The following is a 576,716-nucleotide window of genomic DNA, read 5'->3' as shown; positions in this document are numbered from 1 at the left end:
TGATTAAGGTTGTCTGGCCGATCTAGAAGATCTTGGTAGACTGGCACTTCTGGCGGATCCTGGCAGACTGGCACTTCTGGTGGATCCTGGCAGACTGGTGACGCTGGGCTGACTGGCGGCGCTGGGCAGACTGGGAGCACTGGTGGCGCTGAACAGACAGGAGACTCCGGCAGCGCAGGAGAGGAGAAAGGCTCTGGCTGAGCTGAACAGGCGGGAGACTCCGATAGCGCAGGGGAAGAGAACAGCTCTGGTTGCGCTAAACAAGCGGGAGACTCCGGCAGTGCAGGAGGGGAGAAAAGCACTGGCTGCGCTGAACAGGCGAGGCGCACTGGAGGCCTGGTGCGTGGTGCTGGAACTGGTGGTACTGGCGCGAGGACACGCACAGGAAGCCTGGTGCGGGGAGCTGCTACCGGAGGACTGGTGTGTAGAGGTGGCTCTGGATAGACCGGACCGTGCAGGCGCACTGGAGCTCTTGAGCACCGAGCCTGCCCAAGCTTACCTGGCTCGATGCCCACTCTAGCCCGGCCAATAGGAAGGGCTGGTATGAGTCGCAGCTGGCTCTGCACCAGTGCGCTCCATAGCATAACACGGTGCCTGCCCGGTCTCTCTAGCCCAACGGTGAGCACAGGGAGTATGCGCAGGTTTCCTACCTGGCATAACTATTCTCCCTTCTAGCTCCCCCCCAATAATTTTTTGGGCTGTTTTTCCGGTTTCCAACCGCGTCGCCGTGCTGCCTCCTCATACATACGCCTCTCCGCTTTAGCTGCCTCTATTTCCTCCTTGGGACCGCGATATTCTCCCGTGTCCAAATCTCCAAATGATGCATTCTCTCCCATTGCAACTGCTCTTCACGATTAACAGGGAGAGTAGGCTCAGGTCTGTTTCCTGACTCAGCCACTCTCTCTCTGCGCTTTCCCCTGTTACCTTCAGTTTTCGCTCTGTATAGCAATGCTTTCCTTCTCGATTCCATACGTGTATAACCCTCTTCGCATTGCTGTAGGGAATCCCAGGCAGGCTCTTGCACTCGCTCTGGGTCGGCTGCCCACCTGTCGATTTCTTCCCACGTCGTATAATCCCTGCTTCTGCCGTCCATATCGTCCTCCTTTAGCTCCTGCCAGTTCACACGCTGCTCGGTCTGTGAATCGTGGTGGGTGATTCTGTATTGATCTTCGTCTGCTGTTAGAAGAGAGGCAGACCGAAATGCAGCGTGTAGGTTACTCATGACCTTTAATAAAGATAAAGCGGTACATGAAATAATTGAAAATACAAAACAACAAACGAGTGAAACTAATACAGCCTATCTGGTGACTAACACAAAGACAGGTACAATCACCCACGAAATACAACGCGCACTCAGGTTGCCTAAATACGGTTCCCAATCCGAGACAACGAGAATCAGCTGACTCCAATTAGGAATCGCCTCAGGCAGCCAAGCCTAACTAGACACACCCCTACTAATACACACTCCTAAATTAATACAATCCCTAATACGAAATACAACATATAAACCGGGACAATAATTGGGCTGTCACACCCTGGCCTACCCAAACATATAACAAAAACACAAGATACAATGACCAAGGCGTGACAGCCCCATTCAAGAAATTTGGAACCACGAACAGATATAGCCCTTGGTTCTCTCCAGACCTGACTGTTCTTAACCAACACAAAAACATCCTATGGCGTTCTGCATTAGCATCGAACAGCCCCCGTGTTATGCAACTTTTCAAGGAAAAGAAACCAATATACACAGGCAGTTAGAAAAGCCAAGGCTAGCTTTTTCAAGCAGAAATTTGCTTCCTGCAACACAAACTCAAAAAAGTTCCGGGACACTGTAAAGTCGATGGAGAATAAAAACACCTCCTCCCAGCTGCCCACTGCACTGAGGGTAGGAGACTCTGGCACCACCAGTAAATCCAATATAATTAAACGTTTCAATAACCATTTTTCTATGGCTGGCCATGCTTTCCACCTGGCTACCCCTACCCTGGTCAACTGCACTGTACTCCCCACAGCAACTCGCCCAAGCCTTCCCCATTTCTCCTTCTCCCAAATCCAGTCAGCTGATGTTCTGAAAGAGATGCAAAATCTGGACCCCTACAAATCATTCGGGCTAGACAATCTGGACCCTTTCTTTCTAAAAATTATCTGCCGAAGTTGTTGCAACCCCTATTACTAGCCTGTTCAACCTCTCTTTCGTGTCGTCTGAGATTCCCAAAGATTGGAAAGCAGCTGCGGTCATCCCCCTCTTCAAAGGGGGGGACACTCGAGACCCAAACTGCTACAGACCTATATCTATCCTACCCTGCCTTTCTAAGGTCTTTCGAAAGCCAAGTCAACAAACAGATTACCGACCATTTCGATTCCCACTGCACCTTCTCTGCTATGCAATCTGGTTTCAGAGCTGGTCACCTCACCTGGGTTCACCTCAGCCACGCTCAAGGACCTAAATGATATCATAACCGACATCGATAAGAAACAATACTGTGCAGCCGTATTCATTGACCTGGCCAAGGCTTTCGACTCTGTCAAACACCACATCCTCATCGGCAGACTCGATAGCCTTGGTTTCTCAAATGATTTCCTCGCCTGGTTCACCAACTACTTCTCTGATAGAGTTCAGTGTGTCAAATCAGAGGGCCTGTTGTCCGGGCCTCTGGCAGTCTCTATGGGGATGCCACAGGGATAAATTCTTGGGCCGGCTCTCTTCTCTGTATATATCAATGATGTCGCTCTTGCTGCGGGTCACCATAGCACCCACCTGTAGCATGCGCTCCAGCAGGTGTATATCTCTGGTCACCCCCAAAACAAATTCTTCCTTTGGCCGCCTCTCCTTCCAATTCTCTACTGCCAATGACTGGAACGAACTACAAAAATCTCTGAAACTGGAAACACTTTTCTCCCTCACTAGCTTTAAGTACAAGCTGTCAGAGCAGCTCACAGATTACTGCACCTGTACATAGCCCATCAATAATTTAGCCCAAACAACGACCTCTTCCCCTACTGTATTTATTTATTTTTGCTTTTCCCTCCCTTACCTCGCGTCATTTGCTCACATCATAGTCTTATTTTTCTACTGTATTATTGACTGTATGTTTGTTTTACTCCATGTGTAACTCTGTGTTGTTGTATGTGTCAAACTGCTTTGTTTTATCTTGGCCAGGTCGCATTTGTAAATGACAACTTGCCTACCTGGTTAAATAAAGGTGAAATAAAATAAATAACAATTACAGGGCTTATACCATGTGACAGGTCAAGACAAGTTTTGTCAGCTGTTGTGACATATCATGACATGGTTATAACCGTGTCATAACATATTATGACGATGGGTGTCAAGTAAAGTGTTACCCAAAAGGCTTAAGAAAATCTTTAGATCTGATTGGAGATCTGATAATGCTATTGTTCTCATAAAGGTCAAAAAGGTAATGGCACAGGATTGTAATGGTTTGCTTAATGCAGAACACATCAAACAATGTTTGTAGACAACCATTCATACTACTCACCTGTGACATAGTAACCAGCAGTACTAACCATTAGCAAATAATCGTGAATTCTATACTCTCATACTCTAGAATGACACTCTCTCAACACGGATTAGCCTGTATGTCCCAGTCCCACACTGAGTCTGCCCTGACAGTCACTAAAATGTTGCCTTTGACACTGTACTCTTCATAAAACATGCATAGGCTTCTTGGGCAATTAAAAAAGGTGATTGTAATGCAAATCACTGTGCAGTACATGCGCTTTCAATTAAATCATGACAGCAAATAGACTTCTCAATCCTTGAAGGTCAGGACTCAGGATGGGGCTCTTAGCAGGACAGCAGGGGACTGCAAATGTAGCGCTGCTGGTTAAATCTCTGACTCTTTTTCTCTGACCTGCATTACGCCTGTATGAGCTCATTTATGTTTTATTAAGATATAGGATTCTTAAAGCACTTGTATATTATTGAACACCCATATGGGAATGATTTTTTAAAAAGTGATTAAAAAACCCTGTGTAGCCTACTGTACCACATACTATACAGCTGACAACATGATGTCTTCTCACACAACCATGTCAAACACCAAAGTTCTTTCAATCCCTGTACCACTAACACAAGCAGGAGGCAGACAGTCAGTGTATACGGTTCTTTCGTGTCTTTATTTTATTAGTATTAAAATGGGTTTACAGGATAAAAACAACACAGAACAAAACATAAGGAAAGGCCCGGGCCCACTCACACATGCTTAGAGTCCATAGTTGTTTGGAATGGAGTGCTCTTCGCTTCGGCGTTGGTATCATGGGGTTCCGATGCGGTAATCGCGGCCTCTGCAGACTCGTCGTAGAAGGACACATCTGGAGAGGGTGGAGAAAGCTTTATCAGTAACATCATCATACTGGAAGTCATTGGTACGCACTTAAATGTTGTTTGGCTCTTCATCCAGAGCAGGGTCATTCTGTTCAGATCGTCCCGAGCAGTGTCACACTCATCCGGTCCCTTCTCCCCAGACGCGGCGGCGGTAGTGGTGGTGGTGGTGGTGTGGCTGTCGCAGCCTGTGACAGCTGTCCTCTTCTATTGCTGGCTTGAAGCTCTCCTGAACATGTGCACGGGCAGATCGTAACCCCAATACTCTCAGGTGTGGGGGGCGTGGCTCAGGCCCCAAATTAACACTCATTCCGACAACGTGAGACAACCACTCAAAAGGGATTAACCATTTCAATGGAAAGGAAGTCATTCAAATAAGTAAATATGTAATCCAAAACTGTACACGTGAGGAATAAATAAATATTAAAGCACTGAAGTCAATAAAAAATAATAATAAAGGACACGAGGGAAAAGGATTAAATAGAACCATAGGCACCCGTGACACATGTACTGATTGTACAAAACATTAGGAACAGCTTCCTAATATTGAGTTACAATGCCTTTTGCCTCGATTCGTTGGGGCATGAACTCTACAAGGTAACAAAAATGTTTTACAGGGATGCTGACCTATGTTGACTCCAATGCTTCCCAAAGTTTTGTCAAGTTGGCCGGATTTCCTTTGGGTGGTGGACCTTTCTTGATACACACGGGAAACGGTTGAGCGTGAAAAACCCAGCAGTGTTGCAGTTCTTGACACGGTCAAACCGGTGTGCTGGGTATCTAGTACCTTTCTCTCTCTGGTAGTCCATTGATTTTGACTATGATAACTTGTGCATGTCACTTCGGTTTATTGTGAGTTCTTGAGTGGCTCAGGAGTCCTAGTTTTGAAGCGCAGACTCTGAGGCATGAGGGACAGACATGCTTCCGCTGGGGTTGTGGATCCGGTTATGCGGGAATGACACTTTGTTATGGCTGCAGTTCGAGGATTGTTTCTATCCTGCTCAAACTTGTCTATTGCTGTGAGGGTTTTGGGGTGCCAGGTTGATTGGGTAGAGGTGATGTCAGTGAGTTGGCTGGGTCTGGATAATACAGAACTTGAGGTCGTTTAAGGTTGTATTTGAAGCACTTTTTAGGTCGGTCTTCCAGTGCCCCTGCTGCAGCCTCACCAAAGAAGATCCTTCTTGGGAGATGGTTGTTGGGCATCCTGATGGTGTGGCTGGTTCATTGGAGCCGTGCCTTAATGATCTTAGCCTCAATGCTGGTGCTGTTAGCTTTCTGTACTTTCTCCATGTTGGATACCTTGTCTTGCCACTGGATACCCATAATACACTACATTGCCTAAAGTATTTGTACACCTGCTCATCAAACATCTCATTCCAAATTCATGGGCATTAATATGGAGTTGGTTTCCCATTTGCTGTTGTAACAGCTTCCACTCTTCTGGGAAGGCTTTCCACTAGAACATTGCTAAGGGGACTTGCTTCCATTTTGCCGCAAGTGCATTTGTGAGGTCTGGCACTGATGTTGGGCGATTAGACCTGTCGTGCAATCAGCATTCCAATTCATCCCAAAGGTGTTCGATGGGGTTGAGGTCAGGGCTCTGTTCAGGCCAGTTAAGTTTTTCCACACCGATCTCGACAAACCATTTCTGTATGGACCTCACTTTGTGCAAGGGGGCATTGTCATGCTGAAACAGAAAAAGGCCTTCCCCAAACTTTTGCCACAAAGTTGGAAGCACAGAATCGTCTAGAATGTCATTGTATGCTGTAGCATTAAGATTTCCCAGGTTCGTACGTCGAACTGCTAGATGGTGAAGCGTGATTCGTCACTCCAGAGAACGCCTTTACACTGCTCCAGAGTCCAATGGTGCCAAGCTTTACACCACTACAGCCAATGCTTGGCATTCCACATTGTGTTCTTAGGCTTGTGTGTGGCTGCTCGTGAAGCTGCTCGTGAAGCTTCATGAAGCACCCGAAGAAGAGTTCTTGTTCTGACGTTGCTTCCAGAGGCAGTTTGGAACTCGGTAGTGAGTGTTACAACCCGAGGACAGACGATTCTTATACACTATGCACTTCAGCATTCAGCAGTCTGTGAGCTTGTATGGCCTATCCCTTCGCCGTTGTTGTTCCTAGACGTGTCCACTTCACAATAAGAGCAATGACAGTTGACTGGGGCAGCTCTAGCAGGGCAGATATTTGACAAACGGACTTATTGGAAAGGTGGCATCCTATGACAGTGCCACGTTGAAAGTCACTGAGCTCTTCGGTATGGGCCATTCTACTGCGATTGTTTGTCTATGGAGATTCCATGGCTGTGTGCTAGATTTTATACACCTGTCAGCAATGGGTGTGGCTGAAATAGCTGAATCCACTAATATGAAGGGATGTCCACATACTTTTGTTTAGTGTAGATCTCAGCCATTGTCTATGGAATGTCTCCAGCCAATTGATGTGGCATCTGTACAAGATCCAAGTTTCCAATCCATACAACAGAGTTGTGATGACTACTGCATTTTAGATTTTCATCTTTGATGAAAGAGTGATGGTATGCTGATTTAGTATCCTGTTTCTCGGCCTTCCCAATGACTGGCTTGCTTTCTGGATTCTGCTAGTTATTATTTGGTTAAGTGAGCCATCCTTGGAGATGGTGCTCCCCAGATATGTGAAGTGGTTGACATTCTGAAGCTCAGATCCACTTAAGTGGATGCTGGGGATCACTGGGCTGGACAGGGGTGAAGGCTGAAACTCTGCGAGTAGGGCACAGCAAAGAGGACAAGATGTTCTCGTGTTTTGTGTTTTGGTCTTTGCCCTGAGCCTGCGCAGGTTGTAGATTGAACCATCATCCCTGTGTCTGATGGAGATGCCTTTGTTAAGGTCCTTAGCCAAGTTTTTTCAGGTAGACAAATTTGTGGAGGATCTTCCATAACCCATCCCTGTTCACCGTGTTAAAAGCTTTGGTGAGATCTAAGAACATGCAGTAGAGGTCCATGTTTTGCTCAATACATTTTCCTTGTATTTGTCTAATGGTAAATATCATGTCCGTTGTACTGTGACCAGGCCTGAATCCACATTGCGCTCCTGGAAGGTTCTCTTCTGACATGGAGGTTAGCCAATTAAGGATGACTCAGACAAGGATCTTGGCAACTATGGAGAGAAGTGCAATCCCTCTATAGTTGCCACAGTCTTCTTTGCTGCCTTTGTTTTTATACAGGGCAACAATGGTAGTGTCGTGTCTTTACTATCATTAACTGAAGACTTTTAGTGTTTTATCAAAGATTCTCTGTAATTAGCATTTCGTGATTAACTAATCAGGCAAATGTAATTCACTAGGAAGTCGGGGCACCAAGAAAAATATTCCGATTACAAAGTTATAATTTTCCTAATATATCTTTAATTATATAATTATATAATATAATTATTTATTTATTTTACCTCACGTAAATCTCATTCCAAACGTTGTAAATTGTTGGTTATCTGCACGAACCCTGTCTTCACTATGAGTCATCCATACAGCAATTGTCTTAAATCATTTATTCATTGACTAACTAAACAATCACAGAAGTGCACACACAAACAAACAAAGTAAATACGGTTACAATAAATTATAGAGGAATGTGCCCTAGTGGGCTAAACCGGCATGGCGGCTTGTTAGACAAAAGGGGAGTGGGGGTCAGCTGAGAAGTCAATACAGAGTTGATAATTATAACAATTGAAATGTTAATCGTTTGCACATCAACACTCACTCATTCGGGAACATTTGCAATCAATATATATATTTACACTCATTGTGTCTTCTTGATCGCTGTTGAAAAGTTTGTTTCTTTTGTAGAATTGTCTGTTTCTCTCTCTGTCGTTGTGAGAATGGATGGTTCAGAGTGACATTCATTCATGTCGTTATGGATAGATGTTTCGCCATTTGTCGGTCTTCACATTCAATGATACCGAATTCCTAGCTGTTATAAGTACACTTATACATAACATTGTATCCTTATTAACATTAAAGAAAATAAAAAAATACAAAATAAAGAAATATAGATCAACTTACAACAAAGAATAACTTTATTAACATTGTTTTTAGTCTGTAACAGAAAAGACTTAAAGTGCATCAATTTGCCTGAAATTCCAATAAAAAATAAATAAATCCTTATTTAAACTGTAAACATTTTTTGACCATTTGATTCTGAAAAATAAAATGTAATTTAATCAATGAATAATAATACATTCAAATTGATCAGCAACATTAACTCAGGATATGAAACACTTTGACCTATAAAACAAAAATGAATAAAACAATTTGTTCTGATTTTTAAAAATCAAAATGAGGAAATCAGGATTAATGGCTGCAATGAGCACGTTTTTCAGAGGAAAGATTTTTGAAGCGGGGTTTGAAGCATGACACCGCAACTCTCAGCTCATGCTCAATGTTTAGCTGGAACCTGTACTTGGTCTTCAGTGCAGCAACAGCAGAGAAGCCAGTCTCACAAAGATAAGATGTTGCAAAAGGAAGAAGAATGCCCATGGCCCTCTGCCCTAAGAGTGGATACTGGACAATTGTTGGCAATATTCGGCACGTTTTCGCTGAAAAAACACAAGCGGCTTATCAGCTTGATTGGGGTGTAATGTCTTTAACTTCTTGCGTCGAGCCATCCGGGATCGTGACTACAGCCTCAAGCTATTACCATAACGCAACGTTAACTATTCATGAAAATCGCAAATGAAATGAAATCAATATGCTAGCTCTCAAGCTTAGCCTTTTGCTAACAACACTGTCATCTCAGATTTTCAAAATATGCTTCTCAACCATAGCAAAACAAGCATTTGTGTAACAGTATTGATAGCTAGCGTAGCATTTAGCGTTAGCATTCAGCAAGCAACATTTTCACAAAAAACAGAAAAGCATTCACATAAAATAATTTACCTTTGAAGAACTTCGGATGTTTTCAATGAGGAGACTCTCGGTTAGATAGCAAATGTTCAGTTTTTCCTGAAAGATAATTTGTTTAGGACAAATCGCTCCATTTTCTGCGTCACGTTTAGCTATGAAAAAAACCTGTATCCAGGATTGTGTAAATCTATCCGCAAGCTCATTAGCATAATGCAATGTTAACTATTCATGAAAATCGCAAATGAAATGAAATAAATCTATTTGCTCTCAAGCTTAGCCTTTTGTTAACAACACTGTCATTTCAGATTTTCTAAATATGCTTCTTAACCATAGCAAAACAAGCATTTGTGTAACAGTATTGATAGCCTAGCATAGGATTATGCCTGGCATTCAGCATGCAACATTTTCACAAAAACCAGAAAAGCATTCAAATAAAATCATTTACCTTTGAAGAACTTCAGATGTTTTCAATGAGGAGACTCTCAGTTAGATAGCAAATGTTCAGTTTTTACAAAAAGATTATTTGTGTTGACAAATCTCTCCATTTTCTTCATCACGTTTGGGTAAGAAAAAAAACGAAAATTAAGTCATTAAAATGCAAATTTATTTCCAAATTAACTCCATAATATCGACAGAAACATGGCAAACGATGTTTAGAATCAATCCTCAAGGTGTTTTTCACATATCTATCGATGATAAATCCTTCGTGGCAGTTGCCTTTCTCTTCTGAAGAAATGGAACGCGCATGGACCTAGAGATTACGCAATAATTTAGACACAGGACACCGGGCGGACACCTGGTAAATGTGGTCTCTTATGGTCAATCTTCCAATGATATACCTACAAATACTTCACAATGCTGCAGACACCTCGCAGAAATGACAGAAAGGGCAGGCTCATTGCTGGCGCATTCACAGCCATATAAGGAGACATTGGAACACAGCGCCTTCAGAATCTGGGGCATTTCCTGTATGAAACTTCATCTTGGTTTCGCCTGTAGCATTAGTTCTGGGGCACTCACAGATAATATCTTTGCAGTTTTGGAAACGTCAGAGTTTTTTCTTTCCAAAGATGTCAATTACATGCATAGTCGAGCATCTTTTCATGACAAAATATCTTGTTTAAAACGGGAAAGTTTTTTATCCAAAAATTTAAAAAGCGCCCTTTAGACATAGTTTCAGACTTTTATTCTGAAAAATGAGAGAGAAAGATCACATCTCGTCATTGGATGGCTGGGTGCCAGCATAGTTTTGCATGCTTGAGTAGCTTGGAGCAGACATTTTCTCTTTCACTCCTATTGAAAAAGCTACGGTCCGGTTGAAATTGTATCGATTATATATTGTAAAATCAACCTGAGGATTGATTATAAAAACATTTGACATGTTTCTACGAACATTACTGATACTATTTGGAATTTTCGTCTGCCAAGTCGTGACCGCTCGAGCATGTGGATTTCTGAACATAACGTGTCAACCAAATGGAGTTTTTGGATTTAAAAAGAAACTTTATGGAACAAAAGGAACATTTATTGTGTAACTGGGAGTCTCGTGAGTGCAAACTTCCAAAGATCATCAAAGGTAAGCAATTCATTTTATTGCTTTTCTGACTTTCGTGACCAATCTACTTTGCTGCTAGCTGTTTGTAATGTTTTGTCTACAGAGAGAGATGTCCTAACATAAACGCTTGGATAGCTTTCGCCGAAAAGCTTTTTTGAAATCTGATTAACAACAAGCTAAGCTGTGTTTTGCTATATTGCACTTGTGATTTCATGAAAATTAAATATTTTTAGTCATATTTGGTGCTCTGCAATTCAGCGGATGTTGACTAAAATGATCCCGCTAATGGGATGGGTGCGCCAAGAAGTTAACCACGTGGGATGGTTCAAAGATTCAGCAATCTGGTCTCAAACCTTGTCCCTCTCATTATCGAGGTAAGGTAAGCTGGTCTGCAACCTTTGTCCTCTCGTAATGGAGAGAAACATGGTCTGTTGAGAAATTCTCAAGGTGGGGTTTTATTCAGAATTGCAGAAAAGGGCATGTCCCAGGATGCCCGACCCTAACTGGGCTCATGGGCGGTCCTCTGATTTAGTTAAACTCAAAAGGGAATTGGAGTTTCCTTCATTAAAAAGTCCAAAATCACATTACACAATTTTACAAACAGTATCATCCTCACTCATTCATCTTATACAACAATTAGATGTAAACCTCATATCTGAGGCTATTATATAAACAGCGTTATGGTAATGTGGCCGCACCGTCTCCCATGAGCCCCACAAAATTGCACCAAATGGACTAGTTCGTAGCTGGATTCTTCACCGATCTTTTATACATTCTCCGGAACATAAATGTTGGTCGGACCTCAATTTCTGTAAGGTGGAAGAAATTCCTTTGTTCTCTATGAAAATTCACTCGGTCTCTATACTGTGGCCATGAGGAGATCATCTCCTGCAGAAATATACAACCTCTCTGACCACAGCAGCCTAGGTGTAGGAGACAGAGAGAGGGGGATGGTACTCGCTGTACCCAAAGAGGGCATTCATGACAGTTGCATTCTTGTAGTCCTGGGGCATTTCCTCGATTTCCCAGATGCTGGTAAATGTCATGGAGTACTTTTGCCGGTATTGAGCCAGCAGTCTTATAGAGTTCGGCCAGGATACCGTCTTTACTTGGTGCATTCCCCAAGATCATCATGCTGATAGCTTTTTCAGTTTTCTCGAATGTAGGTGGATTGTCCAGGTGATGTTGGATGGCCTTTTGGGGCATCAGGTTTATGTCTTAGGGGTTGACAGTAGATGGTCTGTTTAGGATATTGCTGAAGTGTTCCACCCACCTCTCTGCAATACGTATTTTGTCTCTGAGGATGGTTTTGCCATCTGCTGATCTCAGATATGATGTGCAAGACTTCACCGGTCCGTAGATTGTTTTGAGCTATTCAAAGAACTGTTTGGTGCAGTGTGTGTCTGCATACATTTATGTGCATCCTGCTAGTCCCTCCCAACGTTAATCTTGCACCTACTACCATACATCAAAGGCACTTAAATATTTGATCTTGCCCATTCATCCTCTGAATGGCACACATACTGTCACGGCTCTCGTCGGAATGAGGATCGGACCAAAGCGCAGCGTGGTAAGTGTTCATGATATTTTATTTCTCAAAAAACGCTCGAACAAATGAACAAAGTGAAAAACCGAAACAGTTCTGTCAGGTGCAGACACTAAACAGAACCTAACTACCCACAAATCACAGCTGGGGAAAAGGATGCCCAAGTATGATTCCCAATCAGAGACAATGATAGACAGCTGCCTCTGATTGGGAGCCACACTCGGCCAAAAACAAAGAAATAGAAAACAAAAAATAAAGAACCTAGAATGTCCAACCTAGTCATTCCATGTCTCAATTGTCTCAAGGCTTAAAAATCCTCCTTTATCCTCTCTTCCCCTTCATCTACAGTGATTGAAGTGGATTTAATACTTGACATCAATAAGGAATCATAGCTTTCACCTGGATTAACCTGGTCAGTCTATGTCATGGAAAGAGCAGGTGTTCTTAATGTTTTGTACAATAAGTGTATATTATCCAGCTGATATTATCACTTTGATGCTGGATGTGATAATAAGTTGTATGTGTGAGCAGAAACTTTGGGGCAAAATTCAGTCAACCTGCCAAAACTACATAAACACAGATTGAATTGAGCCTTTCATAAAGCCTATTTATTGGCAAACTCTTCCATCCAGCCTCCTTGCCTCCCAACCTGCTTGAATGTCCTTTCCTCAAATACCAGCAAACAATCTATCTCGGAAAACTCTGGCAGAGGGAAAACCAACAACACACAGTCAATTGAATCAGTGGCAGCTTGAGGTGTGCGGTGTGTATCCCCTGAACAGATGGATGGTCTGATTAAGAAGGTTGATGCTGAGAGAGAGGCAGTATCTGTGGGAATCCCATCTTTAGCAGCACCTGAGATGGGAGACATGCGGTCCGTCTCTTCCAACATTTGCAATTAGCATAATAGAGGTGTACTTTCACTAAGAAAGTAGCTACAACTGCATTGGGTATGAATTATGCCAGGAGTTGATATCTGATTCTGCACTATAATTGAAACTTTGATCATCGACTCCCTTATTTTTACTTGGGTTTGTGATGCTTTGCTTGATTTCCTACAATCACCTCACAGTTTGCGCCTATACCTGGATAGTTACATTGTAATTACCGTAGTAACAACATTGTATTAACATGTTATTTACTCTGTATTTACATGGTATAGAATTGATCCCTTTAGAAAGTGTTAAGATCTTTCTGAACATTTTACAAAGATTTCATACAGCAGTCCCTGCAGACTACGTTGCTTGTCACTCAAACACAGACAAAAACAACAATGGAATTTCTCACTTTGTAGGATGGTTTTGAAGTCTTGCTTTTCATGAGTTGGGCTTGAAAAATCCACTTGTGATGCAGAAACCTGTTTATAGCCTGCAGCATCTCCAGCTGGGATGGGTGTCAAGAAGGATGCATGTTACTATCTCCCATTAATACTAATCATCCGTTTGGTGGTAGTAAGCTCCAGAAAACCCCAGTACCAGCTACTGTAAGGTAACAAGGGAAAATATTCTGAATATAGTCGGCCATACAGGCTTCTTCCATTCTTCTTCCATAATTATTTTTTTCCCCCTTTTTTGGGGGGGGGGGGTTGGGATTATTGGATGATGGTTGTTTTCTTACCCTCTGCCCCTCTTAGCTGGAGGGCCCTGTTTGTTCTTATCTGTTGCCGGGTGGGCAGGCTGGATGCGTTTCCGATGTGTTAACTGGGTTCCCCAAAAGGGTAAATCAATACAAGGCATTCTTGTCCTTCTTAACGTCTCTGGATCAATATGACTGTTTGTTTCAGCCCTTCAACAGATACATATGGCTCAGGGCTCTGAGGTAGTTTACAATGGGATTCATATGCATGTGATTAGCTCATTGCAAGTCAGTTGCACTTGATATTAAGATAGAAATAGTGTCAGTACCATTTCAAGGTAAAAGCAACATTATTAACCAGTAATGTAGGGCACTTGCCCAGGGACCCTGACCTCCAAGGGGCCCCCATTGATTTTGTTTGTCAATTTTACTTGTGACAAAATTTATAGAATTGCAGGAAATTAGGTTTAAATCTCCCATAAGAGTCTAAGCCCTGTCTAAGCTATGGGGGGTTGGGGGGGGGGCTACTAAGCTACTGTATATGGAGTTGTTTTAAGAATGTCATACCAAGGATCATTTTGCTTTTTGCTTTAGAATTTTAAGACCCCTTGAAGTATACAAATATATATATGTAACAGTATAACTTTAGACCGTCCCCTCGCCCATACCCGGGCGCGAGCCAGGCACCCTCTGCACACATCAACAACAGTCACCCACGAAGCATCGTTACCCATCGTCCACAAAAGCCACAGCCCTTGCAGAGCAAGGGGAACCACTACTTCAAGGTCTCAGAGCAAGTGACGTCACCGATTGAAACGCTATTTAGCGTGCACCACCACTAACTAGCTAGCCATTTCACATGAGTTGCATATACAGTACAGTGCAAAATTTTAGACAGGTATGAGAAGATGCTGTAAAGTAAGAATGTTTTAAAAAATAGACATGTTAATAGTATATGGTTAACAAATTTCAAAGAAAGTGAACAGATGAAAATCTACATCAAATCAATATTTGGTGTGACCACCTCCTTCAAAACAGCATCAATTCTTCTAGCTACACTTGCACATAGTTTTTGAAGGAACTCGGCAGGTAGGTTGGCCCAAACATCTTGGAGAACTAACCACAGTTCTTCTGTGGATTTAGGCAGCCTCAGGTGCTTCTCTCTCTTCATGTAATTCCAGACAGACTCAATGATGTTGAGATCAGGGGGACATACCAACCTTAGCAGGACTCCTTGTTCTTCTTAAGCTGAAGATAGTTCTTAATAACGTTTGCTGTGTGTTTGGGGTCATTGTCATGCTGCAGAATACATTTGGGGCCAATCAGATGCCTCCCTGGTGGTATTGTATCATGAATAAGAATCTGCCTGTACTTCTCAGCATTGAGGAGAGCATTAATTCTGACCAAATCCCCAACTCCATTTACAGAAATGCAGCCCCAAACTTGCAAGGAACCTCCACCATGCTTCACACCTCCACCATGCTTTCATCTGCTGCGGTAAGTCCCCTTGGCCGACCACTGCTTCTACGGTCCTCAACGTTGCCCGTTTCTTTGTGCTTCTTCAAAAGAGCTTGGACAGCACATCTGGAAACCCCGGTCTGCCTTGAAATGTCTGTCTGGGAGAGACCTTGCTGATGCAGTATAACTACCTTGTGTCTTGTTGCTGTGATTAGTCTTGCCATGGTGTATGACTTTTGACAGTAAACTTTCTTCAACAACCTCACCTTGTTAACTGAGTTTGGCTGTTCCTGCCCAGTTTTATTCCTCCTACACAGCAGTTTCTGTTTCACTTAATGATTGTGTTTCAACCTACATATTGAATTGATGATTATTCGCACCTGTTTGGTATAATTGTTTAATCAAACACCTGACTATATGCCTACAAACTCCCTGACTTTGTGTAACTGTACCTTGAAGAATTGATGCTGTTTTGAAGGCAAAGGGTGGTCACACCAAATATGGATTTGATTTTTTCTCTATTCACTCACTTTGCGTTTAGTTAATTGATAAATATAATCTATTAACATGTCTATTTTTGAAAGCATTCTTACTACTTTACAGCATTTTTTCACACCTTCCTAAACCTCTTGCACAGTGCTGTATAAAAAAATGATTTGCAGATTTTTTTTTGGGGGCTATCAGCCCATGCAAACGCATTGAATTACAGATTCAATCAAAAGGAAGTTTGTTCTGAACTGTCTGTCCTATATCTGATAGATATAAGAAAGATCAGGAAACATTCATTGTTTGACTTGTACTGTATTTAACCCCTAATTTATGGTACTAAACAGTCTCCATATATACTGTACTTCCATAAATCTTTTCAACTGGTACCGGGGGACCTTCAGACTAGAGTTGTGAGGCGTGTGGGGAAAACAACCAACATGTACATGTTCATGAGAGTCTCACCTTTCCATAGAGTGGTCATAGTCTCAATAATACGTGCTTCTACACCTGCATTGCTTGCTGTTTGGGGTTTTAGGCTGGTTTTCTGTACAGCACTTTGAGATATCAGCTGATGTACGAAGGGCTATATAAATACATTTGATTTGAATTGATTTGAATACTTTGTAGGCCAAACCGTTCGGACGCTACAGATGATTTTGTGAGAAGACCAATTTTCAGGATGTCTCATGGTCTGACAAAATGTGTAGAACTGCAAGAAATTTGCTTTAAAGCTGCATATTTAGTCACACCTGCCAAGAGGGGGCCATATAAATGGGGGGGGGGGCTGAAATTCTAGAAACAGCCCTGAATAGTATTTACACATGGAGTACCAGCACCAGGTGGCTTTGAAAGAATCCTTATCTGGTGTATGTATAGGAAATGTGTTTTACGCAACAGACTTCAACAGAATAAGAATAGTTTTCTATGAAAGTATTATGTACTTGCCAATTTGTTGAAAAATGCTGTAAAATGTAAATCTCTCTTCACAGTCATTCAAAGTCTTAGGAATCAGTTCACTCATCTCTGATCCTGTATAGCCCAGCTCCAATAGACAGAGACATTTTCTAAAATGTAGAAATCCACAGGTGTTACTTCCATTACAGACCTGAAGGACACCAAGCGGCGCAGTTGGAGACTTTGGACACTTCCCCAAAAAGAGCCAAAGGAAAAAAAAAGATGAATTAGCATTGAATTCTTGAACTGCTTAGAAAGTGCTAAGGGAGAAAGCTTTGAGCAAATAATTGGATTTTAGTTTGGACAATATGAAATGTATCATGTGTTCCCTGAGCCACACTGGAGGTATCAGCTACAGCAAGACTGCTAAGCCACTGCAGGGATTTCTATTTCACATGCTGGCATAAAAGGCATGAAGGAAACTCTGCTGTAAGCTTCCAACAACCTGAGAGGAATAGTCTCGATATTTTCATGCGTAAACATGGGAAAGAAAATACTCAAGTTAGTACTTTTTGATGAAGGCCTACCATAAATATTTAATGTGAGAGTTTATGGTATTCATAAACATTGATGTAAAAGTAAATACGTCTCTATTAACGGTGTCCATTTGGGAAATTATATTTTTTATTTTGTGGTATAATCAGGGGACTTTTAAATATGGTACATTAGTCTTTGAATAATGAATGTATCCTAATAATCCCAAGAGCTCATAATATCTTGAAATAGAGTAATTTAAAGATGGGGTTGTGTGTGATTGACGGCTGTTTATAACATATGATGTAGTGGCAGGTAGAACCTGACCCAGCAGGAGTGACTTTTGACCATAGATTTAAACTGTGATTAAGGTTCAATTTCAATAGAATGTTTTGTGTACATTCAAGTACGATGTAACACAAAACATGTATTAGGCCAAAAATGTGTACGATTTTAACGATCTCTTACACACATGAACATTTTAATTAGACCACATTTTGTAAGATATTGAAGATCTCTTGCACATAGGAAAGTCATTATATCCACTGATGCTGCAGACATCGGTTTTATAGAAATTACATTGGTGATGGAAATAGTCTCATAATCACAACAACAAAAAACATCAGTCTCTCGGTCCCAGATTTGATGCACCTGTACTGAGATCGTCTTCTAGATGACAGCAGGGTGAAGAGGCCGTGGACCGTGTGGTTGATCTTTTTGGCCTACCTGTGAAATCGGGTGTTGTAGGTGTCCTGGAGGGCAGGTAGTGTGCCCCCGGTGATGTGCTGGGCAGACCGCACCAAACCTCTTGAGAGCCCTGCGGTTGCGAGAGATGCAGTTGTCATACTAGGCGGTGATACAGTCCAACAGAATGCTTTCAATTGTGCATCTGTAAGTTTGTGAGGGCCTTAGGGGCCAAGCTAAATTTCTTCAGGCTCCTGGTGTTGAGGAGGCGCTGTTGCACCTTCTTCACCGGACTATCTGTGATGTGTACTCCTAGGAAACTTTTCACCTTCTCCACTGCGGTCCCGTCGATGTGGATAGGGGCGTTCTCCCTCTGCTGTCTCCTAAAGTCCACGATCAGCTCCTTCATTTTGTTGACGTTGAGGGATAGGTTACTTTCTTGGCACCACTCCGCCAGGGCCCTCACCTCCTCCCTGTAGGCTGTCTTGTCATTGTTGGAAATCAGGCCTACTACTGTTGTGTTGTCTGCAAACTTGATGATAGATTTGGAGGCGTGCTTGGCCACACAGTCATGGGTGAACAGGGAGTACAGGAGGGGGCGAGGACTCAGCCTTGTGGGGCCCCTGTGTTGAGAATCAGCATAGTGGAGGTGTTGTTTTCTATCTTCACTACCTGGGGGCGGCCCGTCAGGAAGTCAAGGACCCAGTTGCACAGGGCGGGGGTTCAGACCCAGAGCCCAGAGACAAATGGTTTTCCTTGTCCCATCACACTCTAGCAACTCCTGACACGGTCGTCATGTGTACAGTGTTTCCTCTGACACATTGGTGCGGCTGGCTTGCGGGTTAAGCAAGCATTGTGTCAAGAAGCAGTGTGAATTGGCAGGTTGTGTTTCGGAGGACGCACGGCTCTCGACCTTCAACTCTCCCGAGTCCGTATTGGAGTTGCAGCAATGGGACAAGACTGTAACTACCAATTGGATATCATAAAATTGGGGAGAAAAAGGTGTATTATTTTTTTTACAAATGTAAAATAAGATTAACAAAAATATTTACAAAATAAAACACTCCAGCCAACATGCTCTGAGGAAGCGGATATGGATGCAGTCTGGGCCGGCAGCCTTGTGAGGGTTAACACGCCTAAATGTCTTACTCATGTCAGCCACAGGGAACGAGAACCCACAGTCCTTGGGAGAAGGGGCTGGTTTTCCCTTTGAAATCTGTGATTGTCTGTAGATCCTGCCAGATAAGTCTTGTGACTGAGCCGTTGAATTGCAACTCCACTTTGTCTCTGTACTGACGTTTTACCTGTTTGATTGCCTTACGGAGGGAATAACTACACTGTTTGTATTCAACCATATTTCCAGTCACCTTGATGTGGTTCAATTCTGTGGATCACACTTTCAGTTTTGCACGAATGCTGCCATCTATCCATGGTTTTTGGTTTGGGTAGGTTTTAATTGTCACAGTGGGAATAACATCCCCTATACACTTCCTTATGAACTCAGTCACAGTGTACGTATTTGTCAATGTTATTCTCAGAGGCAACCCTTAACATATCCCAGTCTGCATGATCAAAACAATCTTGAAGCATGGATACCGATTGGTCAGACCAGCGTTGAACAGAATTTAGCATGGGTACTTCCTGTTTGAGTTTCTGCCTATAGGAAGGGAGGAGCAAGATGGAGTCGTGTTCTGATTTTCCGAAGGGAGGACGGGGAGGGCCATGTAGCCATCCCGAAAGGGGAAGAAACAATTGTTGAGAGTTTTGATGTGCGAGTACTACAGGCAATGTGTTGATAGTACTTTGGTAGCGTTTTCCTCAAATATGATTTATTAAAATTCCCAGCTACAATAAAAGCAGCCTCATATGTGGTTTCCAGATTGCACAAAGTCCAGTGCAAGTCCTTTCACATTGCAGCCAGTTAAGCTAATAGGAATCCAGTCCCGCCAGTGATCAATTGATAATCCTCCTTGGCGCCCTGTTAACCAGCAAGTGAATGCACCACTTATCCCAGAAGAAGTGGGGGAAGTTAGCACAATGAAGGGAAGTCTATCTACTAGTATGATAGCAGTTACCATAGACTTCCAGTCATTGTGCTAATGCTAGTTAGCAATTCCACTAACGTTAGTAATTATATTCCTTCAAACTGCACGCAGAGACATACAAATGGTATCTACGAGTTCATGTAACTCTAGGGAAGTAGATAAATGGCTTATCTGCCAAAATCCTAAGTATCCCTTTTGTATCCCAGTTGTACACAGGGCTGGTGTCTCTGGACTTGTAGCTGTAACCAGGAACTATGAATATAATAAAATATATTATTACATCCGATTTTTTAAATCACTAAGGATCACACACACACACACACACACACACACACACACACACACACACACACACACACACACACACACACACACACACACACACACACACACACACACACACACACACACACACACACACACACACACACACACACACACACACACACACACACACACACACACAAAAACATAATTATATCAACTGATACTGCAGACATCAGTTTTCTAGAATTAAACATTTCTAATCCTAGATATCAGTAGTGGGCACTATTATTGACAATTCAATATGATAACGATATGAGCAAGGCATGCAGTTTTCTAGAATTAAGGATTACATTTTTCACCCTAGTTATTAGTGGATATCGATATGAGCAAGGCATATTGTGTTATCAGTTTATCATTGCTTTTAACCTCATAAATGTAATGGCAAAACATATATTTCCTCCTAAGTAGACATAGCCAAAAGTAACTGCTATTCGTGTGTTATTACATGATTCTGACATGGAAAAACGTGGTATATTTGGAAAGAAGAGCTCTGGGAGATTATGAGGAAATGATCAGAAGATAGAAGTTACATAGTTAAGAATACACAAGATCAACTTGAGCTGGAAACACATCAGAGGGCTTCCACAAAATATGAACAATATCAGAAAAAAAATGGGATTGATTGACCTAACAACTAGAAATGGGCAGATGTTTTAGTAAGTGGTGTCAGGTGTGGTCACGGGACATTTCCAAGTGTCCCTAAACCTCTCCAAAGTGACATATGTCTGTAAATTAGACAATTACAGTGCTATTACATATTTTGAATCCTTAAATGCAATTTGTTCAGTATAAAAATGAAATTTCCACCATATCAACCTCACTCAAACATTGTGGTGATGTTATGCGGTATCCAGGGTACATTCAAGTGTCCTTTCAACCTCTCCAAAGTATCTGAATGTGGTAATTGCACTATTTTTGCACACTGGATGTGCCTAAAAGTTATTGTTCACCATAAAAACGAAATCTCCACAAAACCAACCTCTCTCAAACATTGTAGTGGTGTCAGGGGACATACAGAGGATATGGATGCCTACACTGTGTAAGCAGGCAACATCATATTTTTGATTCGAAAGATATAGTCACTCAGTAGACATTCGATGTTGCCATTAAGTCATACATCATCAGATACATTGGCATAGGCTAGATTTGTTCCTACCAACCTAAGGGTTAATTTGATACCCCCCCCCCACACACATGTAGCTCTAGCTCAAACACAGACTTAATCGAAGTTTACCTTGTGACATGTTTGCTGTTTGGTGAAAACTTTATGTAAAATAAACATTTAGAGTCTCGGGGCTGGTGATCAATAATGGTAGGCCACAGGCAGACAACTAAGATATTCGCATCATCTGTGGAGTACCAGCTTTCAGTGTGTATCAACGTATTCCATGTTTATTTCGTTGATGCTTAACAACACTAACCGCAATGACCTCTTGAAATGAGGTCATTGGCTAGGCCTACACTTATAAATTAATATGCCCATATATGTGTCACGCCTTGGTCATTGTATCTTGTGTTTTTGTTATATGTTTGGGTAGGCCAGGGTGTGACATGGGTTTATATGTCGTATTTCGTATTAGGGTTTGTATTAATTGGGAGTGTGTATTATTAGGGGTGTGTCTAGTTAGGCTTGGCTGCCTGAGGCGATTCCTAATTGGAGTCAGCTGATTCTAGTTGTCTCGGATTGGGAACCGTATTTAGGTAGCCTGAGTGCGCGTTGTATTTCGTGGGTGATTGTACCTGTCTTTGTGTTAGTCACCAGATAGGCTGTATTAGTTTCATTCGTTTGTTGTTTTGTATTCTCAGTTATTTCATGTACCGTATTAGCTTCATTAAAAGTCATGAGTAACCTACACGCTGCATTTCGGTCTGACTTTCTACAAACAACAGACGAAGATCATTACAGAATCACCCACCACGATTCACAGACCGAGCAGCGTGTGAACTGGCAGGATCTGAAGGAGGACGATATGGATTATACTACGTGGGAAGAAATCGACAGGTGGGCAGCCGACCCAGTGCGAGTGCAGGAGCCCGCCTGGGATTCCCTACAGCAATGCGAGGAGGGCTATACACAGGAGGGCTATACACGGATGGAATCGAAAAGGAGAGCACTGCTATACAGAGCGAAAACCGTAGGTAACGGGAAAGCGCAGAGAGAGAGTGGCAGAGTCAGGAGTCAGACCTGAGCCTACTCTCCCTGTTAATTGTGAGGAGCAGCAATATGAGGACTTCTGGTCTTGGGAGATGATATTAGACGGAAAAGGACCCTGGGCGCAGCCGGGAGAATATCGCCGTCCCAAGGAGGAAATAGAAGTGACTAAAGCGGAGAGGCGTGAGTATGAGGAGGCAGCACTGCGACGCAGTTGGAAACCGGAAAGTCACCCCCAAAAAAATATTGGGGGGGAGCTAGAAGGGAGAATAGTTATGCCAGGTAGGAAACCTGCGCATACTCCCTGTGCTCACCGTTGGGCTAGAGAGACCGGGCAGGCACCGTGTTATGCTATGGAGCGCACTGGTGCAGAGCCAGCTGCGACTCATACCAGCCCTTCCTATTGGCCGGGCTAGAGTGGGCATCGAGCCAGGTAAGCTTGGGCAGGCTCGGTGCTCAAGAGCTCCAGTGCGCCTGCACGGTCCGGTCTATCCAGAGCCACCTCTACACACCAGTCCTCCGGTAGCAGCTCCCCGCACCAGGCTTCCTGTGCGTGTCCTCGCGCCAGTACCACCAGTTCCAGCACCACGCACCAGGCCTCCAGTGCGCCTCGCCTGTTCAGCGCAGCCAGTGCTTTTCTCCCCTCCTGCGCTGCCGGAGTCTCCCGCTTGTTTAGCGCAACCAGAGCTGTTCTCTTCTCCTGCGCTATCGGAGTCTCCCGCCTGTTTAGCGCAGCCAGAGCCTTTCTCCTCTCCTCTACTGCCGGAGTCTCCTGTCTGCCCAGCGCCGCCAGTGCTCTCAGTCGGCCCAGCGCGTCCAGTGCACCTCACCTGTTCAGCGCAGCCAGAGCTTTTCTCCTCTCCTGCACTGTTGGAGTCTCCCGCCTGTTCAGCTCAGCCAGAGCCTTTCTCCTCTCCTGCGCTGCCGGAGTCTCCTGTCTGTTCAGCGCCACCAGTGCTCCCTGTCTGCCCAGCGCCGCCAGTCGGCCCAGCGTCACCAGTCTGCCAGGATCCGCCAGAAGTGCCAGTCTGCCAAGATCTTCTAGATCGGCCAGACAACCTTAATCATCCAGGTCCACCAGCCAGCCAGGATTTACCGGAGCCTACTACCTGCCTGAGCTTCCTCTCAGTACTGAGCTTCCTCTCAGTACCGGGCTCCCTTTCAGTACCGGGCTCCCTTTCAGTACCGAGCTTCCTCTCAGTACCGAGCTTCCTCTCAGTACCGAGCTTCCTCTCAGTACCGAGCTTCCTCTCAGCACCGAGCTTCCTCTCAGTACCGAGCTTCCCCTCAGTACCGAGCTTCCCCTCAGTACAGGGCTTCCCCTCAGTACCGGGCTTCCCCTCAGTACCGGGCTTCCCCTCAGTACCGGGCTTCCCCTCAGTACCGGGCTGCTTCGGTCCCGGGCTGCCCATCTGTCCCGGGCTGCCCCGCTGTCCCGAGTTGCCCCTCTGTCCCGAGTTGCCCCTCTGTCCCGAGTTACCCCTCTGTCCCGAGTTACCCCTCTGTCCCGGGCTGCCCCGCTGTCCCGAGCTGCCCCTCTGTCCCGAGTTGCCCCTCTGTCCCGAGTTGCCCCTCTGTCCCGAGCTGCCCCTCTGTCCCGAGCTGCCCGTCTGTCCCGAGCTGCCCCTCTGTCCCGAGCTGCCCCTCGGTCCCGAGCTGCCCCTCAGTTATGTGGGGATCAGGGTGAGGACTATTGGGCCATGGTCGGCGGAGAAGGTGGATTATCCTAGGACGCGTAGGGGAGGAACTAGGACATTTATGGAGTGGGGTCCACGTCCCGAGCCAGAACCGCCACCATGGACAGACGCCCACCCGGACCCTCCCTATGCTCTTGAGGTGCGTCCCGGAGTCCGCACCTTAGGGGGGGGGTTCTGTCACGCCTTGGTCATTGTATCTTGTGTTTTTGTTATATGTTTGGGTAGGCCAGGGTGTGACATGGGTTTATATGTCGTATTTCGTATTAGGGTTTGTATTAATTGGGAGTGTGTATTATTAGGGGTGTGTCTAGTTAGGCTTGGCTGCCTGAGGCGATTCCTAATTGGAGTCAGCTGATTCTAGTTGTCTCGGATTGGGAACCGTATTTAGGTAGCCTGAGTGCGCGTTGTATTACGTGGGTGATTGTACCTGTCTTTGTGTTAGTCACCAGATAGGCTGTATTAGTTTCATTCGTTTGTTGTTTTGTATTCTCAGTTATTTCATGTACCGTATTAGCTTCATTAAAAGTCATGAGTAACCTACACGCTGCATTTCGGTCTGACTTTCTACAAACAACAGACGAAGATCATTACAATATGGTAGTACTTCTTGTTAATCCAACCGCTTTGTCAGATTTCAAAAACGCTTTACGCCGATTATCTGAGGACAGCGGCCCGCATACACCAGCATTAAAAATATTTCCAAACCAGCAGAGGCGTCACAGAAATCTGGAATAACGATAAAATAAATCACTTACCTTTGAAGATCTTCCTCTGTTTGCAATCCCAAGGGTCCCAGCTACACAACAACTGGTCGTTTTGTTCAATAAAGTCCTTCTTTATATTCCACTCGTTCAACATGCAGACAAAGCAATCCCAAACGTTACCGGTAGACTTCGTCTAAACAAGTCAAACAACGTTTCTAATCAATTGAACGGGTTATGGTAGTAGGTGCCAGGTGCACCGGTTTGTGTCAAGAACTACAACTCTTCTGGGTATTTCACGCTCAACAGATTCCCATGTATATCAAGAATGGTCCAAAGGACATCCAATCAACTTCACACAACTGTGGGAAGCATTGGAGTTAACATGGGCCTTCCCCGTGGAACGCTTCTCGACACCTTGTAGAGTCCATGCCCAGATTAATTGAGTCTGTTTTGAGGGCAAAGGGGGGTGCAACTCAATATTAGGAAGGTGTTGGTATACTCAGTGTATATTACATGAGTGTTCCTGGGGGCACACATCTCTCTCGCAGACCTTCTCAAATGGTCTCAACTTGGAAATAATATTTGTTTCATATTCATATTATTCACAACCAGGCTACAGCTACAAATCCTTTGACACCACCACCATATACAAACAGTCTAGACTCTAGAGAGGTGGCATTTTGTTTAAAGGTTACAGCGAATCATCAATGTTTATGCAGATTAATCCTTGCAAAGTCATCTGTGTGTGATCTACTGTATCCCATGAGTGAAAAGACCATTCAAAAAACTATGCCACCTCCCCTATACCAATTCCTCTGCAATTTTCCCCCACCTCTTTTGGGATAAGTGGTCCAGTCATTTGCTGGTGAACAGAGAGACATGTGATTTTGATTGTCTTGAACTTCAGACATTTTCCATCAGCAATGTCATTTCTAGAAAACTGATGTCTGCAGCATCAGTGAATATAGTTAGGTTCATATGCAAGAGATATTCAATGACATTAGAAAATTTGGTCTAACTAAAATGTGTATAAGAGATCTTATATAATCATACTGTCACGCCCTGACCTTAGAGAGCCGTTTTATTTCTCTATTTGGTTAGGTCAGGGTGTGATTAGGGTGGGCATTCTATGTTTCCTATTTCTTTGTTTATGGCCGAGTGTGGTTCCCAATCAGAGGCAGCTGTCTATCATTGTCTCTGATTGGGAATCATACTTAGCTAGCCTTTTTCCCACATGTGTTTTGTGGGTAGTAATTTTCTGTTTTGTCTCTGTTACTTGACAGAACTGTTCGCTTTTGTTTTGTTACCTTGTTCGAGTGTTTTTTTGATAATAAAAAAAAATCATGAACACTTTTCAAGCTGCGCTTTGGTCCACTCCTTCCGAGGACAGGCCTTACACATACACATTTTTGGCCTAATAACAATTGAAATGTTACATTGTACTTGAAAGTACACACACTGCTCTATAGAAATCGACCCCTAATCACAGAGTTTAATCTGTGGTCATAAATCACACCTCCTTGGTTAGGTTCTACTTGACCAGTGACGATTTTAGCATGTAAATCTTGGTGGGGCAATCTCCCCAAAAATGTTTTAGATGCATGTCAGCAAAGCCACTACACAATACATTCATTGCGCTATAATGGTGACAAACAGTGCCCACAAACTGTTAGGGCCTACATAAAGCTGTCCCAACAGCAGAGTCCCAACACCTTACTACTGCTACACCTGGCTATCAGCAGAGCCTTGTCTGGCAGCGAAACAGTTAATTCACCTCATCTACTTCCTTTAAAAAAAACTGTTGAATAAAGGTTAAATAAAAAATGCAGCAGCATATAAGACATTTTTGGACTCACTTTGTTGTGCTGTGCTCACTTGAACAGGAAGGTAACGCGGCGGTACTTCGTGGGCAAATTATGTCATCAAACGTTGTCTTCATAGTCTGGCATTTTCTGGATTTATGGTGCTTTCAAGAAAACTGGGAACTCTGAATAAAACAAGATCAAATCATGATGTCAGTGATCTTCAGGTTGGAGCTCTAGAAAGAGGGCAGAGTTCCTGAGTTGGATGACTGTCCAAAATAAAATGCAAAACGCCCAATTCTTTATTTATTTTGCTAAACAGGTGGGGCTCAAAACAGATGGGGTCGCCACTGTACCTGACATGACATCATATGTTATAAACAGCCATCAATCCCAGACAACCCCCACAAATCTAATTTCTCCTAACATATAGTCTAGTTAAAATAACTAAAGCCCACAACCACAGGAGCACACACCCCAACCTAAATACCATCCCCCCAAATCATTCCCCCACAAACCCACAAGGTTTGTTTACACCCAAGGGTAAAACCATGTGTGGAAAGCATGTGGTAAACCCCCCCTCATTAGCATTAACACATTTTGACAGATTGGATCTTATACTAGCTACTTGTGTCTGTTTCCTTACTGCCATCAGTGCCATTTGAGTGAAATGCCAATCTGACAGTCCGGTATAGCAGCAGTCAGAGTTTTGATAAGAGGGACACTGATGTGATGAGATGGACACTGCTGTCCTAAATGAGTCACCTGGGGCCTTTTTCCTCTCAGCAGGAGGGTGGTTGACGTGTCATTACAGTTACACTCATCCAGAATACTGGCGGTGGGTCAACCTCTGTTTTATGTGGTTCCCTCTCGTTAACCATCAAATCAGTCCCACTTGCCATTGTTATACTGACAGTAATGTGCCTACTATTTTAAAGCCTGTCAAGCCAAACTGTCTGTATAAGGGCACAAGGCGACACCCAAATGCAGACACAGGAGGCAGATGGTAGAGCTCCGATATTTATTATTACAAAGGGAGTAGGCAAAGGCAGGTCGGGGACAGGTGAGAGTTCATAAACCAGGTCAGAGTCCAAACAATAGGCAGTCTCAAGGTCAGGCCAAGCAGGGGTCAGAAACCATATCCAAGTCCAAAACAGTACAAGGAGATAGACAGTCTGGTAGTCATAACAGGCAGGCGGGTTTGGAGTCAGGACAGGCACGGGTTGAAACCAGGAGGACTAGAAACAAACAGAGACCGGGAAAAATAGGAGCAATGAAAACCGCTGGTTGACTTGGCAAACAAGACAAATTGGCACAGAGAGACAGGAAGCCCATGGATATATACACCGGGGATAATAAGCAACACCTGGAGGGGGTGAAGACAATCACAAGGACAGGTGAACCAGATCACGGTGTGACACTTTGAAGTCTGGAACCATCAATTAGCTGTCATTACTGGCAGTAAAAAGATGAGAGGCAAGACAACGGTAATCAAAAATCTAAGGTACCATTGTTTGTATGAAAGTTTTTGCCAAAGTGCCATGAAATAATAAACAAAAAAAAGAAAATGCACTCAGTGAAGCAACCTGGAAAAGCCACGGAAGGGTTATGGAATGTCCCCGAAGACCAACAGGGTTCCTGTGACTATAATGACACGAGTGCGGGCAGAGAATAGAGAGATAACTGCTGCATATTTCATTGTAAAACAAAAACAAACATCTCTCATAAGAAGATGGAGCTAGGGGTATGATCTCTCTGCAACGTCCTATTATTTTCTAATGGGCTGCGTATGAAAACACTCGAATCACAATTTCAAAAGCAAACATAAACAAATCGGGGCTATGTGTACTTAGAGTTTGTCGGTTTGTCAAGCGGATTAGCAATCGGAATAGTTCTTGTCTCTGTGTTATTCATGAAATCCATCAATGATGTAGATGTGCAGAGTGTGACTTAAGTAACTCATAGATAGAACGAAGGGATACAGGGTGACAGATAGTGGTGTAGTGGACAGTATACGCTGGTATACGCTGGTATACCCAAACATTTTTCAGTAAGCATTGCATATACTCACTTATTAAGGTCTTCTGGTAGATGGAAAAGCTTTTTCAAATTAATGTGAACTAGCAAAAAAAAAGTGGCCTTTGGCCTACCTGGCAGAATGATATCATGATTATTTGAATCATTGTGGTGGCAATTTGTTTTGCAAACTCCATCTCATGTGCTACAGAAACACCACTAATAAAACAACAGTGCTAGGTGCCTGTGCACTTGAATGAAAGGGTGAAAACACAAATAAAAGTACATTTATTCGATTTTGCCCAAACCTCAAAAGTAGTCTCCTGACATGGTTTAAGAATTGTTAGGGATTTAGGACAAACAATTTTGTTGTTTTCATATTAAGAAAACTGCATTTAAGAGAAAAAAAAAACAGAGAATAAAATGAAAAATCTCATCTGTCTCTGTTGAGAGCCTCATTTAGCTATTTCAATAGTATGCCTACTATTAGCCTACTTGCTCAGTACAGTTTAAGTGCCATGAAATAATAAACATATATATAAATAATATATACAAATATACAAATATATATCTGATAGAAGAAAATGCACTCATCGAAGCAACCTAGAAAAGCTACGGAAGGGTTATGGAATGTCCCCTAAGAACAACAGAGTTCCTCCTACTATTAGCCTACTTGCTAAGTACAGCTTGGGTTGACCTGACTGTGAAAGACCAATATGGGATTTATCATTTTAGGTCATTCAGAGTATATGCCAGATATGTCTCTCGTAGAATTCTTCACACAGGGCACTTTTCCTTTGCTGGGCGGACCGTTTGGCACATTATGGGCAAATTAGAGTCTACCCACTTCTCCAGGCACCACTACACCACTGGTGACAGACAGAACCAGGGCCATGCCAGACATGCCAGCATTTCTGATCTCATGTGGGGCCTTTGATAATTAATCTGGACAGTGAGAAGCTGGGTGGCATCGGGTCTGACATGTTCTACCCTCCTACTGCACAGTGCCCTTGAGGTGGCTATTTGCATAATCATCATTGTCATGGCTCATAAGCTGGAAGTGCAGTGTCACTGTTGTGTTTGACAGATAATGTGATGGAACTGTGTGGCCGTGGGTCATGTAACTGCCTGGTCATATTGTTTATATGAGACAGCTAAATCAAAACATGTGTCAGTGATGGTTGAATGTCACAAGACGTGGTCATTTTCTTAACTGTCAGTTACCTAAAAATGTCTCTAAGACATGATAAGGGTGGCTATAAGTTGAGGATACAAAGTGAGTACTGGATAGATGTGGGATAATTGAATGATATTTTATGTCTCCTTGATTGTAAATTACAATATAATGTTTAATTAAAACTGAAGAACAACACGTCACTCTCCACAGGCATTTATATTGCCCCCTGGTGGTGACTTTACTGCCAGGCACTTCCGAAAAAGATCAATCCAAATTGATTCGGCTATGGTTTTCAGAACAGTGGGAGCGTGCCTTGTGCCTATGTCAGTTGTCTCACACACACACACACACACACACACACACACACACACACACACACACACACACACACACACACACACACACACACACACACACACACACACACACACACACACACACACACACACACACACACACACACACACACACACACACACACACACACACACACATACTTGTCCTAGATAGGGTGCTTTCGTGATCAGTGCTTGACATCTGCAAATTAAATTACAGTCATGTGCACACGGCTAGCAACAGCAGGCCGGCCTGCCTGCGGCCATAGCTCTGTCCTTGATGAGGGGGCTGAAGGTCAGTTAATGAGTGTTATTTGAAACTGCCCTTTCATATTGATCCACTGAAGCTGATAGGACAGTAATTAACTTTTTGTAAAATGTAAAGGCTAAAATAAATGTGTTGCACTGCAGCACATGTGATCTAACACCTAGCTACAGTAGATTTGAATTTACTGCAGTAACCTGGATGAAAAGAGAAACCATGCAGATATCACATTTAAATGTACACTTTTATTCAATGTTATTTTCCATTTCAAAGTTTCGAAGCTTTGCAATATGCTGAATTAGGGTGGAAAATATATAATTTTGGCGAACTACCAAAACTCATCAACTGTATCGTGCCTATGTTATCATGTTAGTAGGCATGGTGAGAGATTTGATTCCATTTCTAGGTAGAATATGTATTTGAATATATGGTTTACTTTGCAATCACATCTGTACTTATACAATAAATGTTCAGACTATTTCCTGCACCACTTGTCAAGCGTCTTCAAAGAGAGCTTGAGCTCTTGACTGACACTATTAATGTTATTTTAGTTAGCTAGAGTGATCTTGAAAAGCTGTGATAAGCATCCCCAGCATCTCCACTCTCCTGTATCATGTACAATTTGTGTCTCCCCTTAGTGCTTGAGCCATTAGGATAATGGTCACATCTGGTATATGGTAGATCGAGTCAAATCCGCCCCAGAGAAATCCAACACTGTGCCCTCGATGCCACTCCTCATCCCATGGATTTTAAAAGGACCCCATCAATCATGCGCTTCGGGCTGCCCGTCTCTTTGACAGACAGAGATAGGGAAGCATTGACACCTTGTGGCCAGGCAGAGGGCTGGGAATTGAGTAATGACACCATAGATTTAAAGGGCGGACAGGCAGAAAGTTAGTCATTAGCAGAGGGCATGTCTTGGGGGTCCTTTCCTGGAGGCGAGTAGTATGTTATAATGGGGATGGGGATCTCTCAGCTCTTTAGTCCAGAGAGGTGCCCTTTGAAGCAGAGATGCCTTACTGACAGCCAGGCTACTATATAATTAATGCTTAGCAAAGGACAGTGACTGAACAGAAAAACAACATTGACACATTCCTTCAGGATACGCTAAATTCAAAGAAGATTGTTCCGTCGTTTAAGCCTGTTTTGCTTGTGAACGTAAAATGACTAATTTCACTGAAATATGAAAACGGTTAATATGCAGCTACCTCTGCTTGTTTCCCATTATAAGTAACCTCTAATCAATGTCCTTCATAGTTGGCTGTCTAAATCCATTCTGTTTAGTTTCTGTTTAATAAACCAGCCCTGCGACATGCCCTGTCTGGAACTGCGTTGAGTTCCAGCGTTAGCCTTCGTCGCTACCATGGTATCCAAAGCTGAAGGTGGGAGTAATGGAGAGGACAGTGTTTCTCTATCACAGGTGAAGGATATTCTTAAACAAACAGAAAGGGTTCTACAAGCAGTTGTTACAAGAACAGGAAAATAGGTTCAAGAGCTTTGTTCAAATATTGATGGACTCAACTGACAAAAGAATGGATGATCTGACCAAAGAGGTCCAGGACCTTAAGAACAGTTTGCAGTTCTCCCAGGGAGAGGTGAATGTCCTGAAAGAGATTTGCAGCAAGATGACACATTGTAAGTCCTCTCGAGATGACTGTCTGTGAATTATTATTAACAATGACTGAGAAAACAGACTATCTCGAGGGACAATGCAGGAGGAATAACATCCTTGAGTCCTCACATGGGAACTGGTCCAAGTCTGAGGAGAAAGTAAGACAAATGATCACTGAAAAGCTGCAGATGGATCATACAAAGATCAGGTCTGGAAAACATGTAACAAGCCCAGGTGACAGGCCCAGGCCGATAGTGGTCAATCAAGTTCCTGAGGTTTAAGGGCAATATAGCTGTTCTGGAGAGAGCCAAGATCTTGAGAGGTACCAACATCAATAGTGTTGGATCTGTGATATCCAATTTTATTGATCATACAGTATCTTCACTAATTATTTTGCTCCAAACCATTACCAGTTTCCATTGTCTGTAGAGACCATTCCATTGTCTGTAGAGACCATCCCATTGTCTGTAGAGACCATCCCATTGTCTGTAGAGACCATTCCATTGTCTGTAGAGACCATTCCATTGTCTGTAGAGATCATTCCATTGTCTGTAGAGACCATTCCATTGTCTGTAGAGACCATCCCATTGTCTGTAGAGACCATTCCATTGTCTGTAGGGACCATTCCATTGTCTGTAGAGACCATTCCATTGTCTGTAGAGACCATTCCATTGTCTGTAGAGACCATTCCATTGTCTGTAGAGACCATCCCATTGTCTGTAGAGACCATTCCATTGTCTGTAGGGACCATTCCATTGTCTGTAGAGACCATTCCATTGTCTGTAGAGACCATTCCATTGTCTGTAGAGACTATTCCATTGTCTGTAGAGATCATCCCATTGTCTGTAGAGACCATTCCATTGTCTGTAGAGACTATTCCATTGTCTGTAGAGACCATCCCATTGTCTGTAGAGACCATCCCATTGTCTGTAGAGACTATTCCATTGTCTGTAGAGACCATCCCATTGTCTGTAGAGACCATCCCATTGTCTGTAGAGACCATTCCATTGTCTGTAGAGACCATTCCATTGTCTGTAGAGACTATCCCATTGTCTGTAGAGACTATTCCATTGTCTGTAGATACCATCCCATTGTCTGTAGAGACCATCCCATTGTCTGTAGAGACCATCCCATTGTCTGTAGAGACTATTCCATTGTCTGTAGATACCATCCCATTGTCTGTAGAGACTATTCCATTGTCTGTAGAGACCATACCATTGTCTGTAGAGACTATTCCATTGTCTGTAGAGACCATCCCATTGTCTGTAGAGACTATTCCATTGTCTGTAGAGACCATACCATTGTCTGTAGAGACTATTCCATTGTCTGTAGAGACCATTCCATTGTCTGTAGAGAACATTCCATTGTCTGTAGAGACCATCCCATTGTCTGTAGAGACCATTCCATTGTCTGTAGGGACCATTCCATTGTCTGTAGAGACCATTCCATTGTCTGTAGAGACCATCCCATTGTCTGTAGAGACTATCCCATTGTCTGTAGAGACTATTCCATTGTCTGTAGAGATCATCCCATTGTCTGTAGAGACCATTCCATTGTCTGTAGAGACTATTCCATTGTCTGTAGAGACCATCCCATTGTCTGTAGAGACCATCCCATTGTCTGTAGAGACTATCCCATTGTCTGTAGAGACTATTCCATTGTCTGTAGAGACCATCCCATTGTCTGTAGAGACCATTCCATTGTCTGTAGAGACCATTCCATTGTCTGTAGAGACCATTCCATTGTCTGTAGAGACTATCCCATTGTCTGTAGAGACTATTCCATTGTCTGTAGAGACCATCCCATTGTCTGTAGAGACCATCCCATTGTCTGTAGAGACCATCCCATTGTCTGTAGAGACTATTCCATTGTCTGTAGAGACCATCCCATTGTCTGTAGAGACTATTCCATTGTCTGTAGAGACCATACCATTGTCTGTAGAGACTATTCCATTGTCTGTAGAGACCATCCCATTGTCTGTAGAGACCATTCCATTGTGGCAATGACAAGGAAAGCCAAAGTGCCAAAGGTTTGTCCTTAAGTAATTTATAAGAAATCATACAAATGTTTTCTCAGGACTCTTTTGTTGAAGATGTAAAACATTTATATGTGCATGATGTGTGTGAGGAAGTGAATCCAGATGCAGCACTGGAGGTATGTATTACATTATTCATGCCAATTGTTGATAAGCATTCACAAGTTAAGAAGCTTGTTAGAGCTCCCTGGATTGATGATGAATTGAACTGATTTGTGACATTCTATACATTTTGACATTTTGTGAATAAACTTAACAAAAATAATAAGAAATTATATTACCAAATAAAAATAAATGTACATAACTCACTATGAAAAACGTATTTGGAGTACCTTAAAAATATAATGTGCAGAAAACCCAATTATTCTCCATCGTTCATTGAAGTTGATGTGTAATTTATAACAAAACCTTTCGATATTGCTAAATCATTTCAATTACTATTTCACTAGTAAAGTGGAAAACCTCCAAAGTGAAATGACAATATTGAACAGTGAACCATCAAACTTTTGTATAAAATATCTAATAATGAAGGAGAAGGGTTGCTGTTTTGAAATGTCAAGTTAGTGTGGGAGAGGTGGAAAAACGATTGATAACCATCAATAATGATAAGCCACCAGGTATAGACAATCTTGGGAAACTATTGAATGGTACCAGACTGTATTGCCACTCCTATTTGTTATATACACTGCTCAAAAAAATAAAGGGAACACTAAAATAACATATCCTAGATCTGAATGAATGAAATATTCTTATTAAATACTTTTTTCTTTACATAGTTGAATGTGCTGATAACAAAATCACACAAAAATTATCAATGGAAATCAAATGTATCAACCCGTGGAGGTCTGATTTGGAGTCACACGCAAAATTAAAGTGGAAAACCACACTACAGGCTGATCAAACTTTGAAGTCAAAATGAGGCTCAGTAGTGTGTGTGGCCTCCATGTGCCTGGATGACCTCCCTACAACGCCTGGGCATGCTCCTGATGAGGTGGCGGATGGTCTCCTGAGGGATCTCCTCCCAGACCTGAACTAAAGCATCCGCCAACTCCTGGACAGTCTGTGGTGCAACGTGGCGTTGGTGGATGGGACGAGACATGATGTCCCAGATGTGCTCAATTGGATTCAGGTCTGGGGAACGGGCGGGCCAGTCCATAGCATCAATGCCTTCCTCAGCCACATGAGGTCTAGCATTGTCTTGCATTAGGAGGAACCCAGGGCCAACTGCACCAGCATATGGTTTCACAAGGGGTCTGGGGATCTCATCTCGGTACCTAATGGCAGTCAGGCTACCTCTGGCGAGCACATGGAGGGCTGTATGGCCCCCCAAAGAAATGCCACCCCACAGCATGACTGACCCACCTCCAAACCGGTCATGCTGGAGGATGTTGCAGGCAGCAGAACGTTCTCCACGGCATCTCCAGACTGTCACGTCTGTCACATGTGCTCAGTGTGAACCTGCTTTCATCTGTGAAGAGCACAGGGCGTCAGTGGCAAATTTTCCAATCTTGGTGTTCTCTGGCAAATGCCAAACGTCCTGCACGGTGTTGGACTGTAAGCACAACCCCCACCTGTGGACGTCGGGCCCTCATACCACCCTCATGAAGTCTGTTTCTGACCGTTTGAGCAGACACATGCACATTTGTGGCCTGCTGGATGTCATTTTGCAGGGCTCTGGCAGTGCTCTTCCTACTCCTCCTTGGAGGAAAAACCTTTTTGCCACAGCTCGCATTGATGTGCCATCCTGGATGAGCTGCACTACCTGAGCCACTTGTGTGGGTTGTAGACTCCGTCTCATGCTACCACTAGAGTGAAAGCACCGCCAGCATTCAAAAGTGACCAAAACATCAGCCAGGAAGCATAAGAACTGAGAAGTGGTCTGTGGTCCCCACCTGCAGAACCACTCCTTTATTGGGGGTGTCTTGCTCATTGCCTCGAATTTCCAACTGTTGTCTATTCCATTTGCACAACAGCATGTGAAATTGATTGCCAATCAGTGTTGCTTCCTAAGTGGACAGTTTGATTTCACAGAAGTGTGATTGACTTGGAGTTACATTGTGTTGTTTAAGTGTTCCCTTTATTTTTTGGAGCAGTGTATTTAATCAAAGCCAAAACATGTGTGTGTCCATAGGCGTGGTAGGAAGCTGAAGTCATTCCACTGTCTAGAAATAGTAAAGCACCCTTTGCTGGCTCTAACAGCCGCCCAATCAGTTTACTGCCTGTTCTAAGTAAACTTGATGGAGAGGATTGTGTTTGACCAGATACAATGTTATTTTGTCAGAGAACAAGTTCACTACTGACTTTCAGCATGCGTATAGAGAAGGCCACTCAACTTGTACAACACTGACTCAGATGATTGATGGTTTGTTAAAATAAATGGATAATAAGATGACAGTTGGATCTGTGTTGCTATCTTTCAGTTCAACCTTTGAATTTATTGATGATAGATTGTTATTAAAAAAACATACTTGCTATGGCTTTCCATTACCTGCCATGACATGGTTGGAGCGTTATTTATCTAATAAAAGCCAGAGAGTATTCTTCTAACATCAGAAACTGTTGAAGTCAGAAGTTTACATTCACTTAGGTTGGAGTCATTAAAACTCATTTTTCAACCACTCCACAAAATTCTTGTTAACAAACTATAGTTTTGGCAAGTCAGTTTGGACACCTACTTTGTGCATGACGCAAGTCATTTTTCCAACAATATTTTACAGATTTTTTACAGATTACAATTTTTTAAACATTTTTTTTACAGATTATTTCACTTATAATTCACTGTATCACAATTACAGTGGGTCAGAAGTTTACATACAGTAAGTCGACTGTGCCTTTAAACAGCTTGCAAAATCCAGAAAATTCTGACTTGGCTTTAGAAGCTTCTGATAGGCTAATTGACATAATTTGAGTCAATTGGAGGTGTACCTATGGATGTATTTCAAGGCCTACCTTCAAACTCAGTGCCTCTTTGCTTGACATCATGAGAAAAGTAAAATAACTCTGCCAAGAACTCAGAAAGAAAATTGTAGACCCCACAAGTCTGGTTCATCCTTGGGACCAATTTCCAAATGCCTGAAGGTACCACATTCATCTGTACAAACAATAGTATGCAAGTATAAACACCATGGGACCATGCAGCCGCCATACCGCTCAGGAAGGAGATGTGTTCTGTCTCCTAGAGATGAAAAGTGCAAATCAATCTCAGAACAACAGCAAAGGACCTTGTGAAGATGCTGAAGGAAACAGGTACAAAAGTATTTATATCCACAGTAAAACGAGTCCTATATCGACATAACCTGAAAGGCCGCTCAGCAAGGACGAAGCCACTGCTCCAAAACCGCCATAAAAAAGCCAGACTACGGATTGCAACTGCACCTGGGGACAAAGATTGTACTTTTTTAAGAAATATCCTCTGGTCTGATGAAACAAAAATAGAACTGTTTGGCCATAATGACCATCTTTATGTTTGGAGGGGAAGAGGTGAGGCTTGCAAGCCGAAGAACACCGTCCCAACCGTGAAGCCCGGGGGTGGCAGCATCATGTTGTGGGGGTGCTTTGCTGCAGGAGGGACAGGTGCCCTTCACAAAATAGATGGCATCATGAGGCTGGAAATTATGTGGATATATTGAAGCAACATCTCAAGACATAAGTCAGGAAGTAATATCTTGGTCGCAAATGGGTCAATGGACAATGACCCCAAGCATACTTCCAAAGTTGTGGCAAAATGGCTTAAGGACAACAAAGTCAAGGTATTGGAGTGGCCATCACAAAGCCCTGACCTCAATCCCATAGAAAATATGTGGGCAGAACTGAAAAAGCGTGTGCGAGCAAGGAGGCCTACAAACCTAATTCAGTTATACTTTTCTGTCAGGAGGAATGGGCCAAAATTCACCGAATTTATTGTTGGGAGCTCGTGGAAGGCTACCCGAAATGTTTGACCCAAGTTAAACAATTCAAAGGCAATGCTAATTGAGGGTAAGTGTAAACTTCTGACCCACTGGGAATGTGATGAAAGAAATAAAAGCTGAAATTGTCACGCCCTGACCATAGAGAGCCCTTAGTTCGGGGTGTGACTAGGGGGTGTTCTAGCTCAATATTTCTATGTTGGTGTTTGGTATGGTTCCCAATTAGAGGCAGCTGGTAATCGTTGCCTCTAATTGGGGATATTGTTTTGTGTTTGTGCATGTGCACCACTACTTTCACGTTTCATTATTGATTTATTGTTTTTGTTTAAAGTTTCACCGTAATAAAGATGCAGAACTCTACACATGCAGAACTCTCTCTACTATTATTCTGACATTTCACCTTCTTAAAATAAAGTGTTGATCCTAACTGACCTAAGAAGGGGATTTTTTTACTAGGATTAAATGTCAGGAGTTGTGAAAAACTGAGTTTAAATATATTTGGTTTACGTAAACTTCCTGACTTCAACTGTATGTACACTGCGGAGTCCCTTAAATGGCAGTTGCCCTTGGCCACTTCTCTACGCTAGCTAGAATGACTATGTATGCGGAAGATTCCACACTCTACATGTCAGCACCTGAAGCCAGTGAGCTCACTGAAATTCTAAATAAGGAGTTACAGTCAGAATCAGAATGAGTGATTAATAATAAACTGGTCTTAAATACATCTAAAACTAAAAGCATTGTCTTTGGTTCAAAACATTCTCTAAGACCTAAACCTCAACTGGAGTTATACATAAAGAGTGTGCTCATCAGTGGTGTAAAATACTTAAGTAAAAATACTTTGAAGAACTACTTAAATTCTGAAATTATTTATACTTGTACTCTTGATACTTAAGTACACTTTAGCAATTCCCTTTACTTTTGAATCTTACGTATATTGAAATCCAAATACTTTTAGACTTTTACTCAAGCAGTATTTTACTGGGTGACTTTCACTTTTACTTGAGTCATTTTCTATTAAGGTATCTTTACTTTTACTCAAGTATGACAATTGAGTACTTTTTCCACTACTGGTGATCATTGAGGAAGTTGAGGAAGCTAAACTCCTAGGTATTACACTGGATGGTCAATTATCATGCTTAAGTCATATTGACAAAGTTTTTGTGAAGATTGGGAGGGGTATGTCTGTTATAAAAATATATTCTGTGGTTTTGACACATCTACTGTACTAGTTGTTCAGGCTCTGTACTTGTCCCTGTACTTGTCCCATCTTAATTACTGTCCGGTAATATGGTCAAATGCAACAAAGAAGGACCTAGCAAAGTTGCAGCTGGCTCAAAACAGAGCAACACGCCTTGCCCTTAACTGCACATACAGAACTAACATCAACAACACACAGTCTTTCTGAGTTGAGGATTGACAAGATATTAATTGCTTCTCTTCTATTTTTTATGATAAATATTACTGTAACAAAAATTCCAGATTGTCTGCATAATCAAATAACATTAAGCTCAGACACTCATACAACACAAGACATGCCACCAGGGGTCTCTTCACAGTTCCCAACTCAAATAAATTCACAGCAAAACACAGAGCCATTTATACAGAGCCATGATTGCATGGAACTCCCAATTACTTAAGCAAACAGCAAAACTATCTTTAAAAACGGATTAAGCAACAACTCATGGAACGGCAGGGACTGTGAGAAGACACAAAGACACATTATTTTTCTTGTTTTTGTATTGTTTGTATATCGTTGCATTTAACATTTGTGTGACTGTCCTTGTTTATCCAGTGTGTCAGCATTTTGTGTTTAGTGTTTTTTGGTGGACCCCAGGAAGAGAAGCTGCTGCTTCTGCAAAAGCTAATAGAGATCCAAATGTAAAAAATGAAGAGATCACTTGATCCAAGTTAACCTGAAACTGTACAAGTGAAGGATTGTCAGAGATTTTCAATCTCTAGTACTCCTGGTTAGCAAAAAAAACTAATAGAAAATGAATTACTCTGATATTGCCTTCCTAAACAATCATTGGTGGAGGGGCTTTTGGGTCTGTTGAGAGGCTATGGATTTATCAGATGACTGCAACGAAAGAGTTACAGTCTCACTGAGCAACAAACATCACTACTTTATCAAACAGATTGCAGGGAAAAGTCAGCAAAGCTCAGAAGGAGTGGTACAGACATATGGGGAGAACTCAATTAAGCTTTCCAACATGATCTCCCCATGCTTTAATAACCCCATGCAGAGTAGGTACACTGTGGCTGACTGGCTGTGTCCCAAATGGCACCCTATTCCCTATATAGTGCACTACTTTTGACCCAAGCCTTATAGGTCAAAAGTAATGCATTACTTAGATAATAGAGTGCCATTTGGGACAAAGCCCCCCGCCACGTCCCGCCAGAGCTGGTACAAATGTTAATAGGAAGAAGTTATGCTGTTTTCATGACCCGTGGTTAAGGACATCACTGAGGGAGAATGTCTGACATTGACCTTGGTTAACAACATAAGAATGGCACTATATTTCCTATTTAGTGCACTCCTTTTGACCAGGACCCTGGTCAAAGTAGTGCACTAAAGAATATGGTACCATTTGGGACACAACCATCGAGCTATTCATGAACACCATATATCCTCCTGCTCGTTCATCACCCTGATTTTGCAGTACATCACTCTATAAAAATGTGAAATCGAACAATGTTGTAATGTGAAAAGGAGGCCAAAGCTAAAAAGCTCTTGCGGTATTTAGCATGTCCCATCAGATAAGGCCTCAATCTGCTAAGCACACCAGCACTGAGCAGCGGAGGGCAATTGAGCCTGCATGTCTCTGTTTTTTTCAATCAAATCCAATTACTTGTTTGGCTCGGAGAGCGGCAGAGAGCGGGAGGAGGGCAGGGATGCATAAACAAGGCCACCTCCAGCTGACTACGGTACCCAGCAGTTTGTGGCTGACTGGGCCATATCTCAAATGGAACCCTATTTCCCTTATAGTGCACTACTTTTAACCTGGGCCTATAAGGGCTCTGGTCAAAAGTAATGCACTGTATAAATAATAGGGTACCATTTGGGATGTACCCTGGCTGCAGCTCCAGGCTCTGTCAGATGTGCATCAGGGCTCCAACTCATCTGGTTCACACTGTTCTGCCAAAGCCACTGGAAATTACAAACAACCACAAGCCATGGAGACCTGAGACAAACACATATGGCCAAACATCAAACCCACATGGATTCTTGTTTACTCCCCTTCCAGTTTTGGAGGAAAGTGCCATCAAAGTCCTCTTGATGTCAATATGAAAAAAGTATCACACTGTGTTCTGAAACTAACAAAAAAAATGCTGATCAAATTATGCTAGAAAATATCAGGGATATTACTCTAAGAAGTGTTATTATCACTTAAAAATGCATCATAAACTCAAAAAGATCTCTTCCCCTGTCACACCTGTGCATTGAGTGCCAACAATTCTAGCACAGAAAGACCAATAATATGCAGCACATTTCTGCTGCAGTAATTCCTACTGTCAATGTGTCACAGATATGGTATAAACTATGTTAGAACACCCCAGTGGCGTAAACCCGGGAGAGTTTATGAAGCACATATTTCTCTATGGGCCATGGTCAAAAGTAATGCACTAAATAGTGAATGGGGTGCCATTTGGGACGCACGACTCACTGACGCTGTCATGGGACAGAAAGAGGGAGAACAGCTCAGGGGAACAATGCTCCATAGGGAAGTAGTGTACTGAATGTCTGTGGAGAAGTTGGAAACACTTGCCTTGAGTCCTAGTTCTTTGTCTCAGCAACAATTACAATTTTGATCCAAATGACCTCCACCCAATAATTGGTATGGAAGTCAGAGATCCCTGAGCTGTTCTCTCATTTGAGTGTCAGTGAGTGTCTCCCTGCATCTGAGATATAAGAGAAGGGAAGAGGAGACTACTAGGAGAGGAGAGGAGACTACAAGGAGAGGAGAGGAGAGGAGAGGAGAGGAGAGGAGAGGAGAGGAGAGGAGAGGAGAGGAGAGAGGAGAGGAAATAGCTTCAAGTATTTAACTTCAAGCTGCTCTCAAATTTCACAGCCATATCGTACGAGTGATTTATTTCATTTTCTTCCTCTACTATTCCATGATGCACTACCATGATTATTCCATGATGCACTACCATGATTATTCCATGATGCACTACCATGATTATTCCATGATGCACTACCATGATTATTCCATGATGCACTACCATGATTATTCCATGATGTGCATGTGGTGTGTTGTGAAATACATTGAGCTCCAAAAGTACTGGGACAGTGGCACATCTTTCGTTATTTTGGCTATGTACTCCAGCACTTTATACTTGAAATGATACAATGACTAGGTTGACGTGCAGAATATCAGCTATAATTTGAGGGTATTTTCATCCGTTTAGAAATTACAGCACTGTTTGTCCATAGTCCCCTCATTTTGGGGGACCAAAATTATTGGGACAAATTCCCTTATATGTGTATTAAAGTAGTCAAAAGTTTAGCATTTGGTCCCATATTCCTAGCACACAATGATTATATCACGCTGGAGAAGTGTGCTCTTCACAGATTAATTGCGGTTTCAATTGCACTGGGCAGATGGCAGACAGCAGACAGCGTAGAGTGTATGGTATCTTGCGGGTGAGCGGTTTGCTGATGTCAACATTATGAACAGAGTGCCCCATGTGACAGTGGGGTTATGGTATGGGCAGGCATAAATTATGGACAATGAACACAGTTGCATTTTATCAATGGCAATTTGAATGCACAGAGATACCGTGACGCGACCCTGAGGCCCATTGCTGTTCCATTCATCCACCGTCCTCACCTCATGTTTCAGCATGATAATCCACGTCCCCATGTCGCAAGGATATGTACACCATTCCTGTAAACTGAAAATGCCCCAGTTCTTCCATGGCCTACATACTCACCAAACATGTCACCCATTGAGCATGTGTGGGATGCTCTGGATCGACATGTACGACAGTGTATTCCAGTTCCCGCCAATGTCCAGCAACATTGCACAGCCATTGAAGAGGAGTGGGTGAACATTCCACATGCCACAATCAACAGCCTGATCAACTCTATGTGGAGGAGATGTGTCGCGTTGCATGAGGCAAATGGTGGTCACACCAGATACTGACTGGTTTTCTGATCCACACCCCTACTTTTTTTTAAAGGTATCTGTGACCAACAGATACATATGTGTATTCCTAGTCATATAAAATCCATAGATTCGGGCCTAATTTATTCATTTCAATTGACTGATTTCCTAATATGAATTGTAAATCAGTAAAATCTTTGGAATTGTTGCATGTTGCGTTTATATTTTTGGTCAGTGTACTACTACAGTGAGCTCCAAGAGTACTGGGACAGTGACACATGATGAAATTATACAATGACTATGAAGTTAAAGTGCATTTTGTCAGCTTTAATCTGAGGATATTTTCTTCCATATACGGTGCATTCTTGTGAAACTGAAAGCACCAGAACCACTGCTTTTAATCAGGGCGAGGTGACCGGAAACATGACCGAATACAAACAGTGTAACTATTCCCTCAGCAAGGCAATCAAACAAGCTAAGCGTCAGTATAGAGACAAAGTAGAATCTCAATTCAACGGCTCAGACACAAGAGGTATGTGGCAGGGTCTACAGTCAATCACGGATTACAAAAAGAAAACCAGCCCCGTCACGGACCAGGATGTCTTGCTCCCAGGCAGACTAAATAACTTTTTTGCCCGCTTTGAGGACAACACAGTGCCACTGACACGGCCCGCAACTAAAACATGCGGACTCTCCTTCACTGCAGCCGACGTGAAGAAAACATTTAAACGTGTCAACCCTCGCAAGGCTGCAGGCCCAGACGGCATCCTCAGCCGCGCCCTCAGAGCATGCGCAGACCAGCTGGCTGGTGTGTTTACGGACATATTCAATCAATCCCTATCCCAGTCTGTTGTTCCCACATGCTTCAAGAGGGCCACCATTGTTCCTGTTCCCAAGAAAGCTAAGGTAACTGAGCTACGACTACCGCCCCGTAGCACTCACTTCCGCCATCATGAAGTGCTTTGAGAGACTAGTCAAGGACCATATCACCTCCACCCTACCTGACACCCTAGACCCACTCCAATTTGCTTACCGCCCAAATAGGTCCACAGACGATGCAATCTCAACCACACTGCACACTGCCCTAACCCATCTGGAAAAGAGGAATACCTATGTGAGAATGCTTTTCATCGACTACAGCTCGGCATTTAACACCATAGTGCCCTCCAAGCTCGTCATCAAGCTCGAGACCCTGGGTCTCGACCCCGCCCTATGCAACTGGGTACTGGACTTCCTGACGGGCCGCCCCCAGGTGGTGAGGGTAGGCAACAACATCTCCACACCGCTGATCCTCAACACTGGGGCCCCACAAGGGTGCGTTCTGAGCCCTCTCCTGTACTCCCTGTTCACCCACGACTGCGTGGCCACGCACGCCTCCAACTCAATCATCAAGATTGCGGACGACACAACAGTGGTATTCTTGATTACCAACAACAACGAGACGGCCTACAGGGAGGAGGTGAGGGCCCTCGAAGTGTGGTGTCAGGAAAATAACCTCACACTCAACGTCAACAAAACTAAGGAGATGATTGTGGACTTCAGGAAACAGCAGAGGGAACACCCCCCTATCCACATCGATGGAACAGTAGTGGAGAGGGTAGTACGTTTTAAGTTCCTCGGCTTACACATCACAGACAAACTGAATTGGTTCACCCACACAGACAGCATTGTGAAGAAGGCGCAGCAGCGCCTCTTCAACCTCAGGAGGCTGAAGAAATTCGGCTTGTCACCAAAAGCACTCACAAACTTCTACAGATGCACAATCGAGAGCATCCTGGCGGGCGGTATCACCGCCTGGTACGGCAACTGCTCCGCCCACAACCGTAAGGCTCTCCAGAGGGTAGTGAGGTCTGCACAACGCATCACCGGGGCAAACTACCTGCCCTCCAGGACACCTACACCACCCGATGTCACAGGAAGGCCATAAAGATCATCAAGGACAACAACCACCCGAGCCACTGCCTGTTCACCCCGCTATCATCCAGAAGGCGAGGTCAGTACAGGTGCATCAAAGCTGGGACCGAGAGACTGAGAAACAGCTTCTATCTCAAGGCCATTCGACTGTTAAACAAACACCACTAACATTGAGTGGCTGCTGCCAACACACTGACTCAACTCCAGCCACTTTAATAATGGGAATTGATGGGAAATGATGTAAAATATATCACTAGCCACTTTAAACAATGCTACCTAATATAATGTTTACATACCCTACATTATTCATCTCATATGTATATGTATATACTGTACTCTATCATCTACTGCATACATGTATCACTAGCCACTTTAACTATGCCACTTTGTTTACATACTCATCTCATATGTATATACTGCACTCAATACCATCTACTGTATCTTGCCCATGCCGCTCTGTACCATCACATTCATATATCTTTATGTACATATTCTTTCTCCCCTTACACTTGTGTCTATAAGGTAGTAGTTTTGGAATTGTTAGCTAGATTAGTTGTTGGTTATTACTGCATTGTCGGAACTAGAAGCACAAGCATTTCGCTACACTCACATTAACATCTGCTAACCATGTGTATGTGACAAATAAAATTTGATTTGATTTGAACCGTTTAGAAATTGCAGCACTTTTGTATGTAGTTCCCCCATTTTAGGGGACCAAACAATGGGACGATTGTACTTATATGTGTATAACAGTAGTCAAAGGTTTAGTATAAATGACCAACAGAAATTTGCTTATCATGATAATACATTATTTGTTTAATAAATTTACTTCACCAACAAGATTATTGAGGGCATATTCAATACCCAATAGAAGCTTATGTCTTTATGCAATGAAATTACAGCCAACATTTTAAACAACAATAATCCTGACCTCAAAACTAACCTTAACTTACACAAAATTCTAGGGGTAGAAGAAAAGTATGTCCTTCCTTGACACACTCTTCAAATCCAGCTGTTTTGATTTGAGTGGCTTGCAGTAACAAAGGGAGCAAAGTTACTAATGGGCAGGTATTTTGTCAAGGCAATTTTGAGGAGACTGCTGGAGACAGGGTTGGTGGTAATTTTGCATCCACGAGCAGAATACAAAGGCTGTTCAGAAAGGACAATGGCTGCCTCCCGAGTGGCGCAGTGGTCTAAGGCACTGCATCAAAGTGCTGTGGCGTCACTACAGTGTGGGGTTCGATCCAGGCTGTCCCATAGGGCTGCGCACAATTGGCCCAGCATCACCCGGGATAGGGGAGGGTTTGGCCGGGGAGGGGGCTGTACTTGGCTCATCGCGCTCTAGTGACTCCTTGTGGCGGGCAGGGCACCTGCAGACTAACTACGGTCATCAGTTGAACAATGTTTCCTCCGATATGATGGTGCAGCTGGCTTCCGGGTTAAGCGAGCGGGTGTTAAGAAGCACGGTTTGCCGGGTCATGTTTCGGAGGACGCATGACTCAACCTTCGCTTCACCCGTTGTGGAGTTTCAGTGATGAGACAACATTGTAAACACGAAATTGGGGAGAAAAAGGGGGTACAAATTTGACACTAAAATAAAAAATAAAAAAAGTACAGACAATGACAGCTCTCTGCTGTTCTGTTCATTGTGAATTCTGAAGTCAATGGGTGACAATACAAGCTCAGGAAAATTGCAGTAAACACATCTACTTCACAGAAGTGGAAAATAGATAGTGAGATTCGGGTGGAAATGACAGAGTATGGTAGCAGAACAGAAATCTCCACGTCAGAATCAAAGGTGTCAAATAGAACCTGTCTGTTTACAAGTCAAATGACAGACTTCTAGACTACTTACCCTACTGCTTAAACACTTTTGTAAATGTCAGTAGTGTGTGTGTGTGTGTGGGGGGGGGAGTATCATTTTACGATAACCTTTGATCTTATTGAATATTGTTTTCACTGACAAAGAGTAAATGAATAACCTTCCTCCTTCAGAAGTCATATTTACTGTCTTATGAAATAGATTAATAAATAGCACAACACTTAAATTCATCCATTTAGAAAACATTCAACTTTTGAGGGTACTAAGTGTAAAAAGCTTCTCACATCAATGCATAAAAACAGAACTAATGGTATCTTAGGCTTCAATCACACTAATAAGCTATTGTTGAGGAAGCCGGTCATTTACTCAGTGTTGAAGTACCAATCTATATCAGTCATTAAAGTGTTGAAGTCTAGATTTCTTTCCAGAGAGCAGTTATCTTTTAATCGGCATCTTAAATGCCTGGATCCGTTATCTGATAGAGATGCCACCTCAGTGGATGTGCTGTGCAGATCACGGTAAACAATTAAACACAAACTCCAATGCCCAGGCTCCACCAACTTTAGAATACACTGTTTGTATGGGAGAGCGCGAGACAGACCGAGATAAAGAGAGACAGAGTGAAGTACCTCCTGATGTGATTGACAGTTGGGTCCTATTTTCTCTCCCTCAGCTGGACTATAATGATGCTCTCAGGCTGACTACGAGTGGGACACTGCAAGCTAACCCACAGAGAGGAGCTGCTACATGAAGGGCTTCTGAGTAGCGTCCTCAGGCACAGGATCCACTCCAAAGGGTAGCAGTAAGAGAAGAGGATGTCGGTTACCATGGTACTGCATGGGGGAGAAAATTAATCTAGAGGTGGTGTGCTGGAGTAAAACAGAAAATTCTCACCAGCTTCTAACTTCTGACAATTGCTGACATGTATACCAGCAAAAGAAAGAAGCTGTTAATTCAGTTTATTTATTTCAGTTACAAGTCATGGGAATTGAGGGGTACAATTAAACACGTACAAATTACAATAATTTTGTAATAGTCAAAGTAAGCCGAAACTGAAAAAGGAGAGGATTTTCTGAATATATTTCAGATACCATTATGTATAATTATAGAAAATAATACTTAGGAACTCAAGGGGTAACAAGGAAAACCGTCCTATAAATAATTAATGACAAATTGACTGTTCAAGGAGGCAGTCCTGTACAAACTGGGAAGATACAGTATCAAAGTAATCAAAATCACAGATCACTTCGAAGTCAGAACCTTTCTATAATTTGGCATTACACTACTCAATTTCAGTGTTGCGTTGCTCGTTTTTAAAACCAAATAATAACTCAATGCAAAGACAAAATTCTCTGCAAATAATTTATTAATATATACAAATAACATCTCTTGGCCATTTATCAGATAATAGGTAAGTACTGTAAATCTTGGCTGTCTAGCAAATGCAATTGATTTCATGTGTTGATGTGTACTAGTTGCAACATGCATCATGACTTAAATCAAAATGAAAGTATTTGAGACAGGATTTGTATTATCGAATAGATGTTTAGTTTAATGTGACATAAGAGAAATATACTGTAGCATGAGTGAAATGTCTCAGTCACTGATTCTTCTGTTGAGTTTTCAAACATTGTCAACACCTAACATTCTTAATGCAAAGCCACACCATTGAAAACTTCATTGCAGAACGAAAACAAGTCCAGTTTAAAGGTGTTGCCATTCCTTGAATCATCAAACACATAGGCCAAACATCGGGGTAAAACAAAGACTATTGAAGATGACACAATGGGCTCAAAAAGCATTCATACAAATGAGTCATTTTGCATTTTATTTTTATTTTGACTTGTGCTTTGGCCTTTAAAATGTAGCTTCTTGCTGGATGTACCTCTATTGAAATACATTTGTACAACTTCTTATTAAAAATAACACATTTCAATTCAACCTCAAATCATGTTAAAATGTTCAATAACTATTCAAAAAGAGGATTTCAAAAGATTCATCTTCCACTTCTGTGCAGAAAGGCCCTCAATGTCACTGAATTATATACATCCACTATACTAGTGTACGATCCGCTCAAAGTCTATTCCAAAGTATTCTTGCTCATTAAAATCAAAGGACTTCGGTTTAGTTCATTTTTCCAACCCGGTCAGTTCCTCAGATCCTGAATGACGAAATTTCCATTCAACCAAGCCACTATGCTCCAATCCCCAGACTGAGACTGGCCATGAAATGGAGCAGTAGTTTCCAGAGGCTTTGATAAGAAGATCTGATGGACCTTCAAACAAGTTCAAGTACCTATGATGAGAGAAAAATACATGTGAGCAGGAAGGAAACACCATGGCTGCATTTACACAGGAATCCCAATTCTGATATTTTTTTTCTCTAATTGATCTTATGACCAATCAGATCAGCTCTGAAAAAGAACTGATTGGTCAAAAGACCAATTAGTGGTAAGAAAATATCGGAATTGGGCAGCATTTGTAGTCTAAATTTTATCCATGCTGAAAACCCTACATAGACCCCAATTGACATAGCCTGGAAAAAGATGGTCATTGTGAGTTCCCAACAAGAGAAAGACTGTAAATGCTAAGTACATAAGTAGACAAATACAATAAAAAGCAAACCTTAATGGTTCCTTGACTGTTTGCAGCAATCAACACATTGGAGTCCTATAAGAGAGGTCAGAAAAACACAAACCATGAAAGTGTTAAATTAGTACCTGTGGTTGATTGACACCAACATTATTCTATTTCCCTAATTATGCTTTTACTAAATAACAATGTGGCCACAAAGAGTGTATATAAATGTATCTATAATATTCAAACAATGTCATCAGGTTATCAACTTCATATGGTGCAAAACCGGTAGAAAACTGAGCTATGCTGCTAAAGGAAATTCAGTGAAAAGAGAAAGGAACAATGTTGATACCTCGCTCTACAACCAAGGGGCATGAATTGAGGAGCAAACTGAACAGGAGAGGAAATTCAGTAACTCTTGGAAAATATGCAGTGGCCTTAATAAAAAAATATTACTTATTGTTGAAACCGATGCATTTTGGCCCATAGACTTCATCGGGGGGGTCATTTAAGCAGTGACAAGGGGGGTAATTTAAGTAGTGTCACACCATGGTTTGTGACTGTGTTGCCAGGTAGTTCAACCCTGTGTTCTTGTATTTACCAACCATGGAAATTGTAGGTGGTTTGATGTGTTTGAGATAGTGACCATTATCTTAGACCAAACTGTTTGTGTAATGAGCCATTCTTGTGGCAGTTACTTGTCCTTGTGTGAGAGAGTAATAACATGCTCCACTGGACAGTGGTGTCAGTCTGCCTAGAGGAATATGCTAGCTTCTTATACTCCCTATACTGGGAGCATCATTAAGGTCACAAGACAGGCATTTGTTTTCAGTAAATATTTTGTTTGCAGCCGATTCAAAAGGCTTAACCGTAAAGCAGACATATACACTGGATATCAGACATACAAATCTCCACTGGTCTGACAAACACACTCTTACCCCGTCAGGCATAGCTCTCCAGCATACAGCGCTGACAAACTCATTGGTGTCATCTTCCTTCTTGTCTTTATCCAGCACACTCTTCACAGTGTCAAACTTAAATGTCAGCAGTGTCTTGGACAGGCCTTTGTAGTATAGATACAGAGAGTTGTTCTCACTTCCTGCAGAGAAATTAATCACATTTTTGTCAGTGATTGAACTCCAAAATCTGGCATTTCATCAGTTATTTTAGTACTCATCCAATAAAAGTACACTACATTTAAAAGCACCCAAAAGGAATTGTTAAACAACTGCATAATTGGTCATTTAGTCTCCAAACAGCATGAATTATTCAGCCACATATGAATGTCAATCTGATTGTGTCAATCTGAGTAAAAGCACTTTCAAATGTGTGGCACTGGACTTTTCCAGCACCACACAGCATGCAGCTGTCAACATGGTCCGGTCCCACTTACCACACGCAACATAGTCTCCATTGGAGGCAAGGCCAACAAAGTTCTTCTCATTGATGTGGCCCTTGAATGAGCGCAAGCAGTGGGGCTTGTTTACATTCCACAGTTTCAGCTGGCTATCTGTAGAGCTGTGTGGTATAGAAGAGGAAATATGTCAGCAGAACATGCACTTCAGCCACAGATATGTTTTTCTTGCATCGGCTGCATATCAACGCACTGCATCCTCTGATGTCGTCCTTCCACATCTGCAGTGAAAGGTGAGAGCATGTATGTTAGACCATGAGACATCCCTAAATTCGTTTTTCTTGCAGATTTGTCTGTAGCGCCCGAACGGCTTGGCCAACAAACTATGGAAAGAAGATGAGCCTCTCACAAACACTATGGTGTTCTATATTTTGCTCTACAACCCCCCAAACAAATGTTATGTGATTACCATGAAAGGAACCTGTAACAGTTTTAAAAAATGAATGGAAGTGTGAAGGTAGTTGTGCCTACATAAAAAAAATGTGTTAAAACTGTTTCTTTAATTTTTTTTGTAAACTTCTAAAAACAGCACCAGTCAAAGGTCTGGACACCTACTCATTCAAGGATTTTTATTTATTTTGCCATTTTCTACATTGTAGAATAATAGTGAAGACATCAAAACAGTGAAAAAAAAACACACGGAATCATGTAGTAAGCAAAAAAAAAAGTGTTAAACAAATCAAAATAATAGTCCCACTAAGCGGATGGCATTGATGCAGAATGCTGTGGTATCCATGCTGGTTAAGTGTGCCTTGAATTCTAAATAAATCACAGACAGTGTCACCAGCAAAGCACCCCCACACCGCCTCCTCCATGCTTCACGGTGGAAAGCACACATGTGCGGAGAGATCATCCGTTCACCTACTCTGAGTCTTGAAGACACGGCGGTTGGAACCAAAAATCTCAAATGTGTGTTTTAGCAGTGCTTTTTTTGCAGCAATTCAACCACGAAAGCCTGATTCCCAGAGTCTCCTCTGAACAGTTGATGTTAAGATGTGTCTGTTACTTGAACACTGAAGCATTTATTTGGGTTGCAATTTCTGAGGCTGGTAACAAACAAATTTTCTGCAGCAGAGGTAACTCTAGATCTTCCTTTCCTGTGGCGGTTCTAATGAGAGCGCTTGATGGTTTTTGTGACGGCACTTGAAGAAACTTTCAAAGTTCTTGACATTTTCCAGGCTGACTGACCTACATGTCTTAAAGTAATGGACCGTCATTTCTATTTTCTTATTTCAGCTGTTCTTGCCATAACATAGACCTTTTTTTATTAACCAAATAAGGCTATCTTCTGTGTTCCACCCCTACCATGTCACAACATAACTGATTGGCCACTAGCGGAAAGAAATTCCACAAATTAACAAGGCACACCTGTTACTTGAAATGCATTCCAGGTGAGTACTTCATGAAGCTGGTTGAGAGAACGCCAAGAGTGTGCAAAGCTGTCATCAAGGCAAAGGGTGGCTACTTTGAAGAATCTAAAATATTTGTTTAACACTTTTTGGGTTACTACATGATTCCATTTTATTTCGTAGTTTTGATGTCTTTAGTATTATTATACAATGTAGAAAATAGTGAAAAGAACAACCCTGTAACGAATAGGTGTGTCTAAACTTTTGACTGGTACTATATCTATCTATCTATACACTGCTCAAAAAAAAATAAAGGGAATTCTAAAATACCACATCCTAGATCTGAATGAATGAAATATTCTTATTAAATACTTTTTCTTTACATAGTTGAATGTGCTGACAACAAAATCACAAAAATGATCAATGGAAATCAAATGTATCAACCCATGGAGGTCTGGATTTGGAGTCACACTCAAAATTAAAGTGGAGAACCACACAAACTTTGATGTAATGTCTTTAAACAAGTCAAAATGAGGCTCAGTAGTGTGTGGCCTCCACGTGCCTGTATGACCGCTCTACAACACCTGGGCATGCTCCTGATGTGGCGGCGGATCTCCTCCCAGACATGGACTAAAGCACCCGCCAACTCCTGGACAGTCTGTGGTGCAACATGGCGTTGGTGGATGGAGCGAGACATGATGTCCCAGATGTGCTCAATTGGATTCAGGTCTGGGGAACGGGCGGGCCAGTCCATAGCATCAATGCACTCCTCTTGCAGGAACTGCTGACACACTCCAGCCCCATGAGGTCTAGCATTGTCTTGCATTAGGAGGAACCATGGGCCAACCGCACCAGCATATGATCTCACAAGGGGTCTGAGGATCTCATCTCGGTACCTAATGGCAGTCAGGCTACCTCTGGCGAGCACATGGAGGGCTGTGCGGCCCCCCAAATGAAATGCCACCCCACACCATGACTGACCCACCGCCAATCCGGTCATGCTGGAGGATGTTGCAGGCAGCAGAACGTTCTCCACGGCGTCTCCAGACTGTCACGTCTGACACGTGCTCAGTGTGAACCTGCTTTCATCTGTGAAGAGCACAGGGCGCCAGTGGTGAATTTGCCAATCGTTGTGTTCTCTGGCAAATGCCAAACGTCCTGCATGGTGTTGGACTGTAAGCACAACCCCCACCTGTGGACGTCGGGCCCTCATACCACCCTCATGGAGTCTGTTTCTGACCGTTTGAGCAGACACATGCACATTTGTGGCCTGCTGGAGGTCATTTTGCAGGGCTCTGGCAGTGCTCCTCCTGCTCCTCCTTGCACAAAGGCGGCGGTAGCGGTCCTGCTGCTGGGTTGTTGCCCTCCTACGGCCTCCTCCACGTCTCCTGATGTACTGGCCTGTCTCCTAGTCGCGCATCCATGCTCTGGACACTACGCTGACAGACACAGCAAGTCTTCTTGCCACAGCTCGCATTGATGTGCCATCCTGGATGAGCTGCACTACCTGAGCCACTTGTGTGATTTGTAGACTCAGTCTCATGCTACCACTACAGAGAAAGCACAGCCAGCTTTCAAAAGTGACCAAAACATCAGCCAGGAAGCATAGGAACCGAGAAGTGGTCTGTGGTCACCACCTGCAGAACCACTCCTTTATTGGAGGTGTCTTGCTAATTGCCTATAATTTCCACCTGTTGTATATTCCATTTGCACAACAGCATGTGAAATGTATTGTCAATCAGTGTTGCTTCCTAAGTGGACAGTTGGATTTCACAGAAGTGTGATTGACTTGGAGTTACATTGTATTGTTTAAGTGTTTGAGCAGTGTACATACATACCACACATGTAGGACACACTATTCAAATCCTTGTTTCTCATGATTTATTTTTTTGTCCTTTTTGCCATTCATGAATGTGTTATTCAATGTGTTTCTATGGTCCATAGTATGACCATCTTTAAACAATTCCATATGCCACCCATACATTTAGGCTCTAAAGAATTAAGATCATTGACCTAAAAGGCAAATGCTGTATTAATTTGGAGAACATTTAACATACAGTCATTCAAAATGTCAAACCGTGATAACCCAAACTTAATTTGATTGAGGTGACTTACGCAGATACAATTTCCTCTCCGTTGACAAACTTAGCGTAGGACACAGCTTTCCTGTGGCCTTTGAACACCATGATAGGCTGTTTAGTGTTGCGGAGGTCGTAGTAGTGGACACAGTGGTCTGGGAGAAAACGCAGAAAAGGACACAGTTGTAATTTGGGGGAGGGGTTTGGAAGAAGTAGCAGCGCATTCAGGTCATTCTCATGAAACCATTAAAATACCATGGCAGTAATGATTTTTAAATGTAAAACATGTAATTTGGTAATATAACAAAATATCATAAGATAGTGTTCTCTACCTTGCACAAAGTGTGATTTCAATATAGTAATTTTTTTATTTTTATATTTTATTGCATTTTCTGCTAAAATTCTCATTACTGCAACCGTCCAGCCGTCTGAATGCATGTTATGTTGTCATTTAAAACAGAGTAAAATGAAACTATTCTGAAAAATATAAATGGATGTTCTAGACGTTTTCAAATGACAGAAAATATGAACTGAATATTCATGTATAATAATAAATGGAAAAAATTGTGGAAAAATGAAGTGTCTATGACTGATGTTCTCATCCTTCACAACATTTTGAAGGACTGTTTACACAGATAATTTTAAATAGTGTGATTTTGAATGAAGCAAAACATTTGCCAGTACCTTCAAGATGGCTACCAGGTAAGCAGATCTCTTTACATTTCTCCAGTTAAAAGTTTAAAAAGATCCTCGTCAGACTGCATACACAACATAATTATCATTACAGATAACGGTAGGTTTCCACGTTTAGAAAAAAGTTATTTAACATTTTCTATGAAAATATACTTCATTAATGTCCAATTATGTACATTGAGTAAACGTTTGCTTAGTCATCATGTCTTTTCTATTGTTAGCAAAACATGCTAAGTTCTCATCCTCCGCAACATTCTCACTTACCGATGCAATTTAAGGCCAGTTCCGGTAGAGAGAAATTCTGTTTCGGTAATGAGCATTTAATCATAGACTATATTTTTAAAATATATATAAATAACTATTAATTTAAATATTATTTACTAATGGTTGATATTTTGCTTTATGTCCTGTTTAATTGCACACAGTCAAGCAAGGGACAAAAAGAAAGCTTTAGCAAAATCCAGAGAAAACGTTTACACCAACCCAGAACTGCTGGAAGAGTACCAAAGGAAGGAGAGAGAGAGGTTAGGAGCCTATTACCTCATACAGTGTCTATGGGAAGTCACACATCCACCACACACACACAGTAAGCCATTTAGTTTGTACTATAGGATGTCCATACACAGTCTGCTATTCAGTCCCTACTATAGGATGTGTACAAACAGACAAACCGTCTGTAAGCATTCATTCCTTACTGTAGGATGCACACACACACAGTCTGTAAGCCATTCAGTCTCTACTATAGGATGACGTGTCCATAACAGTAAGATTTTCTCATGTTTGAGAAATGCTCATTTCATGCTACCTTTCCAGTTCCAGATATCAAAAACGAAATCAAAATAGTAAAATCAAGAAAACTCTAGATCTGACAAAGAAGCAACATGAAAAGAAGAAAACAGAAAACCATAGCAGGAAAACTCAAAAAGGTATTACAGAAGAAAGAAACAGCTAAAAGCTGTATTGGACATGACATCATCAAGCCAGGAAGATGATACACTTCAACATGTCCAAGAAGCAAATTAAGTTATTCAAAATCTTCAAGAAGACACAGCCTCCCCAAGAGAACAGCCATTTTCACCTCAACTCATAAAGGAAGAGAGACATCTCTACAGACACCAGGACCAATGAAGACATCTACCCCAAAGGAATCACCCAAAAAGAGGAACAGAAGAAAGAAAACACTATCAAAATTGAGGTCAAAGCTGCGTTACACAGAAAAGAAGCTGCTGGTCAACCTAAAGAAAAGACTGAAAAGACTTGAGATGATGGCCAAGAGGAAGCAGGTAATTGTCATCATGGAAGGCAGAGAGGTTCAGAAGAAAACTACTAAGAGAGGTCAGAGAACATCACTCAATAACAGCCAGAGAAGACTAATGCGCAAACTTGTTAGCCACTTCCTTCATTAAGATCTCCACTATAATAATTGGGAAATCCTGAAAAATTAGAAAAAAGGGCCAGATAGTGTCCGTTAAGGCTCTCTTACGGAATATCTTCATAGAAGATTTGTCTGTTAAGGCACATCCTTTCCAAGCCTTAATTATTTAAACGCAAGTCATTTTAGATTGGCCAGCAAAGAGTCACAGACAGAGAAACATGTGCTTGCAAAACAGATTAAAACTTTGGCTTGAAGATAAAGACACTGCATCAGTTTGGGGTCACAGAAACATCCAAGAGACACTTTACAGGCCAGTGTGTGTAGTGATGATGACATAGTATTCTAATGTTTATGCATGTATTGTTTTTGTGTGTTCTCTGATTTTAGACTATAGTGGCTTGCGAAAGTATTCACCACCGTGGCATTTTTCCTATTTTGATGCCTTACAACCTGGAATTATAATATATTTTTGGGGAGTTTGTATAATTTGATTAACACAACATGCCTACCACTTTGAAGATGCAAAATATTTTTTATTGTTTAAAACAAGAAATAAGACAAAAAAACAGAACTTGAGAGTGCATAACTATTCACAACCCCCCAAAGTCAATACTTTGTAGAGTCACCTTATGCAGCATTTACAGCTGCAAGTCTCTTGGGGTATGTCTGGATTTTTGCGCATTCTTCAAGGCAAAACTGTTCCAGCTCCTTCAAGTTGGATGGGTTCCGATGGTGTACAGCAATCTTTAAATTATACCAGATTCTCAATTGGATTGAGGTCAGGGCTTGGACGAAATCATTCCAGGACATTTCAACGTCTTCCCTTAATCCACTCGTGTGTTGCTTTAGCAGTATGCTTAGGGTCATTGTCCTGCTGGAAGGTGAACCTCCGACCCAGTCTCAAATCTCTTGAAGACTGAAACAGGTTTCCTCAAGGTCAAATGTTTCAGGTAGGCCTCACCCCGACCTGGGCGCGAACCAGGGACGCTCTGCACACGTCAACAGTCACCCTCGAAGCATCGTTACCCATCGCTCCACAAAAGCTGGGGCCCTTGCAGAGCCAGGGGAACCACTACTTCAAGGTCTCAGAGCAAGTGACGTCACTTATTGAAACGCCACTAGCGCGCACCACCACTAACTAGCTAGCCATTTCACATCGGCTACACATGCACAAAGTAGATGTCCTAACAGACTTGCCAAAACTATAGTTTGTTAACAAGAAATGTGTGGAGTGGTTGAAAAACAAGTTAATGACTCCAACATAAGTATATGTAAACTTCCGACTTCAACTGTATACTAAGATCATTTGACAGATCAAGTGACATATAAAGTCCACCTGTGTGGAATCTAACTAATTATTAGACTTCTGAAATTGGTTGCACCAGATCTTATTTAGGGGCTTCATTAGCAAAGAGGGTAAATGCGTGTGCATGCAGCACTTTTCAGTTTAAAATATTTTGAAACAAATAATTTATTTCATTTCACTTCACCAATTTGGACTATTTTGTCAATGCCCATTACATGAAATCCAAATAAATATCAATTAAAATGACAGGTTGTAAAATGCACCAAAATAGGAAAAATACCAAGGGGGTGAATACTTTTGCAAGGCACTGTATTGTTTGTTCTGTACTTTTGAAGCACTGCAAAATGAAATTGATTGAACTTGAATCCATGATTGTACCAATATTATCTCATTTATGTTCTACATCAAATTGTATGTTTTTAACCATACCGCAGTCTTAGTATACTTATCATTACCGAAATCCTCAACCTAATTTTCAAAACATATGTATCATTACGGCAACAGGTGTTCATTTAATGTTAATGTTGCTTTTAAATGCATGTGCAGAATATCTACGTTATGCCCTTTCAGGCTTGCCACATTTCGAAAATGTCAGTCAAAATCAAATAAAAATGTTAATTTAAAAATATATATTATTTCAGAGAGTTTCAAGTAACTTTGCATGACTGTTAGTAATCCATTTTTCTTTTAAATGTGAAAATGTATTAGCTTTCCTAATGGTCTGGATGTTCAGACCATTGCCTTAATGAGATTTTTAAGGACTTGTTTTGGAAAATATGTTCAAACGATATTAAATTGTCAGTAAATGTTTATAAATGAATGCTCAAACACTTCAGACCTTGTTATTAATGCATAAAAATGACATTTGTTGATGCAAGTATTTAAAGATTTCGTGTTTGAAATCAAAGAAGCCAAAATTGTGAGAATCACCCACCCATTCGGAGAAGTATTCAGACCCCTTGACTTTCACATTTTGCTAAGTTACAACTGTATTTATTTTCCTCATGAATCTACACACAATACCCGATAATGACAAAGTAAAAAATAAGGTTTTAGTAATGTTCAAAAATGTGTGTGTGTGTGTGTGTGTGTGTGTGTGTGTGTGTGTGTGTGTATATATATAAAACTGAAATATCACATTGACATAAGTTCAGACCCTTTACTCAGTATTTCGTAGAAGCACCTTTCAATGCTGTAATCGCTGCCAGTCTTCTTGGGTATGTAGCTATAAGCTTGGCACACCTGTATTTGGAGAGTTTCTCCCATTCTTCTCTGCAGAGCCTCTCAAGCTCTGTCAGATTGGGTGGGGAGCATTGCTGCACAGCTATTTTCAGGTCTCTCCAGAGATGTTGGAACGGGTTCAAGTCCGGTCTCTGGCTGGGCCACTCAAGGACATTCAGAGGCTTGTCTCGAAGCCACTCCTGCGTTGTCTAGGCTGTGTGCTTTGGGTCATTGTCTTGTTGGAAGGTGAACCTTCACCCCAGTCTGAGGTCCTGAGCACTCCGGAGCAGGTTTTCTTCAAAGATCGCTCTGTACTTGCTCCGTTAATTTTTTCCTTCTTCCGGACTAGTCTCCCAGTTCCTGCCGCTGAAAAACATTCAAAACAGCATTATGCTGCCACCACCACGATTCACTGTAGGGATGGTGCCAGGTTTCCTCCAGACGTAACACTTAATCTTGTTTTTTTTCAGACCGGAGAATCTTGTTTCTCATGTTTTGAAAGTCCATTAGGTGCCTTGTGGCAATCTCCAAGCGGGCTGTCATGTGCCTTTTACTGAGGAGTGGGCTCCGTCTGGCCAGTCTATCATAAAGGCCTGATTGGTGGAGTGCTGCAGAGATGGTTGTCCTTCTGGCAGGTTCTCCCATCTCCACAGAGGAAAGGGGGATACCTAGTCAGTTGTCCAACTGAATGCATTAAACTGAAATGTGTCTTTCACATTTAACCCAACCCCTCTGAATCAGAGAGGTGCCATAATCGACACCCACGTCTTCGGCAGCCGGGAACAGTGGGTTAACTGCCTTGCTCAGGGGCAGAACAGCTCGGGGAGTCGATCCAGCAACCTTTCAGTTACTGGCCCAACACTTACCACTGGAGCTCTGTCAGATTGACCATCGTGTTCTTGGTCACCTCCCTGACCAAGGCCCTTTTCCCCGCCATTTGCTCAGTTTGGCCGGGTGGTCTGATTGAGGAAGTCCAAAAGTTCTTCCATTTAGGGCCTCTCGAGTGACGCAGCGGTCTAAGGCACTTGATTGATCCCGGGCTGTGTCTCAGCCGGAAGAGACTGGGAGACCCATAAGGCAGCGCACAATTGGCCAAGCATCAACCGGGTTTGAGGAGGATTTGCATGCACACCGACTTCGGTCACCAGTTGGTTGGTGTTTCCTCTGACGCGGCTTGCTTCCGGGTTAAGCAAGCAGTGTGTCAATAAGCCGTGCGGCTTGAATGGGTCGTGTTTCGGAGGACACACGGCTGTCAACCTTTGCCTCTCCTGAGTAACTACCAATTGGATCACGAAATTGGGGAGAAAAAGGGGTAAAAATAAAATTAAATACAAATTCTTCCATTTAAGAATGATGGAGGCCATTGTGTTCTTGGGGACCTTCAATGCTGCAGAAATGTTTTGGAACCCTTCCCCAGATCTGTACCTCGAAACAAACCCGCCTTGGAGTTCTACAGACAATTCCTTCGACCTCACGGCTTGGTTTTTGCTCTGACATGCACTGTCAACTGTGGGACCTTATATAAACAGGTGTGCCTCTTTCCAAATCATGTCCAATCAATTTAATTTATCACAGGTGGACTCCAGTCAAGTTGTATAATCAATGGAAACAGGATGAGCTGAGCTCAATTTCTATTCTCATAGCAAAGGTTCGGAATACTTATGTAAATAAGGTATCAGTTTAAAAAAAAACTAAATGTAGAAACATTTCTAAAAAGCTGTTATCGCTTTGTCATTCTGGGGTATTGTGTGTAGATTGATGAGGATTTATTTGATTTAATCAATTTCAAATCAAATTTTATTTGTCACATACACATGGTTAGCAGATGTTAATGCGAGTGTAGCGAAATGCTTGTGCTTCTAGTTCCGACAATGCAGTAATAACCAACAAGTAATCTAGCTAACAATTCCAAAACTACTACCTTATAGAGACAAGTGTAAGGGGATAAAGAATATGTACATAAAGATATATGAATGAGTGATGGTACAGAGCGGCATAGGCAAGATACAGTAGATGGTATTGAGTGCAGTATATACATATTAGATGAGTATGTAAACAAAGTGGCATAGTTAAAGTGGCTAGTGATACATGTATGCAGTAGATGATAGAGTACAGTATATACATATACATATGAGATGAATAATGTAGGGTATGTAAACATTATATTAGGTAGCATTGTTTAAAGTGGCTAGTGATATATTTTACATCAATTCCCATCAATTTCCATTATTAAAGTGGCTGGAGTTGAGTCAGTATGTTGGCAGCAGCCATTCAATGTTAGTGGTGGCTGTTTAACAGTCTGATGGCCTTGAGATAGAAGCTGTTTTTCAGTCTCTCAGTCCCAGCTGTGATGCACCTGTACTGACCTCGCCTTCTGGATGATAGCGAGGTGAACAGGCAGTGGCTCGGGTGGTTGTTGTCCTTGATGATCTTTATGGCCTTCCTGTGAGATCGGGTGGTATAGGTGTCTTGGAGGGCAGGTAGTTTGCCCCCGGTGATGCGTTGTGCAGACCTCACTACCCTCTGGAGAGCCTTACGGTTGTGGGCGGAGCAGTTGCCGTACCAGGCGGTGATACAGCCCGACAGGATGCTCTTGATTGTGCATCTGTAGAAGTTTGTGAGTGCTTTTGGTGACAAGCCGAATTTCTTCAGCCACCTGAGGTTGAAGAGGCGCTGCTGCGCCTTCTTCACGATGCTGTCTGTGTGGGTGGACCAATTCAGTTTGTCTGTGATGTGTACGCCGAGGAACTTAAAACGTACTACCCTCTCCACTACTGTTCCATCGATGTGGATAGGGGGGTGTTCCCTCTGCTGTTTCCTGAAGTCCACAATCATCTCCTTAGTTTTGTTGACGTTGAGTGTGAGGTTATTTTCCTGACACCACACTCCGAGGGCCCTCACCTCCTCCCTGTAGGCAGTCTCATAATTGTTGGTAATCAAGCCTACCACTGTTGTGTCATCCGCAAACTTGATGATTGAGTTGGAGGCGTGCGTGGCCACGCAGTCGTGGGTGAACAGGGAGTACAGGAGAGGGCTCAGAACGCACCCTTGTGGGGCCCCAGTGTTGAGGATCAGCGGGGTGGAGATGTTGTTGCCTACCCTCACCACCTGGGGACAGCCAGTCAGGAAGTCCAGTACCCAGTTGCACAGGGCGGGGTCGAGACCCAGGGTCTCGAGCTTGATGACGAGCTTGGAGGGCACTATGGTGTTAAATGCCGAGCTGTAGACGATGAACAGCATTCTCACATAGGTATTCCTCTTGTCCAGATGGGTTAGGGCAGTGTGCAGTGTGGTTGAGATTGCATCGTCTGTGGACCTATTTGGGCGGTAAGCAAATTGGAGTGGGTCTAGGGTGTCAGGTAGGGTGGAGGTGATATGGTCATTGACTAGTCTCTCAAAGCACTTCATGATGACGGAAGTGAGTGCTACGGGCGGTAGTCGTAGCTCAGTTAGCTCAGTTACCTTAGCTTTCTTGGGAACAGGAACAATAGTGGCCCTCTTGAAGCATGTGGGAACAATAGACTGGGATAGGGATTGATTGAATATGTCCGTAAACACACCAGCCAGCTGGTCTGCGCATGCTGTGAGGGTGCGGCTGGGGATGCCGTCTGGGCCTGCAGCCTTGCGAGGGTTGACACGTTTAAATGTTTTCCTCACGTCGGCTGCAGTGAAGGAGAGTCCGCATGTTTTAGTTGCGGGCCGTGTCAGTAGCACTGTATTGTCCTCAAAGCGGGCAAAAAAGTTATTTAGTCTGCCTGGGAGCAAGACATCCTGGTCCGTGACGGGGCTGGTTTTATTTTTGTAATCCGTGATTGACTGTAGACCCTGCCACATACCTCTTGTGTCTGAGCTGTTGAATTGAGATTTTACTTTGTCTCTATACTGACACTTAGCTTGTTTGATTGCCTTGCGGAGGGAATAGTTGCACTGTTTGTATTCCGTCATGTTTCCAGTCACCTTGCCCTGATTAAAAGCAGTGGTTTGCACTTTCAGTTTCACGCGAATGCTGCCATCAATCCACGGTTTCTGGTTTGGGAATGTTTTAATCGTTGCTATGGGAACGACATCTTCAACGCACGTTCTAATGAACTCGCTCACGGAATCAGCGTATTCGTCAATGTTGTTGTCTGACGCAATACGGAACATATCCCAGTCCACTTGATGGAAGCAGTCTTTGAGTGTGGAATCAGATTGGTCGGACCAGCGTTGAACAGACCTCAGTGCGAGAGCGTCTTGTTTTAGTTTCTGTCTGTAGGCAGGGATCAACAAAATGGAGTCGTGGTCAGCTTTTCCGAAAGGAGAGCGGGGCATGGCCTTATACGCGTAGCGTAAGTTGGAATAGCAATGATCCAAGGTTTTTCCAGCCCTGGTTGCACAATCGATATGCTGATAAAATTTAGGGTGTCTTGTTTTCAGATTAGCCTTGTTAAAATCCCCAGCTACAATGAATGCAGCCTCCGGATATATGGATTCCAGTTCGCAAAGAGTCAAATAAAGTTTGTTCAGAGCCATCGATGTGTCTGCTTGGGGGGAATATATACGGCTGTGATTATAATCGAAGAGAATTCCCTTGGTAGATAATGCTGTCGACATTTGATTGTGAGGAATTCTAAATCAGGTGAACAGAAGGACTTGAGTTCCTGTATATTGTTGTGTCAACACAACGTCACGGTAACCATGAAGCATACGCCCCCGCCCCTCTTCTTACCAGAAAGATGTTTGTTTCTGTCGGCGCGATGCGTGGAGAAAAGAGCTGGCTGCACCGACTCCGATAGAGTCTCTCCAGTGAGCCATGTTTCCGTGAAGCAAAGAACATTACAGTCTCTGATGTCCCTCTGGAATGCTACCCTTGCTCGGATTTCATCAACATTGTTGTCAAGACACTGGACATTGGCGAGGAGAATGCTAGGGAGTGGTGCACGATGTGCCCGTCTCCGGAGTCTGACCAGAAGACCGCTTCTTTTTCCTTCTTTTTTGGGGTCGCCGGCTGGGATCCATTCCGTTGTCCTGGGTGAAAGGCAGAACACAGGATTCGCTTCGCGAAAGTCATATTCTTGGTTGTACTGATGGTGAGTAAAGCTGCTCTTATGTTCAGTAGTTCTTCTCGACTGTATGTAATGAAACCTAAGATGACCTGGGGTACCAATGTAAGAAATGACACGTAAAAAAAACAAGAAACTGCATAGTTTCCTAGGAACGCGAAGCGAGGCAGCCATCTCTGTCGGCGCCGGAAGTACGGTGCCGACAGTATATATAGCATAAGGCTATAACAAAATGTGGAAATAGTCAAGGGGTCTGAATAATTTCCAAATGCATTGTAGAGTCGCAGATGAACCTACCTGCACAACCAAAAGCAAGATGATACCGCGACGTTGGACTGAACTTTACACAGCACACATTTGCTTTGGCCTCGATGCTGGCGACTGAATTGTCAAGGTTGGTAGACCATAACTTCACTGAAAGATAAACAAAAACCAGATGAATCCTAGATCATTAACAAAACACCAAAGATGTTGAAACTAGCACTATGTTCACTTTAAATCCAACAGGCATCTTGTTTATTAGGACACAGGGAGAAGAGCAAACAAACAATTGCGTTGTTTCAACATTACCTTTGGCATCATCAGAACCAGAGGCTAGAAGCTTGGGATCCATGAGGTTGAAATCGACACTCCAACACCTTTTCTCATGCTCCTGAAGGAACATCACAGGTGTGAAACAAACATAACTGACTTCTATAACAGAAGAGATTTCAAACCTACAGAGCATTCAACCCCCTCAAAATCTCTAGCCCAAGAGAACATTGTATATTTTAGCAATGGTTTACTTTCAAGACAGAGTGCATGAAATATGTATTTAATACAATACATCTGCAAAGTGGACATTTCCATTTAGTAATGGATATAATGTAGTGTCTAAAGAACCAAACAAAAGGTAAAAGCTTCAGGGTATAGTAGGGGGCATTAGCAGCAACAATATCCACAGCTGTGGTCTGTTCAATTGTATTGGAGCAGTGGTATGTGGGGAACCTCGGGAAATGAGTGCGGCAGGGGAACCATTTATAAACCATGCATACGTACAAAATATACACCAAAATGTGTGCAAGTTTTTCCACAATAGTTGATATTTATAAAAACTTGACGGGAGAATGTCCTTTCCTCCACGCAAAAATTAGACCATGCGTACGCACATCTTCTCGTGGTTCAAGTATTGTATTGCAAGCAGGCAATTAGGGCTAAGTATTTTGTGCAAATGAGGAATATGACACCCTTATTCATGGGCTCCTGAGTGGCGTAGCGGTCTAAGGCACTGCATTTCAGATCAAGCGGCGTCACTACAGTCCCTGGATCGAATCCAGGCTGTATCACATCCGGGCCGTGATTGGGAGTCCCATAGGACGTGGCGCACAAATGGCCTAGCGTCGACCAGGTTTGGCTATCATTGTAAATAAGAAATGTGTTCTCAACCGACTTGCCTAGTTAAATATAAAAAAAAGTTTCAATTAAATAAAAATCATAAAAACAAAATACGATGCAGCCATTTGCCGTTAGTGAAGACCGAAAACTGTGTGTGTGTTATTTCTGGAATTAAAAATAATTACATAGGAATCATACTGAACAAAAATATAAAAACACAACAATTTCAAAGATTTGACTGAGTTACAGTTCATATAAGGAAATCAGTCAATTTAAATAAATGAATTAGGCCCTAATCTACAGATTTCACATGACTGGGCAAAGGCTCAGCCATGTGTGGGCCTGGGAGGGCATAGGCCCACCCACTGGGAAGCCAGACCGAGCCAATCGGAACAAGTTTTTCCCCACAAAGGGATCTATTACATACAGAAATATGCTTCAGCACCCCCTCAGACAATCCCAAAGCTCAAGAAGCTGGATGTGGAGTTCCTGGGCTGGCGTGGTTACACGTGGTCTGCAGTTTTGAGGCCGGTTGGATGTACTGCCAAATTCTCTAAAACTATGTTGGTAAATTAACATTCAATTCTCTGGCAACAGCTCTGGTGGACATTCCTGCAGGTATTGTGTGACAACTACAACCACTGAGCTTGTCTGATGCTTTAAGCACACAAATGACTCAAGAGCCCGATGGTAACGGTGTTTTTAAAAAATGACAGTGAGTGCCAGCGAAAAGGCACTACAGCAAGTGTTATTGTGCAGTCTGTGCTGAAACTGCAACAATTTCAGACATTTAGTTGAATTGTTTCTGACTAAAAAGTTCAGTTATCGAAATACCTTATTTGTTTAGGATTTCCCCCCCCTATTCTCCGAAATTGATGAGGAAGACATGCAAAAGAAACTCGAAACTGGCAAATGTTTACTGGTTGCTCAGCAGGACATTCTGAAAGACATTTTACTTAGTTGTGGAAACTACTGGAGATCAAGAAACTAGTAGGGTATTGGAGGAGCAAGCATTGCGTGAGTATTGTGTGTGCCAAACAGTTGCGGTTATATAATATCACTTTTTCGGACTATTTGGAACAGTGTAAACTAAGTTAGGCTGTAATAAAACCTTTATTACAGCACACTAAAAACTGTTGCATGCATTCGTGAATTGAGGTGTATTTATTGTTTAAGCTAATTTTGCTTGATTGCATAAAATATTGATTGATAGATACAGTAGCCTATATAAGTATTGTAATATAGGCCTAAGTAAGTTACGGTATTAAGACTAAACAGGATGCGCTCTGAGGCCTACAGCTTGATGGTTATACTTTATAAAACCTAATGATAACACTAATTATTATAATGATCATAATAACAAGATGAGATCAAGGAAAGGAGGGTATAGGAATGAGGGCTGCGTGTATATTATGTGTGACAAACAGGTGCTGTTAAGACTACAATATCATTTTTCTGCCTGTTTGGAACAGTGTAAACAACACTAAACTTAAGTAATACCAGTCTGTCCTAACTGAAAATTAATTGGAATGCCTTTCTCACAGCATAGCAAATATTTAAAAAACAGCTGAATCTGTGAAATTGCTTTCTCCAACATTTTGTCATTGCTTGAGGCTTGGTGTGCACAGAACCAGTAGGCTATTAAAAGACTCAAACAGGCAACAGAAGCAAGATCGTCTAACGCTGTTTTAGAGAATTTGGCAGTATGTCCAACCGGCCTCACAACCCAGACCACGTGTAACCATGCCAGCTCAGGACCTCCACATCCAGCTTCTTCACCAGCGGGATTGTCTGAGTCCAGCCACCTGAACAGCTGATGAAACCTAGGAGTGACAACCCTTCAAAGCCACACCCGTTGCCGACAGGTGTATAAAATCGAGCACACAGCCATGCAATCTCCATAGACGAACATTGGCAGTAGAATGGCCTTCCTGGAGGGCTCAGTGACTTTCAATGTGGTACTTTCATAGGATGCCAAAATGTAAAATTTCTGCCCTGCAAGAGCTGCCCCGGTCAACTGTAAGTGCTGTTATTGTGAAGTGGAAACATCTAGGAGCAACAACAGCGAAGTGGTAGGACACACAAGCTCACACAACCAAACTGCCTCTGGAAGCAACATCAGCAATGTTAGTCGGGAGCTTCATGAAATGGGTTTCCATGGCCGCCCAGCCACGCACCGGCCTAAGATCACCATGCCCAATGCCAAGCATCAGCTGGAGTGGTGTAAAGCTCGCCACCATTGGACTCTGGAGCAGTGGAAACGTGTTCTCTGGAGTGATGAATCACACTCACTATCTGGCATTCCGATAGATAAATCTGGGTTTGGCGGATGCCAGGAGAACGCTACCTGCCCGAATGCTTAGTGCCAGCTGTAAAGTCTTGGTGGAGGAAGAACAATGGTCTGGGGCTGTTTTTCATGGTTTGGGCAAGGCCCCTTAGTTCCAGTGAAGGGAAAACTTAACGCTACAGCATACAATGACATTCTAGACGATCCTGTGCTTCCAACTTTTGTGGCAACAGGTTCGGGAAGACCCTTTCAGCATGACATTGCATTACATTGCCCTCGTGCACAAAGCAAGGTCCATAGAGAAATGGTTTGTTGAGATCGGTGTGGAAGAAACTAGCCTGCACAGAGCCCTGACCTCAAACACATCGAACTCCTTTGGGGTGAATTGGAAAACCGACTGCGAGCCAGGCCTAATTGCCCAAATTTAGTGCCCGACCACACTAATGCTCATGGCTGAATGTAAGCAAGTCCCTGCAGCAATGTTCCACATACTAGCAGAAAGCCTTTCCAGAAGAGGCTGTCATAGCAGTAAAGGGGGGACCCACTGCATATTAATGCAGGTGATATTGGAATGAGATGTTCGACAACATTGTTGAATTCAAATGTTCTGCTGACAGGTCCACAACAACTTGCCATCATTGTCTCTTTCAGAAAAGGACAATCCTTTGCCAGATACAGCATAAATTACAGCAAAAAAATATAACATTCTGCCAACGCAGGAAATAGACCGGTAGTTTATTTAAAATGCTTGACAGTAAGGGGAGGCTACAGTGTGGCTGTCTGATAGAAACACAATAATCTAATGAACAACAATTATCCTTTGAATAGAAGTGTGGGCTGAAGAATACTTTAAACATTTTCCAATATACAGTCAATCTTGCAAGATTTGGGGACAGGCACTTGCTGTAGGCAGCATGCAAGTTTAGTTTGAAAAAGTCACTGCGAAATATCAAAACATTCTGCCCACAGCTCTACAGAAATGTGGTTATAAAGGAGGCACCTGGTGCATACCTGATAGACCTTTGACCTTTGGCCAGTGAAACCATCCCACAGGATGACTGTTCCCTCGTAGTCGCTGCTAGCTAACAGATTCTTGTGGTAGCTGCTCCAGCTGATACAGCTGAAACACAAAATGCATGGGGATGTAAGAGCCGAGAACTGTTCTTCCATGTTTCTAGGAGGATTAATTACTACGCTAGATATAGAAAACATATACGGAAATCTATGCCAGCTTTTAAAAAAAAAACAAATTGTTAAAAGCGTATAGTTTCTATTATAATACATAGTTGGTAATTCTCAACGTTAAAACAGGGTTAAAGGGCACCTGATTTTGGAGTTGCATGTCATTTCATTGACAGGGTAATGAATGTCCACAGCATCCTGGATCACAGTTCCATATTCAAACACCTTGATTTTCTTGGTGACGCCGGCGATGGCAAAGTAATCGCCGTCACGGTCAAATTCAATACTGCAGAGAGAGAGCGCAAAACATCAAGCTCAATAGCCAATAAGAGATCACATCAAACGAGCAACACAATGGTAAATGTAGGTGCAATGAAGCAATATTTAATGATTTGTAAAGCATGGTAGCCTATTCCCTATATAGTTCAGTGCACTACTTTTGACCTGCACTATATAGGGAATGGGGCTCCTACTGGAAAAAACATCATGTCTCCCATTAGATTGCAATTTTTCCATAGAGATAGAGGCAGCACTCCAGTGCTCTGCTACACTCCAGTGGCAAATCGAAGATGTATTGTGATACAAGAGCACCCTCCGCAGGTCAAAGTACATACTAACCATTAGGATGGAGCTAAATCTAACGAGTAGAATCAGAAAGCTGGTGGACTCAATGGGCCCGTTTCTCTGACCTTAATTAAACCTAGACCTGGATGAAAAAGCTCAATGGAGAATCTAACCTGCTGCTACTCTGTTATTATCTATGCATAGTCATTTTAATAACTTTACCTACATGTACATATTACCTCTTGGTTATGGCTTGTAAGTAAGCATTTCACTAAGGTCTACCTGTTGAATTCAGCGCATGTGACAAATAACATTTGATTTATTCCAGGACTAGGCTTAGTCAAGGTCTGGGAAACCGGCCCTATGACAGTAACTAATAAGCTAAGCCATTAAAAGGTGTTGTGTTTGACAGTTGACATTACCTAGAGACAATACTGGAGCCGTTGTAGAGATCACTAGCATAAGACAGGGTCGCTAACGGCCGCACAGAGTTGAAGCGTGTGAACTTTGAGAGACACTCCATGAAATCATCCAGTTGATTTACGTTCCTGGTGTCATCTAAAACAAGACAAACGAATACTGAATCCAGAACACTTAGAAAATTAATAATGTTTTAGTTGTTTATTATGGTATTTGTCCTCATGTCTTGGCAGGAACCTCAAGACTAAAATATGTTCTGCAAGATAATGTAGTTTAGTCAACTAAAAGTTGTTGTGGCTTGTTGTGGTCATTTGTGGGAGATGCTGTCAAACTTCTTTTGGAATACAAGGACATGACTTCACCCACATGTGGACCTCATTCCAGAAAAGGCCTTAAGTAGCGCTGTATAATCCAAATTCTACTGAAAACTAAAGGTTACCTGTTATCCGGGTCATCCGGTCAGAGAAGTAGCATTGCTCCAGATCTTCAAAGTGTGCTGTGAGCCTCTTTCTCCGAGAAGCCAGAGTGCTGTTGTACCATGTTTGTCTCTTCCCCTGACGGTGAAATAGAAGACTTAAAATGACAAACATGAGATACTAAACACATACATTTGCAGATCGTGAACCTGAAACACCAAAATCAATGGTTCTTTATGGCTGCGTTCCAATTTACCACCCTTCTCCCAGTGTAAACTTGCACACTTTGACGCATGGATTTAACAATGGTGAAAACTCACCCCAGCCAATGCTTACACCAATCCTATGCATTTAAATCCATGATGGCTAGAAGGGTGGAGAATTGGGATGCAGCTTATGCCTCTAAGAAAATTACAGTGGGTCAGACTTACCTGTGAAGTTCCACCAAAACCTGGAGGTTGACTCACATACTCTGTAGAATCTATAAGACTACTGCAAAGACAAGACTTAGTTACCGTAAGATATATACAGTACCAGTCAAAACTTGGCACACCTACTCATTCCAGGGTTTTTCTTTATTTTGACTATTTTCTACATTGTAGAATAATAGTGAAGACATCAAAACTCTAAAATAACACATATGGAATCATGTGGTAACCAAAAAAAAAAATGTATTTTATATTTTTTGATTTCACGAGGTAGGCCAGTTGAGATCAAGTTCTCATTTACAACTGCGACCCGGCCAAGTTAAAGCAAAGCGACAAACAACACGGAGTTACACATGGAATAAACAATATACAGTGTGTGCAAATGGCGTGAGGAGGTAAGGCAATAAATAGGCCAGAGTAGCGAAGTAATTACAATTTAGTAAATCAACACTGGAGTGATAGATGTGCAGATGATGATGATGATGATGTGCAAGTAGAAATACTGGTGTGCAAAAGATCAAAAAGTAAATAAAAACAATATGGGAATGAGGTCGGTAGATTGGATGGGCTATTTACAGATGGGCTGTATACAGCTGCAGCGATCGGTTAGCTGATGTTTAAAGTTAGTACGGGAGATAGAAGTCTCCAACTTAAGCTATTTTTGCAATTCGTTCCAGTCATTGGCAGCAGTCATTGGAAGGAAAGGCAGCCAAAGGACGTGTTGGCATTGTGGATGACCAGTGAGATATACCTGCTGGAGCGCGTGCTATGGGTGGGTGTTATCGTGACCAGTGAGCTGAGATATATATTTTTTTACCTTTATTTTACTAGGTAAGTCAGTTAAGAACAAATTCTTATTTTCAATGACAGCCTAGGAACAGTGGGTTAACTGCCTGTTCAGGGGCACAAAGACAGATTTTGTACCTTGTTAGCTCGAGAGTTTGAACTTCCGGTAGCAACCTTCCGGTTACTAGTCCAACGCTCTAACCACTAGGCTACCCTGCCACCCCGACTGGCAGAGCTTTACCTAGCAAAGACTAACAGATATCCTGGAGCCAGTGGGTCTGGCGATGAAAGCATACAGGTCTCAGTGGTGGGTGGTATATGGGGCTCAGTGGTGGATGGCACAGTGATAGATTGCAACCAGTTTCCTGAGTAGAGTGTTGGAGGCTATTTTGTAACTGACATCGCCGAAGTCAAGGATCGGAGGATTGTCAGTTTTACAATGGTATGTTTGGCGGCGTGAGTGAAGGATGCTTTGTTGCAAAATAGGAAGACGATTCTAGATTTAATTTTGGATTGGAGATGTTTAATGTGAGTCTGGAAGGAGAGTTTACAGTCTAGCCAGACACCTAGGTATTTGTAGTTGTCCACATAATCTAAGTCAGAACCATCCAGAGTAGTGATGCTACTCGGGATGGGAAGGTGTGGGCAGCGATCGGTTGAAAAGCATGAATTTAGTTTTACTAGCGTTTAAGAGCAGTTGGAGGCCACAGAAAGAGTGTTGTATGGCATTGATGCTCGTTTGGAGGTTTGTTAACGGTGTCCAAAAAAAGGCCATAAGTATACAGAACGGTGTCGTCTGCATAGAGGTGGATCAGGAAATCACCCGCAGCAAGAGCGACATCGTTGATATATACAGAGAAAAAAAGATTCGGCCCGAGAATTGAACCCCTGTGGTACCCCCATAGACTGCCAGAGGTCCGGAAAACAGACCCTACGATTTGATACGCTGAACTCTAGCTGAGAAGTAGTTGGTGATCCAGGCGAGGCAGTGTTTCCTAGCCTCAGTGCAGTGGGCAGCTGGAAGGAGTTGCTCTTATTCTCCATGGACTTTACAGTGTACCAAAACTTTTTGGAGTTAGAGCTAAAGGATGCAAATTTCTGTTTGAAAAAGCTAGCCTTTGCTTCCCGACTGAGTGTATTGGTTCCTGACTTCCCTTAAAAGTTGCATATCGCGGGGACTATTCGATGCCAATGCAGTCTGCCACAGGATGTTTTTGTGCTGGTCGAGGGCAGTCAGGTCTGGAGTGAACCAAGGGCTATATTCGTTCTTAGTTCTACATTTTTTGAAAGGGGCATGCATATTTAAGATGGTGTGGAAAATACTTTTAAAGAACGACCAAGCAACCTCTACCGACGGATTTAGGGTTGTACCTGGTGAGTTCCTTGATAATGTGTGTGAGATTGAGGGCATCTAGCTTAAATTGTAGGACGGTCGGAGTGTTAAGCATATCCCAGTTTAGGTCACCTAACAGAACGAACTCTGAAGATAGATGGGGGAGCAATCAATTCACATATTGTGTACCGGGCAGAGCTGTGAGCTGAGGGGGGGGGGGGGGGGTGTCTATAACAGGTGGCAACCGTGAGAGACTTATTTCTGGAGGGATTCATTTTTAAAATTAGAAGCTCAAACTGTTTGGGCATAGACCTGGAAAGTATGACAGAACTTTGCTGGCTCACTCTGCAGTAGATTGCAACTCCTCTCCCTTTGGCAGTTCTATCTTGACGGAGAATGTTGTAGTTGGGGATGGAAATATCAGAATTGTTGGTGGCCTTCCTAAGCCAGAATTCAGACACGGCAAGGACATCAGAGTTGGCGGAGTGTGCTAAAGCAGAGAGTAAAACAAACTTAGGGAGGAGGCTTCTGATGTTAACATGCCGGGAGGTGGGCCTGGCACAAAGCTAGCTTCGGGGCTGGGCCGCTCAGTGGCAGCTAGCTGGCTCTGATGATCAGGGGTAATGGTCCAGGGCTTACGGCAGGAAGCGGAGACAGTGGAGAAAACAGTCCGATACTGGTAAGTATTATCCAGGCGAAAAGCGACTGGTGTCTGTGCAAAAGGTAAAGGCCGCTAGCAGTGGCAAACATCTTGAGATTCCTTAGAGTAGCCACCCTTTGCTTTGAAGACAGCTTTGCACACTCTTGGCATTATCTCAACCAGCATCATGTGGTAGTCACCTGGAATTAACCGGTATGGATAGACCCCCTCACCTTGTTAAAAATTAATTTGTGGAATTTCTTTCCTTGTTAATGCATTTGAGCCAATCAGTGGTGACAAAGTAGGGGTGGTATACAGAAGAAAGCTCTATTTGGTAAAAGACCAAGTCCATATTATGGTAAAAACAGCTCAAATCAGCAAAGAGAAATGACAATCCATTATTACTTTAAGACATAAGGTCAGTCCATCTGAACTTTGGAAGTTTCTTCAAGTGCAGTCGCAAATTGCAGTTGATAGTTAAGTTCCTTGGTGTTCACATCACCAACAAACTATCACGGTCCAAACATACCAAGACAGTTATGAAGAGCGTACAACAAAACATTTTCCCCCTCAGGCAACTGAAAAGATTTGGCATGGGTCCCCAGATCCTCTAAAGTTTCTACAGCTGCACCATCGAGAGCATTCTGACCGGTTGCATTACGGCGTGCGAATAGCCCAGTACATCACTGGGGCCAAGCTTCCTGCCATCCAGGACCTTGATAATAGGCGGAGTCAGAGGAAAGCCCATAAAGTTGTCAGAAACTCCAGTCACTCAAGTTGTAGACTGTTTTCTCTGCTACAGCACGGCAAGCGGTACCGGAGCGCCAACTCTATGACCAAAAAAGGCCCCTCAATTTTTTAACCCCACACCATAAGACTGCTGAACAATTAATAAAATTGCCACCTGACAATTTACATTGATCCCCCCCCCTCCCTTTTGTACACTGCTGCTACTCGCTGTTTATCATCTATGCATAGTCGCTTCACCTCCATGTACAAATTATCTCAACTAACCTGTACCTTCGCACACTGATTAAGTACCTGTGTCCCCTGTATATTGATTTATTGTTATTCTCATTGTGTTAGTTATATTATTACTTTTATTTTAGACTACCTGGTAAATATTTTTATAACTCTTCTTGAACTGCACTGTAGGTTAAGGGCTTGTAAGTAAGCATTTCATGGTAAAGTCTACACGTTGTAGTATTCAGCGCATATGACAGTTATTAGATTTTTTATTTGAATGACCATCAAGCTCTATGATGAAACTGGCTCTCATGAAAGAAAGACCCACAGTTACCTCTGCTGCAGAGGATAAGTCCATTAGAGTTACCAGCCTCAGAAATTGCAGCCCAAATAAATGCTTCAGAGTTCAAGTAACCGACATCTAAACATCAACTGTTCAGAGGTGACTGCATGAATAAGGCCATCATGGTCAGATTGCTGCAAAGAAAACACTACTAAGAGGAGCTTGGGCCAAGAAACACGAGCAGAGCTTGGGCCAAGAAACACGAGCAGAGCTTGGGCCAAGAAACACGAGCAGAGCTTGGGCCAAGAAACACGAGCAGAGCTTGGGCCAAGAAACACGAGCAGAGCTTGGGCCAAGAAACACGAGCAGAGCTTGGGCCAAGAAACACGAGCAGAGCTTGGGCCAAGAAACACGAGCAGAGCTTGGGCCAAGAAACACGAGCAGAGCTTGGGCCAAGAAACACGAGCAGAGCTTGGGCCAAGAAACACGAGCAGAGCTTGGGCCAAGAAACACGAGCAGAGCTTGGGCCAAGAAACACGAGCAGAGCTTGGGCCAAGAAACACGAGCAGAGCTTGGGCCAAGAAACACGAGCAGAGCTTGGGCCAAGAAACACGAGCAGAGCTTGGGCCAAGAAACACGAGCAGAGCTTGGGCCAAGAAACACGAGCAGAGCTTGGGCCAAGAAACACGAGCAGAGCTTGGGCCAAGAACACGAGCAGAGCTTGGGCCAAGAAACACGAGCAGAGCTTGGGCCAAGAAACACGAGCAGAGCTTGGGCCAAGAAACACGAGCAGAGCTTGGGCCAAGAAACACGAGCAGAGCTTGGGCCAAGAAACACGAGCAGAGCTTGGGCCAAGAAACACGAGCAATGCTTGGGCCAAGAAACACGAGCAATGCTTGGGCCAAGAAACACGAGCAATGCTTGGGCCAAGAAACACGAGCAATGCTTGGGCCAAGAAACACGAGCAATGCTTGGGCCAAGAAACACGAGCAATGCTTGGGCCAAGAAACACGAGCAATGCTTGGGCCAAGAAACACGAGCAATGCTTGGGCCAAGAAACACGAGCAATGCTTGGGCCAAGAAACACGAGCAATGCTTGGGCCAAGAAACACGAGCAATGCTTGGGCCAAGAAACACGAGCAATGCTTGGGCCAAGAAACACGAGCAATGCTTGGGCCAAGAAACACGAGCAATGCTTGGGCCAAGAAACACGAGCAATGCTTGGGCCAAGAAACACGAGCAATGCTTGGGCCAAGAAACACGAGCAATGCTTGGGCCAAGAAACACGAGCAATGCTTGGGCCAAGAAACACGAGCAATGCTTGGGCCAAGAAACACGAGCAATGCTTGGGCCAAGAAACACGAGCAATGCTTGGGCCAAGAAACACGAGCAATGCTTGGGCCAAGAAACACGAGCAATGCTTGGGCCAAGAAACACGAGCAATGCTTGGGCCAAGAAACACGAGCAATGCTTGGGCCAAGAAACACGAGCAATGCTTGGGCCAAGAAAAAGCAATGCTTGGGCCAAGAAACACGAGCAATGCTTGGGCCAAGAAACACGAGCAATGCTTGGGCCAAGAAACACGAGCAATGCTTGGGCCAAGAAACACGAGCAATGCTTGGGCCAAGAAACACGAGCAATGCTTGGGCCAAGACACACGAGCAATGCTTGGGCCAAGACACACGAGCAATGCTTGGGCCAAGAAACACGAGCAATGCTTGGGCCAAGAAACACGAGCAATGCTTGGGCCAAGAAACACGAGCAATGCTTGGGCCAAGAACCACGAGCAATGCTTGGGCCAAGAACCACGAGCAATGCTTGGGCCAAGAACCACGAGCAATGCTTGGGCCAAGAACCACGAGCAATGCTTGGGCCAAGAACCACGAGCAATGCTTGGGCCAAGAACCACGAGCAATGCTTGGGCCAAGAAACACGAGTGCTGCATCAGATGATCTGGCCTCCACAATCACCTGGCCTCCACAATCACCCGACCTCAACCAATTGAGATGGTTTTGGATGAGTTGGATCATAGAGTGAAGGAACAAGCCAAGTGCTCAGCATATGTGGGAACTCCTTCAAGACTGTTGGAAAAGCATTCCAGGTGAAGCTGGTTGAGAGAATGCCAAGAGTGTGCAAAGCTGTCATCAAGTCAAAGGGTGGCAACTTTGAAGAATTTAAAATCCAAAATACATTTTGATTGAACACTTTTTGGGTTACTATATGATTCTATATGTGTAATTTCATAGTTGATGTCATCACCATTTTTCTACAATGTAGAAAAATGTAAAAATAAAGGAAAACCTTTGAATGAGTAGGTGTCCATACTTTTGACCCGTACTATGATATACAGTTGAAGTCGGAAGTTTACATAAACTAGTTTTAATGACTGAAACCTAAGTGTTTCAACCACTCCACAAATTTCTTGTTAATTACCATAATTTCCGGACAATAAGTCGTTACTTTATTCCCACGCTTTGAACCTCGCGGCTTATACAATGACGCGGCTAATTTGTGGATTTTTCCCACTTTCACAAGATTCATGCCACCAAAAAACTGAGCACCGTCACATAATGTGACGTAAATCGAGCGTGCTCAAACTTCCCATCATTCTGATTACGGTAGTCATTTTGTCAGGAGGCTTGGATGACAAGTGGGGAGAAATCCTTCACTAAAACAGGCCGCATGTGAAGAGCAACTTATGGTTAAGTCTGCCAGTGGATCCTGACAGCATGGAGCATTGTCAAAAAAATCCACTATCATCAACGGGTTTCGAAAGGCTGGACTGCTGCGTGTTGAAGAGGGCAGCATGAGCTCAGCGGGGTATTTGCCTCCGGATGAAAGTGACGAGAGTGACAATGAAAACGATCCAACATCGGATGAAGCAATTCTGAGGCTATTCAACTCAGACACCGAAGGAGATGACTTCAGTGGTTTCATTGCACAGGAGGAGGAAGATAATGACAAATTACTTTCTTGGTAGGCTACTGTTTACTGCTATTTTTTTATTTTTGTTACAAGCTGTGTTTCGTTAAAGCCGATTTATTTTTGTTACAAGCCGTGTTTCGTTTAACAGCCTATTAATTTTTGTAACAAGTCGTGTTTCGTTTAAAGGCTGTGTAAAGTTCATTTGTTTCAATGTACCGGTAGGCACCTGCGGCTTATAGACATGCATTTTGTACATAATTAAGCTGCACATCTTTTTTTTTTTTTATTCAGTGGGTACGGCTTTTATTCAGGTGTGCTTAATAGTCCAGAAATTACGGTAACTATAGTTTTGGCAAGTCGGTTAGGACATCTACTTTGTGCATGATACAAGTCACTTTTCCAAAAATTGTTCACAGACATTCACTAAATCACAATTCCAGTGGGTCAGAAGTTTACATACACTAAGTTGACTGTGCCTTTAAACAGCTTGGAAAATTCCATTAAATGATGTCATGGCTTAAGAAGCTTCTGATAGACTAATTGACATCATTCGAGTCAATTGGTGGTTTACCTGTGGATGTATTTCAAGGCCTACCTTCAAAAACACGTCCACAAGTCTGGTTCATCCTTCGGAACAATTCTCAAATGCCTGAAGGTACCATGTCCATCTGTACAAACAATAGTATGCAAGTATAAACACCATGGGACCACGCAGCCTTCATACCGCTCAGGAAGGAGACACATTCTGTCTCCTAGAGATGAACGTACTTTGGTGCCAAAAGTGCAAATCAATGCCAGAACAGCAGCAAAGGACCTTGTGAAGATGCTGGAGGAAACAGGTACAAAATAATCTATATCCAGAGTAAAATGAGTCCTATATCGACATAAGCTGAAAGGCCACTCAGCAAGCAAGAAGCCACTGCTCCAAAACCACCATAAAAAAGCCAGACTACGGATTGCAACTGCACATGGGGACAAAGATTGTACTTTTTGGAGAAATGTCCTCTCTTCTGATGAAACAAAAATATTACTGTTTGGCCATAATGACCATCATTATGTTTGGAGGAAAAAGGGGGAGGCTTGCAAGCCAAAGAAAACCACCCCAACCGTGAAGCACGGGGGTGACAGCATCATGTTGTGGGGGTGCTTTGCTGCAGGAGGGACTGGTGCACTTCACAAAATAGATGGCATCACGAAGGAGGAAAATTATGTGGATATATTGAAGCAACATCTCAAGACATCAGTCAGGATGTTAAAGCTTGGTCACAAATGGGTCTTCCAAATGGACAATGACCCCAAGCATACTTCCAAAATTGTGGCAAAATGGCTTAAGGACAACAAAGTCAAGGTATTAGAGTGGCCATCACAAAGCTCTGACCTCAATCCTATAGAAAATTTGTGGGCAGAACTGAAAAAGCATGTGCGAGTAAGGAGGCCTACAAACCTGACTCAGTTATACCAGCTCTGTCAGGAGGAATGAGCCAAAATTCACCCAACTTATTGTGGAAAGCTTGTGGAAGGCTACCCAAAATCTTTGACCCAAGTTAAACAATTTAAAGGCAATGCTACCAAATACTAATTGAGTGTATGTAAACTTCTGACCCACTGGGAATGTGATAAAACAAAGAGATAAAACAAAAACAAAGTAGAAATAACTTATATTCTCTACTACTACTCTGACATTTCACTTTCTTAAAATAAAGTGGTGATCCTAACTGAATTTTTACTAGGATTAAATGTCAGCAATTGTGAAAAACTGAGTTTAAATGTATTTGGCTAAGGTGTATGTAAACTTCAACTGTGTCGGTCTCCTGTCAAACATGAACTCTTTCACAACTTTTAAAGGATATTCATAGAAAGATGGATATATTCTGAGTCAGATATTTACTTTGTTCCCTTTACAAGACTAATTGAAGTACATGACATTTTGTTTTACCTGGGTGCAGGTGAGGGAGCCTCAAAATTAGGTACAGTGCTGTCCAAGTTACGATCCATGTCACTCACTGGCGAGTACAGTCCACTCATTTCCTAGAAAATGTACAATCTTTTTCGATTTAAACTCCAACCGACAGGCTTAACCTGCATAACTGTACATGAAAACCAAAAAACCAGTGGAGGACTACATTTGTCAAATTCTGAGATGGTTTCTGAGACGCTTTTTACTCCAGAATTTGCCTTAATCTGTGTCTAGGAAACTAGACCTCTGAATTCTAATCCATTTCAGGAGTACAGAAATGTTAAGATAGCCATCTATGTACATTATTTTACCTCAACACGTTTGATATCCTCCTCCAAAAAGTTTAGCTCCTTCTGCAACTGTTCCAGTTGCTGATTGATGAAACACAATAACAAATGGTTATTTCCTCACAGATTAATACTGTACTTAAATATGGAAATATATTTAGATGCAATCCTAAACAGAGATGGGGTACACCTCTCTTTTATTTCTTCTTGCTTCTTTGAGGAATTCCATTAAGATCTGACGTTGAGCAGCTTGTGATTCCTATGGGAATAAACAGAGAGCTAATGGTCGATCGATCAAGGTATGACTATAAAGCCCTTTTCTTTTAAATGATCTATGTGATATTGCTACATAGCCTATACAGATAGACCATTACATTCTGAATTTTTATGAAACAGTTTGACCATTTTTACGAATGCCTCCCATAAAGACGCCTACACACAAATGAAAAGGAGCAGGCTACAATGATCAACCATCAGGTAGGCTATTGTTTTATATGAATGGAGTTGTAGACATTGGTTGAGTAGCGCAGCATAATAGTCTCAATTAGCCTTGCTTCTTTACAACAATTTGATGCAGTCAAGATAGATTCCCTATCAAACCATCTTATAGTACCTATGGTAGCAACATGTTTGTCTAACAAGCGTGAGTTGGTTTGGTTGTTATCTCTCTCTCCCTCCGTGATACACACAGACTGTCACACACACCGGCCCCTGCTCCTCTCTCACCGGCAGCGGCTCTCATGTGGCAAGAGCAGGTCTCCATGGAAGTTTTTTTTAAACAGTTCCCCTTAATTAACACACATGTATTTCAACTATCCAGATATCTGAAAAATTATCATAAAATTATTTGATAACTGATATTTTAAATGACCATCCCTACTTAATATGATTAATTTTATGTTAAGAATAAACAAAAGTGTATATTTGACTGGCAGAAAAAAAACGGCATAGGGATTGACAAGGGGTTGTTAAGGTTAATGTGGTATAGCTTCAGTGAGGTTAAGGTAAGGGTAAAGCATACAAGTTCACATTCGGTTAGGGTAAAGCCGCCCGACGCCATTCATTTTATGCTGGTTAAATATGCACTGCCTAAACAAAATATACATACCGCTTCCAGCTGTTTCTTTTTCTGTACAAGGAGTCCCAGCATCAAGTTGACATTAGCAAGATCTAGGTTATCTTGGTCTGTGCCCAGGACATCTTGGAACACTTGCCATCTTGACCCATTCTAAAAACATGAGAAATACACAATGAAATATGTACATACTTTTGGTAAATTAAGTTAACTGTTGGGTTCCTTTACTATTACCTTAAAGAGCGGTTTCCTGGACACAGACTACGCCTAGTCCTGGACTTCACGCCTTGATTTTTTAAAACTGTATAATAGAAAAGGCTACTGCAGAAAACAGCTGATTCGCTAATTTCCAAAGGCCTACCTATGATTGGGCAGGAGGAATGTAGTAAGGAATAGAAATGCATACTGATCTGCATTTTCAATGAGGCAGTAAGGGGAAAACACACTAGACTAGTGTTTCCCAAACTCGGTCCTCATGACCCCAAGGGATGTACGTTTTGGTTTTTGGACCTAACACTACAGTTTATTCAAATGATCAAAGCTTGATGATTAGTTGATTATTTGAATCAGCTGGATTTGCTTGGGCAAAAAACTCAAATGTGAATCCCTTGGGGTCCAGAGGACAGAGTTTGGGAAGCCTACTCTTCAAACCACTTTATACTCTCCCTCCCTCACACACACACACTTTTTCTCACTCACACATACACCCCCCTCCCAAAGGTTAGGCACCAAACAGAATTTAAGGAACACCAGAAAAACAGATTTGGTTATTCAGCTTTGAGTAGGCATATGCATCCTACCTTTGAAGCATCTCTTTGAGTAGGTTATCTATCCCTTTTCCATTTTTCCTGTGCCATCCAAATTTGTGCATAGCCAAGGTTGTACGCTAGCTAGCCAGCCAGCAAGGTAACATGACTAAACAAGGTAGTTTGTAATTAAACCAAAAACTGTCCCGCAAGTAGTTTAAAACAGCCCGCGACATGATTTATAAAATTATATTTAAAAATGTGCCTCAATTCGAGGTAGAAAGGAGATGGTAGCTCCGGTAATATGGTTCGGGCTAGAAACTCTGTTTTCAGTGATATAAAGACGTAAGTATTACTGCCACTGTGCTCAGAGATCTCTATATAACGACAAGCTTAGGTCCAAAATAAGTCCATAGAAACATACAGGGCTTATTTTTGACAGATTTTGGCATGTGAAACCTCTCGCTTTGCCTCTTCCTTTCTGCTGCAATGTTTTTCCCCAGCAAAGCTTAGTCAGACTGGCCTGCAGGTTCTTACAGGTAAATGTGTGCTGCCCCAAAAATTAAACAAATGTAACAGAAACCCCATCGGTGTCTGTACACCTCAGCTCACCATCACAGGTATATAACATTTTAAAAACGGATGTAGATGCGCAGAAAGAACAGACGGTGAGAAGCAGCTGAGTAGACTAATGGCTGGTTAGGGGATGCAGCTGGCTGCTCACAGCTGTCACACGTGATATTGGATGAAGCACTCATTCTGATATGACATATCTGACAGCACACTGAACTCTGATATCCTATTTGTAGGACACGTAGGGATGCATTCTGTGCTCACACATTCATTTCGATATGCGCACTTTTTGTCAGACACCCCTCCAAATGTTGTTTTACAGATCTACATGATTCACCTGGATGACCTATTTTGAGATCAAAATGGCAAATATATCTGAAAAGAGAAGAGTTTGAAAAAGCTTTTTAGTCCCTGAGATGCAAAGGAGATTCTCCATTGAGCTTGATTTTTAGTCCAAGACTAGGCTTAATCTGTGTCTGGAAAACCAGACCACAATTTTGTTGTCTGCATTATGTTCTCATGTTGTAATATTTGACCAAGGTCTGGCTTCCATTGCAAGTGTGTGTGTGTGTGTGTGACCTGATTTGCCGAAGCACTTACCGGATGGTCCATCTTCAGGCGTTTTTCATCTGATCTCTGTTTTTGTTTGAGAATAAGTTCATTCACTGTATCAAATCAAAACATGAGTTAGTATTACTATTGAGGAGTGATGTATTAGAAAGTAACAATTTTTTTTTACCAGAGCCCATACAAAAGCACTGCACTAAATAGGGAATAGGTTGCCATTTGGGACAAAACCTGTGACAAGGCTGTAGAGAAGCTACAGTTGAAGTCAGAAGTTTCCATAAACATTAGCCAAATACATTTAAACTCAGTTTCACAATTCCTGACATTTAATCCTAGTAAAAAGTCCCTGTCTTAGGTAAATTAGGATCACCACTTTATTTAATAAGGTGAAATGTCAGAATAATAGTAGAGAGACATTTATTTCAGCTATTATTTCTTTCATCACAATCCCAGTGGGTCAGAAGTTTACATACACTCAATTCTTATTTGGTAGAATTGCCTTTAAATAGTTTAACTTGGGTCAAACATTTCAGGTAGCCTTCCACAAGCTTCCCACAATACGTTGGGTGAATTTTGGCCCAGTCCTCATGACAGAGCTGGTGTAACTGAGTCAGGTTTGTAGGCCTCCTTGCTCGCACACGCCTTTTCAGTTCTGCCCACACATTTTCTACGGGATTGAGATCAGGGCTTTGTGATGGCCACTCCAATACCTTGACTTTGTTGTCCTTAAGCCATTTTGCTACAACTTTGGAAGTATGCTTGGGGTCATTGTCCATTTGGAAGACCCATTTGCGACCAAGCTTTAACTTCTTGACTGATGTCTTGAGATGTTGCTTCAATATATCCACATAATTTTCCTCCTTTATGATGCCATCTATTTTGTGATGGGCACCAGTCCCTCCTGCAGCAAAGCACCCCGACAACATGATGCTGCCACCCCCGGACTTCACGGTTGGGACGGTGTTCTTCGGCTTGCAAGCCTCACCTTTTCCCCTCCAAACATAAAGATGGTCATTATGGCCAAACAGTAATATTTTTGTTTCATCAGACCAGAGGACATTTCACCGAAAAGTACGATCTTTGTCTCCATGTGCAGTTGCAATCCGTAGTCTGGCCTTTTATGGCGGTTTTGGAGCAGTGGCTTCTTCCTTGCTAAGCGGCATTTCAGGTTATGTCGATATAGGACTTGTTTTACTGTGGATATCGGTACTTTAGTACCGGTTTCCTCCAGCATCTTCACAAGTTCCTTTGCTGTTGTTCTGGGATTGATTTGCACTTTTGGCACCAAACATTCATCTCTAGGAGACAGAACGTGTCTCCTTCCTGAGTGGTATGAGGGCTGCGTGGTCCCATGGTGTTTATACTTGCATACTATTGTTTGTACAGATGAACGTGGTGCCTTCAGGCATTTGGAAATTGCTCCCAAGGATGAACCAGACTTGTGAAGGTCTACAATTTATTTTCCGAGGTCTTGGTTGATTTCTTTTGATTTTCCCATGATGTCAAGCAAAGAGGCACAGAGTTTGAAGGTAGGCCTTGAAATACATCCACAGGTACACCTCCAATTGACTCAAATGATGTCAATTAGTCTATCAGAAGCTTCTAAAGCCATGACATAATTTTCTGGAATTTTCCAAGCTGTTAAAAGGCACAGTCAACAGTGTATGTAAACTTCTGACCCACTGGAATTATGATACAGTGAATTATAAGTGAAATAATCTGTAAACAATTGTTGGAAAAAAAACTTGTGTCATGCACAAAGTAGATGTCCTAACCGACTTGCCAAAACTATAGTTTGTTAACAAGAAATTTGTGGAGTGGTTGAAAAACGAATTAATGACTCCAACCTAAGTGTATGTAAACTTCCGACTTCAACTGTAGCTACACCACAGATAAGTAATGCACCCATATACCTATCTAAGAAATTGTTTAAGAGACAAACCTACCAAGAAAATTTGGATAGAGCTGATCCACATTGTCAATGATGTAGTTACATTTTGGGCACCTATTGCTGTCCTCCAAACTCTGGCGAATGCACTTGTAGCTGAACCCAGAAATAGAATGGGGTATGTTAGTTCAAGAAAACCAGCATAGGAAAAAATGATTGGTGGGCGATACAAAAGGAATTAGCGGTAGCTAATATGGAACGGTGCTATAGGAATTAGATGGAAGTAACGTTACTATAGCATAGCCAATGCAATCATGTTAGCTTACCAGAAACTGTGTCCACATTTTGTCATATGTGCCTCCTCAATCATTTCAAAACAGATTGGGCTGAAAGGGAAATGTAATTTAATTTTGTTACCTTTACTTTGACAGTGTTCAGATATGGAAACATCAGTGAGTCTGGTTAAATGACAACGTTATGTAACTCTGGCTAACCAACTGCCAAATGGACATTGTAAACAAGAATGAACTCCAAAGTTGAACTATCTAGCAATACCTACATATGTAACTAACAACACCTAGTCACCAAGCTAGTTGCGGCAGTTAGCTAAAAGTTAGCCAAGTAGTTAGCAAGCTAAGGTAGCATTTTGCAGGAAAACTCACCACACAAAATCGTTGCTTTTATCTTCGTAGGAATTCAAGAGACCATTGTAGAGAGGTGCTTGGTGGAGAGGACGTTTTCTGCTGGTGCCAGAGGAGGATGAACTGGATCTGCTTAGTGGGGCTAAGCTTCTTGGAGACTGTACAGCCACTCCAGGTACAAGCAACCCCTCGCCAGCTGTTGCCAGAGTCCGCGAGGGCACAACATTTGGAGAATTGTTCACATTCGCAATATCGTTACCGCCTAACGTTACGCTGGTAGCACCGTTAGCATTGGTAGTGCCACCGGTACTGCTGCTACTTCCAGGCCCAGGACCCGCTCCACCGCTAGTTTGCGGTTGACGGTTGCTTGACATAATTCAAGCCCGATGCTCAACTCTTCCAAGGCCAAAGCTTGTTGTAGTTCACCGCATCCGTGCTGAGCTATTGGCTAGCTAATGTTAGCTTACCAGCTAATGGCAATGCGCTAGCTAAGATAAAACAACAATGTACGAACACATAAAAGCTTGCTTTAAGCTAGATTGCTTCTTTAGGTGAAATTGTAGGCTTTTGTCAACAGGTCGATCATAACAACGTTGCAAGAATAATAAAATATTCAACGCAAAGTCTGTCTACGTTTTGGGAATTAGATAGAAACCAATCTCTCGAATCTATCTTCGCTTACCCAAACGAAATGACTCCCCCCTACTGCACCGGAGTCGTAACTAAACCCTATGCCTGCACTGAATGAACGCACCCACACCAATACAATTGTAGATGCAACAAAACGTTGAAAATAATTTATATCAGGTTTGGTTGTGTTTTGCAGAGTTGTTTGACTTCTGAATGTTTTATATACAGTACCAGTCAACAGTTTGGACACATCTACTAATTCGAGGGTTTTTCTTAATTTAGTCTATTTTCTACAATGTAGAATAATAGTGAAGACATCAAAACTATGAAATAACACCAACAAATTGTTGAACAAATCAAAATATATTTTTGATTTTAGATTCTTCAAAGTAGCCATCCTTTGCCTTGATGAAAGCTTTGCGCACTCTTGGCATTCTCTCAACCAGCTTCATTAGGTAGTCAACTGGAATTAATTTCAATTAACAGGTATGCCTTGTTAAAAGTTAATTTGTGGAATTACTTTCCTTCTTAATGCATTTGAGCCAATCAATTGTGTTGTGACAAGGTAGGGGTGGTATACAGAATATAGCCCTATTTGGTAAAAGATCAAGTCTACATTATGGCAAGAACAGCTCAAATCAACAAAGAGAAGTCCATCATCATTACTTTAAGACATGAAGGTCAATTAATCCGGAACATTTCAAGAACGTTAAACGTTTCTTCTAGTGCAGTCGCAAAGACCATCAAGAGCTATGATCAAACTGGTTCTCATGAGTACCGCCACAGGAACGGAAGATTGAGAGTTACCGCTGCTGCAAAGGATACATTCATTAGAGTTAACTGCACCTCAGATTGCAGCCCAAATAAATGCTTCACAGAGTTCAAGAAACAGACACATCTCAACATCAACTGTTCAGAGGAGACTGAGTGAATCAGGCCACTACTCAAGGACACCGGTAATTAGAAGAGACTTGCTTGGGCCAAGAAATAGGATCAATGGTCTTAGTCCAAATTTGAGATTTTTGGTTCCAACCGCCATGTCTTTGTGAGACACAGAGTCGATGAAAGGATGATCTCAGCATCTGTGGTTCCCACCGTGAAGCATGGAGGAGGAGGTGTGATGGTGCTTTGCTGGTGACAATGTCAGTGATTTATTTAGAATTCAAGGCACACTTAACCAGCATGGCTACCACAGCATTCTGCAGCAATACACCATCCCATCTGGTTTGTGCTTAGTGGGACTATCATTTGTTATTTCAACAGGACGATGACTCAACACACCTCCAGGCAGTGTAAGGGCTATTTGAACAAGAAGTAGAGTGATGGAGTGCTGTATCAGATGACCTGGCCTCCACAATCAACCGACATCAACCAAATTGAGATTGTTTTGGATGAGTTGGACCGCAGAGTGAAGGAAAAGCAGCCAACAAGTGCTCAGCATGTGTGGGAACTCCTTCAAGACTGTTGGAAAAGCATTCCAGGTGAAGCTGGTTGAGAGAATTCCAAGAGTGTGCAAAGCTGTCATCAAGGCAAAGGGTGTCGACTTTAGAGAATCTAAAATCTATTTTGATGTGTTTATCACTACATGATTCTATGTGTGTTATTTCATAGTTTTGATGTCTTCACCATTATTCTACAATGTAGAAAATAGTAAAACTAGAAAAAAAAACTCAAACTTTTGACTGGTACTGTATGTATATAATAACATTTCTCCCAAAATTCAGGCTATAAAAATATGCAAAGGATAGATTTTGACAGATATGTTTTTTTTGTATGAAAGTAACCTGGGCAAGTTGTGGTGTTGGTAATGTTGACCATACCGGCCTCATGAAGTTCTGACAGCACACAGCAGAGGGCATGATCACCTCTGCCACACTCCTCACCAAGGCTCATTCAAGTGGCAAGTAAACCAGGCTGTCTAGTCAAGCTTTACAAAATGTATTTATGTATTCATACATTTTCTTACACATAAATATACATTGGATTACCTGTTTTTTTTTCTCCCATATCTACCCTACCTCAGTCAAATTGGAATATTAGGTGTGCATGTAGGTCTGCACAGCATTCACAGCAAATCATGTCCCCAATGTTTTCACTTGTGGAACAGATTTATGAATCTTCTGTCCTTCTTTCTTCCATAATTCACATGTGAAACACAACTGAGACAGTACAACTCTCTTTTAGTAGACCATTTTCAATTACAACATACAGACAGAAAAGATTCACTACTCACACAACAAAAAGTAGCCTATACCTGCTATACATTTCTTTCCCTATACTGTTGATTTGAATATTTTTTTTTGTTATTTGTTTTACGGTGTTATACAGTTTGCGAAACAACATTACAATTTGACTAAGTAAATGACCTATTAAGTTACATTAGCCTTCAAGCAATTGTGGGCCCCCTCTTACATTTTCTACCAAGTGTGTTTTCCCCCCTCCCTCTCTCCATTTGTCCGGCACATCAGGTTTTCCCCATTCTGTTTCTGGTCACTCAGATTGTGGTATAGGGGTTGGGGTTGGGCAGGCTCAAATGAAGGATAATCTCCTAGAGGTCCTTTGCAGTGGGGGGTGAGGCCCGGGAGCAGCCATTCACTTTTTTTTCGACAGTTGCAGCAGGATCTCAAAGCACTTCGATAAAAAAGCAGAATGTTTTGCAGGCAGATCCTCAGGCTGGTTGCGGAATTCTTGCCTCCCACTGTTAGGAACCTTTTTACCCATTAAGGGGCCCCTGCACAAAATGCCAGTTGCTTTAAGCTGGGCTGTTTGCAAATTGAGCCTGACAAATAATGGGGGTGAGAAAATGGGTGCGTTTGGACATATATAACATCTGCAATTCTACATTTGATCAAAAAAACGGTATGATGTCTAGTAAGTTAGTAACATGAGTGATACCATCCAAATTATATTACCGTGAGCTCTGTGAGACAGGAACACCTGTACAGTAATAATAGAAAAATATAATTGAATAATGAAAATGCTAAATAGTATTTTACCAATAGTCTTTGTTGCATTTTGTCACCCTAGTGTTTAGCTCACTGTAACAACGTGAGCTGGTTCAAGTCTAAAGACGCACCCTCACGTGATATTGGTGTTAGAGGTGGGGTAGATAATTGTGATCAGGCCACGATTAGAAGAGGCATGGCGAGATGGTTCAGGGACTTCCTATAGCAGTCCTGTGGTGTCATTCCTTTAGATTGGTAGTAAAGTGGACGAGAAGAAGAGCACCCATAAATTCAGCAACGATCAGTGAACAAAAATGAAGGAAACAAGGCAATGTACATTTGGGACAGATTTAATGAGATTTACCTGTCTGTTTTTGTAGTTGAACATCCTATCATATTCTAATAATATTTTTTGTCCAAAGGCAAAGTCATCAGCACAGTTTACTTTAGAGAGGCTCCCACATAGATGATGCATATGTTTTTAAAGTTATAGCCCATCTTAAAGTTTTACTGTGGTGAGAAGATAATTTAGTTTAAATTATGGATATGTTGTTCATCATGCAAGCTATAACGAAATGCAATAGGTAATTGCAATTAGAGTTCATTTGACAAGTTAATATTATTTTTTATTTTATGTCTTAATGCTGTTAAAAGCTCAGGTTACTGATGTAGCAAGAGGTTTTCAAGCATCCCCAAGATGAAATGCTATACTGGTTATCTCCAGGGTATGGTCAAGTGGATTGAAAAAGAATAAGAAACAATGGGCAATTTTCAATTAATTAATTCAATTTCAATTCAGAAACTGAACTGAATTGACCACAACACTGATGAGTTCAGTTAGCAGGTTCGTCAAATGATAAAGCACTAGTGATACCAAGCATGAGCACCCTAGTTTTTTTACCATACCAATTTTACCCATACATAACAATTTAGGCTACGGAGGAACCTGCACATATGGCATGCTCGTTTTTATTCCAATTAATTAAATAAATAGGTTTATCATTTTTCACGTGTCAAACAGATGTGTGTGAGAGAGTGGTGTTCGTATGGTGTGAGGCTCAGCCAGAATCACTGTTCAATGGTTGTGGTGGGGCACTAGACTGACTATTCATAAAAGTGCCTGAAAAATACAGTTAAGGAGTATGGACAGTGCACACAACTCGACGTCGATGGTGAAGAGTGACTGTCTTGGATAGAGAGGTTTCCTTTCTTTACTAATGTGTGTAGTAGGGGCAGGGTTAGTGATGTCAGTCTGAGAGTAATAGATAAAACGTTTCAGCGCGTTGGTTTGATCTTCTGAATAGGCTATGGAGGAGAGCGAGACTGGCGGTTCATCAGCGCAGAAAATATATCCACAATTTCAAATGGGTATACAAGAGGACTTTACGCGCGCTTGAAGGTGATTTAATGAACAATTTTTTATTTGGAGTCTCTCTCAACAGGACCAGCAGAGTATTTCGTTTGATTCCCATTGATTTGCTCTTGCTTCTTGTCTCATACCTTGCTGTTACTTGTTTTAACCAAATGCAGGGAAAGGAAATAGCAAATAAATAACCATAGACAATAGTTGATGGTTAGGTTACTTATATTTCTGTCATTGTGTAGCCTATGACTGCATTTAAGGTTTATCTTTCAATAAAGCATATCTTTACTTTATGTGACTTCATAGTATAGTCCTTGAATGAGAAATATTGGCTTAAAAACTAAAAACCTCAGCCAGCTTGTTCATTGTTTTGGTCACCCCTGCATCCTTCTCACAGGGTGAATTTTAAGTTAACAACAACGGGCACTATCGAAAATAGCGCACAAGGAGGAGATTGGTGGCAAGACCTGAAGGAAAGACATGAACTAACCTTTATTTTGCGCGGAATGGATGAAAACACTGAAATCATCACGTGAATGATCCTATATTTAAAATAATAAAAAGAGAAATCCAACCAGGGACAATAGTCTTCCAACTGAATTCTATGGACAAGCAGATCGACTGAAAGTAACCATATTGCACAATTTCATTCCAAATTCCAAATTTATGCTGCAAAATACAGTAGCCTGATGACAATACTTTCATCCTATTCAAACAGGCGGTATTGTGGTAGGTTGCTCTGACCGTCACTTTCCCTAAAAAAGTGGCCAGTTCACAGTGCAGCAGGTTTTAAAAGGCGAGTTGATGTGATGCGTCCAGTGGAGGCTAGATGAGAGGCAAATTGTAGTTTTGTTTAGACCTGTGAAATAGCCAGAAGCTTTTACCAACTAAATATACATTGAACCTCCATATGCAACAGCCTGAAGATTTTGCACTCAGTCAATGAAACATACTGCTACAGTTCTCTATTTGAGTGCACTGACAGGCTTCTATTTAGCTACTTTTTGAAGTCTGGAAGGAAAACTGCCATCTTGATGAAAGTATGCATGACACACCTGCCTTGTAAACACATGTGAATTAAATTGATGAATGCATAACTGGCATTGACTGCATTGCACTAAATAGACCAGTCCAAACAAAAATAGGCAATTGCTTTTGCAAAAAAATAGGATACCTGTTAAAAAAAAGGAATCCTTGGATTTATTATAATACTATTAGTTGAGAAATACACAGTTACCCACTTATCACTAGTTTATGTAATGGGGAATAGGGGGTTTAATCACATCTGATCGTGCTGCTGCATTCAACTTTATATCGAAGAAGGCAGGGTTCCAGAACTGAAAACATTCCAAAACAACAATTCCAAATCTAAACTCCAAAATGTTTCTTGTTAGACTACTGGCTGTTGTCCTCATAATGATCAACACATGGCTGCTAAACTCTGCTCAATCAGATCATATCCGAAGATACAAACGTGCAATGGCTCAGAGAGCTGACAGTGAACTGGCTCACTTAGCAAGTGAACAGTGCAGGTCCACCAGACAACTGAGACAAGCAGCATACTCAGCATCAGTTCCACATCTCCCTCCAGTGGCTCACCCAAGGAGATACACCACAAGGCAAAGTGGTCTCTATCATATAACTCATCTTGAGGAGTCCTCCTGTTCAGGTGGGTGCAATTCTGATGCTAATTCTAAACCGGGACTGGATAGTGCCTCTCATTGGGGCAAAGGTGAGAAGAAGGTTGGTCGGGGAAACTCAGAGGCAGTGATACCCAAAGACAAGGAGGAGAGACATGTTAAGATTCTAGGGATGGTCAGTTCTCCTCACCCCAACTTCAACAGAAAGCCTCCCAGTCAGGCTGATGTGACAGCGGACTCAAGTAGTGACAATGACAAACCAGACGTTTATGGTGGGCGCTCTGAGGGCCCACACAAGCAGCTGCTGCTCAAGAAGCAGCACATAGTTCTGACTGGAAGGGTCCGCCGTACCCTTACAGTCTCAGATGGTGAAGACAGTTGGGCAGCTTTCCCTGAGAGCGTAGTAAAGTCCCGCGGGATATTCTCTACATTTCGGCAGCACAGTGACTATTCTGCTGAGATTGAGGACTACCCTGTGGAGCAGGAGGGACCACCTAGCCGTGCCAGCATGTTGTGGGGTGCCCAGATTCCGGACGTCCCCCCTAAGTGGATGTCTGCTTTGTACTTTAGTGGACAGAAGGAACAACTGAGGGTCAATCCAGCAGCTGGCATTGAGATTCCTCGGGCTAAGTTCAGTGTTGAACTGTGGGTCAACCCAGAGGGTGGGCAGACTAACCCAGCCATCATAACAGGTGAGTGAAATTCCAAAACCTCTCTCTCCCTATCATTGTTTAAGTGTTAAAAGTGTTAAAAATATCAAATTCAGTATATAGACCACAAATGGCATGGTTGGGAAAATGAGAGAAATGGGGAAATCAGCCATTATGAGATGCAAATGGTTATGGGGGGGAATGTTACAGACACAAATGGCCACCACCTGCAAGCTTGTTGTTTTGACCTCAATTCTTGAGAGGTTTAAAGCTCTCAATGCTCTTGGCTACCGAGCAAATAGATTCATAGCCACGTGATGATAACTTCAATGAATAAATGTAAAGTTGTCCCAATCATTTGATCTATATAAAAACTAAATTCCTAGGTATTTTTGACAAGGATTGAAGTTTTGTCATTTCCTCTGCTGACTGTAGGTGGGATAAATCAAAGATGTTTAGTCTTGTTCACGAAAAGTGACAAACTTCAAATAGTAGGAGTAAACTGAAGTGCAAGGTTATGTGGTGGTGTATAGTACTTGAGTAAAAATGATTTAAAGTACTACTTAAGTAGTTTTTTTGTGTATATATAATTAACATTTATATTTTTGACAACTCTAACTTTTCCTCCACTACATTCTCAAGCAAATAATATACCTTTTACTCCATACTTTTCCCCTGACACCCAAAAGTACTCATTACATTTCCAATTCATTCACTTATCAAGAGAACATCCCTGATCATCCCTACTGCCTCTGATCAGGTTGTCTCACTTAATACAAATGCTTAGTTTGTAAATCGTGTCTGAGTGCTGGAGTGTGCCCCTAGCTAGTGGTAAATTAAAACAACAAGAAAATTGTGCCATTTGGTTTGCTTAATAAAAGGAATTTGACATCATTCATACTTTTACTTTTGATACTTAAGTATATTTAAAACCAAATACTTTTATACTTTTACTCAAGCAGTATTTTACTGAGTGACATTTACTTGATTCATTTTCTATTAAGGTATTTTTACTTTTACTTTTACTTTTACTCAAATCACATTTTATTAGTCACATGCGCCGAATACAACAGTTTCAACAAAAGATGGATAAGAATAATAGACAAAAGGAACAGGTAATTAAAGAGCAGAAGTAAAATAACAATAGTGAAACTATATACAGTGGGGTACCAATGCAGAGTCAATGTGCGGGGGCCCAGGTTAGTTGAGGTAGTATGACAACAGAGAGTAGCAGTGGTGTAAAGAGTGGGGGGGCACTGCAAATAGTCTGGGTAGCCATTTGACTAGATGTTCAGGAGTCTTGGCTTGGGGGTAGAAGCTGTTTAGAAGCCTCTTGGAGACTTGGCGCTCCGGTACCGTTTGCCATGCGGTAGCAGAGAGAACAGTCTATGACTAGGGTGGCTGGAGTCTCTGACAATTTTTAGGGCTTTCCTCTGACACCGCCTGGTATAGAGGTCCTGGATGGCAGGAACCTTGGCCCCATGTACTGGTGATGTACTGGGCCGTACACACTACCCTCTGTATAGCCTTGCAGTCGGAGGCCGAACAGTTGCCATACCAGGCTGTGATGCAAACAGTCAGGATGCTCTCGATGGTGTAGCTGTAGAACCTTTTGAGGACCTGAGGACCCATGCCAAATCCTTTTAGTCTCCTGAAGGGGAATAGGTTTTGTCGTTGTCACGTTCTGACCTTAGTTCCTTTATTACGTCTTTGTGTTAATTTGGTCAGGGCGTGAGTTGGGGTGGGTAGTCTATGTTCTTTTTTCTATGTGGTTATATTTATATGTGTTTGGCCTGTTATGGTTCTCAATCAGAGGCAGGTGTCGTTCGTTGTCTCTGATTGAGAATCATACTTAGGTAGCCTGTTTTCCCCATTTTGGTTGTGGGTGTTTGCTTTCTGTTTTTGTCGGCACCAGACAGAACTGTTTCGGTTGTTCTCTGTGTTTTGTTAATCAGTGTTCAGTTCCATTAGTAAAAGTATGAACACGTACCACGCTGCGCCTTGGTCCTCACCTTCTTCCACCTACGACAGCCGTTACAGTCGTGCCCTCTTCAAGACTGTCTTGGTGTGCCTGGACCATATTAGTTTGTTGGTGATGTGGACACCAGGAAACTTGAAGCTCTCAAACTGCTACATTACAGTTGTTACCTACCCTTACCACCTGGGGGCTGCCCGTCAGGAAATCCAGGATCCAGTTGCAGAGGGAGGTGTTTAGTCCCAGGGTCCTTAGCTTATTGATGAGCTTTGAGGGCACTATGGTGTTGAACGCTAAGCTGTAGTCAATTAATAGCATTCTCACATAGGTGTTGCTTTTGTCCAGGTGGGAAAGGGCAGTGTGGAGTGCAATAGAGATTGCATCATCTGTGGATCAGTTGGGGAGGTATGCAAATTGGAGTGGGTCTTGGGTTTCTGGGATGATGGTGTTGATGTGAGCCATGACCAGCCTTTAAAAGCACTTCATGGCTACAGACGTGAGTGCTACGGGTCGGCAGTCATTTAGGCAGGTTACCTTAGTGTTTTTGGGCACATGGACTATGGTGGTCTGCTTAAAACATGTTGGTATTACAGACTCGGACAGGGAGAGGTTGACAATGTCAGTAAAGACACTTGCCAGTTGGTCAATGCATGCTCGCAGTACACGCCCTGGTAATCCATCTGGCCCTGCGGCCTTGTGAATGTTGACCTGTTTGAAGGTCTTACTACGGAGAGCGTTATCACACAGTCTTCTGGAACAGCTGGTGCTCTCATGCATGATTCAGTGTTATTTCCCTCGAAGCGAGCATAGAATAAGTTTAGCTCGTCTGGTCGACTCTTGTCACTGGGCAGGTCTCGGCTGTGCTTCCCTTTGTAGTCTGTAATCGTTTGCAAGCCCTGCCACATCTGACAAGCGTCAGAGCCGGTGTAGTACGATTCTTATTCCTGTAATGATGCTTTGCCTATTTTATGGTTTGTCTGAGGGCATAGCGGGATTTCTTATAAGCTCCCGCTCCTTGAAAGCGACAGCTCTAGCCTTTAGCTCAGTGCGGATGTTGCCTGTAATCCATGGCTTCTGGTTGGGGTATGTACTGTACGGTCACTGTGGGGATGACGTCATCGATGCACTTATTGATGAAGCCAATAACTGATGTGGTGTACTCCTCAATGCCATCGGAGGAATCCCAGAACATATTCCAGTCTGTGCTAGCAAAACAGTCCTGTTGCTTAGCATCTGCTTCCTCTGACCACTTTGTTATTGATCTAGTCACTGGTGCTTCCTGCTTTAATTTTTTTTGTAAGCAGGAATCAGGAGGATAGAATTATGGTCAGATTTGCCAAATGGAGGGCAAGGGAGGGCTTTGTATGTGTCTCTGTGTGTGGAGTATAGGTGGTCCAGAGTTCTTTTTCCTCTGGATGCACATTCAGCCAGCCTGCTGATAGAAATTTGTTAAAATGGATTTAAGTTTCCCTGCATTAAAGTCCCCTGCTACTAGGAGCGCCGCCTCTGGGTGAGCGTTTTCTTGTTTGCTTATAGCAGAATACAGCTCATGCAATGCTGTCTTAGTGCCAGCCTCTGACTGTGGTGGTATGTAAACAGCTACAAAGAATACAGATGAAAACTCTCTCGGTAGGTAGTGTTGTCTACAGCTTATCATAAGATACTCTACCTCAGGTGAGAAATAGCTCGAGACTTCCTTAGATATCGTGCACCAACTGTTGTTTACAAAAATACACAGACCGCCACCCCTTGTCTTACCAGACGCCACTGTTCTCAAGTATGACAATTGGGTACTTTTCCCACCACTGTATAGATCAAATTGTTATTGATAGTGTAGCCCTAGTCTCCTCGTATCCTGCAGGCAATATACTGACTCTAGTCTATTGCTGCATTCATAACCAAGTGGGAAGGTGGTAATTACCAGTTGTGAAGTCATAAATACCATTTGGATGCATTCATGTGCTAATGGTCCACAAGCTGTGTCAACCTTAAACTAAAAGTACAGCTATCATGCTTGTAAACCAATTATATTGTTCAAAAGCCATATTAATAGATTGCTTTTTATAAATTATGTTTTTTTGATTACACTTAACAGCTGAAAATGCATTTGGGAGAAGTCGGAGCACAGGTTTTCCCAGGGTTTCCACTTTGAAATTACGAGTTGGAGGGGCATTCAAGTGGATTTTTCCCAGTCATATGTGGTTAATACCACCGTCCCACTTGGTTATGAATGCAGCATAACAACAGGATAAGGCTAAGGTTTGAAAGAAATATGATATAGGCAATATGAATTCATTAGTTCACTGTAAACGAATATAAAAAATCAATAAAGAAATCACAATTCTATTTTGATTGAAATAACAGAAGTTTGATGTCAGAAATGGGATGCCATTTATTGAATGATGTAGAAAATAGCCAGGAGCCATGATTGAACCAGGACCTTACACATGTAAAACTAACATGCCGGTGAAGGGGGTTAGGCAACCACAAAGTCCACAAGAGGTACAATGCCTATAGGTTTTCATCCTTTTCTTTTATTAAGGACTGTAGGAAGCAGGTGGTTAGATTCTCTGACCAATGACATCAATTGCTCAATTAAGGCTAATTTCCAATTGAGCCAGCAGCATATGAGGCGTTTGCCGTGAATGCGATCTCTGCGAATGCGGGAACATTGCCTTTAAAAGTTGCATAGCCGACAAAGCCGATCGGATTGAATCCCGGCCTAAGAATCATAAAGAATAGAACAGCCCTTACCAACCCATCTATGCCATTACAATTCTGAAAATATCCACACTTAGCCACAACAGGTGTGAATATAGTTGTGTTTAGTCGGGCTGGAGATAGCTAAGTACTGTGGCTACTCATCTTTTCAGAAGAGCTCATGCTTCCACCTCCTTTCTGTTGTCCCTCTTTTCATTTTTCTTTTGTATTTGTTTTCCTCTTCACATGTCACTTATATTAATCATGGTCTACTGTTACTGTTTTCTTCCGTCGAAAGAGAGTCGGACCAAAATGCAGCGTGGTTATTACGATACATCTTTAATAAACGAAAAAACACGAACAATACAAAAACAACAAACGGAACGTGAAAACCTAATACAGCCTATCTGGTGACAACTAACACAGAGACAGGAACAATCACCCACAAAATACTCAAAGAATATGGCTGCCTAAATATGGTTCCCAATCAGAGACAACGATAATCACCTGACTCTGATTGAGAACCGCCTCAGGCAGCCATAGACTATGCTAGACACCCCACAAAACACCAAGACAAAAACGCACCACAAAAACCCATGTCACACCCTGGCCTGACCAAATAAATGAAGACAAACATACTATACTTCGACCAGGGCGTGACAGAACCTCCCCCTAAGGTGCGGACTCCCGGACGCACATCAAAACAATAGGGAGGGTCCGGGTGGGTGTCTGTCCATGGTGGCGGCTCCGGCTCGGGACGAGGACCCCACTCCATTAATGTCTTAGTTCCTCCCCCTCGTGTCCTAGGATAGTCCACCCTCGCCGCCGACCATGGCCTAGTAGTCCTCACCCAGAACCCCACTGGACTGAGGGGCAGCTCGGGACTGAGGGTCAGCTCGGGACTGAGGCAGCTCGGGACTGAGGGGAAGCTCGGCACTGAGGGGTAGCTCGGCACTGTAGCTCGGCACTGAGGGGAAGCTCGGCACTGAGGGGAAGCTCAGCACTGAGGGGAAGCTCAGCACTGAGAGTAAGCTCAGCACTGAGAGTAAGCTCAGGCAGGTATTTGGATCCGGCAAATCCTGGCTGGCTGGCGGATCTGGAAGACTCTGGTTGACTGGCAGATCTGGAAGAGTCTGGTTGACTGGCAGATCTGGATGAGTCTGGCTGACTGGCAGATCTGGATGAGTCTGGCTGACTGGCAGATCTGGAAGAGTCTGGCTGACTGGCAGATCTGGAAGAGTCTGGCTGACTGGCAGATCTGGAAGAGTCTGGCTGACTGGCAGATCTGGAAGAGTCTGGCTGACTGGCAGATCTAGCTGCTCTTGCTGCTCCATGCAGACTGGCACCACTTGCTGCTCCATGCAGACTGGCAGCTCTGGCTGCTCCATGCAGACTGGCAGCTCCATGCAGACTGGCAGCTCTGGCTGCTCTATGCAGACTGGCAGCTCTATGCAGACTGGCAGCTCTGGCTGCTCCATGCAAACTGGTAGCTCTGGCTGCTCCATGCAGACTGACAGCTCTGGTTGCTCCATGCAGACTGACAGCTCAGGCTGCTCCATGCAGACTGACAGCCCAGGCTGCTCCATGCAGGCTGGCAGCTCTGGCTGCGCTGAACAGGCGGGAGACTCCGGCAGTGCTGGAGAGGAGGAAGGCTCTGATAGCGCTAGACAGGCGAGGCGCACTGAAGGCCTGGTGCGTGGTGCTGGCACTGGTGGTACTGGACCGAGGACACGCACAGGAAGCCTGGTGCGGGGAGCTGCCACTGGAGGACTGGTGTGTGGAGGTGGCACTGGATAGACCGGACCGTGCAGGCGCACTGGAACTCTTGAGCACCGAGCCTGCCCAACCTTACCTGGCTCGATGCCCACTCTAGCCCGGCCAATACGAAGAGCTGGTATGTAACGCACCGGGCTATGCACCCGCACTGGAGACACCGTGCGCTCCATATCATAACACGGTGCCTGCCCGGTCTCTTTAGTCCCCCGGTAAGCACAGGAAGTTTGCGCAGGTCTCCTACCTGGCGTAGCCATACTCCCTGTGAGCCTCCCCCCAATACATTTTTGGGGCTGACTCTCAGGCTTCCATCCGCGTCGCCGTGCTGCCTCTTCATACCAGCGCCTCTCCGCTTTTTACCGTCTCCAGTTCTTCTTTGGGGCGGCGATATTCTCCAGGCTGTGCCCAGGGTCCTTTTCCGTCCAATATCTCCTCCCACGTCCAGAAGTCCTGTGATCGCTGCTCCTCACGATAAACAGGGGGAGTTGGCTCAGGTCTGAACCCTGACTCTGCCACACTCTCCCTGAGCCCCCCCCCCCCAAGAAAGTTTTGGGGCTGACTCTCGGTCTTCCGTCCGCACCGCCATGCTTGCTTCACCAACTCCATTCTCCGATAACCTGCTTCGCACTGCTCCAGCGAATCCCAGGCGGGCTCCGGCACTCTCTCTGGGTTGACCGCCCACCTGTCTATTTCCTCCCAAGTCGTATACTCCAAACTTCGTAGCTCCTGCTGCCGCTGCCTGTCACCACGCCACTTGGTCCTGGTGTGGTGGCTGATTCTGTTACGGTTTTCTTCCGTCGAAAGAGAGTCGGACCAAAATGCAGTGTGGTTATTACGATACATCTTTAATAAACAAAAAAACACGAACAATACAAAAACAACAAACGGAACGTGAAAACCTAATACAGCCTATCTGGTGACAACTAACACAGAGACAGGAACAATCACCCACGAAATACTCAAAGAATATGGCTGCCTAAATATGGCTCCCAATCAGAGACAACGATAATCACCTGACTCTGATTGAGAACCGCCTCAGGCAGCCATAGACGATGCTAGACACCCCACAAAACCCCAAGACAAAAACGCACCACAAAAACCCATGTCACACCCTGGTCTGACCAAATAAATGAAGACAAACATACTATACGTGACATCTACAAGACATCTACAAGCTTTAAGCTTTGGCCTAAATCTTTAGTGAACCCTATTTGACAATTAGTGTATCCCGCATTTATATAATCACATTTGTTTTTCTATTACAATTTCTATAAAAATGTATCATATTTACCAGATAAGCACGACAGACTAGTTTTATTCTGTACTATTATAAATCTGTCCCTCTATTGTTGCCAGATTATAGTATCAAGACTTTTACTTGGCAGAGATGCTGTGTTCTAACCACTACTTTGAGTGAATTAAATTTTAACCATGAAATTGGCCCATCCTCCTAAGGGATATTTTGTTACAATTACCTAGATTTGTTTTCAATGTCCAAAAACATTTCTGAGTTTTTGTGTGTACATGTGTATGGAATGAGGGTGAAGGGGTTCCCTGACCTTTAGCTGTCCCAGCATAGAACATCTGGAAGCCAGATGTGATTTTCTCTTTCTGAGAAACAGCTGGGAATCAGTGCCTTCGTTTAGGGAAATACCTTCAACCCCACAACTCTCTGTGTAGTCTGGCTTTAATTACATTGAAAGATGATGCTCAATGTTTGTCTTTTTGCAAAATAATATTTGTATTCCTTTTGTGCAGGGGTTTTTGACAACTGCTCCCACTCCTTAAGTGAGAAAGGATGGTCCGTAGGTATTCGCACAGTAAAGCCCGGTGGAAGAAAAGATGCCAGATTCTTTTTTACACTCCGTACAGACCGAGCTCCCAAAGCTACGACTATCTATGGGCATCAGCGCTACCACCCTAACTCCTGGACTCACCTAATGGCCAGCTACAATGGCCACAGGATGACGCTCTACATAGATGGTGCCAAGGTTGGGGAGAGCAGTTTGCAGTCTGGTAACCTCTACAGCCCGTTCATGGAGACCTGTCGAACACTTCTTCTAGGTGGGGACCAGTCAGACCTTGGGCACAACTTCCGAGGGCACATCGGAGGCATTGTGTTATGGGTGCTCCCCCGCACTCACGAGGACCTCCTTAAAGGGCCTTCTCGGATTGATAAGAGGGAACCAAACCTCGCTCTCTGGGCAGACTTCTCCGAGATAGAGCAACAGTGGAGTCCTCATAAGGAGGGCTACCACCCATCCATAGTCATCATCCCTATCCCTGAGCAGGAGCATGTGTCCCCCTTTCTGCCCCCTCCCTGTGGATTAACAACCTGTGACAACACAGACATCATCCTAGGCTACAATAACCACTGGCAGCTGCGTACAGAGAAAAGGATCCGCTACCGCATTGTCAACATCTGTAACGATGACGGAAGTCGTCCCACTGTCTCTCAGGCCCAGATCCAGATGCAGCACCAGGCACTTGTCGAAGCCTTCCAGTCCTACAACATCAGCTTGGAGCTGAGCACGCATACTGTCCAGAACACATCTGTACGCCAGCGCTTCATCCTCAGCAACTGCCGGATCAGTAAGATTGGTAACAGACACTGTGATGCGGAGTGTGACCACCCACTGACGGGCCACGATGGTGGGGACTGTCTGCGTCTGGGGCCCTGCTACAACTGGAAGAGGAGGGACGGGGTCTGCAACACAGAGTGCAACAGCATCCACTTCGACTACGATGATGGAGACTGTTGTGATCCTGAGGTCACGGATGTCCTGAAGACATGCTTCGATCCAGAGTCCCCAGATAGGTGAGACATTTTCTTTTCAATTCGTTTTTGTCAGGGATCCTTAATCCTGCTCCAAGAGAGCCACAGCAGTACTGCAGGTGTTTGTACCAACAGAAACACAGATTCCTCTAATCAAGGTGTTGAAGATCAGTTGAATGGTTGAAAATGTATATACAGTTGCTGCTTTGGGAAATTGTCCCAATTGTCTGAATGTATGAATTAGTCACAAACAATACCTTTATGCATATTGTGGTTTGGGTTTATATTGGTGTTCTTTACTAGTTCTGACAAATAAAAAAGTGCTGGGTCTGTCATCCTTAGCCTCCCTTAGCTACTGCAACCAGAAAAGTGGTGCTGCCTGCCCCTGGATTTATTGGACTTTGTGGATGTTGTGAGTTTAATGATAATGACAGTAATGATATTGAGGCTCTACGTAGGCTTTGGGAGCTTAACGCCTAATTAGGCGTTAAGCTTGATTTACTAAAGAGGCCTTAAGTGTCTGTCTTTGGGGTACATTGTTTTGTTAGGGTATGTGTATTAGACAACATGTGAAGCACACACATTGATACTCTGGAAGAGTTTCTGAAAGCATGTGAAACTGTGAATTGAGAGAGAAGCCAAAGTATACACTTTTTAATGCTAAACAACGAAACCAGAAGTCTCTTCCGCTGTGCTCTATTCTTTTTGACAGACAGGCTTATCTGGGTTTCAAACAAAATGCATGATGTCTTGCCATAATGTCGTTCTTCGTTAGTTGTGCACAGCATGTAGGTAGAAATTCTTAACCTGCGATTGTTGTCTGATACAAATCAATCGACCATCTAATATACAGTACACTGTGCATGTTTGAGTTTACGATGCATTTGCATAGGATTATAGACTGCTTAAAATGTGTTACAATTTCTTGAATAATACAATTTCCCGTAGATTATATAGTCTATCGTCATGTTTTTTTGTAATATAAACTTAGAAGTTATTTTCAGGATCAAAATGTACTGGTGATACGTTCCCAAAGTTTTAGCTGGTGATTATGGTCATGTAAATGCTATTGATAAGATAATTAAACATTTTAATTTGAAGCAATATTGCAATGAGTTTGGGGCACCTGTCCAACAGAACCAGTGACTTTCTCTTCACAAGTCGGCATACTGTATTAGTAGTTTCCTTATTGGTAGTGTGTCTTTTAGGTAGGGAGTGTTCAGACAGAGTTCCTAAACTCTTCATAATGAATTCCCTCCGATTGGGCACTAACAATAGATTTGGAGTACAATCAGTCAATGTGTTGTTTTGCACAGAGAGGGAGGGCTGGTATTTGTACTTCACAGAGCAACAACATCAGCTAAAAAGCCAGGCCCGAGACGGATATAAAAGTAAGTGTCAGGAAGGCATGAGCGTAGAACTGACTTCTGATTTATAGTTTGCAATGATGTAATCTCTCTCAGTTACTTGCCAAAGTTTTTCCTACCTCTGACCATTCACTTAAACTGTATGAATTGCGAATCCACCATAGATGCAAATAAGACACGGCTTTCTGGAATATCTGCAGTGTAGCCTAGGTCTTTAAAAGGTCCTGACCTGAGCTGGTTGGAAGAGTGCAATCCCTGGACTGCAATCCAGAGTTTTAGGAGAATTAGTGCAGGGATGACATTTTGATGGCATTTGTAGAGAGTACAATTTTATGTTTGGGTCTGGGATTTTGGTATTTTTCTGTCTGAGTTATTGTCCAGGTATCTGCAGCTGGGCAATAGAACTCAATCCCTAGCCAATTGCTGTCACTACACAAATTTGTTGTTCAAGCAGACAGAGAGACAGCCATGAGAGATGGCCAGGTACATGAAGATTTTGGCCACACATGACAGAGAAAGGAAAAATGAGGAGGACATTTTAGCCATTAATGCTAGGATATTCCCCTGCCACTGAGGGGATCCAGAACTGGTGGTTTGAATCCGTTTGCAAGGCAAACTAGGTGGTTCTCAAAAATCCCTTTTTCTCCAACAATAAAAGGACATTTGGAAAAAGTTACATGGCCTTTGAGTACAGTTCTATCGTCCCAGTTCAGATTTTAAACATAATTCTATAAAATTTGTGCAGAAAATATTTTTTTAGAAAGTAGGCCTACTGTATTACGTAATGTAATAACCCCTTTCCATTTTTTGAAGGGCCAGTGTTGCAAGAAGTTTGGCTATGAATATTAAAGTTCTCAACTGACTGAATTGTGCCCATAGCTATATTGAATGGATTCTACCAACCAAAATATTGCTTCATAATGTAGAATTCAAAATGAACAACCAATACTTTATTATTAAAAACAATCAATCCATTGTTTATATTTAATATTTTATATGTATTATGAAACTCATTTGACCTAATGCTGAATTGGAGCACTCAAGCAGATTGACACAGTGTTTGCTTGTTTAATGAAAACTGGATGTAAGGCAAACTACACTTGGTCAGTTCTTGGGTGGAACACATCCAAGAAACAGTAGGTGGTTCAACTAATGGGCTAGACCCTTTGGCAGGTTTCAAAAGAGTATTAACACTCATACCTTTTCAAACGAATGGGCCAGTGATAGGTGGAAAGGCTTTCCAGCTATAAAAGCAAAAGAGAAAAATGACATGTGACATAATCTAGAGTTTAAAAAAAGTTAACTTCACACATCAAAGCAGTTCTATGGCAATTTATCACAGTTGGGAGTGGGGGGAAGTGGAAGGTAGTGGTTTCATGTAGCTACCCGAACCAATTCAAACAATGTTGTTTTGGAAGTAGTAGAATTAGATGTAGAAGGAGAGAAGTGGAAATGAACTCCCAGAGGAGCTACTTTCTCATCAGGAGCTCCTCTGACTAGACTACATGACTTGAATGTTACCAAACAAATGATTGTACTGTCTACTTTCTCCGTTGAGTACCACAGCATACTGTAGGACTTTTTCATTACGATGTCATGGGATCCGATCTACTGTCATGTCCATAACTATTGGCACCCTTGATAAAGATGAGCAAAAAAACACGATAAAATAAATACAAATACTGAGCTATTTTGTATTCTCAAAGACATTTAATATATTTAGTTAAAAAATGTATCAAACAAATCTAAATAACATTGGCAGCCCTATACTTCAGCACACTCCACATGCGAGGATAACGACACTGAGTCTTTTTCTAAAAACAATTAGGATATTTGAGAACACATTGGGAGGGATCTTAGACTATTCCTTCATGCAGAATCTTTCCAAATCCTTGATATCCTTTCTCTGCGGTTAAGGACTGCCAAGTTTCAGCCTCCTGTCAGAGACAACCAGGTTTTTGGCTAAAATGTCCTGTTATTTTCCTGGTCAAGTTCATGATTCCGTTGACTTTAACAAGGGCCATAGGACCAGGCCATAGGATCTTTGATAATAAGGGACTATTTTGCTTCCAGTGGTCTTGGGGCCCTTGTTAAGGTCAACGGCATCATAAACATTTTAGCCAAAAACCGTGTTGCTTCTGCCAGGAGGCTGAAACTTGGCCGCAAATGGGTCTTTCAGCAATAAGATAACCTGAAGAACATCAAAATCTACAATGAAATTGTTAATTGGCCACAAAATCATCATTTTGCAATGTCTATCTCAGTCTCCAGACTTGAACCACATTGAAAACCTGGGGTTAATATGGGTGCCAATAATCTTTACCCGTATCTTTTTAGATTTTTAAAAATTACTTGTTGAACAAAATATCTTTCTCTGAACAATTGTGTTAGTATAACATAATAATTTCCCCCCAAATGTAGCATATTATATAGCTTAATATTTGTTTTATTTATTTCATACAGTATTTTTTGCTAACCTTTATCATTGATGCCAATAATTATGGACTTGACTGTGTGTGTGTATCTGGGAGTTCATTGATTCTACACCTGTGTTGTCTGATATTTTCACAGGGTATTTGAAACTGTATACCGTTGCTATTTACTATAGGATTGTGTGAACAAACTGTCCAATTGCCCTAGACTAAAAGCAGGGAATGCAAGATTTTTTTATACTAATGACATATACTTCTTCTCTTTTCTGCAGAGCCTATATGAGTGTGAAGGAACTGAAAGAGTTGTTACACCTGAGCAGCACAGACACCCTAAATGTTTTCTTTGCCAACAACTCAGCCCGTGAAGAGTTAGCAGGGGCTGCAACCTGGCCATGGGCAAAGGAGGCCCTCAACCATCAGGGTAAGCTACTGCTACACCCCTTCCTTCTGTCTTCACCTGAATCAAACACAAAAGACATTGAGCTATAAAATGATATGCATGCTATAACATGCCAAACGTGATTACATTGACTTCTATTAGGTTAGAAAGTACACACAAAAGTTACACAAAGTAAAATGCAGAAGAAGAGAAGGTAGGTATTGTCTTCAGATTCTCTCTCTCCCCCTCTCCCTCACTCTCTCCATCCTTCACTCTCCCCATCACTCTCCTCATCTCTTGCCCTCCACTCTTTGATCTCAGTATTAGCTGTAACAAGATGAATTAGCCTTAATCCTGGGTAGAAAACACTTGCAGCGTGCATAGATTTCCGGGCAGATTGCCTCCAAATCATTAGGACTTTCCACTGTAAAGACAACCCCAACAAAAACCAAACAAAAACAAGAAAAGCCATGGTAATGCCCTGTTGCCATTCATCTCTTTCAGCCCATTTGACTGTTTTCCTTGTTACTGTTTTCAATCGCTCGTTAAAGCTAAGAGTTTTCTCTTCACATCTAGTTATTTAATAAATCCCAACTTTACCTGAAGTGGAAAAGTATTTCTCTAATTGGTTTGGACTGGTATTATTTTGTCTGTGTATTGCAAATGGAATTGTTCTACCCCAATAAGAAACACTGCTTTACAGTCAAGTTGCTTCTTGTAAATTATCCTTAAATATCTCATATCCTCTTCTGTGTATTCTCTTCCATCTACTGAAGAGCTGTAAATCACTCAGTAAGAGTACTTGGCCGGGGAGTGAAACCCCTTTAAAGTATTATTCTCCGTTCAATCAGGTTTGTTGTTTTGCTCCCTCTGGGTTGCGTCTTACCTCCTGGCACATTCATTATGGGCCCTGGGCATGGCGTTCGGTGCATTCCAGCACAGATGTCCTTTTCTTCTTCCTCAAGGTTGAACTGCATCAACAAGCCAGTCAGTGTTTTGGGCTGGGCTTTCTCTGATACAGTATGTCCCTTATGGACCACCGTCTTGCAGGTTTCCATCCCCTCTTTGAACCCCACAGCTCCCTGAAGTGAGGATATTTCACTCAAAGCCACATCTTTCAATATGATGACAGTAAGGGGTTGAATGATACAGGGAAAGATGCAGTGGTGCCATGACTGTAAGAGAGAAGAGAAACTTTATAGTGTCAATTGTGTAGTTACTTTTCCCAGTCTTATTTTGTAATTAACGGTTAAGCTTGTATATCAGACCTGATGATTTATGTCTGAGAACAAACCATGAGAACAGGCCTTACAGTCAGGAAGTCTAGGTCTGACAAGCAGGTCCTCTCCCAATTTACTCCCAATTGCACCAGAATATATATTCTCCACCGACCAAATTGAATGTTGAAGCAGAGCCCTGCATACATCTGTCATTGTTTACAGGCTAAATGTGCTATTAAAGTGAAGTTGTCTCAACGGGCCCAGCAGAGGTCCTCACAAATTGAATAGTGCTTCTAATTAGAAAACAAATAGCATTTTTATTATATTCCAGTTCTTAAAGTTTATAACGGGCAATAACCTCTGCCTCCATACTCCATAAATTACATGATAAGAAATTGAGCAAATTATTTCCAGGTTGGCACTATACTTGTTTCTTACATGATGAGTTTAAAACTGCTGAAGGTTTGCCTCGTCTTTAAGTGGTTATAAATGGCACATCGTTTAGGGTTTTTATGACATTAGTTGGTTCTAAATCCAAATGTTAACATGCTAGTACTCAGAGGGCTTGTCAGACAAAATGTGTTTGACTGTTTGTCTGAGATGGCAAGCTTGACTAATTAGTCAATAAACACACCAAAAAAACATTGAAAGAAGTTGACATAGAGATTGTGTCTGATTCATCTTTGCCCCCCAAAAAACATGTCCCACTGTGATCATGGAGTAGATCTGGGATGGAAGTTATTTACAGGCTCTAGGAGTATTTGAGAAGCAACAATGGCAGACTATATCAGCAATCTCACCACCTGTTGAGTTCTGTTCGATAACTATATCATCCTATCCACAGGTGGAATGGTGATGAATCCATCCTACTTTGGCACCATCGGACACAATAACACAATGATCCATGAGATGGGCCATATTTTTGGACTGTACCATGTCTTCAAGGGGGTCAGTGAGCGGGAGTCCTGTGATGACCCCTGTCAGGAGACCACTCCCTCCATGGAGACAGGAGACCTATGTGCAGACACGGCCCCTACACCCAAGTCTAAGGCCTGCCACGACCCTGGTCATGTCAATGACACCTGTGGGATAACGCTCTACCAGGACACACCGTACAACAACTACATGAGTTACACAGGTAGGTCCACTGTAACCTCTCTGCAATGCAGTCAGCATCAGCTAGGCTGTGTCCCAAATGGCACTCTTATTCCCTTCATAGAACACTACTTCTGACTAGATCACTATGGGCCCTGGTCAAAAGTAGTGAACTGTATAGGGAATAGGGTGCCATTTGGGGCACATAACTAAAATTAGGCAGTAGTGCCATACTCCTACTGCAAGACCACAAATGTCTACAGCAGGGGTAGGCAACTAGCCACAGGATTATTTTTTGGGGGGAATAATTTGAATAATTTGTACACTGCAAGTTGACCACAGCTAAACCCAAAACATTTATTTAAAAATAACAATAATTTCATACCTTGATTACTTTGAGAGACTATCACATGTCTATTTTTTTATTTGTGGAAATACTTGGGAACAGATTTCCTAACAAACACATTTCTTGCTGAATTCCTGGTGATTTTACAGTATATAAAAAAAAAACTTAAATCCCCCCTGGTCTACTGTGTATGTGATCTTAAATCCAAGTGCATTTCGTTTGGACTATGGATTGCATAGTATGCCCAATTCATCCACATCAAATGAGTGATAAAAATTAACTTGCTTCTTAAAGGAAAAATCCACCCAAAACAAATTCCTTTAATTTATAGTGTTAAATAATACTAATATGTGAGAACAATATTTAATTTGGAAATCTGTTGCAGCTCAAATCTACAAAATCCACAATGCAATAGTCTCTCTATGGGCTGGCTGGCTAGCTACAGTAGCAAACGTAGCTACACACAATAATACCAAAGAAAATACCAGCATGTAAAGTAGCTACTTAGCTGTAAACCGCCTAAACATACTGCACTTTCAATTTAGTCTACAATCTCACTAAAATCTCAAAATTAACCTGCAGATCGATGTGGTTCACAGAGTGGAGTCTGACGTTCACAACGGCAGATATACTTTTGAGGAGATGGGAAATGTCAACGGGCCGTGCGGTGCATTCTGGGTGATTCTGGGACAAGGAGCGCTCTCCTTCAAGGAGTGAATGGGAGTCTATTGGGTGCTAGCTCAAAAACCCAAAATTAGCATGAATTTCCTCAACAAGAAATACAAAATTACAAATATTTAACTTGCTGTCTGTAATATCGTATAGCTTTGGAATCATGACATTATGTACTTTCGAGGAAATTATTAAAGCATGTTTCTCGACATATACACTGACTTTGAGAATGGATTACAAATTTCTCTAGGTAGGAATATTGCAAAAATATGATCAATGACTCATTCGAGAGAAGACATGCTCCCAAGTTATGATATCGGCATCTATCATACATCTAAAACGTCTATCATACATGTCAGATTTCAATACCGAACATCACTCAGAGATGCACAAAAACAATATTACATTCAAAACAGGTGAACCTTTCTTTTAAAGCGTCCGCATACTTCCCAGCCAAAACAGTTCGGAAGAGTTCATGCATGTAGTATTATGACAACATTTTGTAAAGTTTTGGTTTGTTTTGGACTTCAGTGAGGGGTTTTTCGGCTGTTCGGGCACAGCCTTTTTCTGGAGGCAAGCCGAAGTTCGGAGCTGAAGTCTTCGCCCCTTCGTCATTGATTGGTCAACAGTAGGGATCCTTCAATAAAGTCTTTGTTGTCATTCAAAGAGAGACCACTCGTTTTCCTGCAATTTTTTACATTGCGACATACTGCACCAAACATCTTAGTTAGATGTAAAATTGCGCGACTAAGATCTCCTCGGCAGAAACGTCAAAATGAATGACAGATTTCTTGGCTAGGGTGTCTCAAAATAGACCAGTGGCAATTTTAGCATGTTAATCTTGGTGACAAAAAAAGAAAAGAGGGATGCATGCCAGCAAATCCACTATACACCAGAACAATAAACTATACATTAATTGCAATATAACGGTGACAAACGGTACCCACAAACTGTTAGGGCCTACATTAAGTTGTCTCAACAGCAGTCACAACATCTTACCACTGCTACACCTGGCTATCAGTGAAGCCTTGTCTGGCAGCGAAACAGTTAATTCAGCCTCATTTACTGCCTTTAAAAAACACAGCTGGTATTGCTGACTTGCTTAAACAAATGTGGTTTCTAATGACAATTGATATGTACAAACTATAGCATAAGGGGACAACAAGCGGATAAGAGGCAATCCGTAATTTCGATTAAGACATTAATGAGTGAGCTCGGAGGGACGTAGTCAATATAACTATTTGTTTAACACTTTTGAAATGTACAGCGACAGAATTCAGAAAATTCAGAAAATGGGCCGTTCTTACAGTGTTCTCCCTGTACACCAAGTCAGAACCGTAAGATAAATAAAGGGGGCGTATAAGCAGACAATGAAAGCTCTTACAATATTCAATGATGACATTTCTCTAAAACAGGTTATACTGTAGGCTACATGTGCACCACCAAGTCAGAACAGTAGGTAAAATTAAGAGGGGTAAATAGACCAAATTATTGGGTGAGCCATATGGGCTACTAACATCTTACTACACAACATACACTTAGTATTACTTTCTTAGCTACAGTATACATATCTCCCTGGCATATTACATAATTTATGCAGCAGCATACAATACATTTTTGGACTCACCTTGTTGTGCTGTGCTCACTTGAACAGGAAGGTGGCGCGTCTGTCCTTCGTGGGCAAATTTTGTCATCAAAGTCTGGCATTCTCTGGATTTTTTTGATGTCTACCCTTAGACTTGGCTGTGATGTATTGTCCCCATGAGTGATAGAACACTGAGCCAATCACGGTGCAAAATAAGCACTGAGCTAGGCTTAATGAAAGCACTGCGCTAGGCTTAAACACCTGCATTTTAGAGCTGCCTTACTCAAGAAAACAATGAAATATATATGTTTTACATTGTTTGCAAACTGATATGCCATACTGACTCAACTCCAGCCACTTTAATAATGGAAATGGATGGGAATTGATGTAAAAATGTATCACTAGCCACTTTAAACAATGCCACTTAAAATGATGTTTACATACCCTACATTACTCATCTCATATGTGTATGTATATACTGTACTCTATATCATCTACTGCATATTGCCATCTTTATGTAATACATGTATCACTAGCCACTTTAAACTATGCTACTTAATGTTTATATAACCTACATTACTCATCTCATATGTACATACTGTACTCTATACCATCTACTGCATCTTGCCTATGACATTCTGTACCATCACTCATTCATATATCTTTATGTACATATTCTTTATCCCTTTACACTTGTGTGTATAAGGTAGTAGTTGTGGAATTGTTAGGTTAGATTACTCGTTTGTTATTACTGCATTGTCGGAACTAGAAGCACAAGCATTTCGCTACACTCGCATTAACATCTGCTAACCACGTGTATGTGACAAATAACATTTGATTTGATTTTGATTTGATATGTGACATGTATTAATGCCAAAATAACATTCAAAACAGGCAAGCCCAAAAAAGGGCAAAAAATGTGGGGCTCTACCCCACCTGCCCTGAATGATAGGTTGCCACTGAAATGGACAAACAGTACGATTGCTGCTTTTTTATCAGAGAAGGTCTTTTAAGGGAGTACGTAAGCACAAGGATTCTGACACCGTTTGATGATTTCCGCTGGGAACATTAACTCTACTTTCACTTATTTTCCTCAGACGATAACTGCACCAACCATTTCACACCAAATCAAGTGGCTCGGATGCATTGTTATATGGATCTAGTCTATGAGAACTGGCTGAACAACAGAAGGCCCTCCCCCATCCCTCTCAAGCCCATGGTGATTCGACAGAGCTCAGACTCGGTCTCCATTCATTGGCTGCCACCTGTAAGGGGGCCACTTCATCAAAGGTAGAATAAATGTGTAGCTAAAGTTTTTCCTCATATCAGCAGTAATGAGATAAATGTATCCCAAATGACACCCTATTCCCTATATAGTGCACTACTTTTGACCATGGGCCCATAGAGAGCCCGTACTGCACTATAAAGGGAATATGGTGCCATTTGGGATACAGACACAGATATTCATGAATGATAATGACATTTTCAAAGATTTTCTGATACTTACATCTGAGCACCTCTCTTAACAGTTCCCCTACAGTGGATAGTGTAAACTGCAGGGACTGTGAGGCAGATGGTGTGTTCCATCAATATGCCTATGAGGCCACCTCGTCCCGGGTCTGTGACTCCTCCGGATACTGGACACCTGAAGAGGCTATTGGTCAGTATTTCTCTTTTGCCACACACTGTGTGGCTTAGTTAGTACAGCATGCCAGTTGCAACGTCAAGGTTGTGGGTTCAATTCCCACTGGGACGACCCATACTAAAATGAATGCATGCACAACTGTAAATAGGTTTGGATAAAAGTGTCGGCTAAGTGGCATATATTATTTATATTATGACAATTCCATTAGCCACAAGTAGCCAGTCTAGTCTAGGATAGTAGTCTCAAGGCCGAGTTACATTGCACACTCAGTGACATGTCTCTGACACTGCAAAAACATAATAAAGTGAGCACATACTCCTCATCTGATAAATCATTTATTTTAATCTCATTGATTTTAGTGTGTTATTATGTCCATTCTGAACATACACAAAACATTCAGTTACTTACAGTTTAAGTTCTACCTTTCTGCAAGGAGGATCCCTTATTCTCCCGTGGGTAAGGTGCGTGCAGGGATAAAGACTGTATGGAAGAAAAATATGAAAATCATAAAATAATAGTTGCCAGGCAAAAGATCTTCTCTTGTTTTGGCCATAAGAAAAACAGGGTGCTTGGCAATGTCAATTTTTGGTAATGTTGGGTGCCATCCTACATTGAACGGTCATAAAAACTGTGTATCCTGTAGTGCTTTGAATCTTTATGCTTCATGTAACAGATGTTCCTTATTATTCCAATCAAGATTCTTTGAGTGTGGAGAAGCCCAGTCTTTTGACATGACGTGTATAAAACATTTTAGAAATTCTACCCAAATATGTGGAAATCCTCAGATGGAATTTTTGCTTTGAAAAAAAAAGAGGAGGTGGTGATTATTCTCCATGCTGTACTTTAATGACGATAAAGACAATTACAGCATTGTCCAGGAAAGGAGAGTGGAATCCACAGTTCTGGGGAGATACACAGTCTGTTGGCCTTTGTTGTGTAATTTATGTGGGGAAGAGAGTCATCCTACCTGCTTGTCCATGTGTAAGCCAGGTCTTCACTCGTGGGTCTTGAGAACTTAATTTAGAACAGGAAATTAAGAGTTTTACAGATTTAAAAATAAAGGAGGCTTTTGTATATTTCAAATGGGTTCAGGGACCAATCACAATGGGAATACAAAACAAAACATTATGTGATTGGTAAATGAGTTGCAAAGAAGAAAATAAATTCAACTCATTGACAAATCAAATCAAATTATGTTTTGTTTTGTATTCCCATGTGATTGGTCCCTGAACCCATTGGAGGCCATTTTGAAAATAATAATTTCTCAGTCTGTAAAACTGTTTATGAAACACGTTGATTTTATGTTTAACAATAAAGAAGCACTTTTATCAATTTCAACATTCCTCTAAGAGTTGCTGAATTTTCTATTCTATAAATTTTCCCCTAAATGATACATATGATGTGGCTGTGTGTCCTCCCCTTAAAGGGGAAAACTGCAGTTGCTACATCGATTTTTGGACATAGACAAATGTATTACATTTACCCATTGATTATTGAAGAATATAACTTATAAATGCATCATGAGCTTAGTTCAACTGTTGTACCCCATCAGAACCCAAAATATAATACTCCGTTGTTTGTAAACAACGTAAATGTAAACAAACACTTTATAACCTCAAAACATGGTTAAAACAATCATTTTGACAACATGAATGGTCAGTCCTTGCATCCATAGCTCTGACTCTGAATTTGAGAGTGGTTACATTTCTCAAGGCTCATACCTCATAACTGCTGATTCTAGGTTTAACAGGAAAATAAGTTAAGGTTGATTAGGGCGGGATTAAATGCAATCACGTTATAGCACAGCACTATACAGCTGACAATTTTTTTTGCAGTTTTTTTAAAGGCATTTTCGAATATGTTTGCAGGGATTGTATTCATGATAAACGCTGCACATGTTGGTTCAAGCGTAACTTGCCATTAAAATAGTGCACTTTGCTTCAACGCACCTTGCATTAGATCGCAGCCTATATGAAAACAAGTCAAAAAGTTCCACCCCAGTACCATTGTTACCCTTTTACAAATGAATTCAACTGTTAGGCCTCTAAATTGTTAGGCCTCAAAATTGATTTAGTTTAGTTCATTGACTGAATGAATCAAAAATGCATACAACATAGTGTATACCTCGTTCTTTTCACGGAAACAGATCCTCCTTTTGATGTGTTCCTCCACTGAAACCCAAGCATGCATTTCCAAACCTGGGGAGTCTATTTCATCTTGAGAAAGGGAAAAGTAGTGGCATTGTTAAGTTGCTGAAAGCAGGAAGGATGATACACTAAGATCTTGAAGCACTAGCCTTTCCTGTGGGAGCCGTTTGCCACATCTGATACAGCGATTAATCTGGGCCTGTGTTGAGGCCTTTCTCTGTTTATCTGACCAATTTAGTTTTATGGTTTGACTTGGCGTGCTGATGTTTACCCTGAAAAAATCCACACATGTGAAGGAGCCACATTGGGTGCAAATAGCAGAAGCCGTGGAAGCTGTGGATGTTCAGGCATTGGCTGGCTGGGGCTACCGCTGCAGGCTCTGTCCCTCTCACCATCCAACAGTTTAGTTCAGGGCTCTGCTGAGACATACTACCTGCTACTTTTCCGATTTGTACCACAGAGGAAATGAACATGCTTTATACATTGTTACGGCATGGATTTCTTTCCTGTGCGAAATTGCACCTGGGTATGTTGTGCACTAGAGGGTGGCTTGGGGAAGACCAGTCCAGTCCACAGCCAGGTTGTGTGATTTTCCCAAGCTCTCTCCCATCACTGGTACTCTCCAGTAGCCCTATTCTTTAATAATAGTACAGTAATGGTTTTTCAGTGATTCGAAATAATAAAACAAACTGAGAGATAGTACACTACTTAAAGTGTCAATCAGCAGTAGAAACAATTAAGTGTACTACCTATTTCGGTAAAAAGCTGAGGGATGGGGTTGGAAAAACTGTAACTACTCTCAAATGCTTAGAGATGTGGATGCAAGGACCGATCATCCATGACATCAGCATTATAGTTTGAACCATGTTTTGTTAGGATGTATAGTATTTTTTCCCCCATTTATTTTGTTTATAAACATTGGAGTAAAAAAAGCTTCTATTTTGGGTTCTGATGGAGTACGACAGTTGAACTATGCTCATGAGGCATTTATAAGTTATATTCTTCAAACATCAATGGGTACATATGTTTGATTTATATGTCCAAAAATGGATGTAGCAACTGCTGATGTCCCATTTAAAGACAAAGAATAATGTAACGTTCCTACCTTTTAAACCAATTGGACATGTACGTTGTATGTCATCAGTTAACGGTAACAGTCCAGTGTTTACAGATTTCTATAAAATATGGCCTATAATTAATTACAATATGAGTGAAATAGTTTTCCTTCCAAACAATGGTAATTAAGTATGTTAAAAAGCAGCTTTTCTGTGTTGGAATAGTATCTGCATACCCCAACAACAGAATGGTGTGGGCATATACCGGTCATTAAAAATATTAATGCGAGTAGACCGCTGATTGGCCAGTTGGATGACTTCATCCTCTATGATGAAATAGCAAGCATTTTTGAAACGGTCCGTTTGAGAGAAGTTTGGGGTGGGTTTTTTAAAATGTTTTTTTCTCCAATTTATGCTTTGGCCACAAATATGAGTATCGAACTAGTCAAAAACATTATCCCGGGTATGAGTTAACAGAATATGAACTTTTAAAAGTGAGATTTTCACTGGACAGTTGTTTTTTGTTCTTAAATGACTTGCCTAGTTAAGGTTAGGTAACATGCTAGCTAAGTAACTTATGAGTTAGGGTTAGCTAGCATTCTAGCTAATTTGATAAAAAGTAGTAAGTTATTACAAAGTTGCTAATTAGAAGTCCATGACGTGATCCGAACATACAGCATTTGGGTTGCTAGATGGTCGTGTTATACACCCAGCTGCCAACCTCCCTCCTATCGTTTCTGTCTTCAATCTTTGATTGAAATGCATTGTATACAAAGTTGTGTACTGCGTTTTCATGTGCCTCTCACAAATTTCCAAGAAGCAATTTGTGTCTATTTCACAATAATCTGTAATACTGGGTTGATCTGCTAGATCAGTTGTAACTGTGCCCTTATTTTAGTTGCATCCCAAAAGGCACCATATTCCATAGATGGCCCTGGTCAAAAGTAGTGTGCCATTGGGGATGCATCTAGGGGTCTATATATATATATATATATATATTGTAAAACAAGATGTGTGTGTGTGTGTTTACAGGCCCTCCAGATGTATACCAGCCATGTGAGCCCAGCCTACAGGCCTGGAGTCCAGAGCTCAGCCTGTATGATGCCAATGTGACGTCTCCCTGCCCTGAAACCGAGGGCTGCGTCCTGATGCTGCGCTTCCTCCACCCTGTGGTCCCTGACAGCCTCACTGTGTGGGTCACATACGTCTCAGCCGGTGGGTCCCGGGTTCATTCTAGTGGTGTCCAACAGCATATATATATATATATATATATATATATATATATATATATATATATATATATATATATATATATACAGCTCAAAAAAATAAAGGGAACACTAAAATAGCACATCCTAGATCTGAAGGAATTAAATATTCTTATTAAATACTTTTTTCTTTACATAGTTAAATGTGCTGACATCAAAATCACACAAAAATGATCAATGGAAATCAAATTTATCAACCCATGGAGGTCTGGATTTGGAGTCACACTCAAAATTAAAGTGGAAAACCACACTACGGGCTGATCCAACTTTGATGTAATGTCCTTAAAACAAGTCAAAATGAGGCTCAGTAGTGTGTGTGGCCTCCACGTGCCTGTATGACCTCCCTACAACGCCTGGGCATGCTCCTGATGGGGTGGCGGATTGGCTCCTGAGGGATCTCCTCCCAGACCTGGACTAAAGCATCCGCCAACTCCTGGACAGTCTGTGGTGCAACGTGGCATTGGTGGATGGAGCGAGACATGATGTCCCAGATGTGCTCAATTGGATTCAGGTCTGGGGAACGGGCGGGCCAGTCCATAGTATTAATGCCTTCCTCTTGCAGGAACTGGTGACACACTCCAGCCACATGAGGTCTAGCATTGTCTTGCATTAGGAGGAACCCAGGGCCAACCGCACCAGCATATGGTCTCACAAGGGGTCTGAGGATCTCATCTCGGTACCTAATAGCAGTTAGGCTACCTCTGGCGAGCACATGGAGGGCTGTACGGCCCCACAAAGAAATGCCACCCCACACCATGACTGACCCTCCACCAAACCGGTCATGCTGGAGGATGTTGCAGGCAGCAGAACGTTCTCAACGGCGTCTCCAGACTCTGTCACATCTGTCACATGTGCTCAGTGTGAACCTGCTTTCATCTGTGAAGAGCACAGGGTGCCAGTGGCGAATTTGCCAATCTTGGTGTTCTCTGGCAAATGCCAAACGTCCTGCACGGTGTTGGGCTGTAAGCACAACCCCCACCTGTGGACGTTGGGCCCTCATACCACCCTCATGGAGTCTGTTTCTGACCATTTGAGCAGACACATGCACATTTGTGGCCTGCTGGAGGTCATTTTGCAGGGCTCTGGCAGTGCTTCTCCTGTTCCTCCTTGCACAAAGGTGGAGGTAGCGGTCCTGCTGCTGGTTTGTTGCCCTCCTACGGCCTCCTCCAGGTCTCCTGATATGTCTCCTGGTAGCGCCTCCATTCTCTGTACACTACGCTGACAGACACAGCAAGTCTTCTTGCCACAGCTCACATTGATGTGCCATCCTGGATGAGCTGCACTACCTTAGCCACTTGTGTGGGTTGTAGACTCCGTCTCATGCTACCACTAGAGTGAAAGCACCACCAGCATTCAAAAATGACCAAAACATCAGCCAGGAAGCATAGGAACTGAGAAGTGGTCTGTGGTCACCACCTGCACCACCTGCAGAACCACTCCTTGCTAATTGCCTATAATTTCCACCTGTTGTCTATTCCATTTGCACAACAGCATGTGAAATTTATTGTCAATCAGTGTTGCTTCCTAAGTGGACAGTTTGATTTCACAGACGTGTGATTGACTTGGAGTTGTGTTGTTTAAGTGTTCCCTTTATTTTTTTGAGCAGTGTATATAAAAAAAGGAAAAAAGTATTTGATCCCCTGTTGATTTTGTATGTTTGCCCACTGACAAAGAAATGATCCGTCTATAATTTTAATGGTAGTTGTATTTGAACAGTGAGAGACAGAATAACAACAACAAAAAATCCAGAAAAATGCATGTAAAAAATGTTATAATTTATTTGCATTTTTGACATGCATTTTCTTGATTTTTTTATTGTTATTCTGTCACTATATATATATATATATATATATATATCAACATTTTGAACAAACCTACACACCTACTTTTTATTTATTTGTACTATTTTCTACATTGTAGAATAACAGTGAAGACAACAGACCTATGAAATAACACATGGAATAATGTAGTAACCCAAAAATAGTTTTGGTTCAAATCAAACAAATTTTAGATTGTTGAAAGTTGCCACCCTTTGCCTTGATGACAGCTTTGCACACTCTTGGCATTCTCTCAACCAGCTTCATGAGGAATGTTTTCCAACAGCCTTGAAGGAGTTCCCACATATGCTGAGCACTTGTTGGCTGCTTTTCCTTCACTCTGCAGTTCAACTCATCCCAAACCATCTCAATTCAGTTGATGTTGGGTAATTGTGGAGGCCAGGTCATCTGATGCAACACCATCACTCTCTTTCAAATAGCCCTTTGTTTTGGGTCATTGTCCTGTTGAAAAACAAATAATAGTCCCACTAAGTGGATGGCATTTTGCTGCAGAATGCTGTGGTAGCCATGCTGGTTAAGTGTGACTTGAATTCTAAATAAATCACTGACAATCTCACCAGCAAAGTACTCCCATACCATCACACCTCCTCCATGCTTCACGGTGGGAACCACACATGTGGAGTTCATCCGTTCACCTACTCTGCATCTCACAAAGACATGGCGGTTGGAACCAAAAATCTCAAATTTGGACTCATCAGACCAAAGGACAGATTTCCACCAGTCTAATGTCCATTGCTCGTGTTTCTTGGCCCAAGCAAGTCTCGTCTTATTATTGGTGTCCTTTAGTAGTGCTTTTTTGCAGCAATTCAACCATGAAGGCCTGATTCATGCAGTCTCCTCTGAACAGTTGAGATGTGTCTGTAACTTGAACTCTGTGAAGCATTTATTTGGGCTGCAATCTGATGTGCAGTTAACTCTAATGAACTTATCCTCTGCAGCAGAGGTAATTCTGGGTCTTCCTTTCCTGTGGCGGTCCTCATGGGAGTCAGTTTAATCATAGTGCTTGATTGTTTTTGCAACTGTACTTGAAACTTTCAAAGTTCTTGAAATTCATGTCTTAAAATAATGATGGACTGTCATTTCTCTTGCTTATTTGACCTGCTCTTGCCATAAAATGGACATGATCTTTTACCGAATAGGGCTATCTTCTGTATACCACCCCTACCTTGTCACAACACAACTGATTGGCTCAAAATGCATTTAGAAGGAAAGCTCTGGAGCAGGTTTTTATCAAGGATCTTTTGTACTTTGCTCCGTTCATCTTTCCCTAAATCCAGACTAGTCTCCCAATCCCTGCTGCTGAAAATCATCCTCACAGCATGATCCTGCCACCATCATGCTTCACCGTAGGGATGTTGCCAGGTTTCCTCCTGACGTGATGCTTGGCATTCAGGCCAAAGAGTTCAATCTTGGTTTCATCAGACCAGAGAATCTTGTTTATCATGGTCTGAGAATCCTTCAGGTACCTTTTGGTAAACCTTTTGGCAAAATGTGCCTTTTCCTGAGGAGTGGCTTCCGTTTGACCACTCTAACATAAAGGCCTTATTGGTGGCGTGCTGCAGAGATGGAAGGTTAACCCATCTCCACAGAGGAACTCTGTAGCTTTGTCAGAACGACCATCGTGTTCGTGGTCACCACCCTGACGAAAGCCCTTCTCCCCCGATTGCTCAGTTTGGCCGGACGGCCAGCTCTAGGAAGAATCTTGGTGGTTCCAAACTTCTTCCATTTAAGAATGATGGAGGCAAGTGTTCTTGGGGATATTCAATGCTGCAGACATTTTTTTGGTACCCTTCCCCAGAGCTGTTCCTCGACACGATCCTGTCTCGGAGCTCGATGGCCAATTTCTTCAACCTCATGGCTTGGATTTTGCTCTGATGTGCACGGTCAACCTTTTTATATAGACAGATATGTGCCTTTCCAAATCATGTCCAATCAATTGAATTTACCACAGGTGGACTCCAATCAAGTTGTAGAAACATCTCAAGGATGATCAATGGAAACAGGATGCACCTGAGCTCAATTTCTTGTCTCATAGCAATGTGTCTGAATACTTATGTAAATAAGGTATTTCTGTTTTTGTTTCTTTTTACCTGTTTTCGCTTTTTCATTATGGGCTATTGTGTGTAGACTTTTCTTTAGAATAAGGCTGTCACGTAACCAAATGTGGAAAAAGTCTTAAATATATATATATTTTTTCCCCAAACCCTACCACCCCTCCCCTAATTGGAGTAAACTAATGGAATACAATAGTTAGGCTTCCACTTCCAGCTGATACATACTACATACATTTCACGGACAGTATATTTTACATGAGTTATTTTTTATTTGTTTTTAGTCCCAGCCTTCAGCTAACCTCAACCCCTCCCATCTATCTCTGAACACCATCCCATTTTGATTCCTAGTTGCCATATATTTTTCCATTGTGCTGTGATGTTTCACAAAAGTTCTGAACCATTCTATTCTCAGTTTCTACAGATTGTAAATGGAAGATAAACACATTCGCTAATAGTATTATTATACTATTGATCGTTTGATTATAGCTTATCGAATCACCCAGCAGTCCTATTTGCAGAGTTAGCTCCAAGTAAATGTTGCATTTTTTCAGCCATTCCTGAACCTGGGACAAAAACAAGCTACATACACCTCCTTTCAAAAGTTTAGGTCACTTAGAAATGTCCTTGTTTTTGAAAGAAAAGCACGTTTTTTTGTCCATTAAAATAACGTCGAATTGATCAGAAATACAGTGTAGACATTGTTAATGTTGTAAATTACTATTGTAGCTGGAAACGGCAGATTTTTTTATGGAATATCTACATAGGCGTACAGAGGCCCATTATCAGCAACCATAACCCCTGTGTTCCAATGGCACGTTGTGTTAGCTGATCCAAGTTTATCATTAGAACTATCATTAGAACTATTTTACAATTATGTTACCACAGCTGAAAACTATTGTCCTGATTAAAGAAGCAATAAAACTAGCCTTCTTTAGACTAGTTGTAATCAGCGTTTGAGGGTTTGATTACAGGCTCAAAATGGACAGAATCTAAGAACCTTCTGAAAGTCTTCAGTCTATTCTTGTTCTGAGAAATTAAAGCTATTCCATGTGAGAAATTGTGGACTACTCCCTTCACAGAACAGCGCAAACTGGCTCTAACCAGAATAGAAAGAGGAGTGGGAGGCCCCTATGCACAACTGAGCAAGAGGACAAGTACATTAGAGTGTCAGACCCCTCACAAGTCCTCAACTGGTAGCTTCATTAAATTGTACCCGCAAAACACCAGTCTCAATGTCAACAGTGAAGAGGCGACTCCATGATGCTGGCCTTCTAGGCAGCAAATAATAATTTGTTAATAACTGTCTCGCCTAGTTAAATAAATGTTACACACACACACCACACTGACCAAAAAGTTATTTTGTTGGCATTTACGTATGTCCCCATTACCAGTAAAACATAATCAAAACCTATTTATTTCACTTACTTGCTTTGCTGTTTTGTTGTTCAATTCTTCAGTCGTTTCATTCTCAACCTGGATTTCTATTGAACGCCGTTTGGGTCTTTGCATGTCAAAACAGATAACACTATTTGGTTAGCCTTCAAAATAAAAGTATGTAATTGACAGTGATGCGAATTAAAACAAATAGTAGAATTATGTCATAATTTAATAGATCATGCTAAACAAGGTTGGAATGTTGACATATAAAATCAACAAAAGACAATAATTTGTTAATTTGACAAAAATCTGTTGAAATTTCACTGTATGTATTAAACTTAAGAATTGTATTGGGGGCGTTCTTACTTCTCTGAACAGCCTTACCCATGGATTCTGGATCAATGACATGGGTTATCAGTCTACTCAGTGACACCCAGAGAACATTAGTGTTGTAGCTCTTATTGCGGGACTGTGAAACAACTGTGAATAAAGCCACATCTATTGTCAACCTACTCTGTGTATTGAACACTATTCCAGAGGAAAAACAATACTGCGTGGATGTTTTGGAGTATGATAACTCTGAGGAGGATGTTGGGAAAAAATATATAGGGCATTTGTGTTGTGTTAACTCTTCACAGTTGTGTACTGTGGGTGTCATCCTTATTGTGGCTAGCTTCACAAAACCCGATCCGGTCAAGCCTCACTAGCCAGATGAAACAAGCTGGCTGCTTATAATGTTAGCTTTGGGCAACAGGGTTAAGTAGCTGGCTAGCTATTTATTTTCACGAAATGAAGTTCAATTTCAATAGGCGAACAACAAGTGGCAACCTAGCTAATACTTACAAGGATTCCTAAATCATTGATAAGAATAATGAAAATGACTGCCGTTTTTATTGGTCATTGTTTTCAGGCTGGTTGTATTGGTGTTAGCTAGGTACCAAGCTAAAGCTAGCTAGCTAGCTACCCCAGAAGTTGCGGTCGAACAAATAATGCTTTATTACCAATGCGGTATTGTAAATACAACCTTCGTGTCCGGTGTTTGCTTGTTTGCAGACTTTTTTGTACAGCTTTGACAGTGCTACTTATAGTAGTGGTGGCACTTGGCTTTCATGTGCACATTCAGAAAACACAGCATTCTATAATAGAACTGTGTTATTTGTTGTGTCAAATTTAAAAGCTTATCTAACCCGTCAAGTAGTGTTTTTGTCAAATAGTGTTATTTGACATGTATCTTCTTTGACACGCAAAAACCCAAATGGCATTCCATAGTATGTAGTGAAGCTAATAGCAGTGACGCTATTACTGTGTAACTCCGGTAGGGCAACATCTGAAAAATAGCGCACTTGGTAGTGTGCTCGACCAGTTGCGAAAGCCAACATCACCCACTACAGAGAACGGTTGATTGTCAAGGGCAATGAATTCCATTATCTTGGCGTTAATGGATTTCACCTTTGAGTTGTCTCGCTGAAATGTTCCTACTCTTTCAAATAACTGCTCAACTTGTTGATTGATCGATCCACACAGCAGACATTGTGGACTAGGTTAGAAATGCTGTGTTGCACATGTAGCACAAATTTCACGCCATGTACCTACATTATATAGGTATGCACGTCAGCTTTGACATCGTCTTTGCACATCGGCATTAAACTAGACATTGGGCCGATACCGATGTTGGCATTTTTAGCAAATATTGTCAGATTCCGATATGTTCACCGATATATCGTGCATTCCTATTTTTTTTAATGAATTAATATATTTGCGTTTAACCATAATATTTATTCTAATATTCCTTCTGTATTTTCTGGTGGATTAAACTGAAATTGCAACAAGCTTTTCTATTGCTTGTTTTAAAAATAGCGATATTTTGGAGATGTTTTCATTTTCAAATAACCGAAAGTGGGAGGTTGTAATCTGAATGAAGGGAAAAAGGCCATTCTTGAACATGGCGTGACAACAGTGTACATTTAGCAATTATTGAAACTCTCCACAATACAAGCCACACATTGTGTCTACCTGAATCAGAATTCTTTGGCTGTTCATCTTAGCAGGTAATGTCAAGTCACACCAAGTATGTTTTTTTCTAGGTGTTTATGAATAAATAAAGGGATAAGCATATGTATTTTTCTCTGGAACTGCTTGATTATACAGGTGATGATTGTCCACCATGTTGTCTCTACAGATAACCAGGCAATCGCCAACATCGAGCTAATAACAGACACAGACGAGTCTCTTGACATGGGTCCACAGCACGTCTTCTGTGATGTGCCCCTCACTCTACGTCTGCACACTGGAAAAAAGGTGGCAGCTGTCAAACTGAGCACCTTTGATGAGAAGATGGAGATTGATGCTATCCTGTTCACATCTGGCCCCCACAATCCTCTCTGCTCCAGTTGCCAGCCTCTGATGTACCGAGTTGTCAGGCAACCAGCGTTTTCAGGCGATCTGGTCCAGCAAACTCTGCTTACATTTACAGACAGGTAAGATTGACACAAGTAAGATTGACACTGACAAATACTTTGACCTTAGTCTGGAAAGTTCTCCTGTGCCGACACAGATGTATTGTTTACACTCTGGAATTCTGCAAATACTATGCCCTTAGTCCAGAAAATTCTCCTGTGCGGAGATTTATTGTTTGGAGGTCATGTACCACTGCTCCAAGAACTGGGCCCAAAAATACAAAGAAATAAAAAATCACGATCATAATGTATGTCAGTTACAAAGATCAAACAATGCAATCTTCTATAGCTACAGAAGCTGAGATATTCATAATTCTAGTGTTTTGGTTTGGTATTGTTTTCGCAACACAAAAATCAAATGCATTCAATCTGCTTCTTAGCCCTAGCTACTGATACAAATCAACATCAAGGGCCTTATAAAAAAAAAAGTTTACAGTGGATTCCTGCGTACGTCAAATCATTTTTATTCCACACTGTGAGAAAAGGTGTTAAGTTGATTATCTGAATCAACTTAACAACTTAAGTGTTCTTTGTTTTTTATTCTGTTCTATCTTACTTTTATTCACAACAGTCTGCTTGGATTCTATATTAGCATCATACACTATTTTTTATGAATTATTTTGTAATTTTTCACAAACACTTTCTGGGATGTTTCTTTTCAAGCACTTAGTTGCGGGAGTAGGTGGATATGCTGAAGAGGTCACGTTGAAGAATACGTTTGGTCTCTAAAAGTTCCACAAGCAGCTGTAAGTGCAAAAAGATGTAAAAACCAAGGGGAATTAAGTTATGTGGAGGGAAGAGAGGCAGTCTCTGGAATATAAACCAAATGTGACCAGCAGAAACAGTAAACACCAGTGGCTGTTTGGACCTGTTCCTCAGCTATTTCCTCTCGCTGAAGGCTCTTCACTGTATGCTCATCATGGTTAGTATATGATAAGTGAGAGGCCTGTCATTTGGAAGAGGGGGTGAAGAGAGAGAAGTGGAGTGTATTGCAGGAGAGAAAATAAAGGAAGGCTAAGCATTGTGACTGACTGAGTCTACACTGCCACCAAGAGGTATATCTGGCAAAGCAAGATTGTTTTGCACTTGATATCCTAATCCTTAAAAATAGACTCACATTTTTGGTCCATTAGTAGTGAAAAAAAATCACTTTTGGGGCATGTGTGAAATAGGAGTAGATGTTGTTAATCCATGGTCAAGGATGTATTATTTCCCCCTGACCCTCATCTTTTGGTTTCTACTATTGCGTACATTAATAACTGATTGTATCATTCCAGTGTCCATTAAGGCACAAAACTACACAGAGTCTAAGTCCTGACAAAAAAACACTCCTGTAAAATGTCCTCCGGTGGAATGCTAGAGAGAGGGGGCTGTTAGAGCTGATCCATAATTAATAAGGGTAATTTGTAGCGGGAGGAAATCCGACACGGCTGAGAGAGTAGATAATGTGCATTTTTGTAGGTATTCTTTACAGCTGGCCGGAGACAATGGTAATCAAGCAGTGCATGCCGGGAAATCAAGGGTAGGCTCTTTTTATAGTTTGGTGCTGACCAAAACAGCTCAATTGCCCTGGGACAGGAGGTATGATATCACCGTGCCCACTGTACATCCAGTTTAGGTTTAAGGTCACTGCTTCCTACAGCAAGGTTAGACGATTAGGTGACTAGACACAAATACACAAGACAAGAAACAGTGTTGGGGAAGCTACTCTGAAAATAAAGTTTACCAAGCTAGCAACTATTTCAGACTGGAAGAAGTTAAGCTAAACAAATATGTATTTATTTACATAATTAAAGTTACTTTTCACTTTGTGAAAAATTATCATATTTAAATCTGAAATGTCATAGACTACAAATTGCAAGAACAGATCACTTTACCCCAGTGTTACAGGTTAGGGTGCCTTCAGAAAATATTCACACATTTCCACATTTTGTTGTGGTACAGAATGAATTACATATGGATTAAATTGAGATTTTGTGTCACTGGCCTACACACCATACCCCATAATGTCAAAGTGGAATTATGCTGATTTTATTTTTTATAAATTAATATAAAATGAAAGGCTGAAATGTCTTTGTTTTGGCAAGCCTAAATACGTTCAGGATTAATCTATTGCTTAACAAGTCACATAATTTGCATGGACTCACTCTGTGTGCAAGAATAGTGTTTAACACGATTTTTTAAATGACTACCTCATCTCAGTACCCCACACATACCATTTTTTTGTAAGGTCCCTCAGTTGAGCAGTGAATTTCAAACACAGAATCAACCACAAAGACCAGGGAAGTTTTCTAATGCCTCACAAAGAAGATCACTTATTGGTAGATGGGTAAAAAAAAGAAGTGTTCATTGAATATCCCTTTAAGCATGTTAAAGTTATTAATTACACTTTGGATGGTGTATCAATACATCCAGTTGCTACAAACTCCTTACTAACTCAGTGGCTAGAGAGGAACAAAACCGCTCCGGGATTTCAACATGAGGCCAATGGTGACTTTAAAACAGTTACAGAGTTGAATGGCTGTGATAGGAGAAAACTGAGGATGGATCAACAACATTGTAGTTACTCTACAATACTAACCTAAATGACAGTGAAAAGAAGGAAGCCTGTACAGAATAAAATATATTCCAAAACATGCATCCTGTTTGGCACTAAAGTAATACAACTTTTGTCCTTAATACAAAGTCTTATGTTTGGGGCAAATCCAACACAACACATCACTGAGTACCACTCTTCATATGTTCAAGCATGGTGGTGACTGCATCATGTCATGGGCATGCTTGTCATTGGCAAGGACTAGGGAGTTTTTTAGGATAAAAATAAACAGAATAGAGCTAAACGCAGGAAAAATCCTAGAGGAAAACCTGGTTGAGTCTGCTTTCCAACAGACTCTGGGAGACAAATGCACCATTCAGCAGGAAAATAACCTAAAACACAAGGCCAAATATATAATGGAGTTACTTACCAAGACGACATTGAATGTTCCTGAGCTGCCTAGTTATGTTTTGACTTAAATTGTCTTGAAAATCTATGGCAAGACTTGAAATGGTGTCTAGCAATGATCAACAACCAACTTGATAGAGCTTGAAGAATTAAAGTAATAATAATATACACATATTGTACAATCAAGGTGTGCAAAGCTCCTAAAGGTGATTCTAACATGTCCTGACTCAGGTGTGTAAATAATTATGTACATGAGATATTTAAGTATTTCATATTCAATAAATGTGCACTGTTTGTCATTATGTGGTATTGATTGTAGATGGCTGTGATTGTTATTATTTTTTATCCATTTTGAATTCCGTCTGGAACTCATATTTTCGTATTTTCTTCTGTTGAAGCCATTCTGTTGCTGATTTGCTTCTGTGTTTTGGGTTGTTGTTCTTCAATTGGCAGACAGATAGCCTTACATTCTCCTGCAAAATGTTTTGCTAAACATGGGAATTCATTTTTCCGTTGATGAGAGCAAGCTGTCCAGGCCCTGAGGCAGCAAAGCAGCCCCAAACCATGATGCTCCCTCCACCATATTTTACAGTTGGGATGAGGTTTTGATGATGGTGTGCTGTGCCTTTTTTTCTCCACACATAGTTAAACTTAACTTTAGTTTAATTTGTCCACAGAATATTTTGCCAGTAGTGCTATGGAACATCCAGGTGTTCTTTTGCGAACTTCAGACTTGCAGAATTTCTTTTTTTTGGACAGCAGTGGCTTCTTCCGTGGTGTCCTCCCATGAACACCATTCTTGTTTAGTGTTTTACTTATCGTAGACTCGTCAACAGAGATGTTAGCATGTTCCAGAGATTTATGTAAGTCTTAATCTGACACTAAGATTCTTCTTAACCTCATTGAGCATTCTGCGCTGTGCTCTTGCAGTGATCTTTGCAGGACGGCCACTCCTAGGGAGAGTAGCAACAGTGCTGAACTCTCTCCATTTATAGATAATTTGTCTAACCATGGACTGATGAACATCAAGGCTTTTAGAGATACTTTTGTAACCCTTTCCAGCTTTATGTAAGTCAACAATTCTTAATCTTAGTTATTCTGAGATCTCTTTTGTTCGAGGCATGGTTCACATACAGTGAATTGGAATTGTGTGAATAGCAAACTCAAATTTTGTGAGTATATTGCAGGGCAGCTCTAACCAACATCTCCAATCTCGTCTCATTGATTGGACTCCAGGTTAGCTGAGTCCTGACTCCAATTAGCTTTTGGAGAAGTCATTAGACTAGGGGTTCACATATATTTTCCAACCTACACTGTGAATATTTAAATTATGTATTCAATATAGACAAGAAAAATACAATAATTTCTGTGTTATTAGTTTAAGCACACTGTGTTTGTCTATTGTTGTGACCAATTTATGTAGAAATACAGGTAATTCCAAAGGGTTCACATACTTTTTCTTTCAATTGTATGTTCCAAGCGCAATGCACAACAACAGAGTATCACAACCGTAATGATCATTCATTCACAATTATACAGTTTTGTCCAATACAGTAATACAAATATAATTATAAACTGTGTACCCAATAAAAAAATGTGAGTGCAGTAAATTACCTCAGTTCAGTTCCTACCACGATGCACCAGTCAAATGTCCCTCTATAGAGATGAGGTAACGATAGTGATTGTAGAAGCTGTAGATGATGACCCTCTGTAGGTGGTGAAGTAGTTTCAAGTTTCATTAGTCGTATGGGATACGCATGCAAAACATCGTCCAACAAAATACAAAATTAAATAGTAAAAAAAAAGAAGACGAACAAGCAGTAAATGGCAGTAGTATAGATTAAACATTGGGGCATAGTTATAATACAAAAAGGTACAATTTATAGTACAATATTTACATGTGTATTGGGGAAGGAGGGGATGCTTGTGTGGAGAATCAGAGCAGGTGGTCAGTCCAGTTCAAGTGTTCAGTAGTCTGATGGCGTGTAGACAAAAACAGTTTCTGAGCCTGTTGGTATCAGACCTCATGCTCCAGTACCGTCTGCCCGACATTAAGGGAGAGAACAGCTTGTGGCTGGGGTGTGTCGGGACCATGATGATGCTGCGTACATTCCTCAGGCACCATTTCGAGTAGATGTCCTGGATGGTTGGGAACATGGTCCCAGTGATGTACTGGGCCATCTTCATCACCCGCTGGAGGGCCTTGTGGTCATGGACGGAGATATTCCCATACCAGGCTAAGATGAAACCAGTCAGGACACTCTCGGTAGTGCAGTGGTAGTATTTGGAGAGGATTCGGGGCAGCATGCCAAATTTCTTCAGCCGCCTTAGGAAGTGGAGATGATGTTGCGTTTTCTTGACAAGAGTGGTGGTGGTTTTGGTCCATGACAAATCCTTGGTGATGTGGATGCTGGGGAACTTCCTGAAGTCAGCTATCAACTCCTTTGTTTTTCTGACTTTGAGGGAGAGGTTGTTTTCATGACACCCCAATTCCAATTCACTTACCTCCTCCCTATAGCCTGACTCGTCTTTGTTGGTTATCAGGCCTACAACCATGGTGTCCTCAGCAAACTTGAAAATGGAGTTGGTGTTGTGCAAAGCCACGCAGTTGTGGGTGAACAGGGAGTACGATAGAGTACAGAGGACACACCCCTGGGGGGGCCCCGTGTTAAAACCTCTTTGGGCTAGGGGGCAGTATTTTTCCGTCTGGATGAAAAGCGGGCCCAAACTAAACTGCCTGTTACTCAAGCCCAGATGCTAGGATATGCATATAATGGTAGATTTGGATAGAAAACACTCTAAAGATTCTAAAACTATTAGAAACTAAAATTATGTCTGTGAGTATAACAGAACTTATATGGCAGGCAAAAACCAGAAGACAAACCACCCAGAAATTATTTTTTTCAGCCCATTACTGTTTCCAATGTCTGTCATGTTTAATATGAAGGGATAACCTCACCGATTGCAGTTCCTAGGGCTTCCACTAGATGTCAACAGTCTTTAGAAAGAGTTTCAGGCTTGTTTTTTGAAAAATGAGCTAGAATTTGTAGTGGCTCCCAATTTGGCTGTAGTGTTTTCATGTGTGTTCTTTGTTGTTTATCTCCGGTAAAGATACTAACGATTCTCCGTCTTAAATGTTATCATTTATTTACATATTAGGGTACCTGAGGTTTGATTATAAACGTTGTTAGACTTTTGGAGAAGTTTAGTGGTAACGTTTGGGATTCATTTGTATGCATTTTGAAGGAGGGAAACCGGTGGATTATTGAATGAAGCGCGCCAGCTAAACTGAGTTTTTGGGGATATAATGAAGGACTTTATCGAACAAAAGGACCATTTGTGATGTAGCTGGGACCTTTTGGACTGCCAACAGAAGAAGATCTTCAAAGGTAAGACATTTATTTTATCGGTATTTCTGACTTTCGTGGCGCACCTGCCTGGTTGAAAAATGTTTTTAATGCTTTTGTGTGCGGGGCACTGTCCTCAGATAATCACATGGTGTGCTTTCGCCGTAAAGCCTTTTTTAGAAATCTGACACAGCAGCTGGATTAACAAGAAGTTAAGCTTTTTTCTGGTGTATTTTCATGAATGTCAAATATGACTATTTCTGTCATTTAAATTTCACACTATGGAATTTCACCGGATGTTGTCGAGGTGGGTCGTTGTCGAGCAGAAATGTCTGCGCCAGAAAGGTTTTAAGAGTCCGTGTGGAGGAGGTGTTGTTGACAATCCTCACAGCCTGTGTTCTGCCCATCAGGAAGTCCAGGATCCAGTTGCAGGCGGTGGTGTCCAGACCCAGGGCTTTGAGCTTGGTGTTGAGGTTGGAGGGAGCAATAGTGTTGAACCGTAGTCAATGGACAGCATTCCCACATAGGTCCAGATGTATTGCAGCCGTGTGAATAGCGATGAAAATGGAAGCTTCCGTGGATCTGTGGGCCATGACCAGCCACTCAAAGCACTTCATGATGACCGGGGTGAGCGCGACGGGGTGATAGTCATTTAGCCATGACACCTTGTTTTTCATGGCCACTGGGACGATGGTGGTATCTTTCAAGCAAGTGGGGACGACCTGAAAATGTCCAAGAAGGCGCTCACCAGCTGGTCATCACACACTGTGAGGTCGCAGGGATGCCATATGGGCCAGCGGCTTTGTGTGTATTCACTCATTTTCACCCGTTTTCCTCATGTTAGCCTCGGAGAGTGAAAACACCTGGTCGTCCAGAACAGTGAGAGTCTATCTGGATGGCTTGGTATTGTCTGCCTCGAAGCGAGCATAGAATGTGTTACGCTCATCTGGGAGGCTTCGGTGGGCACCGCACAGCTGGATTTTCCTTTTTTAGTCTGTGATAGTCTGTAGTCCTTGCCACATGCGACGCAAGTCTGAGTTGTCAAACATCAATTCAAGTTTAAGTCTGTATTGTCTTATTGCGTCCCTAATGGATTTGCGGAGCTCGTACAAGCTTGCATTGTACACATCGTGCGCCACTGAGTCATCGGGGTACGTTCTGCTGACATTGAATGCTGCAGTATGGGCTCTCAGTATTGTTCATCCAGGGTTTTTGGTTGGGGTATGTCTGGATTGTTATTGTGGGTGCAACCTCATCAACAAATTTCCTAATGAAGCCTGTGACTGACGATGTACATTCTTGAATGTTGATGGATGAGTCCTGAGTGGATGAATCTTTGGACATAACAGTATTTTCAAAACAATCCAGCAGCATTGAGTCTGCCTCCTCTGTCCAGCGCCACACTATTCTCTTTGTTGTTGGCTCCCTCTTGAGTTGCTGCTTGTAAGTGGGGAGTAGGAACAGAGAAAATATATTGGTCGAAGTGGGGGCGGGGAAGTCTTTGTACTCATCTTCGATGTTTGTGTATACGTGGTTAAGCACGGCGGATCTTCTTGTGGGGAAGGATACACTGCTGGTGATATTTTGGGAAAATATGTTTGGCTTGGTTAAAGTAACCCTCGACAATAAAGAATTCCTCTGGGTGAGAGGATTATTGCTGGCTAATGATATTTTACAGTTCATTGAGTGCTACATTGATGTTTGCTTGTGGTGGTATGTACACAGTAGAGGTCAACCGATTCATCGGAATGGCCGATTAATTAGGGCCAATTTCAAGTTTTCATAACAATCGGTAATCAGCATTTTTCGGCACCAATCATGGCCGATTACATTGCACTCCACGAGGAGACTGCGTGGCAGGCTAACTACCTGTTATGCGAGTGCAGCAAGGAGCCAAGGTAAGGTGCTAGCTAGCATTAAACGTATCTTATAAAAAACAATCAATCTTAACATAATCACTAGTTAACTACACATGGTTGATGATATTACTAGTTTATCTAGCTTGTCCTGCGTTGCATATAATCGATGCGGTGCCTGTTAATTTATCATTGAATCACAGCCTACGTCGCCAAACGGGTGATTTAGCAAGCGCATTCGTGAAAAAAGCACTGTCGTTGCAACAATGTGTACCTAACCATAAACATCAATGCCTTTCTTAAAATCAATACATAAGTATATATTTTTAAACCTGCATATTTAATTAATATTGCCTGCTAACATGAATTTCTTTTAACTAGGGAAATTGTGTCACTTCTCTTGCGTTCTATGCAACAGAGTCAGGGTACATGCAGCAGTTTGGGCTGCCTGACCCGTTGCGAACTGGGAAGACTATTTCTTCCTAACAAAGACAGCCAACTTCGCCAAAAGGGGGATGATTTAACAAAAGCGCATTTGCGAAAAAAGCATAATCATTGCACGAATGTACCTAACCATAAACATCAATGCCTTTCTTAAAATCAATACACAGAAGTATATATTTTTAAACCTGCATATTTAGTTAAAAGAAATTCATGTTAGCAGGCAATATTAAACTAGGGAAATTATGTCACTTCTCCTGCGTTCATTGCAAGCAGAGTCAGGGTATATGCAACAGTTGGGCCATCTGGCTCGTTGCGAACTAATTTGCCAGAATTTTACGTAATTATGACATAACATTGAAGGTTGTGCAATGTAACAGGAATATTTAGACTTAGGGATGCCACCCGTTAGATAAAATATGGAATGGTTCCGTATTTCACTGAAAGAAAAAACGTTTATTTTCTAAATTATAGTTTCCGGATTTGACCATATTAATGACCTAAGGCTCGTATTTCTGTGTGTTATAATGTTATAATTAAGTCTATGATTTGATATTTGATAGAGCAGTCTGACTGAGCAGTGGTAGGCAGCAGCAGGCTCGTAAGCATTCATTCAAACAGCACTTTTGTGTGTTTGCCAGCAGCTGTTTATGACTTCAAGCCTATCAACTCCCGAGATTAAGCTGGTGTAACCGATGTGAAATGGCTAGTTAGCGGGATGCACGCTAATAGCATTTCAAATGTCACTCGTTCTGAGACTTGGAGTGGTTGTTCCCCTTGCTCTACAAGGGCAGCGGCTTTTGTGGAGCGATGGGTAACGATGCTTCGAGGGTGGCTGCTGTCGATCTGTTCCTGGTTCGAGCCCAGGTAGGGGCGAGGAACGGAAGCTATACTGTTACACTGGCAATACTAAAGTGCCTGTAAGAACATCCAATAGTCAAAGGTACATGAAATACAAATGGTATAGAGAGAAATAGTCCTATAAATACTATAATAACCTCAACCTAAAACGTCTTACCTCAGAATATTGAAGACATGTTAAAAGAAACCACCAGCTTTCATATGTTCTCATGTTCTGAGCAAGGAACTTAAACGTTAGCTTTTTTACATGGCACATATTGCACTTTTACTTTCTTCTCCAACACGTTTTTTTGCAATATTTACACAAAATTGAACATGTTTCATTATTTATTTGAGGCTAAATTGATTTGATTGATGTATTATATTAAGTTAAAATAAAAGTGTTCATTCAGTATTGTTGTAATTGTCATTATTACAAATAAGGGGATTTTAATGATCTCACGCCCATTGTAAATTATAGGGCAACATCCCAAATCCATTCTGTTCTCTAATGTGAGAGTCTGGAATGTCTGTGTGCCTTAGGAAGAGTTTACAGCTGAAAAAACTACAGAACATCAAATGAATGGACTTTGGGACAATATATTTCATCAGCCAAAGTGGTGGTAACAATGATGGATATAATATGAAAATTAAAGTATTTTTTATGATATTATTAAAAGTTCAATTAGGATGTTGTCACGAAAACATTGTATCTTGAAGAGTTTTCATAAGAGTTTTCATAATGTTCAGTTGAAGTCGGAAGTTTACATACACCTTAGCCAAATACATTTAAACTCAGTTTTTCACAGTTTTTCCCAAAGAGACAGGAGACTTCCTGAGCGATTGGAGTATGATGAAATTGGGAAACCCCTGACAGTCATGTGACCCTGTCTCTTTGGGATCTTCTGACTTCAATTTTGGGATCTTCTGACTTCAGCTGAGAGTCAGGGTCACATGACTGTCATTCCACATTCTATATCTTCAGCTTCCATCTGTACTTCAGACTCACCATCATTAGCATGGTTATCTCCTGTACTGATGGGCTCATTCATAGGCGGTCCTCAGCAATTCCATCTTGCTGACTAGGATGGGTGATCCAACAGCTGAGGAACACGGCCTGGGACATTCAAATATTCAGCAGCCGATGTGCATAGGACCCTTCTTGAATAGTATTGCACTGCTTGGGCTCTGTCTTCAAGCCTTTCATTATATTTTCTTACCATAGTGTCAGGGCGCTGAGGTACTTGTCTCTTCTCGACTCTTCTGTTATTTTTCCTCACTATGGTTTCATACAAGGGGCCTCTTCTAATTAATTCTGTGTCAGGTCCTGTGTAGATGATTTCTTCATAATCACTGGTACCAAAGGACTCCTCATCATCATCAGATCTGGACATGACTCCTCTTGTGTACCTGCCAGTTCTCTCTGGATCTCAACTTTTTCTTCACAGGTAAGCCTCTTTCAGGTTTGGCCATCTCTACTACTGATAAGAATTCACTGGGGAGGAGGAGGTCTCTGTGTAGAGTGCGCAAGGGCCCTTGGCCTTACTTCTATGTGATGACATAAACCGGTCCATCAGCAATCCTCTTCACTACCATACAATTGGTACAATCCCATCTATCTGCAATCTTGTGTTTTCCTCTGATGTTAAAGTTCCACAGCAATACTCGATGACTGGGGAGAAGTTCTGCTGCTCTGACCTTAGCATTGAACCTTTACTTGTTCTTTTCTCCCATCTTCTGAGCACTCTACTGCTAATGCATAGCTCACTCTCAGTCGCTGGCGGAGGTTCTTGCCATACTCAGAGTGGGTTCTGGCACCATCTCCATGGGGCTGAAGTCCAAGGACAAGATTGATTGGAAGGGTTGGCTGCCTGCCGAACATCAACTCGTAAGGTGAGTAGCCGGTAGTGTCTTTTCTCATAAAATTGTATGGGTGGACAAGCGGCTTCACAAAGTCTATCCAATGGTACTTGCCTTTATCTTCCAAAGTTCCAAGCGTAGTCAGCAGAGTCCTATTGAACCTTTCGACAGGGTTCCCACAAGGATTTTAAGGGGGGTTCTCATCGTCTCTGCTCCAATCAGTGAACACAATTCTTTGATCGGTTCCTTGATCGCTATGTAGGCAGCTAGGAAAACCATAACGGACTATGATGTTCTCCCAGCAAGAACAGCAACTGAAAACTTTGTAAAGTGGTCTGTGATTACTAAGACATTTATTGTGTCTCTGTTGTCTGGTTCAATAAAAAGGTAATCCATACAGACTAACTCGAGGGGATAGTTTGTCAGAATGTTCATCATGGCAGCTCTCTCAGGATTAGCTTTTCTTCTAAAGCATCTTTCACATGTGACACTTCTCATTGACCACTTGGGCCATTCTCGGCCAATAGAACCTGCCACGTACAAAGTTAAGAGCACGATCAAACCCAAGACGGCCTACCTCATTGTGAACTCCCTTTATAGCTCTGGCTCTGTACTTCTGAGGTAAGATAACTAATATTTCACATTTATCCTATCCAGACACCTTCTGAATAGCATTCCATCTTTGAGCTCTAGCCTATTCCACTCTCTAAGAAACAACTTGACTTCTGGTGACTCTAAGGTTGTTTGCTTGAAGGTGGGCTTTGTGTTCCCTTCAATGAAGTGAATGATTTGTTGGATGGATGGATCCTCTCTTTGGGATTTGTACCAGTCATCCGCGGAAGCGTGTCTCGTCCAAGACAGGCATAAGAGGCCGGGATAGCAGTGACATCCAGCTCTAAGGACTCAGCCAGAGCGGTGGGGTTCTTGAAAACATCCAGTTTCCTTCAGAGTGTCTTTGATACAATAATGTGAATGTATCCTCTGAAATCATCCTGTGTTCTTCATTCAGTACACTGTGTGAGTTTTTTTAATCCTTTCTTTTTCTTCTAGGAAAGTGTCATCTTCCTGGGAGGGGTCTTGCAGTCACCTAGACAGACCGCCTGTGTCCTGATTTGTGTTTCCAACCCTGTACTTTATGGTCGAACCTATATGTTGACAGAGCTGTTAGCTAGTAATGCCCTGCTGCAACAGGTTTTTGCTGTGGTCAACACATAAGTAAGGGGATTATTTTCAGTTAGAACTGTGAACTCGATACCCTAAAGGTAATAATGAAATGTCTTGCATATAGCCTACTTTAATACTAAGTTCTCAAGCTTTGAGTTGGGTAGTTTTGTTCACTTTTAGATAGCCCTCTACTGGTGTAGGTTACATGTCGGAGTTTTCCTTACTGTTCTTGATATAAAGCAGCACCAAGTCATTCACAACTAGCATCTGTATGGAAGACATAAGGGATGCTAGGATTGGCAAAGGCCAGGATTTGGGCCAACTTGTTTATGAGGGCTCTGAAGGTGGTTTCACACTCCACTGTCCATTCATTTCCAAAGGGCTGGCTGGGGTTTACATGTCTGGACTGTGGGTTTCTTGTAGCTCTTTTCTCTCCACGTAGGTGCAACATACCCAGTAATGAGACAGTTCAACGGCTTGGCTATCTTCGATTAACCCTCAACGAAGCATCTATAATATCCAGCGATGCCTAAGAAACCCCTCAGTTCTTTTCTGTTAGAGGGACGGGGCCAATCCTTTAAAGCTGAGATTTTTTCTGGACCAGTGTGGACTCCTTCAGCATTCAGAGGACTGGAAGAAATCACATTTGTCAGGGAATAGCTTCAAGCCATAGTCCTTGAGCTGGTTCAATACCTTCATCAGTCTGCTCTTGTGCTCCTCCAATGTCTGAGAAGAATATTCGATCATCCAAGAACACAAGTACTTAGTTCAGCTGTAGATTTCAACACACTTCTCCATCAAACGTTGGAGTGTACCAAGTGCATCTGTGACACTCTGTGGCACACTATTGGACTCCCAAGTGCCCAGCAGGCATGTACATGAAAGCTGTCTTGTGCTTATACTCTTCAGCAACTTTTACTTCATAATAGCCTGACTTTGAGGTCCATGGCAGAGAACTATTTTTCACCATTAAGGGCGGAGAAGGTGTCTTCAAGTTGGGGAGGGCGTAAACTCCTTGACAGTGTGCAAGTAAATAATCCCATAATCCACACAATCTGATTTTGCGATTCTTCTTTTTCACTATCACTATTGGAGAAGCAAATGGACTCTCTGATTCTCTAATGATCCTCGCATCTAACAGTTCTCTCAATTGCTGTTTCACCGCTGCTCTGTCACAGGGATGGATGGGCCTGGGTCTCTCTTTGAATGTGTTCTAATCCTGGATTTTATATGATGTTGGACTGCAGAAGTACGTCCATGGGCAGATCAACTGTGAATACCTCTGGTATGTTATTCAATTTGTCTGCAATGCGCTTCTTCCACTCTTCTGGGACAGGGGAATCTTCAAGATCAAATGACAGCCTTTCACTTGGTGGCTTTATGTTCAAAGATCAATGCACAACAACAGAGTTTTATTTTTATTTCACCTTTATTTGACCAGGTACAAGTTCTCATTTACAATTGTGACCTGGCCAAGATAAAGCAAAGCAGTGTGACAAAAACAACAACAGAGTTACACATAAACAAACGTACAGTCAATAACACAATATAAAAAATATATGTACAGGCATTAAATAGACCATAGAGGCGAAATAATTACAATTTAGCATTAACACCGGAGTGACAGATGTGCAGATGATGATGTGCAAGTAGAGCTACTGGGGTGCAAATGAGCAAGATAAATATCAATATGGGGATGAGGTAGTTGGGTATGCTATTTACAGATTGGCTGTGTACAGGTTCAGTGATCTGTAAGCTGCTCTGACAGCTGATGCTTAAAGTTAGAGAGGGAGTTATAAGTCTCAAACTTCAGTGATTTTTGCAATTTGTTCCAGTCATTGGCAGCAGAGAACTGGAAGGAAAGGCGGCCAAAGGAGGTGTTGGCTTTGGGGATGACCAGTCAAATATACCTGCTGGAGCGTGTGCTACGGGTAGGTGTTGCTATGGTGACCAGTGAGCTGAGACAAGGCGGAGCTTTAACTAGCAAATACTTATAGATGGCCTGGAGCCAATGGGTTTGGCGATGAATATGTAGCGAGGGCCAGCCAATGAGAGCATACAGGTCGCACGGTGGGTAGTATATGGGGCTTTGGTGACAAAACGGATGGCAGTGTGATAGACTTGCTGAGTAGAGTTGGAGGCTATTTTGTATTTTGCTTATGATATTGTTTAGGACCTTGAGCGTGGCTGAGGTGCACCCATGACCAGCTCGGAAACCAGATTGTACAGTGGAGAAGGTACGGTGGGATTCGAAATGGTTGGTGATCTGTTTGTTAACTTGGCTTTCGAAGATATTAGAAAGGCAGGGCAGCATGGATATAGGTCTGTAACAGTTTGCGTCTAGAGTGTCGACCCCGTTGAAGAGGGGGGATGACCGTGGCAGCTTTCCAATCTTGGGAATCTCATACGAAAGAGAGGTTGAACAGGCTAGTAATAGGGGTTGCAACATTTTTTTGGTGGATAATTTTAGAAAGAGAGGGTCCAGATTGTCTGTCCCAGCTGATTTGTAGGGATCCAGATTTTGCAGCTCTTTCAGAACATAAGCTGTCTGGATTTGGGTGAAGGAGAAGTGGGGGGGGGGGGGGGGGAGTGGCTTGGGCAAGTTGCAGCAGGGGGTGCAGATCTGTTGGCCCGGGGTAGGGGTAGCCAGGTGGAAAGCATGGCCAGCCGTAGAAAAATGTATATTGAAATGATCGATTATCATATATTTATTGGTGGTGACGGTGTTTCCTAGCCTCAGTGCAGTGGGCAGCTGGGATGAGGTGCTCTTATTCTCCATGGACTTTACAGTGTCCCAAAACGTTTTGGAATTAGTGCTACAGGATGCAAATTTCTGTTTGAAAAAGTTAGCCTTAGCTTTCCTAACTGACTGTGTATATTGGTTCCTGACTTCCCTGAAAAGTTGCATATTGCGGGGGCTATTCGATGCTAATGCAGAACGCTACAGGATGTTTTTGTGCTGGTCAAGTGCAGTCAAGTCTGGGGTGAACCAAGAGCTATATCTGTTCATAGTTCTACATTTTTTGAATGGGGCCTGCTGTCACGTTCTGACCTTAGTTCCTTTGTTTTGTCTTTGTTTTAGTATGGTCAGGGCGTGAGTTGGGTTGGGCAGTCCTATGTTCTTTTTTTCTATAATTTGGGATTTCTGTGTTTGGCCTGGTATGGTTCTCAATCAGACGCAGCTGTCAATCGTTGTCCCTGATTGAGAACCATACTTAGTTAGCCTGGTTTCACCTTTCAGAACTGTTTCATTTCGTTTCTCCTTTGTTATTTTGTTTAGTGTTCTCGGTTGAATAAATATATGATGAACACTTACCACGCTGCGCATTGGTCCGATCTCTCCTACTCCTCCTCAGAGGAGGAAGAAGAGCGTTACAGAATCACCCACCAAAAAAGGACCAAGCAGCGTGGTCACCAGGAGCAGGATGGAATGGACTCATGGACATGGGAGGACATTCTGGACGGGAAGGGTTCCTACACATGGGAGGAGATCCTGGCTGGAAGGGATCGCCTTCCATGGTAGCAGGTGGAGACAGCCAGGAGAGCGGAGGCAGCAGGTAAAGGGAGCCAGCGCTTTGAGGGAACATGGCTGGCAAGGAAGCCCGAGAGGCAGCCCCAAAAATGTATTGGGGGGTCACACGGGGAGTATGGCTAAGTCATGTAGGAGACCTGAGCCAACTCCCCGTGCTTACCGTGGAGAGAGGTGGACTGGACAGGCACCGTGTTATGCCATGAGGCGCACGGTGTCCCCAGTGCGTAGGCATAGCCCAGTGCGTTACATCGCAGTGCCTCGTATCGGCCAGGCTAGAGTGGGCATCGAGCCAGGTGCCATGAAGCCGGCTCAACGCATCTGGTCTCCAGTGCGTCTCCTTGGGCAGGGGTACATGGCACCAGCCCTACGCACGGTGTCCCCGGTTCGCCAGCACAGCCCAGTGCGGTCTGTTCCACCTCGCCGCACTGGCCTGGCGATGGGGAGTATCCAGCCAGGTAGGGTTGTGCAGGCTCGGCGCTCAAGACCTCCAGTGCGCCTCCACGGTCCGGTCTATCCGGTGCCTCCTCCACGCACCAGCCCTCCGGTGGCAGCCCCCCGCACCAGGCTGTGTCTCCGTCTCCTCCCTACAGGTGCTCCTGCCTGTCCAGCTCTGCCAGAGTCGCCCGCCTGTCCAGAGCTGCCAGAGTCGCCCGCCTGTCCAGAGCTGCCAGAGTCGCCCGCCTGTCCAGAGCTGCCAGAGTCGCCCGCCTGTCCAGAGCTGCCAGAGTCGCCCGCCTGTCCAGAGCTGCCAGAGTCGCCCGCCTGTCCAGAGCTGCCAGAGTCGCCCGCCTGTCCAGAGCTGCCAGAGTCGCCCGCCTGTCCAGAGCTGCCAGAGTCGCCCGCCTGTCCAGAGCTGCCAGAGTCGCCCGCCTGTCCAGAGCTGCCAGAGTCGCCCGCCTGTCCAGAGCTGCCAGAGTCGCCCGTCTGTCCTGAGCTGCCAGAGTCTCCCGTCTGTCCTAAGCTGCCAGAGTCGCCCGTCTGTCCTGAGCTGCCAGAGTCTCCCGCCTGTCCGGTGCCTCCGGAATCTCCCGTCCATTCGGGACCCGTGGCAAGGGTCCCCAGTCCGAGGTCGGCGGCGAGGGTCGCCGCTCTATGGTGGAGTGGGGTCCACACCCCGCGCCAGAGCCGCCACCGCGGACAGACACCCACCCGGACCCTCCCATATAGGTTCAGGTTTTGTGGCCAGAGTCCGCACCTTTGGCGTGGGGTACTGTCACGTTCTGACCTTAGTTCCTTTGTTTTGTCTTTGTTTTAGTATGGTCAAGGCGTGAGTTGGGGTGGGCAGTCTATTTGCTTTTTTCTATAATTTGGGATTTCTGTGTTTGGCCTGGTATGGTTCTCAATCAGAGGCAGCTGTCAATCGTTATCCCTGATTGAGAACCATACTTAGGTAGCCTGGTTTCACCTTTGAGGTGTGGGTGATTATTTTCTGTTATGTGTATGTCACCTTTCAGAACTGTTTCATTTCATTTCTCCTTTGTTATTTTGTTTAGTGTTGTCGGTTGAATAAATAGATGATGAACACTTACCACGCTGCTCATTGGTCCGATCTCTCCTACTCCTCCTCAGAGGAGAAAGACGAGTGTTACACCTTCTTATTTAAGATGGTGAGGAAAGCACTTTTAAAGAGCAACCAGGCATCCTCTACTGATGGGATGAGGTCAATATCCTTCGCTGTGAGATTGAGGGCATCTATCTTAGATTGTAGGACGGCCGGGGTGTTAAGCATATCCCAGTTTAGGTCACCTAACAGTACGAACTCTGAAGATAAATAAGGGGCAATCAATCCACATATGGTGTCCAGAGCACAGCTCGGGGCTGAGGGGGGTCTATAACAAGCGACAACAGTGAGAGACTTGTTTCTGGAAAGGTGGATTTTTAGAAGTAAAAGCTTGAATTGTTTGAGCACAGACCTGGATAGTATGACAGAATGCTGCAGGCTATCTCTGCGGTAGATTGCACCTCGGACACCTTTGGTAGTTCTATCTTGTCGGAAAATATAGTTGGGGATGGAAATTTCAGGATTTGAAAAGCCAGGATTCAGCCAGGATTCAGACATGGCTAGGACATCCGGGTTGGCAGAGTGTGCTAATGCAGTGAATAAAACAAACTTATTGATGAGGCTTCTAATGTTAACATGCATGAAACCAAGGCTTTTACGGTTACAGAAGTCAACAAATGAGAGCACCTGGGGAATGGGAGTGGTGCTGAGGGTTGCAAGGCCTGGGTTAACCTCTACATCATGAGGAACAGAGGAGGAGTAGGATAAGGGTATGGCTAAAGGCTATAAGAACTGGTCGTCTAGTGTGTTCGGAACAGAAAGTAAAAGGAGCAGATTTCTGGGCGTGGAAGAATAGATTCAAGGCATAATGTACAGACAAGGGTATGGTAGGATGTGAGTACAGTGGAGGTAAACCTAGGCATTGAGTGATGATGAGAGAGGTTTTGACTCTTGAGGCACCAGTAAAGCCAGGTGAGGTCACCGCTTGTGTGGGGGTTGGAACAAAAGGGCTATCTAAGGCATATTGGGCAGGGCTGGGGGCTCGACAGTGAAATAAGACAATCACTAACCAAACAATAGCAATAGACAAGGCATATTGACAATAGGGAGAGGCATGTGTAGCCGAGTGATCATAGGGTCCAATGAGTAGCAATAGATGAGTCAGGGAGCCGATTCAGTAGTCGCTACTACGCTAGGCGAGCTGGAGACACGGCGATTCAGACAGCTAGCTGGCCGGGGCTAGCAGATGGGCTTCCGGCGACGTTGCAATGGAAGAGCCTGTTGAAACCACCTCGGACGATTACGTCGTCAGACCAGTCGTGATGGATCGGCGGGGCTCCGTGTCTGCAGTAAAGGGTCCAGGCCAATTGGCAAAAGAGGTATTGTAGCCCAAGAATTAGCTGGTGGGAGATGGGCCTAGCTTGAGGCTAGCTCAAGGCTAACTGGTGCTTGCTTCGGGACAAGGATGTTAGCCAGGAGTAGCCGCTCGGATTGCAGCTAGCTCACTGCGATGATCCGGTATAAAGGTTCAGAGCTTGCGGTAGGAATCCGGAGATGTGGTATTGTAACTGCCATTCATTCACAACAATACAGTTTTGTCCAAAACAGTAAAATAAATTATAATCAACTGTGTACCAAATAAAAATAAAATGTGAGCGCACTCACTTATTATCATTGTCTCTCTTTAGAGTTGAGGCAACGATTATGATTGTAGAATCTGTAGATGATGACCCTCTGTAAATGACAAAGTAGCTTGTAGAAGATGGCAGGTGGCGTTGGTGCTGTCAAGTCAAACGGGTGGTACGAAACCCAGTCTGCACAGAACATACAGAATAATCAATTATTCAGTCTCTTACTTTTATCAACAACAAAGTTTCAGTAACTGTTCTGTAATAATAACTATTTTTAAATGTAGAGGTCTTAAAAGGATTTACAGATCATGTTGCAAAAACCCACGTTCTTCTCCACTGCGGCAAGGCAACTACACTCGGGTGCCATTACTGTTCAATCATTCTCATACAAAGAAGTGCACATGTAGCGATAGCAAACGCACATTGCAAAACGTTCTAAAATCTAAATGACCATCACTCTCAAAAGCATAATCAATCAATAAAATTGATTTATAAAGCCCTTTTTTTACATCAGCCGATGTCACAAAGTGCTATACAGAAACAAAGTCAAAAAACCCAAACAGCAAGCAATGCAGATGTAGAAGCACGCATACATGCTTATGTCAATATTCGGACTGATTTTAGATTGTAAACATCATGTGCACTTTAGTTATTCGTCAAGACAGGCATAGAATTCAGCTAGCATAAAGCTATATCACCAGGATTCTCTTTTCATTAACATCAAAGGAAAAAACATCCAAATTCCCCTCTGGTTCAGCAAACTCTGATTATCTAAGCACTAAATATTCAGTATACTCAACAACTTTTCTTTCCAGTAAGTTCTCTAAGTTATCAAATTCAATATTTCTAGGTTTCTTTCTGTTTCACAGTTCGTGGGCGCTCTTGCCAAAAGGCAACAGGGAAAAGAGAAAGAAAAAAAAGACATTCAGACTGTAGGGGTCACCAACAAACTCCCAACCCATAGAATTAGTGTAAAGAAGTTAGGAACTGTCTTGTTTTGTGAAAACGTTAGGAAATGTCTAAAATAGCATGGGATACACTTACTTCACCCATATTATATTTTATTTTGCTGCAAAAAAGTAGTGTGTAGTTCCAGTAGTTAGCTACACCGCTACAAGGCAAAAAAAGTAATGAGCTACGGAAAACAAATTTAGTTCAATTACTAGTTGTATATTATAATATATAATAATAATATATGCCATTTAGCAGACGCTTTTATCCAAAGCGACTTACAGTCATGTGTGCATACATTCTACGTATGGGTGGTCCCGGGGATTGAACCCACTACCCTGGCGTTACAAGCGCCATGCTCTACCAACTGAGCTACAGAAGGACCACATGTATAGTTCACTACTCCCCAACACTGACAATAACAATATGTTTCTTATTGTGTATTGTGTATGTGCACTGTGCAGTGTCCATCTAACCTTGTTGTTCAACATGGTTGTTGTTAGATAGTACTCTTTAGTTTTTGGTAATTTTGTATGTCTCTATGCAACAATTCAACCTGGAAATAACCCAAAATGTCAATTATATCTGTATTAGTAAAGGAATACGTTTCCATGAGACAAGCATGTCATTTGAACAATGTTTACACTTGAATATTGAATGTTTTGATGTGTTCCTACAGCGACATTGTAAAGGACAAGGAATACCAGTACAGAGTTCAGGTGGAAGCAGACGGTCTCCTCAGTGAGCTCTCCCCACCTCTCCTCTACACCCATGGAGCTGCCTACTGCGGAGATGGACTACTCCAGGGGTCAGTCAGTTTACACAGTATTCACATCACAGATATGTCAGCTTTTCTCTCATCCAATGTAGACAACACCAACAGTAGAATGACAATGTACCTAATGTATTCAATTCATACTATTAATTGATACATGGTAAACAAGTCAACCACTTTGTACAGACAGTTTCAAATACACAGGACATGATGTAATATAAAATCCCGTAGAAGATCATGAGCACTAACCTCAAACTTGAGACAGGGATAGGGATAGACAGGTTAATTACATTTGCAAGTGTGCATGTCAAGTGGTACCTTAATTGGGGAGGATGGGCTCATTGTAATTGCTGGAACGGAATCAATGGAATGGTATCAAACACAGGTTTCCATTAGTTTGATACCTTTGCATTCACTTCATCCCAGCCATTATTATGAGCCATCCTCCTCTCACCAGCCTCTTGTGATACTCACATAGGTCATACCTGTACATATTGGTCTCATACATATTGGTCTCTCTAGGTGGAGAATTTAGTGAAATCAAAGGATGTTTGTGTGTTGTAATGAAAGTGTATGGCCTATAGAGACAACTGATCCTTGCTGTCTCTCTCTCTGTAGGAGAGAAGACTGTGATGATGGCAATCTGTTGGATGGTGATGGCTGCTCTAAGAAGTGCCACATGGAGTCAGGCTTCAATTGCAATGGTGAGTGAAGAACAGACAAGACTGCTCTCCTAATCCTTGTCTCAGTCTACAATCTGTGGACTGACCACAACAGAAGCCCAACTAGACCAAAACGGTAATTGCAAGCAGAAGTTTAAATTCAAATTCAGTCAAAATGCCTTTATAAAGTTGAACACTAGTGTAAATCAAGACAGGTCACAACTTAACACTTAAGTAAAGAGCCAAATCTCATCACACACATTAGCTCCATGCACTGATTTCATATCACAAAACTAATTTGTAGTCAGTCTGTGCTTAACCATCCCAATTTACCCAAACTACATATTATGCATATAATAATCGAATATAATTCGAAATGAATCCATATGAACTCAAGGACTCAAACAACAGAGATGTGAATTATGAAGTGTATTTTTATTTCCCGAGGTAAGTTTACTACTGAGGCTAGCTTGTTTTGATTTCCACAACACAACAACACTGTCAAGCTGACACACTGCCTTTTCTCTGGTTTTCATTCAGAGACTTGGCAAGGTTAAAGTAGACATTGCACACACAGTAACAACAGCTAATGTCAACCTCACATTTGTGGTGTTCTTGTGTCGCCTATAAATGCATCTACCATGCTGGGGAATGCTTTTGTCCTCTTCCTTTATGATCATGCTCTTAGTTAAAGCAATGTGTTTTCTTATTATAAAATGTGACATTTGGCTCACAATACAGATCATAAGGAAGTAGGCCTAATGGTTACTGAGTAACTCAAATATGTTCACATGTTCTATTCTCACATACTGTATATGTGTATGTCCCAAATAGCACCTTATTCCGTTACAGTGCACTACTTTTTACTAGAGTCTCATGAGTAATTACTTTATTAATCTCATTTTGGGAAATTGTTTTATAACCTCAAGCATCATCAATGATTTACAAGGACAAGACAAGAATGAATGACATACACATAACATGCATATTAAGTAGTTAAGTAAGTAGTACATTATAAAGGGAATAGGGTGGCATTTGGCACAGGATTTTGTGAATCTATTACTCAGCTAGGACGTCAACAGATCCTCAACTTGGTCAAGATTGAAAAAAGAAAGCAGCTCCATGAAGGTTCAGAGATGCCGTGACTGGGAGTGTTACATTTTCTTCGGGAACAAACACGACCAGAAGGAAAAAAAAACTTTGGCAAAAACAGATTGGAAATTGCAACACTTATAAAACAGAATAATTTCACCATTCAAGATAGCGTCTCACTCTCACTCAGTCATACACAAATTTGCTTCCATGTTTGGGTATTCTGATGCTTGACAACTCTTACAACACCAGAATGGATCATTAAGTCAATGTATCTGTAGCATGAACATCAACTCGTATTTTCCTGAGAGTGATATTGCTGTGACAAACAACGGAAGTAAAAACACATACTGTATATTATGGTCAGCGCACAATTGGCCAAACAACCTGCTATAATGTGGTTTGATTTCATATTGTCTAGACTTTACTTTTGAGACATAGTTCCTTGGATTAATTATGCCAATTCAATACCTTGTCAGTGACTGAACTCTCTCTTACCCATGCAGCTGTCTGTAACTAACAGACAGGGCCAAGTCCAGCCTCTGATGTTATGCACATCAAGCCCACTCATTATGAATATTTTGTGTATTACATGATGTTTTGCTTTTTTATTCTCTCTGTTTGAACCTTTGTCAGACATCTTTGTTTATTAAAGCACAGATTTCCAGTTAGGTAATGTTTTCTTACGACACCATCTACTTATTGTTATAAAATGCAATCCCCCCACCAGATTGGATTAGTTCCAAATGGCACCCTATTCCTTATATAGTGCGCTACTTTGGACTTGAGCCCTATGGCCCCTTGTCAAAAGTAGTGCCATGTAAATGTGTCGTTTGGGACACAACCTTGTTCACCACATACCTTTCCCTCCATTGGTTCCCCTAGATGAACCCAGCCTGTGCTACGTGTTTGAGGGTGATGGTGTGTGTGAGGTGTTTGAGAGGGGTTCCAGCATACAGGACTGTGGTTACTTCACACCTCATGGGTACAGTGACCAGTGGGCTTCAACCGCAGCGGCTTCCTATCAGGATCAAAGCAGCTGCCCTGCCCTGGGAGCCACCGGAGAACCCTCACTTAGCAAGGTAGCAGTGCTTTACCTCTGCCCTGTCCTTCACCTCCTGGATACTATTGTTATTTTTCTGTAAATGTGACTATATTGAGTATTGTTATGGAGGTTTTAAATAATTACTGCATGATTCCCCTTTTATTAAAGCTATGCAAGCCCCAGTACCTGGAGATGAATGAGAAGCCGTCACTTGACATATGGTTTCCATGCACGGCCCAGTCATACACTCAGACCCACTATGGCGAGGAAGACACAGTATGGCTAAAGGTACTCCAGTCCACTAGTTCTCCACAGAGGATGCATGTGGCACCCTATTCCCTTTCCAGTGCACTACTTTTGACCATAGCCCAGACACTATTTGACCCTCTCCAAGGCAATATTCCAACAGTCCTTTGTTATGTTCCAGGACACATCCTTGTACTTTCTCCCAATTTGTCATGCCATGTTTGTCACAGTTTCTGTTGTTTCTGTTGTCATATTTTCCCGGTATCATTACCATGCAATCTAATTACCATTGAAGTGGGGAACATTCAGGAACTGATTATTATTAAGTTGAACTCAGTGGGTTGTTGTCATAAAACCTCTAATTGTTGTCCCAGGTGGGATTTGCGCAACCTGGAGTCGCCACATCTGTCATCATCTATCTGGCCTCAGACGGAGCCTGGCCTGGAGAGCAGTGCAGGAAATCAGTCTTCATCCAACTGTGTGATACTGGTGGCAGAAACCACTCCTTGGGTATGAACTTGAACTACCGACCCTGTTCGTCTTGACAGACAAAAGAGCTGACTGACTGTTTGAATAAACATTTTTCAAGCCAAGATGTCTTCACACATATGTAGCGATAGGGTTATGACTAGGGACAAGTTATGATGGCTGGTTATAATGATGGCCATGTGATATTTAAAGTGTAGTGAGTTCATGTCTTATTCCTTATTCATGTCTTATTCCTGTCTGGGGCTCCATCTCTCTTCGCAATTCCTCGCCTCCTTCTCAACTGTAGTTGAGGATAAGGTCCCTCCCCTTGGACTTTCTTGTTCAATATATTTTGAGAAGATGGAGGAATTGAGGAAAGATTCTTTGAAAAAGGGCCTGTGTCTGTCCTTAGGTTCCTTTGAGCTGTCGTGCCAGCAGAATCCCTTGGTGGTGAACGTGACACACAACCTGAGTCAACCCTTCTTCCTGACTACCGCTGTCATCCTCAACTTCTCCTCGCCCTTCGTTGCCGTGACGGGAGTCGCTCTGCGCACATCATGTCACTTCAGCGCCTTTGCCCTCACTAGGTGCGCTGAGGGTGGGGTCTCCGAGGACTTCTACATGCACACACATGTGCACATATGTACATGTACAGACACACAACCAGTCATACAGGCATACACACAGACATACACAACAAGTAACATAGCCGTGCACACACACACACACACACACACACACACACACACACACACACACACACACACACACACACACACACACACACACACACACACACACACACACACACACACACACACACACACACACACACACACACACACACACACACACACACACACACACACACACACACACAAAGAGTGTGATATGTGTTACCATATCTGTTGAAGATTGAAATAATCAACCAAATTCTAAGAACATTGCTAAACTCATACCCTTCTCTCTGTGTTTCTCCTCTCCCTCCGTGTGTGTGTGTGATAATGGTGGCCTAGCTGTTCACGACGGCCCTGCCAGACAGACACATGCAGTCCTCCTCAGCTGGAGCATGCCTCTGTCACCTGCAGCACCGGGACAGAGAGCACTGAGTCCTCTCACTGCACTGTCCACTGTCATCAAGGTTTTACCTTCACTGTGCTCAGTGGCAAGGGCCATCCACCCTTTCAGGTAAGGACAACACTAGGATTAGACTAGGGTTTTACCCCATTAGGTAAACACAACACAACACAACTCTAGGATTAGACTAGGGTCTTACCCCATCAAGTAAGCACAACACTAGGATTAGACTAGGGTTTTACACCATCAGGTAAGCACAACACTAAGAGAAGACTAGTGTTTTACACCATCAGGTAAGCACAACACCAGGATTAGACTAGGGTCTTACCCCATCAGGTAAGCACAACACTACGTTGACAACCCTAGAAGCTCTCTCTATTTAAGCAATTCAGAGCATTATAGAAATCATATATAAAGTATACACTGCTCAAAAAATAAAGGGAACACTTAAACAACACAATGTAACTCCAAGTCAATCACACTTCTGTGAAATCAAACTGTCCACTTAGGAAGCAACACTGATTTACAATACATTTCACATGCTGTTGTGCAAATGGAAGACAGGTGGAAATTATAGGCAATTAGCAATACACCCCCAATAAAGGAGTGGTTCTGCAGGTGGGGACCACAGACATCCCAGTTCCTATGCTTCCTGTCTGATGTTTTGGTCACTTTTGAATGCTGGCAGTGCTTTCACTCTAGTGGTAGCATGAGACAGAGTCTACAACCCACACAAGTGGCTCAGGTAGTGCAGCTCATTCAGGATGGCACATCAATGCAAGCTGTGGAAAGAAGGTTTGCTGTGTCTGTCAGCGTAGTGTCCAGAGCATGGATGCACTACCAGGAGACAGGCCAGTACATCAGGAGACGTGGAGGAGGCTGTAGGAGGGCAACAACCCAGCAGCACGACCGCTACCTCCGCCTTTGTGCAAGGAGGAGCACTGCCAGAGCCCTGCAAAATTACCTCCAGCAGGCCACAAATGTGCATGTCTCAAACGGTCAGAAACTCCATGAGGTTGGTATGAGGGCCCGACGTCCACAGGTGGGGGTTGTGCTTACAGCCCAACACCGTGCAGGACGTTTGGCATTTGCCAGAGAACACCAAGATTGGCAAATTCGCCACTGGCGCCTTGTGCTCTTCACAGATGAAAGCAGGTTCACACTGAGCACATGTGACAGATGTGACAGAGTCTGGAGACGCCGTGGAGAATGTTCTGCTGCCTGCAACATCCTCCAGCATGACCGGTTTGGCGGTGGGTCAGTCATGGTGTGGGGTGGCATTTCTTTGGGGGGCCGCACAGCCCTCCATGTGCTCAACAGAGGTAGCCTGACTGCCATTAGGTACCGAGATGAGATCCTTAGACCCCTTGTGAGACCATATGCTGGTGCGGTTGGCCCTGGGTTCCTCCTAATGCAAGACAATGCTCGACCTCATGTGGCTGGAGTGTGTCAGAAGTTCCTGCCCATTCCCCAGATCTGAATCCAATTGAGCACATCTGGGACATCATGTCTCGCTCCATCCACCAACGCCACGTTGCACCACAGACTGTCCAGGAGGTAGTCCAGGTCTGGGAGGAGATCCGCCACCTCATCGGGAGCATGCCCAGCCATTGTAGGGAGGTCATATAGGCACGTGGAGGCCACACACACTACTGAGCATCATTTTGACTCGTTTTAAGGACATTACATCACAGTTGGATCAGCCTGTAGTGTTGTTTTCCACTTTAATTTTGAGTGTGACTTCAAATCCAGACATCCGTGGGTTGATACATTTGATTTCCATTGATAATTTTTGTGTAATTTTGTTGTCAGCACATTCAACGAAGTAAAGAAAAAAGTATTTAATAAGAATATTTCATTCATTCAGATCTAGGATGTGTTATTTTAGTGTTCCCTTTATTTTTTGGAGCAGTGTATATTATATGCCCCCTCCACTCCATCCCCCTACACATCAACATTGAATTTCTGAGCATTGTGAAAGTAACATGAAATAGTACAAGCAGTAGTAGATATTTATATTACTGTAGTAGTATGCCTTAGCACATCAGGACTGTAATGTTTATTTATTCATCTCCAATTGAAAGCGAGAAACGGAGCTTCAGTGTGTACATGGAGCATGGGACCGTGTTGTGAGCTGTCAGCCAATCGACTGTGGCCCCCCTGACCAGTCTCACGTCTACTTTGCCGCCTTCAGCTGCCCCTGGGGCACAACATTTGGCAAGCAGTGCTCTTTCACCTGCAACCCCCCCGCCATACTCCAGGGTATGTATGATTAACAGTATGATTAACAGTACAGTTGTAATTATACAAATTCACATACAGTGTGTTGTATTCATAATAGTTTATAGGTTTACATGATTATAGGTCCATTTATCATTTTAATGAAGTGGGAATGTGATATTCATTCAGTCATTTACACAAAATGATTGGCCCAATCTAAAATTTTCTCAGAGTGGAAAATAAATTAGCTTCACCATGAGGCTGTTATTGCTGTTTTCTAGTTCACCTGAGGAGTCTCAGTCTATTACCTCATGTTGGTTGGGTGCACAGAGGGGCTTGGAGTCTAGCCTGGCGTGGCATCATGGCGTTGGAGTGCGTCTGTGTTGCTCTGCTTTAACCTATTAGCGGTTGTTGTAAGGCGAGGCTGCTCTGCCGGCCCTGGGAATGAGACTGAACTGAACAGCTTGGCAGTTGATCTTGGTCGATTTCCAGTGCACAGATGCCTTTAGGCTCTGTGTAAATAGGAAAGTAGCAGGTGACAGGTGAAGAGAGGAAATAAGGCAAACAAGAGAGGGCTTCTAACTCTGGAGTTGCCAGCAGGGCCAAGTGGGGCTCACGCTGGTAAGAACATGCTGGCTTCGAGCCCGCCTGCCATTTCATTTACTGTACCTCAGGGCCCCTGGCTTCTATCTTCTACTACAGGGTTTTACCCCTGGCTTCTATCTTCTATCACAGGGTTTTACCCCTGGCTTCTATCTTCTACTACAGGGTTTTACCCCTGGCTTCTATCTTCTACTACAGGGTTTTACCCCTGGTTTCTATCTTCTACTACAGGGTTTTACCCCTGGCTTCTATCTTCTATCACAGGGTTTTACCCCTGGCTTCTATCTTCTACTACAGGGTTTTACCCCTGGCTTCTATCTTCTACTACAGGGTTTTACCCCTGGCTTCTATCTTCTACTACAGGGTTTTACCCCTGGCTTCTATCTTCTACTACAGGGTTTTACCCCTGGCTTCTATCTTCTACTACAGGGTTTTACCCCTGGCTTCTATCTTCTACTACAGGGTTTTACCCCTGGCTTCTATCTTCTACTACAGGGTTTTACCCCTGGCTTCTATCTTCTACTACAGGGTTTTACTCTGAAATCACTCACTCACATGATCGCTACCCAAAGTTATTATTGACAACATAACGTTTTCTCTTCTGAAAGGAAATGGGGTAAATAGATAGATGGGTCGTTCCACGAAATGAGTGCCTTTGAGTAGAGATTGTGCACAAATATATTAAAGCCTGTTATATTAATTAAATGAAGTGCCCTTTAATATAAACCACATGGACAAGTCAATACATCTGTGCAGTCTCTGTGACTTCTAGGAAGATTTTAACCCACTTAACCCACAAAGTCATTTCCAAAGATTATTATTTATTTAATGTTATTAGTGATTCATTTTAAAGTAAAAAAAAACAACCTCTCCCTCGTTTTAATGTCAACCCTGTTACTTGTGCTGAACTCTCATTTTAAGACGGTGAAACTTTTCCTGTTAAACTCTGAGACCCTCTGGTGGCATTTTCTAAGCGACACTTAACCCTTGTGTTGTCTTAAAGGTCAAAGATGACCCGCCACAATGCTTAACAGCAGAGAAAACCCACTAAATTATTTTTTCAACTTTAAATTGTATTACTTTTTCTAGTGATCCCAATATTAGAAAAAGTGAAACATCGCATTTGTTCATATTTCCATCAAAGCTGTACACCACCAGGGTACAAAGATTGTCTGAGGGTCATTTTTGACCCAGCAGTTATAAAATAATTTACACACTACAAAAACAACAATGACAGATTGAGATTATGTGTGCTACTGATTGAACTCAGCCAGCAACTTTTGAAGAGGAAGATCACCATGGTTGGCACCTGCACTCCTCGCAACAAGGGGAAGAGAGGCCTTCTCATCAAAGTTTGCCTTCACCCCCTACCACCACTGTAGTTTCTTACCTCCCAAAGAGGATCAAGAATGATGTCCTCCTGAGCACACTGCACAAAACGGCTGAGATCAGTGTTCGTCAGGACAGGAAGCCAGCCATCATCCTGGACTACAACCACAACAAAGGAGGTGTGGACAACCTGGACAAGATGATTGGAATTTACAGCTGCAGGAGGATGACTGCCCACTGGCCACTGGTCATCTTCCATTACATCATTGATGTGTCCTCATGCAATGCCTTCGTGATATAGAACAAGATCAACCCTACCTGGATGCCTTATAAGTGGAACAAGAGGAGGGTGTTTCTGAAGCAGCTAGGAAAGGCACTTGTAACCCCCCACATTCAAAGAATGAATCTTGTCCTGATCCACCTGAGGCTTCAGCTGGGGCAGGCAAGAGGAGGAGATGTCAATTCTGCCCCTCAAAGAACAACTGTAAAACAAATACTATGTGCTGCACGTGAGAAATACATCTGCAAAGTCCATGCACACACACTTGTATTCTGTCCTACATGTGCTAATTAGAGTTCATTGATTTATGTTCTTCACATTTTTGTTTTGTATCTATATTATTTTATTCTTATTTATTATTGTTGTTTATTCAACTTGTGGGTGAGGGCAATGGTTCTAAAAATGGGAGAAGACTAGTATTTTGTAGTTGAATTCCTCATTGTAGAGTATATAGGAACATATCACTATGTTGCCAAAAAAGTTCAAGACTGTTATTGTTCCCTTCAATAAAACGTATTCAAAACTACTTTCTGCACATTTCTGCTACTTTCTTAGGCTATACAAGTACTATTTCCTGATAAAACCATTTTTGTTTACGCCTATGTGTACCTTTAGCAATAATAATAAACCTCTACGTTAGTAAAGAAAACAATTATGGTGTGACAGGTGTGTTGTAATAAAAACGAGTGGTATCCACTGATTAAACGCAGAGAGAAAACCCAGATATTCACAAAGTTTGTGATGAATGACAGGTTGTTACTTCATGCAAAATATGTTTGGGGTTTAAAATTCAATTAAGCTGCTTTATTTTAGGGGTTTAGCGAAGGTGTTTTTTTTTTACCCTTAGGACAAGGGGAGTATACAGAATGAGACTACGCAAGGGAGAAATTGAAAACTACCTTCATTAGATACATTTTGATTTCAAAACTATAAGTCCTACAAACACGTGCATAGTACTATTAGAAAGGTAAGAACCATGGAATTATGATACAGTTGTACAGCAACAACGTGACTATTACAGAGCCAGAGCAACAGCAGGGGAAACATTTTCAAAAAAAGATTGATTCTAAAATGAAAAAAAAAACATATCTTGGGGGGGGAGTTGCTTCACAAACTGTCTCCATGTTAGGGAATAGCTGGGTTTGAAATTCGGTTTGAAACAAAGTATGTCACCAATTACCATTCTAAAAGTATTTTATCAATTTTTTTACAATGTATTTTTTTCTTCATATCTTTTTCCTAATGGTGGCCCTCTAAACATGCACAAATTCCCATAGGAACACAGCCATTTTAAAAGTGCAGCAGTATCACTGTATCACAATTCCTGTGGGTCAGAGGTTTACATACACTAAGTTGATTTTGCCTTTAAACAGCTTGGAAAATTCCAGAAAATTATGTCATGGCTTTTGAAGCTTCTGATAGCCTAATTTAAATCATTTGAGTCATTTGGAGGTGTACCTGTGGATGTATTTCAAGGCCTACCTTCAAACTCAGTGCCTCTTTGCTTGATATTATGGGAAAATGAAAAGAAATCAGCCAAGACCTCAGAACATTTTTCTGTAGACCTCCACAAGTCTGGTTCATTCTTGGGAGCAATTTCCAAACAACTGAAGGCACCACGTTCATCTGTACAAACAATAGTACGCAAGTATAAACACCATGGGACTATGCAGCCATCATACCGCTCAGGAAGGAAACGTGTTCCGTCTCCTAGAGATGAACGTACTTTGGTGCGAGAAGTGCAAATCAATTCAAGAACAACAGCAAAGGACCTTGTGATGAGGAAACCGGTACAAAGTATCTATATCCACAGTAAAACAAGTCCTATATCGACATAACCTGAAAGGCCGCTCTGCAAGGAAGAGGCCACTGCTCCAAAACTGCCATAAAAAAAGCCAGACTACAGTTTGCAACTGCACATGGGGACAAAGATCATACTTTTTGGAGAAATGTCCTCTGGTCTGATGAAACAAAAATAGAACTGTTTGGCCATAATGACCATCGTTATGTTTTGAGGAAAAAGAGAGAGTGTTACGATCGTCGTATTGAGGAGACCAAAGCGCAGCGTGTAGTCAATACATCTTTTTAATAAAAGATGAAAACAAACACGAAGTACACCAAAAAAATATCAAAACGAACATGACCGCTATAAATACTGAGTGCAAACATGCAACATCACATAGACAGTAACCCACGAAATACCCAAAGAAGATCGCTGCCTAAATATGGTTCCCAATCAGAGACAACGATAAACAGCTGCCTCAAATTGAGAACCAATCTAGGCAACCATAGACATACATAAACACCTAGATGGTAAACAACCCCATAAACCTACAAAAAACCCTAGACCGTATAAAAACACCTACATCACCCTCGTCACACCCTGACCTAACCAAAATATATAAAGAAAACAAAGAATACTCCGTTCAGGGCATGACAGTGATGCTTGCAAGCCGAAGAACAGTGGCAGCATCATGTTGTGGGGGTGCTTTGCTGCAGGAGGGACTGGTGCACTTCACAAAATAGATGGCGTCATGAGGTTGGAAAATTATGTGGATATATTGAAGCAACATCTCAAGACATCAGTCAGGATGTTAAAGCTTGGTCGCAAATGGGTCTTCCAAATGGACAATGACCCCAACCATACTTCCAAAGTTGTGGAAAAATGGCTTAAGGACAACAAAGTCATGGTATTGGAGTGGCCATCACAAAGCCTTGACCTCAATCTCATTTTGTGGGCAGAACTGAAAAAGTGTGGGCGAGCAAGGAGGCCTACAAACCTGACTCAGTTACACCAGCTCTGTCAGGAGGAATGGGCCACAATTCTCCCAACTTATTGTGGGAAGCTTGTGGAAGGCTACCCAAAACTTTTGACCCAAGTTAAACAATTTAAAGGAAATGCCACCAAATACTAATTGAGTGTATGCAAACTTCTGACCCACTGGGAATGTGATGAAAAAAGCTGAAATAAATCATTCTCTCTATTATTTTTCTGACATTTCACATTCTTAAAATTAAGTGGTGATCCTAACTGACCTATGACAGGGAATTTTTACTAGGATTAAATGTCTGGAATTGTGAAAAACTGAGTTCAAACATATTTGGCTAAGGTGTATGTAATCTTCTGACTTCAACTGTACACTACATATGAAGTCGTAAACTTTTTATTGACGTAATCAGATCTCAAGTCCGATTCCCAGTTCATCCACTGTAAGATCACATGACGGGACTTGGCCACTTGAAACAAGATGCATCTGGTTTGATCTGGTTTGGGTAGTACCATCACGAGGCGATACATTAATTAATAGACCGATAAAAAAGATAGTTCCAAACCTTTCTGCATTAACAGCTAAGTTTTCCCCTCCCCACTCAGACCACACCCACACAATCCTTGCTTGAGAAATTGTTCTTTACCAAGAGCCTATCAGCATTGGACCTTTAACAATTTAAACGTGCAATAAATTGCCCTTCCCTGTTGCACACCAACAAGCCTCCATTTCCCTAGCTGACGAAACTCCACTCCATGTTGAAAGAAGTTTCTGATGAACTCCAGAGACCAGCCTTTGTGGAGTTCAGCTCGGACTACATTCGCCCAAGGTCAATACTTCAAAAATGTTTCATTATGAAACACTAACCTTGTACCTATGTTTGTCCTCTGTAGTTGCTTACCTTTGTTTGCTGAAATTCATACTTTTTCAAACGTTAATCAAATACAGTTGTTAATCAAATACAACCACCCAGATAGTCAACCCTTTGACTTTATTTGGCACATAATAGCCACTTACTATAGTACACTTTTTTAAAACTTAACTTCTATAGGTTGGAGAATGTGTTTTAAATTAAGTTGAACATGTGCTCTTTACGACAGAATTTAAAACATTTGGTGAAATGTTTTTTTCGCCAAGTTACACTACCCAAATGCACCTAATTGGTGGAACGACCCAGATGGCAACTCCCAACAGATGTTAACCGCAACCTATCTTGTTATTGACAGCAGTTTGTTAGGCTGTTTTAAGTTGGCTTCATATACTACTGCTGGATCACTGGCTGTGGTCAGTCAATGAGCTCTTCTGAATTGTTTGATAGGTTACCGATATTGACCCAACATGCATGTTGATCCCAGTTCCTATGTACCCATTGCCATGCATTACTCAATACTCAGCGATTCCTCCTTATACAGCTGTATTGGATTTTTTAAAAAAAATGATTGCAACACTAGAGCAAAGCTTAAAGACCTCATAAAACACTTTAAACCGTGTAAAATATTCATTACATTTTATAGACCAATAAAATGAACACAACCTTTAGAGTATTGATTACATATACATACCAACATAACCTTGTGTGGGGCATTAGATAATTTAGCTCTTGGCACCGGCAGGTATGGACACATACAATACAATTGATCATAATAAATCACTAACAGTTCACAGACTTATCTTATGTCTTAGCATTCAAATGAATGGATTGATTCCAGATGTCAGATTCATTAAGAGTGTTAATAACTAACTTAATAACAAACTACTGATCATTTGGATTACATTTCTGTGTGAGGTTTGAATAGATTTTGTGCCTTTTATTTGTTTTGCAGGAGACAGTGATAGGTTGGTGTGTTTAGATGATGGTCTATGGTCCTTCCCTGAAGCCTACTGTAAGATAGAGTGCCCAGAGCCTCCAACAGTACCCAACGCCAAGCTCCTAGGGCCCCAGTGCGAAGGTACAGGGCATGATGTGGGTACCGTATGCCGTTACAAATGTAACCCAGGTTGCTATGTTACTGGCAGCCTAAAAACAAAGTCCAGAAAGTGAGTAATGTGTTATGTATCACTTTGTTTTGCTCTGCTCCATAAACGTGTTATAGAACAGTGTTTGAAGCTGCTATTTTATGTAACAGGAAACAATGAATGCATCACATATTTCTCCCACGGATCCTGAGTTTAAATAGCACAATTCGTACATTTAAATGTACCTTTAGATCCATAAACCCTGTGTATGGTTTTAAAGTATAGTGACATACATCTCCAGTAAGATCCATACCAATGTTTACTTTTCTCATTATTGTTTTCCAGTTTTATTCATTGGGTAACTTAGCCTGATTATCAATGTGATTCACGTGTTTCTAATGAGTTGGTTACTCATTAGTAAGCCGATGTTGCGGGTTTCTTTCCTCTCTTTGTTGGAGTCAGCATTATCCCTTACTATTGGGCATATCGGCCCGTCAACGACATTGTTCTTGAATCTATCTAAACTTTCTAAGACTGCGCATGTTGTACTGGACCAACTGCAGGTACAAACGGATATCAGAACAGGGCATTTGCACCTTTTTTATTTTGTTCATTTTTATTTCACCTTTATTTAACATCTGGACATCTTTATGAGATTCTCAACTCACTTTTAAGATATGGGAATGTCTTAAGGACTTCGAATGAGTTACAATATGTGAAGAACCAAAAGCACTATTCAATCGGTTTAAATTATCTTGTTTATTATGAACTTTGACATGTTTTAAATGTATTTACTCAAATACATTGTTAACAACACAAGTTTATTGAAAATGGTAACCGGTACAATAACTTGTTATTACTGAGGCTTGTGAATACTGTATCCCTCTCTTTTTCACTCCTGGTTTTAGTCCATGTACTTACTTATTCCCTCAGGTTTAGCCAGAGATTACATAAAACGTGTAGGTGTTTGTTAGTGCGTCACCGTATGTCAGTACTGTGTATGTGAAGGCCGATGGCGTAGGCCGGTAATTCCTACTGACAGTGTGTGTGTGCTTGTGTGTGTGTTTGTGCGTCCCCAGAAGGTTTCTGAAAGTGGAGTGTGTAGAGGGGGGCCAGTGGGAGGAGGGGGGCTGTGAACCCATTCCCTGTCCATCTCTACCTGCTGTCTATGAGGGCATGTTCACCTGCACCAACGGCAGGCACTACAACAGCCTCTGTACCCTCCAGTGTCCTCATGCCTCGGAAAACGTAATGCTTTAGCTCTCTTTATACAAAACAAAAGATGCAAAAGAGATCCACTGTCTGAGCTGTCATTCCATTCCATTAATAAAGTGCCATATCTTATTCATTCTGTTTTTATCTCTCCTGACAGCACACAATTCGCTGCACTAAAGATGGAGAGTGGACAGAGAAGTTCACAATGTGTACAAGGTTGAATGAAGCCTGCCCACCTCCACCTGATGTCAATCGGATTCAGTATGCCTGTGACGAGGGCTTCAGTGTTGGTAAGTCTCCTTCTCAACTCCTCCAGCTCGAGGAAACTCCGTATTACACTTACTTTAGCATAGTAATGTACTGAAATGGACTGTAGTAATCAACACTATTATCATCAGTATTATTTCAAAGAAATTATGCACTGCATCGTTCTGATAATTACATATATTTATTGATTCTACACAGAATGCATTTTAGTTGGTATTTATAATATAATAATATATGCCATTTAGCAGACGCTTTTAACCAAAGCGACTTACTGTCATGTGTGCATACATTCTACGTATGGGTGGTCCCGGGGATCGAACCCACTACCCTGGCGTTACAAGCGCCATGCTCTACCAACTGAGCTACAGAAGTTTCTACAGTGTAAAGTCAGATAATTTGAAACATCTCATGATTATGTAATACTGTACCGTGGTAATATATACACAGTACCAGTCAAACATTCTTTATCTGTACTATTTTCTACATTGTAGAATAATAGTGAATACATCAAAACTATGAAACAACAGATATGGAATCATGTAACAAACAAAAAAGTGTTAAACAAATAAAAATAGATTTTAGATTCTACAAAGTAGTCACCCTTTCTTTGCCTTGATGACCGCTTTGCACACTCTTGGCATTCTCTCAAACAGCTTCATGAGATAGTCACCGGGAATGCTTTTCCAACAGCCTTGAAGGAGTTCCCACATATGCTGAGCACTTGTTGGATGTTATTACTTCACTACACGTTCCAAATCATCCCAAATCTCAATTGGGCTGAGGTCAGGTGATTGTAGAGGCCAGGTTATCTAATGCAGCACTCCATCACTCTCCTTCTTGGTCAAATAGCTCTTATACAGCCTGGAGGTGTGTTTTGGGTCGTTATCCTGTTGAAAAAGTAATGATAGTCCCACTAAGCGCAAACAAGATGGGATGGCGTATAGCCATGCTGTTAGCCATGCTGGTTAAGTGTGCCTTGAATTCTAAATAAACCACAGGCAGTGTCACCAGCAAAGCACCCCCACACCATCACACCTCCTCCTCCATGCATTACGGTGGGAACAACACATTCGGAGATCATCCGTTCACCTACTCTGTGTCTCACAATGACACAGTGGTTGGAACCAAAAACCTCAAATTTGGACTCATCAGACCAAAGGACAGATTTCCACCGTCTAATGTCCATTGCTCGTGTTTCTTGGCCCTAGCAAATATTCTCTTCTTATTGGTGTCCTTTAGTAGTGGTTTCTTTGTAGCAATTCGACAAATGAAGGCCTGATTCATGCAGTCTCCTTTGAACAGTTGATGTTGAGATGTGTCTGTTACTTGAACTCTGTGAATAATTTATTTGGGCTACAATCTGAGGTGCAGTTAACTCTAATGAACTTATCCTCTGATGGACTGCTGCTGTTTCTCTTTGCTTGTTTGAACTTATTTTGGCATAATATGGACATGGTCTATCGTCTGTATACTAACCCTACATTGTCACAACACAACTGATTGGCTCAAACGCATTAAATCCACAAATGAACTTTTAACAAGGCACATCTGTTAATTGAAATGCATGCCCGGTGACTACCTCATGAAGCTTGTTGAGAGAATGCTAAGAGTGTGCAAAGCGGTCATCAAGGCAAAGAAAGGGTGGCTACTTTGAAGAATCTAAAATCTCTTTTTTATTTGTTTCACACTTTTTTGTTATTTCATAGTTTTGATTTATTTACTATTATTCTACAATGTATAAAATAGTAAAAATATAGAAAAACCCTTGAATGAGTAGGTGTGTCCAAACTTTTGACTGGTACTGTATATATACAGAATATATATATATAAATGTGTATATTTATATAAATGTGTATATTTATTGCCCATATATTGTGGCGTGTTGTGTATCCCAGAAGGCATGCATACACATGGCAAACTAAAACAGAGCCATAGCAGGTAGCAGGTGGTAAATGACTTTGCTAGATGAGCTGCCAAGCTGTTGAATCACAGATGACTCGTCTTAACTATGGCTTCTTTTTTTTTTGCACGTGAATAAATTCAACCGATGCAAATTGGAGTGAAAGGAAAGCTTACTTTGTATCACTGCAGGTGCAGTTTGCTACCCAACATGCAGTGCGGCCTTGCATGACCCAGTGGTTCTAGCCAATAGCACCACAGCAGACAGCGTCAAGCACTGGATGCTGCCAGGCAGGGTTCAGGTAAGGTGTTTGACTGACGTAGACATTGCTGCTTTGTTATTTGCACCATTTGATGTTGTATTGGCTAATATTCACCTTGTATAACCTTAGAGCTTCACACACAGCTCTGTGGCTTGCTCAAATGATTCATTTGGATGAATAATGGACTAAAACAAACAGTTGTCAGTCCTTCAAGTTGAGCTTTTCCTGCAAATGAATCACCGGCCTACGCTTAGCAGCTTATTTTACTGAATGTATTTATATTGTTTGATATAAACAACCAGGTCTTCCTGCATCTTTTCTGCTCAGTTAGGAGGACACTCTTAGCCTCACTGTGAATTCTGTTAAGATCAAATGTTTATTGTAATTTCTGCCAGTTTGACATGCAGATGGCAAATAATGAGTTATAAAGATTCGGATGGACAAAAAAACGTTGTGACATCAGAGTTTATACTATTAGAAATAGGCGCCTTTCAAGAATTTACGCAACACGCAATCATCACAGCAAAATGTCTAGGAATTTCACTATTGTGTCAGAGTGAAATGGACTGTTGTTTTCTTAAGAAGGGCAACTTGCCCAATATTATCTTGAAGGATCGCTTTGACATGAAGGCTAACGTAAATAGCCCTATCATTTGACACTATTGGGTGGTCATTCACTGAGCCAGCAGACGTAACTGCCTGAAGGCCAAATAGTTTGGCACTGATTTTGATGACTTGAGTTGTATTACTGGCAGGTCATCGTGATCCAATGCATTAGGTTCGATTGAGTCTAGATGGGAATCATGTCTGTATCCCTTTACAAGACAACTTTTGGGACATAAAGTGGTATCCTGTTACTCCTACAGTCTTTTTCAGTCAAACAATACGATTAGTATGCTGTCGTTAAGGTAGAAAGTCAATGCCGCACACCATTATGAGGAGAACTCAAGATGACAGGACCATTTTGGCTGGATCATTTCATAACACAAAATATGGGCTTGTTGACTAAATGTGTTTGGTTTGATGGGAGCATTAGAGTAAAGCTAGAGATGTACGTGCATTTAGATATCTTTATCAAGTGTAGTCATTGAACAAAAATAAAGTCCAGACAAACTGTCTCCTGTAAGCCTAGTATAACCAAAATAGGTTTGGATCTATAGATATTGCTGTAGATACTGATAACTAATTACAATGTCTCAATCAATGTTACATTACAGGACATTGTTTGCACAGGAATGACGAGGTGGCATCCTGACCCCAAACTCATCCACTGTATCCAGTCATGTGAGGTGAGTGTTCTATACTGCATAGTGCCTGCCACACAGGGTTCATTTACTATTTCAAATCTTTTAAAACAACTTTGTGTTTGCTCTAGCCTGCCTGGAGTGCCAGATGAGTGAGGTTTGCGGTTTTATTGTATTGGTCCATTATGCCAGAAAAGCACATATCAATTATTTGAAAGAATTTTCAATAGTATTTTAATCCAGGTCTGGTGCCTACATTATTATACAGTACCAACATGATTAAAGATGAGACGTAAGATCTTTTGCAAATCTAGGCTGCTCTGTTCTATCCAGACAGTCGGTTTTATCTCTCTATTGTGTTAGTCTTCAAAATGAAGACCTGTGCAGTACATGCTTTGAAAAATGCTTTTCTAACCTGATCATATCTATCCCTTTCTTTAAAGTAGCTTAAGCTTGATCTCAGAGAAGATTCTTTGGACAGAATTGTTTTTGGCTCCTACGTGTATGCAGTTGAAAGGGATTTAATTTGACTGTGAATAGTAAATAAAACCATGGTAAGACCATTTATATTAAGTCATACACAACAGAGAATATCAAACCAAGACCCAAATTCAATCGATTGCAGATAAAGCAAACCACACTGTGTGTTCACTGAGAAGGTTTTTGCTGTATTTTTAAGGGCAGTTGTGATTTCACATCAAAATCCATTGTCAGCGAGAGGAGTAGCTTGCGGGTTGTGTCAGTTTTAACACAATTAACTAATCTGATTTATATTTACATTTTGGTCATTTTGCGGACACTTATTGAGAGTGGATTACAGTCAGTGCAATCAACTAAGGTAGGTAAAGACAAGCGCATATCACAGTCATTGTTGGTAAAACCTCCTTAAAGCAGCTAAGTACAAAAGTGTGAGTTCTGGAAGAACCCACAGTGCAGTTCTTTCATCTACAGTGGATTGAAATGGGGCCCAAATGTGCTCAACTATGGCAAGGTTCACTGCAAACTATAAGCCTCTTTCTCTACCTTGTTCAGGCTTTATTTGTTGAAATATTTATCACTGGCAATGATATGCTACAAACCATAATTTCTGAGACTGACAGTTCCATTTTTCTTTCATCGTTTCCTTTGATTTAGTCTATTTTTGGGGATCAAAAGGCAGGCTTTGTATTTTGATATATTTCCCCATTCATTTATTAGCTGTTATATATTACTCTATTATTACCCAGAACCTTTTTATTCAGAATTCAACTGACTTTAGTGTAACCTGGAACTATCTATGGAACACAAACTGTTGATGTCTCATGGTATTAAAATATTCCATCTACCTGCCAGCACATTTTTCCCCTCCACCTTCCCGTGCATGTTGCTAAGCAAAACAGTTGCTTATAACCAGATACTCCATGACAACATTGTAAATTATACCAGTCCACATGTGTTACAAATGCTCCCCACCAGATCTCATCCAGATGCTCCTTTACAAAATAGGATGATGATAAGTGTAGAGGTCAGCTGAGGCATTATCATAATTGGCTTTACCATAAGCCTGCTTCATTACCTAGGCCAACATTTTCCTCTTTAAAACCCAGTTAACAAAATGCATCAATCTGAACAGCAAAAAAAATATATTGGAATAATACTCAAATTGTTTTCATCAAGAATCTCTCTGTACTTTGCTCCGTTCATCTTTCCCTCGATCCTGAATAGTCTTCCAGTCCCTGCCACTTAAAAAAATCACCACAGTATGATGCTGCCACCACCATGCTTCACTGTAAGGATGGTGCCAGGTTACCTCCAGAACTGATGCTTGGCATTCAGGCCAAAGAGTTCAATCTTATTTCTCATAGTCTGAGAGTCCGTTAGGTGCCTTTAGCCAAACTCCAAGCGGGCTGTCATGTGCCTTTTACTGAGGAGTGGCTTCTGTCTGGCCGCAATACCATAAGTGTCTTATTGGTGGAGTGCTGCAGAAATGGTTGTCCTTCTGGAAGGTTCTCCCATGTCCACAGAGGAACTCTGGAGCTCTGTCAGAGTGACCGTCGGGTTCTCGGTCACCTCCCTGACCAAGGCCCTTTTCCCCCGATTGATCAGTTTGACCAGGCGGCCAGCTCTAGGAAGAATCTTGGTGGTTCCAAGCTTCTTCCATTTAAGAATGATGGAGGCCTCTATGTTCTTGGGGAATTCCTATCGCAGAGCTCTACAGACAATTAATTTGACCTCACGGCTTGGTTTTTGCTCTGACATGCATTTTCAACTGTGGGACCTTATATAGACAGGTGTGTGCTTTTCAAAATTATATCCAATCAATTTAATGTACCACAAGCGGACTCCAATCAAGTTGTAGAAACATCTCAAGGATGATCAATGGAAACAGGATGCACCTGAGATCCATTTCGAGTCTCATAGGAAAGGGTCTGAATATTTTATTTTGCAATGTAACGGCGTTCGTCTGGTGAAGGAGAGTCGGACCAAAATGCAGCGTGGTGGTTACTCATGTTCTTTAATGACGAATAGCGAATACATGAAATAACTATACAAATACAAAACAACAAACGGAACGTGAAAACATAATACAGCCTGTCTGGTGAACAACTACACAGAGACAGGAACAATCACCCACAAAATACACAGTGAAACCCCGGCTAACTAAATATGGTTCCCAATCAGAGACAACGAGAATCACCTGACTCTGATTGAGAACCGCCTCAGGCAGCCAAACCTATGCTACACCCCTACTCAGCCGCAATCCCAATCCCTACAAAACCCCAATACGAAACACAACAAAATAAACCCATGTCACACCCTGGCCTGAACAAATAATTAAAGAAAACACAAAATACTAAGACCAAGGCGTGACATGCAAACATTTCTAAAAACCTGTTTTTGCTTTGTCATTATAGGGTATTGTATATCAAATGATGAGGATATACAATACTTTCTTTTAAAGTCTGTAATGCAGTGCTTCTCAACTATTTTCTGTTACGCCCCCCTAGGAAGAAGTAAACATTTTGCTCCCCCCAACTCTCCGCCGTGACTGTAAATAGTATAATTTGTCTATAAAATTGTTATAAGTACACCTATGCATAACATTGTATCCTTATTGACATGACAAAAAGAAGGAAAAAAAGAAAGAAATATAGATCAACCTACAACAAAGAATAACTTTATGAACATTGTTTTTTAGTCTGTAACAGAAAAGACTTCATGTGCATCAATTTGCCTGAAATTTAAAAAATAAATACATCATTATTTAAACTGTAAATATTTTTGGACCATTTGATACTGAAAAATAAAATAAAATATAATCAAGAAATAATAATACATTCAAATTGATCAGCAACATTAACTCAGGAGCACAATATATGAAACACTTTGACCTATAAAACAAAAATGAATAAAACAATTTGTGCTGATTTTTTAAAATCAAAATGAGGAAATCAGGATTAATGGCTGCAATGAGCATGTTTTGCAAAGCACAGCTTTTCAAAGCGGGGTTTGAAGCATGACACTGCAACTCTCAGCTCCTGCTCAATGTTTCGCTGGGACCTGTACTTGGTCTTCAGTGCAGCAACAGCAGAGAAGCCAGTCTCACAAAGATAAGATGTTGCAAAATGAAGAAGAATGCCCATGGCCCTCTGCCCTAAGAGTGGATACTGCCTCTCTACACTCAGAATTCACTCAGTGTCTGTGCAGAGCTGAAACCAGTTGGAGCTGGTGCACCCAGTCATATTGGGAACTGTTTTCAGGCAAGTGCTTTTTAAAGAATCCCATCAGTGATGAAATATGATCCTGAATCACTGAGGTGGCATCATAGTCAGTAGTGTCAACAAATTCATGCAGGATCTCGAATGAATCAGTATTTCCTTCATCAAGTCGCCTGTGTCATGTTTTGTCATTAATTATCATGTCTTGTCCCTGTGCTTCCCCTTCTATTCGTTTCCCTCTGCTGGTCTTATTAGGTTCTTTCCCTCTTTCTATCCCTCTCTCTCCCCCTCCCTCTCTCACTCTCTCGCTCTCTCTTCTCTCTATCGTTCCGTTCCTGCTCCCAGCTGTTCCTATTCCCCTAATCAATCATTTAGTCTTCCCACACCTGTTCCCGATCCTTTTCCCTGATTAGAGTCCCTATTTCTCTCCTTGTTTTCCGTACCTGCCCCGTCGGATCCTTGTCTATATTCACCGTGCTGTGTCTATGTTTTGCCCTGTCGTGTCGTGTTTCCCTCAGATGCTGCGTGGTGAGCAGGTGTCTGAGTCTGCTAGGTTCAAGTGCCTTCCCGAGGCAACCTGCAGTTCTTGATCAAGTCTCCAGTCTGTTCTCGTCTTTACGAGTAGTATTATGCCTTTTGTTTTGTTAAGTATCTTACTGGATTAAAAACTCTGTTTTCGCCAAGTCGCTTTTGGGTCCTCATTCACCTGCATAACAGAAGGATCCGACCAAGGAATGGACCCAGCGACTACAGAGGCTCGTAACACTGCCGTCAAGATCCAAGGAGCCATGCTCGGCAGACACGAGCAGGAATTGTCTGCTGCTCGCCATGCCGTGGAGAACCTGGCCGCTCAGGTTTCCGACCTCTCTGGACAGTTCCAGAGTCTTCGTCTCGTGCCACCTGTTACTTCCTGGCCTGCCGAGCCTCCGGAACCTAGGGTTAATAACCCACCTTGCTACTCCGGGCAGCCCACGGAGTGCCGCTCCTTTCTCACCCAGTGTGATATTGTGTTCTCTCTCCAACCCAACACATACTCTAGCGAGAGAGCTCGGGTTGCTTACGTCATTTCACTCCTTACTGGCCGGGCCCGAGAGTGGGGCACAGCTATCTGGGAGGCAAGGGCTGATTGTTCTAACAATTACCAGAACTTTAAAGAGGAGATGATTCGGGTTTTTGACCGTTCAGTTTTTGGTGGGGAGGCTTCTAGGGCCCTGGCTTCCCTATGCCAAGGTGATCGATCCATAACGGATTACTCTATAGAGTTTCGTACTCTTGCTGCCTCTAGTGACTGGAACGAGCCGGCGCTGCTCGCTCGTTTTCTGGAGGGACTCCACACAGTGGTCAAGGATGAGATTCTCTCTCGGGAGGTTCCTTCCAGTGTGGACTCTTTGATTGCTCTCGCCATCCGCATAGAACGACGGGTAGATCTTCGTCACCAAGCTCGTGGAAGAGAGCTCGCGTCAACGGTGTTTCCCTGCTCCGCATCGCAACCATCTCCCTCCTCTGGCTCAGAGACTGAGCCCATGCAGCTGGGAGGTATTCGCATCTCGACCAAGGAGAGGGAACGGAGGATCACCAACCGCCTGTGCCTCTATTGCGGATTTGATGGACATTTTGTCAATTCATGTCCAGTAAGAGGCCAGAGCTCATCAGTAAGCGGAGGGCTACTGGTGAGCGCTACTACTCAGGTCTCTTCATCTAGATCCTGTACTACTATGTCGGTCCATCTACGCTGGACCGGTTCGGGTGCTACATGCAGTGCCTTGATTGACTCTGGGGCTGAGGGTTGTTTCATGGACGAAGCATGGGTTCGGAAACATAACATTCCTTTCAGACAGTTAGACAAGCCTACGCCCATGTTTGCTTTAGATGGTAGTCATCTTCCCAGTATCAGATTTGAGACACTACCTTTAACTCTCACAGTATCTGGTAACCACAGTGAGACTATTTCTTTTTTGATTTTTCGTTCACCTTTTACACCTGTTGTTTTGGGTCATCCCTGGCTAGTATGTCATAATCCTTCTATTAATTGGTCTTGTAATTCTATCCTATCCTGGAACGTATCTTGTCATGTGAAGTGTTTAATGTCTGCCATCCCTCCCATTTCTTCTGTCCCCACTTCTCAGGAGGAACCTGGCGATTTGACAGGAGTGCCGGAGGAATATCATGATCTGCGCACGGTCTTCAGTCGGTCCCGAGCCAACTCCCTTCCTCCTCACCGGTCGTATGATTGTAGTATTGATCTTCTTCCGGGGACCACTCCTCCTCGGGGTAGACTATACTCTCTGTCGGCTCCCGAACGTAAGGCTCTCGAGGATTATTTATCTGTGTCTCTTGACGCCGGTACCATAGTGCCTTCTTCCTCTCCGGCCGGGGCGGGGTTCTTTTTTGTTAAGAAGAAGGACGGTACTCTGCGCCCCTGCGTGGATTATCGAGGGCTGAATGACATAACGGTTAAGAATCGTTATCCGCTTCCCCTTATGTCATCAGCCTTCGAGATTCTGCAGGGAGTTAGGTGCTTTACTAAGTTGGACCTTCGTAACGCTTACCATCTCGTGCGCATCAGAGAGGGGGACGAGTGGAAAACGGCGTTTAACACTCCGTTAGGGCATTTTGAGTACCGGGTTCTGCCGTTTGGTCTCGCCAATGCGCCAGCTGTTTTTCAGGCATTAGTTAATGATGTTCTGAGAGACATGCTGAACATCTTTGTTTTTGTCTATCTTGACGATATCCTGATTTTTTCACCGTCACTCGAGATTCATGTTCAGCACGTTCGACGTGTTCTACAGCGCCTTTTAGAGAATTGTCTCTACGTAAAGGCTGAGAAGTGCTCTTTTCATGTCTCCTCCGTTACTTTTCTCGGTTCCGTTATTTCCGCTGAAGGCATTCAGATGGATTCCGCTAAGGTCCAAGCTGTCAGTGATTGGCCCGTTCCAAGGTCACGTGTCGAGTTGCAGCGCTTTTTAGGTTTCGCTAATTTCTATCGGCGTTTCATTCGTAATTTCGGTCAAGTTGCTGCCCCTCTCACAGCTCTTACTTCTGTCAAGACGTGTTTTAAGTGGTCCGGTTCCGCCCAGGGAGCTTTTGATCTTCTAAAAGAACGTTTTACGTCCGCTCCTATCCTCGTTACTCCTGACGTCACTAGACAATTCATTGTCGAGGTTGACGCTTCAGAGGTAGGCGTGGGAGCCATTCTTTCCCAGCGCTTCCAGTCTGACGATAAGGTTCATCCTTGCGCTTATTTTTCTCATCGCCTGTCGCCATCTGAGCGCAACTATGATGTGGGTAACCGTGAACTGCTTGCCATCCGCTTAGCCCTAGGCGAATGGCGACAGTGGTTGGAGGGGGCGACCGTTCCTTTTGTCGTTTGGACAGACCATAAGAACCTTGAGTACATCCGTTCTGCCAAACGACTTAATGCCCGTCAAGCTCGTTGGGCGTTGTTTTTGCTCGTTTCGAGTTTGTGATTTCTTACCGTCCGGGTAGCAAAAACACCAAGCCTGATGCCTTATCCCGTCTGTTTAGTTCTTCTGTGGCTTCTACTGATCCCGAGGGATTCTTCCTTATGGGCGTGTTGTCGGGTTAACAGTCTGGGGAATTGAAAGACAGGTTAAGCAAGCACTCACGCACACTGCGTCGCCGCGCGCTTGTCCTAGTAACCTCCTTTTCGTTCCTGTTTCCACTCGTCTGGCTGTTCTTCAGTGGGCTCACTCTGCCAAGTTAGCTGGTCATCCCGGTGTTCGAGGCACTCTTGCGTCTATTCGCCAGCGCTTTTGGTGGCCGACTCAGGAGCGTGACACGCGCCGTTTCGTGGCTGCTTGTTCGGACTGCGCGCAGACTAAGTCGGGTAACTCTCCTCCTGCCGGTCGTCTCAGACCGCTCCCCATTCCTTCTCGACCATGGTCTCACATCGCCCTAGACTTCATTACCGGTCTGCCTTTGTCTGCGGGGAAGACTGTGATTCTTACGGTTGTCGATAGGTTCTCTAAGGCGGCACATTTCATTCCCTCGCTAAACTTCCTTCCGCTAAGGAGACGGCACAAATCATCATCGAGAATGTGTTCAGAATTCATGGCCTCCCGTTAGACGCCGTTTCAGACAGAGGTCCGCAATTCACGTCACAGTTTTGGAGGGAGTTCTGTCGTTTGATTGGTGCGTCCGTCAGTCTCTCTTCCGGGTTTCATCCCCAGTCTAACGGTCAAGCAGAGAGGGCCAATCAGACGATTGGTCGCATACTACGCAGCCTTTCTTTCAGAAACCCTGCGTCTTGGGCAGAACAGCTCCCCTGGGCAGAATACGCTCACAACTCGCTTCCTTCGTCTGCTACCGGGTTATCTCCGTTTCAGAGTAGTCTGGGTTACCAGCCTCCTCTGTTCTCATCCCAGCTTGCCGAGTCCAGCGTTCCCTCCGCTCAAGCGTTTGTCCAACGTTGTGAGCGCACCTGGAGGAGGGTGAGGTCTGCACTTTGCCGTTACAGGGCACAGACTGTGAGAGCCGCCAATAAACGCAGGATTAAGAGTCCAAGGTATTGTTGCGGCCAGAGAGTGTGGCTTTCCACTCGCAACCTTCCTCTTACGACAGCTTCTCGTAAGTTGACTCCGCGGTTCATTGGTCCGTTCCGTGTCTCCCAGGTCGTCAATCCCTGTCGCTGTGCGACTGCTTCTTCCGCGACATCTTCGTCGCGTCCATCCTGTCTTCCATGTCTCCTGTGTCAAGCCCTTTCTTCGCACCCCCGTTCGTCTTCCCTCCCCCTCCCGTCCTTGTCGAGAGCGCACCTATTTACAAGGTACGTAAGATCATGGACATGCGTTCTCGGGGACGGGGTCACCAATACTTAGTGGATTGGGAGGGTTACGGTCCTGAGGAGAGGAGTTGGGTTCCGTCTCGGGACGTGCTGGACCGTTCGCTTATTGATGATTTCCTCCGTTGCCGCCAGGGTTCCTCCTCGAGTGCGCCAGGAGGCGCTCGGTGAGTGGGGGGTACTGTCATGTTTTGTCATTAATTATCATGTCTTGTCCCTGTGCTTCCCCTTCTATTCGTTTCCCTCTGCTGGTCTTATTAGGTTCTTTCCCTCTTTCTATCCCTCTCTCTCCCCCTCCCTCTCTCACTCTCTCGCTCTCTCTTCTCTCTATCGTTCCGTTCCTGCTCCCAGCTGTTCCTATTCCCCTAATCAATCATTTAGTCTTCCCACACCTATTCCCGATCCTTTTCCCTGATTAGAGTCCCTATTTCTCTCCTTGTTTTCCGTACCTGCCCCGTCGGATCCTTGTCTATATTCACCGTGCTGTGTCTATGTTTTGCCCTGTCGTGTCGTGTTTCCCTCAGATGCTGCGTGGTGAGCAGGTGTCTGAGTCTGCTAGGTTCAAGTGCCTTCCCGAGGCAACCTGCAGTTCTTGATCAAGTCTCCAGTCTGTTCTCGTCTTTACGAGTAGTATTATGCCTTTTGTTTTGTTAAGTATCTTACTGGATTAAAAACTCTGTTTTCGCCAAGTCGCTTTTGGGTCCTCATTCACCTGCATAACAGCCTGCCCCACATTGCGAGCTTTTGAGTGAAAGAGCTGATCTTGTCTGTGACCTGAGGGAGGTGTTTATCTTTCCCTTTAAACTGTAGTTCATTTAGTTCATTTAGCTTTCCAAATATGTCACTCAGGTAGGCCAGTTTTTCCAGGAAGTTCTCATCACAAAAAAATTCTGCGAGGTCATACTTATGCTCCTGCTCCGAAAACATTCTTATCTGCTCTCTGAGCTCAACAACTCGGGACAAGACTTTTCCTCGTGACGGCCACCTTGCTTCACTGTGAAACAGCACAGCTTGATGTTCAGCTCCCATCTCCTCACAGATAGCAGAGAAGACTCTTGTTTTTAGTGGTCTGGTCTTTATAAAATTGACTACACCTACAATGTCAGTCATAACCTCACTTAATTCAGAGGAACGGTGCCTTTATGCCAGTGCTTCTCCGTGTATAACACAGTGTGTCCACTCAGCATTAGGTGAGGCCTTCTTGATGAGTCCCGAAGTCCTTCTCTCATCCCTGCCATGGTCTGTGCACCATCACTGCAAACACCAATGCAGTTCTCCCACTTTAGCCCATTCTCAGTCAGGAAGCAGTCCAGCATTTTGAATAGCTCTTCAGCTGTGGCTCTGTCTCTGACATATTTACAAAAAAGTTGATCCTCACACATGGAGTTTGTCATGTCAAAACGTACATAAGCGAAACAAACAGTCTTTGTTGCTGTCAGTTGCTTCATCGAACTGTAAGGCAAAACGTTGGTCTTTGCATTTATCTACCAGCTGTTCTTTAAGATCGTTAGCAATGTCATTTATACGTCTGGCGACAGTGTCATTGGACAGAGGGATGGTTTTTATTTTTGCAGCACTTGCGTCATCCAGCATGACAGAGACCATGTCTAATGCTGCAGGCAGTATCAGCTCCTCTGCTATGGAGTGTTTTGTTTTGCACTGAGCAATTTGGTTCGCCACCTTATATGATGCTAACAGTGCTCACTGGTTTACTGAAGTAGCATTCACAAAGCGGGATGATTGTTGGGAATATTCGACACGTTTTCACTTAAAAAACTCAAGTGGCTTATCAGCTTGATTGGGGTGTAATTGTCTTTAAGTGACGCCTTAATTTATTTGGCTTCATGCTGTCCACTGCCAACATTTTTAGACACAGTAAACATACCGGTCTTTCCTCGTCCCCCACCGTAGTCACAGTGAAGCCAAGCGCTACATATGCTTCGTCATATGCCCTCGTCTTAGCTTTCGGGAGACTTACGTTTGTCTCATTATCTCCGTGTCTCTCCGCCTTTCTTTTCATCCCTGTTTAAATATTCTTCCATGGTGTCTCTTAAGGGTTTGTTATCTGCACTTCATATCTCTTGCTCTGTGCTGTGTGCTCTTGTTCGGTGCAACAAAAAAAAACTACTCCCTGTGGGAAAAAAAAGCATGTTTCCAGGGGTCAATCGTGCCCCCCCGGCGGCAACCCCCCGAGCCCCCCCATGGGGGCGCGCCCCACTATTTGAGAAGGACTGCTGTAATGTAACAAAATGTGTAAAAAGTCTGGGGGTCTGAATACTTTCCAAATGCACTGTATTTATTCTAGATTTGTATTAGTATCAAAATATTGTCCTTTTAATAGTCTACTCTAGAGGTTGTTACTGTAACTTAATGTTTCACTTTTGCCAGACCCACATTCGAGGATTTGTTTTGAACCGCTAAACATGACCTTTAATTTCAGAATGAACTTAGACTAGAACATAATTAGTGAGCGAGCTCTGAGGAACTCTGGGGAGTCCCAATCAGGAAGAGGTTATGTGGAGCCTCCAAAACATTAACAGTTGTTGCTATGGAGTTTACCTTGTTTATTGTATCTTTCACTTAGCATTAAACTTGGCCAGTCGGCATGCTCTTCGAGCGTAACTCCTTCCTTCACTCTAAAAGGATTTTTAGGTTTAATATATAACCATGTTTGGCTCTTAAATTTGAAAGATAGATGTTTTTGGTGGCATGAAGAGATACTGTTTGTGGGGAATCCCCAACCTTGGTGTCGGTAATGATGAACTTAGGCAACATTTATTCTGATATTGTCAAACTTACTGAGTCATTCTGGATATATTTGCGTTGTGATAATTTATGTTTCTTGAGAAATATAGTACCCGTCAATAGACACATCTACTCATTCCAGGGTTTTTCTTTATTACAAAAATGTTCTACATTGTAGAATAATAGTGAAGACATCAAAAATATGAAATAACACATATGGATTCATGTAGTAACCAAAAAAGTGTTTAACAAATTCTTCAAAGTAGCCACCCTTTGCCATGATGACATCTTTGCACACTCATGGCATTCTCTCAACCAGATTCATGAGGTAGTCACCTGGAATGCATTTCAATTAACAGGTGTGCCTTGTTTATTTGTGGAATGTATTTCCTTCTTACTGCATTTGAGCTAATCAGTTGTGTTGTGACAAGGTAGGGGTGGTCGATTCCATATTATGGCAATGCGGAACATTTCAAGAACTTTGAAAGTTTCTTTAAGTGCTGTCGCAAAAACCATCAAGCGCTATGATGAAACATTGTTCTCCTGAGGACAGCCACAGGAAAGGAAGACCCACTTTTACCTCGGCTGCAGAGGATAAGTTCATTAGAGTTAACTGCACCTCAGATTGTAGCTCAAATCAATTCTTCACAGTATTCAAGTAACAGACACATCTCAACATCAACTGTTCATAGGAAACTGCGTGAATCAGGCCTTTCATGGTTGAATTGCTGCAAAGAAACCACTACTAAAGGGCACCAGTAAGAAGAAGACACTTGCTTGTGCCAAGAAACACAAACAATGGACATTAGACTGGTGGAAATCTGTCCTTTGTTGTGATGAGTCCAAATGTGAGATTTTTGGTTCCGACCGCCGTGTCTTTGTGAGACACAGAGTAGGTGAACGGATGAACTCCACATGTGTTGTTCCCACCATGAAGCATGGAGTAGGAGGTGTGGGGTTGCTTTGCTGGTGCCACTGTTTGTGATTTAATTAGAATTCAAGGCACACTTAACCTGCATGGCTACTACAGCATTCTGCAGCAATACGCCATCCCATCTAGTTTGCACTTTAGTGGGACTATCATTTGTTTTTCAACAGGACGATGACCCAACACACCTCCTGGCTGTGTAAGGGCTATAGGACTAAGAAGGAGTGATGGAGTGCTGCATCAGATGACCTGGTCTCTGCATTCACCTGACCTCAACCCAATTGAGATGGTTTGGGATGAGTTGGACCGCAGAGTGAAGGAAAAGCAGCCAACAAATGCTCAGGATATGTGGGAACTCCTTCAAGACTTTTGGAAAAGCATTCCTCATGAAGTTGATTGAGAGAATGCCAAGAGTGTGCAAAGCTGTAATCAAGGCAAAGGGTGGCTACTTTGAATAATCTAAAATATATTTTGATTTGTTTAACACTTTTTTTGTCACTACATGATTCCATGTGTTATTTCATAGTTTTGATTTCTTCACTATTATTCTACCATGTAGAAAATAGTAAAAATAAATTAAAACCCTTGAATGAGTGTGTCCAAACTTTTGACTGGTACTGTATGTTTGTGTGAATATCATTAACAAAAGGGTTTGTTTATAGTAAATTCTGGATTCTTTAAATAACCACTTGGATGACACAAGTAGAATTACTCAATAAAATCGAAACTAAGAGCCCTCCTTTGGACAGAAGCCAGGAAAATGAGTAAATAGCCAGGTTGTCTATCTGACAGTGGATATCTTTATTCGATTCTGTAACTCAAACAGCTCACCAGGCTATCAAATGGATGAGTTGTGACCCTCAGATAGCACACTGTGTGGCGTATAGTTTACAGCGTACTAAAACAATGGATTTTTAAAAAGAGAAAACACAAGGTTCTGAGGAAAAGTCGGCCGTTCTTCCAAAGTCTGCATGTGGAGACATGGTACCATAAACACCTTCAAACTTGGTACATTACACTGACACTGTAATCCAGCAGACCCTAGAGTTCCAAGTATGTTTTAAGAGGGGGTACTGTTAAATTTACTGACAGTTTACACAGGGCCCTGTGCCTTGTTATGAAGTGGGGAGCAATCCCTCTGCCTTGTTTCCCAGAGTCCTGGAGCAGTCCGTGGAAGTTCAATCCATCAGTGTGTTCTACGACCCCTTTATCACCTTTTACATTCCATTAATGGCAGCTTTATCAAATGAAAAACACAATGACTCACAAGTGGAAAAGTTATGCCTCTCACTCACATTATTATTGAGAACATTTGGGTGAGAAGAATCGTGGGTGAAATTGTTGATAAAAATTGGCATTTGGACGAGTAAAATCTGTTAAAAATATTTTGGCAGGGGATATTTACAAGCATGCATGTCTGCTTTGAAAATATATTTTTTTTGTGGAAAGCATGGGTGTTCATACTGTTGATGTTACAGTATATTTTATTGTCTTGCTTTACACCAAAGGAGGTCAAGTAATGATTTTAGATAATTTTAGGCCAAGGTCTCTTATGATTTAAATAGTCTAACTTTTGATTGTACTTATTTAACCAATGTAAGGGTCATGTTAAAGATACATTACAAATAGCCCAATAGCAAGCCAAAACATATAGTATTTTCTCATGTTTAGCAGTTGTGCTACATTATGTAACTTGCACTGCATGACCAAATGTATGTGGACACCGGCTCGTCGAACATCTCATTACAAAATCATGGGCATTAATATTGAGTTGGACCCCCTTTGCTGCTACAACAGCATCCACTGTTCTGGGAAAGCTTTCCACTGGATGTTGGAGCATTGCTGCTGGAACTTGCTTCCATTCAGCCACAAGAGCATTAGTGAGGTCGGGCACTGATATTGGGCGATCAGGACTGGCTCCCAGTTGGCATTCCAATTCATCCTAAAGGTGTTTGATGGTTAAGGCCAGGGCTTTGTGCGGGCCAGTCAAGTTCTTCCACACTGATCTCGACAAACCATTTCTGTATAAACCTTGCTTTGTGCATGGGGTCATTGTCATGCTGAAACATGAAAGGGCCTTGTATGTATGCTGTCATGTTAAGATTTCCTTCACTGGAACTAAGGCCTGAACTAATAGCCTGAACAATGAGAAATGGCCCCAGACCTGTATCTCTTCTCCACCAATCCTTACAGTTGGCACTATGCATTAGGGCAGGTAGTGTTCTCCTGGTATCCGCCAAACCCAGATTTGTCCGTTGGACTGCCAGATAGTGAATCTCCCGACTAACAGTTATTGTGCTGACGTTGCTTTCAGAGGCAATTTGGAACTCGGTAGTGAGTGTTGCTACCAAGAACAGACGATTTTTACGCGCTTCAGCACTTGGCGGTCCCATTCTGTGAGCTTGTGTGGACTACCACTTTGCGACTGAGCCGTTGTTTCTCCTAGATGTATCCACTTTACAATAAGAGAACTTACAGTCTACTGAGGGCGGCTCTAGCAGGGCAGAAATGTGACTAACTGTATTACGTTTCAGGGAAGACCCAGATGCAGACAATGTCGAAGTATCAAAAGTTTATTACTAGAACAGGGGGCAGGCAAAACGACAGGTCAAGGGCAGGCAGAGGTCAGTATTCCAGATCAGAGTCCAAAAGGTACAAAACGGCAGGCAGTCTTGGGGTCAGGGCAGGTAGAAAGGTCAAAATCGGGAAAACTAGAAATCAGGAACTAGAAACAGAGAGGAGCAAGGGGAAAACGCTGGTAGGCTTGACGAACAAAACGAACTGGCAACAGACAAACAGAGAACACAGGTATAAATACACTGGGGATATTGGGGAAGATGGGCGAAACCTGGAGGGGGGTGGAGACAAGCAAAAAGACAGGTGAAACAGATCAAGGTATGACAAACTGACTTGTTGGAAAGGTGGCATTGTCACACCCTGACCATAGTTTGCTTTGTATGTTTCTATGTTTTGTTTGGTCAAGGTGTGATCTGAGTGGGCATTCTATCTTGTGTGTCTAGTTTGTCTGTTTCTGTGTTTGGCCTGATATGGTTCTCAATCAGAGGCAGGTGTTAGTCATTGTCTCTGATTGGGAACCATATTTAGGTAGCCTGTTTGGTGTTGGGTTTTGTGGGTGATTGTTCCTGTCTCTGTGTTTGTTTGCACCAGATAGGCTGGTTAGGTTTTTTCACGTTTATTGTTTTTGTATACTGTTCGTGTTTTTCATCTTTATTAAAGATGTATACAAATAACCATGCTGCATTTTGGTCCGATCCCTGCTACACCTCCTCTTCAGAGGAAGAGGAGAAAGAAAACCGTTACAGGCATCTTATGATGGTGCCACGTTGAAAGACACTGAGCTCTTCAGTAAGGCCATGCTACTGCCAATGTTTGTCTATGGAGATTGCATGGCTGTGTGCTAGATTTTATACACCTGTCAGCAATGGGTAGAATAATAGTGAAGACATAAAAACTCTGAAATAACACATGGAATCATGTAGTATCCAAAAAAGTGTTAAACAAATACATTTTATATTTGAGTTTCTTCAAAGTAGCCACCCTTTGCCTTGATGACAGCTTAGCACACTCTTGGCATTCTCCCAACCAGCTTTATGAGGTAGTCACCTGGAATGCATTTCAAATAACAGGTGTGCCTTGTTAAACGTTTGAGCCAAACAGTTGTGTTGTGACGAGGTAGGGGTGGTATACAGAAGATAGCCCTATTATGGCAACAGCAGCTCAAATAAGTAAAGAGAAATGACAGTCCATCATTACTTTAAGACATGAAGGTCAGTCAATCCGGAAAATGTCAAGAACTTTGAAAGTTTCTTCAAGTGCAGTTACAAAAAACATAAAGGTTTACTACATGATTCCATATGTTGTTTCATAGTTATGTCTTCACTATTATTCTACAATGTAGAAATGGTAAAACTAAAGAAAAACCCTTGAATGAGTAGGTGTGCCTGTATTATATATATATATATACTTTTTTCCTCTTTTTTTTATTTCTTTGCTTTCAGGCCCATGGGTAAAGGATGGTATGGGGAGGATTTTCTCTGGTCGCTGGAAGGAGTGGGTGTTGGAGGGTGACTGATGAGCAACCCTAGTTGCTAGCGGGAGTGGAAAGGGGTGGGAAACAGGGTTTCCTGGGTGGGGGGTTGGATGGGGACATGTTGGCTGGGTGGGGTTGGGGGAATGAGCTGAGAGGTGGAGGCCCACCTCTTTTTTGTTTTGTTTTCCTGTTTACACTGAATTTATCATGTATAATGAAACTCTGTATGTATTTCTTTCTGTTTCTTTTCTTCTTTTGAGGGGCAGCCTACAGGTACAGGTTTTATAAACGTATAATTTGAAATGGATAATGTACCTGTAACATTCCCAACAAAAATGTCGCCACAAAAAAAAGGAATTACATTTACTGTAACGGGTGGACAAAAATGCCTACCTAAAAGCCACACCTCCAATCTTCTGATAGGCTGCCACCTTTACAATATATTATTAAAAAGGTTCAAAATGTAACCCCTCCCATCACATAAAGGTTATGTTTTGAATCTTTACTCATGGGTTCCTCAGATACCATTCATCAGAGGGGTTCCTCTGGAAACAGTTTGGAACTGGAAAGGTTCCCCATGTGGTAATTTTTAGAACCCCAAAAGGTTCTTCTAGGGTCTTTTACTACTTATAGTAGGCCTATACTGTGAGATATGGATTCAGGTACAACCTGGAGCCTTTGAAAGGGCTCCATCAGCCCAGGGAAAACCAAAAGTATCTTTGGCAGTCACCTCTTATTTTCTAACTTTTGGCACAATAACTTCAAGTTTAAGTTGAAGACTTTCATTATGACGCCGTACTTTTTTTTATGTAGCGTAAATTTGACAATTTTATGCCGTTGCCGAGTTTGACAGAACTCACCAAAATCCTGCAAAAAATGGCCCTGCTCCTGTCTCATATGCAAAATATTTAGTTCCAGCTCTGAGAGGTCAGGTATCAGCTCTTTACTAGTTGTTCATTAATTAAAGGAAAAGTCAGTGGTATCCACTCTTGGTGCTTTTGTATTTGGGTGTTGACGTCTGCAAATAGGAAGTTGCACTGTTGTTTATGATGATGTCATCTTGCGGATGCTACCTTTTAATAAGTGTTCCTTTTTTTCCCAGCCCTTTGGGGGAGATGGTTGGTGTGACACCATCAACAACAGGGCCTACTGCGAGTATGATGGAGGGGACTGCTGTCCATCCACCCTCTCAACCAGAAAGGTACATTTACCTGTTTTCATCGTCACCCCCATACACCTCCTTAAATTACCTGCTTTTTTTCTATGCTTCCATATGAGTCAAGTCTACTGCAGCGGCGATGTTTTTCTCCCACATACCTGCTACTTTGCCTACTGTATATGCATACTGCCTATTCATTCCTGAGAGTCTGCTGCAGCCAGCTAACTGGAGGTCATTCGACTCTCTCATGTCCGTACCTATGACTCATGGCGGTAGCGCGGCCACTGCCGGTTCCCCCTTGAATGAGTAAGCTAAGCAACGGAGTGCCTGTCATAAATAAATCGGCTGCTAAATAGTATTTTATGAGGGGAAGGCCAGGTGTCTGTGGTCTTCTGTAACTGTAAAACACCAGTTAAACTATCAAGCTCTGAGAAAGTGAAATAAACCGTGAGTGACAGCATCCTGCCACTGTGGGTCCAGTGGAACTGTGGAGGACTGGTGTTTATGCAGCCCATGGAAACTCCTCTGGTCTCCTGGGCACTTTGATTTGTAGAGTCTGGTTTTGGGTCCAAAGTCCGAGCTGGCAGCAGACTTGGACAGTAGACTAGAAGACGACTCAGTCCACTCGCTTCCAGTTTAAGCACAAACATGTCAATCTGTGTTTACAAAGGCAGCACAATTTTAATATTTGTTCCACTAATTGGTCTTTTGACCAATAAGATCAACTCTGATAAAGATCTGATGTGAAAATATCTGATGTGATTGGTCAAATGCGGCCTAATAAGTTCGATAAACCACAATGTGTTCTACATTTTTGTACAGTGCAAATCTTTCATTCAATTAATTCTTAAATAATTATTAAATTGACATGACTTGTCTCTAAAACATTTATTATTCCATTTTCAAAGGAGTTTATTGAAGTTGTGATAAACATTGGATAGCAACTACTCTAAACTGCATACAAAACAGTCAAATTATTGGCTTTTGTTTGACGCAAGCAGGAAAAACATCCAGTCTCTGTTGTTCAGAAGTCATTAGAACAAAACAAAGGCAGCAGGGTATGGCTTTGTCCCAAATTACACCCTATTCCCTACATATTGCAATATATCATTTGGCTCACCACAGCCTCCATCAATGAACCAACATTAGGCTTAGGAGACACTTTGTTGCCAAACAAACATACTTTTAATGGGATCTGATTTTCTCTTCTTGACCTTCTGGAACAGTTGCTAAGTCTTCAATAAAACTATTACTTCCATTAATCATCAATGAAATAACAGGTAGGCTAGCCTCTGCATTAACCTAGCTTAGTTCACATTTCTTGCAACAGAATGCTTTGCAGGGCATCTGAGTTTATTTTGCAACCTGTGGGGATGGCCTGCGTCCTAGACAAGACTTGGCAACCTATTGTTGATTCTTAACATGTGTTCATCCGTTCACCACTGTGGTGTATTCCCTCCCCCACTCCAGGTTTCTCACTGTTAAGTCCATGGTGAACTATTTGACATCACTCCCTTTATTAATCTCTTGGGAGACATTTGTTTTGTCTTTGAAATAAAAAGTGTGTAGAGCTCAAATATATAATACCATGCAATTAATGGTATAGATTATTGCATTGTTAAACGTCTGCTATTACCTTGTAGATGTGTTGGTTCAATTGGAGAAATGACCCCTGGTTGTGATTTTAGTGTCACTTGAGATTTGTTTCTAATCTCCTGGTTACTTGACTGATTGACAGGTCATTCAGTTTGGGGCCGACTGTGATCAGGATGAATGCACTTGCCGTGATCCCAAAGCAGAGGAGAACAAGAGCAAAGCCAAATACTTGGAAGCAGGACTGCTATGAACGATGGAACGGGATAGGCCAAGGCTGGCCCACAATGAAACAACAAGATGAACTTCACCCCTGGTCATTATGTATTTCCAGTTTGTTTTCCTATTAGAGAGCAATGAAGGCTATATCTCTTTTAACCAAAAATAAAAACAGTGTTTCAAGATTGTGGCTTTTAGGATTTCAACACAATAAATTATCTGTAAAGACAACTAACTTGTATAGAATAATATATTTGGGAAATGTCTAATGTCGCATGTAGATGTAGTTACGGAAGTCTACAGTATTTCAACATCATATCACATAATACACATGTAAGCATATCATAGCTACCTAACTTTTGAGTCGTAAGATGTAGCAGTTTTCTCAAGAAATATTCTAAACAAATATTATACCTAAGTGTCGTCTTGTTCTGTGTGATAGTATACTGTATTTTACTCTTGATATTGAATAAACTGTAACTTCGTCAGATGATGATTTGATCTAACTTGTTTGTTTTTGGGTCTCCACACTCCTCTGAACATAAGGGAAACACATACAGTACTATCTGTATCTCTTGCCCGTAACAATATACACTGAAAAACATGCAACAATTTCAAATCAAATCAAACTTTATTTGTCACATGAGCCAAATACAGTAGGTTTAGACCTTACCGTGAAATGCTTACTTTACAAGCCCTTAACCAACAATGTAGTTCAAGAAAGAGTTAAGAAAATGTACCAAATAAACAAAGCAATAAGCAACAAATATTGAAATATATTCATTTAGGCCCTAATCTATGGATTTCACATGACTGGAAATACAGATATGCATCTGTTGGTCACATATAACTTTAAAAAAAAGTAGGAACATGGATCAGAAAACCAGTCAGTATATGGTGTGACAGCCATTTGCCTCATGCAGTGTGACACATCTCCTTTGCATAAAGTTGATCTGACTGTTGATTGAGGCCTATGGAATGTTGTCCCGAAGTTGCTGCCTATGGAATGCTGTGCGAAGTTGTTGCATATTGGCAGGAACTGGAACACAATGTCATAAATGTCGATCCAGAGTATCCCAAACATGCTCAATGGGTGACATGTCTGGTGAGTATGCAGGCCATGGAAGAACTGGGACATTTTCAGCTTACAGGAATTGTGTACAGATCCTTGCAACAAGGGGCCAACAAGGCTGAAACATGAGATGATGGTGGTGGAGGAATGGCACGACAATGGGCCTCAGGATCTCATCACAGTATCTCTAAATTCAAATGACCATGGATAAGATGCAATTGTTTTTGATATCTGTAGCTTATGCCTGCCCATACCATAACCCCACTTCCACCATGGGGCACTCGGTTTATAACATTGACATCAGCAAACCACTCGTCCACATGACGCCATACACACTGTCTGCTAATCTGGGGCGGCAGGGTAGACTAGTGTTTAGAGCGTTGTACTAGTAACCGGAAGGTTGCAAGTTCAAACCCCCGAGCTAACAAAGTACAAATCTGTCGTTGACGGCCACTGTTCCTAGGCCGTCATTGAAAATAAGAATTTGTTCTTAACTGACTTGCCTAGTTAACTAAAGGTAAAAAAAAAATCTGTCCTGTATTGTTGAAACTAGGATTCATCCATAAAGAGCACACTTCTCCAGTGTGCCAATAGCCATCGAAGGTGAGCATTTGCCCACTGAAGTTGGTTATGACGTCAAACTGCAGTCAGGTCAAAACCTTAGTAGGATGACAAACCTGTAGAGACGGTTTCTGTGCAGAAATTCTTTGGTTGTGCAAACCGACAGTTTCAGCAGCTGTACGGATGACTCGTTTCAGACCATAACGCAGGTGAAGTCAGATGTGGAGGTCCTGGGCTGCCGTGGTTACACATGGTCGTTGTGAGGCATGCTGCCAAATTCTCTAAAATGACGATGGAGGCGGCTTAAGGTAGAGAAATTGACATTCAATTCTCTGGCAACAGCTCTAGTGGACGTTCCTGCAGTCAGCATGCCAATTGCACTCTCCCTCAAAACTTCTGTGGTATTGTGACAAAACTGCACATTTAAGTGTGGCCTTTTATTGTCCCCAGGACAATGATCATGCAGTTTAATGATCATGCGGTTTAATAAGCTTCTTGATATGCCACAACTGTCAGGTGGATGGAAGCCCACTGAAGTTGGGAGAAATGAGAAAGGAGAAATGCTTCACTAATAGGGATTAAACAAATTTGTGCACAAAATTTGAGAGAAGCTTTTTTTGCGTATGGATCATTTCTGGGATCTTTTATTTCAGCTCATGAAACATGGGACCAACACTTTACATGTTGCATTTACATGTCTTTAGGCATTGTAATTGTGTTTATACCATCATGTGTGAGGCTCTACAATCCATAAGAAACATTCCCATCAGTTTTACATTGATTTGAGTTAACTGACTAAAAAGGAACAAGGCCTGATAAGGTAACTTTTTTCCAGAATGTCCAACAATCCACATTTGACAATATATTCTTTATTATTTTTTGAAATAGCAAAGATCAAAGTGAAAAAGGGAACATTAGATTATCCACATAAACTACTATATCTAACATGCAGATTTTTGTTGTTTTCATCAGCTTATGTTGTGTATGGTAACAATTCTGAATCACTTCTGATGGATAATTAGTTTTGTGAAGCATTTTAATCTGTCCATTTTTCTAATCCACTTCACTGTATTGAATAAACAAACCTCTCCAAAATGAATATACATATAACAACTATACATAATGAATGCTCACACCTCTCGTGCAAATTTCACAAAAAGAAACATACCAATGGCTTTCTCATAATGCAAGATATCCTTACAGCTGATGTCCACTGTTATCAATGTTATAATACAAATCATGTGTAATACAATATTTACAGAAGCAAACCACTGTTCTGTGCTGTTATTTAATGCATTGGTGAACCTATGAAAATATCTACAAGCATTGGTTTTCAAGTCTATGTTATGGGGACAACTACTGCATTAAGGAATGTGTTAGGAGCCCCAAAAAATGTATTCAAGAAAACAGTCAGTATTTGGTTGATATTAATTGCAAGTGTGTGCTGCTTTGAAATGCTATTGTAGTAAATGTATGAACAATTATTATAATAAAAGAAAGGTATCAAACACTGGCATGTTAGTTGAGTTTGTGTTTTTACAGTATCAACAACACCTGTTGCACATGTATATTCTTAAGACACATACAGTAAGATAGGATTAGATCTATAAACATACTACAGATAAACAATATAAAACATTGATTTTCTGTTATCTTTCATTTTGTAATAGAAATACTGATTCAAAGATAGCCATTTGATTTCAGAATAATTAGGAATTTATTGATGTAGCAAATACTGTCATTTGGGTTTGGCAACTTTAAACATTTAAGGCTCTATCAGTCTGTAAAGCTGAAGCATTACGCAATAGAATGTAAAGATAATTTCCAATATGCAGCGTTTACCATGAATGCAGTCTACGCTAAAGCAGGAACAACGCCTTTAAATTACAATCACTCTGTAAAGCTGTACTTCCGCAATGCGGATTCAATAGAGCCCTTAGAGACTAAAACCAAGTCAAACTGTACATGAACTCCCAAACTTCTGAAATTGACCACAAATTCATATACTGCCTATCTCCATACATGTACAACAGCTTAAATATGAATTTATACTTGAATACTACATTCAACATATTAAATAACTGAATCTTCGCCATCATAATATATACATTTTGGGGATGGGATTGTTGGTGCAACTTCCAAATTTCCCAAAAGTCATGAAAAGTGCTGTCTAAATGCAGTAAAGCATTACTGTTATACCTTGCTCTTGCTTCTCAAATACACCCTACCTTGAAATAAGGTTCCTATAACTGTAAATATGGGTTAGAACATACAATATTTGAAAAGCAGACATGACGATAACCCCAAAAGCACACTTCCAACTCCTCAAGAACCATTATTTGTTGTGTGACGTTCAACGTTCTTTGGGCTCCCCATAATCATTGTACATGACTGGCAGGTTCTGTTCGTCGCAGGCCTTTCGCACATCCTGGCCTAGGTCCACCCAGTTGAGACCAAAGGCCTTGGTGTCTGTGTAGCGGCAGGACAGGTACTTGAGGGACATCCTGCGCAGGCCAATCTTGGGCTCCTGGAGAAGACCCCTGCACCAGCCACTCAGGTCATCCAGCTGGGAGAGAATCAGACCAGCTTTCCTGCAAAGGAACACAACAAGGCACTACTCAGCAAACACACACTACCTTCAAATCAGGTTCCTTTAATGGTAAATAAGGCTAAAAAAATCAATGCTTTCCTGCAAAGGAACACGACACAACACTCCTCAGCACACAACTTATGTAGTATTGAATGGAAGGCTATGGTCCATTGCACCTGCCACAGTGATCCACAGTATAGACATGATATGTACAGGTGTCTATAACATGGATAACTATTGGTAATCATGACATACTGATTCTTAAACTAACTGCCCAGGGCTGCCAGATTTCGATGAAATATGACCTATAATTACTTACAGTATCACATTTAAGTAAGTATTCAGACCCTTTACTGAGTACTTTGTTGAAGCACTTTTGGCAGTGATTACAGCCTCAAGCCTTCTTGGGTATGATGCTGCAAGCTTGTACACCTGTATTTGGGGAGTTTCTCTCATTCTTCTCTGCAGATCATCTCAAGGTCTGTCAGGTTGGATGGGGAGCGTTGCTGCACAGCAATTTTCAGGTCTCTCCAGAGATGTTCGATCTGGTTCAAGTCCAGGCTTTGGCTAGGCCACTCAAGAACATTCAGAAACTTGCTCCGAAGCCACTCCTGCGTTGTCTTCACTGTGTGCTTAGGGTCGTTGTCTTGTTGGAAGGTGAACTTTCATCCCAGTCTGAGGTCCTGAGCCCTCTGGAGCAGGTTTTCATCAAGGATCTCTCTGTACTTTGCGCGGTTCATCTTTCGATCATGACTAGTCTCCCAGTCCTTGCCATTGAAAAACATCCCCACAGCATGAAGCTGTTACCACCATGCTTCACCGTAGGGATGGTGCAAGGTTTCCTCCAGACGTGACGCTTGGCATTCAGACCAAAGAGTTCAATCTTGGTTTCATCAGACCAGAGAATCTTGTTTATCATGGTGCCTTTTGCCAAACTCCAAGCGGGCTGTCATGTGCCATTTACTGAGGATTGGCTTCCGTCTGGCGACTCTACCATAAAGCCCTGATTGGTGGAGTGCTGCAAAGATGTTTTTCCATCTGGAAGGTTCTCCCATCACCACAGAGGAACTCTGGAGCTCTGTCAGAGTGACCATTGGGTTGTTGGTCAACGCCCTGACCAAGGTCCTTCTCCCCGATTGCTCAGGTTGGCCAGGCAGCCAGCTCTAGGAAGAGTCTTGGTGGTTTCAAACTTCTTCCATTTAAGAATGGAGGCCACTGTGTTCTTGGGGACATTCAATGCTGCAGACATTTTTTGGTACCCTTCCCCAGATCATTGCCTCGACACAATTCTGTCTGAGTTCTACGGACAATTTCTTCGTCCTCATGGCTTGGTTTTTGTTCTGACATACACTGTCAACTGTGGGACCATATATAGACAGGTGTGTGCCTTTCTAAATCATGTCCAATCAATTGAATTTACCACAGGTGGACTCCAATAAAGTTGTAGAAACATCAAGGATGATCAATGGAAACAGAATGCACTTGAGCTCAATTTTGAGTCTCATAGCAAAGGGTCTGAATACTTATGTAAATAAGGTATGTTTTATATATTTTTTTATAAATTTGCCAAAATTTCTAAAAATCTGTTTTTGCTTTGTGATTATGGGGTATTGTGTGTAGATTGATGACGAAATAGTTTTATTTAATCCATTGTAGAATAAGGCTGTAACGAAGCAAAATGTAGAAAAAGTCCATGGTTCTGAATACTTTCTGAAGGCACTGTAGGCAAGGCCTTCAGACAAAATAAAATAACTTAATGCCCTTTCAAATTTGTTGATCTCGATTTCTTGTAGAATTTTGCTCAAAAGTACAAGAAGAAAAAGTAAGATTGATGGAAATACTTAATACATAAAATATGGACCTCTGTCTGGATTGAGGTAAGATTTTAGTATTTGGTGTTCTCACCTTAAATGATCAAATGACAAGTCAAACGTTGGATAGAGCGGGTCACTCATAAATCACACGTTGTGGTGGCCTCACCATTGTTTTTACACTACATCATAATACGACAGACTCTAAACCGACCTCTTCCCTTCAGAAGGAGACTGGGCATGAGGTGGAATAAATCATTCTTAGGTCAATACCTGACTGTTATTCATCCATTTCATAACCTGTACAGGGTCTACCCATGTTCAGATAGTGATGACGTTGAAAGTGATGAAGCTGTCTCCAGGATAAGTGGCTAACAGAAACAGCAACTGATGGAAAGAGTGCCTGATTCCTCAGACATGACTTCACCTCACTCATTGGCCAAACCAGGACCACCAAACTGTAATGTAAAGAGTGAGACGTTTTTGTCGACCCACAATACATTTTTGTTATTAATTTAAAAAAACATTTTAATAATGTCATCCCTACCAACTCCTACATTCAAAGCATTCCTAAGATTATGTTCCAAAGAATCCAATGTTTTCAGACATACCTCTTAACTTGCTAATCATTGTTTTGTTGTTAGAACAGGCACAAGGTGCAATGAGGACAGCTTCTTCATGTGCTTTAAGTGTCAGAAGGTGAGACTTTCCAAACAAGGACACTATCACTGTTTCATGAACATACTGTAATGGAGTGTCATATTTCCAGGTATTTGCATTCAATAGGTGATAGCTGTGCTTGTAATGTTAAGCATCCTCATATTTTAGATTTTGTATTCCAAACTAGGGGCCAGTTTTTTTGGTCCTTCTGTAGCTCAGTTGGTAGAGCATGGTTCTTGTAACGCCAGGGTAGTGGGTTCGATTCCCGGGACCACCCATACGTAGAATGTATGCACACATGACTGTAAGTCGCTTTGGATAAAAGCGTCTGCTAAATGGCATATATTATTATTATATTATATATATATTATTTTTTATTACATACACCAGATAGGTGCATTGAAATGTGTTGTTTTACAGGGTTACATAGAAGTACGGCACCCCATGAGCAAAATAAGTGTCTTGCTCAAGGGTACATCGACAGATTTTTTATATTGTCGGGTCAGGCATTCGAACCAGCAACCTTTTGGTTACTGGCCCAACAGTCTAACTGCTAGGCTACTGTACCTGCCGCCCTGAATACTGGATACCCAGTACGTTTACATAGAGAAACTAAGCAACATCCCATTTGCGGATGATAGTCAAATAGGGCAGAACAACAGCTTAAATACTCACAACGTATTATCTGCAGAGAACTCTTGATTAAAGAATATAAATGGTACTTTAACGATGTCAAAATTCAAAGACATATTAAGTCATTATAAAATAATCGGTATCTGTGTAGTAGAGGTGCTGTCATTTATATAATTTTTCTAAATGTATTTATGTTTCTAGTATCTTGCCACATTTCAGTGGTTTAAGGAATTTAGATGTTTATTTGCTTAAAACAAAAATCTTGCGGTTTGTTATGCTTTAATTTTTCAAGAAAAGGTTTTGGGCTCCAAATAGCAACGGTTGTCACCATAAATCCCAGCATGTAAAGAAGTGGAAAATGGCCTCACATTTCCAGGGTACATTTTGGAGCTCTCCCACTCTGCCAAGGCCCCTATTTCATATCTCCTTGACTCCACTGCTTTTCACTGGTCGGAGAGGAAACAATCAGCTGCATTCCTCAGACAGCCAGTCACAGAGACCAGGGACTGGTTCAAAAGAGCATCAATGATGCTAGGAAACCACCACTATGATGAGTCTGTCTCTGTGTTACACGTTGTTATACAATCCGATACGTTCATTGTCCATGTTCATGGAAATTCAATATGAATGCACACAATTTAATGTCTTGCATGCAAGTAAACTGTTGGACTTTCATGGTACAGTACATGTATTGTTGTTCATAACTAACAACCAGATATGGAGTATATTTGTTGGTAGGACAGTCCAGTCCTCATCTGCAATTTGAGATAATGGAAGAGTGATTGTGGTAGAATAATGTCTGAGGAAAATCCCTATATCTTCTAAACAGTCTTGATTAAATTAGACCCTTTTTAACCAAAAAATGTTAAATCACAAAAACATGAGCTCCACTTATCATGTCATCAACAGAAATCCAACCATAACAATACTTAGCATCGCAGGAAATTGCCTGATTAGGATGTGTCATAAAAATAACTGTCAGTTATTGGGCTGTACAGGAAAGGAGATAGAGGGGGAGTGAAATGTTCAAGATAGGATTTTCTCCTACCAAGCCAACATCTATCATTTCTAAGTCAACAACCAGCCCCATGCCTTTAGTAATGGGTAGTCCTGTAGCGATGACAAGATCAGGACACGGAGAGAAGTGTCGGGCTCGGGAGACAGACTTTGTACGTTTATGTTTGGCATGAACATCACGCGATGTTGCAGGAAAAAGCAACAAAAATGTTCTCTGACAGGGGCCAACCTAACTTGTCAGTGAGATATGATATGTACAAAAGCTGGGAGAGGAATATTTCCCCTGCGTTATAAAGATAGATCCATTTATTTTAACATATTGTTTACTCTGCAGAAACAAGTTTTAATTTAGTCAGGGGCAGAGTGGGTGACTATTATCTGTATTTTGACTAGCTAATGAAAATTGCATTTACAATGGTTCACATTGTTTGTGACAGGGAAACCCCAGTGAATTTGAGGATTTCATAACAAGGAATTTCATTCCTGGAGACAAGCCCAGGCACAGGCGATGTTGTCGGCTTTGTATTGTTGTGTGTGGAAGGGAGCATCTCATTGCTTTGATCCAAGCGGTAAATTGTTCCCTTCAGAAATGGTAGAGAGTACAGAACAAGTAAACAAGTGACTGGGGTTCTCCAACAACGCTACAAGGGCAGTGCACCTAACACAATGTCCAATGCAAACCATGTCTTTTCAAATGATTCTCATTTACATTTAAGAATATATTACAAATACACCGCTTCAATAATGCCTATGACACATTTCCTGAGACAGCAGGCTTACACAATCACAACACATTAGAACAACAAGGAAAATCCTGGCCAACATGCTAACAAGCTAATAGTCTTACAGTACGACGTAAGTAAAAAGGTAGCCACCATCCGTAACACTATAACGGTGTTTAGCGAGATAATGTCCAATTGATTACTAGGTTAATCTAAACCCATGTTTATAGTCTCCGACACCTCACCTCAAATGCACTTACTTTGGTTTCATCTAATGTCAGTGCACTCTTGATGTGAATTGTCCCTCTGAAAATGTGGGGCTATTAATGTAAGTGTATTTTAATTGAACACTTCAGAAGCAAACCAATTACGTCAACCCTTCTAATATGGGCTCAATTTGGCAACAACCTTTAATTTGAAGCTAAGGCCCCGATTTGTAATCTTGGAGTCAAAGACGTCTTAATCAGTTTCAGCTGCTTCACCGTGCATCTACAGGCAACTGGACGTAGACATTTTATATCAGACACATGGCTCTGTTTCTAAAACATTTCGCTATAATTTCACATTATACAGTGGCTTGCGAAAGTATTCACCCCCTTGGCATTTTTCCTATTTTGTTGCCTTATAACCTGGGTGGTTTGTATCATTTGAAGATGCAAAATATGTTTAATTGTGAAACAAACAAGAAATAAGACAAAATAACAGAACTTGAGCGTGCGTAACTATTCACCCCCCCAAAGTCAATACTTTGTAGAGCCACCTTTTGCAGCAATTACAGCTGCAAGTCTCTTGGGGTATGTCTCTATAAGCTTGGCACATCTAGCCACTGGGATTTTTGCCCATTCTTTAAGGCAAAACTGCTCCAGCTACTTCAAGTTGGATGGGTTCTGCTGGTGTACAGCAATCTTTAAGTCATACCACAGATTCTCAATTGGATTGATGTCTGGGCTTTGACTAGGCCATTCCAAGACATTTAAATGTTTCCCCTTAAACCACTCAAGTGTTGCATTAGCAGTATGCTTAGGGTCAGCAGGGTAGCCTAGTGGTTAGAGCGTTGGACTAGTAGCCGGAAGGTTGCAAGTTCAAACCCCCGAGCTGACAAGGTACAAATCTATCGTTCTGCCCCTGAAGAGGCAGTTAACCCACTGTTCCTAGGCTGTCATTGAAAATAAGAATTTGTTCTTAACTGACTTGCCTAGTTAAATAAAGGTAAAATAAAAACATGTAAGTAAAAAATTGTCCTGCCTCTGACCCATTCTCAAATCTTTGGAAGACTGAAACAGGTTTCCCTCAAGCCATGTTCCTTGTATTTAGCATCATTAATCATTCTTTCAATTCTGACAAGTGTATCAGTCCCTGCCGATGAAAAACATCCTCACAGCATGATGCTGCCACCACCATGCTTCACTGTGGGGATGGTGTTCTCAGGGTGATGAGAGGTGTTGTGTTTGCTCCAGACATAGCATTTTCCTTTTTTTCGTCTCATCTGACCAGAGTACCTTCTTTCCTATGTTTGGGGAGTCTCCCACATGCCTTTTGGCAAACACCAAATGTGTTTGCTTATGTTTTTGGCCACACTTCCGTAAAGCCCAGCTCTGGATTGTATGACATAGTGGTCCAATGGACAGATACTCCAGTCTCCGATGTGGAGCTTTGCAGCTCCTTCAGGGTTATCTTTGGTCTCTTTGTTGCCTCTCTGATTAATGTCCTCCTTGCCTGGTCCGTGAGTTTTGGTTGGCGGCCCTCTCATGGCAGGTTTGTTGTGGTGCCATATTCTTTCCACGTTTTAATAATGGATTTAATGCAGCTCCTTGTTCAAAGTTAATGATATTTTTTTATAACCCAACCCTGATCTGTACTTCTCCACAACTTTGTTCCTGACCTGTTTGGAGAGCTCCTTGGTCTTCATAGTGCCGCTTGCTTGGTGGTACTCCTTGCTTAGTGGTGTTGCAGACTCTTGAGCCTTTCAGAACAGGTGTACACTGAGATCATGTGACAGATCATGTGACACTTAATATTGCACACAGGTGGACTTTATAACTAATCATGTGACTTCTGAAGGTACTTGGTTGCACCAGATCTTATTTAGGGGCTTCATAGCAAAGGGCGTGAATACACATGCACACACTATTTTTTTAAACAAGTTTTTTGTTTTCATTTCACTTCATCAATTTGGACTATTTTGGCTATGTCCATTACATGAAATCCAAATAAAAATCTATTTAAATTACAGGTTGTTATGAAACGAAATAGGAAAAACGCCAAGAGGGATGAATACTTTTGCAAGGCACTGTAGTAATGTACCTGCACTGAGCAACCAGTAAGGGGTTAGGGGGCCTTCCTGCTTGTGGTAAATGGACAGAGATTTCAAAGGTAGAATTTGCTCCAATCAGTTTGAATGAATTTCCACTTTACCTAATTTACACAAACTACATCTACAATCAAACCCTGTACTTGGAATCTATTATAAACCAGTCTGTGTTTGAAACACAACGAACACAAGTTTCACCACCCAGGTGTGGATGGATTGTGACGCTACTAGACAGTTGGTTCGGGCAGTAGTTGTGCTTTCCTAATCAATATGCCTTGATATTCTTGGACAAAGAGAGAGAGAAACAGAGACAGAGTATAGATACCTAGGCCCCAGTTCATCCTCGCATCTCCAGGTGAACTCTCCGAAGCTCTCATAACGCTGGTTGTAGTGGTAGAGCACACGGTGCAGGGTGGGAGAGCCCAGATCCATCAGCGTATTGTAGGCCGTCTGCTGCTCCTTGCCACTTGTGTAACCATTGAACAGGTTGTAGATCTTGTCTGCAATCTCTGTAACAACACAAATCTAATCTCAGTACTGTATGTGGAGACAAGACACGTGCGTCTACACGTTTTCAGATTAGGAACTACTGTTAGAATATTAGTCTGAAAACCAAGATACAGATACTGAAAGTGTCCATCCATGCATGAGAATGCCCACCTTGTGCTTTGACATCATCCACAGCAGGGCAGGGGGTCTTGATGGTGACCTCACTTGGGCTGGAGCGACGGCCTGTGTTGTCCACTGCCCAGAGCCTAAACCTGTAGACCAACACATATAACTAGTGTTTGTTCATTGCAATGGGAGTGCATGCTACTGCAATAATACAGTGTGTGCAACTGCTAGTTTTTCAGGCTGTGAAAAGACAAATGAAAATGACCCTGAATGAAGTGGTGGATATTTAATATATTCAATTATATTGTGACAAAATCATTACATTTTCTGATTGACTGTTGTAATGCGATATAACTTGCTAATAAAATTCTGACAATAGGCTACATTTATAAAGTAAGTGCAACCACTTGTTAACATTTACTTGAATTATACCGCCATCTAGTGTAAGGAAACATTAACAACTACCACCTGCAGAGGTGCAGTGCCAAGTGAAAGGCTACACTCCCCTTGCAAAGTCTTCACATTTGCTGTCTAAGTGAATACATTGTCTGTCGGCCCTGCATTAAAGACCATAATTGGTTAAAGAATTGGTTAAAGAAAGGTTGGTTAAAGAAGGTTAATTGGTTAAAAAAAGTATACCAGTTTAATTTAAGGACCAACAAATTGACAGCCGTGCCATATAGACTGCAAAATATTTGGGAAGAGATTTCTGACGTACCGATTCCATGGCACATGGTTTATGAAAAGACACACAAAATGACACCGGATTCAAAAGCTATTATTTTTCAACTAAATTATTTTACAAAATTCTTGCAAACAATAGAATGCTATTTATATGGGGGATACAACCTTCCCAGCTCTGCCGATTTTGCTGCAAAGAGGCAGAATCATTAGAATATTTTTTTATCACTACTGGGCGATCTGAAAAGTCATAGTCAATCGATCAATAATATAATACTTTTAGCAAACACGTTTCTTTTCAATGTACAACCTGTAGGAACAAATGAAATAGAAAGGTTCGGAAATGTTGTGAAACATCACAGAACAGTTGAAAAAGAAATGTCAAATAGAAATCCAATATGGATGGTGTTAAGAGATTGATGGGAGGGGTTGAATGGAGCTGAAGGTTGGGACTAATAACAACAAGATAACCAATGTAAAACACACAGGTCAATAACTTTTTTTGAAAAGAGCACAGCATGAAAGACATGGCAAATCAAACCGGAAGAACATCATACATATATGGGAGAGGTTGAGGGTAGAGGAAGGACAAGAGTTAAAAACAATAAATACAATTGTAAAATAGACTGTGTTTAAAAAAATATATATATTTTTTTTATGTACATACAGTTGAAGTCGGAAGTTTACATACACCTTGGACAAATACATTTAAACTCGTTTTTTCACAATTCCCAACGTTTAATCCGAGTAAGAATTCCCCGTCTTAGGTCAGTTTGGTAACAAGAAATTTGTGGAGCGGTTGAAAAACAAGTTTTAATGACTCCAACCTTGTTTTTCAACCACTACACAAATTTCTTGTTAACAAACCATAGTTTTGGCAAGCCGGTTAGGACATCTACTTAGTTCTTCCAACAAGGTAACATGCCTGAAGGTAACACGTTCATCTGTACAAACAATATAAACACCATGGGACCACGCAGCCGTCATACCGGAAGGAGATGCGTTCTGTCTCCTAGAGTTGAATGTACTTTGGTGCGAAAAGTGCAAATCAATCACAGAACAACAGCAAAGGACCTTGTGAAGATGCTGGAGGAAACATGTACAAAAGTGTATATATCCACAGTAAAACGAGTCCACAGTAAAACTGACCCACTGGGTATGTGATGAAAGAAATAAAATCTGAAATAATTCATTCTCTCTACTATTATTCTGACACTTTCACATTCTTTAAATAAAGTGGTGATCCTAACTGACCGAAGACAGGGACTTTTTACGAGGATTAAAAGACAGGAATTGTGAAAAACTGAGTTTAAATGTATTTGGCTAAGGTGTATGTAAACTTCCGACTTCAACTGTAAGTCAATTGCATTCCCGTCTGTCAGTTATCTCACTCTCCACTTCTTTCACCCTCATTATCTCACTCTCCATCCCCTCTCTTTCTACCTCTATTCTTTGATCCTCTTCTCCATCTTTCTCTCTTTGACCCCTCTGTATCTCTCTCTCTCTCTCTCTACCTCTTTATACCCCTCTTCTTTCTCCCAATGATAATGTTTACCAGAAATGTGGAGTGAATACAATGCTGTTGATCCTCTGTATTGAAAGAGACAAGAGGTTTTAATATTGCTGTCCTTCAATGATTCTGAACCAAATTTGATGTGCATCCGCATCTGCTTTGCTTGCTCTTTGGGGTTTTAGGCTGGTATATGTACACCACTTTGTGACATGTTGCCCTAAGAGTTGAGCATCTTATTCAAAATGATTCACAGCTGTAAGGGCTGCCAAAGGTCCTTCCACCAAGTATTAACTCCCGAGTGGCGCACTGCATCTCAGTGCTTGAGGTGTCACAACAGACAATCTGGTTTGAATCAAGGCTGTAACCCAACCGGCCATGATTGGGAGTCCCATATGGTGGTCCACAATTGACCCAGCGTTGTCTGGATTTGGCCAGTGTAATTTTTTCAGCGGCAGGGACTGGTAGACTAGTCAGGATAGAGGGAAATATGACCGGAGCAAAGTACAGAGCGATACTTGATACTTGCTCCAGAACACTCAGGACCTCAGACTAGGGTAAAGGTTCATCTTCCAACAGAACAACGACCCTGAGCACACAGCCAAGACAACACAGTAGGAGCTTCGGGACAAGTTTCTGAATGTCCTTGAGTGGTCCAGCCAGAGCCCAAACTAGATCCTCTCTGGAGAGACCTGAAAATAGCTGTGCAGCAACACTCCCCATCCAACCTGATAGAGCTTGAGAGGACCAGGAGAGAAAAATGGTAGAAACTTCCCAAATGCAGGTTTGCCAAGCTTGTAGAGTCATACCCAAGAAGACTCAATCGCTGCCAAATATTCTTCAACCAAGGACTGAGTAAAGGGTAAATTGTAAAAAAAAGTTTGTCAGTCAAAAAAAACGATAACACATTTTTGAATAAAGGCTGTAAAGTAACAAAATGTGGAAAAAGTTAAGGGGTCTTGTCATGTTCTGACCATCGTTCGTATGTGTTTTCCTTGTTTTAGTGTTGGTCAGGACGTGAGCTGGGTGGGCATTCTATGTTGTGTGTCTGGTTTGTCTATTTCTATGTTTGGCCTGATATGGTTCTCAATCAGAGACAGGTGTTAGTCATTGTCTCTGATTGGGAAACATATTTATAGGTAGCCCGTTTTGTGTTGGGTTTGGTGGGTGATTGTTCCTGTCTCTGTGTTTGCACCAGATAGGACTGTTTAGGTTTTCGCACGTTTATTGTTAGTTTATTCATGTATAGTGTCTTTATAAATTAAACATGAATAACCACCACGCTGCATGTTGGTCCGCCTCTCTTCACAAGAAGAAAACCGTTACAGGTCTTAATACTTCCTGAATGCACTGTACAATACATCTTGACCAATAAGACACTGAGGTAGGTTACTGTCTGGTCTCAAGACAATAAGAGAACTTAAGTTTTGTAAAATTCAGTTTCCTCTTTGGAACGTACAGAGCTGAAATTGCATTTTTGAATTACCAAAGCTGAACCTGATATATTTTGTGATAAAGTTCAGATATTCTGAAGAAATAATTAAGTGCTTTGCTAACTGTACAGCACAGGCATAGATAAATTCAATGAATAAAGGAAACATTTGGAAAATAACTGAAGACACCTGTAACAACTTAGCTGAATAGCCTGCCAACAAGAAAACTGACCAGAAACAAAATTATGTAAAGATTTGTATTTGTATTTGTATTTATTATGGATCCCCATTCCTGGGGTCCAGCAACGCATTTGTATTATTAGAGGACATTACATTTCACAACACTTTCCACAACACATTAAGTGTGGCATGTCATTAGTAAAGATTGGAGAAAGTAAGTGCCTAGACAGCTGCCCTGGGGAATTCCATCTGGATTATGTTGGAAAGGCTGCCATTAAAGAACACCATCTGTGTTCTGTTAGACAGGTAACTCTTTATCCACAATATAGCAGGGGGTGTAACGCAATAACACATTTTTCCATCAGCAGACTATGATCGATAATGTCAAAAGCCTCACTGAAGTCTAACAAAACATCTCCCACAATCTCTTCATCACCAATTTCTCATCCATGTGTGTAAGCACCGTGCTTGTTGAATGTCCATCCTTGTAAGCGTGCTGAAGTCTGTTGTCAATTTGTTTACAGTAAAATAGCATTGTATCTGGTCAAACATGCATAAGTTTCCAAATATTGCCAATGAAAAAATCATTAAAGTAATTGGCAATATAAGTGGGGTTGTGATGAATGAGCCATCTGAATCAATGAATGATGGATCTGAGTTTGCCTTTTGCTCATGGTGTAACGGACCGTAGTTGATCCCTGATCGGTACAGATCAACCCCCACAGTTTGGCACGCATGTAAACCGTGAAAAAATACATTTTTTCTGCCGCTGTTACTTTTTGAAGTAATAATTCCCTAAATCTTGATGCAGAGTTGCAGTGAAAAGAAAAAGACAAGACAGATGTGTCCTGTGTTTACTCCAAAGCCTTTAAGGTTGATTTGATTATGTGAAGAGTGCAGTTGTTTGTACTGTCCACGTGAACGGGGCATGTTGAATCCCAACAAATCAATCCTGGATGCTCGCGTTGCAAAAAGCAAGGACAAAAGAGCAGTGACAGCCATGGCTAGCAGAGGAGGTGAAGAACTGGAAAAGCCTCCCGCTTTAAGTCTCACAAATGGGAGCATTTTGGCTTCCCTGTCAAATAGTATGATGAAAGAAGGGTTGTGGACAACACCGTTACGTTGTGTAGGCATCGTGCCACAAGAAGGCCGTATGATCATGGAAAAACATCGAGCATGGACACATTTTTAAAGTGTCATCACCCTGGAGTGTCAGTGGCGGGAGCCAACTCAGCCAAGAGACAACTTCTTTAAGCAGCCCTTTGCTAAAGCCATCACCAAATTTATTGAGATGTGTATCACTGCAGACATGAGGCCATTGTCTGTTGTGGAAAACAAAGGGTTTAAAATGATGGTGAAAGTGCTTGAGCCATGCTCGCGCACCCGATCTTAATGAACAGGAAAATATCAAAATGAAGCACTGAAACTGCACCGTCTGTGTCCACGATCCTACCTCTGAAAACAAGGATTCTACAATCCATAGCCCCAAGTGAGGAAGACAGCATCATCACTAGAGATGTCTCACCTAGACCCTGCCCTACGCCGGAGGACAAACAGTGATCTCACAACTGAGATTGTGGCCACTGAAGAGGTAAAAAAATAAATACGAGTGAATTACTTAAATAATAAATATACTGTCTAATCTTAGTCTATTCTATTGCTTTTAGAATCATCCATTTTTTATTTGGAAAAATAATGGCTTTTATTAAATGTTATTGCCACAATTATTGTTCGATGAAATATGAAAATAAATAATGAGTTTAAAAACCCCAGGGTTTGATGGCATACCAGTAGAGGTATAGCAAGTATTCTTTGATATACTAAAAGCTCCATTGTTAGATTGTTTTAACTACTCCTATAGAAATGGTAGTCTGTCAGGTACTAAGCAGGAAGATCTGATTTCTCTATTATTAAAACAAGACCGATGGCAAATATAAAGATCCATTCTATCTAAAAAAAAACTGGAGGCCCCTTACACTTCAAAGTTGTGATGCAAAAATACTAGCAAAATGCATAGCACTCACAATTAAAAGGGTTTTACCGGTATTGTTCATCCTGATCAGACAGTTTTTTTTACATGGGCGATACATTGAGATAATATACGACAACTACTAGAAATAATAGAATATCATGAAACGCATAAGAAGCCAGAAATGGTGTTTATAGCGGATTTTGAAAAGGCAGTTGCTAAACTAGGAATGGATTATATTTATAAATAACTGGATTTTTCAATTTGGTTAATTTTCTTATAAAATGGGTAAAAAATAATGTATAGCAACACCAGGTGCAAAATAGTAAAAAATGGCTACTTCTCACAGAGTTTTGAATTGTCAAGAAGAGTTTAACAAGGGTGTCCCGCAGTCTCCATACCTATTCGTTATGGACATCGAAATGCTAGCTATTAAAATCAGATCCAATAACAACATTAGAGGATATGAAATCCAAGGCTGAAAAACAAAATGGTGTCCATGTATGCCGATGACTCAAGTTTTATATTAAGTCCGCAAGCTCGATCCCTGCAATGGCTCATTGACGATCTAGATAACTTTTCTGTACTCTCTGGACTAAACCCTAATTAGTGTACAATATTACGTATTGGATCCTTAAAAAATACAACTTTTACATTACCCTGCAGTTTACCTATAAAATGGGCTGATAGAAAATGTGGAAAAATAGACAAATTCCTGCTACCATGGAGAGGTAAATACCTGTCTATTTATGGAAAAAATGCCCTGATAAACTCCTCAGTCATCTCAGTTTACTCACTTATGGCACTGCCTACTCCTGATGATTCATTTTTCAAATCATATGAGCAAAAAATATTTAGCTTTATCTGGGATGCTAAACCAGACAAAATAAAACGTGCACATCTATATAATGAATAGGGTAGGTTAAGATTATTAAATATAAAATAACTAAACCGCTCTCTAAAAGCTTCACTCATTCAAAACTTTTATTTGAACACTAAATGGTTCTCAGGTAGATTACTAAGAAAAGCTCATCCATTGTTTAAAAATGACCTTTTTGCAGATTGCCATGACTAATTTTTGATTGATTGAACATTTTTCAATGTATCTCTTTTTCATACAAGCATTGCAGAGCTGGCTACAATTTTGATTTCACCCCCCCTGAAAAGATAGAACAAATATTACAGCAAATATTATGGCTGAACTCAAATGTGCTGGTTGATAAAATACCTGTATTTATCAAGATGTTTGAAAAGGGTATTTTGTTATTAAATTACATTGTAAATTAGAATGGTAGAGTTATGTCTTTCATGGAGTTATCAGAATTGTACAGACATGTCTGCTCAATCCAAGAATACAACCAATTTATTACAGCATTACCCCAAAAATGGAGGAGGCAGGTGGCAGCAGGAGATAGGGAACTGGTCTGTCTGCCAAATGTAAAGGATCAAAACTGGCGGAGGAATTAAAAATAGCATAAATAGGAAAGTATACCAGTTTCATTTGAGGACCAGAATGTTGACAACTGTGTCATACAGATTGGAAAATAGTTGGGAAGAGATTTTTGATGTACCGATTCCATGGTACAGGGTCTATAAGTTGATATATAAAACAACACAAGTGTCACGAACCTCGCTGAAGAGGGTGCTTCTTCCTGTTCGGGCGGGGCTCGGGGGTCGTCGTCACCGGCCTATTAGCTGCCATCGATTCTTTTTCTGTTTGTGTTGGTCAGTGGTTAATTGGGTACACCTGTTTTGTATTAGGGTTTGTTTGTAGGGTATTTAAGGGCACTAGGCCCTCTGGGTATTTTGTGCGGGCTTGTTTTTTGTTACTCTGTGTTTGATGGTGTGATTTGTTTTCTTATCTTTATTCTCTGGTCTATTTTGTCCTGTTGTTTTGGACTGGCAACCTATATACGCCCTGTGTGTTGGCGTGATCATTTTTCGGTTGCAACCGGTGTAATAAATTTGATAAACGACAGAACCCTGCTCTCTGCGCCTGATTCCATCCACCACTCATAGTTATTCGTAACAGCAAGATTCAAGACTTTGTGCTTTTCAGCTAAAATTATTATATAGAATTCTTGCCACCAACAAAATGTTGAATATTTGGGGCATAAAATCATTGAAACACTGCAGATTTTGTTGTGAGGATACAGAATCAATAGACCATTTATTTTGCTATTGCCCTCAGGTAGCCTGTTTCTGGTCTCGGGTTCAGGAATGGCTGACAATGCATACCATTGATTTAAAATTGACCCTAGAGATAGTACTGTAAGGAGATCTGGAGAGACCGGGTCAGTCAATTACTAATACTCTTAGTAAAAGTATTTATCTTCAACTCACAATGTGTGGATTCTATTCGATTAGACAGATTGAAATTGTGCATTAAACATCTCACAGCATAGTTGAAAGATGTTTTGTGTAGAAACCCCAAGTGAGTTGCGAGCAGAGATAGATGGGATGGGCTGAGGGAAGCTGAGGGTTGGTATGTGGAATTGGAGACAAGTAGGAGTAGAGTTTCTGTGTGGGAGATAGAATGGTCAAATTTAAAACAAATAAAGTCAAAATAAAACAATAAAAAGTACATTTGAATGACACCAAGTGGCAGTGTTTTTGCCTGAGGCTGATGCCGTGTAGGTGTTTGAACACATGCATATTAGCGGTCGACCGATTAATCAGAATGGCCGATTAATTAGGGCCAAGTTTTCATAACAATCGGAAATCTGTATTTTTGGGCACCGATTTCCGATTATTATATAATTTTTTTATACCTTTTATTTAACTAGGCAAGTCAGTTTAGAACACATTCTTATTTTCAATGACTGCCTAGGAACTGTGGGTTAACTGCCTTGTTCAGGGGCAGAACGACAGATTTTCACATTGTCAGCTCAGGGGTTCCAATCTTGCAACCGCACAGTTAACTAGTCCAACGCTCTAACCATTTGCACTCCACGAGTAGCCTGCCTATTACGCTAATGCAGTAGAAGCCAAGGTAAATTGCTAGCTATTATTAAACTTATCTTATAGAAAACAAACAATCATAATCACTAGTTATAACTACTAATCAAGTTTAGCAGGCAATACTAACCAGGTGAAATTGTGTCATTTCTCTTGCGTTCATTGCACGCAGAGTCAGGGTATATGCAACAGTTTGGGCTGCCTGGCTCATTGCGAACTAATTTACCAGAATTGTATGTAATTATGACATACATTGAAGGTTGTGCAATGTAACAAGAATATTTAGACTTAGGGATGCCACCCGTTAGAATAGAATAGAAGAATAGATAGAATACCGAACGGTTCCGTAAACGTTTTGTTTTCGAAATGATAGTTTCCGGAATCGACCATATCAATGACCAAAGGCTCGTATTTACGTGTGTTATTATGTTATAATTAAGTCTGATTTGATGGAGCAGTCTGGCTGAGCAGCAGCAGGCCCGTAATCATTCATTGAAACAGCTCTTTTTTGCGTTTTGCCAGCAGCTCTTCGCAAGCACAGCGCTGTTTATGACTTAAAGCCTATCAGTCTATCTGGTGTAACCAATGTGAAATAGCTAGCTAGTTAGCTGGGTGTGCGCTAATACTGTTTCAAACATCACTCGCTTTTAGATTTGGAGTAGTTATTCCTCTTGCGCTGCAAGGGATGTGGCTTTTGTGGAGCGATGGGTAACGATGCTTCGAGTGTGGCTGTTGTCAATGTGTGAGGAGGGGGACGGAAGCTGTACTGTTACACTGGCAAAAATATAGTGCCTATAAGAACATCCAATAGTCAAAGGAGAGAAATAGTCCCATAAATACTATATTAACTACAACCTAAAACCTCTTACCTTCGAATATTGAAGTCTCATGTTCAAAGGAACAGCCAACTTTCATATGTTCTCATGTTCTGAGCAAGGAACTTAAACGTTAGCTTTTTACATTACTTTCTCCTCAAACACTTTGTTGTTGCATTATTTAAACCAAATTGAACATGTTTCATTATTTATTTGAGGCTAAATTGATTTTATTGATGTTTTATATTAAATATAAGTGAAAAATAAGTGTTAATTCAGTATTGTTGTAGTAAATAATAATATATAAATCGGTCGATTAACCGGTATCATTTTTGGGGGTCCTCCAATAATCGGTATCGACGTTGAAAAATCATAATAGGTCTACCTCTAATGCATATACACACATTCTCATTCAAATAAACACATACAAGAAAACATGCATTCATGTAATAGTGCCAGACATGCAAACATATACAGTTGGCATTGGTGTTATGATTTTAGTTGTTCTTGATGTCCTTTGTTTTAAATGTATTATTATTATTATTACATTTGATTTGCATTATTGTTTTCTGTTCTCTTCTTTTCCTTTTTTCTCTTTAGTTCTTGGTTGTTAATGCATTGGGGGGGGTGGAATTAATTATATATATATATATTTCTTCCTGGGGGGGGGACTGTGGGAGGGGTCTCGAATGGTTGCGGGACAGCTATTGGGGAACTGTGGGGGGGGATCTTGGAGGGTTCGGGTTCACGTTTTCTGGCCTGGTGGTAGATCAGTCAACATGCCCTTGAGCAGGGCATTGACCCTGGATGCGTCTGTGTCGCTCTGAATGGGAATCTGTTGGATGACCGGTATGATGTAGTTTTTGAGATGCTTCACTGCAAGTATATTGTACGTTTCGAATATTCAATAATAAAAAAAATCAATTAAAAAAAAAGCTTTTTACTAGTATTGTTTCTCATTTAATTTTGTTTGATAGTATACTTTATTTTTTATTTTGTTTAGACACATTTCTCAAATTGCAGTACGTTTGCCAATCGGTTGTGTAGCCTGACATATTTGTCATTCCTTCTGCCTCATCCCTCTCAGCCCTAGCATTTTCAGTTCCTCATCAATCCACGGGTATTCAACCGTTTTTACAGTCATTTAATAAGCAATTTCATAAATGTGTCAAGTGCAGCACCTGTTTGCTCCTCATTACACTTCACAGACCAAGAAATATTCTTCAACATAGGAATCACTACAAAAATTATTGTATGACCTCATACACTATATTAGGAACAGTCTTTGGAACGTTGGTGTTCCTAGATATGGTTACTATATGGATTTGGATACTGCTTTAAAGCAAATTTCTGCAGCATTAGTAAAGATGTGATCAATACATGTTGATGGTTTCATGCCTGTGGTGTTTGTAACTAGCCTGGTAGGTTGACTGATAAACTTTAGAGTTTTCTATCCAGCTTCTAAAACTGTTACAATTATGTCTGTGAGTATAACAGAACTGATATGGCAGGCGAAACCCCAATGTTTTTTCAGCCTACCACTATTTACAATGGCTGCCTAACCACTATTTACAATGGCTGTCACTTTTACTATAAATCCTCCCAGATTGCAGTTCCTAAGGCTTCCACTAGATGTCAACAGTCTTTAGAAAGAGTTTCAGGCTGGTTTTTGGAAAAATGAGCCAGAAATTGTAGTTTTTCTAGGTGGCTCCCATTTTGGCTGTAGTGTTTCCAAGCGCGTGAATGAGAGCGCGTTCTTTGGTATTTTTCTCCGGTAAAGACAATAACGATTCTACGTCTTAAATTGTTACGTATTAGGGTACCTGAGGTTTGATTATGAACGTAGTTTGACTTGTTTGGAAAAGTTTGTTAGTAACGTTTGGGATTAATTTTGTATGCAATTTGATGGAGGAAAACTGGGTGGATTATTGACTGAAGTGTGCCAGCTAAACTGAGTTTTTATGGATATAAAGGACATTACCAAACACAAGGACCATGTGTGATGTAACTGGGACCTTTTGGAGTGCCAACAGAAGAAGCTCAAAGGTAAGGCATTTATTACATCGCTATTTCTGACTTTCGTGTAGCACCTGCCTGGTTGAAATATGTTTTTCGTGGTTTTATATGCAGGGCGCTGTCCTCAGATAATCGCATGGTGTGCTTTCGCCATAAAGCCCTTTTGGAATATGGCACAGCGGCTGGATTAACAAGTTAAGTTTTAAATATGAAAGTTAAATATTTATAATTCAGTAGTTTGAATTTTGCGCTCTCCAATTTCACCGGATGTTAGCCAGGTGTGACACTACCGGCCCACAAGAAGTTAAGCTACATGTTAACGTGAGCTATTTTCAACACGTTTCTGGGATGCTTGATTGTTTTCATTGCTTTACTGGGAAGTTTAGCAGAAGTAGACATGCTCATGTTATTTATGTTAGTGCAGGGTGAGCTGCACACAGTGGACTTCCTACTAGGGCGCACTGCCTCAGTGCTAACAGTATAACTGTGGTTCATAGGCACATGATTACAGCATACAATAGCTGTAGGCTCAGCAGAGGCATTCAGGGCAATTAGATGGATATCAATTTGATTGCTTACATTGAGTCTTCCAACGCCACTGGGATAATGTACGTTTTCTGAAGAATTATGACAACTCAGAAACAATGGTAGTGACAGGTAGGGATTAACTGAGCTGGGTGTGGGTCATTGATAAGTCATTGTCTCAACGCAGCCTTATAATGCTGTGAAAAGATCCAGGAACACAAATGATTTGGGTGGATACCATCATCTTTATAATGAGCTTTGTTTCCTGAAGGTATCAAAATTGTCAACAAATGTTATACCCACAGAGCTGCAATAGTCAAGTAGCCAGTTACGGAGGGCTACAAGTCTGCTGAATCGTTCAATGCCACGATTTAGGGAGGGCCAGATATTATGGGGTGTTTGTTGGTGTTCTTTCAAATATTTCTTCATCTGTTCTGAGCTGCCCTTCAAAATGTCATTGAATCCCACATGAACTATGATACTCAATTTCCTTATGCAGGTTTAAAATGTTTGGAAGCAGCTCATTGATGTCCTGTTTTTGCTTGGGTTATTCCTATTGCTATACATCAGAACCATTTGAAAAGACAACATGCTCAAGATGAGTTTTTCATCTTTCCATCCTTTGTGTAATCTTTTCAGTTTGGCTGCCCCATTTACAGTGCATGTGTGAGGTACTGTGCTCTGACCTCTTTCTCCCCTCTCTCTCCAGATGAAATCTCGCGTCTTGTGACGGCCGGCCGCCCAACAACCTGCCTGCTCGACCCTATCCCCTCCTCTCTTCTCCAGACCATTTCCGGAGACCTTCTCCCTTACCTCACCTCGCTCATCAACTTATCCCTGACCGCTGGCTACGTCCCTTCCGTCTTCAAGAGAGCGAGAGTTGCACCCCTTCTGAAAAAACCTACACTCGATCCCTCCGATGTCAACAACTACAGACCAGTATCCCTTCTTTCTTTTCTCTCCAAAACTCTTGAACGTGCCGTCCTTGGTCAGCTCTCCCGCTATCTCTCTCAGAATGACCTTCTTGATCCAAATCAGTCAGGTTTCAAGACTAGTCATTCAACTGAGACTGCTCTTCTCTGTATCACGGAGGCGCTCCGCACCGCTAAAGCTAACTCTCTCTCCTCTGCTCTCATCCTTCTAGACCTATCGGCTGCCTTCGATACTGTGAACCATCAGATCCTCCTCTCCACCCTCTCTGAGTTGGGCATCTCCGGCGCGGCCCACGCTTGGATTGCGTCCTACCTGACAGGTCGCTCCTACCAGGTGGCGTGGCGAGAATCTGTCTCCTCACCACGCGCTCTCACCACTGGTGTCCCCCAGGGCTCTGTTCTAGGCCCTCTCCTATTCTCGCTATACACCAAGTCACTTGGCTCTGTCATAACCTCACATGGTCTCTCCTATCATTGCTATGCAGACGACACACAATTAATCTTCTCCTTTCCCCCTTCTGATGACCAGGTGGCGAATCGCATCTCTGCATGTCTGGCAGACATATCAGTGTGGATGACGGATCACCACCTCAAGCTGAACTTCCGGCAAGACGGAGCTGTTCTTCCTCCCGGGGAAGGACTGCCCGTTCCATGATCTCGCCATCACGGTTGACAACTCCATTGTGTCCTCCTCCCAGAGCGCTAAGAACCTTGGCGTGATCCTGGACAACACCCTGTCGTTCTCAACTAACATCAAGGCGGTGGCCCGTTCCTGTAGGTTCATGCTCTACAACATCCACAGAGTACGACCCTGCCTCACACAGGAAGCGGCGCAGGTCCTAATCCAGGCACTTGTCATCTCCCGTCTGGATTACTGCAACTCGCTGTTGGCTGGGCTCCCTGCCTGTGCCATTAAACCCCTACAACTCATCCAGAACGCCGCAGCCCGTCTAGTGTTCAACCTTCCCAAGTTCTCTCACGTCACCCCGCTCCTCCGCTCTCTCCACTGGCTTCCAGTTGAAGCTCGCATCCGCTACAAGACCATGGTGCTTGCCTACGGAGCTGTGAGGGGAACGGCACCTCAGTACCTCCAGGCTCTGATCAGGCCCTACACCCAAACAAGGGCACTGCGTTCATCCACCTCTGGCCTGCTCGCCTCCCTACCACTGAGGAAGTACAGCTCCCGCTCAGCCCAGTCAAAACTGTTCGCTACTCTGGCCCCCCCAATGGTGGAACAAACTCCCTCACGACGCCAGGACAGAGGAGTCAATCACCACCTTCCGGAGACACCTGAAACCCCACCTCTTTAAGGAATACCTAGGATAGGATAAAGTAATCCTTCTCACCCCCCCTCCCCCCCATTAAAATATTTAGATGCACTATTGTAAAGTGGCTGTTCCACTGGATGTCATAAGGTGAATGCACCAATTTGTAAGTCGCTCTGGATAAGAGCGTCTGCTAACTGACTTAAATGTAAATGTAATGTAATGTAGGTACGTGGCTACATGTGTGGAGGATAGCAGGCTGTCTGATGAAGGGAGCAGAGTATGAGTAGTAGAGAAAGGAGAGGGAAGGTGGAGGGGAGCCGAAGGAACTTTGAACTCCTAGAGCATGGCAAAATTCATTACACCGATTGACTTTAAACACAGAGTTAAGCGTTCCATGCGGTCATTAAAAACACACTGGCCACCAGGCAGCACAACATTGACCTCACATGGGTTTACGTCACCACAATATCATCTTGTGTTACTACAGCCACAGGAACAAAACACACTGTAATGTCCAGTAACACAGAAAAGGAATAACCATAAACTACTGTCATTACACCTGGCAATGACCTCACTTAAAATACACAAGACCTCCCAAAGAGTTTTATGAGGTTTATCATTTTGCTTATAAACAAAAGTCATTATGATATACAGTTGAAGTCAGAAGTTTACATTCACCTTAGGCAAATACATTGAAACTCAGTTTTTCACAAACCTAGTAAAAATTCCCTGTCTTAGGTCAGTTAGGATCAACACTTTATTTTAAGAATGTAAAATGTCAGAATAATAGTTGAGAGTGATTTATTTCTGCTTTTATTTCTTTCATCACATTCCCAGTGGGTCAGAAGTTTACATACACTCAATTAGTATTTGGTAGCATTGCCTTTAAATGGTTTAACTTGAGTCAGACGTTTCGGGGAGCCTTCCTCAAGCTTCCCACAATAAGGTGGGTGATTTTTGGCCCATTCTTCCTGACAGAGCTGGTGGAACTGAGTCAGGTCTGTAGGCCTCCTTGCTCGCACACACTCTTTCAGTTCTGCCCACAAATTTTCTACAGGATTGGGGTCAGGTCTTTGTGATGGCCACTCCAATACATTGACTTTGTTGTCCTTAAGCCATTTTGCCACAACTTTGGAAGTATGCTTGGGGTCATTGTCCATTTGGAAGACCCATTTGCGACCAAGATTTAACTTCCTGACTGATGTCTTGAGATGTTGCTTCAATATATCCACATCATTTTCCTCCCTTCATGATGCCATCTTTTTTGTGAAGTGCAGCAGTCCCTCCGGCAGCAAAGCACCCCACAACATGATGCTGCCACCCCCATGCTTCACAGTTGGGATGGTGTTCTTCAGCTTGCAAGTTCACCCTTTTTCCTCCAAACATAACGATGGTCATTATTCCATCAGACCAGAGGACATTTCTCCAGGTTATGTTCATATAGGACCCGTTTTACTGTGGTTATAGATACTTTTGTACCTGTTTCCTCCAGTGTCTTCACTTCACAAGGTCCTTTGCTGTTGTTCTGGGATTGATTTGCACTTTCGCACCAAAGTACGTTAATCTCTAGGAGACAGAACGCTTTTCCTTACGGAGTGTATTGATGGCTGCGTGTTCCCATGGTGTTAATACTTGCGTACTGTTTTTTGTACAGATGAACATGGTACCTTCAGGCGTTTGGAAATTGCTCCCAAGGATGAACCATACTTGTGGAGGTCTACAATTGTTTTTCTGAGGTCTTGGCTGATTTCTTTGGATTTTCCCATGATGTCAAGCAAAGAGGCACAGAGTTTGAAGGTAGGCCTGGAAATACATCCACAGGTACACCTCCAATTGACTCAAATAATGTCAATTAGCCTATCAGAAGCTTCTAAAATCATGTCATAATTTTCTGGAATTTTCCAAGCTGTTTAAAGGCACAGTCAATTAGTATATGTAAACTTCTGACCCACTGGAATTGTGATACAGTTAAATAATCTGTCTGAAAACAATTGTTGGAAAAATTACTTACTCATGCACAAAGTAGATGTCCTAACCAACTTGCCAAAACTATAGTTTGTTAACAAGAAGTTTGTGGAGTGGTTGAAAAACAAGTTTTAATGACTCCAACCTAAGTGTATGTAAACTTTCGACTTCAACTGTACTTCCAGCATAAATGTTATATTTTACGTATTTGTGATAAAAAAAGACAAATATGTACATTGAAATAACATCCCAAATAGTTGACAGCCCTGAATTTTTCTGAACCGTCTCAGTGCTTCTGCTTCCAATAGGGCACTTTCCCTTTTATTCCCAATTAAATAGCCAGCATCAGCTGCGCAAAAGTGGGGTTGTGATGGAGATGTGAATGAGGATGTGTTCAATCCTCAGTTCCGAAGCTTCTCTATTCCGTTTATTTTGTTGGTTTTAAACGTGTGTTTTGTAGCCTAATAGAGTTTACCCAGGATCGGATCCACTCTTTGCGTCCATGGACTACACCCCTCTGACTACAACCTTTTTGTATACGGTGTTTCATTTGTTTTAATGTGATGTATACTGTGATGATTTATGTAGTTAGTTGTAGTTGAGGACTTAGTAAGAGTTGATACGCTTTATAGTTGTGTGGTAAAATAATTGTTATATTGATTGTATGATTTGATACTGGGTGTACGCTACACTTGTATGAACGGACAAACATTGCGTGACTAAGGTCACTTGAGTTCCCTGAACTTCTTTACCGGGCTGGACTCTTTTTTTGGCCCGAGGTACAGGACATTTCTGGAGGAACCAGAACTCATTGTGTTATTATTATATGTGTGTGTAATCATTTGTTGGTAATACAACCCACACAAAAGTATCGTTGTTTTTGAAGTTCTTTCCAATGTTTTAAGGGTTTATGAAAAGTGTATTTCCATGCTGACTTTTACATAAGTCGTTTGTATTGGTGTAGACTTGACGGACCAGATGGGACTCATTCCCTCCCAAACCAAAAGGAGAAACCAATGTTTTCTCTGGTAGGCACAACCTACCTGGCACCCCTATAAATAATAACCTCAAGTCAAAACGGTTACTTAAAAAATGGCTCCCCAGATGGGACAGCTCAACATTGAGAACTAACCAAAGCAAATCTTTTGTGTGGAATTAAAACAATGGATTCACCCCAAGAAAATGTGCTCATCCATATCCTACCTGTCAATGGGAATACACAGGGCCATTCTGATCATCAAGCTGACAACACAAATCAATGTGAATGGAGATAATGGAGTTGATTTGGACAAGAGCCCTGGGAATCTGAATGCTCGGTCTGGACCACCGGCCACAGGAGGTCTAACCAGTTACTCACTTATTGACATGGAACTGTGTGGAAGTACTGAGCTAGCCCTCCCTCTGACACCCAACCTTCCGCCATTGTCTGGTTTATCTCATGAGGTTGTAGTCGTACAACTTCAAGGTGACATCCTTGATATTCGTCGGACTCAACAACATCTCCAAACTCTAATCCACCATAAATTCAAATGTCTGAGGGAAGAGCAACAACAGAGTGCCATGGAATTCAGAAACTCACTGAGGACTCTAACCCATAGTTGACAGAGCTCAGTGAGAGTGGAAGATGGGAAATTACCGGTGCCATGGACAGGCAGTTTGACTACCAACGAAACCAACTCACTGCCACTCTCCAATAGCGCCTGCAACATCACCACACTGAGTTCTTCAAGGACGTTAATTCCGTTTTTTTCTCCCCTGGTTAACACTGTAGACCACTTGGAGAACAAGCTTTCTAATTGTGTTAATGTTAGATGACGTGTCTGTGGACATGGCCTCCATTAGGCACAACTCCATGCATAGAGCTTCTCTGGTGTCCACTTCTGTTCAGACCACTGAGGGCCAAGCTGGAACCTCCGAACCGCCAAGACAAGGTCATGCTGCAGCCACCCTTTGCAGGATGCAATCCACCATGCATCCTGGTGTTCATTTTTATATTCCGATAACTCCCTCCCCCTCTACTTCCTCAATCCCTCCTAGCTCTTTTGTTCATGGTCATTTGAGTAGATGTCATGTGGGGGCGATGCCCATTAATCTCTTTCAGCTAGGGGGCACTATTTTTATGTTTGGAAAAATAACGTTCCCAAAGTAAATGGCCTATTTCTCAGGCCCATATGCTAGAATATGCATATAATTGTCAGATTAGGATAAAAAACACTTAAGTTTCCACAACTGTCAAAAATATTGTCTGTGAGTATAACAGAACTGATATTGCAGGTGAAAACCTGAGGGAAATCAAACCAGGAAGTGGCTTCTATTTTAAATGCTCCATGTTCCATAGCCTGCCTTCGCTCCATTTTAAAGGGATATCAACCAGATTCCTTTTACTATCGCTTCCTCAAGGTGTCAGTCTTTAGACATAGTTTCAGGCTTTTATTTTGAAAAATGAGCGAGAAAGATCACATCGTGTTAGGTGTTCACATGAGTTTTGCTTGCGCAGCCATTGTCTCTCCCTCCTACTGAAGAAGACAGTCGCGGTTGATATATTATCGATTATATATTTTAAACAACCTGAGGATTGATTATAAAAAACGTTTGACATGTTTCTGTGGACATTACGGAGACTATTAGGAATTTTTGTCTGCGTTGTCATTACCGCTCGAGCATGTGGATTTCTGAACATAATGCACGAAACACACGGAGGTATTTTGGATATAAAAATAATATTTTTGGAACAAAAGGAACATTTATTGTGTGGTGTCCAGATTGATATCGCACACAATTGCTACTGGTTTCCATACAATCTGAGCACGAATCATTTCTTCCAATCAGAAGCTACGAAGTTACATGATTGGGGATCAAATGTGGCAGTCTTCTCTGCCGTTGCTCCGGTACCACTAACCCTTGCTAATCCTTCTGATGATCTCCTTTTACCGGCTGTGAGAAGAGCTCAGCTGGAACAGCCAGAGGAGTTAAGGCTGTTGGAACAGAATAATGCTGATGTATGTACTTCTAATAATAATAATATATGCTATTTAGCAGACGCTTTTATCCAAAGCGACTTACAGTCATGTTCAAAGCGAGGAAGCACCGGGCTCCAGAAGCACAAAATATTCCTTACACAGGAAATGCCGATCAAGCAGAAGCCATATCGTTTGTCCCCAGCGACGCTAATCATCCAAAAAGGACTCATTAATGATATGTTAACACAAGATATAATAGAACGTTCCTCCTCTCCCTGAGCTGCTCCTGTTGTCCTCATCCCAAAAAAGACTGGTGGTCTTAGATTTTGTGTGGACTATAGGAAGACCAACAGAGACCAACGAGATCCTGGAGTCATTGTCTGGTGCTGTTGTGTTCACTACCCTTGACCTCAATAGTGGTTATTGGCAAGTTGAAATGGACCAGGAAAGCAAGGACAAGACTGTTTTTGTCTGTGCTGAGGGCTTGTTTTCCTTTAAGGTGATGCCCTTTTGGATTAAATAATGCACCTGCCACTTTCCAAAGACTCATGGAGATTGCGTTAGGTGAGCTCAAATGGAAAATCTGTTTAGTCTGCCTGGACGATATAATGATCTACTCCCAGAACAGAGAACAACACTTTCAAGATCTTCAAGCATCTTCAAGCTAAGAGAAGCTGGTCTGACCTTGAATATGAAGAAGAGCAACTTCTGCCAAACCTCCCTGAAGTTCCTTGGCCATATTGTGTCTTTTGACGGCATTCATGTGGATCCTGAAAAGACAAAGGCTGTACAAGACTTCCCTGTGCCAACCACACTCAAGGCCCTTCAACGGTTCCTTGGGATGGCTGGATTGTACCATCGGTTTGTTTCAAACTTCTCCCAGGTGGCAGAACCCCTCAACGCGTTAGAGCGCAATTCCTATGGACGGCAGAGTACCAGACCTCCTTTGAAACCCTGAAACGACACCTCGTCACACCTCCCATTTTAGTTCATCCCAACTTTTATTGCCCTTTTGTTGTTAACACTGATGCAAGTGATGTTGGACTTGGTGCTGTCCTAGTCCAACAGACTGGACTTGGCACTGATGAAGTGCTAGCGTTCGCCAGTTGGACATTGAATGGAGCAGAACGGAACTACTCCACAACCGAGCAAGAGTGCCTTGCAGTTGTCTGGGCTTTGGAAAAGTGGAGGTACTACCTGGAGGGAAGACACTTCACTGTGGTCACTGACCATTCCTCCCCTGTGTGGGTGTTCAAGACCAACAAACCAAGTACCAGACTCATTAGATGGGCTCTACGGTTGCAAGAGTTCACCTTTACAGTAGAATACAGGAAAGGAAAATACAACACTGTTCCAGATGCCTTATCCAGAGTTCCTGCTTGTGGTAATGGTGGCCCTCATCTTACATGTGCTACTGTCCTGTCTAGCAGTCGAGACCCAAAACTGACTTTCCCATCTCTGATGGGGCCATTTGGAAATCCCAACAGGATGATCCAGAATTACAGGCTTTGTATCAGACTATCCTGGAAGATGGAGAAAAGATGGTCAATCCTACCACAAAGCTGACCATCATTGAAGACAAAGTCTACCGTGTTGTGCAACTACCTCACAGAACCCTCTACCAAATGTATATACCTGAAACTCTACGCCTTCAACTGCTTCAACATTTCCATGAAGACCCATTAGCTGGTCATGTGGGCAGGTTCAAAACCTACAAGCGGTTGCAAGCATTACTGTACTGGCCATATCTGAGCATGGATGTGAAGTCACACATCCAAAACTGTCAGGTTTGTCAAATGTACAAACCAGAAGGTAGTTGCAGCAAACGGTGGTTACCCGACCTTGGGAAATGTTCGGAGTGGATTTGATGGGTCCATTTCCTAGAAGCTCCAATCAGAATGTGTACATGCTTGTTTTTGTTGATTACTATTCAAAGTGGGTGGAGCTCTTTGCCCTGCATCAGGCAACAGCGAGGACCGTCTCTAACATCCTTACGAAAGAGATCCTGACTCGCTGGGGAGTGCCTGATTACATCCAGTCTGATCGAGGTTCCCAATTTGTCTCTGATCTCTTTGAGGAGACCTGCCAAAGATGGAACCTGAGACAGAAGTTGACCACGGCCTATCACCCACAGACCAACCTCACTGAGAGAGTAAATCAAACCTTGAAGACAATGGTTGCTTCCTATGTAGGGACCCAGCACAAACACTGGGACAAGCACCTTCACGAGTTTCGATTTGCCCTGAATTCTGCTGTGCAAGAGTCCACTGGAGTCACACCTGCAGAGCTGAACCTAAGTCGTCCCCTCCGAGAACCCTTGGATATGGTGCCAGAACCCCAGCAGCTTACTCCAGACGCTGCTTGCTATGACCAGGTAGTCCATCTCCACGACTTGAGAGCTCTTGTCTCAAAGAACATGATCCAGGCTCGACTCAAGCAGAAGAGAAATTATGATAAGAACAGACGAGACATGCAGTTCCAGCTTCGTGATTGGGTGTGGCTTCGCTCTCATCCTTACTCGAAAGCTGAACAATTCTTCTCGGCCAAGCTCGCTCCTAAATGGCAAGGACCATATAGGATTTTGGAGCAGCTGGGCCCTTTGAACTACCGAGTGGTGAAAGAGGACACAGGTGAATATATGCGCGTTGTCCATGTCTCACGCCTTAAGGCCTGTTACCCCTCGGCTGGGGAATTGGAGGCGATTGAGCACCGCAAGGTCCTGGATATCTTTGAAGAGGAAAGTGAGGAGACTTTTCTCGGATTCCCAGACCCAGAAGTCTCACACCTTAAAGCCTGTGACCCCTCAGCTGTGGAGCGTGAGCTCCAAAAAGTCATGAATATTTTTGTAGAGGAAAGTGATGAGGAGACCTTTCTCGGTTTCCCCGACCAAGATGTGCCTTCCAGTGCAATGGTCGGCTTTTTCCAGGGGAGGGGTTTTGTGATGGCCCTGAATTTTTCTGAACCGTCTCAGTGCTTCTGCTTCCAATAGGGTGCTTTCCCTTTAATTCCCAATTAAATAGCCAGCATCAGCTGCGCAAAAGTGGGATTGTGATGGAGACGTGAATGAGGATATGTTCAGCCCTCTGTTCCGAAGCTTCTCTATTCTGTCTGTTTTGTTGGTTTTAAACGTGTGTTTTGTAGCCTAATAGAGTTTACCCAGGATCGGATCCACTCTTTGCTTCCATGGACTACACCCCTCTGTTCTTCCTGGCCTTTCTCCGCCGGAGATCTGTTGGCAGATTGGATTGGACTGTCTGGCTGACCGACTGACTACAACCTTTTTGTATACGGTGTTTCATTTGTTTTGATGTGATGTATACTGTGATGATTTATGTAGTTAGTTGTAGTTGAGGACTTAGTAAGAGTTGATACGCTTTATAGTTGTGTGGTAAAATAATTGTTATATTGATTGTATGATTTGATACTGGGTGTACGCTACACTTGTATGAACGGACAAACATTGCGTGACTAAGGTCACTTGAGTTCCCTGAACTTCTTTACCGGGCTGGACTCTTTTTTGGCCCGAGGTACAGGACATTTCTGGAGGAACCAGAACTCATTGTGTTATTATTATATGTGTGTGTAATCATTTATGTTGGTAATACAACCCACGCAAAAGAATACAGTTGTTTTTGAAGTTCTTTCCAATGTTTTAAGGGTTTATGAAACATTTATTTCCATCCTGACTTTTACATAAGTCGTTTGTATTCGTGTAGACTTGACGGACCAGATGGGACTCATTCCCTCCCAAACCAAAAGGAGAAACCAATATTTTCTCTGGTAGGCACAACCTACCTGGCACCCCTATAAATAATAACCTCAAGTCAAAACCGTTACATAGTGCACATTTTGTCAAGGACAAGGTCTTCTCTGTCATGTTTGTCTGTGCACCTAATCTCTTGATCTTATGATTCTTGTTTCTGCTATTAGCATTAAGTGCTACGCTGACGCACTTTCAAGCTGTTCCAAAGTATGAGCTACTTCCCCAACTGTCTGAACCACATTTAAAACACTTGTCTTTAAGTAGTACATGCACATGACAGAGGAGTGATTCCAGGCTCTCCCCTTCACAAACTGGTTGTTGTTCCCTTCATGTAGACTGTTTCCATTGGATAACATCTACATGACTTACACATCCATGGAACATCCAGGGAAGTTAGCTTAGGCCAAGGACAGTGCTTCCTTCAATAGACAGCAGAGTTGTAATACAGTATAAAAGTTATAGGAAATATGCTTACCCAGGTTCTGTCTTTACTCTCAGAAGATTTGCTAGCTAGTTTGACATGATCCAGTAACCCATCTTCATATTCTGCAATTCCTCAAATTTCACATTTTCATTTTTCACTTTTTTGTGGTCTTTTTCTAAAATATCTTACATTCAAGTCACCGCTTGCTAAATCAAGTTTGAAGGAGGCAAGCAATGCATTTACAAGTTAGTTATGTACTGTATATTTGACATTATCTGAGTGGTGATAATGATGATATAGTATTTTCCATTTGTAACACAAGAGAAACACCCATTGCTAATGGTACAGTAACTTACATGTAAGTGGTGTCTGGCTCCAGGCAGCGAATGATCATGCTGACGGAGGAGGTCAGGAGGTCAGGGATATCCCCAAGCATCACACACGGAGACTTGGCCCCAGACAGGATATCATCCACAAAGCTCAACATTGTCTCTGTATGGGAGGAAAACCCATTCATCAAATAATCACTGACATCAAGAGAGGAAATGTCCACCAACAAACATCACAAATATGAATTCATTGCAAATGCTACCATATTTGAGTAGACCTTCAAATAACCAGCCAGAAATGGAAATTGAGATGCTTAACCCACATGAATCAATTATTCTAAGACATAGGCTAATATCTAAGGCTTTTTACATTCAGTTTGGGGCACATTAGGAACATGTACAGTATGTGTACCGTCAGCCACCAACATAAGGTTTTCACAGATCTTAGCTCAACTAATATGCCATGCTTGCTCTAATTAAGGAGAGGCAGGAAAGGTGTTTTCCCAGCTGGGTTACATGCATCAAAGGGCATTTGCTATGGGGCTATGCATTTTAGCTCACTGGGAAAGACATTCTCTCAAGTGGTCACTCTGTATGTCCTCTCTGAATCCTGCTCAACCCGTATGGGTCACAAACTGATAAAAACATTGGGTTAGGTGCCAGTGAAAACGTCAGAGAGAGAAAAAAAGACTGTACCAGCTGTCACTGAGAAATAATTATCTTGCACAGAGGAACGTGTTTTTAAAAACAAAAAGATTCAAATTAAAAGTGACATTGTGAAATATTTAAGTTCACCATACTGGGACTTATTGCTTGATTGATAATTTCCCATGACTTCTCACAATCCTCTCTCGTTTGGATGGTCCATGTGGTGAATCCAGACGTAATTGGGGACCCGATATGAAAAACTCTCCATCTTCAGCACCTCTCCCATCCATTAACAATTGGAGTGAAATATATTGGCTAGAGGGACCAAGTCTGCAAAGCTGACTGTAAAACCTCAGAAGGTGAGTCAACCCATAATTCACTTCAAAATTTTTGGCACAGTGATTTCTCCCAGCAATCAAAGAATCCTAATGTAAACAACCACAGCTGAATGACAAGCACTTAACGTTTGTCCTTAAAGGAAAAGCTGTCTCAAACATCATGGTTCTTTAAACGAGTCAATTTTAAAAGTAGTATTGGCATGATACAGTCCTATAACGCACAATGTACTGTAGGAGTGTATTATATTTATATATAATCTACAGTATCAGTCAAAAGTTTGGACACACCTACTCGATCCATTTTTTTAATTTTTTAAAACTATTTTCTACATTGTAAAATAATAGTGAAGACATCAAAACTATGAAATAACAGAAATGGAATCATGTAGTAACCATTTCTTTTAAACAGAAATATATTTTATAATTGAGATTCTTCAAAGTAGCCACCTTTTGGCTTGATGAAAGCTTTGCAAATTCTTGGCATTCTCTCAACCAGATTCATGATATAGTCACCTGGAATATATTTCATTTTACTGGTGTGCCTTGTTAAAAGTTCATTTGTGACTCACCACCTGGATTCGGTCTTATGTAGCAAAATTTGAAATTGTGTTTTTTACATTATTTAAAAGTAGACATTCAGAGCTACAAAATGGTATATCATACATTGCATTTGAGGAGCAATGGGAAAGTAATTCTGCTGTCATGTTTTGTCATAGATTGTCATGTCTTGTCCTTGTGCTTCCTCTTCTATTCGTTTCCCCCTGCTGGTCTTATTAGGTTCTTTCCCTCTTTCTATCCCTCTCTCTCCCCCTCCCTCTCTCTCTCTCTCTCTCTCTCTCTATCGTTCCGTTCCTGCTCCCAGCTGTTCCTCATTCTCCTAACTACCTCATTTACGGTTAAGAATCGTTATCCGCTTCCCCTTATGTCGTCAGCCTTCGAGATTCTGCAGGGAGCCAGGTTCTTTACTAAGTTGGACCTTCGTAACGCTTACCATCTCGTGCGCATCAGAGAGGGGGACGAGTGGAAAACGGCGTTTAACACTCCGTTAGGGCATTTTGAATACCGGGTTCTGCCGTTCGGTCTCGCTAATGCTCCAGCTGTCTTTCAGGCATTAGTTAATGATGTACTGAGAGACATGCTGAACATCTTTGTTTTCGTTTACCTTGACGATATCCTGATTTTTTCACCGTCACTCGAGATTCATGTTCAGCACGTTCGACGTGTACTCCAGCGCCTTTTAGAGAATTGTCTCTATGTGAAGGCTGAGAAGTGCGCCTTTCATGTCTCCTCTGTCACATTTCTCGGTTCTGTTATTTCCGCTGAAGGCATTCAGATGGATCCCGCTAAGGTCAAGGCTGTCAGCGATTGGTCCGTCCCTAAGTCACGTGTCGAGTTGCAGCGCTTTCTCGGTTTCGCGAATTTCTATCGGCGTTTCATTCGTAATTTCGGTCAAGTGGCAGCTCCTCTCACAGCCCTTACTTCTGTCAAGACGTGCTTTAAGTGGTCCGGTTCCGCCCAGGGAGCTTTTGATCTCCTCAAGAAGCGTTTTACATCCTCTCCTATCCTTGTTACTCCTGACGTCACTAAACAATTCATTGTCGAGGTTGACGCTTCAGAGGTGGGCGTGGGAGCCATTCTGTCCCAGCGCTTCCATTCTGACGATAAGGTCCATCCTTGCGCGTATTTTTCTCATCGCCTGTCGCCATCGGAACGCAACTATGATGTGGGTAACCGCAAACTGCTCGCCATCCGCTTAGCCCTAGGCGAATGGCGACAGTGGTTGGAGGGGGCGACCGTTCCTTTTGTCGTTTGGACTGACCATAAGAACCTTGAGTACATCCATTCTGCCAAACGACTCAATGCACGTCAAGCTCGTTGGGCGTTGTTTTTAGCTTGTTTCGAGTTCGTTATTTCTTATCGCCCGGGAAATAAGAACACCAAGCCTGATGCCTTATCCCGTCTCTTCAGTTCTTCTGTAGCTTCTACCGACCCCGAGGGGATTCTCCCTGAAGGGCGTGTTGTCTGGTTGACTGTCTGGGGAATTGAGAGACAGGTAAAGCAAGCACTCACTCACACTGCGTAGCCGCGCGCTTGTCCTAGTAACCTTCTTTTCGTTCCTGTCTCTACTCGTCTGGCTGTTCTTCAGTGGGCTCACTCTGCCAAGTTAGCTGGCCACCCCGGCGTTCGGGGTACGCTTGCTTCTATTCGCCAGCGGTTTTGGTGGCCTACTCAGGAGCGTGACATGCGCCGTTTCGTGGCTGCTTGTTTCGGACTGCGCGCAGACTAAGTCAGGTAACTCTCCTCCTGCCGGTCGTCTCAGACCACTTCCCATTCCTTCTCGACCATGGTCTCACATCGCCTTAGACTTTATTACCGGTCTGCCTTCGTCTGCGGGGAAGACTGTGATTCTTACGGTTGTCGATAGGTTCTCTAAGGCGGCTCATTTTATTCCCCTCGCTAAGGTTCCTTCCGCTAAGGAGACGGCACAAATCATCATTGAGAATGTGTTCAGAATTCATGGCCTCCCGTTAGACGCCGTTTCGGACAGAGGTCCGCAATTCACGTCACAGTTTTGGAGGGAGTTCTGTCGTTTGATTGGTGCTTCCGTCAGTTTCTCTTCCGGTTTTCATCCCCAGTCTAACGGTCAAGCAGAACGGGCCAATCAGACGATTGGTCGCATATTATGCAGCCTTTCTTTTCGAAACCCTGCGTCTTGGGCAGAACAGCTCCCCTGGGCAGAATACGCTCACAACTCGCTTCCTTTGTCTGCTACCGGGCTATCTCCTTTTCAGAGTAGTCTTGGGTACCAGCCTCCTCTGTTCTCGTCCCAGCTCGCCGAGTCCAGCGTTCCCTCCGCTCAGGCTTTTGTCCAACGTTGTGAGCGCACCTGGAGGAGGGTCAGGTCTGCACTTTGCCGTTATAGGGCGTTATAGTCAAGCCTTTTCTTCGCGCCCCCCGTTCATCTTCCCCCCCCCCCGTCCTTGTCGAGGGCGCACCTATTTACAGGGTACGGAAGATCATGGACATGCGTTCTCGGGGACGTGGTCACCAGTACTTAGTGGATTGGGAGGGTTACGGTCCTGAGGAGAGGAGTTGGGTTCCATCTCGGGACGTGCTGGACCGTTCGTTGATTGATGATTTCCTCCGTTGCCACCAGGGTTCCTCTTCGAGTGCGCCAGGAGGCGCTCGGTGAATGGGGGGGGGTACTGTCATGTTTTGTCATAGATTGTCATGTCTTGTCCTTGTGCTTCCTCTTCTATTCGTTTCCCCCTGCTGGTCTTATTAGGTTCTTTCCCTCTTTCTATCCCTCTCTCTCCCCCTCCCTCTCTCTCTCTCACTCTCTATCGTTCCGTTCCTGCTCCCAGCGGTTCCTCATTCTGCCTAACTACCTCATTTACTCTTTCACACCTTTCCCTATTTTGCCCTCTGATTAAGTCCCTATTTCTCTCTCTGTTTTCGCTTCTGTCCTTGTCGGATCCTTGTTTGCTGTTCTGTGTCCTTGTTCCGTCCTGTCGTGTTTTTGCCTTCTTCAGATGCTGCGTGTGAGCAGGTGTCTATATCAGCTACGGCCTGCGCCTTCCCGAAGAGACCTGCAGTCTGTGGTCGCATCTCCAGTTGTTCCCCTCTACTGACTAGAGGGTTTCAGTTTTCCTGTTTTGACTTTACCTGTGATAGTATCCAGGATTATCGTTTTTGTTAAAGACTGGAATAAACTCTGTTTCTGTTAAGTCGCTTTTGGGTCCTCATTCACCTGCATAACATCTGCTTTGAAATTTGATGAACTTGTAAACTCACTTGATGAAATCGCCTTTGAATGTTTTGCTATCTAGTGAAGAGCATTTCTTTATCTACACCCATTCAGCATCGTTCACACCCCCACCTTAAGCTTTAGCCCCACTCATCACGTTTCGCTCTCGCAGCGCACACTTGATGCTCTGGCCGATGATTTGTTTACTTTTGGATAACATGAAAACAGCCTAACCAGTTCTGCTGGCAACAATTTCATTATGCTTTTTTTGCAGATGTTTACATACTCCGGGCATATTCAACGGGTGTTGTAAACACGTCACGTAACGTTAGCAAACGAGCCAGCCAGCCAATGTTAGCTAGTTAAATAATCAAAAGTACCAAAAAGTCCTGTAAGCTAACCAACAATTTCCAATGTTTGCTAGCTTACATTAGGCTCTAACTAGAACAGCACAAGTCTCTGGGAGACGAATAATAACATCAGCAAGGGATCCAGCCAGCTAACGTTAGCTAGCTAGCTAACAGTACACTTTAGCTTCAGACATATAGCTTGCTAGCTCGGTAAACAATGTACTTAGCTAAGTAAACAAAGTGAAAATTCACATACACGTCACAAAGCATTAGCTAACAAGCCAGACAGCTAACGTTAGCTAGTCAAACAACAATGAACAGTGCCAACAATGCCACAGTGCTGGGAGCAAACCAACCATGTTTAATGTTAGTGAGCTAACATTAGGCTCTAAATAGAACAGCAAACAGCTCTGGGAATAATATCAGCTAGCCAGCCAGCCAGCTAGCGTTAGCTTGAAATGAAACCACTTTCTGTCAAAATTAGAAACATTTTCAGATATTACAAGTTAACGTTAGCTAGGTAACGCTAGACTATCTTACCTGTATACATCATCATGCATGGACGCGTCTCCCTGTCAGGAATGCCATGCCATGGTTGCCCTTAGTTTGAAGATGAAATCCAGAGACACTTGTTTACTCCATCTCCATCATACTCTAATTCCACTGATTCCACAACAACAATAAAAAAATGTTTAAAGCAGCGTTCGACAGGATTACCAACACAAACTGACAAGCTTCTATGGCAGATCTGAACCCAATCTGAACTCCTCTCTCGGCATGTCCAGCCCACTCATTATCTCAGCCAATCATGGCTAGTGGGAAGGTTGCTAACTTTTTCTGTGGCTTAACCTGTTGAGTGTGTGGGGCAGTATTTTGATGTTTGGATGAAAAGCGTACCCAAATTAAACTGCCTATTTCTCAGGCCCAGAATCTAGAATATGCATATAATTGACAGCTTAGGATAGAAAACACTCTAAAGTTTCCAAAACTGTCAAAATATTGTTTATGATTATAACAGAACTGATGTTACAGGCGAAAGCCTGAGAGAAATCCAATCCGGAAGTGACTCATCTTTTGAAAGCCCTGCGTTCCGATGAGTCCCTATTGAGTTGTGAATGCCCTATCAACCAGCTTACGCTTTCTACGTATTCCCCAAGGTGTCTACAGCTTTGTGACGTAGTTTTACGCATTTATGTTGGAGAATACCTGTAGGCGGCTTCATTGCGCAAATGGGCACCTGATGCTCCCAGAGAAATTATCGCGTAAAATACAGAGGTAGCCATTATTCCAATTGCTTCTATTGAGAAACCAATTGTCCCGGTTGATATATTATCGAATAGATATTTGAAAAACACCTTTAGGATTGATTATAAACAATGTTTGCCATGTTTCTGTCGATATTATAGAGCTAATTTGGAATATTTTTCGGCGTTGTCGTGACCGCAATTTCCGGTCAATTTCTCAGCCAAACGTGAAGAACAAAAGGAGCTATTTCGCCTACAAAAAATCTTTTGGGAAAAAAACTTTGGCTATCTACCTGGGAGTCTCGTGAGTGAAAACATCTGAAGTTCATCAAAGGTAAACTATTTAATTTGATTGCTTTTCTGATTTTCGTGACAAGGTTGCCTGCTGCTAGCAAGGCATAATGCTATGCTAGGCTATCGATAAACTTACACAAATGCTTGTCTAGCTTTGGCTGTAAAGCATATTTTGACAATCTGAGATGACAGGGTGATTAACAAAAGGCTAAGATGTGTTCCAATATATTCCACTTGTGATTTTCACGAATAGGAAGATTTTCTAGGAAGATTTATGTCGGTTGCGTTATGCTAATTAGTGTCAGATGATGACAACGGTCCCGTTCACGGGATGGGGTGTCACTAGAGGTTACATTTTTTAGTAATCTAATTTGAATTTGGCGCTCTGTAATTAAGCGGTGGTTAACGAAAATTATCCTGCTAACGGGATGAGTGCATCAAGAAGTTAACCATCGAGGCTCGTAATTTAACAATTTTATCGTATTTACAGATGAAAGTTCACATGTTTAAGTAGACATTTCTGCCAAACGCATTTTGATAAATATATATATTTTTTACATTCACATGGAGCTCCTGTTAAGTCGTAACATGCGACATACACCTTTCTTGAATCGGGTCACATTTGTGGAATTTATTTCCTTCTTAATGCGCTTGAGCCAATCAGTTGTGAAGTGACAAGGTAGGGATGGTATACAGAAGATAGCACTATTTGGTAAAAGACCAAGTCCATATTATGGCAAAAACAGCTCAAATCAACAAAGGAAAACAACAGTCCATCATTACTTGAAGACTTAAAGGCCAGTCAATCTGGAAAATTTCAAGAACATTGAACTTTTCTTCAAGTGCAGTCGCAAAACCCATCAAGCACTATGACGAAACTGGCTCTTCTGAGGACTGCTACAGGAAAGGAAGATGCATAATTACCTCTGCTGCAGAGGATAAGTTCATTAGAGTTCCCAGCCTCAGAAATTGCAGCCCAAATAAATGCTTAAGAGTTCAATTAACAGACACATCTCAACATCAACTGTTCAGAGGAGACTGCGTGAATCAGGCCTTCATTATCAAATTTCTACAAGGAAAACACTATTAAAGGACACCAATAATAATAAGAGACTTGCTTGGGCCAAGAAACACGTGCAATGGACATTAGACCGGTGGAAATCTGTCCTTTGATGTGATGAGTCAAATTTGGAGATTTGGTTCCAACCGCCGTGTCTTTACAAGTAGGTGAACGGATGATCTCTGCATGTGTGGTTCCCACCGTGAAGCATGGGGGAGGAGCTGTAATGGTGTGGGGGTGCTTTGCTGGTGAACCTGTCTGTGATTTATTTAGAATTCAAGGCACATTTAACCAGCATGGCTACCACAGCATTCTGCAGCGATAACCCATCCCACCTGGTTTGCTCTTATTCCCACTACTTTTTCAACAGGACTATGACCCAACACACCTCCAGGCTGTGTAAGGTCTATTTGACCAAGAAGGTGAGTGAGGGAGTGCTGCATCAGATGACCTGGCCTCCACAATCACCTGACCTCAAACCAATTGAGATGATTTGGGATGAGTTGGACCGCAGAGTGACGGTAAAAGCAGCCAACAATGCTCAGCATATGTGGGAACTTCTTCGAGACTGGAAAAGCATTCCAGGTGAAGCTGGTTGAGAGAATGCCAAGAGTGTGCAAAGCTGTCATCAGGTGGATACTTTGAAAAATCTAAAATATATTTTGATTTGTTTGACACTTTTTTTGGTTACTACATGATTCCTTGTGATATCACTATTATTGTACAATGTTGAAAATAGTAAAAAATAAAGAAAAACCCATGAATGAGTAGGTGTGTCCAAACTTTTGACTGGTACTGTATATACACTACCGTTCAAAGGTATGGGGTCACTTAGAAATGTCCTTTCTTTTTAAAGAAAAGCCAATTGTTTTTGTTTGTCCATTAAAATAACATCAAATTGATCAGAAATACATTGTAGACATTGTTAATATTGTAGCTGGAAACAGAGATGGACAGAGGCCTTGAAAGAACACTGTTAGAAGCAGACACATCCACACCAATTCGATATTGCTTTCCGTAGTCAAGCACAAACTGAATTCCATGGGCCTGTCTGGCCCCAGGACCGAGTTTCCCAAACTCGGCCCTGAGTGCACATTTTGCTTTTTGTCCTAGCACTACACTGCTGATTCAAATAATCAAAGCTTGATGAGGAGTTTGATACTTGAATCAGCTGTGTAGTACTAGGGCAAAAACCAAAACGTGCACCCAGAGCCCCAGGAACGATTTTTTGGAAACCCTGTGTTAGGCTATAGTACACATTCAACCTCCAGGAAAGAACAACACAATAAGCCTACAACAGATGTGTCGTGCCGTGATGTGTCGTGCCGTGGGGTAAAAATGAATGAATGTGCAATGGTCATTTATTTATTATTTTTTTTACCTTTATTTTACTAGGCAAGTCAGTTAAGAACAAATTCTTATTTTCAATGACGGCCTAGGAACAGTGGGTTAACTGCCTGTTCAGGGGCAGAACATCAGGTTGTGTACCTTGTCAGGTTGGGGATTTGAACTTACAACCTTTCGGTTACTAGTCCAATGCTCTAACCACTAGGCTACCCTGCCATCAATGCAAAAAAACAGGCAGAACCTAATATGAAATTCTATATATTATCGAAAAGAAGAGGTTCTAAGTTACACAACCCTGAAAAAGCTGTCTTTCAACAGTCAAATTGAGCACATGAAACCTGTTTCAAATTATCACTGAGAAGTAGGCTAACTGTTCCAGACATGAGATCATCTCACTTCGCACACGAGAGCATCACTTCGCACTGGCAATTTTTAACATTTCAATTGTTATATTTCATTATATTCTTACAATAAAATAGATTTGACTTTACTGTGATAAGGGCACAGCAATATAAGAGTGCCTTGTATTCTATAACAAACAAGGATATGCCACTGCATAACCATAATCACAGTAAAATAGGCTATATTAAATTCAGAATAGGCTATTCTATTCATTCGAAAATACTGTTTTTAATTTCCTAATATGGCTTTATTAGACTGTTTACAATATACAAAAGGCATCATTGGCTGCTTCTTGTATAGGCCTACTTTATGTCCTGTTCTACTAAATAGGCTACACATCTGGCCAACTAGCCTATTTTCTCCTTGTCGATTTCATGTCCTTCTCAATTGGCCGACAAGACAATAAAGGCAATATTGTTATATTTCTTAGTAATTCTTAGTATTTTCTTAGCAATGACAAAACTCTGAGCACAGGCGATTGACAGTTTATTCTTTGATTTGTTATCACAGATGGAAGTGCATTTTAGTAATGTTTCATGTCTGTTTCATATATAGTTCATTTTTCAGTACATATCAATTAATTGAGGAACTTAAAAACAAAAGAAAATAAACTTTTCATTGAGCAGTGTGCAGTACAAGGGGATTGATGGGCAGTCAAGGGTTGTTGAGTAACGGACTGGACCAATCATCGACAGCCGTGCATGACCTGTCTTTTATTTCATTTGGTGGCAGGTTAATTCTCAGATTTGTTGAAATTTAAGACATGTTCTTATGCATTTTAAAAATTCATTCATTTTGTTTTTGGTAGGCTAGGCTACTCTATTATTAAATGAAATAATGGTACATTGAAAAGGGGGACCCTCAAGAGGCCCCTGAGCTGTAGGACTGTGTCAGTGTGGATATCCATGGCTAACTCAGAATACATTGTGCAAAAAGAGAGGACATAGTGACAGACACAGCTGTACAGTACATAGATTATTAAAATAAGCAAAACAAGCCTAGACTAATTCTAGGTTTTAATTAATCATAGTATACACTGAACAAAAATATAAATGCAACATGCAACAATTTCAAAGATTTACTGAGTTACAGATTTCACTCTTCCATGGCTGTGCAAAGCTGCTGGATATTGATCGTGAACTGGAACACGCTGTCGTACACGTTGATCCCAAAAATGGGATCGTTGATCCCAAGCATCCCAAACATGCTCAATGGGTGACGTGTCTGGACATGCAGGCCATGAAAAAACGGGGACATTTTCAGCTTCCAGGAATAACGTGGCATTATTATGCTGAAACGTGAGGTGATGGGGGAAGATGAATGACAGACACAACAATTCAAATATCCATCAATAAAATGCAATTGTGTTTGTTGTCCATAGCTTATTGCCCATACCATATCCCCACCGCCACCATGGAGCACTCTGTTCCCAACATTGACATCAGCAAACCGCTTGCCCACACTACATCAGTTGAAACAAGGATTAATCTGTGAAGAGTACACCTCTCCAGCATGCCAGAGGCCATCAAAATTAAGCATTTGCCCACTGAAGTCGGTTACAACGTCAAACTGCAGTCCGGTCAAGATCCTGGTGAGGACAACGAGCATGCAGATGAGCTTCCCTGAGACTGCTTCTGACAGTTTGTGCAGAAATGTTTTGATCGTGCAAGCTCACTGTTTCATCAGCTGTCTGGGTGGCTCATCTCAGACCATCCTGCAAGTGAAGAAGCCGGATGTGGAGGCCCTGGGCTGACACGATTACATGGTCTGCGGTTGTGAGGCCGGTTGGACGTACTACCAAATCCTCTAAAATGCTGTTGGAGGCATCTTATGGTAGCGAAATGAATATTCAATGGTCTGGCAACAGATCAAGTGAACATTCCTGCAGCCAACATGTAGATGTCCTAAGTCTGTTAGGACATCTACGTTGTGCATGACACAAGCAATTCTTCCAAAAATTGATTGCAGACAGATTATTTCACTTAATTCACTGAATCACAATTCCAGTGGGTCAGAAGTTTACATACACTGTGCATTGACTGTGCATTTAAACGGCTTGGAAAATTCCTGAAAATTATTTAATGGCTTTAGAAGCTTCTGATAGGCTAATTGACATAATTTGAGTCAATTGGAGGTGTACCTGTGGATGTATTTCAAGGCCTACCTTTAAACTCAGTGCCTCTTTTCTTGACATCATGGGAAAATCAAAAGAAATCAGCCAAGACCTCAAAAACAATTGTAGACCTCCACAAGTCTGGTTCATCCTTGGGAGCAACTTCCAATTGATACCTGAAGGTACCACGCTCATCTGTACAAATAATAGTATGCAAGTATAAACACCATGGAATCACGCAGCCATCATACCGCTCAGGAAGGAGATGTGTACTTTGGTGCCAAAAGTGCAAATCAATCCCAGAACAACAGCAAAGGACCTTGTGAAGATGCTGGAGGAAACGGATACAAAAGTACCTAAAGTACCTAAATCCAAAACGAGTCCTATATCGACATAACCTGAAAGGCCACTCAGCAAGGAAGAAGCCACTGCTCCAAAACCGCCATAAAAAGCCAGACTACGGTTTGCACCTGCTCATGGGGACAAAGATTATAGTTTTTGGAGTAATGTCCCCTGGTCTGATGAAACAAAAATATAACTGTTTTGCCATGACAATCGGTATGTTTGGAGGAAAAAGGATGCTTGCAAGCCGAAGAACACCATCCAACCGTGAAGCACGTGGGTGGCAGCATCATGTTGTGGGGGTGCTTTGCTGCAGGAGGAACTAGTGCACTTCACTAAATAGATGGCATCATGAGGTGGGAAAATTATGTGGATATAAGCAACATCTCAAGACATCAGTCAGGAAGTTAAAGCTTAGTCGCAAATGGGTCTTCCAAATGGACAATGACCCCAAGCATACTTCCAAAGTTGGGGAAAAATGGCTTAAGGACAACAAAGTCAAGGTACTGACCTCAATCCTATAGAAAATTTGTGGGCAGAACTGAAAAAGCATGTGCGAGCAAGGAGGCCTACAAACCTGACTCAGTTACACCAGCTCTGTCAGGAGGAATGGGCCAAAATTCACCCAACTTATTGTGGGAAGCTTGTGGAAGGCTACCTGAAACGTTTGACCCAAGTTAAACAATTTAAACTTAATGCTACCAAATGCTAATTTAATGTATGTAAACTTCTGACCCACTGGGAATGTGATGAAAGAAATAATAGCTGAAATAAATCATTCTACTATTATTCTAACATTTCACATTCTTAAAATAAAGTGATGATCCTAACTAACCTAAGGCAGGGAATTTTTACAAGGATTAAATGTGAGGTGTTACTTTCCCCAGTTTCCGTGTTTTGGTTTTGTATGTGTGTTTCGGGATGGGCTACTGAAATTCCCCCCAAGCAGCTGATTGGTCGGACACGTCAATTATTGGAGAGTTGACCCCGCCCCCTCGTCAGGATACAGCTGTATCCCACTAGACCCCTTTTCCAGCTATTTTAGCCAGTGTTCTGTTGCTCAGAAGAGAGCTGAGGGTGATATCCTGTGTTGGTTGTTTCTCAGATAGAGCTGATGGTTATGTTCTGTGATTGTTGCCGAGGGTGATAGTCTGTGTTGGTTGTTTCTTAGAAAGAGATTATTCTTATATCCTGTATTGCTTGTGGCTCAGAGAGAGCTTCTTGTATGTCCTGTGTTGGTTGTTGCGCAGGTTGTTGCCAGTATTTGTCGCCGGTCCTACTAAAGTGTGTCAATAACAAAATGACTGTTTTTGATTATAGAAAGTGTTTGTATTATTCTGTTTCATTTGTTCCCAGGGGGGAGGGGGAAGGCAAAAGGCATGCGGGCATACATAACCCGTAGTATTTACTGTCTATACACACTAGGTAAGACCTGGGTGGACCACCCCCTGTATTTTTGCTAGTGCACCAGGTGGTGCTAAGATAGGTAGGTAGGTAGGTAGGTAGGTAGGTAGGTAGGTAGGTAGGAAGGTAGGTAGGTAGGTAGGTAGGTAGGTAGGAAGGAAGGTAGGTAGGAGAGAGGGCTTTGATATTTACTTTTTTGCTTCTTTCCAGACCCTTTTCCCCCAAATTACCATAATAATTAGAATAAATTCCCTGTAAACGGTACCCATATCTGCCTTTGACATCCTTGCTCGCACCTACAATCCCATACCTCTTTCACTCCACGAGTTGTTGAGTTGTAGCAGGGTGTTGCGTTCCCACTCCCTAGAGGCTTACGTAACATCAGGAATTATGAAAAACTGAGTTTAAATGTATTTGGCTATGTGACTTCAACTGTATCATGGCAAAGACGAAACATTTTAGAGAAATGTTTTTTGTACATTTGGAACATTTCTGGGATAACTTATTTAGTTGCACCCTTAGCCCCACAGCAGCCCTACTTCTGGGTGCAACCCATGAATAGATTGATGAACAAGCATCACGAGAGAGGGAGTTTACTTTGGCACATAAGATATCAGTATTATGGTCCTGGAGAATTTTAAATGTTTTCACTTCTGTAGTGTCACATTTAATCTCCAACTCCAGGTCTCAATCATCACATTAACATAAACAATGATTCTGCTAAGGTGCAGATTCTGAACTTGACACTGTCTGCAATTCTTTGATGAAAATAAGTGATTTTAAAGGGAATGACAGAGTGAAAAACCTTAAACCTGTCACACACAGACACTCTTTTGTTCAATAAACAGGAAAGAAATGTAACCTGAAAATGATCTGATCCATCGCATAAATTCCCATAACCAAAACAACTGCTAGGTACCAGCAGATTTGGCAGATCCGTAAAGACTCAACAAACAACATCTGGATCTTGTTGTCTACTTTCACGAATAGAAGGCAAGAGATGGACAACAGTTTCTAAAGCATTGCTTCTTGGCACTTCCCAGTGAAAAATGATTAACCGACTTGTTCTCCAACAGAACGTATTGTCTTTTTCAGAGCAATAGAGGAAATAAAGCCCTATTTGAAGTGGGGTAAGAGGGGGTGTAATTTTTAAAAGTGAAGTTTCTTGGAGAGGGGGAGAAAGAACACTTCAATCTGCGTATACTTTCTCAGAAAAAAGCCTTTGATAAGAACACTGCCTCTGCCATTTACGTCATAGAACCGCTTGCGATTTATACTGCATTACTTTCAATTATGGCCTTAGAGATGGGATAAATAATCTTTTCTTGAAATCGGGCAAAAGGGCAAATTTCAATACTGAATCGAAGCTGATAGCACTTGAACTTGTGTGTTCCAAAGCTGAATCTGAGATTTGCCAAACCCCAAATACGATGTCCAAAAAGCATTCAAAATGGCAATTTACCCTGTTGGATCGCGTTACAAAGATGAACTCAGTTGATTTCTGATTAATGGCAATGTATTAATCATACATTTTGGGATGCATAACATAATGCATAATGTTTTTAGGGTCCCACTTTCTGTAAAAGTGATTTCTGGTTGAGGAGAGAAAAAAACATTTCATGAAGCTCATGAGCTCGGTAGTGATTATTATTCGCTATGCTCTTCTGCACTCAGCAGTCCCCGTTCTGTAAACTTGTGTGGCCTACCACATCGCGGCTGAGCCGTTGTTGCTCCTAGACATTTCCACTTCACAATAACAGCACTTACAGTTGACTGGAGCAGCTCTAGCAGGGCAGACATTTTACGAACTGACTTTGGAAAGATGGCATCCTATGACGGTGCCACGTTGAGTCACTGAGCTCTTCTACTGCCAATGTTGGTCTTTGGAGATTTCATGGCTGAGTGCTCTATTTGATACAACAGGTGTGGTTGAAATAGCCAAATCCACTCATTTGAAGGGGTATCCACATACGTATGTGTAGTGTATGCTTATGATAATCCTTTCAATCCAGTTCTAAGAACAGTTAGCGATAATTGTCTTTCCTCTAGCTCCAAAATTCCTGCCATGCATAGAGCCTCACCACACCACACTAGCATTAATTACGTTTCTGAGTCGCTGCAACAGCAGTCCATACCATTTTCTAATGGTCTCCCCACATGTTAGGATGGTGGGCCTGACATCTGTGTGTTTTTTTCATGACTTTTGTTTGCATGTAACACATGGTTGTTTGATGGTGCGGTCCAACTCCCCCTCTGCTGTGGGGACGCCCTCGTCTCTTGGCTCTCCTAATATCCCTTCTGGACCACAGACTTTCAACTTCATTTGTAAAGTAAATATTTGTCTGGGAATCCAGTGTGGTGTTGCCACTTGTCAGAGCTCAGCTTGAAAGTGATTATGAGCTCAAGGGTTGTTTTTGTGGCATTGCTATGTTTGACATCTCTCGCCTCATCAACGTTTGTTGTTTGTTGTGATTACCATTTTGCAGTAAACTAGACCATCATGACTAAACTTAAATAGACAAAATCAGATGTGTTACATCTGGTCTGGAGCCACAACATGGGTGGCAATAATGGACGGTAGTGGAGAGTTTCATTGAACCATGCAGTCTTCAATTTTGTTAAATTATAGGCTTGTACAATTCACCATGTAAAGCTTATTGGAAAGGGCATTCAAAGTCTTAGGACATGAGTTTTCCTATCTTGAGTCTGGGATTAAAGCCACTGTTTACATACTGTAAATTGATATAAAGGTGGCAGTAACCCCGGGTAACATTCCAGATGTGGCTGAGGCTTCGAGCCACATGGGCATATGCCATCTGGGCCACACTTGAAGGATAGGAAACACAAAATCACTAGACTGGACTTTATAGGAAGGCGAGTTCCTTCCACGCTGTACAGCCAAAGCCAGACGCACTTCATTTTCACAAGATTAATGTATACATTAGATCCATGACCATATGTCATAACACTGTGTGCTTCAATAAAGACCTTAGACCCTTGAACTCTGTCTGAGTTTGACCCTACCCAGGTGTGGGGCCAGTTTCTATGCTACTCACAGCTGGACTTTTGCTCTCTGGGTATGTGTGGGTCTATGAAGCCACCTAGAGACTGTGCCAGCTTCCGTGATGGACCTGCCCTGGCACCTGACCTTGCCCAACAGATGAGGTGAGCTCATCGGCCGCCAAAGCGCTCAGTGGAAACATTCATCCCTTTCAGGAGCTCTCCTTGCTCTATTGTCCTACCAGGGAGGAAGTGTGGCACATGGGTGTGAGTAATCTGTTTACGGATTGGATGTCATGTCCCACTGACCCCTGAATAAACCCTGTCGTTATTGGGTGATCTCAGGGAGTTTGGCCCGTGTGTGATGACTAAAAGCAGACTTCCGATTTAGTCAACTTAAACATCTGGGAGAGGGCTATGATGTCATGTTGTGTGCCTGAATCCCATTATGCGTAAGATTAGCACACAACCAGCCCCTGTCCAGGGGGTCGGACAACAATCATTAGCTATGATATATTATACAGTATGTATCTAGCTACAATATAGGGTCATGTAATCCAAGGCGAAGGGAAGCACGAAAGTGACCAGTACAATGTGAGGAACACCCCATTGCGCTGTGTAAATGAAGGAAAAGGTTGTCCAAGTTCTCTTTTGAAAAAAGGAAAAAAAATCCCCCATATGTTTCTTGAGTCTCTACAAAATGAAGGATAAAAGATTGTGTAGTCATATTTTTGACATTCCATGGAATCTGTTCCGATCATTCCAGTAAACACTGCATAGAAGCTGTTTTGAATCACATTCAAATCCAGGCCTAACAGAGATGAAGGGTTTAAGTCCACAAGACCAAAAAAATAAATAAATAAATCTTCCCTTCCAGTAAGTCTTAGCCCTTGCAATAGCACCTCATCGATCACTTTTTCACAGTCCCACATTTGGACTTGATATAATATGTTATTTTGGTTGTAATCGGCCACAACATTTAGATGTCGGGGTTTGGGATGAGCAGTATAGCCTGAAGAGAGGGGAAGCCATGAACGACCTATAAATAAACTGGAGAGGGAAAGTCAATATCCCCTTTGGATATGGATGAATGACTCTAAAGACTGAGGGCCATATAGCGCAATCAGACAAGAGGATCTTTGTAAAGACACATTATGTGAAATGTCAATAACTCTTGTTGAAATGTATCACTGTGTGGCACTGTATCAACTGGATAACTTGGGATATGCAACAGGTGCAAAACACATCAGATTATTCATCATCAATCTAAAACAGAAAAAATGTTTTGATCGGTAAAAAACACGCCAATCTGTATATCTCGGTTGATTTTTATTCTGGTTGGTGGTGCAAAGTAATCAATGTCACTTTCAATTAATACTGAATTAAACCTGTTCACATCAAGATGACATTATATTGGAACCAAAATATATTATGCACTTGTATTCAAGTTCAATACTTCATTATACAAATAGACCTATAGAGATGGTTATTTAATCCCGTGCAACATAAGGGTTTTCGCCAAACAAAAGGCATACGTTAGAAGTGTAGCTATAAGATTAAAATCCTATTACGTTATGGACAGGGTTCTACATAGAACACAAAAGGGTTCTACTGTACCTCGAACCAAAATGGGTTCTTCAAAGGGTTCCCTATGGGGACAGCCGAAGAAACATTTAAGGTTCTCGATAACACCTGTAAAACAGAGAGCACATTTCCAGAGGGAAGAGGCCCAGAGAGTTTTAGTAGGTTCATCTGAAGTTTATTTACCACATGATTTTGGGGGTTTAATCTGACAGGTGACTGAGTGCTTAAATCAGAACCACTCGTTATGAAAATGTTTCTTTCAAATCAAATTTTATTGGTCACATACACATGGTTAGCAGATGTTATTGCGAGTGTAGCAAAATGCTTCTAGAGCCGACAGTGCAGCAGTATCTAACAACAAAACCTAATATCTAACAAATTCCACAACAAAACCTAATACACACAATCTAGTAAAGGAATGGGATAAGAATATATAAGTATAACATATATGGATGAGCAGTGACAGAGTGGCTGAGATGCAATAGATTGTGAAGGATACAGTATACATTATATACATATGAGATGAGTAATGCGAGATATGTAAACATTCTTAAAGTCACATTATTATTAAAGTGACTTGTGTTCCATTTATTAAAATGGTCAATGATATCAAGTTGGTAGGTAGGCAGCGGCCTCTGTGCTAATGGTGGCTATTTTACAATCTGATGGCCTTGAGATAGAAGCTGTTTTTCAATCTCTGTCCCAGCTTTGATGCACCTTTACTGACCTCGCCTTCTGGATGGAAGTGGGGTGAACAGGCAGTGCCTCGGGTGGTAATTGTCCTTGATTATCTTTTTTGCCTTCCTGTGACATCGGGTGCTGTAGATGTCCTGGAGGGCAGATAGTTTGCCCCCGGTGATGCGTTGGGCAGACCGCACCACCCTCTGGAACGCCTTGCAGTTGCCGTACCAAGCAGTGATAAAACCTGACAGGATACTCTCAATTGTGCATCTGTAAAAGTTAGTGAGGGTTTTTGGTGACAAGCCACATTTTTTCAGCCTCCCGAGGTTGAAGAGGTGCTGTTGCGCCTTCTTCACCACACTGTCTGTATGCGTGAACCATTTCAGTTTGTCGGTGATATGTACACCGAGGAACTTAACCTCTCACTCAATGGAGAAGGTGGAAAGTTTTATCTTCCTGACACCCACATTCCGAGGGCCCTCACCTCTTCCCTGTAGGTGTAACGTCGTTACAAGAGTCGGACTGAAATGCAGCGTGGTGGTTACTCATGTCTTTAATGAAGAAAAAACAGAACGATACATGAAATAACTGATAAATACAAAAACAACAAACGGAACGTGAAACCTATTACAGCCTATCTGGTGAACACTACACAGAGACAGGAACAATCACCCACGAAATACAAAGCGAAACCAGGCTACCTATATACGGTTCCCAATCAGAGACAACGAGAATCACCTGACTCTGATGAGAACCGCCTCAGGCAGCCAAGCCCATACAACACCCCTACTCAGCCGCAATCTCTATAATACAAAAACCCCAATACGAAATACAACACTAAACCCATGTCACACCCTGGCCTGAACAAATAGTTAAAGAAAACACAAAATACTAAGACCAAGGCGTGACAGTAGGCTGCTTCGTCGTTGTTGGTAATCAAGCCTACTACTGTTGTGTCGTCTGGAAACTTGATAGAGTTGGAGGTGTGCATAGCCACGCAATTGTGGGTGCACAGGGAGTACAGGAGAGGGCTGAGAACGCACCCTTGTGGGGCCCCAGTGTTGAGGATCAGTGGAGTGGAGATGTTGTTTCCTACCTTCACCACCTGTGGGCGGCCCGTCAGGAAGTCCAGGACCCAGTTGCACAGGGCGGGGTCTCAAGCTTAATGATGAGTTTGGAGGGTACTACAGTGTTAAATGCTGAGCTGTAGTCAATGAACAGCATTCTTACATAGGTATTCCTCTTGTCCAGATGGGATAGTGCAGTCTGCAGTGTGATGGCGATTGCATCGTCTGTGGACCTATTGGGGCGGTAAGCAAATTGAAGTGGGTCTAGGGTGACAGATAGGGTGGAGGTGATATGATCCTTGACTAGTCTCTCAAAGCACTTCATGACAGAAGTGAGTGCTACGGGGCGATAGTCATTTAGTTCAGTTACCTTAGCTTTCTTACGATCAGGAACACTGGTGGTCATCTTGAAGCATGTAGGGACAGCAGACCGGGATAAGGATGAATTAAATATGTGCATAAACCCACCAACTAGCTGGTCTGCGCATGCTCGGAGGATGCGACTAGGGATGCCATCTGTTAACACGTTTAAATGTTTTACTCACGTTGGCCATGGAGAAGGAGAGGCCACAGCCCTTGGTAGCGAGCCTAGTTGGTGGCACTGTATAGTTGTCAAAGTGTGCAAAGAAGTTGTTTAATTTGTCTGGAAGCAAGAATTCGATGTCCACGACAGGGCTGGTTTAATTTTTGTAATATGTGATTATCTGTAGAGCCTGCCACATACATCTCGTGTTTGAGCAGTTGAATGGTGACTCCACTTTGTCTCCATACTGACACTTTGCTTGTTTGATTGCCTTACGGAGGGAGTAACTACACAGTTTGTGTTCAGTCACATTTCCAGTCACCTTGCCATGATTAAAGACGGTGGTAGTGATTTCAGTTTTGCGCGAATGCTGCCATCATTCCACGGTTTCTGGTTAGGGAAGGTTCTAATAGTCACAGTGGGTACAACATCTTCTGTACACTTCCTTATACACTTGTTTACCGAGTCAGCGTATACATCAATGTTATTATCTAAGGCTACCCGGAACATATTCCAGTCCACATGATCAAAGCAATCTTGAATCCGATTGGTCAGACCAGCGTTGGATAGACCTAGGTCAGATTTGCCAAAAGGAGGGCGGGGGACGGCCTTGTATGCATCGTGGAAGTTAGAGTAGCAATGGTCGAGCGTGTTACTCGCTCGAGTACAGCAATCAATATGCTGATAGAATTTAGGTAGCCTAGATCTAAAATTAGCATTGTTAAAATCCCCAGCTACAATAAATGCAGCCTCAAGATATATGGTTTCCAGATTGCATAAAGTCCAGTGAAGTTCCTTGATGGCCGTCTTGGTATCCGCTTGCGGGGGATATACACGGCTGTGACGATAACCGAGGAGAGTTCTCTTGGGAGATAATACGGTCGGGATTTCATTGTGAGGGATTCTAGGTCAGGTGAAGAAAAGGACTTGAGTTCCTGTATGTTACAATTACACCATGAGTCGTTAATCATGCAACATACACCCCCACCCTTCTTCTTACCAAAGAGATGTTTATTCCAGTTGGTGCGATGCACTGAAAATCCCATTGGTTGTATGGACTCCGACAGCATGTCCCCATGTTACAATCCCGGATATCTCTGGAAAGCAACTCTTGCCCTGATTTCGTCGACTTTGTTAACCAGGGACTGGACATTAGCGAGTAATACACTCGGAAGCGGTGGGTGGTGTGTGCGCATCTGAAGCCTCATTTAGAAGACCGCTCCGTCACCCTCTCCTCCGGCGGCGTTGTTTTGGGTCGGCCTCTGGAATCAGTTCAAATGCCCTTGGAGGTGGAGACAAAGGATACGCTTTGGGAAAGTCGTTTTCCTGGTCGTAGTGCTGGTAAATTGACTTCTCTGATGTCCAATAGTTCTTCCCGGTTGTATGTAATAAAAGTTCTGGGCTAACAAAATAAGAAATACATTAAAGAAAATCTACTGCACAGTTTCCTAAGGACTAGAAACGAAGCTGCCATCTCTATCGGCGCCATCTTGATGACCAGATATCTTTCCTCTGCTCCTAGGTGGTCCAAGATCTGTAGCCTACTGTCTGCATAGCTCCATTCCACCACCTATATTAGACATGCAATGTGTATGCTTTGAAGCAATCAATCCACTAATCATTCCATAAAGATTTAAAAACACTTATAGTTTTGAGCCATGTGTATTTTATGGGCCATTTTCAGTATGTTAGCCTAATCAGTTTCATCGGTCAATCATTTTTTGTCATCATATGTTTGCCAGAAAAGCAACCTATTTCAAGCTTAAAATTGGATGCTATAAGTGAATCCAGGGCGGGCTGAAGGGCCATTGCTCGGGAAACAAGCTGAGACTGCACAGGACTCCCCAGCTAACCTGTTGGTGAAAACAACCAGTCCATGATGGTAATTACAGCAACTTGAAACAGAAAAGCCAATAGGACATGTGTGGAAGCAGTCCACTTATCCCTTGCTAGAAAAGCACTCGTCCAGAGTTGGCTGGAATGGGACTTGCTTATGATTGCAAAAATACCATAATCTTCAATAATTTTTTCTATGACAAGCTATGATAGCTTCGGTTATTTAAACTTGAATAACTTTAAAAATAATATTCATATATATATAATTGCTCCTAAGGATGAACCTGGCTTGTGGAGGTCTACAATTGTCTTTCTTTAGATTTTCCCATGATGTCAAGCAAAGAGGCACAGAGTTTGATAGGTAGGCCTTGAAATACATCCACAGGTACACCTCCAATTGAATCAATTTATGTCAATTAGCATATCAGAAGCTTCTAAAGCCATGACATAATTTCCTGGAATTTTTCCAAGCTGTTTGAAGGCACAGTGAAGTTAGTATGTAAACTTCTGACTTCAACTGTACATAGTATTAATTTATTATATATGTATCCATTTTTTCCATAAGTTTATTGTAGATAGACCATATTGTTCAAAAGAAAATAGCCTACTTAATGAAAAAAAAGCACCTAATCAAAAATGCCAATATTTTCAATTAACTCTGCAACTCTTTCAACTATTGACTCACAACTGCCACCCCTTTGATGCCAAAACATTCACACCAATTCCATATTGACATAGTAAAATACATACGTTTGTAAATAAATTCATATATTTAAAGGGTATTTCATGCTGAAAACCTCATATTAAACACCATTAACATTCAAAGTTTATATTTAGGATGTTTTTATCTTAAAATCATCTTATTTACTTATTTGATATACTTTTCTCTGTGTGATGAGGTGACCGATGAAGATGATTCAGCACTAGAACATGTGTGATGCACTCCACTACTCCACTGCACATTTAGTATTTGGTAACTCAAGAAATCTAAAATGCAGACCACACTCTTGTTAGCATTGACCACCATCTTGTGGTTTTATGCAAAACTACAATAATAATAAATGTAAATCATTAATATAAGAATCTGGAATTTTGCTGTGGTAACATATAGTTAGAGGTTCCCTTACCTTGCCTCAACATTTTAGCAACCATGCACGGCTATTTCTGTATTTATACATGGACATACTGTATGAAATGAACATAAATACCATAAATCCTCAACTGAAATAGAAGGGATGTACCTGTCTCCATTTTGGAGTGGTCTGTCCTCTCTGTCACTTTCTCCTGGCTAATGAGGTAATCCACGATCCGCACCCCGATTGGTGGCTCAGTGTGATTCCATTCCACGATGACCAATGAACTGCTGGGCTCATAGGAGTGGGACAACCTGAGCCTGGGAGAAAATTTAAAAAAGTTACACCTAACTAACTCCAAACCAAATCATGACAAGACAAGCTCATCTTTAGATATCAATACATACAATCTTACTTGTGTTTATCAAGTCGGGTAGACAAATTGTTTTGAGTAACTCACCTAGGCTGAGGGAGAGGGGCACATGTTGGCAGTCCATCCGTCCCGAATGCACTTGAGTCACAACGGCACCAGTCATCGATTACGTCACCTTTCCCAGAACACCACAGCATGCTCATCATGGCCTCCTGCAGTGCCTGCAAAGAGACAGGAGGATGGAGCAAACACTGTCAATAACACCCAGCCTGAGTCTAGACATCAATATGATCTGCCCCTCTAGGGGGTCATGCAATCATGCTCTAGCTTACCGTTTGCCATCTGACATATTGATGTAGGCTTATGTCCAGCATACACTACACAATTTCACAACATCTTTGTCGGAGAGCAGCTTCTCTTTTTGAGACAGCTATTGTCAAACATCTCGCATATGTGTTTTGCTGCGTTACTGTAACGATGTGCACTGAGAGTCGGGAAGCAAGTTCAGGAAGTGAGTGTTAAAAAAACAAAAAAAACAAGAACAATGCACAGACAGGAAACTGAAACAGAAACAATGACACCTGGGGAAGGAACCAAAGGGAGTGGCAGATATAGGGAGGGTAATCAAGGAGGTGATGGAGTCCAGGTGAGTGTCATAATGCACTGATGTGCGTAACGATGGTGACAGGTGTGTGCCATAACGAGCAGCCTGGTGACCTAGAGGCAGGAGAGGGAGCACACGTAACAGTACCCCCTCCCCGATGCGCGGCTCCAGCCGCAGGACGACGACCAAGATCACGTTCCCCTCGGCTAAGGTGCGGGAACCTGTCGATCCAGCTGAGGCGCGGGAGCATGGTAAACTAGAGACCTAGCACACGTGACAGTACCCCATCCCCGGCGCGTTCGGCTCCAGCCGCAGGATGCCCACCACAGGGACGATCCGGGGTGTTGGAGCCGGAGCTACCTGGGAGGACTCAGCGGGTTCGATAGGTTCCCATACCTAAACTGGGTGAACAGATTCCTGTGCCTCAACTGAGGTAACCGGAGGTATCAGCCGGCTCATCTGGTTCTGCGCCTCAGTGGAGGCGACCGGTCCGCACCGGAGCGCCGGGATCGTCCCTGTGGTTGGCGTCCTGCTGCGGCTGGGCCGAACATGCCGGGGAGGGGGTACTGTCGCGTATGCTTTCTCTCCAGCGCTCTAGGTCGTCATGCTCCCACGCCTCAGCCGGATCGACGGGATCTTTCACCGGTCCGCTCCTGATCCCCGGGATGGTCGGGGTCCTGCGGCTGGTACCGCACATCAGGGAGGGGGTACTGACATTTGTGCTCCGTCTCTGGCCTCTAGGTCAACAGGCTGCTCATTAGGGCGCACACCTGTCACCAGCATAACTCGCAGAATGACAATCACCTCCTTGATTACCTAACCTTCATGTCACTCCCCTTTTGGTTTCTTCCCTAGTTGTCATTGTTGCTGTTTCATGTCAGTGAGCTGTTTGTTTTTTATTGGTTTGTTAATTTATGAACTCTGAACATGCTTCCTGACTCTCAGCGTACATTATTACAGGTAACCAAACCAAGGGCTTCTCTCGCTGCATGATTGTATGTATGAATTTACATTTAAATATTGGTGGTGAATGTTCTTTTATGCTCTAAATTCAAAATTGGAAAAGCAAAATTTGAGGTTTTATTCATGGAAATAATATGCACACTGCTCTTAAAGTATCACTACTTTTTGCTTTTAGGAATACACTCCTGAAAATGTGTCTGGGACTGCTAAAATGGGGGGTAAACCAAGGTTTTCAGCGAAAGCTTTCTGTACCTGGTAGGTGTGGTTGTTGGAGACCAGCTCGTAGAGCGGGGCGGCCTTAGTGATCTGGAGCAGGACAGGCTCGGCTGGACGCCCAGGCCCAGGGCTCATGTGGCAGAGGTGGCAGGAGTACGGACACTGGCCCTGGCTGCTGCAGTCCATGCGAACCCCCGCCGCCATGCGCTTGGCACCAGAGTCCAGCAGGCTGGCGATGTACGCTGGGTAGGTCAGGGTCCGGGGCTCCTTGTCGCGCTCCTCTGACTCTTCTGATGGGGAATTCCCTGAAAAGGGCATAGTTATAGTTACTGTGGGATTTGGATATAATAATTTGTTGAATAATACATTTTGTTACAAACAATGTTTGAAATCATGTCATATTTTCCTGAAATAGAGAAGTTATTGATGTTAGTTTTAAAAACTAAATGTGATATGCAGTATATTGGGTATATCCACATGTGTATTGCATTTCCCTCAAAACTGGCACTGCATTTAGTTCCATTTATTATGCTGTCCTCTCAAATGCACTTAGGGCAGTGCTGGCATCTTCAAAGACATCTCTTGCGTTATTAAATGCAAAGCTTCTGCACTTTTTCTCTTAAAAAGGGTTCAGATTACCATTCCTTCATTCTGCTGAGTCGTGTGCATACACAGGCAATTTAAAAGCTCAAAAGCAAACTAGGGAATAGCCAGTTGCTGAGAGCTGGTTTTGATGAAATTAAACATGGCTTCATGAGCCAACAGGGTGAGGGGGAGAAACAGACAGTCGACTTTTGCTCTAGCACATAATGTGGTCCCTACCATAGAACGAGATAAAACTAAATCAGTATACACTGCACTTTGTTGCATGTGAATGAATAAAAGCACATGGCCATCAATCAAACAAGAGGACAGTAAGACACATTAGATATGATCAGAAAGATGGGGTTTGCACATTGTTATTCATAGATCACATTGTCCTCAAAGTGTGACACGCATGGTAATGGTGGGCTTGTCATGGACGTTGGATCTGGGCCTGTGGCAGTTTGAGTGATGAAGCTAAGCTTTTCATATCATGTATGTAAATGCTGATGATCAACTACCAGGGCACGTCAGTCTTCATCAAGTCGCGACAAGCTGGACCTCTGGTGGGTCGACGGTCATACACATGGTCATCGTCCCAAATGGCACCCTATAGGGGCTCCGGTCAAAAAACTCATTTGGGACACAACCATGTTCAGGCCTGAGGGATACAGTGGTGCGGTGGCCCTCTGTGGCCAGTGACAGTGCTTGATTAATCAGACAGAAGTAGGAAGTGAGGGTCTGTGCCTGGAGCCATAGCATGGACTTTGTCCAGGTCAAACGCGGCTGGTGAAACTCCGGTCACGTCTGAACATTTTCAAGGCAGGCAGGACATTAACGGTGGCCGAGTTTGGAGGAAGTCCTGGACTTCTAGGCTCTGAGATAAAATGCGATGCGTAGGGAAATCGCCCCAGTGAATCCTTCTGGATAAATACATGATTTTTGACCTCAGGATGGAGAATCAGAAATAGATGAACACACAACAACACATAAACACTCACTCTTACGTGCACGCACGCATGCATACACACACCAATTTACTTTGACATGTTGTGTTACCTCATCACCCAGACAGTTATGAGACAAACATAATGAATATCAAGAAGATGCTGCAAAAGACAAATCGCTTTCAAGGAAAGGAGAAAACATCCATTAAATTCCATTCACTTTGGAAAGTGTCTCAGGATGAGAAAGCTGAGGTAAATCCTGTCATCTGCAGCCCACCTTCAGCACTTCGAATCTAAATGTATGCTTCCTGTTTCTGACAGTCAGATCGGTACCAATTACCAGATGTTGGGAAGGTGAAGATTAGAAGATTCTTTGACACAATATAGAACACAGGATATGTCCTCACCCCGGAAGAGTTGGTGTTCCAGGGATACAGTACTTTGCCTCCCACGTAGAGAAATGCCCTCTGATAAACACTAGGTGACGCTATAGTGTTTCTAGTAGCATTGCAGGATATAAAAAACTATTGATCATATGACTGCAGATTATTTTGTACATCATACTAAGGGAGGATCTGATAGGAGAACCTCTTACATTTTGTGGAGATGGATGATATTAAAAACCTTGCTGTTATGATTTCTAGCTGATTTATACATCACCCCATTAAAATATACAGTTGAGCTAGCCAGGCAATAGAGAGCATACACAAACCATATCAAAGGGAGTTTAAAAATATATTTATACTGCTTGAAATAGATCACTAAAATCTGAATACATGCAGTCAACCATGTGGTGCCTCCAGAAAGCGACACTGCTGCACAGTGCAACCCGGCCAGGAACGTAATACAGTGGAGCTCTTAAACAAATCTCTGTGACAGGCAAATCTTCCCAGGCAGATGTCGCTGGTACTAGATAATTCGCAGTGGCACACTTTGCTACACCTATACACAGCTAAGTAAATTGCAATAAAGCAGACTCTCACTCTGAGTGGCAATCCACTGTGATATTCAACCTGATTGCTAATTACAGTGGATGGTGGATACCTTTTCCCCACCAGTCGATACCTACCGAGCAAGCAGGTATGGAAGAGTTGAAGCTCTCAATGGGACTACATAAACCATATGGATGGCCTGACATCTGGGCTAGTAAAACAGTATTTACATGCTAATAGTAAACCTATGCCTTCACTCACTCCAGCCTACTTGGCCAGCAAACCTTTCCATCATTCTGAAGTTCGATTTATCCCTGCACTTTAGATGGTTGGGTGGGAATGGGCTTAGCTGACAGACCTCTCTGGCCCTTAATAGAAGCTGTATCCACGGCACTGTGCAGCGCAGGTGAGATAGCCTGCGTTTTTTTACCGCTGATTGAGCCTGCCCACGGACGCACCACATTAGTGACATCTTGTTCATGGAAGTTGAAGGGGACTAATGCGTCTGTCTTCAAATCCCACCAACACCTCCCAATACGTTGGTGTGTTAGGCAGGCCTGTGAGTTTGCAAAGGTCTGAATTGAAGGCAATTTACTGACGATTCGCCTCCAAGTGAGACATTACACTGGGGCTGCATCACAGCTGTACAAGTACAAATGGTCAGAGGATACGTGCACAGCAGGAGGACCTGACAGTTTTTTGATTTGATAATGGGAAATGTATTATAAAATGCAAAACAGGCATTCCTAGTGCAGAGCTTTGCTAGGACATTTTTCCATCCTCTATAACCCATTACAAACAAAGGCTTGAAACCTTATATAACCATTGTTGGAGATGATAGAAATAGCAGTGTATGTGCCACATCAGAAAGTACAGTAAATGCATTACCCATACAGATAGTAGTCTATCTGAGTACCAAGATATTCAGATACCATAGATCCAGAATCCTAAGAACTCTCACCATGGAACTGAACCTGATTTATGTTGCCATTCATTGGGTTTATTTTGGCCGGCCCTGTGTTTTATAGGTTCACAGGGGAGAAAAGTACCTCAAGCAGCATGAAACATAAGACCATAAAGGTTGAGGATGCAGTGGGGGTTTTATACAGATAAGATCAATTTGACCCGGCTCTGACTAACTGTAATATAATGTTATATGTTAAGGGCTTGTCTGACTTAAATCTATACCAGAGGCATCCATTTCATAGCAAGCTGAGAAAATCAAGACGCGGTGGCCCCATAGCAACAGCGGTACAGTATAATTAAATGTTTGCAACTTGGTGTTAGTATCCCTGGGAGCTGCTGTGGATCTCAACAGTGATGTTTTATTTCTTCCTCACCAGCAAGGTGCATTCGGAGGCCTTATCAGTCCACACGAGGCTGGCAGCTGGCATTATTTTCATGGACAGATTACACGGCAACATTCACCCCACAGTATAATTTACACTTTTGGCGGGCGCGGCAACCTTCATGGGGTACTGGCTGGGTGCAGCCGTCCTAAAGTTTAAGCTACCACTAATTAACTGGAAAAAGCAATTCAATGGAATTCCAAACGGTGCATCCTCCCTGGAAAACAACCAAATAGATATACCTATAAAAGCAATATAGTGGCACGGTAACAGTATCTGAGGGAGTACAACAACAGATCAATGTAAAGGCAGGTTGCAGTGGGCAGTGAAACCCATAGACACCAAACGTATTTTCATTTTCTATTGTAACAAAATAATACATTCTTGACCTGCCTTTTCACAGAGATAAAGTATATTTTGTGAAAATGTTCCCCATGCAGCAGAGAAAAAGTGATATTGAATTATTGAACTTTTTTCTCTGGCTTAGACAGAGAGAACTGTGTAAAGTTCAGGGAGTAATTTGCTTTTATTGTGGAAATGTCGAGATCACTTTCCATTAAAGTGATTGGTTCATGGATCATTAAAACGTTGGGTTTTCAGCAAATGTAGGAGTATTTAAATTGAATCAAGCTTCATAATATTAACATGAATTATCTTATTTAAATAAGATGGCTACACTAAGCAACTCTGTACAAATTCATCATACTTGACTAAGAGTTAACCTATCGTTTGTTGTAATTTGGACATAAAGTAAGATAAATGATTTCCCTCTAGTGGTGTGGGGGCTGTGCTTTGGCAAAGTGGGTGGGGTTATATCCTTCCTGTTTGGCCCTGTCCGGGGGTGTCCTCGGATGGGGCCACAGTGTCTCCTGACCCCTCCTGTCTCAGCCTCCAGTATTTATGCTGCAGTAGTTTATGTGTCGGGGGGCTAGGGTCAGTTTGTTTATCTGGAGTACTTCTCCTGTCCTATTCGGTGTCCTGTGTAAATCTAAGTGTGCGTTCTCTAATTCTCTCCTTCTCTCTTTCTTTCTCTCTCTCGGAGGACCTGAGCCCTAGAACCATGCCCCAGGACTACCTGACATGATGACTCCTTGCTGTCCCCAGTCCACCTGGCCATGCTGCTGCTCCAGTTTCAACTGGTCTGGGCCCTAGGACCATGTCCCAGGACTACCTGACATGAGGACTCCTTGCTGTCCCCAGTCCACCTGGCCATGCTCCTGCTCCAGTTTCAACTGTTCTGCCTTACTATTATTCAACCATGCTGGTCATTTATGAACATTTGAACATCTTGGCCACGTTCTGTTATAATCTCCACCCGGCACAGCCAGAAGAGGACTGGCCACCCCACATATGCTCTCTCTAATTCTCTCTTTCTTTCTCTCTCTCGGAGGACCTGAGCCCTAGGACCGTGCCCCAGGACTACCTGACATGATGGCTCCTTGCTGTCCCCAGTCCACCTGACTGTGCTGCTGCTCCAGTTTCAACTGTTCTGCCTTATTATTATTTGACCATGCTGGTCATTTATGAACATTTGAACATCTTGGTCATGTTCTGTTATAATCTCTACCCGGCACAGCCAGAAGAGGACTGGCCACCCCACATAGCCCGGTTCCTCTCTAGGTTTCTTCCTAGGTTTTGGCCTTTCTAGGGAGTTTTTCCTAGCCACCGTGCTTTTACACCTGCATTGTTTGCTGTTTGGGGTTTTAGGCTGGGTTTCTGTACAGCACTTTGAGATATCAGCTGATGTACGAAGGGCTATATAAATAAATTTGATTTGATTTGATTTGATAAATGAATTATAGGCATACAGATTGGATTCAGAGATAGTAGCTTATATTTGCTGATGGTCCAGAAGCTCAAAATTGTCTTCCTGATGGTCTTCTCTGTTACTTGGTGGAGGAAGCCTTCACCATCCTCTGCGGGAGAATATATTCATTATAAAAAGGAACTCGCAAGGGTCCCATCTGTCTGACCTCCAAAATGAGTAAGAGGGGCCAAGCGATGACTGCTACATCAAGTCCCTTTCTCAAGCCCCCATTCTGTCAAGTGTACTGAGGTCACCCTGGGTTGACATAGCAACCAACCTTCACAGCTCGTCCTCAATCTTCACCAAAGCTTGACACAAACACACACCACCACCACCCCAGCCCAGTCAGCCCTGCTCTCTACTCCTCTATCTTCCCCGCCTTGGCGGTTTTCAGTAAAGTGTTGTTATGTGATAGCTAGCCTGCCTAGATCCACTCTCTGTCTCTCTTTGCTTCTATGTACAGCAGACATTGTACCTGGTGTAAGCAATGTGAGATTATAAATATGTCTTGGCTCACATTCCTAAGTGTTTCAGTTTGGCCACAGAGACAGAGAGCAGCTGAGGTCGTCGGTATAATAATCTCGTTGTGGAGGATGAATCAATAGGCAGGAAATATCAGTAATTAAGCTGATAAAATAGTATCCCTGTAATTGCCATCTGACATCTGAGCAGCTCGTTAAGCCAAGAGGGAGCATGGGGAAAAAAGTAAATTAATATCTATCAGCAGCGAACTGATAGGATCCTAAATGAACAGTCACTGGTCCAGTGGAAATAGAGAGAGAGAAAGAGACATAAAGCGAGAGACAGACCTCTCCTCCTCTCATCGCCACCCAACTGGAGGCCACACATCTGTCTTCCCCCTGAACCTGACCTATCAAAACGTACAGATGGTTTAGGTTCCACTTCAGCGCTGTTTCAGTGCCAAGAAATGACAAACGAGCTGTAAAATCTGATTTTAATTGCTATCACAAAGCCTCATTCACACAGGCCTCTGTAACGTTGGAGAAGAATGTACTCTAGACTAGGAATTAGCATTTGAAATGTACGAGTTCTTGCCGATACCCAAAGAAAATCTGAGTACTCGAGTACTCAAATGGTAAAGAAATCTATTTTTAGAACACAAGAACTGTTTTGCATTGATCTATAAGCCTAAGCCAACAGTGAGCAACAATGCCTAATTAATCATAACCATGACATATAACACATCCAAATTGCTAAATTGCACCATATACAGTACCAGTCAAAATTTTGGACACACCTACTTATTCAAGTGTCTTTTTTAATAAAAAAAAAAACGATTTTCTACATTGTAGGATAATAGTGAAGACATCAAAACTATGACATAACACATAAGGAATCATGTAGTTACCAAAAAAAGTGTTAAACAAATAAAAATATATTTTAGATTCTTCAAGTAGCCACCCTTTGCCTTGATGACAGCTTTGCACACTCTTGGAATTATTTCAACCAGCTTCACCTGGAATCCTTTTCCAACAGTCTTGAAGGAGTTCCCACATATGCTGAGCACTTGTTGGCAGCTTTTCCTTCACTCTGCGGTCCAACTCATCCCAAGCCATCTCAATTGGGTTGAGGTTGAGTGATTGTGGAGGCCAGGTCATATGATGCAACACTCCATCACTCTCCTTCTTGGTAAAGTACCCCTTACACAGCCTGGAGGTGTGTTGGGTCATTGTCCTGTTGAAAAACAAACGATAGCTCCACTATGCTCAAACCTGATGGGATGACGTAATGCTGCAGGATGCTGTGGTAGGCATGCTGGTTAAGTGTGGCTTGAATTCTAAATAAATCACTGACAGTGTCACCAGCAAAGCACCCCCCACACCATCACACCTCCTCCTCCATGCTTCACGGTGGGAACCACAGATGCAGAGATCATCCGTTCAACTATTCTGCGTCTCACAAAGACATGGCGGTTGGAATCAAAAATCTCAAATTTGGACTTTTTTTTTTAACCAGGCAAGTCAGTTAAGAACATATTCTTATTTTCAATGACGGCCTGGGAACAGTGGGTTAACTGCCTGTTCAGGGGCAGAATGACAGATTTGTACCTTGTCAGCTCAGGGGTTTGAACTCGCAACCTTCCGGTTACTAGTCCAACGATCTAGCCACTAGGCTACGCTGCCGCCCCACTTATCAGACCAAAGGACAGGTTTCCAACAATCCAATGTCCATTGCTCATGTTTCTTGGCCCAAGTAAGACTCTTCTTCTTATTATTATTATTTAGTAGTAGTTTCTTTGCAGTAAATCGACCATTCGAACATTCAAGCAATCTCCTCTGAACAGTCGATGTTGAGATGTATCTGTTACTTGGACTCCGTGAAGCATTCATTTGGGCTGCAATTTCGGAGGCTGGTAACTCTAATGAACTTATCCTCTCCAGCAGAGGTAACTCTGGGTCTTCCTTTCCTGTGGCGGTCCTCATGAGAGCCAGTTTCATCATGGCGCTTGATGGTTTTTGCTACTGCACTTAAAGAAACTTTCAAAGTTCTTGAAAATGTTCAGATTGACTGACCTTCATGTCTTAAAGTAATGATGGAATGTTGGTTCGCTTTTTTCATTTGAGCTGTTCTTGGCAGTAGCAGCTTTGCAAAGTAGCCTAAGCGGAAAATATACGGGACGCAATTATTAAAAAACTGCAGAGCGTTGTTGGAACACCTTTTTCATACTTCAATCAACAGGTCCATTTTTAGTTCGTGCTAAAAATGTCCTCATCTGGCAAGGAATGTAGCTCGAGTATCCCATCATTTAGATCTGTTTTTATAGGCTTTTGTTTCTGTAGGCCTAACAGGAGCGTGTGTGCAGGGATTGGTTGGAGAACTGTGTGATGCTTGGATTGGTTTTTGTTTTTGTTGTGCCCCGTAAATGCACAGCAACACAGTATCAAATCAGAATGAAGATGGTGGCCTCAATTTCCTGCTTGCAAATGTTACTGATGTGGTTGTGCAAATAGAGGTAATGGTATGGCATACAGGATGTGCTCAGTGTAAATTCACAACCACTTAAAATGCAGACCCAATAGGCTGTCTTAGCCTCTTTACATTGAACAGACTAATCAATAGATACAGGGACTGTTAACCTCGGTCATTTGCCACACTGACATTGTATACCTAATTGACATCAATCAATCTGTATCAGCAGAAAACAACAAAGTGATTCAACATTGGTGTCATAACTAATTTCCTCCATTTTGGAGAATGATTTACTATATCCTGATTCTTGTTTTCAAACTTCCAGGAACGTTCAATAAATGTGCTTGTTTTACAGAAATCCTGATTTCTGAAAGTTCCTGGAATTTTGCAACCCTAAACCTGACTTGACAACGTTTTTGGAATTTCTCCCTGAGCTCAGATGAGTGTTCATTAGTGAGCCCTACTGAATGTGAATATGTTAAGTTGCCAACTTAAATTTTCCAATCATGTATCTCAGTCAGGTTGCAGACGGGCACTCCCAAATTAAAACCTATCCAAATGTGATTACGCCTGTGAAGAAAACTATGTAAAATAATTTCTTGTCAGTGAGGTTCACAAACAAGGATGAACTAGGCCTGCTCCGAGATGTGGTAGAGTTGAGTTGCAAGGGCAATCAGGGCTAATGTTTTCTCAGTCACGACTATGTGCAGAATTTTATTTGCTGCATAAGACACATCTTGTTGACCACTCAACCCAGCTATGTTCTTTCAAGAGCTGCCAGTAAAAAGGGTAATCAATATCATTACAGAGCACATGGAGATGTCTGAAGGTTCCTGAGAGTTCTGTTTTACCATTCCATTTTCTACCACTATGGGTAATACAAAAGTAAAGGTTTCCCAGAGCTTCCTGCAGTGAACATTAAACCATAGAGATTCTTCTGATGTACCTTCTCACTTTCTGCTTGAAATTCACTGGCCTGGGCGACGGCAGCTATCTCGGAAACATCTCCAGACTGGTTATCCCATCTCTACCCTCCACCGGCCTGGCATCCGTTTAGAGAGGCTGCTATATTATGCTGCTCTATGGAGCAGAGATATCAGCATATTGGGCACTGATCCCTGTGACCCTGGCTCTGTGAAGTCCATAAAAATGTCCATCTTCCTGAATCCTGTCTCCCTTCATGTATCTTCCAATCACTCTGGTCCTGGAGAGAATCCATATATCACAGTGTTTGCCAAAACGTTTCACTTTAGAGGGCCATAGGTGAGGCCACAATTTCTAGTAATCACGGAGCCATTTAAATTATCATCTGTTTTACTTCAACGCTGTGATACATCTGTGATTAATCAAGCCCATCACACTGATATTTATGATTTAAACAATATCACAGGGCATTCAAGGCTTTGGCTGAACATTGTTTTTTATCAACGTGTTCCTGATACTTTTCTGACATTGTCATCTGTTGCATATCCTCCTACTGAAATTATACTATCTACACTCACTGCTCTTTCCTGCATTTCTTGTCTTGTGTTTGTGTATTTCAGTGGCCACCAACTTTTTCTGAGTCAACATCACAGTCAAAAAGCAAGCCGAGATCTCCCGCTCAGGATTTAAAACATGACTTAATTTTCTTTTAAAATTAACCTAGTAAAAACTGTTGTGTAGGAACGAGGTTTGTGCAGTGGGCCTAATACATTATCACAGCATATTGGCTATATGCCTGTCCTGCCAGTATTGTTCTTCTCAGACCATATTATATTTCAAAACTCGAGCTTTGATAACAAAATAGGTCCGTTGGTGGTGTAGCACTGATGGCACCTGCATCTGATGGTCATGGTGCTTTCAAGACAATAGGGAACTAGGGGGGGGGGGAAAAAATCAGACTTTCCGAGTTCCCAGTTGTTTTGAATGCAGCGGAGAGAGCAGAAGAGGGTCCACCTCTCACGGTCCCTGCTCTCTCCTTCTTTTTTTCCAGCGAGACTGTCCAGAGAGAGGGGACACAGTCTTCCATCTGTTTGCGTAATTCGAGTCGCACCGCATCTGACTCATGCACAAATTTGTTCCTATGGCCAGAGAAAGTTAAATATCCCTCAATATTAAAATACACACGACGAGCTGCTAATAATAATACAAACACAGGGCTGTCGATACACTTAGCTACTCATTCATTGCAGCTGCAGTGCGAGTGGAAGTAGGGAGAAGCGTGCTTTATGCTTTGTAATAGTGTTAAAAACAGTGTTGACAGTGCTGAACAAAAATGTTGATATGAACTTACTCATAAAAACAGCAGCTCTTTGCTGAATTATTTGACAGTCTTTCTCTGGGCATAGTATCAAACATTGCTGTGGCCGGGGTCATGATTTGAGCTATCCGAATAGTCAGCGCAGTAGGCACACTCGATTTAGCCACAGATCTACCGGTCCGCTGGGTAGGTGGAGTTTGTCTTTTCAGACAAATTAAATGGTTTGAAATGGGAACACCTTGCGCAACACGAATCCATGCTTTAAAAAGGAGCGCAAGCCTTTATACCTTTATCGTTGTCTTTTCTATAGAAATGTTTGGTGATCGACTAGGAATGCCGTAAAGATCGACCAGTCGATCGACTAGTTGGTGACCACTGGTGTATTTTGAGTGTGAGCAGACATAACCAATGACATCAGCAGCCAAGAAGTCGCTGGGCAAAATCAAAGGAGTGTTCCTCATGTCACCCCTGTGGTCCCCAAATCCCATTGTTGCTATGGCATTGGTGATCTCACTAGGATGGGGTCTCCTGCACCACACTGGGAATGTGTGGAGTTTGTGGACTCCCCACTGTCCCGGGGTCATCCAGGGTCACACCGTACCGGCACGGATCTGGAAGAGCGGCCCACAAGCCCCCTCTGAGCCGGGTTCAGTCATGGGTCATTACAGTCTGGATGTGCAGAGATGTGCACAACCTGATCTCCTCTCCCTTTGACATATCATCTGCTGCCTTGATGCCAGATGAAACACAGTATCCATTCCGTTCCTTCCCTGCCTGCCACTTCACCACCTCTTTTTTAGAGCATTTCACTGTTGCCATGACAACAAGCTAGGCGAATCGAACAAATTCACATACAAATGTGGGTTATAGATCTATCATTCTACTTGAAAGCAAGTCTAAGACGCTGTAGATATGTTCTACGTGGGCTATTTCTATGCTTCATGTTCTTAAGTTTTGTTTTTGCGTCTTTAACTTTTGGTTTTGTACACCAGCTTCAAACAGCTGAAATGGTAGAATGATTCTCTACACTATACTAGCTTATTTTGTCAAATAAACTGAAATTAGGTGAACTATTTGTTTCTGCAACCAAGAAATGGCAGAGCGATTTCTGCATAGTGCCAAAAAATGTGTGAAAAGAATTCATATTTCCAACTCCCTTCTAATGCTTTAAAATGTCTAAACCACAGAATAAAGGTGGGAAGTTTGCACCTCCAACAGGCCTCCACATGTCAGCTCATTCGGTCACTGATCAATATCAGCATGCCAGAGCCATTTGCAGCTGCTATGTTGGCAAAGGCCATAACAGCCTTTGCCTCATCATTTCCCTCAAGAGTGAAAAAAAAACCCTCCAGACATCCGTAATTCACCACGGGCAAAAAGGGAAGAAGCCTACTGCCTTGCAGCATTTTTTCATCTCATGACGGGAGCTGTGTGTCTGTGTAAAGATTCCCTGTCTGTCTGGTGCTATAAATCAGCAGACTGTGAAGAACATACAATGCATTCAAAAAGTATTCAGACCCCATGATTTCTTTCACATTTTGTTACATTACAGCCTTATTCTAAAATTGATTTAAAAACAAAACAAATCCCTCATCAATCTACATACAATGCCCCATAATGACAAAGCATAAACAGGTTGTTAGAAATGTTTGCACATTTATAAAAAATTCAACCATTTAAAACACATTTACATAAGTATTCAGACCCTTTAATCGGTTGAAGCATCTTTGGCAGAGATTACAGCCTTGAGTATTCTTGGGTATGACGCTACAAGCTTGGCACACCTGTATTTGGGGAGTTTCTCCTATTCCACTCTGCAGATCCTCTCAAGCTCAAGCTGAAAAACATCCCCACAGCATGATGCTGCCACCACCATGCTTCACCATAGGGATGGTGCAAGGTTTCCTCCAGATGTGACGCTTGGCATTCAGGCCAAAGAGTTCAATCTTGGTTTCATCAGACCAGAGAATCATGTTCTCATGGTCTCAAAGTAAGGTGACTTCTGACAAACTCCAAACAGGCTGTCATGTGCCTTTTACTGAGGAGTGGCTTCCGTCTGGCCACTCTACCATAAAGGACTGATTTGTGGAGTGCTGCAGAGAAGGTTATCCATCTGAAAAGTTATCTCATCTCCACAGAGGAACTTTAGAGCTCTGTCAGAGTGACCATCGGGTTCTTGGTCACCTCTTTCCAAATCATGTCCAATTAATTGAATTTACCACAGGTGGACTCCAATCAAGTTGTAGAAACATCTCATGGATTATCAATGGAAACAGGATGCACCTGAGCTCAGTTTCAATTATCATAGCAAAGGGTCTGAATATCCAAATAAGGTATTTCTGTTTCTATTTTTTATTTAAAAAATTACATTAAAAAAAATATTTTTGCTTTGTCATTATGGGTTATTGTGTTTAGATTGCTGATAAGGCTGAAAAGTAACCAAATGTGGAAAAAGTCAATGGGTCTGAATAGGGGGGGTTTAGTGCATGAGGAAGCGGTGGTGAAGAGACTGTGGTGAAACACTGGGGCAGACAGGATAGGACGGGGTATGAGAGTAAGGGGTTCATCCCAAATGGCACCATATCTCCTATATAGTCCACTACTTATGTGATCCCAGGTCAAAAGTAGTGCACTATATAGTGAATATATAGCCTTTTGGGATGAAACCTAGGGGAAGCTCAAACAGCTCCGGGTAGGGTATAGAGAGGGGGAGAGTCTCCTAAAAGCAAGCCAGTGTGTAAGTGTGGCGCCCTGCCCCCGGGGTTCTGTTCCCCCTCTTTCCCCAGAGACGCAATTAACAAAGAAATTACAGAGGAACACATCGCCAGAAGGCGTGTGTGTCTCTAACGCCGGTAAAAAGTGCTAATCACTTTTTTCATTACAGTAGAGAGAAAGAGGGAGGGGAGAGAGAGAGAACTGAAATGCAAGGTGTACAGTGACACAATATTCCAAGCTCACCCAATTTAGAAATGAGATGTAGCCTACATTAGCATTAATGTTACCCGAGGTATGTCAATGCATCAGTCACTTGTTTCATTTCTCCTCAGTTTGAACTCTAAAATGCTATATACTTAATACTATTCAAGCTGCATCTCTAATTAGGCTAGTCTTTAATACTATACATTAATTTAATTCATGATTGGAAGAAAGTAGGTTCATGAGTGTTTCTTTCTCCCTCTCTCTTCAAAACAAACTGACATTTTTCATTAGGACATATTGCTTTGAAATGAACCACTTGCCCTATTGTTTTTCCTTCATATTCTTTAAAAGCACTATAGTAGTCCAATGTATCAAAGCAAATCAAATTGTATTGGTTGCATACACATATTTAGCAGATGTTATTGCGGTTTTCGCGAAATGCTGATGTTCCTAGCTCCAACAGTGCAGTAATATCTAACAATACAAACCACACAATATCACGACATGACCATAGAGAGCCTTTTTATTCTCTATTTTGGATAGGTCGGGGTGTGACTAGGGGGGGTGTTGCTATCTAGGTGTTTTATTTCTATGTTGGCCTAGTATGGTTCCCAATCAGAGGCAGCTGTTTATCGTTGTCTCTGATTGGGGATCATATTTAGGCAACCATTTTTCCCCACTGTTTTTTGTGGGATCTTGTTTTGAGTTAGTGCATGTTGCACCTCTTATGTTACAGTCCGTTGTTTCCTTTTTGTTTTTGTAAGTTTCACAAAAATAAAGATGTGGAACTGAGCACGCTGCACCTTGGTCCATCTCTCCACACAACCGCGACAGAAGATCCCACCACAACAGGACCAAGCAGCGTGCCCAGGTGGAGAAGGTATCCTGGGCTTGGGAGGAGATAAAGGAGGGGAAGACATCCTGGACTTGGGAGGAAATTATGGCTGGAGATGAAAGCCTTCCTTGGAAGCAGACGCAATGAGAGAAGGGAGAACAGCGATGACGCCGGGGTTTGCGGCCACAAGGAAAGCCCAAAAGACTGCCCAATTTTTTTGGGGGGGGCGGCACACAGGGTGGTCACACAGGGTGGTCGGCAGAGCCGAGCTGTGAACCAGAGACAACCTGGGAAGAGATAGAGAAGTGGTCGGTCGACCCAGAGAGAGTACCAGAGCCCGCCTGGGAGTCGATGGAACAGTTCGAGGAGGGATACCGGAGAATGGAGTTGGCGAGGAGTATGCGGCAAGCAGACGTTTGGAGGAGCGTGTCACCAGTCCGGTGCAATCTGTGCTGGACCGTGCCAGTCCGGTACGTCCTGTGTCTCCTCCTCGCACTCGCCCAGATGTACGCCTCCACAGCCCAGTACGTCCTGTGCCAGCTCCCCGCACTCGCTGTGCAAAGTGTGTTATCGTTCCGGTACAATTTGTGCCGGCTCTACGCAGCAGGTCTCCAGTGCACCTCCACAGCCCAGTATGTCCTGTGCTAGCTCCCCGCACTCACCGTGAGGAGTATGTCATCGTTCCGGTACAATTTGTGTCGGCTCTACGCACCAGTTCTCCAGTGCGCCTCCACAGTCCGGTACATCCTGTGCCTGCTCCTCGCGCTCGCCCTGAGGTGTGTGTCACCTGTCCGGTGCCACCTGTGCCGGCTCCACGCACCAGGCTTCCGGCGACGGTCCACGGTCCGGAACCTCCTGCGGCGATCCACTTTCCGGAACCTCCTGCGACGGTCCACGGTCCGGAACCTCCTGCGACGGTCCACGGTTCGGAACCTCCTGCTACGGTCAACGTTCCAGAACCTCCAGCGAGGGTCAGCGGTCCGGAGCTTACAGGCAAGGTGTCCCGCCCCGCTCCAGGGCAGGAGCCTCCCTCTGCGTCAGTGCCCAGTCCAGGCACGGCGTCCAGTCCCGCTCCAAGGCCAGAGCCTTCTTCTGCGCTTGTGCCCAGCCCAGGCTAGGCGGCCAGGCCCGTTCCATGGCAGAAGCCTTCCTCTGAGCCGATGTCCAGTCCAGGCATGGCGTCCAGTCCTGCTCCATGGCAGGAGCCTTCCTCTGTGCGAGTGCCCAGTCCAGGCACGGCGGCCAACTCAGTTCTATGGCCGGAGCCTTCCTCGGCGCCGGTGCCCAGTCCGGTTGCGGCGTCCAACCCAGCTCCATGGCCGTGGCCCTCCTCTGCGCCAATGCCCAGTTCAGGCATGGCGTTCTACCCGGCTCCATGGACCCGTGGTCTGGGCGGGGGCAAAGACCCGCACCGGAGCCGCCACCGACACTAGTCACCGGTGGAGGCTAGTCTCCTACTCTCCCCAGTTGGTTTCAGGTTTTGCGGCCGGAGTCCGAACCTTTTGGGAGGGGTGGGGGGCTTTTTATCCTCTATTTTGGTTAGTTCAGGGTGTGACTAGGGGTGTTCCTATCTAGGTGTTTTATTTCTATGTTGGCCTGGTATGGTTCCCAATCAGGGGCAGCTGTTTATCGTTGTCTCTGATTGGGGATCATATTTAGGCAACCATTTTTCCCCACTGTGTTTTGTGGGATTTTGTTTTGAGTTAGTGCATGTTGCACCTCTTATGTTACGGTTCGTTGTTTGTTTCCTTTTTGTTTTGTAAGTTTCACAAAAATAAAGATGTGGAACTGAGCACGCTACGCCTTGGTCCGTCTCTCCACACAACCGTGACACACAAAGTCAAGGTCCAAAAAGCTTCTTAACAGCTCCTACCCCCAAGCCATAAGACTCCTGAACAGCTAATCAAATGGCTACCCATTTGTATAGCTTCAAATCCCATACAGGGTGTGGTTTTAAATGTCTAAACAGCAGCACCTCCACTGGAACTGAATTTGCCTAGTGTCGGCTGGTTAAACCATAAGAGTCTGCTGCTCACAACTACTGCAATTTTACGGAGGGACCACTTTGTCCCCACTGTTACAAAGCCTGCTGTTCTTAACACCTAAACTGGACAGGAAAACAAACTCAAACCCTGATCCAAGGACTGATTAAATGTCATTATGGAAACCAGCCTCCAACCAGTTCCCATTTTCACCTCCCGCTCAATGTCCATCCATCCTTGTTAACAGGGGTTTATATTCCTCGCACACCTGCATTCAACTTCACTTCTGAATCCTGTATTAGGATTGACTCTTCAATCCAGGAGATCGATGCTATCACTTAGAAACTGACTGCAGCTCCTGATTACATGTCCTCAATTTACAGTGGTGCAATGGTAGCTAACGAAAAAGCCCGATTAACTTTTCCTTCCATTGGCTGTGCATGCTGCTGCAAGCTGGAAATTCCAGTTTACTGTGCTCATAGGGAATACTAATAACTATACAGTTAGCAAGGGATTATTCCGCCTTGGAGGAGGCTTTGCAAATCATACATGTGGAAATAAGTGGTATTTTCACCGTAAAATATTTGGAAAATCACTACAATATTTTCAGTGTGTTCCGGCTGTGCGTGAGCATATGCTAGTGATGGGAAATTACATTTTCAAGAAATCAATAAGGAGTTCTGTTGACATTATAAATACGTTTTCCAGCAGAGCTTCTTGGTGAGTGCGGTTAGGCTGAGCCTCCTCTTGGTTTTAACACATACTGTCGAGTCCATGGATGCTTCCCAAATGGCACCCTATTCCCAAAATAGTGCACTACTTTTGATCAGGTCCCATAGAGCTCTGGTCCAAAGTAGTATACTATATAGGGAATAGGGTACCATTTGGGAAGCACCCATAGTGCCCAGTCATGCAGTGAAAATACTATTAAATAAAACAGAGGAGCAATTGGCATCAAACCAAGTATGTTTAGATATCAGTCAATGCTTTTCCTGTGATCTGACATTAAAGGGGAGTTGGCATCTAAGATACACACTTTGTTCTGACTGTAGTTTGTTGGATAAGCTACCTTTATGGCAACTGAAACACTAGGGCTAGACATCAAAAACATTGAAAATACAGTCAGCTAGCGATTGACATATTATCTCTCTGAGCCGTGGTAGGACAAAAGTGTTTCCTTTTACATATGCTTCCCACCTCTGCCTCCTCTTATCAGACAAACAATGGGAAAAACCTGACAGAAGAATACAGATAGTGTCTGAGACAAACATTGTCAGGCGCATCAAGTTCTCCGCAGTTATTTCCCTACGAATCAGTTCTCTTTTTTTCCCTACTAGGCTTCTTTAATGTCTGGGCAGATCTTCATCAAACTTCCAATGGAACTCATTTCAAGAGGTGATTAGATTCCAGTAATAAATGATGTGTGTACTCAGTAGGATAGTATCCCCTGATGGCTGCTCTCCATGGGGCAGCACCACCATGCTCCACGGATGTCATCTTCATTACCCGCCATTTCACAGTGGGAGGTGGAAGTGGGGGTTATCGTGTGCGCTCATATTTGGGATGAGAGTGACCAAACACTAACCATCCAAACTATTGGTGGGGCTACTGCTTTACTATATCACAAAACACCAAAAACATGCCTTGTGGTGATGGGAATATTCAGCACATAACACATCAATATTTAATGGCTAAGGAGCTGAACAGTACATTGCAGAGCTGGCTGCATCTGTTGTTCATGGACAGATCATCAAGAGGTAGGCCTAAGCATATAATTGATAATCTGTTAAACTATTAAATTCTCTCTCTCCATACCTCGTTTATATGATGATAGAAATATAGATTTGGTTATTGTCAAATAACCACACACTCCTGGTTTAGTACACTGCTCTAGTCATGTGGTTCTGTACCCTCTTGTTATAGACCTGCTGCTCTAGTCATATGGATACTAGATCCTATTGTCAGATTCGGTCAGCCCTTCATACTTTGCATTTAACCTTGATAGTGGCTAATAGCCCGAAAGCATTGGACCTGCAGTTTGTGGCATAAAATATTGCACCTCAGTTAATACTGCTGAAGCTGAATTTCCCAACTGAATTAAACAGAGTAGAGCTGGGCGATATGGACAAAAATCCATATCGCAATAAATTGCCTGAATTGATGTGAAAATGATACATAGAACAATACATTTATAACATTACAGTGCACCATAGTTTCGTTTGTATTATTCCTTCAACAACTACTACAAGTTTGACGGTTTTAGCCACCAATTGTCCCATTAACAATCACCCATATCAGCAAACTTATTTCATTTCAAACTTGACATTTCTCTAGTATAGGCTACTTATCGTAATGAACATAATGAACAATATCATCAATAAACAAATGGGTGTTGTTGTCCAGACGCAACAAACAGCACAACAAATAATGAACAGCAATAAACAGAACATAGGTACGTACTATGGCCCAAATGGCGAAATGACAAATTAACAAGCACATTAGCAAATTATATGTGTTTTTGTGGAATCAGTTTGGTGTTATTATTCAAGTGATTTGTTGCCCTTGACAGGAGTGACTGTGTGATGCCCTTTGACTGCGAGCATCGGCGACGCAGAGCGGCAGGACACATCGTTACAGAGCAGACTTCCTGCCGTCATTTCCTGCATACGGGTGGAAGGGGGGGATGGGAGGGATGAACCGGTGCCAATTACTCCAATCACTTGATGTTCTGCTGCACTTCTCCTTCTCGCATCCTCCCATCCTCCTCTTCTTTATGGTCCAGTAACAAAGCATAACGTATACAAGGTAAACTCCTAAAGCTTAACGCAACTAAACCCCTTATTTGGAGAGGGAGTTATTGGGGTTATGGGGGAAATTAGATGTAATGGTTGAATTGAACCCCCTGGAGGAACGGGAAGGAATAGGAAAATTAAGTGGCAGGTGGAGACAGACAGAGAAGCAAGTGTGTTCCTTGCTTTGTTTGTTAGCCTATTTGTTTCTCGTGTTGCCGCTTGTAATGTGACCTTAGAGCAATTCCACCCTCATCGACTTGGGTTTATGATGCAATAATGGTTAGGCATGACAATATGCATCCAATTACAGGTTTTATACAATTAGTCAGCCTATCCATTCATCGTAATTGCTTCAGTTCATGACCAAATGGCTTTATAAGGAGATGAAAAGACATTAAATGATCACACTAATCCCTAACAAAGAGCCGGGCCGTTTCTTTCAATGACAATTTCGGAAATGGACTTGATAGCCATATGACACTGATTGTGGTAGAGATACACAATTATTCACTTGTATGATCCGTCAACACCAAACAATGCCATGGACTTTTAAAGTCCATGGCATTGTTTGGTGCTAACGGATCATACAGAATTGAATGGCTGTCCCTTCGGCAAGAGCACTAGGCTACATCCTGTACACACTATTCTACCTGCTGTTGCCTGAACAACAACCAAGTATAACACATGAGGAGCCTTCCTAGCCTGGTGGAAACAGCCTGATCGCTGTGTTCACCATTCTATTTCACTTCACATGGTGAACATCAGGCTGGTTCAAGGCTAGAGTCTTCCTAGGGAATGGGAAGATGACTTTCTACATACACTACCATACAGTAGTAGTACTTCTCAATTGCGGTAGTTCACAATGGCATAATAATCAATGCATGGACAAGCACCTGGGATGACAGTGGAGGTAAAAACATCCCTGGGCAAGGTGAACACAAGCTCTCTAGCAGAGAGAGCGAGACACAGCACGAAGGGCCATGCAGGAGTCTAGTAGTAGGCACTGCCCAAGAGAAGCCTCCACTGGGTACGTTAGCACTGACCCCTAGCTACAGCTACGCCTTCCCCCTGGGGCCTGTAGCTCCATCTGCATCTCATTGGAAGAGAGTAGATCCCTGCTAAATATTCATTTATCTCACTGCTGTCTCCTCGGATGCTAACCAATTTCTGAAATAGAACTGGCCTATTTATATTTTCAGGGTCACTCTCCGAGTCCCTGGTTTTGTGCCGTAGGGATCAAACATTTTCTAACTACTTAGCTTCCCGGTGCACTGCCAGATCCAAACGGTTTACTGGACAAAGGCATGGATACAACCTCAAAATATTGAAAAATGTCTTTGAAGGAATCAATGCGTGTATGTGATCAGGTCTGTTCCTATGGGTGGGACTTACCTCTCTACGAGTCACTGAGGTCAGGTCCAATATGGCACTGAGTTCAATGTCACATAGCACATGTTAAACCAGCATCAGGTCAAGTTGAAAGTCTGGGATTGACCTGACTTTGGTTTGCTGGGCATTGTTAAGCTCAAAGTCTTAGTTATTACAGTATCACATGGGGATGGATAAAATATTCAACACACATTTGCATCTCTGATCATTTTACATAATTATTCCCACACATCTTGCCTTTTCAGTGGTTCATTGCATCCCACACCGCCATGTCTGGGGTGATTACAAGAGCTTTCCATGCTCTGCTTATTCATGCAAATTAAATGTCAATGCATACACTTACTACCACATACTGCACACACTAGAAAACAAAGGGCAAAATGAGTTTGTCTAGGATTGAGAAGAACAGAACTATCTTTATGTAACTGCAAAGCTGCAGATGAATATTCACCTTTAACCATACTGTTTGCCCTACACTGGACTGCCTTGTTCAGATGGCGACGGAGAACAAGGCTGACGTTTTATGTATTCCTAAACAATTGTGGGGTTTTTTATTGTTTCTTTGCGTTGTTTGTAGAGGTCGACAGATTCATCAGAATGGCCGATTAATTAGGGACGATTTCAAGTTTTCGTAACAATCAGAAATCTGTATTTTTGGACACCGATTTGGCCATTTTTAAAAATTCTTACACCTTTATTTAATTTTTATTTAATGAGGCAAGTCAGTTAAGAACACATTCTTATTTTCAATGACGGCCTAGGAACGGTGGGTTAACTGCCTCGTTCAGGGGCAGAACGACAGATTTCTACCTTGTCAGCTCGGGGGATTCATTGCAACCTTACAGTTAACTAGTCCAACGCTCTAACCACCTGATTACATTGCACTCTACGAGGAGACTGCCTGTTACACGAATGCAGTAAGCCAAGGTAAGTTGCTAGCTAGAATTAAACTTATCTTATAAAAAACAATCATAATCACTAGGTAACTACACATGGTTGATGATATTACTAGTTAATCTAGCGTGTCATGTGTTGCATATAATCGATGCGGTGCGTATCGTTGGTCCAATGTGTACCTAACCATAAACATCAATGCCTTTCTTAAAATCAATACACAGAAGTATGTATTTTTAAACATGCATATTTAGCTAAAAGAAATCCAGGTTAGCAGGCAATATTAACCAGGTGAAATTGTGTCACTTCTCTTGTGTTCATTGCACGCAGAGTCAGGGTATAGGCAACAGTTTGGGCCACATAATTTGTCCGAATTATAAGTAATATTGACATAACATTGAAGGTTGTGCAATGTAACAGCAATATTTAGACTTATGGATGCCACCCGTTAGATAAAATATGTAACGGTTCCGTATTTCACTGAAAGAATAAACGTCTTGTTTTCGAGATGATAGTTTCCGGATTCGGCCATATTAATGACCTAAGGCTCGTATTTCTGTGTGTTATCATGTTATAACTAAGTCTATGACTTGATAGAGCAGTCTGACTGAGCGATGGTAGGCAGCAGCAGGCTCGTAAGCATTTCATCAAACAGCACTTTCATGGTTTGCCAGCAGCTGTTTATGACTTCAAGTCTATCAAATCCCGAGATTAGACTGGTGTAACCGATGTGAAATGGCTAGCTAGTTAGCGGGGGGCGCGCTAATAGCATTTCAAACATCACTCGCTCTGAGACTTGGAGTGGTTGTTCCCCTTGCTCTGCACGGGTAATGCTGTTTCGAGGGTGTGTCACGAATATTACCAAAGGTGACTCCCCTTCTTGTTCGGGTGGCGCTCGGCGGTCGTCGTCGCCGGTCTACTAGCTATCACCGATCCGTTGTTCTGTGTTCCTTTGGTGTTGTCTGATTGGTATCACCTGTTTCTTGTTTGGTTGTTTGGGTGGGGTTATATAAGTTTGTTCAGCCCGCTTCTGTTTCGTGCAGGCTTGTTCGTCTGTTCTGTGTTTGAGTGTATTTTGTTTGCATTTTCAGGTTTCGCGCTGTCCTTTATTATTTCTGATCATTTGTTTTCCTACTTTTGTTCATGTTATTTTTCCTGGACATTAAAGCGGGTTTTCCCACATTTTTTGCTCTCTGCGCCTGACTCAACACCTCTTCACTCATTTATCGTAACAGAAGCCCGCACCACGGTATGGAGTCAGCAGGAGCAGTGACCACTCCTCTTCCCACGATGGAGGAGAGAGTCCTTCATCACACGTCCATCCTCCATCGCCTAGGATCAGCGATGGATCAAATGATGGAGAGGATGGATAGTTGGGAGAGGAATGGTCTCCCTACTACCCCACCGACCCTCCCACCAGCAACTCTACCATCTCCCCCATCTGGATCCGGTTCCAACGCTCAGCGCATTACGCCTCCGAGGGAGTACGATGGAGCAGCGACGGGGTGCCAGGGATTCCTGCTTCAACTAGACCTCTACCTGGTCACCGTTCGACCGGCTCCCTCGGACGAGGAGAGCGTGTGTGTCCTCATCACATGCCTTACGGGTAGAGCCCTGGAGTGGGCTAATGCGGTCTGGAATGGGCCCGACTCAGCGAAGGGCAATTACCCGGAGTTCACCCGCCGTTTCAGGGCCGTGTTCGATCACCCTCCAGAGGGTCGAGCGGCGGGTGAGAGATTGTTCCACAAGACTTCGCGCTGGAGTTCCGGACTTTGGCCGCTGGAGCAGGGTGGAACGACAGGGCCCTGATAGACCATTACAGGTGTAGCCTGAGAGAGGACGTCCACAGGGAGCTGGCCTGTCGGGACACTACACTTAGCCTGGATGGACTGATAGACCCTTTCGATCCGGTTGGACCATCTGCTAGCTGCTCGCGGACGTTCTGAAAGGGTCCTGTCAGTTCTACCTCCTGACCCTCCTGCTCCTATCCCGATGGAGCTAGGAGGGACCGCGTCTAGGGAGATCGGAGGAGGAAGCTCCTCCTGTACCAGTTGTGGCCGGAGAGGGTACACGTCTGGTCGGTGCTGGAGGAATTAATCTGGGAATCGAGAAGGCAGGCAGAACACTCCTCGGTCACCCCAGGTGAGTAAGGCACTACACTCTCCCAGAGTTTCCTGTTGGTCACATGTTCTTATTAATTCCTTTCCTTAATTATTATCCTTCTCTCCAGCATAAGGCACTGGTAGATTCAGGCGCAGCTGGAAACTTTATAGATCGCTGACTCACTCAGAGGTTGAGGATTCCGTTAGTAAAAGTAGACCCCCTTTTCCCGTGCACTCTTTAGATAGTCGACCATTAGAGTCAGGGCTGGTGAGGAAAGCCACAATTTCGTTGGAGATGATTACGCAGGGGAATCACAAGGAGCGAATTAGTTTGTTCCTTGTCGATTCACCTGCGTTTCCAGTGGTGCTGGGGATTCCCTGGCTAGCTATTCATAATCCTATGATTTCGTGGAAACAGGCAACTCTCCAGGGGTGGTCTGATGAGTGTTCAGGCAGGTATGTAGGGGTTTCCATCGGTGCGACAACGGTGGAGAGTCCAGACCAGGTTTCCACCGTGCGCATTCCAGCTGAGTATGACGATTTGGCTATCGCTTTCAGTAAAAAGAAGGCGACCCAATTACCACCCCATAGGCAGGGGGATTGCGTGATAAACCTCCAGGGTAACGCTGCACTCCTCAGGAGTCATGTGTATCCTTTGTCCCAGGAGGTGACGGTGGCTATGGAAACATATATCACCGAGGCTCTGGGACAGGGGTACATTTGGCCCTCCATGTCACCTGTCTCTTCGAGTTTCTTTTTTGTGAAGAAAAAGGATGGTGGTTTGCGTCCGTGTATTGATTATAGAGGTCTAAATTCCATCACGGTGGGTTTTAGTTACCCACTACCTCTCATTGCTATGGCAGTGGAATCATTTCACGGAGCGCAGTTCTTCACTAAACTGGATCTCAGGAGTGCTTATAATCTGGTGCGTATTCGGGAGGGAGATGAGTGGAAAACTGCATTTAGCACTACTTCTGGCCATTATGAGTACCTCGTCATGCCATACGGTTTAAAGAATGCTCCAGCTATATTTCAATCCTTCGTGGATGAGATTCTCAGAGACCTGCACGGACAGGGTGTAGTGGTGTATATTGACGATATTTTGATCTACTCCGCTACATGCACTGCGCATGTGTCTCTGGTGCGCAAGGTTCTTAGACGACTGCTGGAGCATGACCTGTTTGTGAAGGCGGAGAAATGTGAGTTTTCCAAATGATCAGTTTCCTTCCTGGGTTATCGCATTTCCAGCTCTGGGTTGGTAATGGAAGGTGACCGCGTAAAGGCCGTGCGTAATTGGCCGACTCCGACCACGGTAAAGGAGGTGCAGCAGTTCTTAGGGTTTGCCAATTACTACCGGAGGTTTATCCGGGGTTTTGGTCAGGTAGCTGCCCCTATTACCTCACTGCTGAAGGGGGGCATTGCATTTGCAGTGGTCAGCAGAGGCGGACGGAGCTTTTCGTAGGTTGAAGGCGATGTTCACTGAGGCGCCGGTGTTGGCGCATCCGGACCCTTCTTTGGCATTTATAGTAGAGGTGGACACATCCGAGGCTGGGGTTGGAGCGGTGCTCTCACAGCATTCAGGTGTGCCACCGAAGCTTTTCTTCGAAGAAACTCGGGCCAGCGGAGCGGAATTATGATGTGGGGGATAGGGAGTTGTTGGCTATGGTTAAGGCCCTGAAGGTGTGGAGACACTGGCTTGAGGGGGCTAAGCACCCTTTCCTTATCTGGACTGACCACCGTAACCTGGAGTATATCCGATCAGCTAGGAGACTGAATCCTCGTCAGGCAAGGTGGGCCATGTATTTCACCAGATTTCGTTTTACTATCTCGTATAGACCAGGTTCCCTCAACACTAAGGGTGACGCGCTGTCAAGACTATATGACACCGAGGACAGGTCCATCGATCCTACTCCCATCATTCCGGCAGCTAAGCTGGTGGCACCAGTAGTATTGGATGTGGACGCGGACATCGAGCGGGCGCTAAGGGAGGAACCTGCGCCTCCACAGTGTCCGGAGGGTCGTAGGTACGTGCCGCTCGCTGTTCGTGATCAATTGATTCGATGGGCTCATTGTCTACCCTCGTCGGGTCACCCAGGTATTTTTAGGACAGTGCGAGGTCTTCAGAGGAAGTACTGGTGGCCCACTTTGGTGAGGGATGTCTCCTCCTGTTCGGTGTGCGCCCAGAGTAAGGCTCCTAGACACCTGCCATGAGGTCAATTACAACCTCTTCCCGTTCCACAACGGCCGTGGACCCATCTATATCGTTGGATTTTCTTACTGACCTTCCCCCCTCTCAGGGTAACACAACGATCCTGGTCGTTGTGGATCGGTTCTCTAAGTCCTGCCATCTTATCCCATTGCCCGGTCTCCCTACGGCCCTACAGACTGCGGAAGCTCTTTTCACCCATGTCTTCCGGCACTACGGGGTGCCCGAGGATATAGTTTCTGATCGGGGCCCCCAGTTTATCTCCCGTGTATGGAGGGCATTTATGGAATGTCTGGGGGTCTCGGTCAGCCTGACCTCAGGGTATCACCCGGAGAGTAATGGGCAGGTGGAGAGAGTGAACCAGGAGGTGGGTAGGTTTCTGCGGTCATATTGCCAGGACCGGCCAGGGGAGTGGGCGAGATATATTCCCTGGGCAGAAATGGCCCAGAACTCACTAAGCCACTCCTCTACCAACATGTCACCATTTGAGTGCGTGTTGGGGTACCAGCCAGTCCTGGCACCGTGGCATCAGAGCCAGACTGAGGCTCCTGGAGGGCTGTCCAATAGTCATTACGCCAAGCTAGTGTAAGGCAGAAGAAGAGCGCTGACCATCACCGCAGTGAGGCCCCCGTGTTTGCTCCTGGGGACAGGGTCTGGCTCTCAACCCGAAACCTGCCCCTCCACTTGCCCTGCCGGAAGCTGGGTCCGCAGTGTATAGGGCCATTTAAAGTCCTGAGGAGAATAAACGAGGTTTGTTATCGATTATTACTTCCTTCGTATTATCGTATTAACCCCTCGTTTCATGTGTCTCTTCTCAGGCCGGTGGTAGCTGGTCCCATGCAGGAAGGTGAGGTTCCGGAGGTTCATCCGCCCCCTCTGGACATCGAGGGGTCCCCGGCGTACACGATACGAGCTATTCTGGACTCGAGACGCTGGGTGAGGGGCTTGCAGTACCTCGTTGACTGGGAGGGGTACGGTCCGGAGGAGAGGTGCTGGGTTCCGGTGGGGGATATTCCATCTATGTTGAGGTCATCCCCGAGGCCAGCGGCGGCACGCTGCGGGAGCTGCGCGTCAGGGGGGCGGTACTGTCACGAATATTACCGAAGGTGACTCCCCTTCTTGATCAGGTCGCGCTCGGCGGTCATCGTCGCCGGTCTACTAGCTATCACCGATCCGTTGTTCTGTGTTCCTTTGGTTTTTGTCTGATTGGTATCACCTGTTTCTTGTTTGGTTGTTAGGGTGGGGTTATATAAGTTTGTTCAGCCCGCTTCTGTTTCGTGCAGGCTTGTTCGTCTGTTCTGTGTTTGAGTGTATTTTGTTTGCATTTTCAGGTTTCGCGCTGTCCGTTATTATTTCTGATCATTTGTTTTCCTACTTTTGTTCATGTTATTTTTCCTGGACATTAAAGCGTGTTTTTCCCACATCTTTTGCTCTCTGCGCCTGACTCCACACCTCTTCACTCATTTATCGTAACAGGGTGGCTGTTGTCGTTGTGTTCCTGGTTCGAGCCCAGGTTGGAGCGAGGAGAGGGACTGAAGCTATACTGTTGCACTGGCAATACTAAAATGCCTATAAGAACATCCAAAAGTCAAAGGTTAATGAAATACAAATGGTATAGAGAGAAATAGTCCTATAATTCCTATAACTACAACCTAAAACTTCTTACCTGGGAATATTGAAGACTCATGTTAAAAGGAACCACCAGTTTTCATATGTTCTCATGTTATGACCAAGGAACTTAAAAGTTAGCTTTCTTACATGGCACATATTGCACTTTTACATTCTTCTCCAACACTTTGTTTTTGCATTATTAAAACAAATTGAACATGTTTCATCATTTATTTGAGGCTAAATTTCTTTTATTGATGTATTATATTAAGTTAAAATAAGTGTTCATTCAGTGTTATTGTAATTGTCATTATTACAAATAAATAAAAATAATTGGCCGATTAACTTCTTGGCGCACCCATCCCATTAGCGGGATCATTTTCGTCAACATCTGCTGAATTGCAGAGCGCCAAATTCAAATTACATTACTAAAAATATTTCATGAAATCACAAGTGCAATATAGCAAAACACAGCTTAGCTTGTTGTTAATCCACCTGTCGTGTCAGATTTCAAAAAAAGCTTTACAGCTAAAGAAAATCTAGCATTTATGTAATGACATCTCTCTCAGCAGACAAAACATTACAAACAGCTAGCAGCAAAATTGGTCACGAAAGTCAGAAAAGCAATAAAATGAATCGCTTACCCCCATTTGGTTGATGCGTTATGTTCAGTAATCCACATGCTCGAGCGGTCACGACGGGGCAGACAAAAATTCCAAATAGTATCCGTAAAATTTGTAGAAACATGTCAAACGTTTTTTATAATCAATCCTCATGTTGTTTTTCAGAAAAAAAGGCTGGAACTATGTCTAAAGACTGTTCACACCATGTGGAAGCCATAGGGAAAGGAATCTGGTTGATATCCCTTTAAATGGAGGGAAGGCATGCAATGGAACAGGGAGCTTTCAAAATAAGAGGCAAAGGGGCAAAGGCATGGATAGTTAGATTTTCCTCAGGTTTTCGCCTGCAAAATCAGTTCTGCTATACTCACATACAATATTTTGACAGTTTTGCAAACTTTAGAGTGTTTTCTATCCTAATCTAACAATTATATGCATATTCTAGCTTCTGGGCCTGAGAAATAGGCCGTTTAATTTGGGTACGTTTTTCATTCAAACATCAAAATACTGCCCCCTACACTCAACAGGTTAATGGGTATCAGCTTTTTTTGGGTCCTTGTTACGGAAACAGGTATCCTGTGTCCTCCTGTTTCCTACCCAATCACAGTTCCTTTCCCTTGGTTTAAAAACCCCATCAGTTGTTTGCTCTAGAACTCAATCTCTCTGTAAATGCCATGTCTGTAGGTCTCTGTGTTTCACTCTCTCTTTGTGTATTAACCTCTCTTTTGTTTGAGCACCTCCATAGCACTTTGTCATCACCTGTGAGTATTGTTTTGGTTATGGTGTTTGTGTTTGATTGCTGGTGGGAAAAGGGGAAACCAAGACAAGTCGCCCATGGGCATACACTACCCGTAGGTATACTTTGTTAAATACACTAGTTAGATATGGGCGGACCACCCACTGTAAAGTAGGCTAGTCTAGCTTAGTTTAAAAAAATACTTATTGTTTCTTTCCTTGGGTCCAGCTCAGCCCCTTTCCCTGCTCCCCCCCATTACTGTGTGTTTACAAATAAACCTAGAGTTTGACGGTAGATTTCAGTTGTTGTAGTTATTTCGTTCTCACTTTTACTTTGTCACTATTAGAATTTGCATGAGTTATGTTACGGGTCTCATTACCATCCGCCCTAGACTGTCGGGCCAAATAAAAAAAAATAACTTCTAGGCATCAGAACTGCGCTTACTCACCACGGACTGGCATAATCTTCTTTTTCCTTTAACGAGTCAGATGAGAACGACGTGAATGATATACTGTTTCCCCGGGAACAGGCCCAGATCCCAATCATTTGTGTGAAGAGTAGGCAGAGAACAAGGGTACAGAGGGCGGCTGCCTTCTGAGAATTCGTAAGCGATCGAATAAACCCCCACTTCCCTCCTGCTAGCAAACGTGCAATCTTTGGAAAATAAAATTGATGACCTACGCGGAAGATTAAACTACCAACAGGAGATTCAAAACTGTAATATCTTATGCTTCACTGAGTCGTGGCTGAACGACGACATTATCAGCACGCTGTACGCTGATATGCTGTATCGACAGGACAGAACAAAGGTGTATGTTAAGACAAGGGGTCGGGGGACTATGTATGTTTTGTAAATAACAGCTGATGCACAATATCTAAGGAAGTCTCAAGGCTCACCTGAGATAGTGTGGTCTACAGGTTATTATGAGATACTCTATCTACCTAGAGAGTTTTCATCTGTATTTTTTGTAGCTGTCTACATACCACCACATACTGATGCTGGCACTAAGAATGAGCTGAATTCCATCATAAGCAAACAGGAAAACTATCAACCGAGTAGCCGGGGACTTTAATGCAGGGAAACTTATATCCATCTTCCCAATTTTCTATCAGAATGTTAAATGTGCAATCAGAGGGGTAAAAAACTCTCGACCACCTTTACTCCACACACAGAGATGCATACAAAGCTCTCTCCCGCCCTCCATTTGGAAAATCTGACAATTCTATCCTCCTGATTCCTGCTTACAAACAAAAATTAAAGCAGGAAGTACCAGTGAGTAGAAAAAAAGTGGTCAGATGAAGCAGATTCTAAGCTACAGGACTGTTTTGCTAGCCCAGACTTGAATATGTTCTGTGATTCCTCTGATGGCATTGAGGAGTACACCACATCAGTAATTGGCTTCATTAAAAAGTGCATCGATGACGTTGTCCCCACAGTGACCACGTACATACCCCAACCAGAATCCATGGATTACAGGCAACATCCGCACTGAGCTATAGACTAGAGCTGCCGCTTTCAGGGAGCAGGACTCTAACCTGGAAGCTTATAAGAAATCCTGCTATGCCCTCAGACGAACCATCAACCAGGCAAAGCATCAATACAGGACTAAGATCGAATCGTACTACACCGGCTGACGCTCGTCGACTGTGGCAGGGCTTGCAAACTATTACAGACTACAAAGGAAAGCACAGCAGAGAGCTGCCCAGTGACACGAGCCTACCAGACGTGCTAAACTACTTCTATGCTCGCTTCGAGGCAAATAACACTGAAACATGCATGAGAGCACCAGTTCTTCCGGAAGACTGTGTGATCACGGTCTCTGCAGCCGATGTGAATAAGACCTTTCAACAGGTCAACATTTTCAAGGCCGCAGGGCCAGACGGATTACCAGGAAGCGTACTGTGAGCACGCGCTGACCAACTGGCAAATGTCTTCACTGACATTTTCAACCTCTCTCTGTCCGAGTCTGTAATACCAACATGTATTAAGCAGACCACTATAGTCCCTGTGCCCAAGAACACTAAGGTAACCTGCCTAAATGACTACCGACCCATAGCACTCACATCTGTAGCCATAAAGTGCTTTGAAAAGCTGGTTATGGCTCACATCAACATCACAGAAACCTAGACTCACTCCAATTCCGCCCTAACAGATCCACAGATGATGCAAGCTCTACTGCACTCCACACTACCCTTTCCTACCTGGACAACAGGAACACCTATGTGAGAATGCTATTCATTGACTAAAGCTCAGCATTCAACACCATTGTGCCCTCAAAGCTTATCAATAAGCTAAGGACCCTGAGACTAAACACCTCCCTCTGCAACTGGATCCTGAACTTCCTGACTGGCCGGCCCCAGGGGGCAAGGGTAGGTAACATCACATCCGCCACACTGATCCTCAACACATGGGCCCCTCAGAGGTGCGTGCTCAGTCTCCTCCTGTACTCTATGTTCACTCATGACTGCACGCCCAGGCATGACTCCAACACTATCATTAAGTTTGCCGATGACACAACAGTGGTAGGCCTGATTACCGACAATGACGAGACAGCCTATAGAGAGGTCAGAGACCTGGCCATGTGGTGCCAGGACAACAACCTCTACCTCAACGTGATCAAGACAAAGGAGATGATTGTGGATTACAGGAAAAAGAGGACCGAGCACACCCCCATTCTCAACGACGGGGCTGTAGTGGAGCAGGTTGAGAGCTTCAAGTTCCTTGGTGTCCACATCACCAACAATCTAACATGGCCCAGCACACCAAGACAGTCGTTAAGAGGGTACAACAAAACCTATTCCCCCTCAGGAGACTGAAAAGATTTGGCATGGGTCATCAGATCCTCAAAAGGTTCTACAGCTGCAACATTGAGAGCATCCTGACGGGTTGCATCACTGCCTGGTATGGCAACTTCTTGGCCTCCGACCGCAAGGAACTACAGAGGGTAGTCCAAAAGGCCCAGCACATCACTGGGGCCAAGCTTCCAGCAATCCAGGACCTCTATAACAGGGGGTGTCAGAGGAAGGCCCTAGACTCCAGCCACTGTAAGTCATAGACTGTTTTCTCTACTACCGCACGGCAAGCGGTACCAGAGCGCCAAGTCTAGGTCCAAGAGGCTTCTAAACAGCTTCTACCCCCAAGCCACACATTACCTCAACTAACCGGTGCCCCTGCACATTGACTCTGTACCGGTACCCCTCTGTGTATAGTCTCGCTAGTGTTATTTTACTGCTGCTCTTTAATTTCTTGTTACTTTTATTTCTTATTCTTACTCAACAGCTATGTTGTTGGTTAGGGGCTCGTAAGTAAGCATTTCACTGTAAGGTTGTATTGATACATGTTGTATTGAATACCTGTTTTATCCGGCGCATGTGACAAATACAATTTGATTTGATGCACGCATTACACTTATCTCCTGAAGCACAGAGAGGGAGTCAATTCTGCTTCTAATCTGCATTTTGCATGGATCTCTGGTGCATAATAGCAAAATACCAACTGCATATGCATTTTCAGTATTGTTCAACAAAACTGCACCTTCTTATTTTCTTCTGCTCTTATTGTCATATGCCTCCTCAGTGTGTAGTCTGTAGGTGGGCCAGAACCACAAGCATTCATATTCACAGCACTTCTTTCAGCAGTTGTCCAATCTCTCCAACATGTGATTTGAATCTATAGCAAGCCGCACAGGGAGTTAATCCCTTGGACCTGGAACTTTACTAATGCTTTGAACACCTGACAAAAATAGTGTGTTCTTGTGCTGTAGGTTCATTCGTTTTTTTATAATACGTTGCTATTGCATTGTATGACTTGCAATGTAAGGTTACACTGTAAACCCCGAGGCATTTTTACTACAAATATGTCAAGTAAGTGGAACTCAAGGTCAATGAAAATGCACTATTACTTAAAATGTTTATGTGGTATTGACTCAAATCTAAATGAGAAGTCACATAAACTATGTTTTTTAAGTTACAATAACAAATGACAACTTCTTAAGTTAGTGGTTTGAACAACTTGATTGTAATCTACTGCTGGCCTTCTAGACAGAGTTGCAAAGAAAAAGCCATATCTCAGACTGGTCAATAAAAAGAAAATATTAAGATGGGCAAAAGAACACCGACACTGGACAGAGGAACTCTGCCTAGAATGCCAGCATCCCGGAGTCGCCTCTACACTGTTGACGTTGAGACTGGTGTTTTACGGATACTATTTAATGATGCTGCCAGTTGAGGACTTGTGAGGCGTCTGTTTCTCAATCTAGACACTCTAATGTACTTGTCCTCTTGCTCAGTTGTGCAGCGGGGCCTCCCACTTCTCTTGTTATTCTGGTTAGAGACAGTTTGCGCTGTTCTGTGAAGGGAGTAGTACACAGCGTTGTATGAGATCTTCAGTTTCTTGGCAATTTCTCGCTTGGAATAGCCTTCATTTCTCAGAACAAGAATAGACTGACGAGTTTCAGAAGAAAGTTATTTGTTTCTGGCCATTTGGAGCCTGTAATTAAACCCACAAATGCTGATTCTCCATATACTCAACTAGTCTAAAGAAGACCCGTTTTATTGCTTCGTAAATCAGCACAATAGTTTTCAGCTGTGCTAACATAATTGCAAAAGTGTTTTCTAATGATCAATTACCCTTTTAAAATGATAAACTTATTAGCTAACACAACGTACCATTGAAACACAGGAGTGATGGTTGCTGTACGCCTATGTAGATATTCCATAAAAAATCAGCCATTTTCAGCTACAATAGTCATTTACAACATTAACAATGTCTACACTGTATTTATGATCAATTTAATTTTATTTTAATGGCCAAAAAATGTGCTTTTCATTCAAAAACAAGGAAATTTGTAAGCGACCCCAAATTTTTGAAAGGTAGTGTATGTGTTATAGCTTTTGAACCTCTGCCATATTGTGGATTCAGAGATATCTATCTAATAGAACACAGAGGGCTTTATTTAACCGGTTAAGACTCTAGGGGCAGTATTTCATTTTTGGATAAAAAGACGTGCCCGTTTTTAGCGCAATATTTTGTCACGAAAAGATGCTCGACTATGCTTCGAATTGATAGTTTTGGAAAGAAGACACTCTGACGATTCCAGAACTGCAAAGATTTTCACTGTGAGTGCCTTAGAACAAAACCTACAGGCAAAACCAAGATGTTTGAGCGACCAGGAAATCAACAGGATTTCTGATGGCACGTTTTCCATGATCGCCTTATATGGCTGTGAATGCGACAGGAATGAACGGACACTTCCTATCGTTTCCCCAAGGTGTCTGCAGCATTGTGACGTATTTGTAGGCATATAATTGGAAGATTGACCATAAGAGACTACATTTACCAGGGGTCCCGCACGGTGTCTGTGTGGAAATTGGTGCGCAAAAGTCACCTACCAGTATTTTTCCATCCGAATCTGAGAACAATGCAGGCATCCAGGAATGGCATTTCAATGAAGAGATATATGACAAAACACCTTGAGGATGGATTCAAACAACGTTTTCCATGTTTCAGTCGATATTATGGAGTTAATTCGGAAAAAAGTTTGACGTGTAGGTGACTGAATTTTCGGTTAGTTTCGGTAGCCAAATGCATAGTAACAAAACGGAACGTTGTGTCCTACACAAGCATCTTTCAGGAAAAACTGGACATCTGCTATGTAACTGAGAGTCTCCTCATTGAAACATCTGAAGTTCTTCAAAGGTAAATTATTTTATTTGATCCCTTTGCTGGTTTTTGTGAATATGTTGCGTGCTAAATGCTAACGCTAAATGCTAAGCTAGCTATCACCACTCTTACACAAATTATTGATTTTCTCTGGTTCTAAAGCATATTTTGAAAATCTGAGACGACAGGATTGTTAAGAAAAGGATAAGCTTGAGGATAGGCATATTTATTTCATTTCATTTGCGATTTTTAGAAATCGCTAACGTTGCGTTATGGTAATGAGCTTGAGGCTATGATTACGCTACCGAATACAGTGTGGGTAGGACTAACAGGTTAATAGAAGCTTCTCCGATGTTAAACATGTAAAGTGTGGTGTACCGCATGGCAGCTCTTTTGGCCCTGTACTCTTTTCTATTTTTACCAATGACCTGACACAGGCATTAAACAAAGCCTGTGTGTCCATATATGCTGATCATTCAACCCTATACACATCAGCAACCACAGCTAGTGAAGTCACTGCAAACCTAGAGAGTTGCAGTAAGTTTTAGAATGGGTGGCCAGTAATAAACTGAGAGCATTGTATTTTGTATAAATCATTCCGTAAGTTCTAGACCTTAGCTGAATCCGGCAATGAATGGTGTGGCTGTTGGGCAAGTTGAGAAGACTAAATTACTTGGTGTTGCCTTAGATTGCAAACTGTCATGGTCAAAACATATAGATTCAATGGTTGTAAAGATGGGGAGAGGTCTGTATTTTACACCACACTCCATAAAGCAAGTCCTTCAGGCTCTAGTTTTACCTTATCTTGATTATTGTCCAGTCATATGGTCAAGTTGTGCAAAGATGGACCTAGTTAAGCTGTAGTTGCCCCAGAACAGAGAGGCACAATTTGCTCTTCATTGTATCAATACTATGCATGCCAGTATCTCTTGGATAAGAGTTGAGGAAAGACTGACTGCATCACTTCTTGTTTTATGTGACCATATGACCTACATTTTGTGTGTATGTACTGACATGTATGTGTAACTAATAGACACACACTACATGCTAATGTTTTAAATGTATGTCAATTGTAATGTCTTTTTTGTACCCCAGTAAGACTAGCTGTTGCCATTGGCGTCAGGTAATGGGGATGCTATTACAGACTAAATCTAATTCTATTTGAAAAAAGGGAAAGTACACTGAGAGAATTATGTATATATACATTTTCTGAATTTACATTTCTAGCCAGCACAAAAACCTAGCCTTTGTGAAGGTTGAGCTGGTGTTTGTCTTCATTCTTATTTGTTCTTGTTTTTTTTTACTAAATGTATTTCCTAAATATTGCATACATTACTGTAGCTTGTTGTACCTGTAAGTGATACTACTGTTAATGTTTACTTGGTACTTATAAAATCAACTACAAACTGTGCCTCTAAACAGTAACAAATAATCAAGTCATGAGTGCTTGCTAGATCTTGTTAACATTCAGTCTTCCTATAAAGGGAACGTCAAGTGATTTTCACATTTTGACACATGAGGAAGGTGATAACTGAATTCACAGCCAAATCTTCAAGCTGCTCTAGAATAATCTTTGGGTTCGTAATTGTGTCATTTGATAAGCCAAGAGGAATTAATCACATGACTAAAGTATTCTATTATTGACAACAAGAGATTGAAATACCTTTTGATTTGACCATTTACAAACAAACGTTTCAATGAAAAACATGCAAATTAGCACATACTATATGTGAATAATACTTAGACTCCTAATCCTACTGGGATGAATAAAACAAGACAGCAGGGATATCCAAGTGTCAATGTCAATATCTACGCAAGTCTTCCAATCCACATGTAAACGCCAGCTTTATCTCATGACGATACCAGCAAACATACTGTGAGCTTGCCATCTTGTATTAGGTGGTTTAACCTTGCGCCCATATCTTCACGTTGGGCATTTTCCATATTACCAACCACGAGTGCTTAGGAAGGAGGGCAACGATGCATGCATTATGCAATATTTTCCTAGCACTATTCACTTTCTCCAATAAGGCAAAGTGTCTAAGTATCTCCACGTCAGTAAAGAAAACAAATCAACAAGTGTGGATGGACTCTGCAGATATAATTGATTGCTGGCACTCTGCCGGTTATTAAATATATACTACTCTTGGAGTGACGCTCATTCACTCCAAGAGTGGAACTCAAGAACTCAAGAGAGAGCATGAAAAAAGGAGTTTTGATCAGTCATTGAAATATAAGAGCTGAAAACATGTTGGCTAACATTTTTTTTAAATGCGTAGAAAAGGTAAAGGATGATAAATACCAGAGTTTTGGCACAGGTACAACCAACTATCGTTCCAAAATAATATCGCAACTGTATCGACCCCCTTCCACCCCCCCACTACTGGACATGAGCTCAAAGAAAGTTCTGAAATCATGTCGAGAGAACAGCTATGAGGAAGGACTACAAAGAATCAGAAACTACAAATAATGAGATTATTAAATTAATAAGCCTGGTAATCATAGCCGCATAATCAACTTGAATTATTGCAGATGTCTTCTCTGTCACAGTTGACAGCTGTTACACTGTCAAAGTCAATGTTGACATTCTATATTAGGACTTTGTGTCCACTGCCACAACACGTAACAAATCCAGCTGGCACTGCCAGAAGCCTTGACACATCAGTGACATCACACCACACAGCCTCAGAGAGCTGCCTTCTGATGTCAAAGATCATACACAAGAAATGGAAATGCAAGTTTTATTAGTCGTTGTACAGGATACACATGATATACACTGTCCAACAAAATGCTTACTTGCAGGTTCCTTCTCAACAATCAACAAAAATAACAAATAATAAAAGATAAGGATACGAACAGAAACGTTAATGGCTCAGTTGAATAGAATAAACATTTTAGCATAAGTATAATACAGAAATCATCATACATGTCAATACATGTGTCATCATATGAGCGTGAGTCAATGACAAGCTTGTGATCAAACTGTATATGTGGCATATACAGTACTGTACCCTACTTCTCTCAGCTCACAGAGCTACGACCTGTTAACAGTGTTAAGCATCAGGAGGGGATACATTTTGTAAAGGATATTTAAGCATACTGAGAGATGCCTCGCCTGAGAGAGAGAAATCCTTAGAGCTCACATAGAATCTTTAGAGCACACATACTTTGGTAAGAGGGTTTCTAATGTTCATTGTGTGCACAGGTTTTATATTCTAATACATTTTCACGGAAGCATAGTCAAATGAGAATGATTTATTCATTAATAACATATGGGTCTTTCTATAAATAATGGAGCCAATGTGTGACATTAGGATCAAAATGTAAAAATGGTTTGAAACAAAAACACAGATGATTGTTATGCAGTGTCACATATGTACTTAGAGAAATAAAAGTTAATATTTGCAAATTGGCCCATAACTCCACCTACACAACATAGACCTAGGACTATACATACTGTACAGACATTTGAGGGTTCATACAGACAATGGCAAGTCAAATTCAAAGACTTTCAGGAACTTTTTCAAACACTTACATTAAATGTGAATTTCAAGGACCTCAGTGTTATCAAATGTAATAATTTATATAATTGCACATATAGGGCCTAATATAGAACCCCCCCCTTCCCCAAAAAGCATGAAGAAAGTGTAAAAGAAAAAGTAGGCCATTACCCATAGAATATTTCCTTTTTTAAGTCTTGAAATTCAAATTATTATGACATAAAATATGTGAATAATGTGGTCATTGCCTGACTAAATAGATTGGATGTATGCATGGTAATTTTTCTGTAGGCTATTTGGCCGATGCAGGCACACATAAAGCCATGAATAGTGACAGAATTAATCTCACCATTGCTGTTTTTATAATGAGAAAGGAACCAAAAACAATAATTTTGTAATGGAAGGATTTGTATGAAAAGCCAAGTTGAAGCCAACATTAGATGTTGTCGTTCTCATAATAACCGCACATGGTTTTACCACAAAAGAGTAGCACAACACCATTTATTTTTTTATTTCACCTTAATTTAACCAGATAGGCAAGTTGAGAACAAGTTCTCATTTACAATTGCGACCTGGCCAAAATAATGCAAAGCAGTTCGACACATACAACAACACAGAGTTACACATGGAGTAAAACAAACATACAGTAGAAAAATAAGTCTATATACTGTACAATGTGAGCAAATAAGGTGAGATAAGGGAGGTAAAGGCAAAAAGAAGGCCATGGTGGTGAAGTAAATACAATATAGCAAGTAAAACACTGGAATTGTAGATTTGCCGAGCAAGAATGTGCAAAGTAGAGAGAAATAACGGGGTGCAAAGGAGCAAAATAAATACAGTAGGGGGAGAGGTAGTTGTTTGGGCTAAATTATAGATGGGCTATGTACAGGTACAGTAATCTGGGAGCTGCTCTGACAGCTGGTGCTTAATGCTAGTGAGGGAGATAAGTGGTTCCAGTTTCAGAGATTTTTGTAGTTCGTTCCAGTCACTGGAAGGAGAGGCGGCCAAAGGAAGAAATGGTTTTGCGGGTGACCAGAGAGATATACCTGCTGGAGCGCGATTTACAGGTGGGTGCTGCTATGGTGACCACCAGCGAGCTGAGATAAGGGGGGACTTTACCTAGAAGGGTCTTGTAGATGACCTGGAGCCAGTGGGTTTGGCGACGAGTATGAAGCGAGGGCCAGCCAACGAGAGCATACAGGTCGCAGTGGTGGGTAGTATATGGGGCTTTGGTGACAAAACGGATGGCACTGTGATAGACTGCATCCAATTTATTGAGTAGGGTATTGGAGGCTATTTTGTAAATGACATCGCCGAAGTCGAGGATCGGTAGGATGGTCAGTTTTACAAGGGTATGTTTGGCAGCATGAGTGAAGGATGCTTTTGTAATGGCGTTCTTCTATCTCCTGCTCTGATGAAGAGGTAGAATAAGGATCGGACCAAAATGCAGCGTGGTGGTTACTCATGTTCTTTAATGAAGAATAGCGATACATGAAATAACTATAAATATTACAAAACAACAAACGTAACGTGAAAACCTATACAGCCTGTCTGGTGAACAACTAACACAGAGACAGGAACAATCACCCACGAAAACACTCACAGAATATGGCTGCCTAAATTTGGTTCCCATTCAGAGACAATGATAAATCACCTGACTCTGATTGAGAACCGTCTTAGGCAGCCATAGACTAATTAGTCACCCCACAAAACCCCAAGACAAAAAACACACCACAATAACCCAGGTCACACCCTGGCCTGACCAAATATATAAAGAAAACACAAAATACTAAGACCATGGCGTGACAGCTTTGTTGCGAAATAGAAATACAATTCTAGATTTAACTTTGGATTGGAGATGTTCGATGTGAGTTTGGAAGGAGAGTTTACAGTCTAACCAGACACCATATTCTAAGTCAGAACCGTCCAGAGTAGTGATGTTGGACGGGCGGGCAGGTGCAGGCAGCGATCGGTTGAAGAGCCTGCATTTAGTTTTACTTGTATTTAAGAGCAATTGGAGGCTACGAAAGGAGAGTTGTATGGCATTGAAGCTCGTCTGGAGGGTTGTTAACCTCTTGAAACTAGGGGGCACTATTTTCATTTTTGGAAAAATAACGTTCCCAAAGTAAACAGGCTATTTTGTCAGGACAAGATGCTAGAATATGCATATAATTGACAGCTTAGGATAGAAAACCCTCTAAAGTTTCCAAAACTGTAAAAATATTGTCTGTGAGTAAAAACAGGCGAAAGCCTGAGAAAATCAAATCAGGAAGGGACTCTTATTTAGAAAGCTCTGTGTTCCTATGCGTCCCTATTGAGCAGGGAATGAGATATCAACCAGATTCCTTTTTCTATGAACATGATTATTTTCTAGTAATATTTTTTGTCCGTTGCGTTATGCTAATTAGTGTCAGTTGATGACAATTCTCCCGGATCCGGGAGGGGTAGTTCTACAGTGTCCAAAGAAGTGCCAGAAGTTTACAGAATGGTGTCGTCTGCGTAGAGGTCGATCAGAGACACACCAGCAGCAAGAGCAACATCATTGATGTATACAGAGAAGAGAGTTGGTCCAGGAATTGAACCCTGTGGCACCCCCATAGACTGCCAGAGGCCCGGACAACAGACCCTCTGATTTGACACACTGAACTCTATCAGAGAAGTAGTTGGTGAACCAGGCGAGGCAATCATTTGAGAAACCAAGGCTATCGAGTCTGCCGATGAGGATGTGGTGATTGACAGAGTCGAAAGCCTTGGCCAGGTCAATGAATATGGCTGCACAGTATTGTTTCTTATCGATGGCGGTTAAGATATCGTTTAGGACCTTGAGCGTGGCTGAGGTGCACCCATGACCAGCCCTGAAACCAGATTGCATAGCGGAGAAGGTATGGTGGGATTCTAAATGGTTGGTAATCTGTTTGTTGACTTGGCTTTCGAGGACCGTAGAAAGGCATGGATAGATATAGGTCTGTAGCAGTTTGGGTCAAGAGTGTCCCCCCCCTTTGAAGAGGGGGATGACCGCAGCTGCTTTCCAATCTTTGGGAATCTCAGACGACTCGAAAGAGAGGTTGAACAGGCTAGTAATAGGGGTTGCCATCAGCTGACTGGATTTGGGAGAAGGAGAAATGGAGAAGGCTTGGGCGAGTTGCTGTGCGGGGTACTGTGCTGTTGCCCGGGGTAGGGGTAGCCAGGTGGAAAGCATGGCCAGCCGTAGAAAAATGCTTTGAATTGAAATTCTCAATTATAGTGGATTTATCGGTGGTGACAGTGTTTCCTATCCTCAGTGCAGTGGGCAGCTGGGAGGAGGTGTTCTTATTCTCCATTGACTTTACAGTGTCCCAGAACTTTTTTGAGTTTGTGTTGCAGGATGCAAATTTCTGCTTGAAAAAGCTAGCCTTGGCTTTTCTAACTGCCAGTGTACATTAGTTTCTAGCTTCCCTGAAAAGTTGCATATCACGGGGGATGTTCGATGCTAATGCAGAACACCATAGGATGTTTTTGTGTTGGTTAAGGGCATTCAGGTCTGGAGAGAACCAAGGGCTATATCTGTTCTTGGTTCTAAATTTCTTGAATGGGGCATGCTTATTTAAGATGGTGAGGAAGGCATTAAAAAATTACCTGGCATCCTCTACTGAAGAGGGGATGAGATCAATATCCTTCCAGGATACCCCGGCCAGGTCGATTAGAAAGGCCTGCTCACTGAAGTGTTTCAGGGAGCGTTTGACAGTGATGAGTGGAGGTCGAAAGACCGCTGACCCATTACGGATGCAGGCAATGAGGCAGTGATCGCTGAGATCTTGGTTGAAAACAGCAGAGGTGTATTTAGTGTAGTAGGTTAGGATGATATCTATGAGGGTGCCCGTGTTTACGGCTTTGGGGTGGTACCTGGTAGGTTCATTGATAATTTGTGTGAGATTGAGGGCATCAAGCTTAGATTGTAGGATGGCCGGGGTGTTAAGCATGTTCCAGTTTAGGTCGCCTAGCAGCACGAGCTCTGAAGATAGATGGGGGGCAATCAGTTCACATATGGTGTCCAGAGCACAGCTGGGGGCAGATGGTGGTCTATAGCAGGCGGCAACGGTGAGAGACTTGTTTTTAGAGAGGTGGATATTTAAAAGTAGAAGTTTAAATTGTTTGGGTACAGACCTGGATAGTAGGGCAGAACTCTGCAGGCTATCTTTGCAGTAGATTGCAACACCGCCCCTTTGGCCGTTCTAGCTTGTCTGAAAATGTTGTAGTTAGGGATGGAGATTTCAGAATTTTTGGTGGTCTTTCTAAGCCAGGATTCAGACACGGCTAGAACATCTGGGTTGAAAAAGTGTGCTAAAGCAGTGAATAAAACAAACTTAGGGAGGAGGCTTCTAATGTTAACATGCATGAAACCAAGGCTATTACGGTTACAGTAAGTCATCAAAAGAGAGCGCCTGGGGAATAGGAGTGGAGCTAAGCACTGCAGGGCCTGGATTCACCTGTACATCACCAGAGGAACAGAGAGGAGGAGTAGGATAAGGGTACGGCTAAAAGCTATTAGAATTGGTCGTCTAGAACGTACGGAACAGAGAGTAAAAGGAGGTTTCTGGGGGCGATAAAATAGCTTCAAGGTATAATGTACAGACAAAGGTATGGTAGGATATGAATACAGTGGAGATAAACCTAGATATTGAATGATGATGAGAGAGATGTTGTCTCTAGAAACATAATTGAAACCAGGTGATGTCATCGCATGTGTGGGTGGTGGAACTTAAAAGTTGGATAAGGTATAATGAGCAGGGCTAGAGGCTCTACAGTGAAATAAGCCAATAAACACTAACCAGACCAGCAATGGACAAAGCATATTGACATTAAGGAGAGGCATGCTTAGTCGAGTGATCATAAGAGTCTAGTGAGTAGTGAGGTTGGTTGGGGTAACGGCGATTCAGGCATCTAGCCGGGCCATCGGTAGCAAGCTAGCATAGGATGGAGGTCTGTTTTTAGCAACCTCGTGCGTTTCCGTTGGTAGATTAGTGGGGTTCCGTGTGGTAGAGGCGATCAATCCAAATAGCAAAATAGATATAGTTATATGGACCCAAGAAAAATTGTCCGATAGACCTATTCAGATAGCAGCCGATAAGACAGCTAGCGATTAGCGGGCCACAGATGGGCGTTCAGGTAACGTCGCGACGGAGTGGCCAGTTGGATAACTCCCTCGGTCAGATAACGTCGGTAGTCCAGTTGTGAAGGCCCGGTGGGGCTCTGCATTGACAGTAAAACGGGTCCGGATAGGTGATTGTAGCCCAGGAGTGGCTGATGGAACTCTTCAGCTGGCTAGCTTGCGAATAATTGATGTTTGAGCCGGGATCGACGTAAGCCAATAATCACACGGATAGCAGCTAGCTAGCTGCGAGATCCAGGTGTAAATGTCCAGAGCTTGCGGTTGAAATCCGGGGATATGGAGAGAAAAATAGGTCCGGTATGTTTTGGTCTGAGTCGCGTTGTACAAAACTGGCGATAGCTTTTTGTGCTAAAGCATAGCTGATGAACACAAACCGTGGTTGGCTGAATACTAACGTTAGCCAGTAAACTGGCTAGCTTCTGGCTAGCTTCTGGTTAGCTTCTTGTTAGCTTCTGGCTAACTAATCCATTGTAGCAGCGAGAAAAAAATAAGTGGCCACATCTCTCACAAAAACGGATAAAAAATTTAATCCAGGATAATTATAAGGGAGCAGGAGAACCTATAAATTGGCTACAATAACTACAAGGACTTTTCAAGCAACAAACTGAGGAAATATTCTAGTTGTATCACATTTCAAGTAAGACCCAGACAAAGACAACGTCGAAGTAACGAAGTAACAGTTTATTAATAGAACAGGGGCAGGCAAAAAGCAGGTCAATGGCAGGCAGGGGTTGACAATCCAGATAGGTGGGGCAAAGGCAGGCAGGATGGCAGGCTCAGGGTCGGGCTAGGCAAAGGTCAGGCAAAGGTCAGTAATCCAGAAAGGTGGGACAAAGGTACAGGATAGCAGGCAGGCTCAAGGTCAGGGCAGGCAGAATGGTCAAAACTGGGAAAACTAGGAAACAGGAAAAATTGAGAGACAGGAGCAGAAGGGAAATGCTGGTAGGCTTGACGAAACAAACAAACACAGAAGGTATAATATAATAACAGAGGCTCGAAGGCAGAGGAGATGAGGGGTAGCGGGAAGCGGTTCTTCACCGCGTGCATCGACTAACGGAAGGAAGAAGGATGGATGAATCCTGAGGCTAGGGAGTCCCCAATGTAGGTCTCCATTACCTTGATCTCTGGTCCCGACAGAGTGCAGTCGTCCCCAGGGCAGGGTAGTGCTAGGGAGAAGCAGTTCAATCCGCAGTCATATGGTCGGTGCGGCGGAAGCGAAGTTGTCGGGCCTTGTTGAACACCTCCCAGAGGTCCTGGTACTCTGCGGGAATGGCGGAGAGGTCTGGGGCAACTTCTGAGCCCCCAGGAAGACGTCCCGGGGAAGGTTGTACTGACTTCAGGCAATGGGCGTGGAAGAACGGTCTCCAGCCCATGATGGCACCAGTAGAATAGTTAATAAGGGTATTGTGTTGCTGGAGCCAGGAGAACCCCAAAACCACGGGAATCTGAGGAGACTTAATGAGCAGGAACTGGAGAGCCTCGCTGTGGTTCCCTGACACACGTAGGTTGGTGGGAATAGTCTTGTGTGTGACTTGGCCTATAGAGCACCCGTCCAGCGCTCTAACATCCATGAGAATGGAGTGGCGTTGCCCAGCTCAGAAGCCAGGGTAGAGTCCAAAAAGCTCTCATCAGCCCCTGAGTCGATGATGACCTGGAGAGATTTTGACTGGTTTCCCCACAGCAGAATGGCATGAAACTGAGTCGAGTAAGGGAAGCAGAAAAGTTCTCCATACTCACTCCTACCGGTGAGCCTGGTCTTTTAACCGCTTGGTACCATGGGGCCAGTATTTTCATTTTTGGGAAAAAAACGTTCCCGTTTTAAACGGGATATTTTGTCTGGAAAAGGCTATCTATCTGGGAGTCTCGTGAGTGAAAACATCCGAAGTTCATCAAAGGTAAACTATTTCATTTGATTGCTTTTCTGATTTCCGTGACAAGGTTGCCTGCTGCTAGCAAGGCATAATGCTATGCTAGGCTATCGATAAACTTACACAAATGCTTGTCTAACGTTGGCTGTAAAGCATATTTTGAACATCTGAAATGAAAGGGTGATTAACAAAAGGCTAAACTGTGTCTCAATATATTTCATTTGTGATTTTCATGAATAGGCATATTTTCTAGGGATATTTATGTCCATTGCGTTATGCTAATTAGTTTCAGGCGATGATTACGCATGCGGGTTTGGGAGTCACAAAAGGTTAACGGACAAGAGTCCCGCAATACAAGCAACTCTTAGTGTTGAGCCTGTATAGCCGTTCCGCTGGAGACAACCCAGCTCTGCCTAGTTGCATAGGCTCGGGAAACGGTGACTCTTCGGTGACTCTCTGTTGGAACCTCGGGTAGCCTCGGGTTCGCTCGGCAATGGGGCCGTTGGGGACTTCCGCGATGCCTCAGAGGCAGGGTGGAATCATTGGCCGGGCGAGTGAAATCGAATCTCCTCTCCCTCCGTCGTTCCCGTAGTCAATCCTGATGGTAAAGGCAATGAGGGAATCGAGAACCATCAGTAATTCCCAGGCTGCAAGCTCGTCCTTGACCTCCTCCGAAACTCTGTGTAGGAGCATGTCGAACAGCGCTTCCTGGTTCCAGGCACTCACAGCTGCCAACATCCGGAAATCCACCGCATAGTCTGCCACACTGCGGGAGACCTGCCAAAGCAGGAGTAGCTTCCGGGCAGCCTCTCTCCCGGAGAAGGGGGCTTCAAACACCTTCTTGACCTCTCCCACAAACTCCTTTAGACTGACGCATATGGCAGTCTGTTGCTCCCATACAGCTGTTGCCCAGGCAAGCACCATCCCAACGATCAGTGTGATAAGGTATGCTATCTTAGAGAGGTTCGAGGGGAAGGAGGAGGGCTGAAGCCCGAAGATGAGGGCACACTGAGCTCGACAGGTGCCCGGCTCTCCATTGAAGTGTTCCCGGGGAGGTAAGCGGGGCTTCTGGGAAGGCGGAGTGACCGGTAAGGCGGCACTGGTAACAGCCGACTTACTGAGGAGCTGTGAGGTTACCGGCATAGTAGCATGCCTCCCAGCCAACCCGCGGAATTGCTCCAGCAAGATGTCCAACGCCCGGTCATGGCGTTCGGCCAAGGCGTGGTCCCCCTCCGTAAAGCCACGAAGCAATTCCTCGTGCCTACCAATGGTGTTGAGAAGATGGTGTTGCGCAGCTGGTCCGAGTCTGCTGGGTCAGTCATGGCGAGTTCGTACTATCACGTTTCAGGTAAGACAACGTCGAAGTAACAGTTCATTAATCGAACAGGGGCAGGAAAAAAGCAGGTCAAGGACAGGCAGAGGTCGGTAATCCAGATAGGTGGGGAAAAGGTACAGGATGGCAGGAAGGCTCAGGGCAGGCAAAGATCAGTAATCCAGAAAGGTGGTGCAAAGGTACAGGACCACAGGCAGGCTCAGGGTCAGGTAGAATGGTCAACACCTGGAAAACTAGGAAACAGGAACATTCAAGAGACAGGAGCAGTGTGAAAACCGCTGGTAGGCTTGACGAAACAACACTAACTGGCAACAAACAGAGAACACAGGTATAAATACACAAGGGATAATGGGTGACACCTAGAGGAGGGTGAAGACAATCACAAAGACAGTTGAAACAGATCAGGGTGTGACAAGTAGCTAAACTTCTGAGCTAAATTCAAATAGGATACTTCAAGCCCTTGTATTGTTTAAAATTGCAGGTGTAACATGGAAAACAAAATGTATTTGACTTGTAATTTCATTACCAGATAATAGTGGGAATAAGCCCACTAGTAATTTGTAGTCATTATATCCAGAATAATTAATAGGACGAGTGTTGGATGTTGTGCAATATTCTATCCTGCACAATTGCGCACAATCCAAGGCACAAAACAATCCGAGGCACAAAACATATGAAAATACTGATTACCTTGATGCTTTCTTTGTTAAATCTAACGAGAACCTGCTGTAAATCAAGCAGACAACAACAGATGATCAACCTCAATTCGCTAGGGATATTAGATCCAACTTATATCCAGGCACAGCTGTCTTCACCAGTTTAACGAATGAGACACTAAAATATTCTGGATATTTCCTTGTAAATGCCTTTTTTCCAGGACTTGGGCTGTTGTTGTATTGCTTGCTCTATCACAACAGCTGTTTGTCTTTCCTGAATCAGATGATGATGTGTGAAAATATCACGGCGTAGTTAAACAGCTCGACACCAAATGCACACCCAACAAGTATTATGCACAATTATTGAAGAACCACGTTAATGGCAGTATCAATATTAGGTTTTAACTATCAAAGTAAGGTGACTATTTCAGTTAAATGCATTTGAAAAATGGAATGCTTCTATTATTTTGGATTTGTGTGCCATGAAAACTGTTTTCACCATGTAACATAAGGAGACACAAAATGTTAAGTAGTTACGCTGCATTTCTGAAAAGGTCCAACAGCTACATAGATCCAGGATTTTTACAGGGTTCTAGTTCAATGTCGAATTTAACTGATTAATGCTTAATATATGATATAACAACAACTTACACCGCCATATATTCAAGACAGAAATGTAACATTTTATGTCACACGATTTTGGACTCCTTCAAGAGTTGTCCAAAATCACCAACATTGATAAGGGGTTGAACTGAACCTGTTACTTTTATTGAATATATCTATGATGCCTCCCCTTATATCTTAATGTAATGACACAAACAAAAATTGGCAAAAAAAATTGGTACACTAGTTTATAGAAAGTCAAGTAGAGGTTGACCGATTAATCGGATTGGCCGTTTAATTAGGGCCGATTTCAAGTTTTCATAACAATCAGAACTTTACTGCGTTTGCCAGCAGGTGTTCAAGCCTATCAACTCCCGAGATTAGGCTGGTGTAACCGATGTGAAACGCCACTCGCTCTGAGACTTGGAGTAGTAATGGTTACTTCCGGGTTGGAGCGAGCGGTCGCATCGGCACTTCGCTCCGCAGGTAGTATAACTTTTTCATTACATTTCATTACATTTCATTATAGCACAATGGTTTGATTTGTCTAATCTTAGCAATTTCTTCTTAGCTAGCTACATAGCCGTCTTTGTATCAAAGATAATTGCGTAATTATCGTATTTCACCGTCCTAACGTAGTCTTCACTAGCCAGCTAGCTAACGTCCACTAATTAGCTGCACTGGAGAAACTATTACACTCAACTGAACGACTTGATTAGTGTAGTGTTAGCTAGCTACATAGCTGTCTTTGCTGTCTTCGTATCCAAGATAATTGTGTAGTTTAGAGTGTGTAGTCTTAAAGTGATTATCTTAATTTAATGAGGTTAGCTAGCCAGCTATTTGTCGTCCTTAACGTAGGAGACTCTGCTAGCTAGCCAACAGCTAGCCGACAGCTAGCCAACAGCTAGCCAACGTCTACCGAATAGACTCAACAACCCGGTCGCATTCACAGGTAGTATCACATTTTCATTTCATTTCATTACAGTACAACGGTTTGATTTGTTTGATCGTAGCTAGCTACATAGCTAGCTACATAGCCGTCTTTGTATCAAAGTTAATTGTGTAGTCTAGAGCGATTTTCTAGGTTAGCTAGCCAGCTATTGTCGTTCTTTTAACGCAACGTAACGTAAACAACACTGCTAGCTAGCCAGCTAGCCCCCGAATAGCAGCACTGTCGAAACTATTACACTCAACGGAACGACTTGATTAGTGTAGTGTCAACAACGCACCCACTGCCAGCTAGCCTACTTCAGCAGTACTGTATCATTTTAATCATTTTAGTCAAAAAGATTCTTGCTACGTAAGCTTAACTTTCTGAACATTCGAGACGTGTAGTCCACTTGTCATTCCAATCTCCTTTGCATTAGCGTAGCCTCTTCTGTAGCCTGTCAACTATGTGTCTGTCTATCCCTGTTCTCTCCTCTCTGCACAGACCATACAAACGCTCCACACCGCGTGGCCGCGGCCACCCTAATCTGGTGGTCCCAGCGCGCACGACCCACGTGGAGTTCCAGGTCTCCGGTAGCCTCTGGAACTGCCGATCTGCGGCCAACAAGGCAGAGTTCATCTCAGCCTATGCCTCCCTCCAGTGCCTCGACTTCTTGGCACTGACGGAAACATGGATCACCACAGACAACACTGCTACTCCTACTGCTCTCTCTTCGTCCGCCCACGTGTTCTCGCACACCCCGAGAGCTTCTGGTCAGCGGGGTGGTGGCACCGGGATCCTCATCTCTCCCAAGTGGTCATTCTCTCTTTCTCCCCTTACCCATCTGTCCATCGCCTCCTTTGAATTCCATGCTGTCACAGTTACCAGCCCTTTCAAGCTTAACATCCTTATCATTTATCGCCCTCCAGGTTCCCTCGGAGAGTTCATCAATGAGCTTGATGCCTTGATAAGCTCCTTTCCTGAGGACGGCTCACCTCTCACAGTTCTGGGCGACTTTAACCTCCCCACGTCTACCTTTGACTCATTCCTCTCTGCCTCCTTCTTTCCACTCCTCTCCTCTTTTGACCTCACCCTCTCACCTTCCCCCTACTCACAAGGCAGGCAATACGCTCGACCTCATCTTTACTAGATGCTGTTCTTCCACTAACCTCATTGCAACTCCCTCCAAGTCTCCGACCACTACCTTGTATCCTTTTCCCTCTCGCTCTCATCCAACACCTCCCACACTGCCCCTACTCGGATGGTATCGCACCGTCCCAACCTTCGCTCTCTCTCCCCCGCTACTCTCTCCTCTTCCATCCTATCATCTCTTCCCTCTGCTCAAACCTTCTCCAACCTATCTCCTGATTCTGCCTCCTCAACCCTCCTCTCCTCCCTCTCTGCATCCTTTGACTCTCTATGTCCCCTATCCTCCAGGCCGGCTCGGTCCTCCCCTCCCGCTCCGTGGCTCGATGACTCATTGCGAGCTCACAGAACAGGGCTCCGGGCAGCCGAGCGGAAATGGAGGAAAACTCGCCTCCCTGCGGACCTGGCATCCTTTCACTCCCTCCTCTCTACATTTTCCTCCTCTGTCTCTGCTGCTAAAACCACTTTCTACCACTCTAAATTCCAAGCATCTGCCTCTAACCCTAGGAAGCTCTTTGCCACCTTCTCCTCCCTCCTGAACCCCCCCCCCTCCTCCCTCTCTGCAGATGACTTCGTCAACCATTTTGAAAAGAAGGTCGACGACATCCGATCCTCGTTTGCTAAGTCAAACGACACCGCTGGTTCTGCTCACACTGCCCTACCCTGTGCTCTGACCTCTTTCTCCCCTCTCTCTCCAGATGAAATCTCGCGTCTTGTGACGGCCGGCTGCCCAACAACCTGCCCGCTTGACCCTATCTCCTCCTCTCTTCTCCAGACCACTTCCGGAGACCTTCTCCCTTACCTCACCTCGCTCATCAACTCATCCCTGACCGCTGGCTACGTCCCTTCCGTCTTCAAGAGAGCGAGAGTTGCACCCCTTCTGAAAAAACCTACACTCGATCCCTCCGATGTCAACAATTACAGACCAGTATCCCTTCTTTCTTTTCTCTCCAAAACTCTTGAACGTGCCGTCCTTGGCCAGCTCTCCCGCTATCTCTCTCTGAATGACCTTCTTGATCCAAATCAGTCAGGTTTCAAGACTAGTCATTCAACTGAGACTGCTCTCCTCTGTATCACGGAGGCGCTCCGCACTGCTAAAGCTAACTCTCTCTCCTCTGCTCTCATCCTTCTAGATCTATCGGCTGCCTTCGGTACTGTGAACCATCAGATCCTCCTCTCCACCCTCTCTGAGTTGGGCATCTCCGGCGCGGCCCACGCTTGGATTGCGTCCTACCTGACAGGTCGCTCCTACCAGGTGGCGTGGCGAGAATCTGTCTCCTCACCACGCGCTCTCACCACTGGTGTCCCCCAGGGCTCTGTTCTAGGCCCTCTCCTATTCTCGCTATACACCAAGTCACTTGGCTCTGTCATAACCTCACATGGTCTCTCCTATCATTGCTATGCAGACGACACACAATTAATCTTCTCCTTTCCCCCTTCTGATGACCAGGTGGCGAATCGCATCTCTGCATGTCTGGCAGACATATCAGTGTGGATGACGGATCACCACCTCAAGCTGAACCTCGGCAAGACAGAGCTGCTCTTCCTCCCGGGGAAGGACTGCCCGTTCCATGATCTCGCCATCACGGTTGACAACTCCATTGTGTTCTCCTCCCAGAGCGCTAAGAACCTTGGCGTTATCCTGGACAACACCCTGTCGTTCTCAACCAACATCAAGGCGGTGGCCCGTTCCTGTAGGTTCATGCTCTACAACATCCGCAGAGTACGACCCTGCCTCACACAGGAAGCGGCGCAGGTCCTAATCCAGGCACTTGTCATCTCCCGTCTGGATTACTGCAACTCGCTGTTGGCTGGGCTCCCTGCCTGTGCCATTAAACCCCTACAACTCATCCAGAACGCCGCAGCCCGTCTGGTGTTCAACCTTCCCAAGTTCTCTCACGTCACCCCGCTCCTCCGTTCTCTCCACTGGCTTCCAGTTGAAGCTCGCATCCGCTACAAGACCATGGTGCTTGCCTACGGAGCTGTGAGGGGAACGGCACCTCAGTACCTCCAGGCTCTGATCAGGCCCTACACCCAAACAAGGGCACTGCGTTCATCCACCTCTGGCCTGCTCGCCTCCCTACCACTGAGGAAGTACAGCTCCCGCTCAGCCCAGTCAAAACTGTTCGCTGCTCTGGCCCCCCAATGGTGGAACAAACTCCCTCACGACGCCAGGACAGCGGAGTCAATCACTACCTTCCGGAGACACCTGAAACCCCACCTCTTTAAGGAATACCTAGGATAAGATAAGTAATCCCTCTCACCCCCCCCCTTTAAGATTTAGATGCACTATTGTAAAGTGTCTGTTCCACTGGATGTCATAAGGTGAATGCACCAATTTGTAAGTCGCTCTGGATAAGAGCGTCTGCTAAATGACTTAAATGTAAATGATGTAAATGTAGTTATTCTCCTTGCTCAACATGGGTAACGCTGCTTCGAGCCCAGGTAGGAACGAGGAGAGGGATGGAAGCTATACTGTTACACTGGCAATACTAAAGTGCCTATAAGAACATCCAATAGTCAAAGGTTAATGAAATACAAATGGTATAGAGAAATAGTCCTATAATTCCTATAGTACTATAAGTCCTATAATAACTACAACCTAAAACTTCTTACCTGGGAATATTGAAGACTCATGTTAAAAGGAACCACCAGCTTTCATATGTTCTCATGTTCTGAGCAAGGAACTTAAACGTTAGCTTTCTTACATGGCACATATTGCACTTTTACTTTCTACTCCAACACTTTGTTTTTGCATTATTTAAACCAAATAGAACATGTTTCATTATTTATTTGAGGCTAAATTGATTTTATTGATATATTAAGTTAAAATAAATGTTCATTCAGTATTGTTGTAATTGTCAATATTACAAAAACATTTAAATAAAATTGTCCGATTAATCGGTATCGGCTTTTTTGGTCCTCCAATAATCGGTATCGGTGTTGAAAAATCATTATCGGTCGACCTCTACTCTCAAGAGCTTCTGTTGTGAAGATTGGACACCATGAGAGGAGAGGAGGAGAGATGCTACTCCTTAAATCTGCTGCTAAAGTTTCTCCTCGTTCTTAGGGATCATTTGACAGAGACAAAATCACAAAGATAAAGCCACATCTCTATAAACAAACACAGCTAATATCTCTTCATCAATTTAGAATTCAATAAAAGGATAAAAAAGAGACTATGCTATGCCATCTCACGCCATATATCCCTGGAATAGGCAAACTGTGTCAAGCAGTTTCCCTCTTCCTCTCAATGGCAGAGCATGCAGTGGTCAAATAGGCCTGTAGAGGGCAATTATGCTGCACAACATCGCCAAACAAGGGGAAGGAAAACTCAGGCAGGAAAAATGTCTCGATTTATCTTGTCTTATATTTTTTGGTAAGCATTTCACCCTGAAAGAAGAGCTAGTGTTTTTCCTGCCCTCCCCTTCGATTAGAACATTCATTAGGTAGCCCAATTCAGACAGGAGGTACAATGCCCTCATTCATTTTGACATGCAAATCAGCTATGTTCATTATGATCAAATTAAATCAAAGATTTTCAGTGTGGTGGAAATATGTTATAAGACAATAGGAAAATTGGACACATTCTGAATCTGCAGCAGTTTTATCCTCAGCAAATAATGACGACACCCTGCAATCAGCCATTTCAGTTGCTTCATTTAAACACCAGGCATTCTTGAGTAAATGTACAAAGAATTTACAGGATATTTTTATATTTATTTCAGTATTTTGAACATGTTTGAATATGTTATATGACTGGCTTCTACTATTTCATATGTATGGCCTGACCTGACAAACTCCATGGTTTTTCTGACAAAACAGGATTAACAGTGGGTGCCTGATACTGTTGCTCCTTCACACACACAGACGCATAGGAATCACTTCGGCATGCTTGAGCTATGTGAAAATCCACGTCACTTCTCATAGAGGGGCTATGTTTGAAGCTTTGCAGTTTGTAGCATTTTGGATCGACCCAGGGTCTGTTTGAGGAAGCAGACACACTTATACCCCTAGGACAGGAAGCTTATACTGTCTTTTATGTCAATTATGGTCAATAATGCAATACGAAAGAAGTAGAATATTATTCCCTATGACTTTGTTGAAGAAGCATAAAAGTGTGTTGGACTCACTGGCACAATTAAAATGAATCCATAAACTTTTATATTAAAGCGTATTTTCAAATGAATCTCCCAGCTAATGAGATACGATTCACTATTAAATGGCTCATATATTTGATGCATGACTGTGCTTTAATGCAAAATTGTAATATATGTGAAATCATGTATTTATATTATCCCCCCTCTATCTTTTTGCCTCAAGACACAGAAGGGAGAAATAAATCCATACACGATGAGCAGCTAAACCCACAGCTCATAGATCAGTGTCAGCCAATCAGAGCCCTGGATTGTGTTGATAACACGTTGCTCAAAGTGCTAGTGGCCTTGATGAAAAGCTTCTAGCAGTGCTCTCATCACTCTTCATCTGCTGGGGCACCAGACCAGTTCACTGAAACTAGCTGCTCTCCACATCAAAACACACATGCACGGAAGCAAGCAGGCATACACACACACACACACACACACACACACACACACACACACACACACACACACACACACACACACACACACACACACACACACACACACACACACACACACACACACACACACACACACACACACACACACACACACACACACACACACACACACACACACACACACACACACACACACACACACACAGTTGTACATACACACACATACACCATTATCAGTAAACAAGGCATGTCCAAGACATTTCTAATATTCCCTCCCTCGTTCATGGATTTCATGTGCTGCAGAATATTGTACTATATATTATTTTACTTCTATTACATGAAGTCCTTCCATGAGATACGACTTCTAATTAAGAGTTAAGTGTAAGATCACCATTCGCAATATGAAAGAGCAAGCATTGATTGCCAAAGCAGCAAAAATCTATTACATTATGAAAATGCTGGTTTGGAAATGCTGTGAAATTACATTCTAAAACATTTAACTATGACTAGGAAGCAATCAACTATAACCAGCAATTGCCTGTTGATGGTTGCATGATATAATGACTACCAATAGGTGCAACACAGCAACGTCAGACAATAACTTTGGCTGCTATTACTCTAAGCCTATGCTGAAATCCTATTTACAGTGCTCAACACATGTATGCATTTGCATGCAAAGATACAGTATCAAATGTATACTGTTTGAAATATATACCAGTTGCAAGTGCAGCGAATAATTCAGCTTTTTGGTTATGCCTACATCACTATATGATATGTCCAGGAAATATAATTTCTTCAAGGGGATTTGTTCCTTACAAGTGTTACTAAATGCACAATGACATGCACTTGGATATAAAGTTTCTTATTATAGTTGCTATTTTTCTGTGCAAATTACTTAGTAATCCCAGCTTCTTTGTTTAACGCTTAAGGGATTTGGATTGGTCTGTCATATGATTGTTCATTAACGATAAAACCTAGTCTAAGGCAGCATCCCAAATGGTACCATATTCCCTACATAGTGCCCTAATTTTGGTTGCACCCTGGCCAAAAGTAGGGCACTATGTAGGGAATAGGGTACCATTTGGGATGCTACCTTAGTCTGATTAATATGCATAACAGTGTCCCATAGCTCCTCATAGCAAAAAGACAATAAGTGATGTGCCTTGATCATAATTAAAAGGGACTCAAGCAGTGTGGGAAGATTACAAAGCAATGGATTTACAATTCTGAAGGTGTTGTGAACGTGAATTTACCACTAAGACATTCCAGTAGATACTTCTCTACAACAAACCTCTGAACGCTCAGTGGGAATGACATTTATATCACATAGCAACGCAGTGTAAGTTGAGTAAAGCTCTTTAAAACACATGCTATCTTTCAAAAATGAAAGAAACTCTAGCTAGCATTCCCTACAGCCAGACACAGGCTTTGACATTTAATCAATTATTAATTAAGTGCAACAACATTGCGTTCTCCAGTTATCTCATATTATTAGGCAAAAGCACTTAGCCTACACACTTTATTCAACATGATTTAGTTCCAAGACTTATAATGAATGTATTCAACAACCAGTCAAATGCTTCCATTTTGATTGAGCTGTATAACATTGAAATGGCAAACTTCAATGATTTGATCTGATGAATTATCCAGCAGCTAAAAGTGTGATACAGCAAAAGAAAGAAAAAAGTAGTCATAAATTCTTAAGTCTAAAGGCCACCAAAAGGCAGCGTGAAGGACAAATCTCCTATTTGCTCATCTATGTTAACTCAAAGTCCAGAGGGTGTTGAGAGGTAGTGCCCTTCAGCCGAAGGACAAGCAGAGACACACATTACTCTGAATTACCTCAAGACAGCCAGGGCAGAAATCCTAAACTGATGTCCTATCCAAAACCTCACAAACCCACTCTTCTGCTCTGTAGGACTAACAAAAACAACAGGAAAATTGGGGGTTGCCTGTTGGAATCAACATTTGAAATGAATCGTCAAGGGGATGACCTTGAACACTTCAACTTAAGGTGGGATGTGGGGTTTAACTTCTCTTAAGCCGAGGGTAAAGGCTGACGTAACGGATCATGTTAACTAGGATTAAAACAGACTGGGTTTTTGGCAATTACAATACATAATGGATGGGATCTTGTTTTGTGTCTGGGTTTCGATGAGAGTGCAGCAGGGGGGATTGGAAGGGCCTCTTGGGGTTATGATTCAAACTGGCTGACTCAAAATGGTATTCATATCTTTTAGGCCCCTGCTCTTATGGAGATATTACAGCCTTAGATTGTTTTTCTGCTGAGCAAGGAAATTGTGCCTCACATAGCCTACGCTTGACATTAAACTGTGTGTGTGTGTGTGCGTGTGCTTATCACATTCATTTACTACTCAGAGGGAAGAGGCTATTCATGGCTTGTTTTATGCAGCCTTTGGCACTTTTTCAAGCCATCACTTGCTTATCATATTCAACTGTGCACAGTGCAGAATTTCCTTCAAAAAGTACATACATTAAGATAATCGTCAAAGACTGTAAGAGCAAGCGCCATACTTTGTTTACCCTCTTCAAAGTTCTCGCAATGTGCAAGTTATTTATATTTGACAAGTGAGATTAGCCCTCTCTTCTTCTGCTACAAACCTTCTGAAGACATCAAGCTCGAAGTCAAAGACATCTGCTTCACGCTCTCTCTAATTGTCTCACCACTGAGCATGAAGCGCACATTCATCACCCTGTCTGCTCTGCAAGATGCCTGCACACCACCTCATACCAACCACACACTGCACCTGACAGAGAGGCCAGAAGAGGTAGGGTGGTCTGAGGCCAAAGTTCTCTTTCCACCGTACATGCAATACTATGCGGAGCACCCATAGCATCCCCTTCTCATCGCTACCCTCCTTCCTGCTCTTACCTCAGGCTGCAGAGCCTGCAGAGACACCTGGGCCATGCTTAGCCGTTACCCTCTGACCTGCCTGTCAGCCAGAGCATGTGCAGCATGGGGGACCAGGAGAGCAGGAGAAGAGAGAGAAAACATCCTGGATAAGTGGTAGATATTCTGTCACCCCTCAGGAAGAAACATGCGGAGGGTTGAGCGTGGAGAGCAGTGCAGGTGGTGCAGTGACAGTCACCTCCCTAATCGGTCAACTCCGTACTGTGTCAACTCCGTACTCTTTCAACTCCATACATTTCACTATTCCTCAACCTCTGATCCTCACGCTGTCTGAGTAGAATAATACAGCATTGTTTTAATAGCTGAGTTGCTTTATATATGGAATAAATAAGGACTGTTTTTCCTGTTTGTTGTCTGTGTTAATCAGAGCCTTGGCTTGACTTTACATAATGACCCTGACACTAGTCTTTGGGTGAAAGCACAGCTTTGAGCCAGACAGCAAGTGATCTAATTCAAAATGACAGAGGTCAGTAGCCTTTTAAAACAGATGGACCTTGGGTTTAATTGAGGTCATTATTCAGACGTACTGTTGTTGATGTTCAGGTGCTGTCAGGTGTGCTACTTCACTGTCTCCAAGACCTCAGGACAATGCTAAAATGTGTAAAAATGTACAATACTACAGTATGTGCTACTGTGTTTTTATATGTTTAGTTTCTCATAAGTTGAGGTTCTAGGTTATTTCTCATACAGTAGACAGTGCTTATCTCTCATGTATTAATTCAACGTAAACTGTTTCTAATATATTAATTCAACGTAAACTGTTTCTAATATAAATACAGATGTCAATTTTTGCTACTCTTTTCTTCTCCTGGTAGCCAGTTACGAGTTCAATATGCCGGTGACAGCAGGTTGCTTCCTTTCAGCGCGACTGCGTGTGTAAGAGATGGGGAGCAGCTTGTTCGGTGCTATCTGGGAACCTTGGGACGGCCTTACCATATTGAAGTTGAAAATAAATAAAAAAAGTCCCGTCCTGTGTTTGTTATTTCTTTAAAAATCAAGTCGTATCTACTGGCTATTTTCTGGCAAACTAGTAGATTGTGAGATAGGATAACATACACCATTACGTGTGCTTTTAAGTTGCTGTTCATTATATTATATCCATCTAAAATTATATCATTAATCATGAGGATTGAATATGATATCCTTCACTGTTTGAAAAATGCATACTGTTCAAAACGATTGAACTACGGTTGGCTTATTATTTATGATCTAATGATAATGTGCCTGTGTTTTGGATTTTCAAGCATTCACACCTACAGGAAGTGAATTCAAAAATGATCATCTCAATACATTATTTACTCAGACTATAGAGTGTTTAAAAAAAAAGTTATTTTACATGTTGAATTCGTTTTTTAAATTAAATTAAGCTTAAACCTACTACGAACACCATGGACCAGTTTTTCATGTTTTATCAAAAGATTTCACTCCAAGTGTGTCATTACTTGGCCATAACTTCTCATACATTGCCACATATGAATAAGTCGTATTATGTCTGCTGACAGAACTCCCAAAACATCTAACAATTATTAGCAGACTCAGGCCAAATCCAGAGGCGCTCTGATATTTGGAGCAAAGGCTGGAACATGGATCACCATAGTCTCCAGTGAGCTCATTACTCCCATCAAAAGTGCAGGACTTTTATGGACATTCTGTAACTTTGCAAAAATAATTATGATTTTTAAGAAATCTCTCTTTAGAAGTTAGGCCTATGTCCCAGGAATCAAAATGTTCATATAGTACCATAGTTCCACTCTCATAATTTTTCATTACCTGCTCTAGAAGAACCAACATTGTGCTGTGTAAAGCAAATTCACAAAATAGCGTTTAAAAAAAACATCGCCTTCTGTATGTAATCGTGTAATAATATCCGTAGCAATGTCATAGAGTGAGAAAATGAAGAATAATGGAGTTTTCTTGCGGATGGAAAACTCAGTCATTTAAAGCCATCTGTCAGAAGTGGTAACATTCTGTAAATTGTGAGGCAATGTCCTTGGGAAGAAGGCAAAGTGGTCGATTCAACCAAAGGAAACAATGGTGGTGAAGTTATTGGACTGAAACACAGGGGAAAGAGGGGTCATTCATTATCTGGCTTTGTCTGGGTGGGGAAACAACTACAGGTATAAATATGGATTGCTGACAGAGTAGGAATTCCACCTGAAATCACTCTTTCATGTGGTTAAAACTGACAGCTTACATTTTTTTCTACAGGAACATGGGTTATGAAAAACTACAGTAACAAATTTCTGGGGCTCAATGCATCCGTACATTCTATCCATCCGTCAAACCCTCCTTTGAGAGGGACTTTCCATTATTTTAAAAGTGAAAGCGAATGACTTATACATAAAATACAGTTTCTCCAAATTACTGCATTTCATCTAAATTATGTTGGGGCCGCAGATCCGGGTGCCTTGTGTGAATTTGCCGGCGAGTAGGTAACCGGCCTTTAACATCCGTCCTATTGGCAAACATGCAATCGCTGGAGAATAACCTGGATGAGCTCCGTCAGAGACTATCCTACCAACGGGACATTAAAAACTGTAATATCTTGTGTTTCATTGAGTCGTGGCTGAATGACAACATGGATAATATACAGTTAGATGTTTTCTCCATGCATCAGCAAGACAGAGCAGCTACCGCCGGTAAGGCGAGGGGGGGGTAGTCTGTGTCTATTTGTCAATAACAGCTGGTGCGCAATCTCTAATATTAAGGAAGTCTCGAGGTTTTGCTCACTTGAGGTAGAGTACCCCATGATAAGCTGTAGAACACACTATCTAACAAGAGAGTTTTCATTTTTTTTAATCGTATCGGTCTATTTACCCCCACAAATCGATGCTGGCACTAAGACCACACTCAACGAGCTGTATAAGGCCATAAGCAAAGTAGGAAACACTCATCCAGAAGCAGCGCTCCTATTGTCCGGGGACTTTAATGCAGGCAAACCTAAATCCGTTTGACCTCATTTCTACCAGTATGTCACATGTGCAACCAGAGGGAAAAAAAACTCTAGACCCCCTTTACTCCGCACACGGAGACGCATACAAAGCTCTCCCTCGCACTCCATTTGGCAAATATGACATAATTCTATCCGACTGATTTCTGCTTACAAGCAAAAAACTAAAGCAGAAAGTACCAGTGACTCGCTCAATACAGAAGTGGTCAGGTGATGCGGATCCTAAGCTACAGGACTGTTTTGCTAGCACACGTTCGATGGCATTGAGGAGTATACCACCTCAGTCACCTGCTTCATCAATAAGTGCATTGATGATGTTGTCCCCACAGTGAGCGTACGTACATATCCCAACCAGAAGCCACGGATTACAGGCAAAATATCCACACAGGGCTAAAGGCTAGAGCTGCTGCTTTCAAGGAGAAGAACAGTAATCCGGATGCTGATAAGAAATCCCTCTATGCCCTCAGATGAAGAATCAAATGGGCAAAGCGTCAATACAGGACTAAGATTTAATCCTACTAAACCGACTCTAACGCACGTCGGATGTGGCAGGGTTTTCAAACTAGTAAGGACTACAAAGGGAAATCCAGTGACTGCGAGCTGCCCAGTGACACGAGCCTACCAGAATGCCTTTTAAGCTCGCTTCGAGGCTAGCAACACTGAAGCATGTATGAGAGCACCAGCTGTTCTGGACAACTGTGTGATCACGCTCTCCGTAGACGATGTGAAAATGTTTCACTGACATTTTCAACCTCTCCCTGACCGAGTCTGTAATACCTACATGTTTCAAGCAGACCACCATAGTCTCTGTGCCCAAGAACGCCAAGGTAAACTGCATAAATGACTACCGCCCCATAGCACTCCTATCTGTAGCTATGAAGTGCTTTGAAAGGCTGCTCATGGGTCACATCAACACCATCATCCCGAAAACCCTAGACCCACAGCAATACCGCCCAAACAGATCCACAGATTACAGGGGCCCCTCAGGGGTGTCTGCTTAGTCCCTTCCTGTACTCCTTGTTCACCCACGACTGCGTAGTTAAGCACGACTCCAAACACCATTGTTAAGTTTGCTGACGACATGGTAGGCCTGATCAACAACAACGATGAGACAGGCTATAAGGAGGAGGTCAGAGAACTGGCCGTGTGGTGCCAGGATAACAACCTCTCCCTCAACGTGATCAAGAAAAAGGAGATGATTGTGGACTACAGGAAAAGGAGGGCCGAACACGTCCCCATTCATATCGACTGGGCTGTAGTGGAGCGGGTCGAGCGCTTCAAGTTCCTTGGTGTCCACATCACCAACAAACTATCATGGTCCAATCACACCAAGACAGTCGTGAAGAAGGCACAACAACACCTAATCCCCCCCAGGAGACTGAAAAGATTTGCCATGGGTCCCCAGACCCTCAAAAACTTCTACAGCTGCACCATCGAAAGCTTGGTTGCATCACCGCCTGGTATGGCAACTGCTCGCCATCTGACTGTAAGGCGCTACAGAGGGTAGTGCGTACAGTTCAGTACATCACTGGGGCCAAGCTTCCTGCCATCCAGGACCTCTATACTAGGCGGTGTCAGATGAAGGCCCAAACATCTGTCAACAGTCATAGACTGTTCTCTCTGCTACCGCACGGCAAGTGGTACCGGAGCGCCAAGTCTCGGTCGAAAAGACTCCTTAACAGCTTCTACCGCCAAGCCATAAGACTAATGAACAATTAATGAAATGGCTACTCTGGACTATTTGCATTGCATTACCAAACTCCCCTTTTGCTTTTACACTGCTGTTACTCGCTGTTTATTATCTATGCATAGTCACTTTACCCCGACCTACATGTACATATTACCTCAATTACTTTGACTAACCTGTACCCCCACACATTGACTATTTTTTTGTACCCCTTGTGTATAGCCTTGTTATTGTTATTTTATTGTGTTACTTTTTTAACTTTAGTTTATTTAGTATTTTCTTAACACTTATTGTCTTAAAACTGCATTGTTGGTTAAGTGTTTGTAAGTTAGCATTTCATGATTAAGTCTACACCTGTATTCGGCGCATGTGACAAATACAATTTAATTTGATTTGTGCGTTTGCACTATGTTTAGAAGGCAGAAGGCCTAGCCTTGTCCAATCTCACCCACTCTCACTTTCTAGAACATGTTGGAAGATGAACCATCAATGGCTTCCCTCCAGCAGTTCATTAGATTTTACAGTACAGTATCTCCAATCAATTAGAGGTCTTACCTTTGCTGATGTCCTGGTACTCCAGCCACAGCTGTCTCTGGACCTGCTTGTTGGGGTACCAGATAGTGCAGGCCTCCTCGAAGCCATACACAGCCTCTTGTACAAAGTGATTACCAAACTCCCTGAGGATGGAGACAAAATCATGGCGGAGGGTGGCACCATCCAGGGCGTGGATGGCAGAGCTGAAAGCTGTTAGGAAACACAAAGAGGGAGTTAGAAATGGATATGCTACTGACAAATCCATAGCAACACAGTTCATGCCTTGTGTAAATAAAGATAAATTAATGTTGAAAAGCAATGAAACTATCACACCCTGATTTGTTTCACCTGTCTTTGTTCTCGCAAGTGTAGCCCATCTTCCCCATTATCCCAAGTGTATTTATACCTGTGTTCTCTGTTTGTCTGTTGCCAGTTCGTTTTGTTCGTCAAGCCTACTAGTATTTTCCCCCTTGCTCCTCTCTGTTTCTAGGTCGTGTTTTCTAGTTTTCCCGGTTTTGACCATTCTGCCTGACCCTGATACTGCCTGCCGTTCTGCACCTTCTGGACTATGATCTGGATTTACTGACCTCTGCCCTTGACCTGTCATTTTGCCTGCCCCCTGTTCTAGTAATACACTTTTGTCACTTCGACACTGTCTGCATCTGGGTCTTCCCAGAAACATGATAGAAACGGACATAAACCTGACACAGGAAAAAGCACAAATATTTACATGTATGATAGTATTTATTTTTTACATTCCATATTCAGAGTAAATCAGTATGTCTATGAAGATAATTGTTTGTTCGTTTTAAGGTCAAAAATAAGTAAGAAGCACATGCCGGTATTATAGAATACAGGCCATAAGCATACGATACACTTATGCTACATTTCAATTTAAATGAGAAAATATGTACAGTTTGTACTTGTTTGTAATTTTAGGTAAACATCCTAATGAAAGCTCAAGTTTGTGAAATGATAAGCTATGACTCCCTATGTTGTTGTGACAGTGCACAGACTATGATTAAAGTGCCATATGTAAACTTGAGGCTTTCTTTAAGTCTTAAATTGAGCCTTCATGAAATCCTCAGAGGGGAGTCATTGTAAAGCATTTACTCTTGCTGGTGTTTTTATATCTTTGGGAAAACACAAAAAAACATGTATAGCTCTTCAACTGTTCCATTATCATTTGAGAGCCCTAGCATTAACATCCTACCACTCACAACATGCTAGTCTTACATTATGAAGCAAAACAGTCCTTATGTAAAATTGTGCTTTGGTATCAGGTGTAAAAATCTATAATAATAAAAAAGCTGCTGAACTCCTACAATTAATGACACTGAGGAAATGGAATTCTAAAGGCTGTGGCCATGTTTAAAGGCAGAAAACTCTCATCTTATTAGTAATGGTACATCTATATATGTCATATTTATGCTATACTCCACACGTGTGGCGAAGTAAACACAAAATGCTTACGGATAAATAAATGACAGACACGTTAAACTAAACAAATAATGCAAGTCATGGCACCCAAAAAGAAATCATTCAAGCCCAAATAAACTATTGTGCAATAACTTTCTGGCAGTCTGAAAACTCATGACACATTCATATAAAATATTGTTTTGCATGTTGATGTAGGCCGTTCAGATGCCGAAGCAACACAATATGGGACAAATATAAATAGTTAGAGGCTGCAGAGCGGACTTTTCTGGACCCCACTTCCCAGTGGCTGGGGGTCCTGGGGCTTCTGCACATCTCTGGGATTCTCTACGAGCACATTATCTGCTCTACTCTTAGTGAACCCCCCCTTCACATTTCTCACTGTCAATCATGCATTTTACAGGTGGAATGCCCGCACCGTATCTGCATACCAACCAAACTGTATCCTATAACTCAAGATGATCTAAATGCATGTCCCCATGAGACTGATTGAGATCAAATGGATGTTGATCAACAGTGTTGTTTTGAATGATGTACAGTGAACACACTTTAGAGATGTTGTTTACAAACTGTTGCATAGGCTACATGTGTTTAGTTTAAATCAAAGCACATATTTTGCCTAGTGGAGTGCTCTGTTTTGGCCGAAAATGCGACCATTTGCACAATAATACAAAAAGGACATAGGAAACGCGGTAGTGTTTTTTGTCTTACAGTAACGTTATACTATGATATATATTCGGTTCTGTTATGTAGAATACTATCATTATATGATCTTGCAGAAATTGACTCAGTTTTGATCAAATGTTATTAAACAAGCACCATTCACCAGAGTAGCCATGTTCTCTATGAGTGGAGTGGAGGGCGAATAATGCGTGGTGGATGCTTATATTTGTCCTATTTCACACATAACATTTGGAGAGTGGGGTCACAGCATGGGTCAAGTGCCTTGCTAAAGGGCACATCAACAGATATTTCACCTTGTCAGCTTGGGGATTTAAACTAACAACCTTTCGGTTACTGGCCAAATGCTCTAACCACTAGGCAACCTGTTGAACAAGTGGAGGGTCCTGCACATGCACAGAGGCTTTGGGACCTTTAGTTGTCAGGAGGAAAAGTCCAGAAAAGTCGGATCCGCAACCACTCCGAAAAATAAATAAATACAAATGACAAAAAGAAGAGAATCAAAAACTTCAAGAAGCTCTACAGCAAAGTGCTGTCAACAGTAGAGTAGAGAGAGTCCTTCTAAGAAGTAGTGCTTCACTAAAAACCTATCCACAATCATCTTATTTCATGCCATTTTCATGGCAGGGCCTGTCAAAATATATTTGCTGAGATACAAAGTTATGTGGATGATGACAGCTTATCAGACCATACAGGGAGGTTGTTCTAAACCATGGCTCTGTGATGCAAATGTGGAATGCCATCTTTAGGCTTCAGGCCTAGTTTCCATTACCAAAATTTCCCTTTTTGCCTCTTAGGCATGTGCCAAATTTTTTCTTGACGTCCACTGTTCAAGTGTGCATGTAACTCACTGCATACAAGATGAATAGAACCCTGCATTAATATAATCATTGACTAGAACCCTGATTATAACCATTAATTAATGAATTGAACCATTTCAACGACTACAGCTCAGCATTTAACACCATAGTACCCTCCAAACTCGTCATCAAGCTTGAGACCCTGGGTCTCGACACCCGCCCTGTGCAACTGGGTACTAGACTTCCTGACAGGCCGCCCCCAGGTGGTGAGGGTAGGTAACAACATCTCCACCCCGCTGATCCTCAACACTGAGGCCCCACAAGGGTACGTTCTCAGCCCTCTCCTTGTACTCCCTGTTTACCCATGACTGCGTGGCCATGCACGCCTCCAACTCAATCATCAAGTTTGCAGACGACACTACAGTGGTAGGCATGATTACCAACAACGACGAGACGGCCTACAGGGAGTAGGTGAGGGCCCTCGGAGTGTGGTGTCAGGAAAACAACCTCACACTCAATGTCAACAAAACAAAGGAGATGATTGTGGACTTCAGGAAACAGCAGAGGGAGCACCCCCCTATCCACATCGACGGGACAGTAGTGGAGAAGGTGGAAAGTTTTAAGTTCCTCGGCGTACACATCACGGACAAACTGAGGTAGTCCACGCACACAGACAGCGTGGTGAAGAAGGTGCAACAGTGTCTCTTCAACCTCAGCAGGCTGAAGAAATGTGGCCTGTCACCAAAAACCCCGACAAACTTTTACAGATGCACAATTGAGAGCATCCTGTCGGGCTGTATCACTGCCTGGTACGGCAACTGCTCCGCTCTCAATCGCAAGGCTCTCCAGAGCGTAGTGAGGTCTGCACAACGCATCACCGGGGGCAAACTACCTGCCCTCCAAGATACCTACACCACCCGTGGACACAAGAAGGCCAAAAAGATCATCAAGGACAACAACCACCCGAGCCACTGCCTGTTCACCCCGCTATTATCCAGAAGGCGAGGTCAGTACAGGTGCATCAAAGCTGGGACCGAGAGACTGAAAAACAGTTTCTATCTCAAGGCCATCAGACTGTTAAACAGCCATCACTAACATTGAGTGGCTGCTGCCAACATACTGACTCAAATCTCTAGCCACTTTAATAATTAAAAATTGGATGTAATAAATGTATCACTTGTCACTTTAAACAATTCCACTTTATATAATGTTTACATACCCTACATTACTCATCTCATATGTATATACTGTACTCTGTACCATCTACTGCATCTTGCCTATGCCATTCGGCCATCGCTCATTCATATATTTGTACATATTCTTATTCAATCCTTTACACTTGTGTGTATAAGGTATTTGTTGTGAAATTGTTAGATAACATGTTAGATATTACTGCATGGTCGGAACTAAAAGCACAAGCATTTTGCTACACTCGCATTAACATCTGCTAACCATGTGTATGTGACCAATACAATTTTGATTTGATTTGCTTTAATTATGTGTTATAGTTACCTTGAGAGAGAACCCACTGGTTCAGTTTGACATGGTACAGGACAGACCTCAGCCTCCAATGCTGGATGAGTGGGTACCCAGAGACCTCACTGTAGTTCACCATTCCTGTAAGAGGCACAACATATCACATCACCTATAATTTTCCATTCCAGTTAGCAGGGCTTTGATGCAAAGTATGAAAGTGGTAGTTTAACAAAGAAAGAAACACATGTTAAGTACAGAGAATAACTTGCACAGCACATTCACAAAAAGTGAATCTGTCTTAAGCTACAGACAAACAGTTGGCTGTCGGTGACAGATCATTAATACACTCTGACGGGTTGGAAAAACACTGATTCACACAAAAGCATGTAATGGTCTCAAGCACTTTGACATAATTACAATAACACCAGAGCGCAGCATAAAGAAAATGTATCACATTCTGTCCGCCTACAATGTCATTACGAAGGAGTTCGACGAAAACCTTCACTGGTTAGTCCCTCAATGTACGTACAGATGCCTTGCTTCTTAGGGTAATGATTGACTTGGTCAGCTTGTTGGGGTTAACAACAAATCATCAATGGCAGGCAAAGCATAACAAATGTAGCTATATGTAAATGAAAATACATTTTGACGTGGCGACATTCATCATCCAAATCCTTTCTTCAGATGAAATTAAGCATTTCTATTCTACCTCTGGTTACGGTACAGAGTTAACACCCCTCACACATCACCATATGTAGCGTTGGCATGGTGCTAAATCATCTCATCTCCTATGGCAACTGTCAGCAATTCTGAGCTGTGCAAGGAATCACACCCATGCATCAATTTAACTTTCCCTTCATGTTCTACACATCTGGAAGATGTCTGAAGACACAGTATATCCTGGGAGCTTTGAGAGATGCTACATTGTCAGTCAAAACATCTGTGAAACGTAAAAGAGAGCATGTGAATCGGAACGATGGACCTTCTGATTCACAACTGTATGAGGACATTCTGGGACCGTGTCACAATATATCACCCTAGTAGGCAACTACTAGTTCAGACACCCACCGGAGGACAGACACTGACAGAGTCGTTTTGTTCTACTGAAAGTACTATTCAATGAGAGCTGTAATATGGTATTGGTAATGTGGGATTATTGCCAGAACTATCCAATTCAAGACTGTATGAGGACCGTATGGACTCATGTCACAATATATCATGCTTCTGAGAGACACTGAAATAGAGACTTTTTTGTTTTTAGTAATAGTGAAATGAGATCCGTGTTGTCCTATTGGTATTGAATGGGTAATGGAGTTTGTGTTCCCCTGGAAAGAACACAAATACTGTGTAGAGGATCATTCTCTTTCAGTGTAAATAAGGAGTAATGCAACGTATTTGTAATTTAGCTGGTGAGCCAAGTGAAATTTGCTCCGGTAACAGTTCCTTGTTTGGCAGGGGCTTGGCATATTGTATGAACTTGATGAATAAGGCTCTAAATGTGATGTTCACACATTGTCGTCACCTTGAACAACATTCATTTATCCCTTCTTATGGGAAAACGCTCCCCAAACAATACAATTCCTGGTAGTAGGCACAGCGCTGCACTGTTCATGTCCCCTTATAAAATGAATAACAAGCCAAAACATATACAGCCCATATTCCTTCTTTTCAAAGGCCTTGTCTCCCTTTACCCCTTGGGTGCTCTGCTCTCATTGTCTGACAGAATGAGTAATATGACTGAACTTCACATCACAAACACAAGTTCAGTCTCTAGTCGTCGCTAGTCATTTTGCCACGATGTGGCGAGCCTCGGGTGGAGTCATTAACATACACTAAAATGAACATAGATTGAAGAGAGAAAAAGATAGACACAAATCAAGGACTAGGAGGCAGAGGAGATCTGAATATCAAACCCTATGTTTGACCACCATGGATCTATGATCTAATATCCTGAGGGCCTTGTATATCTCTGTGCCACCACTGCCAAATCTTAAAAATCTAGAATCTTCTCTCAGGAAGATTCATAGCGACAACCACAGATGGAAGTAATCTTATGGCTCATAGAACCCCATTAACTATGGGACCCCATGTTCCATTTCACTCTTGGATAAGTCGAAGAAGGAATGACTGAGGAAAGAGGTGGAACACTGAGAATTACCTGACACTCCTCTACTAATCTAAGTGTGTCCCAAATGGCACCCTATTTTCTATATAGTGGAGTGCACCACTTTTGACCAGAGACCCCAGGGTACTATATAGGTATAGGGAATAGGTTTCCATTTGGGACGCATCCTAACTGTAATATAGCAGCGGAGCCCACTCTTCTTCCTGAGGAAACTGATAAAAAATCTCAAGCCTACAGGAGGAGCAAAATGTTAGCTTTTGAAAAGATGTATGGGAATGGCTGTACGTAATGCCTTGATAATCCAACGGCTATCACGTCTACTCCCGCTCCTCCCCTCCAGCGTTCGACGTCGCCGGTTTACTAACCACCGGTCCTGGGAATCATCATTACGCACACCTGGACTCCATCACTTCACTGATTACCTCCCCTATATCGGTCACTCCCTTAGTTCTATCCCCCTGGCAGTATTGACTATGTGTTTCGTGTCTGTACGCTACTTGTGTTTCTTGCATTGTTCCGTTTATTATTAAACTCACCACTTACACTTGGTTCTCGACTCCCAGCATCCACATTACAATGGCAAAGATTATGGTATCATATACGTTGTTGGACTAAATCACTAGGCCTTACCACTCACCTCTCCTTGACCAGGTCTTCTCCAATGAATCATTTCCACTACCTCTCAACAGTTTTCATAATGTTAGTCTTATGTGGTCAGTTGATGAGTATTTTATAGGTGGTGCCCTCTGATCGATAACCATTTTCATTACAAAGGATGCACTACACTACAGCATCCATTGTACACCTACTGTAGGTTATATTGAAAACATTTCTAAGATTTCTAATATTCACTCTTTTAAATGTATGTGGAGATGCATATTTTGTCTGCTACTTGAAACAAGAAAGATAATTTGCATAATGGACAGTAATCAGTTCAAATCATATTGAAAAAAGACAATCATGTTAATGCATGTGTTACTCCAGTGAAGGTCGGATATTCGGAAAGTTTAGTTTAGCATTAAGTTAACAACACAGAAGTTTATTTGTTAGAACGGTGCTACTGAACATATTCTGAACACTACCTCTCTGCTCTTCTGTAAAGTTTTGATTGAAGACGGACCAAATTAACAAACCAGGCAGGAGGCCTTGAAGCCCCACTAAAAGGATGAAACATTAAGACTGCAACAGTAGGAACGTCTCACATCTAAAGAATCCAACAGATTGAGGCCATTCATAAATCAGCCTCAGACTAATTAACGAGGCAGATTTTGCATCCAAAGTGGCACCCTATTCCCTATATAGTGCACAACTACTAGCCCTGGTCAAAAGGAGTGCATTAAATAAGAAATAGGGTGTCATTTGGAATGGAACCTGAGAGTTTTTTTTTATTCCAAGGTGACACCCTTTCCATTTTAGCATTGTCAAAGGTACTGTAGGACTAGGAACTGTCAATGTCTTATAAAATATCTCAGCGATACCTCTGTTCTTTAGCGATCACTAGGCCATATGCTGCGGCTTTAATTGAGAGGGACTTGGGGAGAAGGGACTCTGTGTCGCAGTTTGAATCACTGCCATTCCGCTTGCATCAACGGTCAAACCACAAACCACCAGTTCAGTTCCCACCAAACCCACCAAACACATCCCCCTCCAAAATGTAAAATGTACTATAATCCTGATGCTAGAAATGAACAAGCAGCTCAACTAGACTGTAATGTCAGTCAATATAGACTTCTGAGAAGTTATTTACCTGTGTACTGTCCAGGCATACATAGATCTCTGTAGATGTCTCCTCAGAGGAGGCCTGTAGATCCCAGAGGAACAGGTGCGCACCATGATGACAGTCTTTTTAAGGGGCCACCCTTAAGATCCCCACTCCCATGCTGGGGTCCACACTGTATTAATTATCACATCTAATGCTGTCGGTTAATTAACCGCAGGGAATGGCTCAAGCAATTAATCAGTGTCAAATAATAAATTAAACCCCAAATGTGATTACAATTGTGGGCTGCATCCAAAATGTAAGATGAATGGGAGCTTGGTTTTTTCAGGTATGCCAGAAATTGTCTACTACTCACAGGCAGAGTGCACAGTAAATAAAACAATTGTCATGACTCTCTCTCCTTGGTGAGGATCAAAAGGACCCATCAGCTACACAAATCTTTGAGGATAGACAGACCCTGTTTTATGACTTAAATACCTAGCAGAAACTCTCCCTGTGGCTCTGCAGGATTGGAAGGCCGAAAATCCTTTGTTACACAGAGAGACTTTGCCGCCAAAAACTTCAACATCAAACAATGGACACTGGAAAAATATATTTCAACATCCGAATGTTGGGAATGATGAGAGATGGAATATGGAAAATTCATGTCTATTTTGTCATAAAAATGATCAGAAAGACGTTATAATGGAAACGTTGTAACTTTAAGAGCTTTCACACTTTATATATCAGATTTACATCCAAATGTTGTAAAGAATTACATGATTAAACATGAAACAATTTTTCAAAACATAGAAATATGATTTTAGCCTTCTAAATGAGAATTGTGTTTCATGCAAACTTGTGCCCAGTCAGTAGCCACGCCCAAGTGAGCTCAGAGTTTGTGTCAACTTGACCCAACGCCCTCTAAGACCAGAGTGCTTGAAAGGACTTACTAACAAAATTTGCATTAGACTAAAACATGCCGGGTTGCTGCCGGCGTGTAAAGTGGTCCTAGCTGTACCCTGAATAATCAACCATTGAGACCAGAGAACGTGAGGCCGTGGTGCACACGTTGAAATGGTTAGAAACTTTGTAAACCAGACCAAAACATGCACCGTCTGCAGCTGTGCATGTATAGTAGTCTAGGACATTTGACCAAAGACGAGAGGGAAGAAGAGATCCCTCTGACCACCGTGTGGTTCATCTGAAGTATCTATTCTAACGAACACTCCAGAACAAAAGAAGCCTACAACTAATAAAGATGTTGTGACCTCTGAGGGACAACCAGAGACTTACATCAAACCACTTCCCATAGAACCATCGAGTTCAACAGAGAGACGAAAAAGACATCCATGCGTAAATATATACAGTGCAGTTCTTTTCCCGAATGAGCGGTCGTTCATGTCCAAGGTATTCCTATTACCGTGAGTGTAGCTTCCAAATGTATGTACGACAAGGTAACTCTCTTTGTCTCTCCCTCTCCTTACATACCCCTCCCTTTCCATTGTGTAAACGAATGGTTATGCTTTTCTTCGTCCACTAGGGACCTGTTTTCATTGTATTATGTATGTAATCAATAACCTTATGCGGTGTGTTTACGTATTCTGTATGAGGATTTAGTTTGTAAATACATAATTAAGCCCATTTGTGTATTGCTGATTAATCACTTAGGTTATGGTTCGTGCAGATATCCAAGAATTGTGCGACGTTCAGAATGTGACTGGTGAGGTAATAACTAATCATTGACTGTTATTGATGTAATATATTTCTAGAGTTTAAGTCGGGAGATAGTAACTCGTTAAATATTGTTTCCCATGGTGCCCCAAATTCCTAATGTGTTAATTGTTACGTGATTAATTTAATCACGTATCAATTAAACATAGTAGGTAATTATTCGATAAAAACAGTCAACACATTAATGGTAGTCACTTCTCAACACACTGTTGTCAAGGAAATGTATATGTGTAACTACAGTAGAAACCTACTGCTAGTACATTACAACTGAAATATGACCTATTAATAGTACCAATGATTTTACTTCCATTCTGGAGAACATCACATCATTCTTATGCAAAGTTTTATACTCGATACTCCATAAAGTATACAGTGTCTTCAGAAAGTATTCATACCCCTTCACTTAATCCACATTTTGTTGTGTTACAGCCTGAATGCAAAATAGATTAAATAAATGTTTTTCTCACACATCTACACACAATACCTAATTTACATAAGTATTCACACCTGAGTCAATACATGGTATTTGGCAGCGATTACAGCTGTGAGTTTTTCTGGGTAAGTCTCGAATCATTTTGCACACCTAGATTGTACAATATTTTCCCATTATTCTTCATAAAATTCTTCAAGCTCTGTCAAATTGGTTGTTGATCGTTGCTAGATAACCATTTTCAAGCTGATTTAAATCAAAACTGTAACTTGGCCACTCAGGAACATTCACTGTCTTCTTGGTAAGCAACTTCAGTGTAGATTTGGCCATATGTTTTAGGTCATTGACCTGCTGAAAGGTGAATTCATCCTCCAATGTCTGGTGGAAAGCAGACTGAACCAGGTTTTCTTCAAGGATTTTGCCTGTGCTTAGCTCCATTCCATTAATTTTTTATCCTAAGAAACTCCCCAGTTCTTAACGAATATGTGAGGTAGCCTAGTGGTTAGAGCGTTGGACTAGTAACCGAAAGGTTGCAAGATCGAATCCCAGAGCTGACAAGGTAAAAATCTGCCGTTCTGCCCCTGAACAAGGCAGTTCCTAGGCTGTCATTGAAAATAAGAATTTGTTCTTTACTGACCTCCCTAGTAAATTAAAAGAAAAAATATAATATAAAAATAAAAGCATACCCATAACATGTTTCAGCCACCACTATGTTTGAAAATATGGAGAGTTGTATTCAGTAATGTGTTCTAGTAAGCAAAAAAATGCAATTGTTTTAAGATGGTCATACCATGGATCCTTTAGCTATTTTAGCCTTGAGGTATAAAATGATTGGATAAAATATTGAATTTGGCCTGTAATACTAATAGCCCAAAAAAGACAGTCAAAATATAAATAATAAGGAATAAGGTTTTGAAGTGTCTGTCTACATCTAAAATATATATTTAAAAAAACATAACCTCTTATTTTTGTAGGCACAAAACTACCTCAATTCATTTGTACGGGTTACCTTCAGACGAGTCCTGTGACACTTGTGGGGGTCGTCGAGCAAAATTAAGAACACCATCATGTTCGTTTGGACCGATTTTCAGAATGTCTCATGGTCTGACAAACACCGCTGTAGCTCGGCTACCATCCACCGCAAATACGGAAGGCCGACATAGGTGGATGCCGTGGATTGAAACCTGATATCTCTAGCTTAAACTGACATATTTTTATGGGGATTTCTTTATTATGTTACACGGATGTGTCAATAGACACTTAAGGAAAAAACACTATTATTGCACTCAATGAGTTCATGCAACTTATTATGTGACTTGTTAAGACATGTTTTACCTATTTAGGGTTGCCATCACAAAGGGGTTGAATACTTACTGACTCAAGACATTTCATCTTTTTATTGTTAATTAATTTGTTAAAAATTATCAGGTATTGTGTTTAGGCCAGTGACACAAAATGTCAATTAAATACATTTTAAATGCAGGCTGTAACACAACAAAATGTGGAAAAAGTCAAAGGGTGTGAATACTTTCTGAAGGCCCTGTACATTTACTGAACATGAGAGACGCAAATTGGCTAATTCCGGGAATTCAGATTTTTTTTTGTGCATGTGAATGCATGAGCAAGCCTGAGTTTGATTGCGTATTAACATAGCAATTATCTTTGTAGCTACGGAACAAGCTCAGCTTGTGTAGTAAAACGAGGTAACTTTATATGCCAGTCTGTAAATTCAAATTGCCTTGGCAAGTAAACAATTAACCGTGCAACCAATTGATAGCACACGAGGAGAGAGAGGAAGATGTTTTTAGAATGTTAAACGAGGCTCTCCTAAGTGTGACACAATTAGGTCGGTACATTGAAAACAGACTATAGTGGAAGTTAGTAGAAGGTTTAGAGTTTCTTTTAACATCACCTTTGTTGCTGATAAACACTTGCTTTTTTTTAAACATATAACTTTGTCTTACCTATTCGACACTCGCTAAAATACATTTACATTGTACGTGTTTCTAACTGGCTTTCGGGTTTCATACAAATGGCTCAGTCTATCAACTCAATCAACACTTACTGTCACGCTCTTCATTTGTCAGGCTAACATATCTATGATTAGCCACACCAGGATTATAGATCCTATTTCAATTGAAGCTTCCAGTAAAAGTTTAATATTGAACACCGGAGATTGTTGAGCTTAAAGTTTATTTGTTCTTTACTTCTCCGAAGTCATGTACTCCAAATCACACCTCAATTCAACTTTTTTTTTCAGCATCTGAAAACAGCTAGGAAGACAAGAGGCAAGGAAATTGCAAATAAATCTATCAAACCTGACTGTAGTGCTCACATTAACCGTTATGTCTTTGTGAATTCTTGAAGCTTCTAAACTATAGAGATAACATATTGGCCAATAAAAGAAAAAGGATTGGTGCAAAGGCCCAGAACCACGGAAAATACTCAACAAAACATCGGACACAAAAACCTGAGACAATGCACATGTACTGAATGGTAAGTGAGCGGAGTTGACAGTAGCTACTCATGGTTCCTGACCCTTCCAGTAGGGAACTGCAACAGAAGTGTAATAAGTAACACTGCAGGTCAAACCATGGCCCAGCCGAGGAATTACCAGATAATAAAACAATCAGGCCAAAGCCCAAATAACAGACGGGGGGATGCCCTGAAATAACCTTTTAAAGGCTGAAATGCAAGGGTTTCAAATATAGCATTATCCAGTAGACTGCCTTACTCTATAGCTATAGACCGACACAGAATCATATTCTATAAACAGTTACAGTAGCGGTTGTATGGGGAGGTGAGACAAAAAATGCATTGAACACTAAGAGAAACCCCAGAAGGCATGACCTTCTTTCCTGCTACCCATTACTTCAAGAGCGAATAAAAATATAGATTATGTGGCGTCTCAATGCTGACACATTTAAAGGAAACCATTTTCTGGACACTCAGTGAGGACGGTACACCCCTGAGGGATAACTAGCACAGACAATATAGAAATAATATAACTTCTATTCAGTCATGAGCATGTAACAACAAATATATGAACTTAACAGCTACAATTGATATTTTTATTGCTTCATTTTGATTAATACATTTTCAATCAAATTAAGTCCTTTGGTTTTAGTCTCGTGGAGGCTGAGTAATTCATTTGGTTGAATGCCATTCCAGATTAATAATCATACCATTGTATTAATGAATCATGTGCGCTTTATTTGGTGGACCTGGGATTGATAACTACACTTTATGTGCACTTTATCTCTCTAAGATATAGGAGGAGTAAAGTAATGAGAGAATAATTAAAAGAAGTTACTCAGAACTGTAATGGATTCTAGTAACTGGATTATCAGAAATACAGAATGTGACCCAAATGGACAAAGTTTGCTGCTCTTGTGTAATGTTGCATCTATTATCTGTAATCAACCCTGTTATTGCATCAAGATGATCCTATATGTCTGAGATTGATAAACCTTGTACGATTTCACGTTTATTTCCAGTGCAAGACAGAAATTGACTTCCAGACATGAACGCACACACCCAGTCACACACACAAGCATACACCAAAACAAAGAAAATAGGTAAGCCAGCAGCAAACCCGCCTCTGATATTATTAACTTAGTGGAGGAAGACACATTTTCTGGCCCTGTGTGAAAACTCAGATTGTTATTGGTATATGAAAGCTATTGTTCAGATGCTGGTTGAATCTGCATGCATTAAAGCTGCTTTTGGGAGAGTTTAGAACAGTGTATATAGACCTCTTTTCTTGGCCAGGAGGTCTCAATCTGTAAAGTAGAAGCGTATGTAAATGTAAAGGTCATTTCCCATTGAGACGACATATGCAGCATTTACCGTGAAGACAGTCTGCGCTAAAAACGGGAACATTGTCTTTAAATTTAAAACACGCTGTAAAGCTGAACTTCCGCAATGCCGATTGAATAGAGACCTAAATTAGATTGTCACGACCTGCCTGCAATGTAACCGGAAATGTCAACATCGATGCTGAGAGATTGTTGATTGGATTTATTGTGTTATTACAAATCTCAACCTGTCACTTTTGCTTCAAGACTTGTCTTCAGGAGATTGTCTGCCTTGTATGCATGTAATAACACAAAGGAGATACAAACCCAGCGTGTCAGTCATTTTTCCTAACTGGCAACAGTACCGGCCGTTTTTCCGAACTGGCAACAGTACCGGCCGTTTTTCCGAACTGGCAACAGTACCCACTCCTTTGATGATCACAGGCATCTAATCTAGTGCTCGAGCACAAATGATTGACACTGTGTACTACTTCACCTGTGGTCTTTCCCATTCTACCTCTCTGAATTGACACTTTTACTATACTCATTCAGACGCTCACACACATTTTAGTCAATCTGAGCTGTGAGAACACGACAGCCAATGCCTTTGTGAGAGAGTTCCCTGAAGACAATCAGTGAAAACCCAGCTGCCCTCCCAGCCCCCACAATACATACCATGACTGCCGGTCCTTCTTTTTGCTTTAAAAGCCAGAAGGACTGCTCCCTTTCTCCTTTTCTTCATCTTATGGGACATCTGCTTAGTGGCAGTGAAAGCATACCTGCCTTCTGCTTTCCAATTAAATCAAGATGTATTTGCTTTTCAAAGCCTCACCACCCTCTTTTCTCCATTGGAATAATTGATGGAACCCACTGGCCTATGATGAATGACTTCCAACCCAGAGATGAATAGGAAGATGAATGCATTGCCCTAGGAGGGTTGGAGAGGTAGTGCAAGGAGTGCTGACATGGTGACAAATACACTGACCATGGCACCAACCTGCCTAAATCAGCAAGGGAGGGTGGCAACCGCTCAAGAGCACCGCCAGGCACATCCTCATTGCCTCACTCCTGTCTCATGGACTATTAGCTAAGTTAGCAATTAAATGCCAGGTGCAGTAGATTCAGTGTTTCTGCTATAATACGATCAAAGTGAAAGGATGCATATACCGATTTACACATTCAGGACGGTGTATGTTCAGTTAAAGGCTGATAAAGGAGAATAGCCCTTCTAAGGATCGACATTTCAGGTAACTTGAAAGATCAATACTACTGTGTAGGATTTCAGCCAGCATCGGATAGGCAATTCCTTCCATTGTGAAATCTAAATGACATCTGCAATGAATCACTCAGACATTGACATTTACAGTATCTATTCCCAGTGTGCAAAACTGGTCAACAATACATCATTTTAACCAGTTTTTCTCACTGGGATGTTTCTTGTTGATACTTTGAGACTAGTGAGGTCAAAACTGTCATTTTCTCTTGACTATTCTGCATTTGACTATGCCACATTTTAGAACGGAGAGCAAAACCCAGGAATCACTGTACCTAAAAGGGCCCCAGTAATCCCATCCCCATGTATGCATAAAAATGTATCCTACTGTGTAAGATAAACTCTAATAGAACTGTAGCTGCAGGACTATTACAGCATTATAGTCTGCATCCTAAATGACACCCTATTCCCTACATAGTGCACTACTTTTGATCAGAGCCTTATGGGCCCTGGTCAAAAGTAGTGCATTAATTGGGGAATAGAGTGCCACTTGGATCACAGCCATACTGGGGCATGGTGCAGTGGTAATGGGATACTGTGCTGTGGCTCCCCCCCAGCCCACAGCAACCGTTGGGGAAAAAAAGTTGTGCTTCACAGAGGGACAAGGCCCTGGGATGTGATGACAGCAGAAGATCCATTAAGATTATACTTTTCTCTAATATCCTCTGAAGTTTCCAATAAACGTCAAATCTTAACAGATGCCAATCTGTCCTTATTGATTGTCCATTACTTTGGAAATAACCTTGGAAATGTGGTTTAGAGTGAGGTGCACTGCAGTGTCTAAGCCATCTTCTTTGAGAGGTCATATAAAACATTCTGAATCCTTAACATTACTGTGGATTCCCAAAAAATAAAAGGAGATGGCATCTCCCACAAAAGAACGCAATTACTATGGATTTTGTTTTTCACACCACTGGACGCATCGGGCCAGTTGCATCCAAACATAGGTACCATAGTTACCGTAATAAATGTATAGTACCGAAGGTACTATAATAGTGCTGGATGGTTACAGTATATATACAAAATATGTGAACACCCCTTAAAATGAGTGGATTCGGCAAATTCAGCCACACTCGTTGCTGGCAGGTGTATAAAATTGAGCACACCGCCATGCAACCTCCAAAGATAAACATTGGCAGTAGAATGGCCTTACTGAAGTATTCAGTGACTTTCAATGTGGCACCGTCATAGAATGCCACCTTTCTAACAAGTTAGTTTGTGAAATTTCTGCCCTGCTTGAGGTGCCCCGGTAAACTGTAAGTGCTGTTATTGTGAAGTGGAAATGTCTAGGTACAATGTCTCAACTGCAAAGTGGTAGGCCACACAAGCTCACAGAACAGGACTGCTGAGTGCTGAAGCGTGTACAACTCGTATGTCCTCGGTTGCAACACTGACTAATGAGTTCCAAACTGCCTCTGGAAGAAACGTCAGTACACAAATGGTTCGTTGGGAGCTTCATGAAATGGGTTTCCATGGCCGAGCAGCCGCACACAAGCCTAAGATCACCATGCACAATTCAAAGTGTCAGCTGGAGTGGTGTAAAGTCCGCCGCCATTGGGATCTGGAGCAGTGGAAATGCGTTCTTTGGAGTGATGAATCACACTTCACCATCTGGCAGTCCGACGGACAAATCTGGGTTTGGCGCATGCCAGGAGAACGCTACCTGCCGGAACGCATAGTCCCAACTGTGAAGTTTGGTGGAGGAGGAATAATGATCTGGGGCTGTTTTTCATGGTTCGGACTAGGACCCTTAGTTCCACTGAACGGAAATCTTAACGCTACAGCATACAATGACATTCTAGACAATTCTGTGCTTCCAACTTTGTGGCAACAGTTTGGGGAAGGCCCATTCCTGTTTCAGTATGACAATGCCTCCGTAGACAAAGCAAGGTCCACACAGAAATAGTTTTTCGAGATCGATGTAGAAGAACTTGACTGGCCTGCACAGAGCCCTGACCTCAACCCCAACACCTTTGGGGTGAATTGGAACGCCGACTGCGAGCCAGATCTTATCGCCCAAGATCAGTGGCCGACCTCCGTAATGCTCTTGTAGCTGAATGGAACCAAGTCCAGGCAGCAATGTTCCAACTAGTGGAAAGCTTTCCCAGTAGAGTGGAGGCTGTTATAGGAGCAAAGGAGGGATCAATTCCATATTAATTCCCATGATTTTGAATTAAGGTATCCACATTCTTTTAGTCATGTAGTGTATGTGCTCATTTCATAATTTCCACTGTGACAGTTTGTTTATAATATGCTAAATAGTTAATTGTCCCACTGCAAATTTGATGGTGCTTTAAGACAACCATTATATTGTACTGACTACTGAATGACAGTACTGCAGCATACTGTATGGTCACAGCTTCACAGTTTTCACAGCACATATCTAACCATTGGTTGGGCATACATCCTTTTTTATTTTTACATTTACAGATAAAACGAAGATCAGTGTCTTTCCATTTCCAGGAAATTGGATGGAATGGGATTTCTCTCAAGTTGTGTAACCCAAATGTTAAATATTCTGTTAAGCTCCCTGTGCAGTAATGTTGAATTGGGCAGTAAAATATTTAATTGGTCAGTAAAATGTTGCACAGCGCAACATCAGCAGCAAATGGGAGCTGTGAATGGAAGGATGAAAGATGCATTACATTGAAGCCTGAGTCATTTGGTTGGAGCAGGGAGGGATCTTTTCCTCTGTTAATGAGGGCGTTTTAGATAGAACCTCTGTATTCTGTCCAAACGGCACAGCTGGCATCATGTAGTGTGGAGAAGCACTAGACAGAATTCTGATCTGAAAGCAGTAGCACAATCCATAATCACCCCTTTTCCTCATGAAAAATTATTTTGTTAATACCTTCCCCCATTTCCTTCCAGTTCATTATTTACATGATTATCTGCTTGGTAACATGGCGTACTGTGTGAATGTGGATTGTGTAGTGTGCTTGATGCAATCACACACGTTTTGAAAAGGTTGTTGAAGGCTGATGTGGATGTCGTGCAAGTTTTATTAAAATACAATCAAGGTTATATGACAATACGGTTGTGAAGAGAAAATCTCAACATTCCAAATTGCAGTGGTTCAAAAGCATTATTCTTTTTTGGTGGAAAACAATTTTTATTGAAAACAATTGACCCTCGTGCAGCAAGTCATGCTGTACTTCAGTACATGTACTGTACCTTCCATATCTGCTTGCATAGTTTCAATATGCTCAACATCAAAAAACAACATATGGTTATTGATTAAAACATATACTACTAAATGTACATACTCTTATCATACATAGATTCTGTAAACTTATCCCTACCTGTGAGATAGTCTGGATCAGGGACTGGGTCTGACAGCTCTTCGTGGCACTGCACGTCGGTTGGCACTGATGCCACCACCATGCCATCTGGGAGCTGCTGCTCGATGCCTCGGGCAAAGTTCTTCTGCCTGGATTAAGGATGAGACAACAGCCTATTTAGAGCCCCACAATTACTCACCCATCCAACTAGGCCTTACGAGGGAGACAGGGAATAAGGCAAAAGAAGAGACTGTACCTGCGTCCCAAATTTCACCCTATCCGTTATACAGTGCACTACATTTGAACAGCTCTCTATGGACCCGGGGCAAAAGTACTGCACTACATGGAACACGGTGCTATTTGGGATGCAGCCACAGCTACCAAGAGCTTATGAGGGCCTACAGAGAGAATAAGGCAGAGAAGAGCCAGTGTCAATCATGAGCACATTGCAAAGCAGTATCTTCTGAAGTGAAGAGGAAGGTCAGCAACTCTTGGAGAAAAGTGGAGATAATAAAGAATATTATTGTTAAAACCAACACGTTTCAGCCCATAGCCTTCATTAATTTTTATCCTAGCAGATCGTTAAGAGAAAATCCGTAGGAAATATATGAGCATGCATGGAAGAATCAGAGACATTGAACATGTCATTTTTCATTATGTTTAAATATCCTTTTATTCTGTGATTCTCCAGTTCCAAATGCTAATGCTATGCTAATGTGTTCATGTTTAATACTGCTCGTCCTGGTATACTCATCCCTGTCTCTGCTCACTAAATTCATTAATTACAATGGTGCTAATCTCCACTCCAAAGTGTCCATTTGAAAGTTTGAAAAAGAGTGGATCTTAAAGGGCAAATGACTTTGAATTGAATATGAATAAACTGTATTGTTGCTACATCTTTCATTTGTCCTATAAAAGGATCAGCGAGGAACCTGAAAGGTATATGAAAGCCTTATTGCTTCATGCTGACTTTTATGCATTCATGGTAAGAGACGCTGGTGAAGATTTGAGTTTGAAAGGTGATCCTTAATCTAAAAATCTTGGTTTCTCCTAGAAAGCCTGGATCATGAATAACCACATGTACTGCATGAGGATACCCGTTACAAGGATTTTTAGACCAGACAAATAATGAAAGCCAACCCATTCAATAGTGAAATAACTTGTGGGGACAACTTTATAAAAAGAAAACACCCACACAAAAAACACACAAATAGCTGAGCAATGGCTGAGCGACTATTAAGTCGATTCTTCCGACCTGAAGGTTAACAGCCACATCTAATTTAGAAACCAAGAATAAACAGCATTATCTTAAAATACTCAAAACACAACTTTCCATAATTGGGTTGAAACAGGAAAGGTGTGGGATGCAGTTACAAACCTCTCCTATTATTAATCTATGAAGGAAAAATGACTGATTCTATTGAAAGGACCATTTTGTTATTTCCACATTCCAAACACAAATGTCTGTCTTGAAGCAATAACACTCCCAGCATCCCATTACTTAATATATTCTTACAACCACCTCTAAAATAATAATTTATCCCTTGAAGTAACACATTAGAAAAGGTTTTGATAACTTTTAACTGCAATAGTCCTGTCAACATCTAAAATCCATAGCAGTGCCAGTGACAAATATACTTGATCTTCTAGGGACTTAAAGCTAGCAGGAAATGGATGTAACTGTAAAATGGATGTGCATATTTAGCTAAAATCTTCCCCTTTGGGTAAGGCATTGTGTGAAAATTAAACCTGGGCCCATATCCACAAAGCATGTTAAAGCTGTTTCAGGACAACAAAAAAACTCCCAGCTCAGAGTAGGTTTTAGGATAATGTTAAGACACTGCCCAGACAAACTCTGAGACAGGAGTAAAATCAATTCATAAACGTTTATCTCCGCTGGTAATCACAACAGTGGTAAACACCTAAACAAAAGTAAGAGATAAAAGTAACAAATAGTTAAAGAGCAGCAGCAAAATAACAATAGCGAGGCTATATACAGGGGGTACCGGTACAGAGTTATTGTACATGTAGTAATATGTACATGTAGTTAGAGTTAATAAAGTGACTATGCATACACTACCAGTCAAAAGTTTGGACATACCTACTCATTCAAGGGTTTTTCTTTATTTTTACTATTTATTACATTGTAGAATAATAGTGAATAAATCAAAACTATGAAATAACAGATATGGAATCATGTAGTAACCAAAAAAGTGTTAAACTAATCAAAATATATTTATATTTGAGATTCTTCAAATAGCCACACTTTGCCTTGATGACATCTTTGCACACTCATGGCATTCTCTCAACCAACTGAATGAGTTAGTCACATGGAATTCATTTCAATAAACAGGTGTGCCTTCTTAAAAGTTCATTTGTGGAATTTCTTTCCTTCTTAATGCATTTGAGCCAATCAGTTGTGGTGTGCCAAGGTAGGGGGTATACAGAGGATAGACCTATTTGGTAAAAGACCAAGTCCATATTATGGCAAGAAGAGCTCAAATAAGCAAAGAGAAATGACAGTCTATCATTACTAATGAAGGTCAGTCAAACAGGACAATTTCAAGAACTTTTAAAGTTTATTCAAGTGCAGTCGCAAAAACCATCAAGCGCTATGATGAAACTTGCTATCATGAGGACCGCCAAAGGAATGGAAGACCCAGAGTTATCTCTGTTGCAGGGGATAAGTTCATTAGAGTTACCAGCCTCAGAAATTGTAGCCCAAATAAATGCTTCACAGAGTTCAAGTAACAGACACATCTCAAAATCAACTGTTCAGAGGAGACTGTGTGAATCATGCCTTCATGGTCAAATTGCTGCAAAGAAATCACTACTAAAGCACACAAATAAGAAGATGAAACTTGCTTGGGCCAAGAAACACGAGCAATTTGTCATTTGGTCTGGAGTCAAAATTTGAGATTTTTGATTCCAACCGCCATGTCTTTGTGAGGCGTGGAGTGGGTGAACGGATGATCTCTATATGTGTGGTTCCCACCGTAAAGCATGGAAGAGAAGGTGTTATGGTGTGGGTGTGATTTTCTAGTGACACTGTCTGTGAGTTATTTATAATTCACGGCACACTTAGCCAGCATGGCTACCACAGCATTCTGCAGCGATACGCCATCCCATCTGGTCTGGGCTTAGTGGGGCTATAATTTGTTTTTCAACAGGACAATGACCAAACACACCTCCAGGCTGTGTAAGGGCTATTTTACCAAGAAGGAAATTGATGGAGTGCTGCATCAGATTACCTGGCCTCCACAATCCCCTGACCTCAAACAAATTGAGATGGTTTGGAATGAGTCTGATTGCAGAGTGAAGGAAAATCAGCCAACAAGTGCTCAGCATATGTGGGAACTCCTTCAAGACTTAAAAAAAACATTCCAGGTGAAGCTGGTATAGAGAATGCCAAAAGTGTGCAAAACTGTCTTCAAGGCAAAGGGTGACTATTTGAAGAAACTCTAATATGAAATATATTTTGATTTGTTAAACACTTTTTTGGGTTACTACTGTACATGATTCCATTTGTGTTACTTCATAGTTTTGATGTCTTCACTATTATTCTACAATGTTGAAAATAGTCTAAATAAAGAAAAAACCCTTGAATGAGTAGGGGTGACCAAACCGTTGACTGGTGCTGTATCAAAATAATATTTTAACAACTCCAACTGCATGTGGTGCAGGAACCACTGACTCGCTGCATTTTTGTATTATCAAGACACCTGCTGGTAACTCTTAACTGGTTAGGTCAGCTAATGCATGAGGTCTCCTAATTATCTGTTGACTAGGTGGGACTCTTATGACTAAAGAGGCTTCATGCATAGCTTTTATTTTTACCCATAAGAGTAGGAGTAAAATGTCTCTATTCTCAGTACTTACAACCAATTTTCTACTCTGAGACACAATGTGGATGAGGACACTGCAATAATGTATGCCATTTCATTTGTATGGCCATTCCATGGACAGGGGTAAGGAAGAGAAACACATTGTTAACAGTAATTAAAAGCATGGAAATTAGACTCACACAAATCCAATATGCTGCTTTAGGCATAGTATAACAATGCGTATCGCTTGAGCAAAGGAACTAGAGAAAAGGTACGGATAATGCACCTTGGGCCTTGAAGGTGGAATGGTTTTAATGTGCCATTGTCGTTAATTAGTATTGTCAAAAAGGAGGTATACCGGTATGAAATATGCCATTGTTAAACTGGCTTAAAGCCAAGTCCATATTAGCATAGTTAACTGCCAAACTTTATCACAAATTACTTTTCTTGTGACCTCAAAATGTAAAAGCACAAAAAAAAGTATGAAATGATGTGCACTCAACTGCTGTAAGTCGCTCTGGATAAGAATGTCTGCTAAAATGTCTAAAATGTCAAATATAATTGTGAGTTTCTTTAGACTCATAACGACTCTCTCACAAACAACGATTAAAAGTAGAATTAATCAAATTATAATCAGTTGTGGGATGAGATGAGCAGGGATGTCAAAAAACTATTTAAGTTTCTTTTAAGATCTGACAAACTAAAGTAAAAATTGCATTTTGGGGTTTCAGGATTTCAGCCAACTTTATAATTTCAACGATGACATATCTCATACCTTGACATTGAAACTTTTGGGGGGGGGGGCTCATATCTGACGACAAGAGCTGGAATGACCCTGGGATGGAATCTTTACAGGGTCCAATAATAGAGGCAATGGCCTCCAGTGTTCAATATAATCAATCTAGCTCAGACAGACATTTTATATTTTAATTAAGCGAGTAGATTAAGGTGTTCCTCCTCTGAGGGGGTGAGAGGAGACACCTCACCAAGTAGTTTGGGAATGTGGTCTTAATCATGATCCCAAGCAGGCCCTGATGAGAACAAAGGGCAGTAAAATATTAATTAAAACCTGCTCTAAGCATGTTGTGTGGAGGAGTGAGAGAGAGAACAGGGACAGCAAAGAACGAGGAGCCAAAGGGGAGAAATAATGAGAAGAGGTTGCCTTTTTAACTCACATTATTCTAATGGACTTCATTGCCTCCCTCAGAGACACGGAGATCTAGCAGTGGGAGATCGCATCACTGCAAAGTCTCTAGACATCTCAGCTGAGATCCCATCCCATCTCCCTCTCTATGCTCAAGAGAAGAACAAAATGTAATGGAATATTCCCTTATATGTGCCTTTGATAGAAAACTCTGTGTCTATGCCGGTCTCAGCCACATAAAAGCTCCAGCTAAGATTGTGTGACACCTCTTATTTACCTCCAATCCTCCACAGAAAACTCTGAAACTTTTGAAATAATAATTGCCAAGCCAACTCTGAAATTCAGCCGGGTAGCATGAGTGATTCTGACAACGACATCTACCTTTTTTAAAAACATGAAAAGTGTTTCAGAGGCTGGTGAGCATGAAAGCAGAGCCCACAGCCCTGTGTGGATAGAATCAGACGCAGCTCTGTGGCACAGCCTGGAGCCTGACCATCCAGCACGCTCTGCTCCCGCTGACTGGGTACAGGCTAGCCTCATCTTATTCCAGCAACACCGGCTGTGAAGAGCCAGTGGGAACCTGCTCACTCTGCTAGATGTGTCCTTTAATTTTCTTCCTTTTGTTGTTCCAGCCAGACTAAATAAAAAGGTAGGGGTAGGATGCCTCTTTTTCAAATAAATAAAAGATCAACAGTCAAACTTGACTCAGAGGGAATGTGCATATTTTGTCTAGTTTGTGAAACACTCCGTGTACAGTAGAGTGCGGAAGAGTTGAGCTTGGGAGTTTGAAGAACCAAGCTTCCATTTCTATCCAGCAGCTATGTACTGTATGTGGTTTCTGTGCTTTTCAGAAATGTGAAAATAGTCATAGTTGAAGTTCCATTACTTTTTACACATTACATGAATGATTAGACAGTGTTTAAATGTCATATTCTTGCCTTTCATACGTTTACTGTCAAAGAGTGAAACAGATGTTTGTGACCCTCCAGAACCGTGGGTTCGGGCTTTGAAGAAGCGCCAATGAAGCTCCAAGCACCAGGCTGGTGTGAGTATGAAACAGAATAATACCGTTTTTTCTCTACTTTTTTCCAGGAAAGACTTTGATGACTTCTCTCATGGTGACTCTCTTTGGAAACCATCCATGAGTCCCACAATAACTTATTCCTTTCCATGGGGTGTCAGTAAAATGGTCAAAATGTTATTTATAGTGTTACATTTGATTTACCTGTGTAATGTAAAGACAATCCTTCAAGGCGATATACATTTTGAAGTTGGTTTGGCCATTTTCTCCTTTGAAATAATCCAAATCAGTAACATTTGTTTCTAATTGAGAGAATGTTCATTCATATTTTTCTAGATTCAATTTGAAATTCCCTGCACTGCTACATCAGCAGTAATGTTTACATCCCAGCACTATTCCTCCTATGTATCAACGTTGACTATTTCCTTTAGTTTCAAATTAATTGTCACATCAATATGGCATTCTTGTGAGGCTTAATGAACCCACCAGTGCAGACTCTTTGTTCATTGCACATTCAAAGTTTTATCTGCTCCAATTAAGGTTCATTACACCAAACTGGCTCCTGGTCACTTTTAATTCACTTTTTACCATCTTGTATAATTAGGGTTTGCATTGAGTCTTTCTCCAGTGCTGTGTCTGCCTGCAATCTGCACAGGAGCATTTGGTGCTTTTCAAAGTCTGTCTGAAACCCTGGCTGTCTCTCCCAGTGCTTTCAAAATGAGGAGATCAGAGCATTTGAGATTTAGCTACTTGATGATATTAACGTTCCCTCGTTCACCTTCCACTAGCACTCATGTGACATATTGTAAGTGGATGAACTGCCTCCGGCTGCGGGATCCATGTGCACCCAAATTAAATTTCAGGTCCGCAGATTATTTCCGTGACCTTCTGACTTCCTGACTTCAGCGGAAAGGAAGCATCGTGAGTGGACGGTGGTAATTAAGCAGCCTTCAAAGCATGCTGCCACGGAACTAATTCACAAACATCAAAACAGAGACTGCTGTGCATTTTGTTAGATACTGCAAGCATATCTTTAGATCCACATTCACAGGATACACTGTATTTATATTGACATGTAATGTGCTATCGTTATGATCATTTTCATTGTGGAGGGAAGAGTACATTTGAAATATGCCATACATATTTAATCTTCTGAGTTCATTAATTGCTCACCTTGCTTTAGTCTACTGTACATCACTACACATAAAATAAAATCCATAAATAGTAGTTCATTCTTACATGTTCTATGTTTGAGCTGCTTTTTGAATTGGAAACATTATTGGCATTGTTAAATTCGATTTTCATAATAGCAAGCTAGGACAGATGGTTTGGTTAGCTAAGCTAGCAAGTCTGTTTGTTTGGTTACCTTTGCAACTACAGTCGCTATCTAGTAAACTTGCTATTTCTAGCAGAAATGTGTTAAATTATAGTCATTGTATAGAAGGGATAATCAACTCGTGGCTCAAAAGTTCCCTGGAAAAGAATGCAACTCCGTGGAAGTTAAGTTCTACTCGGCTAGCGTGTCATGGAACACACCTTCCACATCGTTTATTATTAACCTATTTTATACATGAGATAAAAACCCATGACACAACTCATACATTACCTGAAGGTAGCTTTGAGGATCTGACCAGAGATGATTTCTTTGGTATGGTTGTTGTAGCCATAGAAGAGGTCCCCGAAAACGGTTTGGTTGGCTGGGACGTCAGCTGTTTCCCCACAGTCCAGTCCCTCAGTACAGGCTTCAGACAAGGGCTGGCAGGAACGACCATCTTGACCTCTCTTGTAATCCTCAATACAGCTACAACGGCAACCAGAAAAAACAATGGTAGCAGTGTGAGCTGAGCGTTTATTAATGTGTTCTTACATTATATTAAGATAGATTGTTTTATCTAGATTAAACATGTAGCTTCTAATACATATAGTCATATTCAGGGTTTAGAACAAATTATGTTTGAATTCAAGTCAATACTGGGATAAAAACTAGGTTGGTTTTGACTTCTACTGGATTTGATTGAGTAAGTTACTTTGTGACTGATTGAAGAGTGCATGAAATTCCTTTTTAACATTATGTAAACATCACTTTAGCTAGCTATGAGGATTATTTCTTTATTTTACTTGTGTTCATGGTTCACTAGTTACTTAGAAGTGCACCTCTTTATGACAGATTTCAAGGGGACACACAAAATAGGCCTCACGATTCTAGTGTGCTGATCAATTCTATGTTTGTTCTATTGTGCTATTAAATCAATTCATTGAACACAAACCCCCCATTTCATTTTTCAAAAAGGAAATAATTCAAACAGTGTGAGTTTTCTCAAGACTCTTTCATATTGATGACATTTTGACATCCCAGTGTCTAGCGAGCTCTGTAAAATGTATCAAAAGGCAGTGCGAAAAACGGCCAGGGATTAAACTGAAAGAAGCTTTCTTCATGATGACATTGTTCTTTCCACAGGAAAGTGTTACTAAAGAGGGTTAGATATGTCTTAATGCAGTCCTAATGCACATGACATACTGTATAAACTGGTTCACTTTCTCTGTCATATTATCATGTTTCATATGATAGTAAATGACACGTTTGCCACCTATAATCAGAAAGACTTTAGTAGTCAGGAGAAGACTTGACACAGACTAAAATAGAGGTCAAAAGATCCTTCTCTTTTAAGAGACAACCTCTCCAAGGAGAAGAGACTACTCACTCTGAGTGACTAACGCACTGCACAGCTGACATTTAAAATACTTACTGCTGCACTTTCTTGTCCTACTAAATCTATGTCATGACAATGCCTGACAATCACCAGGAATCTACTGAGGTGAAAAAGAAGGACATACTAGTAATTTCATGGCATTGTTTAAATGTTCTACCATGTACAATTCAAATCCTTTTATACACTTTAGGATATGACAGTTCAGTGTCATGCAATGTCAGCTCAGTGCCACAGAGACAAGGCCATGGGCACATAGGGATGGCACAGTATGGGACCTGGTCAAAAGTACTGTACTATGAAGAGAATAGGGTGTCATTTGGGACAAATCCAAGTTCAGTAGTGTTCTCTCACCCGCAGAACATCTGTATGTTGTAGAGGGTGGGGTCATCCTCCAGGGGGGCGAGCTGTTGGAGGCACAGTTGTTCACAGCCTCCGTTGAAGCCATCAGAGCAATCGATGCCAATGTGGTGGTCGTAGCAGCCTGTGCCATCCTTCATAGGGCTCAGTCCCGGAGGGCACTACAAGTAGTGGGAATAAAGGATAAAGGATGTCCAGATTGTCAAAAACAATAGGGCTACAGATTAATCAAAATAATATGAGATGTGATCTGATTTTTAGTTCACACAGAAATAAGTAGAGCTCAGACACATCCAGATCCCATGTGCGTGTACGAATGACAGAAAAGTGGGAAAGCAACATTTTTGCAAAACTTTTGGAGAAATCAAGGCTTTGATTACATTTTCCCAAATAACATTCCGTAAAGTCTTTCACACCACAAAGGACGTGCTGCTAACCAAGATATATGAGGCACAAAGGTATAATAAATTCACAGAGGCCTGCAGAACTTCTACAACTCCACACCTGCATCCATAGTTACAAAGACTCCCCTGTGCCTCCCAAAGCATTTTTTTTCAGAGGCCTGTGAAGCCAAATTCACATGATGTTCTCTGTAAGTCATTCCTTCAAAGGGGACTTTGATGGAATGATACTTAACAAGGCATCCCTGCCTGGAGAAAAGAGGGAACAGCTATGTTTGCCTTCAAGCAATAAGGAAGCATAAGTGACAATATATTTATTTATTTCCTCTTCAAAGTCTCCAGTGCCCATCGACCCTGGCATCATGACATCCTAACACTAGTCTGTGTTAGACCGGTTGAAAGAGTAACCCTGTGGGGAATTTAACCTGTTGCTTAGGGTTTTTACAGGATCGTATGAGAAATAGTTTGGACCTAACGCCAAGTCACAAATTATTTGATCATGACCAATATATTCAGACGTAAAGATTTTCCAGACTGTTGCAGTAGGCTATGTTTGAAGCGAAGCTCTATGTGGATGGATCATACATACTGCATGATAACCTTGCATGAGAGGAAATTAACAGCCATGAAATAAATATATTTTTTCACCATAGGGATGAGCGGAAAAACATTAAATATGAATTGTAACTTCATCAGTTGAGTCAGACAGCTGCACTGAAAATCCACAATTGTCCTACATCATATTTATGTAAGATTTCAGATTGTGTGCACCTGTAAATGTGGTTTATGCCCCCCCCCCCCCCCCCCCATTTCCCCATTTCATACATACACTAAGGCTGGGATTCAATCCGACCGCAGTTTGTCAACAATTAGGCTTAAAAAGGCAATGTTTCAGTGTTCGCGAAGATCTGATTCATGGTAACACTGCATGTCAGCTCTGCCCGACATGCAAAATGACCTTTAAAAGCCGTATTGTCTACAACCTGCGCGAGGGTTAAATCCCTTCCTAGATCATGATGACCCATCTCTCCACTGACAACAGTGTAGAGGACAGGTACAGTACAGTATATTGCTTTTTGAAGCCTAAGACTTATGTTGTTATACAAAGAGGTCTGGTTGGCCCTCTTACACAATTGTTTAACCATTGGGCTAATGGACATGGTAGTTGATAAAGTATCAATGGCCAGTGAGGCACATGTAGTAACAGGAGTACCTCGCCTCTCCCTGGACTCATTGTTATTGATTTGTTGCATGGCTATGAGCACTGTGACAACTGATTTATCACCTGTAATGTAAAGATCATGGTACAGTGAATCTCCTAACTCATCTGTAGCAGAGACTCCTTAAATCACTGTGCCTCTTTGCAATCGATGGGAATGGGGAAGTGTGTCGTGTGTCAAAGGGATGTCAGAGAGGAAATCATGTATTGATAGTTCTTGCTTGTGAACCCTACACGTCTCTCCTTATTGAGTGTTGTAATAGGCCTCCGTTCAATGACATGCAGAATTAGGAGAACTCAGGAGCATTTCCACAATGTCCAAAGAATGGCGATCATTAACGACGTACTTTAATGACTTTTCATACAGTAAGTTATCTATTGATAACAATGCAAATATTAAGTGTACCACTTTAAGAACATTTTAGAAATTGACAATGCATGATTGAGTGAATCATATGATGTAAAGTCATTCAGATAATGCGACACGTGGCAAAAGTCTAAAGATCCATCCCTCCATGGTAGAAACATTAGATAATGTCAACAAAAATTATTCTTTCATTTTATAATTATTTTTTTTCTCTCTCTTTTTTTGTGTTGCTTGGTCAAATAACAAACTCATGTTGCACGACAAAATAAACAACATCCTTTACCGGCAGTTTAAAGGGCAATGAAGCCCTTTTTCTACTTCTCCAGAGTCAAATGAACTCGTGGATACCATTTTATGTCTCTGCATCCAGTATGAAGGAAGTAAGAGGTAGTTTTGTGAGCCAATGTTAACTAGCATTAGTGCAATGACTGGAAGTCTATGGTATCTACTAGCATTCTCGCAGTTACCATAGATTTCCAGTCATTGTGGTAACACTAGATAGATATTGCATTAACGCTAGTTAGCAACTTCCTTCAAACTGCACGCAGAGACATAAAAATGGTATCCACAAGTACATCTCACTCTGGGGAAGTAGAAAAAGGGCTTCATTGCCAAAATACTGAAATATTCCTATAAGGAAACGAGACAGTACTGTATATGATGGCACTGTACAGGCTTGTGAAGCTTTTGTATTTAGGCTAAACTGGAAAAACCCTTGAACCACTTTGCCTTTTAATCTTATTTTCTAATGGAGATACATTCCTCCTGCTTACTTCCAGCTTATGGGAATCAGCCATGTGGTATTGCTACTGTACATAGCAAGTTGGATAAACTATGCCATTTCCAAATTCGCCAAATAGACAGATTGGAGAGAGTGGAGATTGAAAACGTATCCAGCCGGCAGAGTTTTCTACACTGGCAAGGAAGATAGATTTGGTTTCAAATGCCATCATTGAGGTTATCAAGGCATATCAGGTAGTCTTAAGAGTTACAAAAGTATCCAGAGTGCAATGATATAACAGCCCCTTGGGAATATAATTTGAATTGTTGTAAACTTTGTAACAAGTATACAAAGATTCTATAACGCTCTCCTCTAAATCAAACATATTGACACCCCTACAGTAGTTACTAGTTCTTACCTTTTTCACAATGTCAGAACCAAAATCGGAACCAATTTCTTGGGGGGGTTTGTTCTAAATATTTTTTACTAACATCTTCCACGGTCCTAGCAAGTGTGAAAAGGTCATATTTCAGAGGTAGCTTTAGCGATTACAGTGGTGCATTAACATGCTGTGGCATCTGTCCACAGCTGTGGCGGTACATTAGATTTTTCCAAAGAGGATGGAGTACCTTAAATCCACCCAGTGATCCTTAGAGGAAAACATCAGTAGTGGCAGGCTGCTGACCACCCACTCCTCTTTAGGAGTATGCTCATAGAATACCTCAGCCAAGTATCGACTCAGCTCAGAACCGCTTAGTGCCCAAAATGTGATCCAAGACAGAACAAATTCAGCTGAATGTGGACTGCGTCGATATACATCTGCTACATCAAAGTGACAAAGTGCATCAACTAGCAACACATGTGAGGCACGCTGAGCATGTTAAGGTGCGTGTCATAATTGAGCATTCTGTTAAATGTGAGGTATATCTATATATTTCTCTGGGGGGAGTACATTTGACTCCAAAACTGCACACCTCATTTTTAAAATGAACATTTGACAACATTGATGAAGTTCAGTAGAAGTGCAGGCCAGTAGTCCTGAAGCCACGTGAGAAACTGTCTTCACCCATGGAATATCCCCATGGAGTGTCCATATAACAATTACAGAGTTAAATTGAGACATTGGGGAACTTTTCCACCCGGGATATACTCAGTGCAGGGAGTCTGTAAGTGTGTGATAGCAGTCCTAATGTCTGAATCATGTAAATACTAAGGTCTCCTCTGTCGGTACACATCTCACACCACAGGCTGACAAGCTTTGTTTGGACAGGGCCCAATTTGTTCTGGTGGCTGGACAGACAGTCTCACGTTTCCCCTGTTCTAGCAAGAGGAGACAAGAGCTAATTAATCACATAATCATTTGGTGATTATTAGACTTTACTTCCAAACGACTGCACCCTCTCTCCCCAGGAGTGCCATACATCAGCCAGACAGAGGGGGTCAGGAGGCATCGGCTCATGCTAGGAGAGATATTAAACACGACGAGACTGGCAGCATGGACTCAGACAAGGTGTTAATTTATAAGTGGAATCGGGGTCTGAGTCCCAGACAGTTACCAGTATGATTAGACAGACGAAAGTATAATTTATATAACTCGTCACAAGGTAATTACAAAACACCAAGATATCTATGCAACAGATGGCAGCAACCTGGATATCTTGCTGTAACAAGAGCGGACGCTTAGTAAGAACTGGTAGGACATTAAAAAAAAGGCAAAGATTAATTCCTTATTGCGGATTTCAGTGCATGTTGCCCATGATTTAAAGCTTGTAAATGTGTTTATGAATGATATGTCCATATTAAACCTTAAATTACCATAAACCATAAATCCAGAGCTTCTGGTTGGTCTGGGTGAGACAGACGAGAATCTATATCACAATAATTGAAACAGTTCCGCCAAAACAGCATGAGGTATACTAGTAAATGTTTAGAAATAAATACTAACATGATGGATATCTATTATTATCGGTTGCTAAAAAGACAAGGGCTTTTGTTTCATTACTTAGAAAACATGAATGAAAATAAGATGCTTATTTGATGATTGAATGTATTTTGCAGTTGCGTAAACTGGGGGCAAAGGTCTACAGTCGCTATTTCACAAAGCTCATGCTTGTTAAGAACTGCTGTCTACTTCAGAGCTCAATAGAGCTCCTGACATCATTCAATTCTATATAATAATTATTTCCATCGCATAAGACATTGATCTGTTGTTTGACCTCTGATATATTGCAATACTCTCCGCTGTGTTTAAAAGTCAAACCTATTCAATATTTTGTCAGAAATCTATATATTTAGTCGTGACTTTTAGATACTGGAAACCACCGATAGGTCAAAAGTCTTGTACATCTCTACCGTATAGAGTGCAATGTCAGTGAGTGCACAGGCTGTTAGTTGTGAACTCTGTGACAGCTACATTCACCAAGGTCTGACCACCAGCACCATTAGAGCCGAAGGGAAATGCTCTCAAACGGGCAATAAATTGTTTGCGTAATCTAACTGCTTGGCAAGGAAATACAATTTTGTTGTGCAGCAGGCTTGTGGCATTAACAAGACCAAAAGATACAAATGAGGTGATTTTATATGCATGTCTTTCTGAATTAACAGCAAGCCAAGTCAGGCCTAACAACCAGGAATCTTAATTGCAATGGTGCAGGAAAGGGACGTATTTTCAGATTATGCTAGGGACCCCAGGCTATGAAGGAACACTTACATTGATATCCAAGTATGGCCTCTGTGCTCAAATTGCAATTGTAACTGTGACAGATACAATTATGAATGTTTGTTGTTGATTAAAATAATTGTGTCTGCTCATATATAATTAACATTCAAGCGTGAAATATAGTTTCCTGCAAAAACATCTTGGTCAAAACTGGTTTAGACATTTCGTACAGCCCACTGCTGAGTTTGAGAATGGGATTGGTCTTGGTGGCTATGTCAAACAAATGGTTTGAGACAAGTCTGACCATTCTTATAACCAATGGATTTTGACAGCTACGTTTTGAAAAGTAATGCAAGTGTGATATTATCAATACAGTGCAGACATTTGGAACTGAAATGCATAGAAAATGTGCCTTAGCTCTGGTATATCATGCCCTTTATACTCATACCCATATACGGGTTGAAAATGGCAGATTTGGGCACTGATAAACTCCTAAATTGGAACGTAGTGGCTATACAGCAACATACTACGTCAGAGATCTGTCTCTGCGCTTCACAGCACTGTATGGATTTTGACTGACAGCTATTCTGAAATTGAGCACCTCGCGCGACAAGAAATTGCCCTGATACCTCCCGCTAATTGGGCAACTTTTGCAAACGAGTGAGGGAAATGCCGTCTCATATTTTGAAATGAAAATTTTGCAATTTATAATGGACTGTTTTTAGATTACTGTTGTGTTTTTTACACAATTGTGTGATTGCAGGGTTGTGTTCCAAACAAAATAACAAGTGTGCTTGCTCCAGTTCCTCAACGGCACAGCTAGGAGAGCTCAGAAAACTACCTTATCGTTGAAGACTCTTCTTTGAGTCATAAAAGTTCATTGAAATTACTGAGGAACTAGGCGAGGCATGTGGTCACTTGGATACACCAGTTAGTCCTCTCACTCAAACAGTTGCAATTTCTTAGTCTTATGTTGCAACTACCCCATATTTACCAGGAATATTCTTAACATGTAACTGAATGTACCCAGAATATTTTCAGATTTTGCTATCAACAAATGCAGTGAAATGTACAGTAAATGTAAAATGCACATAAAATGAACATTGTAATGTTTGGACTCAGTATTGTGTCAGGTGAACCTTTGGTCTGATAATTTCCCCATAATCTGCAAACTATTCCCGTTCAGCGACTCCTGTGGCGGGCCAGGAGCAGTGCACGCTGACACGGTCGCCAGCTGTACGGTGTTTCCTCCGACACATTGGTGCGGCTGGCTTCCGGTTTAAGTGGGCATTGTGTCAAGAAGCAGTGCGGCTTGGTTGGGTTGTGTTTCGGAGGACGCACGGCTCTCGACCTTCGCCTCTCCCGGGTCCGTACGGGAGTTGCAGTGATGAGACAAGACTGTAACTACCAATTGATTACCACGAAATTGGGGAGAAAAAGGGGTAAAATAAAAATATATATATTGGCAGAATATTGGGAAAATGTAAATCAAGAAATGATTAGCATTTGAGTAATATTTTATACATTTGAAAAGTTTCTCTTTCAATCAAACGTTAGAGGGAGTCATCTGAGAAAGTAATCTGATCAGAAATGCTGGATCACAAACAGTACCTAACCAAGTACACCTTAAACTAATGTCTTGAGTGAATTGCAGTACTTGAACAGAAATTAACTCGCTTGAAAAACTTGCTTGAAAAACTGTTCGTTGATAATGTGCTGCAAAGAAGAGTGATACACAATTGGAGCACACCTTTTTAATAGGAAGTAGGAACCATTGGCAGATGTTGAATGTATTAAAACGTGCATGGTTCATTTCATGGCCGCTAAGCAGAAATAAAGAAAGACGGTTCTGAGAGGAGGGCCATCCCCAGGCAGTACAGTGACTCACTCACCACACATCCACTGGAATCAAGCTTGCGGTCAGAGATGCAGCGGAAGTTTCGGCTACAACCACCGTTGTCCTTTGAGCAGTCACGCACCGGGCCAAACGAGTCCAGTAAAACCTCCAGACTGTCAAACGATGAGGAGATCATCAGCTCTTCTCTGGCAAAATAAAACAAAAACATAAACATTATAATCATCCCCCTCAGCACAGCACTAAATCATTACATTCCCTAGCAATCAAATGGCTTATTGTCTGTTGATTGAAAATGGGTCCATTGTAGTCCTTCACAGAGATGAGAGAAAAGATCTTGCACTCTTTCACTTTTGCAGAAACTTGTTACATCACCAGATTAAGAGTGTGTGCCTAGCAATGAATGAACAGAGCCTGCGGGATTGTTTCTTTGACCTTGGTTTGCCCTCCGTATCCAAATGCATCTTTTAATTTGTTCATTTTATGATGAAATTCATTCAGTCAGAGGCAGGGCCTGAGATTCAAAGCAACCCTGCTTTACAAAGGGCCTAAGACATGTTTCATAAAAATCATGTTATTTACGGTATGTCCTGTATTGCTATAATCTTTCTCCAAGCCATCTGTTTTGTTTCTTATGTGAAATATTTCAGACATGCAAGGTCAAATATTAGAGATCATCACATTGACATATGAATAAAAAAGTGTTGATGAAGAACAAAGCTTGGACATTCCATTCTTCTTTTCAAGATGCTAAATTACTATGCTACTGATGTGGAATATCTATGATAAACGGAGAACTTTTATAATAACCCTGCCATGAACCTTGCCTAAGGGAAAGAAAGAATGGCCTCTCTTGTTTTGCAAATAGTATTTCTTTGCTCCCTCACCCACTCCCAGAATGCTTGCTCGGAGATTGCCTGAAACAAACATATTTGATATTTCATTAACTTTCAGAGTCACTGATTTTATCAAACTAGCCAATTTTATTTTATAATTGACTGTGGGTATTGTCTTCATACATTTATGGAGAACAAACTCAACAGGTCACAAAGATAATGATGTATTTGAAAGAGTTATGGAGGGCTTAATTGTTATATTGAACTTAGGCTACCTTTATGATGAATTCATTATTTTGTATTAAGCACACAAAATAACTGTATGTGATCTCTCCCACAGTTCCACAATTCCCAGGCTGCTTGTTTGATTGAATCCAGACTTTACATTTGTGGTATTCAATAGATATCACTGTACATTTTAACTTGAACACTTTCTTCATAGAAAGATGAGACCATTTACCCTAACCTTCAATTATAGATATGATTAACAAGAACATTTAAAGGCACAGTGCAGTCAAAAATCAAATTTTCCTTTGTTTTGTATCATATCGTACAACAGCTGATGAAACTTAAAGTGTCAAAGTGTGAAAACATTTGATCAGAGTTATTTACACACAATCTTCTAATCAGCAGGTTTGCATGGTTGGGAGTTTCAGCTTTCCATGGTGACATCAACATTCAGTAAATTGGTTAATAGACCACTAACAAAGAGACATCCAAACTGCTCTGCTAATAATAGATAATTTTCAGTTTCCCCCTCCCCACTCAGACCACTAACAGACAGTCCGAAATAAAATTCTTGCTTGAAAAATATTTTGTGTTAAAAGTGATTTTTGCCCATTTTAATGGAAATCAGTAAGCTCCTTAACTGTTACCTAGAAAGTATTTGATATTGATATAAACAAGGTTGCATTGGGCCTTTAAGCAAAAGGAAAGTCATATCTGCTAATAATTCAAAAAAAGGCACAATGAAGAGGCATTCATTCAGGCCATTAGCCGTTGGAAAAATACAGGCTGCCTAATTGCTTCTCTTTACCCTGTAATTTGCCTTCCATTATACTTTATGGGTGAGTCACAGTTTAAATGGAATGACACACTGTATGTTGTGAGGATTTTGATTCCAAGTCTGCAGATCACTCTACTTATCCATGAATAGCTAGCTCTACATGGTTTAACTTTTATTTTGATGCGCTGACCAACTGTGTCTTCACTGACATTTTCTACCTCTCCCTGTCTGAGTCTGTAATACCAACATGTTTCAATGACTACTGACCCATAGCACTCACATCTGTAGCCATGAAATGCTTTAAAATACTGGTAATGGCTCACATCAACACCATTATCCCAGAAACCCTAGACCCACTCCAATTTGCATACCGCACCAACAGATCCACAGATTATGCAATCTCTATTGCACTCCACACTGCCCTTTCACACCTGGACAAAAGGAACACATATGTGAGAATGTTATTCATTGACTATAGCTCAGTGTCCCACACCATAGTGCCCTCAAAGCTCATCACTAAGCTAAGGACCCTTGGACTAAACACCTCCCTCTCAAACTGGATCCTGAACTTTCTGACAGGCCGCCCTCAGGTGGTAAGGGTAGGTAACAACACATCCACCACGCTGATCCTCAACACAGGGGCCCCTCAGGGGTGTGTGCTCAGTCCCCTCCTGTACTCCCTGTTCACTCATGACTGTACTGCCAGGCATGACTCCAACGCCATCATTAAGTTTGCTGATGACACAACAGTGGTAGGCCTGATCACTGACAACGATGAGACAGTCTATAGGGAGGAGATCAGAGACCTGACCGTGTGGTGCAGGGACAACAACCTCTACCTCAACGTGATCAAGACAAAGGAGATGATTGTGGACTACAGAAAAAGGAGGACTGAGCACACCCCCATTCTCATCGACGGAGATGTAGTGGAGCAGGTTGAGAGCTTCAAGTTCCTTAGCGTCCACATCACCAACAAGCTAAAATGGTCCAAGCACTCCAAGACAAAAGATTTGGCATGGGTCCTCAGATCCTCAAAAGGTTCCACAGCAGCACCATCGAGAGCATCCTGACGGGTTACATCACTTCCTGGTATGGCAACTGCTCGGCCTCCGACCACAAGGCACTACAGAAGGTAGTGCGTATGGCCCAGTACATCACTGGGGTGGACCTAGATACAAGGCAGTGTCAGAGGAAGGCCCTAAAAATTGTCAACGACTCCAGTCACCTTAGTCATAGACTGTTCTCTCTGCTACTGCACGGCAAGCGGTACCGGAGCGCCAAGTCTAGGTCCAAGAGGCTTCTAAACAGCTTCTACCCCCCCAAGCCATAAGACTCCTGAACAGCTAATCAAATGGCTACCCAGACTATTTGCATTGAACCCCCCCTCTTTTATGCTGATGCTACTCTCTGTCATCATCTATGCATAGTCACTTTAATAACTCTACCTACATGTACATATTACCTCAATTACCTCGACACCAGTGCCCCCGCACATTGACTCTGTACCGGTACCCCCCTGTATATAGCTCCGCTATTGTTGTTTACTGCTGCTCTTTAATTATTTGTTTTTCTTAGCTCTTACTTTTTGGTGGGTATTTTCTTAAAACTGCATTGTTGGTTAAGGGCTTGTAGGAAAGCATTTCACTGTATGGAGAAATTATAGATAAAACGTTGGACATAAACATTACACAACAAGTAGGAAAATCACAAATTCAACAATGAGCGTTTTGGAAGGAATCAGTGGCTGACTGCAAGCGTCGCAAAGCAATCACTATTTTGCTTCCCCTGCCTGCTATTTGGTGGAGAAGGTGTGTGGTCCAGGTCTGGGTTTAAGGATTTAAAACATCTATCTGAAAGGGTCTCTTGTACAAGCATAAAAGTATAAACATTCACCCACAACACCATGGGCCAGAAAATGTAGAATTGGCCATGCTGTCAATCCAGTATGACTTCTGCTGCGTTCAAAACAACTGGAAACTCGGAATTGGAAAATCGCAGACTTCAGTGCTTTCAATATAACTGGAAACTGAAAAAAAAAGAAGCTTCGACAGGGAAAATAAGTTTTGAACGGTAATCCAACTGGGAATTACAAGTCGGGAATTCGGGTCTCTTTCTAGAGCTCCGACTGAAGTTCACTGACGTCAGGAATTGACCTCGTTTTTTTTCTTCAAATTACCAGTTGTCTTGGAAGCATCATAAATCCAGAGAATGTCAGATTTTAATGACAAACGTTGCCCACAAGAAGGACCACCGCGCAACCCGTGCCTTATGGAGTTGGTCCCCTCTTTGCTGCTTGATAACAGCCTCCACTCTTCTGTGAAGGATTTCACTATAATTTAGAACATTGTGGCGGGGACTTGCTCCCATTCAGCTACAAGGGCATTACTGAGGTCGGCCACTATTCATCCCAAAGGTGTTTGATGGGGGCATTGTCATTCTGAAACAGGAAAGGGCCTTTCCCAAACTGTTGCCACACATTTGGAAGCACAGAAGGTTATTGCATGATGTTGCGTTAAGATTTCCCTTCACTGGAGCTAAGGGGTCTAGCCCGAACCATGAAAAACACCTCCACACCATTAGTCCTCCCCCACCAAACTTTACAGTTGGCACTATGCATTCGGGCAGGTAATGTTCTCCTAGCATCTGCTGAACAGATTAATCCGTCGGATTGCCAGATGGTGAAGCGTGATTCATCATTACAAAGAACGATTTTCCATTCCTCCAGATTCCAAGGGTGGCAAGCTTTACACCACTCCAGCCGACTCTTGGAATTGCACATGGTGATCTTAAGCTTGTGTGCAGCTGCTCGCCCATAGAAACCTATTTCATGAAGAGCCCGATGAAGAGGTCTTTAGCAACCGATGACAGATGATATGTACGCGCTATGCGCTTCAGCACTCGGTAGTCCAGCTCTGTGAGTGTGTGTGGCCTAACACTTTGCGGCTGAGCAGTTGTTGCTCCAAAATGCTTCCACATCACAATAACAGCACTTACAGTTGAGGGGCAGCTCTAGCAGGGCAGAAATCTGATGAACTGACTTGTTGGAAAGGTGGCATCCTATCACTGTGCCACGTTGAAAGTCACTGTGTTCTTCAGTAAGGCCATTCTACTGCCAATGTTGGTCTATCCACATACGTATGTAAATATAGTATATGTCTTGTATGCTTCTGCATAAATTATGTAATATGCCAGGGTGATATGTATACTGTAGCTAAGAAAGTAATACTAAGAGTATGTTGTGTAAGTAAGCTGTTAATAGCCCATGTGTCTCAACCTTAGAATGTGGTTCCTTTCCCCCTCAGAACAACGCTTACTGTTCTGACTTGGTGGTGCACACGTAGCCTACAGTCTGTTTTAGAGAAATGTCATCATCAAATATTGAGCTTTCATTGTCTGCTTTTATGCCCCCGTTATTTATCCTAGGAATCTGACTTGGTGTACAGGAAGAATATTGTAAGAACATCCCACTACGTAAGTCTTAGCTCACTCATTAATGTATTTATTGAATTAAGCCTCTTATCCACTAATTGTTCCCTTATGCCATAGTTTGTACATCTCAATTGTTATATTTCTTATATAGGTCTATCTCATTAGTATCTTATTCATAATTTTAGAGAATGTTGGAATGATGCATTTCATTGTTTTGTTTACTTACTTGTATTACAATTAGCTCATGTGCTTTTCTTCATGAGGAGGGGATACTATATAATGTTGTTGGGTCCATAACCATGTTTGCCAGTGAAAGTCTCTTCCCATTCAAATATTTTTTTCTACATAAAGTTCAGTAATAGACCCATGTAATTCCAGTTGATATTGCAAGGGTTGTTTTGTCTGTGAAAAGTGTTATCTGTGCAGTGGAATTTTGTCTATAAAAGTGGATGCTTGTGATTCCATTTTCCATCCTTTTTAGACCACATAGGCCTAAAATACTTCAATTGGTAGGCTAACTGCGTCTCTCTCTCTCTGTGTGTGTGGTAACTTAAAGAAGAGTAACGTTAAGGCATCGACATCTTGCTGAATTTATCTGAATTTCTGTCTGTCCATTTTCAAAGCTGAACGAATAGGCCTACCTCGCCGCAGATCGTTTGCTTGCACTTACTTATACAGTTCTTAGAGCTAAGTGTTAATGATATAAGAACAAACATTATGAATTTACTGTTTGCGCATGGTTCAAAAGTTAAAATTCATGACAGCATTCGTTATTATTGAAGGAAAATTCTTATTGACTTACACAAATCCACAAGTCAGCCATATCAGATATTATTTTTTTTAAAAGGAGGTAAATGAGGCTGAATGAACTCTTTCGCTGCCAGACGAGGCCCCGCCGATAGCCAGGTGTAGCGGTGGTGGTGTCACTCCATGGTACTGAAAGCAAACTCCGCAGTCAGGACAGCTTTATGTAGGCCCTAACAGTTTGTGGGCACCGTTGGTCACCATTTTTGTGCAATCAATGTATTGTTTAGTGTTTTGTTGTGTAGCGACTTGCTGGCATGCATCTAAAAAAATTGGTTGAGTTTGCCCCACCATGATTTACATGCTAAAATCGCTACAGGTAACAATACACAACAAAATACAATATACATGTTAAACTACACAACGTGCCACAAAATGCTGCAGTAGCCCGCAAGGTGCGCCACATAATGACACAACTTTTAAAGTAGGAACCACTGTACACATTAAAATACATGATTTGAAATACAATCATAAAACATATACACATTCTTCAGTAAAACAAACAAAACTTTCCTCTTATTTCTGTTGCTAAATAGCAGGTATTACCAAACCGGGGAACGCATACCGCAATGCCGTCGGGGGTACACCCCAAGAAAATGTGATTCACAAAAATGTGCTTCACAAATCAAATCAAATCCAATCAAATCAAATTGTATTTATATAGCCCTTCGTACATCAGCTGATATCTCAAAGTGCTGTACAGAAACCCAGCCTAAAACCCCAAACAGCAAGCAATGCAGGTGTAGAAGCACGGTGGCTAAGAAAACCTACCTAGAAAGGCCAAAACCTAGGAAGAAACCTAGAGAGGAACCAGGCTATGTGGGGTGGCCAATCCTCTTCTGGCTGTGCCGGGTGGAGATTATAACAGAACATGGCCAAGATGTTCAAATGTTCATAAATGTCCAGCATGGTCGAATAATAGTAAGGCAGAACAGTTGAAACTGGAGCAGCAGTATGGCCAGGTGGACTGGGGACAGCAAGGAGTCATCATGTCAGATAGTCCTGGGGCATGGTCCTAGGGCTCAGGTCAGTTGAAACTGGAGCAGCAGCATGGCCAGGTGGACTGGGGACAGCAAGGAGTCATCATGTCAGGTAGTCCTGGGGCATGGTCCTAGGGCTCAGGTCCTCCGAGAGAGTGTGATTCACATTTTTTTTATAGTTTTTTCTTCACATTTTCAAATAGTACATTTATATTTTCCAACGGGGCTATACATAGATTTTCTCGCCTGAGTAGCCTCATTTCACCTTCAAAATTAATATGTAACCCAATAGTGTTCAGCGAAATAACAACACAATGTCAAATACAGGTAGCCTGTTCAGATAATTAACATTCAGAACAGGCAAACCCCATACTATTGTGGAGGACTTAATTCTTCATGCTGCTGTGGATATGGCTGGGACAATGCTGGGGGAAAAGGCCCAAAAAACTATAGACAATGCCTTCATCCAACAACATTGTTTCACAACGCATCAGTGACATGGCAGGAGATGTTATGAAACAATTACTGCTTCGCATACAAGCCAGTGATTTATATGCGTTACAGCTGGGTGAGTCAACAGAAGTGGCGGGCCTGACACAGCTCCTGGTATATGTCCATTGTGTTTATGGGGTGTCAATTAAGTAAGAAATCCTCTTCTGGAAACCAGGACAATATGTGAAGATATGTTTAAAGTACTGGACAGCTTTGTGACATCAAATGGACTTTGGTGGTCAAGATGTGTTGTTATCTGTATTGATGGCGCAAAAGCCATGACAAGGAGACATACTGGAGTGGTAATGCACATGCAAGCAGTTGCTCTCTACGTCATTTGGGTACACTGCAGCATCCACCAAGAGGCTCTTGCTGCCAAGGGAATGGCTGACAGCTTGAAAGACGTTTGAGACTAGAGTGAAAATGGTTAACTTTGTTAAAGCAAGGCCCCTGAACTCTTGTGTATTGTCTGCATTATTCAAAGATATGGGCAGCAACCATGTAACACTTTTACAAGATAAATAAGTTATTGGTATCAAGGGGCAAAGTATTGACATGTTTTTTTTTAATTGAGAGAAGAGCTTACTTACCATAATTTTCTATATTCGATGTGTAGAACAAAATTGAGGCTATGATTTAGAAGTTGGAGCTCTTTTCTGTCTGCATTAAGGACAACACACAGGTCTTTCCATCATTGTATGATTTGTTTGTGTGCAAATGAACTCCAAGCTTACGGATAATGTCAAATGTGATATAGCGAAGCACTTGAGTGAGCTGGGTGCGCAATTACGCAGGTACTTTCCCGAAACAGACAACACAAACAACTGGATTTGTTATCCCTTACATGCCCTTCCTCCAGTCCACTTACTGATATCTGAACAAGAGAGCCTCATCGAAATTGCAACAAGCGGTTCTGTGAAAATTGAATTTAACCAGATTCCACTGCCAGATTTCTGGACAGGGCTGAGCTGAGACTTTTGGCAAATCTCAAACCTTTGCAACCACGTGCCTATGTGAGAGTGGATTCTCGGCCCTCGCTAGCATGAAAACAAAATACAGGCACAGACTATGTGTGGGAAATGATTTAAGACTTAGACTCTCTCCAATACAGCCCAATATTGCAGAGCATCCTTTCAGGCACACCCTTCCCTTCCCTTCTCAACCTGTGGTGAGTTATTCACAAATTTAGATTAACAAATAAGGTTTTATACTGTATATAAGATGGCTAAATAAAGAGCAAAATTATTGATTATTATTATATTATTATTTGTGCCCTGGTCCTATAAGAGCTCTTTGTCACATCCCACGAGCCAGGTTGTGACAAAAACTCACACTCATTCTTATGTTTAATAAATGTATCATATAGTGTGTGTGTGGCAGTCTTACAATGATGGCAAAAAAACAACATTTGAGAGTGCGCTGATCTTGGTGCTAGAGGGGGTACACAGCTGGAGGTTGACTGTTTGAAGGGGTATGGGACTATAAAAAGTTTGGGAACCACTGCTATATAGGATAGCAAGATAACAAGGAGTAGAAATGAGTAACTAACTCAAACTATCTAAATGGTTAATTAAATGAGGAGAGAAAGTCCAATACTGACCCTTTGAAACACAACATTAATGAAAAACTGTGTTTAAGAAAAGTAAAGATACAAGCTCTTTAAAGATGAAAGATCTTGCTATACATCTCTTTTTCTGAAGTCAAGGAAATAAGGCTCAGACACTTTTAGATCGTGGCCTTGTTTCCCAGTGCCTTCGTAGTGTTAAGATCATCATTAGAACCATCTTAAAATGTATCTTTAGTAGCTGAGGTGTTTCCCAGAGCCTTTATTAGTAAAGTGTCTCTTAAAAACCTTTGCACATCTATGAGTGATCTCGACCACCCGTAGAGCAGCCAAAGTGCTTCATTAATTAAGCTTTTTTTTTACCTCACAATAGATCATTTTAAAACAACTTATAAGTGTTTTGTGTGAATGATGATACAATAATATCTGTTTCATTTGAGTAATGTGACATTTAAAATATACATTTGTAAAATGTCACTTTTTCCTCATTTTGTTGCGTTACAGTCGTATTATTAAATGGATTAAATGTTTTTCCTCATCAATCTACACACAATACCTCATAATGACAAAGCGAAAACAGGTTTTTAGAAATGTTTGCAAAGATTTTTTTTAAAGACCAAAAATACCGTATTTACATAGGCATTCAGACCCTTTGCTATAGACTCGAAATTGAGCTAAGGTGCATCCTGTTTCCATGAATCATCCTTGAGATGTTTCTACAACTTTATTGTAGAATTGTAGAGTTCACCTGTGGTAATTTGAATGGACATGATTTGGAAAGGCGCACACACACACACCTGTCTATATAAGGTCCCACAGTTGACAGTGCATGTCAGAGCAAAAACAAAGCCAAGAGGTCAAAGGAATTGTCCATTGAGGCCTTGGTCAGGGAGGTGACAAGAATCCGATGGTCACTCTGACAGAGCTCTAGAGTTCCTCTGTGGAGATGGGAGAACTTTCCAGAAGGACAATCGTCTCTGCAGCACTCCACCAATCAGGTCTTTATGGTAGAATAGCCAGATGAAAGCCACTCCTCAATAAAAGGCACATGACAGCCTGCTTGGGGGGTTGCCAAAAGGCACCCAAAGGACTCTCAGACCATGAGAAACAAGATTCTCTGGTCTGATGAAACCAAGGCACCGCTCATCACCTGGCCAATACCATCCCTACGATGAAGCATGGTGGTGGCAGCATCATGAAGTGGGGATGTTTTTCAGCGGCAGGGACTGGGACACTAGTCAGGACAGAGGGAAAGATGAATGGAGCAAAGTACAGAGAGATCCTTGATGAAAACCTGCTCCAGAGCACTCAGGACCTCAGACGAAGTTTCACCTTTCAACAGGGCAATGACCCTAAGCACACAGCCAAGACAACGGACTGGCTTTGGGGTAAGTCTTTGAATTTCTTTGAGTGGCCCAGCTAGAGCTCGGACTTGAACCTGATCAAACATCTCTGGAGAGACTTGAAAATACCTGTGCAGTGATTCTCCCCATCCAACCTGACATAGTTTGAAAGGATCTGCAGAGAAAAATGGGAATAACTCCCCAAATACAGGTGTGCCAAGCTTGTTGCGTCCTACCAATTGGAAAACTCAAGGCTGTAATCGCTGCCAACGGTGCTTCAACAAAGAACTTAGTAAAGGGTCTGAATACTTATGTAATTGTGATATTTCAGTTTTTTTATATACATTTGCAAAAATGATGAGGTATTATGTAGATTGATGAGGATTTTTTTATTTGATACATTTTATAATAAGACTATTACTGCACGTAACAACATGTGGAAAAAGTGAAGGGGCACTGTTAATGTTGTAATGTGCATATTCGCATCAACCTGGGGCTGTTGCCGAATCTCACAATAATGGGGCTATCGTTAGAAATGCAGGCTCCCACGAGAGGAGATACTCAGATTGCTCGACCTTGTGTCTCCCTCAATCAGCAGATCAACCCGCTGCAACTTTTCACTGAGTGCTGAGGTGCAGCTTCTAACAGCCTGTGGGGAGTTCCCTCCAGGTCCTTGGGGATTACCGCTGCCTCCGAAAATGATTTTTTAATGAAAAACCTAAATGTGTGCAGGTGAGGGCTTGTTGCTGTATGTATTTGTAGAATAAAATAAAATGATCTGAGACGGGCCATGCCAGTGTGAGGTCTCCTAGACAGAGAGCTCCTGTACATTCTTTGTAATAATACAAAATGTATAGCATTTTTCTATATTGAAGTATTGATTTAGCTTAATATTGTCTGAATAGTTTGAATGCAGCACAGTTTCAAGACTGAAGTTGGATGTTGGTTTTTGGCTAGCTAGCTAGCTAATATTAGCTGGCAAGCATGCAATGTTTTGAGTTGATTATGCCTATAGTCCAGAGGTTGAGGATGAAGAGAAGCACGTGTAGAGAGATGAAAGCTATAAGGATACTCCTGAAGTATTATTGAAGTGTGGTGTGCTTTCTGGCACCTTGTGACTGCCGTAGCTTAAACTAAGTGGGTGCTGCATTTTGGTAGTAGTGAATAGTAGCTAGCTACTAGTCCAGTGGCTAGTACGGAACTCTAACTTCATTTGACTAAGTCCTACTACGAAGCCACAGACAGCGTGGATGGCGAGACACCGTGATGACAATGTGCTGCCTGTCTGCTCCCGACTCTCCCCTTGACCTCCCTCCTTCCTCCGCTGACCTCAATCAAGCCATGAACATTCTCAATCTTTAGTCTCTTGACCGTCGATCTACTCAGTAGGATTCATTATGTTGCTGTTTTAAATTGCTTGTTTTTTTGTTGTTGCTTTACAGTGCTTTGGGATTTCTTTATGTAATGAATAACTCTAGAAAAGTTGAATAAATTATTATTATTATATTGTGGTGCAGTGTGCTAAAGCACTGTGGAGGAAGGACAAACAGGGTTCAAATCTTCAAATCAATTATCATTACAAGACAAAAATGGTTTGTTTGTGGATTATTCCAATTTGTTTTCATTCATAAAAAATTGTTTGCAACTTGTATAGGCCTAAGCTACGTTTCAAATTAAATGTGGGTTATTAGTCATCTTTGCTTATGACAACTGGCATTGATTTCAGCACCAGGAAACTGGACAACTCCCCCAACGGGATCATGTTAAAAACCGAACACACCCTCAACAGTGCTTTTAGCTGTCGTTCTTATAGGTTCACTCTACGTGCTCGGTTGGGAAACACTTAAAAAATTGGCACGTAAATAACAATTAATCTGGTACGATCATCGTAATGCTTAAATTCCATCGCATCTGGGAACAAGGCCCAGAGGCTTCTCTTCTTTGTGTTCCTGCCAGTGAGCAAGACGTGGCGATAAATGATTATCAAACAAGGCCTCAGAGGGATCCCACAGCTCCAAAGCTGAGTAAATCAGAAGCATCTAGAGGTGGTAGGTAGCTGCGGTGTGTGCTACCACCCTGGGGGCACCCAACTCGAGCATTCATCACATCATCAATCACAAGACATGGAGTTATTTACTCGGTTTTCAAAAAAAGATGCCAAATGATAAATATGAATTTTAAAATACAGGAAACAAGTAGTGTATAAAGTGATATAATATGGGAGAATCGTACACATTATGACAGTAAAAAGGTAGATGTACACACAGAAGGTGCACTAGGAGAAAGAGGACTGTGGTAGTCTACTGCAAGACTTAATGGATACACAGTATCACAATTATATTCATTGTTTGTTTGACATGAGCAGTAATGTGTTTTTGTTGTAGGCAGTCACTTATATTTGGCCTGTTGCACAAATGTGGAGCTGCTATAGGCTACATCATTAACTATTCTGATCTCAGCTGGAAGAAAAAAAGAGACTCCTAACTATTTCAGTGCTTCACAGAGAATAATTCAAATGTCTAAAGATTAATCAACTTCTGCAAAAGACAAATTAATCAAAGGATAATCTTCCCTTTTGCTACAAATTCATCCTCCAACTAATCTAAAGCCCAGTTCCATGATCACTCAATAAAAGGTCTGCTTGGATGTACTGATGTGATTTTATCAATCGTTACTGATTTTGAAATTGTGTTGTTTGTGAATAATATGTCATTGATGAAATCAGGAGCTTGCAAATCTTGACTGTTCCCCCTGATATCAGAGCTTTCCTACACCAAATCATTCCCAGTTGACCGCCTGAGAATGAACCTTCAACAGATGCATATTAAAACTGAAAAATATATAAAATAATTAAACAGGATAGGACATTCCATCAGGTTTAAAACAGTTACAAGCTGACTAAAACAAGAAGGTGGACATTTCATCTGATTAATCCCTAAAACGCTAATATACAGTATGCCATACCTGTGCCAGACTGAATTGCTAAAAACTAGAGACCCAAACATCATGCAGCTGTATAATCTCGTTTTTTATATCTGATGGTGTGAGCCTATGTTACAAGAATATGTGACATTTTCAAGTGAAGAATCCTAATAAAATACGTATCATTAAAAAACGATAGAAGCAAATGTTTACCAAGAACAACTAAGGCAGGCCAATGACTCAGTTAAGACCATCTACTGGAAGGATTACAAAACTCTGATACAAGGATAACTTTGAACTCAGCAAACGGTGGATGGGTGAAGCAAAACCTTTTCAACTGATTCATCAAGAGCAGCCAGGTGAAATTGCAATAAAAATGCCTTGCATACTCAGTGACTATATTTTGTGTTTCCCACATTTTAACAAAAGTACTTTTCTCCGAATGCCATTTGTCTAATGAAACTACCCACATTTAATTAATGCAATCAGGTTTATGGCTAAATAGCTTGAAAGCTGCATTTGTCGAAGTTTGTAAAAAATACTATTTTGGGTATGTTTTTTTCTGCACTTCAAAAAATATCTATGTGCAAGGAGTACATTTCCTTTGGAGGAGTTATGAACCATTTACCAATTCAATGTTTTCTGGTATTACATTGCCAAATGAGTTTTGTTTTTGCTGTTCGCTTATTGATTTCTTGCTCAATTTTAGTGTTCCATTACTCTTTGAATCATGATTAATGAAACACTTGCAATGTCTGACATCAACCTTATAGTGCTACATTCTCCAGAACAGTTAATTGGGAATCAAAATGCTTTCAATACAGAGGATACTCAATGATGATTATAATGGAATGAAAATACTGGTATGTAGCCTCAATATATTATTTTCTTCATAGCTAATATCATCAGTCCTTATAAAAAGTACAGTATCTCATGAAACACATATGGAATAGTTGAATCTCTCACCTCACATCCACAGCATCTTCCATGACAGTCATATCAGTCTTGCACTTGGCTGATGGGTTGATTGCCAGCTCAGCAGGTGGAATGACAAAGCTTTTACTCAATGGTAACCACATCCCTTCCCCCAATGTGTATGTGAACCTAAAGAGGAAGAATACAAGGATTTTGACATTGGAAACAAAGTGGGAAAAGTGCCGCAAAGTATATTTTGAAAGAACATTTCCCACTTTGTCAATTTCATTTAGTATTTTTTTTTTAACCTGGTGCTCCTACCACTTTGCTAATGCCTGTTTGTCTGAAATATGCAAATGTTACAACAGGTCTTCTGGTGCCTTGTTGAGCGGTACTGTAGCTCAGAAGATCAGTGAGGGGAACATCTGTGCTTCCTTTACTACAGGGAAATACAATAAATCTAAAGATTGCCTGCTGCCCATAGTAGCCTTGGAGACTTTGGATGCTTTCAGCATTTATATCTCTCTGGATAATCACAAGTGTATCCTCAGTTATCTTCAAAAACATTTTACACTCATTTAAAATAAAGGTTGATTGGGCTGAGGAGTAGCATGTGATGTTTTTTCTGGCACATCATCTATTACAAGAGTCTGGACCAAGTACTGTTTTCTAGGGGGATTCTTGATCTACCCTTGAACTTACTTCGGCATTGTTTACTATCCAGCATCAACTGGATAGTAAACATGCTTCAACACGAATCTCAAAGTCAAACTGTTTATGTCACACCTGCATAAAGATGTACATAAAGAAGGTGTTCTTCTATTTGACACAAAATGCAGTTGTATCATTTCTTATATATTATGCATGCATCATTGTAGCACAACAAAAATGGACTTGTTGATTAAAATGGTTAATGGACATTTTTTGCAGACTTAACATATTTTGCATTTCACATTGTGCAATTGGAATCTAAAAGAAATGCTAACTTAGCATAGGAAAAGCCACCAGATCACTGCATGCATTACTAGTCACTTTAGGAAGGGAATGATTAAACCCACTGTAAGCGAGAGCTTTAATTATGTCCCTCCAATTACCTCCTCTGCTTCCAACTGTAGTGTTATATGAATCAACCCCTCTCAGTCCTACCATTTAATATCATGCACTGGATTCTTCCAAGTGATTATGGGCAGACAGGCAAGTCTATTACAACAGTATTATTATCCTATTATTTCCCTGGAAGTCATTGCTACAGCCCCATAAGACTCTCTCCTTATCCAGAGGAAATATGCATTTTCTTTGTGGTACAGTATGGGATGATGCCCATATGAAACTGCAGGCTATCAATGAGAAATCTCTTAAACAACAGAAGCTTGTTGAACAGTAGCAAGGAACACTCCTCACTGGAGTTCGTGAGCACAGGAATGAATCACAAGAGAAAACAACCTTTGAGGGTGAACCCCCTCCACCCATTCAGTGCAGGTGTATACAGTGATAGAAAGACTTGACTTGACTTGACTTGTGATACAAACCCAACCAGTTTCATTTCTTCCTGTACTTGATCTAGTTTCTGCCCAAGCCCTGCCCTGGCACTGTGACAGCTTGCAAATGAATTCAACTAATCGAACTCTGACAAGTTACTTATCTAGATGCTAGACTCTTCACATGATTATAGATCCCCCATGTTATTTGAGATTGTTGACTGACTAGTGTGTATAGGATCTTATTTTGAATTAACATGCTGCTCTTGATTCACATGATCCCCCAAGCTCAGTAAATAACAAATGTTTTTCATTTTAATTTTGTATTCTGTTCATGAGTGCAATACTGTTTTGTTGAATTGTAATACACGGATGGGTGACTTGGCAAACGGGCAGCCCCTAAAAACGTTAATTATGTGTGCACCATTTGAACATAAGAGTGTGAGTGGGGTTCAAAGAGGAGCCTGAGACTTTTGAATTCCAATGGATGTTGGTGTAAAACGCTTGAGCACAAAGTTACTTTAAACCCGATGCTGAACAGAATATCGAGACAGGCCCCCTGAGCATTAACATTCCAAAGGGGAATCAAATGTATCAAAGAGCCTCATAGAGATGTTTGTATGATGGCTGCTCTCAATGACTAACAAAGACATCGCTTACAACCATGAGAATAACTAAACCATCCCTGTGAAAATATTACTTGTGTCCCAAATGGCACCCTATTCCCGAAAGAGTGCACTCCTTTTGACCAGAGCCCTATGGGCCATGATCAAAAGCAGTGCACTATATAAGGAATAGGGTGCCATTTGGGATGTAAAACTGTTCGTTGTTGAGAGCAGTGTCAAGCAGCATAATCAGTATTGTTGTTGTGTCCTTGGCTTTTGAGGAGGCATCTAGATATTGTATATATACAAAACAGGAGGCATATCATTGATAAGGGTTTTCCCTCCCACGTCCCCAGTCTTTCTCTGTACTCAATTGTAAAATAAATTAGAAAACAACTGTGATGGTTTATATCATAGAATGCAAATGTTGACTTTCTATCGACCAAGAACATTGTGTGATATTTTACGAAACAGGCCTCAGCATTGCTGTAACAACAAATTCATTTTTTTTCTGTGGTTTCGTGAGATTGCATTTTTTTTTTAAATAGCACATTCCCATTAATTCCACAACAGAACAAGATAAATATAACATTTCGAATGTATTACACATTTCATGCAAGGATCAAATGTACGTACACAAAAGTAATCAGACAAATTAGAACTAGAGAACTAAACTGAAACTCTCATTTCAGAGCTGGGTGTGCATGTAGTTAAACTATTAAAATTCGTTTTATGCCTTACACATAAAACAAAATCAATTGTATTACCCGATCAGGGAATGGTTTTTAAAGAATTAACAAATCCCATGACTTAAGATTATTCTCTTTGTAAACATACCCCATGTAGAGCTCAAATGGTACAAAATGAAATTCTGCTTTTTTGTGAACATTACTTATTTATCATGTACAGAGTGATACAATTCCTTCATGCCGTTAAAAGAACAAGATAACTCAGCTTCAACTAAGACAAGATTGGAACTTTGGTGTTTTCTAATGAAACATCATATTTAAAAAAGTAGAAAGTATGTCCTGAAATGTAGACAGAATAGGAACCCAATCTTTCTTTTTCTTATAGTGTCAAATCTACTCAATAAGCTTTCACTTCTTTCTATACCATCTTGAAAAGTGATAATCTCCCGTGTTGTGCAAAAGTAGTAGTATCAGCCATAATCAACTGAAAAAACGTTTCATATTGTTAAGAAAAGTTACTGCTTTCCAACGGGTCAACTCAATTTCATGCTGTTTAAAAAGGGTTACTTATTTTATATTTGACGTATTTAGATCCCCATTAGCCGACGCCATTGGCAAAAGCTAGTCTTTCTGGAGTCCGACACAATGAAAAATACATTACAGACTAAATGTACTTAATTCATTTAAAAACATTAACATGTAGTGTGTGTGTGTGTGTGTGTGTGTGTGTGTGTGTGTGTGTGTGTGTGTGTGTGTGTGTGTGTGTGTGTGTGTGTGTGTGTGTGTGTGTGTGTGTGTGTGTGTGTGTGTGTGTGTGTGTGTGTGTGTGTGTGTGTGTGTGTGTATCTATCAGTTACACATACTGTACATGTCAGAACATACACACAACAAGTAGGTCACATGGGGGAGAGGCATTGTGCCGTGAGGTGTGGCTATATTTGTTTTTTGAAACCAGGTTTGCTGTTCACTTGCACTATATAAGATGGAAGGGAATTCCATGCACTCATGCTCTGTATAATACTGTACGTTTCCTTGAATTTGTTCTGGACCTGGGTACTGTGAAAAGACCCCTGGTGGCATGTCTGGTGGGGTAAGTGTGTGTGTCAGTACTGTGTGTAATTTGACTATGCAAACAATTAGGAATTTCCAACACATTCATGTTTCTTAAAAGTGATGCAGTCAGTGACGCAGTCAGTCAGTCTTTCCTCAACCCAAGAGAGACTGGCATGTATAGTATTAATATAAGCCCACTGATTACAATGATGAGCAAGACGTGAAGCTCGGTTCTGGGCCAGCTGCAGCTTAACTAGGTCTTTCTTTGCAGCACTTGACCATATGACTGGACAAAAATCAAGATAAGATAAAACTAGAGCCTGCAGGACTTGCTTTGTGGAGTGAGGTGTCAAAAAAGCATAGAATCTCTTTATTCCTGACAAACCTGTCCCCATCTTTATAACCATTAAATCAATATGTTTTGGACAAGACCATTTACAACCTAAGGTAACACCAACTGATTTAGTCTCCTCAACTTGTTCAACAGCCACACTATTCATTGCCAGATTCAGATTAGGTCTAGAATTTAGGGAATGATTTGTACCAAATATAATGCTCTTAGTTTTAGAGATGTGCAAGACCAGTTTATTACTGGCCACCCATTCCAAAACAGACTGCAACTCTTTGTTAAGGATTTCAGTGACTTCATTAGCTGTGGTTGCTGATGAGTACTGTATATGGTTGAATCATCAGCACACATGTTTGTGTAATGCCAGTGGCAGGTCATTGGTTAAAATGTGTATGGATGAATAGATGTGTACCGTGAGTTATCTTACCTGAAAATGCGATCAGATGGTTGTTCTCCCATCACCAGATCAAAACCACGCTGGAAAATAGTGTAAGGCCAGGGTCTGGTGACAAATAAGAGATAGGAGAGAATGAGACTTATTTTCAGTCAAAACCAGTAAGCTAATTTCTGAGACAAGAATGAAATGACTGATTTAAATGAAGAAACATGTTTAATTACTTTAAGTAGAGTGTAACAATGAGTCATCATATCTTAGGTCTATCTTCATTTAGTGTTGTGTTGTCTCTCTTGTCGTGATGTGTCTTTTGTCCTATATTTCTATTTAATTCATTTTTATTTTTAATCCCAGCCCCTGTCCCCGCAGGAGGCCTTTTGCCTTTTGCTAGGCCGTCATTGTAAATAAGAATTTGTTCTTAACTGACTTGCCTAGTTAATGTAAATAAAGGTTAAATATCACAGCACGTTACATTGCAATACAAATAGGGCCGGCTCTAGCCTTTTGGGGGCCTTAAGCGAGATTTGGTTTCCTGCAATTGTACACATTTTGCCATGGGGAGTAGAGAAAACGTTGCAGTTTTAAAGGTCCAGTGCAGTCAAAAACGTGATTTTTGTTTCCTGTGTTTTATATACATTTCCACACTATGAGCTTGGAATAATACTGTGAAATTGTGAATATGATGATAATACCCTTTTGGTGTAAGAGCTGTTTGAAAAGACCACCTGAAATTTCAGCCTGTTTTGGTGGGATGGAGTTTTGGGCTTCCATGGTGACCTTACCATGCGGTAAATTAGTCAATAGACCAATAAGAAAGAGATTTCCAAACCTAACTTTCCCTTTTCCGCTCCCCACTGTCAGACAGTCCTAGCTAAATTATTGCTTGAGAAATTGCTCTTTGCTAAGAAGCATTTTCTGTTTTAGTCACAGTAAGGTACTTCATTGTTACCAGAAATGATTTGATATTGAGATCAAAATGGTTGCATTGGACCGCTAAAACACCATGGGGCAGAGAGAAAATGTTGCAATTTGATTAAAAAGATTATGCAATTCTACTCATTTTGAAAATTACCTGGCTAGACTAACTACCAATCTAAAAATTGTTAGCTGACATGGCTAATTGAATGACTGTCAGTGAATGACATCACAAGAGAAAAACTGCTGATGCACAACCACATTTCAAAATTGCACCTGGTGTATTCTGCTATTCTGACTCTCAATAGTAAGTTGAGACCCCGACTGAGTTCCAAAGTGACCGCTTATGTTGCTTATGCTTGGCACCGACCCTGAATAGTTTCTGTTTTTCTTCAGTTGTCCCTTAAATATTTATTTTTATTTTCAGCTTATTTTCAGCATATAATAAAATGTTTGGTGGCCTCAGCACACCATATCCCAACAACATTTCAACCAATCCCCCAAAATGTGGCAGATCAAAAGTAGCACTATGACAGATGCTGTGGGTTCCTCAGTTGCCTGACATGGGATGTGACTTAGGCTTGTGTCTATTTACCAGAGCTGGGAAAGGAAAGGGGAAGAATGATGGAGATTAATAAACACAGTCAGCTTGGGGACTTGAATCTGCTACAGTGTGAGAGAAATTGTGACAAGGAGCTGCTGCTTCTCTGAGTAAGCTGTTACTATTGGCAAAAGAGCAGCTAAAACCTGATAAAGGCCTTATACCAGAGGGGCCAGTCATTAAACATTTAAGTTGTGCCTGTAGGCTTTCCCTGCCAAAGACTGACTGCACAGGAGAAAGGAAAATCACTTGGGGAGGGAGGGAGATAAGGGAGGATGAGAAATGTGTGACACAATTCAGATGTATAGTGAAACAAGCATATTTCTAACATCAGAACTGCGAAGGCCCTGTAGTAGCAGGCAAATTATTTTCAAGTGATGTATAAGGGTGATAAAAGTTGGTAGCATTCTAGAATTCGGGGAAGGATTTTAAAACATCCATCTGCTTGTACTCCACATTTCATGTTAGACCCAACTACAGTGTTCACAGTTCTGCTGTGTAATAAAGCTACAGCATTTATTACATTTTGCTATATTTAGAAATTTTGTGTTATCCAATTGGTAGTTATAGTCTTGTCCCATCGCTGCAGCTCCAGTATGGACTTGAGAGAGGCGAAGGTCGAAAGCCATGCGTCCTACGAAACACAACCCTGCCAAGCTGCACTGCTTCTTGACACACTGGTCGCTTAACCCAGAAGCCAGCCGCACCAATGTGTCAGAGGAAACACGGTACAACGGGTGACCATGTCAGCGTGCATGCACCTGGCCCCCCACAGCAGTCAAACCCTCCCCTAACCCGGACAACGCTGGGCCAATTGCGCGCCGCCTCATGGGTCTCCCAGTCGCGACCGGCTGTGATACAGCCCGGGATCGAACCCGGATCTGTTGTGACGCCTACAGTGCCTTAGACAGCTCCGCCACTCGGGAGGCTGTAATAAAGCTTTTTAACTAAGAGCTGTCATGTCAATATCTGATTTAGCATGCAGGACCATTAGAGGCCATATTGTCACTTACCCTTGATTTGGACCCCACTCGTTACGAATACAGAGATGCTTATGGACAGGGTCCTTCATGTAGCCATCTAAGCATAGACAGTCACCTGCAACGGGAGTACAATAAAACAATGGCATTCTCTGCAGTGAGATCGATTCACCTGTCTCCTTAATTACTCCAGGAGTGTGATTATTTCTATTTGCCAGCAGCAGCACAGACAAAGGATGTGTCGGATATGGCACCATTTCACTATATATTCATAGAGCACTATAAAATGAATAGGGTGCTATTTTGGACACAACCCAAGAACTGTGCAGCATGGCTGGTCAGGCTAGTTCCTCTCCAGCAGCCTCCTGATCAGGGCTAGTTATTACAGCCATCAGAAACAGGGGAGCTGCTCTTTTCTGCTGATGCCTTCTGTCAGCACACAGGAGGAGGGATGTCGCCCTAACCTGATTCAACCAGATTGATGGGGATTCACATTGAGAGCAGGGACCTAGCTACTATATACTTCCAATGACAGACATGCCGTGATCGTGTTATACAGGGGATACGGGGGAGAATGCATTAGCTCCTGATTTTCAAATACAAATGTTAGTGCAAAGGTTAACTGTCACAGAATGCCAGGATGAAGGTAATCATATCTGATGTAGCTGCTCATATTTCCTGTACACAACTTGATGGTAAATATATGGAATAACTTATATCTGTAGGCATGGTGTGTTAACCAGCAGTTGTTTTAGGGGTTTAAACAAGTCCAAGCATCGGATTGAGTGGTAATTTACTCCCTTTATAGATGGTGGGTGTATACAAATACAGATTAAGTGAAATGATGAGTCATACCAATTCAAACTTTCACCAGAGTTAGCTTTAACATTAAAATGCTAGTCTGGGCCCAACACATCATGCTACAATTACCATAATTAAGTACTCATTATGAAGTGATTTTTGCCCATTAATGTGATGCTATTACTTTTACTGCAAATGATGGAAAGTGAAAGTGTCCTAATGTGTTATACAGGTAATGTGTTTAAAAAATGTTATGTTACTGGGTTCTTCGTGTCTCAAGTGACTGACTGAATAATAATGATATGTACTTAGCTTTCTCAACCAAATATCCAACTAAACGCCAGTGATATGACATGCACTTGACAATGGAGTTTCCTTGAACTATCAGTAATTATATCATATTATATCTTATGCAGTGACAATGCACAAGCTCAATCTATAGAGATAAGATTTAGTAAATCCCAATACATTCATATTCCAAACACTCCTGTTATTTTTGAGTGCCACCTTGCATGAGTAAAGAAAGTGCAGCTAGCTGCAAATATTAAATCCCTTATCCATGACGTTTTAACTCAGAATGTATGTTGGATTCATAAAATGTTAAGGTCTGCGGAACATATTTAAACCAGAGAACAAAACAAAGTTTGTTTCTGTCTAATAAATGTCTGATATGCTTGAATGGGGAAGCAGAATATAGCAGTAAGAAGAACCATAAACAATAGCCTATAGCACCTACAGCAGTCATCCCAGCCTCATACAGAGGTATGTTTCAAATTCACAATCTCTTTTAATATTTGCAGAACCCCAGTTATGGTCACAACCCATCCCTGTTTTCACCAGCATCTTCTCCCTGAGAAGGATTGAGCCCGACTTGTAGTTAGCGAGCATCTACTACCTTGCAATCTTTCCAGGCACGGAGAGTAGAGAGGGCTTCATTAAGAATGCATCATATGAAAAACACAATGTAATTAGGCATTGCACCAGGCCTACTATTCTATATTTCATTTTAAAAGAGAGGGGCTCAAATTATGTATTACATTTTAAGGAATCCAGGTGGTGTCCCCCCCCAATGGACCAACTTTTTATTCATTTAGGTCTGAGAATTCACCTTTCAGCACACCGAAGACACCGGTATATCTTGAATTATGGATGCGAACATGGAGAGAACTCCTTTTTTTCCCAAAAGTCAGACATTTCTACAATGATAATCAGTAGCATGGTACACACTTTCTGTACTAAAATGATCACGAGAGAGATTCAGTGAAGTCTACAACAGAGGTGAATAACTAAAAATCGAAAGAAAAATGAGTTTCCCCTCAGTCTGTTTTTATAGCCATACCAGAAAAAGGCATTACAATATAGCAGACTTCATTGGTGAAAACCTACCCAGTATAATGAAATGTCCAGCTGAAAAACAACACCAAAACCTGGCAGTATTAATTAATATACAGTATCAGTCAAAAGTTTGGACATACTTACACATTCATTTTTTTTTTTACTATTATCTACATTGTATAATGATAGTGAAGACATCACAACTATGAAATAACACATATGGAATAATGTAGTAACCAAAACAAGAGTTAAACATATCAAAATATATTTTATATTTGAGATTCTTCAAAGTAGCCACACTGCCTTGATGACAGCTTTGCACACTCTTGGCTTTCTTTTTACCAGCTTCATGAGGTAGTCACATGGAATGCATTTCAATTAACAGGTGTGCCTTGCTAAAAGTTCATTTGTGGAATTTCTTTCTATCTTAATGCGTTTGTGCCAATAGGTTGTGTTGTGACAAGGTAGGGGTGGTACACCGAAGATATCCCTATTTGTTAAAAGCCCAAGTCCATATTATGTCAAATAAGCAAAGAGAAACGACAGCCCATCATTACTTTAAGACATGAAGGTCAGTATATCCATAAAAATGTCAAGAACTTTGAAAGTTTCTTCAAGTGCAGTCGCAAAAACCATCAAACGCTATGACGAAATTGGCTCTCATGAGGACTGCCACAGCAAAGGAAGACCCAGAAGACTCTGCAGCAGAGGACAAGTTCATTAGAGTTAACTGCACCTCAGATTGATAGCCCAAATAAATGCAACAGACACATCTTACAAGTAACACACACAGACAATAAGTAACAAACACATCTCAACATCAACTGTTCAGAGGACACTGCATGAATCAGGCCTTCATGTTCAAATTGCTGCAAAGAAACCACTACTAAAGGACACCAATAAGAAGAAGAGACTTGCTTGAGCCAAGAAGCACAAGCAATGGACATTAAACCAGTGGAAATCTTTCCTTTGGTCTGATGAGTCCAAATTTGAGAAATTTGGTTCCAACCGCCGTGGCTTTGTGAGACGCAGAGTAGGTGAATGGATGATCTCTGCATGTGTGGTTCCCACCATGAAGCATGGAGGAGGAGGTGAGATGGTGTGGGGGAGCTTTGCTTGTGACACTGTCGGTGATTTATTTAGAATTCAAGGCACACTTCACCAGCATGGCTACCACAGCATTCTGCAGCGATACACCATCCCATCTGGTTTGCGCTAAGTGGGAATATCATTTGTTTTTCAACAGGACAATGACCCAAAACACACCACCAGGTGATGGTGCTACATCAGATGATCTGGCCTAAACAATTACCCGACCTCAACCCAATTGAGATGGTTTGGGACGAGTTTGACCACAGAATGAAGGAAAAGCAACCAACAAGTGCTCAGCATATGTGCTAACTCCTTCGAGACTGTTGGAAAAGCATTCCTTATGAAGCTGGTTGAGAGAATGCCAAATGTGTACAAAGTGGTCATCAAGGCAAAGGGTGGCTTCTTTGAAGCATCTAAAAAATATTTTGATTTGTTTAACACTTTTGTGCTTACTACATGATTCCATATGTGTCATAGTTTTGATATCTTCACTATTATTCTACAATGTAGAAAATAGCAAAAAATAAAGAAATGAGAAGGTGTGTCCAAACTTTTGACTGGTACTGTAAATGATATACAGTGTCTTCATTAAGTATTCACACAGCTTGACTTTTTCAACATTTGGTTCTGTTACAGCCTGAATTAAACATGGATTAAATTGAGTGCCACTGATGAACACACAATACCCCACAGTGTCAAAGTGTTTTTTTTAAATGTTTTTTAAAAGTTATAATGTCTTGAGTCAATAAGTATTCAACCCCTTTTTATGGCTAGCCTAAATGTGCTTAACAAGTCACGTAATAAGTTGCATGGACTGACACTGTTTAATAATAGCGTTTAACATGATTTTTAAATGACTACCCCATCTCCGTACCCCACACATACAATTATCTGTAAGGTCCCTCAGTCGAGTAGTGAATTTCAACCACAGATTCAACTACAAAGACCCGGGAGGTTTTCCAATGCCTCACAAAGAAGGGCACCTATTGGTAGATGGGTAAAAAAGTAGACATTGAATATTGCTTTGAGCATTGTGAAGTTGTTAATTACAATTTGGATGGTGTATCAATACAACCAGTCACTACAAAGATACAGGCGTCCTTCCTAACCTTCCTAGGCCAATGGTGACTTTAAAACAGTTACAGAGTTTAATGTCTGTGATTTGTCTGTGAGTTTAAATTAGGAAGTTGGTACAGAAGAAAATATTCCAAAACATGCATCCTGTTTACAATAAGGCACTGCAGTCTATATTCAGAGCCATATTCCAGTAAAGCTTAGAGAGGATCTCATGTCAAATAGTGTTTTAGTAACATGGCTACAGGTTCCCCTGCCTCATCTAAAGCCCATTATTGTGGGTAGCTGCTATATACCACTAAGTGCTAACAGTCAGTATCTGGATAATGTGTGTGAAATGCTTGAAAATAGTGATGCACCGATATGACATTTTTGGCAGATACCGATATCTGATATTTTCCTTGCCCAAAAAACCTGATACCGATAACCGATATTTAAAAGGCCTTTTAAGCGTTCTAGTACAGTTAAATAATTAACACACACACACACACACATATGGATGCAGTGGTCTAAGGCAATGCATCCCAGTGCAAGCCGCGTCACTACAGTCCCTGGTTCGAATCCAGGCTGTATCACATCCGGCCGTGATTGGGAGTCCCATAGGGCAGCGCACAATTGGCCCTGCGTCGTCCGGGTTTGGCCAGGGGAGGCCGTGATTGTAAATAAGAATTTGTTCTTTACTGACTTGCCTAGTTAAATGAAGGTTACACACACACACACCACACTGACCAAAAAGTTATTTTGTTGGTATTTACATATGTCCCCATTACCAGTAAAACATCATCCAGACCTATTTCTTTCACTTACTTGCTGTGCCATTTTGCTGTTTTGTTGTGCATTCGTTTCATTCTCAACCAGGATTTCTATGGAACGCCATTTGGGTCTTTGCATATCAAAAAAGATACAAGTCAAATAACACTATTTGACATGTCAAATAAGCTTGTTAACCAATCAGGACCTGAATATGACTGCACGTCACATAATAATTTAACGAGTTCATAAATTGTGTACGTAGTTATTACACATTGATTACACTATCACTCGCATTTCATATGTCACAACGATTCATCGATTCATATGCTATGATGCTGGTAAAGTTGTCTCGCGCACCTACAGTGCTGGTCATAAAAAAGAATGCTAACTAGCTCATGGATGCAAACAATGTTCTTCCCCCAAAACATAGCAAAATGATATAATCTGTTTCTAGCTAACTATATAGCTAGGTGTCATCATCTAAAATAACCCTAATTCATAAGACAGTTCTTACTTGATTAATGATATCTAACCCATCTATGTGAAGGCAGCTACAATAAGGATTAGCCACAATAGTGGAATTTGCGGTTATCCTTCAAAATAAAAGTATGTCATTGACAGTGATGAAAATTAATACAAATTCTAGAATTATGCCATATTTTAATAGATCATGCTAAATGAGGTTGGAATGTTGTTACATAAAATCAACAAAAGTTAATAATTTGTTAATTTGACAAAAATCTGTTGAAATCACACTGGATGTATTATACTTTAGAATTGCATTGGGGGCATACTTATTTCACCGTACAGCCTTACCTATGGATTATGGCATGAGGTATCAGTCTACTCAGTGACACCCCCCAGAGAACATTAGCATCGTAGCTCTTATTGCGGGACTCAAACAACTGTGAATTGAGTCACATATATTGTCTACCTATGTGTATTGAACACTATTCCAGAGGAAAAACAATACTGCGTGGAAATTTTGGAGTCTGATAACTCTGAGGAGGACGTTGGGAAAAAATATATCCACTGTTACCCCATTTCATTGATCCCCAATCCTTAGGTAAAGCTAAACAGTGCAATATGAATGTCAATACACAAAATAGGCTGACAGGGGAGGTGATTTCACACAGTCACAGTCCCGCGATAAGAGCTACAACACGTTCTGTGAGTGTCACCGAGTAGACTAATGCTTCACATTCCATCCTTGTTTAACATAATCTAGTCTAAATATGCTATGATTCTACCTTGTAACCCTCTGCATCACTTTCAGAGGTACTTTTATTTTGAAGGCAAACCACAAATTCCACTTTTGTGCCTAATCCTTATTGCGGCTAGCTTCACAACACATAACCCAGTCAGGTCAAGCCTCACTAGCCAGATGAATGTTCTGAATTTGCACGTGCAAGCCAAGCGCCACCACTACTATCAGGATTACTAAATCATTGCTAAGAACAATGAAAATGACTGCAGTTTCTACTGGTCATTGTTTTCAGGCTGGTTGTATAGGTGCTAGCTAGGTACCAAGCTAAAGCTAGCTAGCTACCCCAGAAGTTGTGGTCAAACAAATAATGCTTTATTATCAATGCGGTATTGTAAACACAATGTTCGTGTACGGTGTTTGCTTATTTGCATACTTTTTTGTACAGCTTTGACAGTGCTACTGATAGTAGTGGTGGCGCTTGGCTTGCAAATGCAAATTCAGAACATACTACATTCTATAATACAACTGTGTAATTTGACATGTCAAATTAAAAGCTTATTTAACGTGACAAACAGTGTTATTGTCAAATAGTGTTGTTTGACGTGTATCTTTTGTTGACAAGCAAAGACCCAAACGGTGTTCCATAGTATGCCGTGAAGCTAATAGCAGTGACGCTATTACTGTGTAACTCTGGTAGGGCAACATCTGAACAATAGCACACTTGGTAACGTTAGTGTACCGGTGCGTGACCAGTCGCAAAAGCCAATAAGAATAGTTCATTGTCAAGGGCAATGAATTCCACTATGTTGCCGTAAATGGATTTCGCCCTTGAGTTGTCTCGTTGACATTTTCTTACTCTTTCAAAAGACTGCTTGACTTGTTGACTGCTGTAACCACACAGCAATTGTAGGCTAGGTTAGGAATGCTGTGTTGCACGTGTAGTGCAAAATTTTACGTGGTGTCATTATGTCATGTGTCATGTACCTACGTTATATAGGTTGTACGTCAGCTTTGACATCGGTTTTTCACATCGGTGTTAAACTAGACATCGGGCCGATGCCGATGTTTGCATTTTTAGCTAATATCTTCCCATTCTGATATGTTCACCGGTATATTGTGCATCTCTACTTGAAAATGTTTGTGATAGCAACAGAGAGGAACATTTTCTGGGTGACCTAAATATTGACCAGCTTTCATCAAACTGCCCACTCAAGTAAAAGCTTCAAACTGTAACAAGTGCCTGCAACCTGGTTCAGGTTATCAGTCAACCTACTATGGTATTTCTAAACAGCAGAGAAATGAATCATCCACATGTATTGATTCCTAAGTCTTTATTAATGCTGCAGAAATCTGCTTTAAAGCAGTATCCAAATCCATCCGATGTAATGATCAAAATATGGTAGCCATATCTAGGAAAACCAAAGTTCCAAAGGCTGGACCTAATAAGAGGTCCTACAAGAGGTTTTAGAGTGATTCCAACAGCATGTTGATGACGTAAAGAATATTTGCTTGTCTATGGTGTGTAATGAGGAGCAACCAAACACTGCACTTTACATATTTATGAAATTGCTTACTCCAGTTACTAATAAGCATGCACTTTTTAAGAAAATGACTGCAAGAACTGTTAAATCCCTGTGATGAGGAATTGAAAAATGTTCTGTTTGAGAGGGATGAGGCGAAAGGAATGACAAATAAGTCTGGCTGCATAACTGATTGGCAAACCTACTGACAATTTAGAAATCATGTGACTAAACAGAATAAAAAGAAGTAGAAACTATACTATGAAGCAACAATAAATAATATAAAGAATGATAGTAAAAAGGTTTGGAGCACCTTAAATTCAATTTTGGGCAAAAGGGCAAACTCAGCTCCATCATTCATTGAATCAGATGGCTCTTTCATCACAAAACACACCGATATTGGCAACTACAATGAACAAAAATATAAACGCAACATGTAAAGTGTTAGACCCATGTTTTTAATGAGCTTAAATAAAATATCGTAGAAATGTTCCATATACACCAAAAACATGTATTATTTATTATGTAAAATGTATTATCACATTTGTTTACATCTCGGTTAGTGAGCATTTCTCCTTTGCCAACATAATCCATCCACCTAACAGGTGTGGTATATCAAGAAGCTGTTGTGTGGGCGAGCGGTTTGCTGATGTCATTGTTGTGAACAGAGTGCCCCATGGTGACGGTGGGGTTATGGTATGAGCAGGCCTAAGCAAAAGACAATAAGCACAATTTCATTTTAGCGATGGCAATTTGAATGCACAGCGATAATGTGACAACATCCTGTCGCCCACTGTCGTGCCATTCATCCGCGGCCATCAACTAATGTTTCAGCATGATAATGCACTGCCCCATGACACAAGTATCTGTACACAATACCTGGAAGTTGAAGATGTTCCAGTTCTCCCATGGCCTTCATACTCACCAGACATGTCACCCATTGAGCATGTTTGGGATTATCTGGATCTATGTGTACGACCGTGTGTCCAGTTCACCGCAATATCCAGCAACTTCACACAGCCATTAAAGAGGAGTGGGACAACATTCCACAGATCACAATCAACAGCCTAATCAACTTTATGCGAAAGAGATGAGTCGTGTTGCATGAGGCAAATGGTGATCACACCAGATACTGGTCCACGGCCCTACCTTTTTAAGATATCTGTGACCACAGATGCATATCTGTATTCCCAGTCATGTGAAATACATAGATTAGGGTCTAATTTATTTATTTAAATTGACTGATTTTCTGATATGAACTGTAACTCAGTAAAATCTTAGAAATTGTTGCATGTTACGTTTATATTTTTGTGCAGTATACTTAAAAAAAATTAAATACTGGCAAGACAAGCAAACTTAGACCTGACATGCCAGCAAGAAACGCCAAACCTACACATCCAAGTATAACTGACCAAATTATGAAAAACAAGCATTGTAATTTTGAATTCTGAAATGCGAGTGCGGAAAAGGTGAAAAAAATGATTGTTGTCTATCAACAATGAGGAGCCACCTGGGTCTGGCAACTTGGATGGAAAATTACTGAGGATGATAGAGTACGATATTGCCACTCCTATTTGCCATCTCCTCAATCTAAGCTTACAAAGAACTGTGTGCCCCCAGGTCTGGAGGGAAGCAAAGTCATTCCGCTACCCAGGAATAGTAAAGCACCCATTACTGGATCAAATAGCCGACCAATCAGCCTGTTATCAACCCTTAGTAAACTTTTGGAAAAAATAGTGTTTGACCAGATACAATGCTATTTTACAATAAATAAATTAACAACAGATTTTTGCATGCTTATGGTAAATGGCATTCAACACAAACGGCACTTACACAAATGACTGGTAATTGGCTGAGAGAAATTGATAATAAAAAGATTGTGGGAGCTGTTTTGTAAGATTTCATTGTGACTTTTGACTTTATCAATCATAGTATGCTTCTGAAAAAAATGTACAGTGGGCCAAAAAAGTATTTAGTCAGCCACCAAGTGTGCAAGTTCTCCCACTTAAAAAGAGAGAGGCCTGTAATTTTCATCATAGGTCCACTTCAACTATGACAGACAAAATGAGGGAAAAAAATCCAGAAAATCACATTGTAGGATTTTAATGAATTTATTTGCTAAATATGGTGGAAAATAAGTATTTGGTCAATAACAAAAGTTTATCTCAATACTTTGTTATATACACTTTGTTGGCAATGACAGAGGTCAAACGTTTTCTGTAAGTCTTCACAAGGTTTTCACACACTGTTGCTGGTATTTTGGCCTCCATGCAGATCTCCTCTAGAGCAGTGATGTTTTGGGGCTGTTGCTGGGCAACACGGACTTTCAACTCCCTCCAAAGATTTTCTATGGGGTTGAGATCTGGAGACTGGCTAGGCCACTCCAGGACCTTGAAATGTTTCTTACGAAGCAACTCCTTCGTTGCCCGGGCGGTGTATTTAGGATCATTGTCATGCTGAAAGATCCAGCCACGTTTCATCTTCAATGCCCTTGCTGATGGAAGGAGGTTTTCACTCAAAATCTCACGATACATGGCCCCATTCATTCTTTCCTTTACACGGATCAGTCGTCCTGGTCCTTTGCAGAAAAACAGCCCCAAAGCATAATGTTTCCACCCCCATGCTTCACAGTAGGTATGGTGTTCTTTGGATGCAACTCAGCATTCTTTGTCCTCCAAACATGGCGAGTTGAGTTTTTACCAAAAAGTTATATTTTGGTTTCATCTAACCATATGACATTCTCCCAATCTTCTTCTGGATCATCCAAATGCTCTCTAGCAAACTTCAGACGGGCCTGGACATGTACTGGCTTAAGCAGGGGGACACGTCTGGCACTGCAAGATTTGAGTCCCTGGTGTTAGTGATGGTAGGCTTTGTTACTTTGGTCCCAGCTCTCTGCAGGTCATTCACTAGGTCCCCCCGTGTGGTTCTGGGATTTTTGCTCACCGTTTTTGTGATCATTTTGACCCCACGGGGTGAGATCTTACGTGGAGCCCCAGATAGAGGGAGATTATCAGTGGTCTTGTATGTCTTCCATTTCCTAATAATTGCTCCCACAGTTGATTTCTTCAAACCAAGCTGCTTACCTATTGCAGATTCAGTCTTCCCAGCCTGGTGCAGGTCTACAATTTTGTTTCTGGTGTCCTTTGACAGCTCTTTGGTCTTGGCCATAGTGGAGTTTGGAGTGTGACTGTTTGAGGTTGTGGACAGGTGTCTTTTATATTGATAACAAGTTCAAACAGTTGCCATTAATACAGGTAACGAGCGGAGGACAGAGGAGCCTCTTAAAGAAGAAGTTACAGGTCTGTGAGAGACAGAAATCTTGCTTGTTTGTGGGTGACCAAATACTTATTTTCCACCATAATTTGCAAATAAATTCATTAAAAATCCTACAATGTGATTTTCTGGATTTTTTTTCTCATTTTTTCTGTCATAGTTTAAGTGTACCTATGATGAAAATTACAGGCCTCTCTCATCTTTTTAAGTGGGAGAACTTGCACAGGTCATCTATAAGTCTTTGCTAGGTAAATCCCCACCTTATCTTAGCTCACTGGTCACCATAGCAGCACCCATATTTCCCTGGTCACCCCCAAAGCCAACTCCTCCTTTGGCCACCTTTCCTTCCAGTTCTCTGCTGCCAATGACTGGAACGAACTGCAAAAAATCACTGAAGCTGGAGACTCATATGTCCCTCACTAACTTTAAGCACCAGCTGTCAGAGCAGCTCATAGATCACTGCACCTGTACATAGCCCATCTGTAAATAGCCCATCCAACTACCTCATCCCCATACTGTTATTTATTTTATTAATTTTGCTCCTTTGCACCCCAGTATCTCTACTTGCACATTCATATTCTGCACATCTGTCACTACAGTGTTTAATTGCTATACTGCAAATACACTGCTCAAAATAATAAAGGGAACACTAAAATAACACATCCTAGATCGGAATAAATGAAATATTATTATTAAATACTTTCTCTTTACATAGTTGAATGTGCTGACAACAAAATCACACAAAAATGATCAAAGGAAATCAAATTTATCAGCCCATGGAGGTCTGGATTTGCAGTCGCACTCAAAATTAAAGTGGAAACCACACTACAGGCTGATCCAACTTTGATGGAATGTCCTTAAAACAAGTCAAAACGAGGCTCAGTAATGTGTGTGGCCTCCACGTGCCTGTATGACCTCCCTACAACACCTGGGCATGCTCCTGATGAGGTGGTGGATGGTCTCCTGAGGGATCTCCTCCCAGACCTGGACTAAAGCATCCGCCAACTCCTGGACAGTCTGTGGTGCATCGTGGCGTTGGTAGATGGAGCGAGACATGATGTCCCAGATGTGCTCAATTGGATTCAGGTCTGGGGAACAGGCGGGCCAGTCTATAGCATCAATGCCTTCCTCTAGCAGGAACTGCTGACACACTCCAGCCACAGACGTGGACAACTACAAATACTTAGGTGTCTGGTTAGACTGTAAACTCTCCTTCCAGACCCACATCAAACATCTCCAGTCCGAAGTTAAATCTAGAATTTGCTTCCTATTTCGCAACAAAGCATCCTTCACTCATGCTGCCAAACATACCCTTGTAAAACTGACCACCCTACCAATCCTCGACTTTGGCGATGTCATTTACAAAATAGCCTCCAATACCCTACTCAACAAATTGGATGCAGTCTGTCACTGCAATCCGTTTTGTCACCAAAGCCCCATATACTACCCACCATTGCGACCTGTACACTCTCGTTGGCTGGCCCTCGCTTCATACTTGTAGCCAAACCCACTGGATCCATGTCATCTACAAGACCCTGCTAGGTAAAGTCCCCCCTTATCTCAGCTCGCTGGTCATCATAGCATCACCCACCTGTAGCACGCGCTACAGCAAGTATATCTCTCTGGTCACCCCCAAAACCAATTCTTTCTTTGGCCGCCTCTCCTTCCAGTTCTCTGCTGCCAATGACTGGAACGAACTACAAAAATCTCTGAAACTGGAAACACTTATCTCTCTCACTAGCTTTAAGCACCAACTGTCAGAGCAGCTCACAGATTACTGCACCTGTACATAGCCCACCTATAATTTAGCCCAAACAACTACCGCTTTCCCTACTGTATTTATTTTATTTATTTATTTATTTTGCTCCTTTGCACCCCATTATTTTTATTTCTACTTTGCATATTCTTCCACTGCAAATCTACCATTCCAGTGTTTTACTTGCTATATTGTATTTACTTTGCCACCATGGCCTTTTTTTGCCTTTACCTCCCTTATCTCACCTCATTTGCTCTGACTGTATTTTTGTTTTACTCCATGTGTAACTCTGCGTCATTGTATGTGTCGAACTGCTTTGCTTTATCTTGGCCAGGTCGCAATTGGAAATGAGAACTTGTTCTCATCTTGCCTACCTGGTTAAATAAAAGTGAAATAAAAAATAAAATAAAAAACATGAGGTCTAGCATTGTCTTGCATTAGGAGGAACCCAGGGCCAACCGCACCAGCATATGGTCTCACAAGGGGTCTGAGGATCTCATCTCGGGTACCTAATGGCAGTCAGGCTACCTCTGGCGAGCACACAGAGGGCTGTGCGGCCCCCCCAAAAAATGACACCCCACACCACGACTGACCCACCGCCAAACCGGTCATGATGGAGGATGTTGCAGGCAGCAGAACGTTCTCCACGACGTCTCCAGACTCTGTCACGTCTGTCACATGTGCTGAGTGTGAACCTGCTTTCATCTGTGAAGAGCACAGGGCGCCAGTGGCGAATTTGCCAATCTTGGTGTTCTCTGGCAAATGCCAAACGTCCTCATACCACCCTCACGGAGGCTGTTTCTGACCGTTTGAGCAGACACATGCACATTTGTGGCCTACTGTAGGACATTTTGCAGGGCTCTGGCAGTGCTCCTCCTGCTCCTCCTTGCACAAAGGCGGAGGTAGCGGTCCTGCTGCTGGGTTGTTGCCCTCCTACGGCCTCCTCCAGGTCTCCTGATGTACTGGACTGTCTCCTGGTAGCGCCTCCATGCTCTGGACACTACGCTGACAGAAACAGCAAACCTTCTTACCACAGCTCGCGTTGATGTGCCATCCTGGATGAGCTGCACTACCTGAGCCACTTGTGTGGGTTGTAGACTCCGTCTCATGCTACCACTAGAGTGAAAGCACCGCCAGCATTCAAAGTGATCAAAACATCAGCCAGGAAGCATAGGAACTGAAAAGTGGTCTGTGGTCACCACCTGCAGAACTACTCCTTTATTTGGGGGGGGCCTTGCTAATATATATAGACAGTACCAGTCAAAAATTTGGACACACCTACTCATTTTCACAATAATCTACATTTTAGAATAACAGTGAAGACATCAAAGGTTTCTGGAGAGGTGAAGAGCTGTGCGTAATCCGAAACACAACCCTTCCAAGCCAAGCCAAGCCGCACTGCTTCTTGACCCAATGCCCACTTAACCCAGATGTCAGCCACACCAATGTGTCAGAGGAAACAGCGATTAGTACGCCCGGCTTGCCACAGGAGGAGTAACTAGTGCACGATGGGACAACTGCTGCCCTCCCCTAACCCGGACAACGCTGGGCCAATTGTGCACCGCCCCATGGGTCTCCCAGTCGTGGCCAGCTGTGAAAGAGCCTGGACTCGAACCCAGAATTTCTAGTGGAATCAACGGTGCCTTAGACCACTGTGCCACTCGGGAGTTCCAATCCCCTTCTTTAAACCTAGGTATTTGAAATAAGTATTTGAAAATACTTACAAATACAATTTGGTCGACCTCTTGGTTTTCTACAAATAACCATTCAATTACTAAAATAAAAGTACTGGGCTGTATATTTTCAAATACTTAGAAACACAGAAAAAACATTTTTAAATAACAAATACTCAAATAGACATGTATTTGAAGCCAGGTCTGCTTGTGATACAACCTCAAACACATCATTCCATTCCGTTCCGGATCTTTCTTGTTTTCTGTACATTCATATACATTTGAGAACTACCTGAGAAACTTTTTTGGATTCTTTTTTTTAAAGTGCAATCCTCTGGGGATCCAATGCACATTTGTATGTATACCTTTTCTGGCAAAATAAATACAATACAATTAACTTAAACGCAATATTGAAGTTCAATGAAAGTGCAGACAGATGTAATTGGTTGCCAGAGTTAGAGTGTGAGAATCGGTGGCATGCACTATGCGGTATAGTACCTGTCTCTGGATCACACTGGTGTTCACAGGGGTCCAGAATGCGGCGGCCACACAGCTCATTGATCCAAGGCCCGCTGGCATTCTGCTGGTAGTATAGCAACACCTGGGCTGGGTTCAGCCAGTCAGACGCATCCAGTTGACTGCCCTGCAGCAAAATGAACTTGGACCCTAAGAAAAAAAGGAAAGGGTTGTAGGTTGTTGGAAAACACACCGTTTAGGCACCTACCTGATCAATTAAAGGTTCAGTACTGTACATCAGCAGTTCTATCAACCTTTCTATTTAACAGTTCATGAGTAGAGACTTATCACAAGGCACAAAAAAGAATACATTTTCTGAGTATTACATTTCCCCGGATGAAAAACAGCAATGATATGGATAGGACACAATGTTCCGGCAACTCATTTCATATTTCTGAAGGTGCATTGCATACACAGCTGTGGCATAAATATGGATTTCTCCGAGGCAAAAACCTAGATTGTTATCACCTTAACCACAACATTACATTAAGTCTGATAAGATTGTGTAGACATTTATGGACACGTTCTAAATCGATCTGAGTTCCTGCGATTCAAAAGGCAAATTCACAATCCTTCATCTCTTTTCAACATTGCCTCCCCTGGATGCCTTCCGGAATGATAATAACACCCGGAGTATCCATGGAACACAGTTGTGGTTAGGAATCAAATCAAACCGGAATGATGGATGAGTAAGGCAAGTCACACCCCATAATATATCTGGACTGCCAGCTCCCATGATGGCTGAAAAATGCCAATGAGCCAAGAGTGAGTACTTGGCCTGCAGTGCTTTTCTGCAGGTGCTAGCTACCCTGAAATTCATTAGCGAGCCAGCCCAAGCACACAGAAAGTGGAGAGAGAGTGATGATACAGTGGGTGGTCACGACGACCTGGCCTGATTGTGCTTTGATGCTTTGAGGGCACATCTGTTGTGGTCTCACATGGGAGGAGAGAGGGGAGAGGGGAGGAATCAGCCTAGTGACATCTCCCCATTTCCCTTTGTCTGGGAGTGGGGTAGCAGAGAGCCATACATTTATACTCCTGTGGTTTTCAGGAGGGCAGGCGATAGCCCCTTACCGTCTGCGATGAGGTGCTCAGGCACATGGAGGATGACCCGGACGTTGAGGCCACAGGAGAGGTGTGAGGAGTACACCAGGCCGATCACACAGCTGACAACGCTGATCAAAGTCAGGGTGGTCTTATTGATGGGGCTTCGTGGGGAACCTGCTGGAAAAAAAGAAGGACACAGACAACAAAGGGGAAGCATGTGATGCTGAAACCACACTGTGGCTATTTCCCAAATGGCACCTTATTCCCTTTATAGTGCACTACTTTTGAACAGGGCTCATAGGGTCAGGTAGTGCACAATAAAGGGAATATGGTGCCATTTGGGAAGCACCCCTTTACTCCCTCCAGCACCTCCACCAAGGGAGTCGCTTACAAACAAGTCAGTACTGGGCTTTCTGCCTATGAAAGGGACCTCTGTATCAAACCGGTAGCTTTGGGAGATTTGGCTAGTCAAGTCTAGCTGGTGGGGCGATAAAAGTGTTCCTTTGAAGGGTGCTATTGCCATATGTGCTGAAGGAAAAAAAGAAAATAGCCCAAATAAGAGCAGTTCAGAGGTTGCTTTGCCTCTTTCTTCTCCTTTCCTGCCATCCGGTTTGGTGCAGCCCCACCAGAGTTCATTACTTATAGCACGCCTCATAACATACTGTAAATACAGATATATATTTTTTATTTTTTAGAAAAAAATATGGGGGATTGGAAATGGAGACAATTACATTAATAGAAACCACAATCTATCTGCAATTTAAAGCTGATCTATTGCGTTTAGCTTAAGCTGATCTACCCCCCCCCAAAAAAAACTAAATTTCCTACCTTACAGCACACACACACACACACACACACACACACACACACACACACACACACACACACACACACACACACACACACACACACACACACACACACACACACACACACACACACACACACACACACACACACACACACACACACACACACACGCCAACAACAATCTGACCTGTATTATAGGAAGCCAATAACAGCCTTCAACTTTGTTAGAAGTGATTCTTAATCCCTATCCAATGTTCCTCGATTACTGTCCCTTTTAACATTCTTAAAATAACTCAGGCAGAACTTCTTAATTCAAAATATAGCTTAAGTTAATCCTTAAAAACAAAGGATTGCAGAGTAATACCGAGACCTAACTTGTAAAACAAATTCCCCCACATATAGGGAACTTATTACTGAGTGCATTTTTGCTAACAAGGGAACATAATCTTATAATTCAAATTCCCTTCTTTGCAATGTGACACAAAGCCACAAACTTCATCCATTACGTTTTTTAACAAAAAAAGAATGAAAAATGAATCCCATCATTATGACACTCTCTTTCTGCACATCTTTTTTTTTAGTTTTTACATCTACAGATGGTATTGCATTTCAGAAACATGATATAAGGTATCCAGATAAAAAAAAAACATTTTTTTAAAGTAACGTCTCATCAAGTCAACATTTATTTTGATTAGCTTCACGGTTTGTGTAGAAATGCACATTCTATTCTTAACTGCTTTACTAATTAAACGTGTTAGTTATTTTGTTCATGACACCAGTGCAAAATCTTAATTGGTTGGAGGTGGTATTGAGGATGTTGAGGGAGGCATGCCATATCTGGTCGTTCAGATGCTTTTATTTTGGTTCCCCACATCCCCCACATCATTACTGTACATCACAGCGCCAAGGACATGTAGCATGCTCACAAACATACTGTTGGTACCATGCGCTTTCACGGTCACACAACAACAATACAAGCCAATCGCTTCCTTTATTTCAAACATTACAATGCTAAAAACATCATTGTCTCAAGTTAGGCAGATATCAAAATCGTACACATACTCAAAGGGGTTAGAACAAAGCACATTGTTAACACCAACCATGATCACTAGCAAAGAGAGAATGTTTGAATCTATATGTATGTGTTTGAACTCAAGCATTGCAAACACATACATTTGTTGTCCATTCATCTCCTCTAATATATGCATTTTTTATTGTCATCATGCGAGTATGAAATCAGATGATGTCCGTACAGTATAATATTCCTTCCTTACCCCCTGAGCCCCACGCGCTGTTGGCGTTACCATTTCTCATACCTCGGCTGCGGCGCCTGCTGCGATTGGGGTCAGTGTAAAAGGTCAGCTGAGGTTCGCTGTCGGCCTCCGTGCCCGAGTCCCCGTCCGGGTTTAAGAAGGTTGAACCCGCTATAGAATTCACACAAAAAAATGCTCATCACAATAACGATGTGATGTGTCCTCTGTTTGGATGAAATGCGTGGAATACATTGGATGTCCATTGACCAATTCTGCAGTTGATTAAGGAATTTATACAGCAAGTTTTTTTTCTCTACACTTTGCATTGCCATCACCATACTAATAGCCATATGTAATCGTTACAGTGATATGGCAAGGAGAAAGGGAGAGCTATATACCCCTGCATAGCAGTCCCATGGGAATTACATACTGACTGTTCTCAATTAAAAAATGTTGACACTAAGTGTTAATCGAAAAGAAACATCAACAAATGCATTATTCATTATAAAAAATGTGGATTTGATTATTTACATTGCCTGAAGGTTAAAAATGTGTAGCTGTATCAAAATCTTGATAGTGAAACTGAAAACTTGAGGCGTCTGGGCTAATATCCACATTCCTGTACCACTAAATGTGACCTTTAATGAATGTTTCTAATAACATTAAGGGAGCTGATTGGAGTTGTGAGTTACGCAACATATTGTACTGCTTGCCTTGGATCAGTGTTAGCCATACGGTACATGTAAAACATTCTGGCATGTTTTGGAGTCAGTTTTAACAGCAGATTGTTGTGACATTTTCATATTTTGATCATGCTATGGTACGAATGGAAAATAATAACTGGAACAGTGGGCTAATTCTTCATTTTTTATAAAACATGTCTATCTTCAGTATATTCTATACAAGACATACAGTTATACCCTCTCTCAGGAAGTGATTCATACATGGATTCATGAGGTGGAAAGTATGAAAGTCACATAACAACAACATACATCCAAAGGTATTATTCTGTCACAATCCATTAAACCAACATGACTCTGGCTAAGTCCCAAACACACCCTATTCTTAGACAGGCCGATTCAGACGAAATGTACGCCTTCCCTACTCACCTCTCAGTAGTTGATATTTAGACTTATCTTATGGGGGCGCGTAAAGAGATTTGAGGGCGTGGTTCCCTTGTGTGCACTGAACAAATTAAATTCAACACCAAAAACGACTAATTAGATCAGGGAGTTTTTTGGGGGAAGAAATCCCTTGAAATATGGTGTACCTTTAATTTGAATTTGATCTCGAATGTAGACTATGGAGAATATATAAAGATAGCAATGAAAACATGTGCATATTTGTCGTCTCCATTTCAGAACCCATGGGTAGATTTAAAAACACTGATTTTACACATTATTATTCATGTTTAGGGAATAATCATGAATCCTACTCCATGTAAAAAAAATACAGCCTTTACGCACGAACGAAAAAAAAAGTGGTTTGACAACGGAAGTAGTATAGCCTACAATATAATTATAATACCCTCATTTCCCGCATTGATCATGGAACTGTGTGATAGCAAGTTTCCAGTCCTGCACCGTGCATCAAGTTCAAAGTAATGATTTGAGCAGCATAAATGAGCTCCATAATGATTTAATTAGCCTACATGCCCCAATGTATTTTATACTACAATTTGTATTTGGCCCTCATTAAATAGCATCCACTATTACTTGACCATCAGCCACAACCACAAGGACGTGACAGCGTTTACAGAGGAAATAAATAAAGGTAGGCTAAATCAAACAATGTAATAGAACAAACACTAAATTGGCAGTTAAATATACAGGATTATTACCTGAGCTACGGATAGTGGCTAATATAATTTAACATAGGCTATTGCCTACAAATTGAAGAAAAAAGGGAAAGTTGTGGAATATGAATAAAACATTCTAAAATAGATTGTCATTTAGCCTATATTTACAATCCCCTTATCCAAACAGATTACTCATTTAACGAGCTCTTATCAATAGCTCTTATCATATACAGTGCATGGAGAATGGTGTTATTTCAATCGCAAAACAGAAAGTAGTCCTAGATGCTATTTCCACTTGGAACAGGCAAGTTCGCTAGACCTTACTCATGGTTTCCTCGTGGGTAAAGGTGATGGAATTATTTAAGGAAATAAGTCAAGGCCATAATACAGTGTATCTATAGACACACCTCTGCCACATCTCCATATTTTTAATTTCACCAAACATGTCAATAGTGGGTGATTGCAGCCCACAATTCAGGGCATCCCTGCCTGTGGGCATCCCATTGGTTCCTGCGTGGATGCCACCCCCCTCGAGCATGCCATCTTCACGCTTGCCAATACTTTAGATTTTCTGGATTTTCCCAGATTGTCTATGCAATTCAAATGTGGGTCAAAAGGGAAATTCAAGTATTATCTGAGTTCTCCAGAGGTCGAATGACACTGTCTACCGGTGTCCTAGCTAGCTAGCTACCGGTGTCGTCCCCGCCTCCTGCCTGCTGTGTACCGCAGTCCTCCTAGCTAACTAGCACACAGTGTCATTCACTTCCGCCTGCCGAACACCTGCCCTCACCGTCGTTAACAGAACTGTGGGAAAGCAATGCCGACAGCTATCGTTGTTGCTTGTCGCCCTTACCTCTTCTTCTTCTGTGGGGTTTATCGGCAGTTAGCATCCAACTTTATTGTGCAATACTGGCACCTACTGTACTGGAACGCCCCTGTGTCCCACCTGTGTACCAGAGTCATAGCTTAAAAATGGACCAGTAGAAGTATAAAGAGGGGTTCTTGCAGATGCAGGAATGCCCACATGCAGGAACACCCCTAATTGCGAGCCGCAATTGCACCCTTCTCAAACGCTTACCTTGCTGGCACTTGCATTTCTTCCATGCTTAAATTGAAGGTCAAAATGCGCATATGAGAAAAGTCCATAAAAAGGTAATAAAGTTAAATTATGTACGTATCGCTGGTCTGAATTTTACCCATAGTGCAGTACTTTTACATTTATCCTACCCAGCACAGCACAGGAAAAATGCCTTCCTTATGCTGCATCATAAAGAGAGATGCATGATAAGACTGGGCCATGGAATATGTATCCTCAGTCGGGGGATAATACAGTTTGTGTCAGTCCATATTATGACTTTACATCCACTATCCATTGCAGAGATGGAAGATGGTGCTGTTCTGGTACAATGCAAGAGAGAATAAAGTAATACATGTTCATAATCATTATCTCATTGAAGCCATTAGATTGAGGCTTTGGCATTGTGAAAATAGCATATCTAAAAGGGTATTGTTTTGAGTAGGCTGTATAGACTACATTGGGAATCCAATTGACGCAAATGACTGTTTTGGTAGAAGCATTAACATTTAAACCTATAATTTAAAAAGGGTGTGTTATAGTTCCTTTCACAAGTTTTAGTGGTCTTGCTATTACAAAGTAAGCAGACAAATCCATCAAAGCTTAAAGCTATGCTGGCTCAGCTGGAAATCCTAGCACCACTAACTTCATTTTGAATTGCTCATTGACAATAGCATAAAAAATCCAAACCAAGACATTGCCTTTAATTAAACCACAAAAGGTTCTCCAAAACAAAGGGTGAATAAAAATGTCTCTGGCAAGCATAAACATCTGACAAAGTGGAAGCTCTGTCTTGAAAAGTACTGTAAAGAACAAGTTGTTTCATGTACAAGATGGCATTCAGCAGAATGACATTGACTTGATAACAATATTCACAGGGAGCATATAAACTACAAAAACAAAAGTGATTCCATTGATAAACTATTTTACAAACATTTATAGCACATAACAATCCCTAACAAAAAAAAAACTATTCTGAAGGACTGAGTTAAATATTGATATAATCAAAGGACAAAATATATAATTGTGAAAGGAGGTGAAACAAATGTCCAAATGACACTCAGAGGATACAATTAGTGTTTCTCTAGGTTACAAAGAAGAAATAAAGCACCTTCCAAGGAATTAACAACAAATCGAATGCAACAGTTTGAAAAGACTGTGTTAGCCTCAATAATTAGGCACGGGGCAAGAGGTGCAAAGCTCTATGGCAACGAATAAAGACGGACTCTTTTAAACATTCAACACATGATGTTGCTTAGCACTAGGCATGCACTGCAGGTACAAATACCGCTTACAATACAGTTATTTTGCCCGGAGCTTTCGGGGTCCGGATCTCAATAAATATAGAGGACTTTTGGCAGCAGCGACAATGACACTGGAATGACAATCACTGGGGAGAAGTGCAAAAAACAAAATGAGTACTACCAATAGAAATCTGACAAAAGGCTTGTAACCACAACTGTAGAGAGAACGTGTAAAACGTGTAAAAAGATCAGGTGATTGCATGAGAAGTACTGCTGGGACACTGGGATGAGAATCTTTAACATTTTGAACAGTGTTAACATCCAACAACTATGATGACTTTTGACTCCAAATTCAAAGACAGCTTCATCTTTGGGCTTGTTGTTCCAAATATAATGTGGAATAATTGTATGGCTAGATGGCTAACGTACTGTATGCTACAATTAAAAGGGTAGAGTTGCTTTGAGACGAGCACTTCAATTTCCCGGTATGAATAACAAGTTCAGTATAACAAGACAAGGGCTCCTTGAAGCAGAATACAAACACCAAACAGACAACAGCTGTGACAAAGACAGCTACCCCAACCTCGCTGTTTGTCTTGCCATACACGTTGAGCAGCACATTTGAGGGAGGCATAAACATTTGATGCGTGAAAGCTTCCCCCCAATACTAAACGCTGTTAAATGTCCACTGAGAATAGCATAAAGACCTTACATATGCATGTGCATATTTTATCACTCGGATTCCAAAACAAAAACAATAGATGTCCAAACAAAAACAATAGATGAAGCAATATAACCCCAGGCTTAGTCTTTCCAATTCCGATTTACTGGACTGTGTACACTTTGCACATAGAACCACCAAGGGGTTTGTTGTGGAGAGAAGAAAGTTGTCACAAAAAGGATCAGATAAAGAGCAGATCAAATGATAACGCATTTAGAGTTGTCCTCCATTGTTCTTTGTCCTCTGGTGTTCCAAATAAACAAATTCAACTAAATGAATAAGATAAATATGCAAATGGTGTATGTTTAATTCTGAAGGCGGCAATCTCATTGAGAGCGGGCTGTAGGGCTGTGAGAGATTGCTTTCAGAGAGCAGAAAACCAAAGGCTGCTCATAACTCTGAGAGACAGATAGGCTGGGGGAAGCCAAGAGCCAATGGAGCATTTTGCGGACATGGTATGCTTTTATTTTGCCATTGAATTAGCAAACAGCTTGGATCTTTAGCATTTTCTGTCCTGAAAGTGATCAGCTAATTGACTTTTGTTTTGCCCAACAGGCTTTCCAGAATACCAAGTGAATATGGCATTAGTGTGCTGTGTTACGTACACTCCTCTCTCTGTTCTCAAAGTCTATTAATGATAAAAGTTATTCTTTTTTTTTTTCCTCAGCGAGATTTGATTTATGTTCTCATTATGAAGCAAAAAGATATAGCAGGTGCATATCCACAATACAGGTTTTCAAGAAATATCAGACAGAAAAGGGAACAATTTCCTATGCTCTCTGAGAAAGTCACAAAGTTGCACAGCAATGCAAATACATATTTTCAACCAAGACAACAGTAGGGGAGAGTGGGGCATGTTGAGCCATTTCTTACATTCAGCATCACTACGTCAAAGGAAATATAGTATTCTATCTAACAAGATATATACATATACAATACCAGTGAAAAGTTTGGACACACCTACTCATTCAAGGGATTTTCTTTATTTTCTTTTACAATTTTCTACATTGTAGAATAAAAGTGAAGACATCAAAACTATGAAATAACACATGGAATCATGTTGTAACCAAAAAAGTGATAAACAAATCAAAATATATTTCACATTTTAGATTCTTCAAAGTAGCCACCCTTTGCCTTGACAGCTTCTCACACTCTTGGCATTCTCTCAACAAGCTTCACCTGGAATGCTTTTCCAACAGTCTTGAAGGAGTTACCACATATGCTGAGCACTTTTTGGCTGCTTTTCCTTCACTATGCGGTCCAATTCATCCCAAAACATCTCAATTGGGTTGAGGTTGGATGATTGTGGAGGCCAGGTCATCGGATGCAGCACTCTATCACTGTCCTTCTTGGTCAAAAAGCCCTTACACATCCTGGAGGTGTGTTGGGTCTTTGTCCTGTTGAAAAACAAATGATAGTCCCACTAAGCACAAACACGATGGGATGGCGTATCGCTGCAGAATGCTGTGGTAACCATGCTGGTTAAGTGTGCCTTGAATTCTAAATAAATCACAGACAATGTCACCAGCAAAGCACCCCCACACCATCACACCTCATCCTCCATGCTTCACGGTGGGAACCACACATGTAGAGATCATCTGTTCACCTACTTTGTGTCTCACAAATACACGGCGGTAGGAACCAAAAATCTCAAATTTGGACTCATCACACCAAAGGACAGATCATTGCTTGTGTTTCTTGATCCAAGCAAGTCTCTTTGTTTTATTGTTGTCTTTTGGTAGTGGTGTCTTTGCAGCAATTCGACCATGAAGGTCTGATTCAAGCAGTCTCCTCTGAAAAGCAGTCTGTTACTTTAACTCTGTGAAGCATTTATCTGGACTACAATCTGAAGTGCAGTATACTCTAATGAACTTGTTCTCTGCAGCAGAGGTAACTCTGGGGCTTCCTTTACTGTGGCGGTCCTCATGAGAACCAGTTTCATCATAGTGCTTAATGGTTTTCGTGACTACACTTGAAGAAACTTCATGTCTTAAAGTAACGATGAACTGTCATTTCTCTTTGTTTATTTGAGCTGTTCTTGCCATAATGTAGACGTGATCTTTTACAAAATAGGGCTATATTCTGTATACCACCCCTACCTTATCACAACACAACTGATTGGCTCAAACACATTAAGAAGAAAATAAATTCCACAAATTAACTTTTATCAAGGCACGCCTGTTAATTGAAATGCATTCCAGGTGACTACCTCATGAAGCTGGTTGAGAGAATGCCTAGAGTGTGTAAAGCGGTCATCAAGTCAAAGGGTGGCTTCTTTGAAGACTCTAAAATATATCTTGATTTGTTGAACACTTTTTTCTATATTACATGATTCCATATGTGTTATTTCATAGTTTTCATGCCTTCACAATTATTCTACAATGTAGAAAATAGTAAAAATAAAGAAAAACTCTTGAATGAGTAGCTGTGTCCAAACTTTTGACTGGTACTGTATATCAGGATGTTGTGTTTCCCTGGAAATAGTCTGAATGCATTTTTTTGCAAATTAAATACATAAATATCTATTTTACGTAAGTATGCACACCCCTGAGTCAATACTTTGTAGAAGCACCTTTGGCAGTGATTATAGCTGTGAGTCTGTCTGGGTTAGTCCCTAAGAGCTTTCCACCACCTGGATTGTGCAACATCTGCTTGACTGAGGGACCTTACAAATAATTGTAAGTGTGGGGTACAGAGATGAGATAGTCATTCAAAAAAAACATTATTTTTGCAACTGATTATATGACTTGTTAAGCAAATTTGTACTTCTAAACTTATTTAAGCTTGCCATAACAAAGGGGTTGAATACTTATTAACTCAAGAAATGTTCAGATTTACATTTTCAATTAATTTGTAGAAATTTTGAAAAACTGTACATTATGGGGCATTGTGTATCATCCAGTGACCCTCCCAAAAATCTAAATTTAATCCATTTTTAATTCAGTCTGTTACACAAGAAAATATTGGAAAAAGTTAAGGGGTGTGAATACTTTGTGAAAGGACTGTATATGCATAAACTGACCAGATGTAATCATCATTTGTATGGGGTATATTGATTTGACCATTGGCTTAACTTGCCTCTAACCAAAAGGCACAATTGACCAAAGCAACCATTTTCACTATATTTGCCCACAGCTACAGTACAAGGACACACTTTCATGATAGGTTTAGGACCTCATGTATTAGCTTATAGAGACCCCAACTGATCTATAAAACAGTCTGTAAAATATCTACTTTGGTTTAGATACACACTAAATCTTTTTTTTGTTTTTTGGACCTAACTTGCTTACCACTTTTATCATATATTTTCTGGCTTCACAGAATCCATGAAATGATGACCTCTTCCTAAATATTTGGTCACATGATTAATTTTGTGTATGGCTTCCTAGAAACGAGGTGGCTCAACTAACCCTTTGGCACGACTCTAACCCCACTCTTCTCTATCTGAAACCAGAGTCATGTTTGTTTCTCACAATTCTAATCATAATTCACAAAATGAGATGGAAATGGTGGTTGACACAAATTAATCTTTCATAACTGTAAAATTGCTTTACACAACAGCTCTATAGTTCCCTAGCTTCCACTACATGCTGAATGAGCTGGTTAGCGTGACATTGCTATTTGAATCCTCTATTCTATAACATCTCACACACTAGAATTGCTTTTCTAACCAGAAAATAAACCATCCACACTAGTCAGTCATGGAGCAAAGTGGATTATGATCAGGGTCAACTGAACAAACTGGTGTCTCATTTCAGAATGACATGCCCTCTTTTTCAATACTCTCTTTTAACAGTCTCTTAAAGGGATGCTTCGGGATTTTGGCAAAGAGGCCCTTTATCTATGTTCCCCAGAATCAGATGATCTCATGGATACCGTTTGGACACAGAGACTTAAAAATGGTATCAATGAGTTCATCTGACTCTGGGGAAGTAAATAAAGGACCTCAATGCCAAAATCCCGAAGTATCCCTTTAAGGACAAAACACACAGTGCCTACGAATAGTTAAAGGCAGTGCGTAGCCATCATATTGCCTCTGAACAAAACATTGGCTGTCATTGCTCTGTTCATTTCTGGACAAATGTACATTATCGGCACTGTTCGTCGACAACCAGCAGGTGATCACGAACCCGTTCCGGCCACATTTCAAGTCGTGGGTCGGCATGGTGTGTTTTATCCTTTACTGTCAGAGAACACACAATGGTCAGAATGGGAGTGGATATGGATCGATGAATGACTCACCTCGGGTTTTGCTGGACAGACGTTGTTTGCGTTGACTGGTGGAGGTGTTGTGGGGGAGGAGAGTGTTCTGCTGCAGGTGATTGCTGTCAATGGGGCTGGTGGCTATGATGTTGTCCTTGTACTTGTTCATTAGGGACAACTTTGTATTGTCACTCCCTGATGATGACAGAACAATCATAATTAGGGAGAGAAACGAGACAGATGCAGTATAAACCCACTAATACATGATTAAAATGTGAAAAAGTAGCATGTCATTCTGAGGGGACAATAGCTTTAAAATAATGAGAATCAGCACTACACAGTAAAGTATATCCTTATAGGGCTACATACTTTATTCCCTCTTCTTGTTTTTCCTGCAGACTGTAGCGTTCACACAGAATAGCTACAGCCAAAACAAGTCAGTTTATGATGCATAATTTCCTGTCAAAACTAGAGAACATTTCATTGGCTGGTATTTCTTCTGACCACAACCAACAATATTGAGAGAGGCTTTTATTGAGGTAGTTTATTGCCTTATCTAAATTAGTTTAGCACTTAATGTAAAATGCATGAAATTATTCCACTTCAATATCCTCCTGGGAGTTTTATTTAGACTTTGAAACAAGATGCAATCTCAAAACCAATCAGCACAATCTAGAATGTCATATTTCTTACATTTGGAAAAGTATGTCTTGTGCTAATTGAAATTCTGTGGGTATTTCAAATCATTGCTGTTCCATATATTTCTCGGGGGGTGTTTTTAATTCTAAGGTCCACTGATTACAAATGAGGATATTTCCAGAGCAAATGACTGTGAATGAATGAGTGCATTGAAAATAGCCAATAAGCCAAAAATGTGTATGATATTTGAGTTAGACAATATTGAATGCTTCTGAATAATCCCTCTCTGATGCATTGTTTGTATTGTATTATCTCCTATTGTAGGTAGATAGTCAAATCATACCGGAGCAAGTGTAATAAAGATAAATAGTAGCAAAATAGAAAGGACTTTGTATTTCTAGCAGGGTCAGATGGATGATTTAGTGGATTAGCAAAACACACATGCTCAGACCATAGCCAGATGCGTTATACGACTAGCACTTTGGTCGTATGTAATATCATTACACCATTACTGTAGCAGTTGCATGAAGGAATTATATAAATCCTACAGTGCCAAAAACATGTCTATGTGTTTGACCAAATTACTAAATTATTTCGATATCCTTGAAGATTAAATTCACTTCACGTGCACACATAAAAGTAACTACCAAAATAAAGGAAACATTTGAGTAAATGAGGGATACGAAAGGGCTTTTCACATTTAATTGTTCCTCGCCCCAGGCTAAGACTGGCCCTGGGCTAGCTACAGTGGCTTACAAAAGTATTCACCCCCCTTGTCATTTTTCCAATTTTGTTGCCTTACAATCTGTAATTAAACATTTTGTGGGTTGGTATCATTTGATTTATAGAACATGCCTACCACTTTGAAGATGCAAAATATTTTTTATTGTGGAACAAACAAGAAATAAGACAAAATAACAGAACTTGAGCATGCATAACTATTCACCACCCAAAAAAAAAGTAAATACTTTGTTGAGCCACCATTTGCAGCAGTTACAACTGCAAGTCTCTTGGGGTATGTCTCTATAAGCTTGGCACATCTGGGATGTTTGCCCATTCTTCAAGGCAAAACCGCTTCAGCTCCCTCAAGTTGGATGGGTTCCGCTGGTGTACAGTAATCTTTAAGTCATACCACAGATTCTCAATTGGATTGACTAGGCCATTCCAAGACATGTAACTGTTTACCCTTAAACCACTCGAGTGTTGCTTTAGCAGTATGCTTAGGGTCATTGTCCTGCTGGAAGGTGAACCTCCATCCCGGTCTCAAATCTCTGGAAGTCTGAAAGAATTTCCTTGTATTCAGTGCCATCCATCATTCCTTCAATTCTGACCAGTTTCCCTGTCCTGCCGATGAAAAACATCCCCACAGAATGATGCTGCCAGAACCATGCTTCACTGTGGGTATTTTTATTTTTATTTTCACTTCACCAATTTGGACTATTTTGTGTATGTCCATTACATGATATCCAAATAAAAATCCAGTTAAATTACAGGTTGTAATGCAACAAAATAGGAAAAACACCAAGGGGGATGAATATTTTTGCCAGGCACTCTAATCCCATATTTACACAAGCATTTGTTAACACTGGGCTAAGAATTAGCCCTGGGCTAAGGAGTCACAATTTTATCCCAGGGCTAACGGACAACCAAACACAACCAATGTTACATTCTATAGGCTGGTTTACAGTTGGCCTATCGACATGTCTGTAGACAGTTGTCACAGTGACATCACAAACATTCTATTGTCATCCAACATCAAACTTGTTGTTGTTATGAAAAAGTATAAACACAAAAATGACAGGCTGCATGACATCAGCAGCCTAGTGGTACAAAATAGCATAACTTCTGTTTTTTAACACGAATAAACCCATTAGTTTAAAAATTAATTTTGTATATGTCCAGGTAGGAGTTGTAAATTAGAACTTGTTCTCAACTGGACTACCTGGTTAAATAAAAGGTGAAATATAAACATAAAAAATAAATGTCAATCCAGCAAACCAGGCAACTAAAAGCTACTCTGTTAACAATGTTTTGGTTAGTTTCTAGCCTGCTAGCTAGATGGCTAGCCAGTTCAAATAATGACCATATCGTTGCTGACAACGTCTTAACTTTAGCTAATGTTTATTCATTATTACAGGAAAATAAACTTACAACAAGATCATTACTTACAGGTTTACAAGTTCATGGCGAGCTATCTGTAGTCCTGCATGGGCATTTCATTTAAGCCCAAACCCTACCCACACATGCGACGTTCAGGCCATGCCCGAATCCGAAATCCGAAATACAGTAACTTCCTCTGTTAGTTAGATGCTTGTCTTTGCCTGTCCCCCGCTCCTTACTGCCCCAGCTCTGCGTGTGAGAGTAACCGTAGCAACAGCTCTGCTTTGTGCTGCTCCTCCTCTAGTGAGAGAGCAGCTGTTAGCTAGCAGCTGTTAACTGGCTACTTTTCGTCACTCGAGACTTTGACGAAAGTCATGGAAAATAATTATAATAATCTCTCCCGTTGACTCAGACAATGTTTTGGCCTTTGGGGTAGCCTAAACAAGAGTGACAGGCATCACGAGAACATGCAAATTAAGTGAAAGTGCCTCTTTTTTTACCCTGAAAAGTCAGTGCCAACCCTGCTCCAGATCAGGGGCAGCTAGCCCACTTTAGAATGTGCAAGTGTGAACACTCACAACCCAATTGAACACTTATGGGAGATTCTGGAGCGGCGCATGACACACCCCAATAGAACACTTATGGGAGATTCTGGAGCGGCACATGACACACCCCAATAGAACACTTATGGGGGATTCTTGAGCGGCGCATGACACACCCCAATAGAACACTTATGGGAGATTCTGGAGCGGTGCCTGACACACCCCAATAGAACACTTATGGGAGATTCTGGAGCGGCGCATGACACACCCCAATAGAACACTTATGGGAGATTCTGGAGCGGTGCATGACACACCCCAATAGAACACTTATGGGAGATTCTGGAGCGGTGCCTGACACACCCCAATAGAACACTTATGGGAGATTCTGGAGCGGCACATGACACACCCCAATAGAACACTTATGGGAGATTCTGGAGCGGTGCATGACACACCCCAATAGAACACTTATGGGAGATTCTGGAGCGGTGCCTGACACACCCCAATAGAACACTTATGGGAGACTCTGGAGCGGTGCATGACACACCCCAATAGAACACTTATGGGAGACTCTGGAGCGGTGCCTGACACACCCCAATAGAACACTTATGGGAGATTCTGGAGCGGTGCATGACACACCCCAATAGAACACTTATGGGAGACTCTGGAGCGGTGCCTGACACACCCCAATAGAACACTTATGGGAGACTAGAACACTGGAGATTCTGGGTGCCTGACACACCCCAATAGAACACTTATGGGAGATTCTGGAGCGGTGCATGACACACCCCAATAGAACACTTATGGGAGATTCTGGAGCGGTGCCTGACAGCGTTTTCCATCACCATTAACAGTGTAAGAGTGTGTGTGTGCATGTGTGTGCATACATGAGTGCTTGTACTTACACTCCCCAGGTGTGAGGTCCATGCTGGCCTTGTCATTGCAGCCCTGAAGGGAGTCCAGGGTGCGTGTAACCTGGCTGGCAAAGTCCTCTCCTCCGTTCATGCACTCTCTCTGCAGATGGTGTCTCAGGTCAGTGATGTCATACTCGTATCCGTCCAGGATGGGTGTCTCTCGGATGCTGAGCGTGCCACTGGAATTGTGACCCTGGCCCCTGGAGTTTCTCAGGCTCTCCCTGGCCTGGCCTCCCATCAGCACCGAAGGGATGTAGTGAATCTCATTGGCTGCCTCGGCGCTGGCGCTCTTCTGGGGCTGGGGCACACGGCGGCGTTTGCACCATCGCCTGCGCGTGTAGAGGATGAGGACCAGGCACAAAATAGACAGCAGCAAGGCGATCATGCCTCCCTGTGAACAAACAATTGGGAAAGGAAAAGGATGAATGGTCTCAACTAAGAACTCCCCAAAGTCCCCAAATCCATGCAGTTAGATTTGTCAAAAGACCACTCGTGCATAGTAGAGATCCTTGAGGGAAAAACAATAGATCTCAACAATGTCAAGAAAACATTAACAAACTCAATATCCATATCATCACAGTGTACTATATACCGGGATATTTGGAAATAGCCATGGGATGGTTTTTTAATACCCTCAATACTGTTGAAACTAGTTATTTAAAGTTTTCAATAAATCAAATCAAATCAAATTTTATTTGTCACATACACATGGTTAGCAGATGTTAATGCAAGTGTAGCGAAATGCCTGTACTTCTAGTTCCGACAATGCAGTGATAACCAACAAGTAATCTAACTAACAATTCCAAAACTACTGTCTTATACACAGTGTAAGGGGATAAAGAATATGTACATAAGGATATATGAATGAGTGATGGTACAGAGCAGCATACAGTAGATGGTATCAAGTACAGTATATACATATGAGATGAGTATGTAGACAAAGTAAACAAAGTGGCATAGTTAAAGTGGCTAGTGATACATGTATTACATAAGGATGCAGTGGATGATGTAGAGTACAGTATATACGTATGCATATGAGATGAATAATGTAGGGTAAGTAACATTATATAAGGTAGCATTGTTTAAAGTGGCTAGTGATATATTTACATAATTTCCCATCAATTCCCATTATTAGAGTGGCTGGAGTTGGGTCAGTGTCAATGACAGTGTGTTGGCAGCAGCCACTCAATGTTAGTGGTGGCTGTTTAACAGTCTGATGGCCTTGAGATAGAAGCTGTTTTTCAGTCTTTCGGTCCCAGCTTTGATGCACCTGTACTGACCTCGCCTTTTGGATGATAGCGGGGTGAACAGGCAGTGGCTCGGGTGGTTGATGTCCTTGATGATCTTTATGGCCTTCCTGTAACATCGGGTGGTGTAGGTGTCCTGGAGGGCAGGTAGTTTGCCCCCGGTGATGCGTTGTGCAGACCTCACTACCCTCTGGAGAGCCTTACGGTTGAGGGCGGAGCAGTTGCCGTACCAGGCGGTGATACAGCCCGCCAGGATGCTCTCAATTGTGCATCTGTAGAAGTTTGTGAGTGCTTTTGGTGACAAGCCGAATTTCTTCAGCCTCCTGAGGTTGAAGAGGCACTGCTGCGCCTTCTTCACGACGCTGTCAGTGTGAGTGGACCAATTCAGTTTGTCTGTGATGTGTATGCCGAGGAACTTAAAACTTGCTACCCTCTCCACTACTGTTCCATCGATGTGGATAGGGGGGTGTTCCCTCTGCTGTTTCCTGAAGTCCACAATCATCTCCTTAGTTTTGTTGACGTTGAGTGTGAGGTTATTTTCCTGACACCACACTCTGAGGGCCCTCACCTCCTCCCTGTAGGCCGTCTCGTCGTTGTTGGTAATCAAGCCTACCACTGTTGTGTCGTCCGCAAACTTGATGATTGAGTTGGAGGCGTGCGTGGCCACGCAGTCGTGGGTGAACAGGGAGTACAGGAGAGGGCTCAGAACGCACCCTTGTTGCCTACCCTCACCACCTGGGGGCGGCCCGTCAGGAAGTCCAGTACCCAGTTGCACAGGGCGGGGTCGAGACCCAGGGTCTCGAGCTTGATGACGAGCTTGGAGGGTACTATGGTGTTGAATGCCGAGCTGTAGTCGATGAACAGCATTCTCACATAGGTATTCCTCTTGTCCAGGTGGGTTAGGGCAGTGTGCAGTGTGGTTGAGATTGCATCGTCTGTGGACCTATTTGGGCGGTAAGCAAATTGGAGTGGGTCTAGGGTGTCAGGTTGGGTGGAGGTGATATGGTCCTTGACTAGTCTCTCAAAGCACTTCATGATGACGGAAGTGAGTGCTACGGGGCGGTAGTCGTTTAGCTCAGTTACCTTAGCTTTCTTGAGAACAGGAACAATGGTGGCCCTCTTGAAGCATGTGGGAACAGCAGACTGGTATAGGGATTGATTGAATATGTCCGTAAACACACCGGCCAGCTGGTCTGCGCATGCTCTGAGGGCGCGGCTGGGGATGCCGTCTGGGCCTGCAGCCTTGCGAGTGTTAACACGTTTAAATGTCTTACTCACCTCGGCTGCAGTGAAGGAGAGACCGCATGTTTTCGTTGCAGGCCGTGTCAGTGGCACTGTATTGTCCTCAAAGCGGGCAAAAAAGTTATTTAGTCTGCCTGGGAGCAAGACATCCTGGTCCGTGACTGGGCTGGGTTTCTTCTTGTAGTCCGTGATTGACTGTAGACCCTGCCACACGCCTCTTGTGTCTGAGCCGTTGAATTGAGATTCTACTTTGTCTCTGTACTGACGCTTAGCTTGTTTGATAGCCTTGCGGAGGGAATAGCTGCACTGTTTGTATTCGGTCATGTTGCCAGACACCTTGCCCTGATTAAAAGCAGTGGTTTGCGCTTTCAGTTTCACGCGAATGCTGCCATCAATCCACGTTTTCTGGTTAGGGAATGTTTTTATCGTTGCTATGGGAACGACATCTTCAATGCACGTTCTAATGAACTCGCACACCGAATCAGCGTATTCATCAATATTTTTATCTGACGCAATACAAAACATATCCCAGTCCACGTGATGGAAGCATTCTTGGAGTGTGGAATCAGCTTGGTCGGACCAGCGTTGGACAGACCTCAGCGTGGGAGCCTCTTGTTTTAGTTTCTGCCTGTAGGCAGGGATCAACAAAATGGAGTCGTGGTCAGCTTTTCCGAAAGGGGGGCGGGGCAGGGCCTTATATGCGTCGCGGAAGTTAGAGTAACAATGATCCAAGGTTTTACCACCCCTGGTTGCGCAATCGATATGCTGATAAAATTTAGGGAGACTTGTTTTCCGATTAGCTTTGTTAAAATCCCCAGCTACAATGAATGCAGCCTCCGGATAAATGGTTTCCAGTTTGCAAAGAGTTAAATAAAGTTCGTTCAGAGCCATCAGTGTGTCTGCTTGGGGGGATATATACGGCTGTGATTATAATCGAAGAGAATTCTCTTGGAAGAATTGGTCATATTTGTAGCTACATTTTTATTAAATACCTGCAGTTAACTTGTGCAATACGTTAGGAGATAAAGCAGAACACGATTTCTGTTTCACCTGTCATATTAGTTTACATTATGAAGCTTCCGTAGTTCTCCAGATCAGTTGAGACAGTCACGTGTTTGTTTGTAAATAGCACAAAAGGAGAAAACGGGAGCAGGTGAGTCCAGCTGTGTATTGACAGGGGTCCATTTTATATTGAAAGCCAAGTGTTTTTTTGCATCAAGAATGCAATGCAATGCTTACAATGAAAAAGTAAGGTATTTTTTTCAAAAACTATGCAAGGCCATCCTATTTCTAATGTTTGTCATAGAAAGAATGTAGCCAGCTACATTTACTAATGTTTTGCTTAAATAGGGATAGCCTCTTTTTTTCTATTTTCACCAAAATGATATTCCCAAATCTAACTGCCTGTAGTTCAGGCCCTGAAGCAAGGATATGCATATTCTTGGTACCATTTGAAAGGAAACACTACTTACACTACAAAAAATTCTACCACCATCTTTGAAATGCAAGAGAAAGGTACCAGTTCCAGCCACCACTCTGGTTGTAATTCTGATGGTGTCCACAAGATGGCAGCAGTTTATGTGCAAGATTCCAGACGGATAGCTTGAAGTATGAGCGAGCTAAGTGACATTTAGTGTGAAGTCACCCAGGTACGTTTGGGCGAATCGTCAAGGAGACATTTGCATTCATATTACATTTTTTCTGCAAGAATATCGTTAAATCTGTATACTTGGACATTGATTTAGCTTTTCCAGTATTAGTAGCCATATTATAAGTTCAAAATTGGCAAAACAACCAGTTTTCATAACTTCATAACTCTGAATATTTTCATAATTTTTGTTCAAAATGAAAAGGCCTGCTGTCGTACAAGGTTAGGAGCCACATTTTACAACAGATACTTGGTTTCCGAATACTCCGGTTAAGCCCAGCCCATTAGCTATCAAGTTACCTTTGTTTGACCCCGATTGGTGCTTATTTGACAAAGTTAGTGTTGTTCATGTGAAGACCACCCGCGTCATCGGCATGCCATGAAGGCATCGCTCTCTGACCAAATATGGTGTCCTATAGGATATACTACAGCCCTAATTATATAGTGAAGTCTCGTTACGTTCTAGGATCTCTGAAGAATACATATGAACATGATTTGAATGGTTGAAACAACGTTTAGGGTGAGATTTTCACAGATACCTTTCTTTGCAAATTGAACGAGTGGAAATACAAAATCGATCATGCAGATATATGTACCTTGTTGAGGTATATATGAAAAAGGATTTTATCTAAGAAAACGACACTTCATGTTATCTCTGGGACCCGTTGGATGATAAATCAGAGCAAGATTTCAGAATGTAAATACACATTTCACCTTCAGAGGTGAATTTATCAAACCTATCGTGGTGAAAAAAAGTGTTTTGTTGTTAGGAGCTCTCCTCAAACAATAGCATGGCATTTTTTTTCCGCAGTAATAGCTACTGTAAATTTGACAGTGCAGTTATATTAACAAGAAATTAAGCTTTCAGCCGATATAAAAGTGTAAATGCAATTTGCATAAGTTGTTTGCCTATTCGGGATAGTCAAGGACATTAACAAATCATGCCTTACTCTAGGTCACTTATGCAGCATGTACGCACAATGTTAGAGGGGAATGAAAGTTAGAATAATTGGTTTTGTATTGCTTGTTTACGTTACTTTCAAAGTCAATTAACTATTCCAAACTCTAGTTTAGATTGAAATAAGCAGAAAGATAACTAGGCCAGAGAGTTACATTGTTTTCCATAATGTTGTGCCTCTATTATAGTTAAATGAGATGACAAGCTATTTTCAAATCAACTACCTAACGTTTAATTGATTATGTGATTGAATTAAACCATGCAACAATTAAACCGTTAATAACCTGGGGCACCACGGAAGCATTTGTTTTTATAAAGGGGCTATCTCCCGAAACCACTCTTAAATATCTGAAGATCTTTGATATCGATAGCATTATTCTTTACCTTCTATCAGTCTCATCTGAAGATTGTAAAATTCTTTGTTATCTGCACGAACCCTAGCATAAATTGTGAATCAGCAACATACACATTGGCTTAATTATTTATTTACTAACTAACTAACTAACTAACTAACTAACTAACTAACTAATCACCTAAATACATAACAAACAAACAGTCGATATTGGTTACTGACAATGATAGGAAAGAGTCCCTAGTGGGCTAAGCCATTATGACGGCTTGGTAGACAAAGGGAAGGGGGTGTGGACTGAGAAAGAGCGGGAAAGAAAAATGGATTCATTACACACAGTCTATAATTATATTCACTGAAATGCTAATCGTTTGCTCATTCGAAAAGAAAATGCAATTCATATTTACGACCGTTTGTCTGGGTATGCTTATAAACGTTATGGACTGAGGAGATTTTCAGAATAAAAAAGACACTGAATGGCACTAAGCACAGGCAAAATCCTAGAGAAAAACCTGATTTAGTCTGATTTCCACCAGACACTGGGAGATGAATTCACCTTTCAATAGGACAATAACCTAAAATACAAGGCCAAATCTACACTGGAGTTGCTTACCAAGACGACAGTGGATGTTCCTGAGTGGCTGACATATATCAGCTTGAAAATCTACGGCAAGATCAACAATGACAGAGCTTGAAGAATTTTTGAAGAAAAATTGGCAAATATTGTACAATCCAGGTGTGCAAAGCTCTTAGAGACTTACCCAGAAAGATGCAGCTGTTATCGCTGCCAAAGGTGATTCTAACATGTATTGAAAATGTATGTAAATGATATATGTCTGTATTCCATTTTAAATAAATTAGCAAACATTTCTGAAAGTATGTTTTAATTTTGTTATTATTGGGTTTTGTGTGTAGATGGGTAAGAAAAAAGGCTGTAACACAACAAAATGTGTAATAAGTCAAGGGGTAGACACTGTATATGATCAGGACTATTTTCTAAGTAAGATAACCTTTTTTGAACATTAAACCAATTCATATTTACAGTTTTACTGCAAGATATGTATTGATGTTTGCTCTTCAAAGTGTGTATTTTATTGGCTCTGCTGCTGTGGACACTTAGGGTAAGGAAATCATTTGGGTGAAGTATCCCTTTAATAGCTTGGCCTGTCAATCAATCACTCTGGGTGGGATTGTCAGGGACGGGAGAAAGATGTTTGTGAGTCAGTAGGGTTTTAGACCTGTTAATCGCTGTGGGTTAATCGCTGTGGGTTTTTCTAAATTTCGATAAAAATTATTTTTCAAATATACAGTATTTTGAAAAAGAATGGGAGAAACGCACAAAATACAAGCTTGTAGCATCATACCCAAGAAGAATCAAGTCTGTACTTGCTACCAAAGGTGCTTCAACAAAATTCTAAAATGTATTAAATAATTTTTTTGCTCATCAATCTACAGTACATTTACAATTATATTCAATCCATATTCAGACTGTAAATGTGACAGACTGTAGATGTGGGTTCTTGGTCAACTCCCTGAGCAATTCCCTTCTATCCTGATTGATCAGCTTGGCTGGGTGGCTAGCTCTAAGAAGAGTGTTGGTGGTTCCAAACTTCTTCCATTTAAGAATGATTGAGGCCACTGTGTTCTTGGGGACCTTCAATGGTGCATACATTTTTTGGTACCCTTCCCCAGATCTGTGACTCGACCCAATCCTGTCTCAGAGCTCTACGGACATCCTTCGACCTCATGGCTTGGTTTTTGCTCTTTGAACTGTGGGACCTTATGTAGACAAGTTTGTGCCTTTCCAAATAATGTCCAATCAATTGAATTTACCACAGGCGGACTGCAATCAAGTTGTAAAAACATCTCAAGGATGATCAATGGAAACAGGATGAACCTGAGCTCAATTTTGAGTCTCGTAGCAAAGGGTTTGAGTACTTACTTATAAGGCATTTATGTTTTTTATTTTTAATACATTTGCACAAAAAAAATCTGAAAACCAGTTTGTTTCGTCATTATTGGATATTGCATGTAGATTGATTTTTAAAAAATTCAATCCATTTTAGAATATGTCTGTAACATAACAAAATGTGCATCTGATGTTGACTTCGAGCCTCCACCTCCGATGCCAGAGCCTCGCTGTTGAAAATCTGTAAAAGAGCCAACTGATCCCAACTGCCATGGTGAGACAGGAGTCTGGGAGGCATGGCACAGTTTGGGTAGAAAAGATTGACAAGTTTATGTCACATGCAGATGTTGCAGCACATCAGATATTCTATTATCGCTCATGCGCACAGAAAAGGATATCTCTATGGATGAACTCAAAGCATTCATTGCACTCTTCTGCATGTCCGCGGGGCATATGGCAGAAATAGCATGGAAGTGGAGTCACACACAATACCCCATAAATGTTTGCAAATGTATTAAGAATCCCAAATTGTATTATCACATTTACAGTCTGAATACTTGTAAATGTGATATTAAGTTTTGGATTTTTAATACATTTGCAAACATTTCTAAGAACCTGTTTTTGCTTTGTCATTTTGGGATATTGTGTGTAGATTGATGAGTAAAAAATGATTTAATTAATTTTAGAATAAGGCTGTAATGTAATGTAACAAGATGTGGAAAAAGTCAAGGGGTCTGAATATTTTCCGAATGCACTGTATGTCAGACGTGGCTTAAATTCTGGCATTAATGCTTAAAAAACCTATTTAATGACAACAATGAAATCAAATGTGACAATTAGGAACAGTATTTTCTAAAGGTTTATGATCCAGTTCAGCGTTTGACAGTGAACAAATGTGAAAGTTAAACCCCCATTAAACACACAATGGGGTTTCATTGGAATGGGGTATTAATGACATTAACTTAAATCATTTAATTTAATTTACAATATTTCATAAAGGCTAATATTGCATGAAGGCTGACACTTTTCTTATTAAGGACACATTCAAGTCTCCTGCTGTATTGCAAGGCATAATTAGTGCTGTGGAGGTCACGAAATTTCATCAGCCGGTGATTGTCAAGCAAATAACTCTCGGTCTCACGGTAATTGCCCGTTAATTAACATAAACACATTTAGCATCTCCTGGCTTCCATTCCTGGCTTTCTACAAGCCACTGATGCAGACCTTTGGAACATCTACATTTTAAAAAGTTGAATAAATCCATGTAATATAGCCTACACCTTCACAATAAATTCATTATTTATTTTAGACAGGTCTAAAGAAAATTGTAGTCTATTTCAGAGTAACCTAATTGAATACTCTGAGTTGTCCTTATGTTAGGTCCTGATCTGGCTATGTGAAATGGCTGTGGGCTACACTAGTTAATTTAACAGACAAGTTTTGCTTATAATTCAGTGGCATTATTTTATATTATTTTTAAGTATGAAGAATACAATTGAACAAAACTGAATAAAATAGAAATTATATTTTCTCTAAACGATTTGAGGGAGTGCGCACATGCAGCTTTCCTGTGTTAAGCGGTTAATTATGGGCAGGTGGGAGGGTAGCGTCCAATCTGGCCAACATCCTGTGAAATTGCAGTGCGCGAATTTCAAATTACAGAAATATATTTAACATTCATGAAGAGATAAATAACAAAGAACGAGCTTTCACCCACGCGCATGGAAACGCTATAGCCAAAATAGGAGCCACTTAGAAAACTACAACTTCTTGCTCATTTTTCCAAAAACCAGCCTGAAACTCTTTCTAAAGACGGTTGACATCTATTGGAATCCCTGGGAACTGCAATCTGGGAGGACTTCACCTCATAATAAACATGAAAGCCATTGGAAACAGTGGAAGGCTGAATTATTATTTTTTTTGGATGGTTTGTCCTCAGGGTTTCGCCTGCCAAATCAGTTCTGTTATACTCACACACATCATTTTAACAGTTTTAGAAACTTTAGAGTGTTTTCTATCCAAATCTAGCATATCCTAGCGTCTGTTTACTTTGGGCACGCTTTTCATCCGGATGTGAAAAACTGCCCCCTACCCAAGAGAGGGTAACAAAGAAATCGGTACTCCTATATGCTTAATTTTCACTTATTAATGTAACTTCAGACTCTAATGATGATTTGAAAAAAGTTGCTCTGCTTAGTTTTTTTACGCAGGCTGTACAGACTTTATCAGTCTCCCATTCAGAATTTGACAAGCACCTGCTAATTCCTTGAATTTCACGGGGGGATCCCCTTTGTGTGGCCGTAACGCACCCTAAAAAATCCATGCCTTTTGTGGCCAGTGGCCGTTGTGTCCTTGGCCCGGAGTTCTGCGCTGAGCCCTTCCATCTGAGTGCTGCATGCTCCAAAGCATCTCTCACTCACATTGCTCTCCATCACGTGATCAGGTCTTTCTCTCAGGCTACAAGTGAAGACAGACACATCAGGGATGCAACTGCGTGTGTCCTTATCCAATTCCGAGGTGCATATTGAAGATATTGGAAGAACTGTCCACATTTACTTTTTTTCAGCCAACAAACAGCAAAAGCACTAGCCTATGTCAATCTACTATCCCCCATAGTACAAAAGTAGACCTATTCTATTCTGTACAATAAATACATCTTCCAAACTTAGTCCGGGACAGTTGTTGGTTGTGATAGATCCCAAAATTAATACAACCACTAGCATAATTTTTACGCAATGTGGCTGACACAACAGATCAGAACGTTTAGCTTAAAATGTTGATAAACTATGAGGCTATTTCTTCACATTATAAGCGCAGCAATGAGCACATGCCAAATATTCCATTAGCGGGACAACACCATTGTCAAAAGTGACTGCACATGTGATTAAGGGCAAGGCTACATGAGGTGTGCGACTATGATTAGAAAAAGTAGCAAAAAACGGCATTGTTTCTTGCTGGGCATGCTAGACTCCCAAGTGGCGCAGCAGACTAAGACACTGCATCTTAGTGCTATAGGCATCACAATCCCAAGCTGTATCACAACCAGCCCTGATCGGGAGTCCCATAGGACGCCGCACAATTGGCCCAGCGTCGTCCGGGTTAGGGGAGGGTTTGGCCGGGGTAGGCCATCATTGTAAATAAGAATTTGTTCTCACTGACTTGCCTAGTTAAATACAAGGTTAAATAAAAAAATGAATAAAAAATTCACAAATTATAATATATAACTCACAAGTGATGGGCTAATATTGTCACCCATCAGACTATTCTTGATTTAATCTTGTCTTTACGTACACTAAATAATATATGTGTGAAATTTGTTTTGATGCACCTGTCACGAAACAGGGTCAGAGGAAAAAGTAAATGTCATCTATGTACTTAAATAGCGAATGGAGGACGCTTTTCCCGAGGTTCATTTTCATGCCAGCCAGGTAGGCTATACTCCTGTTGTAAAGATTAGCAATGTACTTAATATTAGAAAAGTTGAGAAATACTTCTCGCAGGCCTAGCCTATAGAAAGCTGATGGGATCCTCCTCTTTTTAATAGAGGTCATCACTCTGTTTTTTTCGTGCAATTGCATAGCCTATAGAAATGTTGCACAACATGAGCTTAGAGGCTCTAATGAAGTGTTTGATTAGATTTTCAATCACATTTGCATTGATGTCCGAGTGATTAGACGGACAATAGAGTGCTGAGTACCAGGCAGTTAGCAAGTTTAGTAGGCTACTAATGACCATCAGCAGCATCAGTGCTTGGAGAAGCCTAATTACTGTGACTAAATGGTCACGTGGAATTTGACTCCCTTCATGACTCATGACCGCCGGTGTGGCAGTAATAATGTCACCGCAACAGCCCTAGGTATGATCATTAAAGAATACACAGTACGTGCTCAGCTATGATGTGGGTGTGCCCCTAGGGTCAATACTGGGGCCCCTCCTGTTCAGCCTGTACATAAATGATCTGCTTTCTGTCTGTACTGGGTCTGAAGTTCAAATGTATGCAGATGATACAGTGATATATGTGCATGCAAACAAGCTGCACAAGAACTCACTACTGTAATGGTTAAGGTTACAAAGTGGCTCAGTGACTCATGTTTGCATCACAATGTGAACAAAAGAGGGCAACTGATGCTAATGAGACAGATGCCTATGTGTCAGGGGAGAAGCTCCAGGCTGTATCTGATTTTAAGTACCTTGGCATCATACTTGATTGCAACCTCTCTTTTAAAAAGCAGGTGAAAAAGGTAACTAAAATAACAAAGTTAAACCTAGCTAATTTCCGATTCGTACAACATTTGACTACAGAGGTAACAAAACTGTACTTCAATGCTATGATACACCCCCACTTAACATACTGCTAGACTAGTTGGGCCCAAGCTTGCTGTACAGAATTAAAAGCCATTCAGTCAGTCTACAAACTGGCTCTCAAAGTGCTCGATAGAAAGCCCAATAGCCATCATCACCATTATATCCTCAGAAAGCATGAGCTTCTGAGTTGGGAATATCTTGTGCAATACACTGTCTTGTCCTCAAGATCCTAAATGGCCTGGCTCCCCCTCCACCTAGTACTTTTGTTTTAACAGAAAACCCAAACCCATGGCAGCAGATCCACAAGGTCTGCCATGAGAGGTGACTGTAGTATAGTTCGCTTAAGAAAAAAGCACCTTTTGTCAATCTGCTTTCTCTATGAGAGCTTCCCATGTCTGGAACACACACAACTGCACCACCTATCACACCTTCACAAAAGACATAAAGATATGACTTAAGCCCAATCAGACTTGTGAACATAATCCCTAGCTGCATATTGCAGCTTTCCATGTTGTCTGTTGTCTGTAGTTTGTGAGGTGTGGAAACACTTTGTTGCTTTATTGTATTTTGTTTTGTTGCTTTTTGTGCTATTGCTCCGTCTGCGTGCTACGTGTTGCTTGTCCAATGATGCTCTGCATATTTGTCTGCATTGTTATTGTAATAGTTTTTAATAACCTGAAATGTTGATTAATGTGAACTGTCCATGTAAAAAACATGTTTTACTCAAACTCTTGAGAGATTCAGAATGTGAAAATGTAATCTCATGAAAATGAAATAAATGCGTAATCTATTCTAAATAAATATGTTTATTATCAATAGTAGAACTCTCAATTTGCTTAAAACAACTGAGAGAATATAAAAACATTACTAGCTTAAGAGTTTTGGGATTCTTGGCAGGACTGTCTTAGCTTTTTCTAAACATAGTTTAATTTGCTGTATAATTATGTGAGAATTTGTTTGATTGACAGACTCAATACTGTGCCATCGGTTCCCAGCTGGAAGAGATACACACAAAAAATACTTTAGCCTTCGAAACTATAAACATAGTAATACTTCATTCAAAATGTTTGTTTAGATTACTTTAACTGAATTTCCTCTTCCTTCCATCATTCCTTCCTGCCCCTTAAATTGTATAACATTACAAACTTAACTTTAAGGATCTTCTATCATTAATCTTTTTTACATAGCGAGACAATCTTCAAGTTCAGGGGCTTGTGCTTGGATTAATGAATGGGTCACTGCAATTCTGCTTGGCCGATGGACCTTAACTGATCTGGATGACATTTGAGGTGCAAGAGGAAATAGTCAATCCGTTAAAGGGTGTGAGCAGCCATAAAACAAGGTATTATTGGGCACTTAAACCAGAAGTGCAAAGGTCTGAGGGGGTGCCCAAAGGAAAACTGTTGGTAATGTTGTAAAGTACGTCTTGAGCCCGGGGCCCGGCCGGGATAATTATTTCAGAATTTCTTATGTGATAATTTTTAATTGAAAGTATGAAATCTTCGATGTTTGAGTTATTCCTTCTAATCACCTAGTACACAAATAGAGATATCAAACTGTTATATTATATCAAACAGCAAATAAGAGTCATATATGGACTGTTTACTATACACTAAGTGTACAAAACATTAAGAACACCTGCTCTTTCCATGACAAAGACTGACCAGGTGAATCCAGGTGAAAGCTGTGATCCCTTATTGATGTCACTTGTTAAATTCACTTCAATCAGTGTAGATGAAGGGGAGGAGACAGGCTAAATAAGGAAGTGCCAGGCGCACCAGTTTGTGTCAAGAACTGCAACGCTGCTGTTTATATTTCATGCTCAACAGTTTCCGAAGTGTTTTAAGAATGGTTCACCACGCAAAGGATAGCCAGTCAACTTGACACAACTATGGGACGCTTTCGACACCTTGTAGAGTCCATGCCACAACGAATTGAGGCTGTTCTGAGGGAAAAGGAAGGTGTTCTTAATGTTTTGTAAACTCAGTTATCCCAATACACCATAGACATTGTAAAATATATATATTTTGAAGATCAATTAAGCTATGCTAAATGTAGGCTATTGTGAGGGTTATAGTATTTTCATGCACATTTTAGTGTTATTTAACATTTAAAAAAATATTGTATCTGCCTCCTCTTCAAAATGTGTTTCTTGTTTTACTATAGGTTGGCCAATAGAAAATACATTCATTCTGTATTGCTTCTGCTTCCGTCTGCATCAGATTTCTTAAAGCCATACTATTAGTTTCCCAGGAAACTTAATCCTTTTAATTCCCATCTGAGATGGGAATTAGTAACCCTGACTGTACACCAGCAAGAAGGAGCACTGGGATGTTTACTAAACACTATACCAGCAAAATATGTGAACTTCAAATGTATAGATAGGAGGAGAAGCAAAACATACGAGACTTAGGGTTCTATTCAATCTGTATTGCTTATGTGTAACAGATTGTGTAGATCAAAATGTTAAGGTAATTTCCGATTGAGCTGCATTTACGTGCTGTAACGCTGAACTTCCGCTATACGGATTGAATAGAGCCCTTACACTATTTATTATTTCAGGAAGAACACTGGAAACCTGTCAGAGAACATTGGGGACTTGTCTGAGACCTTAATCCAATGTAAACAGTGACTGATACAGCGCATGAGCCATAAGAGTCCCTAAGAGCTTATTTCCTACCACACAAAATCTCCTCATATAATATTCAATCATTTTTTTGTATTCCACAGCTTCTCAAAGATATATATTTGGGATGTCTTCTTTCATGAAGTAGCGTAGGCATAACGATATTCCTCTCTCCATATATACCAGAGGAACTCAACTCTTAACCTTCGAGGTCCGGAGCCTGCTGGTTTTCTGTTCTACCTGATAATGAATTGCACACACCTGGTGTCCCAGGTCTAAATCAGTCCCTGATTAGAGGGGAATCATGAAGAAATGCAATGGAAGTGGCTTCGAGGTCCAGGGATGAGTTTGAGGGATCTATACCATAAATAAGATCCCAATATTAAGGGAAATGAAAGTTGCCGTGTGATGCCCTTTGCTGTTTTACCAATGTTCTGGAGCATTTGTAAACATACAAAGGTTTTCCAATACTGTGACTACACTCCCTTTGCATTTAACGGGCATAGTAGAGGTCTTCCTGCAGAAGGAGTAACTCTGTAAAATGGTGGCTCCATGTGTGGTGGATGGTGCAGAGTAGTAGGTGTTAGGGGGTGCTTGTTGTTCCCTCTGCCTCTGGGCCAAAAGAGAACTAAGGACATGTGTTTCGACTTGCAGGAGCTCACCTGCGGCTGAACATGGAACACAGGGAAACTCATCCATTATGGAAGTTGAAGCAGAGCACCAAAGGAGACTGTGGTCACCTTGTGGAGGAAGAAGCACACCTGTTCTTATCATGGCAGTTTGAATGGCGACTAGGTGAGGGAAATCCCTATCCCCTTCTGGTGACAAAACTGATTTTGGTGCAGTTCAGTGAACCTGCACCTCCATGAGATTAAGCCCCAGTTACAGCTGGCCTCTTTTCAAGCCTCAGGTTGGACTGCATTCATCCAAGAGCTTTAAACTGTTCCATGGTGGGCCTGGTGGTCTGGCAATGAACTGTGCATGACAGGTCAAGCTGCTGTGTAGAATCCTGGCTTGAATCGTCTGCCATCGAGCCATGCTGGTGGCTGCGGCGTATGGCGGAACAATGGAAATGGCTCAGTGACATGTGTGGGGTGGGGAGAGAGTGGCGGTTAGTGGGAGAGAGAGTGGGGGGGCTGTGTCTCGGGGGCAGCACGTATCCTCAAGGAGCTGACGAAGTAATGCAATGCTGGATTTATGAGGCGGCCCTCCAACTGAGCGACAAGCTGCAGCGAGCGAGGCCGGAGCGGGAGCACAGCGCAGCAGCCATCTGTTGCTAAGTCTGTCCTATCTGCATGCTAATCCTTTCACACCTCCATAAGAGATTTGTGACTGTATTGTCGAGCAGCTTTTAGGATAAGGAGACAGCAAAGGGAATAAAACAAGGACACAACGTCCAGAAGGATGTTAAATTTAGATATGGAAGAAAATACGAGGTGGGAAATAAGTTTACCGGCGGATAATTGTTGCATAGATAAATAAACTGAAATAATTTGAAAATGTTTCAGTCTACCTTTTCATTGTGTACTAATGCATGCAAAACATGCAGAGGAGACTCAAGGTCAGCATATGATTTGACATTCAGTAAGTGCCACTACAATGTACCTAGTACCTGCTAGAATAATTGTTCTAATGCTGACTAATCATTTGTTAAAATGTTTAGATGTACTTTGCATTAAAAATCTGTCATCCATCAATGTAACTGTTCAGTACAAACCTTCCATTGTAACATGTCCACATGTACCAAGAAATGCAAGTTCTAAAGCTTATATTAGAGCAGCGCACATAATTGAAAAGTAACATCCCTGCCCAACATCTTTATCAAACAGCACAATAAAGCACTCTCCATTCCAACCAGCACAGTACTGTACCATGACAGAGATGTGAAGGATGCGTAACTCTTCCTCGGCAGAGTCGCTGGCAGGGTAGTCTGTGGCTGACAGGCCGGGGAGGTTCTGGCTGCCATCTTGGTGGTGGATGTGAAAGAGCAGTGTGCCATTCTCCATCCACTGCTGCCGCCATCGCACCAGAGGAATGTCCTCAGAGTTTCCTGTGATCTCTGCCAGTCATACAGGACACACAGATAAAAGGATGAGTGGATGCTTTTTCAAATTTCAACATTTCCATTTAATATCTCATCACATGAGTGAGCGAGGAGTATGGACCTGGGTTAAGAAGCATATCATGATGAATTATTAGTGCATAACCCTTTGGAAAATCTTATGTGCTTTTACAAATATCCATTGCATAATTTTCCAGTAGGGTAATAACTATTACCCTAGTACAGTATATATTACCCATATAGGGTAAATCCATTTGATAGCACCCCTTTTGAAATGAACCAAACCTTCGATACATATTTGCCTATTGTAGATGTGCTCCGAAAGTTACTTTTTGGACCTGAATGCCAAAACATTTAAGAGATAAAGGTGGTCAAAGTTTACCTATTATGAACACCCCACGTCTTCATCATTGGAAAAGATAAACAGTTGAGATTGATATCATTACAAGCTTCCAAAGAAGGTTGTGAAACTATTTGATCATTTATTGAAAAAAAAAATGTTCACCTTAATGTCAATTATCGAAAAGCACTGTCACGACCTAACCATAGAAAGGTGTTTATTCTCTGTTGGTTGGGGCGTGATAGTGACTAGGGTGGGTCATCTAGGTGATTAATGGTTTATGTTGGCCTGGTATGGTTTCCAATCAGAGACAGCTGTTTATCGTTGTCTTTGATTGGGGATCATATTTAGGTAGCCAATTCCTCATTGTGCTTTGTGGGATCTTGTCTACAGATAGTTGCACGTGTGCACACCAGTCGCGTCACATTTAGTTTGTGCTTTATTGTTTTGTTTGGTGAGTTTCGATTTATTAAAATATGTGGAACTCTACACACGCTGCGCCTTGGTCCAATCATTAAGACGAGCGTGTCAAGCACGTAAACTTTTTCAGATTTACATATGTTGTAACTTAGACCTTAGTTTACATAATGTATGTTTTTTTGTTGTGCCTGCCATCGATTGTGACACAACATGCTCTTGAATACAGTGTGTGTATCATACTTTGGCTAATAAATGTACTAACATTTTAATAAATGTAAACTTTCAAATGGTAGCACTTTGACTTGAATGGGAATTATACTGTCAATCCTCCATAGGAAACCTACTGAAATCAAAGAAATATTGATAATAGACATGACCATTTAAGTTGACATTCAATGGTGGGTGGACCAGTGGCCATCTTTGATTTAGTAAACAAAGTAAACTGCCTGTTACTCAGGTCAAAAGCTAGGATATGCATATAATTGGTAGGATTAGATAGAAAGCACTCTATCGTTTCCAAAACTGTTGAAATACTTTCTGTGAGATATGGCAGGCAAAAGCCTGAGGAAAATCCAACCAGGAAGTGGGATTTTTTTGATGTGGGTACTTTTCAATTGAATGCATATAGAGTATCTAATGGGTTAGGACCCAGATTGCAGTTCCTATGGCTTCCACTAGATTTCAACAGTCTTTAGACATTGTTTCAGGCTTGTATTCTGGAAAATGAGGAAGAATGAGACCATTTTGTAAGTGGACTGTAGAATGAAGCAGAGCTGGTATGCACACGTGACCGATTGCATGCCCTTCGTTGTTTTTCCTTTCTATTGAATATGCAAATGTCGGTTGAAATATTATCGATTATTTAGACAATAGACAACCTGAGGATTAATTATAAACATCGTTTGACATGTTTCGACAAACTTTACCGGTACTATTCGGATGTATTCGTCTGCATGTTGTGACCGCATTTGAGCCAGTGGATTACTGAAAAAAACGTGCCAACAAAACTGAGTTTTTGGGATATGAAGAGGGACTTTATCAAACATTTATTGTGTAACAGGGACTCTTGTGACTGCAACCAGATGAAGATCATAAAAGGTAAGTGATTCATTTTATGGCTATTTCTGACTTTCGTGACTCCTCTACTTGGCTTGGAAAGGTTTGTATGCTTTTGTAAGCGGGGCTCTGTCCTCAGATAATCGCCTGGTATGCTTTTGCCGTAAAGCCTTTTTGAAATCTGACACAGTGAACCTTTAAGCCGATTTTTAACACTAGTATCTTTTATGAATGTTTATTATGAGTATTTCTGTATTTTGAATTTGGCGCTCTGCAATTTCACCGGATGTTGTAGCGGTGGGTCGCTAGCGGAACGCCTATCCCTAAAAATGAATGGTCAATTATTCTGTCATGCTGGTATGAAGAGATTCGGGAGACAGACGCAGGAATGCGTAATATTTTTTAAAATTTAGCCCCAATTTACAGCGTGCCATGTATAGGCACGGGGATGAAGACCAAACAAAAGAGCGAGGAGTACCACAAATAAATAACACAAGCACACAATGGTTATCACACGGGACGAGACCTGTAATCATCTGCGCAATCCACAATGGCACCAGGGGTACATGCCATGCTGTCAAGGGTATGCTAAATAAAAATGTAATTCACATTTAAAAAATACAAATAAAAAAATATATATTTTTTTATTCTTCACATTTTCAAACAGTACATATTTTCCAACGGGGCGATACAATTGGGTGAGGGTTATTTCTCGCCTGAGTAGCCTTGTTTCACTGCCAAAAATAAAATTAAACCCTCTAGTGTTCAGCGAAATGACAACACAATGTCAAATACAGGTAGCCTAGTCAAATAATTCAAATCCAATCACATTAACTGTTACTCTACATTTTAGAAACAAAACAAGAGATTTTGAAAAGTAAGCCATAAGAGTTTTTTGAGCGAGACAAAAGATTACTTTCGAGCAGTAAGACGTATAAAAGCAACAGATACCATTAATAAGAAGGGGCTAGAAGAGTCTTCTATGGTGAGCTACTGAGTGGTTAGGGCAGGCAAACCGCGGACATGGCTGGGACAATGCTGGGGGAAAAGGCCAAAAAAACTATACAGACAATGCCTTCATCAAACAACACTGCTTCACGACGCATCAGTGACATGGCAGGAGATGTTTTGAAACAGTTATCGCTTCGCATACAAGCCAGTGAATTATGTGCATTAAAGCTGGATGAGTCAACAGACGTGCAGGCCTGGCACAGCTCCTGGTATTATGTTCGTTACGTTTATGGGGGGGTCAATTAAGGAAGACATCCTCTTCTGCAAACCACTGGAAACCAGGACAACAGGAGAGGATATTTTTAACGTCTTGGACAGTTTTGTGACATCAAATGGACTTTGGTGGTCAAGATGTGTTGGTATCTGTACTGATGGTGCAAAAGCCACGATAGGGAGACATAGTGGAGTGGTAACGAGCGTGAAAGCAGTTGCTCAGGATGCCACTTGGGTACATCCCCCCGAGAGGCTTTTGCTGCAAAGTGAATGCTTGAAAGACGTTTTGGACACAACAGTGAAAATTGTTAACTTTGTTAAAGCAAGGCCCCTAAACTCTTGTGTATTTTCTGCATCATTCAACGATATGGGCAGCGACCATGTAATACTTTTACAACATACAGAAGTTATTGTTATCAAGGGGAAAAGTATTGACATGTTTTTTTTATTGAGAGAAGAGCTTAAAGTTTTCTTTACTGACCATAATATTCACTTGTCTGACCGCTTGCATGATAACGAGTTTCTCACACGACTGGCCTATCTGGGAATCTGGGATTACAAGGACTCTCCGCAACTATATTCAATGTGTAGGACAAAATTGAGGCTATGATTAAGAAGTTAGAGCTCTTGTGGATTGCATTAACAGGGACAACAAACAGGTCTTTCCATCATTGTATGATTTTTTTGTGTGCAAATGACCTCAAGCTTACTGACAATGTCAAATGTGATATAGCGAAGCACCGAAGGAGCTGGGTGCGCAATTACGCAGGTACTTTCCCGAAACAGACGACACAAACAACTGGATTTGTTATCCCTTACATGCCCTCCCTCCAGTCCCCTTACCGATATCTGAACAAGAGAGCATCGAAATTGCAACAAGCGGTTCTGTGAAAATTTTATTTAATCAGAAGCCACTGCCAGATTTCTGGATAGGGCTGCGCTCAGAGTTTCTTGCCTTGGTAAACCAGACACTGATGCCCTTTGCAACCACGGACCTATGTGAGAATGGATTCTCGGCCCTCACTTGCATGAAAACTAAATTCGGGCACAGACCTGGGGTGTGTGGAAAATGATTTAAGACTGAGACTCTCTCCAATACAACCCAACATTGCAGAGCTATGTGCATCCTTTCAGGCACACCCTTCTCATTAAGTTATTCACCATTTATTCACAATTTCTTCACCAGTTATTCACCATTTTTTATTAACAAATAAGGTTTTATATGTAAGATGGCAAAATAAAGAGCAAAATGATTGATTATTATGATATTATTGTTTGTGCCCTGGTCCTATAAGAGCTCTATGTCACTTCCCACGAGCCGGGTTGTGACAAAAACTCACATTCATTCTTATGTTTAATAAGTATATTGAATAGGTTTGTGTGTGTGGCAGACTTACAATGATGGCAAAAAAAATTGAGAGTGCGCTGAACCTGGTGCTAGAGTGGGTACGCAGCTGGAGGTTGAATGTTTCAAGGGGTACGGGACTATAAAACGTTTGGATACCTCTGGTCTAAAGGAATAGGCCCATTATATGAATTTGTTTCTGGAAATTGAAATGGCATCCACCCAAATGGCATCCACATGTTGTGTCTCAACCGATGGCCGGCACAAATCAAAAACCTCAGATGATGTAGAGAAGGGCCTAAGCTACAACATATGCAAATATAAAAAGTAAAAAATCTGAGTTCACACGTCTTTAGATAATTGACGATAAAGGTCAAATAAATGTCATAATTGTTATTATAAAAATTATCAAATAGTTTGACAACCCTGTTTCTAAGCTTTAAAATAATTTCAAACTCAACCGTTTATCTTTTCCAGTGATGAAGACATGGATGTCTCCATGGTATGGCGGGGTATGCAAAATGGGTTAACTTTAAACACCTTTATCTCTTGAATGCTTTTGCATTCAGGTCCAAAAAGGGACTTTCTCACCACTTCTTCCAAGGGCAAACATGTATGGAAAGTTTTGTTTAAATCAAAAGGGGGATGCAGTTGAATTAAACATGGATTTACCCTACAGCTACTGTATACACTGAAACATTCAGATCCTTAATTGTGATCTAACTGTGAATGCTTTTAATTGCATGAGTGTAGTGTAACTAGGTTTATCTGACACATACTGATGCCACTGTGCCGCAGCAGAGTGGGACCTCCCGGTAAATACAATTTAGGGGCTGGCTTTAACCTACATACAAATTATCTGACAAAGTGACAGGACATTTTTACAGCAGAGAGTTCCCTCCAGGGTCTGGTTCAGCATGAGACTGTTATTAATGAGTCCATCGCCTCTCAGCATGAGGCCACGAAGGCACCAACATAAAGAATGGATTAAAGTAATGTGATTACGGCAGAGTATTAGTGTACCACTATTAGCAGAGTACCTCATCTTAATGCACCATGCAGCCTTAGATCACTAAATCCACCATCTCGGTTGGTTACAGTGTTTTTGGAGGGAAAACAAAGCATCTGCTTATCTAAAACCCATCCTGGGATCTTTGTATCAACTGCATTATTGATTCTATGAATTATACATTCATAATCATCAGATGAAAACATAGTGGCATTTACTGTGAGGTTATTTCCATTTATTGGAAAATAATCTAGAAATCAACACATGGTATTTCAGTTAGGAACACAGAACTGCATTAATGCCATATTGCATTTAGCAAATATGCTTCAGTGAGAAAATGATAATGATCGGGTAACCAGAGGTCATATAGACAAAGATGATTTATTTTGGGATTCTCAAGACTCTAACTTAGAAATACTTATATTTTATTTTTTTAACTTTTGGATTATGTATTGCTAAATATTGCTACACTGTTGGAGCTAGGAACATAAGCATTTCGCGGACACCTGCGATAACGTGCAAAACTGTGTACACCCCCATTACGCTTTGATTTGATTTTGATTTGAAATAAATGGCCATTAAGTGAATATAAAAATCCTAGAGCTGTAAACATGAGAGAGTCATTTCAGTATAAGTATTCTAATGGTCAAACATGGAGGCCGTCTTCCTGACTGTGTTTTAACACTTTAGCTGATATGTTACACTGACAATTCTGTGACCTTTGTGTTCTGTAGGTCTCTAATTGGTACACTTAGCAGCTGACAAGTAAACCAATTAATCAAAATAATCCGTTTAGATAGGGTGCCATTTAGCCTGGAGCATATTCTGAAATTAAAACTAAGACAGTGATAACACATTTCATGTGTCAATAATCGTTTTGTTTTCTCAGACCTTTACTCAAGCAAAGACTTGCTTTGAGCTTTGTTCATTTCACACAGTTTGTGGTTGCTACGGCAAAGACACATTTGAAGATTTTTCTTTGAAGATTATCACCAGGCAATCACAGGTAACACAGCTATGGCTGATGGAGGTTTTCACCACCGACAGTACAGTAGGTCTGGAGCTGCATGTGTTAAAGGAGGCATGTTTCCCAGGGGGAGAGAGTGCCATATGGAGAGAGCTCTAGTCTGTTTGTACTGAGTTTAAACAGCAGTGAGCTAGTTGCTGGAGAGAGAGGCCAGAGAGATTCAGCTCACATCTCCCTGCAGTGTCAGAAGCTACGCTCTTACTTTCATAGCTCCTGTTTACACCAGTAAAAGGGATTAAAATATATTTCAGCTTCTGGCAGAATATGTATTTTTTTTAAACTCCCTACATTGGGAAGTCTAAGGATAATAAACAAAAAATGTCAAACTCTATGCACCTCCTTAAGCTGTAAATATGCTAAAAGCCCATATTTAAACCTTGATGTAGAGTACAGAATCTTAACTATCAAAGACACATTTCAATATTTTAGAGGGATTTTGGTCTACGATTTTAACTAGCCTACATTTGCAAAACATGAAAATGCACAGTAGTGCTTTCTGATTACAGTAAAAATAGAATATTCTAGAACTGCATTTGGAGCAATTTATTGTGTTGTTCTACATAGACAGTCACATAATCATATAATTGAAGCATAACAAAGTAGACAAATTATGTGAAAAGAGTATACACCGGTCGAAAAACGAAAGAAAGCAAACATTCTTTACAAAAATGTATAGACCAATACGTTCGCAGTTCTGTATAGATATTCACAGCTGAATGCCCTTGATGGTATGTGGAAAAAAAGGAAAAACATATTTAGAAATTGAAACACACAATGTTCACGAGACTAAAGTACATATCCGTAGGCAGCCCACTGCTCGTTTCAAGGTATGTGTCTATTGACTATGCCAATTTTCTACATGAATAGGAATAAGAAACTGAACAATCAATCAAAGTCAGTCTTATTTTAACAAGCTATCCAACACTCCCCATATTAAATGGGATGGCTGGCAGATTGTAATTTGTTAAGAGTTTTACAGCAATGTTGAATATTTCATGTTGGATGATTAGGCATGGGTTATCACTTAGAGGACAGGAAAATGGGCAACTTCAAGGTGAGGAGATCACAGTCCTTGTCTGGAGTTAATGCAAAATACATGGCTTGGTTTGATGGTTTTATCATGATCAGGAGCTCACATTGTGATTCAGCGTTTGATTTCAGTAAAAGGGGAGGGGGGGGGCTTGGCAATGACAACTGATCAATTAATATTTTACACTTGAACAGCGGCAGATTACAACAACAAAAAATATTGACATTTGAGTCATTTAGCAGACACTTACATAGAGCGGCTTACAGCTAGTGCATTCATCTTTAGGTAGCAAGGTGAGACAACCACACAGTCATAAATACATTTGTTACACAATAAAGTAGCTAAGCAATGTCAGTGCCAGAATGAAAAGACAAGTGCGAGTGTTTTTTAAGACGTTTTCTTCCATTACAAAAAAAACAGTGATAGTTGTTTGACAGGGTATACCTGTCCAGCACTGGAGTTAATCCCCACAAAATAATTAGAGGGAATATTATACATTTAGGCCTAATCTTGAAGTTGTGCTTCAAGAGGTGTGTGTGTGTGTGCGAGCACACCTCATCCACCTTCACACACTTTACAATGCCCTTGGAGGAGAGTTTGCTCTGTGTTTCAAATGCATACTTTAGTACGGCTGCCAAGGAACTACTATTACTTTACTTCAATCCATATTTCTTATTGTGGCCAAAACCTAAATAAGCTCCTCTACCTTCAATGTCATTGTCACCAGCTATTTTCAGCCACAATATATATTAACACTAGAACCGCCTGGCCTTTCAGACAATAAGTACACGCTAGAGAATGTTGCCGGGCGTCACCTTTAGCATATAAATCAGAACCATATCAACCCGCAAGTTACAGCAAACATAAAAACCAACGCTTAATAAATAGTGCATAAACAATGATCAAGTATTAATTGCATGAGGAAATATTTGTGGAAATATAGCAATGAAAAAAACAACAACAACACAAGTTATTTGTTTAGGTGTCACGCCTTGGTCATTGTATCTTGTGTTTTTGTTATATGTTTGGGTAGGCCAGGGTGTGACATGGGTTTATATGTTGTATTTCGTATTGGGGTTTGTATTTATTGGGAGTGTGTATTAGTAGGGGTGTGTCTAGTTAGGCTTGGCTGCCTGAGGCGATTCCTAATTGGAGTCAGCTGATTCTAGTTGTCTCGGATTGGGAACCGTATTTAGGTAGCTTGAGTGCGCGTTGTATTTCGTGGGTGATTGTACCTGTCTTAGTGTTAGTCACCAGATAGGCTGTATTAGTTTCACTCGTTTGTTGTTTTTGTATTTTCAGTTATTTCATGTACCGCATTATTCTTCATTAAAAGTCATGAGTAACCTACACGCTGCATTTCGGTCTGACTCTCTACAAACAACAGATGAAGTTCATTACAGAATCACCCACCATTCACAGACCGAGCAGCGTGTGAACTGGCAGGATCTAAAGGAGGACGTTATGGACGGCAGAAGCAAGGAGTATACTACGTGGGAAGAAATCGACAGGTGGGCGGCCGACCCAGAGCGAGTGCAGGAGCCCGCCTGGGATTCCCTACAGCAATGCAAAGAGGGCTACAGGCGAATCGAATCAACGAAAAAGACACGCCGGAAAAACGGAGAGGCGCTGGTTTAAACAGGCAGCGACAGCTGGAGCAGCAAAGGGAGGATGAATTATTTGGAGAATGGACATGGGAAGACGTGTTGGAAGGTAAAGGTTGTTACACTTGGGAGGAGATATTGGCCGGAAGAGATCGCCTCCCATAGGAACAGGTGGAGGCACTAAGGAGAGCAGAGGCAGCGGGAGATAGGAGCCGATGATACGAGGGAACACGGTTGGCAAGGAAACCGGAAAAACAGCCCAAAAAAATTATTGGGGGGGAGCTAGAAGGGAGAATAGTTATGCCAGGTAGGAGACCTGCGCATACTCCCTGTGCTCACCGTTGGGCTAGAGAGACCGGGCAGGCACCGTGTTATGCTATGGAGCGCACGGTGTTTTCAGTGCGGGAGCATAGCCCGGTGAGGCACATACCAGCTCTTCCTATTGGCCGGGCTAGAGTGGGCATCGAGCCAGGTAAGCTTGGGCAGGCTCGGTGCTCAAGAGCTCCAGTGCGCCTGCACGGTCCGGTCTATCCAGAGCCACCTCTACACACCAGTCCTCCGGTAGCAGCTCCCCGCACCAGGCTTCCAGTGCGTGTCCTCGCGCCAGTACCACCAGTTCCAGCACCAAGCACCAGGCCTCCAGTGCGCCTCGCCTGTTCAGCGCAACCAGTGCTTTTCTCCCCTCCTGCGCTATCGGAGTCTCCCGCCTGTTTAGCGCAGCAAGAGCCTTTCTCCTCTCCTGCGCTGCCGGAGTCTCCTGTCTGTCCAGCGCCACCAGTGCTACCAGTCGGCCCAGCGCGTCCAGTGCGCCTCGCCTGTTCAGCTCAGCCAGAGCCTTTCTCCTCTCCTGCGCTGCCGGAGTCTCCTGTCTGCCCAGCGCCGCCAGTCGGCCCAGCGTCACCAGTCTGCCAGGATCCGCCAGAAGTGCCAGTCTGCCAAGATCTTCTAGATCGGCCAGACAACCTGAATCATCCAGGTCCACCAGCCAGCCAGGATTTACCGGAGCCTACTACCTGCCTGAGCTTCCTCTCAGTACTGAGCTTCCTTTCAGTACTAGGCTTCCCCTCTGTCCCGGGCTGCCCCTCTGTCCTGAGATGCCCCTCTGTCCTGAGCTGCCCCTCTGTCCTGAGCTGCCCTGCTGTCCTGAGCTGCCCCTCTGTCCCGAGCTGCCCCTCTGTCCCGAGCTGCCCCTCTGTCCCGAGCTGCCCCTCTGTCCCGAGCTGCCCCTCGGTCCCGAGTTGCCCCTCGGTCCCGAGCTGCCCCTCGGTCCCGAGCTGCCCCTCAGTTATGTGGGAATCAGGGTGAGGACTATTAGGCCATGGTCGGCGGAGAAGGTGGATTATCCTAGGACGCGAAGGGGAGGAACTAGGACATTTATGGAGTGGGGTCCACGTCCCGAGCCAGAACCGCCACCATGGACAGACGCCCACCCGGACCCTCCCTATGCTCTTGAGGTGCGTCCCGGAGTCCGCACCTTAGGGGGGGGGGGTTCTGTCACGCCTTGGTCATTGTATCTTGTGTTTTTGTTATATGTTTGGGTAGGCCAGGGTGTGACATGGGTTTATATGTTGTATTTCGTATTGGGGTTTGTATTTATTGGGAGTGTGTATTAGTAGGGGTGTGTCTAGTTAGGCTTGGCTGCCTGAGGCGATTCCTAATTGGAGTCAGCTGATTCTAGTTGTCTCGGATTGGGAACTGTATTTAGGTAGCTTGAGTGCGCGTTGTATTTCGTGGGTGATTGTACCTGTCTTAGTGTTAGTCACCAGATAGGCTGTATTAGTTTCACTCGTTTGTTGTTTTTGTATTTTCAGTTATTTCATGTACCGCATTATTCTTCATTAAAAGTCATGAGTAACCTACACGCTGCATTTCGGTCTGACTCTCTACAAACAACAGACGAAGTTCATTACATTAGGTAGATTAAAGGACGTGGTTTGTATAATTATACAAAGTTTTAGAAAATACGTTGGCCTATAGCCTATTTTGTTTCTCTTACAATAAAAATCTTACAGTGTAATCCATTTGATCAAGTTTATTTGTAGATTTGATTAGTAATAGAGTTATAGTAATTCATGACGTCCAGTTACAGCTTCTTTTGACAAAGTAGAAACATAAAAGATCATAATAATTTCACCAGCCAAGAGTGCAGATTAAATTATTTGCCATATTCCTGAAGAAAAGCATCAGTGCATGAACAATTGTAAACAATGAATTCCATAAATAAATATAATATTTTAATTGTATTATGTTACTTATTTTGGCTTAGTAGCCAGAGCAATGCTGCCATGCAAGTGGCCGTGTGCTGAATGCATGGACAGCATGGATATTCTTGGAAAAAGTGAAATATAGAAACAGAGCTGCAACTCTTGAATTATGAGAGTTATATGACAAAGGCAAGTGTAATAGAAACTGCAGAATATGCTCTTCCTGATGCTATATAGAAATCAAAACATTTTACCTGCATGTGACCCTGAAGGAGGATTTGATAAAGTGACGCTCCTTTCCCTGCATCTGGTAAATTGCAAGATGCGCCCATCTCTTCATGTACAATTTGATAGGCCTAATAGGCCTAACATTGTCACTCATCAGATTATTATCAATTTAATCTGGTCTATAGGCTAACTCTTAGGTGTGTAATTAGTTTTGGTAATAGTTTAGGTGTATTTTCGATGTGCTGGGTGTGGAGGCTGACTGGCATTGTTTGCTTCCCTTCGCTCATCAACTCGGATAGAGTCAAGGATATGTTTTGCATTATTCTAAAGGCCAACTGCAACACGTAGCATGTTTCTGTTTCCCTTACAATAAATGGCATTAGTAATAGAGTTATACTTTTTTTAAAGTCCCATAACAGCTTATTTTTACCATGTAAAAGAGAATGGTATCAACACGCAAGTCAAATGTCGTTTCAAACATGCAATTTATAGCACTTCCACATAATTCATAGCACTTCACAATGCTTGGATCTACTCTGTATATGACCTTGACTTGGCTGGCAAGAGAAAAGTTACAAATCCCAAATATCCTCACTGAAATGGATCTGTGCCAATAGAGTCCAACTACAGCAATTAGACATGGTCAGCCATTTGGCGACTTGGACCTGACGAGATCAATAAAATATGGATCTTTAGACAGAAACTGAAATATTGGGCAGACAAATACAATATGTAGCCATCTTTATTTTTTAAATTGCTGGGTGTTTTCTGTAATCAGGGAGAGAATTTGAGACCCCCTCAAAGGTCCAAATGACAACATATCAGCCCGGTTGTTTGTCCAGGCAGAGCAGGGCTACAGAACTACTGCAAACGCAGACAGAGGACTCAGTCTTATCAGAGACAAGCAGAAGGCACAACAATGAACTTATCATCAGCCAGTGACTCCGCAGGATGTAGGCTGTAGAATCACTGCTGCTCTCCGCTGACCACAAGCTGGCTCGGTTCGTTGATCATATACAGCAACAGAACCTAATCTGAGGACATTGCCTTCAACTCCAGGCACTAGCAAAATGGAGTTTGCCAGGTAATATAAAAAGCAGGCCCTGTAAGAATAATTCAATAACTTTGTGGAAACCTTTACCACCTGCATGTCAAATAGTTACTGGGTTTCAATCCACAGCCTGTGAGAAATCAGCAGGAAGCAAAGAGAACAGAATGTCTGGGTAAATGGTAGATTTGCAACACAACACGGTTTGGATGGAAAGTTTCACCAATGGTGTGACAGGGATCAGACAGGCATACAGGTATGAGGAGGATATAACTTACATGCAATCTGATAAAATTATTCTAAGGACTCCCATATGGCACAAAGGGCAAAATCAGGCAATGGAGAAAAAACCTGACGTTGCCATGACAGCATTTTTTAAAAAATGAACCCAAAAGCCTCAAACTAATAACAGTCATTGGCTCAATCTTTCAAAACTCAAAAGGACAAATATGGAGACAAAAGAATGAGGCAGGAAACACAGAGCATGATACTTTTAACTGCAGAGCAAACATCTACTAAATAGCTGAATCATGAAAGAAAATTATCACAGAAATGTAGCTACTGTGGAGTTTTCAGCATTAATTGTCCCATTTGCGAAATTAGGAGATGGCTAGGCCTACATCACTGAAAAGCCATGTTTTGTTCTTTAGTTTGGAAAATGATAACTTGCCAACTAAATTAGAATTTACACATTAACAATCACATTTTAGTCATTTAGCAGACATTCTTATCCAAAGCAATTTACAGGAGCAATTCAGATGAAGTGTCTTGCTCAAGGCCACATCGACAGATTTTAAACCTAGTCGGTTTGGTGATGGCAAAGTTATTCTTTGTTACCGGTTTTGGTTTCTCAATTCTTTCAGTGTAATTTTCATATGCAGTGAGACAGAAGAGGATTTGAACACTATTCCATTCCATGTCTTGCTGGAAAGAGTTGAGTGATCCTACTTCAAATAGTAAAAAAACTCAACATTTCCCCCATTGAGACAATCTGGATTTCAGCAGCCATTTTCAATAAATGCTGAACCACCCAAAATAGGCATATCAGTGTGTCAGTCTGACAGAAAGTAATGACTTGAGTGATCTGAGTGGGTCTGATCTGTGACAGTCTCAAGGAGATGTACAGTACTTTTTCCCCCTAGAGCAGCCTCATGAGGGTAACATACTTTCAGGCAGATAGAGGAAAAATACCATAAAATTACAGGAAACTAGACCTCTGTGCGAGGAGATAATCAAGATTGCTGAGATGTCTAGCATGACGAGCATTGATTATGCAGGAAAGAACATATGTTTGCTCCCATATCATTAGCAGCATCCATGTCCTTCTTGATACTTTTCAACCTTTCATCGATGTACTAATATAATTATTTTATCTCTGTTTCTCCAGTCTATTGCTGTGGCTGAATTCGCTTGATACAAGCCTAGGTTTTCTTTACTAATGGCCTAACAGAAATGGTTAATGTTACAGTGCCTTCGGAAAGTATTCAGACCAATTGACCTTTTCCACATTTTGTTACATTTGTTATGGTTTTTTCCCTCATAAATTTACACACAATACCCAATAATGACAAAGCAAAAACAGTTTTTTAGATATGTTTGCTAATTTATATTTTGAAAAATACAAAAAAAAATCACATTTACATAAGTATTCAGACCCTCTACTCAGAACTTTGCTGAAGCACGTTTGGCAGCAATTAGAGCATCAACTGTTCTTGGGTATGACGCTACAAGCTTGGCACACCTGCATTTGTGGAGTTTCTCCAATTCTTCTGTGCAGATCCTCTCAAGCTCTGTCAGGTTGGATGGGGAGTGTTGCTGCACAGCTGTTTTCAGGTCTCTCCAGAGATGTTCAATCGGGTTCAAGTCCGGGCTCTGGCTGGGCCACTTAAGGACATTCAGAAGCCACCCGAAGCCACTCCTGCATTGTATTGGCTGTGTGCTTAGGGTCGTTGTCCTGTTGGAAGGTGAAACTTCGCCCCAATCTGAGGTCCTGAGCGCTCTGGATCAGATTTTCATCAGGGATCTCTCTGTACTTTGTTTCGTTCATCTTTACCTCGATCCTGACTAGTCTCCCAGTCACTGCAGCTGAAAAACATCCCCACAGCATGATGCTGCCACCACCATGCTTCACCGTAGGGATGGGGCCAGGTTTACTTCAGACATGATGCTTGGCATTCAGGCCAAAGAGTTCAATCTTGGGTTTCATCAGACCAGAGAATTTAGCTTCTCATGGTCTGTGAGTCCTTCAGGTGCCTTTTGGCAAGCTCCAAGTGGGCTGTCATGTGCCTTTTACTGAGGAAGGGCTTCCGTCTGGCCACTACCATAAAGGCCTGATTGGTGGAGTGCTGCAGAGATGGTTTTCCTTCTAGAAAGGTTCTCCCATCTTCACAGAGGAACTCCTGAGCTCTGTCATCGGGTTCTTGGTCACCTCCCTTACCAAGGGCCTTCTCCCCCAATTGCTCAGTTTGGCCAGGTGGCCAGCTCCAGGGAGAGTCTTGGTGGTTCCAAACATCTTCCATTTAAGAATGATGGAGGCTGCTGTGTTCTTGGGGACCTTTAATGCTGCAGATATATTTTGGTACCATTCCCCAGATCTGTGCCTCGACACAATCCTGTCTCGGAGCTCTACAAACAATTCATTCGACCTCATGGCTTGGTTTTTGCTCTGACATGCACTGTCAACTGTGGGACTTATAAAGACAAGAAGCTAGCATTATGTTTGCTGGCTGGCTCCCCTGACTGTTGTTGACCAAACGTGTGGCAGTGACAAAGGCTACACAGCAAGTGATGGCCATGATGATGTCACATGGAGCTGCCTCTTACTGTGTCAAATCCATACAGTTACTGCTAGCTACAATGTGTGTAAACTGTCCTTTCTCTGTACGTTTTGTACTAAAAGTTCACTGTTGGAAAGAACCGTGACATTTCCAAGAATTCCTTTGAATTACAAAAAAAGATACTTAATTAAACTCTCTTTTATAGTAATATAATAATGAAGTACAGTACATATGTTCACTCTTGAACAGTACACAAGCCATCCAGTGTGTGATCAATCCATCAACTGCAGACACTATACATCACTCTGATGACAACAGACCAAAACAAAGGCATTGTTTCTGATACATGCACATCGCTGTTACAAGAGTACAACAGAACACAACAGATCTAAAGTCAACAGCTGCAGCGTAGGGGAAACCAATCATTGTGACAAAAGGATAACATTGATATGTTTGCCTTAGTATGGATCGTTATGCAAATTCCCACTTTTACTATGTGCAGGTAGCCCGATTTACTTGTAACCGATGGATGATGCTGATCTGTCTACCAAACAAGACGCAGATAAATTATGCAAATGTTACAGCTGTTTTCAGGCAAATGAATCCCAGTGGAAAATAGGGCTGTCATCTTAATGTGAGACCCATCGCCAGGTTTCAGATATAGCCTAGCATTAATGAAACCATAGAAGTCACAACACAGCCAGTGATGGAGCTGTTACTGGAGCCTGAGAAGGAATTTAACACCCTGCTCACTTTGACTTTGACCAGTCAGTTATGTGTGAGACTTAACTAAATGTCTGTCAAGGAGCTGGTGGTTTGACAGAGGCTCCAGATATGTTTCGACCCAGGTCATCTTGTAAAAAAATCCATTCCTTTGAACTAAATGTCATGTACATATACGCATGAGTTCAGAATTGCACATGGGTCAAGGTGAATGTTAATTAATACAACAGCAAATTAACTTAAAATGCAGAGGTGTTTTCATTTACTAAAACGTACATCACCTGGACTGAACCAGTGCCTAGGCCACCATGTCAGAGGACAGCACAACCTTAGGAATGGTGACTTAAACCTTGGCACTGGCACTTTTCATAACAATTTAGCAGTGCGTCCCAAATGGCACCTTATTTCCTACATAGTGCTCTACATGACCAGGGCCCTATGGTCAAAAGTAGTGCACTATGTAGGGAATAGGGTGCCATTTGGGACTGTACATACAAATTGGTATATCCCCATAACTTTTACCTCTGGCTTCATTGACTAAGGCGACAAAGATGCAGTGGGAGTATGACTTGTCTCATTCTATCTGCTGACAAGACTTTCACCTCCATTTTAGTTCCAGAGAGTACAGACAACGTCTTGAGAATATGAGGATAATGAAAATGACAACACCCTAAGCCTAACCCCCTTATATGTTCCCTTATGGAGTCAGTTATGAACTCTACAATTCAAGAAAGTAATGAATTACATTACATTCATATCACATTCAGTTAGTATATTATACAATATATATATATATATATATATAAAAAGACTCAGCAGCTAAAAGGAGATAGATAAATTCCTGCTGGTAAGGAGTGGTAAGGAGGTGCTCCACATGTTCTCATGCATTGTTAATGTAGCCGAGCTTCAGGAAGCAGGGAGAATCTTCCTTGAAAAACACACTACTGGCAAGTTGATGCTTCAATCGACTGTTTTATTCAGTACAAACTCAAAAATAAACCGTGTTTGAGCACAGAACATCTCAGAGGTAAAATGATTGCATGCATCTCGTATTGTTGCACAGGGTGAATGCAGGTTGAATTAAGATAGACCTGCAATGCTGATAATCGTAGTATGATTAGTGCTACACTTACTACACAAGTCATTATTGTAAACAACATGTTGTTCTGACTTTCAGTCAGTCATTCATGTATCAGTTCATCTCAGATCTGAAGTGTGTGACGTGTGGTAAGAATTCAGGATTATTATTCCTTACCCAAGTGAGCACCATCAGATGACTTTACAATGACATCTTTCACTTTGACAGCTGTTCTTGGCACAACATTGAGGCAGACAGTTGACCTGTATGTACCAAGCAATGGGTTCATGTTTATTTATATGCCACATATAGACACCATCCATTTATACTATGAAGTTATAAATTGTAGGGGCTGAAACATCGCTTTGCACATACTGTATAAATGGACAGTCCCGATCTAACAAAATTCACAAACAAAGGATATCAAGGCCTGTTAATGTGTCCAGTCTACTGCCAAGTAAAGGCATTAGCATACCCCCAACAACATGAACCCAGGTCTAACGCCACTCAACAACCAACACAAGGTAGTGTCCTCGCCTCATCAGTTGGCTAATATTAATTGATGCCAATGGTTTCAAATGATAGCAATAAGCTAAATGCTAACCAATGATAAAGACCAGTGGTGCTGACATGCATGTGTAATATTTACTGGCTAAACTCTTGATCTCTACCTTGACAAGGAACATGCTTTAGCAAAAGCTGATAAAACAATTTAATTGAACTTAAACGAAATATATATCAAGCAGAGTTACATGCACTTGAAGAGCTACCCACATAGATGGCATAATACGAAACAAAAATGAACAATCATTGTCAAGAACAGCTTCATAAAAACGTGGCTTCCAATCTAATGAATGTGTATGCTACTTATCAGTGGAAAACAAATCAATTACTTCACATTTCTATCAGACAATTCATGGGGATCTATGGTCACACATTGCTACTGACCAAAGGGTGACCAGTGGGAGTTATTTCAGAGGGATAACCCCATGTGGTGCCACAGCATACAAATCCCTCACAATGTGATGTTTGAATTCTAATCTCAGCGGTATTATGTGGCCTTGACCAGATTGCAGTTGTTCTTTCTTCTTTGTGCTTTTTTGATCAAAATACATTTCTTTTCATGATTTGAAAGATAAGACACCGTTAAATGGAGTATGCTCCTAAAAGAAAACAAGGTTCAGTGTGCATAATATAGCCAGCATAGAAGCAGACACTGGAGTTAAGTCATTCAAATCAAACGTCGTTGTTTTTGTTGCTAAAATGCATATACCTACATCAAGAAAAACACATTACTGGTACATGACCATTACAGTAAGTCAATTTGTGTAGAAATCCTACACCTCAGGGCAAAAGAATGACTCTTGTCAAAAATGTGGATTACAATGCCTACAATTACTTTTGCACAGTGACAATGAATGTTTCAATATGACAGGGGAGGCATTGCAACCTTGGAATCTATCATAATTATGTCTCCTATTCCCACATTGTAAAAACAAATTCCATTTGTCTTCAATTCAGCTATCGCTCGATCTTAATTACAATTTCTCAACAACAAAAAAGTAGAAAATGCCAGTTGTCCTTAAACAAATGATAGATATTTGACAAATTACAATTCAAATGATAACTCATTTCAAATAAAATTGGTGGCAAAGCATTCAATACCAGATTGACTCAGCGGCAATTCAAACCACAGTATGACAATGTTCTCTGCTGAGCGAGTCCATGATGGAAGCCTTCATTCTGTCGAGCTTGGGCTACCAGATACGAGGACGAGATTATTAACTAAACCCAAACATAGATAAGATTAGCCACTTGGCCTACTATTGATGGAGCCCTGTGGCATAGGACTGGCTGAGATCCTGGCACTATGCTGAGGAGATTTAATTTAGAGGAGATTTCATGTGTCATTCTCCAAAAATCTACTTCATTGTTATCTTTTCAAAGTCTGCCTAGGCCTACAGTGCCTTTAGAAAGTAATCAAACCCCTTGACTTATTCCACATTTTGTTGTGTTACAGCCTGAAATGTATTAAATATTGTTTTCTCACAATAACCCAAAATGACTTCGTGATATTTTTGCAAATTTATTGAAAATGAAATACAGAAATATCAAATGTACATAACTATTCACACCCCTGAGTCAATTAATGTTAGAATTGCCTTTGGCGGCTATTGCAACTCTGAGTCTTTCTGGTTAAGTTTCTAAGAGTTTTGTACACCGACATAGTACAATATTTGCACACTCTATTTAAAATTCTTCAAGCTCTGTGAAGTTGGTTGTTGATCATTGCTAGACAGCCATTTTCAAATCTTGCCATAGATTTTCACGTCGATTTTAGTCAAAATTGTAACTAGGCCACTCAAGAACATTCAATGTCATCTTGGTAAGCAACTCCAGTGTATATTTGTCCTTGTGTTTTAGGTTATTGTCCTGTCTTCCTGTCAGGATTTGGCCAGGGTTGTTCCGGTTTTTGGTCACTAGATGCCCCCATTGTGCGTTTTGACCTTTTGTTTTCTCTTGATCCCCATTATTATTTGCACCTGTGCCTCGTTTCCCCTGATTGTTTTCCTCTGTTCTTTGCTCTGTGTTTGTATGTTAGCACCCAGCCCTAGTACTCTGAGAACTCTTGTTGATCCCGGTGGACTCTCTTGTGGAATTCTGTTTTTTGTTCTTGTTTGTTTGTTTTTTTAGTATCTTTTGAGGGTTTTGTGCTTTACCTTCCACCTTGTGGATTTACCTTTTTTGTCTTGGAGGATTACCTTTGTTCTTGTAGGATTCCCTTTTGAGGTTGTGGAGTTACATGTTTTCCTGAAGAACTTCACTTTTTACTTCATTAAATACACCGTCTAAAGTACTGCTGTGTCTGCCTCATCTTCTGGGTTCTGCCGACTGTTCGTGGCTCAGTTGGTGTGACTGTTTCTCACTCCGGAGACCCGGGTTCGTAACCGGGTCCTGACACTTCCAATGTCTGTTGGAAAGCAGACAACCAGGTTTGACTCTAGGATTTTGCCTGTGCTTAGCTCTACTCCATTTATTTTTATCATAAAAAAACTGTCTAGTCCTTGCCGATTACAAGCATACCCAAAACAAGAAGCAGCCACCACCATGCTTGAAAATATGAAGATTGGTACCCAGTTTTGTGTTGTGTTGAATTTGCCCCAAACATAATGCTTTGTATTCAGGAAATAAAGTTAATTCCTTTGCCACATTTTTTGCAGTTTTACTTTAGTGCCTTATTGCAATAATTATGAATGTTTTGTAATAGTTGTATTCTGTACAGGCTTCCTTCTTCTCACTCTGTCATTTAGGTTAGTATTGTGGAGTAACTACAATGTTTTTTTGACACATTTTATTTTTGCATTTTCCAATTAGGAACATTCAAAACAAAAGTGAAACGATAATAGACAACAATATGACAAAGTGACAGTAACAAACGAGCATAACAAAACAAAATATATAATAATTATATATACAAACACAAAATAAATAAGACATAATAAAGAGTAAAATAAAAAAAATAATAATGACACATTGGATCATATGGTCACCTGCCGTAACGCTACATATTATACATTACATGTGAAACATTATATAAGGATTATATAGAGATTCAACCAATGTGATGTGAGGGGAGATTCTCCATATAGTTAAAAGGTTGCCAAATTCTGTAAAATGTCTCTAACTTATTCCTCAAGCAATAAGTGATTTTCTCCAGTGGGATACAACTATTAACTTCTGTTAGCCACATCAGTCTTCTCCTATCACAGCCATTAAACTCTGCAACCGTTTTAAAGTCACCATTGGCCTCATGGTGAAATCTCTGAGTGGTTTCCTTCCTCTCTGGCACCTGAGTTAGGAAGGACGCCTGTATCTTTGTAGTGACTGGTTTTTAAAGCGACTTTGAGATTCTACTTCTACTAATGAAAACAGCTATTTAAAATAAATGTATTATTATTATTATTATTATTAGGCTAAGCTTGCTCTTATCATACTGATTTTCAACTTGTATTGCAGTCTTGATGCATTACATTCATCTACTTAATGGCTTCCTGATTGCGTGTATGTTATTCTGTTAGCATTATAAAAATGTCATTTCCGAAGTAATTAAGTAAAGCACTTATTTTCTTGTGTTTACTTCAGCACTTAGTTTGTTCTTCATTAATGATATGTAATGGTCTTGTAAATAAAATAATCATTGTTTCACAGCAGTGGTGCAGTGTCCTGGAATAATGGTTAAAGTTTGTTTCAAACTGTGTAATCTGATAAAGTAAAATAGAATGATGGGGACAGCGTATGGAGGACAAGCTTTTTGAATGAAATCCACTAAAGCAAATGTTGTAATATTGATGTCTATATAATAGCATGTGGTGAGATGTGTCTTTGTTATTTGTTATTGTAAACTATCAATGCAGTTTCCAACAATGGGGGGGAAAAAACACTCTTCTTACTGCTCTCAAGAGCTAGAAACTTTTAGATTAATTTAAACATAAAAGTATGACTGCCATTTCAAAAAATGTATGTGCATCAGTGAATCTGCAGCATTGTAATAGAGGATTGATCTGGAATGGAAGCATGAGAGGAATGCAAATACGCTGAACATTCCCCAAAATACAATTTCTCAGCTTCAGCTATGGAGACAGGTCATCTGTCTTCCTCCTCAGGGGCTTGATGATAACATCTGTCAACACATATGGCAGTCAGAAAAGTGTTTCTTTGTAAAAATCTAACAAAATAATGACAGCCAGATTCTGTAAGAGGAAAAATCATATGCCGATTAGAATGAAACTATACGTCTTCCACTGCTGTGTGTGTGCATGGAAAATATTATTGTGACGGTTGCAAAGAATGAAGACTGCATTTTAGAATTATAGTGATGTGTGTATAAATTAGGGATGGGGTTCCCTGCATCTGATGATGTGGTATTGACTGAGAATCAATACGCAAATCAATGAATTTCGGTCAAAAAACTGAGCAGAGGGGATTTCAAACACACTACACAAACATGGTTCTGAAAGACTAAGAGACACACCATGATTGCGATCGCTTCAACCTCACAAACTGTAATGGGATTGTGGGGGCATAATGACCGTATGTTCAGAGATCTATGGACACCTATTTAACCTTCTGGCAATGTTGCTGCAGGGCCTCTGCCCGTTAAACCCATTTCCATGATATTAAGGGAGCTCCTTTCAAACACTAGAGGACATCTAGCAAACTGTATACCACTTAAAATCTTTGTCCATTTGTCAATAATGTCTTCATCTGTTAGAAATCATTTAATTTATCTTGTTTTCAGTCCGTAGAATGCCCATTAAAACGCTTTTCCTTATCAAGATCATTTTTCAAAAACATTTTTCTGTCAGGGGAAGAAACACAAGCAAATGAATTCAAAACAGATAATAAATGCAAAATAGTCTGTCATATCAATGTTTGGTCAATCCTGCGCAAAACCTCAAGGTTATCCTAATCCTCAAGCAAAGCCAAGGCACATTAGAAAGTCAGAGCCAGTAACAATATGATATATGGGTTTTACTTGATTTATCTATGGGAACAGCCCAGCCCACGCATGTATACAGAACTGACCTGCTGGGCAGCCTATCATCTAGGTCTCAAGCAAGTTCTCTGGAGAGTCCAGCCATAACAACAGAGAAAGTTATTGTTTCTTATTGAACAAAACAATATAGGTCTAGAGTTGTTACATCACATACAGTAATGCTGCAGATCCATGGAACAGTGATCCCAACTTCTGTCATCAAAGCTTAAAGTAGGTGGTGCACAGCCATGTTCAAGATTTGAAATATGCTTTCGCAAATAACTTGTAACATTACACCTCATAGTCAAGTGTCAATTGTAATGAGAGAGTGAAGATGACACATAATCCATGCTGCATTTAGACACTCCTCTGTGAAGTTCAGGAAGTCTTCATTATTCCAGCTGAATAGCAAGCAATGTAGTTCATGAAAGTTCACTGAGCTGGTCAAATCAGGGCATAAATTCCGAGCCAGAGCCACTATAGAGAAACAAACCATGAAGCTATGAGTTAAATGTGGATGTGTCATGTATGCTGCAGAAAACTTAGGCCTGAAGTCAAGCCAAGTAAAGAAACCATACATCATGACTCATACTGTTTTATGTTTTAATACTTGGCAAATCATAAGTAAGCAAAGTGAACCAACCGTATGTCCTTCATATCTCCAGACTACCAATCAGTAATAACAAGACTCTCAACAGGACAGTTTCTGTCACGTCTGCTCCTGCTCCTCCCCTCCGGCATACCACGTCACCAGAGTACTAACCACCGGTCCTGGGATTCATCATTCCGCACACCTGGCACTCATCATTAAGCGCACCTGTGTTCATTATGATTCACACCTGGACTCAATTACCTTCATCATTTCCTCCCCTTTATATGTCACTCTCCCAGGTTCACTCACCAGTTGGTATTGTTCTTGTGTATCAGTGTTCTGCCTCATGTTCGTGGCGTGTTCTTGGTTTTGTTAAAAGGGTTCACCCGTACTTGCTTCTGACTCACCACCCCGTCATTACAGAATACCAACTCAAGCAGCAGGACAAATGGACATCTCCCAGACAATCAATGAACAAGGTGCTCTTCTTCATCAACACCATAATTAGTTGGCTCAACTGGGGACGGCCATGGAAGAGGTTCTCTGCAGTCTACAACATCTCGACAGCGGAGCATAGTCTAGAGCCAGTCTAACCAACGTGTCAGCACACCAGCCCATTCAGCAACCCGCTCAGGTCAGCGATGCCCGTCTATCCCTCCAGGAGAAATATGAATGGACACTATCTAAATGCTGTTGCTTCCTCCTTCAGTGCTCCCTCTATTTCACACATCTAATGGGAGCTCTCACCACAGAGGTCTAAGGTTGCCACAGATATTTCTCTGCTGACTGGGCAGGCATTGGAATAGGCTACGGCCGTTTTGGGAGAGAGGAGCTTGAGTCTTGTGAGGGGTTCATTTAAATGTATTTTTTATCCTTCTGCGGAGGGCTGCTTCAGCTCCAGCAGGGGGACCAGACGGCTGCTGGGTATGTGCTTACCTTCCAGTGGATGGAATGAGCCGGTCCAGATGGAACTGGCCTGCCGAGATGACAACCTCACCCTGGACACACCCATTGCGATGGCCATTTGTCTGGATAACCTTCGGGACCGTCGGCATCTACATCCCTTCTCTCCCACGTTTGGCGAGTGTTCGCGATCAGAGCCTGAATCCATGGAGGTAGAGGTCACATCTTCCCGTGGCGGAATGACAGATACAGCTGGGACTCTGTCTATACTGTGGCCAGGGAGGGCACAAGCGCCAGTGTCGTCCGTTACCTCAGAATCCAGGATCCAGTGGAGCAGCGGGACGGTCATGTGATGTTACATCCCCTGGACCAGGAGTGAGTATTCCCTCTGCTGCTCTTCTTGTCAGACTCTTTGTAGTACCCATCACTCTGGCTGACTGTCCCTCATGCCCTGTCTACAGCTTCAGTGGATTACGGCGCCACAGGTAACTTTAAGGAACAGACCTTTGCCTCTCTCAATATTACAACCTACCTGCTCTTCTCTCCTTTTCAGGTTCAAGGTCTTGACTGTTCAAGGTCTTGACTTTTACTTCCTCTAGATAGTCAAGTTTGATCGTTTTCTCGGCGCTCCACCAGGGCCGTGACCGACCTCAGCGGGGCCGATCCGAGGACCTCACTAAACCATCCAATCGGTAGTAGCAACGGGCGGTGTGTACAAAGGGCAGGAACTTAATCAACGCGAGCTTATGACCCGCGCTTACTGGGAATTCCTCGTTCATGGGAAATAATTGCAATCCCCAATCCCTATCACGAGTGGGGTTCATCGGGTTACCCACGCCTCTCGGCGAAGGGTAGACACACGCTGATCCGCTCAGTGTGGCGCGCGTGCAGCCCCGGACATCTAAGGGCATCACAGACCTGTTATTGCTCAATCTCGTGTGGCTGAACGCCACTTGTCCCTCTAAGAAGTTGGACGCCGACCGCTCGGGGCCGCATAACTAGTTAGCATGCCGGAGTCTCGTTCGTTATTGGAATTAACCAGACAAATCGCTCCACCAACTAAGAACGGCCATGCACCACCACCCACAGAATCGAGAAAGAGCTATCAATCTGTCAATCCTTTCCTAGGATCTGGAACCATCACACACATCACCCAACCACTCACCCTCACCATGGAGCCCAATCACCAGGAAAACATCCCCTTCATCACCAGTTCACAAGATCATCATCGCCCTACCATGGCTTCAGCCCCATAATTCTACCATCTCATGGTCGAGGATGAGAATCAGACTGGTCATCTGAATGCCTGAGAACCTGCCTTCCTGTCCCTGTGGTTCCACGTCGGTTGAGAGTCCGGTGGTTTCACTCCAGCCCAACATCCCAGAGGAATATCAGGATCTAAGGGAGGTGTTCTCCAAGACCCGCGCTACCTGTCTCCCTCCTCATCGGCCCTGGGACTGTGCCGTTGACCTGTTTTCCAGTGCTACACCTCCGTGCAGCCTCATCTACCCTCTGTAAGTGGCTGAGACCCAGGCCATGGAGGACTACATACAAGAGGTGCTCCAAAAGGGTTTTATCCGCAGGTCCACGTCGGCTGGTTTCTTCTTCGTGGCCAAGGAGGGATGATTACGCCCTAGTCATTGAGTCCACGGTAATCGATACATTGCCAAAAAGTATCAGTACCCTCTCCCGATGGTGCCGACAGCCATCGAGCAGCTCCGAAAGGCCTGGTTCTTCACCAAACTGGACATGCAGAGTGCCTACAATCCCATTTGCATCCAGGATTGGGATGAGTGGAAGACAGCATTCAGCACGATGTCTGGTCATTACGAGTACTTAGTTATGCCGTTTGACTTAGCCAATTCTCTGTCAGTGTTCCAGGCATTCATCAACAAGGTGTTCAGGGACATGCTCGGACATCATGTGATTGTGTACATCCTGCGATTCTCGACCACCCTGGAGGATCACATCACTCAACGTTTGAGCAGTCCTGGAACGCCTCTTGGCTAACCATCTGTTCATGGTTAGAAATGCCAATTCCACCAGAGGGCGGTCTCCTTCTTGGGCTACCAAATCAGCCTACAGGGAGTGAAGTTAGACAAGGAAGTAGATGCAGTAAGGTCATGACCAGTCCCAACCACCATCAAGGGGTTACAACGGTTTTTGGGGTTTGCCAACTTTTACCGACGCTTCATCAGGAACTACAGTGTCGTTGTTGCCGCCACTCTCACCTCCATCCAAGGGTGGGCCTCGTAGTTTGGTTTGGTCTCCAGCAGCCGATGAGGCCTTTCGTCTCAAGGTGCGTTTCACCTCCACCCTATGGCTAAAACACCCAGACCATACTTTACCTTTTGTGGTTGAGGTAGATGCATTGGCGGTGGGTGTGGGGGCAGTTTGGCACAAAGACAGGGGGACCCACTAAAATTGTATCCTTGTGCTTTCTTCTCCAAGAAACTGTCCCCCGCAGAGGAATTATGACGTCGGCAATGACTGTCACATCTGCTCCTCCCCTCCGGCATACGTCGTCGCCAGAGTACTAACCACCAGTTCTGGGATTCAACATTACGGGCACTTGGCACTCATCATTAACCAGGACTCCATTACTTTCATAATTTCCTCCCATATGTCAGTCTCCCAGGTTCACTCACCAGTGTATCGGCGTTCTATGTTGGTTTTGTTTTATTAAAACGTTTCACCTGCACTTGTTTCTCACTCACCGCACCGTCATTAGTTTCATTCTGGTGCTTTACCTTTGAATTTAAGTGTGGACATATGAACTACTTGCATAAAAGCCCATTGTTCTTTTCTCATTGTGTTAAAAACAACTTAGCAAATCTGAAAGAATGCATAGCTTGGTTGTGTCTCGCTTTAGAAGAGAAGTCCAATGCAACAGACCGTAGTCAGTATCAACCACAGCCAAGACTTACTGACAATTAGTTAACACTTATTTGTCAGTAGTTCCTGCTATCACTCCCTCAGTTCTCCCCCTGGTGCTCAAGTGTCAGTCTTGCACCAACACCCTCATGTCCAAGTGACTCACTTCACCTCTAGCTGGAGGAGGTAAACATTGTGAAACCTGTTGGTGTCTCTGCTTTACTTTCTGGAAAGAGGTCTAATTCCCAAACTATTTATGGTTAACATAACAGTTTCAATTTGGAATCTAAATAGAATAAGTCAGTGATGGCAGTGTGGAAACATTGTTTACTAGCAAAGACTCTGGGAAAGGATAAAGTCCAACTCTGACATCACCCCGTTGATGTTGACATTTAAAACGGTTAGGTTAGATTTAAGAGTAGGGATGTCCCAACCCACTGGGCACAGACATCAAATCAACATCTCGGTCCACGTTGGTTTCACAACATTTTATTAAAATGACGTGGAAATGATGACTCAACCAGTGTGCCCAGTGGGAAGGATGCCGGATAGCACTAAACATGACGAGGCCGAGGTAAACAACTGTTTTCAACATAATTGTGTTGTCACCGCATTGCCATTCATTAATATTCAAATGAAGAACAAATTTCTCACCAACCATCCAATCAATTATTATTTTGTATGTAAGATAACTGGCAGTAATTGGCACTGCATCCAGGATGCCTAAGAAGTATAGTTCATAATATATTTCACTGTGTGTGAACACTGTACATTAGGTGGCGTACTTAGCCAAAAGGATTGGCTGTTAGCCTTCCTAAATCTAATTTCACAGAGGGTCTCCATTAACTCAGAGGGTATCATTGTCAAACAACATATCCTAACTGCAAGCCATTAAAGAGTAAACATTAAGGTAGATCAAAGGGAATTTGACTGACTTTTCATTGGGTTTGCAGAATTATCCTTTCATGTAATCTCTTTGGGAGAATTCAAGCACATTCAAACTTTGTATGTGGTTTCAAGCAAACTTGCAATATGTCTGCGTTTGGAATGATCAATGTTTACTCCTTATCCTACAGATATTATTAATGCTAAAACGTATATAGCTGTACGGTTTACAAGATACTCCTGAGAGCAATTACTGGCCAAAAAGATAGCGTATTGTATAATTGAAAAACTACCACCATGTAAATATTTAACTAACATGCCATGGCTGGCATACATTTACCATTCTATTGCAAAGATAACCCTGTGCTATGGTGGAAAGGTCTACTAATCCTCGCCTTAAACTTCCTCCATACTATCTTTGCGACTGTGACATGGTCAGACAAGTGCCCCAGCAGTGTCATCTCATTAGAAAATTGCTTTCCTTGAGTAGCACTGCTGTACAAAATGTCAATTCCATATAGAACATTTCTTTTGTCAGCCCTCGTAGTAGCTTAAGTGGATGGAAATGGAAAAAGTCTCCACCTGAAGAAGATAGACCTGTATCCTTTAGAGAGACTGCAGGATCAGCTTCCAGGCAGTGAACAGCTCAGAAAGCCCTGAAATGAGTGCTGGTTTGGAGAGTGATGGAAATGACAGTGTGTTCCCCACTACCAGTATTACAAGGGTCACTTCCATTGTGCCAAACTCAGGTGTCACTCAAAAGTTTTTTTTTCCCAAGTCACCAACTTGTGCCTGCTACTTTCAAAAGTACAAAATTCAATATTGGCAAAAAAGCTTAAATTACGAATACATTACGCTTTAAACGGCCCAATGGAAAACCTAAAGGTGCAATATTCAGAAATCGCTCCGCCATTTCCCGGTTACTAAAATTCTAATAGTTTGCCTAATTTCAGTTATGTGAAAAAACAAGCACTCAGAGTGCTTGTACCATCTAAACCGCTATGAAATATCTTTTCAATAACCAAAAATATTATATTTTCAACTGTTTGAAGCTGGTGTACAAAACCGAAAGTACAAGAAGCAAAAACAAAACATAAGAATGCAAAGCATAGAAATAGCCCACATACTGTAGAACAGTTCTAAAGCTTCTTAAACTTTCTTTCAATGAGAATGACATATCTATAACGTTGATGTGAATGTGGCCGGGTCGCCCCAAAAAGTTACATATTGCAGTTTTGAATAAAACGAATTGAGTAACTTCACTGAATGTAACTTAAATTGCTCAGTGTCATGTCAAAATAAATATCAAAACCTCTCTGATCACTAATAATCTGGGGAGTATTACCCCTCCCTTTGCATTCATTTTTTATTTGATTTATTTCACCTTTATTTAACCAGGTAGGCAAGTTGAGAACAAGTTCTCATTTACAATTGCGACCTGGCCAAGATAAAGCAAAGCAGTTCGACACATACAACGACACAGAGTTACACATGGAGTAAAACAAACATACAGTCAATAATACAGTATAAACAAGTCTATATACGATGTGAGCAAATGAGGTAAAGGCAAAAAAAGGCCATGGTGGCAAAGTAAATACAATATTTAATTAAACACTGGAATGGTAGATTTGCAGTGGAAGAATGTGCAAAGTAGAAATACAAATAATGGGGTGCAAAGGAGCAAAATAAATAAATAAATAAATAAATAAATAAATAAATAAATAAAATAAATACAGTTGGGAAAGAGGTAGTTGTTTGGGCTAAATTATAGGTGGGCTATAGGTGTACAGGTGCAGTAATCTGTGAGCTGCTCTGACAGTTGGTGCGTAAAGCTAGTGAGGGAGATAAGTGTTTCCAGTTTCAGAGATTTTTGTAGTTCGTTCCAGTCATTGGCAGCAGAGAACTGGAAGGAGAGGCGGCCAAAGAAAGAATTGGTTTTGGGGGTGACCAGAGAGATTTTACCTGCTGGAGCGCGTGCTACAGGTGAGTGATGCTATGGTGACCAGCGAGCTGAGATAAGGGGGGACTTTACCTAGCAGGGCCTTGTAGATGACCTGGAGCCAGTGGATTTGGCGACGATACAATCAGGTCCATAATCCCATTCTAAAGTCCCCTGCATGTGGAAGAGACTCCCACAGTTTATGAGAATGGTGTTTTTTTGGACCCCTTTTATGCCTAGACTGGCCTTTTGGTACTTCAAAAAGATCACAAGTCAGTGCTTCATTCCTTTTGATGACTTGGAATGACTAATGCCTTCCTCAAGGGTTGAGAGATCACTGGGAATGTCCAGGTCAGTATCTGAAGATTGACTGATACTGTATGAAATGTAATAAGGATTCTGGATGAGGAAATAGGGAAAAAGCTGTATCTTACCCTTAATACCCTGGAAACGTCTGGACACTGGTTTTAATTGAAGAGATGAGCCCAAGATCTCTGTACATTTTATCTGGTAACATCGTTCAATCTTTTTTTATTTGCCTCTGAAGGCTGCTGTTCGTGAAGTGCCATAAATGACAAGACTGTCTCCCTCTTTCCAAAAGACAAAAAATATTCCTAACCACTGTTGCTCTGTTAGGGTACCCAGAATGTGCTCTCTGCAGTACAGTATATGTGAGACTGCATGTACATTTCACATTCTTTCACTGCACCCAGTTGAGCCTTCCTAACCCACGAGTAAAATTAATGCATGTGGCCTGTAATACGGTTTGACAACTATATCGACAAACTATTGAGACACTGCAGTCTGCAGACACAAAACTCCTTTGCTAATGACAGCACAATATTATTTCACATGCTTTGCTTGACTGTGATTATTTTGAAAATATGAATGCAACACGGCTAATGTATTTGAGAATAGGCCTAGATATACAATTGAATATTGATTTAGACTAGACCTAATATTAAATTAGATTTTAAAAAGTAGACATGATTTTGATTGTTTTCAAGTAGTCAAAAAGACACCAGAAACCACGTGTAATTGGCAAGATCCACACACGGGCATTTTCATTTGATTTTCAACAAAGGTGCTCACATAGCTACAACCTCTCTTCAAGGGAAGTGCCAGCTCAGACGTTGCCATGGAAACCATTCACTGGCACATAATCTCTCTGTGCTCTATCTCTGTAGAAATGCCTGACAAACAAACCAAGCAATCCTGTGCTTGATGTCCAGGATAGATTTCACCGGAGAAAACTGGTGGAGAATTGTGGACTTAAGATTGATCATCAAGTTACCTACTTAACTATTACCCTGGAGTTCAACTCAGCCTTGCAGTTTCTTTGTAGCAGAAATAAGCATTTTGGTACTATAATATAATTTGTACTGTGTGGGTGGGTGAGTGAATGAGTGGGTGTATATGCTGTATTTGCATGCATGCCTGTACTAGTCAGTGTGTGAGTGTGTGGTGGTTTTTGAGAGCACAGGGCATTACTAAAAGGGAACCCATTATATACAATTAAAAATTGCTTCAACTCTTGCATGTGTTCTGTTAACACTGCATTAGTAATAAGGACACGTGAAGTATTTATAGACTGTGGAGTTGGAGGCGTAAACACCTGAAGCATCATTTATCATGAAGTTGACTAATGACCTTAAATCTGGGTAAAACCCTGTCATGGGAACACTGATATCCCATTGCTATTGCTACTCCAAATCTGAATGCCAACTAATAGGGAAAATTAAACACAAGTTTTTTTTTTGAGCAGCATTTGGAATTAAAACAATTCATTGGCTAGCCTGGGAAGGGCTGGAATTTCTGCTAACTGTACAGAGCTGCAAACACACACATAGTTGGTTTCTATTAATTTACGGAGCAGGATGGTAAGAACGACAAAGAATTTCAATAATCCTCAAATGCCAACTGGCTTATAACAACATCTTTGGGATGGTGATTTAAATATAGAATCCTTAACCTTATTTGAAGCAATAACAAACCACGCACCTCGCCTCTGTTTTGGTTAAAAGCTGAGGGATGGGCCTGGAGAAATGCAACCACTAAAATTCATAGACAGAGCTATTGACGCAAGGACTGACCATCGTTTTCGAGAATAAATGGGTACACATAATATATAATATATTTTCAAATCCGAAAATGTACGTATCAATTAAGGATTCTAGCTTTAACTCTGGACTAAGTATTCATTATTCTCGCCACAATATCAGCATATACATATGCGGCATAACTATGGTGCCGGGCGATGCAAAACGAACTCGTCCATTTTCAGACTCTTTTCACCGGTCTGGATAGACACTCGGCTTCCTAGAACGTTTGGCTGCCCAGAGGTAGAACAAAGCAAGACACAGCTGCAGTCAAATTATCGATTGCAGTGACGGATTTAGGTATAGGCGACATGGGCAGCCATCCTGGGCGGCATCTTGCCGGGGGTGGCATGGGGCACCTGCACAAAACAAAAAAAAGTATTTATATATATCATTTTTTTATCGCTCATTTGCGCATCACGTCAGTGATATCATGTCACAGTGTGGGACTGTGGGTCAAATAACCTTGTCGGAGTGGGTGCCCTGATTCTAGTTTGTGAGCTAGGCAGGCTACTGCCTGGGAAGTTCTCCCACTCAGAAGTACGAGATACAATTTGTTGTGCAATTTAGTTTAAAGGAGGGGTTCGCTCAGGGAGCCATAACCGCCACTGAGAACTGCCACTGAGCAATTGAATGTATATTTCCATCATCATCATCATCGCAAACATTGGCTAAGCTGCCCAGGAGGCATCATCACACAAAAAGCTGTTTTTTCTTCAAAGTGTAGGGGCTGCATCCTGCTTGTGCAACTGCAATACCCGTTACAACAGACAGATAGAGGTTGTAACCTTCACACTGTATGAATGTTTGTTCAATCGCCTTAAGGTTTTATTTCAGCTGTTCAGAGGTATGAGGCAGAGACATAGGCTACATCATCATGGTTCAGAAGAGGGTGAGTAAAAGAGAGAAATGTGAATGTGAGCAGCAGCTACATTAGACAACCGAATGTGTATGTAAAATAACACACGCACAGAACGTGATCAGGATACTTAGCTTTCAGAATGAGGGACGAGCAGGGGCATGGGCGAAACCTCCGTATCAACAGCTATGGTCTTTATTATTGATATCAGGGTGCGCACACAACTTTGCAAATGTTCTCAGTTACTAATAAATACCCATGCATGTTCATAATGATGGGATCGTGTGAGCCACTGTTTATTCCCCAGAGGTAGGCTATACCACATGATTCCATTATTTCATATTAACAATGACTTGTAATTCATCAGCATCTACATGTGATGCCATCCAGCATATGGGGATGATCAGCGGCTGCCAGAGTAAATACAGAGAAATCTCCCTCCCAAAAGTTGATTTATTAGCTTATCGGAGGACAAAAGGTACATTACAGCTCTATACTATTGAGTAAAGTTGATATAATTCTAAGGGTCAATATACACACAATACTCAATATTGACAAAGTCGAAAACAGGTTCAGACATTTTTGCAAATGTATTCAAAATAAAAAACAGAACTACCTCATTTACATACGTATTTGGACCCTTGCTATGAGACTTGAAATTGAGCTCAGGTGCATCCTGTTTCCATTGATCATCTACAGTGGGGAGAACAAGTATTTGATACACTGCCGATTTTGCAGGTTTTCTTACTTACAAAGCATGCCGAGGTCGGTAATTTATTATCATAGGTACACTTCAACTGTGAGAGACGGAAACTAAAACAAAAATCCAGAAAATCACATTGTATGATTTTTAAGTAATTAATTAGCATTTTATTGCATAACATAAGTATTTGATACATCAGAAAAGCAGAACTTAATATTTGGTACAGAAACCTTTGTTTGCAATTACAGAGATCATAAGTTTCCTGTAGTTCTTGACCAGGTTTGCACACACTGCAACAGGGATTTTGGCCCACTCCCCCATACAGACCTTCTCCAGATCCTTCAGGTTTCGGGGCTGTCGCTGGGCAATACGGACTTTCAGCTCCCTCCAAAGATGTTCTATTGGGTTCAGGTCTGGAGACTGGCTAGGCCACTCCAGGACCTTGAGATGCTTCTTAGTTGCCCTGGCTGTGTGTTTCGGGTCGCTGTCATGCTTGAAGACCCCATCACGACCCATCTTCAATGCTCTTACTGAGGGAAGGAGGTTGTTGGCCAAGATCTCGCAATACATGGCCCCACCCATCCTCCCCTCAATACGGTGCAGTCGTCCTGTCCCCTTTGCAGAAAAGCATCCCCAAAGAATGATGTTTCCATCTCCATGCTTCATAGTTGGGATGGTGATCTTGGGGTTGTACTCATCATTCTTCTTCCACCAAACACGGCATGTGGAGTTTAGACCAAGAAGCTCTATCTTTGTCTCAACAGACCACAGGACCTTTTCCCATTCCTCCTCTGGATCATCCAGATGGTCATTGGCAAACTTCAGATGGGCCTGGACATGCGCTGGCTTGAGCAGGGGGATCTTGCGTGCACTGCAGTCCATGATGGCGTAGTGTGTTACTAATGGTTTTCTTTGAGACTGTGGTCCCAGCTGTCTTCAGGTTATTGACCAGGTCCTGCCGTGTAGTTCTGGGCTGATCCCTCACCTTCCTCATGATCATTGATGCCCCACGAGGTGAGATCTTGCATGGAGCCCCAGACCGAGGGTGATTGACCATCATCTTGAACTTCTTCCATTTTCTAATAATTGCGCCAACAGTTGTTGCCTTCTCACCAAGCTGCTTGCCTATTGTCCTGTAGCCCATCCCAGCCTTGTGCAGGTCTACAATTTTATCCCTGATGTTCTTACACAGCTCTCTGGTCTTGGACATTGTGGAGAGGTTGGAGTCTGTTTGATTGAGTGTGAGGACAGGTGTCTTTCATACAGGTAACGAGTTCAAACAGGTGCAGTTAATACAGGTAATGAGTGGAGAACAGGAAGGCTTCTTAAAGAAAAACTGACACGTCTGTGAGAGCTGGAATTCTTACTGGTTGGTAGGTGATCAAATACTTATGTCATGCAATAAAATGCAAATTAAATACTTAAAAATCATACAATGTGATTTTCTGGATTTTTGTTTTAGATTCCGTCTCTCATAGTTGAAGTGTACCTATGATAGAAATTACAGACCTCTACATGCTTTGTAAGTAAGGAAACCTGCAAAATCGGCAGTGTATCAAATACTTGTTCTCCCCAGTGTATGAGATATTTCTACAACTTTCATTGGAGTCCACCTGTGGTAAATTCAATTGATTGGACATGATTTGGAAAGGCACACACCTGTTTATATAAGGTCTCACAGTTGGCAGGGAATGTCAGAGACAGGATTGTGTCGAGGCACAGATCTGGGGAAGGGTACCAAAACATTCTGCAGCATTGAAGGTCCCCAAGAACACAGTGGCCTCCAAAATTATTAAATGGAAGAAGTTTGGAACCACCCAGACTCTTCCTAGAGCTGGCCGCCTGGCTAAACTGAGCAATTGGGGGAGAAGGGCATTGGTCAGGGAGGTGACCAAGAACCCGATGGTCACTCTGAAAGCACTCCAGAGTTCCTCTGTGGAGATGGGAGAACCTTCCAGAAGGATAACCATCTCAGGCAGCTTGGAGTATGCCAAAAGGACTCTCAGACCATTAGAAACAAAATTCTTTGGTATGATAAAACCAAGATTGAACTCTTTGTCCTGAATGCCAAGAGGCACGTCTGGATGAAACCTGGCCCAATCCCTACGGTGAAGCATGTTGGGGGCAGCAACATGCTGGGGGGGTGTTTTTAGCGGCAGGGCCTGGGAGACAAGTCAGGACAGAGGGAAAGATGAATAGAGCAAAGCAAAGAGAGATCTTTGATTAAAACCTTCTCCAGAGCACTCGGGACCTAATACTGGGGCGAAGGTTCACCTTCCAACAGGACAACGACCCTAAGCACACAGCCAAGACATCGCAGGAGTGGATTCTGGACAAGTCTCTGAATCTCCTTCAGTGGCCCAGCCAGAGCACGGACTTAAACCTTATCGAACATCTCTGAAAATAGCTGTGCAGCAACGCTCCCCATCCAACCTGACAGAGCTTGTGAAGATCTGCAGACAAGAATGGGAGAAACTCCCCAAATACAGGTGTGCCAAGCTTGTAGCGTCATATCCAAGACAGCGCAAGGCTGTAATTGCTCCTAAAGGTGCTTCAAAAAAAGAATGAGTAAAGGGTCTGAATGCTTTTGTAAATGTGATATTTCCATTTGAGATTTTTGATAAATGTGCAAAAAGGTTTAAAAAAAACTGTTTTTCTGGGGTCCACCTGTGTGTCGATTGATGAGGTTTTTTTTTATATTCAATTTTAGAATAAGGCTCTAACGTAACAAATGTGGAAAGGGGTCTGAATGTTTTCCGAACGCACTGTACCTCTATTGAAACATAGGCTGTGACTCCAATTCAATTCGCAGAGCAGACTCTTTGGTGTTTGTCCCAACGTTTTACCCTAGCAATGCATTATGAGTAATGAGACATGGAAATATATCCACAGGGTAAAGCACACACAGAATATCAAAGTAATATGCTTAGTATTTTCATTTAGAGCCATCACATAAACACCATGTTCATGTGATGGCTCTAACTACATTTAAATACTCGGCATATAACTTTGATATCCTGCGTGTGTTTTTCCCTGTAGATATATTTTTTTACATGGACTCTTTTTGGAATTAGCACAGCAAACATCTACTTGGAACAATTTATTATAATCCTGGCTGCAAGGACTTGTGTTTGAAGTTATGAAATGCAGAAAAAATATCCTGGATAGTCTAATGGTGTCATACCTCATTTTTCAGCAAATTTTGTCTTTAGCAAACTAAGTGAGCATACTACTGTCATTGCTAGGCATGTGCAGCTTCCCCTTTCAAGAGGATTCTCTACGTATCTAGACACATGGCCTCCTTACGATACAGGAACGATATGTTTCGATGCACTTACACTGCATTAACATTTTCCATTCTAAATGAAAATCTGCTGCTGATGGAGTGGGCCTCTTTGAGCTGGATCTGTATGAGCTGACTTTTCTGTGTGTGTGTGTGTGTGTGTGTGTGTGTGTGTGTGTGTGTGTGTGTGTGTGTGTGTGTGTGTGTGTGTGTGTGTGTGTGTGTGTGTGTGTGTGTGTGTGTGTGTGTGTGTGTGTGTGTGTGTGTGTGTGTGTGTGTGTGTGTGTGTGTGTGTGTGTGTGTGTACATTACGTATGTCTATGCTGTATGTAGGCATCTGAGCTGAGCCATAAGGGTGACTGGGCATCTACTATCTCACTATCAGATTATGGGGGATGTGTATGTATTTGTCATTTTTGCAGATTAAGTGTTTGAGCTAGTAATGTATTAATATTTACCTTAAGAAATTAACAGCACTATGACATAGCAGATGACTATATAGAGTAGCCGGTGTGAAATGGCTAGCTAGTTAGTGATGTGTGCTCGTAGCGTTACAATCGGTGATGTTTTCTGTTTCCTTTGCTCTGCAAGGGCTGCAGCTTTTGTGGAGCGATAGGTAACGATGCTTCGTGTGAGACAGTTCATGTCGATGTGTTCAGAGAGTCCTTGGTTCAAGCCCAGAAACAATGTTACAATAGCACAACTTCGGAATTCACCCCCATGAGCCAAAATCAAATGGTTTTCACCGCTTGGAAGTTTTTACATAATGAGCTTCTTAGCTCTTGGTGCTTCGGCCATGCAGTGCGGCTCGCAAAAGCGATTGCTATCCTCTTTATGTAATTATAAACTTTACCCTCTATGTCTAAAAATGACCATATACACTGATTGTTTAAAGCAAAAATACCAAAACTATTGCTGATGTTGAACCTGAACAATTGAAAATCAAATCGAATGTAAGCCCCGATCAGCAGGTATAGCCAGATGAGTGTTGTCTCCAGTGGCTTAGCCTACTTTTATTCCAGTAAAATACCATTTTCAACAGCACATTTGATAACAACAACCTAGCAAATTACAATGTTTATCACTCAACTAATAACACCTCATTTTGCATAAGCCATTTTACAAGCATTTGAAGGCTGAAGGTGCTGCGTATATGTGCAAGATCAGGAATAGGCCTACCTCTCTTTGGTCAGGGTGTGAAGCTGGGCACAGTGCACAGTCTGACTAGGCTACTGTTATCGCCTGGGGTTGTTAGGCATGCAAAATGACTGTCAACGCAGTAACATGTTTAGTTTGACACTGAAGGACAGGATGCATCAGTTGTCACAAAAGTGCTCCCGAGTGGCGCAGCGATCTAAGGCACTGCATCCTCAGTGCCAGAGGTGTCACTACAGACACCCTGGTTTGAATCCAGGCTGTATCACAACTGGACGTGATTGGGAGTCCCATAGGGCAGCGCAAAATTGGCCCAGCATTGTCCGGGTTTGGCCAGTGTAGGCTGTCATTGTAAATAAGAATTTGTTCTTTACTGACTTGCCTAGTTAAATAAAAAAGATAAGAGGCATTTTTGGAAGGTAGAAAGAAAGTAATATGAGCAACAACAAAAAAAGTGAATTCATGTTTGAATACATTTTCTGACCGGTGTATGCTGCATTTGTCACGTCCTGACCTTAGTTCCTTTTTTATGTCTCTATTTTAGTTTGGTCAGGGCGTGAGTTGGGGTGGGCATTCTATGTTTTGGTTCTGTGTGTTATATTTCTAGGTGTTTGGCCTGGTATGGTTCCCAATGAGAGACAGCTGTCAATCGTTGTCTCTGATTGAGAACCCTACTTAGGCAGCCTGTTTTCCCACTATGGGTTGTGGGTAGTTGTTTTCCATTTCAGTGTTTGCACCATACGGGACTGTTTTGGTTTCATTTATTCTCTTGTTCTTTTGTATTTAGTGTTCAGTTAATTAAAGGAAATATGAACACGTACCACGCTGTGCTTTGGTCTACTCCTTCTTCCTCAGACGAATATCGTTACAGCATTTGGATCGATTTGAGGACCCACTAACCGATGCACTCATATCCAATGTGTATTGGTGAATCTTTACATCCCTAGTCATTACTACATGATACTAGGCAAATCACAAATACTTGCTACGCCAGTATGGCGGTATGTGATTGAAATCAGAGCAATGATCTAGCAGACATGCCTCCTTTTGAGTGGGATATGTTAGCGGTAACATTGTTGATACATGTCCCCTCCCACAAATTTGCTGCAATGTGACTTGCAGAGCAGACTCTATTAGTGATATGAATTGGGTGTCGCACTCTTTTGGCCATGCATTCTGAACAGCCAATTTTTGTAATGTGTTTTGTCATGTATTTTGTACCCCAATGGCTTCACTTTACACTTAAACGTATACACTATAAAGAGTAAAACAAAGTCTAGGGCGATTCCACAATATTTTGGGTATCTCATTTTGTTCTGGCAATTCTCACATAGAAACTTCATTGGGAGGAAGTGTGTTTGAAATGCTTTATACATTTGTAATACAAATGTATCATGATAAAAGTGGCCAGCCATTCTAGGCCCTTTCTATACTTATACATACCTCTTGTAAGACCCTATGATCTGTAAACCATACATGATACAGACATTATCTCGCTGTCATTATGCTCCGAGTGTGTGCTCTAAAATATGGAATAGGTCTTGATTCTGAAATAAAAACATTCACATTTGTTTATTCAACATTCAAAAAGAATTTAAAAAAAATACATTTTGGGATTTTGTTCATTTTAAGACATATTGTTTGGAACAATATACTCTACAAGTACATAACATTTCCAGAGTTGGCTAATTCTGACGGTGTGATACATTTTATGAGCACCACCAACACAGTGAATTGGAAAATGGATTCAAAGGGAACTCCCTCTGCTGGTGAATTGCTGAATGTCCTAAAAGGAGGACTGTGATTGGTTAATGACCCCTTCCGACCCCATGGAATTCGAATTAACACAATAAAAATATCCCCATCCAAATCTGTTCCTTTAAGCTAGAGACATCTTTTTTTTGCATGGGCTGCGTCTCAATCCATCGTATCCTCCGATATCGGCCTTCTGCATCTATGGTTAAAGGTGGCAGAGCTAGAGCGGTGTTTGTCAGACGGATGAGACATCCTGAAAATCGGTCTTCTCATGAAAACAACGGTTTCACCTACAACATATTATTGAAAGATGAGACTCTCACGAACATGATGATTGTGTTCTCTGTTTTGCTCTAGGATGCCTACAAGCCTCATAATACCCATCTTAAGGTCACCAGTACCAGTTGGAAAAAAAGTACACTACGTTGCCAAAAGTATGTGGACATCTGGTCGTCGAATATCTCATTCCAAAATCATGAGCATTATTATGGAGTTGGTTCACCCTTTGCTGCTATAACAGCCTCCACTCTTCTGGGAAGGTTTTCCACTGGAACATTTCTGCAGGGACTTGCTTCCATTCAGCCACAAGCATTAGTGCACTGGGGCATTGTCTTGATGAATTAGGAAAGGTCCTTCCCCAAAATGATGCCACAAAGTTGGAAGTACAGAATCATCTAGAATGTCATTGTATGCTGTAGCGTTAAGATTTCCCTTCATTGGAACAAAGTGGTCTAGCTTTAAGAATGAAAACAGCCCCACACCATTATTCCACCTCCATCAGACTTTACAGTTGGCACTATGCATTTGGGCAGGTAGCGTTCTCCTGGCATCTGCCAATCCCAGATATTTCCGCCGGACTGACAGATGGTGTAGCGTGATTCATCACTCCAGAGAACGCTTTTCCACTACTCCAAAGTCCAACGGTGACGAGCGTTACACAACTCCAGCCGAACACTAGGCATTGCTCATGTTGATCTTTGGCATGTGTGCAGTTCTTGTGCTGAAATAAATCCAGAGGCCGTTTGGAACTCGGTAGTGATGTGTTGAAACCAAGGACCTATTTGAAGGGTTGTCTACATACTTGGAGATAGTTTAGTGCCTAATATAAGGAGAATACAAGTATACATTTGTTTTTTAAATGGTTACCTGATCATTTTTTGGGACTGACTGTCTGTTGTTCCATGTAGGGAATCTGTTATTCAAAGTGTTTATTTTGGCTAATAGCAGTAACGCTAAATTCAATGTTTCATCCCCCCCTCAAAAAAAATCCCACATTCTTTTATACCTTAAGGGGTCTAAAAATTCTAAATCAAATTGTTAAATAATCCTTGGTATGACCATCTTAACTCTTTGACGCCCTTGGATGTGACCAATTTATTTTTGGATGCAATGTTGAGAGATTCAAAGAAGTGGCGACAGCATAACACAATCATCCAATCCGGAAAATGTTTTGCTATATTAGTCCAAGCGCTGAGATTGAGTTAACACAAGTGGTCATACAGTATTTATCTAACTCTCGGCTTGACAGAACCATAATATGAATTAGCTCATATAAAAATGACTAAATCAAATCAAATCACATTTTATTAGTCACATGCGCCGAAAACAACAGGTGTAGAGCCTACAGTGAAATGCTACTTACGAGCCCCTGAACAACAATGCAGTATAAAAAAAAATCAGAATAAGAAATAAAAGTAAAAAGTAATTAAAGAGCAGCAGTAAAATAACAATAGTGAGACTATATATGGGGGGAACCGGTACAGAGGCTATGTGCGAGGGCACCGGTTAGTTGAGGTAATATGTACATGTAGGTAGAGTTATTAAAGTGACTATGCATAGATGTTAACAACAGAGAGTAGCAGCAGTGTAAAGGGGGGGAAGCAATGCAAATAGTCTGGAACCATTTGATTAGATGTTCAGGAGTCTTATGGCCCAGCGTCTTCTGGGTTAGGGTTTGGCCGGGTAGGCCGTGATTGTAAATAAGATTTCGTTCTTATCTGACATGCCTAGTTAAATAAATAAATACAAATTTAAGTAAAACATTCCTCACATCACGCGTGAGCTCATCATTGATCAAAATAATTGGGTAAAGCACTTTCTAAAAATCTAAAGTAATCTGAAGACGGGTAGTTTGTGCGCACCGCCATGTCTGTTCTATCAGGTCAACCAAAGACAAGAAGAGGAAACAAGATGACGTTGGTCTGTTTTCAGTACGCATGTTGAAGGGGGTGTGTTGTCTACCATCATTAACTTCCCTTCATTCACTTCCGGAAGATTACTCGAAAGATGAGTGAACCGTCCCTCATCTCATTTTGTTATAACATCTTTGGTCTGACATTTACGTGACACCCAGAACGCATTGTATAATGTCAACAAATATGGCTCCACACATAGCTGGCAAATAGCTTAGCATTAGCTCATCATAATCAGTAGAACCTTCAAGAAATATTTTACACACATCATATGTGTCCCTTACAACCTATACAATAATTGGAAGTTATTTAACCAGGCAAATCAGTTAAGAACAAATTCTTATTTACAATGACAAACTACCGGGCAACAGTGGGTTAACTGCCTTGTTCAGGGGAGAACAACAGATTTTTTACTTTGTCGGCTTGGGGATTTGAGCCAACAAACCTCGGTTACCTTGGTTACGGTTACTGGCCCAACACTCTAACCACTAGGCTACCTGCTACCCCAGGAATGCATGATTTGTCACCAGTACTTGAAAACATGTGAATAAAACAGTAAATAAATTATGCTCCATATATACACTACCGGTCAAAAAGTTATAAAACACCTACTCATTCAAGGGTTTTTCTTCATTTGTACTATTTTCTACATTTTAGAATAATAGTGAAGACATCAAAAGTATGAAATAACACACATGGAATCATGTAGTAACCCAAAAAGTGTTTTAAAAAAGTGTTTAACAAATCAAAATATATTTCATGTTTGCGATTCTTCAAAGTAGCCACCCTTTGCCTTGATGACAGCTTTGCAAACTCTTGGCATTCTCTCAACCAGCTTCACCTGGAATGCTTTTCCAACAGTCTTGAAGGAGTTACCACATATGCTGAACACTTATTGGCTGATTTTCCTTCACTCTGCAGTCCGACTCATCCCAAATAATTTCAATTTGGTTGAGGTCGGGTGATTGTGGAGGCCAGGTCATCTGATGCAGCACTCCATTACTCTCCTAATAGCCCTTGCACAGCCTGGAAGTGTGTTGGGTCATTGTCCTGTTGAAAAACAAATTATAGTCCCACTAAGCCTAAACCAGATAGGATGGCGTATCGCTTCAGAATGCTGTGGTAGCCATGCTGGTTAAGTGTGCCTTGAATTCTAAATAAATCACAGACAGTGTCACTAGCAAAGCACCCCACACCTCCTCCTCCATGCTTTACAGTGGGAAATACAGATGCGGAAATCATCACAAAGACACAGCGGTTGGAACCAAAAATCTCCTATTTAGACTCTAGACCAAAGGATACATTTCCACAGGCCTAATGTCCATTGCTCGTGTTTCTTGGCCCAAGCAAGTTTCATCTTCTTATTGGTGTCCTTTAGTAGTGGTTTCTTTGCAGAACAATTGACCATGAAGGCCTGATTCACAGTCTCCTCTGAACAGTTGATGTTGAGATGTCTGTTACTTGAACTCTGTGAAGCATTTATTTGGGCTGCAATTTCTGAGGCTGGTAACTCTAGTGAAATTATCCTCTGCAGCAGAGGTAACTCTGGGTCTTCCTTTCCTTTTGGGGTCCTCATGAGAGTCAGGTTCATCATTGTGCTTGATGGTGTTTGCAACTGCACTTGAAGAAACTTTCAAAGTTCTTGAAAAGTTCCATATTGACTGACCATGTCTTAAAGTAATGCTCTTCTGTATAACCCCATACCTTGTCCCAACACAACTGATTGGCTCAAACATCTTAAGAAGGAAAGAAATCCCACAAATTAATTAATAAGGCACTTACTTTGACTGTAACTTTTAGCAAGGCACACCTGTTAATTGAAATGCATTCCATGTGACTACCTCATGAAGCTGGTTGAGAGAATGCCAAGAGTGTGCAAAGCTGTCATCAAGGCAAAAAGGGTGGCTAATTTGAAGAATCTCAAATATAAAATATATTTTGATTGGTTTAACACTTTTTGGGTTACTACATGATTCACAAGTGTTATTTCATAGTCTTGACATCTTCACTATTATTCTACAATTTAAAAAATAGTAAAAATAAAGAAAAACCCTTGAATGAGTAGGTGTTCTAAAACTTTTGACCGGTAGTGTACATATGTTATGCTACAGAAGAAACTGTAACATTCTGTCACGCCTTGGTCATTGTATTTTGTGTTTTCGTTATATGTTTGGTTAGGCCAGGGTGTGACATGGGTTTATGTTGTTGTATTTCGTATTGTTTTTTTTTGTATTATTGGGATTGCGGCTGATTAGGGGTGTTGTATGGGCTTGGCTGCCTGAGGCGCTTCTCAATCAGATTCAGGTGATTCTCGTTGTCTCTGATTGGGAACCGTATTTAGGTAGCCTGTTTTCGCTTTGTATTTTGTGGGTGATTGTTCCTGTCTCTGTGTTGTTTCACCAGATAGGCTGTAATTAGATTTTCACGTTCAGTTTGTTGTTTTTGTATTGAGTTATTTAATGTATCGTTCCGTTTTCATTCATTAAAGATCATGAGTAACAAACACGCTGCATTTCGGTCCGACTCTCTTTCGACAAACGAAGAACGACGTTACACGTTCGTCATTGGGAGAAAGAGAGGAGGACCAAGGTGCAGCGTGGTAAGTATTCATATTCGCTTTTAATGAACACGAATACTCGAACAAAACAACAAAACACGAGAACGAAACGAAAACAGTCCTGAACGGTGAAATACAAACACAGAACAGAAAATAAACACCCATGAAACACAAGTAGGAAAAGGCTACCTAAGTATGATTCTCAATCAGAGACAAATAACAACACCTGCCTCTGATTGAGAACCATACCAGGCCAAACGCAAATATACAACATAGAAAACGGAACATAGACAACCCACCCTACTCACGCCCTGACCATACTAAAACAAAGACATAACATGTCATGTTTTGTCTTATTTTGTCTTGTCATTTTGCTTTTCCTTCTGTTCGTTTTCCCCCTGCTGGTCTTTTTAGGTTCGTTCCCCTCTTTCTCTCTTCCTCCCTCTCTCTCTTCTCTCTATCGCTCCGTTCCTGCTCCCAGCTGTTCCTATTCCCCTAATCAATCATTTAGTCTTCCCACACCTGTTCCCTCTTTCCCCCTGATTAGAGTCCCTATTTCTCCCCTTGTTTTCCGTTTCTGCCCTGTCGGATCCTTGTCTATTGTTCACCGTGCTGTGTCTGTGTATCGCCCTGTCGTGTCGTGTTTCCCTCAGATGCTGCGTGGTGAGCAGGTGTCTGAGTCTGCTACGTTCAAGTGCCTTCCCGAGGCAACCTGCAGTTCAAGATCGAGTCTCCAGTCTGTTCTCGTCATTACGAGTGGAAATTGTGCTTTATGATTGTATTTTTACTTCACTGGATTAAAGACTCTGTTTTCGCCAAGTCGCTTTTGGGTCCTCATTCACCTGCATAACAGAAGGATCCGACCAAGAATGGACCCAGCGACTATGGATTCTCTCTACTCTACTCTCGAGTTCCAGGGAGCGATGCTCGGCAGACACGAGCAGGAATTGTCTGCTGCTCGGCATGCCGTTGAGAACCTGGCCGCTCAGGTCTCCGACCTCTCAGGACAGTATCAGAGTCTTCGTCTCGTGTCAGCAGCTACTTCCGGTTCTTCCGAGCCTCCGGAACCTAGGGTTAATAACCCACCATGTTATTCTGGGCAGCCCACTGAGTGCCGCTCCTTTCTCACCCAGTGTGATATAGTGTTCTCTCTCCAACCCAACACATACTCAAGAGAGAGAGCTCGGATTGCCTACGTCATATCACTCCTTACTGGTCGGGCTCGGCAGTGGGGCACAGCTATCTGGGAGGCAAGCGCTGAGTGTACTAACAATTATCTGAACTTTAAAGAGGAGATGATAAGGGTTTTTGATCGCTCAGTTTTTGGGAAAGAAGCTTCCTGGTCCCTGTCTTCCCTATGTCAAGGTAATCGATCCATAACGGATTACTCTATAGAGTTTCGCACTCTTGCTGCCTCCAGTAACTGGAACGAGCAGGCGTTGCTCGCTCGTTTTCTGGAGGGACTCCACGCTAAGGTTAAGGATGAGATTCTCTCTCGGGAGGTTCCATCCAGCGTGGATTCTTTGATTGAACTCGCTATTCGCATTGAACGACGGGTAGATCTTCGTCACCGAGCTCATAGAAGAGAGCTCGCGTTAACTGTGTCTCCCCTCTCTCCGACACTACCGTCTTTCCCCACTGACTCAGGTGTTGAGCCCATGCAGCTGGGGGTATTCGCATCTCGACTAAGGAGAGGGAACGGAGAATCACCAACCGCCTCTGTCTCTATTGCGGTTCCGCTGGTCATTTTGTCATTTCATGTCCAGTTAAAGGCCAGAGCTCATCAGTAAGCGGAGGGCGACTGATAAGCGCTACTAGACGGTCCTCTCCGTCAAGTACATGTACTACCTTACCGGTCCATCTACGCTGGACCGGATCGGCAGCTTCCTGCAGTGCATTAATAGACTCTGGGGCAGAGGGCTGTTTTATGGACGAAGCCTGGGCGCGGGAACATGACATTCCTCTCAGACAGTTAGGGAGCCCACGGTCATGTTTGCCTTGGATGGTAGTCCTCTCCCCAGTATATTATATGAAACACTACCTTTAACCCTCACTGTATCTGGTAACCATAGTGAGACCATTTCTTTTTTGATTTTTTGTTCACCTTTTACACCTGTTGTTTTGGGTCATCCCTGGCTAGTGTGTCATAATCCTTCTTTTGATTGGTCTAGTAATTCTATCCTTTCCTGGAACGTTTCTTGTCATGTGACGTGTTTAATGTCTGCTATTTCTCCTGTTTCTTCTGTCCCCTCTTCTCAGGAGGAACCTGGTGATTTGACAGGAGTGCCGGAGGAATATCATGGTCTGCGCACGGTCTTCAGTCGGTCCAGAACCAACTCCCTTCCTCCTCACCGGTCGTATGATTGTTGTTCTGATCTCTTCAAGAAGCGTTTTGCATCCGCTTCTATCCTTGTTGCACCTGACGTCACTAAACAGTTTATTGTTGAGGTTGACGCGTCGGGGGTGGGCGTGGGAGCCATTCTGTCCCAGCGCTCCGATACTGACGATGGGGTCCACCCTTGTGCGTATTTTTCTCATCGCCTGTCACCGTTGGAACGTAACTATGATGTGGCTAACCGCGAACTGCTCGCCATCCGTTTAGCCCTAGGCAAATGGCGACAGTGGTTGGAGGGGGCGACCGTTCCTTTTGTCGTTTGGACTGACCAAAAGAACCTTGAGTACATCCGTTATGCCAAACGACTGAATGCGCGTCATGCTCGTTGGGCGTTGTTTTTCGCTCGTTTCGAGTTCGTTATTTCTTATTGCCCGGGTACTAAGAACACCAAGCCTCATGCTTTATCCCGTCTCTTTAGTTCTTCTGTGGCTTCTACCGATCCCGAGGGGATCCTTCCTGTTGGGCGTGTTGTCGGGTTGACTGTCTGGGGAATTGAGAGACAGGTTAAGCAAGCACTCACGCACACTGCGTCGCCGCGCGCTTGTCCTAGTAACCTTCTTTTCGTTCCTGTTTCTACTCGTCTGGCTGTTCTTCAGTGGGCTCACTCTGCCAAGTTAGCTGGCCATCCCGGCGTTCGGGGTACGCTTGCTTCTATTCGCCAGCGGTTTTGGTGGCCTACTCAGGAGCGTGACACGCGCCGTTTCGTGGCTGCGTGTTCAGACTGCGCGCAGAAGAAGTCTGGTAATTTTTTTCTGCTTCTGCTCCTGGTCTTGCTGGGTCTCAGTCTGTTCCCTGCCATCGCATCTCTCCTGTTCTTGTTCCTGCCCTTGCTGTGTCTCAGTCTGTCCCTAGTTGTTACTCTCCTGGCCTGTTTGGTCCTGTTTGCTCTAAAGCTTTCAGTTCTCTACCCGTGTCTCATTTTTTTTTTAGAGTAGTACCCTAGTTTCCCTTTTTATCGTTTTTCGTTACGGTCCTGAGGAGAGGAGTTGGGTTCTTTCTCGGGACGTGCTGGACCGTTTGTGATCTATGATTTCCTCCGTTGCCGCCAGTGTTCCTGCTCGAGAGCGCCAGGAGGCGCTCGGTGAGTGGGGGGGGTACTGTCATGTTTTGTCTTATTTTGTCTTGTCATTTTGCTTTTCCCTCTGTTCGTTTTCCCCCTGCTGGTCTTTTTAGGTTCGTTCCCCTCTTTCTCTCTTCCTCCCTCTCTCTCTTCTCTCTATCGCTCCGTTCCTGCTCCCAGCTGTTCCTATTCCCCTAATCAATCATTTAGTCTTCCCACACCTGTTCCCTCTTTCCCCCTGATTAGAGTCCCTATTTCTCCCCTTGTTTTCCGTTTCTGCCCTGTCGGATCCTTGTCTATTGTTCACCGTGCTGTGTCTGTGTATCGCCCTGTCGTGTCGTGTTTCCCTCAGATGCTGCGTGGTGAGCAGGTGTCTGAGTCTGCTACGTTCAAGTGCCTTCCCGAGGCAACCTGCAGTTCAAGATCGAGTCTCCAGTCTGTTCTCGTCATTACGAGTGGAAATTGTGCTTTATGATTGTATTTTTACTTTACTGGATTAAAGACTCTGTTTTCGCCAAGTCGCTTTTGGGTCCTCATTCACCTGCATAACATAACAAAGGAACTTAGGTCAGAACGTGACAGAAACAACAACAGGATATACAGAAAATAAGGCACTTACTTTGACTGTAACGCACATGTTCAAAGTTATTATTTGTAAGGAAAACAACAATGAAGGCAATGCGAGCACCAGTAAGAAAATGTGCCAGGGGGAAAAGGTTTGTGCTAGACTGTGCAAACGTCTGCATACTTGATCTGGGGAAACACTGAGGAGGTGCTTGGGCTCTCATCGAAGAGAGAAGTTTGTCCGGTTCAGCTAAGCCTCAAACATAAGTCGCCCGTAATAGTGAAAGGGCTACTTCCATGTGAACACACCTTAATTCAAAATTATTTAAAATGGACAATTTGAAATATAGCCTATAGAGATACATAGTAGGCAGCGTGTGTCTTCGTTGAGGACAGCGTGGGCTATCTGTTGTGTAACAATCCCATTTTGGAACAGTGAGTGCATTCTGACATCATGTACATAATGATGGGGCAACCGTTAGAGATATTTAGACAACGGGTGGGTCTAATCCTGAATGTTGATTGGTTGAAACTGCATTCCAGACGCTGTCTCGTCCACAAGTTACCACCGGCTAAATCTATGATGTTGAAATGCCTATTTACCCTGTTCCATTGGACAGCGCAATCCCTGGTCTCATCAGCCCAGCCAGGCACTTCATAAACTTGATCTAACCCTAACCCTACAAAAAGCATCTTGACATTATCTCACATTTCTTTTAGACTAAAAATTTGTTTTAAACGGAGATATGTATAAACTTAACTTTTTTTCTAAATGCTATGTTTGTTGCATTATTCTAACAACTGGTTGATGTGTGTTGCTAAAATACAATAATATTTGTATGTGTTTTGCTGGAGACAAATCCAATTTCCCCTTGTTGGATTAAGAAAGTTTATTAAATTCAAATCCACATGGGCTTGAAAGGTTTTATGTTATAGAAAAGTAATAGAAAAGCAATTGAATACAAGTGAGCAGCTACTGTAATCCCAGAAGAAGCACTAATACAGTAGTATGACAAATCATGCTACTCCTGCTAGCTGTAAGCATACAGTATACCAAAACAATGGCTGAATATAACTATTAGAATGATATCATATTGGCCTGTAACAATACAAGTCCTACATTGGTCTCTGAAACGAGAGTAGGACCAATGCAGAGCTAATTGTGGAATGCTATGCATTCTAGCGGTAAACATAGACACTAAATCAATCCCTGGATATCACTATTAGAATGATATCAGACTGGCCTGTGACAACACTATATGGCTGAACTCCAAATGTTTGCCAAGACTCAAGTAAGGGCAGGCTGTGTGAAGTCATGACACCTCTGTCACCAGGATGATACTGCAATGGATCCTTATAGGCCAAAAATACCTGTCACAACTTTACTACAGCTAGGTTACATCCCAAATGACACCCTATTCCCTATTTAGTGTACTATTTTTGACCAGGGCCCATACAAGTAATACACTATACAGGGAATAGGGTGCCATTTGGGATGCATACATAGACCCACATCACACTTCCTAGCTGCACAGATTGTTCTGCCATGTGAATAGACAATCCCATTCAAAGAGTCCTTTCTGTCAAATCAGCACCATGGACAGCGGCCAGAGTTATAAACAGAACACCACTCTCCCTGTTATTTCCCCTTCCCCATGAGAATGAAAGAACCTTTTATAATAGTGGAGTTAGGTACATTTCAAAACCATTGACTTACTTTGTGAACATGTGAAAATGAACATTACTTAAATGTATTGTTGTTTATATTATTGTTGGAGTGGGTAACAAATATCAAGGCTATTCTAAAGAGTTGAGTCTACAATCTAGGCTAATCTATGAATTGTAAACATCACAGGTTGTAGTGATATAGCTCTACACCTGTTAACACTCCCAGCAAGTAAACACATATATCTATTAATCTCAGTGAGGTCATAGGATCTGCAAATAGCTTGAATATTTTGTACATACATTCCATGGAGTGGCTATTCCATCATCAATAGGTTCGCGGCCTGCACTTTCAGCTATCAATGCTAGTAATTGATAGCACATAACAAACCTGAAACTAGCAAAGTTGTTGTAAAATGTCAATTTAATTTTTGTATTACTAGTTATTATGCTCGTTTATATTTGCTATGCATAGGTCTACAGTGCTGATTCGCATCTGAAATAGGCTTATTGTCGTCATGTTTACCTCGACATGTAGCTTACTAACTGTACACTTTGAAATTATGAGGAATTTTAGTTAGGCCTAGTGTGTATTGTATTGTATGAACTAATCTCACGTGTAATAATGGACATGGCGGAAGCAGTCTCCTAATAACAATAATAAACCGTTATGAAGCATGGGCATTGCAAGTGAGGATTCTGAACGTTGAGAATGTATCATCCGAACTCACCTAGGACGAAAAAGGGTAGCTCGGTGTTTTCTAGATCGTCCACGACGACTATTTCCCCCGGAAAATCATTTCTGACGGAGAACAGAAGCTTGGGCTCGGAGGCCGACGGACTATGCATGATGCTCAGGTCGTTTTCTCTCAAAAACGGCAGCGCAGACACGGTGACGCTTTTCATTTTGCATTCCAAATCTTGAGAATGGTCCTCGTCGGTATTCAAACCTTGAATATTAGCAGCTTTGAAGGCAAGAATCCATGCGAGCGAGAAAAGCAATCTCAGACCCATCCTAATGCTTGAAATCACCGCTGCTTCGTATCTCCCTCTCGTCTCTGTTCAAACCAGCTTCCCTTCAACACGGCTGCATGCAGGAGGAAGAAGAGCAAGGGGGATGCGCTTGCAAAGCACACATTTCCGGATTGTTGCCTGCAGAAAATAAACGCCTCTTATTTCGCATAAATCCCCATATGCTCTGTCACGTGGTTAAAGATTATTTGTGATCGTTTCAATGCAGTTTAGGAGTGTGATTGCGGGGAAGGAAAATAAGCGCAGCACTACTGACCCCAATATTGGAATTGTCCACATCAAGCCATTGGTAATTCTGCTTAACTGTCAGTGAGCCCACTAGACTAGTGCAATATGGGATCATGTTAATTGCGCGCCAAAACGTTCATAAGGGTTTATTATAGGCTTCAGTTTCTGCATGTATTTATTTAGTCGTCTTTTGTATTTGTATTTGTTGACTACAGTGTAAATATATTTATTCATGAACAATTATTACACTTTGAATAAGTAGGCATACACGTGTATGCTTAGGCTACAGCAACAAAACAAACATACGAGAGACAAATCTGCATATCCTAAAAGTTAAACGCATCATATGAAAATCCCCAAACGAGATCAGACAGTCACCATCTGCCTCCACATATTGTGAGGATTTGCAATGGTCCAAACAAACTGTTAGTATTCATCTGAAAACATCAGCCCTGTGTTTTATTACAGCATCTGCCTTGTCAATAAACCCAGAGGTAACTCCAATATGCGAGGTCACCTAAATTGAAAATAGTAAATTATGGATTATCCTACCTTGCTATCATTGCAACATGAAAAGTAAACAATCAATGAATATCAGGAGGACTGGATGGAATAAACACTGCATAACTCAAACTATCACAGACCCCATGCATATATTAATGCGGTGGTTGCAAGAAACTTGCAAGAGAGTGGAGTCATCAATATTCATAAAGAATAAAGTTTGCATGGGGTTTTGCCTCTAGTCTGATAACCATGGGAGCAGAAAGAAAGAGAACATCTGAGTGGCAAGTGGCAGGTGCAGAGAGGGAAGGAGGGAGGGCACAAAGTCTGGTTCTAAGAATGATCTCCCTGTGTAATCTTGAGCTCCTTCCAGCATTCGAGCAAGGCTTTAGCAAACTGTATAGCGGTTCTGTGATTACATTTTATTTCCAACTGTGACCTGCACCATAATTGAGCTCTCAGGGTGGGACAGAGCAAGACAGCACCATCACCATTACAATCGCAATCTCTGGTTCTATGATATCCCTTATTTTTGGGTGATCTTTCAGCAGCACATGTCTCATTGGCATGTTATTGCGGTCTACAGTGTCTACTATACATCCCAAAGGGCACCCTATTTGCTATATAGTTCATCACTTTTGACTAGAGCCCTGTGGGCCCTTGTCAAACGTAGTTTACTATAAAGGGAAAAGGGTGCCATTTGGGACACAGACAGTTTGGGGATTATTGTTGTCCTCATATTGAAACACCCCTGAGATGAGCAACACCAGCATCAGGTTTTATTTTCTTCAATAACACTCTGGCGTGTCATGTAGCCGGTAATTATGAGAGATTTAGTTATTGAAATGGTTCATCAGTAAAAGTACATCTGGGAGACAAAAATACTTTTGTTTTCCAATCTAGGAATTACTCATTTGTGTGCTTGCTATAATGAGCGAATTTGATTTTATGCTCAAACCCCCACCTATACAGTAGACTACTCTGTTTTCATAGAAAGCAAACGGTTGTTTACATGGTTAATTTTGAATGCAAAAATATTGGGTGTGCTTCATTTGCTATCAAACCCACATCTACACCTCAACTTCTTCACATACTGGTCATGTAAAATGTGTGCCCTACAGAAAAACTACGTACAGTGCCTTCAGAAAGTAATCTACTTATTTACACAAGTATTCAGACCCTTTGATATGAGACTCGAAATTGAGCTCAGCTGCATTCCGTTTCCATTGATCATCTTTGAGATGTTTCTACAACTTGATTGGAGTCCACATGTGGTCAATTCAATTCAATTGATTGGACACACCCACAATTGACAGTACATGTCAGAGCAGAAACCAAGCCATGAGGTATCTAAGGTATTGAGGATTGTATTGAAACACAGATCTGGGGAAGGGTACCAACATATTCTGTAGCATTGAAGGTCCCCAAGACCACAGTTGCCTCATTCTTCAATGGAAGAAGTTTGGAACCACCAAGACTCTTCCTAGATTTGGCCGCCCGGCCAAACTGAGCAATCGGGGGAGAAGAACCTTGGTCAGGGAGGTGATCAGGAACCTGATGGTCAATCTGACAGAGCTTCAGAGTTCCTCTGTGGCGATGGGAGAAACTTCCATAAGGACAACCATCTCTGCAGCACTCCACCAATTAGGCCTTCGTGGTAGAGTGGCCAAAAGGCACCTAAAGAGTCTCAGACAATGAGAAACAAAATTCTCTAGTCTGATGAAACCAAGATTGAAATGTTTGGCCTAAATGCCAAGCGTCACATTTGGAGGAAACATGGCACCATCCCTACGGTGAAGCAAGGTGGTGGCGGCATCATGCTGTGGGGAGGTATTTCAGCACCAGGGACTGGGAGACTAGTCAGGCTCGAGGTAAAGATGAATGGAGCAAAGTACAGAGCTCCTTGCTGAAAACCTGCTCCAGAGCACTCGGGACCTCAGACTGGGGTGAAGGTTCACCTTCCAACAGGACCAGGACCCTAAGCACACAGCCAAGAAAACGCAGGAGTGGCTTCGGGACAAGTCTCTGAATGTCCTTGAATGGCCCAGCCAGAGCCCGGACTTGAACCCGATTGAACATCTCCAGAGAGACCTGAAAATAGCCATGCAGCAATGCTCCCCATCCAACCTGACAGAGCTTGAGAGGATCTGCAGAGAAGAATGGGAGAAACTCCCCAAATACAGGTGTGCTAAGCTTGTATCGTCATACCTAAGAAGACTCGAGGATGTAATTGCTGCCAAAGGTTCTTCAACAAAGTACTGAGTAAAGGGTCTGAATACTTTATTAAATGTGATATTTCAGCTCTTTATATTTTGTAAATTTGCAAACATTGCTAAAATACTGTTTTTGCTTTGTCCTTATGGGGTATTGTGTGTAGATTGATGAGGGAAAAATTAATGTTATACATTTTAGAATAAGGCTGTAACGTAACAAAATGTGGAAAAAGTAAACGGGTCTGAATACTTTCCAAGTGCACTGTATAACCACAATTTCCTATGGGTCTTAAACTATTTTGGAATAAAATAAGCAAAATCCTTGAAATGCCTAAAAATAAGGATAGAACTGAATTCGGTATTTCAGATCCTTAACCATATTCACCAGAATATGTTTGAGTTTTATGTGACTGACATTCCATGACCCTATCCCTCTACTGCACACATTTAGGTTTTTCATGAAAAATAATATTACATCCTATTTTTGGAAGTTTTAAGCTTTCTGAGAAAGTATCAATAATACAAATATATCACTATAACCTCAAACACCTCAGGGAAACACTGTGGCATAAGGATACTAAAACACCAAGGACAATCTGATATTTTCAGAACTTCTACTAATTGGAATATAGTAGAAGAAATCACTATTTTCATAGGAAAATACAAGTTGGGCATAAACTAATATTTCACTGCCTCTCAAACCTGATTCTGGGGTCCATTCTTCCTCGCTGTCACTGTCTTAAAGCTCACTGTCCTCAGTATCAGAGGGTATGATTCTAACTGCTCAATTAGGCTACTTTAGCAGATAGAATGTCCCTGTGTCCATTTCCTGTGAGTGTCAGTGAATATTTTGGCTAAAACATTGACGAAGGCCATCATTTAACATAATTGTACATGTTTTTCACTGAACATGACATTGCCCTGAAAAGTAGCATAACTGCACAACGTTGCCTTGAGGCAACACAAAAGGGTAGCCTAACTGCACAACATTGCCCCGAGGCAACAAAAATAAAACTATTGAAAAAATTATATATATCAAAACGAAATATGTTAACCTATGAAATATTCTTCTTTGTAGGTTCTTAAACAAGTACATATTTTTAATTGTCAAGTTCTCTATTTCAACATGCAAAAAAAGGAAGTGTAGCTGACCCTTTGTTCTGTTGCCTGAGGGCAACGATGTGCAGTAGAGGGTTAAGAATCACCCTCACTTTGAGTAGCAACTGGAAAAAGTTGCTAAGTAGGCAAATAAAGTATTTGACTAAGATGGTTATAATTGGGTGATGATGAGACCAATAATGCCACAATGATAACATGCGAGATTAATTCATTTGAGTGAACTCTAAAACCATTTTAGGTTCTAGTCTACACTACATTTTTAAACTGGATCGGCCCATTGAGGCCGAGCCTGTAGCAAAAATAATGAAAGCCTATAGTTACAGCAATTCCTGGACCATAGACGACTGCTAAAATCAAATCACCAAATGTGAGTCGACCAGCTCTTTAAAGTGTCCACATTCAAAATGGAAGCTTGTCAGCTTCTTCTCAAGAGATTGTACCTTTGGAATTTTTTATATGTCAACTTCAGAAGACAAATTGCAGTGGGATACATCTGCCACATGGCATCCCAGGATAGATTACCTGAGTCTCTAAGCGGCCCACACTCAGAGTGTAGAGGTGGGCAAGAACTCCCTTAAACGCACCACAAAGGCCTGACCTTCTAGTTATAGGCATGATCACCCCCTTGGGCCAAAAGCATCTGGCAAGGTAATGTATAGTTGGCATGTAAAACGATGCCACAAGAGGCACAAAGATCAGAAGGCTTGTGTTTCCTAAAGTTTGACCATCTGTGGCTTATTGGCTGTCATTAAGGTTTCTAATTTGGGGGTGACTTGGGAATTAGCCAAATGAGGGTAGAAAATTACCCAACTCCCTCTGAGATGTTGTGGACATATTTACACCTTAATTGTCTTTGTCTTATTGCCATGACATTGGGAGTCCGAGAGACCAAGGAGTTGTGGGCATTCACACAAGCTTGTTGTGTTTGTCTATTTGAGGAAATAGCCCTACAGCCACCTACGTGGGAGACATACTGTACGTACAGTGGGGCAAAAAAGTATTTAGTTAGCCACCAATTGTGCAAGTTCTCCCACTTAAAAAGATGAGAGAGGCCTGTAATTTTCATCATAGGTACACTTCAACTATGACAGACAAAATGAGATCTTGCGTGGGGCTCCAAGTAAGATCTCACCGCGTGGGGTCAAAATGATTACAAGAACGGTGAGCAAAAATCCCAGAATCACACGGGGGGACCTAGTGAATGACCTGCAGAGAGCTGGGACCAAAGTAACAAAGCCTACCATCAGTAACACACTACGCTGCCAGGGACTCAAATCCTGCAGTGCCAGACGTGTCCCCCTGCTTAAGCCAGTACATGTCCAGGCCCGTCTGAAGTTTGCTAGAGAGCATTTGGATGATCCAGAAGAAGATTGGGAGAATGTCATATGGTCAGATGAAACCAAAATATAACTTTTGGTAAAAACTCAACTCGTCGTGTTGAGTGTTGCATCCAAAGAACACCATACCTACTGTGAAGCATGGGGGTGGAAACATCATGCTTTGGGGCTGTTTTTCTGCAAAGGGACCAGGACGACTGATCAGTGTAAAGGCAAGAATGAATGGGGCCTAGACAGTCTCCAGATCTCAACCCCATAGAATATCTTTGGAGGGAGTTGAAAGTCTGTGTTGCCCAGCAACAGCTCCAAAACATCACTGCTCTAGAGGAGATCTGCATGGAGGAATGGGCCAAAATACCAGCAACAGTGTGTGAAAACCTTGTGAAGACTTACAGAAAACATTTGACCTCTGTCATTGCCAACAAAGGGCATATAACAAAGTATTGAGATAAACTTTTGTTATTGACCAAATACTTATTTTCCACCATAATTTGCAAATAAATTCATAAAAAATCCTACAATGTGATTTTCTGGATTTATTTTCTAATTTTGTCTGTCATAGTTGAAGTGTACCTATGATAACAATTACAGGCCTCTCTCATCTTTTTAAGGGGGAGAACTTGCACAATTGGTGGCTGACTAAATACTTTTTGCCCCACTGTATGTAACAAAAATACCACAGAAATGCTCCAAGCCCAAACTGAGTTTGAACTTATTTTATCAAGGCCAAGAAGGTAAGACAATTGACATTCTAAAAATATTCTAAAAAAATATATCAAGAGCCAAGAAGATCAGAGAATGGGGGATATCATGTAATACATTAATATTATCCAGCTATCGTGACTACACTGAACAAAAATATAAACACATGATGGAACAATTTCAAAGATTTTACTGAGTTACAGTTCATATAAGGAAATCAGTCAATTAAAATAAATAAATTAGGCCCTAAGTTATGGATTTCACATGACTGGGAATGCAGATATGCATCTGTTGGTTACAGATACCTTTTTTTTAAAGTAGGGGCATGGATCAAATAACCAGTCAGTATCTGATGTGACCACCATTTCCCTTATGGAGTGTGACATATCTCGTTCACATAGAGTTGATCAGGCTGTTGATTGTGGCCTGTAGAATGTTGTCCCACTCCTCTTCAATCAGTGGAGGCTCTTCCTCAGAGGAAGGGGAGGACCATTCTCCTCAGTGAATTTCATAAAATGTTTAACTGTAAACACTTAAAAAGTTATCATTTTCAGATAAAACTATACTAAATGTAATCACGTCACCAAATAACTGATTAAAACACACTATTTGCAAAGGTCTACAGTAGCCTCAACAGCACTCTGTAGGGTAGCACCATGGTGTAGCCGAAGGACAGCTAGCTTCCTGTTATGTTCGTTCAATGAATTAGACCAAGGTCCAGCGTGGTAGGTGAACATCTTACTTTATTTAAAATGAACACAGAAAAAAATATATACAAAACAAACGTAAAGTTCTGCAGGCTACACATCACTTATACCAAATCAAGATCCCACAAATTAAAGGTGTAAAAAGGCTGCCTAAGTATGATCCCCAATCAGAGACAACAATAGACAGCTGCCTCTGATGGGGAACCATACCAGGCCAAACAAAGAAATAGGAAAACTAGAATGCCGACCCAAATCACACCCCGACATAACCAAATAGAGAAATAAAAGGCTCACTGAGGTAAGGGCGTGAAAGTAACCCCCCACCCCCCCCCCCAAGGTCCGCAAAACCTGACTTCATGGGGGAGGATCCGGTTAGGCATCTAGCCTCGGTGGCGGCTCATCTAGCCTCGGGATGTAGACCCTGCTCCGCTTGCTGATCCCTCTGCTTCTGTGGAACTGGACTGTGGATCGTCGCCGGGGGCTCCGAACCGTGGGATCGTCGCTGGAGACTCTGAACTGCAGATCGTTGCTGGAGGCTCTGGACTGCAGACCGTTTCTGGAGACACCGGACCTTGGATCATCACTGGAGTCTCCGGGCCATGGATCATCACTGGAGGCTCCAGGCCATGGATCATCACTGGAGGCTCCGAGCCATGGATCATCACTGGAGGCTCTGGGCCATGGATCATCACTGGAGGCTTCGGGCCATGGATCATCACTGGAGGCTTCGGGCCATGGATCATTACTGGAGGCTTCGGGCCATGGATCATCATTGGAGGCTTCGGGCCATGGATCATCATTGGAGGCTTCGTGCCATGGATCATCCAGACAGTTCCGGACTGTGGACCGTCTCAGAAGGTTCTGGACTGTGGACCGTCGTTGGAGGTTCCGGACTGTGGACCGTCATTGGATGTTCTGGACTGTGGACCGTCGTTGGAGGTTCCGGACTGTGGACCGTCGCCGGAAGCTCTGGACTGGGAATTGTCGCCGGAAGCGACATACGTGGGAGACAAATAGGGAAACTAGAATGCCCACCCAAATCACACCCTGACCTTACCAAATAGAGAAATAAAAAGGCCCTCTAAGTTCAGGGCATGACACTTCCATCCTCCTCTGGGTACATTGACTTCAATACAAAACCTAGGAGGCTCATGGTTCTCACCCCCTTCCATAGACTTACACAGTAACAACTTCTGGAGGATGTCCTCCAGCCTATCAGAGCTTATACAAGATGAATTGACATGATGCCCACCATGTGGTGTGTAGTTGACTCAAAGAGAAAGACAATAGTTGAACAGATTGAACAAATTGAAGGAGGCGCAAGAGAGAATAGAGAGATTGTATTTTTTTTACATTCAGCTTCACTTACTTAGCTAGCGATTGCAGCTAACACGTTTAGTCAACTGAAACACCCTGCTCAAACAGAGGGGATGCTATGACTTTCCAACACAACACTGGAACTCTTCCAAGTCAAGGTCAGCTTTTGGTATTACTAATTTATTGCTACTGGGGCCTGCTGGTGTAACTGCTTACTAAAGTAGTTGCATGATTGTAGCGGGTTTACTCACGTGTTAGTTATATTAGCTATGCTGACTGTGATGTTACTGTAGCTAATATGGTTTTGCTTGGAAATGTTTTTCGCCTGTTCACATACAGCTGATTTGTTGTGCATTGAAGTCCACAAGGGAAAGCAAAGGGAAGAGAAGGAATACAACATGGCTGTTATGAGAGTGAACTCTGTTTTCACATGATCAGGGGTGTATTCATTCTGCCAATTCTGTTTCAAAACGTTTCTTAAACGGAAGTAAATGGAACAAAACGGGGAAAAACATATCTGAATTTGTCCAATAGAAACTCTCGTTTGCAACTGTTGTACTCTCGTTTGCAACTGTTGGACTAATAATCACACCCTGTATCAGCTAGATGCAGGGAAGAGTGTGCAATGCGGTATTCAATGTCACCTTAAATGTATCTATCAACCTGTGTGCACCTATGTTGTAAACTTTTATTAATAGACTAGGTTGTAGCAACCTCGTGATGGGTATAGGGACAATTTGAGTATAATTTAGTAGCCTAAACCTATAGCTGTTACATTGAACTGGGTGAATGGAATATGAATTAGTCATCCGATATGCTGTAATAGAAATAATCGTTCTCCCTCATCTTAAACGGCACTGACCGCCACTGTCTTCAATGGCTATGCGAGGTTGCTGTATATTGGCGGGAACTGGAACATGGTGTTGTACACATCGATCCACAGCATCCCAATCATGCTTAATGGGTGACATGTCTGGTGAGTAAGGAGGCCATGGAAGAACTGGGACATTTTCAGCTTCCAGGAATTGTGTACAGATCCTTGCGACATTAGGCTGTGCATTATCATGCTGAAACATGAGGTGATGGTGGCGGATGAATGGCACAACAATGGGCCTCATGATCTCATCACGGTATCTCTACATTCAAATTGCCATGGAGAAAATGCAATTGTGTTCATTATCCGTAGCTTATGCCTGCCATTCCATAACCCCACCGCCACCATGGAGCACTCTGTTCACAATGTTAACATCAGCAAACCGCTCGTCCACACGACGCCATCTGCCCGGTACACTTGAAACCGGGATTCATCCGTGAAGAGCACACTTCTCCAGTGTGCCAGTGGACATCGAAGGTGAGCATTTTCCCACTGATGTCGGTTACGATGCCAAACTGCAGGCAGGTCAAAACCCTGGTGAGGATGACGAGCACACAGATGAGCTTCCCTGAGACAATTTCTGACAGTTTGTGAAGCAAATTCTTCAGTTGTGCAAAACCTACTGTGTGGCTGGTCTCAGACGATCCTGCAGGTGAAGAAGCAGGATATGTAGGTCCTGGGCTGGCGTGGTTACACATGGTCTGCGGTATTGAGGCCGGATGGATGTACTGCCAAATTCTTTAATTCAACATTGGAGGTGGCTTATTGTAGAGAAATTAACATTTAACTATCTGGCAACAGCTCTGGTGAACATTCCTGCAGTCAACATGCCAATTGCATGCTCCCTCAAAACTTGAGACATCTGTGGAAATTTTGAGGGGCCTTTTATTATCCCGAGCACAAGGTGCACTTGTTTAATGATCATGCTGTTTAGTCAGTTTCTTGATTTGCCACACCTGTCAGGTGGATGGATTATCTTGGAATAGGAGAAATGCTTACTAACAGGGATGTAAACAAATTTGTGCACAAACATTTTGGTCCGTATGGAACATTTCTGGGATCTTTTAGTTCAGCTCATGAAACATGGGACCAACACTTTACAAATTACGTTTACATTTTTGTTCGGTGTAGTTTATGCTTGGGAAAGGCTCCAGCTGTCCATAAACATCCTTAACAGTTCTAAACAAATATATGGAAAAGATGTGGGTGGATACAAAAGACAAGTACAGTGCAATGCAAAAGTATTCATCCCCCTTGGTGTTTTTCCTATTTCGTTGAATTACAACCTGAAATGTAACTGTATTTTTATTTGGATTTCATGTAATGAACATATACAAAACTGTCAGGATCCGGTTACGAACCCGGGTCTCCGGAGTGAGAAACAGTCACTTAACCAACTGAGCCACGAATAGTCGGCAGAACCCAGAAGATGAGGCAGACACAGCAGTACTTGAGACGGTCTATTTAATGAAGTAAAAAGTGAAGTTCTTCAGGAAAACATGTAACTCCACAACCTCAAAAGGAATTCCACAAGAACAAAGGTAATCCTCCAAGACAAAAAAAGGTCAATCCACAAGGTGGAAGGTAAAGCACAAAAAGCCTCAAAAGATACTCAAAAACAAACAAACAAGAACAAAAAACAGAATTCCACAAGAGAGTCCACCGGGATCAACAAGAGTACTAGGGCTGGGTGCTAACATACAAACACAGAGCAAAGAACTGAGGAAAACAAAGGGTTTAAATACAATCAGGGGAAACAAGGCACAGGTGCAAATAATAATGGGGATCAAGGGAAAACAAAAGGTCAAAAGGCACAATGGGGGCATCTAGTGACCAAAAACCGTAACGACCCTGGCCAAATCCTGACACAAAACAGTCCATATTAGTGATGAAGCCCCTAAATAATTTGCTATGAAGCCCCTAAATAATATCTGGTGCAACCAAGTACCTTAAGAATTCACATAATTTGTTAAATAAAGTCGACCTGTGTGCAATCTAAGTGTCACGTGTTCTGTCACATGATCTCAGTATATATACACCTGTTCTGAAAGGCCCCAGAGTCCGCAACACCAATAAGCAATGGGTACAACCAAGCAAGCGACACCATGAACACCAAGGAGCTCTCCAAACAGGTCAGGGACAAAGTTGTGGAGAAGTACAGATCAGGGTTGGGTTATAAAAAAATATCAGAAACTTTGAACATCCCACGGAGCACCAAAAAATCAATTTTTAAAAAATGGAAAGAATATGGCACCACAGCAAACCTGCCAAGAGAGGGCCGCCCACCAAAACTCACAGACCAGGCAAGGAGGGCATTAATCAGAGAGGCATCAAAGAGACCAAAGATAACCCTGAAGGAGCTGCAAAGCTCCACAGTGGAGATTGGAGTATCTGTCCATTGGACCACTTTAAGCTGTACACTCCACAGAGCTGGGCTTTATGGAAGAGTGGCCAGAAAAAAAGCAAAAAAATAAGCAAACATGTTTGGTGTTCGCCAAAAGTTACGTGGGAGACTCCCCAAACAAATGGAAGAAGGTACTCTGGTCAGATGAGACTAAAATTGAGCTTTTTGGCCATCAAGGAAAACGCTGTCTGGCGCAAGCCCAACACCTCCCATCACCCCCAGAATATCATGTTTTTCATCGGCAGGGACTGGGAAACTGGTCAGAATTGGAGGAATGATGGATGGCGCTAAATACAGGGAAATTCTTGAGGGAAACCTGTTTCAGTCTTCCAGAGATTTGAGACTGGGAAGGAGGTTCACCTTCCAGCAGGACAATGACCCAAAGCATACTGCTAAAGCAACACTCAAGTGGTTTAAGGGGAAACATTTAAATGTCTTGGAATTGCCTAGTCAAAGGCTAGACTTCAATCTAATTGAGAGTCTGTGGTATGACTTAAAGATTGCTGTAGACCAGCAGAACCCATCTGACTTGAAGGAGCTGGAGCAATTTTGCCTTGAAGAATGGGCAAAAATCCCAGTGGCTAGATGTGCCAAGCTTATAGAGACATACCCCAAGAGACTTGCAGCTGTAATTGCTGTAAATGTGGCTCTACAAAGAATTGACTTTGGGGGGTGAATACAATAGCTTTGCATGCTCAAGTTTTCAGTTTTTTTGTCTTATTTCATGTTTGCTTCACAAGAAAAAATATTTAGCATCTTCTAATGGATAGGCATGTTGTGTAAATCAAATTGATACAAACCCCCAAAAAATCCAGGTTGTAAGGCGACAAAATATGAAAAATACCAAGGGGGTGAATAGTTCAAATTTTAATTTTTGTGTGGTGTTTTTGGTCTTATTTCTTGTTTGTTTCACAGCAAAAATGTTTAGCATCTTAAAAGTTTTAGGCATGTTGTGTAAATCAAATGATACAAACCCCCCAAAAATCTATGTTAATTCCAGGTTGTAAGGCAACAAAATATGAAAAATGCCAAGGCGGGTGAATATTTTCGCAAGCCACTTTATTTCCCTTTGATTTCAATGTCAACAGTTCACTTCCTCCAATCAAACCTACCATCTCTGCTTTAATCCCTCATTTGTTTATGGGAAAAGTGTTCCTTTTCAAAGCATCACTGATCCAACACCATCTGTATTGGTCTCCTTGTACAGACCACACAAGACTTATAATAATTTTGTCAAACCATCTCCCCAAAGCTGGCATGATGTAGTTTTTAATCTGTTGTTGAACTGCAGTTGCCTCAGAACACCTCATTCTCTGACTATACTGGCACACTACTGAATGCCTGGGAGCTGGGAAACTGGAAAACTCAACATGCACATTTGCATGCAGTCTTCAAACGCTAATCCGTCAAAGTAACAGTAGGCTTTTGGATGACAAGATTTGACTTTTCAGATTTATTGCTTAAAGAGGGAGATGCAGAGGATCTCCCTTCAGAAACTAGGGACTTCATCAGTATGAATTCAGTTTGCCGGGAGTCACAACAAATTTGTAACACATAAATTTGACTAAAGCGTTGGGAGAAGCATTTCTCTTTCATTAGCCACGCTGTCCCTTCAGGCTTACAGAGCTCGTTCCTATCCTCTCCTCTGCTTCCCCAACCCTCAGCCTTCCAACTCCCCACTCTCCCTCTATCTCGCTCTCCTCTTTTCTCATCTCCCTTTCCTTCCCTCTACATAGCATTATCACCTCCTCCTCCCTTTCCTCTGTTCTCAGCTCAGCCAATCAAAAGCCAGGAGGTGTGGCAACAAGAATCAGTCTGGCAGAGCTTGTTGAAAAGAAAGAGATGCTTTCCGACTCAGAGCAGCAGCACTCCTCAGTCTAGGGCTCAACCGATGTGCTGGTCTTGACAGTGAGTGATGACTGTGGCAGGGGCAGCTGAGGCTTAGCTGTGTGGCTCACAGAAAAAGGTGCAAATTGGATGTCTCTGATTTGGTAGCAGGTGCAGGCTCTTTATTGAAGGGAGAGTTGCCTTAAAGGGAAGAGTGATATTTTGTGTGGATTTTATTCTGCTTCTGCTGACTGCTCCACCATATCTTATCATTATGACCTGGAGGCACGGGGGACACTGGCACCTTTGACTTTTTTCTCTTTCTGAAATCCCTTCAAGATATATGCTTAGTTTTGAAAAAAGTTTTGTTTGTTTTTGACTATTATCTCAAGCTGAATATACACTGTAGTGTTGTGGACTTTACATTATCATAGGGGCACCTTTGATAACCAACGTTTGCAACCAACGTTTACTGACTTGGCTATAGGAGTGAGAGGACAATGCCTGGATTATCCTATAATAAGTGACTCTGTAACTTGCCAGTGGGAAGCTGCAAGTGAAAAAGGGACTGGAGGCTGTCGGTTGGCTGCTGGCTGCATTCCACCAGTTTGGCTGAAGACTGTAAGCGTCCTGACAACCTTCACTCCCTGGTAGGATACACGCACACCGAGAGAAACAGCAGGATCGCACTTCACATTCTGGGTGAGATATATGCTATTGCTTGCCTTGCTGCTATAATAATGAGTACTGTGCATTAGAGTGCCTGAGTATTGACATTACAATTTGCACAGTGACCCGGCATGTGCCTCTATATATTGTTGTGTATTGTTTATAATGTTGGGTTGAGTTAGTAGTCTGATTGTGTTTTCATCCAAAGAGGTTATTCATTATCAACCTGTCATTTTTAAACTTCAGATGTTCGCTTAGTGTACTCTTAAATTATCTTCTTAAATTATTACTGTGTTGTTATGATGCTGAATTATTGGCTTGTTTAATTTGTATCCGTTTCTTGTTTGTAATTTTTAACAGTTCTTATTTAATGGGATTTCCCTTGTAGACTGTGATACAGGATGACTTTGAAGTGTATAGGCAACTATAGGATTTGCGAATAGGATGTTTTATACATGCTCCTCGGTGAATTTGCATTCAGTTCGAAAGCATCACTAACTAGGCTTACTCAGTCCAGAGCTCACACTGCCTGAGCCTTAGGGCACAGTACATTGGAGCTTGATCAGAGGGGGGGGGGGGGTGGATTGAAGACATCACTGCAACATCATTGGAGGTGTCATTAAAATGTGAGATGCTGGCCAGTGCTTTACACTTCCTGGCCAAGTGAAATATTTTCAGCAAGTCATTTAAAAAAATGTTTACTAAAAAGCGTGAGAGATTTAACAAAACCACCCCACAGCCTTTGTTGTTCACTGCATGGGTTTGCCTCCTCACTGTGTGAGACTTCTGTCTGGGCATGGTAGAAGGAAAGGATGAGGCCGTGTGTAGGACAGTGCTTCCTCCTAGTTATGGCCATGTGTCTCGATAAAAGGCCACGGGCAGCACTACCACAGTAGCAGGGAAGAAGTGGTCACTAGTATGAGCAATCAGTCTTTTGTTTCACATATGTTCATGAAACCTCTTTTCACAACGTGATTTTGGCAGACTAGAATCATGCTGACATTTCAATTGGAGGAGGGGGTATTTAATGCCATTTTCCACCAAATATAAAGCAGCTTCCTTTTTATCTAATCCGTTGAGGAAAATGTGTAAGCTGCTTCAGTGTATTTTTGAAGATTAAGCTGTTGGTTCTGGGCAATTCGTATTTGAGGAGTGGATTCCTGGGGTTTGTTAAAAGTATCTGTAAACAGTGATGAATATGTCTGTCTACCTTGACTTTTACTTTTCACAAAGAAAGAGGTGGGAGATAGAGAACATAAATATACTGTGATAAGATTCCATTTACTACAATGTGTCTCTGAGGGAGGTTGTGTCTCTGAGGGAGGTTGTGTCTGTTTTGTCCTCTATTTCCATCCTTCTTTTATTGGACATCAAATCAACATAAATATAAGGGGTTTGATCCATCCAGTAAGCAGCAACAACTAGTCAGCTTCTTTATTTAATTCCCTGTGGAGAGAGAGAGACTTTTGGTTGCTCACATCCCTCATTCTTCCAACAGTTGGGAAGGGAGAGGCAGGTTCCAGACATTTTTACTCCTATTTCTCACCTACAGAGGGAGCAGAGTACAACACATCATTTTAGATGATCTGCCTCCAGCAGTAAGCTATTCTTGAGCTCACCATTTTTGAAATATGCAGTCTGAGGCATGTTTAATGTGTGGTTGAACTATCTTAGAGTCTTTTAGAGCAGGATGTGTGCAATGTTTATAAGTAAAAGTATTGATCTCATTATTGAACATCATCACAGGAGACTTGACTTCCAAACCATCCATTGATTTTCACTGTTACTGTCGGGGGATATTTAATCCCCTAAACCGTACAGGTTATAATGCAGAAATCTTGACCCAGTTTATTGTTTTTTTACTTGAAGCACTTTGGTGAACCATGAAGCAAGTTATCTAACTACAGTTCTGTATGTGATTAGATGGGATAACATGACATGTAGTGCTAGTGTGGATGTGAGTGAGCTTGCAGGTTTTAAACGTGTATCCTATTGCTCCAAAATGTACAGTATGAACGTTTAGTCAGTAGTCAGGCTTAGTACAGTTCATGCAGAGTAGCCTAGCACAGCTGTATTTACAGTTAAGCACGCTAATTTATTCGCTCTCTGTATTTTGTTTAACTTACTCATGCATGCAGTGTAGAAAGCATGTATGTCAAACTGACTTCAGAACTGAGGACTCTAGAGTAGAATATATAGGATTTTTTTTTCCCAAAGAGAAAAACAGTTTGTAGTGAAAGAAAGAAACTCGTGTGTGTTTTAATAATTTGAGGGTGAAAATGGTCGACAGGTTTTTGATCTCGGTCAATCAATGTTGGTTAATTATTAAAGCACTCAAGACAAAAAGAAATGCCAGGCTGAAATTTTCAAGGACTGGAATATGCAATGGATACTGCATATTCTATCTACAGTAGTCTTTGAAAAATTTATTTAAAAAAATCCAAACAAGGTTGAAACTAAGGACAGTTTTGGGGGGGGGGGGTGAATTGGAAAAGGTCATGAATCAGCACTCCATAACACAGGCTGCTTATAAAGGATCCCTTTGTAATTGGGCCGACAACTTGGATTTGGTCAACCATAAACCCAATGGTTGACCATTTCATAGGTGAGGCTCCTCAATAGAGCCCCCCGACTGCATCCAAATGGCGCCCTATTCCCTACAACATAGTGCACTACTTTTGACCACAGCTCTATGGACCCTGGTCGAAATCAGTGCACCATGTAGAGAATAAGGTGCCATTTGAGACGCAGCCATTGAGACATGACAGAAGGCTGGAATAATAGCACAATATGCTATATATACATAGCATGTTTCAGGGTCAATGAAGAGACTAAGCACCTTAGCCCCATGATAAGAATAGCCAGTCGAGGTGACTATACTGTATAAATGCTAACACTGAGCAAGGCCTTGAAGTCAAGTTACAGTATGGTTCGTCCATTTACTCACGGAACTCCTCTCTGAATTCATATGTATATTCTTATACTGGGTGCACTCATTAAACACACTTCAGGAGTCAACAATCTGGTTTTAAAGAGGGGAAATTCCAGCCCAGAGGAATTGTCATGCATGTGGAAAATGGTAGTACCAATAATAGCTACAGTGTGATAACAAAGGACATGAACTTGTGTCTAGATTATGTAATAAAGCAGTACATTATGGGAGATGATGTGGAAGACCTTTGATCGTGTGAGGGTGGTAGTCCCCCATCCTTTAGTCAAACCCCTTGGTTTGCAAGGTTTTCTCTTCTTATTGTGATTTACAAAATTGAAAGGAAAAGTTCTCAATGTTACTGCAACCAGCGGTAACATTTTCACAGTACATGACCATTTAAAAACAAAAACAAATACAGTAGTTGTGGTATGATGTGTAGATCCAAGCACAGTGGATGTAGACCCTACACTTTAAACCCCAACACATTTTTAACTGAAATACTTATAGTTGAACGCAAAGACAATGAAAGCCATTATTACTTAAAATGTATATGTGGGACTGACTCAAAACTAATGAGAAATCACATCAACTCTATTTAAACAAAAGTTATGATCACAAATGAACTTTTTTCCCAGCATGCTTAACTGCAGGTAGATTTGTAAAATGTGTTTTTATATGTTTTTGCATATACATTGAGTGATTGATTGATTAATCTTATGCTACACAAAGATACATAAATTACATTTTTCTAAACTAATCCAACCGATTTTTGCACCTGTTACTGAACTGGTTGTTCTAGTTTAAATGGCTTAAGTAGTGTCCTCACACTTTTCCTAACCCTGGCTGTTATTATGAATTCAGGTTGTGGGTGAATAAAAATGTAAACTGTTGGATATCTTAACTCTGTCTGGATTCCAATAGGAATTACACATGACTTTGCAAGCCAGCATAATGTTTTATTTTATTTTTTTACCTTTATTTAACTAGGCAAGTAAGTTAAGAACACATTCTTATTTACAATGATAGCCTACCCCAGCCAAACCTGGACGACACTGCCCTGCGAGACTCTCAACCACAGCTCGATGTGACCTTATGCACTGAGATTCAGTGCCTTAGACCGCTGAGCCACTCGGGAGCCCTCTTGCAGGTAGGGTTGCAAAATTCAGGTAGATTTCCCAGGTCTTCCTGGAAGCCTGGATGGAAGATTCCTGGAAATTCTCCAATCATGATTTTCTGAAAATCTGGGAATTTTGGGAAAGTTACTGGAATTATGCAACCCTACTTGCAGGCCTGATGTGGCCTGTATAAACCATGAGTTTCAGGCCACTGTGTTAGGATAAAGCAAGGCCTCAAAACAAAGCCTTGTGAGATATGTAATGTATTGTGATTAAGAGTTTAATTATATTGATAACATTCAAATCTACAAACTCAATTGGTGAAGGCCACAGGACTGAGAATGACATAATTCAGCAACCATGTCTCTGTCACTAACAAATAGTCATGGGTGGTAAGTGTACAATTCACTCAAAGGCAAGTCAAACTGGGAAATGATATTGGATGCATGGCTTAGTGGGGGCATTACTCAAAATTGATCCCCTTGGGTCACAGTGACTATTGGTTTGAGTATTGACTACAAAACCTATTTAAGTAACTGTACTCAGATATATTAAGTACAACAGGTTTCCTCAAAGGTTTTGAATAATGACAGCACATTGGGGTTTACAGTGTAGTTTTAGTGGGTCCTAGTAGAACCTCTGCTGTTAGAGGAAAGAAAAGATGTCGACTGTAAACAGAAAACATTGCTGATAGAGATATAGTGTCCTCTTGAAAACAACTGTTCAACTACCACCAATATTTTTGTTGTTGTCAGCCTTTAATGTTCAATGGTGAGGTTCATCATGAAATCCATTATCAAAACATGGAAACATCACATTATCCCTGGTGAAAAGGGATTTATTGGAGTCAAGGCTCAAAGGAGACCAGGCAGCATCCCACATTTATTTTAACTTTATTTAACTAGGCAAGTCAGTTAAGAACAAACTCTTATTTTCAATGAGGGCCTAGGAACAGTGGGTTAACTGCCTTGTTCAGGGGCAGAACAACAGACTTCTATGTTGTCAGCTCGGGGATTCGATCCAGCAACCTTTCGGTTACTGGCCCATCACTCTAATCACTAGGCTACCTGCCGGTCCTTGTCAAAAGTAGTGCACTATATAGGGAATATGATGTCATTTGGCGCGTAGCCTTAGGCGGCAAATGGGATACAGTTGATTCATGCTGCAGCTGGGCACAGGTGGAAGTTCCACCAATCAGTCCCAACAGCAGGATTCTTTCACTGCATTTTAATTGAGCGCTGACAGGAGGCCAGCCATCAGAGACCACAAGCTGTAAGCCTTTACACTTGGTTGCAGGGTCTGCTGACACACAGATTAAATGTTTGCTCTCTGTGCCTCAACCCCCCCCCAAAAAAAAGGGATGACTTGATATTGATTGTCCAAGCCAGTGAGGAGGATCTGTTCCAAGCAGAATTAAATGTATTTAGTTACGATTTCCATGATATAATAATGAAGAACTGTGTAAGTGATTCTGAGTAAATGTTTGAAAGTATATGGACCAGAATTCTATGTCCAAAAATGAATCTTCAGTATTTGACCTAGCCAGAATGTGGTTATTGTGTTCTTCTTTCCATAAGTGCAGTCATTTTCCCCATTGCAGTTTGAAGCAGGGGACAAGCCATTGTCATCCATTCTCACATGCAATATGACTGAGTGAGAGTCTAGAGAATTGGGCTGCCCTGCTCTAGGTATTAGGAATTGGAAGAGTACTACATCAACCCTCTGTGCTCCATTGGTCTCCACACATCAAGATGGATAGCTTTGTTAGCCAAGCCACTGGCATTTCACTTGGGTCCAATGATAGTACACCAGATGGGAAAAGATGCCACTCATACATAATGTTCCCTGATAGAGTAGAGAAGTGGCTCTCGTCGGTCAACCAGTAGCACTTGGCAGCTTTGGAAATCTCCCATCAGGAATATTATTTAGCCAACACTTTCCCTTTTTAATCTCTAGCGGCAGTTGGTGTGAAAATGATACAGCATGGATGGTTTTCACTATCTCCCGGATCCATTGGTACCAAGGGAAGGCTTGAATATTTGACACATGCTGTGGTTAGATTAGGATTTGAATGCTCTTGGAAAATTGGGGAGTTGAAATAAGATGCCGTGTTGTGTATTATAGACCTTGCGAGGCACTGTGTCACTGATGACACAGTTTGTAGCGAATTATAATGGGTGAGAGAACACATTATACACAATTAGATCTTATCTTATAACCATTTTTTTCCGTGCCAAGAAACCTCTTTGATTGGGCACACGTTCTTCTTACACCTGTCTCAAAGAATTGATATTTACTGCCTCTTAATTCCATAAAGGCCTGTATACTGCATAGACCTGTTTTACTGAAAAGCGGACCACAGTATGTTTGGATGGGTAATACTGACTGTCCTATCAAATGTGTTGTGGACACATTCTCGCAACAGGCTGGATGTCTGCAGATCCAGCTGTATATTACTGTTTATTTTATTATTCCTATTGCTTCCCTTTCTGACTTCTTGACATAAGATAATTGAAATATGTGGATTGATTTATGCATTTAGTCATGGTTGTGGCTTATGCATCATGGTGAGACAACTTTCAATTTACAATTGCTCTTGGGCTGCCAGAGAGGTGAACTAACGTTTTAAGATAGCTTTTTTAGTACACTTTGACAATGTTTGCATTAACAATAGCTGAAATGGCATTGTACAGTCATCAATGTATTTAATATAGGGATAAGACAAACATAAAAATATACGCCACAGTTTTAGATAAGCCCTGCACCACAAAGTTAACAAAATCCTGGATTGAACATTGAAATGTGTTACGCCTCCAGAACATGAGGTGAGGAAGATCTTTGGAGGATATACCCTTGGACTTTGTTTTCATTAATTATACATTGTGCAGGGAGAGACCAGTAGATATGCTCTTCCTCTTCCTTTCACTTCTTGATGCTGACTGCTTTTTCCAGTCCTTAGACTTGGCTTCACTATTGGGATTAGATAGATTGTCATCACTGTCACTTGCTTATCTATTTCTTCCCTCTTGAATCAAAGCTTAGCCAGACGTGTGATGCTCTCAAGCAGAGCCAGCCCCAGGCATAAGCGACATAAGCGCAGTGGTGTATATTCATAGATGCCAAGTGAAGCCAGGCTTCACTAAAATAATTGACCATGAAAACATGGGGCACACCCAAAAAAAGTTTCAAGGGAAACCAGCTTGGATTTTTGCGTCACTCCTATCAAATCGCAATGAGAGCATACGTAATTGACAGAAACACAATGAATTGTTGCATCTTGTGGTGTAGCTAAAATTGTCTCTTTCCTAAATTAGCCATGGATGGAGATTTAGATTTGTTGTTTTACTTAATTCTCCGTACTGGCCAATGATTCTAACAACGATTCTGATCCTAACGTTAATTCATACATTGTTGTACCCCTGGCCTGAGATGGAAGTTCACTATGTAGCTAGATGTAGAAGGCTAATGTTAGCTAGCTAACCTTGCCCATGAATGGAAGTTAGACTAGCGAGCAAGCACTTTAGCCAGGTAGCCTAGGACAACAACAAATAAAAGCATGTACTGTCTCATTTCGTCAACATGAAAGAGATGAGGATGGCATTGCTCTACAAGTAGGGTGAGTCAACATGTTTTTCTTCTTGCAGGAACGCCCACACACGTGCACACAGAAATCAGAACCAAGGACAGCTACAGTGTATTCAGCTTACGTTGATTGGACTATTAGACTAAGCAGAGGTGATTTGATGATGTTGAAGTGTTGAAGTTGAAATGGTGCTGGAACATTGGATGTAGCTCCTGTTTTCTTGCGAACTGAGGTAATTCTCTGTGGTTCTAAATCTAAAATAGTTTTTTACTGATCCGAAAATGTTAGAAACATTAACTTGCTTGACCATGCTGTAGGCCATGTAACTGTCTGTTACATGCAACATGCTGTTTAATTTGGATTTGTGTAACACTTTTTTGCTTACTACATGATTCCATATGTGTTATTTCATAGTTTTGATGTCTTCACTATTATTCTACAATGTAGAAAATGATAAAAATAAAGAAAACCCCTTGAATGAGTACTTGTGTCCAAACTTTTGACTGGTACTGTAGGTGTGGGGGGCTTGTCTGCATAAGCGGTCGCTTACCAGATTGCTAGGGGTCCATCCAATGATAAAACATTGACAACTAATCAAACCTCGTTCTATTGATCCATTCTTGGTTCTAGGTGCGCAAGGCTGCTTGGAAATGAGAGAAGGCAGAGCTCACTGTAAGATGGCCAGAATAACTGGCAAACAGCGCATGAGAAGGCTATATTGTCATGCTATATTGCCCTATCTGTTAACACCCATGCATCCTGATAAAATACACACTATGACTGGCCTGCTAATGTGCCTAATAGCCTTTTCGTGGAGAGAAGCAGGTTTGCTCTTGCTAATTGCTGAATGTAAAATAGGCCTATGCCAAATGAACTGTTAGGGAAAATTAAAGAGAGAGAGTATGTTGGTGTAATCACTTTGGCCAGTGATGATAAGATTGTTGCACTGATGCATTGCAAACGGTTGCACAGGACAGACAGAGAGATGAGCACAGCGAAAAAGAAAGATTCAAACAAATTGATAATCATTCGAAAAATGGAAATCACTTGCAGACTATGTGAGCAACTAGTCAAGCAATGACAGGATATAAAAGATATGCAGGCTAAGCAGCGTTTGTACTTGAATTGCTACATTTAAAATATGAGTTTCTATATTATTTTTCATTACATGTAGGCTACATTCAAGTATTATTTTGCAGTTGTCACTGTGACAATGAACACACCCTGAAGCACTGAATGGTATATGTTACCACCTCATTAATAGGCCTACAGTGTGCAGTTGGATGCATTGATCAGTTGATTGACAGGTGTACTACAGAACGATAAACAATAAACGTTCTGCTGGTGGATGCTCGCCAACCTTCATAGTTAAGGATCATTTATCGTTATAGTTATTGTCCTTGGTATGGATGGCCCTTAAGAATAGTAGAATACACCAGGTGCAATTTTGAAATTTGGTTGCGCTCTGGTTATGACAGTCACTCAATTCGCTGACAATTAGCCATGTCAATTTCTTGATTGGTAGTTAGCCTAGTCAGCTATCTAAACTTGTAGTAATCATTGCCAAATACAGTCTGGGCATGCAGAGCACGTTCCCAAGGACCCTGACTTCCAGGGGTCCACCATTCAATTTGTTACAAAATTCCTCTGCCCCCTGGTCAAAATGTGTAGAATGGCAGGAAATTAACTTGACTTTTTTATGTATCTCACCACTGTCAAGAGGGGTGCCGACAATCACATTTCGCTTAGGGCCCCCAAAAAGATGGCCCTGCTCTCAAGATTAACAGTAGGCAGCTATAGAAATCCTTGACCCATTCGGTGTCCTTCGTCTGAGCTGTCTGTGCTGCTCCTTAGCCATTCAGAAAATCTTGCCTATCTCAAGCCTTTGGAAGGCTTTCGCTACCAGATGGTGAAGCATTTGTTCAAACTTTACATCTTCCTTATATAAATAAAATCACAAGGTTGTGTACACTCACTTTCGCTTGACAGACATTCATTTACTCACAGAATACTGGATATCCATTGCCCTCATTCTGCCCATTCAAACTTATTGCGTTACTTGTCAATCATGCAAATTCATGGTTCCGCTTCCCTCGTTGTTTCTGACATTCCTAAAAGTCCACATAAGATTTATTCAGCCTTTTTACATGCCAATGATAGCAAGTGACACACCGGGAGAAAAGTTTCCCACTGAGAGATGGAGCAGTGAGGTGACAGAGCGATTTCATGTCTAAATATAGGATCCCTGTCTTTGCACATATTTCATTCAGACAGCCCAGGGCCCGGTTTCCCAAAAGTATCTTAAGGCTATGTTCATCGTTAGAACCTTAAGAGCATCATTAAATCTCTGAGCTGTTTCCCAAAACCACCGTTCTTAACATTTCACTTGAAAACACTTGAAATCGAATGCTTCATCCACATTAACCATAAGCACTCCATTAAGTTGCGCCGGATGCCATTCAATTGAATGGGGACCCTCCACAATAGAGTGAAATCACAATGCCCCCTTGCGGTTGATGGCTCTGTTGCGAGACGAATGCCGCATACTTTGAATTTTTCCAAACTCAGTGTATTCTTCAGTCTGGCCCAATGAGGTATAATAAGAACTGGAGACTGCGTACGAGTTGTCCGACCGTTGTTTTCAAGGTAATCTAGCCGTTTCATGGACAGTCTATCTACTCTGAGTGCATAAAACATTATGACCTGCTCTTTCCATGACAGACATGACAGACTGACCAGGTGAATCCAGGTGAAAGCTTTGATCCCTTATTGATGTAACTTCTTAAATCCACTTCAACAAGTGTAAATGAAGGGGAGGAGAATGGTATTGAGACATTTGAGACATGGATTGTGTATGTGTGCCATTCAGAGGTTGAATGGGCAAGAAAAAATATTTAAGTGCCTTTGAACGGGGTGTGATAGTAGGTGCCAGGAGCACCGGTTTGAGTGTGTCAAGAACTGCAACTCTGCCGTGTTTTTCACGCTCAACAATTTCCCATGTGTATCAAGAATGGTTCACCACCCAAAGGACATCCAGACAACTTGACACAACTGTGGAAAGCATTGGAGTCAACACAGGGCCAGCATCCATGTGGAACACTTTCGAAACGATGTAGTCCATGCCCCGATGAATTGAGGCTGGTCTGAGGACTAAAGGGAGTGCAACTCAATATTAGGAAGGTGTTCCTAATGTTTTGTACACTCAGTGTATATCTGGGTTGCATCCGGTTTATACAGATTTTATTACCATTTTAGCTAACCATAACTATATTCCTAACTTTAACCTAATTATCCTAACCTTCTACATTCCTAACCTGTTTCCTAAGCTCTCCTAACCTGCTACAAAAAGTCAAATCTGACATTAATTGTCCAAAAGATGGATCCCTTCTAGCCATGGCCCTTGGTCCAGTCAGTCTGTCGAAGAACAGGAAGTTACTAAACCACAAAAGAAGGTTATTGTTGCCTCCCGTTTGAGTTTATTGTGATTGAAATGCCGTTTGTTTTTGATTACAATTATTAGGTGGAGGTTGCTAGCTACAGTATAGTTCTGCACTGTAAGATAGCTTGACTTGCTATAAAAACAAGTTGAGGGAAAAGTATGCTTCTCCTGTCTTGAATAATAAGGTCGTATTTCGCAATCTCCAAAAATAAATGCGATCTCTGACAAGAGACAAGGCTCTCCTCCATATTGACTTGCATTGTGAAACCCTATCCTATGCTCTCCGTCCAGTAGTGGAACATAGTGAAATAACGGCATAATGAAATACTGTATGTCACGATGTAAACGGCGCATAAACCTGCCTCAGACGAGCTAAGTGCATCATTAGATGATTTTTTTGCCCTCCCACCTCACTTTATACACAGAAGATCTCTGCTAAACATGGTTTCTCTCTCTCTATGACCACGATAACTTCAGAACAAAGTTGCCAATGTCTTTGCAATTGATACAAACAAGCGAAGAATAAAAAGAGGCTTCAAATGAAAACCGAGATGACTGCGTTAATATATAGACAGTAAGCAATAGGCCTATTTCAATCATATTGAAATACATTTCATGTTCAACCAATTGAATTATTTTTTGCTACTTGTAGGCTACTGTCTGTAATTTGTCTCAACATATTTCATGATGTGTAACCTAACATGTGCGCGATAATGTGGCAAATTGGTGATTTTGTGCATCTTTATTGGGTAAGCATTTGAATAAGCCGCCTCAGTATTTGCAGTCGTCGGAACTGATCGGTCATCAGGATTGTGAAATAATTACAATGTTAAGGAAAGATTTGAATGGAGAAAACTTTTTTGAAAATCCTATCAGCATCGACACATGCTTCAATGACTCACTTAGCGACAGTTCTCCCAGCATGGTGTTTTGGGAAAAGCCTGTTACACATCTTCGGCCATTGTAGGAAAGATGCATTATTAAAACACTGGTAAGACTAAGTTCCATCGTTATCGGGAAAGGGAAGTGGTCTATGTGAGAATTGACTCATCCTGTTGGAGTCTGTAGTTTCTTTCATCTCAGGGGTTCAAAAGGCTTTGCGCCTTTTTTTCACATCTTTACTATTCCTTCTGTGCAGTGGTTTGCTAAATGACTCATGTTTCCTCTCTCGCAATACCTACAGGCGTAAATCAGCCACAGCAGGATTAAGCTGAATGTGAGCGCGATTAAATAGCTTTGGCAAATGTCTTCCCATACAAGGCCTCTGTTTAGCCTCTGTTTGGGCTAAATCCGGTCCTGTCTTGGTATTTTGCTCTCCCATTTAAAAGAAGTGAAAGCGTGTAAGTGAACAACGGGCTAACTTGCTTATGGGCAGGGCAGAGATGAGTCAATTAAGTAGTTGGTTCGGTTCAGTAATATTTCTATAATCTTTTATTCTGTCTCCGGAATTTTTTTTTTTTTTTTTAAATCAAACGGACATATTTCTGAACCGTGTATGCATTTTGTAAGCACTAACATCCAATGAGCTGTGAGGACAAGCCCTCATATAGCCTCATAGTCACAGCGTTGAATGAGAAAATATCATTTTGAGCTGGGCAGAAGAATAAAAGCCCTGTAACATAAAATGCACCCCCAAAATTGAATGTGTAGATGAACCACCGTGTTGTTGTGAGATTTTAAATACTCATGAATGCTGAAAGGTCAAACCATTGTGTGCAATTAGTCCGGATAGAAAGGTCATTGAGATACTTAGATTCTGATAAGGCTGGGACCATAATGGCTTCTTGTTTCTCTTATTATCGAAGGTAATAATACAGACTGCCAGCCCTTTTGTTCTTGCTCCAGTGGAAAGACACACTCTGTAATCACTCTTTGTGCATTTCCAGAGAGGAGGGTATAAGACAGGTTAAGTATGTTAATGAATGGGAGGACGCGTTGTGAATTATGATTTGTCTGTCTCGGTCTCAGCTGTGGGATGAGAAATTGTTCATTTGATCGCTGTTTAATGAAAGGAGATTGCAAAACAATAGTCTCACTGACAAACAAGTTTGGGTCAGAGACATTTGTAGTGTCCAATGATAAACAAGGATATCAATCCTATGTTTACCTTTCTTCTAATAGTTATGTCACTTACCTGCCCTTATTAACTTCCTCTCTGTCTGTTTGGGTGACAGTGGTGTCAGTGGTGTGAGAGGCTGAAGGACTATGTAACAGGCAGCAACAAACAGGGTTCTTGTCTAACATCAGGGAGCCAACGTCAACGTCAAGGCATTGGATGCATGTAATATCTTTAGCTCAATGAGTTCAAACCCTGGTTGGCAACTCCTATATTCCGCAAGGGCAAACCCTGCAGAATCTGTGAAGGACATGCTGCTATTATCTGTGGATTAAGATGCATGTTAAGTTAATGACTGCCCTATACCTGCTATTGACTCAGAGTGACCTACATAATGAGTGGAAAGGTGAAGCAAAACCAAGTGGAAAGGTGAAGCAAAACCAAGTGGAAAGGTGAAGCAAAACCAAGACTAAATGCCAATACATCTTTACTACACACATGCTGTTTGGGTATAAACTGTATGCATTGACCCGACACTCATTCTTACAGAGCATTACCGAATACAGTACATCATATCTGCAGTCTCACTCTTGCAAACTGTAACAGAGTCTAAAGCAGGGGTTTATTCATTAGCACAAACTGGTTCAAATTGCAGCCAAAGATTTTGCAATGGAAAAAAATCAGGTAAGTCGCTCCCTGTTTTGGCCCCTATGCTTCTGTTTGGGGTCTAGTGAATACACCCCAAGAAAACACATACGCCTATTTATTTTATCCAAAAGAACCTCAACTGGACGAGGCAGAAGCCAGTCATGCATCCATAGTGCTTTAGTTACTGTATGTCATACAGGGCTGTGGCTCGTGTTCTGTGAGGGAGATGGATGCAGTGTTCCAGTATTGAGGTATAGACTACTCCCTAGCCCCAGGGAACACTGTCAGTAGAGGATCTTCCTCATTGCCCCTCCCGGTCAATTCCTTCACTTGCTACTACTACTGCTGAACATGCTCTTTCACTTTACATAATTAAAGACCCTCACTTCAATCCCTATTAAGGCGTATACAATTAATTCAAGAGTGTTCCTGAAGGAACTCCAACAGCAATTTAGCCAGGGAGGGAGGGGTCTAGTTCTCATGAAGGCTGGCTGTAATCATGTTCAATTAATAAATCAAAAGACTTGGCTAATTCTTAAAAGTGTAATTGAGGGGCGGTGGATTAAATGAGGAAGAGAATAGCAATGCTCTTTTGTGTGTTTTTCCTTGCTACTAGTTAGCATCTGCTGTCCTTGGCTTTAAAGTAGCTCTACCCACCCTGGCATGTGTAATTTAAGAGAAGCTGTTTTCTACCCTGAGACAGACCGGCAAAAATGATGAAATGTAAGTCTGGGAGGCAGTCCACCAAGTGTGAACTGAATGTATTAAAGACATGCCAGATTGTCGCCTCAGTTTTTTGTTGATTAGAGAGGGAAAACAATGCATAATACTCATGAAATACAATCCACTTTCACATGTTGGAACGTGTTTGCATAATGTGAAGTTGAATTTTTATCCACTTATGGTAATAGAAATGATCATAAATGTAGCGCTGCCATTTCAGCAGACCACACAGTCTTGCTTCAGAGTGGTTGTGTGTTTTGAACGTTGCATAGAGAGATAGAGGTTAACGGCCTTATATTGTAAAACATGTCCCATCATTCACTGCTATATCCTAACACATCAGACGAGTTGTGTTTATGTCCACGGTGTGTTGTCAAAGACAAGTTCAAATCCAAAAGACACGGTGAGATATATCAACACAGTACTGCACAAGCCTCATTAAAGTCGGTGCTGTGCCTACCTTGGTTGGATCCTCTTAAAGGCGTGGCAGGTTTGGTCTGAAGATAAATGAGGGATCACCAGATACACTCTGAGCGATGCATTGATTTGAATACCGGTATGTTCATTTTTGTTGCATTTAATTGAATCAACTGGAATTTGTCAATCTACTGTATTGAAGTCGTGCACCTTCAGATTGCGCACTTTTTTGTAGTAGGAAAAAAACTGATTCATCAAATTTTGAGATGAGCTCTATGTGAGACATTATTGTAAAACGATAGTTCAACACTAAATTGCAAGTCATTAACTATTTCTATTGTGCTGTGTCAGCAAGCCACCCTGGAAATGCTCCCTGGTGGCTCTGCTACATTGCAAATGCCCATCTTGACTCGACACTTATATCAACTACACACACGATCGAGTTCATGGCAATATATTCTACTTTGTACAGTGATGTGCGTGCTTCCATTTTTGGAATAAAATCTGCTACACTAAATGTATTTTCTCAGACAGAGAAGACTGTATTTGCTCTAATTTAGCTGGTAACAAAATATTTTGGGGTGAAAATGTATTGGTTGTTCATATTCACTGTGTTACATTTGACATGTATTATGGACTGCATCATTCTGCCCCAAAATAAAGGGCTCCTTTGAAGATATTCTCAAATGTGGCCTCCATTATATCTTTATCAATCTACACAGTTTTATTTTGATTTCCTCTAAAGTGGGAGAGGTAACAAGGCTACATTTGTTAGATTGTGCAGTGAACATGGGCAGTCCATCAGATCCCAAATGCGTGCCTTCGTTTGAGTCCATTTAAAGGATGTCATTAGGCATGTAGGCATATTAAGTGCACATGGCAGGACATTGCCACTTTCACTGAGGAGGGAAGTGAATGAATAGAGGCCTGAGTTGAACTTGCAAAGCTGAAAGGTCAGAAAATGCCTGTAGATACTGGGTCTTTACTTATACTGAGGCAGCAGCATTTTTGTTATCTCTTGATAAAAAAAAGATTCTCGACTTTACAATCCTGAAAGTTAATATCCACTGTAGGCCTGTGGGGCAGTGGTACATCGGCAATAGGAGCGTGATGAATTTTGCCAATGTCAAATTAGACCAATGCAATTATCTTCTGGAAAGTGTTGACAGAGCTGCCATAGCAAACCAGAAAATGGAACACTAACCTGTTCCAGTGTCTGGAACTATTTTGGTCAGACAGAGTGGGTTTGAGACACTATTGAGTCTGACCTGTCAAAACTGAATTCAATAGCACAGTCACACAAACTGAGGAAGGAACAACATTTGGTCAATTATGGCCGGATGAATGTTGACGTGCACACAATAAGAGGTGTTGCTGCCACGCTTATGCAACTTTGGCCCCTTGTTGAGCTTTAGGCAGAGATAGAGAGCGTGAGAGAGAGCGTGAGAGAAACAGACAGAGAGAGAGAGAGAGAGAGAGAGAGAGAGAGAGGGTGTTTGTTTTTAGGTGCTGCAGTCTCCAGGGGATGGCTGGTTTGTAGAGAGAGGCACATGAGAGGAGTTGGCATGGTAGCCTTGCCGTTGGCCCTGAGGTGAGCACTGAACGCGTCGGTGGGTCGGACCTCCCCTGGGCTGGAGACTTGGATCAGTCCTGCCCTGGCGTATTGATCTCTCACCATTATACATCTTAAAAATATTCCCTTAGAATTATAGGTGGGGAGTTATTTTCATCATATACATCCAGACTAGGGTTTCCTGATGCACAGTACAATACCATTCCTTGCAAGTACAAGCAACTGGAAAATATCAACAAACTTTCAAGTTCATATACATTTTAATCCTCCGAGCTCTGCCCACTGGCAACAAGCAGACTACCAAACAGACTACCAAAAAGGAGATCCCTGCAGACAGTGTGGGAGGGACGTCACATACTGAAGATACACTCTGCATTTTATGAAAACAAGTCTTAGGCCAATATGATGAAATAAAATGAAACAGATGTGTTTCTCTTGGATTATTGTTAATACAAATCATCTCTATTTTGTACGGCATTTTAGCAGGGTCATTTTGGCATATCGGAACCATCAAACATTATATTGCATGATATTACTTTTATCTTCATTAGTGTTCATTGATAGAGTTTTATTTTTTTACATTTTTATTTCACCTTTATTTAACCAGGTAGGCTAGTTGAGAACAAGTTCTCATTTGCAACTGCGACCTGGCCAAGATAAAGCATAGCAGTGTGAACAGACAACACAGAGTTACACATGGAGTAAACAATTAACAAGTCAATAACACAGTAGAAAAAAGGGGAGTCTATATACAATGTGTGCAAAAGGCATGAGGAGGTAGGCGAATAATTACAATTTTGCAGATTAACCTTGGAGTGATAAATGATCAGATGGTCATGTACAGGTAGAGATATTGGTGTGCAAAAGAGCAGAAGAGTAAATAAATAAAAACAGTATGGGGATGAGGTAGGTGAAAATGGGTGGGCTATTTACCAATAGACTATGTACAGCTGCAGCGATCGGTTAGCTGCTCAGATAGCTGATGTTTGAAGTTGGTGAGGGAGATGAAAGTCTCAAAAGGCGGCCAAATGAGGTGTTGGCTTTAGGGATGATCAGTGAGATACACCTGCTGGAGCGCGTGCTACGGATGGGTGTTGCCATCGTGACCAGTGAACTGAGATAAGGCGGAGCTTTACCTAGCATGGACTTGTAGATGACCTGGAGCCAGTGGGTCTGGCGACGAATATGTAGCGAGGGCCGGCCGACTAGAGCATACAAGTCGCAGTGGTGGGTGGTATAAGGTGCTTTAGTGACAAAACGGATGGCACTGTGATAAACTGCATCCAGTTTGCTGAGTAGAGTGTTGGAAGCAATTTTGTAGATGACATCGCCGAAGTCCAGGATCGGTAGGATAGTCAGTTTTACTAGGGTAAGCTTGGCGGCGTGAGTGAAGGAGGCTTTGTTGCGGAATAGAAAGCCAACTCTTGATTTGATTTTCGATTGGAGATGTTTGATATGAGTCTGGAAGGAGAGTTTGCAGTCTAGCCAGACACCTAGGTACTTATAGATGTCCACATATTCAAGGTCGGAACCATCCAGGGTGGTGATGCTAGTCGGGCATGCGGGTGCAGGCAGCGATCGGTTGAAAAGCATGCATTTGGTTTTACTAGCGTTTAAGAGCAGTTGGAGGCCACGGAAGGAGTGTTGTATGGCATTGAAGCTCGTTTGGAGGTTAGATAGCACAGTGTCCAATGACGGGCCGAAAGTATATAGAATGGTGTCGTCTGCGTAGAGGTGGATCAGGGAATCGCCCGCAGCAAGAGCAACATCATTGATATATACATAGAAAAGAGTCGGCCCGAGAATTGAACCCTGTGGCACCCCCATAGAGACAGCCAGAGCACCGGACAGCATGCCCTCCGATTTGACACACTGAACTCTGTCTGCAAAGTAATTGGTGAACCAGGCAAGGCAGTCATCCGAAAAACCGAGGCTACTGAGTCTGCAGATAAGAATATGGTGATTGACAGAGTCGAAAGCCTTGGCAAGGTCGATGAAGACGGCTGCACAGTACTGTCTTTTATCGATGGCGGTTATGATGTCGTTTAGTACCTTGAGTGTGGCTGAGGTGCACCCGTGACCGGCTCGGCAACCAGATTGCATGGCGGAGAAGGTACGGTGGGATTCGAGACGGTCAGTGACCTGTTTGTTGACTTGGCTTTCGAAGACCTTAGATAGGCAGGGCAGGATGGATATAGGTCTGTAACAGTTTGGGTCCAGGGTGTCTCCCCCTTTGAAGAGGGGGATGACTGTGGCACCTTTCCAATCCTTGGGGATCTCAGGTTGCGACAATGGCGGCGGATAGTTTCAGAAATAGAGGGTCCAGATTGTCAAGCCCAGCTGATTTATACGGGTCCAGGTTTTGCAGCTCTTTCAGAACATCTGCTATCTGGATTTGGGTAAAGGAGAACCTGGAGAGGCTTGGGCGAGGAGCTGCGGGGGGGGGCGGAGCTGTTGGCCGAGGTTGGAGTAGCCAGGCGGAGGGCATGGCCAGCCGTTGAGAAATGCTTGTTGAAGTTTTCGATAATCATGGATTTATCGGTGGTGACCGTGTTACCTAGCCTCAGTGCAGTGGGCAGCTGGGAGGAGGTGCTCTTGTTCTCCATGGACTTCACAGTGTCCCAGAACTTTTTGGAGTTGGAGCTACAGGATGCAAACTTCTGCCTGAAGAAGCTGGCCTTAGCTTTCCTGACTGACTGCTTGTATTGGTTCCTGACTTCCCTGAACAGTTGCATATCGCGGGGCCTATTCGATGCTATTGCAGTCCGCCACAGGATGTTTTTGTGCTGGTCGAGGGCAGTCAGGTCGGGAGTGAACCAAGGGCTGTATCTGTTCTTAGTTCTGAATTTTTTGAACGGAGCATGCTTATCTAAAATGGTGAGGAAGTTACTTTTAAAGAATGACCAGGCATCCTCAACTGACAGGATGAGGTCAATGTCCTTCCAGGATACCCGGGCCAGGTCGATTAGAAAGGCCTGCTCACAGAAGTGTTTTAGGGAGCGTTGACAGTGATGAGGGGTGGTCGTTTGACTGCGGCTCCGTAGCGGATAGAGGCAATGAGGCAGTGATCGCTGAGATCCTGGTTGAAGACAGCGGAGGTGTATTTGGAGGGCCAGTTGGTCAGGATGACGTCTATGAGGGTGCCCTTGCTTACAGAGTTGGGGTTGTACCTGGTGGGTTCCTTGATTATTTGTGTGAGATGGAGGGCATCTAGCTTCGATTGTAGGACTGCCGGGGTGTTAAGCATATCCCAGTTTAGGTCACCTAACAGAACAAACTCTGAAGCTAGATGGGGGGCGATCAATTCACAAATGGTGTCCAGGGCACAGCTGGGAGCTGAGGGGGGTCAGTAGCAGGCGGCAACAGTGAGAGACTTATTTCTGGAGAGAGTAATTTTCAAAATTAGTAGTTCGAACTGTTTGGGTATGGACCTGGAAAGTATGACATTACTTTGCAGGCTATCTCTGCAGTAGACTGCAACTCCTCCCCCTTTAGCAGTTCTATCTTGACGGAAGATGTTATAGTTGGGTATGGAAATCTCTGAATTTTTAGTGGCCTTCCTGAGCCAGGATTCAGACACGGCAAGGACATCAGGGTTAGCAGAGTGTGCTAAAGCAGTGAGTAAAACAAACTTAGGGAGGAGGCTTCTGATGTTGACATGCATGAAACCAAGGCTTTTTCGATCACAGAAGTCAACAAATGAGGGTGCCTGGGGACATGCAGGGCCTGGGTTTACCTCCACATCACCCGCGGAACAGAGAAGGAGTAGTATGAGGGTGCGGCTAAACGCTATCAAAACTGGTCGCCTAGAGCGTTGGGGACAGAGAATAAGAGGAGCAGGTTTCTGGGCATGGTAGAATATATTCAGGGCATAATGCGCAGACAGAGGTATGGTGGGGTGCGGGTACAGCGGAGGTAAGCCCAGGCACTGGGTGATGATGAGAGAGGTTGTATCTCTGGACATGCTGGTTGTAATGGGTGAGATCACCGCATGTGTGGGAGGTGGGACAAAGGACATATCAGGGGTTTAAAGAGTGGAACTAGGGGGTCCATTGTGAACTAAAACAATGATAACTAACCTGAGCAACAGTATACAAGGCATATTGACATTTGAGAGAGACATACAGCGAGGCATACAGTAATCACAGGTGTTGAATTGGGAAAGCTAGCTAAAACAGTAGGTGAGTCAACAACAGCTAATCAGCTAGCACAACAACAGCAGGTAAAATGGCGTTGACTAGGCAACGGGGCCGACAGATAAAAGAAACAAGCAGAATGGAGTACCGTGATTAATGGACAGTCCAGCGTGCATCAGCTATGTAGCCAAGTGATCAGTGTCCAGGGGGCAGTGGTGGATGGGGCAGGGTGTTATCCAGGTTAAAAAACTAACAATGACTAAATAACTTGTAGCTAGTTAGCTGGTTAGCTTCTGGAGGTTCTTGAGTTGTTTCTAAAAATGAAAAATAATAGCGATTCCGTATCACATTGGGTGAGGCAGGTTTCCGGAAGGTATAAACAAATTAAAAATCGGAAAGAGATAGAAAGTACATATGGGTCCAGTGAGTGTTTGGGACGCGGCGATGCAGACGGTTAGCAGGCCTGTGCTAACAAGTTAACAGTTAGCAGGCCGGGGTAAACACGGTAGCAGTTAGCGGACCAGGGCTAAACAAGCTAGCAGTTAGCAGGCCGAATTAGCAAGCAATGAGATAGCAAGGGCTAGAGAGTTAGCCTTTGGGGGACGTCGCGATGGGGTGAGTCTGTTTATTCCTCTTCATGCGGTGACATCGATAGACCGGTCGTGGGCCCGGGTATTGTAGCCCAGGAGTATGCTATGGTGGTAAGCACAGGTGCTCTGGCCGGGCTAGCTTCAAGCTAAGTGGGTGGAAACGCTAGCGAGGAGTAATCATCTGGGGTTGCGGTTTAGCTAGATAGCTAGTTGTGAAGATCCAGCTGAAAAATGTTCCGTTTGCGGTGGGAATCCGGGGATAAAAAATAAATAGGTCTGTTATGCTCTGGTTAGCGTCGCGTTGTTCGAACTGGCGAGAGCTTTCCGAGCTAAAGGTTAGCTGATGACCGGTTAGCTGAAGACCGCTAGCATAGCTGGTGGTTAGCTGGCTAGCTTCAGTTGAGGGGTTCCGGTTCCGAAGTAAATATAAATACTTTAGGAAAAAGTAGCTACATTGGGTGAGGCGGGTTGCAGGAGAATATTTGGAAGCTTAGGTTTAGCAAAATGTTTTTAAAGATATGCGAAGAAAAATATGTAAAAACGAAAAAGAAACGATATATACAAGGGACACGATACGACACGATACGACACGATACGACAGGACGACTTACTGCTACGCCATCTTGGAATCACCCAGTATGGGGAGCAGGTGTGCGCAAATATGGTTGCCAGATGTGCATAATGTGGGTTACCAGGACCGGTGGTTAATAGACCAAGTAATTGATCTAAAAACCACTAGGACAAGACCTGTTGCAGTCTGCTCATATTATTCAAGAGTGAAAAAACACACAACCACTTTAAACATCACTCAGATAAAGACAAATTGTTGAATAACTATAGCAATTCTAATGAGCCCCAGGAAAATGCATTCAGTCCTGGAAAACATACTTCTACAAACTCTCATCTTCTCTAAAGCGCTGTGTTGGGAATATCTATGATGAAATACCCTGCTTCTCTGATGTGAAGCAGGGTAGATTCCCTCCTCCTTCCTCCCTTTTTATTTAGATGCAGAAACATCCCACTGGGGAAAATAAATAAATAAATCTGATGACATAGAATCAAGGTGGAAAACCGATTGAGTTTCACCAAACTTTTAACCTAAATCCAATGACATGGTGAATTTTTTAAATTTATTTCAAGATTATTTCCCATTTGTTGACATCGCAACCAAACGTAAATCAAAACTAGACATTGAAATTACATCTGTTCCCAGTGGGATTTGACTTTTTACATGGAGAGTTTGGCGCCATTTATCCTCACACAGGCTCTAATACAGGGGTCACCAGTTACATTCAGCCGTGAGCCGATCTTTCATTGAGCGGATGGTCGGAGGGCCGGAGCATACTTATAAATCATTTGTACACTGCAAATTGACAGCGAGAATCCCAAACAGATATAGTATTTGACAAACACAAAATAATTTCAAACCTTGATTCCATTGGTATACTATCGTATATACCTCTTTGTTTATGCGTGGGAGTATTTGGGAATAGATTTCCTAAGTTAAAACCACTTTGAGCTGATTTCCTTGTGATTTTACAGTCTTGTTCAACAACAAATTATTTTCATTAATTGATTAATACAAAAAAAAATTTTGCTCTGAAAACCTGGGGGGCCAAATAAAATGACCGCTGGGCTGCCTATTGGGGAGCCCTGCTCTAATACTGTAGATCCCACCTGTCTATGGCTGTAGTCTCTAGCTGACGATCACTTCCCTAAAAGAAAGCACTACTTTCCCCTCTCTAAAACATGCTCGGAAGGATATGAGTCTCCTTTACTCCAGAAGTATCACGAGATATGTCTGATTAAAATTCATGACACCAACCTGACCATAAAAGTATTAGCAGGATGTGTCCACAGGAGAGATGAAATCAGTAACTACACATTGGCATCATCAGATGCTGTAGTTCCCTTGCTCCATGTCTGTTGGAACATAAACAGTAACACTGTCTGCAGAATTGTGAAGATGATAAGAGATGATAAGCAGATCTCTGGGCTCCATATTTTGCATGAATTCCAAGGTTGAGAATGAGATAGCAGACCCGAGAGATATTTTATGTAGTGCATGCTGCTCACACAGTCTACAGCAGCAGGGATGGGTGAGCATGCAAGCTGGGGGCAAGAATTACATCAACTTCACAAACACCTCACTCTCAACTCAACAGTTTTGAAGCATGATAAACAACCTTGGTAACAGAGCAAAATCAAAAATACATAAACTCTGTACTTACATGACATCAGCTTGAAAAGCAAAACAATGTATATGACTATATACTGTAACTATCCCTCACAGCGAAAATATTAGCCAAAATAATTTATATGATACAGTACAGTAGCTCTAATCAACAGTTACCTCTGGATTTAGATTGCTTCAGACTTTACAAATCAGTAAAACCATCTGGTATTGTTGAACTGATTCATGGTTACGGATTTATTGAAAAGAGGAACGCCTTAAATTATTTCTGCATTCGCTATCTCTCTAACGCATACGTGACACACACAAACACGCGCACACACAAAGAAGAGCCAGCCAGGAAACACTTTCTGCTTTTGTGTTACATTTTTTTATTTGGTCTTCTGTTAACCTTTCAAACCTCCCCTATGTTCCCATTCAGACTCAACAAGACTGGAGTGCAAAGTTGCGTGGAGAGTTTTACAAAGGTTCAAAAGGGGATTTCAAGAAATGTAAGGCAATGAATTCCGGTTTGCTTTCTTCTCTGAAGTTGCCTGAGTTGACAATCCAACTGTTATGGTGCTTGGTGCTTTACGGACATTTATATAAAAAGTATATATAGAAAGGTATAAAAAAACTATTGGGCAGAAAAAGTGCAGAAGTACATTTGAGAATTCTATTCGATTCAAGTAACAGCATTGAGAGAGATATGGCACGGTGAGTTAAAGAGCCAAGATCATTTTCTCCTTACAGTTGAATGTCACCAAATAATGATTATAGACAAAGTACTGTATATCTAGCTCATGTACTACTGTAGCTCTGTTGTCTCCATTTCTATAGGAGATATAATTGCTGAACATTATGCATTAATACGGGCATTAACTTTTTTGTATTCCTCGGCCACACTGAGAATTATAATGAATGCCTCTGTAATATAATTACAGTTTCAGTTGCTATGGCTACATGAAAATGCTAACAAATGGTGTTTTCGAAATCTCCAAGGTGAAAAAGATAGATCATTAAGATGATTTTGAATCTACCGGCAGTGAGACATTTTTGAGGCCCCAGAGATGGCAGTGTGTCTGCTATGGCTGAGAGAAGTTCTTACATCTCTATTCAATCAGCTGAATGTAGTGTGTTAATGCACCACAGCTGTGTTTTAGAGGAGATGAGAAATATCAATCAAACTGTTCTGTTCGGTTTTTCCTTTGGAGAACAAGGGACTTGAACCGTGCCATCTCTCTCAATGCTCTTACTTGAATCGAATAGAATTGATGTCCCCTAAAAGGTAATGAGTTGTTGTTCAGTGATTTTCAAATGATAGGCTTAGATGCTCAAATAGCTTTATATAATTAATCTGAATATGTCATGCAAATATCAACAGAGAAGCACAAGAGCTCCTTGTGGCTTTTCTTAAAAATAAGATCTCATCAACCCTTTAAAGCTAGCCATCAAGCCATGGCTGTTTTGAAATGGATTCTACATAAACACTAGTGACACCTACTTCAATTGTGGCCTTGCAATTGGCCTTGATTAACTTTTACCACTGAAAGCAATTACCATGACAATGCACAGCATTGAGTACAGTTCGTTACATGTTTTCGGCATAGTAACGAGATAAGGTTGACAGTTGCATCACTGAAAATGTTTCACATTGTGAAATGCATTACGAGTTAATTTAGCTTTTGATTAATTATTTTTCATGGGTTGTTTATTAAAACGTGTATCCCACCTTCATGGATATTTCCTTCAATAGATACTGTATATAATTAAAGCTTACAGAGGCAATTTGAAATTAGGCCCTGCTGTGCTCTCAATTACCAAATGTGGGTGTATTGTTCTTGGCAGAAATTCCACAAACTCCCAAGTCAGTGTGGACCTATTGGGGGATTAGTCAACAAACTAATATAGAGTTGTTGCAATATGCAGATGGACTTTTTATGGAGGCAGTGTTACCCATAGTAAGCAGCTTGGGTAATTATCTGGGCTATGTGATGTATAGGCAATTAACACTACATGGCGTTGTCTTTTTGGAGAAAGGACGGCAGCTGGAAAGGTGAAGCAATAACACATCATCGATCCTTTGGTACTTTGGGATTTTCCTCAAATCAAACAGCTGGAAAATATGATGCTCCGAAAGACAGATTGGTGTTTCTTAATTATCAAGTGCTCTATCAATTTTGCAGGTATTGATGGGTCCTAATTGCCCATATGGTTGTTTGCTTAACTTTGGCTCCGTTGGAGGACCCTAATGAAGATCTAACAGTAATTAATGTGCAGGTAAGAGGTAAGCACCTGCTTTCCTGTTAAAATATGTGTGGCACCTCACTTTTAAGTGCCCTGAACAATGAGGTGTGGCTGAGAATCCGATTATTATTTACATTCATGCTTTTTCACGCCCTCCTAATTGTTTTAGCTGATTAACTTGCTATGCTTACGCTTTTTAATTAAGGCTTTTTCAATTTTCAGGATTATGGCTTTTGTTTATTTATATTACATCTTGCAAAACAGTTTCCTGGGGGCAAACTTTTACTGGAAGGATGAGATTTGAATAATCTTCATGGTTAGAAAGAATCTGCTCATAAAATATTGCTATATAGAGGTTACTGAGCAAGATGATTGACCTTTAAGAACTATAATCAGGAAGATCTGTGCTGTTTCGCTGCTTGGTGACACCCAACCAGATTCTGATATTCACTAAAAAACATCCACAGCTTGACGCAGGGTATGATTATTTGGCAATGGTAGATTCTTCTTTTGAAAAAAGCAATATCATGTGCATCTCAGGGACCTGGTCTGTCTTTGCTTCTCCTCGAATGAGTGGGATGTCTCGCATGGTTAAACACATAGAGTATAGCTTTTGAGTTGGAATCACGATGCTATCGGTGCGATGCAGCTCGACGCATAGGGACCCAAATCTTGCGTAACCAAGATCTATGACAGCTGTTTGGCTTACCATAGCGTAGGAGGTGTACTCCTGATAATTGCTCTCATCCTTTCATCAAACCACGCTTAAGCAAATTGCCAGGCTGGAACTGATGGAAAGTTCTGCCTTGGCTGCCAGTTTTTATAATTGAGCCATAGTACAAACCCACCAACCCGGTACTATGAATACTCTTTTAGTGCAGATAGAAATCCACCCTCAGCAAGAAGCAATGGAGAAATATTGTGGGACAGCTGGCAGGGTTGCTGAGTAGTTAAAACACTGAGTATGAGTAGCTTAGTTCAAGAGAACATCTGGCCTTCTGGTAATGGGACTACACCTGCTTTGCTGGGCCCGGCCAGGAGGCAGGTGTTGGCCCACACTCACAAACCCTTATTAAGTCAGATTCAATAAGGACTCACAGCTGCACTCATTGCCATGCACACGTTACTGGGTATAACTTACAGGTATAGCATACTTATACTTTGTGGATGGTCAGCCTGATATTGTGCCATATGCTATTTATTATGAAGCAATGAAGAAGCACACTATCTGTCGCCTTTCTCTTAATGTATGGTCCTTGCCCAATTTGAAGAGCAGTGTATGCCTGTGTGCTTATGTGGGCCCATGTGTGTTTTTGAGTGTGTGTGCATGCGTGCGTGAGTGGGTGCGCATGTTCTATTCAGGGGTGTTAGCAACTGTGAACATTACCCACCTGCAAAACGTGGTGAATGCTACAAATGTGAATGGCACAAAAGTAACCCAGTTCCCCAGACCATACTTGTCTGAAATTTTATTTCTAAGTGCGAGACGGTAAAATGGTTTTCTATTCCACCTGTGTGCCCTCGTACCTTCATACTGAATTCAAGACATTCGTGTCTTCTCCTTGGTTTTCCTCTTGGGTAGAAAGGGTAAATAGGAAAGTACTTGATTTATGCAAGAAGAACATTAAATGTCAAGGCTAAATTCAGTATTTCCTCCATTATCTCACTGGCTTTTTTTTAGGATGTTGTATTCTTTTTATAATTAGGAAGAACTTCAACAGTGGAGCAATACGGCAGGCCTGGTATGGACATCTCAGTAAGAGGTGTTGCTTTCAGAACTTAGACTCATGTGAAAGGCATATTTCAAGCAAGGTTGGAAAGTCAGCACTAGAATTTGTATGAATCAGTTGTGGCTCGTTTTCCCCTCTACTGTAGCTTCATGAGATGACTACCATCATGCAGGAGATGATTTCATTTGTAACCGTATCGTGTGAGAAAAAATGACACAGCAAGTCATATTTTATTTATGCTAAAGTTGAATTTACACTTGGATTCAGCATATGAAATGTCATTTAAATCTAATATCCTGCTTACAACTGCAAAGTTCAACTGTCGAAATAGAAACATGGAGTTTTGGCTGTAAAGGGTATGGGCAATACAGGGAAACAGGCAAGAAAGGGAGGAATGGAGGGATGATACAGAATTAAAGGAGAAGCAGCAGCAGATACCACAGCTGTTTCCTGCAGCTTCTCATCTTTACGGTGGATCCACCCCAAGTGGCATGCTATTCCCTATATAATGCACTACTTTTGAAGAGACTCACAGGGCTCTGGTCAAAAGTAGTGCACTATTTAGGGAATAGGGTTCCATTTGGGATGCAGATGGGTCTTCCTCCCCAGTAGAGTGTGCACTGTGCAGTGTGCAATAACCCTACTTCTTCAAAGAGTATCTTAAATTACCCCACAGCACCCCTCATACACTAACTGTAAACCGCTTTGGATAAGAGCGTCTACTAAATGACTAAAATGTAAATGTGAGGGATACTGTTTAAGACGGGCCTTGTCTTGATGACTGGGCAGGCGGATGATGGGTAAAATTACGTTTTAATTATTCATTAATGTGATGCACAAAGGTGAAATTAAGTTCCCATTATTATTTCATAGTGATTCATTCTCAACCTAAGGTATATTATGTTGTATCCTCTTAGTTTTTGAAATAATGGATGGAATTCTAATCAGTTGGAATGCAGGTGCTTCAAGTATAGGTTCACACTACATGCTTTTTAAAATCCTACAGACAGATTTATCTTTCACATTGCAAGACAGTGAGAAACATGTGAGATGTAAGGTGTCCACTTCACAGCAGAATGAACGGTGGTGGGTGTTCTATGGTTTAAGTTTCCTTGAGATTTAAAAAGTCTATGATTATTCCTTAACAGTATTGGAGGATGACCACTGCTACCATATGCAATTACTGCACAAACTAATTGTTAAGCAATCATTGTTAATGCATGAATGTGATTTAAGAAATGCCAAAGTTAATACACAGGTAGACCAACCTAGAGAGCGACTTATTTGAAAGTGTTACCGAACAGTCATCTATTTTATGTGAGGAAAGCTTTAAGCAGATACATTTTAAAGTGGCACAGTTGAGCAGAAAGGGGAGGGAAACAAAGGGCAAAAGGAACATAATGCATATATTATATTGACCAAAAATATAAACACAACATGCAACAATGTCAAAGATTTGACTGAATTACAGTTCAAATGAGGAAATCATTCAATTTAAATAAACTCATTAGGCCCTAATATATGGATATACTGCATGGCCTCACAATGGGCATCAGGATCTCATCATGGTATTTCTGTGCATTCAAATTTACATCGATAAAATGCAATTGTGTTCGTTGTCCGTAGCTTATGCCTGCCCATACCATAACCCTACCGCAACCATGGGGCACTCTGTTCACAACATTGACATTAGCAAACTGCCCATCCCATGGTGCCGTACACATGGCCTGCTATTGTGAGGTCAATTGGACGTACTGCCAAATTCTTTAAAACAATGTTGGAGGTGGCTTATGGTAGAGAACATAAAAGTATCTGACAGCTCTGGTGAACATTCCTGCAGTCAACATACCAACATCCCTCAACTTGAGACATCTGCAGGCATTGTGTTGGGAATACTATTAGTCCCATATCACTTGTACAGTGTGTTCAAGCTAAAAGTTTGATTGTGCAGTGCATATTCAACACTACAGTAACTCATTAATATAAATAAACGTAATTTACCCCCCTCTTCAGGCATGATGTCTGAAGGAAATATATACTGTATAAATTATATGTACAGTATATATTATATAAGGTGCATTCAGGAAGTATTCAGACCCCTAGACTTTTTCCACATGTTGTTACGTTACAGCCTAAATTGGATGAAATAATTCCCCCCCTCATCAATCTACACACAATACCCCATAATGACAAAGCTAAAGAGGTTTTTAGACATTTTTGCAAATGTATTAAAAATAACAAACAGATACCTTATTTACATAAGTATTCAGACCCTTTGCCATGAGACCCGAAACTGAGCTCAGGTGCATCCTGTTTCCATTGATCAACCTGGAGATGTTTCTGCAACTTGATTGGAGTCCAACTGGTAAATTCAATTGATTGTACATGATTTGGAAAGGCACACACCTGTCTATATAAGGTCCCACAGAGCAAAATCCAAGCCACAAGGTTTTAAGGAATTGTCCGTAGAGCTCCGAGACAGGATTGTGTCGAGGCACAGATCTGGGGAAGAGTACCAAAATAATTCTGGTCCCAAAGAACCCAGTGGCCTCCATCATTCTTCAATGGAAGAAGTTTGGAACTACCAAGACTCTTCCCAGAGCTGGCTTCCCGGCTAAACTGAGCAATCGGGGGAGAAGGGCCTTGGTCAGGGAGGTAACCAAGAACCCGATGGTCACTCTGACAGAGGTCCAGAGTTCCTCTGTGGAGATGGGACAACCTTCCAGAAGGACAATCATCTCTGTAGCACTCCACCATTCAGGTCTTTATTGTAGAGTGGCCAGACAGAAGCCACTCCTCAGTAAAAGGCACATGACAGCCCGATTGGAGTTTGCCAAAAGGCACCTAAAGGACTCTCAGACCATGAGAAACAAGATTATCTGGTCTGATGAAACCAAGATTGAATTGTTTGGCCTGAATGCCAAGCGTCATCTCTGGAGGAAACCTGCCAGCATCCCTACGGTGAAGCATGGTGTGGCAGCATCATGCCATAGACATGTTTTTTGTTCACCTTCCAACAAGACAATGATCCTATGCACACAGCCAAGACACTGCAGCAGTGGCTTTGCGACATGTGTCTGAATGTCCTTGAGTGGCCCAGCCAGAGCACGGACTTGAACCCAATCGAACATCTCTGGAGAGACCTGAAAATAGCTGTGTAGTGTTTCTCCTCATCCAACCTGACAGAGCTTAAGAGGATCTGCAGAGAAGAATGTGAGACACTCCCCAAATACAGTTGTGCAAAGCTTGTAGCGATATACCCAAGAATACTCGAGGCTGTAATCACTGCCAAAGGTGCTTCAACAAAGTATTGCGTTAAGGGTCTAAATATTTATGTAAATTGATATTTCAGTTTTTCTTTTTTACACATTTGAAGAAATCTAATAAAAACATTTTTTTTCTTTGTCATTATGGGTTATTGTGTGTAGATTGATGAGGGGGAAAAATGTTTTAATCAATTTTAGAATAAGGCTGTAAAGTAACTAAATGTGGAAAAGTCAAGGGGTCTGAATATTTTCCCAATGCACTGTACGTATTATATATTTTTACTATAGCTGCCAACCACAGGTAGACACAAGAGCCCGCTCTCAATAAGTGTAAACAGCCTGCTGTTGCCGATCTGCTAATCATCAGATGGGCCCCCTACTTCCTCTCCTCCCCCATGTGGGTAACTGGCATGCCCTGCCTTGATTGGGTAACTGATTCATTTTTAAAAAATGGAATAATAAATGAATGTGACTGGTCAATAGTGTAAATCAGGGGCTGGGTCCATGAGGCAAAAATACATAAATAAAAATAACATAATTTTTGTATTATTATAATTTTGGATCCAACCACAGGAGCCCGCTCTCAATGTTCAAAACACACCAGAGAGCATAATTAAGCCCCAGAGGATCAGTAGTTTATAAAAAATAACTGTGGATTAAGTTTGATCACAAGCACATACAGGTACAGTATCTCCCAAAATTAACGAAACATAAATTGTCTTAAAAGGGTGTTGCAGATCCGCTTCAACAAATCCCTGGGGCCTATGATTTCTTAATCTGGCCCTGGGAGCGCTACCACATAAAATACCACATTGTGTATTTGATTGAACTGAGGTCTAAAGCAGGTTTTTTTATTCCCTTCCTTCACAGGTCTAGACCAATACTTGGAGTATAGCTCTCCAAATCTAGCTGAAGAAAGGCTCTTACAGTGTACTTAGTACAGGCCAAGATTGAATGCATCGACCTGGGAGGGAAGTCTAGCCAGTTGTAGTATTAGGTTTTTGGCTCTGAAAAAGAAAGTTACTGCATGTGTGTTTGATTAAATTGATCCCTAAGAGAAGCTCTGACGAAGGCTGTGAGGCTGATACATCAGCTAAATAAACACAAGTGATACTGTCAAGAAAGGTGTCCAAGTTTTTATTTTCTTTCAAGTTGACATCTGAATTGAGCCCAAAAACATGTCGTCTCTCTTTCCCTTTATAGGTCAGGAGGGATTAGTAGAAGAATGCTGGTCCCGGGTGCCAAACAGGAAGATGGTGATGCGTTGGCCGAGTGCTGCAGCTGTTAAATGGTTGCTGTTGATGCTCCTATGGCAGTGGACAGTGCTGGGCCACCTCGGCTGGGTTCTGGCCCTGGCTGAGGGACAGCAGAGTAAGAACCCCTCACTCACTGCTGCCAGCACTGGACGCCAGAGTGGCGGCCACCTGGATTGGCTACTGTCCGAGAAGGGACCTTTCCACCGTTGTCCTGAATACACAGAGTTCAAAGAACGCTTCCAGCAGGGTTTCTCCACACGCTATAAGATCTACAGGTGAGAATCTAGAGGCGAGGTGTGCGTGTTTGTGTGTGTGTGTGTACTGTGCCTTGAAAAAGTATTTACCACCCTTGGCCTTTTACCTATTTTGTTTAATTACAGCCTGTAATTTAAATGTATTTTTATTTGGATTTCATGTAATGGACATACACAAAATAATCCAAATTAGTGAAGTGAAATGAAAAGATTTTAAAAATTTAAAAAAAACTGAAAAATGGTGTGTGCATATGTATTCACCCCCTTTGCTATGAAGCCCCTAAATAAGATCTGGTGCAACTCATTACCTCCAGAAGTCACATAATTAGTTAAATAAAGTCCACATGTGTGCAATCTTAGTGTCACATGATCTGTCACATGATCTCAGTATATATACGCCTGTTCTGAAAGGCCCCAGAGTCTACCATGCCAATAAGCAAGTGGCACCACCAAGCAAGCGGCACAACCAAGCAAGAGGCACTAAGAAGACCAAGGAGCTCTCCAAACAGGTCAGGGACAAAGTTGTGGAGAAGTGCAGATCAGGGTTGGGTTATAAAAGAATACCTGAACCTTTGAACATCCAACGGAGCACCATTAAATCCATTATTAAAAAATGGAAATAATATGGCACCACAACAAACCTGCCAAGAGAGTGCTGCCCACCAAAACTCACAGACCAGGCATGGAGGGCATTAATCAGAGAAGCATCAAAGAGACCAAAGAAAACCCTGAAGTAGCTGCAAAGCTCCATTGTGGAGATTGGAGTATCTGTCCATTGGACCACTTTAAGCTGTACACTCCACAGAGCTGGGCTTTATGGAAGAGTGGCCAGAAAAAAAGCCTTTGCTTAAAGAACAAAATGAGCAAACACATTAGGTGTTCGCCAAAAGGCATGCGGGTGACTCCCCAAACATATGGAAGAAGGTACTCTGGTCAGATGAGACTAAAATTGAGCTTTTTGGCCATCAAGGAAAACGCTATGTCTGGCGCAAACCCAACACCTCTCCTCTCAACAGCATCATGCTGTGGGGGTGTTTTTCATCGGCAGGGACTGGGAAACTGGTCAGAATTGAAGGAATGATGGATGGCGCTAAATACAGGGAAATTCTTGAGGGAAACTTGTTTCAGTCTTCCAGAGATTTGAGACTGGGACAGAGGTTCACCTTCCAGCAGGACAATGACCCTAAGCATACTGCTAAAGCAACACTCGAGGGGTTTAAGGGAAAACATTTAAATGTCTTGGAATGGCCTAGTCAAAGCCCAGTCCTCAATCCAATTGAGAATCTGTGGTATGACTTAAATAATTCTGTACACCAGCAGAACCCATCCAACTTGAAGGAAATGAAGTAGTTCAAATCAAATTTAAAAAATATTTGTCACATACACATGGTTAGCAGATGTTAATGCGAGTGTAGGGAAATGCTTGTGCTTCTAGTTCCGACAATGCAGTAATAACCAACGAGTAATCTAACCTAACAATTCCACAACAACTACCTGATACACACAAGTGTAAAGGGATGAAGAATATGTACATATATATGAATGACTGATGGTACAGAACGGCATAGGCAATATGCAGTAGATGGTATAGAGTACAGTATATACATATGAAGTGAGTAATGTAGGGTATGTAAACATAAACGTGGCATTGTTTAAAGTGTCTAGTGATAGATTTATACATCCATTTTTACATTATTAAAGTGGCCGGAGTTGAGTCAGTATGTTGGCAGTAGCCACTCAATGTTAGCGGTGGCTGTTTAACAGTCTGATGGCCTTGAGATAGAAGCTGTTTTTCAGTCTCTCAGCCCCTGCTTTGATGCACCTGTACTGACCTCGCCTTCTGGATGATAGCGGGGTGAACAGGCAGTGGCTCGGGTGGTTGTTATCCTTGATGATCTTTATGGCCTTCCTGTGACATCGGGAGGTGTAGGTATCCTGGAGGGCAGGTAGTTTCCCCCTGGTGATGCGTTGTGCAGACCTCACTACCCTCTGGAGAGCCTTATGGTTGTGGGCAGAGCAGTTGCCGTACCAGGCGGTGATACAGCCAGACAGGATGCTCTCGATTGGAGGCTGAAGCCGAATTTCTTCAGCCTCCTGAGGTTGAAGAGGCGCTGCTGCACCTTCTTCACCATGCTGTCTGTGTGGGTGAACCAATTCAGTTTGTCCGTGATGTGTACGCAGAGGAACTTAAACCTTACTACCCTCTCCACTACTGCCCCGCTGATGGGGATAGGGGGGTGCTACCTCTGCTACGATTATCTCCTTTTTAAAAAACTTTGACCGTGAGATTATTTTCCTGACACCACACTCTGAGGGCCCTCACCTCCTCCCTGTAGGCCGTCTCATCGTTGTTGTTAATCAAGCCTACCACTGTAGTGTCGTCTGCAAACTTGAGGATTGAGTTGGAGGCGTGCATGGCCACGCAGTTGTGGGTGAACAGGGAGTATAGGAGAGGGCTCAAAACACACCCTTGTGGGGCCCCAGTGTTGAGGATCAGCGGGGTGGAGATGTTGTTACCTACCCTCACCACCTGGGGGCGACCCTTCAGGAAGTCTGGCCCCAGGTGCACAGGGTGGGGTTGAGACCCAGGGTCTCGACCTTGATTATGTGTTTGGAGGGTACTATAGTGTTAAATGCAAAGCTGTAGTCGATGAACAGCATTCTCACATAGGTATTCCTCTTGTCCAGATGGGTTAGGGCAGTGTGCAGTGTGGTTGCAATTGCATCGTCTGTGGACCTATTGGGGCGGTAAGCAAATTAGAGTGGGTCTAGGGTGTCAGGTATGGTGGAGGTGATATGGTCCTTGACTAGTCTCTCAAGCACTTCATGATTACGGAAGTGAGTACTACAGGGCAGTAGTCGTTTAGCTCAGTTACCTTAGCTTTCTTGGGAACAGGAACAATGATGACCCTTTTGAAGCATGTGGGAACAGCAGACTGGGATAAGGGTTGATTGAATATGTCCGTAAACACACAGGCCAGCTGGTCTGCGCATGCTCTGAGGACGCGCCTGGGGATGCCGTCTGGGCCTGCAGCCTTGCGAGGGTTAACAACTTTAAATGTTTTACTCACGTCGGCTGCAGTGAAGGAGAGTCCACAGGTTTATGTAGCGGGCCGTGTCAATGGCATTGTATGGGCCTCAAAGCGAGCAAACAAGTTGTTTAGTCTGTCTGGGAGCAAGACATCCTGGTCCGCGATGGGGCTGGTTTTCTTTTTGTAATCCGTGATTGACTGTAGACCCTGCCACATACCTCTTGTGTCTGAGCCGTTGAATTGTGACTCTACTTTGTCTCTATACTGACGCTTAGCTTGTTTGATTGCCTTGGGAAGGGAATAGCTACACTGTTTGTATTCAGTCATCTTTCCGGTCACCTTGCCCTGGTTAAAAGCAGTGGTTCGCGCTTTCAGTTTCACACGAATGCTGCCATCAATGCACGGTTTTTGATTTGGGAATGTTCTAATAGTTGCTGTGGGTACGACATCGCTGATGCACTTGCTAAAAAACTCGCTCACCGAATCAGCATATTCGTCAATGTTGTTGTTTGACGCAGTGCGGAACATATCCCAATCCACGTGATCGAAGCAGTCTTGAAGCGTGGAATCAGATTGGTCGGACGAGCGTTGAACAGACCTGAGCACGGGAGCTTCCTGTTTTAGTCTCTGTCTATAGGCTGGGAGCAATGAAATGGAGTCGTGGTCAGCTTTTCCAAAAGGAGGGCGGGGGAGGGCCTTATATGCGTCTCGGAAGTTATAATCACAATGATCCAGGCTGTGATTATAATCGAAGAGAATTCTCTTGGTAGATAATGCGGTCGACATTTGATTGTGAGGAATTCTAAGTCAGGTGAACAGAAGGACTTGAGTTCCTGTATGTTGTTATGATCACACCACGTCTCGTTAATCATAAGGCCTACCCCCCCGCCCCTCTTCTTACCAGAAAGATGCTTGTTTTTGTCGGCGCGATGCGTGAAGAAACCAGCTGGCTGCAACGACTCCGATAGCGTGTCTCCGTGAGCCATGTTTCCGTGACGCAAAGACCGTTACAGTCTCTTATGTCTCTCTGGAATGCTACCCTTGCTCAGATTTCATCAACCTTGTCAAGAGACTGGACATTGGCAAGTAGTATGCTCGGGAGTGATGCGCGATGTGCCCGTCTCCGGAGCCTCACCAGGAGACCGCTTCGTCTGCCCCTTTTACGGCGACGTTGTTTTGGTTCGCCGGCTGGGATCCGATCCATTGTCCTGGGTAGTGGGCAAAACGCAGGATCCGCTTCGGGAAAGTTGTATTCCTGGTCGTAATGATGGTGAGTTGACGTTGCTCTTATATCCCGACCGTATTTAATAAAACCTAAGATTACCTGGGGTACCAATGTAATAAATAACATGTAAAAAAACTAAATACTGCAAAGTTTCCTAGGACCGTGAAGAGAGGCGGCCATCTCTGTCGGCGCGGGAAGTTTTGCCTTGAAGAATGGGCAAAAATCCCAGTGGCTAAATGTGCCAAGCCTATAGAGACAGACCCCAAGAGACTTTCAGCTGTAATTGCTGCAAAAGGTGGCTATACAAAGTATTGACTTTGGGGGTGGGGGGGAAGGGTGAATAGTTCAAGTTTAATTTTTTGTCTTATTTCTTGTTTGGTTCACAATAACAAATATTTTGCATCTTCAAAGTCATAGTCAGGTTGTGTAAATCAAAAGATACAAACCCCCCCAAAATACATTTTAATTCCAGGTTGTAAGGCAACGAAATATGAAAAATGCCAAGGGGGTGAATACTTTGGCAAAGCCACTATATATGTGTGTGTTATTTTTGAAAAGAGATTAATCTTACAAACTATATTTTTTCAAAGTTCTTCTGCATGCAGCTACAATAGTAGCTGTTGAGAGAAAGGAATATGTGCCCTGTGCCACGGCTTTCTTTGAATGATACTGTACTGTACTGCAGTGTTATTGTCCATGCTGCACTGCACTCTGATGAACCATACCATACCAAGCAAGAGACAAAAAGCACTTCCATATTCCATCCATGTATTTTTCAACGTCTCTATCTTTTCTAAAGCATTATAATTATTCTAAATGTAATATCAAATGTGATGTGCTCGATCTGATATGCCTGCATTTAAAATGGTAATTTCCTAAGCTTGGAATATATTTGTACTCTGACCCTTTCCTGTCCTTCCCATTCCTCCATCACACATCCAGGCCAATTTCATTGTATTGCTCCATGCGCTCTCCATGGTGCTACTGTACATTCACCTCAGTCAAATTATAGCTCCAGATTAGTGGGGGCATTTTTTCCCTGCTGTGCTGCTAATGCTACTTGACTGTGGGCATGTTGAAAGATGTGTCGCCATACAAGGTGGATTTCTTTACCGACAGAACTGACTTTCATCTCTTGGAAAACAATGAATTCAGAAATCTGCTTGAGTTTTCTTCTCCTCCAACTTGAAATGACAGGTTTCATTGCAGATGCACAGAGTATGGCTAGACAGGATAGGTGTAGCTTTCGGACAGAAGTGGGACACATCACAACGTGCCCTGGGACAGTGTCAAAAATGACTAAGACAACTTAGGAACTTGAATGCAGATTCTTACAGATAGGTATCTTTTCAGGGGAGACATGAGTCATCCATTTATGCAATTGCAATATTTCTTAAGTTTTCTAAATGTATCTGTTATACCTTTTATTTTCCCCCTGAAATTCGTGTTTCAACGAATCTCTGCTAGTTGTTCTATTCTATCTCAGGCTGTGTAATAAATATTACTCAGTCTGTGTATAGGGGCCATTAACCATGCTTAGGCTTTTAGCAAGCCTCAGTGCTGCATTATGAGTGTATCTACTCTGTCGGTCAAGTTTGGCCTCTTTCTCTGCCTCTGCCCCACATGTAGCTGACATTGGCCAACTCCAATGTCAGCATGGGAAGAGCAGCTGGGCAGAAAAGGGCCTGCAGATCTGTGATGGAATCAGGCAAAGAGCACAACCAGCACTGTTTGAAAGGTTGCCTAGCAGGCAAATTGCGGGTGTGTGCATGTGCGTGTGCAATATTGTCCGACCAACACCTCAGCCGTCAATGGACATAAATGAGGTTTCCCCCAATTGTGCTGCCAAGGCCTTTTGATATGTTCACTGATCTTTTTAAAGGACACCCAGGGAGAAAGTAGGTGTGCAAGTCTGCACATTACGAATAGGGAACACCAACTGGGTTATATAGAGGAAGGCTGATGTTCCCCCTCTCTGCCTGGTCACAGCTGCCCTACGGGTGGTGCACTGAAAAATTCCAGCTAAAGCAAACTCAGTCATCCTTGCTGTTACTTTCTGGAGTGAAGGGGCTTTGTCCTATTTGAATAGCAAGCCTGATATGTTCTGTAATTTTTAAAATGTTTCCTGAGTTCTTGTTGTGCAGGGAGAATCCGATTCTGTAAGTGCCATTGACATGATAACTACACAGCATGTATTTACTATGCCTGTGAAATATGTAAAGACATGTGATTTTACTTTCGAAGAGCCCCCATGCTTATAAATAAATTGAATGCGAGGGTCACAGGGCCAAGGATGCTTAAATTCCCTGCAGAATCTAGCAATGGTGTTTGTCAAAGAAAGAGCTGCTGCCGCTGCTGGCTATGGTCTTGCCAATTCTCTCATGGACGAGGTTTGCAACTTAATAGATATCCTATTGAAATAATCGTTACATGAATAGATAAACCGCAATTTAATGTGATTTGTAAAAAATGTACAACTTTAAAACAAGATAGCGAAGCAACACGTCTTGCAGATTGGGAAATTTCTTCTTGCATAGGCCTTCATTTGGTGAGAGGAAATAGGAAAGGACGGGAAGGATGTTACATTATCCAGACAGGAAGATACTTATATAAAGCTGGCTCTCCCAGGAGGTGTTATGGGATGATAGATACGTTCCCTTAAGATACATTACTGCTGGCTCATTGTGCTTTTGAGCCATGTGAGGTGGCAGCACTGACAGCCTATAGGGACTCCACTGAGCACATCCAGGGCTCAACAGCTCTCGTAACATGGTAACAGCTCATCCTGGAGGCAACAAGAACTGCCAAGACAACAAATCAAGTAATGAAACATGGTCAATCCCAAATTAGTACGTGAGGATGCAGAAATCTGGAGACTTTACAATGAGGTTGAACATTTTCAAAATAATGGAAGATGATTAATAAGTGAACCTTGTCTGGCAACCTTGGATTTTTCTGGCAACCCAGGCCCTGAAATGTGAATTGTGAGATATTGGTGTAGGGTTCTGAGGCGCACCGGCTTTGTGTAGATGACTTGATGTAATTGGCCACCTCGCTCACAACTACCCACAATAACGTTTCACATTCTGCATTGAACTGATGTTTTGTCTTCAAGTGTTTTGTTGACCTGTGTTTCTTTTTGGTATTGAACGTGTGAGTGTCATTTTGTATTGGCATAGTGACTGTTGTTGTAATCGTTCTTTAAAAAATCATGGGTAAAGCTTTCAAAATACAATAAAGGCCTCCAGTATGAAGACTACCTCAGCTTATTTAAAGAAAGACACTTTCTGAAAAGCTCACATCAGTTGTTTAATTCAGATTCAATAAAGGGACTGTTAGTTTCAGGGTCAATATAAAAACATTAACTAGAAATGAAAGAGACAAGCTGCATGTCTCTCATCAGGTCAGACATAATGCTATGAGACGGGAGGGACATTTATCAGCCATTTTCATTTAATTTTCCAGAAAGAAATTACTTCTCCCTCTGTATATCAAGTGTGGCTAAAACGGATTCTAAATCTGAAGTGTGTCCATGATATATGATTACTTTGTCAGAGGGAAATAATTATTTGTTGTTTTGATTTTCTAGCTTTTTATTCTATTTCAGTCTATTTCTCAACGGTTAACACAGTTGAGAAATCGAATTACTTAGTTGAAGGCTGTGACTCCCCATGTACAATTAACACGATTAATTGAATTCTAATGGAGAATCAGAATGTGCTATTCAACTTGTTGGGAAAAGAGCTGCTCTGAGCCTTTGGTGCACATGCACAATACATTATCCCATTTAGTATAAATGTTCCAGTAACTGACATTTATTTGAGTTCTACTTTGTCCTTTAACAGAATTATTCCTCATTCAGCTGGACAATTTAAATTCTCTGAGAGGAAATGTTGAACTGATTCAAATTTGAGAGAAAGCGTTGCAAGCATACATATTCTGCTAAGCATAAACATTCTAAGAGAATGCGTTATACCAGCACAACAGGAGAAAGGGAAGAGACACTCATTTCCCTTTGCCCTTTTAGCTTTAAAATCTCAAAAGAGATTTGTGCAATAAAGTATAATCCTACTGCTATTTTAGAAATGTACTTTAAAAAAAAGTCTCTCTCCGCATTACAAATATTTCTATTGCAACACAATAGTACTTTTGTTCAGCAGACCAGCCTTGTCTGGCCCTGAAAAATTGCGAGAATCAATCTAAAAAATTTACTTGAAAAGTTTTCCAAGAAATTGCTACAATACTTCACAAAAACACATTGACTTGAAAGACTGCCTCCTCAGTGGATGAGGGCCAAATATGAATAAGATGGAAACCTAGTTCAGTTTTCTGAGGAAATGGGGCAGATCAGCCATTCTCCTTTTGCCTCTCAAAATAGCACACAGAAATCTAACACCTTGATCATGTCAAGGGTTCATATAGAGGTTGCCCTACTGATCATGTCAAGGGTTCATATAGAGGTTGCCCTACTGATCATGTCAAGGGTTCATATAGAGGTTGCCCTACTGATCATGGCATGTTTGTTTTAGAGACGCCGTCTGATCTGAAATCCTGCAGCTGTCGTCTTGGACTGATTCATTAAATGTCAGATTTCGAAAAAGTATCATACTTTCATTTTGGCTTCTCAAACTAACTCAGACATTTTGTGTAATTGGTTAATCCAATCTCCCCATTCTTGCTACAACTGTATATGCATTCGCACATCAAGTCTTCGCTTGAGTTGGGCTCCCCGATGGAACAACTGTGGAACATCTGAGCTTGTGGTTGTTTGTGGGGGAAGGGTGGGGAGAGTATGTGTATGTATCCCACATCTGTTGCTATGGGGTAATGATGTTAGGGACAGTATAGGATGAATCACAATAATTGTTTCCTAAAATATGAATTGCTTGCCAAGAAATTAAATGTTTGTATTGCCAGTCCTGGTTATAGGTAATAATAGGTAACAATCAAATATGAAGAGCTTACATCGTTATGCATATTATTAGTTAATTGTATAAATAAATGTGTGTATATATATATATATATATAATATATTTAAATAACTGTATACAATACAATCGAGGTGAGGGCATTGGAAATGCTTTTGGCTGTTAATCTGCGGCTTTTCTGTAGGTGGCACTGTGTGCTCTTTTTAAAGGATGGGTCCTGTCACGTTCGTCATATTGATGAGACCAAGGCGCAGCGTGATAAGCATACATTCTTCCTTTAAATGAAGGAAAAACACTAAACAAACTAACAAAGAAACAAAATGAACGTGAAGCTATATAACACGAGTGCTGACAGGCAACTGCACATAGACAATAACCAAATAAACCAAAATGGAAAAATGGCAACCTAAATAGGATCCCCAATCAGAGACAACGATAAACAGCTGTCTCTGATTGGGAACCAATTCAGACCACCATAGACCTACATATACCTAGACATACCAAAACCCCATAGAATTACAAAAGACCCTAGACAAGACAAAAAACACACATACCACCTTCGTCACACCCTGACCTAACCAAAATAATAAAGAAAACAAAGATAACTAAGGTCAGGGCGTGACAGTACCCACAAACCTAAACCTATATGTGAGGGTCTGGGTGGGCATCTAACCTGGGTGGCGGCTCTGGTTCTGGACGCCGCCCCCCTTCTTTACCCTGAGTCCGCTCTTGTAGCACTGACCCGTGGATCATCGTCGGAGGCTCTGGACTGCGGATCCTCGTCATAGGCCCTGGGCTGGGGACCGTCGCTGGAGACCCCGGACTGGGGACCTTCGCTGGAGACCCCGGACTGGGGACCTTCGCTGGAGACCCCGGACTGGGGACCTTCGCTGGAGACCCCGGACTGGGGACCTTCGCTGGAGACCCCGGACTGGGGACCTTCGCTGGAGACCCCGGACTGGGGACCTTCGCTGGAGACCCCGGACTGGGGACCTTCGCTGGAGACCCCGGACTGGGGACCATCATTGGAGACCCCGGACTGTGGCCGTCGTTGGAGGTTCCGGTCTGTGAACTGTCACCGGACGCTCTGGACTGGGTACTGTCGCCGGACGCTCTGGACTGGGTACTGTCACCGGACGCTCTGGACTGAGTACTGTCACCGGACGCTCTGGACTGGGTACTGTCGCCGGACGCTCTGGACTGGGTACTGTCGCCGGACGCTCTGGACTGGGTACTGTCGCCGGACGCTCTGGACTGGGTACTGTCGCCGGACGCTCTGGACTGGGTACTGTTGCCGGACGCTCTGGACTGGGTACTGTCGCCGGACGCTCTGGACTGCCGAGGCGCACGGTCTGCCTGGTGCGTGGTGCCTGCACTGGTGGTACCGGGCTGGGGACACACACCTCAGGGCGAGTGCGAAGAGCAGGAACAGGGCGTACTGGAATGTGGAGGCGCCCTTTAGGGAGAGTTCGAGAAGCAGGAACAGGACACACCTGACTGGGAAAGAGCACTTGAGGGAGAGTGCGAGGAGTTGGCACAGGACGCACTGGGTCTTGAAGGTACACTGGAGACCTGGTGTGTATAGCCGGCATCAATTATTCCGGAACTTTATTAACACACGTTTCAGGACGAGTATGGAGAGCTGACTCAGGTGGCACCAAACTGACAACACGTTCTTTTATTTCAAATCCGTGCGTCAACAACTCCCCCATTTCTCTCTCCTCCGAATCCTCCTTCTTCTCCCAGACTGGCTCTGGTTTACTCCTCGGCTCCGCCGACTGCTCCATGTGCCCCCCCGCAAAACAATGTATTGGGCTTTCTGTGGTTGCCTTGACTCCTCGTATCATCGCCTTTCCTCCTGTGCTATCTCCACCTGCTTCCATGGCAGGGTCTTGTCCCCTGCCATTACCTCCTCCCAGGTCCAGGATGTCCTCCACTCATCTTTCTCCCGGTCCCAGGATGCCCGCTCCTCATTCACACACTGATTGGTCCTTATTTGGTAGGTTATTCTGTCACATTCGTCATAACGAGTAGACCAAGGTGCAGCATGATATGAATACATAACTCTTTAATTAAAGAGAGAGCACTGAACAAACTATACAAAACAACAAAACAAACCTTGACACTAATATGGCTAGTGCAGACAGGCAACTAAACATAGAATATACTGTAACCCACAAAACCAAAATGGAAAATGGCAACCTAAATAGGGTTCCCAATCAGACACATCTGTTTATCGTTGTCTCCGATTGGGGATCCTATTTAGGTTGCCTTTTTCCATTTTGGTTTTGTGGGTTATATTGTATGTTTAGTTGCCTATATTCTATGTTTAGTTGCACTTCAGTGTTGTGGGGCAAAATGCATAGTGGATAGAATTAGAAATGTATTGTCGGATATTATTTATCATAATCAGACAGGTTTTTTTTTTACATGGACGATACATTTGAGATAATATAAAAGACAAGTACTGGAAACAATCGACCACTATGAAACATCTGGGAAACCAGGCCTATTCCAGTTGACCTATTTGCTTATGGCCATGCCTACACCTAACAACTTGTTTTTTTTTATTATTCAATTTTATTTGGAACGGCAAGCCCAAAAAATGTTTATGGCCTTATCATATAATGAATATGAATTAGGAGGGCAGAAATGATGAATTATTAAAGCATTAGACATTTCACTAACGGCTTCGGTCATACAAAAGCTATACTTAAATCTGAACTGGTTCTCTAACAGATTGGTAAAAATGTCTCACCCCATGTTCAAGAATGGCCTCTTTCCCTTTATTCAGAATACAACCTCTCCTTGTCGGTTATTTGAAAATTAAATAATCTCCAAAATATGGCTATTTTTAAAACAAACCATAGAAAGTTGCTTGCAATTTCAGTTTAATCAACCAGAAAAGACAGAACAAATATTACAACAAGTATTATGGTTAAACTCAAATATACTAATGATAAAAAACATTACCTTTGGAAAGAATGTTTACAAAAAAGTGTAATCTTTGAAAATGATATCATGAATAGGACTGGTGGAGTTATATCAAATTGTCACGCCTTGGTCATTGTATCTTGTGTTTTTGTTATATGTTCGGGTAGGCCAGGGTGTGACATGGGTTTATATGTTGTATTTCGTATTGGGGTTTGTATTAATTGGGAGTGTGTATTAGTAGGGGTGTGTCTAGTTAGGCTTGGCTGCCTGAGGCGATTCCTAATTGGAGTCAGCTGATTCTAGTTGTCTCGGATTGGGAACCGTATTTAGGTAGCCTGAGTGCACGTTGTATTTCGTGGGTGATTGTACCTGTCTTAGTGTTAGTCACAAGATAGGCTGTATTTGTTTCACTCGTTTGTTGTTTTCGTATTTTCAGTTATCTCATGTACCGCATTATTATTCATTAAAATGTCATGAGTAACCTACATGCTGCATTTCGGTCTGACTCTCTACAAACAACAGACGAAGTTCATTACAGAATCACCCACCATTCACAGACCGAGCAGCGTGTGAACTGGCAGGAGCTAAAGGAGGACGCTATGGACGGCAGAAGCAGGGATTATACGAGACGTGGGAAGAAATCGACAGGTGGGCGGCCGACCCAGAGCGAGTGCAGGAGCCCGCCTGGGATTCCCTACAGCAATGTGAAGAGGGCTATACACGTATGGAATCGAGAAGGAAAGCATTGCTATACAGAGCGAAAACCGAAGGTAAAGGGGGAAAGCGCAGAGAGAGAGTGGCTGAGTCAGAGAATAGACCTGAGCCTACTCTCCCTGTTAATCGTGAAGAGCAGTTGCAATGGGAGAGACTGCATCATTTGGAGATTTGGACATGGGAGGAGGAATTAGACGGTCAAGGACCCTGGGAGCAGCCGGGAGAATATCGCCGTCCCAAGGAGGAAATAGAGGCAGCTAAAGCGGAGAGGCGCATGTATGAGGAGGCAGCACGGCGACGCGGTTGGAAACAGGAAAGTCACCCCCCAAAAAATATTGGGGGGGGCTAAAAGGGAGAATAGTTATGCCAGGTAGGAAACCTGCGCATACTCCCTGTGCTCACCGGGCTAGAGAGACCGGGCAGGCACCGTGTTATGCTATGGAGCGCACGGTGTTTCCAGTGCGGGTGCAGAGCCAGCTGCGACACATACCAGCCCTTCCTATTTGCCGGGCTAGAGTGGGCATCGAGCCAGGTAAGCTTGGGCAGGCTAGGTGCTCAAGAGCTCCAGTGCGCCTGCACGGTCCGATCTATCCAGAGCCACCTCTACACACCAGTCCTCCGGTAGCAGCTCCCCGCACTAGGCTTCCTGTGTGTTTCCTCGCGCCAGTACCACCAGTTCCAGCACCACGCACCAGGCCTCCAGTGCGCCTCGCCTGTTCAGCACAGCCAGTGCTTTTCTCCCCTCCTGTGCTATCGGAGTCTCCAGCCTGTTTAGCGCAGCCAGAGCTTTTCTCCTCTCCTGCGCTGCCGGAGTCTCCTGTCTGTCCAGCGCCACCAGTGCTACCAGTCGGCCCAGCGCGTCCAGTGCGCCTCGCCTGTTCAGCGCAGCCAGAGCTTTTCTCCTCTCCTGCACTGTTGGAGTCTCCCGCCTGTTCAGCTCAGCCAGAGCCTTTCTCCTTTCCTGCGCTGCCGGAGTCTCCTGTCTGCCCAGCGCCGCCAGTCGGCCCAGCGTCACCAGTCTGCCAGGATCCACCAGAAGTGCCAGTCTGCCAGGATCCGCCAGAAGTGCCAGTCTGCCAAGATCTTCTAGATCGGCCAGACAACCTGAATCATCCAGGTCCACCAGCCAGCCAGGATTTACCGGAGCCTACTACCTGCCTGAGCTTCCTCTCAGTACTGAGCTTCCTTTCAGTACTAGGCTTCCTCTCTGTACTGGGCTCCCTCTCAGTACCGGGCTTCCCCTCTGTCCTGAGCTGCCCTGCTGTTCTGAGCTGCCCCTCTATCCCGAGCTGCCCCTCTATCCCGAGCTGCCCCTCTGTCCCGAGCTGCCCCTCTGTCCCGAGCTGCCCCTCGGTCCCGAGCTGCCCCTCGGTCCCGAGCTGCCCCTCGGTCCCGAGCTGCCCCTCGGTCCCGAACTGCCCCTCAGTTATGTGGGGATCAGGGTGAGGACTATTAGGCCATGGTCGGCGGAGAAGGTGGATTATCCTAGGACGCGAAGGGGAGGAACTAGGACATTTATGGAGTGGGGTCCACGTCCCGAGCCAGAACCGCCACCATGGACAGACGCCCACCCGGACCCTCCCTATGCTCTTGAGGTGCGTCCCGGAGTCCGCACCTTAGGAGGGGGGGTTCTGTCACGCCTTGGTCATTGTATCTTGTGTTTTTGTTATATGTTCGGGTAGGCCAGGGTGTGACATGGGTTTATATGTTGTATTTCGTATTGGGGTTTGTATTAATTGGGAGTGTGTATTAGTAGGGGTGTGTCTAGTTAGGCTTGGCTGCCTGAGGCAATTCCTAATTGGAGTCAGCTGATTCTAGTTGTCTCGGATTGGGAACCGTATTTAGGTAGCCTGAGTGCGCGTTGTATTTCGTGGGTGATTGTACCTGTCTTAGTGTTAGTCACAAGATAGGCTGTATTTGTTTCACTCGTTTGTTGTTTTCGTATTTTCAGTTATCTCATGTACCGCATTATTCTTCATTAAAATGTCATGAGTAACCTACACGCTGCATTTCGGTCTGACACTCTACAAACAACAGACGGAGTTCATTACACAAATATATTGAAATTTCTGCTCTATCCAAAATTACAACCAAATAATTGCAGCATTACTGCACAAATGGAAGAGGCAAGTGGAAGGGGGAGAAAGTAAGAAACTTGTCTGTCGGCACTGCATTAAAAACAACAATTGGATACAAAACAATTGTGATAAATAAACAAGTATATCAGTTTCATTTAAGGACCAACAAATTGCCATACAGATTGCAAAATAGTTGGGAAGAGATTTTGGATGTATCGATTCCATGGCACATGGTTTATGAACTGATACACAAAACGACACCGGATTCAAAATTCTTGCAACCAATATATGAGGGATAAAACCATCTCAACTCTGCAGATTTTGCTGCCAAGAGAAAGAATCATAAAAAAACCTAGGTGTTATCCATTAGGAATGTGACCAAAATACCTTTTTATCACCTGAGGAACATTGCCAAGGTGCAGCCGTTTCGCTCTCAGGCTGATACAGAGACTCATCCATGATTTTATTACAAGCAGTCTTGACTACTGTAATGCTCTCCTGTCTGGTCTACCCAAGAAAGCCATTGCTCAACTGCAAAACATACGGAATGCTGCGGCACAGGTACTGACCAAGACCAGATGGAGAGCACACATTACACTGGTTTATAGGTCTCTGCACTGGCTGCCTGTGAGTTTTAGAATCCATTTAAATATACTTCTATTGGTTTAGAAATCAATCCACCATTGGGCACGCCAATACACGTCAGACATGCTTTTAAAATGTGTACCCAGTAGGTCCATCAGGTCCTCTGGCACTGGCCTTTTAACTATGGAGAGGCAGCCTTTAGAAATGATGCTGCCAGCCTCTGCAATAGCATAACAGAGAACCTGAGGGGGGCTGAAACTGTAGACCTTTTAAAAGAGATCTTAGAACACATCTTTCTAGCTTTTCCTTTCTTTAGGGTGCTTCTTAGTTATTCAGTTTTTGGATTGTCATTCTTTTGGATTGTCATTCTTTTGTTTTGTATCTTATTTTTGTTGTGTCGTAAAAGTTTCAGCTTTTGTTTTAATAGTTTTTTATTCATTTTTTTCCCCCTGTAAAGCACATTGCATTGCATTCCGTGCTAAATTAGATCCTTGTTTTGATACTGTCCATATGTAGCTTGTTTTTGTTTGCAGGTTCAGGAATGGCTGAGTAATTGCAACATTTACCTGGAGCTACCACTGCAGAAGCAGTGGTGGATGATTTGAAAAGTTATAGTCAATCGATAATAATCAATAATATAATATACATAGCAAAATTGTTTCTCTTTAATCTGTAGAAAGTATGAGAATAGAAAGGTTTAAAACTTTTGTGAAACAACACAGCACAGTTGAAATATATAAGGCAAATATAAATTAAAACTGGATGGTGTTCAGAGATAGACATAAGAGTAGAATAATAGTGAAGACATCGAAATTATGAAATAACACACATGGAATCCAAATATATTTTATATTTGAGCCACACTTTTCCTTGATGACAGCTCCTCACACTCTTGGCATTCTCTCAACCAGCTTGAGATAGTCATCTGGAATGCATTTCAATTAACAGGTGTGACTTGTTAAAAGTTCATTTGTGGAATTTCTTCTCTTCTTAATGTGTTTGAGCCAATCAGTTGTGTTGTGACAAGGTAGGGGCGTATTATGGCAAGAACAGCTCAAATAAGCAAAGAGAAATGACAGTCCATTACTTTAAGACATGAGGTTCAGTCAATCCGGAAAATGTCAAAAACTTTGAAAGTTTCAAGTTTCAAGTGCAGTAGCAAAAACCATCAAGCGCTATGATGAAACTGGCTCTCATGAGGTCCGCCACAGGAAAGGAAGGCCCAGAGTTACATCTTCTGCAGAGGAATGATTCATTAAAGTTACCAGCATCAGAAATTTCAGCCCAAATAAATGCTTCACAGAGTTCAAGTAACAGACACATCTCAACATCAACTGTTCAGAGGAGACTGCGGAAATCAGGCTTTCATGGTCGAATTGCTGCAAAGGACACCAATAATAAGAAGAAACTTGCTTGGGCCAGGAAACACAATCAATGGACATTTGACCAGTGGGAAGCTGTCCTTTAGTCTGATGAGTACAAATTTGAGATTTATTGGTTCCAACCGGTATGGCTTTGTGAGATACAGAGTAGGTTAACGGATGACCTCTGCTTGTTCCCATCGTGAAGCATGGAGCTGTAGGTGTGATGGTGCTTTGCTGGTGACAGTCTGTCATGTATTTTGAATTCAAGACACACTTAACAGCATGGCTACCACTGCATTCTGCAGCTATAACCCATCCCATTTGGTTTGCGCTTAGTGGGACTATCATTTGTTTTTCAACAGGACAATGATCCAACACACCTCCAGGCTGTGTAAGGGCTATTTGACCTAGAAGGAGAGTGCTGCATCAGATGTCCTATTCTCCCCAATCACCCGAGCTCAACCCAATTGAGATGGTTTGTGATGAGTTGGACCGCAGAGTGAAGGCAAAGCAGCCAACAATTGCTCGGCATATGTGGGAACTCCTACAAGACTGTAGGAAATGCATTCCAGGTGAAGCTGGTTGAGAGAATGACAAGAGTTTGCAAAGCGGTCATCAAGGCAGTTATTTCATAGTTTTGATGTCTTCACTATTATTCTACAATGTAGAAAATATTAGAAATAAAGAAAACCCCTTGAATGAGTAGGTGTGTCAAAATGTTGGACTTGTAATGTATATTTAAAATAAAATATACAATATAAGTTATTTACAAAATATTTACAAAAAATATAAATGAGTGATTGGAGATTACGATGACAATAACATTGATGAAAGCCACGGTCGATCTGCAATATTAAAGCTGATCAACCCCCCTAAAAATGTTTTTTTTTTCAAATAACGTAACATTTGGATACTTACTGAGACGTGGTTAAAAATTCTGTGCCAAACTCCGATGTGTCTCTAAATGGATATAATGTTTATAGATCTGACAGAGCTGGCAGAGGTAGGGGTGTCACCATATTGATAAAGAACAACATAAATGTTACTGTGTGTAATACCACTCTTGTCCCCAAGCAATTTGAATGTCTTTTACTAAATGTGGGCCTTGGTAATAATGCCCAACTAGAGTTTATCAACCCTCCCTTGGCCCACCCAATTTCTCTTAGCAAATTGTCTGACTTGCTGTTTAACTATAATAATTCTGAATGATTAATATTGGGTGATCTTAACCTGGATTGGTGGAATGCCAGTATCAGTTAGACTGAAGGGTTTTTGTACTGAGCTAAATTTCTCAACTGATAACTAAATCAACCCGCCACAACTTTAAAACACCCTGAAAAACCATCTCTTCAGGATATCATTCTGAAAAATGCCCCTCATAAGAATACATCCAATGGAATCTTTGCTAACGAGCTCAGTGACCATTGTCCCATTGCCTGTATTAGAGATACTAAACTACCTAAATTGTGTCCACGCATTATTACAAAGATACATTTTAGAACTTTCAATGAGCAACATTTCCTGTATGACCTGGGCTGTATGGTTAGGAGGGTCTGTCCTCTATCTCTGATTAGGATCAGGCCCTTAAATGTTTTACCTCTCTGTTTAACTCTGTTGTAGATACAGTTGAAGTTGGAAGTTTACATACATTTAGGTTGGAGTCATTAAAACTCATTTTTCAACCACTCCACAAATGTCTTGTTAACAAACTATAGTTTTGGCATGTCGGTTAAGGACATCTACTTTGTGCATGACATAAGTAATTTTTCCAACAATCGTTTACAGACACATTATTTCACTTATAATTCACTGTATCACAATTCCAGTGGTTCAAACGTTTACATGCATTAAATTGACTATGCCTTTAAACAGCTTGGAAAATTCCAGAAGGTGATGTCATGGCTTTAGAAGCTTCTGATGGGCTATTTGACATAATTTGAGTCAATTGGAGGTGTACCTGTGGATGTATTTCAAGGTCTACCTTCAAACTCAGTGCCTCTTTGCTTGACATCATGGGAAAATCAAAAGAAATCCGCCAAGACCTCAGATTTTGTTTTATTTGACCTCCACAAGTCTGGTTCATCCTTGTGAGCAATTTCCAAATGCCTGAAGGTACCACGTTCATCTGAACAAACAATAGTATGCAAATATAAACACTGTGGGACAACGCAGCCATCATACCGCTCAGGAAGGAGACGCGTTGTCTCCTAGAGATGAATGTACTTTGGTGCAAAAATGCAAATGAATCACAGAACAATAGCAAAGGACCTTGTGAAGATGCAGGAGGACAAAAGTATCAATATCCACAGTAAAACGAGTCTGATATCGACATTGAAAGGCCGCTCAGCAAGGAAGAAGCCACGGCTCCATATCCGCCAGGAAAAAAACAGACTACGGTTTGCAACTGCACATGGGACAAAGATCGTACTTTTTGGAGAAATGTCCTCTGCTCTGATGAAATACAAATAGAATTGTTTGGCCATAATGACCATCGTTATGTTTGGAGGAAAAAGGGGGAGGCTTGCAAGCCAAAGAAAACCATCTCAACCGTGAAGCACGGGGGTGGAAGCATCATGTTGAAGGAGTGCTTTGCTGCAGGAGGGACTGGTGCACTTCACAAGATAGATGGCATCATGAGGTAGAAAAATTATGTGGATATATTGAAGCAACATCTCAAGACATCAGTCAGGAAGTTAAAGCTTGGCAGCAAATGGGTCTTCCAAATGGACCATGACCACAAACATATTTCCAAAGTTGTGGCAAAATGGCTTAAGGACAACGAAGTCAAGGTATTGGAGTGGCAATCACAAAGCCCTGACCTCAATCCTATAGAAAATCTGTGGGCAGAACTGACAAAGAATGTGAGAGCAAGGAGGCCTACAAACCTGACTCAGTTACACCTGCTCTGTCAGGAGGAATGGACCACAATTCACCCAACTTATTGTGGGAAGCTTGTAAGAAGGCTACCCAAAACTTTTGACTCAAGTTAAACAATTTAAAGGCAATGCTACCAAATACTAATTGAGTGTATGTCAACTTCTGACCCACTGGGAATGTGATGAAAAGCTGAAATAAATCATTCTCTCTACTATTATTCTGACAAAATTATGATCCTAACTGACCTAAACAGGGAATTTTTACTAGGATTAAATGTCAGGAGTTGTGAAAAACTGAGTTGAAATGTATTTGGCTAAGGCATATGTAAACTTCTAACTTCGATGCCTTATAATATAAGAGATTAAGGACAGATCTAACTCACAATTCAGTCGTTCAGACATTTTAAGAATACATGTCTTACTCTGGTTAGAAAAGCAAAGTCAACATACTTAACGTAGAATGTATGCACACATGACTGTAAGTCGCTTTGGATAAAAGCGTCTGCTAAATGGCATATATATATATATATTATATTAATATATATATATTATATTAATATATATATATATATTAATGAATTGTGTATCTGAGAGTTGTGGAAACCAGCTAAAATCTGGACTTTTTTTTAACACCACCCCCTCATTGCCCCAGCATGTTATAACAGCCTCTTGTCCTATAACAGACAACAATGCCATGTGTGGTGCTTTTAATAACCATTTTGCCTCAGCTGACCATCTATTTGAAATAAATCGTTTCTGAAAATACCTCAAGCTCCACTAGTCTTTTATTCACTTCTAAACAAATAGCAGAGAATGATGCACTTTCAGGCACTCACTTTTTTTTAAAGAATGAAGTGCCTTGCAAAAAAAACTGTCGCTTCATTACTTTCTACTGCAGCTTTCTGCCCCCGTCATTGTAGAACTGTTGACCCACATTTTGTTTTTAACAATTGCTTCTGGTGCTTTTCCTAAAATCTGTAAGGCGGCGCATGCCCTCCCCCTTTATCCTTCTGACCTGGATAACTACCGCCCAATCTCTAAACTATCTTGCCTTGCAAAAATATTAGAATCACTGGAAAACTCTCAGCTAAGAACTTTTTAACTTCAAATGATCTGCTTAATGTGTACCACTCTGGTTTTAGACCTGGACATAGCTACGCTTGTCTTAAATAATAAATTGCTGTCATATTTATCGATCTGTCCAAGGCCTTGGATACTCTCAACCATCCCCTACTCATTCAAAGGTTGTCTGCAATGGGCATCGACCAGGCATCTTGCGTCTGTCAGACAGGACATGTGCTTTCTGATGGTTTTAAGTCAAATGACCTCAATATTACTAAAGCTGTCTTGCAGGGGTCAATTTTGGGACCTGTCCCCTTTATTATTTATATAAATAATCTCCAAAAATCGAACATTCATCTGTATGCATATGACACTATTATGTACGCTATTGCCACTAAAGCTAACCAGGCTAGGTAGGACCTGCAATCTGATTTTGTTGCCTTGCAGAAGTCCTTGTTGATTTAAAATTTGTACTTAATGCGGAAAAAACTAAATGTATTTTGTTTTCTAATTTTCTTAGAAATATTTCAGATGGCTTACGTATTTATTAATTGGATGGTTCTTTAATCGAGCTGGTTCCTGCATATAAATATCTGTGTATTTGACAATAAATTGACATTTAAAAACATACGTATGAGCAAGTTAAAGCTGAGATTTAAAGGTAGGCTTCTTTTATAGAAATAGATCATGCCTCTCCCAGCAGGATTCCGATTGTACAGTGAACTTTCCTGTCAGTTCTTGACTATGGGGACAAAATGTATCAGAATGCATTAGCCACTACTCTTAACCCTTTGGGTGCCATCTACCATAGTGCACTTTGCTTTATCACAGGTGACAGTTTTAACACAAATCACAGCATCCTATATCAGAAGGTTGGCTGGTCCTCATTAATGTCCATTGGGTCACTGCATTACTCCCTCTTTATTTACTAAGTTCTACTACACAAGCTTACGACCTACCTAGTGTAACTTTGCTGTTGAAGTTAACCAAGTTAACGAATGTGTTTTGTAACTCTTGAGGTTCTTTGGGTCTCCACAGAATTAAGGAAAATCCGCTTACATTTTTATGCGTCCCACTGCTGTAACAATTTGCAGATCTCATTAAAATTGGATGTTGGGACCTAGTAGCTGAGATTGTTTTAGTTGTTTGCGTATGTTATACTGAGCAAAAATATAAATGCAACATGCAACAATTTCAAAGATTTTACTGAGCTACAGTGTTACGATCAACTAGGAGTGGTGGGTGGAATCAGGCGCAGAGAGCAGGGTTCAGTCTTTCTTTCAAATGTATTCCCCAGCGCAACAAAACAGTCACGCCAACACACAGGGCGTATATAAGTTGCCAGTCCAAACAACAGGACAAAATAGTCCGGAGAATAAATACACGAATAACTCACACCATCAAACACAGAGTAACACAAACAAGCCCGCACAAATACCCAGCGGGCCGAGTGCCCTTAAATACCCTACAAACAAACCCTAATACAAAACAGGTGTACCCAATTACCCAATAACCCAAAACAAACGGAAAGGGAATCGATGGTAGCTAATAGGCCGGCGACGACGACCGCCGAGCACCGCCCGAACAGGAAGAGACACCATCTTCGGCAAGGTTTGTGACATACAGTCAATTGAAATAAATTATTTAGGCCCTAATCTGTGGATTTCACATGACTAGAGAGCATAGACCCACCCACTTGGGAGCTAGGTCCACCCACTGTGGAGCCGGGCCCGGCCAATCAGAATTATTTTTCTCCCCACAAAGGGGCATAAATCAAATCAAATTTTATTTGTCACATACACATAGTTAGCAGATGTTAATGCGAGTGTAGCGAAATGCGAAATTCCGTTTGGGTTTTGTGGGGTGTTGTTTTCCCATTTAGTATCTGTGCCTGACGGAACTGTTCGCTTTCGTTTTTTGTATTTGTTATTTTTGTTTGAGTGATTCTTGAAAGTAAAGATCATGAACTCTTTCCACGCTGCACTTTGGTCCACTCTTCCTTACGACAACGAGCGTTATACCTTGCCCTGATTAAAAGCAGTGGTTTGCGCTTTCAGTTCCGAGCGAATGCTGCCATCAATCCACGTTTTCTGGTTTGGAATGTTTTAATAGTTGCTGTGGGTACGACATCCCCGATGCATTTGCTAATAAACTCGCTCACCGAATCAGAGTATTCGTCAATGTTGTTGTTTGACGCAATGTGGAACATATCCCAGTCCATGTGATCGAAGCAATCTTGAAGCGTGGAATCAGATTGGTCAGACCAGCATTGAACAGACCTGAGTGCGGGAGCTTCCTGTTTTAGTTTCTGTCTATAAGCTGGAAGCAACAAAATGGAGTCATGGTCAGCTTTTCCGAAAGGAGGGCGGGGAGGGCCTTATATGCGTGTAATTAGGGACAGAAAACGCCGGGTGGATGTACTGCCAAATTCTCTAAAATGACATGGTCGGGAAATGAACATTAAATTATCTGGCAACAGATCAGTTGGACATTCCTGCAGTCAGCATGCCAATTTCACACTACTTCAAAACTGTGTGCATTAGGCATTGTGTTGTGTGGCAAAACTGCACATTTTACAGTGCCCTTTTATTGTCCCCAAGGTGCACCTGTGTAATAATCATGCTGTTTAATCAGCTTCCTGGTATGCCACACCTGTCAGGTGGATGGATTATCTTGGCAAAGGAGAAATGCTCACTAACAGGGATGTAAAAAAAAAATTACAAACAATTTTGCAAAATAATATTTTTGTATGCATGGAACATTTCTATGATCATTTTATTTCAGGTCATGAAAAATGTGACCACATTCAGTGTAGTATTCAGACATACGGGAAGTATTCCACATTTTGTTTTACATTACAGCCTTATTCCAAAATGGATTTAAAAAGAAATCCTCATCAATCTACACACAATAACCCATAATGAAAAGCAAACAGCAAAAATAGTTTATTTCTTTGGTGCAAATGTTTACGTTTTTTTTTTAATACCTTACTTACATGAGAATTCAGACCCTTTGCTATGAGACTCAAAATTGAGCTCAGGTAAATCCTGTATCCATTGATTATCCTTGAGAAGTTTCTACAACTTGATTGGAGTACAACTGGTAAATTCAATTAATTGGGCATGATTTGGAAAGGCACACACCTGTATTTATAATGTCCCACAGTTGACAGAGCAAAAACCATGTCAGGAGGTCGAAGGAATTGTCCGTAGAGCTCCGAGAGGGGATTGTGTTGATGCACAGATCTGAGGAAGGGTACCAATAAAATTCTACAGAATTGAAGATCCCAAGAACACAGTGCCCTTCATCATTCTTAAATGGAAGAAGTTTGGAACCACCAAGACTCTTCCTAGAGCTAGTCGGTTGGCCAAACTGTGCAATCGGGGAAGAAGAGCCTTGGTCAGGGAGGTGACCAATAATCTGATGCTCACTATGACAGAGCTCCAGAGTTCCTTTGTGGAGATGGGTGAACCTTCCAGAAGGACAACCATCTCTGCAGCACTCCATGAATCAGGCCTTTATGGTAGAGTGGCCAGATGGAAGCCACTCCTCAATAAAAAGGCACATGAAAGCCTGCTCGGAGTTTGCCAAACGGCACCTAAAGGACTCTCAGACTTTGAGAAACAAGATTCTCTGGTATGATGAAACCAAGATGGAACTATTTGGCCTGAATGCCAAGCATCATGTCTGGAGTAAACCTGGCACCATTCCTACAGTGAAGCATGGTGGTGGTAGCATCATGCTGTGGGGATGTCTTTCAGCGGCAGGGACTGGGAGACTAGTCAGAATGGAGGGAAAGATATGAACAGAACAAAGTGAAGAGAGATCCTTGATGAAAACCTGTTCCAGAGTGCTCAGGATCTCAGGTTGGAGCAAAGGTTCACCTTTCTACAGAACAACGACCCTAAGCACACAGCCAAGAAAACGCAGGAGTGGCTTCGGGACAAGTCTGAATGTCCTTGAGTGGCCCAGCCAGAGGCCAGATTTGAACCCGATCGAACATCTCTGGAGAGACCTGAAAATAGCTGTGCAGAGACTCTCGGTCGCAGTGTGGACTCCCTGTTAAAATAAAGGTTAAATAAAGGCTAATATATACTGAAAGCAGCTGTTCTGATCCAGGTTAAATCCATACATACTGTACAGTTGGTTACATTTTGTATGGATTTAGGTTTCCTCATGCAAGCATGCTTTATGAATACATTTTCTAAATCACGCCCTCAACGCTGGTGTGGAACACATTCTCATCTGCAAGATCTGATACATACAGAGAGATCCAGACGATGTTATTGACTTATTAAACATTATCTTCTGTGTTGTAACTGAAACTAACTTAGGGGTAACACTCATAGAAATAGAATGAATCACTCTAATTATATGATGATATGTTTCACAAACACGTACAAGTAGAAGCATTGGAACAAATGATGTTTCAGTGAGAAACATAGTGGAATGGTAATATCCAGGTGCTCTGTTGTTATCGAATGGGGAATGGAGTAGAGGTGTAGAGAGTTTTGGCTTAAATAATTCCCTACAATCCTGCAGAGCTGCAGGTGCAGTCAGCTTGTTCTAAAGCCCTGTAATTAAGAGCATCTATCATCATTAGCACTGGTACGGTCAGCCAATGCTTTTTACAATTAACTCCTCGAAATCCCCATGGAAGAAAAGTAATGCTCTGTTCACAACCTCTGTCATCACAAATTTTTTCCGTCAAGACAACATCATCCCAAGCTAATGGGCAGCATCTCATGGTCTTTGCACATTATAGGCAAAGACTTGTATGATAATGTGATGTAAGATTTGAGGTTTACTTTGGATGCTTGGATTATCCCCATCAACATTGGCTTGCTATTGCTACGTATCACTCAAAATTATTCCAAAGACCGGTGTTTTTTTTTCATGGTTTTGAAAGAAATGTTTGTGTACACTATTGCACATTTTTACAGAAATTGAACTGTAGAGTTTGTTCTTAAAGTCTTTGAAATTGTGCAAGCCATACTTAGTACTAAATAACAGTATGCAATTACACTTTAATTATTATACTTACATGGTATGGTACTACCAATGTTATTCCTGTGGCAAAATGCCTATATATTGTAAGGTTGGACTAAATATGTTTTCTATACTTTCTTTCATTGAATAATGATTATCATACATTTTCCATGTTGTCTGTATGTTGTCAAATAACTTTACATGTATTTGATGTCTATACCATTCATTCACATCTCCTGTAACATCAAGCTAGATTTTCTGCTGATATTTGCATTCCTCACATAAGTATCAGCCAATGAAATTACCCAAACACCATGAATCAGATCGATTTAAAAAAATGTCCCATGGTTCACTTGAATTGAGATCAGTTTGTTGTTGCAGGGAATTCAGCCATTGGAAAGTGAACAGCTTGGCTACAGAGAAGAGGGACTTTTTAAAGGCACCCTTGCCGCTGGCGCCGGAGTTTCTACGCAACCTGAGGTTGCTGGGCCGAAGACCAAGTCTGCAGCAGATCCACGAGAACTTGATCAAGAAATATGGAACTCACTTTTGGTGTCTGCTACGCTAGGAGGTAAGGAGCTTCACATACACCTACTCAGTGGCACGTAGCTTTAGGCTTTGTGGCTAAGGGATGTTGTTAGTTACTCATCTTAGTCTGTTCTCAAAATTGCTCCGGTGTAATTTCATCTCCTCAGATATTGATCATGTTGACTGCTTTAAAACAAAACAAAAATTACTCATACTGTATATATTTAGTCTGCTCATGATATCACTGTTGACAGGGCGACAGGTAGCATAGTGGTTACCTCTTTAAGGAATACCTAGGATAGGATAAAGTAATCCTTCTCACCCCCCCCCCCCTTAAAAGATTTAGATGCACTATTGTAAAGTGGCTGTTCCACTGGATGTCATAAGGTGAATGCACCAATTTGTAAGTCGCTCTGGATAAGAGCGTCTGCTAAATGACTTAAATGTAAATGTAAATGTAAGAGCATTGGGGCAGTAACAAAAAGGTCGCTGGTTTGAATCCCTGAGCAGGCAAGATGGAAAAATCTGCCGTTTTGCCCTAAAGCAAGGCAGTTCACCCCCAATATCGACTGCTGCCCGGGCACCGATGACATTGATTAAGGCGGAAGTCCCATTTTGTTTGAATACATTCACTTCTGCAACTGACTAGGTATCCCTATACCAGTAATTTACGTCGAACAAAACTTAATTTTTACTATTCAAAATAAGTTAATGTTAATAAATATGATCAGTCATTCTCTGTTATTATGGACGAAGTCTGCTTTGTTGATTTGGCAATCCATGATTAAGTAATGCTGAATAGATGAGGGAAATTCCAACAGTTATGCACATAGTTTGAGATATTGAATGCTCTTCTCCCCCTAGCATCTAAAAAAACGATTGGACAAACAGTCCTGGTTGTGGTCTCTAAACATTTGCTACGACATCAACCAGAATACTACTACGTCTGATGATATGTAGGCACTAATTATGATGCCACTTAATGGTGGATATATGAAGTGAAGTTACAGAGTCGAAGTGACAAGAAAGATGAATGCAGTGGAAAAGCCATACTGAGCTCTTGTAATTACCGGCTAAAACAAAAGGGATGGGACTATACACTGCATGCTAATGAGATCATTGCAAATAGCAATGCACACATTCTTATGCTGGGTGCTGATGGTATCTCATAGCCCCAAGGTAGAAGAGAGCTAAGCACGCTGTCTGGTCTAGCAGAATCATGTGAATACTATAGTGTTCTTTTGAAAAGTCTGGGTTTTCATACAAGACAGAGATAGACCTTCATAATCTGTCTGCAGTCTATGAGCTTTTGTCTGAATGCCTCAGTTAATTCCTTTCATGGAGGATAATGGCACCCATTACTCTCAACAAGTATTAAAACTTTCAGTGTCATTATGATTAAAGTGACCCAGTTTTTGTAGTTGTTCTTCTTTTTTTAAGGACCATGTGTAACTTTGATTGAATATCCCTCTGGGATTTTTTTTCTCTTCTATTCTATTGTCTTCTATTCTATTGTCTTCTATTCTATTGTCTTCTATTCTATCTTTCTACAGGAGAAGAATCGTTGACAATCTTCCTGGATAAGCAGAAGCTCAGTAAGAAATCGGTGGGACAAGGAAACAGCTCTGTGGTCTCCCTGGAAGTATTGCATCAGTTGGCTGCCTCTTATTTCACAGACCGCGAGAGCACCTTGAGACGACTTCACCACCTACAGATAGCCACCTCCGCCATAAAGGTAGATCAACTGCTACTCTCAAGGACACTCAGTCATTGAAGCATACAGTTTCTCTTCTGAATATGTTTGTTTAGTTTGACAGAGTATATTCCATTTTTCAACTGATGATACATGGAACTTGTATTTAGCAGGTTTATTTTTTATGTGAAACAAAATGAAGGTAGGCTACTGAGACGTTTGGCATTGATAATTTGTTCTGTCTGTCTCTAATACAATACTTAAGGTCGCATGGGTAATGTTTTGTTGCTTAGCAGCTAACTACTTCGCATACATTTGAATTCCAAACATACACTCTAAAAGGCAGGATTATCATCTGCATGTATTCAGTACTGCTGTATCATGATGACAGGAGGTGAGTGGGTGGACAGGGCTTGCTTTAAACTCATTGAAATAACAAAATTAATTTAACACAGGACTGTAAAATTTCTCAACTTTTCACCTTGATTAAAAAAAACGTATTCTGAACATTTGGGACTTGGGACTTGCTTATATTTCACATTTTAGTAATTTAGCAGACGGTCTTATCCAGAGCGATATTAGTGCATTCATCTTAAGATAGCTAGGTGAGACAACAACATATCACCATCGTAGGAAGTACATTTACGCAGATGTGGGATTTATTAAAAATACTCTTTAAAGAGAGGTAGGGTTTTAGACATTGTCAGAAGATGGGCAGGGACTCCTTTGTCCTGACATTAGGGAGGAGCTTGTTCCACCTTTGGGGTGCCAGGACAGAGAAAGAAGAGCTTTGAAAGTTTGAACGGGAACTGCCCAGTGCCAAGACATCAGATGTACAGGGTAGGGAGAGGCAGTTCCCTTTGCTGCTCTGTAGGTAAGCACCAGGGACTTGAAAATTATGCAAGCTTAAATGAAGCCAGTGGAGTGTGCGGAGGAACGGGGTGACAAGGGAGAACTTGGGAAGACTGAACACCAGGCGTGCTGTGATGTTCTGGATAAGTTGCAGCCAAAACAGGGTTGCAGTACTCTGAATGGGAGATGACTAGAACCTAGAACTAGAACACTTCCTACAGATGCTGCAGAGCATGAACCTTTCAGGAGTGAGTCAAGAGAAAAGAGGAGAGGGCCTAGAACCGAGCCTTGGTGGGCATTAGTAGTAATAACATGTGATGCAGACACAGATCCTAGGAGGAGTGACCTGCTGTGTAGGATGCAATCCAGAAGTGTGCAAAGAATGCACATTCCACGCAGCCCTGCGAGAGTGGAGAGGAGGATACAACCAAATCAAATCAAATTGTATTTGTCACATGCGCTGAATGCAACAGGTGTAGAGCATACAGTGAAATTCCTACTTACAAGCCCTCTTAAGGATCTCTACAGATCGGTGTCCCAAGTAACAAGAACATTTCCCAGGGCATAGACATATCTGATATTAAGAGGCCAGTGATCTGATGGTTCAGGGTGTCGAAGGCAGCACATATACATTACATTATCAAAAGTATGTGGACATCTGCTTGTTGGTTGAACATTCATTAATATGGAGTTGGTCCCACCTTTGCTGCTATAACAGCCTCCACTCTTCTGGGAAGGCTATTGAATAAATGTTGGAACATTGTTGCGGGGACTTGCTTCCATTCAGCCAATTCCTCCCAAAGGTGTTCGATGGGGTTGAGGTCAGAGCCCTGTGCAGGCCAGTCAAGTTCTTCCACACCAATCTTGACAAACCATTTCTGTATGGACCTCGCTCTGTGCATTTCCCTTCACTGGAATTAAGGGGCCTAGCCCAAACCATGAAAAACAGCCCCAGACTATTATTCCTCCTCCAGAAAACTTTACAGTTGGCACTATGCATTGGGGTATGTAGCATTCTTCTGGCACCCGCCAAACACAGATTTGTCCATCGGACTGCCAGATTGTGAAGCGTGATTCATCACTCCAGAGAACGCGTTTCCACTGCTCCAGAGTTGAATTGCAGCCAGCTTTACACAACTACAGCCAACGCTTGGCATTGTGCATGGTGACCTTAGGCTTGTATGTGGCTGCTCGGCCATGGAAACCCATTTCATGAAGCTCCCGACATACAGTTCTTGTCCACATACTTCTGTATAAATATAGTATATCTAGGAGGATGAGAACAGAGGAGAGAGTCAGCATGTTGTGCTGTGTCTCATAGAAAGCCTTTCAGATAGATTTTTTTTTTACCCCTTTTTCAATCTTGTCTCTTCACTGCAACTCCCCAATGGGCTCGGGATGTGAAGGTCGAGTCATGCGTCCTCCAAAACATGACCCGCCAAACCTTGCTTCTTAACACCCGCCCAACCCGGAAGCCAGTCGCACCAATGTTTCGGAGAAAACACCACTCAACTGACAACGAGGTCAGCCTGCAGGCGCCCGGTCTGCCACAATGAGTTGCTAGAGCGCGATGAGCCAAGTAAAGCCCCCCGGCCAAACCCTCCCCTAACCCAGATGACGTTGGGCCAATTGTGCGGCGCCCAATGGGACTTCCGATCACGGCCAGTTGTGATACAGCCTGGGATTGAACTGGGGTCTGTAGTGATGCCTCTAGACCGCTGTGCCACTCGGGAGGCATCAGATGTTTTTTATTAAACCAAGCAGAAAGAGCCATAGCTCTAGTACTACAGTGGTGTTCCATTTAGCCTATTAAATTCAATTGGGGTATTTTAGACGTTTTAATGATCCGACTTTACATTATTTAGATAACATCCTGGTCAGCTAGTCATTCATATTGTTCTTTAAATAGACAAATGTGTTACATTTTATTTGAGATTCCTTTATTTTCTGAACATTTACCTGTGATGCTACATACCGTGTGGTGTAAGTTATTCTCTCTTACCAAATTGTGTCTTGTGTTCCCCAACCGTCTAGTTGCGTCTAGAGGACAAATGTCCCATTTGACCAATGGTACACTTGACTGTCATGACTACATACAGTACAATACCTTTATTTGTTATGACAATTGTCCTTGATGTATTGTGAGTAGGTTTGGCCATAGACTACACTCAGAGGAAAATATAAAGATAATGATAGCAATATAACATGGTCCTTCTGTAGCTCAGTTGGTAGAGCATGGCGCTTGTAACGCCAGGGTAGTGGGTTCGATCCCCGGGACCACCCATACGTATAATGTATGCACACATGACTGTAAGTGGCTTTGGATAAAAGCGTCTGCTAAATGGCATATATTATTATATTATTATATTATAACATGATCCCAGTAGCAGTACTATACTGTATATTTACAGCTTGATTGTTAATTGCTGGAACTACATTTAATTGAATCTACTTAAATAGTGCTGTTTGGACTGTACAATTATTTGTCAAGGTCCATAAAGTTACCATTAGCATTTCAAAGGACCGGTACCTTAATATTTGTCAGAAAGTTTCATAATCGTCTGTACTAGCTGTATGCATCTGAGCAAACTGGCAGACAGCAGGACTGTCTAAAAAACATAAGCTGCCAGGTCCGATTAAGCACCAGGAATCAGTGCTTTGAACAACACAGAGTATACAAAACATTAGGAATACCGACATGGTGAATCCAGGTGAACGCTATGATCTCTTATTGATGTCACCTGTTAAATCCACTTCAATCAGTGTAGATGAAGGGGAGGAGACAGGTTAATTAAAGAAGGATTTTTAAGCCTCGACACAACTGAGACATGGATTGTGTATGTGTGCTATTAACCACGTTTACATTTACATTTACATTTAAGTCATTTAGCAGACGCTCTTATCCAGAGCGACTTACAAATTGGTGCATTCACCTTATGACATCCAGTGGAACAGCCACTTTACAATAGTGCATCTAAATATTTTAAGGGGGGGAAGGGGGGGTGAGAAGGATTACTTTATCCTATCCTAGGTATTCCTTAAAGAGGTGGGGTTTCAGGTGTCTCCGGAAGGTGGTGATTGACTCCGCTGTCCTGGCGTCGTGAGGGAGTTTGTTCCACCATTGGGGAGCCCGCACTATATCTGCGAGCTGTTGGCCAGAGGGCACATGCAAAGACTGAGTCAGCTCATTTGCTATTTAACGCAACAGTTTTTGTGAAAAAACACAAGGAAGTGGAAAAGTATATATTTTGTACATTACATCATCATGCAGTGATTTTTTTAGTTTGGTGGAAACACACCACTAGTTGGAAAATGAGCTTATTTTCTTCATGCTGATTTTTTTATATATTTGCATGAAAATCTGCCACCAATTGGATGGAAACCTAACTAGTCAGGGGTTGAATGGGCAAGAAAAAATATTGAAGTGCCTTTGAACGGGTGTGTCAAGAACTGCAACGTTGCCGAGTTTTTCACGTTCAACAGTTATCTGTGTGCATCAAGAATGGGCCCCCACCATCACCCACAGGACATCCAGCCAACTTTACACACCCGTGGGAAGCATAGGAGGCAACATGGGCCAACATCCCTGTCAAATGCTTGCCCATGCCCTGACGAATTGAGGCTGTTCTGATGGCAAAATGGGGTTCAACTCAATATTAGGAAGGTGTTCCTATTATTTTGTACACTTAGTGTATGTTATAGGACAGATAGATAAAAAAGATCACATGAAGCACTCTGCAAATACCTGGCTTCAGCCTTGCAGTGCTTCAAGATGAGAAGCTGCTGGTTACATTTTAGCAAAATTATCATCTCTAGTATGCGAGCCACCTGCTCCTCAATGCTCTGCCAACTGAGCTAATCATCCATGAGAGAGTGGGATGTGCTTGACCTGCCTGCGTACATGGCTTTGGGCTTTGTGGTTGTAATGAAACTTCTGGAGGAGGAATGAAATATATTATCTTACATAATGCAGGGGGACCATAAAGTACTTAAACTTATTTGGTATATATCACAGTAAAAGGAATGAAGTATAGTCCACAATACATAGCATGTAGTACTGCGCTGACTTGATATTGTTTGACAAGGGTCGATAGAAAAACAATATTTTACAATGAATCATCTGTAAAACACCTTATTTATTGAGTATTGTAGCTTACTGGCAGCGTTTTTTTGTCAAGAAATACAGTCTTACTCTCTTACATAACTGTGAGGAAGATTTGGAAGGAGATTTGCAAGGGAGGTTTATATTGATAGATGCGATAAAGAGATCGATTTCCATAATCTTGCCTTTTCACTGTTGCCTTTAACATTTTTGAGCTCCGTACTACAGTATATTATTCATATTTCATCGGTTTGGAGGAGAAGATTGACATGGATTAAAGTATTTTGTGAATGTTCACACTTGCACATTCTAATGTAGGCTCGCACCAACCTTAGCCCAGGTTTTGCTGGCCCTGTTACAGAGCAGGGTTAGCACCGACTTTTAGCCACAGAAACATAAACACAGAAACATGGTGCCAAAATAGCCCGTGTGAAACGGAGTCAAGAACAACGCATAGAATTTTAACTTTCCAATCAGAAAAGCTGAATTTTATCCCTCCATTTGAGAACAAAGACTTGGGGAAAAAAAAAAAAAATAAATTATGTGTGTTAGCTATGGCTAACAAAAACGGTTGCTATGCAGGCTGGCTAATGTCTTCTCCCTTAGCTAGCCAACTGCTCCAAAAACTCTACAGCTGGGAGGGCAGCAAATGCTCCATATTCATCTGTTTTAAGAACTTTTCAATGTAAGGGATAAACACAGACGCTCATCATTACCTTGGAAATAATGGACAATGAAGCGGGACAAGGCAGACACAGCATTCTCTGTATAGGGGCGAGATCGCATTTTTTCAATGAAACATAATTTCTGAGGTTGGACAGGCAGACAGCAAGGTTTATGCAAACAAACAATCACATACAATACTGTCTTTGATATATTCAGGTAAAGACAAGAGGATTCTAATATCCCATAACTCTTTGCGCCACTATTCAACAAGGGACAAGCTATTACATTCGGGAATGACTGGGAGTGAATGGTAGTAGCACAGAAAGTTTGCCATCAAAGTGAAAAGTAAACACATTCGTAGTGAATATCAGCTAACTACTCAACAGTTTTACTGTCATTCCTATCCAGCCACATTTTTACTGGAATTCCTGACCGCTGGTCCCATGAATATTAATTTTTAACGCTTCCTCACAGAATTATTCCATTGTCTTAATCTTCCCATCTTCAATTTATTGTAGATTTTACTCAGGTCATCTTCAACCTAGCTTTTACTTCCTGGCATGGGTACACTCAAAATGGCTGCCAGTCCACCCATTATGCCCTCATTGACTTGAATGGGGAAACCCTTTCTTTCATTCTATTTCTAAAGGTTAGACAACTAACAACCAGGTACATGATTCACCAGTAGGCATAATAAGGCATTAAAGTATCTCCTTGTTTCCTAGGTAACAGAAACTAGGACCGGGCCCCTTGGATGCAGTAACTATGACAGCCTTGATTCTGTTAGCTCTGTCTTGGTACACAGTCCTGAAAATAAAATACAGCTAAAAGGTAAGCTACTGTACTCCATTCTCTAAACAGTTTCTCTGTGTTCTATTGTGTGTGTATAATATACTCATTATGTTCTTTGTTCTATGCTGCAAGACAAATTACTTGGAATCCACAAAAAATAGTTTTGCTGCCAAGAAGAAAAAATGACTTATTTAGTTTCAAATTATCATAACTCTCCAACTTGATGTAAGGGAGTATTTTGGTGGAGAAACTTTCTTGCGTACAATAAACTCTCCAGGCAAAAGCTTTGGATTCCCCTTGAGTGCTTCACTGTTCTCGCCAGCTCTGATCTATACAGCCAATGCCATATGATTTTGATAAGTGTATATCAGTGCTTCTAAGCTTAGCAGTGGGCTCTCATTCGTCATTCCTCAAGGCTATTCATTCAGGCTCTTTGACTTGTGAAATCATGCAGTATTGAATCTCAAATCATAGATCATATCTGTGAAGCAAGGTTTTGAAAATCCTGTTGTGTGGGATTATTTTGGGATGGATTCATCCATCTGCTGGGGACTGGCGCTTAAACGGTGTATAAAATATGCTTTGGTGACGTCCCAAAATGGTACCTATTCCCTACATAGTGCACTACTTTTGACCAGGTCAAAAGTAGCGCACTGTAAAGGGAATAGGGTGACATTTTGGACACAGGCTTTGAGTGCTGCTTCCATAACCTGGCTCCTAGCAGGTCCAACCAGCAGGTCCAACATGGCTGCACTGGTCAAACAACAGAGGCTAGACAATAGGGAACTGGGCAAATATCAGACATAATGAGGCCCAGATGGCCAGGACACAGTCCAAGGATGGAGGAACAAAATCTCCATACGCTAAGCCTTCATTCCCATAAACACCACAGGGATGGCTAACAGCAAGGAATAGTTTACGTTTTGGCCTATAAGGTGGTCTTTAAACTATGGTAAAGCTAGGGTAAGATGGAAGAGCTAGGGTCTTACTGTAGACAGTAAGAAAAGATGCGGCTTAAATACTCTAACAGAAGAAAAGCATTGATGGCGAGTGGCTAAGGACTATTGCGGAGATTTAATCCTATTCTGTTATGTTTGCGCAATGTGCTGTCTGTGCGCCGGTATATTGTCTATTATTATAGATCCTTGTGATTGTTCTTTCCTTCCTTTTTAGACCATAGGCCTAATAAAATAATCAAATGTTGTGTAGTGGCTTTGCTGGCATGCATCTAAACAAATTGGTTGAGTTTTCCCCACCAAGATTTACATGCAAAGAAATCGCCACTACCCCAATTTATTAAGCTTTTTAGGGATAAGAAAATGATCATACCTAGGCTAGAGAAACACAATGCAATAAAGTATTTTCTTTCTTTTTTCTAGTGAGCAAAGAGTTATAGTCTAGGCTGTAAACTGCAGTGAATATGCCATTTCAATAACCGCTAAAAAGCTCTGCGTTTTGAATGCATGATTCATTATGCAAATAATAATAATCTAGCCTAGGCCTGATTAGGCAAACATTTGGATCAGTAATGGGTATTTTCTCGACAGTAAAGGCACATTAGCAGGCTAGTCATAGTGTGTATTTTGTGTATCGGCGTTAACAGATAGGCCTACCATCTGACAATATAGCCTTCTCATGCGCTGTTTGCCAGTTATTTAGGCAATCTTACCGTGCCTTCTCTCCTTTCCGAGCAGACTTGCTCACCTAGAACCAAGAATGCTTCAACAGAACAAGGTTTTGATAAGTTGTCAATTTTTTATCGTCGGAAGGGGGTCCTTGCGGCCGGGTAAGCGACTGCTTATTTAGCTTCTGCCTAGAGCCGGCTCTGCTTCAGAGCATCACACGTCTGGCTAAGCTTTATTTCAAGAGGAAAGAAATAGATAAGCAAGTGACAGTGATGACAATCTATCTAATCCAATAGTGAAGCCAAGTCTAAGTATCGTGAACACAGGAGAAAAGATGATGAAGGACTGGAAAAAGCAGTCTGTATCAAGAACTGAAAGGAAGTGCATATCTACTGGTCTCTCCCTGCACAATGTATAATTCATGAAAACAAAGTCCAAGGGTATATCCTCCAAAGATCTTCCTCACCTCGTGTTCTGGAGGCGTAACACTGTAAATGTAAATGTTCAATCCAGGATTTTGTTAACTTTGTGTTGCAGGGCTTATCTAAAACTGTGGGATATATTTTTATGTTTGTCTTATCCCTATATTAAATACATTGATTACTGTACAATGCCATTTCAGCTATTGTTTACGTGAAGTGCACTAAAAAAGCTATCTACAGGAAACCTAAATCTTTGGTTCACCTCTGGTAGCCCAAGAGCAATTGTAAAATTGGCTTACCATGATGTATAAGCCACAACCATGACAAAATGCACAAATCATATCATGTTTAAATTATTGATAAATAACCCTCTCTCACTGTATTTGCATCTAATTAAACCATCAAACAGTGCATATTGGTCACTATATTAAGCAAATGGTTTAGAGTCTATAAGGATGCCAGGAACATTAAGCAAATGGTTTAGAGTCTATAAGGATGCCAGGAACAAAAATCGTGTTTTATATTATGTTGTCTTTTTTAACCAAGGAAAATGTGATCATTCAATTCTTAATCTTCATTAAAGGAAGCCGACACCAAAAACGTATTTTACGGCACTGTAGAAATATTTAACGATAATCTACCTTTTTCAAATTCATGTTAAATTGAAGTAGATTACCATTATAAGGTTACTAGAAAACAATCACAGCTAATCCCATTTCAGACTCCTATTATTCATTGCAATGGAAAAGCCCATGTGGTTTAATAATAATATGAAATCCCAGAGGTTAATGCCAGTCTAATAAATTTAATATTTTCCAATTCTTTAAAAGTAGGCTGTAGGGTCGTCTGCAGACAAGCATTTCAGCGAACACTAATTTGCTTCGAACACCCACGACAGAAATGTCACCACAAGTCAAACAAGCACAAAGTAGTGTGAGGAGAGGAATGAGCTCAGAGCATTCTCTTCCTTCAGCCATCGCTAATTATAAACGCAGCTTGTGCCAATTTCCAGCGCCTTCCTCAGGTTTGACATTTAAATTGCCAACCCACTTAATACCGCCGTCTCCTGAAGGAAGCCCACTGCTGACAGATACCCTGTAACTACTGAGAGATGGTTGAAAATCTGTGTGACAGTATTTTTTTAGATTGAGTGTGTGTGTGTGTGTTGAATTTTGTAACATTCTTAGCTAAAGCATCTCTGCACTTCCAGCAAGACAAGTCATTAGCACAGGGAAAAGAAATGAAATATGGGAAAGTATTGTTCTTGACAACTGAAGCTTGCAATTCCACAGAAAAGTACTCGTTGCACCCCCCCCCAAAAGTGGCAGAGATGGAAGGGCTGAGGTGAAGAGACTGTTATTTAGCCGTCTCCCAAATTAAAGCCCATTCCTGCCAGATAGCTCTCCCATTGGCTCACAGAACCTGTCAGCCGCCAAGGCAGGAAGACTGTGACTAATTGTGTCTGCTCTCCACTATTCAAAAAGTAAATACCAAGGAACACACATAAATATTCATAATAAGGCACACGGATTGACTCCACTCTTGAAACATTTCCAAAGTGTTTCAAACTGAGAGGAAGCCTTTGTCACAGCTAACATGATCATTAGATTCCAAACACTCACAGCTGAGCTTCTGACTAAACAAAACCATTAGGGAAATTGAGAAAAAGCAGACAATTTCATACATATTATTGAACTCTCTGCAAGGTTATTGATATGTATTGATCAGAAAGAGATGTTACCATTTAAAACAGATTATGGGTTTTCAAATGATGTGTGATTTAAAATTGAACGTTATCTTTATTAACATTGAATATCACCTATTTTAGGGGCATGTACAGTGCTTTCGGGAAAGTATTCAGGCCCGTTTACTTTTTCCACATTTTGTTATGTTACTCTTATACTAAAATTGATTCAATTGTTTTTTCCCCTCCTCAATCTACACAAAATACCCCATAATGACATTTTTGCAAATGTATAAAAATTTTAAAACTGAAATATCACATTTACATAATTATTCAGACCCTTTACTCAGTACTTTGTTGAAGCACCTTCGGCACCGAAAACAGTCTTGAGTATCCTTGGGAATAGGATACAGATCTGTAGATCCTCTCAAGCTCTGTCAGAGATGTTCGATCGGGTTCAAGTCCGGGCTCTGGCTGGGCCACTCAAGCACATTCAGAGACATACAAAGCCACTCCTAAATTGTCTTTACTGTGTGCTTAGGGTCGTTGTCCTTTTGGACGGTATAAATCTTCGCTCCCAGTCTGAGGTCTTGAGCACTCTGGAGCAGATTTTCATCAAGGATCTCTGTACTTTGCTCCGTTCATCTTTCCCCCGATCCTAACTAGTCTATCAGTCCCTGACGCTGAAAAACATCCCCACAGCATGATGCTGCCACTCTACAATAAAGGCCTTATTGGTGGAGTGCTGCAGAGATAGTTGTCCTTCTGGAAGATTCTCCCATCACCACAGAGGAACTCTGGAGCTCTGTCAGAGTGACCAATGGGTTCTTGGTCACCTCCCTGACCAAGGCCCTTCTCCCCCAATTTGTCAGTTTGGCCGGGCGGCCAGATCTTGGGAGAGTCAATGGTGGAAAAAGTACCCAATTGTCATACTTGAGTAAAAGTAGAATATGACTCAAGTAAAAGTAAAAGTCATCCAGTAAAATACTACTTGAGTAAAAGTCTAATAGTATTTGTTTTTAAATATATTAAGTTTTTAAATATATTAAGTATCAAAAATAAATGGAATTGCAAAAATATACATAAGTATCAAAGTAAAAGTATAAATAATGTCAAATTCCTTATATCAAGCAAACCAGACGGCACAATGTTCTTGATATCCAAGGGTACTCTCCAAAACTCAGACATAATTTACAAACGAAGCAATAAGCATGTTTAGTGAGTCTACCAGATCAGTCGCAGAAGGGATGACCAGGGATGTTCACTTGATAAGTGCATGAATTGGACCATTTTGCTGTCCTGCCAAGCATTCAAAATGTAAGAGTACTTTTGGGTGTCAGGGAGAATGTATGGAGTAAAAAGTATGTCATATTCTTTAGGAATGGAGTGAAGTAAAAGGTGTCCAAATTAGAAATAGTAAAGTAAAGGACAGATACCCCAAATAGGACTTAAGTATTTTACACCACTGGGAAGAGTCTTGGTGGTTCCAAACTTCTTCCATTTAAGAATAATTGAGGCCACTGTGTTCTTGGGGACCTTCAATGCTGCAGACAATTTTCAGTACCGTTCACCAGATCTGTGCCTTGACACAACTGTCTTGGAGCTCTACGAACAAGTCCTTCGACATAATAGCTTGATTTTTACTCTGAAATGCACTGTCAACTATGGGACGTTATATTGACAGTTGTGTGCTTTTCCAAATCATGTCCAATCAATTGAATTTACCACGCAGACTCCAATCAAGTTATATAAACATCTCAAGGATGATCAATGGAAACAGGATGCACCTGATCTCAATTTCGAGTCTCATAGCAAAGGGTCTGATAGTTATGTAAATAAGGTATTTAAGTTTGACATTTTTTATACATTTGTAAACATTTCTAAAAACGTGTTTTCACTTGTCATTATGGGGTATTGTGTGTAGATTGATGAGTAAAACATTTAATTGAATTCATTTTAGAATAAGGCAGTAACTAAACAAAATTTGGAATGAGTCAAGGAGTCTGAATTCTTTCCGAATGCACTGTATATCAAGTGTAAGCCTGTCTCGTGCAGTAAAGGACATTTGTGCAGGCATATATACAGAGCATGTTCTGATGAGTGGCATTGTTTAATAGAACTGTTCCATCAAAACATTAGTCTCAAATAGCATCCGATTACCTATGTATTGCACATCTTTTGACCAGGGCCCATGCCTCCCCTCATTCTAACATCGTAGGCGCATCATTTCATAACCTTGACCATCTACACTCTGGATTTTGTTTGGCATTCTCTGCCATATCTCTGAAATGTGTGGTCTTTATACCTAACTCTCAATTACTAGCAACTAAGTTCCTTTGACTTGCAGTGGCGACAATAAACAACCCAATTATAGTAATTCCCATCTCATTTTTTTTACTTTTGCTCTCACTATGGAGACATATGAGGGATAAAGGGGACATATTGCTTTGTTTTGAACATGAACTTCATGTAACTTGAAGGCACTAAAATATCATATTTCATCAATGACAAGATGCTGTAATATTCTCCTCTGTATTCAGGTTTACAGGATGTCCTTCCAGAATTCCTCCGGAACCGTTTCGTGGAGGCTGCTCTCAGCTACGTGGCGTGCAACTCTGAGGGGGAGCTTTTGTGTCATAACAATGACTGCTGGTGCCGCTGCTCTGCCAAGTTCCCAGATTGTAACTGCCCCTTTGCTGATATTAAAGTCATGGAGGAAAATCTGCACAAAAGCAAGGAATCCTGGACCAACTTCAACACCGAATTCATGGAATCAGGTGGGCTATTTGTTTCAGTTGTTTGTTATTCATTTCTGTCAAGCTGCATTTGAAAGCTATTGGGAGGAGCAGGACACAGGTGTGCGATAAAATGGGCAAGGAAAAAATATTTTTTAAATCCCAAAATGGCTAGAACTATTTAGCTCAAAATCAACAATCACCTTGCTCATGCCCTGAATACGTGGTTTGAGATCGGAGGCAGGTCGTTTTCTCCATTGCTTTTGTTTCTCTACCATCTATCTGCAAGAGAGGGCTTCTATCCATCTGTTGGATTCTGTATAATATGGAAAGTGCATTCTGAGTGACGTTTTGAAGGCATAGACATGCTCCTTGAATTCACTAAACATCATTTTGACAGCAATAGCAGAGCAGCTCTCACATTAAATCTTTATAAAATGCTGTGTTGTTGACAAGCTACAGAAAAGGAGAAATATGTTTCCTCATAATTACAACATATTATTTTACTGCTGATGTTGTTTTTGTCTGAAGCCTAACTTGAGCAATTTGTCATGATAATGAGCAAATTACCTCTTAATTTTTTTGGGGGGGGTGGTTGAGTGTCAAAGCAAGCAATATGCAAGACATATCTTAAAAGGTACACACACACACACACACACACCTAAAAGCAAGCCTGAAAATGCATTATGTACAATACAGAAGAAGGGAGTGACCTAAGCACTAAGCATTTTTAATGGGGCAGAGTTTGTCTTATTATGTCTCTTCACTTGCCACTGAGCAAAGCATCCAAGACTCAGTGCTGCTGGCAAGAGTATGCTTACAGTCTGAATGTGAGGTTGAGCTGCAGTTCTGCTGAGATTAGTTGATAAATATTGTGGAGGGGGAAAACTAGAAATTGGTGGAGAGTGCTGGCACATCATGCACCCTTGGACCAAGTCTTTCCCCCAGCCAGGAATGATCCAATCAGAGAGATAAATCCTGCCTCCGTCTCCAAAGCCTCTCCTGCCCCACGTTGGTGCTTCATTGAAATCCCCCCCAAATCCCTTTAACTGTAGCACTTCACTCATCAAAATGCATATCTGCTTTCAGCAGGTGAAGTGGCTGGCTCGAGAGGACTAGTCCAGCCAAGGCAAAGCCTGGCTAGATGTATATTTACTCCAGTCATTCATTTGTTCTCATTGTCAGAAGGATAGATGGGTTGGGAGTCTGGTAATATTAATAAGAGGACTTTGATTAGTGGTTCAGCAGCGAGGCTGGAAAGCCCTATTGTATTTGTTCCCTTTGTATTGCCAGGAGAAATTGGACACCGCCCTAGGATGAGCTACTTCTGTACTCCTTACCACGCTTGTTAAATATCAGAACTCAAAATCATGCAATATGCTTTTGAAATATTTAGATTTTTTTTTTATGATTTTGACTACTTTAAACATCTTCTCCAGAATTGCTATACAGACTGGAATGAAATATGGTATATAACCTCTATGGGTGTTCATCTTGAAACACAATATTTTCCAAAACTATAGCACAAACAATATGTCTACCAGTGGTGGTTGGTGCCATTTAAAATGAGGGAGGATTTTTTTTTTATGAACATGGCCTTATTTCTATTACAGAATATTGAATGACTGTCATTCATATTCCATTCACCCAGCTCAATGTAACATCAATAGGTTTAGGCTATTACATGATACTTGAATTTCCACTTTACCCATCATGCGGTTGCTACAACCGAGCCTATGAATTAAAGTTTACAACATAGAGAGAATTTTGAGTAATCAAGGTGAGACAATGACACATTCAATACCGCCTTGCACATTCTTGCCTGTATCTAGCTGATCTAGGGAGTAATCATTAGTCCATAATTTGCAAATGTACATTTCTATTGGCCAAATACAGGTATTTTTATCCCTGTTTTGTTCTGTTTGCTTCCGTTTAAGAAACATTTTTCAATTCACTTTCATAGCAGCCACATAAAAACAGCTTCATTACTTTGCTTGTTGTATATATATATATATAATTCCTTCTCGCAACTATCTATGCGCTCTCCTCCTCTCAACTTTTCCCTTCGCTTGTGGACTTCAGTGCACTACACATCTGCTGTCTGTGACCAGGCAAAAAACTTTCCAAGCAAAACCTTCATATTATGACTGCTATAACTGCTACATACAGCCTACATCATTGTCACGTCATAGTCAACATAGCTACTAGAACTAATGCATTAGTAAACCCACTAATTACAATAATGCAGTACAGTGTACAGTCAAAAGCAGTTTCGCAACTAAACTGGTGGGCCCCGGTGGCAATACATTAATAAAACCAAAAGCTTACCTTGACTTGGAAGACTTACATTGTTGGATTGCCATAGCCAGCTAGCTAACATAGCATCCCTCTCTGTTTGAGCCGGGTGTTTGAGTAGGCTAAACTAGCTAGCTGCATTCTTTAGCTAAGTAAAAGTTGTCAGGATTTGGCCAGGGTTGTTCCAGTTTTTGGTCACTAGATGCCCCCATTGTGCCTTTTGACCTTTTGTTTCCCCTTGATCCCCATTATTATTTGCACCTGTGCCTCGTTTCCCCTGATTGTATTTAAACCCTTTGTTTTCCTCAGTTCTTTGCTCTGTGTTGGTGGAAGGTAAAGGTGGAAGGTAAAGCACAAAAAGCCTCAAAAGATACTCAAAAACAAACAAACAAGAACAAAAAAACAGAATTCCACAAGAGAGTCCACCGGGATCAACAAGAGTTCACAGAGTACTAGGGCTGGGTGCTAACATACAAACACAGAGCAAAGAACTGAAGAAAACAGAGTTTATTAAAGTCCAAAACGGAATAACAGAAATCCTCTAGATTTGTAGAGGGGAAAACAACTGGAGAAGCGGCCACAGACTGCAGGTCGCTTCAAAGGACAGGGTGATACACAATCACGGCAAAAACACGACAGGACAGTTTAAATACAATCAGGGGAAACGAGGCACAGGTGCAAATAATAATGGGGATCAAGGGAAAACAAAAGGTCAAAAGGCACAATGGGGGCATCTAGTGACCAAAAACCGGAACAACCCTGGCCAAATCCTGACAAAAGTTAAAAATAAATACAACCAAATATAGCTCTCTCTCTCTCTCTCTCTCTCTCTCTCTCTCTCTCTCTCTCTCTCTCTCTCTCTCTTGCGTCTCCTTAATATTGAAAGAAATTCATTAGTTCTAAACTGTTCAACTATTGTCTTTCTCTCTCTTTGAGTCAACTAATCATCACATTTTACGCACTGCAGTGCTAGCTAGCTGTAGCTTATGCATTCAGTATTAGATTCAATCTCTGATATTTTCATTGGGTGGACAACATGTCAGTTCATGCTGCAAGAGCACTGATAGGTTGGAGGATGTCCCCGGGAAGTTGTCATAATTACTGTGTATGTCTACGGAAGGGGGTGAGAACCATGAGCCTCCTAGGTTTTGTTTTGAAGTCAGTGTAACAAGAGGAGGACAGAAGCTAGCTGTCCTCTGGCTACACCATGGTGCTAACCTACAGAGTACTGCTGAGGCTTTAGTAGAACATCAAATTTTATTAGTCACATACACATGGTTAGCGAAATGCGTGTGCTTTTAGTTCCAACAGTGCAGCAATATCTAACATGTAATCTAACAATTCCACAACAACTACCTAATACACACACATCTAAAGGAAAGGAATGTACATACAGTGCCTTGCGAAAGTATTCGGCCCCCTTGAACTTTGCGACCTTTTGCCACATTTCAGGCTTCAAACATAAAGATATAAAACTGTATTTTTTGTGAAGAATCAACAACAAGTGGGACACAATCATGAAGTGGAACGACATATATTGGATATTTCAAACTTTTTTAACAAATCAAAAACTGAAAATTGGGAGTGCAAAAGTATTCAGCCCCCTTAAGTTAATACTTTGTAGCACCACCTTTTGCTGCGATTACAGCTGTAAGTCGCTTGGGGTATGTCTCTATCAGTTTTGCACATCGAGAGACTGAAATGTTTTCCCATTCCTCCTTGCAAAACAGCTCGAGCTCAGTGAGGTTGGATGGAGAGCATTTGTGAACAGCAGTTTTCAGTTCTTTCCACAGATTCTCGATTGGATTCAGGTCTGGACTTTGACTTGGCCATTCTAACACCTGGATATGCTTATTTTTGAACCATTCCATTGTAGATTTTGCTTTATGTTTTGGATCATTTTCTTGTTGGAAGACAAATCTCCGTCCCAGTCTCAGGTCTTTTGCAGACTCCATCAGGTTTTCTTCCAGAATGGTCCTGTATTTGGCTCCCCTCCATCTTACCATCAATTTTAACCATCTTCCCTGTCCCTGCTGAAGAAAAGCAGGCCCAAACCATGATGCTGCCACCACCATGTTTGACAGTGGGGATGGTGTGTTCAGGGTGATGAGCTGTGTTGCTTTTACGCCAAACATAACGTTTTGCATTGTTGCCAAAAAGTTCAATTTTGGTTTCATCTGACCAGAGCACCTTCTTCCACATGTTTGGTGTGTCTCCCAGGTGGCTTGTGGCAAACTTTAAACAACATTTGTTATGGATATCTTTAAGAAATGGCTTTCTTCTTGCCACTCTTCCATAAAGGCCAGATTTGTGCAATATACGACTGATTGTTGTCCTACGGACAGAGTCTCCCACCTCAGCTGTAGATCTCTGCAGTTCATCCAGAGTGATCATGGGCCTCTTGGCTGCATCTCTGATCAGTCTTCTCCTTGTATGAGCTGAAAGTTTAGAGGGACGGCCAGGTCTTGGTAGATTTGCAGTGGTCTGATACTCCTTCCATTTCAATATTATCGCTTGCACAGTGCTCCTTGGGATGTTTAAAGCTTGGGAAATCTTTTTGTATCCAAATCCGGCTTTAAACTTCTTCACAACAATATCTTGGACCTGCCTGGTGTGTTCCTTGTTCTTCATGATGCTCTCTGCGCTTTTAACAGACCTCTGAGACTTGATTACACAAGTCTCAGTGCAGGTGCATTTATACGGAGACTTGATTACACACAGGTGGATTGTATTTATCATCATTAGTCATTTAGGTCAACATTGGATCATTCGGAGATCCTCACTGAACTTCTGGAGAGAGTTTGCTGCACTGAAAGTAAAGGGGCTGAATAATTTTGCACGCACAATTTTTCAGTTTTTGATTTGTTAAAAAAGTTTGAAATATCCAATAAATGTTGTTCCACTTCATAATTGTGTCCCACTTGTTGTTGATTCATCACAAAAAAATACAGTTTTATATCTTTATGTTTGAAGCCTGAAATGTGGCAAGAGGTCGCAAAGTTCACGGGGGTTGAATACTTTCGCAAGGCACTGTATATATGGATGAGCAATAACAGAGTGGCATAGGCAAGATGCAATTGATGGTATAAAATACAGTATATACTGTACATGAGATGAGTAATGCAAGATATGTAAACATTATTAATGTGGCATTATTAAAGTGACAAGTGATTGATTTATTAAAGTGGCCAATGATTTCAAGTCTGTATGTAGGCAGCAGCCTCTCTGTGTTAGTGATGGTTTCTTTACAGTCTGATTGCCTGGAGAAAGAAGCCTGAAGAAAGAAGCTGTTTTACAGTATCTCGATCTTTGTTTTGTTGTACTGACTTCGCCTTCTGGATGGTAGCAGTGCCTCGGTTGGTTGTTGTACTTGATGATCTTTTTGGCCTTCCTGTGACATCGGGTGCTGAATGTGTCCTGGAGGGCTGGTAGTTTGCCCCCGGTAATGTGTTGTGCAGACCACACCACTGGTCGGTGATACAGCCCGACAGGATGCTATCAATTGTGCAACTGTAAAAGTTTGTCAGGGTTTAAGGTGACAAGCCAAATTTCCTTAGCCTTTTTAGGTTGAAGAGGCAATGTTGCAATGTGGACCATTTCAGTTTGTCCGTGATGTGTACGCAGAGGAACTTAAAACTTTCCACCTTCTCCACTACTGTCCCATAGATGTGGATAGGGGAGTGCTCCCTCTGCTGTTTCCTGAAGTTCACGATCATCTCCTTAGTTTTGTTGATGTTGAATGAGAGGTTGCTTTCCTGACACCACACTCTGAGTGCCCTCATCTCCTCCCTGTAGGCTGTCTTGTCATTGTTGGTAATCAAGCCTACTACTGTTGTGTCGTCTGCAAACTTGATGATTGAGTTGGAGGCGTGCATGACCACGCAGTCATGGGTGAACAGGGAGTACAGGAGGGGGCTGAGCACACACCCTTGTGGGCCCCAGTGTGGAGGATAAACGAAGTGTAGATGTTATTTCCTACCTTCACCACCTTGGGGCGGCCCATCAGGAAGTCCGGAACCCAATTTCACAGTGCAGGGCTGAGACCCAGGGCCTCAAGCTTAAGGATGAGCTTCGAGGGTGCTATGGTGCTGAATGCTGAGCTGTAGTCAATGAACAGCATTCTTACATAGGTATTCCTCTTGTCCAGATGGGATAGGGCAGTGTGCAGTATGATGGCTATTGCATCATCTGTGGACCTATTGGTGCGGTAAGCAAATTGAAGTGGGTCTAGGGTGACAGGCAAGGTGCATGTGTTATGATCATTGACTAGCCTCTCAAAGAACCTCTCCTCCGGAGGTGTTGTTTTGGGTCAGCCTCTGGAATCAGTTCAAATGCCCTGGGTGGTTCGGACAAAGGATCCGCTTTGGGAAAGTCATATTCCTGGTTGTAATTCTGGTAAGTTGACATCGCTCTGATATCCAATAGTTCTTCCCTGTTGTATGTAATAAGACTTAAGATTTTCCTGCCCATGCGGCAAAACAGAGCCATACTCTACACATTAACTAAACTCACCTCCCTGAGCATGCATGCAAAGTTCCATGACTCTGAGTCACACAGATCAAAGATATACATATGTGTCCGTTATTGCGTCAACGTGTGGTCAATCTGAAAGTGCATGCATATGTTGAGTCCAGTTCTGTTACAATACAAATATTTATGTGCCAGACCACACCCAAGAGATGCTAGCCTGGAAAACATTGCTCTGTTGCTTGAGATCCTAGACTGAAAAATATTGTATTGAGAGACCTTGTTCCATAGATGCCACATATCAACTTTCTTGCAGATCCGTCATTCGGTGCCAGAGGAGTAGTGTTTTAAGTAGTGATGGGGTACAAATCGATACAGTTAATTATCTCAATATTATTTTGGACAATATTTGTTGTTGTTATTGCTATTTAGCGTTAACAAGCGCTAGTCGGAAGTCCCTGCGCCAAAACTCCCACATTTTTCATCCTATAAGCTTGTTATTCGCCGACATTTTAAATAGTTGGTTTATAAATAGTTTGTTTATTCCACTTATTTACCTGACGGATCAAAATGAATTTCCTCAAGCTCTCTCTTGTCTCTCTGCATCAAATATATAGAGAGGAATATGTTTGGAACATCAAATCGCAATATCGAATTGCAATACATATAGAATCGTGGGAATCGTGTTATTTGCAATACATATCGTGTTGGCACTTAAGTATCGTGATAATGTCATATTGTGAGATCCAGAGGTGGTACCACAGGATGAACAATGGTGTGGCAAAATGTGTCTTTTCTTGGGCCTGGAGCTTTTCCTGATCTCAGGACTTGGTCAGGTAAAAATCTGGGTCCTATTTGTAGGCTATGACAAAAGATTAGTATTATAGATAGCTTCCCTTTTCCTCTGTGCAGTGACTATAAGGCCTTTCGTTTTTCTTGTCTGGTCATGTGATTTGGAAACACTCCAAAAGAGCCAGAGACAACAACTTCGATGGACAACATACTCTGTAGTATAGTGTACTGGGGTTAAGCGTTATGCAAAGAATGGTTACAATATATTTAAATATTAATTTCACTCCATACACACACACACACACAATGTTAAGCAGTGGACTTTGAAAAATAAAAAAGACAGGTAGGTTTCAATGTAAAAAAGTATCAGATTTGTTCATCTGGTTACAGTGATCTTCTGCAATTATTAATTCTGTAAGGTTTATGTAAGGCAGGGTTGGTTATATTTAACACTATACACAGTAGACTTTGTAACAAACAAATGTTTTATGTGTATGTATATAAAAAAAACACTAACCTTCAGTTGCTGTCCTGGTCTTCATCTAGCCCACCAGAGGTTAGTTTCCGTAGCAAAACGTTTTTCTATGACGTGAACTAATGAATATGTCTGGTGAACGCATTCGGTGCTGCTGCTTTGAAAGTACTGCGGCAAATGCTGTCTCGCCACTCGTTTTCCCCTGGTGTTTTTCCAAAAATTCTAAATTGTGGAAAATCCATCATGGTGAACCTTATGTGTCCTTGAGGCAAATTTGTTCCTTGTGAGGAGAGGGACCTATGTACTGAATTTCATGACTCTAGGTCAGACAGGGTGAGGGGTGTGACCTTTTAAAGTTTGCATTTTAAACTGATTGTTATAGTGCCACCATGTGGCCAATTGACATGGCATTGCATGAATGTGTGCACACTTTACCCTTTACTATCCTTCAAGGTTAAACATCCTAAGCCTTACCATCTCACAGGAATTTGCTAGGGAATGTGCCATTATGGAAAAAGAAGAAGAATAACCAATGGCAACAAATACAATAGGGTTTCACCCAGCTTTGCTAATTGAACCCCTAAAAAAACAGTTTATTGTACTGAAGGCCTTTGCAAGAAGGGTTAATGAGTATATCCCAAATGGTACTCTATTCCCTATGCAGTGCACTACTTTTGATCATAGTCCTATGGGAATGGGGTGCCATTTGGGACGCAGTTCATGACCTTGGGCAAAAGGAATTAAATCATTGAAAGGCTCCGCCCAATGTTTCATAACGGCTCTCATTAGTAAAGCAATTTCTACACAGATTTCTATGACTGGCAAAGCAAAGTCAGTCTCTCACGCTAGCACCCAGGCTAATCTAATATTAGTTGTATAGTTATATAGTCAAATGAGTTACACTTGACTGTATGTAAATCTGCAACATACAAGCATTATGCAAATCTTAACAAATTTACCTTCTTGGATCTATTTTTTTATCTGACAAAAAGGACCTGTCAACACCTCCTTTAACTACTGTGAAAGATGATGTGCAGAGCTGTAAATTCAGCCTGTAAAAGTCAAATATTCTCTTAGTGTTAGATTCACTATCCCTTCATGATACAGTGCAAATCGCTTAATTACCACAATGGTTCCATTATGTTAATTAAAAACATGCCTTCAAGTAACAGAGAGTTATTTGATACATGGTACCACCTACAAATAGTCTTGGCACTGCTTCCCCATCAAGACCTGCCAATTGAAATTTCACTGATGGCTTGCCCATTTCTGCTTTTATTACCTAAATAAAGCATGCACTGGAAGCAGTTAGATGTGTCACATGCACATTTTGAATGTGACAGATTTGTAATAACAACAAAAATACTTCTCCAGAAATTGATTTCTTTGGTTCAATAGCTGGCAACATTTCCTAACATCGTTGTATTTATTCAGGGGATTATTTCAGGGGATTACATTTGTCGGATGAACAAAACATCACTATATATCACCAAGGACATCCATGCATCTTCAATATTTAGCATTTTGTACATGTCTTACTGTTTGACTGATTTGTATTGCTTTTTTATCCCTACATTTTGACTGAATTAGATTAGAATGTGATATGCATATCACACACACTGATTGGATGATAACACTGTCATAACGAAGATCAAGCATTATGTTGACACATGCAGGTAGCTACTTCATCCATAGCTCAATAGTGCTTGACCAGCAGCCAAACAAATGTAATGCATATAGCCACAGAATTTGGCTATAATCTGCCATGTAAAAATTATTAATTTGCAAGATACTTAGCCTATGTACTGGTAGAAGTTGCATGTTGCACATGCCAGTAATATGATTGGAGCTATAATTCTACCATGAACGTATGCTGATACAGTGCCACACGGATAAACACTTTGTAATCGTTAGTATACAGACTAAGAAATTGGGTCAAGCTTCACACAAGCACTACACACAAGGCACTGGATTGAATACATCTTCAGGTCAAAGATGAGGTTTGCCAAAGGTTGAAGTTCTGAGTGTGGAAATATGCACCCATTGTATTTATATGCACCCATTGTATTTATAATTTATAATTTTCTCGATACATTGAGGAATCGTGAGTTGAATAAAGCAGGGCTTTGGGAATAGTTCCCTTTGGGATGCTACGATCCCTGTGATTTTGTATTCTGTGCAGACTTCACATGTTCATGCCGGAGGCATGTGAGTTCGCTTACATGATCGGAGACCAGCAGCACACAGTCTACCTTAAATCATGCAGCAGTGGCAGCAAACCATTTTTACAAAGGGTGCTATATTTCAAACGAGTCCAGAATTATTTGTAAGTTGAAGATCATTTAGGCTACTGAAATTCTATACAAGCTTTTAAATGCTATTGAGAGAACAGCAAAAACCAGCAAAAATGACCCTTGCCATTTTAATACTTTGGCTGCTGTAGGTTCATTCACCTCAGTCAATCTACAAACACATAGCCTATTAGCTATACAATTGTAATGTTATACCCCTGAAAGGGAGGAAATATGAGAAATGATTCATGCTGACAAATAGCATCAGCGACAAAACAAACATTTTTGAAATTGTAACTGTATTATTTCTAATTTTATAGCATTTTAATGTAGGCTTATAAGGAAGATAAGCCATGTGTCTTATTTTATTTAAGTTCCTAAATTGTTTGATAAGATTAGTACAGCTTTTCTCAGGTGACCCCACTCTGTACTAACCTCTCTCTCTGCTTGCTTCCTCTCTCTCTGTCTCCTCTGCTTCCTTCTGCAAGCATTGCAGCCTGCCTCAGCCTTACCACTGAGCGCCACATCACTGTCTGTCTAGCCTAGTCTCTGTGAAGTTATGAGAATTTAGTAGAATATTTTTTTGATCCTTCTAAGGTAGGCTGCGTTTAACATTGGCTTCTTACTTCATCCTTCTAGCTGGCTAAATAATACTAGCCAGACACCTTCAACATTACTGCAATATACAGTTGAAGTCAGAAGTTTACATACACCTTAGCCAAATACATTTAAACTCAGTTTTTCACAACTCCTGACATTTAATGCAAGTAACAATGCCCAGTCTTAGGTCAGTTAAGATCAACACTTTATTTTCAGAATGTGAAATGTCAGAATAATGGTAGAGAGAATAATATGTTTCAGCTTTTATTTCTTTCATCAACTTCCCAGTGGGTCAAAAGTTTACATTCACTCAATTAGTATTTGGTACCATTGCCTTTCAATTGTTTAACTTGGGTCAAATGTTTTGGGTAGCGTTCCACAAGCTTCCCACAATAAGTTGGGTGAATTGTGGTCCATTCCTCCTAACAGAGATGGTGTAACTGAGTCAGGTTTGTAGGCCTCCTTGCTCACACACACTTTTTCAGTTAGGCCTCAAATGTTCAGTTCAGGGCTTTATGATGGCCACACCAATACCTTGACTTTGTTGTCATTAAGCCATTTTGCCACAACTTTGGAAGTATGCCTGTGGTCATTGTCCATTTGGAAGACCCATTTGCGACCAAGCTTTAACTTCCTTGACTGATGTCTTGAGATGTTGCGTCAATATATCTACATCATTTTCCCACCTCATGATGCCATCTATTTTGTAAAGTGCACCAGTCCCTCCTGCAGCAAAGCACCCCCACAACATGATGCTGCCACCCCTGTACTTCACGGTTGGGATGGTGTTCTTCGACTTGCAAGCCTTCCCCTTTTCTCCAAACATAACAATGGTCATTATGGCCAAACAGTTCTATTTTTGTTTCATCAGACCAGAGGACATTTCTCCAAGAAGTCTGATCTTTGTCCCCATGTGCAATTGCAAACCGTAGTCTGGCTTTTTTATGGCAGTTTTGGAGCAGTGGCTTCTTCCTTGCTGAGCAGCCTTTCAGGTTCTGTCGATATAGGAATCATTTTACTGTGGCTATAGATACTTTTGTACCTGTTTCCTCTAGCATCTTCACAGGGTCCTTTGCTGTTGTTTGTTCTGGGATTGATTTGCACTTTTCACACGAAAATACATTCATCTCTAGGAGACAGAACGCGTCTCCTTCCTGAGTGGTACGATGGCTGCATGGTCCTATGGTGTTTATACTTGCGTACTATTGTTTGTACAGATGAATGTGGCACCATTAGGCGTTTGGAAATTGCTCCCAATGATGAACCAGGCTTGTGGAGGTCTACAATGTTTTTTTCTAAGGTCTTGGCAAATGTATTTTGATTTCCCCATGATGTCAAGCAAAGGGACAATGAGTTTGAAGGTAGGTCTTGAAATACATCCACAGGTACACCTCCAATTGACTCAAATTATGTCAATTAGCCTATCAGAAGCTTCTAAAGCCATGACATCATTTTCTGGAATATTCCAAGCTGTTTAAAGGCACAGTCAACTTAGTGTATGTAAACTTCTGACCCACTGTAATTGTGATACAGTGAGTTATAAATTAAATAATCTATCTGTAAACAATTGTTGGAAAAATTACTTGTGTCATGCACAAAGTAGATGTCCTAAAAGACTTGCCAAAACTATAGTTTGTTAACAAGACATTTGTGGAGTGGTTGGAAAAACAAGTTTTAATGACTCCATGCTAAGTGTATGTAAACTCTCCTTCCAGACTCATATCAAACATCTCCAATCGAAAATCAAATCAAGAGTCGGCTTTCTATTCCGCAACAAAGCCTCCTTTACTCACACCGCCAAACTTACCCTAGTAAAACTGACTATCCTACCGATCCTCGACTTTGGCGATGTCATCTACAAAATTGCTTCCAACACTCTACTCAGCAAACTGGATGCAGTTTATCACAGTGTCATCCGTTTTGTCACTAAAGCACCTTATACCACCCACCACGGCAACTTGTATGCTCTAGTCGGCTGACCCTCGCTACATATTCGTCGCCAGACCCACTGGCTCCAGGTCATCTACAAGTCCATGCTAGGTAAAGCTCCGCCTTATCTCAGTTCACTGGTCACGATGGCAACACCCATCCGTAGCACGCGTTCCAGCAGGTGTATCTCACTGATCATCCCTAAAGCCAACACCTCATTTGGTCGCCTTTTGTTCCAGTACTCTGCTGCCTGTGACTGGAACGAATTGCAAAAATTGCTGAAGTTGGAGACTTTTATCTCCCTCACCAACTTCAAACATCTGCTATCTGAGCAGCTAACCGATCGCTGCAGCTGTACATAGTCTATTGGTAAATAGCCCACCCATTTTCACCTACCTCATCCCCATACTGTTTTTATTTATTTACTCTTCTGCTCTTTTGCACACCAATATCTCTACCTGTAATTGACCATCTGATCATTTATCACTCCAGTGTTAATCTGCAAAATTGTAATTATTCGCCTACCTCCTCATTCCTTTTGCACACAATGTATATAGACTCCCCTTTTTTTCTACTGTGTTATTGACTTGTTAATTGTTTACTCCATGTGTAACTCTGTGTTGTCTGTTCACACTGCTATGCTTTATCTTGGCCAGGTCGCAGTTGCAAATGAGAACTTGTTCTCAACTAGCCTACCTCGTTAAATAAAGGTGAAATAAAAAATAAAATAAAAAATGTAAACTTCCGACTTCAACTGTAAGTCTCTGCTGGCAGCTAGCCCCCTGGCGGACTGATTGATCTACTGTATTTATAAGCGACTATTTACCAGTTGTGCACTTATTCTCCGAGAGCCAGTTTTTGTTTATTTTGGGGATTTCTGGAGACATGGCAGGAGTCTCAGGACGGGTTTAAAATTGCAGGACGGTTTTAAAACAGCAGCAGGCACGTGCTCTCTAAGCCTATTTCAAACACCAGTTGAACGTTGCTACTCTCTTGAACAACTTTATGTCATGCGCCATACTTTCTTGTTCAATTGAATACATAAACATTGTGAGTTAAACTTTCCCCGTCTCTATTTTTGGCATGAAAGTAATCCATCGTCAAACTTGACCGGTAAGCTCAGCAGAGTAGAACGGATGTGTGAGGAGGTGTTGTATGCTGAAATTTACAGGGTTTTTTGGGGGGAGAAAAACATAATCAACGCTGTTCAATATCTGACTGCTTGCCACAAAGACATTGAGCTATAAATAGAATAGCAGACCAAGGCCTCTCCTCTCTCTTCTGCTGAAAGATAGGAGAGACCATGGCAGTTCATCTTCTACTATTGTTCACTCTGTGTGCCTGTTCATATAGGTGCATCAAATCCACATGGGGTAATCTAGCGTGGTTTTGGGATCCTTCAGCACAGACTCCATTTCTCACCAGGATCGCCTGCAGAGATCCTTTGTAACAAATGGCACCGTTTTCCCTATATAGTGCACTACTTTTCACCAGAGCCTTATGGACCATGGTCAACAGTAGTGCACTATAGGAAAAAGGATGTGATTTGGACCGCATGCATAAATTGTTCAGGGGAAAGGACCACATGCCCACTGTACAAAGGCAGCTGGAGGTGCATTACATGTCTCTGAGGGGTGGCTTGTGTAATGTATACTCTTCCTTCCCACTTTCTCATTTCCTAGAATCTTTGCTCTCCCATGGGACCTTTTCTGATAATGTAGTTATGGGGAGACTCTTAATCCTTCCTTTCTGCCTTAAGAGATAGAATCACTGCCTAGGTGAAGGTATAGCTTACATACAACTACCTCTCTGGGAAAATAAGTTTATAATATTTTCTGCCAAACAGGAAATAATGCTCCAGTATGTTGTAATATGAGCGGGTTTTACTTACGTTTGTAACTTATACTTTTTTTTTTACTATATTGGTGGTTTGTTGTAGCAAATTGAGCTAGTTGTAAACTTAAATGTTTTTGCAAAATTTGTGAGTACAGATCAGCTCAGTAGCGAATAACAATGAACTTCCTTCTGTCTGTTTGCAACCATATGCATTCAACATGGACAGTTTGTGATGCCAGGGGTAGTCTCCACTGGCTCAATTAGATTCTGACTCACACTGTCGTGTCCAGCTCATCAAATGTCATAGTACTAAAGTGAGGATGTCATTAACAGTATTGAGCAGTTCATTTTCAGGTCTTTATAAAGGCAATTTTATAAACACTAGCTATTGTGTCTGAGTAATATGTGGGCTGGTCCACCACAATATTACAATGGCAAATTGTTACTTATTAGTCAAAATATGTAATTTAAAAAACATCTATGTAATTTATATTTTTATTGCAATTAAATAGCAAGACAGCTGTCTGTTCATGTCTATTAGAAGATAACGTTGAATGTGAATGTAAGTGTAGTAGAGTTGTGTAAGTTCAGTGGGATAGCTACCCATCAGGACAATAGAAAACGCCCTTCATACACTGAAGTTGAAGAGGTATTAAGAGTCCTTCATTACTCTTAGTTTAATTGAAACAAAATGTGGTATTCATATATTCACAATACCCTATTAACAACACTAAGCTTTTCATTATTTTTCTATGTTTTAAAGGTTAAGCAAAAAGAAAAAGTCAACTCAGTACATATAGCACTTTGGAAACCTTTCCCAATGGCTCAAATGTTCACAGTGCCAGCCGCGGTACAGCAAGTCTCTCCCAGGTTGGTTCCTCCCTCTTGAGCTACTAAGCCCTAAGCGCATTGCTAAATGTAATGTGCGACATAAGCCTTGCAAACATTTCTATCTTTACTTTGCCGAAGGCCCCAAAAAATTATAGTGTGAGGAGAGACGAAACTTCCTTAAATTCCCTACCGTGAGAGCAACGATTTATAGCTTGCCACAAGCTCTTCATTGTCAGTGAATTTTTACCTATAATTGCTACTACATCGCCATAGGACACTGTCTCGGAGCAAGGTACTCTCATATTCCTGCACTGCTGAAATACAAGTAAATGTACTGTGATCGATTTATAAAGACAAAAATTTGCATTTGTGAACCACGTATGGTTCATATGTGAGGACTGAGGAGCAAGGTCACTGCTTCCTCTTATTCCTGCATGAGGAAAAAATAAAGATTTACTATTAGAAAATGAATCGTGAACGGCATGTCAGTCAGAGGCAGTCTCCAGATTAGAGCAGTGACTTGGATTTTCTAACTGCGTCCCAAATTACACCCTATTCCCTGTATAGTACACTACTTCTAACCAGAGCTCTATGTGCACTGATCAAAAGTGTTGCACTAAATAGGGAATAGGGTGCCATTTGGGATGCAACCCTAGTCTCCACTGTTAATTTTCATAGGCCTTTCAACCTGCCCAGTAAGTCTTATCACAATCTAGTTTAAAAGTGTGAGTTCAATGTAGTTCAAACTCAGTGGTACAGCATAAGTTAAGAAGTAATACTATTTTTGAAACATAAATCAAAACCCAGATACAACTTAATACAAATCACAAGATAAGATGTGGGTCATGGGGGGGTCAGCCGCCTTCTACGGCAGCAATTTAAAAGCACCAGAAAATCAACTTGTAAAGTAATACAAGGTGAACGTTCTGTGGAAAGAAACAAAGCAAGTGCACACCTAAAAGATATTTGATGGAGAAGAGGGAAATAACATGCTGTGAGTTTCCTCTGGTCTCCCATGGAGGGTAAGCAGTGGAATCAATGAACAATGATTAAAATAGTGTAACGATTCTCGTTGGTGGAAGGAGAGGAGGACCAAAATGCAGCGTCGTAAGTGTTCGTCATATTTTAATTGAAGAACTGAACACTACACAAAATAACAACAAAGAGAAAACGAAACAGTTCTGCCAGGTGAACAGACACTAAACAGAAATTAAACACCCACAACCAAAATGGGGAAAACAGGCTACCTAAGTATGATTCTCAATCAGAGACAACAAACGACACCTGCCTCTGATTGAGAACCATACTAGGCCAAACACATAGAAATATAACAACATAGAAGAAAGAACAGACTACCCATCCCAACTCACACCCTGACCAACCTAACACAAAGACAAAAAAGGAACTAAGGTCAGAACGTGACAAATAGGGAGATGCTATGTAGGCTAGCTTTGTCATTCACAACTCTAAGACTGTTGAAATGATTGACAATATTGCATGTCCGCCTTACAAATAATCCTTCTGCCATAAAGGAAATTTAAGGGTAATGTTTGGTATATAAAATAGATCAGTTTAAACGATGCACTAACTGTAAGTGGGAGCATAGTTAAATCCAATCTGTCTTCATCTAACTAGGCCATCTGAGTTCCTTTATACAAACAACCTTGATAATGCCCAAGGTTAATACAATTTATTATCCAGAACCATCAAATACAAAAATTGTTTTTGTAATGTATGAGAATTCTAATGAATACATACCATAACATAACATACTAAATGGAGGGTCACAGATTTACATACAGAATAGTACAAGCTACTCTGAGACCAGATTGACTGTACACTGTCTCATTCCAACTGCGGCCTGTTGGTGTAACATACTGGAGCGTACTGCTTTCATGCTGTAGGAGCAATGAAACAGTATATTCGTGATACGCTCCCTTGGTCAGGTTAGAGAAACTGGTGCCCAGCTACAAGAACTGGGCTACTGTAGATCCAAAATATGACTCAGCTCAACAAAATCTCCTCAGAAATGTACCCAAAGCATCGGCTTTGGTAGATGGACAGCAGGCGATATCTATGGCACTTAAAGTACATATTTTGTGGGCAGTATCTCTCTCACAATGTATTGCTCAATGTATTGCTCAAGTATAAAAATCATTATTTTCAGGCAAGTATTCTGGGAAATACCGTGAGTTCCAAAAGTATTGGGACACATGTTTTACTGTTTTAGTTATGTGCTCCAGCACTTTGGATTTGAAATAATACAATGACTAGGAGTTTAAAGCGCAGACTGTCAGCTTTAATTTGAGGATATTTTCATCCATATCAGGTGAACCGTTTTGAAATTACATCACTTTTTGTACACATTCCCTCCAATTTAGGGGACCAAAAGTATTGGGACAAATTCACATAAATGTGTATTTAAGTATTTGGTCCCATATTCATAGCACGCAACTACAACATCAAGCTGGTTAATCTACACATTTGTTGAATGTATATGCTGTTTGTTTTTGATGTCTTTCAGATTATTTTGTGCCCAGTGGAAACAAATGGGAAATAATGTATTGTGTCATTTTGGAGTCAATTTGATTGTAAATAAGAATGGAATATGTTTCTAAAGACTTCTACATTAATGTGGATGCTACCATGGTTCTGGATAATCCTGAATTAAGCGTGAATAATAATGAGTGAGAAAGTTAGACACACAAATATCATATCCCCAGGACATGCAAATCTCTCACCATTACAATAACAGGGGAGGTTAGCATTTTGGGGGGTATGATATTTGTGCCTTTGGAGCTCACTGCAGCTGCTTGGCAAACCCTGAATGATTGAACCCCTCATGTTCACTCAATCTATTATTCAGGTCTGATCTCACCGCATGACTGGGGAAAATATTACATCTTCAAACAGCCATGCTAAATAACTGGTGAGCTTTCTAAAGCTTCTAGTATTACCCTCTCTGTTGTCAAAGTTGACCTGGCAAGAGTAATTTAATACCTTTTCATGCCTATTCATAATACACAAAAGAAGTTTGATATTTTACTTGGCAACAACAAAAAGACAGTTTCCGAACATGGACAAATGTATAGGTTTCTAAACTCACGTGTACAGTATATCAATATCAAAGGAAACAGTTATCAAGCATCTGTAGATCTTTCCTTAGAAATCATAAGGCCATCTTGAGGATGTGACATTCCATCTTGCTACACACGTTAGCTTTTAAGCTGGAATTCTTAATGGTGAAACTGCCACATCTTTTTGCCATATCACAACAAATATGTTTCTGTAAACAACAAACACAGCAGCGTATGTACTGCACTTATTTTTTTACCTTGATGCGTGACACTCCCCACCTTAAATACTGAATTATCTGAGCTTTTTAGATCAAGAGCTGGAGTCGGTGTCAGGTTTTTATGTTTCAGCACTGTGAGAAAGACCCAGCGTTCGGAGTTTACTGTGAGGAGGCAACAAAGCAGAACTGATTTTTCTTTTCTACCATGAGGCTTTTATTAGCGAAAGTGAGGATATAGTCAGCAAAATGTACAACTATTTACAAACATATTAAACTGTATCAAATAGAGCTCTTCAAACCAAACCCAGGCTACAATAACACCCAAAAACTCAGCAGCATGCCAACCTGTTCCCTGTCCCGCAAATGAAGGAATGACAGGGTTTAAATACCAATACCTATGATGCAACCAATGAGAACAAGCCAATTAACATTATGATCAATTAACATTCAACAGCATAAAATAACATCTAAACATCTTCAGATGATACACACACGGATAACCTTGAGCACACATATCAATTGCAGTGCAACCATTCTTTTAGCATAAATGCAATCTAGGATAAGAACATGTACGTCCACCCGGGATAAGACATTTCCGCTATACCCATACACTGAATAAACCATGCGCACTTGAACGCACCCCATCGCCTGTCAATTCTCTGGAAATGAACAGATAACCCTCTACGAACAACAAGGTAACCATTTACCAAAAGGACATCGCTAGCCCCACATTACATACAAACAATTCATAAATGCAGGTGTTCATCATGAACCATTAACCGTTTGCAATTTTGGATTATTGATAAAAGCATGTCTTGAGATTCTGTGACTAATATCATAGGACGATCGTCACAAACACCAACCTTGGAAAGAGGAATCGTTGTCGTAGTGGAGATTGATCTTCTTTAAGAGTTTGTGAAACCTTAGAGCACGGCAGGTGTTTGTCCATTCTAAAATCACCCACCAGAGTTCAATAAGCAGAAATCTGATAGCATTGCTTTCCCAACTGTGTGTGCAAAGGCCAAATATATTTATTGTTCAGGCTTTACCAGCACTGACAGAAAGTGAGGTGCATTTCTCATATGAACAATGTTCATACATATGTTCAAGACAAAATATTGATTTCTTGAAAAGGCTCTTGAAAATATAGTTAAACCACAGTATTCCTTGAGCCTAGGTGAAATACTTGTTTATCTGATGGAAAAGCTGCAAGCCTCACATTAAGAAAGTGAATGGCTGTTTAGACAGCATTATGTTACGTTGTGAGTTATCCAACAGAGAGAGAATTATAAGCCATTTACAAGGCAATAGAGCTCAACTATCAATGCATACCAGAACCTGTCATTGGGTAAGATTATACAGTATGTGTTGCTTTCTCCGACTGTCAAATCAAACACAGTGCTTCTGCTCATCATTATTTGGCTGTGGCCTGGGAGTAATACATATTTGATCTATCAGGGCAGGCAGGGGTCAATAATCCAGAATAGTGGGGTAAGATACAAAAATGTCAAGCAGTCACAGGGTCAGGGCAGGCAGAACGGTCAAAACAGGAAGGACTAGAAAACAGGAGCAAGAAACAGGCAGGAGCAGGGAAACAAACACTTGTAGGTTTTACGAACACAACTAAATGGCAACAGACAAACAGAGAACACAGGTATAAATACACTGGGGATACTGGGGAAGATGGGCGACACCTGGAAGGGGGTGGAGACAAGCACAAGACAGGTGAAACAGATCAGTGTGTGACAGTATAGTGTCTTAGCTTACACATTTTACAGTTTATCTCAAGTGGTACGATCTCATTCTGAAGGGATTTCTTAATTAATGTTTAGAAAATTGGAGTCCTTAAGGGATTAGAGTAATCTCTAAACAAAAGCATCTATTAAGATATTAACGTAACGTTAATTAGTCCAGTTGCATATCACATTATATGCCACTAGAAATCCATCAAAGTATCCATCAACTAGTTTATATGCACATGATGATGTCTTTCCAATCCGATACAGATTGCATTTTCCATGCTCAGTCTGAGCGCAACAAGATCCCCCTAAATATGTAATATTTCAGAATCTGATATTTCAGAATCTGATTCGGGGGGAAAGGGAAAAGGTTTTTCTTAGTCCTATCTCTGGAATATAAAGTGTTGAAAAATGCCCTAGAAGAATTGGAACCTTGTTCATAAAGAGCTAACATCAATTACAGTAGTTCCTACAGATAGTTTACCATTCCCGACAAGTTTTGCCTTGTGACAAGTGCCGACTTTATGTCATTGTACCATATAGTGAGTGCATTCTAACTATAATGTCAAATATGGTGGAAGCACTATATAGTAGTTGCCGTCAAAGTGCCACAAGCAACCATTTGATGTCTTTGCGATGATGGCTTGACAGCCATGTCTCACTGTGTTTTCCACTTGATGTATTCCAGTAGGAGTAGAATACACATGGAAAGAAAAAAGAAGACATGTGTTTGAAGGAAGGATGGTATACTTAGATCTCTTTAGCAATATGTTTATAACTTCTTCGATCAAAGAAATGGAAGAGTTGTGTGGAATCCAAGGGGGATTCCTTAAAGATTCAACCCTGACAGGTGCAGTATTCAGAAACAACGTGATTTATTTTATTTACTAAGCTTAATCCATTGAGAAATGGGGAGATATCTCACTGTACTCCAGGCAGACAACATCTGCTCTGTAATTCTGACATGTATTGCAACATACAACTCAAAGACACAAGCTTTATGGCAGAGCAATGTCCTCTTTTAAAATAATGGCTTCACCCTCCCTAATATAAAATGATAGTTGCAGCACTGCCATGCAAAACCATGAAAACCAAATACTTGTTTTTGAGCTAAATGAACAAGCTGAGGCAGCCATCAGTTTCCTGTCCGTTCTCTTTATGGTCATATGAATCACTAATACGCCCAACAGAATGAAAATGGGCTGTGTCCATTATGGAATATAACCTCATCCCTTTATCTGACACATTTCGAAAGGCCGATATTGCCCATCAATTTGAACATAAAGTCATAAATGCCAGAAAAAGGGGAATAGACTGACAAATTCCTTTTGTGTGCTGTGAATCCTAATGATCATTCAAACGGCCTGGGTTATACAGTGCATGTGGAGGGAAGCAGAGGAATTGATCACTCCAGTTATTGGTCAGGCAGAGACTCCATGGCTGCATCCCAAATGGCACCCTATTCCCGTCCTCATGCTCCCTGTTAAAAAGTAGTATACTACTGTATAAATGGAATAGGGTGCCATTTGGGATGCATCCAATGTTTCACTTCTGTATGTGGGTGAGCCTGACAAGCAGCAAGCTATAGGGTAGCAAAGTGAAAGATGCGGTTTTTATTACCACTGGATAGCCTTGGCTTGTCCGGTGGTTGGTTAGAATGCGTAAGTACATGCTAAGAAGATGTGTTATTTGATGTGGGCATAATGTAGTGTCTAACCACATATGAAATCAGCAAGTACAGTGCCTCCTTGTGTCAGATGAAAGTAGGCAACCATAAGGGCATAACATCTCTGATTGCCTTGTAGCTGATATGTAAGTAAGGCAGTTATATACTGACCACTGCTTATTCTGTTTTCCAAAAAAAGGGATGTAGTGTTTGTCAGAGCACCAAGGTGCACCATAACTGCATGTGATAATATGCCGGCAACCGAGTCATCTGGTAAGGTTTTTTCACTAGCAGTTCCTCTGGTGTAATGCCCATGTCAATAAATAATTATGCAGGATATCTATCGAGATAGAAAGCAATTAAATAATGGACTACAACCATTAACAAACAAAGCATTTAACACTGAACACACTAAGGGATCCATCAATCCAAATACCTATTGCTACATCACATGTATTTCAAATTGATAGTATGAATAGATGTGACACCGTGAGCCTGATGTGTAAAACAATTGAGCCGTTGAATGTGCTAAACTAACACCGTAATGCCAAAGCTAATGTTATCGAACTAATTTGGTGTTGGCTCTGGGAGCCCGAGGTAGTTCACTCAGGATCATTGAACACTGTAATGTCCTGAGCCCGCCAGTGCACTGCAATTTACTCACTTGCATTATGCCAAAAGTAGCACATGTGATAATAGAAGCTCCAGCCCCCATAACAATTGCAGGTCTCACCCAGTTGGGCTTTGTAAAAAAAGTGTCTTCATTGCAGTGATTTGATAGGATACCTCATGTCAACTGCATGGGTGGACAACTTTCCTACAGCATAAGTAGGAAGTCTCTGCATAGTTTAAATTAGCACAGTGTCCCAAGAATATAAATACCAGGAGCTGTCCATGGTAGATTTAGGGATATGGACCATAATTGCACAATAAAAGGTACCATCCATAATTAAAATACCTTGTATTTAAAAAAAAAAATATGTAGTGTATTGATGGATATATGAAATGATTGACTTTGTGTTAAATAAAACACTAATCTTATTTTCTTGTGATTGTTTCTCAATTTCTTAGACGAATTCAAGGCCTTCATGAAAAAACTACCAACAGACCGTTTTTTAAACACATCCTTGGTATTCAAGTTTTGGGCAGCAGATGCAGCTCTCCAGAGGCGCTACATCCAATTGGAGAGCAGCACCAATTTGATTCTTGGGAAAGCCCAGAAGATTGTAAGGAAACTCTTCACTCTGAGCAAGCGATGTCCCAAACTGCCAAGGATCAGCCTCCCAAGAGAAAGGTATAATAATGGGAACATTACATGCTCTCAAATCATTCCACAAATAGATTATAATATCCGCCACATCAGAGATGAAAACGTCTTTATACTGGCTTTTGAACATCTTCCACCTACTTTAAATTACGTTAATTATTACATAGAACCACTTACAACCACTTCATGGCATTTTATCACCACTTTGTGTCCTCTTTTATATCAAGTAATTTGACCAAGCAAAGTTATTTTATTTTGGTCAGGTCTTAATACTTTTCCCTATAGTTAAAATAGTACACCCTTAATCACATATACCTGGCGGAGTTGTCTGTCATTTAGAGGCAATTTGGTATCTGATGCTGTGCGAAAACCAGGCCAAGCATCTGAAATGAAATAGAGACAGAGCTGTTTAGTGTCTCCACCCTGATTGAAGGGGTCTGGGTGATGTGAGGTCTGCGGTGGCATGTCTGTAATCAAGTGCTCTTAGAGACAACAGGTTGGTGTGAACCACTTGCTCACTGAACACCCACATTTCTGTGACAAGCACTACCTCTGGCTGTCATTCACTCATTAAACTCTGTTCAAACAAATCAAAACAATCTAGATGATTTCTACATCATCATCATCATCATCATGTGCTATATAATCCCTCATTTTGGAATGCGGAAAGGAATAAATTGCATATTTCAGCTTTACGTAGTGCAATTCCCAATACAGAACCGGTTGAGGAAAACTCGTCTTTGCAGAAGCAACTCCAGCATAGAGCTTTGTAGAAAGTTACAGCAAAGTACTCAATTGTTAATTTATTTACAATATTTGAGTTTTTTTCCCTCAAATGTGGTTGCACCAAAAATATATCATCCTACCAATGCTTGTACATAATTCATGAACACAGACTTAAGCTCAAATTCACTTTATAGTGAACATTAAGTATAGCACGTGAAATCTAATAAAATCAAAGAACACATTAGCTATGACATATTAGTACTTAAAAGAACAATCCTTCATAAGTATGTTGTGCCAGTTCTGGAACATGCTATGCATAACTCTGGAAGACACCTATCCTCCAGAGTAAACTGAACAGGTGGATGAAGGATCTTCTGCGTAGGGTTCTTGGTATTCTTCTGAATCCCTAAGACGGACGCCCACATCAATCATTATTTGGCACTCACTAAATGGGATGATGTTAAGTGAAAGTTAAAACATCGTCTTCACTTGTGTCTTTTGTGTTCCTCTGTCCTTTCTAAAGGCTACAATAGTGTTAGTCAAAAGAAAGTAATTGGATTAATGAATGAATACATTTATTGATGAAGAGCACTTATAAAGATTTTTAAGTAAAGATGATTCCAAAGTCAAATTATGTTATTGAAAATAATTATGTTAATCTTAATAACAAATGTGACTACTGATGTTTGCGGAGAACACATTACGCAAATGTCTCTCTTCTTGTTTCACAAATTAGCTCATTTTAAATACCTAATATTGTGCTCTTTTCTCTTTAGGACACCAGGATTTTGGCTGAACAGGGCCCAGTCACTCCTGTACTGCAATGAGCATGGAGTCCTGGGCACGTTTTCAGAGGAGGTGCAGAGCTGCACCTGCACTGCAGAGCACAGTAGTGCCTGCCAGGGGACAGTGCCCTGTGAGGTCGGAGAAGGGTCATCCTGCCTCTCATGTGCCCCAGACAACATTACACGCTGTGGCTCCTGCCACCTTGGCAACATCCTGCACCTGGGCTCGTGTCGGCCCAACATAGCAAACTCTCTGGACCACTACCTGAACATTGACTTTGACATGCCGGATGCAGAGTTCAAGTACCTGCTCCAGCGGCTGGACAGTCGCATGGAAGTCCATGCCATCTACATCAGCAATGACGTGCGTCTGGGCAGCTGGTTCAACCCAGCCTGGAGGAAACGCATGCTCCTCACTCTAAAGAGCAACAAAAACAAATCCAACCTCATTCATATGCTAATGGGTATCTCATTCCAGATCTGCTCTACTAAAAACAGTACCCTGGAGCCTGTGCCTGCCATCTATGTCAACCCATTTGGGGGTAGCCACTCAGAGAGTTGGTTCATGCCTGTCAACCAGCAGGACTTCCCAGACTGGGAAAGAACTAAGGTGGATGCCTCTCTGCAGTGCTACAACTGGACGCTGATGCTGGGCACCAAGTGGAAGTCCTTCTTCGAGACGGTGCACATTTACCTGCGCAGCCGCATCCTGACCGACGACCCCACTGTCAACGAGACCCTTTTCTACGAACCCCTGGACCTAGATGACCACACGTCCAACCTGGGCTACATGAAGATCAACAATCTCAAGGTGTTTGGCTACAGCATGCACTTTGACCCCGAGGGCATCAAAGACCTGATTCTGCAGCTGGACTACCCTTACACGCAAGGCACCCAGGACGCAGCCTTTCATATGCTGCTAGAGATGAGAGACCGCATCAACCGGCTCTCCCCGCCTGGATTGCAGGCATTGGACCTCTTTTCATGTCTGCTCCGCCACAGGCTCAAGCTCTCCACTAGTGAGGTGGTGCGCATCCGAGACTCCCTCCAGATTTTCAACTCCAAGCTGCCCAATTCCTCGGAGGCAGAGCTGGGCCAGTTGTGCAGCTAGCTCAGTCTAAATTAGAGTCCAGAGAGTGCTGTGCTGTGCTGCTGGTTACTCTTCAGTCAGTTGCCAATTTATCCATCTGGTTTGGAAAACATGCACATATATTTCTCTGAGATGTCTAGAGCATTCCTATACACTGGTTGACAGAGCTCGGAGTGTGTTGGCTCTGTTGGATGTGAAGTGATGTCATGACAACAGATTTTGCTTTGCACAGATAGAGTTTTTAATATAAAGAGCGAGGAACTGAGTTTGGAAAATAATTGCTCTGGATTGTTCATCTGTTGGCAGTAAATTGAGGAAACAGAAGAGGATTTCCCTTTCTAACACGTTTTTCTTTGGTTACAGAATGATTTCATTTCAAAGAGTCTGATGGGCTGAATGAGTTGATTATGCTTACAAAATGACATTGGTTTCCCTACCCTGTAAGCAGTCTATGGACAAGGTTTGACAGCAATCCATGTGTTGGTTTAGTTTCCCTTGCACTCTTTCCACATGCTAATGTTTTGGAATTTGTGGCAGAAATCCCATTCAAGTCATGGGACCGATATTAGCATTTTTCACGTCCAAATCATGTCCACATTTCTTAAAAGTATCTAAAGTTGAATGTATAAAGCCCAACAAAGTCACTTATGAGTTTAACATGATGCACAGAAAATTATAATATCGTTCATGACTTTGTGCCACAAGTGCTAAAACATTAGCATGTGGAAACTGTGCCAGGGAAATTTAACCAAAACATGGATTGTCCATAGACTGCTTACAGGGTAAGGAAACCAATGTGTCATTTTGTAATTTGGGTGAACTATCCCTTCAATGGTTTATTATGATAATCATCCCCAAGAATGTTATCATTGCCTTTCCATTTTATCTGGCATTCAAAATCCTGTAAAATATGTATTTGTGCTTAAAATTTGGTTGGGAAGCCCAATAGTAAATATTTCTATTTATTTATTCAGCAACATTACTTTACCAAATGAAGCTGAACAAAGTGGCAAAATGAATGGTTAAAATGTCTTAAATGTTGAAATATCCTTTTGAGAGGATTTCAAAAGGTCTGTGGATACAGCTGTGTACATATGGCTCCATCTAAATCTAGATGTGGAAAGTACACATTGCTTTTTAGATAACCAAGTGCAAAGACCAAAAAAATATTTGTAACAAAATAAAATCATGCCTTATGATGGAGAATCAATGTTCAGATAAAAAGCACATTCAGCCGAGTGTTTCACATATACAGTTGAAGTCAGAAGTTTACATACACTTAGGTTGGAGTAATTAAAACTCATTTTTCAACCACTCCACAAATGTCTTGTTAACAAACTATAATTTTGGCAAGTTGGTTAGGACATCTACTTTGTGCATGACACAAGTAAATAATTCACTGTATCACAATTCCAGTGGGTCAGAAGTTTACATGCACTAAGTTGGCTGTGCCTTTAAACAGCTTGGAAATTCCAGAAAATGATGTCATGGCTTTAGAGGCTTCTGATAGGCTAATTAACATAATTTGAGTCAATTGGAGGTGTACCTGTGGATGTATTTCAAGGCCTACCTTCAAACTCGGTGCCTCTTTGCTTGACATCATCGGAATATCAAAATAACTCAGCCAAGACGTCAGAAAAACAATTGTAGACCTCCACAAGTCTGGTTCATCCTTGTGAGCAATTTCCAAATGCCTGAAGGTACCACGTTCATCTGTACAAACAATAGTACTCAAGTATAAACACCATGGGACCACGCAGTCATCATACCTCTCAGGAAGGAGACTCATTCTGTCTCCTAGAAATGAACATACTTTGGTGTGAACAGTGCGAAACAATCCCAGAACAACAGCAATTG

At 41.9% G+C, this 576,716-nt stretch overlaps 3 protein-coding genes and 1 pseudogene across 14 annotated transcripts; 2 read left to right on the top strand and 2 right to left on the bottom strand.

The window, feature by feature from the left end:
* Positions 1 to 48,414: 48,414 nt before the first annotated feature.
* LOC124009603 (E3 ubiquitin-protein ligase COP1-like) lies at positions 48,415 to 86,000 on the bottom strand. Of its 2 annotated transcripts, none has more exons than XM_046321544.1 (20): positions 85,300 to 86,000; positions 84,964 to 85,023; positions 84,696 to 84,793; positions 82,783 to 82,847; positions 80,897 to 81,016; positions 79,979 to 80,047; positions 79,813 to 79,872; positions 79,481 to 79,572; positions 70,615 to 70,675; positions 70,207 to 70,321; positions 69,770 to 69,905; positions 68,926 to 69,069; positions 68,613 to 68,721; positions 64,511 to 64,592; positions 64,238 to 64,354; positions 54,341 to 54,458; positions 50,856 to 50,980; positions 50,401 to 50,561; positions 49,511 to 49,555; positions 48,415 to 49,181 (listed from the first exon to the last, which is right to left on the bottom strand). In XM_046321544.1, the coding sequence occupies exons 1-20, from the start codon at positions 85,650 to 85,652 to the stop codon at positions 49,164 to 49,166; spliced, it is 2,148 nt and encodes a 715-aa protein (XP_046177500.1). In that variant the 5' UTR covers positions 85,653 to 86,000; the 3' UTR covers positions 48,415 to 49,163. The 2 variants fall into 2 exon arrangements, with proteins under 2 accessions (XP_046177500.1, XP_046177502.1); XM_046321546.1 differs by having other exon boundaries at positions 64,511 to 64,589.
* A 4,764-nt stretch (positions 86,001 to 90,764) lies between these two features.
* On the top strand, positions 90,765 to 183,831 carry LOC124009771 (pappalysin-2-like). Its single transcript, XM_046321923.1, has 23 exons — positions 90,765 to 92,548; positions 100,713 to 101,772; positions 105,802 to 105,950; positions 107,973 to 108,266; positions 111,924 to 112,116; positions 112,356 to 112,486; positions 116,706 to 116,888; positions 124,390 to 124,687; positions 145,413 to 145,541; positions 146,127 to 146,212; positions 148,148 to 148,344; positions 148,476 to 148,595; positions 148,928 to 149,063; positions 149,434 to 149,608; positions 150,038 to 150,209; positions 152,183 to 152,360; positions 159,122 to 159,335; positions 160,334 to 160,502; positions 160,627 to 160,759; positions 162,828 to 162,937; positions 164,116 to 164,187; positions 181,468 to 181,566; positions 183,263 to 183,831. The coding sequence occupies exons 1-23, from the start codon at positions 91,597 to 91,599 to the stop codon at positions 183,368 to 183,370; spliced, it is 5,358 nt and encodes a 1,785-aa protein (XP_046177879.1). The 5' UTR covers positions 90,765 to 91,596; the 3' UTR covers positions 183,371 to 183,831.
* Positions 183,832 to 185,571: 1,740 nt separating this feature from the next.
* LOC124009716 (astrotactin-1-like) lies at positions 185,572 to 462,108 on the bottom strand. Of its 11 annotated transcripts, none has more exons than XM_046321826.1 (24): positions 461,553 to 462,108; positions 410,502 to 410,689; positions 394,338 to 394,737; positions 390,194 to 390,349; positions 381,135 to 381,284; positions 379,078 to 379,227; positions 377,986 to 378,153; positions 363,034 to 363,118; positions 360,538 to 360,612; positions 355,988 to 356,125; positions 341,683 to 341,833; positions 334,418 to 334,584; positions 332,962 to 333,156; positions 325,388 to 325,515; positions 311,064 to 311,168; positions 306,655 to 306,843; positions 244,303 to 244,571; positions 242,571 to 242,704; positions 242,279 to 242,430; positions 236,964 to 237,038; positions 219,084 to 219,219; positions 195,374 to 195,474; positions 195,039 to 195,222; positions 185,572 to 187,560 (listed from the first exon to the last, which is right to left on the bottom strand). In XM_046321826.1, exons 1-24 carry the CDS (start codon positions 461,833 to 461,835, stop codon positions 187,323 to 187,325), a joined length of 4,017 nt encoding a protein of 1,338 aa, XP_046177782.1. In that variant the 5' UTR covers positions 461,836 to 462,108; the 3' UTR covers positions 185,572 to 187,322. The 11 variants fall into 11 exon arrangements, with proteins under 11 accessions (XP_046177782.1, XP_046177784.1, XP_046177785.1 ...); XM_046321828.1 differs by lacking the exon at positions 236,964 to 237,038 and adding an exon at positions 224,681 to 224,740; XM_046321829.1 differs by having other exon boundaries at positions 244,303 to 244,556.
* Positions 462,109 to 507,597: 45,489 nt separating this feature from the next.
* On the top strand, positions 507,598 to 576,203 carry LOC124009965 (annotated as a pseudogene).
* Positions 576,204 to 576,716: the final 513 nt, after the last annotated feature.

The sequence above is a fragment of the Oncorhynchus gorbuscha genome, linkage group LG22, assembly GCF_021184085.1.
Source record: "Oncorhynchus gorbuscha isolate QuinsamMale2020 ecotype Even-year linkage group LG22, OgorEven_v1.0, whole genome shotgun sequence".
Lineage (NCBI taxonomy): Eukaryota > Metazoa > Chordata > Actinopteri > Salmoniformes > Salmonidae > Oncorhynchus > Oncorhynchus gorbuscha.
This window is presented reverse-complemented; position numbering and strand designations above follow the sequence as displayed.

Excerpts from the sequence above, each read along its gene's own strand:
- LOC124009771 (XM_046321923.1), top strand. The coding sequence starts at position 91,597 with ATGTTTCTTGTTAGACTACTGGCTGTTGTCCTCATAATGATCAACACA. Across the intron at positions 108,267-111,923 it reads CAACTACATGAGTTACACAG|ACGATAACTGCACCAACCAT; the intron begins GTAGGTCCACTG and ends TATTTTCCTCAG. Across the intron at positions 145,542-146,126 it reads GGAGATGGACTACTCCAGGG|GAGAGAAGACTGTGATGATG; the intron begins GTCAGTCAGTTT and ends CTCTCTCTGTAG.
- LOC124009603 (XM_046321544.1), bottom strand. The coding sequence starts at position 85,652 with ATGTCAAGCAACCGTCAACCGCAAACTAGCGGTGGAGCGGGTCCTGGG. Across the intron at positions 82,848-84,695 it reads GCTCTATCCAAATTTTCTTG|TGAATGAACTTATTCTCAAA; the intron begins GTAGGTTTGTCT and ends GATTTGATACAG. Across the intron at positions 68,722-68,925 it reads ACATGCAACTCCAAAATCAG|CTGTATCAGCTGGAGCAGCT; the intron begins GTGCCCTTTAAC and ends TTTGTGTTTCAG.
- LOC124009716 (XM_046321826.1), bottom strand. The coding sequence starts at position 461,835 with ATGGGTCTGAGATTGCTTTTCTCGCTCGCATGGATTCTTGCCTTCAAA. Across the intron at positions 381,285-390,193 it reads TCTGTCCAGCAAAACCCGAG|CGGGTTCAACCTTCTTAAAC; the intron begins GTGAGTCATTCA and ends TGAATTCTATAG. Across the intron at positions 379,228-381,134 it reads CAGCGCGTGGGGCTCAGGGG|CAGGTTCCCCACGAAGCCCC; the intron begins GTAAGGAAGGAA and ends CTTTTTTTCCAG.